Raw genomic sequence first — 434,714 nt, forward strand, 5'->3', positions numbered from 1 at the left:
AACTGGGCAAACAAGTCTCTTACTGCGTGCAAAATAAAGAATAAGTAGTTCAGCTACTGGCATGCCGGGGCCTGCTTCTCTGTAAGATGGAGCTTGGGAAGGTAACCGAGCAGTAACCTCAGGGTGAAGGAAGCTGCTTAACTTAATAATGGACCACCTCCTTACCCTGGCAGGTCTTTATATTAGAGGTCTCTATATTAGAATTGATTCCGTGGAGGCTATAAGCAGAAGTGAGTTCTAGATACACTGACAGACCCCATGGCTTAAGCAGTTATGGGGACAGGAAAAGAAATCTGCTGTGAAAATTCCCCTTTGAACAAGACAAGGCACCACATGTAATTTAGACTCTTCCCCCCAAAATGTGAGCTGTTCCTCTGTGTTAATGCAAATAACCTCTGCTGCCTTTAGAATATTTTAATTTCTTGCTTTTGAAGAGTCTCTTTGCAAACACCAATTAAATATTATTAAATTTCAGTGTTGAAACAACCCAAAAGTTCAAGATCTTCGACGCGTGATTCTCAGTTTCACAAGAGAAGCAGCAGCAAGTCATTCAAGTCATTCTCCACTGATCTATATGGAAAAAGTCCTAGGCCAAAAGCTGCCTCTTTCTGAGTCTTTTCTCTATTCAGAGTTTGTTTTGGAGAGCGCTTTCACTCTGTTCTGCCCAGGTACAGTAATCAAAAGAGCTACCTTTTGAAAAAATAAATAAGTCCTAACTAATTTACAGAATTTTGGTCAAATGAAATTGGACAAAACTCAGGTATTTCTAAAGCAACCTCTGTGTATGGTTCGTGTACAACACAGAAAGCTCAGGAAGGAAACGGCAAACCCTCCTTGCCAGCTTTATGGTGCAGTCACTCCTCACAGGCACTGAAAATGCTGATTGGTGAGTCTGACATGGTCACCTTTAAGTCCTAAGTATTATTTCTAGTTTTGCCATGAATAAAATCATTCAAGAGTAAGCAATATCCAAAGCTTTCAAGACTGGGGAGAAGCAGGGAGGGGGGGTATGATAATCCAGAAACCTTCTCCACAAACATCCCAGAATAGTGGATGACAACAGACCTCTGATGATGAGGTAAAAATAAAAGAAGATGCGATGACACAAGTGATATACTGCATAAAAAAAAAAAAATCCAGATAGGGCTGAAAATGTGAAGCCAGGGAGCAGAGTAAGGTCAGAAGCCCTGAAGCAAGCAGACCGTGCTTTCAGAAGTGGAATTGACTGAGGCTGGAGCTCAGCCCCCAAGGGAGGTTCCATCTCAAATACAAAGACCAGAGGGGGGGAAAAAAAAAAAAAGGGTTCTCTGAAGATGGACTGGAGCTCACAGACCTGCTGATAATTCAAAGCATTATTTTTTTCTGGCCCAAAATAGCATCAGGGCCAGGCTACCATGAGTCAGCTCTTCTCTTCCAGACCTGGAAGCTACTGGGAGTACAGAGTTCCCAGCAATGAGGGGAAATAATTACTGTTAATTCTTCTTAATTATTTTGGTGCTCCAAATGGCATTTCTATTCTGCCAACTTTAGCAAATAACTTTAAAAGCCTGCAAAGTTCCTGCTCTGTTGAAATCTGGAAGCCTGACCTGGCTAAGTGCATCCCTATTGTGCAATCAGTTTCGTTAGCGTTAGTTCTGTTTCAAAAAGCACTCGAAAGGCACTAGAGGTCCTGGTTTAGCATAAGGCCAAATTGACAGAGGCTACACAATTCCAAGGAAGGCACAGTTGGTTTTTATTTCACAGCCATGGAAACTTGGGTCTGGCCCTGGCCCTGATGATGGATCTTCCAGCAAAGTACCACAGCTTGGCCGCTGCCCTGCCAGAGAAGTACCAAAGGGTGCCAAGTGCTGCGATGGCACGGGATGCAGAACGTGATTAAACCACAGGCTCTCGACATAGGAGCGAGACAGTCAGGGCATCCTGAAGGTTTCCACTGGGCCACCTGCCTGACCCAACTGAAGGTGAAATTGGGAGTGCTCAGGTGTTTTCCTTCATGGGGTAAGGAGCCACCTTTCACTGAAGCTATTCCACTCGGAGTGATGTTTTTGCCAAGCGTAGCTCTGACTTTGCGCTGTCTGGTTTGCCAGCCTGTAATTATGAGCAAGTTTTCTGAGCTTCAGTGTTTCGGCCTCATGAAAGGATGACGGCTTCAGCTCACGGTGAGTCACAGCACGAACAAAGACGTGCTGAGATCGGAAACAGCCCAGCTTCCACCGTGTGCCTGCAGCTACTGGAAGAGCTGAGGTTCGGTCGCTTCATTTCAAACACGTTCTGCTTCGAAGCAGCCTTTTGCCTAGTGCCCGGTTTCATCTAGCACCAGTCAAGGGTGGACATCACGTCCAACCGCCGCTTTACTCGCATCAGTACTGAAGCAGTCTTCAGGATGTCTGGATTGGCACACCGAATGCGAGTGCTAACCATACTCACTACCAGTAGTTAGTTACGTAGCCGTTCTGTGGTCCAACAGTGAGTGGAGCGTGGTTATTTCTTTTTTTTTTTGCCCCCTGTGTAGTAGAGAACTCAAACATCCAGAAGACAAAACCAGAAGCATCTGCAAGAGCCATAGAAAATACAATAAAATGCTAGCCTAAACTCTGGGGGACTAATAAAAATTTAGAGTCTTAAGGAGCAATAAACATATTATCATATTTACTGCCCTAAGGAAAAATAATTTTTTGAGCAGAACTGCGTAGAAGTAGCCACTCAGGTCCAAAAGCATCGGTTGGATCAGTTGGATGGAAGCAGCACATCGCACTGCACCGAGAGCAGTGCACGAAGTGGAAGGTCAAGACGGATTTTATGGAAACTACCTAAGGAAATACCTTTAAGGGCTTTTTTCAAGCGAGGAACACCTAGTGGTCCTTCAGGAAGAACCGTGTACCTGAGACCTGACTTCACTCTAATTGCCTACTGTGAAGCAAAAGCCTGCGTTAGTGACATTAACACTGGATAACATCGTATCTTCAGTGGGTACCCCAGTCTCTCCTGAACTTTTGCCGCACTCAATTGGTCCTTGAGTGGCAGCAGTGCTATGGGGCTACAAGAAGATGAAGTGGCTTGAGACTGTTTTGGTTTAGTTACAAGAAAATTGCTGGGCAGTATATCTACCAGGGGGCAAATATCTGGAGCAGTTTCTGCTTCACCCGAGGTCATTCACTGCCCCTTTCTGGAGTTATTTTCAGGGAAGACAATATTCACCAGGCAAAGGACACTAACCAGTTTTGGGGCAACACAGGAAAACAGCAGAAGCTCGGGGGGCTGGCTCAGTCACTCAACAAGGGAATACTGGAACTGGATGGGAGACTAAAATGCTCCTTGGGAAGCAGCTTCACTGGCTGCTGTTGGCTCTGGGGGAAGGGAAAGAACTTTTAGCCCCTTCAGTCACCGGTCCACACAGCATATCCCCTCCTTCAGCAGTCAAGCTACCAATAAAATTCTGCTGAGATTAGAGTCTGGCAATGAAGAAAGTCCCTAGAAACTACGCAATTACCCATTTCTGCATGAAGTGGGTATGACTCAGCTTACGAGTCGCAGGGAAATTCTTGTTGTGCTGTACAGACCAGGGATCTAACAGGAGGACCATGCCAGCCCCAAGGACTACTCACTCTCATCCCATAAGAAACCAGCAACACGGAGGCGTCTTCCTGTGAGCGTCTGATGCGGGGCTGACTGCCTGCTCTGACTCACGTCTGCCTGCCTGTCAGAGCCCTGCTGGGGCTGACAGCTCGGCCTCCAGTTTTTGGGGGTGGGTGGAAGTTAATGGAGCTTCAGCATACGGCAGTAGGATAAAGCCTGAGTGCCTCAGTTAAGCAACCAAAGGTCATGGCAGAATGGAATAGCTTCATGCTTTGCAATAACCTGAGTGGGAAATAAATAAATGAATAAATAAATAAATAAATAAAAGGAAGTAAGAAAATAGTTCAGCTGTATTTAATTTAGAAAGTTAGTTAGCAATAAATTCAGACTTTATGCACATTAGGATGGGAGGGAGGACAGGAGGACTGAAAGAGGGTTCCTTTCACCGGCACGCAGAGCTTAGCTTCAGATGTGCAAATGTGGGACCTGGGCACTGGCAGGGAGCGTTAACCTGTGGTGCCATGTACCGGGAATGAGGGTGCAGCCCAGGGCATGCTGCCTTAGTGCCACTGACTGATCTACTGCAAGCAAAAAGCCATATAATGCTGTTATTACAGCAGTAAGACCAGTTTTAGAAAATGGACAGTGCTTTGCTGTGCTTGCTTTGCTGTTGTTTTGTTTGTTTGTTTGTTCCTAATTAAAATGGAGTGTCCTTGTGAAAAAATTCACGGATTTGGTCAATACAGCAATATTACCCCCCAGGGAAAAAAAAAATAATCCTGTAGGCTTTTGGGAATTCTGATTAAATCAGCAAACTGGAAAACATTTTTCTTAATTCAATAAATGTTAATAATGCACTTCCCTCTCTCTACCCAGTGAAGAATTACAGTCCTAATATTTAGAAAAACAGCACCCCTGTGTGGCTACAAATGGCACTCAGGCGATCACAGCAATTCCAGCTGGCCTTAAAAATTTCCTGTGTTTTTTCCCGACACCTTGAAAAAAACCTCAGCTCTAGCAGCAGCATTTTGGTTTAACAAGTTGTACATCGGTCAATATACAGCTCTTGCAGTTCAATGGTGAAAGAGTGGAAGTCTAAGCATCAAGACACCCTGTTAGTCTTCTCAGGCTTTTACTTCTACTCAAGCATAACATCCCAACATGCTAGGCAAGCCTAAAGTGGTCAATATATTTACTATCTTTATTTTAGTATTTAATCAAACTCTCAACAAATTAAGCACTTTTCTTTCTCCCCCATTTTCCATGCTTTTGGTATCTTTTCTTCTACATCTGCTCACATAGCAAAATCCTTTCCGTGTTTATTTCCCTGATGTTCGAGACACTCAGCTCCTCCAATTCTCCCCAAACAACTCCATTCTACACCTCTGCCCAAGGTACTTTATGCCATTATTTGGTATTTTTGCTCAAGTCCCCAAGGCAGTAGCTTCTGGCATGCCCCCAGTCACTCGGCCCGCTTCTAGGAGGCCTTTGCCGAGCCCTGGGGTTCATCCAGCCTTGCCTCATGCTGCACCAAAGCAGGGTTTCCAGCACCTGATGGGACATGAGATTTACTGCCTAGCTACTTTCCTCTTTTTTATTGTGTTTTAGCAAAAATGGTGAAGTTTGTTACGCTGCTTGCTGTCATACCTTACTAAGATCTAAAGAGCCCCATGCAGAACACAGCTCCCTCACGATAGAGCACCTACGTATTAAGGTTTCTGATGGAGTAAATAGTGACTAAAGAAAACATGCTTAAGCAAAAAAACACCCTCAGTTTAAGCGCCTTCAATGCTTCTGCCCTTCTTTTCTACTTTTCTACTCAGTTTTAGCCCTGTCTCCCTGCTCAGGAACATTAGCATAGCACCCCTGGGAGACACCGTCACGGCCCTCAGGTGTTAAAGAGCTGTATGGCTCTGAACCAGCCCCACATGCCCTCACATGGTGCTGCTCAACCAGCATGAGCACACGCTTTGGGCTGTCACCAAATTTTTTGTTGGGCTGACGGAGTACATCGTGGGACCAGAAGAGCCGCTGGCTTCTCTTCGATCAGTCTTGTGAAGCTGCCAGGAGTTCAAAAGTTTTCCTTCTTGCACTTTTAGTGCCACTATTCAAGAGCCCTGTGTTCTTTAAATAACTATCACTCTTGCTTTACAATACCAAAACAGGAATAATCATCAGATTAATGTCTGTCTAGATCCATAATCTGGCAGTAGACAGGATCAGAATCAGTAAAAATGCAAATAAAATCACCTAAAAATTCTGGCTTACAAGACATCTACTGTCTAGTTAACTACCTCCACCACAAGAACAAACTCATCGTAAGTTAATTCTAGTAGTCCAGGCGTGAACTGCATAAACCCCACAATCCTTCTCCTCTGAGACTTGAATGATTAGAGCCCCAAAAGGAAGAAATGAATACCTGAAGAAGAGGGTAGATGTTTCCTAAAACGCAAGTCATAAAAAGATTGTACAAACACACCTGGAAATCCCATGCTATGTCTACTCCGTCCTTTCAGGGCTAGAAGTTAGAAGCTGCTGTCGGAGACAGGACACTAGGCCTAAAAATAGTGTGACAAACTACAGGCATTTGGGGGGGTTCTTAATTTAGGTCAGTAAGTCTCGACTCTGGCTGGCTGCCTAAACTTACCGATGACCTGCCCGTTTAATTAAGCAGCCCTGGAGCTGTGTAGGCCCCTCTGCAGGACCCACAACACGCGTGCTATCCTGCCCAGAGCAGCTCCACGGGTGTGAGCGCTCACCAGGCCCCAGCAGGACTGGGCTGCGAAACTACCCCTGAGGGCCCTGTGTCCTGGGGAACAATCGTGCTATGGAATTATGAATAAGAGGCGTTTTCCACACATTCAAACCCTCATATAGGGAAATAGGTACTTAATCTGGGTGGCCTCTGCCCCAGGAAGCCGGTCACTGCTGGGAATCCCCCATGGAAGCGGGAAGAGTGACAATTCCACCCGGTGAGATGAGAAGTCCCTCGCCCACCTCTCCACTCGCTGAAATCCCCACCAAGTTTCCACAGCATTACACGGCAGCACTTCGCAGCCTTACTGGAAAAGGCTGTGCTGGATGACAACCGACGTACTCACAAAAATGCCTGGTGCTTTTAACTCTGTCTTCTGATGACAGCTGGGGGAAAGGGAGAGCTGCACAAGAGAAAAAGGAAAAGAAAAGCTCAGCTTCCAGCAGCCCATGCAACAAGCTCATGCAGCAGAGCCACAAAAAGGATCCAGAGAGGAAGAGTGGGGCACCAAAGAGCAGAGGGTGCCAGCAGCAAACAAGACACGTTGTGTAACTGCATAAGCAGAGCACAGAGCTGAGGCTGAAATGTGAATTTCACATTCTGATTCATCTGACATTAGGGAACCAAACAAGATTTAGATATGCATAAATTCAAAATAAAACAAAACAACAAAAAAGGAACACTTCCTTTTTTTTTTCTTCTTTTTTTTTTTTTTTCTCTTGAGATGTGAGGGCAGGCCAAATAAATCTTCCATCCTCCTTCAATGAGTCTTCATCTTCCCCTTTGTAACATTAGATAGTTTTCACTTCCTTATGCTTTGCAGAGCATCTTAAGACAAGCTTTCTGAAATGCAGAGGTACCAACACCGAGTTGAGTCATGTGAGCCTGACATGGGGGAAAATGTGTCAGATATCCAGTCAGATGATGACGGGATAAGGGGAAATGGCTTTAAACTAAAAGAGGGTAGGTTTAGGTTAGATATTCAGAAGAAATTCTGCAATTCAGAAGAAATTCTTCCCTATGAGGGTGGTGAGGCCCTGGCACAGGTTGCCCAGAGAAGCTGTGGATGCCCCATCCCTGGAGGTGTTCAAGGCCAGGCTGGATGGGGCTTTGAGTGACCTGGTCTGGTGGGAGGTGTCCCTGCCCATGGCAGGGGGTTGGAACTGGGTGGGATTTAAGGTCCCTTCCAGCCCAAGCCGTTCTGTGATTCTATGACATGGAGCTGCTGCAGCTACAGCCTCCTTGCCTGGAGGAGTGGGCAAAGAAGGGGGCACCCACCACATGGGGGACTGGGGTGCACACGTGTAACCCACGTGGCTGTAAAGGAGTCACATGCAAAGCTGTGAAATTTTTATAATTAGTTAAAAAGGGTACTTAGACATTTTTAGGTGTCCAGGAAGATTTTATAAGTGTCTGAGATTGTGGTTTATCTTCTGCACTGCTCACACTGATTCTGAACATATTCACTGATTGATGGTTAATTACATGTCATCAATAAATTGATAAACCTCACCCATCCTGACTTGATTTAAAGCCTAAATGTCGAGCAGCTTTCCTCTGCATCATACTGGTAAGTAAGTACAACTCCCATGAGTCCTAGGCAGCAATAAGATTTTATTGAAGCGGTGATGTGCATGTTGAAGAAGCTTTATGGATCTGTGTGATGTAGCAGACTGAAGCAATTAAGCATACATCTTAGTTGCCAGAACCAGGGCTGATCTCGAGGCCATGTGGATAAGCAACTGCTTTATGCCCCAGTTCCATATTGATTATCATTAAAATTTTAATTCAAATAGATTGAGAATTTTCTGAAACGTTGCCCCTTCTCCCCCCCCCCCCCCCCCCCCCCCCCCCCCCCAGCCAAATGGAAATTATTTCATTCCTCCCAACAAAGGCTTTTGCCAGGAACCTTTGTGCAGGTTCAGCAGAAGAGATTCGTGGTGTCCCTGATGACAGAGCCGAGCAAACGAACACCTTCCCACCCCCAGATCACTGCTTTGCGCCACAGTGTTCATGTCCCAGATAATTCCTTTACCATTAGGATGTAGGATGGGTCTTCTCAATCTCTTTCCTTTGAACTTTTCAACTTTATGAATCATTAAATACCCAAGGAGCCTGACGGGCAAAGACTGACTCCAGACCAAGTGATTTAGTCTGGGCTGCAGTTGTTAGTGCTGCTGGAGACATCGGGGGGGGACTCCTCCACCTTGCTCCCTCAGGAACGGGGGAAAAGCACGCTGATTTGGGGTTAGTACTAAATGATACACAGAAGTAATAAACACATTATCCCAAATATTTTGACTGCAACGACCAAAACGTTACAATAAATTACTCCAGGGGATGCGCAGTACATTCCTTACAGTGTAAAATGGGATGCCTGGCACAGATACCAGGCTCTTATAAAACACTTTCAAGCCATCAGCTGATTGTGTTGGACACTCCTGAATAAAGCAGGGCACAGTTCCCCATGTCACCATCATGCACCACTACACCAAGTGCATTGGGAGGGGAAAGTATTCCCGGTGTTTAAAATAATCTGAGAAAAAGAGGTTGCTGTTGGGCTAAGCTTTCAATTCATCACCTGAAATTCTTGTGTCACACATTCACTAGGAAAGCAGCTTTAAACAAAGCCCTATGCAGCCAGCAATAATACATAAATACAGAATTTCTAAGGTGGATGTTAGAAATGTTTAGGAACCCGCAAACTGAAAAATGGTGAAAGAGCTTTATTATTTGTGGTCACCAGAATTACCTTCAATTTCTTCTGATGACAACTTTTTTTCCAGTTTAAAGAAGCATTTTGCTATTTCTTGTACTCTGCTTTCTATCCTTTGATGCATTTTTTGTATTGTACTTACTAAAATTTCCTCTCTGCTGTCTGAGCACATTTCTGAAACTGTAGGAAGCTACTTTTGCAACACCGGGTGTGATTTGCTGAAGCGCAGTTAGCATCCTTACTCGGAAGGCTGTACCAGAGCTTCAAGTCTTGCTTGAAGGCTGTAGCACAGCAAAAGTCATGGCAAGGACTTGAATGTAGAGACTAGAGAGCGGTCAGTGCTGCTCTCAGCAGCGCCTCATTGCGGTGGTGATAACCTCTGGACGTGCCCTTGCCCTTCGCATAGCCGTAGCTACACAGGCTGCCTGGATTCCTCGTTGCCTTGGGTTTGGAAAGGCGTAATCTTTGTGGAGACGTACATCAGCTTCAAACCAGTGACAAACCACTTCTCTAATAGCTCAGATCGCCCTTTAGTGATGTTAAACTTCCAGCCATCTTTTAAACACCTCATGGCAAGAGCTACACAGCAACATTTTTATGTTAGGAGAGATGTACGTGTTTGGTACGTCAGCTCTGGGGCATTAAAAACTGGTTATGAAAGTCAAATCTTTAAGCATTGTACTTCTATTGTGATTGAACACAATTTAAAACCCTTAGCACATGAATCTTCTGTGGAGCAACTGCTTGGCAGAGAATTGTATTTGTGCAAAACATGCAGTCTGGTGGCTGGCTGAGCTTGGTGATTTGTGTATTGTATGCACCTGCAAGAAGAGGGCAATGCAAATGTTAAAGGCATCTTTGTCCCACAGAAGAGACCCCGATGCTTTTTCATTTGTAACTAACCCTTATTCTTAGGGGTTACCCTGCATTTTATGCTAAGCAGCACCTGAGGGTCTCACTTTGTGAACAGAGCGGTTACGTTGTGCTTACACCGAGTCACTGCAGGTACCCCGGTTGGCTCCAGTGAGTCAAGCACTAATCAATACTCCCAAGTTAAAAGCATCGCTTAACGAAACTCATGGCAACGTGGGAACCAGCTCTGTTCTGCAGACCCACGAATCCTAGTGCTCATCATTGCTATGAGTATGCATCAAAATCCAAAACGTTATTTTTGTAGGATTTTGATTATTTTAAATTAAAATGAACTTTTTTTGACATCAGTTAAAAAGTCACGAAATACTAATGTATGTATATATACCCACACACATATGTAGATGTATTCTGTATATTCCATTTAGGAAATCCCACCTGTCAAGCATCTCCTCTTTCTGCATCTTTAACGAAATCAGTGTTTTTTTTTTGTTGTTTTTGTTTTGTTTTGTTTTGTTTGTTTGTTTGTTTTTCCCCTGGTACTGTTTTTCTTTGTGTAACCAGAAAAACAAATTCATAGAAGTCATTCCCCATCTGTGGCCTTCGGTCTTCTATCACACAAGTCAAATTATATTTGGCAATTCTCAAAAACCCAGTGACATAAGAATTCAATTTTTATGTTCTATTCTTTGTATTTTATTGAAACCCGAATGCTTTGGATGATTGTCTGTTACACTCCCACATGAAATTTATTTAATCTGATATCAAAATGAGAATCAACAATGACAACCCATCCCTACTGAAAAGCAGCATAGCTACGAAAGCTGCTGTAGGGATGCATTGACTGAAGAAGAGAGGAGGAATAGTTACTGGAAGAAAGAGTGCAAAATGGAGAAGGAAGTTCAGGAAGGTGTTACAGAAGATTAATGGAGAAGAAACAAGCTCGAAACCCCCAAATCTCTTACCACTTCTTTAACTGTTGCTGCAGACTGTACAGCGCATGGGACAAACCAGTGCCTGAGTTCACTGCAGAAAATTGATAGCGGCAGGGTTTAGGAGTTCCCAACTTGCACATCCGTGTAAAAATATCTCCACAAACAACTTCATATATTCTCCAACAGATAAAGCATGTCAAGCCAAGCAACCTGAAAGCGTTGATCAATTTACCCCCAAAGCAGTAAAAGTAAGCCACCATCTGTTATTCTTGTCAGTTCTTTATTGGTTTTCATCCTAAAGACTAGCACATTTACAGCATACATGGATTGGATGAACTAGAATATATAAAACAGTAGCCATATGTTTATGATATATTAATACTGCCCAAAAACAAATAAATAAAAATATTTCAATGCACAAAGCTTGGCAAATACAATTGTGTTGGGACAAAACAGTGTTGTATTATACAATAATTTTACATGTATAAATGAAACAAAAGGCAACTGTGCTGTAGGTACTTTCACAGAACATACACAGAACATACTTGGCAACTTTTTTTTTACCTTTGTATGTTTTATAATTTAAAAAATTACTCAAAAAAGAACATTAGACAGAACTTCATTTTACAGTAATCCTTAAATTTGCCTCTCCTGTGCAACAGAAAACCTTACTTCACCCCTGTGAAGTCTCCTATGTGGATTTAAAGTTTCACAGTTTTTCTTTTTCGATGAACTGCTCAAGATCTTACTGTTCATTATGCCCTTTAAAACAAGCCATTGACGTGCATGTACTGACACCGTTGTATATATGAAACGTTAGCTGGACGATGATGTTTTACATGTAAGCGTACTAAAATCAGAATATTTTAAACAAAATAACACAATACTCGAGACTGGTATGCCACCACTTTAAAAAGGTGAGCGAAAACCATGCAGATAGAAAATTCGGGAACTTTTTCTGATTACACTGGTATACAAAATAAATAAAGGCTCACTAAGCTCTAGAGTAGATCTAATGATTGTTGGCCACAACCTAAGAGAGTGGCTCTGCTAATTGTTACAATAGACCTCTTGGTATTTTCTTCTGAAGCTGAACAATGGAAGGTTTTTAGTGTAACAACATAGGACTTAAAATATTAACTATATTTGAAATATACAAAATAAAATCATCAACTCATAAAAACTAAGGGATACAAAGAGTATAGTTTATACAAAAATAAATGTAGCATTTAATAACAGGCCAGGGACTGAAGGTTGAGCAGAACTAATGGAATAATATCTAAAGAAATCCCACTGAAAAGTTTTTCCACTGCATATTTGTTTACATATTTGCAAAAAACAAAAAAGCAACACATTTATTAGTTGGAGAACAGGTCCATAAAGTTTCCAAGGGACTGTTCTTCTACAGATGATTTGTTTGGGTTGGGTACAAATGCATTGAATTTGCACAGAATTTTTTGTTTTGTTCTCCTAGAAAGACGGAAGAAATGGTAACAACCTAGTTCAGCAGAACTCTCTTAACTGGCGTTGTGACATGCTGCTCAGTGTTAAACTGCAGAAAGCAAAATGCAAAAACTGCTAGACTTAAAACCCCCAAACCTGTATGGGAGCAGAATGAACATGACTGATAGAGCAGTGACAGCACAGACAAACATCAGTGCGAGGGAGAAAGAAGCCAGCCATATACTTACCTGGCTGTTGCTACTCTCACGAGAACAAACGACCAGATTTTTCTGTTCTAGAAACCAAGAGGGGGAGGGCACAGCGGGCTGGATGAAGCTAGCTAGGAATGATCTAATCCTGTTAAAATTTGGAACTTAATGTTTAGCTGCTTTTTAAGAAGGTATCTCATCTTCGAAGGCATTCTTTGGGACATGATTTCCAAGGAGATCTGTTGAACATTTTTTATCAAATGCTATCAAACTGATCACCTTAGTCTTAGGCTAGAACACATCTGAGGTTCTTGTGCATTAGCACATGACTTACTTTCTATCAAAATGGGACATTGCTATCTTCTTCAGAAATATTCTGAAAATAGTCATGCTGCCCACACATGATTCTGAACATTCAGTAAGGTAAAATGCAAAGCTATTTTTTACAATCCTAAAATACCAGAAACAAATTTTTGTTATGGAGTAACAGGGATGTGCTGGGCACTTCGAGCATTTTCAAACTGACAGATACTGAAAAAAAATCAGTCAAAAAAATTTAACCTCCTGACATACTAATGCTTACAATCCAGAAGCGATTATAAAAAACCATGGATAAAAAAATGTGTTAATTAATTTACAGTACCATGAGACATACTCAACATGTTATAGTTGGGAAGGGCTGGGGGAACTGTTGCTGGCATCAATGGTTAAGCATCATGATGTTTTTGAAAAACACTTTTAAAAACTGGTTAAGATGTTTGCTAAAGTCCTTTTGTGCTGAAAATGACAGGAATTTGTCTTTATTTGGACAGAACTAGAAACTAGACCTCATATGCCTTTTATGTATTATTACTTTCATTTATCAAGATGGTATCCTATATACAGCGAAATGATTTCTACTCCTGGCTTTTATTGTGCTGATTATTTTTAAAAGTTAAACACCTGTTTCTTGATTGTAACGATGCATTCTACAGTTATTAGACTGCCTAGGGTCCAATCTCTTTTTATTTACAACTTTTGAGTTTTACTCTGTTTTAAAAAGTTTATGAAAAGCTCAATCTCAAGTCAACTCAGTATAAAAAGATGTTGTGTGAAACAGCTGCCTAAATGCCATTCATAGAGTCCTTGCCCATCCAGGAGGTACCTAGCACTTTGCATATAGGTAATTATCGAGTAGTACAATATCTGTTCATCTTACATACACTGGAGGCTATTTAAATGGGCACAGTCATCACACTATTCTCAAGCTAAGGTGTCAGAATAACTGTTACTATGGATTCCAATTTGGTAAGTAACATGCTCTGTATAACCTAGTGAAACGTACAAAAAGGTTATTTATCTCCTCTGGATGACAAAATCAGGTGTTAATCTAGAGTGTATCCACACGTTTTAATGGAACAGCAATTAAAGGACATGGTATGCTTATGTTTCAACTTTTCCATAAGTTCCTTCTGGAGGCCTGTAATACTTTGGGAAAGCCTTCAGTTGCAGGGAATTAAACGCATACTTGCGACATCCAACATTCTTCATTGTATTTTCTCGCCGACAACCCTCGCTGGGGAAAAAAAACAAGCACAAAAAAATGACAGCAGTAAAAAGGAAAAAAAAAAAGACTTAAACTAAGATGAAATGAACTGGTTATTTTATAGCATTAAAAAAAAAAGTTGGTTATATTTAATGAGCGTTTAATTAATTTGCCACTGCAAATATTAAAAATGATGACTCATCATACAATGCTAGTAAGAAGCACACAGAATGGACACATGCTATGTCTGGTTGCTAGTTTTGCATTTCTAAAAAGCAGCAGTGCATCTACCGAAAAAGTTCTTTTACGGAGGTTTCATGTATTTCCAGGTATACTGTTGTGGAGTTCACATGCCGCTTCATTGCACAAGGGATCCCAAAAGATTGCTTAAAAGCAGTTCTGCTAATTTATTAGTACATTAAGCTGAAAAAGAAAAATTGCTGATCTCTCCAAAGGAGCTTTAAAGTAATTCTCCTGTTCCCTGCATGTCGGTATTATCAGAACTTACTTAAAGATTAGAGCTGATACAAAAATAATGGCTTTCCAGTTATCTCTGCATGCATAAATTGACTTGAAAACCAGCATACTTTAAAAAAAAAATCTTAATCATGAAATAGCAGCTTTGTGTGGGTGCAAAAAAGATTGGCTGCGTTGGCAGTCATCACCCCAATGAAACAAAGCTGTGCAGAACGTAGAGCTTAACTTCTACCCAATGTTTTGGTGCAACTGCCCCACATTACAAAGAGGTCCTGCACTACGATAAAAAAAAAAATACTCCAGTTATAAGGCTTCTTTATAATTGTAAATCTACATCAAAGTTCCTTTGATTATATCCAAAACAGACATACAAAGAGGAAGCACTGTTTTAAATATATATTATAAATCAAATTAGGCTTGCATGAGAACATCTTTCCCTGATAGAGAACTGGAAGCTAAACAACCGTTTAATAGCGAAGGTTCATGACCAAGTGTACAGTACACAATCTTATGGTGGAAATGTCCTGTTGCTCCTGTCTTGGAGGTGGCTGCAGCAGGTATCAGGTAAATGCCAGTAATCTCTTTTAAAAGGAGGGTTTGGATCCTGGTTCAGTGTGAAAGCTCTCTGCTCTTCCTGATCTCATTGTTCGTCTGATTTTGGTTAATTAAACCGACTGTAGCTCTGTTACATATATACATATACATATATACCACCTAGCTTCATAATGTATTGGCACCATAACTTTTCATTCCAAGAAACAGTTTATGTCTGAAATTTGTCTCTGCAGTGTATTCTGTGACGGTCTTTTATAGAATGGACCGTACATTATGACACTGCCTCTATGACATTGTTTTGTGTTTTACAGACACCCTCGCCAACTGTTGCAGACAAATAGATTAATCAAGAATTAGCAGAAAATATGTTCCAGTGTAGTAATGAAACCATCAAGCTTAAATAAAACATAACAGGATGCTGACTGAGCATTTTCAGTCGGAGGTGGATCGTCCTGTTCATTACCTATTCCACTGCATCTGGTTATTGACCACATTCAGTGACAAAGGCATGTTTCACACCATTTCATGTGCCGTGGTTCTGCCAGATGCACGTGGGCAGTATGCACTGCAGCGTTTTAAATCTGAAACCCTGAGTGAAAGCACAAACCGGGCTAAAAAGAAAAACAAAACTTGCCCCTACTGAAGTTTAGGAACCCCCTCCCCAACACATTGTTTTCAAAAGGTCGAGGCTTTCTTTCTAAATTCATTTAGGGGCGGTCCTAATCTGGCCTATCAACAGTCACAAGCAAAGTCACTTCATACTTTATTTTAAAACAGATTTATTGTTCCAGGGAGTTCAGTGGAGATGCTCCTGCTAAAGTTACTTTCACACCTTGTTAGACTGAACCCAGGACATTCAATGCATTGCTACAACAAGGCTACAGTGCAACCTGACATTCCTTCAATGTGTGAAAAAATAGATTTTGGTACACATAGCAAATGAACCAGTCTTCTTCAGAAACAAGAAATGATTTGTGCAGACATGCAGTGGTACTGGGTAGCAGCACAGGATGCGGAAATGACCATTACCATCATATTATGATTTTAAATCTCATCAGCAGTAAGGCTTTGCCTAAGTTCATTAAAATAATAAATAAATAGTGTGTGTGTGTGTGTATATATATACACACACGTCTTTGTGGGCTTTTCTTTTTCTATTTTAAAAACAACATTTGAAGAATAGTGAGAAAAATACCAGGAGATAGTGTACTGTACAGCCTTATTTCATGAAGACACAAATATAAATATGTAGTTTAATTAGTTGGAATATTTACTGAATTCAGCATTTGATTTTATCTTATTTTTTCTCTATTTTTTTAGGCTTGCCTCTTTCAGGAGCTTTCAAAATTGATTAAAATTAATAATACAAGCTGCAGCTATCTATGTTTTCTGAGCGAGTCAGTAATAGTAGAAATTAGAAATCACAGTACTACAAGAGTTCTTCTCAAGTCATCAAGCCCAATTTTCTGTCATCTCAGGCACCAAGCAAAGCAAATCCCTTTATGAAATTAGCAAACTATGTTAAATGAGGTTAGGTTTTTGATGAACTATTGCTATTGACAAGCTCTTCCAGACCACTACATCAACAAAACCCTTCAATTTAAACAGGCATCTGCCAGGTTGGTGTTAGATATAAATGGTGATCAAATTTCTTCTACCATCGTTCTGCATGACTAAATTTGGTAAGTTTCTTTAGTATCACCACCTAAATAAACGTTAACTTACCATAATTCAGTTATCTCTAAGTCATCGTCTATCAACATCATCATTTATTAAAGCTGTCCAACACTTAACAGTGAAAATAACAATAATATTTAGCCTAGTGTCATTAACACAAAGCCCAATGGAAAACCTAGAACCCACCTAAATGAAGGAGCTAATTAACAGCTTCATTTTTTCACCTGAAATACTGAAGACTAACTTCAGTAGGATGACAATGACCCTGTTCCAGAGTAAGTTATATAACAAAGCACCTGAAACTGATAATGGATCATTAGCAGGCTCTGCCGATTACATACTCTCCCTAACCACAAGTCATTATGTCTTTAATACATTACAAAACGCAGATCTACAAATATAATGAAATAATTCTGCATGCAGCGCACCGCAAGTTGCATTTTGAGTGGGTATACTAGTCTACTGGAACATACTTAACCATGAGAAAGGAACACGACTATGGTTCTACAAACTGTATAATAATAATGTAATTTGGCTATTATGCTTTGAAATGAAGGTAGAAATTTGTTTATTTCTTTAAATAAATTTCTTATAATTTCTTATAAACCCCACCCATATTTTTATTTTTCTCTTCATACCTCATAAAAATGAAAGGCAAGATTACCATACACCTTTGATATACAAAAGATACAAATTTTTTTTCAGAGTTCCTTTCTCTGGAATACATGAAACAAATAACACAAAACTATATTTGGTAAGAGATCTTCAGGCCGGCTAAAGTAACGAGGTAACAGGCCAAATGTCAGACTATGTTACAAGCACTGAAAGCAGAACAATAATTTAAAGTTTCGATACAATTCTTTTTGATAAAATAATTTGATGTATATTTACAGTTTAGTACAATAGAAACGTAAAATTGTAAGGCATAATAATAATTCTTGGCAGACAATGCTATGACACATTCCTTTGTCCAGCAGGTACCAAGTGGCAATACACATTCAAGCAATATTTTGTTTTGTTTTTGTTTTTATTTTAACTTTATCTTCACTTGCAACGTAATCTGGCCACCAGGTATGCTATGCTCAGAAACAGCCACACAATCAGTAAATTGGGGCTGAGAGCTAGTAAAGGAATAGAGTAGAGGAGGCTGGGATCTAGTCTGAAATCTCGGATGGGCACCAAGCCACTCAAGTTCTTCTGGGTGACTACCTCCCGTGTTCCAATGCTGTGAAAAGGAAGAAGGTTGGGAGGAGGGAAAATAAAACAGAAAGGAAGACGGACATGCAAATGAATGTATAAAAAGAGATGGCAACACAAGGTGGTCAAGAAGATGAAAAAAAGATGGAAGAAGCCACAAAAAAAACAGAATATGAAGTAAAGAAAGAGTGGAAAAACATCTCAAAAATATATATCAGCACAATTACAGATATAAGGAGAGGGAAAGAGAATAAAAGAGAAAAATAAGAAAGAAGTACTGTAGTCTACTGAAAATAAACACATGTAGGTTGAACATAAATGGTTTTCCATGTTCATTCTTTCAGATTACCAAGCAATATCCCATGCTGCTCTGCCATGCTCCCGCATGCTGCAAAAAAGTGGAGCTCTGAAAAGCAAGCTGAACATGAATAACCATTGTCGTATTTGACCCTTTCAAACATCTTTCCATGTGAGCTGCAGTGAAATACTTTAACCTCCTAACTACTTGCTCAACACATAAACAAAAAAACCACAACACCCAAACCACCCGCTTGTTTTTCAGCTTCAGAATGAATTCAAGTGTGTATCAATACACTTCCCAAAACACCTGCTTCTGAAGTGCCCCAATGTACACGTGTGAAGGGAAGACATTGCACAGCCCATCTCATTATGCCCCTGCTTCCTACGTTGCTTTGAGCACAGAGGGCCTATCGGGGGATACACTTCTTCAGGTAACCTGCCCTGTGTTATTTTGTTTGTAGATTACAAAATCAGTTCCCCAGGGTTCCCACAAAGGCAGGGAAAACTTTATACACCTGATATACTGTCAGTATGCTTAAAAGAATAATAAGGCAGCAGTGCTTTGGTTTATTCTCCAGGATTCAGGAACAGTTCTGTATATTGGCCCAACTAAAAATGTGTTTTTATCAAAACCAAAACATGAATCCTGAGCGATTTCCCAAAATATTTGTATTGGGTGCAGGCAATGAGGTGGGGTGACAAACTGGGGGTCTATCTGTGAAAAGAGGCGAGTGTCATCCCGTGCTGGATGGGGCTGGTTCCAACTGGCTCCAATGGCCCCACCACAGGGCACAGCTGGGCCCGGCAGCCACGCTGGTGCTGTCTCTGGGAAAACATACTTAAGGAACAGGAAATGCCGCATGAAAGTGAGAAGCAAGGAAAAAAAAAAGTGCCAGAAACAACCTTACAATCACTAAAGTCAGAGAAGGGAGCAGGAGGTGCTCCAGGCACCTGAGCAGATTCCCCTGCAGCCCGTGGAAAGGACCACGGCCAGGCAGATATTCACATGGAGGACCCCACAACATAATAGCTGGATACTTCCTGAAGGAAACTGCAGCCCATAGAGCAAAAGGATCTTGTAAGAAAAGATGCTTTTCTTCTCTGGAAACTTCCCAGCAAAGAAATGAAACACTTCAAGTCTTTGACTCTCCTAACTTCTTCCCTGACCTTCCAGCTGGCCCAGAAAATTCAGAAGGATTCAAGATTGAACCAAGCCTTCCTTTTCTAGTACAACTACATAAATCAAAGGTCCCAGTTAACAGAAAAAGGAAGTTTTTTGAATGCCCTAAAAGTAAATTGCAACTCTTTCACTTCTTATGTGTCATCTTGGTCAGGTCATCCTGTCCATGTTGAAATGGCTTTGGGTGGAGTTGGGTTCCTACATATTTGTTTTGTAATCCTACATGTCTCTTCAAGCTTTGTTAATTCTGTGCCATTGTTTCCGAATAGAATTGGAGAACTTATTAAAAAAAACACACAAACAACAACAAATCACGTCCTACCCTGAAAATCAATGAGATGTGAGGAAGAGTGATGGGCTTGATGAAAACCCATCCAATCTTTGTATTCCATCAGGTCTACTCAGTATTTGTTCTGCACAATCCCTCTCGGTCAACAATTTAACAGAAGAGAATGACACATCTTTCACCTATTAGAGCAAGTTCCTGATGCTGCTAGAAAATGTCAGCCAAACGTTTTGATTAAGCTGGCCCACTTTCAACATCCCAATATTGGTCGACATAAAGCAATGTGTTTCTTGTGTCAATGTTTTTTTTGATTTTGTGTTAAATTAAATTGACGGTCCAAAACAATGTTATTATTAATCGCTTTCTCTACTGTGACCATGACTGCATTAAAAAATATTAACTCAGTAACCAACTTAAAGAAAATAGCAAGATTTCTAGCAACATACTTGTTCAGTTTTTATTCAAAACTTACTAAACTGTTTTAATAACAACTTTACTGAAACTGTGCAACAAAGCTTTTTGTTTCAGGTGTCTCAGTCAACAAGTTGCATAATTTAAATAATGAGATATCTGAGAGACACTTAGCTCCATTTTTAAGTCAGTAACTTCTCCCTCACAAAGCTGGTCCAAGCTGTCTTTTTTTTTTTCTAATATTAAGGTTCAGCTAGTCTCTGGATACACAGTTTTCATGTCCTGGAGCAACTGTGTAATGATCCAGCAAAAAGTGCAGCAAAAACATGAAAATAAAAAAGTCCGGTGACATCCAGTTAGATGTAGAAATGAAAATCAAATTTTTAGTGTGAGATGCTGCAAGTACTACTATATGAGATATTCTCCTTCTAAGTAACTGAAGAGTAAGAAAGGGTCAAACAGCAAAAACATACAGAAAGGATAAGAGAATTGAACACTCTAGAGAATTTGGTGAGAAGACACACAGTACAGTACATTCAGTAAGAGTGAATGTTGAAAAACAGGACTGAACAGCATTGTTGAACTACATTGATAAAGACTAAAGCTAGATTTCTTATCCTTTCTTTTGGTATGTGAGTTACGGAGTTTTCCAGCAGTGCTTGAAACAAGGCATTGAACAACAGTAAACAGATTTTTTTTAGTACAGTAGTTAACTCTGCAAACATCTCTGCTGCTTCAGAATACAGAACATCATTATATTGATATGAAAACAGCACACTGACACGCTGTGATGAAATTTGGGTGCTGTATTGTGAAACACTCACACTAACATTTTGCCCAGTGAGCAAAGTGTTTCACTGCTAAAGAATAAATACATGGTGGCAAACCAGTGCAAACTGCAGGTGTCTATGTTTCAACGAACAACATACAAGTCACCTCGGACAAACTTGCCTAATCTAGAACTAAGAAACCCACTACTATGACAGTAAAGGCAACCTCAGTAAACAATTTTCAGAGAAGCATCACTTTTCTGTTCTGTTAAGCTCAGCATTAACTGAAAACATGTTTTTACATGCTTCTCTGAAAACTTCCAATTCACTATTGAAAACTAAAACCCATCTGATGCAAATCTGGGAACTGCCAGCTTTACCATATAAAACACACTAATACATGCAAGTGAGGGATGAATCCTAGCAGCCAGTTTTGCAGTTTTCTAGCTTTATTTTTCTTTTTGTTTCTTTTGATAGAAACAGACACCACTGCTCCTCTGCAGTTTGCATGGTTCCTCATTTAGGAATAAGGGACACAGTCAATCTCTTACCTCCTCATACACTCCAGAGCCTGGGTGAAGACCTGTGGGGCCATTCCATGTTCATGCTGTAGGATCAAACACTGCTCTAGGGTGACCGACATGGCAGTCCTATCCTTGGCACTTTTACAGCTTGTAAACCGAACACCATTTAGTCTGCGGCATATCTAGAAACAAGATATGAAATTCATCGTTCCTTCCTCAAGTATAACTTTCCATCAGAGAACACACCTGTATTTCTCCTCCCTAGATAGATACAAATCTTTTGTAGGACTGCGATGTCAAAAGTTGTCAACTTTGGTGCAGCAGTACTTTGTTGCATGAGTTGTAGGGAAAATACTGATGTGAAAATAAAAACATTTTCTTTATCTCCCCATTGCCAGGGGAGCAAGGCAGCATTTCCAAGCAACATGCATGCAAATGACAAAATCTAAATATATCAGTAATAAAAAAGGAGAAAATAGGCACATATACAAAAAAATCAACTGAACTATACAGAGATGCTTAGATTAATAAATACCTCAGCAGCTTGCCAAAGGATATCAACATTCTTATTTTTCCTTGCATGTACATTTTGTCCCAGAAATCTTAACAGTTCAGGCAGGCACGTCTGACTACGAGATCGAGGTAGACCTATAATACAAAAAACACAAACTCCACTTATTTAGTTGTATTCAACGCTTTTATAAAGAGAAGTGTTCCTATATGAAGTGTTCCTATAGTGTTCCTATATGCCTTATATATATATTATATATGTGTGTATATATATATATATATATATATATATGCACTTATATGTATAAGTGTTCCTATATGCCTTGGAAAGGCAGTCGTTTTCTTGAAGCTATCAAAGCTTACAACTAACCCAATTCTTAATTACTTAGTAACACTAACAAACCAAATTCAAGTTTAATTAAACTCAATTGGAAATATGCATTCAGGTTATTTAAAATTTCAGAGATTCAGAATAATGATGGCAATATAGTAATAGAGGGAACAAAGGGAGAAAGATTAGTATAGTGTCTTGTTTGGTGCGTCCTGGACATACTTCCTTTGACATACTGCTCTGAACTGTGCATAAACATGTAACTGTATTATTCCCCCCTCAGAGGTGATAATAGGATAACATATATGTCTCCACAGAAACTCTAAAGGTATCAGTTTATGTTCTGCTCACATATTCAATTTGCCGCCTAGGCAGTTTTCTGTTACAAGAAACACACGCTCCAATAGAACTGCCAAAATTCATTTATTAATATTTCAGTAAGTGAAAATAAAGCTGTTGAAATTTTTCAGTATGCCAGAGTGTTTTCAACAGCCGTCTCATGCCTACATGTTTGAAGTGCTACACATTGTCTCTCACACATGTAGCAATGTACTCAATGACAACCAACGATAAGTATTAAATAGGTCTTTTTCTTTTTTTTAAGGGTTATCTACAGAGGACACCAACTAAAGTTGCGACTGGATAAATAAGGTGGTATGCACTGTTAGAAAACTGCTGTGTTAAAAAGTCCCTGCATGGGTGGTATATGAGGTTTTAGTTTGGGACACATCTTTTCTCATCTCAAATAGTATGTAAGCTAATATTGTGCCTGTCCTGGTCTGCTCTACATAAACTATACACCTGGAAAGACATAGTTGTGATCGAAAAGAGGGCACAGACCATCTCTCCAGGTATGTCTAAAGACAATGAGATCTAATGGAGCAACTATGGCAGTAGCTGGCTTGTTGGAAATTCTGCAGTGCTTAGAACTCATAGCACACATCTTTCAGAAAAAGGACAGTGGAGCAGGCATCAGCTTTCCTTATGCATTGTTCTCGAAGGGAACGTTTTCCACAAGCTGCCAGCAGATACTTCACTTGACCCCTAGAATGATCTTTTTTGTTGTTGGTTTTTTTTTTCTTCCCAAACTTACACAGGCTATACTACCAGCTGTTCATAACAAGCACCTGTCTTCCAGTTAAAGAAAACATTATTTTCTATTGACAAGCTTCATGGAAAAGCATGTTTCACTACATACAACCCAAATATCACCACAGAGGAGGTACCAAACATACTCTCAGACCTTTCTTAGGACAAGCACAATCCCAAGGTTTGTCCATATAGTCCCAGCTTTTCACAGAGTATCTCTAACAAATCTGCTGGGACACCTGCAGTATTTTTTTCACACTTCTACTCCAAATTTTTGCTCAGTGTTTATAACCACAAAACATTTATCCAAGCTGGATTGCAAAAATATGTCTGCACTGACCCAGGACAAACAGTGAAGCAGAATGAAGTTTAGGCAGAGGGCAGATTTTTCCCCTTAGTGGTATTCATCTCATGTGGCAGGTATAATGACAGGTAACTGGACTGAAGGAGAAAAGGCAGGTGGACACAAGACTGTTTTCTTTTGTTTTACTGTTAAGGTGCATGTCAACACCACCTGTCCAACACTGCCTCTAGTTTCATTCAGAATTTCAAGTTGCTTGAGGAAAAACCTCCGGTATAAGGAGTAAGTGTTACTGTCAAATGAGAAGGTCAAAGTTGTGGCACCGGTGCTCCTTAAAAACAGAGGAGAGTAAGTGTAACGATAAAACAGAATTCAAAAGCCATGGAAAAGAATGAACAAATTACAGGACGGAAAACAGACTGCAGAATAAAAGATGTTTACAGAAAAAGGCAAAAGTTAACAGATGACTGCATAAGAGGTTTGAGAATGAGGAAAAAGACTGAAGTCAAAAAAAAAGCAAGCTAAACCAAAAAGGAGAGGAAGGAACTGAATGAGAAATATGTTATGAAAGACTATGGACAGAAACAGGAAGGAATGGGGAGAAAAGTGGAAGAAAAATCAATGTTAACTAATTAACTTCTGAAGTTTACAAGAAAAACTGATGCTAGACTACCATATAGTAAAACACAGTTTAAAATTTTGCAGCTAAATTTCAGAGAAATTATTATGTGCAATTGTGAACAACTGGGAAGAGGGAGCTCATCATCAAAATATTCTATTTCTGCAATAAACTGCAGTTGTGGAACCCATGAAATCAGCTTACAAGATGTTTGGTACTACTGATAACAAACCAATGAATTCTCACCGTTTCTTGGGGCAGCTTATTCCACTGCCCCCTCCAAACAGAGTAAGCAAGACATTTTCCTATACAGCCAGTGAAGTTCAAGCCTGTAGCTACTGTCTCTCTTTCAGGTTCTAGACTTCTTTGTTGTTGGCTGCAGATGCAACGATTTCATGCAAGTGCCAAATAAGCAGAGGGAAAGTGATTAAGAAGTTCCCAAAAATGTCAGTTGCTCTCTGTACAGGTCATCAACAGAACATGACCAAAAACTGCACATAGAAGTGCTGCTGCTATGACCTGTCACATTTTTGCCTTCCCCTCACAGTATCTTACTATCTGTATGTTTATACAATACATAATGCCACTTAGGTACAAAAGTAAATTTAAAAAAGCAAAGTTAATCAGACTGAACTTCAAAAAAATTCAATTTATTCTACTTAGTACTAATGTATTAAAATAGAGTCGTATCATTTCTTGGAGGTTACTGACTCTGCCTGTCATCAATGTATAAGCACCTAACTCAAAGCAAGCAAACAAGAACATCAGCCTGAACTGCTGTTCAGCCAAATTTGCTGTGGATTATCAAATACTTACAATCATCAGGCAAAACTTCCTTGAACTGCTCAAAATACGAATTCAACCGCACTAAGCTTTCCATGTTAATTACTTCTTGCAGTGAGGTGTCTCCAAACCTTTAAAAGGTGAAGAAGGGAATAGTTAAACATAAGGTAATCCTTCTCCTTTTCTTCAGAACAACTTCACTTTGCGATACAACTATGAGAAAACAGTTCAAAGATTCATCTCCCAAAATTCCTAAACACTTACATGCAAAGTAAAGCATAAAAGAAAGGAGTTGCAGCGATTCACTCCAGAAAAAGAAAATACTTGGGTGTGAGGGGAAAAGTGGGAAGGAAGGCAGAAAGAAAAACCTTGTAGAAAACAATACTTAAAACACTTTTGGTTTTGTATCTCTCTTTCAATACTAAATGCCCATCTGGTAAATCATTTTGCCAAAATTCAAACTTTGAATTTTGATTTACCAGTTTAGTTCATAACCTTTGATTTTGAATTTTGACTTATCAGTTTAGTTCATAAACTAATAATGACCATGGCATCAGGACGCAGGCTTAAGAACTTTGATTTCAGACATGTGAATGAGAAATATGGATCCAAGAGTGATAAAATGTTTATGTAATAAATAGTCATCAATGCTGTGATACAACTCACCTAACTATATATATACTTGTATGTATATATACATACATATATACACATACATGCATATAAGCATGCACATGGTGTTGACATTTACAGCTACGCTAGTCAGCTTGAGCTTCCTTTGTAGGCAAAAGTAAGTCCTGGAATGCTACAGTTAGATTTTTCTAGTTGTCAGCACAATCCTGCTGCCACAATATGCCTGTGCCTGACTTCACGGAGTTCTCCATCAAAGCAGGATCTGTCAACGTGTTTCTTAAAGATATGGCCATAACAAAGGGAAGCTCTGGTGGCTATTCCAGAACTGGAGTTTCCCTTACAAAAACTGTTACGTGATTACATTGTTCAGCTTTACTAGAGCGGTGCTGCATTATGTAAAACCTGCAACAATACATTAAAACAAAGGTCCATCTAGCCCAATATCCTGTTTTTTGACAGTTTTCCTCCAGAAGAGGAAGTCTAGAGGAGAATGCAGAAGCACAAGGCAAATACACAACGATACTCAGAATAATCTCAGCCTCTAGTGATTTACTGCTCATAGAGGTTTCAGGTCACAAGCAGCACCTCTGTGTTAAACAGCCCATGATACATCTCCTCTTCTGTAAATCCACTTCTGAACCTGTACTAGACACAAACCCATGAGGTAAGGAGCTCCACAGCCATGTGCCATGTGAAGTATCTCCTTTTGTTTGTTTCGAATTTGCCAGCTTCGTTTAATGTTCCCTTGTTTTTGTATTGGAGGAGAAACCAAATTGCTGTTAACAATGCAACAGTATAATGCCACAGAGATATACTAACATCAGAAGAGAATGCTGAACTGCCATTAAGGGCAAGCTTGCATGAATGAATACCTACTTCTCTGCTAGGGTTTGCTGCTCATTGATTCCCACATTGAAAAGAACAGGCTGAACCCTCAGTAACATGCCACTTTGAATCTCTCGCGGCAGTAAATCAAACAAGGCGCTTGGCAAAGGGATCCTCACATTAAATCCATCACTGTGAATAAAGAAACAGATATTAGACATACAGATCAAAAAGCAACATTCTGAGAATGGGCTAACATCCAGAATGTAACCCAGTTATTAAAAAAATAAGTATCGGTCAAGGCTGAGGACTTAAAAGAACTGCTACAGCTTGCTCCTAGTCAGACAAGCTATTCTAGCTCAAACCCAAACCAGCAACAACCTGCAATGTTGATTTTATGTCATCATGGACATTTCAATCAGATCTGCCAATTATTGATAAAAGCTGATTTTGCTCTTCTCCTTAATACTGCAGCTCTCATACAAGTTGGGTAAAAAAAGCCAATTTTTGTCATGTCTCTGTCTCATCAAGAGTAAAGCGTATTTGATTTTAAAGTGGTAGAGGCTGGTGATGATGCCCGTGCAAAGAAGGATACATTTTTGGATACGGTAAGTAGTGTTGACATTTCATAGCTGAAGGACAGAGGCAATGATAGGAGTGACCCAAGTGTAAGTTGAAGGGGGAGCTAACACAAGCCCTGATATGGAACCTTGTGACTCAGACCTACAAGCCTGTTCTTGCTGCACAGCACGTTACCTTGGGTCTGCTGAGCTACAGCAAAGAGCAATGTGAATGCTCTATCTCCTGATAAATGTGAGGTAATGCAACTTACCTTCACACATAACATAAGAGCATACTAAGGTAAGTCACATTACCTTACATCTGCTATAGGCTGAGGGATTGCAAGGACAAAAGTTACTATGATTTGAGTGCTGTGCACTAACCTAACAGCAGCAGTCCAAGTCCAAGTCCTTACAGCGCAACCAACATTCCTACGACCATTTTTCTGCTCACAAGACACTGTCAGCAGCACTCTCAAGTACAGCATATACTTTCAAGTATAGCAGAAGAGCTCTGGGAAGTATAACAAGGTAATCAAAATTGGCCTGTCCCACGTTTACGTTGAATGGAGGTACAAATCCTGGAGTGTGTCTGAAAGCAAAAAGCCTGTTTTCAACTCTGACTCTAAAGCTTCCAATAGTTTGAACCAAAATAAATAAGCAGGATTTTCTTCTTTTCTTTCTAGGATAAAATCTCTAAAGCAAAATAATAAGCAAGGCCTGAATCTAGCGGAGACTGGTTTCCTACTGATTTGTGTCCTACGGCTGACAGCAAGTTTTAAAGAAAAAAAATTTCTTTGAACAGGATTTTCTGTCAACTCTCAGCCCTTCTCAACAGTCTCATCAATTTCTGTTACATACATGATTTCACTGCAGTCCTCCTTCAGCTAGTGCACTTTTCATTGCATGTTAACCTAAACTTAATTAAGTTTCTCTTAAAGTTCTTATCTTAGAGAATTCTAGCTGTTTTTCATATGTGGATGAAGCTGGGCAGAGCTTCAGTGGAGCACGTCACACCAAACTGTAATCGAATAAGCCTTATTTCCCCCAGAAATCAGATTAAAAACTAAAAGATTCTAAAGACTCTAAAACACAGAAACATTAAAACATTACAACTCTGACTTCCGTGAGGCAACTGTCCTCGCATCCATTCATCCCTATCTGTGAACTAGCTTCCTCTGGGCAAGAGCTCTCCTGCAGGCACCCATCAGCATCACCTCAGAAGCCAGTGTGAGGACAGCTGATAAGCAGGCTGAGCAGCCTGATGAAAGTAAGACTTGTAAAAGCTTCCCATCACAATAAAGCTGTAACAGATCACTCTCATGCTACAAAAGGATGTGGATGCTTGTTACTTCAGGCAGACTTTCTTTTTTTTAATTGCTTTCAAGCTCAAACTTGAAAACAGCTCTTTTCAGACAAGTGGCCAAAACGAGAAGCAGTCTTGTGTTTCACAAGCATCTATACATTAAATCCAGTTTGGTCCTGATAGTTTAGAAACTGATGCTAAATAAGCCTCAACAGCAGCTCATCAACTGCCTGATAGACATTTCATGCCCTACTGTGCTAATGGTGACCCGTTAGTCAATGGCATACAGTAAAGCACTGACTAACTTATCAACACCAGTGAATTTCAGACGAGATCAGCCTCAAGAGTCAGTCTGAAATCTAGAAACAGCACAAGTGCCTAAGAAAAGATTGTATACTTCTGTCTTGTGATTATAGAAGGCGAGGTTGAGATTATATTTATTTGTAAAACAATACTGTCAGTCTGAGCTTTGCCATATATCCCATTTCAGCTTAACTCCTTGAAAAATGAAGCATTAGTAAAAACGGTAAGTCAGCTTCATGACATTTCTCTAAAGTTCTGAGGGAAAATACAGCATGGTTTCTAAGCTCATAATTCACTTGAATTTTAAGCACAGTATCATTACTTCTCCCTTCTGCATTCCCACCCCACTTCTCCCCTCCCCATTTTTTCTTACCGATTTCCAGTGATGACTGGCAGCATGTCAGTAGATGTACTTGATGTTGCCTGAGTTACTTTAAAGGTTACATTCCTCAAGTCCATGATTCCCAAACTCATGTCCTCCAGCATTGCCAGTTCCTCACCTAAACCAAGGAGGAAAAAGTGGATCGTAATCACTAGTTGTTATGTACAACTTCCCTTTATCGATTTGATTAAGGCTGTAGGTCATCGATCTCATGAAGTTCTGTGGACGAAGAGGCTAGGGAGCCCATGACTTCTCCGTGGTCTATAGACTGCAGACGATGGCGTGATTGACTTTACGAGTTTACCAAGGTTAGAAAACACCAATTATCTAGCACAGTCCAGGCTACTGTCCTTCATGTAGACTGCACACTGATTTTCTTATTTAGACAATGCTAGTAAGATTTTCCCTGCGTTGTCACAGACATGCCATCCTTTGTGTTGGAAATCTGTTTTTGGCATACTGTACTGCAGTACCTTACAAGGTATTCCAGATTTGTTCAGTAAATTATTCCCTAACTGGAATCCAGATAGCTATCCTGACACAAGAACAGTACTAGTGAAGTACTTTCCCTTTTTGTATTCTCTCTTCAATCTCACATTGTACTGTAGGATTACAACAGAAAATTACAAAGAAAAATTACAAAGAAAATCCAAAAAGCATATTTTGTGCACAGTTTCTCCCAGCTTACTGGAATTTTACTCCATTTCTTTGTTTTAAAAATAATCAAAATTATTTTTTAAGCGTTGGCCTTATTATGTCATAAGGCAAGTTCATTTTATTTTTTAGAAGTCATTCAATCAAAAGTGAAGAATTCGGAGTTGTTAGCAAATTACATACCCCATACATAATCTGGTTTTGCATTTCAATTTTCAAAACCATTGTGTAGCTGAGCTGCAGATTGTACCAAACACTCATGTTCTGCTGTAGCCAATTTAAAGCAGAATTTGCTGACTCAACAGCTGCTATCTCCCATTTGCCCTGTGCCTTTACCATAAGTGCTCAGCAGGCTCTCAAACTGCGCCAGCAAGCCAATGGTGTAGAGTTGTCTTAGAAATCCATCATCATGCAGGCAGTTCCTCAGCTTGATAATGAAACCACAAATGAGAGCCGTCAGCTGTGGGAGAGAAAACAAAGACAAAAAAGGCTCTTCAGCCCCAAATGGAAACAACACTGCACATAAGAAAGAGGTGCCATAAAATCTGTCAGACTGATGCTCTTTTACCTTAAATGACACTCTTTCTTTCCTTGCAGCTAAAGAGAGACAGCCAACCAACAAAAATCAAAACACTCATAAAAACTGATTTAGGGCACACTGCCTTCATCTCGCAAACTCTTCCAAGGTGGACTTGCTGCTATTTGTTTTCCTGACACAACCACTTGTATTGGAATCTACAACTTATGAATTACGAAAGAGTCTCCTTGGAGAATTACTTTAGTTACAGATGGAAAAGCAATACTACCAGTTCTAAGGCACAAACATTGATAGCATGAATAAATGGTTTTTTTAAATGATATTTTAAGAAAGCTTAAAAATGTGATGTCTGTTTGCATTATGCAAAGATTCAAACTCTGTAGTGTTATGAGATATTCTACACAAGGCTCTTGGATTGATCTAGTACTAAGATCAGTACTAAGATCTAAAACTAGTACTATTTTTAATTCACCCTTTCTGTCAACAAAGGAATTTCCAAGGTGACTGCCAGATGCTACGTACACAGGGATATGACTTCCAGAAAGGAAGGACTAAAGTTATATTTATGATGAGTAAACATATTCAATGCACTGAGTTAAAAAAATAGCTGTGTTATGAAGTGGGCTTTGTATAGGAAAATTCTCTGAATTTATGAGATATTATGTTTTGGAACAACAACCCTACCAAACAATGCCCAAGAGATAAGTTGTTTGAAATAAATGAATGAGATATTAATCTCACAGGGAGTAGACACACTGCAGAAGTGCAGTGGGCAGATGAGGTGTGGAAGGTTTTTTATTACAGACATCTGCTAGTCAGTGACTGACACAAAAGAGACCCCAGTAGGCCCAGAAACAGAACTTTTAGAGAAACCTCAGCACTCATCCCTCCCCGCTTCTCTCCTCCTTAGGGACTGCTGGTCCTATTGGTTTTCTTGATGCTGAAAACAACAGAAGGTAACCAAAGGAGTACACTCTCTGCTCATGGGACTTTTTCTTTTTTCAACCTCTCTCACATCACATCTTACTTTTGGTTTTAGTTTGGTGGCACTGGATGACAAAGGTTGTTTCTTTACACAGGAGAATTTTCAGTATTTCTGTCACAATCTGTTTTGAAATTGGGAATATATATCCCAGAGAACATTTAAGTTTTATATTGCCAAATGCATGTAAGTGACCAATAAGGAGAGGATAGCACAGTCTGTGAGAGGAGATCACAGCGTTAAGAACAGATCTGAAAAATTCTGAAAATAGCCATCTTTCATATCTCATAAAAACCCAGCACAGGTCCTAGTGTAATCAAATCCTGCGAATTTGCTTGCTTACAGTTTGGCAGAAGACAACATCCCTGCGATACTGAAGACTCAGGCAGAGCCCTATTGTTGGGGCACTGTCCTGCATTAATAAAAAGACCATGGCTTTCTTTGCCTTGTCACTCATCATGGCCACGCAATCTGTGAGTGTTGTCAGCAAGGGATAAAGAGCTTCGCTCCATTCACCTGGTTGAAAGAAAAAAATGAACAGCACTGTAAGTACTTTATTTGAAAAAAAAAAAACACAACATACACTAAGAAGAAACTTCCCATTGCAAGTAAAAGTTATTGATAATCCACATGTGGTGCTCATTTTATTTTGGCTGGCTGGCTACTCCCTGCTTGTTAATAATTAATCTTACAGAGTGGATATTGCACAGGGAAAACATGGAGAATTTCACTCTCTAAGGCTGTTATGACTTTCCCGGCCATGTAGTAGCTCCCAGATTTGTGCCCGCAGAACAGGCCATACAATAGCTGATTTGGAAAGCATAACAGAAAGATGAATATCTATACACACAAGTGTACAGAACTGTGTGTACATGTTCAAACACACCCTTTCACAGTGCATTCATTGACAGACAGTATGGAGCCCATCGGAAAACAGATACAGTGAACATCTGTTCGGCCATTTCTATGAATGAGAATTCTCCCAGATATTTCTGCCTTTGAACCTTTTGTGGACTTGGGTGTATCAATCAACTGCCTCACAATTTTAAAGATATTTATTTTCAGTCAGGTAAGGCAACTCTTTTCTCCATTTGCAGCATAGGAGTAATAAAGTAAAGAGGTGAAAACTTGTGTAGGTACTCTTTTACATGTGCCCTGTCTGCTGGGCTGAGTGGCTTTGAAGGCCTACAGCTAGCTAGCAAGAAACACTAAGAACAGTAACTTAGATGGGAGCTGGCCAGATCCTTGAAGTATTTATGAGCTTGACTTGCACTGAAACACGTGAAATATGTCCCAGAGTGACTCTGCTCAAGGTCCTACACAGGAAGCAAAGAAATGAAATTAGGTTGCCAAAGTCCTCTTTTAGTACCCCAAACACTGTGCCATTCATTCTCCCTGAAGGGACTGGGCTGCTTTAAAATATCCAATAGGCTCAATTTCTTTTCTTTCCTTCTTTCATCTTTTGTCTCAATCAACCACCAATTTTTAAAACCTATTTCCATGACTGTATAAAATATTACTCAGATACTGTATCAAAATGCATTCTCTCTGCAATATAAAAAGAAAACAGAATGGAAAATGTGCTCTTTTGAATGTAAAGAACATTGAAAGAGAAGAACACGTTTCTTTTTAATGGAAAGGACACTGTGTTTTATATTTAAAAAGCACCACAAACAGCAGATGTGTGATCCCAGCCTGGTAGGTTGTACAAACAAGGCAATGTACAGATCAAAACCTTCATGAATGTAGTCAGTTCAAGCCCCTGAAAGGAAGCTATTTGTGATTTTAACTCAACAACTGGACTAAGAGCTAGTAATATATATATATATATATAATTTTTTTAATATACATATATATATATTTTTTGATAACCAGCCACAAAGGGAACTTTGGAAACTGGCTAACAAAAACATAACTGACAAGATTAACAGAACTATCCTTTTTGTTATGTGGTAGATAAACTGCATAGCAATACCTACAAACTACACAAAGGGGAAGTTATTTGGCTCTGTTCCACTGCCACAAAGAAAGCAGGAAACATCAAAAGAGCAGGTAAGGAATTACAGCTTTTCTATTCTATTAATTGTTCTTCTCTCAAAATAAAACAGACACTGTAACATGGACCTGTAAATAATTATAAAGCAAAGTACAGATGATACTAATACTAATGATACTAATATCATTAGTTCATATCATATCACAATGAATATCAATGTTTATGTAATGTTTACGTTTTATTTCAATGTTTATTTTTAAGTAATGAATATCAATGTTTATCAATGATATCATATCACAATGAATACTAATGATACTAATAGAGCATTTCTCTTACTACACTTAAGAGCTTTTGTATAAATGTGTAAAACTGACAGAAAGAACTGAAAAGATCATCTAGAACATCATCATTTCATTGCCTGGATATACATACATGCATGTAGTTATTAACTCAGTGGAGATCTAAGATTGTAGTGTGCGGGGCAGCACTTCGTTTGAAAGATAAGTTTATCTGTGGTAATCACAAAGTATACTGGTGATATACTGCATGCCTGAAGAGAAAGCAATCTTTAGATGCTTTCTTATCCCAGCACTCACATGCAATGCAATGGCTCATCTAAGGGAATGAGCAAAAAGCATCCATTTCTTGGTTTCAGATATTGGCCATGAAAAAAATAAGTCCTTGTCAGTCTACAAAATTCTAAACACTGCTTCACAGAGGTGTCACGTGTTGCTTTTAACTGCTTGCTCAGTGGTAGCTGCCATTAACAGTAAACAAGAATCGAAGGAATTATATTCAGGCTCAAATCAGGTTGAAATATTTAATTGACAGCGTTTAAATAAATTTGAAAGGACTGTAAGTGCTCACTTGGGTTTTTCCACCTTTCTTCAGTCTACTGCTTGTAATTTACCTCACAAAACTTTTATTAGAGAATATAGAAATATAGAGAATATTTAGAAAAAGAATATTTTCTATCTAATCAATCAATGGCATCTTTAAACACCATGAAGCACTAATTCTAATATGAAATCCATTCTGAGATCTGCTTTTATGTTCTGTGAGATGATCAGACCATTTTAAAACTATTTATACACTCCCTCGTGCAGAACCATATGTAGAACGATTTGGCAAAGTGCCTGAAACGATGAAGATTCAACAAGCTGTTATAGATTTAAAACAGACAGAGATCTGATCCAAGCTAACTGTTAATATATCCTGAACACAAGCCCCACTTCTTAATCAGAAGTTTCTACTTCACGCTAAAAGCTATTTTGTTAAAAAAACTGGCAATAAGCAAACCGACAGGAAGCCTGTCATTTACTTTAGGTGTTTTATATTGTACATTAAAGACAAATCTTGTAGTTTCCACTCAGGCAGCTATAACTAAATTCTGCCCACTAAATAAGGGCCAGATGTGACCCTGTAAATCTTTGCTGCTTTTCTTATGACCACTGCTGACAGAAGTCATACCTTCACGTACTCTTTGAAATGTGGCATTATAAATAAATAAATACATACATAAAAGAAATGCTGGGAAAGTCTACAAAGTCACATATTGGAAGTTCTCTGACTATACACTGTCCAAAGGTGAGGGATAAGTAATGTCAATGTGATAAGAAATCCTAACACATATGTCTATATAAAGGAAATATCTAATAGCAGGTGGGAAAAGCTTTTGCTTCCTCCCACCCCCAAGAGTCTCTCTTCCCCAGAACAACAATATCATTATTAAAGTAACTGGCCTCCAGAGCCTTGAAAAGATATCTTGAGCCTTTTCATATTAAAAAACCAAACAACTATCAACTGTAAATCAAAGTACTGGGCACCTGCAGTTGCCCCTAGATTTAGGTCAGGCTTGCAAGGACTCACCTCTAAAAAAAAAAAAAGTGAAATATTTATTTAATAAATTGCTTACTTACTAAATGAATTACTTAGCCCTAATCCAGCAAAGAATAATTGAGAACCCACTTAAGCACACAGTCATGTCACATTTGACTTCAGAGGGAAGCAAGCACTAAGTGCTTCACTGCACTGCAGCCTCGGCCACTTATGTTTAAGCTGCAGTTTTGGGTACATCTGGGTACCCAGCTGGGGTAACCTGACTCCTTTTAATCTTAAAAATAACTCAGTATTCATTTATGTACCACATTCCTATTTTGTGAAAACTAAAAGGATGTTCCAAGAACTAAAAGTTAGTGCATAATGAATTTTATTCATTATAGTCTCTCTGAAGATGAAAATCACACCTGCACCGGGGCTTTATTTCCCATGGGTTTCACTAAACCCAGGAGCCGACGCTGTAACAATTCGAAGACTGAACCTTCACAGAACTCAAATTAGCCACTCTGAAATGGGAGAAATTACAGCCATCCAGCTGGGAGACCTTGTAACTGTAACACCAAAGTACAGAAGCACAATGAGAGAGGAAAGACTAACAGCATGAGGAAAGTCTTCTAAATTCTGTATTCTGAAATATTAGATTTGCAGTGCCTGATACTGATTGGTTTGTACCATCACTCTTCTTGACTGCTCCGTGTTCTGTTCGAGTTCTCATTCAGAAAGGCAAGCTCAACAGCACATGTGAAAGGACATGTCTGAAAGATCATTAAGATCAGACCCTCACGGACTTCAGTGACATTTGGAAAATCATTGTCACCCGCATTAGTTTGCTAAAACATGTCAACTGGAGAAACCGAAGTGACCATTAACAAGCGTTCTCCCACAGCTGAGAAGTTACCAGATACCTGCTTGCACTATTATATGGGTAAATAATCGCTTCTCGGTATCTTTAGGTAGGTCATGTGATATTGCAGAGCATTACCATTTGAAAATGGTCATTCTTAACAGCAAGGCAGTTGTTCAGTTGTAAATTATGAACAAAAACTTGCAATTTTCAGAAGAAGCAGAAGCTATGAACGCACATACCTGGGCCAGATTCTTCCGGAGCGGGGCTGCAATCTGCACAGAAATGGAGGGGCAACATGCATGATTAAGGAGCGGCAACACAGTCTCAACATAAGCAACTCAAATGCTCAACGCCAGGGTTCTCAAACACTTTCGCTGAGTGAACAGGAGCTCAGCAGATACCTGTGGGCCCCGAGGGCGTGGGCTGCCTCCTCCACTCCACTGTTTCTGATCAGAGAGACCCGAGGATGGGGACTTGGAGGAAAGCCAGTACCTGCTAGCTCAGGAGTTCTCTGTGGATTACCAGTGAGTGCACTGCCAACCCCCAGAGATCCACAGGGCACAATTTGAGAACCACTGGTCTAGTGCAATTATAGAATAAGCTGGCTGAAAGGCTGCTAAACAGAATAGCAAAAGACTAGCAGTAAATTCAATGCACTTAACAGAAAAAGGCATTAAGGCACCCACACTGCAAGAGTAATAGAGAATCGTTACCATGCTATTTTAGACACATCTCTGTTATACAATTTCTAAGAAAGGTAACACAAAAATTAGATTGTATATTGAGGACTGAAACCTCACCAGTGAAGCCTGTAAGTGTGTCACACTCACTTCAGTGGGAAGAACAGGCTCTCAGATGAAAAAACACTACAGTGCAGTGCAAAGAGTAAAAGGATACTATATACCCTGCATACACCTGCATTCATGAAAAATAGTTTATTAAACTGGCAAGATTTAAACTTCTCCTATTTATATCTGGATTCACTACTCAATGAATTATGAATTCCAAAATAACAACAGAAATATCACGTTCAATTTTATGCACTAGGGCAATCAGCTGAGCTTTACAATCTGGGATAACCTCTCAGTAAATTAAAACTCATATTCATTAAAGATGCTATATGATCCCATGCAATTTTAGTAATGAATACCTATACCTCTAAATAAAATAAAATAAAACACAAACAAAACAAACAAAATCCCTTAACTCTTCTTTCTACTATTTCAGGCAGTATTTTCTTTTACAATCATCCATTTACAGAGAGATGATCTAGAGTATTACAATAACATTCTGGTCTCTATCAGTTCTACCTTGATTTGTTGTTTCTTACATTGTTTAAAAAAATAAATTCTGGCTGCTATCTGTTCAGTGTCATTTATTCAAAACTCAGAATTGCTAACAAAAAAGTGTTAGTTCTTTAAATATATGAGAAGGAAAAGCTTTAAATTTTTCTGATTCTAAACTTAGAGAAAGGATCTTCTTTGTCTCTCAGTTTTTCCTGTGACCAGTTGTAGAAAGTGACACAGAAAGGGAATTAGAGGCCAGGCTTGGTGTGGAGTCAATGCAAAACTTTATTTATTTATTTATTTATTCCATAGGAACCTGTTCCTCTGTCAAAAATACTGACTATTGACTAGGAACAAAATCTTATGAGAATGTGATTGAGAACTTGGCTCACTCTGGCCTTACAGTAAACTTCCCACGTGCAATTCAAATTCCTCATTAAGACCAGGTACCTAAGAAACAGGATTGCCTCTCCAGGAATTTTTAAATTGGCTCAACACTGGTCAACAGTCAGACTTCAGGTTTAGCCCTTATGCTTAGGTAGCAATGGGAAACAGCACCAAGCCCCATAGCTTTAAAGCTTGATACCGCTTTAATATTGCATAGGTATCAAGATACTGAGCAGATTAAGATTGACTGAAAATGTTGAGTAAATGGAAAGAAAATGATTATTCTAAGATGCTTTCAGCATAGAATTGCCTTGGGAAAAGCTTCTGATATTACTCACAACAGATTTTTCCTTTTTTTTTTTTTTAATATTAACAATGCAAAACTGGTAATCATTGATATGAAGGTACATTGAAGTTTACCGATAAAACTTTCATGTAAATACATACCAAACTTCATATAAACTAGCCAGCAAATAAAAGCATTTAAAGGTGTCAAACTGCTAGAACAAACTTAGTCAAAGTTTAATAGAGAACACATTCTGAAACAAAAGCCAACTCTCCTATTATGCTCTCCTTTATAATACACAAAAATGTCAGTCTAATCTAGAAAAATATGGTCATTTAAAATACTAAGCAAAACATACATTAACATGTAACAAAAGCTTTACAAGGATATTTAAACATTTATTTTAACTTTCTTCTTGTTTTCTTTTTCTTAAAGGTATTGCCTTCTAACTTTTCTGCAACATTACAAATGGAATGGACGTGAAGTCACAGACAGACACTAAGGGACAAAGGTCCATAAGACAAAACAGACGGAAACGAAAACACAAACCAATCTTGCTAGAGCTTAATTTGGCATACCTGCTCTATTAAGTGGTCACATCATAGTGACCACATGTAATGAATGTGAGAGTAAGTCAAAGAAGTACATATAAAAATGAAATAATTGTGAAATTTAATGCAAGGCTGCCTTAAACTGATAAGGGTCCCTCTCATTCGCATGTTCATGGTAATATGCAACTGCATTTAATACAGCATCCACTTTACTTCAATTTTTGTTAGGATTATTCTACTGAGAGCTTGCACTGCCAATTCTTACTTTCCAGCTACATGAAGTCTAACTAACTGAGTCCTTCAGCACTACAGCTTTTGATAATTTGGGTTAAACTCCAGTAGGTTCATGCAAGTTGAGTTCAGTCTAAATGGGACTACTTGGCTCCCCTCCTACACTTTGGCTGCTCAGTTGGGATGATTCATGTTGCAGTAGTATTTGCACTTCTCTCATGTTTTCTTTAATCTTTTATAGAGGTTCACCATTATAAGCTTTGACTGCCGCAAAGAAGCTGAAGCCAAGAGAAAAGCTACACATGCTAACCCAAACCTCTGCTTTACTAGCTTAAGACACCCAAATGTCACTGTCATCAGTAGGAGATTTAGCAATGATTTCAGTGGGATCACAATTTCAAAGTAAGTTACGGGCTTAGCAGCTCCACATACGCCACCAGCCCTCTCTGCCTGATGTCAGTGCCTAACAACACCACCGAACTAAAAACACATGGAAGGATGTAACAGAGGCGTAGGAACGATGCCAGCGCACAGCGAGAGAGCAGCAGTGAGAAGCAGTGTCTGGCATACGCACTTGTCTTTGTGAGAGAATGGCATGCACAGGATGGTGTGGATGATGGTGGTGGTGAGGATGATGATGGTGGTGGTGAGGATGATGAGCTCTCATTTAAATCTTCTGGATTTATCCAGTAGGCACGAGTGTCACGATTACCTTTCTTACTAGTACAGCTGATGTCGCACTGGAAAACATCTTCACAGCTGTCACTTTGCAAGCGCTCTTTCTGGAGAAGTTTGTCCACTCTCTGTATAATACACTCCAGACTTTTGTCAACATTCAACCAAACTTTCTCCTTAAAAGAAAACATTCCTTTCTCAATTTAATAAGAAGAGACATTAGGTAACAAATCCCTTGGCAATATATTTCCTCCAATGATTTCAGTCCCAATTCCTCTGCAAAGTTTCCTCTGGGCTATCATGCTTACATTTGTGCACACACAAGCTCTGTATATGTAAATAACATATACGAGCAAGTCAGCAACATGTAGTAAAATCAATGAGTGCTAAATTGCAAAACTATTTTCAAAGTAAATTTGCTGAACAATTTTAAGTGCCTCTTCCTTCGCCATTTATTCGCGTTTCCAGTTGCACTATTGTTTATTCTTTAGACTCTAATGTTTGACTAGGAAATGCCTAATCACTTTTGCTGACAAATGTTTACATTTCTCCTTTAAAGTTGTATTTCCTTAAGGCCCAGAGCAATTAAAATTCAGTGACAGCCTTTCCTCCCTTCAAAAGGCTAGCAGAAGCTGACATCCTCCATTCCTTTCAAAGCTAGGATAAGATAGGAAAAAAAAAAACTAACAACAAAACTGGCATTCCCTTATAAACATGGATGAGCCCAAAAGCTAGCTAAATGCAGAAAATATTTTAAAATCATTTTAGAAATTTGGCCGAAGACTTGTTAAGTCAGATAAAGTGGGTGTGTCTGCTCTATGTTTAAAAGTGGTTATTTCTGCAAGTGTAAATGCTACTTTTATAGAGGCTGTTGAAAGGAACTGAGATGGGGCCCTGGGCAACCTGATCTAGTGGATGGCATCCCTGCTCATGGCAGGGTGGTGGAACTAGATGATCTTTAAGGTCTCTTCTGACCCAAGCCATTCTAGGATTCTATGGGATGAAGGAATAAAAAGACACACTATGTACAAATATGTATTGGGTTTACATGGCATGGTTTTGATAGCAGGGGAGCTGCAGGGTTGGCCTCTGTGAGAAGAATCCAGCAGCTGCCCTGTGTTAGGTCAGGGCCAGTTTCAGTCGGCTCCAAAGGGGCCCACCACTGCCCAGGGCCAAGTCAGGGAGCGACGCTGGGTGGGCCTCTGGGAGAGCAGATTTAGGAAAGGGGAAAAAAAAATGCTGCATAACAGCAGCTGGGAGAGAGGAGTGAGAAAATGTGAGAGAAGCAGCCCTGCAGCCCCCAAGGTCAGTGCAGCAGGAGGGCAGGAGGTGCTCCAGGCACCCAGCAGCAGTTCCCCTGCGGTCTGTGGAGAGGCCCCTGGTGGAGCAGGCTGTCCCCCTGCAGCCCATGGGTCCCACATGGAGCAGATCTCCACGCTGCAGCCCCTGGAGGAGCCCCCGGTGGAGCAGGTGGATGTGGCCTGGAGGAGGCTGCGGCCCATGGAGAGCCCCCGCAGGAGCAGGCCCCGGGCCGGAGCTGCAGCCCGTGGAGAGGAGCCCACGCAGGAGCAGTTTACTCCTGGGGGATGGACCCCGTGGTACGGAGCCATGTGGGAGCAGTTCTTGAAGAGCTGCTGCCTGTGGGCAGCCCCCGCAGGCTCAGTTCGGGAAGGATGGCATCCCATGGGAGGGACCCCACGTGGAGCAGGGGCAGAGTGACCGTGAAGAAGCAGCGGAGTTGAAGTGTTAGGGACTGACCACAGCCCCCATTCCCCGTTCACCTGCACCGCTCAGGGGGAGGAGAGAGAAGAGGGTGGATATGGGGGAAGGTGTTTTTAGTTTGCTTTAAGTTTCTCACTGCCCTAGCTTGTTAGTAATACGTAATAAATAATTAATCTCCCTATGCTGAGTCTGTTTTGCCCGTGATGATAATTGTTGAGTGATCTCCCTGTCCTTATCTCAACCCCTGAGACTTTTCCATTGTATTTTCTCCCCCTTTCCCTTTGAGGAGGGGGAGTGACAGAGCAGCTGTGGTAGAGCTCAGCTGTCCAGCCGGGTAAAAACACCACAGTCAAATTATCTAAAATGTTTCTGGAATACCTACAAAGATTCAGAATGATCTACCATTTTGTATTGCAGAAAAACTTTTCAACTATACTGTTAATTGAAATAATAGCAAGAAACACTTTATGAATAAAAAAGATGACATAATAATTCTATACAAATGTCTTTTTCCTATATAAATCAGAGTAACAGATAAAATTACTGTATTGTATTAGTATCTAATGAACTGAATTGGCCTTATTAGTATCTCATTATTTTGAGTCTGACTCTAAGTCAAAGCATGCCAGAACAATTAAAACAAACAAGGATGCATTTCAAAAACAAATTGGATCTCATTTCTAAAGTGCAATTGCACAATATTAATCATTGTTTTAATTTATCTTGACTATTTTTGAGATTTAATTTACTTCTGTTTATATTACACGATGACAAAATTTACACAGGCCAAGTCTCATTTCAATTGGCAGTGTGGTATGGAAAACCATTTATATTCTTTGTGCAAACAGTTTTTAAAAGCTGTTCATAATCAAAACAGAGATGGACAGCGAGTTCTAAATATTTAGATGAGAATATAAAACTAGAGAAAAGTTTGGAAGGCTGAACTGTATAGCTAACACACACAAAATATGCTTTATTTTGGAGAAGTGTAAGAGCCCTTTGTAGTATGGTCAGTTTACTTTAAACGCTGTTTACTTTCCCTTGGAACTGACTTAAAAAAAAAACATGCACCAATTGTAGCGATCTCTGATGTTTAGGAGACTGAGAATTATTTATTAAGGCCAGTTTATATCTCCATGCCAAGGAGTAAGTGCGCATAGGATGGAGAGTGTCTTTTGTTGTTGACTAGTACCTCCGGTAGATGAGTAAAATGCATAAAAATATACTCCAAAAAAAAAAAATCCTATGCATATCTGGTGAGCAGTTACAAACATTATAAATAAAAGAACAGAGAAAAACAAAAAAATAGGAAAAAATATTCATCACTCCACTGAGCAAACATACCCATTCCTCTTCATGCCAATCCACCTGTAGAGAAGATCGGCTATTTCTTCCTGTCCATCTGGCCACAAGTGTATCTTGATCATTCCTCAGCATCACTTGTTCCCCTTCTCCAGAGGTTGGAGATGCCTTTGAGGCTATATAATCTGGCCTTGCAGCATTCAGTCCATGTATTGAATTTGCCAACAGTTTGCAGTCACAGACTGTGACAAGTTGCCGGGTCTAAAAAGCAATAAACCCCTCAAATTTTAACACCTTTCTATTATTCTACATACAATTTATACTACATTCTTTCACAGAAATAAAGAAATAAAGAAATAAACCACACTAGTATCCTATAAAAGAAAATAGCCACTGTTTAGGAGTCTATGAGGTGCCTTTAAATCATGTTATACCATGGCCTTAAAAAACTATTTGGGGTACCAAAACACAAAGGGTACATTTCTGAAGTCTGTACTACTATACTAGCCTTGCTGTTGATGAAAATTTCGCTAATAGATGTGCAATTCTTAACATTTTTATTTGCACTTCACCCTGCATTTGATGAAAGTTTAGAACAACATGCAGACATTTTTATAGCCCACACAGTAGTTACCACACCAGATGGACCATGCTTAAGCCCCACCAACCTGTCTCAAATCACAGCAATTAAGAGGAAAGTTGAAGTTATAACTCATGAATCAATATAACCTGCTTCCTTATTTAGTAATGTTATATCAAAAGATTTCTATAAGTTATGTGAATATGAAAAGGCTCTGGCCTGTTTGTCTATTAAGAAAACAAACTTCTCTTTATATATACACACTTTGTCCAGCTTTAGAAAATCCCACAGATTAGTTATACACACTGTAGTCATTTAGAGTGAACGTTATAACTAATACATTTACATGTGGTCACATTATCTTTTGCGGTCTACAAAGCTGTATACATATCCCCTCAACTGGAACAATTTATGGCAAGGTGATCTGTCACTGCTATTCCTGCCATTTACAACCTTCAGATCTGCTTCTGGGACAGAAGACATCACTAAAACTGTAGTTGTTTTTATCCCTGTAAATAAGATTGTGTTCAGATGTGGTTTCAGTCTGTTTTCTGCTAACAGCTATCAAAAAATAACTGATTGACATCACTAATTCAGGCAAAGGCTGTCACCGTTATTCCTTATTTCACCAGTGGAACACTAAGAAGAGTTTGATATACTTAAGTTTTGTCCTGTTGCTGCTGCTTGACAGGTGACTTGGGCATTTAAAAAAAGGTGGTTATGGAGAAAAGTGTATAGAAGAAAACAAAAAAAATGCTCATTTCTGGAATAGGACAACTGAAGAGAGGCAAACAGAGGACATTGCTCTTCACTGCACTCTCAAGAGGAGGTGAAGGCAAAGGAGTGTGAAGAGTAGGAGAAAACCCAAATAAAATGCAACAAATTCTAAAAGCTAGTCTGATTTCGTTTTTTATTTAGGACTACGCATATTACAATACACTACTGAAAAGGTAAAATAAATGTTTCAAGAAAATTTACTAAAGAAGGGTTAAAAAAAAGGTGTGCTTCAGCGTGAAGATGTATTATTGTCCTACCTTATCTGCCAGGATGGCAAGTGTTCTTTCAAGGCCATTAGCTGATCTGTCCTTGGCAGCTCTTGAGAGCCGTTCTGCATAGTAGCTGACTTGAGTTTTCAGGGTGTTGATTTGTGCAATAATTTCCTTTGCTCTAACAATGTCCTGGGGGATGTATATTATAGACTGGGAACTTGTTGACGTGCTGAAATAGAAAGATGGATTTAAGGGGGAAAAATGCTCTAGAGGTACACACGTTACGGCAGCATGCTGGGGAATTAATGGCAGACAACAAAATTTTACCTAAGGTAGCAATCAACAGTGAAAGGCCAGTGGGCAATTGCACAGCAGGAACATGATCCTAGAGCTTTCTCTGCCTTTACTGAAAGGCAGATGCAGATTTACTAATCCCTTATGCCAAGTGACTGTGGGCAGAGCTTGTATACCAGAGGGACAATTTTGCTGATGAGAATGTGATATAGATTTTACTGTCAGCGACAGAACCAGCGTTTGCAATGACAACTTGCCCCATTCTCCCTCTCCTTACAACACAGACACTTCACTGAGGCCTGGTTTGCAAAATAGTATTACCACACAGCTATCAGTGCTGTGAAAAGAAAATCTGCACTATTTCCAATACAGAAATGGCACCCAGATCTGTAATGGAGACAGGGTAGTATTAACAAAAATTCCTTCTGCTAGCATATCCTTCCCTCTATTGCAGGCCTGACTGGAGTTACAGCAGGAAAATCAATCTTATGATATATCAAACACAAATTATATCTCTAGGCTAATCCGAGGCCTCCATCCTTTGTTTAGCCTCTGTTAGCACACCCTCACTCTACTAAGCTAGGGACCTGGTAAAACTCTGTTACAGGCTCAGCTGTAACAAACTAGCTTTTTCCATCTAGGAAGGGAAATTATAAAAACTATTATATTACTAACTTATATAAAACTATAGAGGTAAAACATATCTTTATATTGGTACACTGCAGGTCCACTAAGACCTGGTAGTGGAGAGGATGAATGCTCACATGTTGTTTAGACACCTACAGAAGTTGCTTTCCTAACCTAAGACAGATGTTGACTCTCTCCCTCTAACCGATGGGGAGATAGTAGTTAACTCATCTAAAGGATGAGTTAATCCTACCTGATGGAAAAAGAAAAAAAAATCACAAAAGCTGCCTTCTAGCTTAGGAAATTAATTTAAACTGAAGTTAATTAAAAGGGCACAGCTATTTGGAACCAACCCACCCACCACCTCTCCTTTTGCCAGACAAAAGACTCTTTTTCCCTGGAGGGAAAGCTATACGAAGATCAAGCCTTTACTTCAGCTCCAGCTGTGACAAGTGTGATGCCCGTTCATGACGTGGCATCAAGCACCAGCATCCATTCTCTATTATCTTAATTACACTCTTTTTTTTCCACTCACAAATGGTTTCAGTGTGGTCACAGCACAGACGAACCTGCTGTGAGCATCAATCTCAGCACTGCTTGAAGGACATAGCAATGCCGAGGGACTACACAGAGAGGAGCTTCTTTTCCAGGCAGAGTTGCCTCAGACCGCTACCTCTGGGAAATGTGAATTCCTCTGCTGTTCCTAGAGTGATACCATTCATTTCTGCAGTGTCTCTGTGAGGTAATACAGGAGAGTTGCATGAGGCATGCTTTAAAATCATTGCCCCAAATACCAGTTCTTGCCCCTTAATAGGTATTAAGGCAAGGGGGAACTTAATCCCATATCTTGTTTGAGCTCTGTTACAGGAAAAGATGGGGGATTCATTTTCCAAGGATAGGACATAATGCAGAAGTGATTCTTGAAAGAGTTTCCTTGTTTGTGTCCCTCTGATTACCCACCTGAGTGGAGCAGAGAACAACCACTGCCCAGTACTGCTATACTATATAGCAAATTAATCTTAGCTTTTAGGTCTTTCTTTGAACGTGATTTGTGCTCTGTATTGACAAGTGATCTTAGTGACAATTCCTCTGAGCAATTTCTTTCCACAACAACGTGGACAACATGCACAAAGATGTATTTGGCAGGAAAGGCCATGCAGCGCATTGAGATCTGATTTAGAATTATTACATCTTCAATCACAAACATTTGCTGGGATGACTGGGGGAAAATTTTATGGCATAAAGTTCACATAAATTCACCTTCCAACCTGCAATTGCTTTTTCAAATGAACAGCTCTCATTGCATAATATCAGGAAGCTGGAACACTGGATTAAATGCTCAGTGAATTAGGGGTTCAACCTTTAATACGAGCAATTTAGAGAGAACTTCTGCACTGTTGAACCATCGAGTAATGTTTCATTTTCATAGCACTGAGCACCACAACATGAAGAAAAATAAACAAGAGTTAAGTGGAAATGTTTAAATGCAGACATGGATTACAAAAATATAACCCATGCCCAATCTATTGCTACAAAGGTTCAAAAATCTGTAGCGTTGTCTTAATTATCTTTCATCGCTGGCAGCAGGTTTCTCTCTAGGCAGTTTTCACTGGAAATAACAGAGGAAAAGGTACAACATCCTCGTGCTCTGTTCTCCAGCTTTCTAACTTCTTATACTCAGAGAGAGCCAGGAAGCTGTTCATTATAAGCAAACATTGCAGATGAAATGAAATTCATTCACACATTGTGTTCTACAAAGCAGCTATGATTATTTAGAGCACAATTAGGGATGCCATGATGCATGACATTAAAAAGCCCTGCACACATTAAAACACACCAGATCTCTGCCAAAGAAAAGAAAGAAAAGGAAAATAAAACAACCCAAAGAACATAAGCTCTCTCTACAGAACTCTCAGAAACAGAAAACTCACCAACACTCCTCATAACTGCTAAAAAAAACAAAAACCAAAATAAAATTAGCAGATTGTTAGCAAATACCAAAAGCAGAAAACAAAACAAATGCTTGGGGAAATAACATATTTGTGTCATCTTTTCAACAAGGCAGGTACATACGATTAAATTTTTAAGCAAAAAAACACAGATTGCCAGGGGACTGTGTGTTGTTTTGGGAAATGTTGGGGATGCAGTATGCGCAATTTTGCCAATGAAAGGAGAAAGAACTGAACAGTATCTATATAACGATGAAATTGAGGAGATGGAACTCAGTTCTACTATAGTGTTTTTATGATAGCATAGAAATAATTAAAAGAGCCATCTTACCAGGAAGATCCTAGAATTGTATTTTATATTAACAGCCAAGATGAAATTCGTATCTCCAGAGTGGTACAAAGAATAGATTACTGGCATATCTTGAGTTAGCTATCGAGACATGGCATTCATAATACAATGCATTTTTTAATCAATAATCCAAATTAGAATCTCACTCCCGATGTGTTTTAGGCTAGTAGGGCCCCCTGCAATACCAAACCCTAACTTCTTGGAAATCAATACTGACGTATACAGAGCTAAAGGACTAGATACAACTACCCTAGCTTCAGACACCTATAACCTAGATGTACCTATACCCTATAACCTTAGCTAGTCTTGGTCTCTTTGTGCAGTCCATGGTAAGAAACAGGACTTACTGAAGTGCATCGGATTTACCTGGCACGCTGTTGGCAGTGGGGCATGGCATGGGTGGCCTCTGTGAGAAGGGGTCAGGGGCCACCCCATGCTCCAATGGCCCCACCACAGGGCACAGCTAAGCCCCGCAGCCATGCTGGTGACATCTCTGGGAAAATGTGTGTAAGAAAAGGTGAAAAAAAACATCTGGCGGAGAGAGGAGGAGGGAGCAAAATCGGTGAGTAGCAGCTGAGGAAGCACTAAGGTCAGAGCAGGACGTTCTCCAGGCGCCTGAGCAGACATCTCCAGCAGCCAGCGGAGCACACATGCTGGAGCAGATGGGTATTCCTGAAGGGCTGCTGCCCACAGAGGACCCTCTGAAGCAGAGAAGTATGAGGGGGAAGGAGTGGCAGAGGGAAACTGCAATGTACTGAATATAACCCCTTTCCCACCTCAGCCTGCCCTGAGCCACTCGGGGCAGGGGGAGAGGAGACTGCAGCAAAGGAGTGAGATTGACCTTGGGAGACAGGGGAGAAAAGGTGTTGCTTCACTGTTTGTTTTTCAGCTTCTCACTATCTGAATCTGTTTTAATTGACAATAAGCTAATTTTCCCCAAGTAAAAGTCTGTTTTGCCTGCAATAGTACTTGGTAAGTGATCTCCCTGTCTTTATCTCAACCACAAGCTTTTCCATTCCTGTTTATTTCCTATTTTTTCCCTCTGTCCTTCTGGGGAGAGAAGGGGGTGGCAAGCAGCTGGCTGGGAGTTTGGCCGACCCACCACATGCAGGTATCTACCATGTCCCCCACTGACTCTGGAGGCAACCCAAGATAACTAGCTCAGATGTTTACATCTGCACTGAGGATATCTAAAGATGAAGGACATGAATTCCACCACTCCTGACTGAAACTGACTGAAACATTGCCTTTACCTGCAGATTTCTGCAGACTGTTGTCGTTGGGAGTGTCACTGTTTTTTTTTTAAACACCTACCCACATGGAAGAGACTCTTCTGTATTAACTGAATTTGTTTTGCACTTGTTCATCTTTTCTTTCTTTTTTTTTTTTTTTGTAGCCCATAGAGATGGTTTTACACTTTAAGCTCATGACAGGAGGGCTCAATTATACAGTACAAGGTCTTTCACAGTGTATTCTGTTAGCCTCAAACATGAGAGCACTTCATTTTTTTGTGTGCTTTCTACATTCCCAAATAATGAGTGTAGCAACTGCTCCAAGACAGAAATGCCTACTTAAACGGAATAAACTGGCTGAAATGGAATGCCTGATTCTCTGTTCTGCTGCATCAAAAATCTACTCTGATTCTCTGGATAGATACACTATACGTGCCTCCTTGCTTTTAGATGACTAGGAATAAATTGCTACACTACTGTTACCTGTCTTCTAAGTGAATGCTGGAGAAACAAAATTCCCCCCAAACTGATTCTACGGGGTAGCCGAAGAAGGGCCCACAACCTGTGTAATCTTCTGCTGAGCATACTACCACAGAAATGTTATTCTTCAAATATGGAACCTGCAGTTTTAATGGACCCAGAAAGAACAGTTCAGTAACACTTACAGGAAAAGCACTGGATAGAAATTAAGCTCTCTGACGAGCTCAGTTATTGAGTGAGGAGAAAAAAAGAAAAAGAAAGACATGGGAATTTAGATATTGCAGGAGTAAGGCCCACTTAAGTACCTAACCTAATAGAAGAAAGATATTTCAGAAAGCAACAGTGGTGTCAAAAGAATGGGAAAAGTAAGCCTAGCCTAACAGTGTTTCCTGGTTTACAGTTTTCCCTAGTCCCATCCTAGCACACTCCTTAAGTTGAGAATAATTGCACCAGGCATATTTTTGCACTTTTCTTTCCAGTACATATCTGACTGATGTTCACAGGATGTTGCTACTCATTATCAGCTGCCAAAACTAATGCTGCACTTGGCAGATCAGCTCCGAAGAGTACAAATCCTTTCTTTGGAAGGGCATTATAAAACTCTCCTTTCCCTGGCTACAATGATTCTGTATAATGCTGCTCTCGTTGTTCCTCCAATTCTCCATACTGCAGCAAAACTAATGCAGACCCAAATGGTATTATCTTTTCCTTAGTGATTGGTGTGGACGCCATGCAGTGTCTCTCAGAAATGCAGAATGGTTGAGATTGGAGGGGATCTCTGGAGGCCACCTGGTCCAACCCCTGCTCAGGCAGGGCTACCCAGAGCAGGCTGCCCAGGACCATCTCCAGGCAGCTTTTGATCTCCCAGGAGGGAGACTCCAAAACCTCTGAGGGCAACTTGTACCAGTGCTCCTTCACCTGCATGGTAAAGTGTTTCCTGGGCTTCAGAGGGAGCCTCCTGCGTTCCAGTTCGCACCTACTGCCTCTTGTCTTGGCACTGGGCACCACTGAAAAGAGCCTGGCTTTGTCTTCTTTGCACCCTCCCCTTAGGTACTTATAGACATTGATGAAATCCCCCTGAGCTTTTTCTTCTCTAGGCTGAACAGTCATAGATCTGATCTCTCAGCCTTTTCTCATAGGAGAGATGCTCTGGTTCGTTCATCATCTTTGTGGCCCTTTGTTGGACTCTCTCCAGTATGTTCATGCCTTTCTTGTTCTGAAGAGCCCAGAATTGGATGCATTTCTTCAGGCATGCTCCCTTGATCTGCTGGCAACACTCCTTCTAATGCAGCCCAGGATACCATTAGCCTTCTCTGCGTCAAGGGCACACTGCTGACTCTCCCTTTAGTATATGTGACCTTCCCATTTTCTGACTCTTCCTGTAGTACATGCAGTTGTACTGCCAGAGAGATCACTAGACAGTCCCTGAAGACAGGACCATGGAGGTCAAGTATCCTGCCTGTAGAGCAGAGTGAGGCCAGATTCAGAAGCCTAAACTGTACATAAACATTGAGGGAATATAGAAAAGCCTCAAGAGAAAAGCAATAAACACAAATTGTCAATGAGGCTTTTGCCCATCAGGCACAGCTGTGAGTTGAAAGCATGATGTAGTGCAGCTGAAGAGCTTCTAAAGGAAAATTTTCTACGCCACAATTTGGTAAACTCAAACCCAACTCTTAAAGTAGCTAAATAAATGAATCAACAAGTATTCAGGAAAATTAAAGATTTCACTAAAAGAACTATTAGTAAGGACCTATTGTTAAACAAACGAATATGGTAATATAAAGGGGAAACTTTTTCCTCACCTCCTTTGGAAGAAAATACAGAACAATCTTCACACTGTATAGTAGAACTATTGAATGAGGTGCAATGAAAACATAGAATGGAATGGTTTTTCAAATCACTGAACATGGGCTGCTAGGAAAGGGCAAGATATCAGCTGACACAACAACATTTCTACTTACTGTTTCTTTGCCTCTTCAAATTTATGAAGCTTTTTCCGCAGGCCACCTGATTTAAAGCCTTGACAGTGAGCTGCTGGTGCTCCTATGGTGACTATGTCGTAGTTCTGATCTGAGATGGACAAAAAGGACTTAAAAATGAAAGCTCATCCTCTTTACATAAACAGTTGTGGAAATTCAAAAACTATTCTGTAAATAATTTTGTAAAGCATTGTGCCAATGTTTTGAAGGACATGTAAAACCCGTATTGTTTTAGAGGCCCTGGAAATCCATCAAGTACTTTTGAGGTGAAAGAACTCTACTTTAATGCACGTCCTCCATTTCTTAATCTGCAAGTGTGACAGTGAAAAGGAAGCCTTGAGAAGTGGCCTTTACACCGAACCTGCCATTACTGGAATTGCTCACATGGACACATGGGACAAGTGTGTGCCCATGGTCAGTGGGAATCAGTGTTAAAAGAAGAGATAACTTAGATTATTTATGAAGAAACAAGCCTGATGTGAACAAACTGGTGTGATTTTGCATAACCCTACATGGTGACTCGAGAGAAAAAGCATACAAACTTAACAGTAAATAATGGTCAGAATCTTTGCTATTCTGACACAAACCAAAACAAGTGGAAGTGGCACAGCAGCTTAACCCAATATATTCCCTAGCACAAAGGCTGGCTTGTGTCACCTAGGGCAAAGTTAACTCCAAACCTTAGTTTTGCCACCTATAGAACAGGGATAATTATATCTACACGTATTCTTTTGCAAGGAGTTTTGGAATCCACGGATAGAAAGTGTTATACAAATGCCATGTAGTGTTAATACTACAGAGCAGTAGTGTGTGGAAACTTGACTATGAAAAAAGACAAAAGAAACAGAACATTGTGAAGAAAGACATAAAGAAACAAATACCTGATCCTCCATCATCCTGAACTCTCATTCTCTGTATATGTAAATTCGTGGGAACAAATTCCAATTTTTTATCAGCTTTCAAGCTACTGGCTTTAAATGAAGGACCTGAGAAATGCAGGAGAAAAGTAAGCATAAAAACACTGCATCCGCCTATGTTAAAATACTCAAGGGGCTTCATTCATCATTGGCTACATGCTGAAAGTAAAGCAGAGGAAAATAAATATAAAAAGATGTGTCTTTCTGTTAGTATTTATAATTCCATACTCTAAGAGTAAAGATAGGGAATGAATAGAGTAGCAAATATTCCCTCACAAATAATAAAGAAAACTAATCTAAATAGTATTTTTTGCTCAAACTAAAACATTCCAGGTTCCCAATTTAAGACAAGCTCTAACAGTCATGTTTGACAAGTATCACTTTAGTATCACTTTATTATGAAAAAGAAATCTTGCTGACCTTTATACTGATGCAAGTCAGTTAAATTTTCCTGATAAGTTAAAATAATCGTTTGGTACTGAGTTACTATCTGTCGACGAAGGCTTTCCCAACAAGGAGACAATTCTCCCAGTTCTTCTAGTTCACAAACCCTAGGGGAAAAAAAAAAAAAAAAAGAGAGAGAGAGGTGTTTAGCTCCATTGTCTACTTGAGGGAGAATAAGTTTCACATTGTAGCAATGTAGCATTTTCCTCAGCTGATGCATTGTGAACTCACTCCTATTTAACCCAGCCACCAGACTGGGAATGCTCCCCACCGTATGTCTCAAAGCACTTCTGTTGAGCTCTGTCCCAAGGAACAGAGGTTCTTTGCAGGTTGAATACACCGTGTTTCCCCAGGAACCCAAGGTGTTAGTCAAAAGCAAGGCTTCCCACCTTCTGCATGAGCACTCAGATTATACGATGATTTGCAAATGATGAGCACTGTCATCATGTCAGGTGACTTGGGACAATGATGACCTTTTTAGGACACTCCACAAAACATTTATGGCTCTAAATTAAATCAGAGCTACGACAGGCTGTAGCTGGGAGATAAGCACCTGACATTAGGTACATGGAATATCTGTGCTGGCCAGGTGTCTACATGACAGTTTTCAAGGCCAGGTAGGGGGAAGTAAGGGAGGGGGTTTTCAAGGAAAGGTTGGACGTGGTGCTTAGGGACATGGTTTAATGGGTGACATTGGTGGTAGGGGGATGGTTGGACCAGATGATCTTGGAGGGCTTTTCCAACCCTAATAATTCTATGACAAGCATTAACAAGGGTTTGGAAAGACAGAAGGTGACCCAACAGAGCCTTCATCTAGGATTCTGGATTTTCGGCACTCAAGTTTCACATTGGATGGAATACAGGATGACTGAATCCCCCCAGATCTGAACAGAAAAGCCCCTGGCTTTTCCACTGTACCTTGACTGCTAAATTTTCAGTCACGCATGGCTATCCTATGTTACATAGTGTTCCCCAACAGCGCTGCTGAAAAAATATTCAGTGTATCTCATGTCATGCTTGTGACTAATGCCTTGTTGAACTAATACATTATTTGTAATAAAGAAACGGGAAAAAGTAAACAAGTCAACATTAGACAGAATTCAACAGAACATTACCATAGAAAAGGTAGATCATCTGTCAAAATGATGTAGAAGTTTTTTTGCAGTTTTCTCAATATCCCTAATCCATAGCGATAATCAATTGTCTATACAAAATTTGAGGCAGCATGTGACAGAATAATTTCTACCTACATCATTTAAGATATATTAGAAGGAGGCAGGTTTCAGAAAAACCCTTCATATTGATTTGCCAACAGGCAACACTGTAAACTATATGTATCAGTGTCTTGGAAAAAGACACTTCTAGTTTCATCCTATAAACTGTTTCTACATGATATACTATTGTAACCACCTTGTCCAGTTCCCTACTCAAAACACAAACAAACAAAACAAACAAACATGCATTTGAGCCCAGGTCTTCCTGAAGTAAATTCACAGCTTAAAACAAGCTTCTTTGTTTACCCTATGAGGCTAAGATAGCAGGGGATGTGCGTATCATAAGTAATTAGGTAGTCAAAATATCTCCCTGGTTAGATATTTCCTTTCAAAGAGCTCTGGACCAGAATGGCTTTATGTAAGTGACAGCAGCTGTGACTATCCAAGGGTATTTTAGAAGTCACCATAATGTTAAGACAGAAGTAGCTGTGCTCGTGTAGCTGCTCACCACTTTTCTGGGCTACAGCACAGAAACTGAAGAAAAGAGCACTTGGCCAAATCTGAGATATCCTACTGAATACAAACTGTGACTGTGCTATTTCCCACACTAGAACAAAACAGGGCACTAATTCAACATGGACATAGCAGTAACACACCTTAAAGAAAAACAATTATTCATTGGAAATATAAAAGCACTGACAGAAAAGAATTCTGCATGTCACTGAGGGTCCCCTTGGCTGAAAGGAGAGAAGGAAGTCTTTCTCACTAATTACACAGAAATGGTGTTTACCTTTCAGCCATGCAATTTAGAGCATAAAGAATTATACTAGCAATCACCTGGGCTGTTACTAAGCCAGAACTGTATGCAGTATGCATCCATTGATCTCTATACGACTTTAGCAAGAGCCTCTGAGCAATCATATTTAATGGCTAAAACTTTTAGGAACATCACTGCCCACAGTCTTAAAGGAAGCCACATCTTTTTTTTCCCCCATTCTCCCTGAATTCTCTTCTCCTTATCTTCAAGTCCTTAATACACATCTATCACAAATGGTACCTGATGGGTAAGCATGCCAACTGTTTACATTATCTTGACTGAACCTTGTACAGAATAGGTGCTTTTAAATGTACTGCGAGGAAAGCTGGAGAGAACCAAAGTATAAAATAAACAATGAATAACTCATATCTAAATGTGTAATGGCACATCCCAAGCCCCTTCCACCACCAAGGATGTAGCAGCACTGCTATGCAAGATACATCATTCTTTCTCTACAGTCTAAGAACTTAAAAGCCTTAACTTGACTTAACCTGACTACTCTTAAGTAAGTGCACCCCTCTAAACGACAAAAGGCAATAGCAAGTAAAATCAGTGTGAACTTCAGAAACTCAGTTGTGTTGTGCAGTTTTTCTATACATTACCAAAAAATCACTGCAATGTTCTTTTGAAGTTATCATTTTTGCAAAATATGAAAAATACTTGCAAACGCTGTAGACTGCTTCTGCCTCCTCATATGGATTAACACTTGATTTTCTTTCACAACATCCCAAGAGGGTTGAAATGTATTAATATAGGACACTGAGAGCACTGAATAGCTTTATTTTTAGGTGAGTTTGGGCTTAATTAGGCCTCTAGGAGAGGGATTTAAACGCAGCCAAAAAAACACACACCGCAAACTCAGAAATAAGGCTAAAATTCTTTTACCATCCCAATGGAAATCCTGTCTTTTCTAAAGAAGACATAAACCGTTCTGTATGACCCTCTGTTTGCAAAGCACAGCCTACAAACGTAGGGAAGTAATACACATAAATGGGTAAGCTGCCTGGAAGAGAGATAACTGCTTCAAAAAGAAGAACAGGTAACACCTAAGTGCAGATACTTGCAGTATGATCTTAATTGTTCAGTCTGCCAAGAATTTTCTTCCATTAACACCTCTGTATGTTCATGTTATCATATACTCAAGCCCAAACTCTGTACTTTGACACAAAATCTTGTTCACTGTAACAGCACAGTCAGCAAGTTGCTGCTTGTACTATTTTTCCTTCAGTGCTGCTGAAGCACAGATAAATTCCTTGGTAACTCAGTAACAGCCACATCACTGCTTTATTACCACACGTGCAAACCAGTCCATACTCACCTTGCTGCATCCTCTTCTAGAAGAAGTTTCACGAACTGCCTGGGTATGTGCAGCGACAGCACGCTCTCAGCCATTTGCTCCAAGATTCTCAAGTGGTTTCCATCGGTGGTGGGGAAGCGATACATCCGGCAAATGGCGCCACCAAACACTGTAGTAATAAAAACATGTTATTTAATCAGAGGGTTTGAGTTAAAAGCATACAAAGTCTCTCCTACTATTTTTTTAAAGAGGCTTTGATTCACTAACATGCTGTAACACAGTGCTATAAAAATCCAGTTTAACTAGGTAGCCATCTAGCTTTTCCGAACAGGCACATTCTGCAATGATCATTCTTCTAGCATTCACATGAAAAGCCTCAAAATGATTTAAAACACTGGTAAGGAAATAAAACACAGATTCAACTTGTGAACTTTTATTTTCCTCACTTCCTGTACTTTCCTCTCATGTAATCAGTTGCTGGAAAGCTAATCTTTCTTCAAGATAAAAAATTTAAACAACTGCTCTGCTTCACCCCACCCCGAAAAAATGCTTAGGGGTAGACTAGCAAATTTTATGGAAACTTTTATAGCACAATCAGCAATTTAAAAAGCTTGCTTCTGCTGCTTTTACGATACAAAACGATAGTGCAAATGATAAAATAATTTATTCTTGTATGACCCTCAAATAGGCTGCTCAGTCAGCAGCCTGTTCCTATTCAAATGAAACATCTGCTTAAATGCCCTGGGGCCAAAGCAAAGAGCAAGAGCTTAGCTTTTACTGATGCTGAAAGCCTACTTGTTACAGTCCACAGCAGCTTACCAGATTTCAGTAGTGCATCTTTCCGTAATGAAGCATATTTGGATCTGATTCCTAAAGATTCTGTTAAACTTTCGTCAACTGGTAACACAGTCTAAACAAAAACAAACAATAAAGAAAAAAGCCTCAGTGCCAAGGCAACATGAAGTGATGACCCTATTAGACAGACTTAATGGAAATATTCAACACAAGGCAGGTTTAAAAATAGATATTCCAGATATGTTCACTGTAAAAAAAAAAAAAAAAAAAAAAAAAAAAAACTATCGCAGGTTGAAATAATAAATCCACTTAAATGCAACAATTTAAACATTCTTGTTCAATGGTACTGCAGAGTTTCAAATGCTGTAGAAAATTTCATCTAGTCCTTGAACTACTTAATGTTAGCACAGCTCCAGAGTCCTCAGAGCTACTCAAACATATGCCAGCTGTAGGTTTTTTCTGATATAAAGTAATACTGATACACATCGCAACTGTGATACACACAGATATGGCTGCAATTATCACCAGTACATTCAGCACACAAGGTTTACAGAATTAAGCATATGTCTAGGTTGAGAAATCACCATACCTGTTCTAATAAAACTTTTTTTGACCACAAAAAAAAAAAAAGCAGTATTCAAGTAACCTATTCAGTTTTATTAAAATCTTTAAAAACGTATCTTAAAAGTAGCATAAAAAGGTGCTTGGGAAAATTCTTCCTAATGTTCCCTGACCACCCCATACAGCTTTGCTTGATACCACTGTCCAATTCACAGTGTGCAATACCACAGCTTTGTGAAACTGCTTGTGGATGCCTCAGTGTAGCAGGTGTAGTAACATACAGTACCACAAGCCTATTCTGATGAAAGGCACTTGAAGCTAAAGCTTAGTTACTGTAAGCTATTTTTTTCCTCTAGATTTTAAACTCCAAACATGAGCAATAAGATCTCTGCCAAATACAAAAGTGCTCCACACCATTAGGCTGCTCTTCATAGTATTTTGAAATTGGAAAGCACCAATAAATTACACGGCAGGTTGACAGCAGGTCTCAACACAGTTTATTTCAATGCTGGCAATAAATCTTCATCTTTCTGAAGCTGATATAATGGTTATACTCACCCTTCCATTAATTGTATCAGGTGACCTTGTCACTGGAGGCCTTTGGTCAGTTTTTTCCTCCATTTGCCATCCAATAACTGTAATGTTACCTACACGGTCACTTTCAGCAGACCTGCAACAAACACTCTGCGTTGAAATTTTTTTGGAGGTGGACCTGTTTATCAACAAGGGAACACTTATAAAAGGCTATTAATCTTCAGACTTGATGAACATTTTAAATAGGAAGCTTTTCAATTTAATTTTACATATTCTTACAATAGGCTATTCCAATAGGAAAATGTTCTCACTCCTCAGGGATACTGTCAGACCTCCTAACTGAAGGCAACCTAAAACCATGAGTGTGTTTCAATACTCCTGTAAAACCAGAAAGGGTTCAGATTTTACAATTAGCTTGTTGTAGTCAAAAAAATAAAGATCTTAAATTGTGAACATTAACAGAGAGCAGATAATTGGATGCATACCTGCACACGTGTGCCTGTACATCCAAAATCTAATCTTTTAACTCTCAATCCGGAGCCTGCTACTTGTATGCAGCAACTGGTACAGGCTGGTTGTAAATTTTGATAATGCACGGACTAGATAGAAGTAGCACACTGAAAACCCTCCAGTTAATAGAGACTTGAGTCAAAGCCACCCATTAGGAGTCTGATCACATTTTGTGCTTCTGCAGTTAGGTTATTTAGATTGGGAAAATCGGGGGCCTGACATTCCAGAAAGAAGAGCTGATGCTAGAGAGACGGATCCCAAAAGGAAGTGGTCTAGGGAAGAAGAAGGTGAAGATCCTCAATGGAGGAAAGGTCACTGAGGTGAGGGATTATCCTACAGATCAGGGAGGTGCAAGGACACAAATACCAAGGACACCCAGGATCCTTAGCCACTAACAGCTGAGCAGCCGCACAGCATGAACTGGCACAACTTTCTGCCCAACCTTCCCAGACCAGCAGCAATCTCCCTGCTGGGGATGGAAGTCAAGACCACATGAGCATATCACAGAGGAGGGAGGAAGTGTGTGTGTGAGACAGAACCCAATCAGGTAAAAGCTCTAACCTTGCTGGTTTTTAAATACACCCCACTACCCTCATCTACCACATCTGCTATTTATCCTGTCTCTCCCACGACACAGAGTAATCTTGGCAGAGATATACGTTATTATTTGAAGATAAGTTCTGAGTGGTATTTTAAGATTGTTGTTTACATTTTAAAATATGCTGGGACAACCAAGACAATAATAACAACAATAACAACAACAACCACCGCCCTTGAACAGACAACACTGGAGAGACAAAAGAAATAAGCACACTGGAAGACTACAAGAAAAGGTCTAAACATCCAAGTCATGCAGTATGTTTATAAACATTGCTTAGCATCCAGCTTACACATCCGAAGGGTAATACGACAATGAAAAGATATGCATGTATTCACACACTTTGCTCTACTAATCAGAATACACTTGATATCACAAAGGGCATTTATTAAAGCCCACTTTCAACTGTGTCATGAAAGATTAAATCTAATAGAATAACGACATCTATCACACAACCATGAAATTTCAGCTATCGCATTCCTCTTCTTTTTCACCCTCATCCTCACAGTTACAATAAATTATACTATTCCACCCATCATCAGTGTCATACTTTTGGTGTCTTTTCTGACTCACTTCCCTCATCTGCTCCCCCTGTTAAATCACGTATTTTTCTTTACAACACATTGGAGAAAAGCTCAAAATTTTACTTCTCTCTCTTCTTAGCATCAAAAGCTTTGTCCATGGCTTGGTTAGCTGTGTTTAGAAGTTTCTCAATGTTTGTCACAGTCACCGTTTCTAGTGCTAATAATGCTGATTTACAAACGCATTCTTCTTCAGTCTCTCTGATTATGCTTTTCCCCTTCAAGTGATTTTCCCTTGAACAATGATTCTCCAACAATGATTCCTGTCCTGCCTTCAACACACATTACTACAATGCACATTTACACTCCAAGGCTCTCTTTTCTTAATCTCACTTTGCTATCCTCATTCTTCTCCAAGCTTTCACTTAACTTCATCCCACACTGGATTTCATGTGTGTGGTTTAACTCTTCTGATTAGAACTATCACCTTCAGGATGTGTAGCAAACTCACACCCTCTTCTTTTTCATTTCTTACTTTTATCTATTATTTCTCTTCTATTATCTATTTAAGCCAAGGTATTCCAAACAGGTAAGCTAAGCCGCTGTTTTGATGGGTTCCAAATCTCCCTACCACAAGCTCTTCACCCACCAGCATAGTTAAAAATGTTCTGTTTTGCCACTCTCCACACACACACACACACAGAGTGATGATAGGACAAAATGAACAAAAATGCAACTGGTCTTGACAACACTCTGACTTGTAGAACTAGAACCAATGTCTAACACAATTCAGCATGTTTGATAAGGTCTTGTTCCACAAGTTTTGATTACCATGCAATATAAAATCTCCCCCTTTTTAATTTTTTTTTCTTTTCCTTGATAGTGGCCTAGAACTTAAAAACAATAAAATAAAATAAAAAGTCTTCATCCCATCTCATGGACAGCTCTCACTACATCTTAACCACGCTTTCAAGAATTAAGACGGCTGATTCCTTAATGAAGGAAAACACTACAAACCTTAGTGTTAAGTGCAACCTGTGATTCTTCTCCTGAAGAAGCTCTTTTACAGTGAACATCCCAGAACCCAACAGATACATCTGGAAAGAAGATGATTACCAGAACTGTAATTATTTACCTTTGCAACAAACAAAGCCTTTGTCCACCAAAGTCCAAAATACAATTTCTACTCTTCCTCGAAGTCTGACCCAGACTTGGCTGCTTGTGAAGAACACACCTCTTCAGGAGTTATTCCTCTTTCCCCACAGCCCCCCCATGAAGCACTCTACAGAGGAGGACAGCCCGGCTGACCCTGAGGAAGCTGTGAGAAAGCAGGAACATGGGGCCTGAATCAGTATTCTGGCCGACAGCCTGAGCACAATTGGCTCGAATGGCCCCCTGATTCAGGTAGTTACGTGGGAGGGCTGGCACTTACATTTTTTTCTGTAAGGCAGCAAATGTTATCCCTGAACAAAATCACTAAGGGATCAGGGCAGGGGAATTTCTGAGAGCAAAAACATTCTTCCCCAGAAACTTTTTTGCTGCTCTCTCTGCCTTGCCATCTTACAGAAGAAAATGGCTGTGGTTAAACTAAGGGCAATCTTGCTACAGACCAGCCTTATCTGAGAAAACTGGCAATACTCCCCACTCTGTTAAGTCCATCCTGTGGCATTTGTCCCTCCTTCCCCTACCCATCTTTTCTCTAGGAGGCACGTTGCTATGTCTTTGCTTTTCTCCACAAAACTTCCTAGTTTTATCTCATTGCTTCTCATTAGCTTGCTCCACACTGACTGGGGAGGCAACAGAATGACGAATACTTACTGTTCCCTGAGATCTATCTTTGACATCATACACGGAGAGTTTGATTTGTGTCATTTGATTGATAAGAGAGTCTTGGAAAAAGGCAATGCTGCTTAGAAATATAGGATTACTTGTTCCCTGTAATCATAAACAAAAGAAGCAAAGAATAACACAAGGTGATGTTTGTTAGGAGGAAATACTTCTTGTGTTAGCTTCAATTTTAAATCTAATCCAGCAGTACCTCAACACTTACCTCAATAATTTCTGTCTGTGCATGCTTCGTCCAGAATGCCTGAGGAGGTGTAGTTACACTCACTGCTACAAAACTATTTGGCTTTCGATCTAGTGATGGAGTTAGCAGCTCACTGCAAGCTTGAGGCATGTAACAGAGAAATAAATTTAGATCCACAGTCTTTCTCGTAATTCTGTAAGACTCTACATTGTTTTAAAAGCATATTATATAATGTGAGCAAGAAAACCATGAAAGGCCTAGGATTCAGTCTACCACTACACCATGAAAGCAGACATCATTCACCTTTGTGCATACAGACAGTATATATGCCATCAGATCACTCTTGCTCCAAGCTGTACAACTGTACATTAAGCTCGTTCTCTTCCAACACCTGCCTATCCACCCCTCCAGCACAGCTCATTAAAACAGTGTACATGCAGAGAAATTCCACTGGGAATCTCATGAGCATGGCTGTATTTGACCTGAAGTCACGCTCCAATAACCCCTTTACCAAACCCTGTTTTGCCACAGAGAACCAAAAGGAGTCCTTGAACATTGATCAAGAAGCACTACTACGAGGAGAACTAGCTTGTAATTACAAAAGGACAGTAATTTATCTCTTCTAAAATGATACAGAGAGTTTAACTGCTGGGAAGGGACTACAGTGAATAGAAAACAACTATTAGAAATTCCAGTGAATGACTCTACACAACTACATTGCAATTCAGAGCTAAATTCTAGCTAGCTAGATACAAGTAATTACAGCATGGTCTGGCTCTGCTTTAGCTAGATGTGCAAGGTTAGTTTTGAATTTACCTGGGCTGGCAAAATGCTTAAATGTACACTGAACAGCTTTGCAGTTCTGTGTATTTTTTAATTTATCTGAAAATATTTAAAAATCCTTATTCAGTTCCAAGGAATTCTAGTTAACATTATTATTCATAGTATTATTATACACATATGTGCAAATTATCTAATTTTCATTTCAGTCATACTGGTAAGAGCAGAAACTTCCAAACAACCGAACACTATTAGCGCAAGAAAAGCATGCTGCAGTTGAAAATGTGGACTGAATTTTAATGAGAAAAATGTTTCTCACTTATTTTTCAAGTGAGGTGAGTCAATGCACAAGTTTCTTGTCCATATTTAAACATCCCAGAAATTAGGTCACTGAAGCATCTCACATTACCATTTGATAGCAAAGACCACAGGAAAAAAGGTATGTGTGATAGTTGGTAACTCTTACAAAATATTCTGTATGAAAATGGTGTTTCCACCAAATCTTCAGTTTGCTTGAAGACTTGAACTGTTGATATACTGAGACTGAGGACAGTTTCATAGTATCTTCACATAAACTAAATGTACATTTAAAAGTAACATTCACATAGCAAACATTTAAAAGTTTATAGGACAGATGTTTTAACTGCAGATTTTTAAAAACATCACAAAATCCTTTGGCTGTCTATCAAAAGCTACAGTACAGGCAGCAAGAAAGCTGTACCTCATCTCCATAAGAATCACAGCAAAGTTTCAATCCTTACTATATGAAAGGCACTTCTGAATCAAAATTAAAAAAAATAAATCCACATATACTTAATAGCACATATAGTCAAAATTATCAAAAGTCTAAACAATCCTAAAAAACACTAAACATACCTAAACTGAACTCTAATATCGGCTCATCTGGATCCTGAATATTTCCTGTAAAATGAAAAAATTAGCACAAGGTTAGTGAAGCATTGCTCTCATGTAAACCCATCCTTGAAATTGCAGTTACAGGGGAAGAAATTAAATTTGATAGAAAATATTAACATTCTTAATTCAATGATCCAAGAATATTTAGAATATTCATTAGCTAATCTTTGGTACTTAAAATTTATTTAAAAAACCTGAGATGAACTAATTTTCTAAGATAGGTTAAAACAATGACTAAAATATGTAAAACTACACAAGATTATATTGAATATGGGAATACAAAATGCCAAATCTCAGTGGAAAATAAAAGAATTAAAGCCACTTAGTGTCTGAGCCACTATTAGCTCCGAATTATTAAATCAGATATATCTCCTCAGTGATCAGTGAACGGGGAAAAGTGGGAAAGTACCTGTCTCTCACTAATGAAATAAAGACTCCAGGGATTACAGTGCTAATTTACTCACCGTAAAAGATGGGGAAGATAAATCAAAGATTCCTGAACTCTCTTGAAAATTATATACAATGTCAAACTAGTAGGCTGCCAAGACTCTTCCTAGACAACCTTGACATTCTTTTACTGTTTTTTTTCCTCATTGCCTATTTTTCACTGAAAAACATAACTGCACATAAATCTACTTTAATTTCTTTTTCCTTGCCTCTCCAATTTGAGTGTTTTGTCTGCATTAAGAATGACAATTTTAAGACTGTTGAACACTTCAGATGCTCAGACACATCTAAATCTTCTAGGAATGGGAATAAAAAAACGGTAATGTTAGTAAAGGGCAGATTCTGAAAGGGGCAATAAAGCAATAGCTGATATGAAGGTACGTACCTGCGAGAGAAAGGCCTAGCATGTCTGAGGTGACATCAATGGTGGAGGCCCGTTGCACGGTGCGGGACTTTGCACCATGGCGGGGACTGTGTTCTCTTGCTGTCATTTTTTCATGAAGAACCCTTCTTTTCTTGCTGCTTGGCTTTACTGATGTTTGTCTTATGGAGCAGCAGAGTGCAGCAGGTTGTCTCCAAGTGCTATTCCTCTAACATTACCATGCTAAGCCATAAAGAGAGAAAAAATGTACACCAGAATTTTAGGCCACGATCAGCTGTTGCTCTTTTTAACAGCAGCAAACTTCCTGCCATAAAATTGCCTCAGGTCACTCAAATAAACCACGCAAGGCAGATCCAAAGCACAGTAAGTCAATTTTCATGAACCGTACATCTGTAGCATTTTACTGCAAATTGTTGAAGACTGTACCACACGCAAGAAAGGCTCTTCTGTCAGAGAACAGGGGTTGAGAGACTCGTTAACAGACCAGCTGCTCTTCCCCTTTGTCTAAGTTATTAAATCACACTTAATGAAGTTTCCTGGTTTTCATAATCCCTAGAGAGCACAAGTAAATTTGTCAGATGGGGCCTCGGTCTGCAGAGGTAGGACAACAGATTAGGACAAAGGGAGATGGGGTTGGCAGAATGTGGAACAAAAGAGCAGGAAATGTTTTTAGTGTCAGCAAGCTGTGTCTTTCTAGGCTCTATCACCATGAGAAAGGGATATTGAAAACTATAAATAAAACCTTCCGGGTCAGGGTGAGGTTGAAATTCTGGCATGGCAATATAAAGAAAAAGCAAAACGGGATGACTGCTGACGTGGCATACAGCAGTGTTTGTGCTTTTTGTTCACCCAGTAATATGTGAACATACTTGAAGGGTTTTCTTCCTTTCACAATGTCTATAAAGTCAATTATTATGCTAGAAAAGAAACACAGTGCCTACAGAACATTTGATTACGTTGTTAAATTTGGTTAAATGTAGTGTGCTTGGTTTCACTGGTAAATTTGTATTTTCCTTCCATCAGCCACGTCAGCACTGCACTTACGGAACTTTTCTATTCCTTTCACAGTATTTTGACAAAATCCATTCATTTAGAAAGTGACATTAGGAGTAAAATCTGAAAAACTGAAAGGTAGAAATACAATGATTAATGCCCTCAGAGAAGCCCCTCATTCATATTACAAAATATTTGAACCACACTGCATAATGGTAGCATTTTTTTCCTCTTAGGTTGAGGGACCTAACAACGGACAAGATGCATTATATTTAAATAAACCACCTAACTTTTACTTGTGTTTTTAAAAGGCATTTTAAATCTGTCTGAGGGCCACCCAGAGGAATATTCAACCTGCTTAACTCAAAACTCTAAATTTAATGAGCACCTCCCTCTGGAACACTTCAAAATAATCTCCCTCTCTCCACAGGGAATTCAAGTGTCTTCTTAACTAGCTCTGGTTCACTAAACATCTAATATTTAGATGCAAGTTAAGTACCAAAGACTACTGAATTGAGCACAGTCCTGGCCATCTACATGAGATTAGGAACGGGATTTGACATGGGGAACTCATTCTAAGGAGGACGGAATTTGGGCCATGTCCAGCAGATGGGCCAGTCTATTGCCCCTCAGAACTAGTAATTTCCTTCAGTGATTCAATTCACAACTGAATACTGTCCTACTCAATACAGTACTAAATCATTAATAGGATGTCATCAACTAATTCCAAGTAGAAAAAAAAAGGAAACTGTTGAGTGGAAGAAGCAGAAATTGAGAACTCTGAACATCCCATCTCCAAAAGCTTTGAGACTCTTAACAGCATGCAAAATGACAGCCAAAAATTAGAGCAGGTAGTTTTCCAATTCTTGCAGAATCAGAATAGTCGAGGTTGGAATCAACCTCTGGAGTTCATCTAGCCCAAACCCTCTGCTCAAATGAAGAGTCACCTAGAGCAAGTTGCTCAGGACTGTCTCCAGCTGAGTTGCGGACAAGAATGGAGACTCCACAACCTCTCTGGGCAACCTGGTTGTTCCCATGTCTGATTACTGACAGTAAAAAAGCTTTTTATCTTTTCTTTTAACATTTAAGTGGTAAAGTGGCTAGAGAACCACCAGTCTTTCTGCAATAGTATTGAATGTCCTAAGATTTGGTCAAATAAAACTTCCATCAGAACTCTTTGTCAGTTTACAAGTCCCTTACAATTCTATTCTTTTTCCTTCTTTCAGCAATACATTTTTCTTGGTTTGTTCTTTATGTAATGTAATGTTAATGGTTTCTAAGTCCATTAAACCTAAGTGCCTAATGAAACAGAACAGCTACAAAATGTGATTGCAGAGATTTAGGCAGGATGTCATAGTCCCTTCCCCCAAATCCTATAAATACCCTATTAGACAATAACTAACATGTTCTCATAGCTAAGGATCAAACAGCAGATAGGTGAAAGAGTCTACTTTTTTTTTTAAATCAGAATTTCTGTAATTGCTGACATCCTTAAAAAGGGTCAATCTTTCAAAAGTTAAAATAGGGATAGATTTTTTTTTTAAACTATTTCTATCTAAATATTACTGAGAATAATATTCCAAGTCTAAGTCCTCAACTGTTCCTTTACATTGCAATATTAATTTATCACCTATGATAATATGATAAATTCTTAATTTACTGGCAACAGCTTACACTAATCTTACTTACAAGAGGGCTCTTTTCCTCATGTGCGGAGGGATTTTGCATGTCATAATATCGGTTAAGTCCACATCTGGAAATGAACAAAACAATCAGTATAAATAATCAATCTTTTATACAGTGTAAATCACTGCCAACAGAAAAGTATCCTTCTTAGATTAACTGTAAGTTTCACTTCTGATTACTAGATCTTGCATTAAAATCTACTGAAAACTAAGAGCAACGACACTGGCAAATAAAGAAGAGTACAATCCTCTGATGAACCTGACCCACCACTGGTGATAGCAATAGCCAGACAGAGCAGGAACACAAAGAAATAAGCTTATGCTGAAAAGGACTGACTTCAGGTCAGAATTTGGTGAGTGGGTGCAATGGCTGTAAGAAACATACATTAAAATGTTTACAGAAAGGCCTGGTGCTATAAGAAAAAGGATTGTAGATGATACACATTGAGAATGAAAAGCTTATAATGAAAAAGTTACTATACTTGCTTTTCTATAAGTTAAACTTCCCAATTTATATTGTTTGGAAGAGTTATAACTTATAAGAGTTAAAACATCACGAGGAAAGATCATGCAAAGTAGACAAAACACGGAAAATCAAAATATCGGGACGTAGGGCTGTTTCTCCACTTGGTGAAATTACGTGAGGTAGGCTTCCATGAACAGCTAGCAATAGGCATACAGGAAAAGTGAATTATTTATAAATATACTACAGGTTACCTGAAGGTTTGCATTTGCTAATGGTACCGTCTAATTCAAGTACATTTACATTAACAGGATATGCCTTTTAAGATCTCACATGTATGGCATACAAACAAAAGAGATGAGGGAGTCGAGGCTCAGCTTTTGGATTTCATCGCCAGTCCTACCAATAACCCAGGATTGCTTAAGAAAACAGGTCTGAGCTCTTATCATCACTTACGGAAAGGGTTTCATCTCACCTAACTTCATTCGTGTAGGAGGCAAGTAGCTGATCTCACCTCATTGCCCAGGTTCTCTACGTAATCAATGGTGAGACACAGGCACCTCCAGAAAATGATTCACCATTTCCCAGGGTAGGTGGGATGAATCACCCCATGAAGATACCTCTCTCTCTCATTTTAGAAACAATTTAGATGACTAGTTTAGGCCTGACACTGCAGCTGGGCAAACTGAATCCCTCCCCCAGTTGTGCTAGCTCAGGCAGGGATGACTTCCTTCCATTCACTGCATGGCCTGACAGACCCAAACAATAGCTGCTCTTGGATTGCAACCATTTCTACCATTGCAACTTTATGATCGTGTTTTTGACAGAAATCGGTGGAGACGTGATTCCTCCTGAATTAAAGGTAGTACAAACACACCTGGCAGTTTCCTGAGACGGCACCCAAGACAGGTATCACTCCTGTCCCAAAGGGCTATGTAATTCAGTCATCATGTCCAGGCAAATCTCATCTGGAACACGGCATGACACACCTACACGTAGCCTTTGGCTTTGCCCTTACTAATACTGCGAACAGTGGATGTTGCTGATAAATCTTCAGGAGGAGCATAACAGAGAAAGGGAAAATGTGGCAGCTCATTTAATGCTTTGAAAAAAGGTCTGGGGATGAAATCCTACTGAAAGTTTACCATCACCTCCAAGGTGGAGTGAAAAAGTAATTGTGGGTACTTAACAAACTGTTTTACTGCTCTCTGTACTGCAAGGCCCACTCTCTGGACCTTACAAATTAGGGTTGCTGCTCCTCAACAATCCGTTCTGAAACATCAAAAGGGCACCTCCAGCCAACTGGCCTCTTCAGATAACATCATAGTAAAATGTCTCCTGTGCTCAGGTTGAAAATATTTTAGCAATACAGTGAGTGATCAAAAAAGTGGAAACGAATACTGCCTGAAAAACACTATTTTGAATCTGCAACGTAGCCAGGTTTTCAATTAGCATCTTATTAACTGTATCAGCATGGACAAAACAATGGAAAGGATGAAATATCGGACACTAAGTTATGACTACATTTCCTTGCATGTAACAGCACCATCTCTAGTATGCTTATCAGATACTTTTTTTTCTTCCTTTCTACCTCCAATTACTGAAAACCTCAGTATTTAAATGCGATTTGCCATGCTGTCTCAGGACCAATCTTCCAGCAGTTCCAGCATCCCATCTCCAGTAGCCATTTCAAAGGAGGATGCAAGGAACCTTACTGACCCTGCCTCAGGGTCTGAGGTGAAGGTCTGGACCAACCCCATCACTCAGGGCTGCAGAGGTAGCCCAAGAGCAGCACACCAGCTCAAGGTCTGCAGCTCCAGCAAAAGCCTCCTAAGACCGACACCGATTAACAGCTGTTTTTTGCAGTCTCATGAGCACTTTGCTCTTCTGTCTTTTATAACAGCACACTGAATGTCCTGAATCTGGTGCAGGTCACACAACAAAAGGAAAAGTCGGAGCCATGAGCTTGATACCTGGAGTCAGATTTTTCCTTCCAGCCAAACCCAAGGGAGCAACAACACAGAGGATATCGATGCTAGTAAGGATGGGATCTGTAGAATGAAGCAGCTGGTGCAAGAAGCTGATATCCACCCAGTGAACATCTCAAGGTGATACTTAGCACTATGGTCCAGAGCTAATTTGGCTCTGGGGAATGAGCACGCATTAAACAGTGTGCCCTCTCCAACCTAGCTTCAGGCAAGAAGCCTGATTCATGTGCTCCAAGATACGAACAAAAAATGCAGTGACTGGGGATGATCGCAAGATTTACTTCCGAAATGGACTCCTAATGCGAAACAAAATGCTGATATGGATGCAGGCATAAGACCAGCTATGGCTCATTTATTTGTCCTACGAGCAGCCTCCCATGAGTTGCAAATGCTCCAGTTGTTGCCATTGACCAAATATAAACTATTTCAACGCCAACTGCAGATCTATGGGTTGACAAATTTCACTCCCCTTCGCTCCCTCGGTGACCCTGGACATCCCCTTTACCAGGCCACCTGGGAAGGCGGAAAGAAGCAAGCGGTGCCAGCACCCAGTATGAACCTTTGCCTCCCACCGAGATTACCTCCCCAACCAAAACATCCTCAGCAGGTGCTAGGCTGTCAGCTCCACAAAGAGGCTGCCTTCCCCTCTCAGTCGGCTCCTTAAGTCTAGCTTCCCCTCCTGAGACGGCTCAATGTTTCCTCCTCTCACTGACCAGAAACCCCACTACCAGGAACAGAAAACAAGTTTGCCATGAATGGTGTCTCTTGTCCTCTGGAAGCCCTCCTGAGGACTCTGATCAAGGGAGTGACCTCAGCAAGAACAGGGAAACATCCTCCACAAGAAAAAGAAATCAACTACTGCAAGACACAATGAATGTAGCTGTGCAGCATGGAAATCCCCAAAAGCGACCTTTCAGTGATATTTAGATAAAATGCCAGTTCAGCAGCAGGAAGTAGCTTGCTTTCTCTTTGTTTTCCCTTCCGCCCTCTCCCACTTACACACAAATCTAAGTCACACTCTTTCTTCCGGATCCTTCACCCCCACCACAAAGTCATGAGAAACTTCAGCAAACCCAATTAATCTAAAAACCTGATTTTCTCTCCTCAATCTATTTAGGTACTTCTAATAGAAAAGTGCAATTTAGGCCGCTTAGTTCTTTGTGCAAATGAAGACCGTTTGTCTATATCCACAACCGAAACACAATTAACATTCTTCCTAGCTTAATGAGATACCGTTTTATTTTTTCTTGTGCTCACAACACTTCTATTTCTTCAGTACTCCTTCTGCGAGCGCAAGATTATGCACACCCCCATGTGAAAGAGAGCATCCGTAAGGTGCAGGTTTGCTAACTAAAAAAGAAAAAGCACAGCTCTTTTTCGCTTTGCAGATTTCTTATCATGTTGAACAGGGCACAGCGCCATGGAAAACGACGAGCCTTGCTACAGAGCAGCTTCAAGTCCAGCCTTCTCAGCCTCCTCCACTGTTTTACCAACAGCTTATGGATGGTCTTTTCTCTAGGTTAATCTTTAGGCTCTTCACGAGAAATATACAGGGTATGTTACAGTAAAGCTTCCTGTGCACGGGATGACTTCTTTCCATACCACCTGGGCCCCTCACACTGCCCACGCAGACACGGAAAAAGCCCACGAGACTGGCGAATGACATATTCACTGTTGAGGAGTTTGGACGGGGAACACACAGCTGAATGTGCCGGTCCTTTGGGCACCCTCCTAAAGCCTCCTTCTTCTGAAGCCATCTTTCACCATAACCTGATGCTCACAGAGCAGAAACAGCGTTGTAATGGCTGGCAAAGCAAAGAGCTAAACCTCCTCCTCCAAGGTCCTCCTGCTGCAGGAAAGGGGTGGGGGAGAGGGAAAGAACAGGAAAAAAAAAAAAAAAAAAAAGTAAAAAAAAATCCAGCAGTTTATGGCCTGGAGATGAACCAGATACACCCTTACATTTGCTGCAGCGTTCATTACAGCTGTTGATTACAGATTGCAGGCTCTCTTCTCTGACACGACGGGTGGCAATGAAATATCCCCCATCACACAGGCAGTGAGAGGCTGTGGGGACCACAGAAAACACAGAGGAATAAAAGCACGTGAACTGCATGTACAGTGGGAAGTTTTGGTTCAAATTTGATTACAACAAAAAGTCCAGGGAACTATCTGAACTGTCTGCCTGCAATACTTATCCACTTCACAGACTAACGTAGCACTACTTAAAGGCAGTTTACTCTGGTCAAAACAACCCGGGAATCACTGACGAGCTACTGTTAGCGCTGTCCTCTGTGTGCTTGGGTCAGATCTCACATTCTGCTCGGAAACCACTGGGTTGTGTTCAGCTTCAGCTGTCCTCCGGGGTCACAGACTAAACATTAGTTTACTTTCTTGACTCTGAATTTTCCCAGATGGAAAAAAATGCTCCCTTAGGTCACAAACACACCAGAAAATCTCCCAAGCACTCTTCATTTTCATGTGGCATTCATCTGACATGCTCTGCTTCCTACACTTACCATTTGAAACATTTATATAAATTAAAAATACAAAACAGCAGCAGAGGGCAAGCCAGAAACGTACAGATTATTTCTCTAACATATGTGGCTTTCAGTAAGACATAATTAATTGACTCAGGAAATGAAACAATCAGTGTCGTGTATTTAGAAAATCTGAAATAAATGCTAGTGTGGGAGTAATATTGCACAAAGGTTATTAACAGGAGTGATGCAGCACAGCAAAACTGGTGCGACAAACACAAATCTGTTGATGCATATTTCTCCATCAACATTTAATTTGTACTTCTAAACTAGGGTTTGTGTGTGTACTTCTGATATGTCTATTTTCTTATATTGTGCATGCCTAGTCTGTGCCTATTGGCAATGATTTTGTATGTCTTTTCTAACAAAATAATTCTTGTTTGGTTCCAGATATCTGTTTCCGTTGTGCTGCTTTCATTCGTGCTTCCTGGAGAACAAAGTGATTTGTTTGTTTACCCCAATCTCTCCAAATCAGTCGGGGAGAGGGCTGTTGTGAGCCAAAATGCTGGCTGCAAGGCTCTTCCCTCGACTCACTTCTGCAGTCACGTAAGCAGCCCCTCCTTCCCAAGCGGTGGGATGCTGGCGGTTTGAAGCGTAAAGCATCCAGCTCCACACAATCCAACAACGGTCTACACTTCCCACCACTGTTCCCATTTCAACGCCTCGCTGGGACAGCTGTCAGGGTGAAAGGAACCCTTTTTCACTCCAGTCCTACCCTGTGGGTTAAAAGTAAGATGACCCTGTAAGATAAAAGGTGTGCGTGCGTATGTGCGCAACTGCTGCTTCGGTGTCTTGCCAGTTTCTTATTTGCCAGTGTCTTATTTTCCCTGAAAATCTATTTAGACAGCATGCAGAGACCCCAGCTTATTGGCACTGTCAGAGACCAAATTCATCCAGAAAATCCTGTCAGGATTTTTAGGAGCTGGGCCAGAGACCCCCAAGATTTGGTTTGCTTTCTTGTCCAAGTTGTGAGGAGAAACTGTGGAGAAGGCAGCCAGCACGTCTGCCTCAGTTGCTGCTCTGTAGAGCTGAGGAAAGCTGTGCTCTGAGGGGAAATCCAAGCACAGCGTGGAACTGCTGTGGGATCAAATGACATGGAAAGGGCACAGTAGTTCTCCTGGCCATTGTCCTTTCCATGAAAAAAAACAAACGAGACAAAGCATAAGTGAAAATACAGGGGCCCCTATCATACTCCTCTGGCCCTGGCTGAGCTACAGCCTTTAGGGCCTCCAGAAAGGAACCAGAAGCTACTGGCATATCACAGAATCACAGAAAGGTTTGGGTGGAAAGGGGCCTTAAAGATCACCCAGTTCCAACCCCCCTGCACGGGCAGGGACACCTCCCACCAGACCAGGTTGCCCAAAGCCCCATCCAGCCTGGCCTTGAACACCTCCAGGGATGGGGCATCCACAGCTTCTCTGGGCAGCTGTGAGGTGAGGAGATAACAGCCAGAAAGAAGGACAGACGGTAGGTCTGAAGAAAGGTGGAGAGCTGAGTTGTTTCTCGAGAAGTGGTAGGGCTTGGGACTAACGGAGCAAAACGCAGAGCTTATCACTTGTTGGCTATGCTGCAAGACAGGGACAACTAACGGGACTGCATTATCCTCTGCTTTCAGTGCCCAATGCAATGGGTGTGCTCTGGGGCAGACGATGCAGATGTGCTACCCCAGCTGCCCCCCGCATCCTGCGCCTCCCTCCCACGTGCCCGTACTCACACCACCACCCACCCGTCCTCCCTGCCCCGCACAACGCCGTTACAGCAGCTGCACTCTCATGAAGAGCAATGAGAAGGGGAAGTGGGAAAGGAGGCGACGGGGGCTGAGACACAGCAGTTTGTCCAACTGCTTTCTGCTAGATAGGCAAGGAACAGCCGCAGACATCTCTCTTTCAGAAAAGGAAGCCGCAATTTCATTTTCCATCAAACCCTGACCACGTTAAGAAGCAGCTTTTCAGAAGTCGCAGAATGTCACCACTTGCCCATTCCAGGTCACAAGCAAAGACACTATGAGGATTTTCAGAAAAGTCAAAATAACAAAAAACAAACAAACAAACAAAAAACACGTTAAGACCGTAACTTCAGAGCAACAAACCTCTCTACACTTCAACAGCAATAGTTTCATTTTAGCAACCGTGTTGGTAGGAACTGTCAGCAGCGGACAGAAAGACTACGAGTTAGAAAGAAGAAAACAGAAATAGCAAAATATAAGCAAGGCCTACTGAAACAGTTCATAGAAATCAGGAACACAAATTTGCTGACCAACGTATTTGCCTATATATTTTTAACACTCAGATTTTAAGAGAAAGTACGTTTCACCACATTTGCAAAAATCAATGTCCCTAGCAAGTACGAACTGAACTGCCGCCACCAGGACCTGACCGTCACTTACTGAATGGGTTCTTAACTTCCAGCAGAGCTACTGAAAAACAACTCTGTGGAAAAGATTACATGTATTGACAGACATGGGCAGTTCTTAAAACACACCAGAAAAATATTTGGAATATACTGAAATCTGCCTTACTTGACTGATAAACTAAAAAGGCCTAAATGAGTAACACAAACCAGATTAAAGTACGTGACCTACAAAAAAATAGACCACAAGTGGCTTGTGTGTCCTTGAAGTAGACTTACTTATAGAAATCAGACCAAATATCACTGAAATATTTCTACATATTTAACTATAAATAATTCTCCAATGTAAGTTCAGCAGCTTTCTAGTAGAATATCATATTTCAACAATTGTCCCCAGCTTGTGAAAATTTGCATGAGGTTTTTTAGCTTTGAATATCAGCATTAGTGAAATACTGTATTCGCTCTTGAGGTGTGATGAGCTGTTACAAAAAATAAATATCTTGCAGGGGACATTGTGATGCCAGCTCTAAGACAGAAAAGACAAAGTTTGAAAAAAGTAATTAGAAGCATTCCTACTATTCTGATCAGTTTAATGTGTAAAACAAACAAGCATAGAAACACTCATGGACAAACAAAACTGTTGTGGGTACTTCACAGGTTCACGTCTCCTCACCCCAATACAGTACAGATGAAAGCAGTCTGTCCAACAAGTGAAGGTAGCAAGGATTTGTGTAGCTGCAGTATGTGTTGTGCAACATTTTCTTTGTCCTGATCCAACAATATTCTTTTCTTTCACTCCCATCCACTAACAGACCAAATGTAATAAACATTCAGTCACAAATTCAGAGAAAACTTCAGCCTCCTACAGGCTATGGCCATAGATTTTGCATTTCTGGAATTCAGTTTTTTTAAAAGCAATTTTCAAATACTTGTATCCTTAATCTACTGTCTTATTTTCAGCAATTGCTACTGATCAGTCTTCAGAATTGACGTAATTTTGAGGGCTACAGAAGTTTATTTGAAAAAATAACAACTGCAGCAGGGATGCTAGCAACGACCATAAAAGATACAACCGCTATGCAAGGACAAAGGGCAAATATTAGTGCCGAGTTCCTTGCAGCACTCAGTACTCAAAAATATGAGCTTAAATGTCATGGTTTTGTCAATTCTCCAAGTGCTAGCATTCCTCATAAAAGTGGTGTGTTACTGCAGGCCAAGTTTATCAGAAACTCACTTCTTCTAAAGCACATTTCTCACGGATGCAGAAAAGCCTGGAAATGCAAAGGATGCATCCCAAATTATTTACTTTTCTTAAAGTTCATGAATAAGTCACTCTCACGACTGATGTACTTGACTTTTTTTTTTATATGCTGAAGGCTAGCAGCAGTGACGCCAGCTTCTCCTGCTACCTCCTGGTGCCTCAGTATTCCTGCCTTCCTCCCACCACACCTTCTCAGGAATTCATACGCAAGCTGCCAACCCCAGCAGTCAAATCTCCAAGGCAAGGCAGCAGGGATGGTGCTTCTGCCCACAGTTCCTTGCCTCGCTCCTCCGGCCTAGCTGAGAGCAGGTATCTGCATTTCGGCTCTGCTGGATCACGGTCTGCCACCTAATCAAAACCGCTTTCAGCAACGGGTTAAACTAAGAGACTAGAGGGACTACCCGCTGGCACAAGAGCAGGACCAAGAGCTGAATACGAAAATTGGCTCAGAGCAAAAGGTTAATGAAGCCTGTGGCCCCCTCTGAGAGTGGGCAGTGACAGACACTGAGGCAAACAACACAGCGGCAGGGCTGGGATCTTGTGAGGCGCCTCCCAGACTGGGGTGACGATGAGCACCCCAGGAGTGAGTGCCCCAAACTACGACCACATTTACTGGTCACTGGTGGGGCAACAACTCAGTGTTGTCTGAGTTCAGCCCCCGCACTTGCAGCACTGATACCCTGTGGTAGCCTACACCAACACCAGTGACTGGCCCTAAGCTTTGCAGGGGTTGCAAGGCCGGACTGAGGCTTCTCAGGTTTGCCTTGTCTGAACTTTTCTTGACCTGCCCGCAACTTTGTTTTAACTCGGTTCAGCTCTAACAACCCTTTTTCTTGATTGCCCAGATGTCTGTGACTAATTGTTTTTACTTCTGTTTACTTTTGCGTGGTACCGTCATGATTTTACAACTCTAAAACAATGATGTGGCGTAGAAAAATACAGGCCTGGTACGATAACAGAGGTCTTGAGAAGCAGAGATGGAGGATGCAGCAGGGAGGAGAACAAGAGATTGGGCACAGACTATCGACACTGGAGGCACTGTGTCTGTAGATGGCGCACCCATGGCCACCTAAAGAAATATAGATTTGGGGATGGCCAAAACTGCTTTTAGGGGTCATAAACAGAAGAAAGAAATAGTATCCTGTGTGCGAAGAGTACCACACACGCCAAATTCGGATGTAACGTGTTACTGCAAACCAGTGGAGAAAGAGGCAAGTTTGAAAGCTTGTTAGCAAACATGAAAAATGACCCCAGGTGGATCCTAGAGCGAAGAAGAAGAAACCCTCAACACAAACATCATTTTCCTCCCAGTGAAGGACTTCAGATGCTGACAGCTTGCTGAAACACCCCCATCCCCACCACCAAAATGAAACCACCAACCTTAGGATCCAGAGGAGCAGGGGAAGGGTGAGCATTACAGCAGGAAAAAGAGGTAGGTACTGCACATGCCCAATCGTTTTAATTGCATTAAGTATTTCTTTTCCTGTAATTATTGGATCTGGACAAAGAATGATTCCTGAATTTGACTACAAAGATTTTATTTATATCAACAACAACAGCTTCTTGGCATTAGATATAAAGTGATTCATCTTTGCCCATAAAAAGAGATTTTATTGTAGCAGCACAGATGTAGAATTTAATGTCATTCTTCACCATTTACCTGCACCAGCAGATGCTCCTGTCATCCTGTATTTTTGGAGAGAAATCTTTAAACAGCTGGGAGCACTAATTTTACTAAGTTTCCAGCTTTTTAAGTCCTGCAGATCTCATATCTGTAGCTTCTTTTAGAAAGTCCTTATGGACTAACAATGCAAGAATGAGAGAGAGAGAGAGAGAGAGAGAAATAACATTGTCAGGATAGTTTGTGATCGCTGGGATCCATGCTCCAAGCACAATCTATTTGCTTCCGCTAAAAACAAAAAATGATTGCCCACTTGCAGTGGTATCACTGTGAATTATAACGTGTCTTTGTCAAATATTTTTAAAACAGTAAATGTGATCAAGCTACAACTTTTTAACTGTGTCTGACTTAAAATAAATAAATAAAAATTGGGGAATGACTGGCTGTTTTAAACACCAAAAGAATTCTTTCTATATAAAAGGTTAGCTTCTGTGAGAAGTGAAACAAGCTAGTACTATGACAAAATGAAATCAGATTTATTGAACTCTTCTACCAACAGCTTTCAATCTTTTCTGATTTTAAAGTTCCCTGAAAATTTTCCAGTGGAAGAACATTTCAGTATCAGCTAATTTAAAGCTACTGATTGTAGGCTTGCTTTCCTTAGTCATTTTTCATGGGCTTATTTGCATAGCTGATGGACAATGTAAAACCACTGACTTAAACATTATAAGAACCAAACCAGCTGTGACTGTCAGGACTGATTTTTTTTTTTCATTTTACATTGTTTCCATCTGCTCAGGACTACACAAATTATTCACCTAACATTCTACATTTTTCCATGTTTGGTCTTAATCTAGAAGAAAATTTGTATTCGGGAAGTGTGAGCATAAGCCTTTCTGGGCGTTTTCTAGTAGTGAAAAGTGGAAGCCTAATAATACCTCTTTATCCAATTAAGAAAAAAAAAAGTCATTTTTTTCCAACAAAGAAAATAAAACCAAAGTGTAACTGAAATCCTACATGGCAAATAGTTCTTTGTGAGGTATGCGCTTACAAAAAGCAAACAAACAAGCAACTCACTAACAACAATGAAAGTGAGTTAAAAAAAATCAGAGTCTGGCATTACCTACAGCGAATGAAGCCAGGCACCTCTGGCTGAAATGCGTGAGACCAGCACTTGACCTGTGCCCAGCAGGTCTTTTAATACCGAAGCTGTAACTGTACCAAACCCCTTTGAAAATTCAGGCTACTCATGGGTGATGCAGAAACATTGGTATCAGCGTGCATTCAACAAATGTCAGCTCTTTGTTAACTCTTCCACTCTGAAAAGCCCTGTGGCTAAGTACAGGAGGGATGGCTCTGTGATACTGAAGACACAGATTTTAGGGACAACTCCACAGACAACGAGCTACAGAATTGCAGCATTATCTTGTCTGTGAAACGGAGAGCTAGACAACCTTCAGGGATGCAACCTCCATTCACAATAAAGCCACAACAATATTGTTCTCTATGCTTCTGCTGTACTATAATTTTTTAATGATCTAAGCCCCACTCACAGTGTAGCTAATTTCATTGACTGGTATGCTAAAGTCCAATCTTACAAGCGGATCAGTGTTTTCAGAAGTCTATAAGGGGGAGAAGGTATAGAAGTTTGACGGTACAGTCAAGTAGAAGATGCAAACGTAAGATATTTGCTGAGATTTCAGTTTTTAAAACACTATGACCACCACACAAACGGGCAGCTGTGCTTGCAGTTAAACTGGGGTAACAGGAAACATCACAAAACTGCAGCAATGTTTGCCTTTTCTATCTGGGAGTGGGCAATGGTGGCACCAAGACAACCAGTGTAAAGCACATTCTATTTTCCTTCCCAGTGACATCCACAAGTCACTCCTGCATAAGTAACAATAAAGTTTGCACAGACTTATCTACATGGATTTTCCCAATCTGATCAGTCATATTAGAAAAGGACTCTTTATTCTGCCAAGATTACAGATCAGACTGCAGGAGTCAATAGTCTAAAATCTACGATTTTCTTCCCAGTTCTGGGACAGCTGTGACTGTGTGGTAATTGCTGCACCTGTTTTTCAAGCACCTTTACAACCACAATCTTTTCAGCTTTCAGATTCAGATCTTCCTTTTTTGATCACGAGTATGGAAAGTGACCTCAGGACAGAAGACACCTTATGCTTTTTGGGCTATATGATTTCAAAGCTAAAACGTTAAGTTACAATATGCCGGTGTCATCTCACTAGTGATGGATGCAGCTGGTCATAGACTAGTCTGTGATGCTCCTATTTAGTGCACTTATTTTGTCTACTCTAATAAAAGACACCTTCTGTTGGATGCCAAGTACTTACTGGTACTTACTGGTGCTTCTGGCATAGGAGAAAAAGCACAGTTTTTAAACAAGACCCAATGGGGAAATTACAAGCTGCTTTTACTTTAAGTCTTGAAGAAAAATCATCAGAATTTTTGTTGTCTGTGCTGCCTCTTCCCTTCACTGCAGAACAAGATATCCATGTTCTTGATTACAGATAATCTGGAGTACCACCAAATCCATTTCTCCATAAAGCTGAATAAATACCAACAAACTTGCACGGCAAAATACAATCACTTGAGCTCACTTGTTCAAAGCTCTGGGTGGCTGTTTTATCCCACTGCTCCCAACAGTGCCTTCTTGAAAAATCAGGAAAAAAAAATCCATTTTTCCTCCTTCCACACAAATACTATCTGAAAGATATTATATTCCTACTTTCCTTCTCAAAGAAATAAAAGGCTGGGTGGCGATGTTATTTGACTTTATCACTTAACCCAGCAGTGCAAATGGGTTAACACACGTAACCCATTGTTCATCTTCGTATAAAGCGCACCAACAGGCACCATACAAAACAAAGCAGATTTGTCACATATATCAATTCAAAATAGAAAAGGGTTTTCTTCCTGTTATAGTATATGGATTTCAAAGTTGATTCATAGAGAAATAGCAGGGAAATAAACATAAAATACTAAAGCTTGCAATTCGGAAATGAAATGCTACCTTCCTAACTACACATCTGAAATGTTTACAGAAGATATTCTTTTAGAATTTCTCTTCAACCATCTTTTTAGCATACTGTTAAAGACATCACACTTGAACTAGCAAAGAACTCATTTGTTTGAGAGTGCATCAGTTGATCTAGAATACCTTATATTACTTCCTACCCCTAACCTCTGATTTCTCTTTTCCTTAGTTCTTATTTCTATAGCCTACGAATATGAAACAGCAACAAGCAAAAGCAGCAGAAACATTTTTTCCACTAACAATGAAAGCATCAAAATCACTTGGATTGATAACTGCAATTCTGTACCAAGCTTAAACCACCGTAGACTGGAATGTGAAAATACTAACAACTCTCCTGCTAAAATGTTGAAGAACCATCAAGAGAAAAAAAAAATATATATATATATATCACAAACCAAACTAAACTACTTATGTACATGCGTAATTAGAAAGCAAGAAATTCCTCTCCCAATGAGTAACAGTGGATAGAATTACATTAAAAATTGGCTCTTGCTGCAGGACATGGTATCAAGCCAAACTGAATGGAGTCTGATTATTTACCATCTTTTCTGCATTCCTACTCCAAAGAGATTATTACCGTGATATCTGAATGATTAACTTGCCACAATTTTAGCTTTGTTTTTACCAGTCTTCTTCTCTTTCCTAAAGCTGTTACTTTATTTTTGTAAGGAAGGTGTTAGTTTTTTGGTTTTTTTTTTTTGCTTTCCTAAAGACTATGCAGATTCTTCATAGTAAAATCACAGAGTTCCTGTATTAACCTGGGCTCATGCATTAAAAGAAACAGAATACAGGGAATCCCATTTTCTACGTAAGGAATAAAGGTGTTGAAAAATATTTCAGAAGTGTTTTCCTTTAGGTTCTGTGTCAGTTTAGCTAGAAATTCCCCCTGAAGATAATATCTTTACTCCACATCTTAATGCCCAGCGAAGACCACCAAAAAGAAGAAAATCAACAAAAAGTGTCTCACAGTGGTTGCTTTCCCTCCCACCACCCATAAAAATCAGTGCTGGTGCCTTGGTTTAAAGAGGTTTAGCTCCTAAAGCCAGACCTTGTTCATTTAGTGCTCATCACCTTCACCGAAGACTAAGGTACCTGTCCGTATTAACATGCACGTCTATTAAATGGAGCCTGTGTCACCTTGCGGGATGGCATTAACGAACATGAGAGTGTCAGCTGAAAAACAAGAAAAACACCTCAAGATGGAGGTTTCTACATTTCTGGAGCAAAGCTCCCAACTGAAGTGGCGGAAACCCTGCTAACCAAGGATGTTTACAGGACTTTCTACCACGCCTATAGGCTTACACTGCTGGAGCTTTCTCCACACAACCGGTGTCTTTCCACACAAATATTCTACTTGGCAGCTGCCTGGGACAATTCCCAACATCACCTTATCAAAATCACAGCACATCTGACTAAAGGAAAGTCACCAAAGTGAACGTGTACAGTCACAGTGAAAACGCCTCCTTTCAGAAGCACGAGATCGACGTTCAAATGCTCCACTGAAAATAGCTTGGTGTTAACAGCTGAGCAGTGCTTTCTTATTCTTTGTCTTTGTTTGCTCAAGTTAACCTGGGCAAAAAGTCAACAAGAAAGTACAATTTCAGACAGTGTATTTTTAAAATTCATTCAAAGACAACTACGCTCTCGCAGAGGCCTGAGCCACAATCCATCTTTTAGACCATCTCATCTGCGTGTTCTAGGCATTTCTGGGGTTAAAATCTAGCAGGAGTTGCCTTACGATTTTTTTAATATGGAAATTACAGAACAATCTTGAACATAATTATTCCCAAATGGATATATTTTCATTTCAAAGCCAAATTAGCATAAACACATTTGAAGAAGAAATTGACATTCCCTGCCTGTCATGCTTGCCTACAAACCCCCAAAATACTTTGGCACATTTTATTTTTAGTTTTTGTAGCATACAGTCTCTCCAAACAGAAAAAATACTGTTAAAAATACCACGACAGAAAGCTCCAACTGAGCTGGAACTACCTTCTCTTCTGTACCGCCTACAGCTTAGCAGAGATACAGTTCATACAGGCTCCGTTTAACTCTACAAAAAATGGTTTACTGCAAATTCCTCTATTTCTTTCTTCAGTAGGAATGTGAGATGCCTTTTTTCCTGAAACTTAAACCAGAAACGTCTTCAGCTGATGCTCTTCCCGTTTTTCTGGGAATCCTATAAGCAACTGCCGTGCAAGTCTGAGATTCTCTCAAGTGTCAGCTCTCAGGAAAAGGCTTAGACAGAACTTCAAATTAAAACTCTGAGATGTTTACTAGCCAGCGAAGCTTCACTTAGAGCTAAATAAAACACAGAATACTGGAAAAAAAGGCCAAACCCAAACTGGGACACAAATTCTAAATCTAAGGAAATAGACCACAACTCTAATAAATAAAACAGGAACTCTGAAAAAGCACTCACATGTTTTCATGCCTGTCTCCTCAGTCCTCCCCCCTGCCATCCACCCTCTCGGATCGTCACTCAAAGCTCTGTGTTTCCAACAGAGCACTCCCCTTCCAAACTATTAACAATTCAGTCCATAAACAGCGTTTTGTTTTTTTTTTGTTTTATTTTTTTCTTTACTGTGGCAATTTTCCAAGTAAGGACTGTGGGATCATCACACAATTGTTTTTACCACGGAACAATAACTACTTAGTACCACTATGTAATCATTAATTAGGAAGCAGAAAAAAAAATAAGAGAAGCTGCACTATTCTCTGCTGATATTCTGCTAGGCACTTAAAAACCTCAAAAACACAAGCTAAGCACTTATTAATAAACAAGTAACTGGAGAACTAAACACAGTGGTGCCAGAAGTAGGCACCACTTAAAAGCCATTTAAAAGGCTTCTAGCTGTGGCACTGTGCTCCTGCTGTTTTATGGATCATTCTCTTAAAGAATGACCTGATCAATGTCTTAATTGCTGATAAAGCCACATAGAACAAGAACAGCAGCAAGCAGGTTACTCACCCTTACTCCAAGAATTTAGCTCTGTTTTGACCCTGGTGCTGAGACGAACTGGCATCTACACAACGAGCAGTCCTTCGCCAGCAGACAGTTGCAAGTTTAAGCATTTGTCAAACTAAGAGGGTATCTGGGGCAGGGCTGTCACTGCCGGTAAGTATTGCACCCGTCATTTGCCACTGCAGGCACATCGGGGATCTTCAACCACAGTTTTCACTTCAGAGCAAGTTCTTCTTCCACTGCCCATGAGTTGCTGCCCAACAATCTGCCTCTAAATGCATCCTTATCACGGGCTAACCTTACACACCTTTGTTCAGCCCTACAAATTCACTTCAGGCCCATTTATCACAGATTTCCCTGTTACTACGGGGAAACGGCAGGACAATACAGCAGACAGCAAGTTTCACCTGTATACTGGTGATCAAAAAGCACAAGCAGCCAAACAGCCTGAATCCAGAGAACCCAAGCTGTCCTTCATAAATCTTTAAGCTGCTCCTTAAATATACAGCAAGAGTTCTCCTACCGACTACCGTCTGATATTATGGTATTATCGATATGCATGCTTACACTAGTTAAATATTTTGTCCATAACCAGTTCACATCACCTCTAAATCAGATATATGGGCGTTTCTGTTTCTTTGCCTCTATCTTCCTACGCCACCATGCTGTTACCTGTAGGCTGTCATTAGTCCTCTGGTGGACTACGACATCCTGCTTGTCAGTTATCACCTAGCTGCTACCAGCCGCATTCCCAAGCTCCCTATTACTCAGCTACATAGCTGCAGCAATTAAAAACCACATTTTGCCAGCCCCCCTGACACATCCAGACTCCTCTTGTAACATCATGCCTTTTATCATCCCCGTAGCCTTTCTCCACATCTGTTACACTCTGAGCTGAGGTTTCTCGGATACTGCAGTGTTGCTCACTTACTAAGCACCAGCTAAGGTGCCCTCCCTCAGTGGAAATACTCCTGATGCTTTCCTGGATCCCATCTATCGTTTTCACGAGGGTGTCAGATTGATGGCCCAGATACCAACCCAAACCCACTTACCCTCACACAGGCCTTTCTCCTTCGAAGTCTTCAGCTGCTGAACTTCCTGTTCATGGGAAAAGGTCTTGCCTTACTTCCCAAACTGAAGCTGTAGCACCACTCAATCTCAGGCATTCCAGTCAGGTGCCTAGGCTCTGTTAAGTCAAGAGAAAAAGGCAGGAGCTGGGTGCCTAATTAAAAATCTGCCTCTTTCCACTGATTATATAAGAGCTTAGCCTGCTAATTTTGACACCAAGGTTAAAGTCGGTAAGTGAATTCCTGCCAGCGTGAGGCCTGACACTTTGCTGTGTTAAATTCCACCCCTTTGGTGCTATCTAATAGCGCAGGTAATTGTTCCTGTACAGTCACTTCATCTAAGACACTGCCCTCGGAATGAATGAATGTCCTTCTCCCACCAGCAAGTTTCAACAGCCTGCTTTCAATACATTACAACAATAACAACACACACACAAAAAAAAAGTCAACTAACTTCATAACTAATTCATCTTATATATCCACCTGTTGTCTCCCCTTGTGCCATTTCTCTACTTGAGTACTCCACTAACCTTCCTCCACAGTAACTTTGAAGCCACCCGATACTAAATGCTTCAGTAGAATCCAGAGAGACCAGATCTAGCACAGCTTTCTTTTTCTAGAAAACCTAATTTCTTAATAAAATAAAAAAAGATATTAGGTCAGTCTGACATGACCTGTCTTAGTAAAATAGATTATATTTTATCCTCTTTCTATTCATCTCCCATGTCTTTAATTATTCATTCCTTCAAATTTTTAGTAAGGTTTTTAAGGTCAAATTAACAACTCTAAAGTTGCCTAAATCATATTTTCCACTTCCTTTGAGAGTTATATTATATTCAATAGTATCAAGTTACAAAAATCCTTTTAAAAAATCTTAGCTGATCTATATTTTAATTACACAGTAAAAAAGGTTCTTGTAAGAAATTCCTAATTGCATGGCAACTTAACAAGCCACTCTGACAGCGTGAAAGTGATTGCTTTTAAAACATACAAGATTCAAAAACCGCATGCTTCTTCTGAGATTACAAGAAGTTATGTGAAATTATGAGTGAAATATCCAAGACTTCTTGAAATCTCCTGAGACCTCCAAGTGAGAAGATACACAGCAAGATATAGCTATGGCCCTTTTTTAACTGTGCCAAGTGAAATCCCACTGCCAATCTGCCTGGGATCTGTTACACAGCCTCTGTAAGAGGTACATAGTACCTTAAACTGCCACCATTCAGGACAATTTCTTACATTCACAAACTGTTAACCGTGTTCATGTAGACTTTCTGATTGGTTGGGTCTCTTTCAAGCATTCTAGATCTGGAGAGGTTTTCGTGCTGAGCCATGATTTTCCTAATAAAATTTAAAAGTTTTTTAAAAGGATAAATACATCACCCAGTTCAAGAAAATAGTTCAATAGCATGTAAGAACCTTTTTTTTTTTTTCCTATAAGAAACTTCCTGTTCTTTTAGGACTTTTATATCTCTATCAAAGACTTCTCCTGATGTAGATTTTAAGACTGACCCATCTTCCTGGGAGCCCTGGATCACTGGCAACTGCTCCTGACTTCACCAAGGGCTGCTTTTGATGTATGGAGGTCTAGACTTGAGGACTCACATGGTCACTTCCAATCTTACCTTCCTAGCTACATGGAAAATACCGCTGCAGGCAAACTCTGACCCCGAAATAGAAAATGATCCATAAACGAAGTTCCCAAGAATGAAAGCAGTATGGCAGGGAGCTGATTTTTTGGGTTGGGTTAGAAGTTTTGGATTAAATGCTACCCTCTCAGCATGTTTTAGTGAAACCATCCTTCCTGAAATGCTCACAATGATGATTCTGTGGTGGTTTGGCTATGTGTCTCCCAAGGATAATGCTGAGATTATTAACAACTAGGTACTGGAAAAATTGTAATTTAAACACTGTAATAGCTTTATAATTAAAATGCAAGCGCAGCGGTAAAACTAGTATGTTATTGAATCAAATGTAAACTAGGACAGGATAATGTTTCAAACACTCCTAATATCTTGACGTAACAGTAGCATTTAATTCTAGAAAACCCTTCATTTATTTTGTGCTTGCACGGAACCTAATGTAGGTTAAATACTTGTGAAAGACACAGAAATCATCACAGTGAAGAAACAAAGTAATAACCCACAGACGATTGTATTCTCCAGACGCTTAAAACATTTGAAATTCTGCTTCTTTCTTTTCCCTAAGTCTCTGCCCTCTACAGATGTTCTCATTAGCTCAGTATCATCATGTCCTCTAACCCTGCTGTCAGTCTCTCTCCGTGCATTCAGGCTCTACTCAATCTGATTACGCCTGCGTTTAGTGTGTTATTCAGACTCAGCCCTTTGTCTCTGTCTGCATTGCTGGTGTCATGCTTAATTCTTCAGACTAGAATCAGCAGAGTCAGATAGAAAAACACTTAATGTAATGTAGAACATTATCAAAAGGCCAACTGCCTCACATTATGCACTAGCTGCACACGTAGTTACTGCAATTATACACACTAATCAGTCACGGCATATGCAACTGATCCAGCACTAACAAGAAGATGATGAACATGATGGTCTACGAAACACAATCACTGCATATTTAACACAGCCATGTATTCACATGTGGCCTGCTCTGCATTTTAATATACTTTACCAAACTGGTAAGAAGGGAAAAGCAAGAGGGGAAGGAACAAGCTAATTAATGTTGGTTTTTATATATAAAAAAAAAAAACATAACAAAAGCAGATAGCAAGCTTGCATTAAAACTAACATTAACAGTCACAAAGAAGCTTTATGTGCTCGGAAAAAACATCTCTCCTTAGTCAGTCACTTGTGCAGTTTGCCTACTAGTCACATAGACCAGAACGTGCTTTAGCAGAGCACATTTTCAGTAGATGTCACCCAGGCACTGACTGAAGAGATGGCAAGGACTGCTACTTAAAAAGGGTGCCCTGGAAACAAATTATGTTCCTACGCACACGTTAAGGAGGCACAACCAAAAAAGCTATGTGGAGCTTGATACATACAACACTGAGCTTGACTCTTGATGAAGAAACACTGAATCCAAATTAGTTGAAAGAAAGCATGCACCAAAACATCAAGCAAGCAGGCAAACAGAAGTGGGTGGCATTCTCTTCTCTTTCTTTCACATTTCCTCTTCAGACCCAACCTAACACCAAAGCTTCAAATGAGTAGTGGGATCTGTCTATATGGAGTTGATTGCGCAGGCCAGGGCCATTTTTGAGAAACACTTAATTAGGATGATATGCTGTCCCTGCAGGGCAGCCCTAAATGCTGTTTTTTCCTCTATTGTTATGGATTTCTTTGAAAGTGTGGAGGCAGACCCCACAGGGGAGAAGGCATGGCTGTCTTGGGGAAGAATAAGAAATTCTTTTTTAATTTCTTCAGTAAGAAGCAGCACTGAACTGGACGGAGATGCAGGATTGCCCCAGGCATATCTTTTCCAATGGAGACAATGACTAACAGAAGAAAGAAAGATGGCATGAATGACTAGTATTACTGCAATTCCTTTTAAGTCTCAGTAAAGCTAGCTCCAGGCTCTGGCAATGCTAATTTGCTGCTGGCAACCTCATCCCCGCCTTCCTGGGATCCAGAAAGATCTGTAAGTGCATGCCTGACTCCCAAACTATTCTTAACTGAACCGTATGAGATGGCACAAGGAAAAATTACACACAAGCCCCCGGAGCATCCCGTTGTGCACTGTATTCCACTCTGCCCCAGTTAAATAACCCAGTCCACAGTATTCACTGCTTGCTTTAATTCCAGATTCAGGTACAATCGTGGTAATACTCCTCCCTGGACTTTTCAGAAACTGTTCCTCAGTCTGCATTGAGACACGCATCTGACACAAGAAAGGCAATTGCTACATGAGAAAGTGGGTTTGCTGACTCTGCCTGAGATACATATAAGCTTGTTCGCCCTCAGCAGTAGTAGGGAAAAAATGTCTCTGAGAAGTAACAACTGTTCACCACTGTCTCCAAGACAACACCGTTTGCTGAGCTCTGTAAAACGACACTGAGGAGACTGCATCAGGGCTGAGGAGGGTTCCCTCCCAACTCCTGCACATGATTAACCACATGGCCACAAGTCTGGTATTTCACCTCTCACGGCCTCCGGTTCCCAGGCCAGCAAAACCTTCTGCCTCTACCAGATGACCTGATCGACTGGCTGCCTGCTTCGTAATGCCTTGTGGAAAGGCCGTGTCCCACACACCAGCATGTGTGGCCACCGCTCTCCCTCAGTCCCTGAAAATCCCAGACGTGAGGTGCAGCTGGTGAGACCGACACAAGGCCCACCACGAGCCACTGTGGCCCAGAGGAGGCAAGAAGAGCCCCATGGTGCATCTCAGGGAGCAAGAGGGGAAGAAGGTCACCCTCACAAGAGTATTCTGCTAACAGGAACCCCACCAGGACACACATTCACCTCACGGCCTGGTAATGCAGCCGTCATCTCCTCACACTCCCACATCACAGGACGTAAATGCTCTTTAACTGTGGAGAAGGAAATGCTGACAAATGTTTGTGATGTGCCCGACGGATCAGCTCCTGACCTAAAGGATATTGCTCTATGCTAGAGCAATATTCAGTGACAGATCTGCCTTCTTCCCCCTCCGTTACCTCAGGATGTTCAAAGCGAGGAAATCTAAAGACACACCCAGTTTGTCCTTATAGCAGAAATAGGTTAAAATATGGACCTTTCAGCACAGGAAGACTTTAAATCTCACAAATTTCCACTTTGGTATTTCTAAGGCTGAGTTCCTTTTGCTTTACCTGCCTCTAACTTTTTTCATCTGTGAACCTTTGCATTCAGTGTCCATAGATCACACATGTGATAGTACTAATCACTAAATTTGGCGTTACCTTACCATAGCTTTCAGAGATGAAATTTGGCATGGGTACCCAGTTCTTTTTAAATAAAGCCTGAAAGATTTAAAAAGGACAAAGTGTTTCTCTGACTGAATGGATTGAAATAAACAGTCTAGTATTACAGGGGAAAACAACACATATAGGAACAAGTAGAAAAAAAATCATCAGAAACTCATTAAAAATGCAGAGTGCTAACATTTTTATAGTTTAGTTCCTCTGCCATTTGAATCCAATAGAATCTGGATTGTGGATCAGTTCTGAGGAAGAGAACCTAAGAATAAAGCTGGATGAGAAATTTCAGAATTTGGGTACTGTTACTGTACCATTTTACGCTTAGGGACCTGTTCATCTTCCTTCTACTATACTGATGAAAATACGCATTTAACTAAGGTGACTTTTCTGTTAACCTTATAAAGACGCGGTGCATGATATAGGAAGCTGATAAACGTAGCTGCCTCATGTTCCCCAGCAACCATCTCGCTTCCTCCCCAGCACAGCTTCTTAACTACCCCTTGTTAACCTTGTCCTGTTCGCTCCTTCCAGTGCTGTCAGTGCTGGGTGACTGCATGACACGCACAACTCCTTTCATGAGAGGTTTCTCCACACAAAAGGAACACCAGCAATGGCACCAAGCCCCTGCCCTCTTCTGGGAAGGTCCCCAAGCAATTTTCACTCCCTGCCCAGACTGAATTCAGATGTCACTGACAGAGAGGTTTAACAGTTTCATTTCTTGTTTCCAAAACTCACAGCTCTTCCATTGTGACAGGGAACATACTGTCCTTGGTCACACCACAAGCAAGGGATCAGCATGAGGGAGTGAACTGGAAAGCAACGTGTGGATAAACCTGATGGGAAATGGGCTGTGACAGGGCAGCCCAGGACAGCAGCCAGCCGAATGCTTTGGCTCTCCTCATCCTCACACTGCGAAGACAACAGCCAGGCTTCCTCTAATGCAGTACCACTGAAGTTGCTGCCTCTCAGGTCAGACAAGAGCTTCTCCAGCTGGGTCTTAAAACCTCCAAAGATGGAAACTGTTCATCCTCTCTCAGCACACTGCTTGCCTGCTGGATAACCTGTTATTACAAGTGCTGCTAGAACCAGTAGTACAATTATTTCACATTTCCAAAAGCTTTAGAGAAGGAAAACAATAATTTATTCACAATTAATTACTGCACAACTGAGGCAAAATGATCTTTAGGTTTCACATCTTCGCCCACCTATTCTCACTGAATTTCCAAACTATAGAAAAAAAAGCATTAACTGGGTACCTGGGAAATTTCTTTCTTTTTTTTTTTCAATCTTAAGGCCAAAACAAAAACTCTTCAATTACTATGCTCTCTAGGATGAGAACAACTATGATTTTTAACCTAAAATACTGGCCATTTTGCTACAGCAGTGCATGATAGAAAACTCAGACTGTGACACCACAAAATTGTGGCAAGGCAACAGGTTGCTCCTGCGTGGAGAAGGTAATTCTCCAGTAAAATATACAAGTGGGGCAGATACATAAATGTATACAGAAGGATTAACAACGCTAAAACTTCAGTTCAAAGGAAAATATACTGACCAGTCACAAGCAAAACACTTCTGAAAATGTTAAATTCAGGGGAAGCTCATACCTAAAGCAAACAGTGTTCAGATCTGTAATGCAGTAGTTCAGATGCAATTTATCAGTTTACAATGTTGTTGGTAAACATTAGGAAAATCAAACTATTAAAGATCCACCAGCACTGAAATAAAGAAAGCAGATGAAGTTAGAAAGCACTAATACGAAACCACACGCTTGCAGACTAACAAGAAGAGCTTCCGCTATAATTTTTATCAGTTGAGAAGAACAAAGAAGGAAGACCTCAACGTCAGACAGTGCACCCACAAAAGAGGTAGATATTGTGTTAGGGTTGTACCAGGCAATGAACTGCACAAAAAGCAGAGATGAAACTGAATCAAGAATATTGGATAGTGCAGGCAAAACACTGACCACCTCAGTCGGTAACAGGTGTAGAGAAAGGCTTATGAGGACAACAGAGCCATCCTCACCAGAGCTAAACACAAGATTGTTAAGCTCAACAAAATGGAGGCTAAGATGTCTTACAGTTGGCTCTCCAGAAAAACATGACAAAGGATAAGCACCAGAGGGGTGAAAACAGAGTTATGACAAACATGATGTCACCAAAACAGCTAGCCTAACTGGAGTAACGGCAACAAAGAAAGCTAATTTAACCAAGGAGAAAAATGGTATCCATATAAAAGAAGCACTATGCTATTACTTTAACAGGAGACTAGACTCAGCAGCTCAGGAAACCCCATCCAGCCCTATGCTTCTATGCACTCAGTAGCAAAGCATCTAACATTTCTTACAAAATTACACCTCGCCACAGAAGCGGCCTACGAGGTAGCTCAAGTTTTCTTCCCATTTCATTGTCCAAGGTAAAGGCAGAACAAACTTGAGGTTCACTGCTCATCTGAACTGACAGTCACAGAAGTTAGACAGCATTTTACTTACCCTGGCTGTTGGAGAGTTCCTCAGTGAGGACAGAGACATATGACATTATGTGGAGCCATGTTCAGGGTTAAATGCGATGTGCAATAGTTTTTGGCAAAGTCATTTATTATTTTTAATCATTTTCATTTTGGTAAGTTCAGTGCAGGCACATAAAGTTCCTAATTGGTATCCTTATTTATAACTTATAACTGTTTTAGTATAGCTATTTTTTTTCTTTTTCCATTCTAAAAGCAGAGCACATGCTGTGAAAGCTTGTAGGCACAGTAAAAGCTACTCACAAAGCAAGTTACTGCCAGCCAGCCACAGTCACAAGATCAAGGGCTGATACAATGGATGTGCTACATTATAACCCTGTAACATGTTATACCACCATTCATCTTCAGGAAAATTTAATATAAATACGTAAACATGGTACATCATCTTTCATTTCACTTAAAGATATGAAAATGGAAGAGATGATGGAGGAATTTAGAAATCCTATTAATATACTATGACTACTTCAGTGGCCACAGGGAAGTCCCATCATCTCTGTGGTTTAGTTAGCACATCTGCACACAGATGATGTGACTTCGTAAATACCTTAGAGTTTTTATACAGGCAAGTTCCATTGAAACCTTGCTCCCTAGCATCAGGAAGTCGCACTTATTTTGCAGAGCTACATTGGAAATCACACATTGCAGAGTGACACGTCTTATCATTAGTCTGTCAAAGAGACTTTTAGAAAAATACTGCAGCTTCTGTACAGAAGGCATGTCGTACCTACTAATACCCTAGCACGTTGCCATCCTGCAGGTACCCTCTCTCTGAACTGCACTCTAAAAGAAACTTGGTTTAACTGCACTTCTAGTCTGCCTATGGTTTCTCCTCTTTGACACAACCACTTGTGGTTTTGAATTGCACTCCAGTTCTGTTCTGCTTTGGCACTGGATGTAGAACCACTGAAGGGAGGTACGTGCCCAGGTAGTAATCCCAAAGAGGCCAACCTCACGTGCATATGAAAGACTGACTAGGTGCAGGCTCAGACCCCTGTGTTTTAGCCTACATTGTGTGCTTTTTAAATTACACGGCCCTGCCATAGCAGTAAGACCACAGCAGAGTGTGGTAATGGACTACAGCCACACCAGAGCACCAGCTGCTTCTTGGCGTGCTCCGCCTCTGGCTTCCTGCATTAAGAAATGATGATGATAAGGAAAAGAATCTTCAAAGACTGCAGTATATTTTTGCTTAATTAAAACTAAATGGAAATTGGTATGCAATTGACTGACAACGGCAGTTCAAACCCTAATGCTTGCTGCCAGATTTTAAAAGCCATTCAGATCCTTCACTGTAAGGAGATGCTATGTAGTGAGACTTCTTTCCCCCAGTCCCTGTACTTGCAACCAGGGTCACCATGCAAACTGGTAAGAATGCCAGTTCTGAGTTAAATCCACCACACTTTTATTCCTGCTCTCTGCTTACTGCAGAGCACAAAGCATGTGATACTATTCCCTGCGGAGAAACCTCCTGAAAGTTTGATACAAAACAAACACAAAAATGACTGGGAGCACGCGCTTCTACTGGAAATTCTTCACTTTCTCTCCCTCCCTATGCTCCTTCCTTCTTTCTCACTCACTAGAGAACAGCTCAATCATTCCAGAGTGGAATGAATGACTAACCCTTTTCCTTTCTAATTAAATGTGCTGTCAACATCTCTGAAGGGTACCTGCAACCCACGATACAAGGAGTGATTTTGTCCATTAGTTAAGCAGAGAAAAACAAAGCTACTTTGACGGAGGCTAGCTTTTATCCTGACTCAGTCCAACAGACATTTTATTTCCATGGGAGCTGAGCCAATCTAAGTTACTGCCTCCCGCTGCTTGTCCTCATTTTTCTGCACCTCGTATCTGTCAGCATAATCGCATGTTGGTACCACCCAAACTTTTTTTTTTAGGACCTTGGACCTAGAATACTTGGACAGGAAAAAAAAATAAAAACACTTTACAACAGGAACAATTTAAACCAAATCCCTTTGACAGTATCAATCTGAGGAACAACTATATTAGCTTTTTATGATGGCAAATTTGAGGAGCAGGAACCCCTGCAGCAGCCAAGCAGCTGCAGATGAACCACATGACAGAAGAGCTGCAAACAAATGCTCATTCAAAGCAAGTTGTCAGACTCAGTGTAGCACAGAAGACATTTCCTGTGAACATATTTTAAAGGCTCAAGTTTCCAATAATCAGCCTGCAAACTCAGGCAACATATTCTTTTTCTAGGTCAAGATAGTCACGACCCCTGCTACAAACCTCAACTAGACAGAAGGTAGAAGACACCGTGCATCCATCCTGCTGTGCTCTGTCTGTCCTTGTCCTTTGCCTTGTGGCAAATAAAACGCAGGGTTCTTTAAACTCTTTCACAGACTAACCGTATATTACTTCCTCGAGTCTTAGCTCACATTCCACATTTCAAAATACCAGTCTTCACGATTTTAAAGAACAAAAGCTCTCTCCATTCTGAGAAAATGATTACTGTGATCTGTATGGGAACTCTTTCTGAAGTAGTGACTTCTACAAGATGCAATCCCATTTATATCAAGAGGCCTTACAGAAAGAGAGGAAACTCTCGATCTGATTCCTCAGAATTGTATCACATTTGCTTGCATTATGTATGCGGCTTGTGCTTTCAGAACACTAAAGTTTCAGCTATTTTCAGCTCTAGTTTGGAAAGAAATAAAGCACTCATCTATGGCTGTATCTATATTCCTGGCTGCAGCAGTGCTTTCTTTAGCATCCTAACGCTTGGCTGTGCTCCTGAATGAGTTGCAGCTTCTTGCTGGGCAGAAACACAGCCACCATTTACTTACTCTGCACTAGATTTTCATGGAAAGAAAATCACAGTACATGCCAATACCTCCCCAGCTCAAACAAACATGGAGCCAGAACCTCCTGCAGCATGCACCGACACCAGGCCTGTTCCTCAAAGTCGTCACAGAGCCGCCACCTCCACAAGTCAGTCTAGCTAGCGAGCGCTGTCCCACAACACAGGAAGAGAGGAAAGCAAGATTACAAAACACAGTCTCGAGGTCAAACTGGTTTACACGAGTGCATCCTGTATTTCACATTCCATTTTAAATATTAAGGAGGGGCCTCGGTTTGTTATTACAAGTGTGACCAGCCCACCTGTTCACCATGCGCTTGTGCAGAAGAGATGAGGTACATGAGGAACACCCAGGATAACAGTGAATGAACTTTAACAGGTTTGTGATGTGTTCACAGTAAAATGAATTTTTAATATTTTCCTCTCTGCCCTCATGAGACCCCCACCTGGAGCACTGTGTTCAGCGCTGAGGCCTCCAGCACAAGGACATGGAAGTACTAGAGCAAGTCCAAAGGAGGGCCACGAGGGTGATCAGAGCTGGAGCACCTCTCCTATGAAGAGAGGCTGAGGGAGTTGGGGTTGTTCAGCCTGGAGAAGAGAAGGCCCTGGGGAAACCTTGTAGCGGCCTGACAGTGCCTAAAGGGGGCCTACAGGAATGCTGTAAATAAGACACAAATAAACAAGACACATTTTTCTTAGCTACTGAATGTCCACGTGCCTGTTTTTCTTGCCACAGGAGGCTACGCTTTCAGGCTAAATAATATTCCACTGTAAAGCCAAACATTCAAGTACTAATGGATGAAAATTATCTTCGTGCAATGTAACCATATGATAAACTTCCAAGGGAGTTAGTTCAGTTTTATGAAAATCTCTAGGAAGATGACATTAAGAGCAGTTTTCCCTCTAGAGTAATCCATCACACTGATCTTGTCATACACACAGATTTTATGTAGCCCCAAATGCAACATGAGGGCTGATGCAGACTGGGACATTGAGCACTCCTGCCATGGAACGTGCAGTGTGACACGGGGAATTTTAGGCTGTATTACAGTCACACAAACAGTCACATTTACTGTGAAGACACTGTTCTCTTGGGTCCCAGAAATATGAACCAAAGAGGAATTGTGGGGAAAAAAGTGCAAGATGTAGCAAAGTTGGGAAAGCAATGTTAAACTTTCAGAAACTAAATGCTGCAAAATATTGCACTCCCCATCAGCTACCACAGCCCTCCCAAGTGCCTGTGTGCCACCTGCCTTCTTTCTCCTGGAAGCCTTTTAGAGGCTCGCAAATGTTGCTGGTGCCGCGTCAGCCACATGCTAGGAAGGAACCACTCTTCCCATCTACCCTGGGTGCCTTGCCCATGGCAGAAAGGGGCAAACTCCTCAGGCAAATTGAGTCAAGTTACTAGTGGGTACCTGTCTGCTGCTTATCCTGAATATAACACCAGCTAACAGATCTTCAGAACGATAAGTGACTGTTCTGTCTTCCATTCATCTTTTTGCTAAATTTAACATGCAATTGGTATTTAGACACCTCCAGTGTTTAAAGAGACAATTATTGCACGTGCCAAACTGTTTCTAGCTCTCAATAAAACCTGACCAGTGTCTCCTTCTGACATTCTTGGATTTGCCATTGATTAAAGATGGAGGATGTTCTCGTATCCGAAACATAAATCCTCCTAACAAGCACAGAAAAGAATGTTCTGTTCTTCCTGAGCTATTAGGAAATCCTTCCATCCCCAAAGAATAGGCAAAGCATTTACAAGATAGCCAAAATTCAGACAGGCTGGTGCTGAAGCCAAGCTCCTCCCTTCCTCAGCCCACACAATCACACGTTGGCAGCCTCCTTATTTCCACGCACAAAAGCAGATGCTTCCTTCAAGTGCTCCCTGTGCAAATGGAAGTTTGTCCTTCCAGGTGCCCATGCAGGCTCCCTCTCTACTGCTCTCTGTACCCTGAAGGTGCTCAGCCCTTCCCACTACCCCCATGCACTGAAACGACTTGGTGTCTTGAGAAGGATCCTGTAAGCCCCACGTTGCTGCAGGGCCCTTGCCCGCCACAGGAGCTCGCTGCTGGGCGCCATTTGCAATTTCACTGAGGAGGAGCCCTCAGGTGGCCGAGGCTCCGAGTCTCTCTCAGACCATCTGAGCTGAAAGGACAGTAAGAGTCAGTAATACTCACGTGCATTCAGTTGCAAAAGCTGCTGATAAAGGGAGGCAACAATAAAGGATGCAATTTTACCATACAGCAATAAATGTGACAAATTAAGGTCACGGCAGGGGAGATTAGTCTGACTATTTCATTACGATCCCTCCAGTCATGGCTTCATGGGGCTCCCCAAAACGAGTCTCTCAAACACCTCCAGTCATGGTGCTGGTGGCTTCCCTCCGGAGAACACAGGTCTAGATCACTGGAGCATGGATTAAACACCGCCAGACACAATTCCCTTCAATTCAACATTTCTGACCTTAATCTATCACATTACCCACACACCTTAAACTGGCTACTCCATTCACCATACATTTTAGTGTAAGTGCTATGGATAACCTGATTGTACAAGCCCTTTGTGAACATTTAGTATAGACTTCAAAGCCCTCTAGGATCTCTCTCAGTATCCGTAAGACACCAAGTTATTTCAAAACAAGCTTAGGACTAAAGCTCCATTTAATTTGCTTCTGCACGGTAGCAATACCTACTGTTGGAAAAAAGCAAATTACAAAAGAGTATGAGTAGTTACACTATGTATAAATTCTAAAAATGGCCAATCTGCAAATATAGACATGCTTTCTGCACAAGATCGTGAGCATTTTCTCTGAAATTCACAAATCTGAGACCAAATTTGTCCCAGCCCTCTTCTATTCCCAGCTGAACTGGGGAGGCTTCACAGAAGAGCAGCCAAGAAGACAAATCTCCTCTAATTCCCCATTTGTCTTTCCAAAGCCCATCTCTGGTAGTCCAGTTTGCAAGTCTGCCTCACTGCATACATACTGGTGAAAGGTAGTCACTTTTCCACGCAACTTTTCAGTGTAAAATCGCTGTTCTGTAGAAGTATTGGTGATTTGAATTTCATATTCTCACCAATGAGCCTCCAAAGGTATGGGACAATAGAAATCTTATGTAGGCAAAACCACAAAGGCCACATTCTTCCTATTACTCACTACCTCCTGTTTACCAAAATGCCATTGAAAGTCATCCACTTATCTCAGGAAGAGAATAATTTAACTAACTTTTCCCAGGCAATCACGTCAGAGAGAATTTAAAACAGAAAGACCTCATCCTAGCCAGCTCAACTGCATGCATTTTATGTCACACATTCATAGCCACGATACTACATTTACTGCTAGCAACATTCAGGATGCATCCTTTTCATCCAAACCCACTACGTAGCGCACAGAGCTTGAAACTTCCTTCCTTGCAAACTTTCCTGAAACAGTAGAAGAAATTGTCACCATGATGTGATTATTTCATGGCCTTCTATGCATTAAAAGAACCAACATTTTGCCATGCTGGTCCAGGAGAAGCCCACCCACCTGCCCAACAGAAATCACACCGATGACGGGGTAAAATATATCTTTATATATAAATATATATATATATATATATAATATATTATATATTAATTATGTATATTATATTATTAATATTTAATATATATATAATAGCTTTAAAGTCACACCAACTAGTGTCTATTTCTGAAGCGAGACAGAAGAAATCTTTTATAGCAGCCTGTTTTCACAGATCCAGGGCTTAAAATCTACCCACACACTGGAAACTTGCTGAAATTAGTGGCTTTTTAGTGCAGTCCAGAATACTGCAGCACTTTTGTGTTGTTTTGCATTTTAAAAATCACATTACTGGGTTGAAATAGCCTGCAGAAACGGAGGCAGGAATGACACGCTCCGTCATTCACCTTTGCCCGCAGCAGCTCTGCCATCTGGCACTACCAAGCATTTATCTAAAAAATAAATCTGAATTAAGGATCATGAACCCACTCCTTTTTTATTCTGCATTACCTGGGCACAGGAGGTCACTATACAGTCATACATGACATCCTATTTACCAATTCACTATTCTTCCTTTAAGCCCACGCAGCAAACTCAGAGGTACTCTGCTGCTTTAACAGATGAAGCACCAAACTGAAAGCAGAATTAATCCCAGATTTCTACATCCCTATAAAATACAAAGAGAACTCAGCGCAGAAATAACACATCATCATAATCCAGGCCACAGTCTCATTTAACCAGAGCAAAATGAACTATACTCATCCTCAAACTGGCTCTGATTCCAGAACAGGGGGCAAAGAGACTACAGTCACGAAGAACTAGTCAGGTGGAAACTTGGCCCCTGAAGGCAAATCATCACTGATATAGTCAAGGTACAGGCATCACCCTTTGCCCTTTACTTAAATTTGTGCACACTCAAGAATACGCAAAAGTTTCAACAGGCAAAAATCATAAACGATACAAAACCTCACAATGTGACGAGGCAGGAGGCCCTCTACAACAAGGGCCTTCCTACTACCTCTCCTGGCATCCCCCCACTTAACCTGCCCAAGGTTTAAGTGAAGAGCTTTTCAGGACACCGTATGTGCAAAGATTTAACAGTTCTTTCCCCCTCCTCTTTAAAACCAGGGAACAAATCTAATCCACAGAAGACCACTTATTCAGAAAACAGGAAAATCTATAGGGACAAAGTGGATGCCCTGTAGATGTATACAGACATATAAATGAAAGACCACCAAAACAACTCACAGAAAAGTTGCCATTTCTAAAAATTACTCAAATACAAAAGGTGAGTTCTCCAACAAATGAGACGGTTCAGTATTGCAAGCAGTGCTATTCATACTGCCCACGTGCACGGATTTTTATTCCAACATAAACTCCAGGAGTTTATTTCAAACAGACACACATGAAAAAAAAGAAACAAAAAACTTGTAACCAAGCCAGCTCCAACAAACTTTTTCCCTCCTCTTTTTCAAATTTTGAGTTGAAAATAAAAATGCCATGCTGTTCTGTGACACAAAGAAGTGTTAAATAAACGTTGATATATTGCTGCTTTTTCATATACTGCAAAGCCCTCTTTCAAGAAGTCTAACATCAATAGCAAATCACCATATAAAATACGGCAATCATTTTTTTGTGACATAAATCATTACTCAATGCATGGATCATTTTCTGCTCTGCATAAACTCAGCATCTGATGCAACAGTGCTTCATTTTTGATAATCGGGAAAAGCTGTCATACAGTCCAAAAATCACCCATATTAAATGTGATTCGCGCAAACTCATTCTAATAATGAGACTGGATCTCCTCAAAAGTTCTTTGCACGTGCCAGGAAGGCAGCCTAAGGGCTCAAAATAACATCGGTAGGGCAGAGCCACATGGGAAACTGGAGAAAAAAGCTGCAGGTTGGACCAAGGAGGAAACAAATAAAAGGACAGCCAAACACCGTACCTTTATTGCAGAAAAGAAAGTCGAGGAGATCACGAACTCTCATGCTTCATGTTCTGCTAAAAGTACAGGCGAAATGGCCCCAGCAGCTTCTTCCACGTTGCCTTTATGGCCTAATGCAAAGCCAACTTAAGGCAAGAAAAAACAACTTTCAGGGTGACCAGAGGGCAGACTTTTGACAAACCATATTATACTTATTACAAAATCCCTGCATAGAAGGAGTCCTCCTCTCTGATGGTCATCTCTTCCACGGATGGTTTACGGACAATCGGGATGGAGAGGCTGTGTTCAGGGCTGGGTTGACTCCCGGGCTACCCATCATCCTCTCTTTTTGATTTTAAGCAGGTTCTTGCAATTTCTTTTCAAAAATGTTAACTGTTAATTATTTAAATGCACCCACAACATATTAATAAGGAAATGTAGTAAACTCAATTGAAGATATTTAAGTTTTATTATCATAAATTATTTGTTCTGGTTTGACATAGTAGAGAATTCCTAGTCTAAATGTGTACATACTGAAAGGCAGACATGAAGGCAAACACAGTCCTGACACACTCTCAGAAACCAATAATTTAGATACAAATCAGTGGAAAAATTAGGACTTTAAAGAGTGTTTTATGCAGATTTGATGTGGGAGGGGAAGGAAAGACTGCCACGTTCCAGAACTCTGTTAGTAAGCAGCCCTAAAAACAACCCTAATATTGGATAAATTAGCTTGCATTCATAACACTGTAACATCCGAAATATTTTATATCCAGAACATTAATCATTAAATTCAGCAACAAAAATTTTGCTCTTGGAGATGGGAGTCCATGAGCGACACTGTTTTACAAGCTTCACTCACAGAGTGGTTTTCTAAATTGGATGTCACAAGATGTGTACAGGCACTACTGATGTGCTAACAAACCTTGCTCTCCATTTTGTTATGAAACTCAATCTTTTTTTTTTAAGGAAGTCATGCCAAATGTAATTAATTCATAGCAATGAATACACTGTGCATCAGTGAACGCTGTAAATTATAAACAGAAGAAGAACCTAAAGTATGCTGTCATTTTAAATGATCTTACTACGTTGCCATGTTTATTTGAGAGGAGACAAGAGCAGTGATTTCTGTGCAGATTTTACAAGGAAATGCATGGCAGTTTCAAGAAGCTGAGAGTAAGCAAATAAATGATGAGTTTTCAAAAACATCCTCTTTTTCTCACTCTGAAAAATAATACACAGAAGTGACCAGACTCCCTTGTTATTAAGAACAGCTGCTGACCTCACTGTTATATGCACCTGAAAATGACACTGTCTTGCAAATCCAACATAAATGCAAAGAAATAAAAAGAAAAAAAAAAAAAGGAAGAATGAAATTAAGATAAATTCATTATTGCAATTCAAAACCAAAGGTTTCATAACTTAGCAAATCTCTTGGGGACAAAGCAAAGGCTCAAGACTCAGTGGGTTCTGCCTGAGGATAATTAGCAATACAAATCTAGGCTACATTAAAATTATTGCACCAGAGTGAAGAAAACAACAGCAAACCACTACAAAAAACCTACTTTTCCTCACTCTGCATAAGTGAACACTAACTAGAACATGTCCCCCTTTTTGCATATAACCAACTGTTAGAGCAGGACGTATACATGGGTTTTTAGCAGCACAAAATGAAAACAACCCCGGGATCAGGATACAGCGTTTCGAGTATGTGAGGAGACTGTTTACATCCAGGCACTGCACAGAGCGCGGCGCGTGCACGCTCCCAGCCTGAACGCTGAAGGCAAAACAGCGCTGTGATTTTAAAGGTAAACAATCATTACTTTGCTATTCCTAACGCCACTGCTCTTTATTCTATTACCAAAGCCATTCAGAAGTGGGTACGCTTAGTCGGAAGCGAGAGCTAGGGAACTGCAGCGATCTCCGAAGCGCAGGCAGAGGGCTGCTTAAACACCCGCCGTTCTCCCTGCCCTGATGTCTAGCAGCACCGTTTCTTCGAAAGAGGTCTTCTGTCCTTAACATGGCTGCCATGCCTTACATAACACAATGAATGAGAACATGTTATTTTGTTTCCTCGGACATGCACTGCCCGTTAGCCACACGATTCCCCATACGGCTCTGCAACCAGCCGAGACAAAGCTTTGCAGTAACGCAGCTCCCTCCAAGAACAAGCAGTAGCAGCAGCAAGAGACTCAACCTTCCCAAGCTCTAATTTCCCTTTCCTATCTTTCCCTAGTAAATAGCAGGCATTCTTACCTTTAAGCAAGCAAGAACCATAACCGTGCTCAGTAGAGCCTGCTGCGTTTCGTCTGTGCTCGTAAAAGAAAACCTTGGCGCAAGCGTCTGCTGCAGCAGGTAATCAATAATGCAACCTGCCTCTCCTGTTGCCAGAGCTGCTCCATCTGCACGCTAGCGAACGTGAACGCTGTCAGCGTGAGTCATAGCAGTGACTCAGAGCAGATGCAGAGCTGCAGGAGGAGTTTAAGTTTCAGGGCTTCCTCTCCGTGTCGCACAGGCACGCACGCACGCGCCGCCCGTGTGCCTGGGTGTACGCACGCCTGCAGACGGCCGCGGCCTTTTCTTTCAGCAGCGAGTTGGGCTTCTTTCTCTGTGCAATCTTGCTTTTTATTTCTGGGCTGGCAACTCTGATTCTGTCTTCGCTGTAAACATATTCGTCTTGAATGTGAAGCTTGCTCTGCGAGCCAGGTCAGTCCCGTGGTGCGCCAGGCGGTATGCGACTGGCGCCTATCTGTGAGCTCACACCTCCCATCGAGACTCAAGGGAAGAACTCAACTACCCCAGGAAAGATTCCAGAAGAAAAAATAAGTTGGGGTAATATCCATTTACCCACCATGAGTGTATAACAAAGTGCCTCTGGGGGCAAATCGGGCCTGAGATGCAGCGAGAGGAGAGCTGGGGGATGCAGGCGAGCGGAAGCCCCACGTGCCTGACACCAGGGCGAAGTGCCTGCAGGAGAGCACTGCTGCATTACGGCCAGGGGCAGTGCCTTTGGGGAAAAACTGACTCCTGCAGCCTTCCCCATAGTTACCTGTCCCACCAGGCACTGGTGGCCAGTCACAGCAGCAGCAGCGATCCATGCGGTTACTCGCCAGGCCTGCCTGACTCCCCACCACATTTAACTTAGGGCAGGTGTTACGCAGCCTGTTAGGCACTTAATGCTAGGCAGGGTGAAGATGGAGTGCAGTACTGATTGCATTTTATTTCTGAAAGGCATATTATACTAAGCATTGAGCAAACCCAGGCTCAAGCAAGGCAGGTGAAGCCCTCTGCTACTGAGCCAGCAGGTCAACCTCAGAGAAACAAATGATGAGATGAATGAAGAGAGCATTGTCAGAAGAAGCTGCTGGCCCAAGAACTATGCCATTAAAACGTGTAGACCTGCTTATCAGCCATTCATATAAACATCCCAGACAGTCTGGGAAAAGGCACTTGGTTTATGTCAAAGCATTTACAAGCGAAACATCTTTCCTCATACTTAGCAAATGTCCTGCTGGCTATCGCCCAGATAAGCAGATTTGGGCTGAGATTTCTCACGGAAAAGCTGATAGCAAAGCATGACTGACTTTCACAGGTTTTGTGGGGTTTTGTTTTGTTAAAGAAATACTTCTTACGCAAAGCCCAATCAAATTTAAGGTAAGCCTCTCCGTCCGATCCAAGCAGGTGCACTACACCCTTCATTACTGTATCTGGTTGCTATTAAAGCCGCTGAACAAACTTCTTACTATTGATGGTAATGTTTACTCCTTCCTTGTATCTCGAAGCAGCCAAGAACACTGGTTTGGCAGGGATCACGAGATGAGAAGGAATCAAGCTGAGCAAAACAATCCTGGAGGCATGGTCATGGAGATAACACAAACAAAGGGATAAAGAATAACTGGTGTCTTTCCCCTAAAAACACCCGTATTATATCTATCCCTTGGAATATCTTCAGGAGCTGCTAAATCCCACCCTTTTCTTCAATTTACTATTGGCAGTGAGTTTTTGCTCCAGCCAAGCTTTCAGGGCTTTATTGTTTTGAAAATGTTGCATATGCAGAAGAATGCTAAACTCCCCAGCATGCCTGGAAAAATATAATCAAAAACCCCAAAAACCAACCAAGACCCCTAAGTCTTTTAAACATGAAAAGTAACAGCCAGAACACAGTCCGAATGGCATCTATGACACAGGTAGAGAGGACCAAACGGGGCAGTACTTCACACATTTTTGCTTTTGTTGTTTTTTTTGTGTCTGTTTTTTGAAAGTATGGCATGCATTTATATCTCTACACTCAGTTTTGTGCTGTGGTTCACCTAAAAGCATAGATTTGGATCAAAGACGACTCAAAAGAGCTGTTAAAGACATAGGGAGACAAAACACATCAAGAGCGAGCATACACTGTGTAACATGCAAATACGTATCTGCAAATGATCCCACCTAAAAATGAGAAGTGATCCAGCTGCTGTAAGCAGCAGTTCTGTGTTGCCTAATTTCAGTTGCCCTGGCTTGACCTTCTGCTGCAGAAAGGGTTTGGATCCTGGGTCTGAAAGTGGGAAAACCTAAAGACTCTTGCCCCAGGAGAGGTGAAAACCTAAAAACCAACACTGATGTGGATGAAACCTTGAACATGAATATTAGTACAGCCTGCTAAACTGAACACTACTGCAAGAGATTTTGTGTTAAAGGCACCGTAGACTATTGCACACTTTTCAAGGACTAGAGATAACATTTTTTTTTCCTTTTTCTCCTTTAGAAAACAAACAAGCCATGGCTCTTCTGTAGTACCTATTCAACACGGTACTCCAGAACACGCTAGGGCAGGGAATCCTGTTCCTCCTTATCATTTCCCTGTCTCGGGGATTTTGGTTTTGTTTGTTTTTTTAAGCCATCATGATGCCAGCGATGGTGGAAAGGGCTTCCCGCTGCCTCTTGCAGGTCATCCGATTCCATATTAACTTGCTTTCTTATGAAAGCTCGGTCTACAGTCAAATTGTCCTTACCGAGTATATTTAACTGCACCTCTGTTCTTGAGCCTTTTTTTCTTCTTAGCTGTACTGTAAGAGGGAAAAAAACGCATTCATGTTCTTCAAGGACAAAGCTGGCTTCCACTGCAATAGAGTAACAGGCAGATCAAGGACCACGGGCAGTACCCACAGGGACACCTTCCTTCCTCCTTCCAGTCCCCTTTCCATCAGCTATGCACTCTGCTGCATCCTGGTGATGGTTTGCAGCCCTGTTTATCTGAGCCCTATGGAAAGGTGGGTATTCAGAGAGACTAGTTGCTGAGGAGCACTGACATTTGTTTTCAAGACAAAAGCAGAGCTTGTTTTCTGAACAGGCTCATACTCTCTTTATCATTGTTACAGGCATTACAGCACTTTCCATAAGCCCTCACCAGCGAGCAGCCGCATATGGGGGTCAGCACTATGCATGCACGCAGCAGAAGAGACCCACCGCAGAAGGAGCACATATTTTGAAAAGAGAGAGAGATTACAAGTTGAGAAGGAAAATAAATACCCTTACATCATCTTACAAAGCACAGCTACTTTACTTGACCAAGGCTGCTTCATACGTCCATAGCAAAGCCAAAAGCAGAAACTAGATTTCAGTGTCTTGCTGAAATGAACCTCAGGCTCCCCTTCCAGTGCACCTCAGTAACAAGGACATTTCTTCCAGCTGATCACCCTTCGTGGGAATTGTGATACACCATGACAGAAGCACCGTGCTTCTCAGGAAAATTAAAAATCCTGCTGGCAATAGCATCAGCGCCAGAGGAAGCCACACGTGGAAGTGGAGCTTTACTGATCGGTGTGGGAGGAGAGGAGAGGATGCGCTTATCACTTTCATCTCAAGGCTTCTGAAGATTAGTAACAGGAGGCACTACTTTCTACCACCAATACCTCATCCACCAACATCTCGGTAGCATCTTGCACCCACCTCTACAAAAGTAGCTAGCAAAGCAAGCCAGAAGAAGCTGTGTGAAGCCATTTCCAGCATACCACACAAGTACATCTCTTCATAGAGATCACCTCCTCAAGCTACTGCTACGGCTATGACCCGAGAGAGACATCTTTTATTCCTCCTGTACCAACCCAAAGCTACCTATCCTGCAGTGGAAAGCAACTACACAGTTCCGGGGCACCTGTAACACGCTGCGCACAGATCTCAGAATATCCCGAGTTGGAAGGGACCCATAAGGATCATTCTCTCAGAGGGAAGTACTTTTGTGCACGTAGTGACAATGTACAAGATGACCTTACTGTCCTTTTCCTCTTTACGTTCTGTCCTCAGCAGATGAAACCAGAGACTGAGACACTAAGATCAGAGAAAGCAGCTAAAACAAGACAAGAAAAACGTATCTCATGACAACAAAGACGCACTGCCCAGATGAGAGCCGAGTTCACGGACACTGCTGTGGCTCCTGCAGAGCAGGGACCCAGACAGGGACACATTTGCTGCATAGGAAAGCTCACTGGCATAAGGACTCCCCAGATTGCACTTGATGTCAGCATAGGGTCAGCTGATCTTTTTTGGCAGCTGGCCTGCTCGTATCTATCCCCTTCTGTTCTCTTTTTCTCTTTACTGCCAACATCTGCCCATGTTTTGCATTGACAGGGAAGGTCAGCAAGCCCCTAATAATACATTAAACCTCAATCAAATGACGCACCATTTCCAATTAACATCTGCCCAATATTACTCCCCTTAATTCAAAACTCTGCCTCTTCCTAAAAAAACTAGACAGTTTAAGTGTAGAAACATCTGTAATCTCAAGTGTCATGTATGTGCCTTAAAAATCACTCTGGATAACAGAGAAGGCACTTCAGAAAACACCTGTTCTCCCCAGGCTTCTGAGAATATTATAGTTTGTTCCACCAACATAGACACAATTTTCCCATTCCAAACCATCTTTATTTTTCTCTACAATGCACAATTGCCTCTCTGTTTCAAGCCAGCATGCCCTGTTTGCAGCACTGGTACAATGATTTCAGCTGAATCCAACGAAAGAGATGACCAAACCCAGGTGTAAACTCATTTTGAGGCACTCAGATGTTACTATATGACTTAAACATTACATTTCCTTGCACCATCAAACAAAACACTGTACTCTGGTGGGAATTGTCTACATCCACTCATTTTGCTTATTCATTATACCCTATACATTTTCTGAGTTAAATTCTTCCTCCTGTCTTCACAATGCAGGACTTGTAGATCTCATGCCAGTCTTTGTGACCTGTGAGTGGTAGGTTCTTAAAATGCCTCAGAAAGAACAATTGTCCGTGCTGGAGAAAGAAAGTAGAAGTAAAGACTTACTGTTATCTCAATACCATCTGCTGCACTGGGTAAACTAAATTAAAAAAAAAAAACAAAACACATGTAAAACTGTGAATGTGAATCTGGCCAATTTTGCTGACTATTCCTCAGCACTTTTTTAATATAATGTACTCCCCCTTATTTGCATGAAGAAAGAACTGTGATGCAAGATTTCTGTGTTTGCACAACAGATTTTTAATGCTTTGTCTTGGCTTCTCAACTCATCTGTACTCCTTTGCAAGTTAATCAGCTCCGATTTTTAGCAGGGAAATCATCTCCTCTTATGTTCCTCATTAGTAAGGTCATGAAGAGGAACTGCCTACCTAGACATGTTAGGGACCTTGTCCTGTTATTCCTATTCTTGGTATTCTTTGCCCTTGCCTTGCAAAAAAAGCCCTGTTGTCAGTACAGTATAACACAGCACTACACCAAGAGCTAAGAGGAACCCCAAATGCGTGTTGAATAGTAACAGATCTGATAAGGAGGAAAGCCAAAGTTGAATATTTTTCATCTCTCTCTCTCCCTCTCAAAGTTCATAATTTCTTCTTTCAAAATAAATTATGTAACAATTCAATCAGAAAGAGCTATCCAGAAGCTCACAAAATTGCCTCGTGTGAATCCAACCTCTATTTGTGGTGCACCATAAATTATTCCCCAGATTAATGCCACCAAATATCACTGGGACCATTCGAAGATTAAAGTACTGCACAAACTGGATTGCGGATCAGAATCAAGACCAGTAGGAGCCTGAGGTGGAAAAGCTTATTAAAAACACTTATGATGGAAAAGTGTTTATTTCATGATTATTCTAAATTTTGACATTCAGAACTTAATTGACTTTAGATCATTTGGGATTTTTCCCAAAATCAGGCCATGGAAAAAACAACGGTAACTGTGCTACTTAGAAGTAATATTTTGACATCTATATCCTATGATTCTACAAAGCCTTCATCCACTCAGTTTCCTATCAAGCGTAAGGCATATATTCATTCATACATTGTAGTGAGGGGTACATAACGGCTTTAAGCTAGAAGAGGGTAGGTTTAGATGAAGTATTTGGAAGAAATTCTTCACTGTGAGGGTGGTGAGGCCCTGGCACAGGCTGCCCAGAGAAGCTGTGGATGCCCCATCCGTGGAGGTGTTCAAGGCCAGGCTGGATGGGGCTTTGGGCAGCCTGGTCTGGTGGGAGGTGCCCCAATCTTAATTTCTGATTAGTGCATTAACATTGGAGGAGCTTTCTTTCAAGACAGTGTTGAGTAATTTTGAGAGGATTCTTAGTTTTGGAAGGAAGATATCTTTTTATCCACCATCCAAACCTTGTAAGGCTGGTTCTAACCAACGCAGAACTATTTAAAGAACTGTTTAATAAATGGCAGTCACATTCTTATAAAGACACGCTCCAAAATACATTTGCTTTTGCAAGTTGAGGATTTCAAACACTCGTGAAATAATTGTAGAGATAAAGAAGATCTACTGAAAAGGGCTGACTGTAAGTCATGATCACTGATGCAAGCGTAAGCCAGCAAGATCCATAAAGACAGGTAGTGTAAAATATTGTATCGATTACTGAAGTCCAAAATAGCATTAATTCTCTGTTAATTTCTCTTGGGAAAAATTTCTCTTCATCAGAGGGCTTCTGAAATAGAACACAGCACATTCTTTGTTGATTGTGTCAAGATTGAATGGAGACACCAAGATGAACAAAGAGAAAGAAGACAGAGCACTTAAACTGTACCAAGTCTTCAGCACGATCTGAGAAAGAAATTCTGTCCCTGACACAAGAATAGTCATTTATAGCTTCAGAACCATTCATTTTGCCTGAGAACCAGCGAACTATCCCCAGCCCAGTTAATTACTGCACAGCACTGGTTCACTGAGGAAATCACACGTAAGGATGAACACTGGTGCTAAACTGCAGGTTCCTCGAGTCCTACCCAGGCGCAGCAGGATCCCGCAATTGTGTGAGCCAAACCCCTAACTATGGATGGACTCTTAAAATAGGGCTCTTAAAACAGCATAACAGGTGTGGTTAAGGTGGAAAAGGAAACTGACACAATAAAATTAAAATTAAAGGAAGACAAGTAAAAGCTATCTTCACAGTATGCTTTCCTTTTACAGTAAGTCTAAAAAGGGAGAAGGTGCAAGCAGTACCTGTTATGCACTGTGCCTAAATAGCCTGCTTCTTTAAAAAATAAAAAATAAAAAGGAAGCAGTATAACAAGCTGAAACCCATACTGGTCAAACACTTTCAAAAGGACCTGACATCACCAGCTGTCACTTAAATGTGCTTAATATTTATTTTTATAGTCTATAATTTAGATAGCAGCTAATCAGCACAAGCCGTTTTTTGTTGTGGTTGCGCATTTCGTCTACCCACTCTTTACCCCCTGCTCCTTCTTCCCCAAAGTCCTTGATTGAAGGTTCAAAAAATATCATAGAGACCCGCCTGAGCCTTTTTACAAATACTAGCAAACGTTGCATTAAATTGGTAGCAATTGTAGCTTTCTTTTTTTTTTTAAGAATGTGAGAAGGAAATAATTATTTTTTAACCCACATAAAAAACTCTCCACACAGGAAAGTAGCATATTGTTGGTATCTTACTTGTGATCTCTTGGTTCGTTTGGTTTGTTTTTAAGAGAAGCCTTTTCAGCTTTATTACTCTGATGATCCTTATCACTATGGGCTAAAAACTTGTGATGTAGGTACTACAAAGAGCAAATATCTAGTTTGTAAAGTTATTTTTTTATTGAAAAATCTCCCATTAAGAAAAAAAATGAAAAGTAGGAACTGCAGAAGTTGCATTAAAGAAAAATCTATTGATTCCTCCTACCTGCTAACCAGAAATAAATGATTATTTAAGAATATAAATCAAAAAGTAGTATTTAACATTCTGTAATGCTTCTGATCTCTTTAATAGGTAAAAAGTTACTTCAGTCCATGCATACCCATTATATGCAATGTGGAGTTTGAACAGACTACATTAACAAGAATGTCCAGGAGAGTCAGAAAATGTATTGAATTCTCCACTTCCTCAGAAACAAGGCAGGAAGGAGGGGAGTCGGAGCACGTAAGCTGAGCAGGAGCTAATTTGCTGACTTAGGTGCCAGAAATCACCTTCTGAAAGCACTGGCTTCCCTTCAAAACTGCAGAGGGGCTGAAGTTTGCTCGTGCTAATATGCCCCAACCAGGCCCAGCAAAGAACAAAGCAGTCCACAGGCCACTGCAGCATTTCTGTATGTCTTCTAAGTGCTAAAGTTAAATAGGCAGACTATCCAGTAAAAGCAGAGCTCAAAATAGAATATAGATGGGAAGGATTTGGCTGTGAGGTATGAGATGGATGTTTTTAGAAGATGACAGATAGAGGAAATGTCAGAGCTGGTGAATCAAGACTCTCACCAAGGCAAAGAAGATCGATGTTAGCATCAAGAGGAAAGAGTAGGCAAAATGAGTTCCAGTTAATATATCAACCTGCGTGCAGTTCCCAGCGCATGGCCCTGAAAGGAGAGAAGCTAATGGCACTGCAGTGGCTTGCTAATGGCTGTGCTAAGGAGCCAGGGAAGCAGAGGGCAAACTAGTTTAGAGAATGGGAAATGGAGAACGGATGGCAAGTCAAACCACACATTTAATAGTATGATGGAGAAAGATCCGGAGTGGATTCAGGAAAGGAGTAGTTGGTATAGAGACAGACACACATTTGTAAGCTGCCCGACTGACAGGCTGCTCAGAAGGCAAGACAAGAAAATGAGATGCTTAGGAAAGCTCTCTAACAGTAAAGGGAGAGAGAGGAGGCAAAGGGACTTGGGCAGAAGTCATCAGGAAAGCATTGTAAAGCGTTATTTGGCAAGAAAAACTGTTTGTCAGGTCTCTGGAAAAAAACTTCTTTTTAAGCTCTGTTTCCTGTACCTTCAGTTTAGACTAAAAGAAAGTTTTAACGCTGTTAAGACTTCGCCTGCTGAACTGCACTCCTTCACGGTGATAGGGCCTCTCCACTGAGGCAGGTGACCAAAGAGCCATGCAGACCTCTGCAGGCATCAGTCTGGGAAAAGGCTCAAATCATCCCTTGGCCAATGGCACTTTAAGATGCGAACCTTTCACTTCTCAAAATTTTCAGTCTGACTGGCAGGAACCTGGTGAGAAACTAAGCCTTAAAACTGTGGTGCACACAAGATGCTTCAAGATTCATTCAATTCAAAATCAAGCCTTCCTTGTTCAGTGGACTAACCACTTCTCATTGTGCAAAAAATTCTTCCATCCAGTCAATAGCTACATGGTGTGAAGGGATGTTTTGCTGTACAGGCTATAGGCCTGGAAAGGAACTGGGGCAGGCTTGGCCTCTACTACTGCAGAGCCCACACATCCGCAGAGAAAGGAAAAAACAGTACTGTGATGCTTAAGCCTCCTACGATACTCTTACCAACACCCTGAAATTTATATCACAGCTGCTTGAAGCAGTTGCCTTTTATTGTCCTCTTGAAGTCCACGCACTGCTTTTTATACTCTAAAGGAGTAAATTGTGCAGGGCAAAACCCAGATTTAAGATGTGCCCGGCAATCTGGGTGGAACACAGGTTATTTCAAGAAGGGCTGCTCTCCAGCCACAGTCCTCTTCCTGATTTATTTTTGTTCTCCTCCCTGTCAACTGAGCACTAGCAGAAGGAGCTCCTAAGTACAGGGCCTTCTTGAGGAGATGGATGACAAATACTTGAAGAAGAGATAACTAACAGGACTGCTTTTTTGGATCTTGGAACTTTTGGGGGTTGCTCATCTCCCTTTTTCCTCAGAAATCTCTTCCTCTTCAGTCTTCTCACAGTGCACAGAGCAGTGAAGGAAGGTGAGAAAAGACAGATGGAGAGAGAGACAGACACATAATCAGTATTACGGTACTCCAGCCTCAGCCAGGGGCTGCCTGGTTTCCAAAAACTAAAGGCAGTAGCAGCTGATGTGCAAGACAAACCTAGCATAGACACGACATTGTGGAGAATAAAGCATTGGTCAGAAGGAAAAATTGTTTTCAGCTCACGTAGCACTCAACATACACCAATTTGTGCACCAAAGCAGGCCAGCCCTAGTTTTTCAAAATAGCCTAAAATTAATCCTAGCAGAACATAGCATCCTTAGTACTCAATTTGGGAGAGCACTGAGAGCAGCTGGTGCAGAGCAGGATGTCTCCAAGCTAATCTCTACGATGTTATCAAGTCCCACAGTGTTCCTATCATCATCTGCAAGCACAAAAATGAGAAAAATAAGGAAAAGACTGAAGGCAAAGAAAAAGGACTAACAATCTCTCAAGCCTGAGAGCCAACCACCTTAATAATAACAAGAAAAAAAGAAGAAAAAGACAGTAACATTTTTCAAGTAGGTAAACTGATACGTCTTATTTTAGACATCAACTAAACAGTCAAACATCCAAACAGCAGTCAGTGTTCTGGAAAATTTTTATCATGTTGCCAGTTTGAAAAAAAAAACAACAAAAAAAAACCTCAACCAACAAACAAAATATAATCTATTTTTGCAGCATACAGACTGACACATGGGTACTAAAGAAGGGTGAGACTTGTACATTCGGGGCTGATTAAGGGTAATGTCCCACTAATGCACCACAATCAAGCATTTAACTTTCCTTGCCGGTAAAAACACAAAATAAGATCAAGCAGCTAGTCTGTTAGCCAGTTTGTTCTGTTTTGCTAAGCCTATCTGCTTTGTCACCCTTCAAATAATTAAAAGACACCTGACAAAAAAATGCACGGAGCTGACGGCCTACCTGAAATCTAGGCCTACAGGCAGCGGTAATTCTTAAAGTAAAGGCAGAAGTGTTTTCTCCTGGCAACTTTTAAGCAATGTTAACTTTGTGCCAAAGCCTTCCTTCATGAGCAGGGAGGAGGCCCAGGCAACCTGCAGCCACAGCATTTCGGCCACAGGCCCAGAAGAAGCAGCTAGCCCAGTGAAAAGCCGCAACCTCCTGTCTCTTGTGAGTCCCTCCGGCAAGGCCAGTGATGTCTGAAACAAGCAGCTCTTCACATAAAAATGCTCATGATAATTGAAACAAGCGTATAAAGATTCACTCCTGCAGTATGCCAGACTAGATCCTAACTGCAGAAATAGGTTCCTGCCACCTTTTTTTTTTTCCAGCAACCAAATAAAAGTAAAGCTCAGTTCAGTGCAGTAACATTGTAGTATTAACATGTGTGCAGGGCAGAATTAATTGAAGCTTATTTCCCCTAGAATATGATCTCTCTTAAAGAAGGACATCGAGGCCTTGGAGCATGTCCAGAGAAGGGCTACAAAGCTGGTGAAGGGCCTGGAGCACAAGTCCTGTGAGGAGCGGCTGAGGGAACAGGGCTTGTTTAGTCTGGAGAAGAGGAGGCTCAGGGGAGACCTCATTGCTCTCTACAACTACCTGAAAGGAAGGTGTGGGGAGCTGGGGGTCGGCCTCTTCTCACAGATGACTGGTGATAGGACTAGAGGGAATGGCCTCAAGTTGTGCCGGGGGAGGTTCAGGTTGGAGATGAGGAGACATTTCTTCTCAGAAAGAGCAGTCAGGCACTGGGACGGGTTGCCCAGGGAGGTGGTGGAGTCACCATCCCTGGGGGTGTTCAAGGAAAGGTTGGACCTGGTGCTTAGGGACATGGTATAGTGGTGACATTGGTGGTAGGGGGATGGTTGGACCAGGTGATCTTGGAGGGCTTTTCCAACCTTAATGACTCTGTGATTGATATGATTAAGGGACTGATGAAGAATAGCTAATACAATCCAGATATTACGCCGTAAGAACTGTACTTTGGACCAGAACGTTGGCGTTCAGGGTGCTGGGGTGGAGGAAGGAGTTCAAGGAATATTTCCTAGAATCAAAATAGCATAACACAATCTTAGACACAGGAAAAGCACAGACGCAACAGACAGGAATGCCAACCGTGGACTCAGAAGACCTGCTTGCTATGATCAGACATTTTACATTTATGGCTACAAAGATAAAAGCTAAGGATCAAAGTACTGAAGTTTAATGAGTTATAACACATCAGCTGAACCACAGCAAATAGCAAACCAAGGTCACTTAGCTTAAATACTCTCTGCTGTAAACTATATATATATATATACAAACACAGATAAATAAACTTCTTTACAGCTGCAGCAAGCTAAGAATACACCTGCATAAGATTACTAGTTAAACATCAGTGACAGGGTAAGAGGTCAGATTCTCAGCTCACTGACCTGAATAGACAAAATCATCCCAAATACATCTCTTACAAGCTAGACTGTTCACAGATTGAGACCTGCTGAAGCCACGGCGCAAGAACACCTTCTGACCTCTCAGACCATCCCTGGGGGAGACGGCTGCATGGTGAATATGAATATGACAGTCACATGCAAAAAAGTAAGGCAGGAGACAGGTGAGTCAAAGGTAAGAAACAGGATTACTACTCAGAGGTTTTCCAATGAAAAAGGTGACTATCTACCTCTGCTACTATCACTAGGACTAGAGAGGTTTAAAGTTGACGGCTACTTAAATAAGAGAGAGGTTTTCCCAATTCATGGTTTTCCACACAAATCAGCAACTCCTTGAAGTTCTCAAGTGGTTACATTAAGTAAGCATTTGAAGACAAATTTCCTATTCTAGAAATAAGTAGATACTGTAGTAAGTATCAGTGCAAGTACCATCCTAATTATTAACATTATGTTAGGCAGCCTATGCAGGTCAGAAGTATTAGCAACGTAGTTTTATCTTGGATCTCTGCAATGAATTTTGTTTCTCCTTCTCCATAACCCTGTAAAAAGAGAGCTGTCTCCCTTCGTAAGGACTGTGCTTTACTCTCAGAAGGACAACAGCAATGTGAGACTTCCCCCTAAAAAAACACAGGCATCTCCTACGCGTTGTTAGATCGCTGGGTGCTGCCAACTTAATTATTCCTGCCCTCTGACTCCACCGCCACAAAGCCAGCTCCCTTTCTCCCTCCAGTGACTCTTTTCAATTTCACTGAAAAATGCTTAAGGACAAAGTGGTTTTCCCTATGGCTGCATAATTTCTTTAACAGAAGGTATCTAAAACACTGACTCCACTCAGATATCTCCTTATTCCACAAGTAACTTCGCTGATGTCAGTGAAACTTACCTCAGCACAGGAAAAGCACCAACACATGACATTAAGTTGTTTTCAATATGTAGGCTTGGGTGCAACACAGGAAGAATTCAGTTTCCCAAGGTGAGAGTTTTGTGCCTGGGGTTCTCTGAGCACAGCACCAGACAAGGAAGAGAAACCCAATACACATTGTCAATCCCAAGTGTCTCAAGACTTGTGCAAATTTGTACCCTTCAGAAAATAGACAGGAAGCACTGATCAACAGATATACATAGCTCTGAAGTACTTCACTTTGTATATGGCTGAAATATTCCATTTATCAATGAATAAAAAGAATGCAAGAGAATCTGTGGGGACACAAGGCACACAATAAAGCAGAGACTAGCAGACCTAACACATCTGTGATCCACATTTCTGGTGTTTCTTTTGACAGGCTTTGTGACCATAAAAATGAAAAAGTGACCACAAAACCTGAGAACCTCTACTGTAAAACGTAAACTACTTAAGAAATCCTTTATGGCAACTATTTCCTTGTTTCCTTTGCTTAATACAGCAAAAGTACTTTAAATAACTGAGTGGCAGGAATTAAAAACATTAAGGAAAAACTCTACAGAGACCTCAGGTTCCTCTGGCTACAGATAGCTATCCCCAGCTGAAATCCATCGGTGCTTTAGGCCTCAGCTGGCTTGTGCACATTATTCCCACAACCCTTTGCCAAGAAGAACTCACAGACACAGATATGTTGTGTAATTTCTCACCTCTTTATTACAAGACTTTCTAACATGGCTCCTTGCAGAAGCCTAAGCAAGTTGGTTCAAGCCAGATTGGTGCTGGTTACACCTGTAAAACCTGCAAAAAAACCATTCTGAGTCAGTCCCTCACTCCCACCCAGCCTCCACCAGCAGGCTCACACCACTCAGGGTGCAAGCAACTGGGTTAGAGCCCAGACAAAAAGGAGCATGCAGGCATCCTCCTCAAAAACAGCAATGATGATGCGAACAAGCATATCCTGTTTTAGCTGGTTTCCAACAGTTACCTAAAAACCTCTTAACTTTGCTTAAACTATGCTTAACGACCAGTTTTGTATTTTCTTTTACATTTAATCATTTCTGGGGTCCAAAGGTCTGTGGGTAGAAAGGAGACAGTGAAGCTAAAGCAGGGGGTTTCTATTCCCCAAAGAAGCTACGTGCAGACACCTCAACTCTCACCTGGCAAGACTTTGTTGACGAACCAGAATATGATGCCATTTTTGTTTAAAAGAAGTCATGTTTTTTTTTTCCATCTAAAACCAAAAAGCTACAAATTCTAGCAGTATTTTTCCCCATATACTGCTTGTTATCTTGCCTCATGTTTGCTCGTCCTATTTCAAACTTCTTGAGGACTTACACTCCAGGAGGAAAGAACAGCTCGGTAAAAAATTATTTTAGTGGCCCACCAGAAGAATTTTTTTCTTTTATGTATATCATAAGAGAGAAATGCATATGCCTTTATAATCCTGAACAACTTGTTCCCTATCTGTTGACATGATTAGTTACAAATTATTTCCTTCCTCCTTGGTCTGCTCTGGTTTGAGGTTCTACCTTTGCAGGAACAGCTATTACACAATAAAATAGCTCAGATGAAGAATTCAGGTAAAATATAAATCCTGCAATACAACACCTCACTGCACTTAAAATAAACAGCAAAACGTGTATAAGCAAGTAATACGATTTTGCAACATTTACAGCTGCAGAGGTGCAAACTCATGCTAGTGGGTAAGGTATTTGCTAGATGTTTTCACCAGATTGCCTGGTTTTAGAGGCCGAGATGCAAGGCTACAGGACTGTGACTTAACAGCGCGAGAAGGTGGCCTCTTCCTGCACACCAGATGACACGTCTCCACCTAGAAGTACAGCAAGTGTTGATTGTGAGACTTTCAGGTTTAATTGCCTGTGACAACCACAGGCAGCACAAACCAGGGTCGGAAGGTAATGAACTTGCAACAAACTTATAACAATTGCTACAAAGCCAAAATTATGAGGCTGTTGTAAATAACACTACTTCCTGCATTGCTTGCATTTTCTCCTGCTGCAAACACGTAGAGATTTTTAATTCCCATCTCTAACTGAAATAAAAGTTTGATCTAGCACCCACTGATGTCAGAGGAAGAGACAAACAGACCACAAAGAGAGGAAAATAGCCAGGTTGTACAAGGTCTGTTGTGACCAATTTAGTGCCTAGAATTAGCAGTCTGTAACCACACCAGCAAGAGCCAAGAACAAAGACTACCGAGCTTGAGAGTTGGCAGATATCACGAGCAAAGATGGGGCTGGGTTTTGTGTAGTCTTCATTCTCTTGGGTTTCGCAGTCAGCATTAACTCTATGCACTCGGTGTGACCTATTTATGCTCCTGAAACAAAACAGAACTTGAAATTCTTCTTTAAAAAGGAATTGCTTAGAAAAATATTGGAGAAAAAAATATTAGCCTGTCTTCTTTTACCTGCAACTTCTGGTCTGTTGTCCCTACTTAGCCAAATATGCGATCTGTACAGCCACAAAGCCAGATCTAGGAGTTTGTACATCCATGTAAGTTACCTACATGCACAAGTTCACAGGTTTATACGTGTGTGTCCCCCAGAGATGTGTATACAAACAACTACTCCTGAACAAAATCCCATCTACAGTTGTCTCACTTATTTGCCCTCTCTGTGGCCATCACCAAAGAATAGTAAGTGCGTGTGCCCAGAACTTTTCTTAAGCAAATCTGTCATTATTATGTCCAGTTCAAAGAGGAAAGCAGCCAACGGGTCAAAAGAAAAAACTATTTTGAATGGCTTCCTCATTATTTTTGGAGACCTCCACACAGTAAAAGACACAGCTACTAACTGTTTTCTATTTCACTGAAATTAAAAGCCACTTTCAAGGGTAGCAACAATTTTGTCCAGCAAATAAATTATCATAATAATTTACTGTCCTGAGCTATCTCCCTTTTGATACTTTGTTTTCTTTGAGCAATAAGGAAGTCTTCATTTTAATTTCTCACACATTAACACACTTCTTTGTATTAAAGTTTACATTCACATTGCAAGGGAAAACCAAACCCTTTTTCCAAAGGAAGGTCAATACTGATCATACCATAACAACCAGCAAGTGCCATATACCTCGTATCCCTGTGCAAACCCAAAATTACGTTAAAAACTTCCCTCTCAAATTCAGGACCCCAGCCTCATTCAACTGCCCAAAAAGAGACATATGATTAAAATCACCCGGCGTAACAACTCAAGAAACCCACAGCCCACGGGCAGCACAAGCTCAGGTGAGGCCCAGGACCAAGCAAAGAGCTGAATGCTTGGCCTGGCAGCGCGGCGCTGGCTTGACAATGCCAACGAGGCTCCTTTTGTGCCGCTGGAGGTCCCTCCTTGGTTCTGCCCACTGTCAGCGATTGCCTGGGACAAAACCAGAGGCAGGGAAGGAGAGGAAAGTCGCAGATTCTGATGCAGGCGGGGACTTGTATCAATAAACCAACCGAAACACCCCGGGCCGTAAAGAACCACTGCAATGTTCGTGCTTACGCTTTTCCTCGGGACGTTCACAAAGGACTAAAACTCCCACCAGGGAACAGACGCGTGGAGCCTTGTATGTCACTCTGCTAAGAGCCGTGTCACATTTTTCCCCCCATCATGCAAGCAGCCAAAAATAGACATGGGAATCCAAAAATACCAAATGCGCTTTGTGGGATTTGGTTTCTTCACTTAAAAAGGGAGGGAGGACAAAAGGAAGAAAATAACAATAATGCAGTACATTTAAATACATTTAGAATTATCTGGGGGGTGAGGAGGAAGATTGATCCGAACAAATTTAGCATCTGAAGTCCAGAACTTTACAGCATATAAAAATAAACACACACACAAAAACTACAAAACTGTCCCAAAGCCAGAGCACAGAATGCATGTTTGCTTTATGTAGACACCATCATTACATTCAACAGACATTGACATCTATTAATTAGACATGAAAATATATTTATTCCCCTCTTCTATTTAATCTACTGTTACCTGGAAGAAAACGAGTAATTTGACTATCTTACAGATGAATTTGCCTGTGGTTGGTCTGAACTGCTTCTCTTTTCCTTCACCAAGAAAACATCTCAAGCTCAAATATATGTTGCTAAAATGTAAATTTTTAATAAACAGAAACTTACTGTTTTTCTTGAATATTTTGTTCCTTCACTAACTTTAAAGTCAAAGAAAATCTGAAACCACAGGCACTGAACAACAAATATTAAAGAAATTTCTAAAAATATCTGCAAAAATTGTAACCTAAATCATGATCCAAAATCTGGAGCATACACTTGTGAAAGAACTTGGAAGGTGTATGGTATCACAGTTACAGACATTGAAACTCTGGCATATAAATGTAAAATTCTGTATCTAACAACAGGACTGTTAGTGACCAGACGAGTGAAACGTTGAACAAAATCCTAGAAAATGCATGTCTGCACATATAAAAGTGATCACTATTCCAAGTATCCTGACAAAATTCAAGGACAAAAATAAGCAACACACCTTTGCCACTTAAATTGGCACAAAATAAAACTTGTTATATCCTTTCTCCTATAACTTAAGCACAAGTCCAGAAAAACATACAGCATTTTTCTCATGCAAATGTTTTCAAGTAGGATTAAAAACACCACAACATTTCTCTTTCCTGTTTCTTATTTAAGTGGTGAGCAGAAATAGATTGCTTTAAAAGTAGAAGCATTCAATCCAAGTAGAAGACAAGTGCTTCATGTTCTTCAAACAGAGCTCTTAGTCTGGATAATGGAAAAAGTTTAATCACTTTGCTCAGTTAAACTTGTACATTTAAGAAATATTTCTGGACAGGAGCTTAGAAAATGGTCTTTTTAGTGTTTGTATGAAACCAAGGTGATCCAAACAAAGAGGCCTTTTTTCTCTGTAGGTGTCTTTTTTCGCTAAAAACAGGCCTTCCAGTTCGAGACCTGCAGTGTGAAGGAAAATATGCTCCTGTTGCTCAAACTTTATACACGATTTGTTTAAGTCTTAATTCCTCAGAGCTGTCAAAACACAACCTTTCAGAAACTTAAAGCAAAAAAAAAAAAAAAAAAAAAGAGAGAGAACATTCACCAACACCTTAGGGCTCACAAGGGGAAACCTGGCCTGCATCAGAGCTGGCACGAAAGCCTTCTTCTGCAACGGGCAATTCTCACCAGGCTGGAACCACCACCAACAGAAAGCCCCCCCCGTGTCCCCCAGGATACTCATTATGGAGATACTGGTGCAAGCTTGAATGCCCTTGCGGATGACAATTTTTATTTTTGTTTAGTATCAAACGTTTCTAACGCGGAGACAGGAGTCACCCTTTGCCCCACAGCCCTAGCCCCACAGCTCTCAAGGTGCTGCTGAGACAGCAGAAAAGTGGCACCTGTATCCAGTCCTGACTTACAAAATCTTATCAGCAGAGAGCATGGGATTCTAGACCCTAGCTACAAAAAGGACTGGGTTGAGAAAATTAGGTAGGAAGGTTCTTCTGGTACATGCCCAAGAAACCCAACATGGCTTTGCCTCAATGTCCTGGTTTCAGGTAGGACAGAGTTAATTTTCCTCCTAGTAGCTGGCAGGGTGCTATGTTTTGGATTAGAATGAGAAGAGCGCTGATAACATGCTGATGTTTTAATTGTTGTAGAGCAGTGCTTACACCTAGCCAAGGACTTTTCAGCTTCTCGTTCTGTCCTGCTAGCGAGCAGGCTAGGGATGCAGCAGGAGCTGGGAGGGGACAGACCCAGGACAGCTGACCCAAACTGGCCAAAGGGGTATTCCATACCATCTGACGTCATGCTGAACAATATATAGGGGTGGCTAGCCGGGGTGGAGGGGGGGCTGGCTGCTCGGGGATAGGCTGGGCATCGGTCAACGGGTGGTGAGCAATTGCATTGTGCATCACTTATTTCGTACACATTACTGTTATTAATACTATTATTATTATTATTATTGTTGTTATTCTTTTCCCTGTCTTAATAAACTGTCTTTATCTCAACTCACAGACTTCACTTTCCCGTTTCTCTCCCCCATCCTGGAGAGGGAGGGGGGAGGGTGAGCGAACGGCTGTGTGGTGTTTGGCTGCCAGCCGGGCTAAACCACAACACTCAACCATACCATGGCGGTCCCCTTCCGTCCTACGCCAGCCCCTTCGTGCCTGTAAGAAGTATCTCATAAAATCAGATCTCACTGCTAATGACTCACTGAAGCACCATTACTAATCCGGGATTTCTGCCATCATTTTTCAGTCAAGACTGATTAAAGAGATTTGGCAATACTGAAAACATAATTCAGCATCTCTGGCACTGTTTAGAAAACTGTGATCACAGCTTCGCGTGTATTAAGGCTGGTGGCCATCTGCAAAATTTCATGCTGAGACATCCAAAGCACATATATTCAGCCAGCCGTTTGAACTGGGGGTGAAAAAGAGGGGTGGAAAAAGCAGAAGGTAAGATCCAGCAGGGTATGATTAAGCAAACGCTCTGTTCTAGAGAGGCTAAAGCTCCGGCATTAAATGGGAACTTTGTGCAATGCCGTCCCAGGTGTTGCATACACATTTCGTAACGCCAAAATATCTTTATATTAACAAAATTAAAAAACAACTTGCTTGAAAAATACAGACAGCTGATTTTGATGCATCACACCTTAAAACAATAAATATATAAATGTGTTATCAAACTGCAATGATGCCCCCCCCCCCCCCCCCCCTTCTTCTTTCACTTCAGCTTCGCCCGAAATCAGTACTCCAACAACAGGAGCAAACCCACACTGCTTCAAGCACTTCTCTGGCAGCGGAAGCGGGGTATAAAGTTAATTAGGAGTTGTGGTGGCTTTACCCCACTGGCCATATTGAACGCTGTGGTATCAGCAAAGCGGCAGTGCAGACAGCAGCAGATTTTCTGTGACTCTTTAGCAGAGAACTTGTCTCCGCTTCCATCTGCGAGCCAACAACTAGTGCAATGAATATGGAAATTCAGCTAAAGCCTGGGGGTTGAGCTGCTGCCAGCAGCAGCACATTTCAGATTCAAGCAGATGGAAAAGAGAAACTCCAGCTCCAACAGGTAGGGACTGCTGCTGCTGTGTGGGGCTGGGCCTGCACTAGGAGGGCTTTTAACACAGCTGTTACCGAACCCTTTTCGGAGGAAAAGTAGGCCAGTCAGCCTGACAGTGCGAACAAATGGCAGTATCACATTTCTGAAAGCTTCCGATGTGTTGCAAATCCCTCTCGTCATCCACTGCTACCCAGTAAAAGTCCTGTTCTCCAGAGAGGAAACCACTCCCTTCCTACTCACCCTACAAACTCTGCTCATCGTGTGCATCATGTCAAGGGCTTCCACGCTGGCCGTCGCTGCCAGTGACGCTTCTCTTCTTGGGTCTAAACCCTTCCCTCGCTTCCACCTCTGCTAGCACAAAATACTGAATGGTGCAGGGGGACTGAGCATCCAGTACACGCACCGTCATATGCAGGCATCAGTACCAAAATATCACTTTCAAATTTGAATGTGACAGAAGAAGAGTTCTCTGGGAAAGGACTTTGAGTATCCAGAGCACAGTAAGCCAGGGTATCAAGTCAGGACTGGATATGGCAGGGTTTCTTTGTATAAATCTGGGGCAAGAGCAGGACAGGGGCCTGAAAGGCAACATGGAAGATGGCTTTAACTGGGCTGTCACAAGAAGAGATGGGCTATCATCCATACTGATATTCTGGTAATTATAAGCACGTGCTATATCCACACACAGGTGCAGTTTCTCTCTCAAATCTTCACCAAATGTTATTAAAGAAAATTCAAACAAATGCCCCAAAACATGTAAAAAGCAACAACAAAATGAAACTACTCAACCATTAAAAGGAAGCGTGTTGCTTTCCCTTTCTTCTCAACCTCCAGATAGGAAGTCCTCGAGCATGTCCCCACAACCTTATTCACAGCTCCCACTCTCAGCCCTGTGCAACATCATTCAGGAGAAAAACAAGTCTACGCCCAGATTCCTACCAACCACACGTACCACAACAGGAAAGCACAAATACCTCCTGCACCATTATATCAACTCAATCTTGTCTGCAAACAACCACCTCAGGCAAATACAGAACTCTATTACAAAGAATCTCCACTAAAAAAGAAAACCACCTGTAATCTTTTTTTCCCCCCTACACTTACCCACCTGCACAAAGCATTTCAAGGCTGTTAACCAAACCCTTCCTCGGGTTTGGTTAACACACCCCCTCACCTTGTAACAGAGTATGGCAGCTGTGCACAAGTAAATGGGACTGCAGGTGACAGGATGGGGACGGGGCTGGCTGCCACCGCACAGACTGGAAAGGCTCATGCTTTGGGAAGGTCAGGAAGCAGCTCTTTGGAGACCGGCGGCTGTTCCTCGGACAGGAACTGACCGAGGAGCAGCTCACCCATGGGATGTTAGCCCACTCTTTTGGTTCCGTAGGAAACAAAAAACCCTTTGCATCCAATACGCTGCAGTACTCAGAGCTAACAGAGAGGCTACGAGCCAGCGTTTCAGGAACCCATCAAAGTTCCACCCACAAGAGTTTGACCTTAAAAAAATACCCTACCAAAGTGCCTGGTCAGAAATAAAAAGCTTTTCCTTTGGACAGAGACAGAAGAAATTGCTGTGCATCTTGGAGCTGTCGGAAATGGGCAAGATGAGATCATGCCTGGGGATTACCATCGGCAGGTCAACTAGCAATGTCCTCGGTGTCAATGGCTTGCTGAAGATACAGTCACATAAACAACCAGAGGTTTATTTTTAAGTCATCTTTCTGCCTCTCTGGAAATTAACTAAATTTGCATACTTCTCTTCACCCACAGGCTAACCAAAAGGAAGTTTTTATATTAGTAATCATCATCTCTAAAAATCAGAGCATACCAACCAGAATATTTTAGGATAGCCCTGAGAAGTGAAATGCTATTTCTATACGCATTAACTGCAATTAATAGTTTCCTTTGATTTAGGTATTGACTGCAGATGTCAATGTGGTAACCTCATGTTTCGTTTTGGGGTTTTGTTTTTTCCCTGTTGTGTTTTACCAGGCTGATTCTGAAAGTACAACAAATTCTTATCACTTAAAATTGTTACGCTGCCCCTGCAACAGACCTTCCGACTCACACAATGCACTGAAGGTGGGCCCGTCAAGCGTCACTTCAAAATTTGGAATATTTACTGCACAGAAGGCTGCTTCTCCTTTCATTTTCCTTCTGAGAAATATAAGATAGAAGTTTTTATACTCCTGCACACTTTCACTTTCTGACTGCTAATTCTGTTATTTTGGTACTACCAAAGTTCCCTCAGAGCTCGCAGTTCCACTTCCTTGTTGATTTTTTTTTCCCCCTTTTTATCACGTTTGGTTTCTTGCAGTTCTGTAAGTTACACTGTCACGGTCTTTGATAATTCTAGAGGTTCTTTCACTATCCCCTTCCCATCAACTACATTACAAAAATAATGACAGATAAATGACATTTTTCCCTGTCTTACCCACAAATTATTATAAAGGTGTTTTGAAGTCTGTTTCCCTGGAAATTATACATATGGGCTTTCCTGTTCCTAATGCTGTCCAGCTTTCACAGACAGCCCGTGCCTCTCACCTTGTGCTCTGACAGTACTCTTTCTGTTCAGGCATATCTCTTTCCACCTGCATGGCTTCGTTGTTTCCAGAGGTCTCAGTTCTAGTCCATGCCTAATCTGTAAGCATAACTGCAGCATTCCAGAAAAGGGGGTCATCAAAAAAACAGAACAAAAGAAATCACATTTCCTTCTACTTACAGAGAATAGCGCTTCTGTTTTCTCTTTTGTTTCCCAAGCTCTTGACACTTTTTAGAAGAACTCAAAGCTCTCCTTCCAGAGCCACGCAGCATTACGCTTCCCAGAGACATATGCCTTCCTGGGCTCCCCAGTCTAGCTGGTAAACAATAAATCCAAAAAGGACAGAAGTACAGACGGATTTCTACTACCACTTGCCTCCTCCAACCCTTAGATGCTGCAGTTTAAGCCAGACCAAGTGTTTGTCAGCTCTAATTTACAAACCTCAGTACTAGGCCCCAGCTGTAAATCACCAGGGTACGCTGTGCTCTCAGGGCCCTGGTAGGCCTTTGTCATGACAGGAGGGTCACCACGCCGGCTATGGGAGCAGCCCAAAATTAAATGCTTTCCATGAAGCACCCAGCTCAAAACCTTCAGTTCAGAGACTGCCTAGCTCCTTTTATTGCTCTGCTGCAGAAATACCACAAACCGGACTGCTTTGCATTTTGCCGATTTTTCGCTTTCTAAAAGCCCCAGGTAAATGCCACACATACAAATACTGGTGTTGGCATCAAACTGGCATCCTGCACATAATCTTCCACTGCAAATCCCTGAAACAACGACCATGCACAATTACACAAGTCGAGACGTATTCAGAAGTCCAAATAAAGGTAGGTTTTGCCCATCCTCACGACCATTGTTAAAGGCCTCGCAGAAACCAGAAACACATGGACTTTGTAGAACCTCCAGCAATTATTCCATCAGGGATCCTTCAGGTTTTTCTGACTGTTTTGTCCGAGTCTCACAGTACTTGGCCTTTTCCTGAAAACCCCAGCTCCCTGAAGGACATGTTACACATAGGAAAGACAAGAGCCAAGACCTCTCAGCTTACTGGTTTCAGCACAGAGCTTGTAAGCACACCTTGCAGGTCAACTCATAGAGCTGGCAGGACACATTAGTTCCTCAGCACCATTCACAGGCACATAAAACTTAAAACAAGAGGTGAAAATGGAAGATCAATGTATAAGATGCCCACAGCTTGCTACTGTACTGAATATTGTTGAACAGGAGCCATCAAGACTGGGAGCCACCTAAAAGCTCCGAAGCTGGAAGACAAGTATGAAGTACATGACAAAGATTATTTCAAAAACCTCTCATAATTTTGAAGGCTTCGTGATTTCCAAATGCCCAAGGTTGATAATACTACTGCCACATACATTCTCTGAGACTCTTTCAACTGTTGCATGTAAAAGGCAGGCCTTACAACTCCTTCGACCAAGAAAGAATTATTCATGACCTTATTTTACCTGGGACATGACCACCATGGTCTGTCCTAAAAGAATCTATCACTGGATTCTCACAACTAGTTTCAAAGAACTGTTTCTCTTCCCCCTCCTGCCAACCTCACCCTTAAAGCTCACCAGGTGCTAGCCTCAAGTGCAAGTATCCAGAGTAAGAAATGGGAGGGGGGAAAGGTACACTTACAGCAAAATAAGTTTCCACACTCAGACTGAAAGCTCTCGGGAGCATCCTGGCAGGAGGAATACTCTATCACCATTTCTCTCTCCAGCTGAGACCTGTTAGACATGGTGTGGAAAGGAAGATTGTTACCTAATGCTTGCTCATCTAATGATAACTGCTGGGCTGAACTATCCTGCTCATATATACGCACCAGTGGATGAGACTGTGCTGCCCTGCCTTCTCCACACAACAGCAGATACCCCAGGAGCAAACACTCTGGGGATTTTAACACTCCAAAGCTAGGCAGGAGTTGTTCAAAGCTAGACCCGGGAATGCTACAGCAAGCTGACAATGCAATATCGCCCTGTTTTTCCAAGGGTAACAAGTAGCACGTCACTTTCTGAGTAGCAGCACCTTAACTCTGAGGTAAGGGGAAGCAGGGGGGAAAATGTCCCTGCAGAGCAACAGGACACAGAGGCAACAAAAGACAAGCATGAAAATAAACAACTTCTATTCCTACACTATGTTTTTAGCCCCTGGAGACATCTAAAGTTTTCACTACTCTTCCTGGAAAGGAAAATCTCACTATAAATAACACTGATCTACAACCATGCCTTGCAGTTCATTCCCCACTAATCATCTCCCCACATACCCGCTTTCCACTAGGACTGGAGGGTGTGTTTAGGGCAGCTCTCCGAGGCCCCCTGTGCCTCTCAGCTAGCCTAACTGCTGAGCTGCTCCTACACAGCAGGGCAGAAGCCTCCACTCCACCGCCATCGCTTCACCCAGGGCAGTGCTGTCCTGCGGAGAGGTGACAGCATTATGCTCCCACTGAAAAGCAGCACAGTCCACATACAAAAAGCCAACGCTGAGCCTTTGATAACTTCTAATGGCTTCATTTACATCCCACCAGCCCATTTTTAGCAGCATGCTTACTTAATCTAACAGATTTTAATACAATTGCTCATTTCACACACACCCAAGCCTGCAGGGTGCTGAAGTTCCCTGTTTCTGAAAACACCTGAACATATATATCTCTCTACCTACAGGTCTACCTACGCTTCACAACTGAACTGCTAAATATTTTATGTAGGCACGTTCATTCAATATATTCATTAGATATTTAACCTGAAATGTTCTCAAAGTTCAATAGAGCGCACACATCCAAAGTCTCATTGCAGATTCGAAGTTTTTGTGCAGATTTCTTGACGGACTATATTTTGCTGTATGATCTTTTTATAGGGTATATAATCTACGGGTCATAACAGATTGCCTGGTCGGGGCTAGAAAGCCTCTTGGGTACACAGGGTTGCAATCTGCCATTAATATATAAAGTACAGAACATTTCAGACACCATGACACAGAAATTGCAAACAAAGATAGAAAGCTTCGTGAGAACCTGATGCGGCGTTAACATGACTTGTTCCTTGTCCATCTCTTAACCCAAATCTAAGCCTCATGCTGGAAGCCTGTATCACAAATGCTGCTACCATAGCCACTAGCACTTCTATCAGAAATACAGTTCTTATCAATACTTCTTGGAAAGTGATAATTTTATTAAAACACAGATCTTGTCAAACTAACCGGAAAAAATAACTATTCTTGGGTAATCTGTTCTTGCCAAGAGAAACAGACTGGGGAAAGGATTCGGTCAGAGCACATGTAGCTTTCTCAAGTATTTCTTCAAGTTTTGTCAAGCAACATGGCAACGCCCACACATTTTGAGTTAGGGAGAGGGGAAGAACAAACTCTCAGCAAATCCAGTATCTTCTGTTCCTCCCCTATTGGTCATAATTTCTACCTGAGAGGCTTCTCCTACTCATTGCAAGGCGAAATTCCAGGCATCTAATTCTTTCTGAGCACTTGGTGCTGTTGCCAAAGACGGGTGACACCTGTACACCTACGCTTCCTATAATTAGTCATATTAACATGAACTGGTGGAAAGAATAATTGCTCTTGTAATGTTTAAAGAGGTGATATAAAATTTTTGTCAGCCAGATGGAACAGGCAGGATGAGGGCCAGGCTCTTGCCCAGGCTCAGGATGCGCTCATTCCCCTTCTTTGTGCCTGCCATGGGGTGCAGTGCTACCAGCAGGCATCGCCCAGCCCTGCTGGCACGACGGGCTCGTGGCTCCTTCTCCAGCTCTTTGCAGAAGGGACAGCTGTAAAGCGCTCCACAGGCAAGCATTATGAAACGCGGATCAGAAACATGTTGCGTGTATTTTTCTGTCGCAGTCTCTCCTCTTTCCCGCAGGGACCATCTACGCTCACACCCTCTCTGCTTTCTCCTTCACTTTTCCCGACTGTCTCCACGCTCCTTTCCCCACATGCTACTCCCTTTCACACCACTCAGTTATCTCCACCACAAAATCTGCTCTGCCCGCAGCAAACTGGAAGAACAGAGCCGCGTTTAGGGAATAGCAGCTCGCACACAACAGGCTCCTCTGTCAGCATGACAGAGCAGCAGGCCACAAACACGACTCAGGCCTTCATGGGAAATACAAGAACAGGGAAGAGGTCATATTCCCGTGAGTGGGCCAGGTCTACATGCAACAACTCGAGAATGTCAATGGCTTTCTCAATGTATTCTGCTGATTTCATACTGGGTCTTAACAACAGCTCATTGCTGTATGAACTTTCAGTGAGCACTCGCACACAAACTTCACACAAACCTGTCACAAACCTCAGCTGCACAGAAATCCTTTCTCATGTCAGCAGCACAGAAAATCTCCTTCACCTAAGATCAAGATCCTGAAGATCAGAGGGAAAATCATGTTACTCTCTCATATTTCATCAGTATGGCTTTAGCTAAGTTAGGACATACCCTGGCACTTCCATTTCCGTACTTATTGCTTATTTGGAAAAAATATCATAAATTCAACAAATTCACACTTGGTAGAAGTACAAACGACCAGGAACAGCCTTCTTCCTGAGTGAACGCGCTTTACTGCAGCTTTCAGATATTGTTTTCAAGAAGTGCAGATGTATTTCTGCAGAGCTGGCACCTCCCTTTCCTCTGTGAGAGAGAGAAGCGGCCAGCTCAGCAGCCTGGCAGAAGCAGAAGTGTGATATCTACCTGTGCTGGCTGATGTAACGCAATTAACCCCAGCTCCTGAAACAGGGAAAATACAGCAGCAACTGCCTGGTAAGCGACCGGGGAGTTTCCTTCTGCTATCTCTTGTGTGCCTCCCTTAACACGTGCCATACAAACCACAAAAGCCAGCTATGACTCCACCACTCCCCTGCGCAGCCAAGACACACACCCTTCTCTCGGTCACTTCTTGAACTTGCAAATGCCCCTTTTATTTTCCTTACCTCACTCGGCCCAAGCTTACTGCTCAGCCTGCTTTGCCTTTTGCTTTGTTGCTTGGTTTTGCCTCCCAGGATGGCCTGCTGCTGATCCGCAGTGACAATTTCCTTGCAGTACGCAGACCACTGCAAGGAAAATATCACTGGAAGTGAAGGAAAGAGAGCAGTAAATGACTGTGAAATGGGAAAGGGAAAGGGAAAGTTCTTGTATCTGAAGGCCAGAGGAAACAACTTTGCCTATGGTAAAGAGCTTATCATACTAGGTTAAACAGCAACGTGTTGGACAAACACACGTGAGGCCATGCCGATCTGCCTGACTGACGTGGATGAGGTAGATACGCTCCAAAGCTTTCTTCTTCCAAGGTCATTTTCCAACATCCTTTCTGCAAAGGATGTCTGTTTGAGATTTAGGTAGATAATCCAACAATAGGGAGGAAATTCGGTTTGTCAGAAAAGAAACAGGAACAGGAGTGACAGGCAGAAACAAAGAGCACGTAATACAGGACTCTGAGCTACGCTGCCTACAGTACTCGACCTGCTACCTCCCCACAGGTAGAGGTTTCAAGCTTCATCTCCAAGCAACACCCAGGCAAGAAATGGGGAAGTATTTTCAGCAAAATAATCTACAAAGAAGGTCCAGGAGGTATTCTTATATTCTAAATTTGCATCCTATGTACTAGTAATTAGATAATTAAAATTTGCTGTAACAAAGCATGCTCCAGAAGCCTGAATTCACCTTAACAAGAAGACAAGAGCTGCAGGGGATCCTTGGTCTTCCTATTTTCCTTCCCAGTTCTAATACAACAATAAGAAGATTAAGGAGACCAGCACGTGTAGGAAATAGAGTAGCTACTTCTCCTAGTGTTCATTTCGCTCCACAGGGCGAAGTTCTTCCCTTCAATACAGCACCTGCGTTACCAGACTGAACTTAAAGAGGTTTAACATGACAGATGATGTCCAACCTTCAACATATCTCAGATCTTAAGCTGAAGGAACATTTAAAACAAGCCTGGGGAGAGAGCTGATGCCTTCTGACTCAGCTGACAGCAAGTGGGACAGAAGTAACGGAGTTTTTGCAGAGGTTTGATCACTGTCTTTGGTAACAGAGCCACCCTTCTAAGATCACGTGACTCCTTGTCGCATTTTGGCAAGGTTGTTTGTTTCTCCATGGACCCCTACAACCTGCCATCCATTATAGATTAAGTTAAAATCAGAGCATTAAAAATAAATTAAACCACTCGCAACACTGTCATTTATCGAGAAAAATGCGTACAACCTAGACATGGATACTTGAAAACAGCTCTGAAATCATGACTTGCTAACAGCTTGGTACTGCCAACAGGCAGAAGCAAATCAGAGAGGCCACATCCACTGCAAAGTTTGGAAAGCGCCAGACTTCTAAATTTAAGAATACTGAATTTCAAACTCTTGCTAAAATGGTTTATGTCCATCTTCTGCCCCCATTTGCTTCCACCTAACATCCGCATCGAGAGTCTGAGAGACTTGAGGGAGAATTACAAAAACATCGCGTTTCCTTTGTGGGCCCGCTGAGTTCCTAGAAGCCAGGTAGCTCACCGAGTTAAGTCTTCAGATGCAGGAAAAACCTTGCTAAGTTTTTAAAATACGACCTTCTGAAATAAGCATTAGCATACGGCGGTTTCTCAAGGGGAAACAGATAATCTGGTTTCCAGGACAACAGGGTTTTGCAAGCTTATCTCCCTTGCTTTACAGTCTGAGGGCATAAAAACATACAAGAGCCTCTGCTTCTGTTGCTTAAAGAGCAAAACCTTCCCTGCAAGCTGTTAGTACGGTCAAGCTCGATATTACAAACTTGTGCAGGAAGAATTGCATCGGCCTGCAGACGGAGAGCTGCTGCCAGCACAGGGTGCCGGGCTGTAGGGGCAAAAGAGCCCCTCCGCCGTCGTGCAGTCCACGCTGAGCCCTGGCCATCCCCAGCTGACTTCGCTGGGCTTTGAGCATCACCAGCTGACTCGGCTGGGTTTTGTACGGGGGAAATGTGGGCCAGCGGGGCTGAGCGACAGCTGCATTCGTCCGCTGCTCTGCCAGAGCCAAGCGAAAGGGACGAGGGCGCATCAGCACCGCGGAGGCAGGTCTGCTGTACCCTGCAAGCCGCCGAGCCGCGCACCAAACCCTACGAGCATCCCGTTTCCTTTGGGGAACGACAAAACCCGAAGGAATGACCGGAGGTTACGGGCTCCCGGGCACCGCACCGCTCCCTCCGCCCCTCGCTGCCGCTCCCCGACCGCGGCATCGCCGCCGGAGCCGCGCAGCTCCCCCTCCGCCAGGGCTGAGCGGGGGCACCCGGCCACGACAGCCGTGCCCGGTGCCCCCCGGGGGGGCGCAAGAAGCGTGCAGGTGCCGCGGGCACGCCGAGGACGGAGCCGAGCGGGCGGCGAGACCCGCGGCCAACCGCCCCAGGGCACGGGCGGCGGCGGCGACGAAATGGCGCCCGCCCCCCGGCCCGACCCCACATAATGGCCGCTCCCCCGGCCGCCCCTCGCCCCTCAGGGCCTCTCCCCGCCTCGCTCACCGCCGCAGCGCCGCCGGCCCCCACCGAGGCTCCGCCGCCAGCTCGCTGGTGACGGCACCGGGAGCGGCCCTGCCCCGCCCCGCCACTGGGCCCGGCCCCCTGCGAGCCCCGCACAGCCCGCCCTGAGCGGCAGCCACCGGGCCGCCTGGTCAACCCTGGCGCTGAGAGGAGGCCGCGGGCACTGCTAGGGGGGACCGGGCGTTTCGGAAAAGGCACGTCCTGGGGGAACTGCAGGGAGAAAAGGCACTGAAGAGGGATTTAGGGAGGCACACAGCTGCCTGGATACCCCCCAGCCTGCCGTGTAAGATCTGCAGAGGGCTGCTGCCAGCTCCAAGTTGAATCAGTCCCAGCATCACCCTAGTATAAGGATTTTAATTTGCCTGCCGCTAAAGCTGTCAGCTTGAGACCTCAACATGAGCTGAAGTTGGGGGAGAAGCCAGGGGACAGAGCTTGAATTTGTCATTTTTCTTTCCACCTGTCAGTGGTGAAGATCAATTTTTAGCAGGGCAATAGGACTGATCCAAGCACTTCTGTTTCAAAGCCATACACAGAGCTTACAGAGGAGAGCTTGCTTTCAATGCCTAGTCAAACGTATGTGGTTTTTAACATTTATCTTTGGTCATAGTTCAGAACAAAGCCAACCACACCTAAGTAGCAAACCTCAAAACCTAACTGCCAGAGAGGAGGTGTACTCGGGCAGAGGCACTGCCACAGTTTCCCTGGGACTGTCAGTAGGTTTAAGACTGCTCAATATTTTCCTCAACTACATGAAAGCAAGTTTAAATTCACTGCTGATTTTGTGGACACCAAAAATGAGAGCAATATGGTAAACAAAAGAACTGGGCCATCCCATGACAGATCTGGAACAGCTGATAAAATGTATGTGGGTTTTGTTTGTTTCATAAAGGCAAATCTCAGGTTATAGGCTATACATCCAGGCAAAGATTACAAAGCCACACCTTGAATACTGGGAAAACAGCAGACTGAAAAACTATGACTGAAAATGGAATCAGGGTCATAATGGAGAAGGAATTGAATACAAGATCCCAACTTCACACTGCGACAAAATGTGACACACACCTAAGAAGCACAATCAATAGTTTACAAAGAAAGAAGAGAGGACTTTACATATACAGAGATCACTCAAAACCCCTGTAACAGGGATTTATCTCCTTCTTAAAACAACACTACAGTTTTGTGATGGGACTAAGAGAGGCATAACACAAGGTTTTAGGAACTCAATGTATGCATTTCCTCAAAAAACGTTATGGTATTTTTATTTAGTTTTAAACGCATTGTCAGAAAAAATATATATTCCTCATCCTTCACGATAATGAAGGACAACACAATTTTACATTAGCATGGTTATGATAAAACTTATGAATTACAGACCAATTCCTAGATTCACTGTTTTCTCCCTAGCTCCTTTTACAATAACAGTAGTAATACTGCAAAAATCGTTTTGGAGATCTTGTACTAAGTCACAGAGATTCACTTATTTCCTTTGCTACCAGAAATCTTTAAGAAATTATTCCCTTCCATTTCACTGCAGCCCATTAGTACCTAGCTGCAAAAAATAAAAAAAAAAATACAGCACTTGAAAGCTTTCATCATGGGAAAAAAACATCTCAGCTTGATATAAAAATAAATTCAATGTTTATCTGTTAAATACATCAACATTTTAAATTTATCACCTGTTATTAACATCATTAAGCAGCTATTAAGCTTCTCCCTTCAATGTTTAAGGGCATTATTAATCAACCTACTGTAAATACTGAAAATAAAGCACAGTTCACTTCAAGAAGCTACCTTCTATGTTTACAGATTTTTTTCCGGATAGAGTCAACCAAGTAAGTCACTGTGGAGTGCACCACTTACAGAAATAATTGGTAAATAATTTTCTGAAGATAACTGCAGCAAAACCATGACAGAGACAGATAAAGCAAAAATTCAGCATGCACATTTGGATAAAGAAAGGAGAAAGGATCTTAAAGTTTCTGGTTACTGTTCTGTCAACTGCAATTTATGATGGAAAACTCTGCCATGATCTTAGTTTTACACAATGGTCGATATATATACACATATACAATAAATATACATAACCTAAACAATCACGTATCAACTGCTAAGGCAGCATGAATACTTGCTGAAATTCATCACATCAACAAAGCTGCTGCAATTCCATGTTTCAAAGTTTTCCAACAAAAGGCTTAAACAACAGCTGCCTCTTACCACCTACATTCTGGGGCTGAATTTTTAGAAGATGACTTCAATAAGTGCCTTTCTTATGAGCATGAGGTGTCAGTCTACTTTGTTGGCGGGTTCCACTCAAATAAGACTATTATTTAAAAAGTCTTTTTTGGGAAAAAAAATTTAAAAGTACCTTTCAGAAGTTCAGGCTCCATCATCCAACCTGCTACTCTCCAGAAACTTAGAAGTGAAGAAAGGATAACTTGTTCAACCAGTGATTAAATAAGCTTTTTGTAATACAAATGCATGCATTCAGGAAGCTGAACAGCTTTCAGTAGTGATTATTTTTAGGGTGCCATGTCCTTTCTTTTCAGAGGTGTCACTTTAACGTTACTCAGTGCATCCTTGTTAAAAGCCAACCCCCTTCTTTCATGCCTCAGTACATACAGGTGGGCCTTCATTAAACAGGTTCTGCTTAAACAACGTGCTTACCTTTGTATACTAACCAGCAAGAATTGTCCTAAAGAATTTTCAAACCACAGTATGTGACTGCAACCTTTTTTTTTTTAATCATAATAAACATGTGAGTAGTTCTGCAATAGGTGCTTACAGCTATGCAAATACAGAAGTGTTTGCAGGACTGGACCAAGGAGAGAACATGCTCCCTGACAAAATGAGATGTAGTAACAACAGACATGTCCCAACATCGGCTGAGCCCCGTCTGCAGCGTGGAACTCAAAGCATCCAGCACCCGTGAACTCCACCACCACGTGAAACCAATGGGAGAAGCGAGAGCAGCAATGAAAGGTTTTGGCAAGCTGCATCCTGTACTTCCCTGACAGGAATTATTACCACTGCGTGTAGGAGTGGTTATAAAACACCCAAGAGCCTTTGGGCACCATTTTGACCTTTTGTTCTCAGCAGTCCAATTTCACAAGTTCCAAGACATTACATGGTCAATCTTGCAGAACCTTCCATGGGCTGGAAATCTGTATTTTTAAATAAAAGAAAACTGGAATAGCATAACACGCAAGACTTAATGTCAGATTGTTCAAAGGAAAACATTTTTCTGCAATAGAAGAAAGAAAGCTGCAATCATGTGCACAAGTTTGGAGTATTTAGGGCTTTCCATTAATAAAACAAATTATTTTTAGAAGTCACACAGGAAACACTAACAGCTTTCAAGTAGAACAGTGCTTAAACTCCCAAGGCAATTATATAATTAGTCATTTTTAGACAGAATATGATGTTACACAATATTGGAATTGAACAATGATAGTCTGTTGAGCAAGTCAGTATTTAGATACGCAGTACATGCATTTTTATGGTGGTCTAGATAACCTAGTGAACCATTAGGAAGTTTTGACACCAAAAAATTATAACAGATCAAATCTTGTAAGACTTCTGTTAAATTCCTTATGAAACCCTGATGCATTCAGTACCAAATGCTAGATGTAATTTCAACACTTGGATTAAGCCAATGACTAAAAATAGCTTCAGCTAGTCACCTGCCTGTGCTCTCCCGTCTGCTCCTTCCCCAAAGGAGCTTCCACAGCACCATGAGGTGAAGTTCAGTGGTTAGGTCTGAGAGAAAGGAACAGACCACATGAAGCATCGAGCCTGTAGTCCCCTGCGATAAGGCAGCCAGTGGAAGACTCCTCAAGTACCAAACCACATCCCATTCCTACTCTGTAGCATTCACTCTAAGTGACATTTAATTATCTGCCAAGTAGATTTAAATTTGGTTTTACTCCCATTTAATTACCTTTTTCCAAAGAAGGCTTGTGAGTAATATTTTGAAATTAGAGCAGTAATCATAGAATCATTAAGGCTGGAAAAGCCCTCCAAGACCATCTGGTCCAACCATCCCCGTACCACCAATGTCACCCACTAAACCATGTCCCTAAGCACCACGTCCAACCTTTCCTTAAACACCACCCCCAGGGACGGTGATGCCACCACCTCCCTGGGCAAAGTTGAGATGTCTCAAAGATATCACATCAATTCAGCAGTTTACTATATATAGATAATGTGGTACCTAGATTGTGGAAAACAAAGAACATTCGCAGCACTTCAACAAATGAACTAGTTTTCACATGATCATCAGAAAATGAAACTGTGACATCAGTGCTGATTTGATTGCAAAAAATATGCAAATTCTACATATACAAGCAATATAAACACACTTCAACTTATCACAGAGAAGCTGCTTAAGACAGAATTACATCATCAACATGCTCATTCACAGAAGTCATCAATTTTATCATTGATGAAATGCAACAGTAAGTGTTGCATCCATCTGTTCAGACTAAATGCAAATCAGCTACATGGCTGCAAGTTTTAGCCAAGAAAAGAAGTTACTATGGCTTTCTCCCTTCTCACTCTTTCCTAATCTTGCTTCTAATCAGCTTGTCTGAAAGTATTTGAGTTTCTATGTGAGTTATATTATTACTTATTTCTTATATAAAAGGCAGGTAAGGAAGGAAGGAAGGAAGGAACTGAGGGAAGGAAACCCGTTCTTCAGGAACAAGTTCTTAAACAAAAGTTGCAAATATTGACTAGTCATGGTTTAAGTGTTATTTAATGTTTGCTACCCCCATAAATCCTGCTTCCTTACCAAGGTGTGGCAAGAGACTAACATAGATGTTACCTACATATGAAAGAACACTACCATACTGCAGGCAGATCTGCCAGTCACCCTTGATCAATGTAAAGCAAAACATCATTTTCCTCCATTCATTTGCTTTTTCACTGCATCCATAACTTATGGAGTTACGTGAAATTTTTCTTGAGCACAAGAAAAAAAATAAAGGAAGTGTGAGTTTAAGTTCTAATAGAAACTAGTTAAAATTTAATTGAACACGAATGGCAATTTGAACATTTTACACCCATAAATGCAAACCAAAGAATTCAGAGAAGTGACGAAGCAAAAACAAGGAATATTCTCACAGTTTGTGGAACGCAATTTCCAACAAACAGTAAGGTCCAAATCATCACTCATAGTTTGTACGTATGTTGGGATGAGTACTATATGCTTGCCTGAAAAAATAATGCAAATGGATGGTCCAGCGTCATCTCAGAGGAACTTAAAAACTGTTGTAACTATTTCTAGAATACGGTGACAGCATCCATGTGCTCCTTACCTGTTGGCCTGTCAGGAACTCCCTCCTCCCCCATCCAACAGTATATAAGTAGCCATATCCTGGCATACAGCAATCAAGTTACGGAATAAAATAATGCTATCGTTCTGTTGTACTTGTGCCAATACAATGAGAAATCAGATTACTGTAGGATTAATCAGACATTTAATTAAGACATTTAATTTAGAGAAACCATATTTTAATCTAGTTGTCCAATCAGACAACTAGACCATGCTAACAAACAGGTGTGCCAACATCATATTAAAAGGCATTTGTAGCACAAGGAAAAAGATGCCACCCTTGTATACGTGGCACTGCAAAGCATTGACGCTCCTGCCTATTAGTGCAGGGTTATTGTGTAACAAACCTACTGGGAAGGAAGCAGCTTGCACACACATTTCATAACCTTGGTCAACTCATCAACTCCAGAAACATCTCTGTCCTGAGGTATCTTCTGGCATACCTGTCAAGTACCAGTCCCGAGTCTGTAATTCTGTATTATTTGCAACTGTAAAACATTATCAGAGTTAATATAACCAAAATTTAACTTCAAAACACGGTGATAACTTTTGCAACTTATTCTGATTTTACATATTTTATTACAAGTGCATGACAGGTACCCATTTTGGCCAGAACTTGCAGCTTTATGCACACCTTCTTTCTAACATTTAAATGCACATCCAGGTCAATCTGTCAGAATTCTCAGCAGTAGATACCTTCTATGAAAATACTGCACGAAAGGATGCAGCAGATACAATCTTCTTACTTAAGCCTCTGTTTTGGTTAATGTGCTGATGAATCCTGATTTCCTGCGGCTGGCTCTCTTTCTCACAAGGACTTCAGTATCCCTTCTTTCCTCTGAATCTTGCCCTGGCATCCAACTGAAAATTGAAGGCAATATATTAAAATCATACTACATTCTACATAAGAAATATTTCAGAGCGCTTATGCTATTTTGGCACTGGTAACATCAGAATAAAGTACAAAATAAAGCAGAAGTCACTGTACAGAAAATTAGTGATATAACCAACATGCCATAGTTTTTTTTTTTTTCCAATTAAACAGATATTATACTACCTCAAATCTCATACAAAGTTAAAATGAAGTGGTAAGGACCCTGTGCATTCTGACATAAACACTATAACACCACGAATAAAGAACAGCATTGGGGACTGGCAAGAAACACATGAAAACAAAGGAGTGTAAATCTGCCTAGAGTTCCCCCCCCCCCCCCCCCCCCGAAACAACTGATGAGTAGAAAGAGGAAAATTCAGGTTGGGTTTAAGTGAGAGTCACTGGAAATGTCAGTGAGGACACGGATAACATATACAGGAAGTGTCTGGAAAAAAAAAATCAGTAAAAACTGAAATAAATATTCAGCCTATTAAAACTTTAAATTAATTCTTGGCAGTTACAAAAAAAAACAGCATTTAATAGATGGCAAGTCAGTAAAGCTAAAATATAATCTCTCACGCAACCCCTACTGAAACTAAATTGCAAGTTCTTTCCCAGTAAAGCAGAAAAACATACTTTGATCTTGATAGAGTTCTTCTGAATTCAGATAGTCAGTCTTGAAGACTGCAGATATAGATTGCAATTGAGCTACATCCAGAACGTCTAGATATTAGATTGAATGGGTATCTTATCTCCAATAACTGACCCTCTTTCAGAATTCAGAACTGCAGCAAAATTAAAGAGCTAACTCACAATGGGCTCGCAAAATAACCAAGCAACTTCTGTTTTAAACATTGTTGCTACTTTTATATCTGAAGCATACTAAAGTTTAAGTTGCATTTATTTTCTACCTTTTACAAAAACTACTCTTTTGGCCTCACTGTTATATCAAGTAACAGCTTTGGCAGAGCACTATCACAAAGATTTACAGAGTTAAGAGGACAGGAAAAACGTCACTCTTCATCCTCAGAATTTGGAGCAGTTAAATGGAAGCAGGTAAGAGCCAGGCCTCTTCCCACATGACTAGAGACACTTTGCTAGAACACTTGTTTCACCACGCTTGCTTAATGATCTACAGACAGAAACACAGACCCATCATCTAGAGACACATGTATTGCAGCTGCAGTATCAAATGGTAAATATTTGAAGTATTACATACATAGCGTATCTTTACATCCATTTGTCACAAATTAATGCAATTTGTACAGGACAGGATGTTTAGGTTGATTTCCAGCTGTATATCCCTCACTAGGTATCACAATTGGCTTAAAAAAAGGGGGGGGGGGGAAGGGGGCTTTTATTACTAGCGTTGACAAAGTTTTGATACCATCTGATACCATCTTTGCCATGACTCAGCTACTTTAAATGTTATGGAAACACAAGCAAGTTATTTCTGGATAAGGAACTCCTATCAAAACTGGGGAAACATCATCTAATTACATTTTTACAACTGGCTTCTCACTACCTTTCTTGACAACTCACTTAAGAAAAACAGAAACTCCTGCTCTTTTTAGTCCTCCAAACAGAAACAATGACTGCCTACCTTCAAATGCAGAAGCCTGCATCAGTAGTGAAAGTCCCTTTCAGCAGGACATCCTTCTAACTAAAGAATTATCTACACACGTTTTTTCCAGTGACCTCACAGAAAAAAAAATATTAGCCTAAGTCAGTATCTTAAGACTACACGATCCATAAATAGTGCTTAAATCAAAGCCTTACTGAAAGCAATACTAAGAACATGTAACTCATTTACCCTAGCTGCCACATTTTAAGTCTGATTCAATTTAGACATGCATCTCTTCTAGCTTATTCACTCTAGAATTGCATTGTTCTCAATGAGAACAGTGGGCAATATTCATACTTTACATGAAATTCAGAAGCAAGTACATTAAACATTGCTTAGTGACGCTGCTTAGTGACACCAGCTTTACCGAATTGAAGCATTTTGTTTAAAAAAAACAAGGAGAGGGACAGCAAGCAGCCTGGCCGCTGGCAGAAGAAAACACACGGGCACTTACCATCGACCTTTTGCATGCAAAAAACGTGTTTTGCAAACTTCTACAGTGTCCTTCCCTCAAACATTGCTTGGGGCTTTTGTTCTCCTGTTGGATGACAAATAAAAGACTATTGTTTTTATCTTTTGAGGACCCTCCGCAGCTCGGGGAGCCGTCGAGAGGCATTGAGGAGAGGCTCGCTGGGGACGGGGCTGAGAGGGGCTGGCACTGCCCCTCACAGCACTGCCTCAGCCCGCCCCGCTCACCTGCAGCACGCAGGGGCTCTCCAGCAGGCACTGCCGCAGGTCCTCCCGCACCCCCCCGCAGGCCCGCCCGTCCTCCTCCTTCTCCTCGTAGTACTTGGGCATGGCGGCGCGCAACGACCCCTCGCCGCCCGCTACGCCCCACGCAAGTACCGCCACCGGCCTGAGGCGGCCGCCGCCATCTTAGCGCTTCCCTCAGCGGCCGCCGCGCAGGCGCGGGGCAGCGTTGCCGGAAGAGGCTGCGGGTGAGGTGGGGACCGCCGAGGGGCCTCGCTGCCGCTCCGCGCCGCCGCCGCCTGAGGGGCTGAAGCGGGCTGGGGTCCCGCCGTCCCCCCGCCGGCTCTGCCTTGCCGTGAGGGGGTGCGAGCCATGGGGGGTCGCTGGGGGTCCTGCGGCTGGGGGGGGGGAGGGGAGGGGAGGGGAGGGGAGGGGAGGGGAACGGGGGGGGGGGGGCGATGCAATGACCGACCCGGGGTGGGGAGGGGGTCGCGAAATGGCCGCCCCGGGAGGGACGGGAGGGTCGCGAAACGGCCGCCCCCGCGCTCGTAGCTTGCCCAGCCAAGCCGGCGCTGCTCGCGGCCTGCTTCGGGCCTGCGTAACGCGAACTAAACTCAAACGTTTCCCCCTCGGTGTGCCGAGGCAGGTGCGGCCCCTGAACGCCCCGCCTCGGCGCGATGCTGCCCACCACCTCGGTCAGCGCCCGCAGCCAGGGCAACGGGGCGCTGAGCCCCCGGGACGCGGCCAGGCACACGGCCGGGGCGAAGCGCTACAAGTACCTGCGGAGGCTGCTCCACTTCCGACAGATGGACTTCGAGTTCGCCCTCTGGCAGATGCTCTACCTGTTCACCTCGCCGCAGAGGGTCTACAGGAACTTCCACTACAGGAAGCAGACCAAGGACCAGTGGGCGAGGGACGACCCCGCTTTCCTAGTGCTCCTCAGCATCTGGCTCTGCGGTGAGTGCGGGGAAATGGAGGGGATCCACATTTGTATCCCTTCTTACTCCGGGGAGAAAAGTCCAGTCTGTATGGAGTATCTCGTAATCAGAATAGAGGGAAAGAAAGTGGCCCATCCTTTTGGCAGCTAGAAAACCAGAAGCAGAGCTGTAGCTCTTTTGAATAAATCTCTTGCAACTTGCTTCTTACTGCATTCCAAACTAGGTACTTCCCTGTAACTTCACGGACAGTAATAAAAGCCACGTCACATAGCAATACTTTGGTTAAAAAGTACTGAACATCCAGTTTATTTAACATTATAGATGAAATACTGTTATTCCAATAAAGGCCTTAAGAGCAATTCTGTATATTGCAGAATTAAACTATGCACAGTCTCTGGCATATAATTGTTAGACTGAATTGAGAACTCAGAAGTATTACCCTGGTTGACTTCTCTTCTGTATTGCACATTGCTGTTACTTATATCAAAGCTGTTAACTCCAAAATAAAAGTATACCCCACCAGATACATGGTTTTGGTTAACAATGGGCTTTTATGAAACAAAGAATATTCTGCTGTAGCGTTGTTTGAATTTTTAAAATAATTGGGAGGGCAGTGGAGTTTGGTGTTAATTTGCACTTGGTCTTATAGCATTTTTCAGTTTGTAAAGGAGTTATAAATGAATTGCAATGCACTTAGTATTTGGTGGAAAAAAATGAGCTGTTGGACTGAAAAAATTGCAAGGTGAAAAATAAAAAGGAAACTGGAGATTTCATAACAGCATACTCAAAAAAAAGTATTGATTTAAATCATGTTTTCTTTTCTGCAGTTAACTTCAATAATCCTTTTTCTCTTTTTAGTGTCCACTGTAGGATTTGGATTTGTGCTGGACATGGGTTTTTTTGAAACAATAAAGCTGCTTCTTTGGGTTGTATTCATAGACTGTGTAGGCGTTGGTCTCCTGATAGCAACTTTAATGTGGTAAGTATTAACGTCTGAAACTGAGTTCAGTATTGCTGTTGGGACACTGATAGCCTTCTGCTGTTTGCGAGACACTTGGTTCCCTCTTTGGGGCAAAATTATAAAGTAAATTATAGTGTTGACTGTAGGTTTTGTGCTGTTAATGGAATTATTTTAAAATTTGCTTTTTTTTTTAAAAAAAAGGGCATAGTTTTCTTTACTGTTTCCTGGAGAAGATGATTAATAATCAGTCTGTATTATGATGAACATTTAATTCTGTGTTCTTTCTTCCTGAGCTGGTTGGCCTTCAGCAATAATTCCAGATCACAAAGTTGGTAATCAAAAAAGAATCTTCATTCCTTAATTTGGTTGAATAGCTTGGTTAAATAATGTAAGCCTGAGGATGATTATGTTTAACTAGGGTGATAGAAAATTGGTCTGTGCTGCTTGCTGAAGATTTTAGTTATTATTTCCACTACAAGCAATGTTTCTCTTATTTATTTCATGCATATTGCCTTTGCTGGTAGTCACTACCAGTTTTACCTTGTGACGTCTAGAGACTTAGAGAAGGGGAGAGGCAGTGACAAGACAGTTTGTAACCCAGGCCTCAGCATATTATTAATATATTCTACCTCAGCAAGGGAACCATAAAACAGGACATCAGTGTTTCTGCAGTGTGGCAAGGTGAGGGCACAAAAGAAAGAATTTTTATCTTACCAAGAGCTTTTTCTTGGTAGTGGTAGAAAGAAAAATGTACAAGGAATCAAGGACACTTAAAAGAGTTCTCAGTAATGTATCTGTCTTCTTAAACTGATGCTGATCAGAAGAGGATAGGTTCCTTTCAAACAGCGACATTGGAAACTCCCAGTTGTAATTGTGGTGTTCCCCAGGGGTCGGTGTTGGGGCCCATCCTCTTTAATATCTTTATTGATGACTTGGATGAGGGAATTGAGTGCACCCTCAGTAAGTTTGCAGACGACACCAAGTTGGGGGGAAGTGTCGGTCTGTCAGAGGTTAGGAAGGCCCTGCAGAGGGACCTGGACAGGTTGGATCGATGGGCAGAGGCCAATGGGATGAGGTTCAACATAGCTAAGTGCCGGGTCCTGCACTTTGGCCACAACAACCCCATGCAGCGCTACAGGCTTGGGGCAGGGTGGCTGGAAAGCTGTGCAGAGGGAAAGGACCTGGGGGTGCTGATTGATGCTCTCCTGAACATGAGCCAGCAGTGTGCCCAGGTGGCCAAGAAGGCCAAGGGCATCCTGGCTTGTATCAGGAATAGTGCAGCCAGCAGGACCAGGGAGGTGATCGTCCCCCTGTACTCTGCTCCGGTGAGGCCGCACCTCGAGTGCTGTGCTCAGCTTTGGGCCCCTCACTACAAGAAGGACATGGAGGCCCTGGAGCGTGTCCAGAGCAGGGCTACGAAGCTGGTGAAGGGCCTGGAGCACAAGTCCTGTGAGGAGCGGCTGAGGGAACAGGGCTTGTTTAGTCTGGAGAAGAGGAGGCTCAGGGGAGACCTCATTGCTCTCTCCAACTACCTGAAAGGAAGGTGTGGGGAGCTGGGGGTCGGCCTCTTCTCACAGATAACTGGGGATGGGACTAGAGGGAATGCCCTCAAGTTGTGCCGGGGGAGGTTCAGGTTGGAGATGAGGAGACATTTCTTCTCAGAAAGAGCAGTCAGGCACTGGGACGGGTTGCCCAAGGAGGTGGTGGAGTCACCATCCCTGGGGGTGTTCAAGGAAAGGTTGGACGTGGTGCTTAGGGACATGGTGTAGTGGTGACATTGGTGTCAGGGGGATGGTTGGACCAGATGGTCTTGGAGGGCTTTTCCAACCTTAATGACTCTGTGATTCTAACTGGAAAAGTCAGGAATCAGGTACATACAAGAATGGCATCTGATAGATGAAAGGCCCATCTCATCTTCTGTCCTGTCTGGGGCAGCAGCCCATAAAATGCCTGAGGAGGAGCATAAGTATAATGCTTCCTGAAGTAGAATCATAGAATCAGTAATACCTTTCGTCTCCTCCAGCAGTTTGTGTCTCGGGCTATGCTGTCCCGAACCAGAAATACTTCTGCATCTGCTGGTTTTCCTCTGTCTTGAGTTAGCTTCCTACAGGCCTAAATACCAGTCACCTGGCTCCACTTTGGTTCAAGTCCTTTCTTTCTGTACAGACTCAACTTTTTTGCAAAAGCTTCCCACGTGCCTAATGAGTCTAAACCTCTTCTTGCCTTGCTTTACTCTGCATCCAGGGTCTGCCTCTTTCTGACCCTTCTTTTGGTACAAAGAGTATTTCAGAGAAAGCTACCACAAAATCTGCAGTCTCAACTTCTGATTTCTGAGGACATACTGACTTCTTGTTCCACTTGTAAAAGGGATCATTTTTCTGATGTCGGCAGACCTTAAGCTGAAGAAAATGTAAAGTCTCGAGGTTTGTTCTGTAATCTGAAACACCAGCAGTGCTCATTGTTGGGTATCTTTCTCCCATATAACGGAAAGGTCAGAGCACAGAGTTAGGATCACGTATGGCTGACTGTCGCAGACCAGTGTTTTGTCAGTCAACTTCGAAGCTCTGCATTAACCGTGTTCTCAAATATCTCTTTGTGTAGGTTCATTTCTAATAAGTACTTGGTAAAGCAGCAGAACAGAGACTATGATGTGGAGTGGGGATATGCCTTTGATGTTCATCTGAATGCCTTCTATCCACTTCTAGTCATTTTGCACTTTATCCAGCTGTTTTTCATCAATTGTAAGTAGACTTTTTATGTGTTCTCTGCTCTAAAATCATGCTCTACTGCAACAGCTGAGAGCAGTTGTTTCTTTCAGATGTCATCATATCTGATTCAGTCATCGGATATTTTGTTGGGAACACGTTATGGCTGATAGCAATTGGCTACTACATCTATGTGACATTCCTAGGATACAGTGGTAAGTATTTGACTTACCTTATTTGACTGAAAAGAAGAGCATTATTTTAGTCTATTTGAGTTTAGCCTATTAATTTTTCAAGCATAGGCTCAGCTGGGTGTTGAAGGTACTCTTCATGGTAAAAGAAGTTTGATAAAAATGTACCTAATGTATATTTTCAGATGGGTAAACAACAGCAGGCTTTATGTTCTTCACCATACCAGCCTCGTGTTCTTTTAGACCTGTAACAACTCAGCTTGGTTTTCTTTTTCCTCTGTAAATCCACTTCAAAATGTTTGCATTAGATAAAAACTCTATATCAAGTTTAAGTGTACAGTTTTAGGTAAAGCAGTTTCTCGGGACTTTACCTGTACTGCTTAACAAAAGTACTCTTAAATCCGTGGTGAGAGTAGGACTGAGAGGATAGAGATGACCAGCCTGTTCTTCTAAGCCTCTTCTTCTAAGCACCCCTTCTAGAGGGGTACTATTTTTTCTTGCTGTTTTTCCCCAAGGCCGTTCTAGATGAAGCACCTTTTTTGAAAGAGCACTACTTTACACATGCTTCATTGCTGTTTCTTTTTCAGCATTGCCATTTTTGAAGAACACAGCTATTCTTTTGTACCCGTTTGCACTTCTCATCTTGCTCTATTTGATCTCATTAGCATGTGGATGGAACTTCACCAAGATGCTTTGTTCCTTCTATAAATACAGAGTGAAATAAAAACCGGACTTCATCTATCTAATGTTTACTTTGGTTTTACCTTAGCTGTCTTGATGATAAAGAAAAACAGTTAAGAACTTATTGTAAATGGTTGTAAATTTCTCTTTATTGTAGATAATTGTGTAAAAAAAAGTTTGAAGTGTCATTTTTATTAAAATATTTACAACAGTAAACATGTTAGCAATTTTGTTCAAATACTTTTGCAGTACATTCCTAAAAACAATTGTACACTGTAACTTAAATTTAACTGCAACAAGTCTATTTAGCATAACTCTTACTGCAGCTATTTTACACATACTGGCATAAGCTCTACGTTACTAGGGTTTCAAATGACACCAAAGAGCAGTTTTATATAAGAAGAATATTGGAATACCTTGCCTTGGGATTGCATGAAAGTAGAACTCCTAATAGTGTTGCAATGGTAAAGCAACAACTAGCTCTAGGTATAGAACCGTCCTTTCCTTTTGTGAAAGAACTTTAGATCACTTTATTTTCGTGATTACTTCAACTATACATGGACAATGCTGGCACACAGAAGAAACATTGATGAAAGGCACAATTAACATGACCCCATATCAGGTTTCCAAATATAGCAGCAAGTTTTTAAACCTACTCTGAAGAAGTCCACTGGGTATTATTACATCCACTATTACGAGTGGCGTGTTAATGAAAAGGGAAGGAAAGTCCAAGTTAATTTGGCCACGCAGACTTATGGCAATGCCTACAGCTGTGAAGTCCACAAGGCAGGAGTATAAACTGACCGTCACAAACAACACCTTCCAGAAAATGAAGATGACAATTTTCCAAAGATTGTGTTCAATATGAAACATGAGTACTAGGATTCAGTTTCAAAAACAATGCGAGAGTAAACTGGATACACTAAGACTTAATATTCCAGTACTAGAACTTGATCTCTAAGGAAAAACCACATTTACCTTAAAATACCAAATATGCTGGCAGTGCATCTTACAGTACTGTGTGTTTCAGCCACTATTAAGGCTTGAAGAGAATTGTGTTCCCCTCCCAGCAGACACTGAGCAAAGTTCCCCTCTTAAGAAGGAGAGCACTGAACCGCGGATCCAAGGAAGGCTAAGGACTCCAGTCACAACCGCCATCCACCCTGGCTGAAAGTACGAGCTCCTGTCCTGCAGGCAGCTACAGCCTAAACCGTACAGGATTCCCTAACAGGAATCCTAGCACCAGCGATCACCCACTCAGGGAAGTTCAACTGTGAACATTTTTCATGTTTAGTTCCCTACGGTGCAATACCATTGAAATCAATGGAGGATTCAGGGCCTGTATACCTTGCCTTTAGAGAGATCAAAGTTTGTCCCCTTGAAACAAGGCTTCAGATCTCAAAATTAAGCTTCCTGAAGGGGCAGCTGCTCACTGTTTACAACAGAAATCAGAAAAACCCTTAGGAGAACACCAAGGTCAAAAAAGCAACACTCAAAGAACAATTCATTATGTCTTTGGGGCGGGGGGGTTTAAATGAGTATTTGATGCTAGCCTGAAAACACCAGTTTCTTACAAGTCTTTCAGCATTATGCTGGTGATTGTAACGATGTTATAAAACGTAGGGCTTTCTCCCATTTCTACTACAGTTACTTGCCTTAGCTTTTTCAGAACACATCCTACCTGGTAGGAACGAATATAGAACTAAAGGTTGATTTATTTCAAGGGAGTAAAGATTGAAAAACTCTGATTCTTTTTTAGAAAATTAATGTTTTGCCAAGTTGGAAGCAAACTACAAATTACTACAATATTTCATTTGCAGCATTTCCAACAAAAAACAAGCATTATTGAAATGATATATATTTGAAAAAAAATGAAAGAAAAACATTACAAATTCATATGGTTTTGCCAAAGACTAATCATACTCCAGCCCATTCAAGGAATCATATATCATATGGGCAAAGTATAAATTGCTTTGCTCTTAAGTGACTCAAGATATTTAAAAGTTTCTTTTGGAAGAGCTAGAAAAGCAGTGATATAACAGGAGTCCAGTCTGTCATTGGTCCATGAGTAACATTTAATTTAATAAATGTTTAATTAAATAAATGTGCCTATAGGAATATTTTCTATCAATGCCAACAAATGGTTAAGATGTCTGCAAAAGCATGAAGCCTTATACAGAGTTTTAGAAATACTCTTCAGTTGTTTTGTTTTTAAAGTGTTAACTTGGGATCATATCCTGTTCTTACTATTTACAAAGGTTTCAGTAAGTCTACCCACCAAACGAGCAAAGCAAGATAATACTGCGACTTGTATTTCCTTGGTCCAGAGCAGTCATGATCAGCTCAGAAAAGCCAGAGTTGTAATCAGCTGGTCTGTTTATCATCTAATACATGAAGTTAAGAATAATTTGTCCAGAAAATGAAGGTTTTGGGTAATAACTTTGGCTTCTTTTCTGAGGCTTTAACAACATCAGAAAGAGCTAATAGGATAATGCAGTTTATTTTGAAACGCTTTCTATTACTTGATTACCATAAGATTCACTGACCTACTGGGGATTTTTAAGACCAAAACAAAAGTAATTTGAAGTTAAATAAATATAGAAAAAAACTCCCCCAAAATCAGGTAATTGGTTTAAGATGCTGAGAGGAATTCTTGCGGTAATAATGTAACTTGTGACATATGTAAAACAGATGAGCCCATTCTGAGCATAATCTGGTCACAGAGTACCCAAGCTAGTGACTGTTGAGCCAAACAGCTGAAGCTTTCTTATTTCAAGCATAATTCCAGGAAGGAGACTTGTACTTCACTAGACTGACTTGGGGATTAGAATTTGAAAGTTTAAAAACCCAGAATAGCCATCTGTAGAGATAATTTCCAAGCAAATTTGCAGAACTTTCAGAAAACACCAAGCCTGATTTACCTGAATCTACGGAACATGATTTGTATTAATGTGGCACAATTATTTCAATAGTACATATGCTCAAGAACATTGCAAGTGTCAAAGGAGCCCTGAGTATTTCCAATTCCTTCTAGTACAATGCAATAAAAATGCAATACCCTTTATGAAAACCAAACCAACCAAACATACTTTATCAAGCACTAGTTAATTTGTTGCTTTTGATAAATTTCATCTTGGTGTTCTTGAGATCTAAATATAATGGTAACACCAGAGTTCTGCAATCAGTGCTGGAAGGGTTCAGTGTGATTAGGTGTATTATCAATGATTCATCTTAACTACTATGAAACATCAGGAACGGTGATGCTTTGAGAGTACACACAGCATCCTTGATTAATGGTACCAGTAAACTTATGAACTCACAGAAAAAGATGAAAGCCACTACCAACAGAACTACTTATTTTAAGAAACTGCAGTATCTAATGTACTTCTGCAATCTAAATTGTAGTAAATAGCTAGAGCCTACCTTGTCTGCATCATTCATTCCCAGGCACAGCTGAGAAGAAAACAAATACTTCCTTAGACCTTTGCTAGTTGATCTGTGATAAAAAGCCACTGGTAATAATTTGATGGAATACCATTGTGCATATAACTAACTGGGCTGTGCATCATACCAGGCTAGATTCGGGTAGGATTCTGAGATTATTACCTTACCTTCCTTACTCCAAGAATAAACTCTGTGTATGAGGCCAGTGCTTAGCTTGTCCACAGTCTCTGTGGGCAAGGCAAGCTTTCCATATTTTATTTATAGCATCCAATATAATCAGAAAAAAAGTAAATGAGGCCTGCCTAGTAGCTTCCTTATTTTTTCAACTTACACAAGTTAGTCTAAATAGAAGATCTTACTTCCGTGTACAAATCTTATCTGTGTTCTCAGATGACATAGCTAAAAAAAAATAAGTATGGTCTGTAGAAGTAATTAAGCTTTATAAACCTTACAAACTTGAATACCGCTGAACTGTCTAAGGTACAACACAATTAGCCAGGAAGGCAGAAGAAAACGCAAGTTGACTCTATATCCCAGTGGTGACAGCTCTCAGCTTGCACTGCTGGAGAGTCAGGTTTAGGCTCCTAATCCTTATTAATAGGTCATGAAAAAGAGACCAAATCCATTAGAAGAACATTCCTGCTGGAGACACGAATTCAAGATCCCTGCCCTAGTTTAGGGACCCCACAGCAGTGTTCCATGTCTGTGCCCTGGCCACGGCGCTGTTGGGGATAAGGGAATTCCTCCACCCCACAAGAACTGTGCCACCTTTCGAGATGTCAGCTCGAGGAGGCTGGTTCACAGCAGCTGAGAATCCCCAAGCCAGGGCAGCAGCCCCGCTCCGGTGTCAATCAGGCACTTCATTCCTAGTGAAGAGAGGAGATCCTGCCTCTTTCCTTCCCGACCATTTCTGACTGGGTAACTTAAATCTTCCTGTGCCTGTGTCCTTTACACATTAGCACCTAACAGAAAAACTCTTAAGAACAGTGGCAGCATTAATACTGCAACAAATCCACTCTGGATTTAATCTAAACCATTTCATGTTCCTGACGGAGTTTCTGATTCAAGATCACTGTTGTTTCCCTTGAAACAAAAAGGCAGGGTACTAACTTGCAGCCAAATTCAGTTCTTAGTAAAATTAGTGCGAGTTATTACACTGATCGATAAAAAGTCAAACTGAAACCTTATTCTTGAACAATAGAACAAAATAAAAGTAAACCAGAACTATTCACTGTAATGTATCTAAAATAAATACTGCAATAACTGCTTAAGAGGATACTGCTGTAGATCAATATATCTAATTACTACTAACTCTTTTTAAAGAGGTTAACCTCTGTCACTCCAAGGAAAGCTGGGGACTGATTTTTGTAGTACAGAAAATGAATTTGTCCAGGCTAGGAAATGTCTAAATTTTTTTTTTTCTTTTTCCTCTTCTTTTTTTTTTTTTTTTTTAAGAAAGAACAGTTAGGAATTGAAAAATTCTTCTAAAATGCAATGGATTAAATCTAAAATCACTGCAGATTTAGTACATAATATGAAATAAGACATTTCAACATGCTCTCCATGTGGCTACAAACTGTACATAGTGGAAATTCATAGCTCCAAAGAATAATGCTCTTCAGAACTCTGTTAATGCCACTGAACATAATTCAGATTCTGTGTACAAAACTACATAATTTAGAAACTTAATCTAGATTTTTTTTTTAAACATGGCAGTATATTTGAAATATGGTATTAATTTATGTTTGCATCTCCAAAGAAAAATGTAGAAAGATAACTTAAACTAGAGAATTCATAAAAAAAACTATATCAATTTAAAATTTTACTGCATAAAAATATGTACTTTTCAAATTATTTTAATAAATTAAATATCCCTAACATTTTTAATATATATCCCTGACAATCTATAAAAGAGGGTTCTTATTATAGAAAATAAATGGAACTCCGAAAGTACCCCCTTCATAAAACATATTTAACAATAATTATATTTTTCTTCTTCTTCCAGGAATGTAACAATATGTACAACTTCTCTATATTACTATACTATCAAATAGTACAGATTAAGTGTAGTAGGGTTCTGCAACCATAAGATGGTAAAGTCACATTAAAGTGGAGGGCAACCTAGGCCTCAGATGAACAATATCGGTGTGGAGCATCAGTTTCTGGATGGATCAGATAAGAAGGGGTAAATACAATCTTCTCATCTACAGTAGATTTCACAAGAGGTAGAGTTCAAGTGAAAATGAAAGAAATTTGGGATAAGGTGCATGCTCAGTATTTTCAATTTATGACTTGTTAAGGATGTCAGATTTTACAGGAAAAGTTTTCAAGGATTCTTTCTTTTTCCTCTAAAGGAGAATTCGATGATCAGTTTGTAATCTTTTTAATATGAATCTGAAACAAAGAATCAGAAAGAAAGTTATATTTTAAGGAAACTGCGGTTCTCTTAGTAATCAGAGGTAAACGTTCTCAGTGGTATCCGAAATTTTGAGCTTCAAACACACTGAAAGAATGAAATCTCACATTTGTCTTTTTATTTTTAAAAGAATATACCACCTCTCACCTCATTCAGAATCGCCCATACTGCTGAATTTTGTATTACTGAAAGCCGGAATGATGAAACAGGGTTTAGGCTGGGGTCAACTGTTCCTTCAGCTACGCCGTTTTCAAATTTCCCTGCGAAAGAAGTGAAAGTATATCTTCCATTAATTCCTCTTAACAAAGTACAGAATCTACGCCCAGAAAAATGCACCTACATGGGACACCATTCATGCCTAATGTACTCCCATTTAAAGAATCCTCAACTATATTAGGACGGATAAGAACCCAATTTAAAAGCCTACTTAGAATTTACACTTAAACCATGCATACACCAACTGCAATTCATTAAGATGAAAAAGCTTGCTTTCATTATAACAGGGATGCCCAACCTATGTCCAACAAGCTAAATACAACCTATGAGTAAAATTTCTCCTCCTTGGCAACAGGTATCCTGCCACTTGCCCCAACAGCTGCTTGGCTATGGAAACGGCAATCTCATCCCACGAGGAGACAGCCGATTGTCTACTTGTAGGGTTGGTTCAAGCCCAGACCCTGACGGCACACACTCGAGCACAACAGCTCACAGAGAGGCACTTATGTAGTCACAGGACATTAGAGGTGATCTTAAGCAACCTGGAGATGCCTCTACAATAACTTAAGTGGGTCTACTCTGGCAGAGAAGTTGGGTGTAGCTGCAATCCAAATGAGAGTGGTGCTAGACCATCAGTCTCAAAGAAGAAATATTGGAAGCAATAGTAAGGAAAGCCTACATAAGGTCACACACCCAAAACGAAGGATCAAAAAACTGAGTTTTAAGTCTGTCTTGTTTTTAATTAAAGTGTCTCAACGTGTGCAACAGTAACAAAATACATGTCTTTCTACATGTGTAACAAAAAAACATTGCTGTCTGTGGCATACCTATCCTGAAGTAACCATCCTCTAAGCGTTTGTCTTTGGTTTCTTTGCTCAATACCAATTCTTCATTCTACGACAACAAAGCACAGATAAGATCATTTATTTTGACATACAACTTTGCCAGCAAAAGTCAAGTGTGTATCCAGCATCCACCTTTTCTAAATAATTATGAACAAGCCTAGAATAATTATTTATAGCCTTTGACAAACCAACACAGAAAAGAAAAAGGAGCAGTGCTCCAGACAGAACTGAACTGTATTTGGCTTCAAGGTAGAAAAAGGAAGTACTTCAGGTGCCCCACTTAACTGATATGCTAATTGCCACATGAACAGAATACACAGCAGATACTGGCAAACAGGGAAGAAGAAAAGCAAAGGCAAAACCTTGCCTTCTTTTCCTATGGCTGAGCCGGATTTCTCTCATGACAAATGAATCTTGCAGCTCACTTTTCGATGTAAGAATTTGGGTAAAATGAAAAGCCTTCAGACCAGCAAGGGAAGCATTTCAATTATCACCACCTTACTAAAAAGGGTGGATATCAATGAGCTTCTTTAATAAGAACAGAAAAATGAAATTGTAGACCGGAGCTTCAAAAACAGCCTGGAAATTGCAACCAGAATCACATGACCCAGTACTAAAAGACCCCTATAAAAATTTCCTAGGAATCAATTAAAAATTCTTGACAGGCCCACGAAATTAAATCCATCAGCTTTTTTTTGTTGTTGTTGTTTCCTACTTTGAAGGGATGGTGCTGAAAAGCAGTTTGATTTGGTTTTGGTCTGGTGGATTTTTATTTATTTATTTATTGAGTGTGTTGCTTGAGTTCCTTGACAAATCCAGCCTAGGGACACTGGTTTTCTAAGGATTCCTCCTGCCCCCAACCTGATTTCTGCTTATGGGGGATCAGGGTAGAAGTATATGAATGGGCTTCTGGCTGTACTCAAGTCCATGGTGGAGAAATCCTTCTCTCAAAACAGCACCTATCATTCTGCAGCTGCTGTCTCTGTAGTGGTGACATTTTCTGGTAACACCAATGGCTTAGGAATGCGCCAGGTACAGAATTTCCTGTTCACCTTTCCGCACATTGCATCAATAGCAATGGAAGTTTGGGAGCATTATGTGCTTAATGGATGTCCCCATTTGAGGGGCACCTGAAAGCCAGACATAACCATTCCCGTGATATCTTGGGGCCAGATGAGGTAAGGACTGCTGCTGATTTTATGGCTGAATATATTTCCTTGAGGAAAGGTATATCAGTTATCAGGAAAAATCAGTTATCAGGGGAAAGGAACAGACTTAGAATCCAGATACTGAATTACCTATAAGGTATTGAGGTCTTGAGAAACAAAATTGTTTAAATTTTATAGTACAACATGATAGCCCAGGTATCATGTCGTATAACTAGAATCAAACTTTTACTGGGAGATGGAGCTGGTCAGAAATCTGTATTTTTTTTTTCCACTTCCAGGACAGTGGACTACAGGAATAGTGAAATGAATCCCTCCATGATCATTTGTGGTTTTTTGTTCGTTTGTTTTTGTTTTGTTTTAATTTTTTGTATAGCACTTAAAGCACAAATTTCAAGATACCCCCATGACGTGAATGGGAGAAGACAGAAATACTTTGCTGTTTTAAGAGTAAATAAAATAAACCTATTTGAAGTAATATCTTAATCTTCACACAGAGTTTTGTGATATAAATGATCAGGTACAATATTCAGTTAAAGAAGAAGAACCTGTATCATCTGCTTTCAAGCAAGAACATACTTTAGACAGTATAGTGCCCTCCTGAAACAAAATTCAGGCTTAGTCTGAGAATCCAGTTACTGAAGTTCCTATAAGGTATTTGTGGTATGGTTTAGATGCATGTCAACTCCTGAACCAAGAGGTCTTGTTTGTTTGTTTTGTTTTTACTAAGTCAAAAAGGAGATTGACATAGCATTCCCATTTTCCAAAATACATTGGAGATGGCAGACTGGTTGGTTATTTTTTGTTTTAAGTAGTAATAGTGAATTGGAAGAAAATGAGTTTGTTCACCTCCAAATTACCAACAGCACATATAGCAGGGTGCACTTTGAATGAACATCTGAATAGTTCCATTAGTTTTCTGTGAATAGATCCAATTTTAAAAAAAAAGTATGAGCATCAAAAGCCTACAGTTATAAAAGAAGCATTCATGTCTCCCTTACCCAGCTAAAAAAAAAGAAAAATCAATACAATTAGCAGACTTTGCTTTTATCCTATAATGGAGAAGAGACAAATCAATACATTCATACCTGAAAAGGCAGAACTTCCACAGTTGTGTTTAGAAGTATATCTCCTGGGTGCTCTGGATTGCCACTGTGAAACAAGTACCTGTAAATGGAATAGGAAAAATAGCCTACATACATCAGTCAGAATTAGCTAAGTGTGTTAATAACTTAACCTTATATATTAATAATCACTTTGTATGTTTTACAATAATGTGTCTTCTATTTTGAGCTACATTGGCTGATTGTAAGTAAAAGATGCTTCCCACCATGGGTCACCCCCACCTTGTGCCAGCAGAGTGAACTCTGCAGATCCATTCAGAGCCAGGTCAGGGAACTTATCTGCAGCAACTCTTTTGCCAGGCCAGTTTTCCCCAAGACCAGTTCTCTGCTCTGGTTCACTGCACACTCTCATTAATGATTGTGCCAGGAACTCCCAGCCCATACACACAGCATAACATTAGCTGAATATAAAATTATTTTCCAAAGACAGATTATTATTTTTACAAAAGCATTTTCTTTTAACTGTATACACAGAGAAGGATTATTATTATTATTTTAAACCTGTACAAAGTTACCCTCACTCAGATGTGCATTTAATGAACTTTTTTTTTTTAATGGAGAGAACTGTATCAAGGAACTGTCAATTCTTCAATGTCAAGAACTGTATCAAAACCATCCCTATATGTATCACCTGGTGAAGTGCAGGTCTTAGAAATCTAACTACCCACTCTCTAACAGTTTTTGCAGTACTATGCACCCGTAGATAATCAGTTACAAAAGACAGGGTTTAATTTACCTTTCTTTATATATAACACAAACTTGATAGTATTTTTGATGTCAAATACACATTATGCAAATAAAGTAACAATCTTTTTTTACCACTAGGTGGTATCAATGCTTGAAAAATTATTCCTTGTCATTTTTTTCTAGTAGACCGCAGAGGAGTTTATTCAGATTACTATCTGAAAACTACTTATATATTATACCTACTCAAATGTCACTTTTAACAAACCTATTTTCCTTTTAATGCGTTTAAATGAATATGTAACAATCCATCAACACATTTCAAACCTTCCTTCAGATGGAAACTGGAGAAATAAACAGTAAGCACTATCTTCTACATTAAACACATCACCAGCCAGGGACAAAATTAGTTCAGAAATTATCACTTGATTAAAATTACAAACATTAGCTCAATTTGCAATTTATTAAGACATAATTGGAGATGTAAATTCCAGTTTGTCTTTATCCAGTACATCTGAAGCCAGGTAAGTACTTGCCATTAATCCGTTCTCCATAGCTACAAGTCAAAAAGTAGAAGAAAACAGAGCTCTCTGACTCTGAATTAGAAGGGTCTGTGATCCTAAAATGAGAGGAATTATTTTAAAAATACACAGACACTCGGAGGCATGTAGCATGTCTTCTATCAAGGCTCAGAAGAGGAGTAAAAATCACACACTCAGATCTATGAAAGCTACATTGATTTCTATTGCACTGACTGGATTCAGAAAGCTCTGGTGTTGTACGTGCTTGAAGAACTTTTTCCTCACAGCAGTTTAATATAGAGGTTAGTTGATTCTAATGTACAGAAGCAACCTAAGACATATACAGTTCTTTAAAGAAAAATGTTATGAATCTTATTAGAAGCAGTGATATCTAAACACCCACAAAGATTCATGCTTCCATTCTGAGAAAATGTTTTTACTGTATGTTTCATTAATAAGCAAAACAAACTCTTGGCAAAGCTGACCAGAAGAGGACTATAAGTATATTCTGATGTATTCTGACCTAGCAGATCTGAATTGCTCTCCTTTAGCCTGTCAATTATTCTAAACATTCATGGGAATTCTTCTCACGAAAACACTGAAAATCCCAAGATTTATATTTTTAAATGCCAGATATTGAACACTTGCATCTGAGATGCAATCATCAAACTCTCCTACCAAACCCCAGGTGCAGTACTTTTCTGTAGTGCTTTCTATTTCACAAATCTCATTTCTGAGAAGACACACCTAAAAAGCCACAAAAATTAAAAATAACCCTCCTCTGTGATCCTGTGCTCTCAACAGAAGATAATGCTTCAGGGGTGCTGTGGGGGCAGGTGGTGGTTTGGTTTGAAGAACAACACAGCCAGCTGTTTGTCCTACAGTGATCGACTTCTGAAATTAAAGGGGGAGGATTCTCCCCCTGCACTCCCCACAGATATTATGCCATTAGGGCACCGAGCTCAAAAACTGGCACGAAGCTGAAACAATTTATGGAAGTAATAAAAACGGATTTGCAGATTTCCATGTAGTCAAAACCACTTTTCCAGTGTGTTTGCCATATGCACATACATTTATAACATATGCATATGTTCCACATCTTACTTAAGATTATGTTTAGAACAGAAGGGACATTTTTAAATCTGAGCCTTGCCTGAACATTTGTTAGATAACACCTACTTAGACAGAAGTTACACAGAGATTAAAAATAGAAGTATGAATGTACATACACAGCTCATGTCTATAATCAATCTTTTGCTAAGAAATAAAATTTATGAATTAGAAAATTTGCTTAGGAATAACAGTTCATTTACAAGTGAGTTGCTGTTCTACAGCTTCTGAAAGAAGCATCGTTTAGCTGTTCCTTTATAAAACTTGCCTCCCCGACACACTGCTAAATCACAAGGCGTTCAGGCTATGAAATGTTTTTCTGAAGACTGAAAGACAGAAACTGAAAGCCACGGAAGTAGCTGTGCTTTTGGCTAAGTTATTCTGACATCTGTCCTGGGATTTGCAGGTGACAGCCTGTGTAAATACTAAAAACATGTGTTTTTTTTTCTCCTCTGGTTACCTGACATTTTTCCTGGGGTTGAATCAAAGATATTTTTTGTCTACCTACTGTTTAAACCTAGTGCCTTCTGAAGCGTTCCTTCCAATTAAAATTCTGAAAGCTACAGACCTCTGAATATAATAATCCCAAACAAATACATATTAACCTAAAAAAAAAACAACTATTGCCTTATAAAACATTACTTCACAGCTTGTTTTAATTACCAAACATGAAGATGGGCACATTTGGACATTCTTGATGGGAGTCATCAGCAAAAAGTAACTCTAACTCACAACTGCTAAGTGAAATACCAATGTACCTAAACTTCAGAGAACCTTTTTCCATTTTCAGTCTCTCTTTAAAGAGGCAAGGGTCAGATATAATAACTAGCTACTGTACATATATTCAAAAATAGACACAACTTCCTATCTGCCAGAAGTTCCTAGATGTATGAACCAGCTCACATACATTCGGTTCTTGACCTCAGTGTAATAAGAGAGTAAAGAGAATGCTAAACATTAACATCTCGTGTGGCATATAAAAACCTACACAATAAAATTTAAAGAGCAACAAAGGCTAAAAAATAAACACACACAAAAGGGAACAAAGTCAAAGTTGCAAATAAGATTTCAGTTTCCATATTGAGTGATTTGAATACGAAAGCTGCGGGTTTGACTTCTGCCTTGGAACTAGATTCACCTACATAGTCAAGTCAGCTGGAGGAAAAAAATAAAAATAAAACCACTCAGTTAAATCAGTACTCATATACATCCTAACACAGAGGAATGGAAGGACAGAAGCACGATCATCATTAATACACTGACAAAAGATATCATTAGCTTGCCAATGCAGTTAACTTGAGTTACCTTTAGTATTCTTTAAATAGCTAAACTTTTCCATCTTTCAGTACTAGTTCATCACTTGCACTTTTGGCACAAAAAAGCCACACCACAAAACAACAACAACAAAGCAAGTATGCACCTCTTCACCCTCCTCTTACTTTGCTTATGGAGGGGTTGTATCTTTCTTCTTTCCCCCCACATCAAAGCATATTTAGACTCAGAAAAGTGTAATTTTCTCCATTACCTGATTTGTTTCCTTTTAGGCATTAACAAGTGTGTCTTACTGCCTTTTATATCTTATTCAAAAAAAAAAAGGAAATGCCAATTGTGTTAATTTTTTTTAAACAAAAGTGCAATTCCGTGCATCTTCTGCTTTGTTGAGCCATGAGAAACAGAGCAGAGAACAGGACACACAAAAAAAACCTTACCAGTAAATAGCAGCTTTATAAAAGGAAATAATACACACACCCAAAAAAAAAGCACAATTCACATCGACTACCGATACATTTTTGTTTTGAAAGAAACAAAAGTCTTATCTCACTGGATGCTAAACAAAAATATTCTAAGAATCTATTTATGAACACAGGCCTTTGTCCGCTGTAAATATCAGGAATCAAATCTTTTTCTCTGCATATCCTCCTTACGTCTCTTTTTAGCAATTTGATATATGTTAGTATATCCCATTTGCAGAAAAAGGAAGAGATAGGAAGGCAGAGAGGAAATGTTTCCTTCCACTTTTGCACTATCTGCAGGACAACAGTTTTAAATTCCACACAGTGTGAATTGCTATAAAAGCAACATTCAGTCAGCAAATTTTTGGCTCTCTACAAACGCTGTCACCCCTGCAAGAGTCATTATCCACCAATCCTGTCCAGGATTTTTGATCACTGGATGCAAATGTGGTAAAAGAAATTTAATCTAACCCCACTCTGTCATTTTCCCAGAACCCTCACCAGGAAATGTTAATTTACTGTCACTGGAAACAGGCATTAACCATGCGTTATTTTTTGTTTTTCCTGTATATATTATAAAAGAAAGATGAATAACTTATTTTCCCTCTCTCAGGTTCAATTTCTTTTCCTATCCTTTATGCTTCTCACCCATTCCTTTGCAAAAATTGCTTATAATTGGGAAAAAAAGAAAAAGCTTAATTCTGCAAGCCTATATATATACACACACAAGTACTCATAAGAGGCAAGAAACCAATGAGAGGTTTTCATCTTGTTACAGTTTCTGACTCAAAAACACTGTGGGTGGGAGGCGGTGGGGAAGGAACAGTTACCCCATTAACTCTTATGCACAATGCTTGGTAGGATTTTATTTTCTCTGCCCAAAATAGCCAGTCTCACTGTCAATATATATTATGGACATATATATTATGTCCCGGTGAGGACTATGAGAACAGCTTTCTAAACCTCCAGTGTGCTCTCTGGAGTGCATACAGGTCAACTGTAATAGAAAAGGGGTTGGCATTAAATTCATTTTCACTATTTCTAATGTGGGGTTTCAGTGAGTACTGGTTTGGGGGTTGTTTTATTATTAAAGGGAGAGGTTCTCTCATGAAATCTTCACTCTTTTCTTTAAGAAATTTAGCTCTTTCTCAATCTGATCGACATTAGTTAAAAGGCCCTTACGCTCTTCTGCAAGGTTAATTCTGCTAAGCTCTTAAACCAATGAAATGTAGAAAGTTTCAGATTTTATTTTTGTTTTATATAGGTCATATACATATATTCTATACATAAATATGTAAAGCTGGAATATATGTTTTATAATATATCTAAAATAAATAAAACAAAAAAATCTTTCCACATTTCACTGGAGATGTGTGTGTATGTGTTTATTTAAGTTTACATATACACATACACACCTGGAATATTATTTCTCCAGAAAGTACAGACACCAGGAGCTCCCTTCAGTTTTCTTAAACATCAGCATTTACTGTCAGTTGAGATGCCGTTGGGTATGGACATCCTCACAGGCTGGCAGATGCAAATGTGACATATCAGAGACTCAAGCCCTTCTGAAAATCAGGTGAAGCATTTTAGGGTATCTCAAGTGGCATTAGACACCTAACATTTAGGCAACTGCATTAAACCTCTAAGATTTCTGACTAAGAACAGTAAACCCAGGAACGCTGCCAAAGACACCAATCTGGAATATTAGTGCCATAAGGAGAAAGCAGCATGTCCTTGGCTCAGAGAGCTCCCTTCTTCTGTCTCTGATCCGTACTATTTTTCTTTTCCTACGAAGTTCTTGCCTCATTGTTGTGGGCAGAGTTCCCATGCCCGGAGCAAACAGCATCAGTGGCTGGGAGCCTGCCTGCCAAATCCCTGCTGTCAGGGTATCCATTGGAGGATGTTCTGCTCATTAGTACAGAAGCTTATGTAAACACAGAAATCGAGTCCTCAATTCCTCTTTTTTTTTCCATACATGCTAAAAACGTTAGCCTACCTGAAATACACTGACAATCCAAAAGTCTAATAAATTTAAGAGACTTCCAAATATTTTCTATCATCTGACACCACCATTAAAGCCTAATAAAATGAAAGTGACGTTAAGCTTTAACAACCTATAACATAATTACATATTTAAAAATCAAAACAAAGATTATTTCTAAAACATACACCTAGTGGCCGTGTGTGGCTGCATGTATGTGTGTGCTACTTCAGCTAAAATTGCACAAGAAAAGTAGAACATACTGCATTGTGCAAGGAGAGTTTCTATACTGGACAGTGCTTATGAACAGAGAACAGCTTACACATTAGTCAAATTACTGCTGTGTTACTCCAAACCCTAATGATTTCATAATTCCCTAGGTTTTACGTGGTTGTTACTGCAAAAGGAAACAATGAGAAGGCTCCACTACACTGCCAGTTTTGGAAAGCTGTTGTAGAAAACTTTCCTTTGTAATACACTTGATTTTGTGGATCTCTTCCAAAAAGAGGACATGCATCCCACAGCATAGATAATTAACTATACTTCAGATACATATATAACCAAGTGCTATGATGCATTTTTAGCAACTTTATTCTACTTAAAATAAACAAACACCAAAAAAAAAACAAACACTTAAATTCTCACTGCTAGAGAACATGCTTTACAAGCTGTGCTTCTTTTTCTCTACAAGTTAGTGGCAGTAATAGCAGGCAAGCAACCATCACCTTTTGTGCAGGTAATTTTCAGTAGTGTCACAACAATTTAAAAGCAGATGAATTAACTTGTATGTTATCAGGAGCCAGAAAAGATATTCTTCACACAATACAATGATTTTCTAGTTTAGTCAAATATATATTTCTCGCATGAGTGAGAATTATGCACTGCAAGAAGCCACCATAGGACATACGTGCAAGGTTAACATCACAGGTTCCCTGCGATTCTAGGGTCAACAGCACAGAAAATTAGATGATTAGTCTCAAATACTGCACATCAAGTATCTATGCCAACATCAGAACACAAAGAAGTACATGTGATCTACAAGCTGATTTGTCAAAGTATTAAGATTTCAGTTTAAAGTTGAAATTCCGGACAGCAAGTTGAGCCTCATAAAAATCACTTTATTAACAACCAACGGCACATTAGGACCAGCAACTTGTTAAAAGCAAGGACACAACTACTGGACAACTACAGAGTTAAAAGCAGTGTTATGGGGTATAAAAAAATAAATAAATCACCACCTCCCTGTTTTCCCTTCCCCTCCAAAAACACTCAAAACCACAAAAATTCTGCTAACCCTCTTGAAGATATTCAAACTAACACTGCCAAGCAGTCACATACAAAAAAGAATGAGCCTCATATTCCAAAAATTATAAAGCAAATTAACATAAATTGGTGAGGTTTTTTTTTTTTCCCTTCCCACAGTATAAAATACATCCTTGTCATTTTCCACAGCTTTTTTTTTTTCCTTTTTAAACCTGAAACCTTTTACTTTTGTAAATATCCATTCTAAATTCCTATTGCAGAAAAGCTGACAATAATCAAAATGGCCATGGGTTATGCACTTCCAAGGACTTCCTTGGTGTTAATCAGTGTTTTCAAAAAACACATGCACTATCCAACTTATGTCATTCAAACCTATAGGGAGTGCTCAAACTTAGGCAACATTAGACAATTTCAATTTACACATCCCTGTTCTTCAGGTGTGGGTTAAAACAATCAGCAGCCATTCGACTTCAACATTCAGCAGGGCTATGTCAAGTAGGCCTTGCACAAAATAGCCACAAATGTTATTTTCTGCTCCACTACATGAGTTCAGATCTCACTTTAGATTATTAAGAGATCCTTGCCACTGTTATCCCTGACAATATTCTCAGGTCTCAGAAATGAAATATTTAAAGACTCGATGAAAGCTAATTACTGTACTGCTATACTCAACAGAAACGTTAAATTCAGTTCAGTAAAACATTTGGCATGGAAAAACAAGCTATAGGAACAAGTTGGTGTTCTGTCACACCGTAACAGACCTGCCATTCATTATGTCAGTTGTGGTAAATATTTCCATTAGAAAGCTTGTTTACCAAGAATTTATTACTGGAACTATTAAGCAGCTGCACCTCAAACTGACTTGGCAGACAACATTTGGTGTGATTTCAAGGAGCTTTTCTATTACTTTAAAAACAACAACATAAAACAAACAGCACCTGTTATGTAGGTTCACAAACACAAGAGGGCTTTTCTGCTTTTAATTGCCACAATCAGATACATCTCCCCACAGGGCAACTTTTCCTGATGCTGTTGTGGTTTAAGGTAGCAGGCAGCTCAGCACCACCCAGCCATTCACTCACTCACCCCCAGTGGGATGGGGGAGCAAATCAGAAAAGAAGGTAAAGCTCATGACAGAAAGACAGTTTAATAGGACGGAAAAGGAAGGGAAAATAAAATAATTATAACAACAACAACATATACAAAGGCAAAATACTGTATTTTTGAGGATCCTGTGGCAACAGAAATACAAATCACAATAAATATTGAAATGGCCTATAATGATAGTTCAAAATGATAATGATAGTCCTAAGTTTTTAAGTCGAAATACATAACAACATTCTAATTAGTGGACTTCCTTTGAGAAAGCAATGGGATCCAAGATGCTCCCTTTTTTCTAAAACTGGAATGACTTTCTTCGATAAGTAGAAATACCAAAAAAGATAGTATAATCCTCTATTGCTGAGACTGTTCTTAACACATGAGGTAGACACAACTACCTTAGCCCTAGCTACAATTTTTCAAAGCATAATAATGAACACCGTCTTCCCACATTTTCACAGAATCGTCTAGGTTGGAAGAGACCTCCAAGATCAATTAGTCCAACCTCTGACCTAACACTAACAAGTCCTCCACTAAACCATATCGCTAAGCTCTACATCTAAACGTCTTTTAAAGACCTCCAGGGATGGTGACTCAACCACTTCCCTGGGCAGCCCATTCCAATGCCTAACAACCCTTTCAGTAAAGAAGTTCTTTTCCTAATATCCAACCTAAACCTCCCTGGCGCAACTTTAGCCCATTCCCCCTCGTCCTGTCACTGGGCACGTGGGAGAACAGACCAACCCCTACCTCGCTACAGCCTCCTTTAAGGTACCTGTAAGAGTGCGATAAGGTCGCCCCTGAGCTTCCTCTTTTCCAGGCTGAACAACCCCAGCTCCCTCAGCCGCTCCTCGTAGGACTTGTTCTCCAGACCCCTCACCAGCTTTTTTGCATAGGTAATTAGTATTTACTTGTTCCCCCAATTCCCTCACCATTAAAGTAGGACATACAAAAATATATATTTTCTTCAGACCTACACATGCTGACTTTTGAATTACAGGGCTGACCTAAGACACTTGCTAGCAATGCTTTCCAGAATTGCCATTGTGCACGTGACTCATCCTAATAAAAAAAACAATCCACCTAAGATCAATATTTGTTGGTTACAGTTACCCTATTCATATAGTAGAGGCATATTATTCTTAAAAAAATTATTTAAAAAGAAAGGACAACATTCACGGCGTAACTTTGAAGAGAAAAACTTGATCAAAAAAGAATCAATGAATTCATACACTTGATTTGAAATATATGTAGGTTTTTTATACTACTGGCACAGGATAAAAAAGATTCTGCCTTTAATCCAAGGAGGTATGGCAGTCATATTTCTCAACACATACATCTTGTTGTGAAAGCTATCCAAGAAAGTCTTTTAAAGCACAGCAATCAACTGGGAGAGTAATTTGACATGTCACACAGCAAACTTGAACTAGTTTGGTACAACATAGAACAAGGAAACTACTGATCCTCACTGTTGTGCTAAGCCAAGGTGAAGACTTAGTCTTTGATTATGTACCCATGCACAGAAGTTGACTAATTGGATTCAGTTCAGAACTGCAGAAAGGGCTCCTTCATAAGAAAAGTATCCAGTCAATCGAGCCAAAGAAACTTTGCTCTACCAGACTATAGGTATTGACCTTAAAAACACATGTAAAGTATGTGAAGAAAGGAAAAAGAAATCTACTAACACAGCAACACTTAAACAGACACTAAATAAACAATTTATTTTGTATGTCTAGGACTATTCTGTTGGCAAGACAGTAAAAACCAAAACAGCAAACAAGTCTCAGTAAATCCAACAGAAAAGTCACTTTTAGTCCGCTAACAAATCACAGATACTTTTATTTCAAGTCTTTTTATTTTTTGATTTTTAAATAGGTCAACTTGGAGTCTTAGCATGGTGTTTTTTCTCAAGCCCTAAAGCAAAATCTAACAAAATAAATTAATGCTACCCTTCACAGTTCCCAACTTTCAGGTACAGGGACATTGTGACATGCTCCAGCAAGACTGCTGGTCTGGACAATCAATGGACTGAGCCTGCAGGGCACAACATTCTGGAGCACACACCATGTTGCACAGTTGTAATTGTAATTAGAAGCAGACCAACCAAACACAAATAGAATCAAATTGACTTCTTTTGAATTCCCTTATGACCTGCCAGAGAAACACTGGGTTTGAATTGCGTTTATCAAAAAAGCTCCAGATAAAATTAAAAGTAAAGAGGAAGACAACATTTAAAGCAGCAAAAGAATTGGAGGAAAAGACTCTGATGATCACAGTTTCAGCTAGATTTCAAATACCCCAGATGATTTCACTTTAGTTTATTATGACAGCCTCAAATTCTACCTTCAAGCATTCTTGGCAAGCAAGCAGCTTTAGATATGAGACCAAAGACAAATAATTACTAACCTTTCTACATTGACAGGCTTGTCAAATTTAAATAGAATATAGTCCCCAGCAACCGGTGTGACAGCCCAGAAAAAATCTTCCCCTACATAGGTTTTTTCTAGTGTATGCCCTTGGTAGACTTTTAAAGATGTGGAAACCTCTGCAGGTGGATTCACGTGGATTTTATGCAGCAATGGTTTCAGGAAGTCTTTATCCTAATTGAAAGACAAACATTATGCTGGTCAGATTTTTATTTTTTTTTTTTACTGTTTTTCTCAAGTAGTTACACTTAAAATAAACACTTGGAAAAAAATGGGAAAATAAATGCATTACTCATTTTTGAATATATCAGATCTTGTAATCTAAGTATAAGATGAACATGCCATCAAGTAAAAAATAAAAATATTCACTAACAGATATTCACAAAAATAAGCTAAGATTGGTAGTTCTTATACTTGATAGTAACCAGTTTAAATCAGATTTCATTCCAACTGCTACAACACAATTCAAAATGCTAACCAAGAAAATGTCTGCTTTCTCAAAGGCTAAAAAAATTGTTCATTGAATCAGCCTGTTCTAGGAAGGAAAGAAAAGTTTAGCTACTAACTGTAAGTTTCTGGATCTTCCCTGCCAGGGAGGAGTGAAGGCCAACATGCTGGAAAAGAGAAGGCCTGAACCGTATTCGTAGGTTTGATTTCTGTCGGTCACAATGTTTCTGAAATGAAGAGTGGAGGGATTAAAAACACATTAGTAAATTCAACAAAAGGTTGCTGAGTTTTTACTGAAAGTATGTGATGTTACATGAACCAAAAAGACTCAACAAGAACCTAGGCTTATTTATTGAATTCTTCTTGGTTTTGTTCCAGAAATCAAGCAAGACTGCTGTGCAAATATAATACTAGTTAATAAAGGAGAAATTTACATCTCTTCCTTCTTGCACAGGACTCATTTATTCAGTCTTTCAGCAAGGGAGCTACTACTTGAGGAATGAAGGACAAAAATTCTATTTTATCGCCATTTGGAACCTTCTCTATGACTGTTATCCAAGTAGTAGTATTCTGCAGAGCCTCAGCAGGGGTTACAAGAATGAATTTATTTTAGGAGTGTTACATACAGAAACTAACCAGACTTTTTCTTTCACCAGCTACCGCATCCATCTCTGAAATCTGAAACAACAATTATAATGCTTCTGAAAACTGTCTCTGAAGGTTTATTTGAGATTAAAATTGTGATAGGAAGAGAGATTCTTTCAGGATACACAGTATGCTAGCCTTCAATTCACCAAACTCAACTTGTTCACTAACATGAAAACATTTCAGAAGCTTCTTAATAAATCAAACTTACGGCATCCTTCTCAGGGTTGCACACTTTCACCCAGAGGATATGGTCCAGAAGCCAATCAATCGGTTTCTCCTTATAAAACATAAATATGAACTCTACAATAAGAGTGATATCTGGAGACTGGAACATTTTACCTGCAATGACATTAAAAATAACTGGAGTTACTTTAGATTAAAGATAACGTTGTATTTTGAAATCACTGAGATAATGGATAAGTATGTGCCATCACAAAGTATGTTAGTGATGAACAACTTGAAATCTCAATGTTATTAAAAACTCTGTATTTTTTAGAGAATCACAGGATGGTTTGAGTTGGAAGGGACCATAAAGATCATGTAGTTCCAACCCACCCCCCATGGGCAAGCGACACCTCCCACTAGGCCAGGTCGCTCAAAACCCCATCCAGCCTGGGCTTGAACACCTCTAGGGATGGGGCATCCACAGCTTCTCTGGGCAACCTGTTCCAGAGCCTCACCACCCTCTGAGTGAAAAATTTCTTCTGAATATCTAGTCAAAATCTACCCTCTTAGTTTAAATCCATTACCCTTTGTCCTGTAGCCACACTCCCTGACAAAGAGTCCCTCCCCAGCTTTCCTGTAGGCCCCCTTTTAGGTACTTTCAGGCCCCTTTAAGGTCTCCCCAGAAGCTTCTCTTCTCCTGGCTGAACAACCCCAACTCGCTCAGCCTGTCTTCATAGGAGAGGTGCTCCAGGCCCTCATTATCCTCATGGCCCTCCTCTGGACCTGCTCTTAATTGTTCCATGTCCTTGTTATGCTGGGGGCCCTAGAGCTGAACACAGCACTCCAGGTCAGGTCTGAGAGAAGAGCAGAGGGGGAGAATCATCTCCCTCACGGTTAGCTTACTGGGCTGCAAGTGAACATTGCTAGCTCATGTTGATTTTTTTTTTATCCCCCAGTACTCCCAAGTCCTTCTCCTCAGGGCTGCTCTCAATTTATTCTCTGCTTGGCCTGTATTTATGCTCGGGATTGCTGTGATCCAGGTGCAGGACCTTGCACTTAGCCTTATTGAACTGCACAAGGTTTGCAGGTGCCCACTTCTCAAGCCTGTCCAGGTCCCTCTGGATGGCATCCCTTCCCTCCAGCGTGTTGACCGCACCACACAGCTTGGTGTCATCAGCAAACTTGCTGAGGGTGCACTCAATCCCACTGTCCACGTCACCAACAAGGATGTCAAATAGCGCTGGTTCCAATACCAGCCCCTGAGGAACACCACTTATCAACTGGTCTCCACCTGGACATTGAACCATTGACTACAATTCCTTGAATGTGATCATCCAGCCAATTCCTTATCCACTCAGTGGCCCATCTGTCAAATCCATGTCTCTCCAACTTAGAGACAAGGATATCATGGGGGACAAATGTTTTGCACAAGTCCAGTAGATGATGTCAGTTGCTCTTCACTTATCCAATAATATTGTGACCCCATTGTAGAAGGCCAAAGTTCTCAGGCATGACTTGCCTTTAGTGAAGCCATGTTGGCTGTCACCAATCACCTCCTTATTTTCCATGTGCCTTAGCATAGATGCTAGGAGGATCTGCTGCATGATCTTGCCAGGCACAGAGGTGAGACTGACTAGCTTGTAGTTCCTCAGGTCTTCCTTTTTTTCCCTCTTTAAAAATGGGGGTTGTTTCCCCTCTTCCAGTCAGTGGGAACTTCACCAGACTGCCATGATTTCTCAGATATGATGGACTGGGGCTTGACAACTTCATCCACCGGTTTCCTCAGGGCCCATGGATTTGTGCACCTTCAGGTTCCTTAGATGGTCTCAGACCCAATTGTCTCCTACAGCGGGTAGGAGACTATCCTACATTCTCCCAGTCCCTGCCTTTGCCTTCTGTAACTTGGGCGGTGTGGCTAGAGGACTTGCCAATGAATACTGAGGAAAAAAGGTTGTTGAGTACCTCAGCCTTTTCCATATCCCAGGTAACCAGGTCTCTCATTTCCTTCTGGAGAGGGCACAGATTTTCCCTAGTCTTTGTTTTATCACTGATGTACTTACAGAAGTCTTGTTGCCCTTCATGTCCATAGCCAGATTTAATTATATCAGGGCTTTAGCTTTCCTAACCTGACCCCTTGCTGCTCAGACAATTTCTCTGTATTGCTCCCAGGCTGTCCTTGCTTCCATAGCTGTCAGCTATGCAAAACTAAATAAAACAGAACAACTATTCAAACAAGAACTCATTGCAATGTATCTGGATGCCACTAAAATATTCAGCGTGTACTACAACACAGTCTTGTTAAGAACAGATATTTTCAGTCTGCAAAAATAGAGGAAGAAACGTTACGGATGTACGTCTATTATTCTCCATGTTGTAAATTTCAAGCATCCGAGACATGGAGCTGTTGCAAGTGTTATCTGTCCAGTCACACAAGTTCAGCTTTTGAAGGTACAAAAAGCAGAGATGGACCACCAACCACTAATTTTAGATCTTTTTCAAAAATAATAAAAATAAAAAAAACACTATATCATGACACAGTGCAATATGGAAGCTGCATCTGACATAAGCCCCAATTATTTCATCCTTTGGAATGATGTTATGATCATAAAGGAGACCATTCATGCAGCTGGGTGGAGAAGGAAGTGTGGTAACATACATTAACTGACCTGACATTGCTAAATCAGGAAGTTGTCCCTTACACAAACCTTAAATTTTGCTTTTTTTACTGCAAAAACATTGACACTACTTGTTAGTGCCTGCTGCAATGAGGTCCTCAAATAGACATCTCCACTTGAAAATACTGTGTGTGACTAAGTTGAGGCTCCACTAAACAAGGGACAACTCCCACTAAACAAAGGACTACTGCAGAGCTTTCTTGTTTAGAGACATAAGAAAGATGTCATGGTTTTTATTAGTATATCGTTACTATTTGCATACTTATATTGTTGTCATATTGTTTAACATTATTTGTAAAAGTAAATATTTAAAATTGTGTAGGAAACAATCAAATGATTTGTACAATATTGTGTAAAATATTCATGTGGAATAACAGCTCATTCAGCTTGTCACACTTCCAGCTAAACGGGCTCCCAATTTTCCTGATGATTCATCTCTGCCTACTGCTTTCAACAACACAGCACAGGAGAAGGGAAAAATACAAGAAACCCTAATCAAAGATCAGCTGAAAAATGGAGGGGCTCATCAAGTGTTTGTGAGACTGAAACCGTCATTTCTGGATGACACCTGTCGAGGCAGTCTGTCAGTCACACCTGCTTCCACAGGAAATGGACCTTTCCATGTGGTGACAGAGATGCACAATACCACACGACCAGAAGACAAAAACATCCTCACACTATTGTTCCCAGTGGAAGCTGACTGACTGAAGAAACAGTTTATCCTCCTCCAGGAGCTATATGTACTCAAGCTGCTCTGGAATCCTTTTCTTTCTCTACTCAAGGACACAGCATAGCACCACATCTTCCTTTGATTACCTCATCTTCTGAAGAGTACAAAGATTGTAGTCTTCAGTTGTCATCTGTGGTGAAAAGACACTCACAGAACATGCCACTTAAAACCTGAATGTTAAGGTAAAGGATCCTTACCTACAATTAAATAAGCAGAGAACAAGACTGAAGGGAAGAGTAGGAACATACTCTTTCTCCCTAATTTAAATTATCCTAATTTCATCTAAAAGAGAAACAGGATATATTAACTATATACATATATATATTTACTTCCATATGGCAAACTGGCATAGGTCCAGAGGCACTCTCCTCTAAGCTGGCATTGGCATGCTACTGTCAACATTGCAGTCAGTCATCCCTGACTCAGGGAAGACTCCAGGTAATATGGTGATGTTACAGAACAGACCAGGGAAATAAAACCAACAAACCAAACAAAAAAACACAGCCTGACACTTTCAACTGCAACTAGTCAAAAGATGCTAGGTAAGCATCAGCTGGCTGTACCTCCTGCACCAGGACCTTCAGACCCAGCTGGCCTCTCTGTGTTACACTCCCCAGCTTGTGGAAGGGTTCAATAGTGCAGGCAAAGCCTTCCCATGGTAGTTCACAATGAGCACTGGAGCAAAGACTGACAGGCAACACTCTGCTCCTCAAGCCTGAGACACCTACCTTGACTAACACTGCCTCTAACCAAGGACAGACACATACACGCTGCTTGCTGAAATGCTGTCACCACCTTTCACACACAACTTGGCACAGCTTTCCCCCAGCTCCTCGCCCTTCAGTACGACACAACATCCACCCATCAGTCATTTCTGTCAGCTGCACACTACCATGGATCGCTGCCCCAGAACACCCTTCCTACAGCAGCCCAAGAACAGGCCTCCGCAGGGAAGCCTGCAGCAAAACAGTTCTTCAAAGCTCTGGACCCCTGACCATCCATAGCTACTCTTTGCGATGTAAGCAGCCCAGTACATTGAACAGCCCAGCCCCTCTGAATCCAAACCAGCCAAGCCCTTGCCTAGCCTCTCTTTAGTGAGGGTGTCGGCAGCCTGACTCCCCTGGGGCATAGCCATGGCCTGAGAACAAGCAGCAGCATTTGCCTGAGCCCCACAGTCCTGTGACCTCCCACAGAGCTGTGAGCCATCAAGTCATTCAGATGCCATCCAAATCCAGCCTGCAGGTTGCCCATTGGCCATCCCTAATATGCAGTCAAAAATCATTAAGCCAGAGACCTAAGCAAAAATAAGAGTCTACATGTACTGCCTCAAACCAAAGAGGAAATGAAAGAATTGAAGCAATGGCTAGCCTTGCACCACATTCATGCACTTGTTAAAGTGCCTGGGAACAGACAGGCATCAGGGAGACACTGCTGACAAAACTTCAGAGGTTTCAGATTCTGGGTGCACACAAGCTACACTTGCAAGGAAACTTCAAAACACAAAAGAATTAGACTCAAAGGTAAGATGATGCTCCATAAATCCCTAGAGGTTTACAAGATGTGGAAGAAATTCTCTCTTCTTTTCTCACTTTTGTTTTATTTACATAGACAAAAGTGAGTGCTAGGGCTGAAAAAAATATTGTGGAACATTTTTTTGCTATTTATTGTGCCCTTCCAAGGCTTTCATCTCATTTTCAGTGCATTTAAATGCTATCCCTAGTGAACTGTTCTGACCTTCTCACAGCACTCTGTTGGCAAGTTTAAGACACATGCAAAATAAAAAAAAAACAAACTTTTTCTACAGTTCTCTAAACTGCAAAGATTCATTTGCATTCATTCATTTGCATTCTTCTGTATAAGCGCTATGATGCATGTATTCAGCCTACAACAATGATAACTTTATACCTGTGAGCACATATTTTCTAACTATAGTTCAAGCCTTTCAATGTTTTCCCTGTTTATGATATGCAAATTACCGGCCTTAGAACCAGAATGTCTTTAGAGTTATTTATATCTCAGATATTTGACTTGATCTATTCTTTCCCAAACTTCCACTTATATGAACAACTTGAGCAAAACTGTAATCAGAACAACTTAAAAAAAAATCAGAACAGGCCTTAAAACATCAGGATAAAATAAGATCCAGAGGAACTGCAAAATTCAACCAAGAGGCTTATCTCTGACTGCTCCATTAAAAAATTGACAGTTGACATTATAGCAACAGGACAAGGTATTGCAGATCCCCAGGAAAGCACTTCAGCTCACAAGCAGCTGGAAGACAAATCGGTGTTTCTCATAAAAGTCTGGCAGGACTTTACTGTGTTATGCCAGGGACTGCAGCGCAGCCCAGAATCCAAAAGATACACCTCCTTCCACAGAGCTTCCCAGGGAAACAGCAAACATCTCACACATTATTTATTAGACCCTTGACAGCACTTAGGGTTATGCTTTCAGTATCAAAAAATAAAATCTAAAAAAAAAATTAAAAAAAAATCAAAGAAAGCAACTTCTGCTCTATGGCAGAGGTGACAGAATTCTGTAATTCTGCTGTCAGCCTAAACAGTTGCATTTGCCACTTCCTCATGTACTACTTGCGTAAGCTAGATTTTCAGTTCAGAAATACACTATGACAAAAAACACTTTCCTAGCAGAATTTGCAAGCTGATCAAGGCTTGCAATAGCTTACAATGAATCAGTCATACCTCTTTTCAAGTTACTACTTCTGAATCACTAGCAATTCAGCACTCTACTTTCTCTCTCAGATATCTGCACGTAAAAATCATCCCAAATTGCAAGCAACTACTCTTGCTCTTCTCCCTAGCTATCTGCATTACCAAATTATCATACTATCAGTCTGCATCAAGATCCATAAAGCAATAGTAGAGACAAGACAAATCTATATTACTTGCATAAAACTTCTATGCAGGATATAGTTACAGTACACCAATGTGTCTCCAAGCCAGAACTATTAATCCCTTTCATGAATGCTAATCCTTCTCTCAAAACTTAAAAACAGGATAAGTAGATAAATTCAGTGGAAAAAAAATAATTTTCTAGGTAAAAAACAACATTAAGATGTGCAACTGTAGCTAAATGCATCTGAAAATCTACTGATAGGATCTAATTAGATACCAGGCAAGCAAATATGATACAAGGACCATAACAGGGATGCCCAGCCAAAGGAGATAACAAATACATGTAATCACAACTATCTTTAGAGCCTACACTGCAAACAATCAGCATGTAGACAATACAGGAACAACAACAACAACCACCTTTCAAATATTTTTATACAGCTTTGCATATGATTAAGCCAAATCTCAGTATTAAAGAGAACCATCTAACTAATCCTTCTGGCTTAGACTGTCCCCTCTATAGCAGGGCTGAGAACATAGGGACGTGAAAGGCAAAATACAAAAATAAGCTTTCTGAAATATATTTGTAGGCGCTAGACAGTGCTTGCCCTAAACTGTTGGTTTTATGCCCATTTTGATATCTCAGTATTATAAAAATGCAAGTTGCAAGTGTCGCACTCTACTATTCCATCTGTACTGCGCTAATTAAGCAAATGCAGAATGGAGGTAAGTTGCTTCTACAGCCTAGAAACTTCACACAGAATTTACATTCAAAGTGCGATTAGGACAGGAGTTAAAACTCTAACCCCATCTAAGTCCACAATTAAAAAAAAGTAGAAATAAAGCTTAATCAGATGCCATTATTCAAGCAATTTCTCCAGCCACAAGAACCACAAAGAGCCAAGAGTTGCAAATTGGTCCCCTAGCAAAAGAGACAAGTCTATTTAAGGCAAAAGCTCCAGTAAATTATTTAAATGCTTATTTCTCCATGATAGGCAGCTCCATTTCCTGTTTCTCTCTCCAACGCTGAGGCAAAGATACCAGTTACATATGTTGCAGCTGAAATCGTTCTCTGCTGGTAGCCCAAGGCAACCAAGCAGATTGGTTATGTGGGTAGCCAGAAAGGAGATCAGGAGACCTCCCTCTGCCCATTTCCTCTCTTGCTCTTCATCATAGATGAGACTGGCAGGCAAACATACAAAGCACAATTTTGTAACCTAGCAGTATGTTAGGAGATAACTGCCGGTTTCCTTTCAAATCTATCAGTCTCTGAAATGCTGAATATCAGGAAACTACTGCCTCAGCAACACATCTGTTGCTGAGCTCTAGAAAGGATAGTATAGGAACCTCCCCAGCCTGATTTAGTTTAATTTTTCCTCATGTATCTCCAACTTGGTGCTTTTCATTAGTTCAGGACACATCACTGCAATAACAAAATACCTTTTCAATGTGTAAAATCCCTTCAAAACTTCTTTCATTGTTTTTCTGTTAAGACTAGTATCTCTGTAAAAATGTATGAGTGTAAGACAGAACAAATACTCATGAAGTAATTTCATCAGTCCCCTGGTAGTCAATGCATGAGAGCCCCAGATGCTATGTTAGCTTCTCTCACTGTTGTTGATTGCAAATGACAGGCAGACTATACCTAACTCTAAGGAGAGGACTGTCCTAACTTCTGGATGGAGCAGAATGATGAAGATAGAACAGGCTCAGCAACCAAGACAAACTGATACCTGTTGGTTCTTTTCGGAACTCTTGTCATAAACACCAGTGAGACTGTTTTAGGTGGAGTTAATTTTTACGCTTCTTTCCTTTTACTTCACAGTCATTTCGTTTTAATGACATTTCTATTTTAACTGCAGTCAAATTTAAAATAAGTAATTCCTTGCAGTTGAACTGTTAATATTCTTATAAATAAACCAACTTTTGGTTATAAAAATGTCTTCATTTCCAACAGTTTGAATTTAACTGCTATACAAAAATAGATGAAAAACCTAACAAAAGCAAACATGAGTTAAACCACAGAGTTCCTAAAAAAGCCAATGAATTTCTAATTCTTGGTCTATTTCCAGTACAAAGAAGATAGCTTCGAAGTCTATTAATCACAGCGTCTAAGGATGAATGTGTTCTTTCAAACTATTGAAATGAACATTTTCTTACCAATGAAACCCAGCTGAGAAAATTCTAGAATCATCCAATCTTCAGAAGCAAGCTGAAGCGCAAAATTTTTTATTGTGCTGAAATAATTCTGCTTGACAACGATGTCGTCTTCAAGCTAGAGGAAGGTAGCAATGATATCACTATAAATAAAATAACACCAAAGCAATAGGAAAAGTACACATAGGAAATATTGATTTACAATATATTGCTAACCCATATCCATGTATTTCTAGTGCAAGCACTGCTATAAAGCCTAAACTCTACAGACAAGAATAACTATTATAGGGATCACAGTTTGTCTGTTTGTGAAGAATTAATCCAGAATCTTACTGTAATAAGAATCTATGAATATATCTCAGCATAATGGAGATGTAAACTAGGTAGTAAAATCACATTGTTTTTCTAGCTTCTTTCTTCAAAGAAGAATCATCCATGAAATAATTTTGGACTAAGTGACATCATCAGGACATTATGTGGAGAAAAACTAGAACTTCTGTACTATTTGTATGAAAATGTGACTCAGTTTACTCACTTCCCTACTACTACTAAAATAATTTCTCCTCTTAGAAGCTAAGAGACACGTTACCTACAGAGCCAGGATTCATTTCCCCATTTTCTACTTTAGTTGCCAAAGAGAAGAACAGGTGTGTAGTCCAATCTAGTCCAGACAGTGCAATTCCCAGGATGCTGTACTACAATCCTTTTAATTCACACTAAGTGAAGGCTGCTGCTTTAAGGATGCTGCTCCTCCTGTCCTATCTCTCAGAACATTCATGCTCTCCCCCTTGTGCTGGCACTAACATTTGTGTGACTGCCTAGTTTCAAACAGGCTGTCAATATATCACTGGCTGCACAGCTTCCAGGAAAAATCAGTCTCCAACAGCTTTCAAAGAGCAGACAGCATAGCTTGCTTTGTAAAAACTAGATGAGTGGGGCGTTACACCCAGAGGAAACAGTCCCAAAATCTAAATAAAGATCATAAGCACAGCTACCCATTAGATCTGCCATACACCTATAGGTAAGGCTTCTACTTCAAAGCAGGAAGGCATGACAGGAACAATTCTGAACTACATTAAACTTAAGAGTAATTGCTTAACTGTGTTCTTGAAAACCTCTTTTAAAAAATGAAAGAAAAAAGAAAACAAGTCTAGCAACACATTCAAAATATATCTATACACCACAGAGTTATATTAAAGTGACACTGCACCTGCTTTCAAGAGAAAGAAGAATAGATTTTAGCTTAATTTCCACTCAAAACTATGCTGGTGTTTTCTGCCTAGGAGACTCAGTTGTACCTCATTTGGGGGACAAGGGAGAAAACAGTAGTTAAGCTGTCTACATTCCTTCACCTTTTTTGCTAAGCTTCTTAAGATAAAATCAACCATGTATGACAAATAGCTTTCTACTTCAGAGACAGTGTCCTCCACAGATTACTTCCTCAGACACCATTATGCCCATACTCAGTGCCCTCCAAGAATAGAACCATGTTATCTCTGCTCTATGTAGGTCCTTCTGGTGTACCCAACAGCAGGATTTCTGGAGACTCATTTGAAAATTTATGCAGACTCATTTCAAAACAAAGAACAGAAATTTACCTGAATGTAATAAACTCCCTTCTTCTGGGCATACATCATGAGAAAACAGTAATCCAAGTTTTGCTTTGTTCTCCATCTGAAATTCAATTAAAAACTTAAGGATAATAAAAAAAGTTATTTCAATACACACTGGTAATTCAAAGTAAATCTCACTATGAAAAATGACGCATATTGGTGAAATGTTAGGACAACTGCTTTTGGCATCGTTCCCTCAGGAAATCCTCTGTCTCAAAAAAAAGGAACAAAGCTTTCACCTTATGTTTTAATACAGACAAAAAATTGGTTTATTTTGATTCCGATTTTGTGAAAACTACCTGGCATTTCACTACAAACACATGTGCATTTTAAATAGTAATTCAGCAGGAATTACTTGGTTTTACACCATATTTCAGAAAGAAAAACAGTAAACAAACAAAAAACACCAACAAAAGTCTGTATTCACCTCCCAGAATCTAACATTAAATGAGTTCAACCAAGCTCAGCATTAGGCTCTGATCATGCACAGAACAGCATGCAGATAAGACTGAAAAGAACTCAGTGCTCATTTAATTTCCCCACACTTTCAAGAATTACAGTAAGAAAACATTTAAAGAATTCACATCCCACTTGTCATTTTATAAACAAGAAAAGTGTGAATGTGGGAGGAGATGGGAAAGGATTTGGAGGAATAAACTAACCTCACTCTCTCTTTTGAGTCTCCAAATGTCTCTTTCAAGTTTGACAAGTCAGGATAGTAAGATGCAGGAGGGGCTATTACTTCCACCAAGCCAGAATTGATCTCTGTAGAAAATCTGCCAATAGAAACATCATAAAGTCATGAGATATTTTGAGTTCTGTACATTTCCTGCTAGCTTTCTGTTGGTAGAATTACTATGCCTGGTTATAGCAATGACTTACTCAAATAAGGGATGTGAAGTAAAATTACTGTATAAGAAGATATTGTTTTCCCTAATAGCTTTTTCAGAAAAGCATAGCCTCTTAGTCTCTTGACCAATAATTGGAATTCTAACTAGATTTTAAACACTGTTTGCTTTTCTTTTTCCCCCTACAGTTCTCTTGGAATGTATGGAATACAAGACAGTAACAGAGATGTCACAAATTCCCATTTATTTTAATGGCAACTAAATCTATTTATGGTGCACAAAATCAACTTAATTCCATTTATTATTTTACAACTTAACTGACTGAATCATTGCCCTTAATTTATTATCTAATACCTTTTGGTTCAAAAGTACAAATTCCCCAAAATACAAAAATGTATAAACTTCTATTTCCATAATACTTTTTATTACTTATCATAATGTTATTTAGAACTACAACTTACTCTTTTTCCAGGCTTGCAACAACATTGTTAACATAATCAAGATCAGTCTGGAAAACAAAAACAAAAACACACTATCAAATAAAATACTTAACCGTTTTGCAGCTACTCTTTAAAAGAACCCAGTAACAACTGGTGAGGTACTTGAAAATCAATTTCAGCATGTAAGATATTTGAGTAATAGAGGAACACATCACTCAGGTAACTGTGTCCTTTGACTAACAGAAGAAAAAACGATTCTTTTATGTAAACACAGGGAAATAACATTTGCTTTATATCTGCTTTTAATAGACAGTCCTGATGCAAAACTAGCATTTTCTTGCAGTTCATAGTCTTAATGACAAAATGATCACCCAGTATTTGTGTAGGAAGAACATATTGTTAACAATATTACATTATACAAAAATATTATCAAGGAAAGACTTCTGAAGAACAGGGCAATAAACAGACACCTCTTTCATAAATACATCTCCTAAACTTCGCACTTAAAGCATGGATACCCCAACCTCAGACAACAACGAACATGCTGTTTTCCTAACAAGGGTTGCTTTTTTGCATCAGAGACTAAACTTGAGGGACTATTAATTTGATAAATCACCTGGTTCTTAAGATGCAAATATTCTAAAAAATTACTTGTTGGTTAAAAAATTAATTCTGACATTCAGGAAGAGTATAGATCACCTAACTTGCCAGAACTGGCCTCTTATGCAACCTACTAACTTGGTCTTACGCATGCAGGAAAGGAGAGGTTTTGAATTCATAAACTAGACTAAGAAAAACTAGTCTCTGCCGTACTTACTAATCTAATAATTTGACATATTATTTATCAGTTTTAAAAAGAAAAGTTACAGTCTGTAAATCAACATAGATCCTGGTAGCTCATGAGGATTCTGCAGAAACAGCTGCCTTTGAAATGCTGGAAACAAAGGAACAGTTCATACTATCTTTCTGATGAATTTGTAATGCAGATTATCATTAAAGGATTATATACACCGAGAATAAATCCTTCCCAAGCACTTCTATAGAACCACTAATCTTGTTTGATAAAGGTTCTTACCCTTTGATCTTAGAAATCACCATTCCTATTTTTAAAGATTTACTTTTTATAAAATCCAACATAATGCCAGTGACACGCACATTTTCAAAAAGGACAGCAGTGGGTTTCTTCCAAAAGCAGGTTGCAAACACTATATGAAGAAGTGAGTTGAAAGCATTTGTCATGCTTTTTTTTCCATAAATATTTCCTTTGTAAGCACTATTCCTAGTGTTTCACAGGATAGAAATCCTAATAAGCAGTTAAGGTGTTAGCAATTTAAAACTTGTCCCACAATGAGTTCCACCCAAGCAGACTCACAGACCCATATGGACCTTCACATATCACTAAGTCTTTAATTACACATATGGATTGTTCAGACACAGTTCTTTACAAGAATGGAGTCTAAGACAACTTCTTCTGTTGTGATTTAATAGCTGCAAATCACTATGTAAAGATAATTCAATAATAATTATTTCTATCTTTTACTGAAAGCTTTTTTTTTTTTTTTTTTTTACTTTTAAACATTAAAAATTATTGTTTAGTCAACATAGGAAAAAGAAACGATCTGAATTTCTAGTTGACATTCCAAACGCCAATTACTTAGTCTAGGATTAATAAGTTAAAATACTTGTTAAACTGTCCATAATGTAATTACGTAGGAAAACAAGTTGTGGGGTTTTTCGTTTTGTTTTTAAATGAATAGACACCAAAAGCACAGCTAGTCTCTACACAGTATTCCAGACATTAAAATAAAAGCAGAATTTTATCGTAATTGGAAGCATATATTTAGTCACAAGCTCATGCTTCACTGTAACTCTCCTTAAAATGAACATAGCTTTGTCCTGTTTTACAGTGCTTTTAAAACCTGACGTCCTTAATACAGGATGGACCACATCCAGAAAGATTAGAAAGTCTGGAATAAGAGTTTTTTCTGTACTTCCAACTATTTTTGTGTGTGTGTCACACACTCAACACACAAGGTTGGCAATTTCCCAGTCAGAACAGCAACCACAATAGCTTCACGTTAAAGTGGTGTAGCCTGTAGACTTTCAATTTCGTATTGTAACCTGTGCTACTGTCAAACCAAGTCAAGATTGCCTGGTCTAGCTACACAAAACAGAAGATAAGGCAAATGCTGCTGCTGGTTTAGTAGTAACCTTCCTTCCAAATCAACACTGCACCAGCAAAGTGCTAAAGGAGATACCACTTTTAGAATGAAAAAGGACGTTGAGATTGAAATAGCTGATGCCATTTTTTATGTGAGCAAATGCATTAAAAACTTGATATCCTGCCATTATTTCTAAACAATGGTATTTTTATCTACCAGCAGCATTTGAGATTCAGAAGCAGGGTTTCAACACCAAACTCCTCCCCTCAGGTCAGCAGGCTGAGCGCCATCCTTCCACGTCAGAACCTCCAGAGGCAACCACCTCTTCTCATTACCCAGCCTAACGCTCAATGGGATCTCTGCCAACACCCTTCAGCTGTGGACAGGTGCCAGGACGGTGGCACTCGGAAGTTATTTCACACAACCTGATGAAATAAATATGAGAGCGTCCAATTAATTCAATCAATCTGTCGCAATACCCAAGGGAAGAGTTAAAACTACAGAGAAGACTTCATAGTGCAGCAATGGCAGGATATCTGGAATAGTCAGAGAATTGCTCTAGCCTAAGGATCTTCCAAGCACTATCAATAAATTCAGCCAGTAACTGAAGAGTGATGGAAAAATCTATTTTTGACCAAGATCTATTCCCCATTTTTAAGGAAGAAGGCATTTACTGCCTGATAAAATAAGACCTCTGGTCCTCTTTATCGACCTACAGGACATGAGACTGCTGAAAACAAGTATGAACAACAGATAATATAACGGAGACCTTGTCTTCTCCAAGAACCTTAAAGAGGACAAGACAAATCCCGATTAATCAAAAGGAAATCATCCATGAAAGAAAGTGTAACTGTTCTTCAGGCTTCCATTGAAGATCATCTGGTAGATACCAGTTTGACCTTGGAACAGCTATGAAGAACCTGGCTCATGGTATCAGTGCTATTTGCAACTATTGAAAGGAAATGTCACTGGTGATCCCAATCAAGGCAGCACAACCTGTAAGAAAACAACAATGAATGATGTACTGCATCAGAAGGCATTAACATTCCTTCACAAAACTCTTAAGGTTGAAGACGAAATAATCCCTAGGAGTTTGGAACCTGAGAAAAAGCAGCAAAAATTAATATTTAAAGAGCTAATCCCCTTAAAGATTAAGTGCCAAATTGTGATAGTCCACAGCCAAAGAGTTAACACCGCCAGCCAAAAAGATGCATCTTATCAATGAATTGCAGAGCTTCAAAAACAAGTTTGTCTTGTTAAGTAGATCTCTGAGGACTAATGAAAGGTGTAAACAGGAGTGGTTATTTCAATATCAGCAGATAAAATTTTTCTTGCCCATTCTTTCTTCCTAGTCATAAGAAATTATTGATCTCAGACAAAGTAAGAACACATGGGGTGAGACATCCTCCTTTTTTCATTCATACTAGATCAAGACCAAAGATTCGCCCAACTCAGCATCTTGCTTCCAGCAGCAACAGCCAAAAACGGATACATAGAAAAGAGTACAAACAGGACAAGCACACGTAGTACTTCCTCCTGCTACCATCCATGCTCTGACTGCCTTCAGTTCAGGTCACTTCCTGAGCCAGGTGTGATATTGTATACTTAATATTCCTCAGTAGACCCCTTTTCCATGTACCTCGCCAGTATCCCCCCTTGAGCCTACCTAAACTTTCAGCAGGAAAAGAAGATTTTAGCTTATGAAATCTATGGTGTTTCATAAGCCTGAACTGGCAACATCTAAGGTTTAACTCACATATCAGCTATTTTGATGACAGATACACACAGTGCTTTGATGAACCTCTCTAAAAGAAAACCTGGAGTCCATTGTGGAAAAAAAGTTCAAGAGAGTCAGTGTCTTTCTCAAATTTCCTGTTTTTGTAAGATGCTGCTCTACAATTGCTTACAGTACCTTCTCTACTTTATGTTCAAATTTGCAATTATTCTAAGGTTTGTCTGAACAAACATTGTTATTCATAACAAATGCACAAAGAACAAGAGCAGCAGTGAACAAAAGTCCAATCTTTTTTTATTGATTTTATAAGTGAGGATGCACATAGCAAAGCAGTAGAATATATTAGCTAGCAGACAAAACAAGAGGTTAGAATGCTCTCATTAATGGCTAACCAACTGTCAGAGAAAAAGATTTCTAGTTTTAAGAACCAACTCTTTCATATCGTTAAAACCTATCTATTTAATACCTGCAAGCATACAGAAGGTGAACTGCTTCTCAAAACCATGGCAGTATGGAACAAAGGTCTATCTGCACCTAAAGTTTATGTGCTATCTTAGCCAATAGCAAATGCTCAGAAAAAAAAAAAGTAATAAACAGGGTATGTACAGAACAAATCTTCCTTCCTTTCATATACCTGCCAGTTCTCAGTAATTAACAATTTATAATTACTAGGCCTAAGTGGCATCCATATCATTAGATTCAGTAACTCCTTCTGTATCTGTTCTCTGTGAATTTGCTTAATGCCTTCCAGAACCTATTTACTCACTTGTATTTCACTATATCCAGTAGCAACAAGGTTCACAATTTAGCTATGTACTCTATGAGAAATGTTGCCTTCATTTCAGATTTTGCCTCTTAATTTCATTTAGAGGCATCCAGATTGCATCCGTACCACCACAGAGACTCAGCTCTAATCCACATATATAAAATCTAAACAAGCAATAACAGTGAGTCCAAACAGGACTGGAACTTGGTTGAAGCACAGGCAGAGTAAGTGCACAAGTGTTTTGCATCAAACCACAGAATGAACAAGACATGGTAAAGCTAGAAGAAGCAAAAATATTGAATTGAATTTGAGACAACTACATTCCATTGTAAAGCATGGGATTCCTGTCCTATTTTATTTTCTGTCCCACTCTTCCTGTAAATGCTTCTCTACTCCTACTGGAGACATCACTTGAATTTTAAGTTTTCCATAGTTTGCCACTCAACACTAAACTTTATCCCAGTTTCCATGACGTCCCCACCACAAGTGAACAGAAGTGCTAAACACTGGACTTTGGCAAAATAAAGTGCTACAAAATAGCAGCTGCTATACAAAATTAAACTCTATGGGACACCCAGCCAATGAGCACTTCCTTTATTAGGTTCTCCAAGTGGAGTAGAAAAAAAACCAACAGACACGCACACAAAAAAAAAGCAGGTAAAACATGATGGAATGCTATGATACCACGTACAAGCAATTGAGCGGTGCAATTGAGCAACCTGATCTAGTAGAAGATGCCCCTGCCTATGGAAGGGGGTTTGGAACTAGCTGGTCTTTAAAGGTCCCTTCCAGCTCAAACCATTCTGCGATTCTATGATTTTCTTGTTCTGGAAGCTTGACTTACCAAGCTTAACTTTTTTAATAAGCTGTAATTTTCAAGATGCACGTTGAAATGCTCTGCAAAATGCACAGGTGTACTGCAGTTGTCCCTGCTTTCAGCAGGGGAGGGGGCTTGGACTAGACGATGTCCAGAGGTCCCTTCCAATCTTTGTGAGTCTGTTGGATATTGCCTCAGCAGACCAAACATCTGTTCAGATTAAATTTCTATTTCAGTTGTCATTAAGAGTTGGTTTTAGGAAGACAAGCGCAAATAGACCAAAGATGGCACTAAAAACTATCAAAATACTATAAATTCAAGAAGGGAAGCTGCAGGGAAAGCCGTGAAGAATTGGGACATCAACTGTACAGTTCCTTCTAAACAATGTGGTTTATCTAGTCTGTCAACTTGCCCAGATCTTAATTCTTAAATGATTATCTACTATAAATCAGTCTTAACTTATTCAAGAAACAACCCCCCCCCACACCCAAAAAAAAAGTAGTAATTTAATTGCTTATGCATTTCAATAATTTTATCTGATCTTTCACCACCCTTGTAGAATATGGGTGGAATATTTTTACAATGTATTTTAAATAACAAGCAATGCAAAACTGAACAGCCTCCAGAAAAGGCAAAGTAAACCTGTGTTTGACAAAATGGTGAAAGTACATATAAATATGATTACCTATATACAAGACCTTAAAATTCACCTAGAAAAAATCATCCACTAAAATAGCATTTAGACATATTTTTGAAGATTTATACAGTGAAAAAGCCCTAAGGAATAAAGTACAGCAGTGTTTTCCAGTGGTTTCAACAGTGTAAGGATATAAACAAAGCCTGTGGAAAAAGGTAACAGTATCTGTTAAAGTTCAACCAATACAGCTGAAAAAGATTATTTCAGGAATACAGTTTCTGCTTTCGGATCTGAAGCAGCAGTTTTAAGTTAAACACAGGAACAAGGAGAACAACTACAAAGAAAAAAAAAAGTCTAATAGACAGGGTCTCACAATGCAAAGCCTTTCACGGCAGTATCAGGAATACAAGTTTATTCTTCTATCACTCCACTCTCATTTGTCCCTACCCTCGTATCCTGCATGCCACCTCCTCAGTCATGAAGGCTCAAGTCCCTAGGAGTTGTGCTGTGAACCACAGCACCACATCAGAGAACAAGTTTAGATTTTAAGAAGGCCAGCCAGAACAAAAAGTCAAGGGACAACTCAAAACAGCACATTTAGGTGGAAATCATGTTAATATCATATAGCTCTCAACTAACTTTGTAATGTATTACAGACAAAGCCTTCTTTGTAGAGTCTGAAAGAAGGCAGAACATGTGGCCTGGAAACCTGGGGAAATTTTTTCGTGTCCTTGGGTGAGCCTGTAAATCATTGAAAAAGTCTAGAAGGTCTATTTTTTCTAGTCAAATGCAGGTAGCAGTTGTGTACAATCAAAAGCACACTTCAACGAACTGTGTTGTTTACTTGGAAGACAGAAGGAATTCGTCCTTATTGTCTTTAGGCCAAGGCAGACCATGGAAGTAAAACTTGAGAATGTTGTCCTAAACTTGCTTATTAATACAGTGTTAATTCAGTCAACCATCCAGGTACAAAGTCGCCTACTGTAAGGCTTCTGAAATAAGATTATTACTGCTACTTTTCATCTCACAAATAGATGCTCTAGATGTTACTGGTGAGAACATTTACAACTATTAACAGTGATGTTCCCTTATGAGAAACATCAGATAGTTACTGTGGGCCTGGAACATCTCAAAAGGTATCTTGTAGATAAAGAGAAGCATTTCAGTCATTCAAATCTAGAGCTTGAGAAAAAAAAGCGCAATTTCATCTTTCTGTTGAGACACTAAATTTGTCTCAGGTCCATAGCAGGTTTCAAACTCCTGTCAAAAATCTTCTCCAAGATCTAAGAAAGATTTTTATCACCCATTTAATCTCATATAAAACTTTGCTAGCCATTACCATGAAAAGAGGAATGTAAAATCCTGTGATGGTGCCCAGTATCAACAGTCCACACTCTTTGGATGCCAAAGAAGCTGAGAATAAAACAGCAGTTTAAATAGGTATCTCAACTTCTAACTGGTATGCCAAGCTGCCTTCTAGTTACAAGAGCTAACATTGTAACTAGAAACTGCTGTCATCTTGATTGGTTTTGAATCCAAAACTAAGGTTACCACCCGTGCAGGCCCTTAAAATTACCTGGTGATGATTATATTATTTAGCAAAACGGCCTTGTTTAGCTTTAATTTATTTATTTAATATATACACATTCATACATATGTATATATGTGTGTGTTTATGCTAGGATTACATGTGAAACAACAGTATAGGATTTAATAAGCAATGTGTGAGAAAGCATAGCATATGGACTGGTGCTCCAAGAGTAAATGGCTGGACAATTACTGCCCAATCAGATGTAATCAGTAGTATATAATATCAGCAAAATACTTTTGCATAGCTTTAAGTGTCTTCTGATTCTTTCTGAAATGATTTGCCTTTTTGATATTCTTGGTCAAATCAAGGACTTACGATCTTTCCAATATACATTGATTACTGTTTGTACAAAAGACCGTGCTAAGCACAGTCACTGATTAATGAAGTGGACTCACAATAATTTGTGATATATTTAGAACAAGTCTAAGACGCACTTTCTTCATGGTAAATGAGATCTCCTCATACAAAAAAAAAATCTTTAGATACCAGAAAAATATTTTAATTTCTCTCATATTCAGTAGCATACATGTTTATGTCTGTTGTTCCACTATGATGTAAAGTATTTCAAAACCTTGTTTCCCTTGTTATTTGCAATCCCTATGAAAAAAAAAAAAAAAAAGGACATTCATTTTCACGTGGAGTTCACAGTTCCTTAAACCCAGAGCCTATAGTTTCCTCAGAAAGAAGGTTTTCATGCAAACCGGAATCGTTTGTTTCAAATCATCTGATGAGCATCTGAGCTAACTACGCAGTCAAGGGGAATAAAAAGATTTTAAGTATAGACATATAATGATTCACACCTATTTATTAGTCATCCTAATTAATCCCTGCAAATTATTCTGCAATAAAATTATTTTAACAAATTGGAGAACACAGACATATGTCAGTTACTGGGACAATTGCACAGTTTACTGTCAAGCAATTCTAGTAATTATTTAAATTGGTGATTAGGTATCACACCAACCAAGATATTTTAGAATTCCTTGAACTTTCAGTATGGAAATTTACTGTGTATAATCACATTACTGAGAAATATCCATACAGTAAATGAATATGCAGATCTCTTTATTTAGCAACCATAATGCACCTATATTTACTAGCTTATCTGTTTACACTGTTCATGATGTTTGCAGAAGGCCATTAGCTGTAATTTTCAACTTGTGTTCCAGAAAAGTCAAATTTGTGAGACAGAACTGCTAAAAGAAAGAAATTAACCATTGAAGAAGTTTTAGGGTGCTCAGCGCAAAGAAACTATCGTTTATGACTGTCTCCCAGCAATGCTTATTAAACACTGTCAGTTCGATTTCTCAGTTTGAGTCAGCAAGAAAATACTCGTGCAATCCTTCCAAAATACCACTTTTCATATAGTTCTCTTGTAAAAATAATTTTGTAATTATTGCTTTTGTTGTTGGTGGTGGTGGTGGTACAAGCTATATAGAAAGCACAAATAGTAGTTTTAAATTTATTAGTAACATTACCTAACCTCACACTATGACCATTTCTTGCTGTACTTGAGGCTGCACAAATGTTTAGCAGAGGCCATACCATTTTTCAGAAGCTTTTGCCATCATCTTTAATACAGGCATAGTTGATTAAAGTCCTAATGTATTTTTGAATTGCCTTCATTAATGCAAACGTTAATGCTAGCAACAGTAACACATTTTAGGCTAGGAAACCCCACAGTTAAAGTTATTTTAAGAGCAAAAGCCCTTCCTTTTGTTTAAGGACAAACAGAAGTCCATGAGGGGAATAGATTTTCCTTCAAGCAGCCAGAGAAAATGCTTATGAAACCTACACAATCCATCTTGCAAAAGGAAGCTGAAAAATACAGCATAACCCAGAGAAAAACACAGCACAGTTCAGGATAATGAATTTACTGTACCATATTATTCACTGTAAGAGTTTCCTGTAGTAATTACAGAACAAACTATAAGATATTGAACTTAAGGAAATATAAAGCATGGTAAAAGGAGTAAGTAAAGCAGGGGAGACAAAATCGGATGGAGAAATTAGATGGAAAAAGAAATGCAAAGCTAGGGAAAAGTTATAATGGGACAAGAATCCAAACCTAGGCTCTTCGGATTTTCCCAGACATTCATGGCTTGCTGTGCCCATAGCAGACATGGGAGTAAGTACATCGTGCTCCCCTCGAACAGCCATATCCAAAAGATACAGAGGGTCCCACTCCAGAGTGAAACACACAAGTCTCCTTGTTCAGAGATGCAATAGCTCCCATTTTAAAATGTTGAGTTTCTTCAAGGCCACTTTCATAGCATCATTCCCAAGACAAAAGAAAATTTCACAACACCTCAAGGGACAAAAATTATTTAACTATGGAAAACTCAAGCATACCTACATGGTTTGTCTAAGGTTACAAGGGAAACTTGTGCATTTGGCGATGGGGTGTGGATTCTCTTCACTCCTACTCTAAGATCTGTAGAAGACTGAGAATCCAATGATAACACACAGTCTTCACAGCTCAGACCTCCTTAAGCAAAACAAAATGGAACTCTTAAACCTTGAAAGTTTTAAACCTTGAAAAGAAGCCGTATTAAAAGGCAATAAAATTATTCCAATCAGTACAGAGAAGGAATGCCATTGCTCCAGTAATTCCTAAATTAATTCTGATCACTTGATATTCTCAACCAAGAGATGTTTTAAGAGCATTTTCTGCAGAAAAGCAGTACCTATTAGACTGACGGTTTTTGACTTACTCACTGTCAGAAAAAAACAAACCAGAGCGATTTATATTAGAAGACTATAAGGGTCAGTCTCAGGTACAGCAAGAGTTTATAAACTTCTAAAAGAAAGATTTAAAATCTGTTGTTAATAGAACTAGATGCATTAGCACGCTGTTTTCTCACTTAATCATCGCTGAAAGGACACTGGCTCACAAGATTAAAATGGTGTTCACAGGTATAACTAGAGGACTCAAATTTTCCTCTGTGGAATTCACAAAACACTGATTGAACAGAGCACTACATGGTTAGATGGCTGAAGATCAAACATATGTAAAAAAAAATCCCCCATTCCATGTCAGACTCTTAAGAAAAAATAAGCATACACAACTCTCAGCAGCCAACAAAATTACTTCTGAAAGCAGTCTATCATTTTCTTTAAGCATTCAGCTAAATCAAGAGTCAAACTGACCAAAGAGTCCAACTGAAAACTGTTTGAATTAGTCCATCAAAAAAGGTCTGGACTTTTGATGTCCAGGAAGTCCAAAAAATAAAATCAGTAACAATCTGTACCTAACTTCCCCAACTGCAGCACCAACCCGAGGAAGGACTGACTAAAAAGGAGCATGAAGAGAAGGGGAAAAAAAACTCCCTACCATACCATAGACCCTCAACCACAGTGCTGATACTGAAGGAGTAAGATAATTAGGACATCTCAATCATTATGTATAACATCAGAAGATGTGCAAAATAAGCAGTCCACTGAATCCACGCCCACTTCATAAATAGAAAAGGCTGGGCTCTTCACAATCATTTATCTCAGAGAAACAAGACTTTTCCTTAAATGTAAAGGAGATGGAGGCACAGACAGTCATCTGTCTAAATTGCAAAGAAAAAGGAGCTCCTTGTCAATTCCTGAAAGGAATACTTGTGATTAAAGGCAGGTTAGAAAGCATATAAAAATATTTATGTGATTACCTCTCCTATAAAGACAACCATAACACAATCCAGTTTTTCTTCGGGGGACAGCTTATCAATAAGGGAGTGGAGAGTTTCTGTAAGATAAGACTTGACTTTTCTTTTCACTGTAGGTATTCCCATTACAATGGAAACTGAAATCAAACAAAACAGAAATGTACTTTCAGTAATTTCATACACAGTGAAAACAAAAAGCTTGTCTCATAATAAAGTATCACTTAAGAAACACAAAGAGTTAAAAGATTGAGATAGCAGTAATTTAAAATAGTTTAAAAATATAACACCCATCAAACAGGAACATGATTAACATAATCACCACCAATGCTCAGAGCAAACATTGCAAACAAAAAAAATGTAATCCTAGACAAGCCAGGCTATTGCCGAGGTAATAATCAACCACCACGATATTAATCAGGTAAGGCTGCACCACGACTCACAGAATGATTAACCTCCCTAACCTAGTTTTATTTTCAAGCTGGCATAATCATTATTCACAACTCAAGTATTTATTTTTAACTCCTCAGAAGTCTTTTAAAATTGTACTGGTGAAAAACTCTTACTTCCTTTGCATGAGATTTTGGTTCTTCTAGAAAAACAAGCTCAGGTCATCAGGGTAGCCCAAGAATTCCATACTCAAACCTCTCATCCCTGTTACAAGTACCTCAAATGCAAAGCGCTCTGGACCATACTACAATGCTTTGGCCAGATGGCCATTCAGCTCCTAAGTTCCTTAAATTTCACCATAGTCTTCATTCTTCCTCACCCCACTCTGCACACAGGGCTGGCAACCTACTGTAAACACAACAGGTAACAACAGGAATACAATAAAAGGATAGACCAGACTTCATGAAGTCATTCAGTGCTCCGAGCCACCTGTGTGAAATGATTTACCAGATCATAAATATATAAAATCAAACAACTATTAAAAATTTTGTTTATCCTTACTTACAGCACCTGCTTCACCTAGCAACTATACATTAGTAAGTTCTGATTTTTTAAAACAAACACTCAAAAAGCATCATGATCAGGAAAGGAGAAGATAGGAAAATAAATTAAACTCATTTTTCTCCCTCTTTTTAATTAAATAAACCTGACTCCAGTTTCTGTTTTCTAACTTCAAACTTCTGTCATATATTCCCAGTGGAATATAATACAGGCTTCACTTAAAACAATAAAGGAATATGAACATTTGCCTTCCTGATTAACAACTTCGAAACAAATGGTGTTTATAGTCAGAAAAATAACCTCATGGCTTGAGCCCACACATTTGACACAGAGGCATGCCTGTGGATTCACTGGTGGGGCCTTCATGCTTGGAAACACATACATATGCTTTGAGGTACGCCAGCTTGGTTTGGCTTCAGCCTAACTATTTTCTAGAGCTATAAGAGTGGGATTCAATGTAGCTATCCTAATGACCAAAGTTCAGAATTTGGGAGGATTAAAAAGAAAAGGGGATCAATGGTATTGCAGCACAATATTTATTTCTTCCCCTCCAACCAATGTCCACATTTTATTGATGCAATTCTATCTGATTATCTTAGTGTGTCCAACTCTAAATTATACTTTAATTTGTGACCAACTCTAAAATAATTATATCTATGCATGGTTGCCACACAAATCTGAAAAAGCCCAAGGGGTATGTCCATTAGCAGTTCAGAAACTGTAACACTTCTGTGCTTTGTTCTCTTTTACTTAGTTACAAAAATTCATCCAAACTAAATGCTTCTTAATGCGGAGCTTAACATGGGGTGGGGCGTGACAGATTATGAAGACGAGCAAAGCTGAAGCCAAACTCCTTTCATCCTGGATTCAGTGTGAATTCTGAGAGATATCAATATCACACAAGTTAAATGAGATGTCCTTGATCTACTAAGCAATGCAGTATGTTGTATTACAAGAACTAGAAATTCCTCCAGATATAAAACATAAAACAAACATTGTATCAGCTTACCTCCTGTCCTTCCAAGGCCAACCTGCACAGAAGGTTGAAGGCTTCCTTCATTTTTCAACAAATGAGGCAAATGGTAATAGATATTTGGCACTTGAAGAGATTTTTTACTTGTTAGTTCTTTTAACAATTTCAGTGTCTCATCTGCAAACACACATGAAGTCAGCCATGCAGAAAAACAAACAATAAAAAGTTTTATGCAGTGGTAAATCATATAAGATTCACAGCTTGATCTTAACTGAAAAAAAAGGAAGAAATGATCCATTTTACTGAGGCATTGTATCTTGTGTACAAAGGAAGTCTTTTCTCATTTTGAATTTTAAAGTAAACAACCGTCAGGATTAGTTTCCTCCAGATACAGTTAATACTCACCTGATCACACAAGACTTGCAGTGCCTAATCACAAAAGTAAAGAATGCTCCATTTATTTAGTGGTTTTTGTTTTTGTTTTTTTCCCCTCCAGCAGATCAAAATGGCAGGTCTGTTTACCCAGATTATTTTTTACATAAGCCTATAGAGTCATCACCACGTAGTAATGCTACTGCAAATAATTAATTTTTCAAAACTATAAATACATATTGGATAGATTGTACATATAGACACAAAATTAATATTAAATATATAATCAAGATTTTGAGTATTTCTGCAATAAAGCATACACTGATGTGAATTTAATTTATTCCACTAGATTATTTAAAATACTTCTTGCTTTCTCTAGAGAATACTGCCTCTCAGGACACCCAGGTGGTTCTCATAAAGTTGCAAATAACAGTTTCTTATGTGTTAATTTTCTTACATCAAGTGTGAAAACAGCTCTCATTTCAAGCAAGCAATATGATAGCACATGGGCCTTTAAAAACTTAATATTGTAAGGTTCATAGGTTATGTGAGAAACTGGACTCAAGGTTTCCAAGAAAATCTGAGTTGTACAGAAGTGCCTAAAGTAATTCCATAAATGTCACTTCTCTCAGATTCTGAGCATAACTACAACAAAAACAGAAGGGTTGCCTGCTCATTGTCTTTCGGTTTGCTATGAGGATTTAATCTTTTTTTTTTTTTAAGGGGGGGGCAATGAAACAATTCATAGCACTTTCTGCTCTTAAAAATGCTTTGAAAATAGATGCCATAAGTAGAGATGCTAATTTTGACAGATTCCAATACAAGTTTTCATTTCTTTTTGCTAACATTTCCTTTAGTTTCAACTGAAAAAAAAACGGGCCTAAAAGTCCCTCAAAATATGACCCTCTTTGTATGAATGAATAATGATTTACATAAAACAATCCAGAATTCTTCCAGATTCAAAGACAGCAAATAGTACAAAGTATTATGTATACTTATGTGCATTAAACTTAGTAAAATCTGTCTAATCCTAAATTGTGAGGACAAAGCTCAGGAATTCAGACTTCAGCTGATTGCCAGTCATGACTCCACATGGAAAAAAAAAAGGATGCTCCACAGGCAGTTGGGATCCAGAGATGGTAAAATGTTAAAAATGTGAATTAGTAACTTCAACTGCAGCAGAAGAGAGTAATTCTCTATGACAACCATGCATATAAGCAAGCTAACTCACTTTTAGAAATGCATGTGGTAATACCACATTGTAAATCCAATTGTAAATCCAGTATCAAATTTACACAACTTCCTCTATAGTTGTTTACTTTAGCAGAAAGATACACACAGAAGAGTAAGACAAGAACCACAGACTATGTCAAATGTAACCTTTATGCACACCATTCCTGGAGATCCAGGGAACTACACAGTTCAGGCTGGACAGGCCATTAGTGTCTGAGCAACTCTTATTAATATCAGAACAATACTAATCTCAGCACTAAGGGCCTACAATCATAACCCTCAAAAAAAGATTTTTTTTTAAGTTATAGAAGATGGTAAAACATTGCACAAATGCAACTAGACAACAGATTTAAAAACTATCCAACTTTTGGATTTGCAAAAATCTTTGTTTTTCTTATCCTCACTAGGCCAATACAGTGACATTTCTGCAAATGACCAAATCAGACTTCTGGCCAGAAAGTTTGTATTTATTTGTTATTCACTTTCCATCTAATAAAAAATCAGAGCAACTAAAGCAATTAGAGCATGATTTTAAAGGTAACTTTAATAATTTCATGAGTAGTGTGAAGGCATTCTCGAACATTGCCAAACACAGCTGTTAGTAAACTTGAGCATCAGCCTCAGGAATGGATAAAAAAATACAGAAGACTTTACAAATTTAATACTTAATGACTAGTTATTAAAAAGGGCATTACTTGTACATTTTACAAATTACAACCAATACTTCAGATTGCCTGTATGCTTTTTAATCATCCATCTGATTTTTAAACATATTTTAATTCATTCAAGTTCATCCTTTTCATAAAGACTGTTTGCTCACTTTTCCCTTCAAGCTCTATTTAAAAAGTGAGGCAAGTTATTGTCCAAGTATGCTAAATAAACAACCAGAAGTTCCAAACGGAGCATGGAATCAGTATTCATTCTCTAAAGTCATAAGAATGAAGAGTGGGTGGCTCACTAAGAATAGAAATTGGAAAAAGAAAACCAGCCACCAGATGCAACATATGACATAGATTTGTTATTTGCACCACTGAACAATTTCACTCAGATTTCTCAGTATTAATTTCTTATTCTATAGTAATAGAGAGATATTCATAGTCCATAGTTATTAAAAAAAAAAAAAAAAGCTCAATCACAGTATGTACCTGAAAAATTATTCAGTGCATTCTTACTTCCATTTGTTTCTGCTACTGCACGCCTGAACTGCTCCAAGATAGCATTCAGCTCAGAAGAGCGTTGCAGAGTCCGATGCTCAGCTATACGAAGACGTTCCTTCAAAGCATGAAATTCCCGTTGATATGCAATCAACTTTTCTACAGAGAAAAAAAATGATGCTGGTTATTTCGGGCAACAAATGACTACAGAGAGCTCCAACAAAGGACAGAGACTGCTCAGCTATGTAGCACCTGAAATACAGCCAGCAAGGACATAGCCGCCCAGCACAAACCTTCCTGAGTATTTACACAACATACAGAGGGAAGAATAACTGCACCAGGCAGGGATGCAAGGCAGGTGCTAGGGGATATGCTCCTCATCACCACAGCCACAGACAGGAGCAACCTTTAAGCTCCCATTACTCAACACCACAAGGCAATTCTGAGTCCCTTTTTTTGGAACAGATGCCCTGTTTTTAAAACAAACCCTTTGTTTTAAAAAGCATGACAGGAGCAGTGCCTTAAAAAGAGCACAGGTCATGTTTCTTGAAAGCCCTCTCTGAATACGTTGTAAGAACGAGTGGAATAAATGCATGTCTTCTTCAAAAGAAGACCAAAAGGGAGAAGGAAACACCACAGCTCATTTGTTCACATCTTGCCTATGCTCTTATTACCCAAAATAAGCATCTCTGTCCTGTGCATCTTTCCTTCATCCCACTGATCATTCCCCAAATCTCCTGCTTACCATCACTTCCCTTTAGCCAATCTGCAAATATTGAATGGTGTATCTTAAGTGACTCTGTATCTTGTCATCAATATTGCAACCACACAGTTGCCATCCATAGAGATATTGTTTTGGTTTGTCACCTATTGCAGGGGTAAAGAAGCAGAAGTTTTGCAAGCAATTTGAGTCTCTTCCTGTTGCTGCATTACAGCAATACATGGAATAATGAAGGAATTACAGTTTTCCCTTGCTAATAATGCTGCATTTCCTTCAACTTCTTTCAATTCACATATTTCTTCTTTTGTAGTTAGTATGTACTGTTCTGATTGTATTTTGAAAACATAATTAGCTAAAATTCTCTGTGTGTAGAGGAAAGAAAAATAAAAATATAGTTCACTACCTCTCGAAAATACTTCCCTTGCCAACCTTGTTTTCCTTTTTTCATTAAAACCACATGGTTATTGCTTTTGTGCCAACAAACTCAGAACACAGCTATGCTGTCGCACAATGCAATGCTAAGCACACTACACACTGACAAGTGAATCCAGACTGCTGCTTGAAACTGGACCTGTTGCTTTAGTCAGCAGGACTGAGATGGCCAGGAAAGTTTTCTGGAATTTCTGGAAAGAAGGGCATTCTTACTTGCCAATGATAACCAAAAGAAATCAAAGATTGCTTGGAGACATGTCTACAAGTTACAGTAAGGGTACAAAGCATCTCTGCCCCTGCTCCACGTGGGGTCCCTCCCACGGGATGCCGTCCTTCCCAAACTGAGCCTGCGGGGGCTGCCCACAGGCAGCAGCTCTTCAAGAACTGCTCCCACATGGCTCCGTACCACGGGGTCCATCCCCCAGGAGCAAACTGCTCCAGCACGGGTCCCCCACGGGCGGCAGGTCCCCCCAGGCCCCCTGCTCCTGCGTGGGCTCCTCTCCACGGGCTGCAGCTCCGGCCCGGGGCCTGCTCCTGCGGGGGCTCTCCATGGGCCGCAGCCTCCTCCAGGCCACATCCACCTGCTCCACCGGGGGCTCCTCCACGGGGGGGCTGCAGCGTGGAGATCTGCTCCATGTGGGACCCATGGGCTGCAGGGGGACAGCCTGCTCCACCAGGGGCCTCTCCACAGGCCGCAGGGGAACTGCTGCTGGGTGCCTGGAGCACCTCCTGCCCTCCTGCTGCACTGACCTTGGGGGCTGCAGGGCTGCTTCTCTCACATTTTCTCACTCCTCTCTCCCAGCTGCTGTAGCCCAGCAGGTTTTTCCCCTTTCCCTAGCTCTGCTCTCCCAGAGGCCCACCCAGCATCAATCCCTGGCTCGGCTCTGGTCAGCAGCAGGTCCCTTTTGGAGCCGGCTGGAGCTGGCTCTGATCTGACATGGGGCAGCTGCTGGGCTCTGCTCACAGAGGCCACCCCTGCAGCACCCACACTACCAAAACGTTGCCACATAAGCCCAATACACTGATATCCCTCCCCAGAACAGGTGATGGCAGGTTATACAGATCCCTGACAATTTCTGTCTAAACAGGAAAAAACAGGTAAGCCACCAAAGCATGTCTAAGGGCTGCCATAGCAGTGGATAGCCTCCAAAGCAGCCTGGCACATCAGGTCTCTCTTCTTGCCTTTCTTTATGGTACAAGATAGCAGACAAACTTTACCAGTAACGACCTTCCTACTTCCAAAAGGCTAAACTCCGCTGTGGCAGAGCCTGTGTTTCTCCAGGGAAAACAAATAGGACCCTGTGGTTCAGAAGAGCACCTCGAGATGAGTTCATGTCTTCCTTCCTTTGCCTGAAAGAGGAAGTTTTGGCAGAGACCGGTGCTCTCCAGGCACTTACACCAAGGTAACACATCACGCTCAGCGCTCTGATGATTCTGGTGCTCCAAGGAGCAGCAGAGTCCAGGGGGAACAACTCATTTAGGAATATGTCAATCGGTGGAGAACTGCAATAGTTTCCTGCCACCTCCACCTAGCAAAATCCATACTGCACAATCAGTAATGTCTTACTACTAAACTCAGCCTGTATGCAGAAATTAAGATTTTTCTACTTTCCTAATTCAGGTGGGTAGTAAGAATTAGAATTACAGGACCCTTGCTGTTCCACAGCAATTAAAAACCTTAGTCCTAAAACCATGAGGAACTTAAAAAGGCCTTTTCATTTGGCTTTTATCATGTGGAGGAATGAAAATCACAATTTTAAGAGCTACCAATAAAAATCACTTACCGAAAGCAGGATACTTTCAAAGGAGGCAGTCGTTATCACATCTTCGAATTATAATTAATGTCAAAAATAAAAAATTAATTTCTCTTTAAATAAATTTAAAATAATATAAATGGAAGTAAAATTTTATTTTCATAACTTATCATAGCAGTTCTTGAGCAAAGACCATTGAGAACTCAGGCTTCTAGCTGTGGCACCACGAAATTGTTCCTAATATAAGTATTAGCAAATAGTTCTGGGTCTCCCAGTGTGCTGTACTGGTATTACATTTATATTACTTCAGACCTCAAAAGTGAATTTCTTTAAGAAATACCAATTAATTGGTTCAAAGTACTCAACTTCGCACAATTTCTTCAACCAGACACATCTGGGTTAAGGAGGCTGCTCTAAAAGACATGTAAACTCTTGAAATACATCCTTTAAAAACGTATTACTGCTTTTGTTAGGTTACAATATTATTGAGCCAAGTAAAATCAGAAAATGCTAACAAGATGTACGTAATCATATTTTAAGTCCACTAACCTATAAGAATTTTTCTACTTATTTACGCAAAATGAAGTAAAATTCATTCTTTGCAAGAACTGCGGTAATACTAAACATTCACATCTCTAATACTAGTAAAGATGCGTTATTCTTTTTGTGTACTTGGAGATTAATGTGTAAGTCGGTCTTTTAGTACTTGTTTTACAATATGACTGGCTGTGATTTGAAATAAAATGAATTAAATTTAAGTTTCTAACAGCACTTAGTTTCTTTAAAAGGTGTACTTGCAGTACTTCAAAACCTAGATCAACTGCTCAGATACCTAGTTAAACAACAAAAAAACACAACCACATGACTGCAGCAACATCAAATGTGATTTCATACTGAAAGGCACTTGTGAAGGAGAAAATACTTCTCGGGCTCTTACAGTACCACCTTCGGTGGTCCCACCCCTCCCAACTCTGGAAAAGTAAATGTCCCTTAAGGCAGGAGGAGTTTCTAAATACTCAAAAGACTCTGAAAGAAAATAAATAAATCAAATGTCACTCCTAAATACTTAGGCATAAGCCTACAAAACTAACTTTAAGGTCTTATTTTTATTTAAACTTTGACTTAGCTCAAGTTTGGTATTTTTTTTCTTTCCCCTCTCCAAAATATGAATTCATTTGACAGCTTTTTTCCTTCACTTCTATTTACACGAACATAAGTAAAATCTTTTCATCAAAAAATTATGGGTTTGAGGTGAAGACACACGTTACTGTATTATGTAGAGCCTCTCCTGTATTTTAAACCTCACCTCTTTCCTCACAAGGAGGAGGGAATGAAAATTTGCAAATGACTGTACAAGTTTCTCCAGAAATTCAGGGCAGTCTTTCTGAAATATTTATGTATGGCAAGCTGACTTATAAGTATTGTGTGTATATATATATATATATATATATATATATATATACACACACACACACAAAGTCAATAGTGTAGCCAATATTTTCAAGAGACATTTGACCATTTAATATTTTATTGTTCAAAGGTTTCTCTAAAACTTAAAAAAAAATGAATTGATTTTCTGTCAAAAAGAATCAAACCACTTTTTCCATTGCTGTTATGGTGAAAAGAAAAATTCTGAACCTAAAACCACAAAGGAAACAGTCACAGAGACCAGCGATTACTGTTTTGAAAGAATATATTTGTGTTTCTACAATATTATAAATGACTTTTTTCTTCTAATGCTGAAACCTAGAATCATTTAACAAAACAGAGGAAGGAATTCAGACAGTCAGTTATTGGCCTTACATAGCTGATGGAAGAACCCCAAAACACATCTGATCTCTGACAAATAAAACATCCCTCTTTAACAGCAGTGGTAGCAAATGTAAAATGTTTAGTCTCCAATAGCTTGAGCATATAGTCATGATTTTTAGAATGCTATACTATTTTACATTGAAATGAGAAGGTGATGCTTTTCCATACTTTGTTCTGGAAGCCAAAAAGACCAAATAAAAATAACTGGCCCTTATACTTCAAATAAGAATACTCTTGTTAAGAAATTACTTGAGAACTGAAAGCATTAATTCTTCATCATTTTCTTTTAAACTCTAGTACTTTCAGCAAAACCCCAGAAGCTAAAACTTAAATATTTTAGCTGGCTTGATGCTGTGCGTTTCTTGGAAAATTAACACTATTTCAACTCATTCTGTAGTTTGTTTTCTCAACTTTTTTTTTCCCTTGTTGCAAGATGTTCTTCTAAATATGCTAACCTAGAATTCAGACAAGCTCACTCAAACGTTGATGAAATATTTTGAAAATTAAAAATGCAAATCAAACTGATTCTATGAACTGTGAAGGTTTGCAAGTTTCTGGCCAGAGATGGAATTGCAGTTCTCGGCCTACTCTTCCTTCTCTGGGTTATTTATGGTTCTCCTATTAAACTACTGTAAAAAGTAGTCATCCCCACAAGACAACATTACCCCACGTAACAAACTCAATCGATTCTCCTATTTGCCACATTCTTGATTACATCATTTGATTTTTGCACCAAATTTAGACAGCTCATAAGCCAAGTTTTAAACCAGATGCCAATTTTCTAAACTCAACATGGAATTTCTGAATATCTTATCATACATCTAGTTTTTTCATTTTGTTTCCCGTACTACACTTACAATCTGTTTGTGTGCTTCAACATAGTATTTTTAAGAGCAAAGTGAGCTCTCCCTTTGGATTAAAAAAAATAGTATCAAAGTAAAGGAACAAGAAAATATCCTATACTTGGAATTTACAAAAGCATTTTGCTGATTATCTCAGCACTAAAATAGCTAAAGAAGTATGAATTGTATTACTGGCAGAATGCTCGGTGTATTGTAACTTCAAATAGAAAACATACTGAGCCTACTGAGATAGTGAAAATATCCTGGGAACACAAGTTAAGCAATTCTATGGATATTTAACTTCAGTGCTCTTAAAACCATCAACAGCTCTTATTTTTTTGTGTGTTAGTTTTCACATTAAAAAAAAGGCAAACGAAAAACACATTTTTCTAAAAATGTTAGTGAGGGAATTACTTTGGGTACACTTTTAAACTGTCAGAGTGGAGTACGGACACCTATAGCATCAGCAAAATTCTGCCGTGACTGCCTTTTTGTTTGCCGTAAACCACTGAAAAAGGAAACAGAGATGGTCAATATTGAAGAAAGAACCTATGCACCTAACCTTTGATCACAATGCACACTTGAAACCCATATATTAAAACCCATATATACGTTGGCATAAATCTTAAAACACTGAAAGTACAGTTGAATAGGATTCCTGGTCAAAACCCTGGTATTATTAAAGCAACAATCGCTGGAACATACACAATTCACTATTCAGAAGTCTGTAGAACTACTTAATCCAACAGTCAGGTTGTGGTTGCAATTTAGTATTTTTGAGAGCATGCAAGTACAAGACCAAAGCTGCACATCTGCTGAAATGCGAATTCAGATTTTGTTCACATGTCTTTGGCAGTAGCAGAGGAGGTACAAAGAACAGTACATATTTAGATGATGCGCATACACCACCTTTGTTAATGTTGCACTGGAGAAAGGAGATACAAGCACTATGAAAATCCAAGTTGTTTGGTGCCTCTGACAGCATCTCTTTCAAAAAGAATGAGTAAAATACTGGACAAGGAGCCAGAAACCATCTAAAAATGGGAGTTTGCTTTCCTGACAATCTCTGCAAAGCTTTATTCCATCTAGCCTGCAACAGGCATGCTCTGATAGCCAGTGGCTCCAGTGAAAACCCTGCTGCTCCACAAGAACAAAAGATCTATGACTGCATGTCAGTATGCCACCTCTTCTTTTTGGGGTGGCAATGGGACCAGGAAAGGGGAGACTGGGGAAAGCAGAATTGCATGAAGACCCTTACAATCCCCAGGAGTATTTCAGCAATTCTCAGTCAGTATTGCAATACTTCCTCAAGGAAAGCCGTTTACTGTGTGCTAAAGGGAGCACTATCTACAACATAAAAAGCAGCAGGAAAGCTTTGCAAGCTGTTATTTGTCTAATCAATCAAGCAGGTTCACAAATATGTTAAATCACAGGCCATTTCCACAACTGGAAATAGGACGTATTGAACTAAGGTGACTGTATTTTTAAAAAAAAAAAAAAAAAAAAGCAAGCTGTAATTTGCTCAAGAGCTCTATGGTGGTACAGCTGCTTGTCTCGAAAGGCAGATGCATCAGACAACAAAAATCACAAAAAGCTGCACGACCTTTCCATATCAACAGCAGGCAGTCGAGTCTTCCCTCAGTCTGCAAATCAGCTAAACACCCCGGTAATGGATCTGCCTCACAGAGAAAAAGATAACCAGCCATGGACCTGGCATGCATAAAAGACAGCAAGTACAGAAGGCTTCGTTTAGCCACATTGTAGGCCTGATTTATATTTCCTGCTCTTACCAAACTGAACTCTTGAAACCTCTCGGCCCCTTTGTTCACTAAATGGGAACAGGAAGAATGACTGCCTTCTGACACACCGACAAAAGGCTTTGGCTGGCAACAAAGCACTGCACACAAATATTCAATTAGTAAAACGGGTAGGAGCAAGAACAGACACCTGATGGGGCAGAATCTTTCCTCTATCCAACAGGGGGATATTCAAAATGTTATTCAAACGAACGGCGTCTCGCTGGCAACACTACCAAATCCAGCAACGCTCAAGTTCATGGCCCACCCTAGTGATAACCCTTCCAGTTTTCCTCTTCCAGCCCTTGGGTTCCTTCTCAGCGCCTCACCCAAAAGCAAAACAGCCTGCACCTCCTGACAAAACAAAACCAAACCTTTCAGCTGAAGTGCTACAAGTCAAAGGGTTCCACAGCAAACGTCATATTTTTCTGTATGCGCTCTGTTGAAAAGTTATGGAAATGCCAGTAAATAAGTGAATCTGTGGTAACACACTGTAGTAAACAGTAATTCAGGCACTTCACTACCAAGTTACGCTACAACTCACTGCCATTACAAAAATAAAACAAAGCAGCAGTTACTGTTATGCCAAGTCAGCAACAAGCTTCATGAATTAATTCCTCTTACACTTGCAGGAAGAACGTTGATCAATTTACAGGTTGATACAAACTAGAAAGCTTAATGGACAGAGAGCTCCCACCCTGAGGTTTCTGTAGGGTCAGCAGGAGCACAAACGGCATGTTGCTCCTCGGTGAGTTCGGGACTTGTCAACATGCCAGGCAATTCCATCTGGCACATCTATTACAAGAAAATCTCTTTGTTTCTGTTACATAAGGTGTAAAAATAAGTTCTGCACATCCCCTGAAACTCGCTGAGATGCTTTACGTGATCCATCAGATCATGGTATCAAGGAAATCAGTATCCGCTACGTGATGACAATACCCGCACTGACCTGCACTTCACTCCCACAGGGATGTGTGCAATTTATTTTTTTTAGACCACGCTTGATCTATAATATCCAAGCAGCTTACAAGCTATCACATCTCTACTTCCTCTTTGTCCCTCACACACAGATATTCTTTAAACTGAAATCCTGCTATGCTAATGCATGGCAGACTAAATTATTTTCGATGTCAGTCAAAAAAAGAAAGCCTGAATTCCTCCAGCAAGTCAAACAAAACTCTTCTTACTACGCTGGCATTTATTTTGATGATGATTTTCAACATCTTAACGCTGACACCTTTTTTTGACAAAGACTTCCTATTTCGCGTGGGTTTTGCAAAACTTAAATGTAAATACAAATACTCAATACTGTGATACAAAATCCTGCTCTCACTGTCACTGTACAACCACCCAGCACCCAAGATACACAGACGAGAAATACAGAGTGGCGTTGACTGAGAAAATACAATACATCACTTTGGTTGCCCTTTAGCAGTGACTCCAGTGCTCAGATGATACCCATGAAGCAGGCTAAAGCATTGCAGCTGAGGAGAGGAAACATCAGAGCAACCAGAGAGACATGGCCAAAAAGCTCTGTCCATACAAAAGAGACATTAAAGAGGTTCCAGAAACCACCCATGACATTTAGGCTTATAAAAAAAAAAAAAAGAGGTGAGATGTTGTAACAAGCTGAGGTAATGATCGGGTGTTGAAAAACTGTATGTAGGTACAAATCATATTTGTAACCAAAATGTCAAACTAAGTGATGATCAAAGAAGGTCTCGAAAAAAATTGGCCCAAAAAATTAAATCAAGTGTGTTTACAAATCAGATTCTGATTTTCTGTCTTGAAACTGCCTAAACGTTGATAAATGGTGTCCTTGAAATGTTACAATACATTATCACGGATGACTACTCCCCATAAGCTAATTAGCTTCCTTGTTCCTAAAGCGAAATGAAAACCTTTTATAAGCAAGTTATGATGAGTTATAAAATCTGAAGCAGAAAAGTAATCAACCATGCAAATCATAGAATAAAGCAGTATACTGTAAATGCTAACAACAGACATGCTATAAATAAAAGCTGTTAAGAAAACTGCTCAAGGTCAAATTTCATCAGCCCTATTTGAACGCTTCATCCTGGGCCCTTTTTGTTTAAGTCATACATAAACCAGGATAAAGTTATTATTCTGACATGACTACAGAGTATGTAATTGTTTTAAAAATATATTATTCTGTGGAATTAAAGACGGTAAAGTAGGCTAATCCTACTAATCACAAAAAATAGTAATTCATGCTTCATGGAACAAAAGCCAAAATCTCAGAAAACAAGTGATCAAATCATTCTCTTATCTGTAATCTTGTTACTCAAACTGGCAGATCATTTCAGCAATCTTGCATTTCAATCTACCCAAGCAATCAGGTAGAATTACTGTTTATTGCCCTTGTTTTCCACAAAGAAGTATTTAAAAAAATGCTTTTTCAAGTAGCTTGCCCTGTGGAGAGCACCTTAATTTTTAATGGAAGGTTCTGCAGCTTTTCCTAACTTAAAAACCAAACAAAAAACCACCAGAATTATTATTTTTTCCATTGTAGCTTTTTCACATATCGCACTTCAAGGCTCTGTGTAAACAAATGATGTTTTCTGTTCTGATCCTAAAAGCACTAGCACAAGTCTCAAGTGCTTGCTTTGAAAATACCAGGGCCCGATCCAATCAACATCCAGATACTTTTGTTTAAACATTCCTTTGCAGCAGGAGCTGAAGATGTTTTTACTAAAAATTTTAAAGCAATCTGAATATAAACATTTGTAATACAACCTGGTAAAGCTTTTCCACTCTGAAATGCAAACTTCAGAATCAATTTACTTCTAAACATTCTTCTGAAGAAGTAAAAACACCCATACTTTCCCAGAAATCCCACTTACATGAAGCAGAAAAAATGGGAAAGCAAGACAGCTGAAATCTTCAGAACCTCGTTTTTGGTGTCTTTAATATTAAGATATTTTTGTATTTTAAAGATACTAAAAATGCTGCAACTTGCACATCAGAAAGGAGGCACAAAGTAGTACTTCAGGCAGGTTGTTTTTTTAAAAAACTCCAGAATAAAACATTTTCCTGGAGAAAAAACTATCCTGAGCAATCAGAAAACCGGAAAAAAAAAAAAAGCCAAACTAGAATTGTGAGAACTAATGAATGTTTTACTGAAGGGGTATTTTAAAAGCTGAATGTAGCAGCCAGGAACAGCTTTAAATGTCTCCAGCTGCAAAGGCTCACTTTTGCCTCTATATACAAATCATCAAACCAGAAAGGTCAATTTAGAAGATTTGCCATACAGGTATAAAACCTGCTACGACACCACTCTCAAATGTCAACTGATAAGGGCTGACAGAGGCTCTGAACATTACTTCAGACGCAAGGAATAGAAAGAATAATGTATCAGAAAACTCAGGCAACCGCAACTAAGGAGGTCAAGTCAACAAAAGCATATGGTGTTCTGTCTGTGCATTGGCTTCAGACATTGAGGATAATTAAACACATGACTTGCTTGAGAAGAGTAATTGGCAGCACTTGATCTAGTCTTCCTTTAAAAAGAAAGAAAAGCAAGCTACAGTGATGGAAAAAAAACAATAATAAAGAAATCTCACATTTGCAATTGCTTTCTCCTGCCCTGACTGTTCACCTAATAGCATTCACTCTCCTTTGCCTAGTAAACAACAGTGCCCAGGACTCTATAGACAAATTAATCCTCAAAGGTTTTCAGGTTCCAGCTTTTTTTTTTAATAAATAAATAAATAAACCCCCCAGTGCTAAGAAGCACTATCAACTCTGCTGGCATTTATTCTTTAAAGGGAAAGTAATATAAAAAGGTCACTGAAATCATTTGCTAAATCAGTTCCACAATAAGCAATCAGCATTTAACACCTCTCTAACCCCGAACAGAAACAGTAAGGAATAAATATGAGCTTCAGAGAGTCTATTCCCAGAAGGCAAAGCAGACCAAGGAAAAATATTCTAACTTCTGCTTTAGATATATATATATAGCTCAAAAAGTTCAGTTTAAGAAATTAATAGGAGCTCAGATGAGCATGCAATCCATTGATTTTATGTAATTTGGATATTAACTCTTCACAGTGTCAGAAAAAAAAAACAGATTCCCTTTAAACAGCCTTCATCAAAAACCTCCACTTCAACAGTTCCTGCTTGTCTTGCATGAGACTCAAAGCGTACAACCGAAACCGGGAAGTGGTCAATACCAACGTCACAGCATTGCCTCAAAAACGCAATTTGCAGGGACAGCTGTTACAAAGCTCATTACGTCGTGATTATTTTTCAAATTAACTACTAATTAAAAAGCCACGCTACAACTCTGACTAAAATGTCCTGCAGAACTACTACTCCTTAAGCAACATGGAGCTCCCGTTGGGGCAGGCGTCAGGATCGGAGCACTGAAACACTCAGATACAGGACGGGTTGATCCCCAGACTGCACTCCTGGCAGTGCTGAGGGACTGAAGCACCTGAGCTGAAAGCACGCCCATTGCATGCTTTTTATTTTTATATATTAAACCAAATCATTGCACTCTACATTTCTGCAGAAATATGCTACACAGGCACTGCATCCTGTTAGGTTTGTTTCCATCCTTGAGTTCATATACGTTATTGCTACCAATATAAAAACAGCATCTTCTTAAAACTACAGAATAGCTGGTTGTTCTGCTTTCTAACCAGATGTAGAGAAGAAGCCATAACTGCTTATGTAGTTCCAGCAGAGAGTGGCTTTATAACAATTTGTGTGGTATTGCAATTTCTCCATTAAATATAATACCAAAAGCAATCCCTGGTACAACACCGTTCTTTCCCGTCTGACACAAGAGAACAAGGGACAACCCTTTCACCTGAAGTACTTAGGGAGATTTGCTGGCAGAGTAAACAAATGTAATTACCTTTTGGCAATTCAACCCCTTTCAGTCAGCTGGACTAGAAGAAGTCATCTGTGATATCTCATGTTCCTCTTCAGACCTCAATCACCCAAGATGTCCAGCTACTTTCTACAGACAAGTGCATATACTCACATTGAGACACCTGATCAAAATATGCATGCTGTCAAGTGGTCTCAAATTTGTGGGGTGTTACTGATTTGGTTTTAAACATAAATATTATATATATATTTCTCTGCAAACCACCTTTTTATAAGCTACTGAAATTCTAACCCAATTTACTAAAATGGTGTTCTCTACCATAACAGAATTTTATGAAATTGGGGTCCTTGATTTTCCTTGCTGTTGATCTGATAGGTCAAAACTGGAAAGGAATTTGAAAGAAGAAAAAGTCTGCATAAAAGCCCACAGGAAAAACATTTTGTTGAACAAGTTTATTATCCAAACCAGTGCGCACAAACAGTTAACTAATTTCCAAATCAATTAGTATCAGAGAAAGCCTGAATGACTACCAGTCACTCACATCTTGGTAACAGCTAGTCATTAACTGAATCTGCATCCTACACTTTTACTTTTTTTCTTCTTTTTTTTTTTAATCTTTTGCATATCTGATGCCCCCCACATCAACTCTCTGCTTTAACAGCTAGAGTTGCAGCTATATCTTAAATAAAGTTTTAGTCAAAGGTTACTCATGTTATTCCCTGAATTCATGATGTAACTCATATTAGAAAACTTAAAAATGAACTAATCCCAAATCAGCTTGCTCTTCCCTTCTCCAGCTCTCATTACACAACTAAACCATGTTGTTAACAGCACACGCTGTTAAATACACAGCTGGAACCAAAGCCAGCCAGTGCCTCCCACGGCGCCCAGAGCTGAGGGACCTCCTGATTCAAGCCATGAAATCAAAAAGTCTTGGTTAAGAACCGAGAATAAGGTGAGAGTTTGGTCCTTTTTGTTCTGGAAGTATCTGTAAGTTTTAAATAACTATAATTTGGAAAATATTGATGACAGAGTAGCTAGCAGAAGGATTACAATAGACACAGATAGGGCTGTACTTGGAAAAACACAGAGTCAGGTACTCCGGTTTAGAGACGGCAATCACGCTATAATTATACATTAGAGCAATTAAAAATTCAACCCTAGCTGGACACCTGAAATTAGTTTGATCCCAATTCTAACATGGAATCAACCTATCATTTTCTGTCATTGTTCCCCAGACTTAACTTCCACCTGAATAAAAACAAGTACAAGGTTAAAAATCCTGACGGCAGGGGTAGGGTGGAGGTGACACGTTTGATTTTATGTCGTGTGCAAACGCTACAGCAACTAATGTATTTCAACAGCTCAGAATTTCAATCATGGCAAATTAAGCTGTAAAAGAAAAGGGATGGTCTAAAAGCAGCAAGAAACATGTTTTCACAAGGTTAGAGAAGGCGCTACTTGGTGTCGAGTTAGACTTGATTAAAGCCATCGGAATGTATCACTTGAATAAGAAGCTGAAAGATTGTGCTTTTCCCAAAAAAAAGTACAAAATGTTCAGTGCTGAAGTTAACGCTTTGGTTTAACTTTCTCAAATCAATGGGTTAATTACACATATATATTTTTTTCCATTGCACTACTCTTCATCAGTATTATTCAACATTAGTTTGTGATGCTACAGTGCCACAGGGAGACGTGGTTCCTCTTGTATTTCAAATGGGTTAAGGTTTCGTGGTACAATGACAACTTTCACGCTGATGTCTCCTGTAACAAGGAAGCAAACACTCTGTGGAAGGTCTAGCCCAGCGCAGGAATTATCAAAAGCCGAGGTGCAAGAGTCACATTACTCTTAGGCCATTTCTGCAGAATATAAATCAATCTGCCGTGCAACTTTTTATCTGACTGTGAAGAGCAGAGTCAACGGCATCAGCCACCAGCTCCACGGTTTCCCTTACACACCACAAGTGGCAACACCCACTTTATCAGAAAAAGCTCAACCATCAGCTTCCTACATTTAATTTCTGTTTGTAAAATGCATTTATAACCTCTAAGCAAAGAACACAGCAAAGCTGCCATGAATGTCCTTTTCCTTTATGGTGCATTTAACAACGGTACACGTATCCTACAAACAGCAAGATGTGCACAAGATTAGGCACAGATAAGAGCAAACAGCTTAAGCACAGATTCTCGCCAGAGCCAGGAGGCTCTTCTCCGCTAAGACAAAAAAAGGACCAAGCACAAAACCACACCCGTGAGCACAATCAGAAGCAGTTTGCTCCAGCTTTGAAGCAGGATTTAACCGGCAGCAGCGTGAACAACCAGAAAACAATATTGATAATTTGTGCGCAAACGTCTGCTTGAGTTTCAAATGAAGCAGCGCTCCCTTTGTCACCTTGCTCTCTGGTATTTTCCCGTGACCAGCGAGAGCCAAGATTGCGGGGTGGGGAGGCAACACCCAAAAACCAACGTAGATACTGCAACCATGCAAGCTCCACTGATTTGCTTTTCTACAGCTGCTTCCACACCTTCTCACTGCTGGGGACATGAACTCCAGCTGCTCCCCAAGGCTCCTTCCCACAGCCCAGGATCCTCCCTTCCTCTGCCTTTCAGGTACCTGTAGAGAGCAATGAGGTCTCCCCTGAGCCTCCTCTTCTCCAGACTAAACAACCTCAGTTCCCTCAGCCGCTCCTCATAGGACTTGCTCTGTCCTATTCCCGTTTCCTCAGCACATGCAGGAATACAGCACCATCTAGAACACCGAATTTGAACCATGGTGTGACTGAGGGAAAAGGATACTGTGGCATGTCCTGTGACAGAAGGAGCAGCAAAGACATTTCAACTCTTGAAAAAAGTCAACCGCAACCTCCTACTTTCATCACCTAAGTAAACAGTTTATCAGTCTGACTTCAGGGGAGAACAACTTAGTCATTGGTACCACTTGTAACAAGATACCGAATATAGGGACATATTATGAATGTTCTAGCATCCTTTTTTTTTTTTTTTTCCTGCATGGGGGTGAACTCTCAGCCTTACCCAATTCAAATCTTTGATCACTGCAAGCTACACAAAGCACAAATACCTCAAAATCTGAAGCAACTCATCCCAAAAACACAAGATAGTAAAGTCTTCGATTCAATTCTAGCTCATTCCAAGATAAAAACTTTGTCGGACTAAGTTAAATACTGTTAGTTTTAATGCAATGCATTGTAAATACAGGGCAAAGCATTAGTCTATTTTTAAATGTCTCTGTGTGCTATAAAAATGCACATTTATTGCAAACAACTCAACTGCCTTCTCAGTAAAGCAGTGTGCAGGAGGAAAACAAGGGAAAATGAGCCCTGACCTAATAAAGGTCATCTCTAGCTCTGAATGTGTATGTCCCATTTCCATCAGGAGAGAGAACGGCTATTACGCCAGCACGTGTCTTCACATGGGAGTTGCAGAAAGGTCTCTGCCTAGAGCCCCCCTGATCACCAGATGCATTTTGCAAAGCAGGAATGTTTAACCCTCACGCCTACAGGCAAACAAAACCCACAACACGTGCACCTCGACACACTCTCCGGAGCACGATTTACGGCGAGCAGCTGGGCAGTGGCTGAGCAGCTGACCCCTCTGGGTCATACCCAAGGCACTGTTGTGGAAGAGCTCAGTGAGGAGTTATCTCAGATCCGCACTTGCATGAAACTTCCTAAAGGTGTCACCTACTGTGCACGCTCGACCGATCACTGCAGTCGGGATTTCTGGTCATGCTGTCATCCGGTCAGCCGGGCTTCCATACAGAAAAAGAAGTCATGTCCAGGAACAGCCAGGTACCCCAAACCTTCTCCAAGACTCATCATTGATATAATCTGTTCCAGGCACTGTTGAACATTCAGGGCTCGACTTTTAAGATGCTGTATGGTCTTGGATGGATGATCTCAGCTACAGACCAACGTGGCACGGAAAACAAAGCACACAGGAAAACAAAACCACGGTGCAGGAAGACAAACCAACCTTTCTGTTCTTACAACCTGAAAGCTTTTGAAAATCATAACATGATTTGTTTCTACCACATTATTGTCAATGACTATCTGGGAGTCTCTGTACATGTAAACCGAGCCACTTACTTTAAATCAATCCTTTCCTCCCCCTCAGAAACCACAAAACATATACTTACAAACCAGAAACTACAGCAAGAAAAACTTGTTTCCTAAATTATAGTAAGATTAGTAATGATAGGTCCACAGCTAACTGTTTAACATTCTCATACATTAGGAAAAAATCCATCTAACAAAAGGTAACAGTGATCCAGAGAGCAGTACCACCTCACAATGAACAATGCTATTCCAAGAGCTAAAACTTCTAGAAATTCTTAGTAGCTTGGGCACAAAATTCAAGTACTGTATAAGTTTGGTTATTGTTTCTGCACTTGCAAGTGGATTGAGGCTGTCGATGCTTCTCTGTGCATCACTGTGTTGAACAAGCTTGGTTTCCAAGTACAGCTTCTTTCTAACTTGTCCTTCTTGGAAAAAAAATAAAAAATTAGAATCAAAGCTCCACCACACTCCCATACTGTTGCAAATCAACACCACCACCTCAAGTGAAACGCGATCCCATCATACCTGTAATATTCAAATCTCTATTCAACAGCACCTCCGCAGTTTTTCCTCTAGGGACTGTGCAACCAAAGAAGAGGGCTGTTTATTGACACCATTATTTAACTAGTAAATTGCAATGGAAAAGAGAACTAGTTCCGTCCATACCTGAAGCACCTGAGGAAACCTGCGTATCCGTGACGTTGAGATGCGAAGACCGCAATGCAGCTGTTGACCACAAAAGCAACAGGTATGCACGACGAGCGCAGGGAACAAATGATTTTTGAGAACGAGAGAGTGAAATGATCTAGTGCTGCAAGCACAAATAGGGTTTCTGCTGTTGATTACTAGATGGATGGGCGGCACGGCTGTGGGAAGCATCTGCAGGAATAGCCAGAAAGCTGCATGAAAGCCAGGGAGACAACCAGAAAAGCAGCTGGAAGCACAGCTCTGAAATACAAACTAGAGCAATTGCTTTTTAGGCAGAGACTAGCTGGAGTAAAGCCTTGCGCTGTGAGCAAGGAAACCACTTTCCATTCCCTTTCTGCCATGTTCAGGAAAACAAAACACAGTGCATTATAAATAAACAGAACTAAATTATAGACTTATCAGTGTCTCATCCTAAAAAGAAACAGCTTCCAGGATTCTAATCCTAGAGATCGCATTGATAAAGGAAAAAGCTTTTTTGTTGTCCGGGCAGCAAATAAAATTATGATTACACAGCAGGAATAGGGTTATTGAATAAAATACTACTCTGAACTGCGGGGGTAAGGAAAAAAATTGCACTTAAAAATAAAAACAAGCAACTTTGTGGTTTTTCTAACAGCATATTTTAAAGGTCCCTAGCCATAGAAAGGTCAGTGGACATTAACAGTGAAAGGTGAAGTGAATCTGCTAAAATACAAGCAAACATTTTGTGTATTTTAAGGGATTGGACGTTTACAATAATAAAGGGCAACTCCTGCATATCTTATGCAAACATTGCTATTATTTAGTAATGAAACATGCTGGCATGTCAGTCCTGGCACAAGGAGAGAGAAACCTGGCCAAGGTCAAGCAGACCTCATAATAACTCAGGTTATAAAGGTCTCCCAGGGGTCATCTAGTCCAAACCCTGTCCCCTCAGATCTAGTTTCAGCAGCACAGCTGGTTCAAAGTTGGACCATTCCTGCCAGCTGTGCATCATCCCCACCTGAGCTTTCTTTTGGGGTTGTCATACTGGCTTTAAAAACCAACGAGACTCATTTTTTGTGCCAGCCCTAACCTCCAGTGGTCTCAGACAGGCTATCGGTGCCTGACTTGTCATCACCAGCGGAACCTGTTCTTGAAAATGCCTGCAAGGGAAGTTCCTCATCCCTCCCAATCATCTACTTCAGTACCTAACTGTACTTGCCATTACAAAAACTTCCTCCACGATCTAACCTTGCTCTCCATTTCATTTTCAGTCCATTATATTCTATTATCCAGGACGGCCGTGAATAACAGATTACGTCCTTCCTTTTTGCGAGGACTCTAAAATATTTGAAAATCATCTTCCTCTCTTCTCACACCTTCCCTTCAAGCTAAGCAATGCCAGTACAAACTCTTTCCTTACTGTACGCATTATTTTGATCTTTGATTACTTGTTGCTTCTTTGAACCCTACCCAACAAACGTCCTCTTTGCAGTGCACCTTCCAGAAGCAGAAATAGTGCCAAGCAGAGCAGAAAGAACACTTCCCGCGTCTTGCTGGGATAGTACAGTTTTTATTCCCTTACTTCCTAAGCACCCCTTTTCTGCTCAATTGCTTTCAACCTCTGCAACAATGTGATGACTCACGTTTAGCATATGACTTACAGTAAACTGTCATTCCTAACCAGAACCCTAACACCACGTTTCTTCCCCATCCTGTACGCATACGTTTGATCTTCTGCCTTACTGCACCCTGCATTTTGTCTGGGGCATTTTCTCCTACCTTCAACAGCACCTCAGATTTGTCCCAACCCTCCATCACTCCCCTCCTTGATGTCTCCACCTTGCCTGAGTTCCTTTAAACCCCAGTCTCTCAGCCCATCTCCATTACTCCTCCCGGCATGCTGCTGTTTGAAATTTAGAAAGCGCTTGCTCCTTTTCATCACCCAGATTCACTAACAAAAATATCAGCTAGCACCAAAACCAGGACAGATCACTGTGAAGCCCTTCTCGCTCACTTAAAAATGTGAGGATGCACCTGTTAGTAACTGCTCTGGGAAGACACGGTGAACAAGAAAATAAATAAATGCAAATGCATTTTAGTAGATAAATTCGTGGAAATGTATTTTACAGCAGAGCTGTTATTATGAGCAGCTGTGTCAGATGCAATGGTCTTTCCGGGGCTGGCTAAATCACTCCTATGATAGTCTCTGCGTGAGAGCAGCAGCCAGTGCTTCGGAGGAGTCACGCAAGCACAGGCGACTCAGGCTGGGGAACTATTAAAAGAACCCACGCAGAGCGAAAGCATCGACTTTCCCCAGCTCCGAGGGCTGGATGGCAATCAAGAGCAGTGCCTCAAGCTGTTGGCTGAGGCTGGCCGTACGAAACGCTGGTGGCAACCACGTTTCAGAACCCCACCGACTGGCATGCCGGCAGAGCTAGCAGATTGCAAACAAGGCAGGAGGACAGAGCTGGGCTGAAAAAGCCCCTGTGACTGTGATTCTGAGCGTGATTCTTCCCGGCGCCGCTCATTCAAATCACCGTGCCAGGAGTTCTGCTGCAGCAGGCAAGGCAGACGTGGAGATGCTGCGTGCCCCAGCACAGCCCACCTGAACAGCTGGGGCAGACGCCGCTTCGGTTCCACTCGTCTGGGACAGCAGGACCACTACCTGCACAGGAACCACAGCAACCGTTGCAAACACGCGCTCCTGACCGGCCTTAACGCAATCCAACTCCTGTTTTTAACATCAGTAATCTATAAGCCAGGTTGTCAGCTCTAGAAACCAAGCTCGGGATGTATTTCAGATTAAAAAAAAAAAAAAAGAGTAACATCTATGTGCTGGTGTTAAGAAAAAGGAAACACCTATTTCCTTTAATTTCAGTTCCTGGAAGATTTGCAACAGAATTTCCAAAGGAAACCAATACTTCCTTTCCATTAAACAGGGAGAAAAAACACACAAACCTCTCTTGCCCCCCAAACAAGCTAACCAATACACATTTTCACATGCGCATTCTACTTTAGCAGCCCATTCTTTCCCTTCCCCTGCCTCCACTCCTCCCAGTTTGTAGTCCATTTAGCTTTTTTTCATTGATCGGTCTTAATTCGCCTCACTGGGAAATTGGCAGGTAACTGAGAATCAGAATGTGCTGCCGGTGGACCATAACCAGCATTTACCCAGCTAACAGCTTCTCTTAGGATCAAAGCATAAACTACAAAGGGTTATGGTCACAAAGCGCTAACGTGTATCTCCCAGATTTCTATTCTGCATCTGAGGAGAGCATATGCATAACCATTGCCAAGGAAAAATAATCCTCTCCTCCCTGCCCTATTTCCTCCGTGGCCCTGTAGGACTTCTCTCCCTCTGGGAATTAATATTCCTGGATCTTATTCCAAAGTTTTCCATCACTGGCTGATACCTTTGTTTTAGGCTAAGTTTGTTTTTCCTATCCTTGTTAAGTTTAGATACTTTTCAGCACTTAAGGTTATTGTGGCTGAGACTCAATGGGATAATTCTATTATGAAAGTAGCCAGAGAAGAAAGATGACACCGCTTTTATTACGCAGCCCAGACCATTTTTCATTCTTGCACCAAAGGAGAGAAAAGGTGCTTGACACAAGACAACAGTAGCTCCTACCATCATTACTTAAGGATGAGGGAACATTCAGCATCTAGGATGCTGGTTAAACATCCCGTAAGTGGTTAAACATCTCATAAGCCAAAGTCTTCTCGGAGATCTTTCCATGTGGATTTAAAGCAGCGTACCAGCGTCAGCCATCCTCGCCCAGTGAGGAGACTTTATGGTTACGACAGTCCTGGAAGAGCTGTAAAACAGCAGCTTTTCAACAATTCAAGCATTGTTGGAGCTTTTTCAACAATTCTTCGTAAGAGAAGAATGTTTTTACATAGGGAAAAAGATGGCACACACTGCTAGCTTCAGACTGCTCTGGAAATGACGTAGCTTAGTCAATGCTGAAGGGTTAAGCTGCATCGGATTTTCACAATATGTATTCCATACACGTCCTCATCACTTCCAGTAGCCAAGTGCCTTCTGAAAGTGACACAAGACACTGCCAACTACTGTCTGTCTCCAAGAACAAAGCACGCATACTTTAAACAAAAAGCTGCTGTGCTCTTTTTTTTCCTAAAAAAAAAAAGGCAGGATCAGAGCAGGACTTTCACATGGGAAGCAAGCGATGAGCTTTGCTGAGGAAGTTCATCCTAACATGCCGGCCCTAATCCAGGAAAGTTCTTTACCTTCTTTACCAATTTCCACGCTCTGCCAACAAGCATCAGAAGTTTGCTGGGCCCCAGCAGCTTCTCCTGGAGCGTTACACACTCAGATCACTGGTCACGTTAAATATCAAAGCACCAAGACTACACTCTCCACATAGCAGGCAACAGCTTTGATGCAGTTTTTGTGAGCGGTGTGACAGGTACAAAGCAGTATTTTTACTAGCTGGATCTTCTTAAGAGCAGTGCCTTTAGGATAAAAAAAAAAATACTTCATTTCTGTAGCTCACAAACGAGGCGGTGAAGGCCTGTGACCCTGAGCAGGTCAGTAGTACTGGAAAGCATGGTTTAGTCAAAAGAGATGGTGTTAAGCACAAAGTTAGCACTGGCATAAGAGGAAAAGGAGGAACTGCCTCAGGAGGATGTGAAGGACATCTTAAGCCAAACTAGCTCTGAAGTAACAGCAGATTCATTAAAACTGTTCCTTACACGCACCCAAGTAATCCATTTTGGTATGATTTGATTTCCAGTACCTGTTTCACTTATGAGCTAACCATAGCACACTTTTAACATACAAAAAGCAGCCTTATAGCTCCTGTTCATGAATCCCACAGAAGAGCGAGGTTTTTCCCAGGTGTATTCAGGGCCCCCTGCCCTGCTTCCTTACAACTCCAGTGCTTCTCGGCACCGCAGGGCCTCCAGAAAGAGCCCAGGATCTTGCCCTAATTTTGAAGACACTCTCCAGAGATGAGAAGTAGTTCAGTCGGCCTTCTTCAAGCATATCTTTAAAAGCAAAAACATGTAATTGGCCATTTCATCCAAAAACAGCATCTGTCCCATGAAAGGTTACTTACATAACTCAGCCAGGGGGTAAGCTAGAGCCATGCTGTTGCCAGTGATGGCAGCTGAGGCAAAGTATTTCCTTCAACTGCCAACAACTTCTCAACACATCCACAAAGTTTGTAAAGCTCTGTTCTGCAGAGACAATTTTTTTGGACTTTGAACAAGTAGCAAAGCCTGTATCACTTTGAAGCGCCTAAATCCTGTCCTGCACAGACTGGGACCAGGTATATTTACTAGAGGAGGACATGATATGCAAATGCACCACGTCATCCCAGTCTTATCATTATTCTACAGGTGGTTCTGCACTTTAAGCAACAGTCATCCAGGAACTTGGTTCTTCAATTAAAATGAATCACCTGAAGACTGGGTTAGGGTTGTTGGAACAGTTTGTTTGGTTCCAATGGGAAGCTAATAATTTGTGGTTTACCTTTTAGTTTTTTAAAGTGTAAATAATATTTTCGTTCTAAGCTTAGATTTACTTTGCTTTCCAAAGACTGACACATACCTATAAGAATGTAATGCATGCCATATAACTGTAATGGATAACAAAAGATTATGACCATAATACCTGACATTTCATAGCCTTTCAGTTGATGGGAACAGCAAGCACCTTATTTGCTTCTAACCAAGCCACTAAATTTACAAGGAAAGAGTCATCAGTGAATTAAGAGACCACCATGCAATGCTTATTGAATAATAATAAAAAAAAAAGCATTGGAAATTGGAAAAAAATATGGATTCTTAACAAACATACATTGTTAGTGTCTCAACTTTTCCCATTGATGTAGAAGCATCTTGGAATTAAAATGTGGTACTGAAATGAAGTCAAATCTGTTTTAGACAACCTGATTCGTATTTTCTTAACTTGTGCAAATTAAAACAAGTTTTTTAAAAACAATATTCTCTGTATAAATTTCTCTTTAAGCCATACCTTAAAAGCAAGTTCTCTAGAACACTAATTTCATAACCGCGATTCATAATTAACACATTACTGATATCTTGTTACACAAGTGTTTATTTAACAAATTAGTCATAATGCTCAAAAGAAAGATCTGGTGAAAGACAAACGCAGAACTTTTACACCACCATTAAGAAAGTATCGATTCTGAGCATTCAGATGGAAAAAAAGTATAAAAAAAATAGAGCTGTCTGATCAACAAAAGCTTGAATTGTCACCAAGCACTATATATATATTAGTACTTTCCCAATAGTGGATTTTTGTTAGTTAAAGGTTGTGTTATTCTTTGGCAAAAGAGAGCAAGACCTGTAAACTACCTCAAGTTAGAATGAAAGCACGAAGACAGAATTTCATATATCTGTATCTTTGCTTAAGTGAAAGCAAAATTTTTCTGAGGTTCCTCAACAAGAAAAGAATCAATAACACGAAATTTAACTATAGAATGTGTTATTATCCAAAATGAATAAAATACTACTTAGAATGCAATTCAAATATTCTCTTGTCAGTGTTTTTCACTTCTAGACTTTGTTGTCCAATTAAAAGATCTGTATATTACCCCAACCTCAAGAACCTGACATTTTTACTGATCCTTACATTCAGAGGGCAGGCCTGCCAACCAACTGCTACAGCAGAGATCAGACCACAAAGCATCTGCTTCTCCTACAAGTGTCAAAAAAAAAAAAAATATGCCACAGAACTCATCTGCTTCTTTGCAAATAATCTTTTTCATTCTTATTCAAGTATAAAATAAGGGTTGCAAGTTGGTTGTTCTAAAACTGACAGTATTTCTAGAAAAACTCAGCCTCCTCTTACTGGACCTGAAGCAAAACTGATGATAACATTCTCAGCAGAATAGTCAGAACAAACCACGTAGCAATCTCATTTAATACAGAATGTGTGTTTCAGGATGATTTGATCTTTGAAGGACAATCTAGTATTTTTTCCAAGAGATCAGATGTTTATAAAGGAAAAAAACCTTCTTCTAGAAAGCATTACTGAATAAGTTTATTTGCTTTACTGAAAGACAGAAATCAAAACATTTTGCTTGCAGTAAACAGTCCTAACCAGCAGAAAAACTCAATTTTCCAGAGTTCACATGAAATGCAATAAAATCAACACACATTTAAAAAGGTAAAGATCTATTACAGACAATAGTTACTCATAATAATATGTGCAATCTCATGAAATAGATACACTTCCCATTACGCAGTCAATTTGTTCATATTACTTTATTTCTCATACCATACTCAGACAAGAAATATTTTACATTTCCTCCAAAGACAGCAAGAAAAAAAAAATCTCTGGACAATGCTGCTTGGCAGTTTGCCACTGCCATCACCGAATCATCAGGGAAGACAGAAAGCCGCACCAAAAATAACATTGTCCAGCCTGGTCCACTGGCCATATGTTACTTGGAAAAAAAGAAAAAAAGAACATCTGTTTTTCCAACAACCATAAACCAAGAAAAACAAAAACTATTCAGCCTTCCTCTAACAGCAGGATTTGTTTCTCCTCTTTTAAAAAAAACAAAAAAACAAGTCAGGATCCCTCCAAGTTGATTTTCCTGAATCTACTAGCAGGTGTTAATCCCTCACCAAGGCAATACCTTCTGGAGCAGAGCTAGTCAACAAGCAGTTTACACATTGCTAACATAGAGCAGCAAAGCACACGCTTGTACTATTCATTCCTCAGCCATACAGCCACGTAGAGGTCAATTTGTTTTCGGAGCCCTTTACTTACCTTTCCCATTTTGCCATGCAGTATACCAGGACAAACTGAGGAAAGTAGTGATGAAAACTAACACGGTGGCCACAGTTCCATTTCGGAGCCTCATCTCATTTCACCATCACACTTGTTTATGTTCTGCTAGCGATTAGGGCCTATCTGTTGGGCTTGCTGCAACAAAGTCAGCTGAAGTCCAGCAGCAGCAGCACAAAACGTAGCTCTCACATATCAAAGGAATCACGAATCAATCCATCCCGAACTGCTGTAAGCTTTCTTGTAGTTCTCAAGAATTCTCTTTTTTTCCTTCTATTCCTGTTTAGAGAAAACAAAATTTTAATAATTAGACCAAAAATATTTACAAGTCTCCCCCATGCACCAAAATACAGTAAAGAAACACTTCTGTGTGCCCGTTACTGTGGCTTACATGCACCCCCCTTGCACTGCTCCGGTCTCGGCGCAGGGAACAGCACTTGTTACATTAGTTCATCCTTTTTTATTAGAAAGGCTTGTACCTGGAGGAGCTGCATGTCACTCGAATTTGGTTGTTAAAGGACAAACACACCTATCACCTACACTATGATGTTACCACCAACCCAAGGCGGGATCACACCTCACTCTGGTGGCACAGAAGGGATACAGGAGGCTTTTCGGGAAGCCGGCAGCTCAGAGCCCCGCTGCTAAGCACTCCCCTCAGCAAAGCCTCTCCGAGGTCAGCGAGCAGAGCCCTGATGCAACTGCAGCAGTGGAACCGCCCCCAGTGAACCGAGACCAGAGCTTTAAATTGCATTTACAAACCCATATCATTCATCTCTCCCTGCGCAGTGCAAAAGCATCTGATACATCCACAACCATTTTTTTCCCCACCTCGCTTAGCTGCGGGGAAAGCACAGACGACGGTCACGCAAGCAGAGACTGTTCAATCTGTAAGAGCTCACAACAACCCCACAAAAACAGCGTGATGTGACCGCACCGCTCCTCTCCCCGCCGTGCAGGGGCAAGGACAGCAGGCAGAAGTCAGCCACAGCTCAGTTTCGCCCCAGGTGGAGGTTCCAGACCGTGGGACTAGGAAATCCCCAACTGGCCAAAGCCCGCCAGCATCTAAACATGCTGTCCTAACCAAGCAAGGCAAAGAGAAGATGGAAATAAATTAACTGATGGCCTGCTTCGAAGCTGGGGGGTGGGGATTTGATTTACAGAGAGCTAAAGTATCATTTACAGTAGCTCAAACATTTGATGTTCTTTTAAGAAAGAAAAGAAAGGGAGGTAGTTTTTCCCCATCGCAAGCTACATCTGATACAAGCATGCTATCCAGCAGTAAATAAAGACTTACTTTGGACTTTCCTTACAAGCAATCTCTGCCACTCTCTTGCCTGGGTACATTTAGAACAGGGGAAAGTACTTCTCATCATGCTTGTACTGGAGATTCCAGTCAAGTCTGAACTGCTCTCACCAGGCTTGTACCACAGCACGCACTACTTTCACCCAAGAGCTTGTAAAACAAGATACAACAAATGGGCCTGGTCAACAAATGAAAGGAAGAGAACCACAAAGTTACGGAACTACACGCTCTTGCATTTGAGCCTTGGTCACAAGATGCAGGTTGCACAAAGTGTTTACCTTCTGACTACGATTACCTCACATACAATGCCAGTAGCACGCTTTGTTTCAAGGAAATTTATGCACAGATAGGTCGGTGGCTTTAAACTTTCCCTTAGAGGTACTGTGTGATTTCAAAGTTGGAGAACAAATGCAAGCACACAGAAAGAGGACAAAGCAGAGGATAAGATTAGGTAAGAAACCAAGTAATGAGAAGGAATAGAAACTGTGAAAGGCCTTACGGTATGAGAAACCTGAATTTAACACAATAAAAGATAAAGACAGTTGAGAGACCTAAAGAAAGCTAAGGTGGAGAGCACGGCATGCCAGGAAGCATCATCATCACCAGTACATTGAGCAGGAGATGGACATAACAAACACCAGAGGGGTAGGCAACAGTAATTAGGTCAAAGATAAAAGCCTGTATGAACTTTCATAGCAAGGGCAGAAAAAGATGTCAAAACCCCCAAGTTTCACAAGGCCTGTCTGCAGGGCAGGAAGTGCAAAGAGTTCAGGTGATTCCCAAACTACGAGAATAAGCGACTGGGCTTCTGACAGCGACACTGACAGCCTATGCTACCGAAGTAGCTCTGAAGTAAGGATGCCTAAACTGTAATCTACCTTCACCGTGACTCTAGCAGCAGCCAGATCTCTCTGAAGCTGAAGCAACTCAGGTGTGCACAAAGGACCAGGCTGCAAGCTAGACTGGATTATCCCAGAGGGGGCAAGAGACAGCTGGTCCAATGTGCACACAGAAAGGGCAGCCAGGAACATAAAAATACCAACTGATAATGGTAGGAAAGAGAACTGCCTGCCTTGCCGGAAAACCCGGACATCACTTGTACATTTGCAGCAACAAAAATCAAGAGGTTGTGATCGGGGCTCCTCACTGTGCTCAGGAAAACGCAGCCTAAAGCAATTTAGAAAAATAATTACTGAACTGTAACATAACTCGGTTAACTATGAGTTTGCCCAAAACTGTGCCGATTTGCTAACTGCCATCGTTTTGTTAGCTGGTTCTGAGGGTTTTTTTCCCCTTCCCCTCCCAGCGCTGTGCCCCTTCTCCCTCCCCTGCCAGCGCCGCAGCTCGGCAGCACTCAGGCGGCCGCCCGAGCCTTTCGCGAACCAAACCGCTGCACACAGCCAGGCCATGCACGCCCCAGAAGCGCCCCAGCTTTTAAAAACCGGAGCCAGTTAAGGCAGCAAAAGCCCACGCGGACGTACGTTACCTAACCCCCGGGTGGGCACTTCGGGTGCGCTCGGTAATTCCCAGCCGAACTAAGGGAATTGAGCTGAGGGGCGGTCCGGTTGGAGGACACGCGACCCCGAGAGGTGGCAACTCGCCCCGTGAGGAGGACGAGGGGACGAGGACGGGCACCGGCTCCGCAGGTGAGCGGCGGGGACCGCCCCGGCCGCCAGCCGTTAACCGGCGGCTGCTAAGAGACCGTTAGAGACCGTTAACCCCGTTCCCCCCGCAGCAGCAGCCCTCGGAGGGTCTGGGCAGGGCGATATCTGCTGATCTATCGGCTCCGCACTCATTGTAAAGCCAGGAAAGGAAGAGGAAAAAAAAAAAAAAAAAGCCGTGGAAGAGGGCAGTAGTGCCCGGCGCTCACTCACCTGCGCACCGCGACCCACCACCGTCGGGCGACAGCCCCCAAATGAGCCCAACGCGCCCGGCGCCCGCCTCTCGCCAGCGACACACCGCCCCCCCGGCGTGTAAGCCCCGCCCCCGGTCGCCAATGGGCGGTGGAGGCCGCGAGCACCGCCCATTGGTCGAGCCGCCTGTCGCTCCGCTGGGGTGCGGGTATAAATAGGGCGGTCTCGCGAGGACTCCCTCAGTTGCGGTGGGGGTCGGGGCTGTGCAGTGCGTCAGTGGGGTTGGGCTGCGAGGTGAGCTCTCCTCTGAGGTGTGGGGCACTGTGGTGGAGGACGTAAGAGGAGGGCTCGGCAGCCACAGCGCTTCGTTGTTTACTGCACTGGAGGATGTTCAGCCCCAAACTTGTAGTGGTAGACAAGCACTCTGTCCTTTCAGGGTGAAGTTCTTGCCCAAGGGTGTGTTTATGGTCCTGCTGCCTCACATGTTTTTGGGTCTGCAGGGTCTCCTTAAGACCACTGCCCTCAGACTACAGTAGGATGCTGTGTACCTTGCAAGGACAATGCTGTACACTGCTAACTGCTTAAGTGTCCAGCCCTTTTCTGCCTATCCCCCTTTTTTTTTGTTTTCCACATAACTTAGATGAAGCCCTTGCTTTCAGTTAAAGCTACTTCCCTGGGTGTTGTGGGATAGTTGTCTACCAGAACTTTATCACAGAATCGTCTAGGTTGGAAGAGACCTCCAAGATCAACGAGTCCAACCTCTGACCTAACACTAACAAGTCTTCCACTAAACCATATCACTGAGCTCTAAATCTAAACGCCTTTTAAAGACCTCGAGGGATGGTGACTGAACCACTTCCCTGGGCAGCCCATTCCTATGCCTAACAAGGCATAAATAAACCTTGTGTTATAAACCACACAAAGATCTTACTAGTTATTCTGTCCTAAGAGTGACTTTTAACATGTCTCCGTGGATTTTTTTAACCGAAGTTTAAACATATTACAGTATTCTTGTCCATCCACTCACCTCCACAGTGGCTCTCAGTGTTTTTGTTTTCTTAACTCTTGCAAAGAGGGGCTTGTAGCAGCTAAGGGTGAGGGCAAAAAGGAGCACAGGAGAAGCTTGCAATGTCTTTACACCTGGGCTGTTCTGTGAGGTTCTTCAGTGGGTGGTGAGAATTTATTGTGCAGTTATGTGCTTCAGTCCTCCTTCTTATAATCAAGTGATGTTTTCGTATAAAAAATAAAAATCAGTACAATACCTTTCAAACAAAGACTGGTACATGCATGTACACAAGCACACACACATCTACTACAGCATTTTCAGTGGAGATCCCAGCAAGCCAAAAACATTAGAGCAATCATTGTTTGGCTTTAATAGATTAGTGTTGCTTAGGGATATGAATTTTTGCATTTCTGTGCTGGAAAAAGAAACAACTGGTGGAGATATTTTCACATGAAAGTCCTTTTGTCAGGAGAGATCAGTCTGCTGAAGAAAATAATGTGTTACAAGATGAGTTTGATGACATTTATTTGAGTAGGACTATCTCATACTTTCTACTTTTTGTTCGTTCACTGATTGAACGTTTGCATTAGAAAGGTTTACCAACTAGACCTTGACAGGATCCAATTAACTATTAACTTCCACGAACAATAGCGTAAGTGATAATGTGCTTGTTTCTCAGTTCATCTGACATCTGTCCCTGGAGTTAGTTTCATGAGAAGGAAGGCAAAGTGCAGGAGAAAAAAAAACTAATTCAACATTGCCCTCATCTGACCTGCTACAGCAATAAACAAATGCCTCCTGGCATATTCCATGGCTTGATGCATAGAAAAACTACATGGTGAAGGAGAATACTGCAGCTGCCAGGGAAAAGGATTTGGGGCTGTTTGGCTGACACACTTAAATGCTGCTAGGTTCAGGTTCACTTTTTGGCCTGAACATTTTTTAATGCCTGCAGATCTCCAAATTCGGTCTTCCTGCCCAGTTATTCTTTCACCCTGCACTGTTAAACTGGAGAATCGGTTTGAATCTGGAGCAGATGAAGCGCTTCCAAACACTTTGTGTTGACATGCAAGTGTTAAGGGTGCAAATGCTAGAGCAGCCATAGTGGGGCAGAAATTGTTTCTAAAATATAGGAAGTGTAAATCTTTAGTGGGACACTAAACACTGGGACAGGCTTCCTAGAGAGGTTGTTGATGCCCCATGACCATCAGTGTTCAAGAGGCATTTGGACAATGCTCTCTCAAATTTAACTTTTGGTTAGCCTTGAAGAGCTCAGGCAGTTGGGATTCAGTGGTCTTTGAAGGTCCCTTCCAGCTAAACTGTTCTCTTCTACATTTCGTCACTGGAAAGATTTCATGCTGTGATATTTTTGCTAAGGTATTACCTAAGTGTCAGAGTAAAGACAAAACCGTGGAAGATGCTCTAGGCCTGCCATAATTTCATGTATACTGCAGTAACTGTGGCACACCTGATCAGTCTGCTTTTGTAGGGCTGCACAATTGTTGGCATTCATAAAATCGGAGCTCTTTTTATCCAGGCACATTTCCTGACTCATTCAGAAGCATGAAGGCATTGTTGTTCCTGCATTTCACACCACTAGTGCTCTGGCTTTCCTTGGCAGAAAGGAGGAAAGATGCAAAAAAGGCAAAGGTGTTTGACAGTGGGCAGCAGAAGTCTTAACAGTGGCTGGGCTGAGAAATGGCAGCCCAAAAATTGTCTGTGTCTACCACCTGATAATTGAATCCTGTCTCAGAGACAGGATTTATTCCCCGTTTGGCAGTAACCTTGTTGTTTAACAGAGCAAACACCTTGTGACTCTCAGCGCTTCTCCCTCCATCTCACCCCGGTTTTCCCTTTTTCACCTGTAAGCCTTTCACAACCAAATCTTTTTTGCTATCTGCCAGAGGAGCACCTACCCCAATGAAACTGTATTTCTGCTGGGCCTTTCCTGCACTCCCATACCAACAATAAAAATAAAGAGGGGCACAGATACACCCGGTGTGTACTGGGGAAGGATTGGCAATGATTGCCCATGAGCTGCTCCTCTGTATGACCAGGTAACGGTGCGTATGTGACAATACAGAAGGTTTCCCCATCTCACAGGCAGTTTTGATGCTCATAGAAATTCAGATCTCATTACATTTTTATAGACATAAGCCAAAACAAATGAATGCTTCAATGGCTGAGCTAGTTTGCAAAAAGAAAAAAAACATTTTTTTGTTTTGTGATGTTGTAAACTTGTTTTGTACACAAAGCTGCTAGATGTACAGTTCATGTATTAATGTGTGGCTTGTGCAGCATCTATTGAAGTGTTAATGCTCAATAAATAAAGGGATGTAGAAAAATACATTAAAATATGATTGCAGATGCAAATGCGCAGTTACCAAAAAAAAAAGAGCCCCATTTAGAACATCTATTCTGCCTTTTCTATGACTGCCTTCTGAAATATCTTACATGTTGTGATGCTGCTTCTCAGCACAGACCTGTGCCTCACCCAGAAGTCAGGCATGACAGTACCCTGTGGAAACCTCAGGACTCCTTTTCTGTAGGTAAATTAGCAATTCACTTTCACATCAAAATAGCTGAGGTGGGGGAGAGCAAATAATTTGTCCAAGTCTCTGGGGGACGTAGGAACAGGGCTGAATCTCCAAACTCATTTTTCTGTTCCCTCACACCCATCAGCATTTCGCTCATTGAAGTGGTAACATTCTTTGAGCCAGAAATGCCTCTGCCATATCACAGACTCACAGAATGGCCGAGGTGGGAAGGGACCTCTGGAGATCATCTGGTCCAGCCCCCCTGCCAAGCAGGGTCACCATGAGCACATTGCGCAGGATGGCATCCAGGCAGGGTTTGAATACCTCCAGAGAAGGAGCCTCCACAGCCTCTCTGGGCAACCTGTCCCAGTGCTCTGTCACCCTCACAGTAAAGAAGTGCCCCCTCATATTCAGCTGGAACTTCCTGTGCTTCAGTTTGTGCCCGTTGCTTCTCATTCTTTTTCTGTGCACCACTGAAAAGAGTCTGGACCCATCATCTCGACACCCTCCCTTAAGATATTTTGATACATTGATAGGATCCCCTCTCAGCCTTCTCTTCTCAAGGCTGACCGGTTCCAGCTCTCTTGGTCTTCCCTCATAAGAGAGGCGCTCCAGTTCCCCAGTCACCTTCACAGCCCTCCTCTGGACTCGCTCCAGTAGCTCCATGTCTCTTGTACTGGGGAGCCCAGAACTGGACACAGCACTACATGGCCCATCTCTTTCTGAAGACAGAAGCTTTCAATTGAGTTCCTGCTATGACATAAACATAAACCTGGAAACTGTGAAGTTCATGTTGTGCCCATAGTGCTGACACTAGCTGAGGTCCAATACACGGGTTAGGAACAGTCAGATACAGTTACTCTTGGGGAGAGTTCAAGTGAGAGGAAATCGTGCTAAGAGTTAAGCATTTTGATTGCCAGCTCATTTCCATGTGCCTGCTTCATGGCATTCTCTACTGGTATTCCATGAGAGTCTTTTAAAAGACAGAAAAGAAACATTTTCTGGAATTTTTTTGAGATCTTTGTGCATTGGACATCATCATAAGCAAAACACACCAAAAAGATGTCTCCTTTCACCTGCTTTGGGGTGACTTGGTGGTTAGTCCACTGTTGGTGAGGAAAATGCAGCTAAAGGGGCGTCTGAATCAGGCCCTCGGTGTGTATAGGCTTCTGAAGTTACTCTTTCTTGTGAAGTCTGAGCTAAAATCTGGGAAAACAAACAAACAAACAAACAAACAAAAAACTGACTGCCAAGAAGCAAAGGCCAAAGCTACGTACTCCAAGGTGCTGGCACAGGCTCCCCTGCCAAAGAGTGGGCTGGCTGCACATTAGTCTTTGCATCATTGTCTTTGACTCATCTCTCTTGTGGTCTGGTCCAACCCAGCTCTTCACCATCAGTCCTCATTCCCATGGGAAGCTGGGGGTCGGCCTCTTCTCGCAGATAACTGGTGATAGGACTAGAGGGAATGACCTCAAGCTGGAAATGAGGAGACATTTCTTCGCAGAAAGAGCAGTCAGGCATTGGGATGGGTTGCCCAGGGAGGTGGTGGAGTCACCGTCCCTGGGGGTGTTCAAGGAGAGGTTGGACGTGGTGCTTAGGGACATGGTTTAGTGGTGACATTGGTGGTAGGGGGATGGTTGGACCAGGTGATCTTGGAGGGCTTTTCCAACCCTTATGATTCTGTGATTCTGTGCCACTCTCCTTTCTTCCCTGACTGCTTTGCTTCAAAATCCTTTACCAGAAGTGTGAAGAACAACCAGAAAATCTTAAACAAGCTCACACTGGCATGAGGGGAAGAAGAGAGAGATTCATGAGTGCCTTGGCAAAGTATTACCCTGCAGCTCGCATCCTTTTAATCATGCCCAGCCTTATCGCATCAGATACGGGTAAAAAGCTCAAACTCTAGATGCATCCCTTATCATTGGTAACATTTTTCTTTTGGTCTCCTGCCTGTCTAACACAAATTTCCTTGTCAGTATTTCTAAAGCAAAGTCCATAGTGGATTTTGGAGCAGTTTGAAATGCTAGATTTCACTTCAGGACAACCCCCAGGAGCGTGGAATACTGTCTTTGGAAGCTGCCAAATGGCACAGGCTCACAGGCACCTGCAACAGCCTTGGTTCAAGAGTTGCAGCTGACCCGAGCTGCCCGGCCTCTGCCCACCAGCTCCCCAAAGCCCTGCAGCTCTCCCCATGGCCCTGTCTGCTCTGAGCCTTGCCCCGAATGCCTTATCCACTGCGTGTCCTTCAACGCCGCAGCAGGGCCACGGACAAGTGGCCATAAATGCTGAGCAGCTGAGACCAGCGCGGGGAGGATGAGAGCTGTCACTTGAACCCAAGGTGCATGCGTGCCAAAGTGATTTTGCCAGCAGTTGATCTGGAGTGGAGGGGACAGGGAGAAAGAATAAGGGAATGACATCTTTAGACCCCCTCTGCTCAAATTACCTGCAGTCGGTTTCGCTAACCTTAACTTGTATCCCCCTGAGACACAGCAAGCGTCAAGACAATCCCTGCGAGCGCGTGAACTTGGGAGCACTGAAAATAATTATCAAAGCCACTCTCCATTTAAACCAGCAGAGCTGGTGCTCTGCTGTAATGAAAAGATCTCATTCTTTGCCCTGTCGCAGCAGGAATCCAGGCTATATTAAGTCATCCTGACTGGCCTTAAAGGTTTTAGTGATGTTTCTTTCATTTGAGAGTTATCTTTCTGCCAATTTAGAATCCCATCTCTTCCCCGCAGAGTGAACCTACGGTTATCCCAGCAGCAGTGGGAGGATGGTAGATGGCCAGGAAAATAGAGGTAGGACAGGAGCATGGCATTTAGAAATGAGTTCCTTTTCCTGCATTTCAGGGCCTTTTAGACCAAGGTTTTAGGAAAAAGACAAATGAGCCTCAATCAAACAGGAGCTCTAACCGAATATCTGGAATAAAGCGTTAAGTAGCAACAAGGTAGGCACTGCTGCAGCACCAACCAGCAACAAGAAATGACAGTAATAGCATGAGAGCTTTGGGACTATTAGGCAGCTCCATTCCCTATGAAGGATGCCGAGAACGCACATTTTAAAATAAAGTGGTGTATCCCTTTCTTTGCAGATTCAAAGGAAGCTTTAGCTTCCCATCTCCACATGCAAACGAGGCGCTCAGCTTTCTCTCAATCGCATGCAAATTGCTCTCCTCACGCACAAAAGAAAAACAGCAGTTTAAGAGCAATATGTTGATATCACATTTTATACCAAAAAAAGTACTTTTCAGAATGACAGCTCCCGGTGTGATACCACATGCTGTACAACCACGTGGGCAAATGCTAATTCCACCCACCAAACACGCAGGTAATGAGAGCAAATGGGACGGGGTCAGGAACAGGCACCATCAAAGGCAGGCATACTACTGGCAGCCAGAGCACACCAAGCAATTACTAAACTCTCTCTGAAGTTTGTAGCATGCCAGAGATGACACGTTTGATATCTGCAATAGCTGTGCTACCAGCATATTTCATGCCATGCTTACTGCTGCTGTTATTCCTGGAAAAAAAAAAAAAAAAAAAAAAAACGTAACATATTGCAGTGCTGACACACAGAGCGCTTTGTGTTTTCAGGTGATTACAACTTAACCCCAGGTTACAGATTTATGGCAGATGTGTCCCAGCGTGTTCAAAAGTCAGCCCTCCGGATGACTCATCTCGCAATGAACCTCTCTATGGGTAAGGAAACCTTTAAACTGTCAAAGGCCACGTTTTGTCCCTGACTGCCAGAGCTGAAGGGAGGAAAGTGCAAGGCCAAGGTGGAGAGCATCATGCTGGGCACAGGTGAGGGGCTTGGTGGCAAGCAGTGGCTTTCTTCCTTTGCTCTCCCACGGCACGGGCTGTGTCACAGGCCTTGGCCCTGCCCCTTCCCTGTGCATTTAGGAGAGGCTGCCAGCTGCGGGATCAGCCCAGGGCTGGCCTTGCTTCCTGGAGAGCATGGGACTGGGATGGTAAGGGGACAACGTCCCGCCTTCTCCTACTCAGAGCATGTCTGCAGCCTGGCCCGCAGCCTTACCCTTGTGCTCTTCCTGTTCCACCAAAACCTGTTTTTGTTTTTAAATCGGAGTAATACTTCTATCTGCTGCTAATTACAGCCCAACAATACTAACTCAGTGTGCAAACAAGGCCATCATCCAAGTATTGTTTTACATAACCAGAGCGCTGGAGTTGTTAGCATTTGCATAATGTTCAATTATTTAGTCAGAACATAAAATTTGTCTCCTTCTCAAAAACATTTTTATGAAATGTCTCAATAATTAAACACCACTATGTTTATTAACAGCAGGGGAAGCTCATAAAGCGTATTAGTCACAAAGAGACAAGTAACTACATCTAGCTACAGTAATCAAAATACGCCACTCGAAGGTAGGTCGCCAAGCATGGCAAGCCCAGCAGAAACTCCTACAGGCAGCTGAGAGGAACACAAAAGCACAGCAGATCAGGCGCTGTACCTCAGAGAGATGGGGGAGCCTGAATTTCACGGCTTAAGTCACTCATTAATCAACACGCAGCATTTTGAAAAGACTCAGTTGATGCTATTGGGTCAGCTGACGCAAGCCCTGTGTCTGTGGCAGGTAACATTTGGGGACACCTGAAGGCCTGTGCTCTGGGGAAGGGCTCTGCGAGCCCCTGCTCCCACAGGCTGCCCGTGGGGCCTGGGCACTGTGGTTACTCCTCGTGAGGATGAGGCCTGTGGGGCCTGGGTTTTGAGGTGACTCCTCGTGAGGTTCAGAGGCTGGGAGGAAGTTACTGAATGTGTTTGGGATGTCCCCGGCTCCAGGCAAGGCTCGGGGGTGTTCTTCAGTGAGTGAAACTCAGACGCTGCAACAGAAGAGAGCTGTGCTGGTTGTCAGGCCACGTACTCTAGTCTGATGAAAACAGCTCCTGTGCCCAAGCTCCGAGTTGTCCCAAGCTGCTCAAAGGAAAGGCAAAATCTGGGACCAGAAATTGTTTCCTTTTAAAGGTGCAATCACCCACTAAATTAAGAGGAAGAATCTTGTATGTCCTGGGAGCAAGCATTCTTCTCTAATATCGAGTGTTTTCGTAAGTGGAACTTTTTAGCTTACATTTATGGGAAGCATAAAATTCAAAAGTTATTTTATTTAGGCAAGATGGAGATTTATATCCCTTTTAAATATGAGTTTATTCAGTAGTATTTCAATAACGTTACATAAGAAATCAAGCTCGTGTCCTTCTGCCTTCTCCAAAACTCATCTGTTACTTTCTAATGAGGTCTCCAAATTACTCAAGACAGCTTCTGAGACAGGCATACAGTTGAGAGACTCCCTCTTTGTCCATCAATCTGTATAAAAGCAGCCAAGGCAACCACCTCGTCTCCTCCCATATCCTTGGCGCGATGCCTAAGGCTCAGTCTGAGCACCGCTGAGCGCGGTGCCCGCACCGTGCTCAGCAGGAGCTGGCCCGCGGACTCCCATAGGTAGAGCTGAGGAGCTGTTTGTGCAACGGGGAAAAAAAAACAAATGGGAAATCCTTCACAAGTTTATATTTTCAGATAACGACCCTCTGCCTTCTCCACATGACAGCGTAAGCCCGCATAAGTGAATTCTGCTGGGGGTTGCTGCCATTCCCCTCAGCCCAGGCAAAGCTCTGCTTTCGCTGCTGCTGTAGTGAAGTAGGTCAAAGTAAAATCTGCCCACCCGCATCTCCTGCCCGCGATCACAAGGTAGGATAAATCATAGCCTCGCATTAATCGAGGCATCTAAAGGGAAAATGCGGCGTGAAAAGGCAATTCAAAAGCTCGGTGTCTCTCTGGAGGGCAGCTGACAGCGCGATCCGCCATCAGAAGTGACTTACGGCCCGCTGCCCCAGGCTGCCGGTGCCCTGCTCGCTGCTGCGGGAAGGAGCTTGGCGGCTGGATCTGATGTTAAAGAAAGGCAGCCAGGCCTCAGCAGCAGGCTGCGTGCTGCTGGGGGGCAAGTGGAAAATCACAAGAGCAAGCAGCAAAGAGCAGCCCCGTCAGGTCGGACATGCTGCGTCCTCTGGTTTGGCACTGCTGCCCACGCAGCGGTAGAGGGCTGCACCGCAGCTCCTCTTGCTCAGGAGTCCTTTTGTTGTGGTTCGGTGTAAGGACATGACCACACAAAAGGCTTCATTAGGCAAAAAGCAATCGCTTTTGCATCACTCGCCTCCGGTAGATGCAAAGGAGTTAAAAGAAGGCAAGCCTTGCTTAAAGGAGTGGCCATGCTGGGAGGACGTGTGTTTTGTCTGGACAGGCTCAGGGCCTTATTCCCCTGCTTTGTCGGCAGGCAGCGTGCCCGCCAAAATCATCTCCTGTGCTGAGCGTGGAGAGGACGAGCCAGCAGCTTATTAAGGCTTCTCTGTTATTTCTTTAGTGAGGGTGGCTTAATTTTCCTGAACTGCTGCTAAATGAATTCTCCTCTTGTCATAACTTTGGGGTGTTTGCCTCTGATCTTTCTAGACTGTTCTCATTGGACCCTGGGTGTAGGCAATGGTTTGGAGGGGTTACGGATAGTCACATTAAATTTAGAGGGGTAAAAAAAAAAAAAAAAAAAAAAAAAAAAGTGAAGATGGGATTTTGGGGGGAAACACTATTACCAGAGCATGACTTGAGAGAATCTTGGCTCTCCAGTTCAAACTCCCAGTTGAACTGCTCAGGTTGGAAGGGCCCTTTAAGGACCATCTGGTAAATCACCAGTTCATAACCCAGTGCTGAAGTCTTTGTGGCACCTTGAGCCGTCACTTGAGCGAAGAGCCCCGTGCGTTGGATCTGAGAGACATGTACACCCCGCTGCCTCTCCTCAGGGCGGTCTGGTACCGGCTGCTGGTTCGGGAGGTGGCACCGGCAGCTCTGCCTCAGGAGGGCCTTGCCAGTCTCCTCCTCTCCATCCCTGGTGGAACCATGCTCTTCCACAGCCTGGCCACAGAGGAGCACGGGTGGCCTGGTGGCTTTGTCATCCAGGAGCTGCCGGCATGGGTGAGGAGGGAGAGCGTGGCAGCCATGTGCTGTTGGCCATCGCGGGAACCATTGCTGCAGCACGTCGTTTTCCAGTCAGCAGTGAACAGACACTTCCCTCTCTTCTCTCTTTTTCCCCAGTGCTTTTCCTTTTATTAGCCTGTTTCTCAGGCAGGGTTTACTTACAAAGGCAGGTTAGGAAATTACACTTCAATTCTAGACTTCAGAAATCATGGGGGAAAAATGGGGACTCCTTGCTACAGGGAATTAGGAGGCCCCCAGGTACCACTGTACCTGGCTCCGTGTCCTTGAAGACAGCAGAATAGGCTTCAGTGGGACTGTGAGCCTGCTCCGCGTACCATTTCATATGCAAATCAGTTAATAAACAAAGCCTTGCAAGCTAACAAAAAGAAATCAACAACAGACTGCAAAGGTACATGAGGTGGAAGGAAGCAAAATGGTTCTCCATCGCTTCGCTTCAGAAACTTTTGTGCAGTCTGAGCTGTGTTCGGAGCAGCTCCTGAGAGAGATCTGGGATCCTGGAGAGGGAGGGAGGGAGGTCAGCATTTCCTGAACGACCTCCATTTAAGCTGCATTAGGTGAGCTAGAAGGGTTTCTTCTGGGAACAGAGCCAACGGAGAGAAGAGAATTAGGACCTGGGGGTGAAGCAAAGGCACCCACAAGAAGGAAGATCTGAATGGACCTTGGGAAAACGCGTTACACCAGCATAAAGCTTTGAAGAGTACCACGAGGCAGAGAACTACTTGGGAGTAATAATCCATAAAAACCTCCTATTGGTATTTGAGACCAGACAGCAGAGGATCGCGTGCTCTTCAAGCTCAACACCTCCCATTGATTACTGGGTGGCTTGGTGAACCTCGGGAAGAAGCGAGCTAAGGTAAAATTCACCACAGGGCAGGGGGACAGCCCCAGAGCTGTGCCTGCTCCCAGCGGAGATGCCTTCTCCTGCAAAAGTCAGTCCTGCGTGGTGAGGCCGTGCCGGGTCACCCAGGTTATGCCTTGCCCTGGGGCTTAATGAGTTGTGCAGCGCGGCCCCGTGCTCGCGAATCCCTCTTTTTTCCTTTGACTCTGTAACAGTACAAAAGTGATCTGCTAGCGGCAAACACGGAGTCCTGTAATTAAACCTTTGTTGCCCACAGCTGAGTGCTCATCACGTATACAAAGCAAACATTTTGGCATGTCTATTGCACTCCTCTAAACTAAAAGGGGATTAATGGCGTTGCAAAATAACAGCGAGCTGCTTGCTACGCTGCTGCTGGATATTTTCACTGACAACAAGATTTTATATTCCTCTTCATCTTTAAAAAAATGCAATACATTTAGTAAACGCTTTTACTGTCAAAAGCAACACAGCACATAACACCATATCAAAGTAAAGGCTGGAGGGCTATTTTGGCCTTAAACATTTATTATGCTTTGCTGTACATTAAAAATCATTTAGTCATATATTTTTTTACTTAAAATTATTAAACATGAGGAGGTAGCTAATTATGATAATCGCACTCGTAAACTAAGTCACCGAATGTACAGGTTTTGCACTGAAACATGCACGGCATGCAACTGCATTTGCATTGCACGTGGCGCTTCACCACTGGGGACAACAACTGATTGCCAAATGTCACCTTACTCCTCAAACAGAAGACCAAAGACTTATCACAAATCAGTTCTGGGAGAGGAAACCATTCTGTTTTTCAAGTGCGTTTTGTTGTTGTTCTTAGACTGTAATTCAAACTGCGCTCGTTTATGTGCATGAGTCATGAACAAAGGGTGAATTTTTAGATTTGATGCCAGTGTTAGATGTTCTATACCAACAATATATATTGCAGCTGCCTGAGCAAAATGGATCAGCTTGAGTCAGTCGTATTGCTTCTCAGCTGGAAACGTGCAATGACGTCCTTAGGAAAGCTGATCAGATCTGAAAGGCTTTTTCCGGTGGTATGAAGTGTGAACTATAAATCACCGTTCATACAGAGAAGAAAAATGTATTTGTATTTGCAGCTTTCCATTGCCACAGATGAGGCATTTGTCCAAAGCGAAATACACGGGTTCAGAAACTGTTTTCTGCCTACCTGTTGACCACGCAGCTGTGTCAGGACTTACTCACACGTCCCTTTGACTTAGAATGAAGAAACGAGGGCGCAGAGCGATGCTGTGAGAAGATGAAATTTCCCCTGGTTGGCCAGGTCAAAGCTCTGGAGGGCCAAGGGTCTGCTCTTTCACAAAGGCCAGTGCCGATGGCTGCGGTAGGAGACCGTGCAGAAACCAAGTCCACCAGCCAGCGCCTCCCAGCGCCTTCGGCAACCTCCCAGGCCAAGGCCGCATTGTTCGTGTTGAGTGGCACTTGACAGGTTTTGACTCCACAGATTTGTTAGCTGCTTTCTGAAGTCACCCCTGGTGTCTGCAGCCTCCCACTCAGATCCAGAACACCCCAAGAGGTGTCTGAGACCTGTCTGAGATGGGGGGCACCTGGGTGTTGCTTTCCTTGAGATCGCACAGGCCATGCCAGCAGACCTCCACCTTTCTGCTCTGTTATTCCTGAGACTGTTCCAACAGGAGACGGTCCGAGGGGTGTCCAGGCTTCCCCACACAGCTGCTGCACAGCTCACACTCCAGAAATAGTCACAATTCATCAGGTTGCGTAATTTTAACCAGCAAGAGGACTGCAAGGAGATGGACCGTACCTTTACATCTCCTGAAAACACGGTATTCATTGCATGGGATGTGGGTTGGGACTTGGCAATAACTGGAGAGCACAAATTGGGTCCTTTTTTTATATATTATAGTCCTTTAATACAGAAACCGTTTGCTCAAGATTGCTACAGATAGTAACAATGTATCTTAAAATAACACTTTATGCTAATGAATTATTTATTACAGAGGGAGAGGGAGTTAAAATGCTGCTTATGGTATCTGAAAAAATGTGCCTATTTCTACTGTAGATCCTAGAGGATGACCTGGATACAAAAACAAAGCAAAAAAAAAAACCTTGAGATTAAGGACTGTGCACCCATTTTCATGGTGGGGGCAACACAAAAAGCGTTTGCACAACCAGCCCTTGGACAGCATAGCCCAAGGCTGCTGTCGTGTAAGCAAGTCACTATTTCTGTTGAGGCTGTGTTAACAGAGAGCTGTCTCGCCACTTCCAATTTCAGCGGGAATGCCCGCACTGCCCTTTGTGGCCTGTGTAAAAGAGAAAGCCCTGGACCAGTCGGCAGGAACCAACTCAGAGCCAGTACCACTGACGGCTGGCTGGTGAGCTGGGTGCATCTGTGCAAAAAGCTGCCTTAGGCATTCAGCAACCACGCGGGCTTACTGACTTTATCCAAAGGCTTTGATAAATAACACAAAACTTGGTTTTCATCCTCCTGTTTTCTGTGATGAAAGATATCTGTCCAAAAACTGCTGTCAGTGTCTCGGATATTCACATGTTCCAATGCCCTGTTTATTTGTTATGAAATGAAATAATTGTTGCTAAGCGAGGCTGGGTTTTACTCCCCACCTCCTCAGAGAAAACAAAGCTTCAAAACTGCAGATGTGGTTCTTGGGAAATCATAGGTTTCCTAAGGTCTCCCTGCATAATTTTCTGAAAAGAATGCAAATGCAACAACAACAACAAATCCAAAATCACAAACACATCCATAAATAAACCTAGGGAGTGCAGTGTTAAGGCAACACTTCATGCGTACACCCATACACAAAGAGAAATGTTTGCCTTAGCAGTGGTGCATTCAGTTCCCAATGTTGTGGAATGGGTTTTGCTGTTAGCTTCTTTAATTGCAATTACATAGCTCATGGGGAAGTGTTACAACATATTCAGAGTGATTTTGGTCAATCAGCAGCAAGTATTTCTCTCGTCAAACTTGTTAAGCAGATGAAGGTGAATTGTGTACAAGACTTCATGAGCTGGAGTCCCAAACTGGTGCTGGAAACTCAAGCTGAACAGTGTGAGAATATTATATAAATGTAGTAAAGTGAAGAGATGCTATTATTATTTTTTAATGAGAATAATTATGAGTCGGTAGGGGGTGACATTTGAAGCTGACACTGCAACGGAGTTCACAGTTTTTTCCAACATTTCAGTTTGGGCTGTAGCTCAAGGCTTTCCAGTTCTTTTAACTAAACATTCAAATTGCCCATTGCCACTAATGCTATGCTCCTAATTGAGAATGATGATTTCACATAAAGGAAAAATAGTTGCAACCAGATAAATTCAGGTGGGAAAGTAACTTTGAATGCATTGATGAGCTTCCTAGTTCAGTTTCCTTATTGCTCGCTATCTAGCAAATATTGTGCAACCAAGGTTGTTCACAGAAGGAGCTGAGGAATTTTTATTCATGGTCATGCATAAATGTGCACACTTGTATCTCATGAAATGTAACCTAAAACCAGAGGCTGTACCACTCTCGGTTCAGCTAGGCAAACACAGAGCTCAAGCAACACATTTTAATGGAGTACTCACTAGTAGCTATTCATGAAAACCTCTGCGGTCCAAAGAGCTTTGATAGAAAAAGCGTCAGGCAATTCCAGTGGAGCACAACAGAATCAGGATGTTACTGCACAATTTATAAATGTAAACAGAGGAAAAAAATGACAAACAGAAGTTTCCAGCAACGACAAATTCAGCAAAATTTTAAAAAGATCCTCTTTTGATGCAAACACCTTAAAATACAGAAAACACAGGAAATACTTAAGGCAGAAATTTTGTTTTCCAAAGTGTAAGTATGTCCTCAGCATAATTTAAGTAATCCATTGCAATCCTGATTGCTGCAATTACTTAAGGTAAACTTTTTGACTGCACCTATTGCACACATTCTCCACAGCTGTATAGCAAGAGCCTTCTCCGGTATCAGAGATTCTTCATCGTGATTAGCTGGTCTGTAGAAGTTCGATTTAGTAGTTGACTTAATTAGAAAAGATGCCATTTGTTTGCGTCATTCTATTTTATAATCTGGGGCATATCACTCCAAGCTTGAGATTTCTTTTTGGCAAGTTCCATCCACAATGGCTGGTCAGGAGCAGCATTACTGGCTTTCTTAAAGGGAATTATTTCCTCCTCTTTATCCATCAGTGCTGGTGACTGAGCTACTGTGAATAAAACACAGAGTACAATTTACGTTAGCTTGCTCTGCATCTATACACCCTAACTCTCTCATTAAAAACTTGCTGAGTCTTGCTCTGCAGTAGGAAATCTTCGCATTTCACATCAAAACTTCTACAATACATTATTGAGGCAATAACCATTCTGAGCACAACAGAATGCAGTGGTTTTGTTTTGGTTTTGAATGACTAATACATTTTGGTCCCTAAACTTACTAAAAACGATAAGGTGACCTCAATTCCTTGCCATGTTCTGTGTTAACATCCAGGCCAAACAAGAGCAAGTCTTTCCATTAGCGAGAGCACTCATTTGAGACTTCCTCCTTTACCCAACCTTCAACTCACAGGAATTTTATTACCATCCAAATTTCTGCCATTCTTTCAGATTTGAATTTACCAAGTAGATTCAAAGTTATTGGGGGAGGACTGATGGGCAGATAGCTGGTGATCACATCATTCTTGCTTGCTTAGGAAAACACATGGAAATTGAACACTGTTGAAAATAATTTTGCGTGCATTTTGCTTTTTGCATTTGGGACCCAATCCTGTGAAATGGCCTGGCACTCGAGTCACATTTCTTTCAACGTGAGTTTTGACTACTGTGTGATCAAAGAGGTAAAAGGAATAAGGCACCATAAAACTCCAGGCATGAGTGCTGAGAAAAGTTTGCTCTTGCTGATGTGGGACTGGGGAAGAGATTAGGATCTAACCCCTACTCCTCCAGCACACTCAAGCAGGATTTCTTCTGACGAGGTTATGAGATAAGAGGCTACATTTTAAGCATTTTCTTTCCTACCGGGGACAAAATGTGACAGTGAATTGGTTCTCATCAGCGGCTCCTTCACTTCAGACTTTGACTCTTTCCTCTGTTCTTCAGAAGTGGTTTTAAGTGCCAAGGATGAAGGTTTGCTCCATGGCTGCTTCACTGACTCCTAGGTACAGAGAGGGATAAAATCCAAATAATGCCCAGAGAACGAGACCAGTTTGGAAGAACATGAGCAAAGGGAGAGAACGTGGTGCCTGTCATGGTCCAAACCACAAGGACTTATCACACACCGGCTCCACTCTCACTCAAACCAGTAACTGTACAGAGAGCTCTGGGGGGTTCACATTTGTGCCCACAGTACTCAACTTCACAAATTGAAACTATCCCTCTGTATATCTTCTTTTTCATAACAGTATTTGTGTAGGTTGTTTTAAAGTCAAAATGTATTCCAAGCCCTTTGGAAACCTCTACTAACATATATAGGACTTAGAAACAGCCTTGTTCTCTCATGTTTCCCCTCCACCTCCCAAATTTTGTGTTTTAGTGCGCTGCTTTTCTGGAGGATTGAATGTAAATTCCCATAAAAAGGAAATCAAACACATCCTCCTGTGAATTTTTTTTGCCAGTATCAAGAAGTACCCTGAAGTGATAGTGCCTGGTGCCATGCGAGGGCGAGAGGAAGAAGTGGGAGCAGCACAGTGGCACCACGCCTCACACACTGCAGTCAGGAGCATCTTGGCATATTTCTCTGTTAGCTGATGCAGGGAAATAAAACGCATGGCATGTGTTTTAGGGAACATTGCCAACTACAATCTGGAGTTTCCTATTTTGACACAGAAACTGTACTTTGGGATTATTTAAACCCGCAGTGTTTTAACTGCTGTGACAATGCTGAGTATTATTGCAGTTTGCAATCTTGCCTAGACATTTTATTAGATTTTACTTCTTATTAATCTAACCACTGCTACTTTTCTTCATCTAGACATCTTTTCTTATTCCAGGGTATAATAGAGTGACCTGGGTTTCTTATGCTACCATTTTAAGCAAGAAACTAGGTCATTTGCACTGGGAATGGTAAACTGGTACAGGCACACACGTTCCTGCATCAGTGCCGTGTTCTTACTGTGCACGAGGAGACACAGGCAGCACTCGCACGCTGCTGCCTCCATGAGCCAGCCCAGCAACAGGGAAGCCTTGTTAGTATTCTGTATTAACACCAAGTGCTTCTGCTAGCACAGCTTTGTCACCCGGGAAGATCTCTTGCTACAGGTATCACCTTCTTTTGCAGGGGATCTTTGAAGAGGCAGCACCGGCCCATGTTCTGTGGCACCACATGTGCGCCTCAGTTATCCGTGTACAAAGAACAAGAATTTATATCTTGGCACCGGCTGCAAGTGTGAAAGTTATTTTTATCCTGCTTCACTTCTCAAAGCTCTAAAAATTGTTGCTCTAAAATCCTTCTGGGACCAAGCTCTTCATTCAGTGTTAAATCAGCCAGAAGGTACAGGAGATTCAGTGAAATGGTGTGCTTAGAAGAATAATTAAGGGAATTTGTTCCCACTGTACTGAGAGAGACTGTACAATTTAGCACCTTTTTTTGGTTATTTCAGCATATGATACACGCCCTAGGTCTGGTAAGTATGTACTGGGAACCCAAGGAAGTTTACACACCTCTCTTAGTTCCAGGATTTCTTGGAGATATAAAATTACTTATCTGAATAACCAGGGGACTCTGCATCTGTAACACATTTACGAGAGCAGTGTCTTTGTTACTTATGATTATACTCATTAAGTATCTGTAATCATTGCAGCATTTGGTTGGTAGAATAGCAATAGATACGAAGACTACTAGAGGAATGGGATACGAAAGCATCACAAATTTGTACTGAACATACCTCTGTTCTTTCCTTCTCTTTATTCTGTTTCTCTGTATCTGATTTAGCATCTGGAGTCACGAGTTTCTCTCTGTCGAGTTCCTGCTCTTGCTGCGTGCCCCTCTGCTTCTGCCTTGCGATGGTAATCCAGGCGGGCTCTGTGGGACTGTCGGGATCCCTTCTGGAGTCTCCAGCAGTCACCAGGGAAGACATGCTTCTCTCTGTTGGCAGATTATTTATATACACGGTTACTCGAAAGAGCTGTAATTAGCTTCAGCTCTCACTTGCTCAATATACTGGTTTGTCACACGAAGCGGGATAAGCCTGGGGAAATAGGAATTCTTTTTAGTTTGGTCTCCAGAGAGCAATTTTCATGTGCTCACCATTTTAAGTTACCAATCTACTGGTGAGGAAACGCTTCTCATCTTTGTTCAGCCAGAGTCGAGCATCACTGCCCTCACGTGAGGGAGATGCAGGGAAGTCGATCAAGCTTCAACAAACTACCCATTTTCCAAGGTCTCCTCTTCTCCCTGGAGATGAGCAGCAGCCGATTCAAAGCTGGACGCAGCTGGGCCAGGGGGTTACAAAGGCAATTCCTCCACACTGTGGCTCCCATGCCCAAACAGCAGCGGGTGATGCCTCAGGCTGGCTCCTGCCTTCCTGCGGCCCCTTTAGGAGCAGCCTCCCTGGCTCAGCCCCTTGTTGCCTGCAGTCGGAGTCACCTGAGCATGCAGGAATACTGCTAAAACCACAGGGTTAATTCCGGTGTTTGACATACGGCTTACTTGGACTTATCCCTGCTGACACTGACCATGCCCTGCATTCGGGCCGGTCATCCTCAGCATGCTCTACCAGAGCCGAGATTTCAGAGAGACATGAAAAAAATGTATTTCCTACAGAAAAGGGTCAAAAGTGCCACCCTGCTATTCTCACAATTGCTGTTAAGGGACAAGCAGTATCCGGAGGTACAGGGAGGTGAAACACCGTATATTCAAACACTCTGTGAAGAGAAATCCTGTCTGTAGGCTGAAGAGAACCGGATGAAGAGAAGAGCCACAGGTCCTCTCTTGGCTCCAGTCCCCAGGTTCTCCGCTTCTTCCTTGCCTTACACTGCACCCAAATTTCAGTTTTCCAGCTAATACAGAGCCTCTGGGGTGGTTTAAATGGGGAATGAGAACAGTGCTAACACTGCCACGTGCCATGACGGGGTCACAGGGAAAAAAGCTTCCTCAGCTGCTTCTGGCCAGCATGTTCCCGAATTTATGGAGGGCTGCTTCAGAGCAGAAGTTAAGCGTTTCCATCTCCTAGAATCATGCATAGCTCTGCCCCCTAGAAATAAAGTTTGTTACCTATTTGGCACCCTGCTTAGGGGCCAGGGGTGAGGCAGACCCAGCCGGAAGGGATCGGTGACCCATGCTCGGCTGCTGTGCTGGCACAGAGCTCTGCCACCCTGCCTCAGGACCCCGAGGAGGTGGCAAACATTTTTGGAGAGCCGTGATCTAATTTAGAAGAACATGGCCCCGTCACAGAAGCAGGCAGGTGTCTCTGAAGGCACGTTTGAGACACCTCGTGCAGGCACGGGGGATGAAGGGGATGCTGCTCGCCCAGGCAGCTCTCACACGAGCTGGAGTCTGTGAACTCAGGCACATTTTGAGAGGTCCGTGAAGTTTATTTGCTCAGGGCTTTTCTCATGTCACTGTTGTACCTCACCGTGACAGACTAGTTAGCTGAGCAAGGAAACACTGTAAAGCCTGCGTCAGCTGAAAACCACAAAGAGAGAAAACAAGATTTTCTTTAAGGCCAAAGGAAGATGTGTTGCCAGCTGACAGCCGCGTTTCCCTTCACATTCACCTCATGTGATCTTGCAGGGAAACCTCTGAAAGAAACAAGCCAGGAACTCAGTGGTGCAAAGGCAGCACAGATAAAGCAGGGTCCCAGGACACTGACAGAGCTTCCCTCCCCCAGTACTCTGCGTCCCACCTACGTCCCACCTTTCCATGCCAACAGCTGTTCCTCACATAACCTTCTCCCCTTCTCTTCACTGCCCTCGCTTCATTTTTGTCTCATTTCACAGACTGCGACTTTAATGCCAGGAGAGATCTCCAGGTGTCATCTACTCTGTCTTTCAGCTGGAAGGCAAAGATCAGTTGCAAGACCAATTTCACATAAACTGTATCCTCACCAACATCTAGGCTGGTCTTAAAACCTCTAAAGACGGGACAGATCTCATGGCCTTCTTAGACGATCTATCCAGAGACCTGGCTGTTCTTTTTCCACCAGATCTTCTCCCATTGGGTAAGGTAAACCTTCCTTGCTCTAATTTAAATCCATAAATTCTCCTATACACTGTGGACGTGAGCAGATTACTCATATCTTCCTTGTGGCAGCCTTTTTACGCTTTGAAGGCTTAGACCACATTTCATTTTTTAAAAATATAATTCTGATCAGTTGTATTTTCTAGATGCTTTATATGAATTGTCCTAATTTAGTCCAAATCTTCTTCAAAATAATGGCGCTCAAAACTGGCAAGTATCATTGTGATGAAATGGTGCTGGCATCAGGTGGAGTGGAAGGGCTACTCCACATGCCATAGAGATATTCTCCTGTAGACATTGGTCAGTACAATGAGTTTTTTTTTCAGGATTATATCGTTCTTGTTTGAAATTTAGTTTGTGAGCTCCAGCTCGTGTTACTTCCCTTCTTCCCTTCCCTTTTTGCATCTGTGCATCTGATTATTTTTGCACACATAGCAGCATTTTGTACTTGTCTGTAACGAAAATATTCTTTTCAAACTATGTTTCCAATTTCTCAAGAGAACACTGATTTCTATTCTTGTCCTGCAGCGTGCCCGCAGGCTTTCCAGCTTGGTAGTACTTGCAAATGTAAGAAGCACACCCTTAGTTCCATCACCCGTGTCCTTAAAAATACTGAATAGCGCCATAAGCAGGATGACCACTGTTAACATGACAGTGAATCATTAGTTGGCACATTCAGCAGCTTTGCATCAACCCAGTGAGGAGCTTCACCAAGACTGCATTTAGGGGAATGTCATAAGAGGATGTAATGACACTTACCCATTTGCCCTGCAATAGCAGTTATCATTTGATTTGACTTCTCTTCATCAACCCCTGTTGTTTGGAACTTATATCCATGTTGTCTTGTAGACATTTAGAAATAGCTCAATTACTCCTTTCAGTATTTCCTATGAAGTTAAGGGTTATATAAGACCCTTTCTCCCTCTCTCTTTTCCCCACCTCACCTCCTTTTTCAAGATGTGGAGCCTCCTGGAGCCTTCCCTTCCACGTTTCTCCAAGATAACCACTAGCAGGTCAAGGCCTAGCCAGTCTTCTTTGAGTCTCTTAGGACAAATTTCATCAGGAGCTTCACCACTAAACCCACAGAGCTGAATCGACGTGATGCCTGCTAATACATCTGCAATTGCATTCTCTCATTTGTTTTGCAGGTCATGCCCATGTACCTTTTTAGATGGTAAGCAATTTAGTAAGCCTCCCTTTGGCCAGCCAAACTCTTCCTGTAACTCCATCCCACCAAACATCCCCTTCCCCCATGTGTCCAAGCCTCAGTTTCAAGACTGGGCTTTTTCCTCTGACTGTACAGCTGCAGACACACCAGTAGACTTTTTCCCCAGCTGCTAGCACCTTTGTAATGCCCTTCCCTGTCTCTTATCTTGGCCTTCACAAACACCAAATCCGTTACTCTGAAGTCCCCTTTCAATCCACCCACCAGGCCTTCCATAACATTGGGAACCCAGCTTCTGCCTTGGGCCTGCAGGAGGTGTTACTTCTTAGCCTTCGTGATTCAAAGTCACCCTTTGTGTTTTGTCCCATTTTCCCTGTCACGCCACAGGGGCTTTCGGTAAACACCAGCTGAACCACATGTTGCTCTTCCTCAGCTCCCACCAAACAATCAATACTGACAGTGACTGCTACGCTCAGGCTCTACTTACTGTGCTACGTGTAATAGTCTTACTGCTCCTTGTGCTCCCCTTTCTGTTATCCTCATGTATTTAGAATCCCTCTCTCTTGTTTTGATATGCATTTCCTAGCACAACAGGGTTCCCGATCCCCCAGTGATATCTCAGGAGACTGCTATTATAACAATGTTTTTCGTAAGGCAGATATTACAATGGGAAGCATCAAATGCTTTGGCTTTTCAGATAATTCTCCTTGATGAGAAACCAGACAACCTAGTCATGCTAATTAAAAGGCAGCCAAATTAGAGCCAAACATCATCCTGTAAAAGATGGTATCAGAATGCTCCTGTGATAATAGCAATAAAAAAGAGCTCTTTATCAACAGCTTTAAAGATTTAAAGATAAAGATATGTACCTGTGCAGGCCTGACCTAGGACAGTAGGACAGCAAAGTAGTAACACCTACACCAAGGAGGATCAAGAGCTTCTGGGAGGGGCTCTCTTCTTTCTTCAAGCAATTTTGTTTTTCTCTCGTTGTTGTGAGAGTCTTTACTACAGGAAGCAAGTCAGGCAGGCGAGGCGGGGGAAATGTGTTCTCTTCAGCAAAAAGAAAATTAGATGCAATCTGTGCAGGATTTGCTACCTTATCAGTCAGCCAGAATTACCGTAAGGGGACGAAGAGATGCATTCACAATTTATTATCTTGCCCGTTGCCCAGAGGTCCTTTACATCCTCCTGCCTCTAACTAGGGAAGGCAGCGCGGCAGTGTACGTGCATCGCTCTTCCAGCTGCTTTATGGTACTAGCAGAAGATGGAAGGTGGTACAGTAATACAGGAGAAAGTAACGTGGAGCGAGTCACTGTTGCAGCTGAAGGTTGTCTGAGTCTCTCCTATGAAACTCAGAAGACCTGAAGACTGCTAAAAGGCCAGAACCTTTCTCTGGAAGTGACTATTCACAAAAGAAGTGTTACTTGCACACCTTCCTCGTTTCAGTGACTGTCTACTCAGCCCAAACAAGTCCTCCCCATCTTATCCGACGCCATCCAGTCACGAGGCAGTCTGGATGCTTTCATGATTCACCGTGCAACAAAGCTCAGCATTTAAGGAACTGGCTAGCTGCAGTGTAACCAAGAAGTACTCAAAAGACCAATCTAATTCTCACTTCTCCCCTAAATCACACACACGGCAGCTAACACGAGAGTTCCCAGCAAGTACACCCTGCTTTCAGGGAGACAGCACAGCCCAAAACGCAAGCAGAAGCATCCTCTGTTGGAAGTTGTGCAGGGCTGGCATGCCCCCAACTCCACAAGTGCTCTGCGTTACAGTTCTTCTGTGAAGCAGGGGCGAGCCTCTCGTTCTCACATCGCACTCAGGAATTTCTGAATAACACTGAATTCCGAATCACATCCTTCAGTTCTGATTACAACATGTTGTTTCAAACAATGCACTATTCAACCCTCTACCTAATAACTTAATGAACTAATAAAGGATGGCATTGGCAGTGATTTATCTCTCGTTCACTCACAGTTTTAATCTCATGATTGTTCCTTTCCTTGGAAAGGATTTGGCCCAAAGCTTTTGGAAAGAAGAGCGAGCCCCTTCTTCCCCTTGGGGCAAGGCACAGAAAACAGGAGGGCACCAGGTCAGAACTTGTCCAACTGCTCTGCACGTAATGTCACCACACAGGAAAACTCAGTATTTACTGCTCAAGTCTGCTGCCTCTTGAAACCACACACAAAGGCTTCTGAAGCTTTTCCTCCACCTCTCCCACCCCAGCACATGCAAAGACAAACCCCACTGCTCCACCAGCCCTGAGCTCCTCACCACTTCCTCAGCTTCAAGGCTCACCACCAAAGACAACTGCCCCCAAATGAACTGAACCCTATCGTACCTTTTAAATTCTTTCATGCAGATAAGAATCACCTAAGCTCTTCTCAGCTGGGTCTGACAGCAGCAGAGCTGGCTCAATGCTCCTTAAAGGGGAAAATTCCCCTGCTGCAGTTGTTAAATGCAGTATCTGTTTCCTTCTGTATCTTACTAAAGCAGCTTTTTAAATTTTTATTTTATTTTACTTTTCTCAGAGACTACAGCTCTGCTCTTACAGATGAGATTTCTTCTGCCTAAATATTGGGGAAATTAATGTGTCCACTTTGCACTGAAAGCTGGATGTTATTCTTTCACGTGTATCTGACTGGTTGTGTGAACAGTAAGATGAAGGTACAACACAACTCTTTATGGACCTATATTTATGGAGGATCTACAACATGGACCTATATATGGAGGATCTATAATTGCCTCGTTATTGTGGCTTGGTTTACATACACACAGAAAGTGGGAGAGTAACACATGCCTACTTCTGTCTATCGACAGACAGATATACTCAGTGTATTCAGATGTGTGCAGGGTTGTGTGTGTGCACTGCATACATGGATAGCCACAGCAAAGACATATTTAAGATAGCCCTGAACTTCAGGGATTGATTTGTTTTAGATATGGCCTCAGGTACTGTACCTGATTCCTTTAAATCTAAAAGCCTTTATGCAGACAAACTACAGCAGAGGCTCTTTATAACATTTAGATCCCGTACCTGAGACTGCATCTTATGCCTGCAAGGACTGCAAAGAGTGGTTACTTTTGCCATACAAAAGGTCCGAGGCAGAATATTACAGCCTTTTGAAAGACATACCTCTGAGAGCAAGCAAAGCTAGCTTGTGTGTTTCCTGTGTGTTGTGAAAGCAAACATACTCATAACTAATCCAAACAACTTTACACGGGGATATAAACCCCCTGTATACACAAGTGTCACTGTTTTATAAGACTGTTTATGCTTGCATTCCACATATTTCATTCCCCATTGTTGTATCTTTGCTTGTTTTTGAAACACCAGATATTTTATGAAGGGCTTTAAAAATGCACATGGCATTTGGTATGCTCTGTTCTAAATATTTCCCCTTCATTGTTACTGAGAGTACTCTCTGCATCCGTGTCAGTGTACACATCCAGTTCTTTAACTTCAGACAAAGCAATTCGAAAAGATTTGGCTATATATTTCTGAAATTCCTTTCTTTTCGAAGCTGCTCTGCGAGGGATTTGTCTTTTGGTTGGATCTTTACCACTGATGTTGTTTCTTTTTTTTACAGAAGAAATTGCTATGTTTGCATCACAGTCTGTTTCACTGCTGGAAAAGAGCAACATCAGAAAATAGCCTGACACAACCTAAAAAACAACTTCTTTTGGGGAAAAAAAGAAGAGGACAGCCTTCTTTTCAGCTATAGACAGATATAGACAGCATTAGAGCAATGTCTTTTTATGTCGAGAGAAACATTTTTCCTGTCATTTCAAAGCCCAGATTTGCCACACAATGCATACTGATTTCATTCGCCATTACAGTCACCTTTCTTCCCCGCGTTCCTTTTCTCCTTTAGAGAAAGTCTCGTTACTACAGCCCCCCAGTCACTGATTTTTACAGATCCTAATGTGCACACTCTCACAGGTATTACTTATGGTTTTGCTCTTGTAATAACCCGTTAGCGTGTGTTGTTTCTGCCCTTTACAGGATTTATAGAATACCAGCCCCAAACAACACAGCTTAGCATTTCAATTCTTGCAAAGACTTGTGCCTTTAGCTCCTGAAACTTAAACATTACTCCTCCGGGCAGCTAGGGTGACTGATTTCACACATCCATTAAAAAAGTCACCTTGCAGCCCCACAGAGGCCAAGCAATCCCCTGCTAGTTCCCCAGAAACTGCCGGTGAGAAGACTGCTGCTTTCACCTTCGGTGGCAAGCCAGCCTGCCCCCAGCCCTCGCGGTGCCTCTGGTACCAGGAGTGCTGAAAAGCCAAAAATTGAACCGAATGAACCAAATTGCTCCTGCTCGCCCCGTGACACAGCAAGCTGACTTTCTCAAGCTGATTGTACAGGGAAAGGGAATTGCACCCCCCTGCATCGTGATTTCACAGCTTGCCTTCTCGTTCAGCAGAGGAATTTCCTGACTTGCAGCAGGCAGAAACTCCCTGACAGCGTCAAGTGTCCCTCAGTGGCAACCACAGCTCTTTGGAAGGGCTCATGAGTGCAAAGAATAGAGGAGGGCTGGGTGCCAGCGTTGATGGTGGTTAGACAAAAAGAGTGGGTGGCCCAGAATACACGAGGGCCAGTTTGTTGTTAAGCCACACAATCGATCCCTAAAGAGACGTGCTGATGATGCTTTTCACATTGCTGCTGCTGGCAGTAGCAAAGCTACTCTCCTGAGTCACTGGGCTGGGGCAAATGTTTCAAAGAGCTTAAAATGACACTTGCACAGGGGCACTGCACTGCCCTGCAAAGTCATTTTTCCCTCATTGCATCCTGTGGCTCAAGATCTCTTGAGCTTCATCAGTCTCTTCTCCCAAGCACCAAGTGATAAGACAAGAGGAGAAGGCCTTAAGTTGTGCCAGTTGTTTAGGTTGGATATTAGGAAAAATTTCTTCACTGAAAGAGTTGTGAAGTATTGGAACAGGCAGCCTAGGGAAGTAGTTGAGTCACCATCCCTAGAGGTATTCAAAAAACGTGTAGATGTGGTGCTTAGGGTGTAATGGTGGACCTGGCAGTGCTAGGTTAAAGGTTGGACCAGATGATCTTAGAGGTCTTCTCCAACCTTGATTTTTATTTTTATGATTCTGTGATTCTAAGATGCCCTTTGCAGAAGTAATGCCGAATTCTCCTGGGGTGATGCTGTGTAAGTCCCCTGTTCCCCCCAAGCTGGTGTTGTGCCCGGACGGTTGAGCACACCTCATTCACCTGCAGCCTGTGGCAGCCACCTCAGGCTGATGTGGTGGCTTAGAACAAGGAGGTGCTCGATCACATTTCTAAGGAGAAAGGTCCATAGTAGGATAGGAAGGACCTCAGGTCCATTTGGAGCAGTGTTTTGTATTTAGAATTAAACTCTGTCTTAGCCCTGGCATGCTGAAATAGCAGAATGCATTGCAAAGCTGTTCAAAGATGGAAATAGGTGGACAGCTGCAGCAGCTTTGCTTAATGTGGTATAATAATAACAGTGGGGCAGCAGGTAAGGAAGAAGACTATTTACCATCACAGACCAATCTGAATCTCCACGCCAAACAATCCCAGGCCATCCAAACTTGCTGTAACATTGTCAGGTGGAGAGGAACACGCCTGAAACCAGCAGCCCCGGGCCAAACTCCCGGTGTGCACAGCCCTGCCAGGGAGGCTGGGGCACGGCTCTCACCCACAGGCAGTTTTGCAGAGGGCAGCCCTGAGCCAGGGGCAGGAGTCTCCTTTGCCCCCGGGCCACAGAAGCAGAGGAGAAGCCAGCAGGAGAAATGTAATGGAGCTCCCCAGCTCCATTGCTTCGCCGTCCAGCTCCTCAGGTGCCCACTGTCTCCCACCGCACTCTTGCCGCGCCCGGTCTTGCTCAGCTTCAGCCAGCGGCCTGTGGGGCCAGCAGGAGGCTTTTGCCACCCTACAGGACGAGTGGCCCGAGGCCATGTCCTGAGGTCTTCTTTTGGCTTGGTGTTTCCCCACTCCGAAGCTCAGAGCCTGACCCCCAGTGGAGAACAGCGACAAAAGTGTGGCAGCTCTACAGCGGCACAAAGAAACCTCTGTATCTCCTTCCCACATTCTTAACATCAGACTCGTGACCGGACAGATTCAGCACAGGGAAGAAGTTTCTCCCAAATATTGAAAGACCTAAGGATTTTTTTCCCCTTTTGGCCACTCTTTGAATGTAAGAACATTTTTTTTCTGCTCGAATTGCTTGAACGTACTTTACTGAGCTTGTTTACTGTGTGGTTGCAAAGACTTCAGATAGTGGTGTTGCTTTCTGTCTTTTCTGTTCCCTGCCTGTGGCACACAATATATTAGTCTTCAGAGCACTGATTTTTTTTTTACTCTAACCCAATTATATTTTGGCTTACAATACAGACAACCGGGTGAAATTTAACAATCTGCAGTAGACTTGATCCTCGTGTCTCTTCTGGCTTTAAACTCCGGCGAGCTGCAGGGTAGCTAATTCTTGTTTCTAAACAAGAAGTGACTAATGGTAAAGATGGATAAATGAATAAGCAAAGCTCATAAGAGACAACGTACAAACAGCATGCTGAGCATGCCAGGCAGTCAGTAGTATTTCTGCCTCAATACTATGGTGAGAAAGAAGGTCTACAGATCTGAGTCACTCATCCCACACAGAGCACTGCACTTAATGTGCGCTCCTGCCTTTTGAATTTCCATAAAGCAGCTCCGAATGGGGACATTTGGTAGCTCAATATTTCTGTTTCACAATACTTGCCAATGCACCTTATTTTTTTGAGTGTCACTTTGAACATCCTTTAAACAATGCTACAAAATGCAAAAAGAAAACAGGTAAAAATACCTGTCTGCTGCTTCTTCCCTGCTGCTGTGATAATCTTTTCAGAAAGAGAATCGGGGAGCGATATCACCGAAGGCAGAGCCGTCAGCTCAAGCTCACCAATTCTGAGAGTCACACAACGGGGCTGCCTCCCACTCTCTCACACGTAAGGCCACCCCTCATTACTTAAGATAACTTTATAAAGTATCAGGAGGCTTACCAGGCACTTTACAAGAATTTGGTTTTTTCTCCAAGTCTCTGTCTTCACTTCTGGATTCAGGAGCATGAACAGCTTTGTCCTGCTTTTCCCTGTTTGCATTAGCGTTTGGAACAGTTATGTTTTGCAAGACTGGCTTTTTAGGCAACGGAGGCTTGCTGCTAAGCTGTTCAGAGGACTTTGCTTTGGATTTGATCTTTTCGTTTGAAGAACCGTCAATATTTGTATCCGCTGGTTTTTTGATCTCTGCTTTATCACCTTTTAGAAATGAAGTCAATCCCTCATTTTCAAAATTAAACTCTGCACTGTATCTTTTAATTTCTTTTGATTCTGGTAACAAGTAGTCTCTATATTTCAAGGACATTGAGGTGGATCTAAGTTTTACTTGAAAAGGACTTTTATCTTCACAGCTTGGCTGATTCTGAGATACCACAGAAGAATCACTTTGCACCGGAACGGCATCGACAGCTGCAGACACACAGGCAGCTAACGTTTCTGTACACTGGCCCATGTTCTCAGAGCCAGATTCTGGCAGCAAAGTCTGTTTTTTATTGCTACATTTTCCCTCCTCCAGATCTGATCCCTTCTGCGAATCTTCACTCCGCTTCTCATTTTTCAAGGAGGCCTTTGCATTGGTCAGGAAGAACCTGGTATTTAATGGGTTGTCAGACTCTGAGCTTTCTGGAAAGTGCAGGCTCCTGGTCCTTGGCCTCTCCCGTGCAGAGGAGACAGAAAACTTTCTCAAGGCGTTGAGTTCACTAGCTGCTTTTTCAGCTTTCTTCCCCAAAATTTCTTCCTTGTGGACCAGTGGCTGACTGCTCTCTTTATCAGAAGCAGCTGCTTCTTGTACAGTCTTTGTTTTCTCTAGAGACCAGGAAGCGTTTGATCCCACACGGGCTGAAGCAGTGGGATGTGAAACATGGAATGAATCCGTGGGCTGTGAAGAACCTATGAAAAACTGCCTGCTAGGCTCTGACAACACATCAGCCTCTATCTTTGCCTCTTTATTACAGGACATTTCCACAGGCATCTGAGCATCCCTCTGTGTATTTTGTTCTGACTCTTCCAAGCAAATATCATTATTCTTACTAATTGAAATATCTTCCTCAGATGGTGTTTTATTCACTGAAAACACAGAAGGAAGCTCCGCACTTTCTTGATGGGTTGACACATCACTACTCACATCCCCAGACAAGAGAACCGATGTTCCTGGAGAATCGTTTTGGTTTTGTACTTCTCTGTCTGGACCAGAACACGGAGAAGTTATGGAGCCTCTGCCTTCTAACAGCAATGGGGACTCAGACTTCTCACATGTTGTTTCCAGTGTTGGTTGGCAGCCCTCCGGTTTATTCTCTGGTAGCAGAGCTTCCTGTACAACAGCAGACTCAGAAGTGGGCTGAGTCATCTCTGGTCTCAAAGCAGGGGGAAGGTCCTCAGGCACTCTGGGTTTCTGCCAGGAAGCCACATCCTGCACTGCAGCTGTGCCGCATGGCAGTTCTTGATCACTGGTTTTGAATACGGCATCTGGCAAGTCTGTCTGCATCTCCTTTTCATCATCCTCTTCTTCTTCTGGGGTACAGCTCAAATCAGTCAGAGATTCAGACTGGGTCCTCTGCAAGAAACAGATTTAGAAAGCCCCATCACCATGTACAGATGCACATTTTTTTCTTTACCGTGGCATTCACAACCAAGATCTTACAGAGGAAGCCAATACTTGCCTCCAATGCTGAGCATACTCTTTTCTTAACCCACCTACTAGACGCTTTTTCATCTATGCAGATCCTGGAATAACACATTTAACCAACATAAAAGCAATCAGTGACACTTCCTTCTGCACAACTAGCGCTTTCATGCCTTTATAGATGGGAAGTTCATCAAAACAATGACCATTGGACTGTCCTTGGCACTTGATTCCCCAGAGCATACTGGGTATGTTGTGCTGCTCCTCAGCAAAAAGCAGCACTTGAAAGAGAAAATCTGTCCCTTTGTATTTTGCTACTCCATAATAGCATTAGAAATAAAACAACCCATTCTTCCTAAAGCGGGACTCTGAAGAGGGAAGGATACATAGAAGGAAGAGCAGAAAACTAAGAAGTCCATCAGGCTCTGACACACCATGCCAGCTAACTATCTACCCTTATTTGGCAGTCTTCTGCCTAATTGCACTGTGATACAGCACAATCTTGCCTCCTTTGTGCCCAAGTCGTCTTCTTCTTTCAAGAATTACACTATTTGATAAAAGTTTATATATACATACGTAGCTACCTGTGAGGTCTGGAGATTAAACTTCAGGTAAGGACTGGCTAAATACACAGGATTATTTGAAAGCATGTTATTAAACCGCTGAATATGCATTTTTTCATATGGTGCTTGTATGAGCTCAGTGAGTCACTGTAGTCTGCTGGGTAAATACATATTTTGAATGTGGGCCCTGGTCCTAAGAACACAAAACTTGCATTCTGAAGATACTTTTAGGATTCTCCCAATTTCTTGCTTTGCAAGTGCAATTGCAAAAACAAAGCCACAATGCCACTTGCATATCCGGTGAGGGCCCAGGAATGTAGAAGAAGGTATTAGTAAGCCAGAAGCAAAGTGCACAGGCAGAGTTGTGCAGGAAAATATTAAAAACTGCATTATCTAAAGGTGGAAATTCTCTTTATGGAAAACCAGGAGGGCTCAATCATCTGGTAGTTTGTAGGCAGACTGGACAAAACAATCGTATTTCAGTAATAAAATTACAATGGAAGAAGAGGTTTGATCAGACAGTTACCGCTTTATATGCTTTTCTAAATAATTGGCCTCATCATTGTGTTGCTCACAGCAGTGCTCTACCAAGCCCAAAGATCACTCAGAGATTTTGAAAAATACTGAATAGCAGCTAAGTAATATTTAGGGACAGAGGCAATAATATTCCTTTTGTTAAGCAAGCCAATTTAACAGCTTTAATGTATTGAAAACATTGAAAGAAACCACAAAACACCATTTACACCATAAAGTGTAAATACTGTAAGAAGAGCTATAAACTTTAATTCTAAAAAGTGGAGGGAAAGAAGAAAAATGAAGCTATGCCCTTCACAAGATATGACAAAGAATCAGAAAAATGGTGCTTTATAATGATGGTTTAAAAAACACCAACAGTTTCAGTTACGTGCTGTTTTTTTCTGTGGAGACTTCTTGTAAATCTCTGTAGTGCACATAAAGGCTTACAAGTTTTGGGGGCAAGGAGAAGGCTGAATTCAGAACAGTTCTAATGTACAGAACTTGGCTCCAACTACTAGGTCACAACTTATTATTTCTGTCATTTCTGAAAATATAAGCCCAGTTACATTTGGGAATTTTAACCAGCTCCTCCATCAACAGTCTCTCCGAGTAAGTAAACAAGTTGAACGTAACACCTTCTAAAAATTTCTTTTAAGTGAGAAATCAAGCAGTCAGCCCAATTTCTGCATCACAGACAAAATACTAAACTGTGCTGCATGGTTAAGTTAAGAAGAAATTGTGACACAAACTGCTGTATTATGAGCTGACAAGTGATCTGATAATATTTAGTCTGTTGCTACTGTCTACTCCATAAACAGTCTCATCAACTAACAGCTGATAACAACCAAGAAGATATCCATGCCGCACCCTGACTTTTCTTGTCATATCTGAGTCTGAAATACAAAGTCCAGTAAGAACTTCCTAGTTTCATGTCAATGGTGACATTACTTATTTTCACAATTACCTGAGAAAATCTTCTCATTTTACTGGATCTCTGGTTCCGAGGTTTTATTAAAAGCTTGTGTTTAGCAGCAGAATTATCCAGGCAAGAGGATAGCTCGGGTGGAGTGTCAAAATCGGCTGCAGGTGAAATGCTAACATCATGTGTCTGGGGAGCTCCAGTTTTAGCACTTCGACGCCTAGGGAACAGCTGACCGTCCGTAGAGCGAGATCTAGAAGGAGGACCCAATGTAACCTAAAAAAAGAAATAAATCCCCAAGTAGACAATTAAACAAAGAAACCAAGATACAAATATAACAATCCTACAAAGAAGGGGCCATGTTTATTGCCATTTTAAGGTTGCTTCTTTTTCTTTCTGACGCCCTTTAAAATACAATGCATTTCCTATTGTTGTATGTGGAACATTGGTGTTGGCAATTCTGTGTTTTAGCTGTTTGAATATCATCATATACTGCCCAGTGGGGAAGAACAGGCCACATTTAACTAGAAGATGTAAAGCACAGAAATGCACAGTCAACACATTTTAGAAGACAGATTTATGAAGAGTACTCTGCTACAGAACCTAAAGGGCCAGTTTCCTTTCAGGGTCTCTCCTCCAGCATCCCTGCCTACTAGGCTCCTACCCACAGTTTTGCTGGGCTGGAACATCTCTAGCTTCCTATACTGCATCAGGTCCCTTCCAACTCCACAACACCTTCCTAAAACAGAATCAAACATCAATGGCATTGATACCAAAGTCAGCTTGCATTTTTACCTCAAGTACTTACATCTGCAAAATAAGTAGGGATTTTACCTGAAATATAATATTTCATTTATAGACTATTCTAGGGAAGGAATTGACGGACAATTCCTACTACTGCCTGGAACTTCTGACCTGAACGCTCCAAAGGGGGCAGTACTTTCATGCAGCTGGAATTCAGCTTGCCTGTGTGCTTCACCAAAAACTGACAGAAAAAGGAGGCTTAAAAAATTATGAAAAATGACTCTAAACAGCGTTCCTCCTTTCTTTCTGCTTCAGTTTGTGCAAACAGGCAAAATGATATTTCTAACCTATCTGTCATAACATTAACATAACCTCTGACACCTCTTGATAAGTCTCCCTTTGTAGGCTTGAAATTCCAGTTCATTTCATCAGAAAAGGTTTCCTCCTTTGTCACACTTTGTTCTGGAAGGCTCTGGAAGTATTTTATTGAAGAGGAGAAAGGGAGAGCAGTATTGCGTTGATTTTATTTAGGGAGGGGGAAAGCATCAGCATTTTCTGCAAGTAGAGTTCTGCAGCATGCACTGCAGCTAACAGACGTCCCGTAGTACAGCTTGGGCCTGCTACAGCTTCCTCAATGTCCAGGGGAAAACTCCCATTGATTTTAGGGGATGCTGGATCCACAGCTTCCGTTCATGCTTTCTGTTACAAAAAAAGCACCTCAGCCATGCTAAATAATGGATGCTCTCATTAATTTCCACTCTACGATATCTGCAGCGTAGTGCTGAAACATGACTAATGTACAACAAATGATACTTGGCTGCATTATACATTAGTACCTAGCAGTGAATACATTGACATTTCAGCTCCATGACAAAGACACAGCACATGTTCTCTTTCAAGGCATGTCATTATTTGCCTGCCTTTTTTTTTTTTTGGCTGCCGCTTTTCCTCGACAACTTGCATGTCTTCTCCTTGGCAATGCTCAGCATTGGCCATTAAACTGGAAAACTGAGAATCTGCTTCATTACTCCTCTTCTGTTTCAGCAGCCCAAGTGAACGCCAGCTCTGAGCCGGCTGCAAAAGCCGCCTGTCTCAGGAAGCCTGGCTCTGGCCAAGCCTGCTGGAGAAGGGGGGGCTAGAAGACCCCCAAAACCTCACGCTCACATGGCTCACCTGTCCTTCAGCTGGTAGTGCTGATTAGCACAAGGCGAGGGGCAGCAAAGGAGCCCCATCCTAAAAGGAAGGATGGGATCGACGTGATCTTTCTCCCTTCTTTGAGCCAGGAAGGCTTCCAAGACACAACAGGGTGCCACTGCCGCCCAAAACCTCAAGCATTATGTTGGGCAGAACTCCCCATCTCTGCGAGCCGGTCTCCTCCGACTTGTAGGAGCAGGGCTCATCTTTCTGAAGCTCCAGGTAGACCCTGGGGTTCGGTAGGAAAGCGTTCCCATGGTGCTGCTTTCTGGCTGCGCTCCGAGACCAGACTGAGATGAGGAGCGCTCTGAGCTAAGTGATGGGGCATGTGGAAAAAGCTGAGCAACCGCAGCGTCACCGCAGCGCCTCAGGAGTGAGCAAGTGAGTCAGAGAGTGATGTTAATGGAACCACTGGGAGACATAAATCCTCCCTTAGCCAACACGCATCCGGGCTGGACAATATATTTACAGTCTGCCTGCACCGGCTTTCAAGAAATACCTTCTTCACATGTTCCTTTTTTTTTTTTTTTTCCTTTGAAAATATTAGGGCTTAGCTGCATATACGCAGTTTTTCAAACAGTTTCATGTGGAATCGAACAAGCGAGGCCAGAAATCTTTGCTGAGCCCTGTTGCAGCTGGCCTTAAAATACATTTTGCATAATTACCAAGGAATAGTCAGCTCAGGACTAGCTTTTCTATTTCCTTTCCGCAATTCCCCTCCATTCCTCCTATTTCTAGAAAACACTTTCCCCTTTACCCCCCGTGTTGTTTCTACCATGTCTCCAGCTGCGGACATCTAAAAGGGACTCTTTAGAGCCTTTCAAAACAGCTCTTTAATCAGCCAGAACATCTGACTGCTGATTGAAGAAAGCCATCTATTTGCTTGTACTCAAGTCCTGAAAACATCCCTTCAGCAGAATTCACAGCTCGCGCTGGCTCACGTGGCCAGAATCTGACTGAAGACTGAACCTCGGTCTCCTAAGCAGCAATGTCAGCCACTGTCATCAGGCGAACTGTTTCTGCATCAGTGTGAGGTAATTTTGCATTTAAAGCAAGGGTCTGGGCAGATTTCAGAGGATCTAGATATTGTTCATGGCCCCTCAATGAGCCTTCTCCCTTATCCTATGCATGTAACCTAAGCAGTCTTTACTGCAATTTCCCATCTTTAAAAAAGAGATACTATTTTAATGTCAACATCTGGTTGATTGTTTCTGGAGATTAAATCATGTCTATGAATTTTGCTAAAGGATACGAGCTATTTCAGAGGGCATAATTATTGTTAACGGGAGCTTACTTGGCGTCAGAATAATGTTGATAAATAATCATAACTTTATATTAGAAGGACAAGCATTATAAAGGCAAAACAGACAGACATGCAACTACACACATACAAGGCTGCTTTTGTAGCAGACAGACAACAAGGTAATATTTATGCCTTGCGTTTCATTAAAGGACTACTGTACATAATTGCTTGGCCCTTAATACATTTGGCAGAAGTTACCTGTTCTTCTTCTTCACTGCCTGTTCCAGCTAAACTCAAAGAGCTAAGGTGCTTGTGAGAGTCAGAGAACTGTGGGATGGAATGAGGAAGAGATTCAGTAAAAGATGACAAATGAGATGGATACACCAGCAGAAACCATCTACGCAAAGTGCACACATGCTGACAATGTAAGTTGTTCTTATCTCTAGTCTTAAGGATTAGCAAGGATACTACAAACATAAAGTATAAGACATGCAGATAAAGAATGAAATTATGTACAACAAAACTATCATTTAAAAAGAAAAAAAAAACAGTTTCAAATTCTTTTATGTTTCTTTTGCCCAAGACAGACTAGAAAAACATTAAGAGAACTCTCTTATCAGCACTTTCAAGGGAGCACACAGATTTTTCAGACTATTTTTTTATGCCTTGCAGCTCTCTGTAGTCCCTAGAAAAAAACCGGCATCCCCATGCATGCAAAGAAACACACCCTCTCTTTCCTAGTTCTGCATTTTCTGGAATTATATTTATATTTCAACAGGAACAGAGATTGTTTACACAGATAGATAGCATTTTTCCACCTCAAGTAAGGTATTTCTGAATTGTTCAGAGGTAAAGTAGTGATACATACTACAAACCAAGTAATTTATTCTACCTCCCACACATAGGTAAAACAAATAATTAAACACTGATTTTTGTCAGCACCAGAACTACTCACTCTTGTTGTTGTGCCTGAACTTAGGACGTCATGGAGCAAAGACATTTCTGGAGGGCTCCTGGGTAACCCATCATCTTCAGAACTGGTCCCAGCATCCTCTGTCCGCTTTGCATGAAATCCAAACGGAGGCGGAGGTCCCAGCTTCATGGTAGGCTGGAGTTTCATCTTTAGGATGGTGCAATATACGTTAGCATGCGATAATGAGGGAGGTTTCCCCAGTACATTTTTTAGTTCAGATCAATGAGTTATCTTTATTTTAGCTTCACAATTGAATGACCCAGAACTCAGGACATCTCACTTTAGAGGTTCTGTGAGGGGGCCAAACAACCTGTCCATTTTACAAATATCTTTTAAGTAGAACCAAGGTAAGATACTGCTGTCTAATTAATAAAAGCAACACTTGATGGAAGCTGCAGACAGATATTACTTGCCGATCAAATACTCAACGATGAATATCATCAAAAAATCAAGCCTGGAAAGACATTCTACCTCTTGCATTTGAAAAAAATAATATGTTGTGTAAATTACCTGCAATGCTCTAATCCGATCAGAAACATTTTCTTGAGAAAACACTCTTACTGGCCTTGCAGGCTCTTGCCCAGTCTCAGGGATGAAAATGCTATCATGCGACAAAGCTCTGCTCCCCATAATGCCCTTGTGGCTCCTAGAATAACACAACAAACAAGCAAATGCACACAGATTTCTTTTGCCAGTCCTCTTATTCTTAACTCTGGTGGTCTGTTGGAGTGGGAGACTGATGTGTAAAGCACACATCATGCCCAAGATTCCAAACTTCTCCATGAATGCAATACAGTCATTCAGACAAATCTACGTAGCACAAAACCAACCAAAATATGCAAGTGTCAGTATCTGTCGTGTTAGCAAACCAAATCAAGGTTAGAGACGGTTTAACCCCAGCAACTGAGCTGAGCTATGGTTTATTTAAAAGCTACTGCCCCTTGGCTTGGGGGCATCAGCTGGGTGCTGCGATGGTGCCACAGGCAAGCCCAGCTGCAAATCGAAGGGAGTTCACATAACCCAGCCTGTGCCTGAGGTGGACTAACTTTGTGCTAATGCAAGAACATGTCTTGCAAATGACTGAGCGTTACCCTATGAAAAATAAATAGTGCCTTTCACTATTTAAGCATAGTAGAACATTTACTGCATATCCCTGCCATACAGGTCATTAACAAAAATGTTGCAGAGGATACAGTTCTCACCTAGAACCGTTTACATAAAATCCTTGCGAGGTCCTGTGCTCTATGCCAAGATCCTTGGGATTTTCCCTTAGGAGCCTGGGGACACATTTTTTCACAGACACTTCGTTGGCTGGTGATAGGAAGCAGAAGAAAGCTTCTCTTATTCTGATTCCTACCTTTGATGCTTGCAGCATGTAAGGTCTTTTGAAAATGTTACATGTGGGGAATGAAAACCTCGTTTCCTCATGGAAATGGCAGGGCGACACATGGACAGACAGCCAGCTGCTAGGAGGTCTCCTGTGCTGATTTTCCTCTGCTTAGCTCATAGCACAGCTGAGCAGGGACCAGAAATGTGTGCACATGCCATTTCTTCTAGGACTCCTTTCTTTTATTTTTATTTTTTTAAATGGGAAATGACAAACCAGAATACATGACTGCTCGGATTCAAGTAACTACCAAATTAATTGAACAGACTGTCTATAAAAAGAAATAGTAATGTGTATTTTTGGATCTTAGGTACTCTCTTAGAGACGTTCAGAAACAAAAACAAACATGGCAAAAAGTAACATTTTCCTTGTAATGGCTGCTATAAATATGTTTGATAACACAATTGCAGGAAAAAGTTAATCTGTATGACTGCTGCAGAAGGAAGGAAAGCCTGCTGCTTCAGCTTAATGCATTAGAGACATTAGAAGAACACTTTATCTACATGAAAATGTGATCTCTGCAAAGCATCCAAGGTCAGAGATCTATACCACTTTGCAGAGAAAGTGCCAGTCAGGACTGCAATGGCTGTTTAATGCACCGACATCTTACAAAGGCTGAACAGCAGCCAGCTAAGCAGTGTTGTTACATGTGCACATTTAGCCCTGCGTGCTACCTTCGCTTTCTCTTTCTAGTAGACACGTACCTCCTGGATGTGTAGCGGAGGTTTCCTAAACATCTCAGATTATGAGTGCTCTATTTAATTTTCCTTCCTTTCAAGGTATTTTCTGGTCTTTGTTTATTTAAACAAATGTGAAGAAACAATAATTTTACAACCCTGTGAGTAATGGCAAGGGAACATATCTAAACCAGCCAAACATCGTACCCACTCGGTCATGACCTTGTTGAGTAGCACATGAGGGAGAGAATATTTCACCATTCCTCATCTTAAAAATATGTTGTTGAACAAAAATGCTATCGCCCACTGTTAGACCTGACGTTGCCAGCCCGGAACTCCTGGGGCTTCAAGCTGGACTAATACTACTCTTGCCAATGCTACAGACATTTGTGAATAATTTCTTTCAGTTGTTTGGCGCTGCCTAGTGGCTGTATCGTGCAGCATCGTTCCAAGTGGATGGGATGGGTTTGCCTTTCTAGTCCCTCTGCACAGCAGCAGCTCTTGGCTGCACTTCACCCACAACACAAGTCCACCTGTCCATCCAGGAATACATTTGGACTTTGTATCATGTTTCTCATGGTTACTTTTTGGATGAGAAGTAATGGATAACATTTTTGGAAATGCCTGCATGAAGACAGGATGTTCAGAGGCATCCAGATCTGCAGACTGGGATTCGCCTCATCTAACCTCAAACACTGCAGCGCAGGTACCTGCATCGGAGCCGGTCACCCCAGGCTCCTGCTTACACTTGGTGAGGAGAAACAGGCACTTCTAGAGCATGGTTCATCAGTGACTTCAAGATGTACCACAAGAACATTACCAGCTTTCTTAGCAATGTTGACTTCTCTCTGCTGATTACAAAAGGCAGTTGGTGACAACCTCAGATGCAGGCATTTATCCTTTGGTCAGATGAATCCCAGTTATACAGAGGAAACAAAGGCTCTGCAGCCTCTGGTTCCTACTGGCATAAATGATCAGGCATCTACATTTTTTAACAATCCATAGGAGATGCATCTTAGGGGCATAAGACAATTCTGATCAAATTTAAGCTGAGTACCTCATTCTACTTTTGAAGATGAGAACTACATTATTTAGAAATGATAACCCAAGGATTACTTATGCTTAAACAAAAGCTCTTTTAGTTACTAGCTATTAGTTATTGCTGCATCCCATCCACTTGTGATTTGCCTTGCATCAGGCATTTTAATTTGTACTTCCGTTAAAAAGGCAACTGTTTGAGAGTGCAACCATTCTGAACAAAAGGAGTAAGCAATTCAGGGTATCTTTAATCTATAAACATCATAGCAGCTCTGTATTTGTCCACCAGCCACAGTCCAAAGACTTACTCAAGTTCATCTTCTGAATAATAACTAACGTGCATGTTGTGTGAGGCCGCCACATCACTTGTTGACTGGAATAGCTTCAGACTGCTGCTCCCAGAAGACGTTTCTTTCCTTTTCTTTTTACCAAAAAACTTTTTGAAAGATTTGAACTTCGATTTTTTCTTTCCTAAGTGAAGAAAAATAAAGAAGATGCAACCAGCAGCATTTGCAAGCTTTTGGAACAATAACATGTCCCAGATCATTTCTTCATAAGTGGATTTTTTCCTGGAAGAGGCAACACAGTCCGCTCTTGCATTAATATCTTTCAAGACTATACTGATAGCATGAAATTACTATTATCTTGGAGAATAGATTGCAATGTTTATGACATAAAAATAACCTACAGTGAAGGATCTTTCCTAATAGAGTTTCTACTTGCCTCTTGAGACAATTAGACTATGAAGAAAAACTTTGGTATTAACAGCCTGGGATATAGAGAAGAAATTACAACTCGGAAACACACTGTCTTTGTTCAGCAAGCTAAATAGTGATGATAAGGACAATGCTGTTACCAAAACCAATTTAAATGCAGAAATAGCTTACTTAGGTGGAATGTGCGGTGTCAGGAGGCTAATGCTTTTATAATGTCAGTTTTATAATACATCCCAGAATGTTTTGAATGCTAATTATGAGTCTCAATGGATGATAAAGTATTAAAATAGAAATCAAACAATAATCTTGAAAGGTAATGTTAGTCTGCTCAGTGAGGAAAGACCTGAATTAGGATCAGTTCCAAGATCCATGAAGAAAAGTACTTAAAATGAAATCAGCGTTTTGCACAAGACATTCCAACAACTTGTGCCCATCCTGTATATGTTGGGATGACAGCACTGGAAAGCATCCCTGTCTGTGTTTCAGTTATTGTTGCGTCTTGTTGGGTAAAAAGTAATTTTTAAAAGATGCTACAAAAATCTTACTTCAAGCCTCTAGAAATGTCAAAGCTGCAACAGGTCTTGGAGACAGAAAGAGAGAAATGGAGAATGCATTCTTTAAATAACAGATTCACTTTTGTGGCAGAGCTAAGGTACTAAAGCTCAAGAAGCTACAGCACTTTTCATTCACCGAGGAAGGGAGCAATTCTACCTGAATTGTCTTCTCCATATCCTTCGGTCTCTTGCACCTTTGGCTCCATTATCCTTGAGGAACTCATGTGACAGTCACTAAAGGAGACAGAAAAAGTGTCTGTCACATCAATGAGATAGATAACAATACTTCAACACACACACAAGCAACTAAGAAATAGTAAAAAATACTAAATATAAAGATATACTTTACTAAAATATAAAGATATAAAAATGTAATATAGTATATAAATACATAAGCAATATATGTCTAAATGCATGTATTATATTTACAAATACATAAACAATATGAAAATATTCCACAGGACAAAGCTTCTTAGGCTACAGTATAACAGTTTTACAGAACTATTTCCACTTAATAAGGTGATGGCACATTACAGTTCAGTTAATCAGCTCGCCTCTCCTTACTGAAAATTGAGTGTCATGAAGTTCTTGAATGCTTCTGAAAGTGTGCATCAGAAGTTTGCTTCTCCGAGTTTCCCTCTCTCCTCCTATTCAGGACCACAGACATAATGTCTTTGTGATAATCACAGCATTCGGGTACCATAACTCAGTAACCTTTGTAAAGAACTGCATGCATTTTTTGTTTATATTTAACTTGAAGTATTCTACGGATTCTAGTGTTTCTCCTTTTTTAAACCATTTGTGAAAAGGTAACCATTCTATTTACTCTTTTGTTCATGCAGACAAAAATACAAGTAAAAATAAAACAGTAAATTTTCTTCTTTTTTCTTTGCTTTTTTGAAGCAAAATAAAATTAAAATTAAAAAATACATCCAAAATTGTATATGTCCCAAGGCTGAGAACAGAATATCTGTAATTTAAACTGCATTTTCAGAGCAGTAGTCAGTTTGTGCTCTCTTTTCTCCATCTGGAAAACCATGATTTCATGGTTCAGTCAGAATAAAGTCATGGATGCCATTCACTGGAGGGTGACCTAAATACCGTAGAGGAACTGTTGGGGTTGTGCTGGTGACAGATGCTCACGCCAGAACCTAGACCAGAGCGCGAGTACACCATGGTTATTTCGATCCCCAGAAATAAGAGCAGTCTTAAGTAACGAGGCTCATAAATTCAAAGAGTGAGTGAAATGGAAACGAAACATTTATTACTCAAACCTAAACCATGACGCATTGCCTGAAACGCCAGCGAGTGCTTGAGCCAGGCCGTGACGAGCAGCTGTGGGATGGTATCAGCGAAGCCACCACTGCGGCCCAGCAGCTTCTGCGCTTCTCCACTGTGCCAGATGAATGCCTTCATCGTCAAACGATCCCTCCCACAGCCCTTGGGTTTTATATCATGTTATATTTTTGTATTGTAATACATAAATGATGGGTGCCATAACTCAGATCCCCAGCTGCGGCCACTGCATCCACCTGCAGCCAGGTGAGGGTCTCCTTTTTTTATCTGGATGGTTACACGTTGTCTTCCACCAGGGAAGCAGCAAGACCCTGAACCCTGAAGAGCTCCCTTCTTGCCAGCCATGGGTGGCAAGGCCCCCGCTCCTGACCTCCCATGGCTGTTCTCTAGGTCAGTGACACTTTTGTTGTTTTCTGAGGTTATTTTAGGAATCAGTGTGTCCTCCTAAAAAGTGTCCCGGGCCTGGACACTGGTTTTACCTGGGGGAAGACCCATCCGCTCTGTTGTAGGCAGCTGTATCTCAGCTTTATAGTTTTAAAGGAGAGTCCCCAGGCTGGATCCAGGGCTGGCATTCTGGCCTCATTCTGCCAGGCCCGTGCTGGTTCATCGACGGAGCGTGGTGCCGGTGGAGCGGGAGGCTGTGAGCCCTCACCACAGTTGCTATGTTGTGGAAACACACGGCTTGTGACCGGGACGGCGAGGCGCGGCCACGCGCCGATGACTGAGCGTCAAGGATCTGGGAGGAGTTTTATGGCCGCTGTTACCAAGGAGAGATCTGTTTGCGCCACAAGACGAAACGGCATCCTCTTCTTCAGCCGGTGGAGGGAAGCTAAGCAGCTCAGGGAGGGGCTGGAACTGAAAAATCCCTGTGAAACGCTTGGTGAAGGACACAGAAATCTGTCTGGCCAGGGATCGGCATGTGCAGCCACCAGGCCTAAGCCTGTTTGCCCAGCCATTTATCCTGGGACGTGGACAGGGATGCTGGTGGCCAGGCTTTCAGAAGTACACTCAGAAGTCATCAGGTCATTTTGGCCAACCTTGGTTTTAAGTAAATGCTTGAGCTGAAACTTAGTGTTTTGCTGAGTTACGGTTTCCACTGAAGCAATGAGCCAACACGGCGCGCAGGAATACTGACCTGGCTGTCAGACCGCTCTGTGAGGACGGGGCTGTCCAGCTCAGCGTCCCACCAAACCTAGCATTAGGCAATTACATTGATTTCTGCCTTAAAATGGATGGTGACATTTTTATTGATGTGGGGGGAAGTTGCTTTTCCTTCCCAACTCTTCCTTTGTGGCACACTGTTAGAGAAATGCTGTTTTTCACCTGTTCACCAACCACCCAGCACGAAAGAAAATTCTATTTTTTTTCCCAGATATATGAACTTGGAGACCTCTTCTATCTATATCTCCCCTTTTTTTCTTCAGCATAAGTTATTTTAATGGTATGTTGAGGCTGAATTTCAATCTCTCAAGCTTTTTCCTCAGTGTCCGTAACAAACCCTCATCCATCAGAGGAAAGATTCAGTTCAAACATGGTACTTATGAGAGGAAGAAACCACCAAGAGGCCAAAGTTCCACCTCGGTATGACCATACCTGCATGCCACTTCCCTGACGTATGGAGATTTGATTGCTTACTCGTGAGCTAAACGTTATCTTCTTCAAAGCTTCACTTAAAATCTATGATGTCTATTACATCTATGATTTAACAGTTGTGCAACTCAACGCTGACACTATCTAGATGCCTTGAATCAGCACCCACGTGCATGGGTGCGTGCTTGCGTTTGGATCCTGAGGCTGTGGCGGAGAGCAGGACGGCCAAGCCTTCTCACCTCCAGTTTCTTCAAGGACTTGCTGGGCTCCAAGGGCTAACTTAAATCATACTCTGCTCTGAAGACTCAGTGGGGTTCGCATCCTACAGGAGCTGTCTGCTTTACTTCTCCTCTTTTAGCAAGGGCGAGATTTACCACGCTTCTGGCAGCTGCACTTCTTCTCTTTTTTGTTTCCCTTCAGGTTTCATTTTTGGTTCTTTTCACAGTGGAATATTAGAGATACCTGGTTTGTCAATTTATTACAAGATTTATGAGGCCAAAATGTCTGATGACAAACTGCTAAGTATTACCCAAGCTTATAATAGTATATTTTCTGTATTGGACTTTTCCCAGCAGAGACTGTTTTTCCATTTTCCTCCTTCCTTCCCATGGCCTTTTAATATGAGCTACGAGACAGGAAACACAGCTGAGAATACATGAGTGCAGGGAAAGAGAGGGAATATGGCAACACAATGGGTGCTTATTCCCTTCCCTACCCCTCCCAAATGTCAATGCATTCAAACGTGAGTATCAAAAAAGCACAGCTGAACCAAATGGCAGCAATTTGCACCTTTTATTCCAGTGCTGTTCAAGAACATTTACTCGCTAGTAGGCAAAGAAACATCAGCAATTAAAGTGATTTTAAAAATATGAATTTAGGGAAATCATTCACACGAGAGGAAGACCTGCCCTCTCCTCTCTCCAATATCACAATATGCACTGAAATTTCTACTGGTTTTACACAGCCTTGTGGATTTGGGGGAAAAAATGCAGGAATTAAGGGAGATATATGTAGAAAACCCAAACACTCAGAAGGACTGCCCTAGCTGAGGCAGTAACCGAACAGAAAACATCCTCAATACCAGGGACTAGGACTGAAGCAGCTTCTCCTCATCCACCACCTCTCTGTGGGCTCAGACCTGAAACGAAGGCTCCTTCCCTGGGCCAGGCAGTCCCTTCTCATGTCACACGGACTGCAGGAAAGGGACAGCTCCATGGTATGAGAGGGAGCAAGCTCAAGGCATCGGCTGCAATGCTCTGCTAGCTGCAGGTGCATCAGCAGAGCTTCCATACCTCTGGAGATGCTCCACATCTCTGGCACATGGGATTGGCGGAGGCACCATCCGGATGATGCCCCAGATCACAATCTGTATCCACCAAGCACAAGAAACCCCGCTGTTCAACATACCTCTCTGCTCAGACCTCCTCCTGCTCATACAGACCCCAACACGACCCCCACTTCAAGCTCCCAAACCACCGTCTGTGCTCCCAGCTGGTAAAGCCTGAACCCCGAAGTAAATCTCTCAGAGCACGCCTAATTATAAAATCTCCTCCAGAAGTCATCCATCACCTTGAGCTTATGCTATTAAGAGAAACCTCTTCTCCCTGCCCCGGTCCCCTCTTTCTGCAAGAGGAGGTGTGGGAAGCGCAGAGCAGTGCTGCACCTGAGCCAGCACTGGGCACACAGCCCAGGTGCCAGCAGCATCCATGTGAGCGAGGTACAGGTCTCTGGGAATCCCATTAGTTTGTATAAATGCATCCAAAAAGCGCACAGAAAGGGATGTGAGAAGTTGATAACGACTGCAACACCATTTCCCCATTTCCAAAGCCATGCACCTCCCTGCTCCAGACCTCTCTTAATGTCAAAGGAGTACAAATTCCATTTCTTTCAGCCTCTGACTTTTAAATCAAATGCACAGCTGCACTCGAGAGCATGCTTCTACACACACAGTCATCCTAGGAGCTTTGTCAGGAGTCCCAGGCACTGTCACTGTGACCAAAAGGCCACCTTCCCTTTCTGCTGCATGTAAGCACCTATAACAGCATCTGTACATATTCCAACTCCATTCCCATCCTCTTTGAATGGGTGATGCACTAAAAATAATTTACCCAGAGAAGACCTGTTGTTTGTTTGTTTGTTTTGAGAAAACCATGTTTCCCTTTGTTATACCCAGATAAAATACCACAGACAAACTTTACAGAATCACAGATTCACAGAATCATTCATGCTGGAAAAGACCTCTAAGATCATCCAGTCCAACCTTTATGCCAAACCAAGAAGACAAGCAGCCTGTCGCTTTTTATATAAGAGTTTGCTTTCTGTTTTCAGAGCTGGGCAGACAATTATCTCCTTCCATTTTGTTCAAATGCTTTGCAACAGGCAACAAAAAAAATAATTACTTTGCAAAGTCTCTGACTTCATGTGTTCTCTGCTGTTTTTAATAATTTAGTGAGGATGCTGTTAGCACCTAGGTTTTTTATGGATGTCCATAGGGATGGCATCTCCAACAACGTATTTCTGTAATCTGTACTGTTGGTCAATGAAAGGCTCAGTGAACAGGGCTGACATTTCCTCCAGCTACTGCTACCCTTGCAGCATGCTCTCACGTTACCCGAAAATCTGCGCAGTGCCCGGCCACTCGTTCCTTCGCCTAGCAGTCCAAACTCGTCTCTGGTGCATTTGTATTTGTTCCCACAGACTGTGCAGGCTCTCATGTAGGATCCTCAGCAAGCCTTCTGCCGTGCCCCGTGCCAGCAGCACATTCCTTTCTCTATTACAAACAGAGCATTTCCAAGGAACAGGGAAAAAAAATCTGCTCTCCCTACCTGTTTATTTTTCAAGAATTGATAGACCTCCCTTCCCCTATATTTTCTGCATGAAAGCAAGAGGCTAGAAGACAAATACCGCATAAAATAAACTTTCCTCCCAAGCAGCTAGTGAAGAGCAAACTTTTTGGTTGCTCTTTTTTTTTTTTAGAAAAGTGTGCTGCCACAAGATACACAAACCTGTGAGGTCAGAAGGAACGAGGTCACTGCTATCGCCCAGGACGATTTCCTGGTACAGGGAACAGACTATGTCCCAGAAAGGCGATGAGAGCTCCTCTTCCCTAGCACAGCTCAGTAACTTAGGGGTAAACACCTTGTCAAAGGTCACATTGTGCTTATGGGAAAAGCCTTAGCTTGCACGCTTTCTTTAAACAAACAAACAAAAAAAGCAAATCAAACACACACATAAAAGAATTAAAAACAGGAAAAAAAGTTTACATTGGCAAAAGAATGGAACAAACTCATGTGAAACGCATTATTCCTATGTAAAAACACCTCCTTTCTTCCTTTCAGTGGAAGTTTTATATTTTTTTGTGATTTAACAGACAGCCTGGGAGAGCTATTCCACCAACATGGAAAGCATTATTAAAAGAACACTTAGAGTAATAAAAACACATTGACTCCCCTTCTTCTTTCTCAGCATACCGGGATAACAGAAGCGTAGCTGTTCTGCACAAAGACCCAAGACCTGCCCCAGCTGGCTCCCCACCAGAGATCCTCTGCTATATTTAGGAGCACAAACAGCTCAACAAACTACCGGAGTTTGGGGCTTGGAGCAGCCATTCTACTGATGGCAGCACAGTCCCTATTTTGAACTTCAACAGGATCAAGCGGGCACGCAGAGCACTTTGGCTAATAATGTTCTGAAGGAGCTCATCCTTTTTGTACAGTAGCAGGCTAACATCACTGAAAGTCAAGGGTCAGTAAAGCATTAAAAATTCACCGTGCCTCTCCTTGAACAGCAATAGAAAAGAAAGTAAAATGTCTTGCTTTAGTTAGAACAAAATTACATTTGATTCTACATGCCGCAATTGCAATTATTCTTGAATTCAGCACCGGGAACATTCCTGAAGCTATTTCACAAAAATAATTACACAAGGTCGTTTGGTATTCAGAGAGAGTACAAAAATCAACATTGTTCTGAGGTCTCCATGGGTTTAGATTCAGCGAAACATAACAGGGCTTTCATTGATCCCCCCGTGCTTTTTGGAACCGTAAATACAATAAATCGTCCCTATACATACACACGCACACACGCGCTTTGTGGCAAAGAAAGAAAGAGCCTCACCAGGAAGCACAGCGAGCCCCGAGGAGCTGCAGGCTCTTACACCTGCAGCCCCATCAATTAGGCTAATGTAAGCACGCTCTCGTGGAGTGCGGAGGTTAATGGGAGCTTCGGGTGCCGAAAGGCTTTAGGACTACCCAGAAGGAGATCCTTATTCAGCTTTATCTGCTATTCAGAGCAAAACTCCAAGCGGGCCAAGCTACCCAGACAATGAAGTCAATTGCAACTGCTAACATCAGATCTGAACGTGGCCCCATTTGCGTCCCTTCTGAGCCCATCTATAATGCGTTGCCTGTTTACCCTTGGCTACATAAGCGTGAGGTAGTCAGCAGCTTTATTCCAATGCTCCTATTGTTTCCTTAGAAGTTAAAGAAGAGTCTTTTCAAACGACGTGTTCACCTGAACGCAGAACACAGCTACATCCCAGGCCTACCTGCAAATATGCAAGGAAAAACAGAGCATGGTTTGGCCGAGCACAGGTAAAAGTGCAGGAAACAAAGAGAATAGGGCGCGCTTTACTGGGCTCCTCCAGAATTCCTGTGCTGGAGAGATGAAATAAGCACTGTGATCATCTATGCACCGTGTGCAGAATAGCTTTAATACTAAATATTTAGAGTAGAGGAAAAAAAGAAGGTAGGGAACGTAAAGAGAATGAATTAAATATCCTAAGGGAAGCCTGAGCCCCTCCAGGCAGAGACGCACCAGCCCACCGTCTGAGATGAGCCCGACACGAGCAGTCTGACTTCCAGGAGCTGCTGGAGAAAGGTGCCATCGGGGGCCCCCAGTCCTCAGCGCTCCCCCGGTGCTGCTTCAGGGCAGCCCGGCCGCTCTGCCGAGCCGGCTGCGGTCGTGCTCTAACCTGGAGTCCCCTCGGATGCAGCGGCAGAAAGCAGCCATGCCTCTGGGCCACCGACCGGTCCCTCTCCGGGGTCATCCTAGCACCAAGGAGCAGCGGGGAGGGCAACGGGAGGCGGTGGGGAAGGGGAGCATCCTGCCCTGCTTCGCCCCTCTGCCGGTCCCTGGCTGCGGGCTCAGAGGCCAACGTCTTCCCCAAGGTCCACACGGGCTGTCCGAGAGGGACGGCCACGCTCAGCGCAGGCTCAATCCTCTGAAACTTCCCCAGGCGACGGCGCTCACATATTTCAGCAATAACCGCTACCCGGTAAACACATTCCACATTCCTGTCGTGCTGAACCCCACAGGCCAAGCGACTGGCCCCTTGCTTGACTGCTGCACAAGGCTCCTTGTGAAATGGTGCAGGTGGCAGACTTTTAAATGGGAACGACCTTACTGAGCATCTTTTGACTCCTAATTTAGTCCTGCTCCGCTGTCAAATTGATAGTCATTTTCGTGAGCCCATGGGAACCCCGAGAAACTCTCAGATCACCTCTGGAAAAAAGGAGCACGAGAGCGTTAATGCAAGGTCACAGCAATGCACGATGACCTCGGGGTGTTCGGGTACAAGCCTGGTTAAGTTGGAAAGCCTTCCTAACCAAAACGGTTTCTCGTGTGAACAGGGCTGCCTTCCAACCCCGTTACAACGAACAACACCGCTGAGTCCTTGCATCTTTCCTCACCACCTTCCTCCACAACTTAAAAGAAAAATACAATTGGGATTTCACAAAGGTAAGAGCCCTAGTTTTGTGTCATTTGTTCCCTCGCTACGTGTACTTGCAAACTTTTCATTCCTCTTATCCATTCAGGTCACGTTTGCTCTTTTGTGTTTGAAATAAGAGGAGCTGTTTTCCTGCAGTCCTCCCATCCCTGTGTACTTGCAGGTCTGCGCTCCAGAACACGAATATGAGCAAATGGAAATTCCCGTGACTCACTCCGATTCTCATCTTCCCCTTTGCTCCTTCCCTGCAGCAATAACCTCCAGGAAAGCAAGAGATCCCCCCAGTCACTCTGCACGATTCACCTCCCGCTGCCGCTTCAGACCAGCGGGCTTTTGGAAGTCAATATCCTGGTGGGGCTTAACAGGTTTTACTGCTACCTGTTGAAGACCAGAGACGAGTCTCTAGTGCCCTACACTATCCACACAAGTCCCTGGACGTGCCCGATTGTCCAGGACCAGTGACAGGGAGCACGTGTGTAGGATACTCAGAGGAATATACGCAAAAATGTGAAATGCAGAACAAAGCGAGGAGATTGGAGAAACTATGAGGAAGGATGGCACTGAAGAGCACAAGCCTTCCCTGGCAGTGTTTATAGCAAGCCAGGGACACGTTCACTAGGAGGGCTCCTGCTCCTTGTCTATCCCTTTCCCACACTGCCCATTTGCCCTCAGTCTCCTCTCCTCTGTCACTTTTGCAAGGGCAGAAGATCCCTTTGCCAGAAAGCTCCCCCGTGCACAGTTGTTCCTGGCTGCCTCTCCCTCCAGGCAATGGAGCAAAGACGACACTTCAGGAATTAACAGGTCTAAATCTCCTTACTCGGAGGAGAAGCCTCTCTGCTAAGGACAACGGGAACCCCGGGGTACCCAGGTGTTCACAGGGTACCTTCTGCCTTCCCACCCCCACTGCCCGACCCCTGTGCCAAGGGAGACCCAAAGGCTACACAGGAACCTGAAAATGGTGCTTACAATGGGCAGAAAGGGAAGGAAAAAATCCCCCCAAACCAAACCAAAAATTTGGGAACTTGTCCTGTTTGCCTCTTTGGGCTCCTTTCCTTGAATACTTCACAAACATTTCACTTCAGTACCGAAAGCTTGATGGGATGCAAGTTATTAATTTATGACTACGACAAGAGTTATTATGGTTAATTTAACATGTGCAGGCACTTAACTAACTACTGTTGGGAAATATTTGTCATTAATTCAAAAATTTCCTGCCTGCAATTTGGCAGATATAATGTAAGTGAGCTGCAGCAATCCAGCATGACAGAGAGAGCTCTCATCCACCGCCACCTTTACACGTGACTGTACGACACTCGAGCTCTGCCTGAAACGAGCACAACAAAATGTACTGCGGCATTCATAAATTAAATGGCATTGGCATTCAGATGCCAGAAAATCTAATTTCAAAGGATGCTCTTCCAGACACAGGAATGGGAGCAGAGAAGCGCACGAGCTCCCTGTGGGGAGTGGAAGGGACACCATTTGGAAAGACTGTGTCTTAAGCACGTTAGTCATAAATCGTTTTGTCCACAAAGGTTCTTCAGTGCCGTGTTTCTGCAAGACCCATCGCTACGAGATGCACTCTCCTGTCAGTCCCTTTCCACTGCAGGGCCTCCATGCGTTCTCTTGCCTCTTTTGCTTCTCTCATGTGGTAGTTTCCAGAGGAACAGCAATGTGTTGCTACACTTAAATCTTTGAGCTCTATGTAGGTGTGTCAGGATAAACCTTGGGAACATACTACCAGAGGGGACTTCCCGAGCATTCAGTCCCCTATTGGTGCTGACAAACACTTCACATAATCCTTTCACAGGCCAATTAAAGTCTATTTTTGAAAACAATTCCATTTTTCCCCATTCCTTTGACCGAAATGCTATTCTGGGAGCTTGTTAGAAATGTCCAGACTAAACAGCCAGTCTACAGCTAATTTTTTTTTTTGTGCCAACACTATCCTTTTCTTGAGGCAGCTTTTGTCTCTTGTCAGCGGTATTTAGAGAAGACAGTCGTCTCCCCTTTCAGCTCTCCAGTGCCCAGCTAGCCTTGCAGGGGCTGGTAGGTAAGGAAAGCACTCGCCTTCCACCTCTGGCCTGTTCTCTACTGCAGAGTAGAACGTATCTCCTGCGTTTCCTACCAAGAAATATCGTCCATTGCAAGGTCTATGTCCCAATAATCTTCCCAGACTTGGCTCTTCCACATGTCCGGGCACCCAGATTTGTGATGCTGGCGCTGACACCAGCCTACAAGACCCATTCCAGATTTTTGTTAAACCCCTAAGCGCTGGCACATGCTCCCTTGGCTGGACTCTCAAGTGCCTGGCCATCTGCACATCCGCAGAGGGCCTCCAGTGTAGGTGTAGCAGGAAAATATTTAGCCTTTTCCATCCAGCTGGCAAATTCACTAGCTCAAGCTTGACGAGGAAAATCTGACCCTGCTTGCTTAGGGGCCTCCTTCCTTTTAACAATTTTTTTTCCAGACATTTATAAAGTACTTGAGTCGGGGAATGAGGTCTAGCAGAGTTCCCAGCTCTGACAGAAGACTATTACTGAGAGGACACCGCAAGGCTTTGTGAACAAAAGAAAGCAGGCAGTGCCAGACAACTTAACCTCTCGGGTCCCACGCTATCCTCTGAGGGTGTTGCTTTACTAAAACAGCTAGATCAAAGTGACTGAAGAGGTTTCTGCTGTTAACTGTCTCCTGAAAGTTGCTGATCCTGAGAAAGGAACAATTAAATGAAACGTGAAGCTCAGATATTTCTCCCTCTCTATCCTATATCACCTGAGCACACAGTAGTGTGAAGTTTACCCACTTAGGAGATCCTTTTGTAATCAAGAACATCCTGAACTGCAGAAAGATCCAGGCCCAGTATGGATTTTTTCTCTCTTCTTAACTGCACACATACACCATGGGTGCTAGGAATGCAGGTATGAGTTTTCCCATATACTGATACAAACAAAAAGCTTGGGATACCAAATCAGACATTCAAGCACTGAAAAGCAGCCACTGTATCAGGTATGCAATGTGAGACTCTGGGAGCTGTTTTTCTGAATATTAAGCGTGGAAAATATCAATTGAAACCGCACTTACTCAGTCTCTCTGAAGAAATCAGGTCCTGAATGCCCTGAAGTCAGCACTCAAACTAAACAGCTCCGTATTAGAGATAATTAAAAAATACAGCTTATTTTTTTTTTATATATATCCCTGTTCAGAATACCCCGCTACAGCCTCCAGTGCAAAAAACCCACACACATGCTTGCAGCGTGTCTGTCCGAGAGATAATGCAGCCAGATCTTTGGCTGATGCCACTTGGCAAGCCTCTGTTCAAGTTAACTGGGGCTATGCCAGATCCCACCGCTGAAGAGATGGAGTGTACTGTTCATAGACTGCTGAAAAAGGCAAGCTGAATTGCTTGTATGCACCTGGCGACATTCATTCCCACATTTTTCAAAATATGAGAACTGTATTTTCTGTGAGAAACGGTCCTTCAGAAAACTATCATGCCATCCCTGTGCCGGCACTAGATATGAATACACCCTGGTATAGTCCCACGATCTCTGGTGTTTGTGAGTAAAGAAGGGAGGCTACAGCACACAGAAGAGATTTTTTTTGGTCTAAACATTGTTTTAGAAGGCACATTACTTCAACTTCTGCACTTGTCAAAGGGTTTCTACTTGCAGTCTAGGGAAGAAAATAAAAAAATCCGAAACAAACCCCACTGTGCTAACAACCACAGGCAGCGATTGCCGGCCTGTGCAAACAATACAGTCAGAAGAACTTGCTGCTTTCCATTTTGTAAACGTGCTACAAGCAGCCGGTCTCTGTGAGAGCGTGGCAACCAAAACTCTTGACCACTTACAAGTTTTACTCTAGCCCATTCTACAATAAATGAACCAGAGTAGTTTAAAAGTTGTTTCCAGCACTATATAAGCAGATACCACAAGGAACTAGGGAAGATAGTTCATCTTTCCACTTTATTTTTTTTACTTACCTTCCGATGAAACTTTACTAAGTCCAAAGACAGGTAAATACTTGTGCGATTGAATGTTGTGCATCTGTGTAACCAAGAAACGCACTGCACCTGCAGGAAATCAACCTTTAAGGCAACTCGAACGTGAACTTTCTTCAGCTGCTTACCTGCATCTGTTCCTGTTTTGCCAGATTCAACATAACACAAAAGGCTACTGGTGCTTCAAAAGAGATCTGTCACCTTGCCAAACTTTTGAGCGCTAGCAAACACAACGGAGGTACTTTAAGGTTTACACGGAGGATCCTGTAAAGCCTCGATTCGGTTCGACTTGGGCGGCGCACGCTACATCCCCTCAGTTATCCAGCACCGGGCTCTGCTCTGCCTTCCCGAAGCGTGAGCTATTAACGCCGCCCTGGTCCCTCCACCAGGCGGTCCCTGCATCTGGTGCCGAATGAGTCAGTGGAGGGAGAAAGCACCAGTATCCCCCAGTTGCTAGGAGACAAGCGGGGAGATCCTGACCTGAATTCTTAGCACAGGCTGATGTTGCTCGGGGAGCTTAGCCGGGTCTCTCCTGGAAAGGCAGGGGAAAGTTACTCCTGGGTTTGCAGAGGCAACGGGATGACAATGAGCTGCTCCTATGACAAAAAGGCACCTGTCGTGAAAATGGGGAGCGCATGCGCAAAAACTGGGGGTGAGTTTTCTATCCTTTGTGCCAAGGAGGCTCTAAGTTCTTAACCTTGAAGTAAGATCTTTGTATTGCAATCTTGGTCATTAGAGAAAGTGGAAGAAACCACCCAGCACGCACTCGGCCTCAATGTTAAGATTTGAAATGACAGAATGTTAAACATGCAAACCCAAGAAATTAAGGTTGTCCCAGACATCTGTGCTACAAAGAATGCTCTAAAGCCAAACTCCTAACCCAGAAAACAGAAAGAGAAGCAAGTCAGGAAAGGTAAGATGACACACAAAATCTGCATTTTCTGACCTTTCAAATATTTTAAGTTACTGTCATGCCAGTGCATTCATTACTCTGTTTAGCTTGCAGCCTCCTCAGTATGCATTTTCTAGAAGATGAAAAATAAGAGCTGAATTAGACCTGAAGAGCTAAAGAACCTCCAGGTCCCTTCGATGGCAAATAATTGACCCTAGTTACCCTTTATAGTGAAAGAAAATAATGACTCCTTGGATGCAGCATAATATAAAAGCGTTGCACAGAGCAGAATATCAGAAAAAATATGCCTGTTTGCTTTCTGCTGACTCTGAGGAACATCCCCACTCTGAGAAGCAAGGGTAAGAAAGCAGAGCTGAGCACACTACGCTGTGTATTTCCCCTGACGGCTGAAGGTGACCAGGGAGAGTGAGGAGGATGAGGGGTGTCACTTCAGGAGCGATTTCTCTGATTCTGGCTGAATGCTTCCCCGTCGCACCTGGGCATATTTCTCTTACAGGAGCAGCTCCTGCCTTGTGGGGGTGGTCTCTGCCAGCGCCAGGCAACAGTACCCGTGAAGCCCTGCTACTCTCTGCACAAGAGTAACACAGAATCATAGAATATCCTGAGCTGGAAGGGACCCACAAGGACCATTGAGCCCAACCTATGGCTCCACACAGGACCACTCAAAAAAATCAGACCATGTGTCTGAGAGTGTTGTCCAAACACTCCTTGAACTCCGTCAGGCTCGGTGCCGTGACCACTGCCCCAGGGAGCCTGTCCCAGTGCCCGACCACCCTCTGGGTGCAGAACCTTTCCCTAACCCCCAGCCTGACCCTCCCCTGTCCCAGCTCCATGCCGTTCCCTCGGGTCCTGTCGCCGTCCCCAGAGAGCAGAGCTCAGCGCCTGCCCCTCCGCTCCCCTCGTGAGGGAGCTGCAGGCCGCCATGAGGCCTCCCCTCGGCCTGCTCTGCTCTGGGCTGAACAAACCAAGGGGCCTCAGCCCCTCCTCATACTTGTTTCTCTCCAGAGCCTTCACCATCTTTGTAGCCCTCCTTTGGACACTCTAATAGTTCTGTGTGCTTTTTATACTGTGGTTCCCAAAACCACACACAGTGCTCGAGGTGAGACCACACCAGCGCAGAGCAGAGCAGGACAATCCCTTCCCTTGACCAGCTGGCAGTGCTGTGCCTGATGCACCCCAGGGCAGGGTTGGCCCTTTTGGCTGCCAGGTCACACTTCTGGCTCATGTCCAACTTGCCACCAACCAGAACCCCCAGATTCCTAAGGTTTGTAGCAGATACACATATACACCAGCCAGCCAACCCACGGGTAGAAGCACTTTTAAAGAAGGGTCCCAGGCAGAGGAAGACTGGCCTGTTATGTCTAGAGGAGTCTAGCTGTGACCTTAAAATGTTTTTTTTCCACAACTTACTACAACATTTTTACCTGTTAAAAACAAAACAAGGTTTTAGTAGAAGGGAAATGCACACAAGCATCTGTAGAAATGCCAGACCATCTCAACCGTGCAACGGCACACCTAGCATTGACTGTTTGTGTGTGTACCTCAGCAGTGGCTCTCCTGGCACTGCAAGGCACAGCCAGGCTCAGCAGCCCTACAAAGCTGTGCTCAACACAGGCTCAGGGTCAGGCGACGATCTCTTGGTCACGCCTGAAATCTATCCCTCCCTCACAAAGTCTGTGTTTACCCAGAGAATCAGTCTACCTCTTCAGTAACTGCAACAGCCCAAAAGCAGATGAATATTGTGGTGCTTCAAATACCTTCCTGAACAAGAGCCAAAGCCCAACATGTTGATAGGAAAATTATAGGTTTTTTGTTTATTTCCTGTCTCTCACCTTTTTTTGCAGAAATAGGAAGAGCTCAGTGCTAAGTCTTATCTCAGAAGCACTGAAATTTCCAAACAATGTGGTTAGAGATGTCAAGACCCAGGGAGCAGCAAAGATGAATTAATCCAGATTTTTTAAAAAGTCCCCTCCCCAAAAAATCATTGTAGATAACCAAGCTACATTTGGAGGGAGTAAACTGTGAAACTTTAAGATGTTAAATATACACTTGCCTGCTGCTAAAGAAAAGCTGATCACATAACACAGTACCGAGTGTAAGTCAGAAATCAGAGCTCTGTGTAGCACAACTGAACTTTTTCTAGTACAGGTATTCTGAAACAATTTCCTTTATGAAAGGCCATCCAAAAGACAGCATCATCAGAAGGCAGAATGATGCAGAGACCCTGTTCACAGCAATAGCTGTATATTAGATAGCACTAGGTTCATTTTTTTACTAGACTCTTCTTTTGCAAACCAAATGGAGTGGATTTCAGTGCAGTTGTTTCCTACAAATTCTTCAAATTGCTTTTATGTTGAGGAAGACAAGCTGACACTTAACAGCAGAAATCAGAAGAAAAAGAGAAAGCTTGGCAAAATGAAATGTGCAGCAAAAACAAGCTTTCAAAAATAAGGCCCTTATTAGAGGCAAAGAGAAATTTCAGGACACAAGCATGGAAGATTTGAGATGAAACAGAGAATTGCTGAGCCTGAAAGACAGAGGAAAAGGGGAAGCCTTTCAGGGGGCAGGAATTTCAGATGTGAAACAGATCTTACAAGTACGGGCAGACTGAAGAGAAGGGTCCAACAGTAAAAAGGTGTTAAGCGAGAAAGAAAAGGAAAAACAGAGAGGGAGAAAGGAAGAGAAAGAGGTAGTGAAATAAGGAGAAAAATGTTCTCAAATTTTTCTGTATACAGACTGAAGGGCATTTACCAGGACTGCCATGGGGGTCGACAGCCAGGGGAAATACTTGGTGATGAAGAAATTGCTTCAGGTAAGTGCCACAATCCAACCATCTCCTGGCCACGGGTGAGCAAATACCTCAGTTTTTTATCATCGACACTGCTGGCAAAGTTGCCAGTTGTCGTATGGCCATTAATTTTTCAGCTGTTCTCAAGCACAACCAAAATTCTGTGAAGAATCAAGGGAAATTTTACATTTCTACTGGGTGGAAAAGGGGTTATGAGTGGTATATGGAGCAGAATGATAACAGGCGATAAAACAGTGAGAACTGCCAAATAATAAAGCAGTTTTATGTCAATTAGCAAAAAAAATGCAGATAGGAACAACGCTGCTGGAAATTCAGACTGAAATGAGAGCCCAAACCAGCCATGTTTCCTCCCTCTGAACATCTCCTCAGTTCGAGTCCTGAACAGCAAGAACGGGTGAGCAGTAAAATGGCTTTGGGTGGGGTGCAGAAAAGCCACACCGTATGGTTAAAAACAAACAATCAGATCTTCTTATTGTTTAAACATGCATGACTCCACCAGCTTCATTTTATGCCAGCTTAAGATGCCAGCCAAATGCACTGAGGAAGAGGAAGGCAGCAGTTCCCTTTACCTGCTGCACTTTGCTTGCAGGCAGGTTTCGGCAAGGCACGTGTCTTCTCCAGGGGAAGATGCTTAACGAAGGGTTTGATCTTCCTGATGAATACAGAAGGATGCTAATATACTGACCTCATCAAGCACACCTTGTAATAAAATGTTTCAAAATTTGTGTTTCAAAAAATGGACAGTTCAACACAGCCTGAGTTCAACCGCAGACAGATGACTGCACCGTTCAAATCTCTCTGCAAAGGCCAAGTCTCATGGAAATCAAGATGCTGGGCAATCAAGGTGCACCTTGGTGTGCACCATGGTGCAGGACAGGGAAGGACAGCGGCTGGGTGCAGCGTGGGCTCGGCAGAGGGACTGTAGCTGAGCAGGGTCACTGGCTCCACGCCAGCGCTGCTCCTCCCAGCCCTGAAATCCTGCCAGGCTCCCTGCTGCCCGCTATGGGATACCTATCACCACTCCACGGAGACAGAGAGCAAACCCTTAACCAACGTTTCATAGAAATAAAGTGCTACTTCCCTCTCAATGAGAGGAGAGTGACATGCCAGGAGGCAGCAAATAAATGTCTGTGTGTCCGGGGCTGTCTTGTAAATAACCTTTACAAGAGAAATAGTTTGCATTTACAGAAAGTGCGGGGCAATGAATTATTCATCTGAGCAGAGGGACTGAAATACTGTCTTTTGTTAGTCTGGTTATTGGAGACTGAGGGAAAATAAAGACAACCAGACTTTCTCAGATGCAATAACTGATCAGTGACAATGCAGACAAGTTGGAAGGAATTTTTTTCAGTGAGAGTTGCAACCCTTTTCCACGTAAGTGTCTGAAACTGACAGTTAATGCACAAAATATAGCTGCTATGCCATCAAGTACATGAACCTTACTATCAACAGAGGCATTAAAGACTGACATTATGATACTGATTTTTTTTTATTTCACTACAGCTGATGCCTGAGTGGTGGTATTATTTTTTCTGTTTAATGCCACAGGCCTGGACAACAAGACCAATACTCATTGTAAAACGATCCCCCAATTGCTCTTTATGGGAATAATAAGAAGAATCGGTCTGCCAATAAAACTGGCAGTGACTGGAGAACCTGGATTTCAGGATGTGCCACAGTCTCCACATTTTTTCAGAAAAAAAGTACATGTATAAGTTTAAGATACAGAACTGAATTATTATAATGTAAAAGACAGGCTAGCAGCTGTGTGCACTTAGATTATAAAAAAGAAACAAAGCACTGACCTGTACAACAGAAATTGCAATAACATCTGCTAGACTTCTGGGCTCTGAGATCACATTCCCTGAAAGCAAGTTTCCAAAAGAAAAGCTGGGCACTTACGTGAAATACCATTTCCCTTTCCAATGAGTTGTGCTTCTCTTCAGCAGCTTTATTTAAAAGCCTAAGTGCAAAACCACACGCATCTCCCTTCTCTGGGAATTAGTGAGGCAAAGTAACAACCTGTGATGGCAGCAGCATAAAAGCAGATTTATAAATATCTTTCAGAATTAGGAATATACCAGGCTGCCCTCTTTGCTTACTCCCTGCTTGTCTTCTTAGTCCTTTTCTACAAGACAGATTCCTGTATGTCATCTTCTCAGACCCGCAGAGGGGTAAGCAGAGCTGTATTTACTCCTCAACACGGAGTACCACTGTGCTCTCACAAAGACAGAAACGCTGCTACCTCTTAGGCTTTGTCTGCTTGGCAATTTGGTGCCTTACGTTTAAGTCCTCAGCCCTGCCAAAGCTTTTAACGCTTCACAGAACTTCCTACAGGGTCAAGATCTGCTCTGCCATGACATGAATTCCCAGCAACCTCATCTCTGTTGTGAGCAGGTATTTAAAGCAGCCCTTGGTTTCATCTTCTCCTTTCCCCTCATACATTGCCAGATGGCTTTATTTAATGTCTAGTCCCTAGACTGGCTCTTAGATTGATTTTTTCCTCTACACTTGCCATCTGCTGGTCCAGGCAGCTAAATGATACACTTGCTTTTCAATCTCGCAGCATCGATTCTTTCTTGCTGTTGACTTGGCATCCAAAATAGAAAGGCAGGCAGACAGGAAGGTCTGGATAAGGCTGTGCTTGACCAACAGGAATTTTCTCCTTCTGCCTTTGAGAGCTGTATATAAAAGTTTTAAGAGGGAACAGAGCACAAAGCCAAGAAAGACAGGTACCGAGGTGACCTGAAGCATGTTGTCTCAAGGGTGGGAAGTGGACTGCGGAGTGGCTGTGGCTTGGATGGAGGATTTCCAGCCCCAGCTGTTGGCATCGTGTGACCTTGTACAAAGAAAAGCTATGGTATTGTGCATCAGCTAATGGCAGAGAATTGCACGCACACTTCCAAGAGAAACAAATGCTGCATGGAAAAACCTTTACTTAGCTCCTCTGCATCATTTTTTCAGAGGCTCCGGGAACAGTCTTCCTCTCTTCAGTTACAAGGTAGAGGAATTGAGGGGAAATGATTCATGTGGATATGGGTGCCACACATGCACCCTGCATGGCACCCAGCATGGGCAGCACTCTGCCCAGGGAAAGGCAAGTGACTGCTGCCCAGGCTGCAAAACACCACCAGCAGCTGCCTGGAAAGGGCACGAGGAAGAGGACAGAGGAAGCATGGAGGCAGGAGGAAGGAAAAGGTGCCAAACGGTCTTGCTGTCAACCTACCTAAACGTTTAATGGCGAGATGTTCCTGAGCTGCTTGAATGTGCACGTTTTACCCATCTTGCTAGTTTAAACTCAACATGCTCCTGGGAAACTGGCTGCTCACGGCTTGGATGGGCACCTGCTTTGTTGGGCAAAAAACTTGTGTCCCCCAGGGCTCAGTACTGGGGCCACTTCTCTTCAATATCTTATCAATGATCTGGATGAGGGGATCAAGGGCACCCTCAGTAAGCTTGCAGGCAACACCAAGTTAGGCACGAGCGCTGATCTGCTTGAGGGTAGGAAGGCCCTGCAGAGGGCTCTGAATAGGCTGGACCAATGGGGCCAAGACCAACTGTATGAGGTACCACAATGCTAAGGGCCGGGTCCTGCACTTGGGGCACAACAACCCCATGCAGCACTACAGGCTGGGGAAAGAGTGGCTGGAAAGCTGCCTGGTGGAAAGGGACCTGGGGGTGTTGGTCGATAGCCGGCTGAATGTGAGCCGGCAGTGTGCCCAGGTGGCCAAGAAGGCCAAGGGCATCCTGGCTTGTATCAGAAATAGCAGGACCAGGGGGTGTCCCCCTGTACTCGGCCCTGGTGAGGCCGCACCTCGAGTGCTGTGCTCAGGTTTGGGCCCCTCACCACAAGAAGGACATCAAGGTGCTCGAGCATGTCCAGAGAAGGGCTACAAAGCTGGTGAAGGGCCTGGAGCACAAATCCTGTGAGGAGCAGCTGAGGGAACTGGGGTTGTTTAGTCTGGGGAAGAGGCTCAGGGGAGTCCTTCTTGTGCTCCGCAACTACCTGAAAGGAGGCTGCAGTGAGGTAGGGATCTCCCAAGCACCAAGTGATTGGACAAGAAGAAATGGCCTCAAGTTGCACCAGGAGAGGTTTAGGTTGGATAAGAGGAAAATTTCTTCACTGAAAGGGTTGTGAGGCATTGAAACAGGCTGCCCAGGGAAGTGGTTGAGTCACCATCCCTTTAGGTATTAAAGAAACGTGCAGATGTGGTGCTCAGGGACATGGTTTAGTGGCAGACTTGGCAGTGCTAGGTTATAGGTTGGACCAGATGATCTTAGAGGTCTTTTCCAACCAAAATGATTCTCAGATTTTTTAGAGAAGACTCTCTGGAGTGTTCACACAGCTCCAAGCACAACAGCTTCTTGTGCTGGCTGAGTCCTTTGAATGCAATGAGAATACAATTAAATAATAAGAGCAGTAAAAAGCTTGGTGCTATTCATATTGGAGAAGATCTTGCATGGCTCTGGACAAATCATAGGCACAGCAACACTCTAAACAAAGACATTTTCTAATCCTCTCATTATTATTGTTGCTCTCTCATAAAGGTATTTCAGGACAGAAAACACATTCATTCCATGAAAAAAAAATATTCATTTCATTCTTGAATACCGCAAGAGCCCAATTGTTTATGCAAAAGTGAGAGCTCTTATTTCAACGTTTCACTGTATTCTTTAATTTGCAAAGACACTTGTCTTTGTCTGTTTCTCCTGTGTATTTTGGTGGCACAGACAACATCCAAATAGCCTGCTGGCTCTCAGTTTTGGATCACATAGGGAAGTAAGTGGGAACAGCGCTAGGGCTGCACAGCCTAGATCTCTTAACATTCAGATCAATGCTGATACTGCAGAGCTGGTGCTAGTTTACCAGAGCTTCCAACCTCAGTTAGGAAATTCATGAACATATCCCAGCTGTTCAGTGTCCTTGGTCTCAGCAGCCTTGATCCAACGTCCCTTGAAGCCAAAGGGAAGATTCCCTAATTACTCAGTGAGTGCCAAATCAAGCACAATTAGACCGGAGCACAGCTGAAGAACAAGATGTATAAATCCTTTAGCAATGCAAATTCCTTTACTCCTCAACTGTATCGCACTGACCCGCCTACTCCAGGCCTTAATGCAACCTGATATTTCATACGCCTCGTGTTCAAGGGAGTGGCGCTGAGAAACTGATTCCTTAAAGTTCCCCAGCTGCTTTATGAACTTCACGTTCGTGGTTTGCAACAATCGGGTTTCTGCTTGTCATCGTTATGAATGGAGGGATGAGAACTGAGTGACAAATTATGAAACGTTACATCTGCTTCAAGAAGGTGGAACAACCAGCCAAAAATAATGTGTCACAGAAATGCATAAATCAGCACCAGATATAGCACAAGGCAGGCCTATATTTGAAAGCTGCTCTGCTACAGATGTTAGTAGGTGTACTGCATAAAGGACAAGACTGTACCACCAGCCTGCATATCCATGGTAACTAAGAGCGGATCTCTTGGGGAAAGGAGTGGTGAGATGGGGGAACAAAGGAGCTTTATTCCTTTCCCCTTTTCATTAGGGCTAAATAGCTTTCACTTTATACAGTGAGATTATTTAGGCTGGGGCCATGCCCACTCCCGGGTAACAAAAGAAACGCAGAAAAAGAACAATGTGGGTTTGTCAGCTCCTTCACTCCCTGGGGGGCTTGGCAAGCCTGCTCTCTGGTCCATGTCTCTGCCTGTCCTCAGCTCCTGTTCCACCTTGGCTGAACTGATGCGAACACAGTTCCCATGCAGACGACCCATTATAATATGCACGTTGCAGCGCAGTACGCAAGCCAGACACTTGTTGGTTGAGGCGTGTAAGCCGGAAAAAAAAAAAAAAAAGGAACAATGGGCTGCTACGCAGCTATTCAGCATTCAGGTACGAAGTACCAGTGTGGCTCATTTCTCTTTGTGGAGATAAATATGTTCTGAGCACATTTATGACGATGCAACTGCATCCGCTCTAGATTGTCAAATTTCAATCTTTAGTGTGTTATAATTACTCGTAAAGGTTCCTTGACTGGCTAAGGACAGCATCCAGCAAAAGAGTGAGCTATTGCACAAGCAATGATATAACTGGGAGCTCTACAAGCAATACCAGCCTCCTGCTGCATCTGCCTTAGAGCTGCATTGCCCTGACGGTCCAGAGGGCACCCCCTCAAGCTCCCTCTCTGCTGCACATCCCAAAGGACCCTGGCGGAAGCACCGTCTCTCTCCTTTTCCTTCCAGATGGCATCAGGGCAATGCCGTGGCTGACAAGGAGTGTGCTGGCTGCTGGGTACCCGTGTGCTGAGCTGCCAGGCAAGATGAAAGAAACAGGCATGGTGTGCCCTGCACGTACCCTCTGAAGGAGTAGGATGCAAAAATAATACAAATATGGTTACTGTTAACAACCTGCTCTCCTTATTCTCCTGCCCCTCACATGGATTTCAGTTTATTCCATGCGTGAGCCTGACAGCCCTCTGCATGTGGTCCATTTCTCTGGCTCACTCCTGGTGCAGGCTTTCCCTGGGCTTTGTAGAGGCAAGAAACAGCAACATCAAGAAGAAAAGGAGAGTGAGAGAAAGTAGAGGCAATAAAACCTCAACGTACCCCAAAAGCCATCCAAACACCAAAATAGGAGTGGAAAAGTTCCTTCTCCTTTTTAAACGTATCTTCTGCTTCTAATACTATCTGCAGGATATATTTTAATAGTCTGTTCTAAAATAAGTTGGGCACAGTTTTTTAATAAATACTGTATGATTTGATAATCACGCAGCAGAGCAGAATAAGAATAGTTTGCTGATCTGAAACAAATCTTTAAATTCTACAATATTTTTAAGAAAATGCGACTTACCTAGCTTTTATTTCTCCAAGGACATATAAGCTCAGGAAAAAAGGCAGTTTGCTCTCCTAGTTGGTTTTGGAAGTCTTACAATCGACAGTTGTATGTCAACTATTTGCACCACCACTTCTCCAGCTACATGAAATGAGCATTGATTTATGCAGCATGCTGTGTTTTCATTTCTTGATTAACTCCCATTCTGGCTTTCACTGTAAGCCAGTCATCCTACTAGATTTGAAATAATAGCAGTACTTGTATTAATTTCCTTCTACACACTCAGCTGCTTGTAGCTGTGTCGAAGCTGACTCCACATGCAAGGGGCAGGCTGTGGCTGCGCAGTGAGCCTCGGTTCTGACACACTCAGACTTACACTTTGACTCAGCAAAGTAAACTGTGGGCTTCTCAAGCAGTTTGTACAAGGTGGTCAGGACGTTCTGACGCTAGCCAGAGCACGCTATCAGACAATCCACATCCAACATAATTAATTAAAATGTTTTAAAACCGAAGTGTTGTTCTGCTGGTATTTAACAGTCCTGCTATTCCTAAGCAAAAATCTGAAGCTCATTTTAATGAAGAATCTTCAAATGTAGGTAGGAAAATGTAATTTTTTTCTCTCTCCTACACCAGCAAATATCTTCTGCTTCCTTATCCTGGCCTATTAAAGCAGATACTGCCTCCAGGTCACTGCACACTGTACAGACCCATTGTGGAATATAAGATGATGCAATGACTCCATAGCAAACTCTTGGGCTGAGCTAATACGAGCTCTCAGCTTTAGTCCAAATCCGATACCAAAGCAAACAGAGTTAGAATGATGCTGAGTGTGCTTTTGTAAATTCCAGCCTAATTCAATCCTGAAGAGTGGACAGAAATAAAAAACAAAATGGTGTGGTCATTTACAAATACTACAATGAAAACTAACTAATCTGTATGTTGGTCAGTTTTATTTTGCATCATTTTTTGGAAACAGGCTATTGCAGTAACAATTAGTCTGATAAGAAAAGCTAATAGGAAATGAGTCGTTACATTGTGGAGATAGAGCTGACAAAATTTACTGCTGTAGGTGTGACCGGAAAAACAGTGAAATACTTTTCATAAGAATTTGCAAGTTCTTTTTGTGGAGACGAAGCTGGGAAGCCCTTACGGGAAGCTACCGCCTCCGTGGTCATTTTGTTCTCTCCAGGCCTCGAGGCCTCACAGCTCCATCGCTGCTCAATTACCAACTACAGGGCTGAAGCCTGAACTGCTCAGGTCCAAAGTCCCCAGGAGTCCAGCAGGAAGGCTCACCCTGAGACGCACCTGTCTGCACACAAGGTCCTGTTATAACCCAAATTGGGGCTGTGACGGCGCTAAAGCTAGCAGCTTTCATTCACAATAAAGAGTGCAATGCAGCTAAGCTGGTTACTAAACCAGATAGTTAAAGCAACATGAATAAAAATCACAGAATTAGACTTAAAGGTCCTGGTCTAATCGCCACTAACCCCCTTTATTTATTTTTCTTCGACTAAGAAACTTGCTACATCAGGCTCTTTGGAAGAGTAGCAGAGAAAATCTCCGCAAAGACTGAAGAAAACTGACTGGAAATCTTTTGTGTACACATGACAAAATTTCCAGCTTTCTTTGCTCCCGGAGTCACTTGGCATCAGGGTCACAGAACTTCTACTAAAAAGTCCTCTCACCACGAGAAAGGTTGCAGAAACCTCTTTTCTCTCCAGCAGATAGAATTTAATTCCTTTAAGGCACTTCAGCAGAGTCCTAATATAAAACTCCATACGCTTGTGCTAACAGTGCTGAGTTGTACAAGAGACGGTAACAAGCTGAAAGGGTGTAATTTTGTCAAAACAGCAGGTCAGCTGGCATTATCCTTGTGAATACCACAGACTCACTGCAAATCTCAAAGAGGAGCCGGATTGTTTCCTTGGTTCTGGTATCTCTGAAAAGAACCAACCTTAAGTCCCATAAAAACTTTGAACTTTGCCTGTCCATGGGTTGAAGCCCACTTGGAGATCGTGGAATATCAGATATGCAGTATTGCATTATCACACGCTCATGATTTCAACTTGCTTCTGGGAAAGAAATGTCTTTTTCCTCATTATCTTTCCATTGTTAAATTTGAGGCTAAAAAACAACTGTGGAGAATTGATGACCCGTTATTGTCGCGACTGAGTTAAGTTTTACTGAATCAATGGCTCTAATTCAAAGCGAGTGTAAAATGCAACACAGCCTCTTCACCCAAAAGATAACAAGAGCAGCAGAACCATCACCTATGGATGCATGGCAAGTCTACAGAAGCAGCTGATGCTGTGGGCCAAAAGAGATGTCCCTGAAGATCGCTAGGAAGGCAGGAAGAGAGGCAGGAAGGAAAGAAGGAAGGAAGGAAGACACTCTGTAGGAAAAACAGTACAGAAATGGCAGCAGCAAGTCCATGAGAGACCCAGAACAGGTGCTGGGAAAAGTTCCCTGAAAGGCCTAATGACAGAGCACCACCTCACTGGTGGCAGAACAAAGTAAGGAGTGATGCTCAGAGACGCCTCCCTCTTCTTAGTTGAATCCTGATTCATCCACGGACCCAAAGTGGTGGTTTTTTGTTTTTAAATCATCAGGATTTGTTCTGGTTTTCATCACCAGAAATTAACATTAGCTGAAACTTACTAAAATTGCCTGGTTTTGCCTGAACTGAAGCGAATGCAGGGCCACCGCCCCAATTCTGACCTTGCAGCAGCTCCTCGTTCCGACTTGCCCAAGCATGGTTTATCCACACCCGTTACTCCGTGTTCTCAAATGCCCGTGCAAAAGTGGAAGCAGCAGCAGCAGCAGCCCCACTTTTGGTTGAGTTTCGTTGATCCCTTCCACAGTTGCAGAAAGAATTCACAGCAGCAAACCTGCCCAAAGAAGCCGGTGAGCCACAACCATGAGGCCACAACAAGAGCTGTGCCAAAAAGTCCCCCCTCCTGTCCCGGTCTCCATCAGTCTTTCACAGCAATGCCCCTCATGGCATTTTGCAGCCCGGCTTACCAGACACCTCGCTGTCACGGCACCCTCCCTCGGACACATACACAGGGGAAGCAGGTACCTGGGAAATTCTGTCCAGCAAAGAGAAGATCAGATTTTCTGAAGCTCCTTTGGCTTCTCCGCTGACTGCAGCGCGTGCCACGGTTTCTCAAAATTAATCAGTTGTTTCTGAGAAACGTGAAGCTGGTGAGGAGAACGTGTCGATTCATTCACGGTATATGCTCCTCTACGGATAACAATATAACACAGATTGGAGCTGACATTTAAGATGACCCACGCCCTGCACAAGCCTCACAAAAACTGCCTCGTTATTCACTTTTCCAGCTTGGCAAACTAAGCCTCCGTATTCAGCGTCAAGCTAAAACATTTGTTAAAATAATTCTTGGCTTCCTTCCACTCCAAACAAATTCATCAGGCAGATACATAAACTCATTTTTGAGTTTCAAGACAAACAGAAACAAGGGATATATAAAACTGGAGGTATAAAAATGGTTCAGTGGCTAGAATATTGTTTTTTGTACATCTTCTTTTTCCCCATAAGGATAATGGAAGGTTTTGGCTATTTTTGAGGTCGCTGTCTCCAATTAAGAATTTAAGATAAGTTTTAAACAAACCAGACGACCGTGGAACAATTTTAATCCCTGAGTGAATAAATCCCTCGGGGGACCTGGCTGCAGAGAAATCAATGGGCAATTCTATTACGCCTTTAGCAGCAAATAAGGCACAATCTGGCTTCAAGAACGAGCCCCAAAGCCACGAGTCCTGCCGTACGAATTTATCAGATTCACGTGATCCATCACTAGTGCACAGGGCCTGGTTAAACCCAGAATGTCTTCTGCTTACAGCAGCACTGCGCGACATCATCTTTAGGGTTGGGGCTATAATCTAATGGGGAAAAAAATAAGGCAGCAATACGCTGAATAATTTGTTCCAGAGAACCGCTACCCTCACCAGCACCCCACTGCCCACTGACCTTACCTCTGCCTCAGACGTGTCGAGGGAAGCATCGGCTGTGGCTGTGGGAAGCTCGGCGTTTGCTCCCACTGCCCCTCAAAGCAACGTACGAGTGACCTCTCCTGCCCTGCTGACGGGAAGAGCTCTCTGTCACTGCGGGATCAAACTCAAATCATTCATACAGTACTGCAAAAACGCACCGCAGGCTGGCACAGAAAATAGAAATAAGCTTTAAAAAAACACATTGAAATAGAAGAAGCAATTTCCCCTCCGCTCCGATATCACTAAACCCTCACCTGCTGACATCTCTCGGGGCAATGACAAAATCTCTTTCTATGGTATGACTAGTACAGTCCAGCCCACACCTCCTGCCCTCTGTTGCATGCCTCCAGGACTGTGCCCAACTCTGCCCCAGCAGTCCAGGATCACAGATGATCATGCTCCAGGCAGGACACAAGATCCAGCTCAGGGATGCTCCCGGGCACTGGTCAGGAGCACAGGTTTATCGTCCGTGTCCAGTTCCCCAAACCACGCAGATGTGGGGCATGTCTGAGGTGCTCTGCAGCTGCCTCTCAGCCTCAGACTCAACCTTCCTCTCCTTGAAAGCTAAGGCACGTCAGCTGGGAAAGAGCAGGAAAATAACAGAGACACAGATACAACCCAGACAGAGCAACAACACTGATGCAGCACATCTACGTTCAGTAATGCAGACGTACTCTGAGCTTTCCATGTTCAGACGCAGTCCTAGAGTCACCTTTTCTTTTAATCCCTAGGCACCCGAGAATAATGCCTCCAACCCATTTTGCTGGCTTATGGAAGACGATACAAGAATAATACTACAAGCCTTTCCCTCCTGCTCCCTCTTCTCCCAGATGAATAAAAAATAACACCTCCATATTCTGCTTCGAGGTCTTGCTTCAAGGCTATCTGCGAGCAAATAAGCAAAGCTGTCATGGAAGCTGCACAGGGAAATTCCAGCATTACCTGCCAGCACGAGGCAGTTACAAGACAGGCAGAAATAGTTAAGTATTAAGTAGGCCGTGAAAGGGCTTTTGAGGAAGTAATTAAAAGGGAATTGAAGTCATAAGAACACATTATTTGCACAGTGACGCTTTGCTTTTTCCCCAGCATCCTCCCCCTGATGCACGTTACCCAGAACTCTGATCTGTGCAACCCATATAAAACACCCAGCCACAGTTATCACCCCAACTTTATTTAAGAGGCGGAACTAGTAAAAAATCACAGCACTCTCCATCAACACGTTCAGCAGCAATTAGATAAGCTGACTTCACAGTCTGCTGCAGCATAATTTCTTCCTACTTTCATCTCGCTTCGAGAAAGATGTGAAAAGGAGCTAGGCTGTGAGATAAAAAAAAAATCGCGTGTATTGTCTACCATAGCTCCCATTATTTTGAATCAAATAAACTTTGAGATAAGCACATATGTGATAGGAATATTGGAGAGCAGTAAATTGGACAACATTTTATAAAGCAAGCTTGTAAGGAACAAGAAACCCATGAACCAGATATAGTCTACGACTTACATCGCTTGCAGCTGAGTGATTTGGGGAGGATACATGTGTACAAGACAGAAAGTGAACCTGTGCCCTGCCAAATGGGCCTGAAAGTCCCCTCTTTCTGTGAGAAAAAAAAAAATCCCATTTCTGCTATAAAGCAATTAACACACTAGGAAAAAATGATAGTATGCACCAACCCAGGATAATATGCCACATTCACTGGTCCCGTAAGCCTTAATGGAAAGCAGGAGGGACAGAAATAATATAAATAAATGAAAAAAGACTATTTTTTTCCCCCAGAGGTAACTTGTACGCATTTATTTTTGGAAGCAAATTTAAGATACCTGGAATATGCCTGGCTGTCATAAAGCATGAGCGCTCCTCTCAACACACCAGGCTGCCTGGGACTCAGCACACCTTCCGTGCCCCGAAGCCAGGAGCCACTTACAGGAGTTCAGCGCACCTCCCTCCACTCACACGAACTTGTCTTTCTTTAAAAGCTCCCTTTCTAAATCCTGGAAGAGAATTGCTGATGAGGACAGCGTTTCCTTTTTCACGCTTGGATCTTGTGCCAGAACCAGCAAAACCCAGCTACGGGTGCTGACCTGAACGGACCGGGCAAGGCAGCCAGGAGGAGCTGTGCCTGTCTGCACGTTCATTCATGCTTACAAAACCCAGGACACGGATTTAGGAGATTGATCGACCCGTTTTAACTGCTGGCTTAACCGGTGATCAGCTCCCACAAGTTTCTCATCTGCTCTTTTCATTCACACTCTTTTGTACCTTTGTTCATGACGCATCAGTGAAGGCACTAAGGACTGATCCCTCTTTGGCTGAAGACACCAATTGAGCTATTTTATTAGGATGCTGCCACCTATAGTTTTTCCAAAGACCACATCACCCCTGCACAGTTTTGATTCTAATTTATATTTATAAAAATGGCATCGCTTATCCTTTGATACAAACCTTGGTTACCCCCCACCTCCAAGAGAAACGCAAAATAAAAAGTTTTGGGGACACTCTCTCGTCACCTCTGTGATTTCCAGCCCCAAAGACCTTCCCAGATTGCCTGTTCTGATGCAGATTTTGGGGTGAACGCTTACCCAGCCTCCATGAGCGCTTACTTCCACGTAACAGAAGGCATGCTGGAGCACACTACTTGATCAACACCTTCCAGCCCACAATGCAATAGACAGGGATGGAAACCAAACCTAAAGTTTCAGCGGGACTAAACCAGCTACTCCTCAGCTTCACTGGTGCCCTATTTCCGTCCACCGGTGAGTACCGCTAAGCAGTGCCAGTAATCCTCCTCCTGTCCCAGTGCTTTTCTGCACAACATGTTCTTAAAGCTAACACATTATTAAGTAAATAACAGACCGCGGTGGAAAGGCATGCCTTTTTGTTGCAGGGCAGCAGGCAAACTGATGTTAATTCAGCATCTCTCCGCTTTGCAGCCCAACAAGCGCGGAGACCTCGGCCACACGGATGCTTTGCAGTGTCCCCGCACTTTGCAGTGTCCCCTTTGCAGTCCCATACTGAAGTCCCCGTGGCCAGCTGATGCAGTGCAGCCCCTGCTTCCGCCCCAAAACCTTGCAAAAAGCTCAGAGACTGAGCTTTTTGGGGAAGCACATCACTACTGTAAGATTTCCGGATTTCCTAATTTTTATAGCAGGCAGTGCCTTTTTATCTATGCATCTAAATCCTTCTTTAGGCTCCGTGTTATTGGGTATTTATAGCTTCTATAGTATTAGACAGCGAATTAGGAGATGAAGATGTGCTTTTGTTATTCTATTCTTCCTTAAATAGCAGAGTTGCTGAAGCTGATGTGATAAGAAAAGAACGGCATGAAGGAAGACAAACTGGGTAATCTTTCCATCTCACTTCATCACTACCAGATACAAAGGTATAAAACCGCTACTTTTCTCCCCTGCCCGGTACCTTCGTGTGCTACAGATGAAAAAACAAAGCACACTTTAAAATTACCTCCTGGGAAAAAAATGGAAACTCATTGTAATTCAAAACAAATTGCCTTTCAAAGAAAATAAACTGCTTTGCTGTGTAGAAAGCTGGAGCTATTGTGTATTTTTATCCATAGAATATAATAAACTGTTTATGGAGACTGTCGCTTAGCAGTGCAGAGCTGAAGCGCTTTTTATAACTCCGTGTACTCTCTAAAGTGTGTCTTTCCCTTGTAAATTTAGACCTGTGCATCATACCTAAGACCATAAGTGTACCCATAAAAGAAAAGGTTGTACTTTGGTCTACCAAGATATTTTTCTCAGAGGAGTCTTTTTAAAGCTACTTCTGCCTTGCCTTAGCAACAGGCTCCATCAAAGGACTAGTTTGTAGAAGATACCACCAAATATACCGACCACCGTGTACACATGGGTTTCTGGCCCATCCTTATCTTCACATATTCCCTTGGCTGACTGATAAGGTCTGTCCTGAACCACCTGACACCAAGGAGAACCACGAGCCTGAGACTCCCGAGGGAAACGACATGTGTTGGAAGACATACCAACGAAATCTGTGTCCAGTTTTATCGCATGCTCTTTGAGCATCAACAGGCTAAAGTCTGCACGCCCTAAGTAAATACACACTGCGAGGCTCTTTCAGGGTCACCAAGAGTCAATTCAATGGTGACAAACAGCTAAAGAAATCCCACCGTGTCTCTTATACCTATTTCGACACAAGTATTTCCTGAGTCATCAATTTAATTTTCCTCTCGAATTATTTCAAAAATTGACAGAAATTAAGGCATCTCCAGTAAGCACAGCGAAGCTTGCTTCCAAGCTGCATTTCGAGTACGTTCCACAAAGGCGGATGCACCACCTGCTGCCTGAAGGGCACCAAGACGTGTTGCTGTTGGGTCAGTTCCTCCAAACACAGCCGGATGAGCCGTGACTGCCAAGAGGAATTTCGTTGGCTCCAGCTGAGGCTGCACAGAGGGTATGGCCACCAGGTGTTGCTGGACTTGCAAGAGGTATGAACGCAATAAAATGCTCCCCTTGAAATCAAAACAATGCTTATTTAAATCTCAGCAACATTAAAAACATCACTGCTGATTGCTTTTGCAGAAACCTCTACTAATACGTTCACACTACACTCCTGACTGCTGTCCATATTTCCCCCAGGTGCCGACAGACCCATTTGCTTCATTTTGGACTGCCAAGGCTTTTAGCTCCCCCTCGCTGTAACTCATCGAACAGATGTAGGCACTTTACACTCACCATTTTGCAATACACAATGCTCACACTTTGCAGCCACCAAAAATTGAATGACTCCAGCGTTACTGCTCCGATCGCACCGCTCACTTTCACATGTGTTTTTAAAACCTTCCATTGTAAACGTAGTTCAGAGCAGCCAAAGACCCCCTTGCCTTCTTCGCTGCACTTTGGGAGGACCCGCAACATCTACCTGCAAAACGTTAATCAAATCTGCTCCCAGATTAGAAGAACGTTTCTGCTAGTGACTTATGGCACCACACACATTGCACGAGCAGATCACAGCTTAGTCATCTTCACGTGGGGCGGTGGAGAGGCTGCGGCGCTACCCTGAGAAAGCACTGGGGAGTACGAGGAGGGACTTGTGGCTGATCCAAAAACATGAACTGAGAGGACCCAGCCTTGCCAAACCTGAAGAATTGAGAAGAATAATTCAATTTCCATAACAAAATGTGCAAGTTAATGGTCTCCTTCCCTGACCTTTTTGCGTAGCCTCTCTTTGCTCTTTAATAATACAGAACCCCAAATCTCTCTGTAGGAGAAGACTGTATATTTAATACCATGGGCACATTACATTTGATTGCTTTAAGAATAAATTTTCCTCTCTCCTGTGATTGTTAACTCTATTTCAGAGCATACAAAGCTGAGAAATTAAGTAGTTTTTTCTACATGAGCGTGTTACAATCCCGGCACACACAGCCTTCCTTCTACTGCTTCCCAAGACAGATTCCCATGTTCATTCAGATCCATGTCCTTTAATATTTTGGGTTGATACAAAACAAACACACTCAGTTCATTGGCACCTTCAGTTCCAGAAAGACACTCTGAGACACCTGGAAACGTGGAGGTAAGTGAGTTGTGCATTGCTAGATATATACTACATTTAAAGAGCCAAAGCCAGTGCTTTGACTGGTAACAGGACCTCAGAGGGCAAGAAAAGTGATGTACTCCAGCTGTGCAGGACTTACACCACTGAAAACAGACTTAAAAAAAACCTTTGCCTTCTGCACAACGAGTGCTTGGCAGGGTTTCTGCCCACAGCACGGCTTGGTTACACCATACCAGATAGATACTGGCTGTGCTGGTATCAAGCTGCACTTCTGACACCAAGAGTGGAGCGAGAGGATGCTCTGGGAGGCAACATCTCTTCGTTAAATCTTCAAACAGGGAGAACTGGTCTCCTGTTATCACAGGCTCACAGAATGGTTGAGGTTGGATGGGACCTCTGGAGATCATCTGGTCCACCACTCTGCTGAGCAGGATCACCTAGAGCACATTGCGCAGGATGGTACCCAGGTGGGTTTTGAGTATCTCCAGAGAAGGAGACTCCAAATTATTGGACATCGATGAGCTCGCTTTAGTCCTGCTGAGTCTGAAATGTAGCTTTGCTACTGCGATAAATATTTGCCTGAGACATCTAAATTTTTTAATCACATTTGTAGCTTCTCGGTAACAGCCTGTGTTACCATGAAGCTCCTTCTTTTCCCTCCCTTGCTGCTCTCCCACCACAACTACGGACACTGAACTCGGGGCGCAGCTGTGGGTGTCGTGCGAGACGAGGCAGCTCCAGATGCCAGCACAGCTGCAGGCAGCATGCAGCAGGACCCCGGTCTCCGGAGAGCTCCTGCGGGGCACTCACAGCCCCATTCCCGACAGCAGCAGCAGCAGCCACGACCGCAGAGGCTGCGTTTCCACGTCAGGAGAAGGCTCAGACTACACACCCACAGGCACGCTTTGTGCGAAAGAAAACGCTTTTAATTAAAAACACAGTACAAGTGAAGTTCACAAGGTCATTATGAAAACAAAACCAGACTGCCTACTGTCTATAAACTCTGACGTCTATAGATAGGCAAATTAATTACCCCTCGCTCCAACCACGGAAAGTTCCTACCTCATCAGCGGATCAAGCCAGGCGCACCTGCTCCCTTGCCTTTAATGATCAGCCAACTCCTCTCACCAACCTGCCTTCTTTCAATGATTAAAGAGCTAGAAGGCAAGCGCCAGTAATAACGTTACATTTTTGCCTTCCGTAATCTAATCTTTGCCCTGTAGAAACTGCTGATGAGAGCTCACTCCCACTTAAGATTTACATAAAAACAATCTGCATCGTGTTGCACCGCAAAGGGCTGGTGCCCCAGCCTGGTGTTACTGCCATGGCGGTACAAGGAACGAGAAATTACTCCAAGGCAGAAATGATATACGGCCCCGTATCAGCATCAAACGGGCTTTGATGCATGGTTACTATTTTGGGAGGCTAATGACATGCGAGTGATAAAGCAAACGAGCTTTTTAATGATGACAAATAGAGGAGAATACACGGCGCTGACTTCCAGCTGAAGAAAGATTTATGGGAGCTAATTATGGTATGTTAGATTTATAGTGGAAAAACAGAAAAAGAGAAAAAACTTCTGGAAGATCTTGTGTGTGTGTCAACCTGGAATAACGATTTACTTTCAGATAAATGATGTGAGGTGCAGTCCAGTGCATGCTTCTAGCTGGCATTCGTATTGCCTTGGTAGTTAGATGTACACAAAGTCTAAGGTGAGTGTGAGTCTGGGGAAGGTAAACGGAATTAAACTAGTTATAGAAAAAACGTAGATTTGTAAGAGGAGTGGAAATATGCTAATAATTAGAGTTTATATTGGTATTGAAGATAAGTTAATTGTACGGCAAAGCTGGTGGGATAGTGCCTTCAGTCCCCAGATCAATCTCTCAAAACGTGAAGACTCCCACATAGCTGGGGAGATTACTGGAAGTTCGTTAACTCAAGTTAATGAGTTAAGTCTCTTAACACAAGTTAACGAGTTAGGAAGTTTGTTAACACAGGCGAGCAGCAGCAGTCCACGTCCATGGCGCACCAGGGAGAAGCTCCAACATCTCGGCTAACGTCAGACCACGCAGCAGCGACCTTATCAAGACGGCCCGGCAGTTTAGGAGCAGTTTGAGCAGCGAGGGGGAAGCAGCTGCCTCTCCGCACCCCTGCGAGCCAGCCCGGGGCGCTTAAGCCGCGTTAAAGCCGGCGGCGGTTCCAGCCCGGGCGGCCTCCAGCGCCCTCGCCCCCGGCCCGCCGCGAAATGGCGGCCGGGGGGTGCTGAGGCGGGGGGGTCCCGGCGGCAGCCCCGAGGGGACGGGCCCTTCCCTCGCCCCCTCCGGTGCCGCTGCCTCCCCTCCGGGGGCCGGAGGCTCCGTGGGGAGCGGCTTTCACTCACCTGGGGCCGGTTGGAGGAGCGAGGCCGCAGCCCGAGGAGGGGGGGACGCGGGCGGCAGGGAGCGGTGCCCGCGGGCGGCTCCGGGGAGCGAGCGAGGCGGCTGCGGCCCCTCCGAGGGCTCCGCGCCGGAGCCGCCAACCTGCGGCCACCTGCTGGGGCCGCCCTGCTCCGATCCGCTCCGCTCCGCCCCGGCCGCCACCTGCCTCGCCCGGCACGGCCCGGCCCGGCCCGGCCCAGGGAGCGGCAGCCGGGGCAGGCCGGGTCGGGGAGGCGGCGAGGCGGGGCTCTGGGGCGGGTTGGGGGCAGCTGGAGGGGTGAGGGAAGGGAAGAGGGGTGCGGGATCAGCCTGACGCCCAAACTTCATGTCTGCGTTACTTCTGGAGCAGCCGCTGCAGGCCAGGAAATAAATCTACTTAGACATTTTATCCCTGTTAAGTAGCACCGTTTTTAAAACGCACAAGCTATTCTGTCAATGGTAACTTAAAAAAATATCACTGCGTGAAGGAAAGACGTGTCTTTGTCCAAAGCAGGCCTGAGAAGCGCATTGTTCACCTGCGAGGTTCCAACAAAGGCTCCTGCTTTGTGTACTCTATGGAATTGCCTGGGTGTTGGCTGCCTTCGAGATAAAAATGTTTGTTCTTCCCCCACCTCAGAAAATAAAGAAAAACTCTGAAAATACGAAGTGCATGAGAAGGCACAACCTAGGACACTTAAAACTAAGTTTGGGCTTCTTTTACATCTATTAAAGTAAATGATAATATTGCTTTATGGGTTTTAATACAAGTCAAATGTGGGAGACCTTCAGAAAAAACTAAACCAGCAATTTACTAGTGAGTCAGGTCAAAAAAATCCATTTGATGGAGACATCATTTCAGGCCGTGTCCTATACAGAATGTTTTAATTATAAGCAAACTTTGTTTTTTTTTTAAAAGTTTGTTAATAAAAAATCCGATCCTTGTCATGATACAGGGATGCGTGTTTCAACATGGTCAAACCAAGTCAAGTCACGTGAGATTTTTGTCCATCTAATCAAGCTGTTTTTCTTCTGCATGGGAAGTGTCCGAAATGTAAAATCAACTGTGAAATATCTTTCCACGTGTTTGGGTAACTGTGTGTGTGAATACCGCAACAGCTGTAATTCATTCATCTTCATTCCACATACTCCCTCTGCTGGAAATGAATGTGAAGGTCCAGTAGATCAGAGGAAAGGTTATTAAGGGTGCAAGATATGTTAAAAAATATATAAAGTCTCCTTTTAATAAAAGATGACACTTTTTTTTTTCTTTTTTTTACAGACAGTCCAGTCTGCGTAGTCTGTATCAGTAACACAACTTTTATTCCTCATTGCATGGCTGAAATACTGAAATCACCAAGAAATGAAAATAGGAGTTAATGCCACCTAGTTAAATATTCCATATATACTAACCTCATATGCATTTTATTGTAACATTTAAGAACAAAATCAGATAAAATAAATATACAAAAAGCAAGAGTAAACTGAGCTGCTAAAGTGCATCTGGTGCTAATAGCCATGTGGCTGTCTTAAAACTCTACAGCCTGCAGTGACACTGACCGGATTAGTTGTCCTCAGAAGAAAGGAAAAAAATAGTTCTCTCTGGTACTACCACTGCCACTCCACGCCATGATCATTATTTCAGGATAAAAGCTAAAAACACTTGTTTTAACACTGGCACCAGAATCTTAACTCTGATTACATGTTAGTGAAGATCAAGCTTTATTAGTGACTGAACAGAAAAATGATAAAAAATAAATAAATCTGGTTGACTTTCAGTGGAGACTGCAGCAGAAATCATGTAGGTATATGGCTTCAAATGCTGCTGAAAGTTTGCCTGCATAGATTTTAGAAAAAACAAACAAACAAACAAACAAAACAGTGAAATACTTCTGCCCAGCAAAACAATGAATTCTTCCTCTTTGTTAGAACTATATGTGTAAGCAGAGATACTGTTTCCTGTAAGTAGTAGCTTCTATTTCTTCTAGGATGAAGAAGAGACTAAGGATGGAGGATACCAAAGGCACCAAGTTCTTTAATCTACAAATCCTGACAACCAGTTATGCTCAAGGAAAATACCTTTTAGTGGTTAATGATAACAGTTTCCACAGCCACAAGTAAGCAAAATTAAATGAAATAGCTCCAAAAACAGTGGCTAGAAATTACAAAAACATTGCTGCCGAAGAACCTGAACCCTTTTAAAAATACTATAGGCTCTTTTGTTGTGCAAAACAGATCATTTTAGATCATCGCACAATATCTGAGATCAAGTTCAACACGCTCTTATTTCATGAAAAATATTTATTTAGGCTTGCCTTTGTAAAAATATTGTGGTAAATGGTAATTTAAAAATGTATAAAAATCAAGTTTTTAAGTATAGCATTGTTCACAGTTATAAATAAGTCACAAATGTAAACAAATGGTAAATAGATTTTTTATATGTTTATTTCCAAACAAAATACTATAATAAAGCAACAGCAAGAAAATCACCCTATGATGCATAAACAACATGATAAGAAAATAGACACTGTCACAAAATATAATACATTTCATTTCAGGCATATTCAATAGCACTTCCTGCTTTATGGAAAAATTAAGATGTGTTAAAAAAGATTTGAGAATTTGCCACCAGAAGTAGAGAACTTCCAAAATTCTGAGCTCATTATTTATTTTTATTTAAGGATGAAGCAAACTTTCACATTCAGCATTGGTATGAAGATTTTTAGAATATACTGCTAGAACAATACACGCAAGTCCCAACAAACACACACTGTTCAAGTCCTCTTTGGTTACAGCAAACATTTTGTGTCAACAAGCAGGCTTTTTGTTAAACTGAAATGTATTATTTGCAAATTTAAGCAAATTCAATTCATTATTCTTTTTTCGCTTTTCTTTCTTCTTTCTTTTTCTTTCAGTTTCTGACTTTGCATCAAGTCAGAAGTAGCAGGGTTGCCACTACAGTGCAACTGCTCTTTGCTCTCTGAATATGCTCACCTGAATGATTTTTTTTTTTTAACTATGAATAATCATATAGCAACTAATTGCTGTCAGAAGTCACTGGAGGTCTATAGCCCATTGGAACTGACAAAAGTTCTTTTGGCCCCATCCATGACCTGATGATCCTTTTGCAATTTGCAGAAAAATAAAGTCCTTGTTTCCATACTGTTTTCTAAACAAAGGCTAATCCCAGTAATAAAGCCTATCACTTTATCACTTTTTTTTTTTAACAAAAAGTAGGTTTATTACATCTTGATATTTTTAATCTCATATTCCTGTAATCCTTTCTACTTACATAAAGACATAAAAGTCCAAATTGCTTAAGAATCTTGAGCTTTTACCTTCTGTAACATTTGGTAGGGGAGCACCTAGTTACTGACTTCTTTATGATCTTATACGGAAAAGTTAACATCATTGCAACTAAGGAATTACATATTAGGACACAGCCCTCTGCACAGCATATCCACTCCCAGGAAGAACCTAGTTTTATCTATTTTATATTAATTTAACCTTTTAATCTTGTCTTCTGAATTACAGGGTATTAGTTTTACAGACTAAGATCACATTTCTCAAACTTCTTTGTGATGATCTTCTAAAAAATCTGCATGGCAATATGACTGCAAAACAACGTATCACTCTTTCATATCTTCTGGGATGATGAGATGATCATCTTCTCTCATCTGGGAATAGCGTACAATATACCTTTTAATAACTGCATAATGAGGAAATGTACAATATCATTAAGTCTGATCCCGCTGTCTTTATTACTTGCAAGTAGTCCCATTAACACTGGTGACTGCTGAAATGACTTCCGTGGCTGAGTAAGAGTGCCATAAATAAAGAAGGAAGAATCAGGACCTACAAATTAAAATCAAGTCACCTCCATTGAAGAATAAAGTATTGTTTCTTTTGAGGAAGGGAATACAGTAAGAAGGATGAACTGTTTAAAAAAAGCAAAAGCAAAAAGTGAATAATTTACTGATTTAAATAGGAATTATTTATATATTGCCAAAGACAGAGGCAGGGATTTTCCAGTTGGTTTCTAGGAGAGAATTCTACATTCCCTCCTGGCATTTAAAGTTGGCAAATATATAACAGTGACAAGTATTATGATATAAAGAGCTGAAATTTTGAGCAAGATTAAGCAACAATAACTATCACCAAACAGTATTCATTCATATTAAAAAGCTCTTTAAGTAGAAAATCAGTGCAGTTGTAGTAAAATTCTCAAAAGTTGAACACACCTCAAGTGTATACCTATATCAGAAAGATACGAAAAATACATATCTTCATACATAGGTATCACAACACTGCTGTATCTCCTGACATCACTATCCTCTTTTAGCCAAATTAAGGAGTAGGTCAGGTTTTAAGGGGGAAAAAAAGAAAAACTCTTTCAAGCATAATCTTCACACAGTTCAGCAACAATACATTCAAATTCTAACACCTGAATATAGACACCTTTATAAAGTTTCATATTGTTATATTATATCCCCTTTTTCAGTTATATCACTTTTTAAAATAAGGCACTTTTTAAAATAAGCACAGTGTCAGTACATTCAACAGAACCTGCATTTTTCTCTGTTTACTGAGATGGGCTGTATCACACAAAAATAAAAGAGATGGCAGAAAGGAGGGAAGGGAAGCCATCTAGACTGATTTCTTCCTGCTGAACAACATTAAGAGTGTCCAAAAGCCCATGCAAGCATTTGTGAAATAGATTTAATGAAATTAAGCATTCAGCAGGGAAAAATGATAATGAAATTAAAATTAAACTTGAACTCTAACTCTCCAGATCATGTGCAGGGTCTTCACAGGCCATTGTGAATATAGCATTAAAAGTCCTTGAATGAAGAATTCCTAGAAAACAAAACAAAACAAAACCAAGTCTAATTTGTTTAATGTTCGGTGAATATAGAAATACTTTCTGATGTTTCCATGTGCAAAAATTTAAGATTTCTGAAAGCAATATAAGCAGGCCTTCCAGTCTCTTCAGCAGTCAATCCAGATGATTTGAAGAATTAGACTGTATTGTGCAAAAGTGCTATAATGCTCTCTGAAGAGAAAGACAATCTTTGCACTCCTATCATCTACAAAAGTTGTACAGAAAGTCTTTTCAATCAGGTCTGCAAGACAAAATACAAGGCATGTTCATTTCACTGTACTGAGACAAGGAGTCTGGGGCAATAAAGACACAAAGATGAGAGAATGAGAAAAAGTTACTGTCCAGTTTACTTCTGATAGCACCTTCTCAATAAATAAAAAGGTGATTGCCTGACTCATCTTCCACCATGGTCTGTGTGCTGAAATAACACACAAAAATACTGTAGAGGAGGAAGGGTGTCGAACAGTGATTCCAGCACTGCTGTCTCAGTATGCTTCATGCACCGCAGAGGCAGGCATTAGATGTGGAAGACGCCTTTCCACCAGTAAGTCATTGTCTTCTACAGTATCTTTTTGAACCTCTGGTAAGTTATCTTCAAGCATCAAAAAATGAAATTTCACCTCCTAGAAGTCTACTTCTAGTATTGCATTCCGTCAAATCCAACAGGAACTTACAGCTAGATCACATTTCATCAACTCGTATATACATTTAAATTGCCTTAATTAATTCTGTGATTCTGCTGATGATTACACCCAAATATTTGCATTAATATAATCTCTGTCAGGTCATACTTTACATTGTCTTTTCTTTCTTTCATCCTGGTCTCAACAATTTTTTTCTGAATCTTTCTAGATTTTGCTGGGAGGGAAATGATTTCATCATCTATAAATATTTCAGTAATTTCTACTGTTCTGTCTTCTTGATGCAAACTCTTAAGTTCTTAACATCAAATGTATAAAGAGCTTTAGTATTTTGGACATTAGAGCACTCACCCAGACATAGGTAAAACAAATACAAATCACCTATATAAAAGGACAGATTGAGATTTAGACCTCTTTATCTCAGGAGAGTCTTTTCAAACAGGCTATTTTGTTCATCACTGTATCAATACACAGACCATTTATTAAAAAAAAAAATCTGGAACAACCCTAGTTCTCCTCACTTGGCCAAGAAATTATAAAAAAGAACTGGTTAAGTAAAAATTTATGAATGATATTAGTATCTTGGGCACTCAAAAATTAAAAATAATTTAGTAGAAAAAAATGGAAGTTCATTTACATTCAAAAGCTACATTGAATTAATGTAGAAAGTTTTAGCTTAGACCAGCTGAAGATCTTAAGCAAACGAAGTATTTGTACTTGCTTCACATCATTTATTTTTAGTCTTTATTTAAACTCCTTGTTCCATAGGAATTACAAAAGCAGATCATGCCACATCAGGCTAGTAATGAGAAAAACAATACAAAAAGCAAACAAGAAAGGAGTTGAATTCATAATCTAGTTTGTAGAAGATTAGTCTTGATATGAAATTTAAACAGTTTTTAATTTAAACCAATTTATTTAGTTTACTAATTAGAAAGGAATATTATCACCCTGATAAGGGGTCGATACAAATAGAAACAGCACCATAATCACCTCTATCAATACGATGATGGAACCCTCTTTTCTTTAGACTATCAAAAATAGAAGAAAATGTTATGGTAATAAAAAATAAATTAAATTGTTCTAAATGATACAGAGCTTTTTCCAACAAATTTAAAACCTATGCTGTATTCTGAGTAGAGAGAAGTAGACCAAGTAACAAGCTTGCACTGCTGTGTTTTCCAACTAAGGGCACTAGGACCATCTCGTTGACCCAAAGAAACCTGCCTTGTATTACTAGGACTTAAGTACTTAGAGGAGTCCATGATAACAAAGATGAATCAATTATCTGAGTTACCAAAACTGTTAACAAAATTCATCTTGGAAATACATAACCACCTCAAAAGCCGAAATAATTCCCTGTAAATCTTGGATTGAGAATTTTTCCCTCTCAACTGGCAATTATTTTTAATGCATGCTGCCATCTATCTCCATCAAAATTGTGATGCAACAAGTAAGCAGCTACCAAATAGGAAATTAAGCTCAGACTGAATCTGATGGGAGTAGCTGTATACAATGGAGGTTCCTTTCAGTGACTGCTAAAAGGAAAATTGGCTTTGTTCCTCTGTAGTGTTACATATGTTTGAAGACTTTTAGAATGCATTTATGTTTCTTGGAAAAAATGCTCACGGATATATACATATAAGGAGTAAAAACGATTCTGAAAGCTACTAGAAGAAGAAAGGCTGGATTGTTATGAGCTTTTATGTAGGAAATATGAAAATATTTATAGCTGCACAAAATGATGGCAGGTCAAGTGGAGATTTTATGTAACATTATTACTATTATTGTTTCAAGAATTTATGGCTATAGCATCCTCGTGCAAGTGGTTGCTATCAACAATATAGTTTTGACATAGCTGAATAAAACAAAATAAAAGGAGTACCATCAAAAGATTATGGTCCTGAATCTTGTAACTTTTTTTGAGCAGTGTAATTCTGTGGAATTGAGCCGATATTTCAAGAAGAAATATCAGAGTCTAACATTTTATTTTTTTTTCAGTGTTTGGAACTTAAATGTTGCTGAACTGCTTACCCTTCCAGGGACCAATCCAGAGATCGACGGTGTGTACATTCAGGTGATGGTGTTCTTAACGTAGAGCTTAACTGATAGGGGATTGTACGATTTTGGTGTCGAAGCTCCTGTACAGCACGTTCCCTAGATAAAAATAATTTTAGACACAGGCTAAGCACTTTTCAAAAATCATCAGTTATCTTATAGCCATTACCATTTCCTTTGCCATCTTTTTTTTTTTTAAATGATTTAATGGTATTCATAATATACTCTGAAAGACAGATTAGCAAATCTCTTTCTGCATAGTGTGTTTGCAACTACTGACTTACAGACTGCATAACGCAACCTAACTTTGTTCTTTCCAAAACAATTCAGGTGATTGTGTTTGTAATTCCCCTGAAGTTGAAGAGAATTTTTTTTCAAGAATGGTAACAAAGGATCTGTGCCTCAGAAAGAGGCTCACTAATATTTATGGTGCTAACAAATTGTAAATTAAATCTTAATGTTACTGCAACTGTAAATAACCACGTGAGTAACGAATTATCCTCAACTAGGAGAAGAGCTTAAGTACCGAGGCTGATTCAACATTTTGCCATTGAACACCTCAAGAAGCAACATTTGTATCCCCCACCAGGGAATACCCAAACATTACAAAATGGATGCATTCACGCAGGGTGAATGGAGAAAGAAGAGTAGAAAGTGAGTAGATCTAAAGAAGACTGAGTTTCTTTTGAAACAAACGTACTGCTACATTAGTACACAATATTGCTTGTTTTATGCAGCTGACCAAGCACGCAATGCCACCTTAACTGACTCGCACATCTAACACCAAAGTTCTGCATCTTTTGCCATGACTTCAGGATAAAGGAGAATCCAGTTTGAAATTGAAACATACACTGTGATATTTAAGAAATTCATCCTTAAAAAGACACATAATCTCAAGTGTAGAGGTTTTCCCTTCAAAGCCCTCATCCTTACTTATGAGAGAACAATATCAACAATTTGCCACAATTAAACAGGAGACCTCATTCTCAACCTATGCTATAATCACATCACTCTGCTTCTTCTAGTCATCTCCTTTATGTACCCAAAATAATGCTTGGCACTGTAGTATTTTTATCCTCAATACATCCATGAAATAGAGAAATACTGCTATTTTTGCTTCACAGATAAGAAACTATTTAAGACACCAAGACAAGAGAGCTAAACTAACTCATAAAGCAGGCCAGAGACCGTTCTCTGGTCCTGTGGCTAAATTATATGGAACAGCCTGTACATACTGTTATACTCTCTCCTCACATCCCACTCCCATTAAATAAAAAATAAAATTTCCTCCATATTGTCATTTGGGAACCATCCCTGGCACCTTCTGTGTCCCAAGCAGTACTCGGAAGAAGGCAGGTTGGTACAGGCTAAAATTCTTCCAGAGTATCTATTATAACTTAAATTGTATGTATCCCTCAAGTCAATGCTCTGTCCTGATTTAGTCCTCTACTGCAGATGTAGCCAAAAGAAGCATTCACAGGACTAGTAGTCTATAAATTACTCATTTAACCAACTAATCACTTAGACTCTCACCATAAATCAAGGAAAATGAGTGCAGACAGACAAGCATTTCCAGGAAAGTGATCCACCCCATCCTAAAACAGGCCATTCCAGAGGGCAGCTCACGTCAGTATCTCATTCCATTGGCAGACAAGGAATTTAGACAGAATGCATGTTTCACACAAAGTTCAGTGACATGAGTAGCCTCTGAACACACAGGAGATGTACAGCAAAGCAAACACAATCTTTGCTGTTTATCCTTCTAATTAGTTTAAATCTTAGTACTATATTGTATTTCACCCCAATTAGGTGGAGGCAGCATAATACAAAATCATGTACTTGCCTTTCAAACCGCTCAGTCCCCAGCTGTCTTTTGGTGATGTCCAGTTCTGACTCTAGCTGCGCTGTTGTATTTCTGAGCTGAGTAAAATCTCGGCTCTGCACAGCACTGTAAAGCCAATACGCTTCAATTAGACAGCAGCCATAACCCTCCAAGTATGGTACCAAATGCAATTAAGCAAAATGAAAAGAAGAGCTACACCATGCAGTTGACTCTGTTTTGGAGTAAAATATAACACTACATGGAAACGTCCTTCAGGTTATAGCTGAAGAATTAAAAGTAGGTTTTTGGTATATTCTGCTATCAAGGTATCCAAGGTAAAAATGGAGCTAAATATAAACCATCTGTTTATAATTGGGAAGAATTAAAAAAAAAAAAAATACAATATTCTCCTGGTCATTTACTCACAGCTTATTTTCCGCTAAAGAAAGCTGTTCCTTGAGAAGCTGAATTTCGGAGTCTTTTTCTTGCTTTGCTATCTGTGACTCAAATTCTCTCTCACAATTGGATGCAAGCAAAGATTCCAGGTTTTTCAGAGATGCTCTTTCATTTCCCAGTTGTTTTCTCAGCAGCTCTATTTCAGAATAGGAAGACTCACACTCACTCTGCAGCTAAACAAAGATTTTAAAGTTTTAGGTGTATGTCTGTTAACCTTACTGGCCATCTGCTAGGGTAACCTTTTTTTTAAATAAATAATAAATAAATTCTAGTATCAATGACCCAGAAACACTCTTACTCCGAGGTGGTTGATAACTGTTTTATTTGACCTCAGTCAAAACCCTGTGTCAGATTTATAAATTCATCCAATGTATATATCTGAACATAAGCATACTTAATACAAATGACAAACTGCTATGAAATATATGGATCAATGGACACACTCTTCATGTGAAAAACACAATTATCAAAGAGAAGGAGGGAAGTTTTACATTTTGTTGAGGGAAGGAATTCTGATTAACTATTTTCATGCAGGAGATGACATCCAGATGTCATTTAACCAAACAATATCTGCATCTCCAGCAGAGTGAGATGACACTTATTTTACTTAACAGAGCATCAAGAATAAATTTAGGAGGGAGGAAGGGAAAATGAACAAAATCCAAAACAAGAGATTAAACATCTAGATATCCCCAGGGGAACCTACAAAAGAAGAATACCCATAAAACCTTGTATGTTTCACTGAAAAGGCAACATACACACACACACAAAAAATAAATAAATCCCAGAGAAGGTGTATCAGGAAAATCTGTATCGAGTTAGCTAATGAAAGATGCAAAAAATTGCCTGGTTTAATGCTAGTAAGTAAACTAGATGCTATTTTTCCTTTATCTTTTCATTTTAATATATCTAACCGAGTCCACTTTGGATATTGTAAACACTTTTGTCTATTTTCTTCAACCCTATTTTACATTATGCTCAATAATGCTCACCCAATGGTTGTGGAATATCTATGAGCTGAGACTCCTCAACAAACACCCCAAATCTCCAACACATTCCTCACAATTTTCAGAGGATAACCCTTTTTGTGTTCAAACCAGGACAATACTGAGAAAACTCGAGTAATAGGCCAACAGAAGAAAAAGCATTTTTCATTTCACTAAGCAAAATCCAAATTATATGGTTTTAACAAATTAAAATGAAAGTTTTCCTTTTTCTGAAGATCCAAATTTCCACTAGCTGTCAATCAAAATCTAGTTCCCTTGCCTATAAACTATTTCAATTTTACTTTTGCATTTCAGAACAAAAGAATACTAAAAACTGTAGACAGCGTAAGATATAAGAAAATAAATTGTATTAAAACCACTGAAAAAACATTATTCAGCATCATGTTTAGTTTTGACTTCTGAATATACATGTGCTGCAATCTAGTAATGTAGCTTTCTCCAGTGGATTACCACGTAAAATAAGAGCCCTATCTGAGGGTTATACGCAGCTGATGAGAGAGTACTGTTTGAAAGGTATGAAAAAAATAGCGAAAATTTCCCAGGTTCAGAATTTTCACAAAACTCTCCAGTTGCATTTCTGCATTTTTCTCTCCTGAAACTTTTGCTTCTTTCCACAAAACCCCAGCAAGCCCCTTCTCTGACAATTTCCCAGAAGGATACTGGAAGTCTTATTAAATCTCACAAAAGTTTCAGACAAGTGTCATACGCTGGAAATCTTCCCTATCAAATGCATCATAGAGTATTCCAGAATTATACAAAAGACATCTTACAACACATTTGGCTGGAACAAATAACCAACTGTCAAACAGCAACTTTACTCATTGCATACAGAAATGGCGTAAAGGTTAAAAGAGAATGCTGGAAGCCCAAGGAACATGAAATTATCTCAGCTGGAGCAGGGAACAGACCGAACAGCAATAGAATTATGCAGAAAATATCTGAATATTCTGAGTATGTATGAACAATTTTTCCGAGTTTATCCAAGCTGATTTTTTTTAATTTTGTGTATCAAATATTAATTTTGTATTTTTTTTGTAAAAATCAAGGCCAACAGAAACTGTTTTTCAAGGAAAAATAAGGAGAAATTATTAAAGAGAGATTGTAAATTCCTAAAACAGCCAACCACTTTAATGTCCGTGTCAAGTTTCTTTGCTAAGAAACTACTCCAGCTATTCTGCTTACTAAGTGATTGGATGTAAAATCCAAGACATCTGTTGAGAAAACAATCCGTAATTTTAAGTCCTTACTTTTCAGTATTCAAAGTAAAATCTTGCAAAAGAGTGAGCTTTTCAGATAGAATACAGCATCTACCCTCTGAGGAGTAAGTTCTGGAGGTATGCCAAATTAAACATTAAAAAAATAAAAATAAAAAATGAGACAATAATGATGAATAGGGATTTCTTTGATCATTCTAGATCTCTAAGTAGTTTGACATTCCTTAAGTATAACAACAATATCAAATTATTTTTCTAATATATTTCACATACCCTTTCTGCCTTCTCTGCTGTGGAAGTTAACTGCTGATTTAATAGTTCTTTGCCTGCATCTAATTTAATGCAAAGTTCTTGTGTAGATGTGAGGTTTGCAAGTATAGAGACTCTCTCCTGATGTATGTTTTGAAGCTCTCCTTCCATTTTCACAAGAGACTTGCATAAAGTAGAAATCTGAGACTGGTATGCTTCTTCTGTTGCTAAATGCTACAATAAAGCAATATCAGATAATCAAAACTGTACTGCAAAGAAATTATAAAACCGCTTTCAAAATCCTACAAAAACATTTCTACAAAGCTGTGGTGAATTTTAAGAGGCAGCAGTAGTTTATTCTGGAATAAACTTTAAAGTTATTTATTTAAATAACTCCTGTATATAAAATAAATAGAAAAAAATATTCTTGCTTCTGTTAGCAAAACCAGCTACCGACATTTTGAATTCTCTTCCTAGGATTCTACTCTTTCTACAGAGCTAATAAGGTTCAAAATTCTGTCACGGGCTCCATTTCATTTCAGATTAGACCTTCTTATTTTTACAATAAAATGTATTCTCGCATGCAGAAAATCAGCGAATGCTGAAATACTGTCAGTCATATTTATACTGCTGTCACGCATAAACTCAGGCATAATGAAGAGATGACAGAAGCCACACTAAAAAGTAGTCCACAAACCAACAGCAGCAGTTCTGACTAGAGACTTCTAGAATTTTATGTATTTTAAATTAACATAACCAGTTTTGTCCTGTTTGAAAAATGCCTGTACTTTGCCCAGTCATACCTGACTCGTATTTCCAGTCACTTTTAACCATTTAATATTCAGTGGGTGGCAGAAAGAGTGTGGAAGGTTGACAAAAGTAAGGGGAGATGTAAAGCACTGACTTCCTGGAAAGATTTCTTATGACTGAAATGAAAAGAGATGATTGTAGGGGGAGTACATCACATTAATTCTAGCTCTGTCTTGCCTAAAAAAAAGCACAAGGGCACTACTAAGCACATTAAGATTTCTTAATAAAAATTAGTTATTTAAGATACATGCCTTACAAACCTGAACATGATATCCATCTGGAATTCTGACTCCATTTGTTGACACAGTTTTCATGAAGAGGTCTGTTTATTCCTATAATTAATATAAGGCATGTGGGAAGGAGGAAGAAGGATGAAATCTCTACCTGTTTGAGTGCACAAACTAGGACCACCAACCAGTTTTGTTATATTAAAAAAATATCAAAATCTGACACACAGATGTCCTGTGATCGTTTGCTAATGCTGTCATCTCTCATCTGTCTCATCTTCATGAACAGTTGCAGATCAGTTCCTCTTGAATATGTAATGTGCACGGACAGTCCTCAGTAGCCTATGTGATATTTAGGAAGCAGAGATCATCTGCAGCAAAAACTGCAGCAACCCCAAACCAGAAAATAGTTTATATGTTCAATAATTTATATGTTCATAATGTATTTTCAAAGCCATGCTGTGCACTTCCCTTTATGTTCTTCACAATTTCAAGTAGGAAAAGGATCTTTGGGACACCTAAAGCACTGGAAAGAGGGTTGAAAAGCTGGAAGCAAGAAAAGCAGGGACAGGAACGTAACAGGTGACACAGCACTAGACATGTTTCAGGTATGCTGTGGAATTCTGTGGGAGTTTATATCTTCAGCTGATTCCAAATGTGAGAGCTGTTTTATAACCTTTTTCCTTGAAATATGCTTTTTTTATTTTTAAAGATGTTTTCCCAAGTGTGACTAATGGAAGTCTAATTATGTTATTAAGTAAATTCAAACTCCATACAATTCATTGTAGCAATTATCTCTAAAATATGAGTTAAATGTGTTATTACGCATAATTTTAAACAGCTGCAAGCTTAAAAATATTGCCAGATCATATCAAGAGTGAACTACAGAAATAATGGTTTCAACTTACTTGCTCTATCTCTGTTTCAAGGGACTTCATTTTCTCTTTCAGCCTGCGGTTCTCAGATTCTGCACTGATTAGTGCCAGTCGAACAGAGCTACAATCTGTTTCTGCTTGACAGCACTTTGCTTCCCAGCTTTCTCCTTGTTCACGTGCTTGGTGGTAATTCTCCAAAAGCTTGCAGTTCTCTCTCTCCTAACACATAAAGCTCGCTTTATAACTTCCAGCAAGTTTCACAAACTGAGATATTTGATGGTCTACAGATATTACAGAAAATTCTCTTTCTATAGAGAATTTTGCCATTTACCAAAAAACATTGGGACACCTTCTTAGGAAACAGTGTTTTGTTTCAGATGATCGTATTTTGATGCTCAAGAGACATCTGTTAAAAATGGCTAAATTAATATTAAAAATATGAGGTATAGCAATATATTGTAGATTTTATTTATTATTTATTACTGTTAATGCCATACGGTAAAAGACAAAAGAGTCACGAGTTCCTGTATAATTCACTGAACTTTTAAATTTAATAAACACAGAGACACACATATAAAACAGTGCAATATACTTCATTACTTGTATACTGGAAAATCAGCTAAGAAAATGTGTTCAAACTATTAAAAACATATTAACAAAATCCAAGTAGGTTCTGGCTAGGAAGAAAATTCTTCCATGGAAACACGGTTATGATTTCAATTTTAGTTAAAGGAACAACTTTTACTAACAGGTTTAATCCACATACTCACTTTAGACTTCAGTTCTCCCCTCAGCCTGACTATGTGTGTGTTTGAGTCCTGGGCTTTCAGCTTCATGTCATCAAGCTCATTCTGGTAGTTTTCTATTTTTTTATACAGTGCCTGTAAAGAAAGATTATTTTCTTTTATGAAGTTAAAGTATACTATTTGTACCTTGACAAAAAATCAATGTGTATCTAGAGCCTATGGCTTTATTAAGTAACTTTTTAAAGGATATACAAAATCTAAACCATGTGGATTTCTACAAACAAAATGTTGCATGTATCAAAAATATTCACCTTCTTTGACTTAAAAATAATACTAAATCTTAATATGAAGAAAAAAGTAAATCAGGAAATATTGTGACTAGCTAGAAAAGGACAGATGTTTTATTCAGCAGCTAGGTGGTCAGTAAAATAGCCTACCCCATTTAAGGGGCTCCCCCTTTTTTACATGCCATAACCCCTTAAAATTCCACTTCTGAAAATGCAGAAGACTGAAAAAACTAAAACAAACAAAAAACCTAAGTGTTTATGTTCTAATCAGGAAAAATAAAGCCACAAGTATTAGGAGAATGCATACAGAAGTTCTGGCAACTATTGCTTGTGAAACAGAAAAGAATGAAAAAAATTGCAGAAAGGTTTCTGAACAAGGCAGTTCTAGAAGCTCTCCCTTCCTTACAAAGTTACTATGAGAACACTCAGCTGCAAGAAGCAGTATGTGTGAAAAAAACAAAACAAAACAAAAACAACAAAAACAAACAAACAAAATGAACAAACAAAAAACCACTAGGCTATAGAGAAACCCATGTTCCTGTTGTGAAAGGGCTGTGAGTTGCTGAGAAAGGTGCTCTGGAATTCTGTGAACTTTTCCAGTAAGCCCAAGTGAAGATAGGAGAAAGCTAATTAAAACACATTGAATTTCACCTATATTAACAGAAAAACCTTGAGGAACTAATGCACATTATAGAGGCAATACCATTAAAAATGAGTTAATCATGTGATGCTAAGATTTTTGTTTGTTTGTAAGTTCTACAAGCATCCAGGCACATTGCAAAGAAAACCATGAAGCTTTTAACAGTAGCTAGAAGGAACAGGTGGCTTTATTTTGTGCCAGCTGACCGTATCAGTAACAAAAGGGATTCTGAGAGAAGGTTCAGAATAGTGATTCATTGGAGTGATCACTTTCAGCAACCCGTGTTTCTGTTGACACTCACTACCTACCTTTGGTGATTAAAGCATTTCTAGAAGAGGAGAAAGTCAGGAGGTAGGAAAGTATGTTCAAAGATTAAGATATTCTAAGCAATTGAACGAGGGAGGAGAAAAAGCAAACATCAGAAAACTTAAATGAAGGCAGAAGCTTTAGCAAAAAGAAGAAAAAGCAGAGCATTACACAGTGATGACCCACTACAGATACCGAGGTTAATTTCTGGCTTCTTGGAAAACACATTGATGCATGAACATTATGTGTGCATGAGATTACACTTTAGTCTAGGTATGTTAACTAATTTCATTATTAACTGTATACAAATATGTAACACATTAGGTAATATAATGTGTTATAATCAAGTATTTCTAAAAGCCCATTTAAAGAACCGTTAAGTACAATCCTATTAATAAAGTTGTGAAATTTAATAACTGTAATGTGTTAAAATTATTAGTAAATCAAAGGTTTTGATACAAGCTTTTACGTAAGCTTGTAAGTGCTCTGGGACAGCCGCAGCACAGTATAACAAATATCCACTGTGTCCTTTACAGTACTTTTCCACGGGAGGAGTGGTTATAACTGCCACAATGTTTTACATGAAGACCAGAAAGAAAAGCATTAATTAGTTGTTTCTGGAGATAAACAGCAAAACCATTACACGAGAATAACTGGTCTTCTTTATACAAGTGACCTAAGCAATAAGTGAAAAAACTCAGTCTGAAAAACAAGCTTAAAAATTCATTTGCAGCTTTATCTTTCATAAGGGCCCACTAATTCCAAGCACCACAAGAAAAACACCCAATTTTCCTTTTCAGCCAAGAGTTCTTTATACAAATATACCTGATTTTCTTGCTCAATATTAGAAAGATGCTCTTGTAACCTGTCATTCTCCTGAGCTAATGATTCTCTGTTCTTGTTAGTCTGTGCAAGTTCTTTGTTGGTGTCTTGTAGCTGTTGACGCAAACTGGTGATATCTTTCTCACTGATACAGAGCGCTTCAGCAGATTTTCTATGCAGCAAATAATAAATATTTCAGGTATCACAATACTGCCCAGCCTATTAAAAATGATAGCTTTTCCAATGGTTAAGTTTGCAAGTCATGAAACAAAGCTGTAACATTTTAATATTTAATAGAGTAAAAAAAAATGATGTATACATTAGCACATACTATGATTCATTTTTTGAGTTAATGTTAAACATTAATCAAAATTTAATAATGATCTTGAAATACTATCCTTACTTTGTGGAACGCTCCAGCTCAGCAATCAGAGTCTTGAAATCTGAAATGGTTTTCTCCTTAAAAAGAAATACAAAATCAATATAAACGCCTCACTGCTATAATTTCCTTTTATTCAGTGAGCTGATTAATTTAACTGTTTAATATAAAATGGATTCTGGTTTACAAAGATTCATCATGTACTGTTTAGACAAAAATCTTCTGCAGAATATAACCATTTTAATTAAAATTTTTAATCCTTTGTGGTTCTAAAGGTAGCATTTGGCTCACACGCCCAAACGTAAATGATGTCTTCTATCTATTAGATAAGTCATCACAGTTTTTCTACAGCTAATAAACTACCAGAGTCTGGTAGGTTTTAATTGATAAAATGAGAACTCTGCCACTGTATTTCCATTTAAACAAACAAACAAACAAAAACTAAGACAAATTATATCACTTCACTCCATTATCTTTGGATACATATATTAAAAGGAGTATAAATAGGCTAAGGAAATGTTTTCCACTGGAAACACAAGAGACATGAGAGACAGACATCTCTTCTCTAAAACAGACACCATTTTACAGTTTACAGTTTTTAAAATGTGTAGCCATTGCTTATGGCAAGATAATTATAGTCTGCCCTGCAATATCCTTTCTTTGATATTTTGTTAAAATCAGTGCAAATTCTTGAGTTAACAATCACAACAGTTATGAAGTACCTTATTTAGTTTATCCTAAATCTATCCATTATCCAGTTATCTATCCAGATAACTTAAGCAGAAGTGAGATAATGTTTCTGAACTAAACAGCTTCGTTATACAGATTGAAATCATACTATGCAACAAACTGATGCAATTTACTTTGGTAAACTAGTACTTTAAGTTGTAAAGGATATCATTCAGATGCAACATCAATGATGAGAAAAGCAATATTAATTGGCATTGTATCTTTAACATCAATGAGCCCCAAGAAAGAATTCAGGCTAAATTTTATGATAAACAAAATATTTGGTTGACTAATTTACCTTTCTCCACTTTAGGAAAGTAATTAAAGTCTCCTGTCTTGATAGGTATAAATCATGCAAAACACCAAACACTGCTCAAACTCACTGCTGTTAATTAACACAAGTTTTATTTTTGCCTTGAAACTTAAGCAGAACTAGATCAGTACTGAGTACTTATTTGTAAATACCAAATAAGATAGGTGTGATGACCCAACAGATCCTTCCTCTATTTCATCTCTTGTGATTCCATAACCCATTCTGACTATTTACATGTTAGAACGTACTTTAATTGTCAGGTTTTCCTCAAAAGCGACAATCTTCTCTCTTTCTTCTTCCACACACTCTTGCAAAGTTTCCTTCTCTTTACCAAGTCGCACAATTGTTTCTTTCAAAGCACAGATCTTCTCTTGCTGTACAAGACTTTGTTTCGAAAAGTTATCTGAACACAATCAGAAAGGTCTCATTTTTATTAATTCAACCCATTCAAGACAAAAATTCTTTTGATACACTTCAGAAGTGAAAGAACATAGCAAAAGCTCCCCTTCAAGAAAATATGAAAGCATGCACATTTTCAGAAACACAAATAATCCCACTGATACTTGTAGAACTGCATTCTTCTTTCAAGGCCTTAAATTGCGTGGCTTAAAAAAAGAAAAAAACATATATCTTTAAACAGCAAATGTTGGGATTATTCAAAGTAGCTTTATTAGGTATTATAACAATAAATGGCTTAAACAGAATTACAATAGATAGGAGCCATGTGTAGGCTGCAGCCTGGAGTGACTGACATGAAGTAAAAGAGATGGATATCCTGATATTAGACAGTCTCTGTGAAACAGTCCTTGATTTAAAAGAACTTTATGTACATGTGTATAAAATGACTACTTAAAAAAATCAACATCACTTAAAAATGCAAAGATAACGATGAGGGAGACAATTAATATACTTATTACAAAATCAGGTTTGAGAAGAGATCTATGTTCATTCAGCTAACAAAGTGCTACACGTTACCTTTAAGAGGTCAGAGAATCAGTTCTTCTATGAGGTATACACACTGCATTCACAGGGGAGAACTACGAGATCCTTCTTACATTGAACTTTACTTCTCATAAAAAGCGTGCAGGTTGCAAATTACTCATTAAATATCAGCGTAACTTTTAAAGTACTTCCAGGAGATAAAACAACAGAACTAAAATAATCTGTGGCTCAGTCTTTCAGGGACATCATACCATATATTCACATTCCAGTTTTTCCACGGATCCTCTCCCTATTTTAATACACAAGATGAAAGACACTCAAATTTCCACAATGTATTTGGGATGTATGGCTCTAAAAACTACTAAGACAGTGTTCAAACCTTGCTCTAATGAAAATTCTGATGGAGCAGCTAATTCTGGAAACCATTTCCAGGCACATGAAGGACAAGAAAATCTTCAGGAGTAGTCAGCATGAATTTACCGAGAGTAAGTCATGCTTGATGAACTTGATAAAGCTTCTACAATGAAATGACTGGCCTGGTAGGTGAGGAGAGAGGTGGATATTGTCTACCTGCACTTCATTAGGGCCATTGACACTGTCCCCCATAAAATCCTCATGGACGAACTGATGATGTATCGGCTGGTTGGGAAGATCATGAGGTGAATTGAAAACTGGCTGAATGGCCAGGCCCAGAGCGTGGTGATCAGTGGCACAAAGTCTAGCTGGAGGCCGGTAACTAGCACTGTACCCCGGAGTCGATACTGGGTCCAGACCTGTTTAACAGCTTCGTTAACGACCTGGGTGATGGGGCAGAGTATGCCCTCAGCAAGCATGCAGACAACACAAAACTGGGGGGATTAGTGGATACACCAGAGGGTAATGTTGCCATCCAGTAGGAGCTGGACAGGTTGGAGAAATGGGCTGACAGGAACCTCACGAAGTTCAACAAGGGCAATTGCAAAGTCCTGCACATGGCGGGGAATAACCCCGGGTACAGGCACAAGTACATGCTGGTGGCCACGCAACTGGTAAGCAGCTCTGCAGAAAAGGTCCTGGGGAGCCTGATGGACACCGAGTTGAACATGAGCCAGCAACGTGCCCTTGCCACAGAGAAGATGAGTAGTAGTATGTCAGGCTGCATTAGGCAGAGCACTGCCAGCAGGTGGAGAGAAGAGATCCTTCCAGCACAGGTGAAACACAGATGGAGCACTGTGTCCAGTTCTTGTCTCCCCAAGACAAGACAGACATGGATCTATGGGGAAGTCTAATGAAGGGACACAAAGATGAAGGAAGGTCATGGAATGGAACAGACTGAAGAAAAATCATGGAGCAGACCTTCCTGGAAACTATTCTACGGCACATGGAAAATAAGGAGGTGATTGGTGACAGCCAACATAGCTTCAGTATGGGCAGATTGTACCTGACAAATCTGGTGGCCTTCTACAAAGGGGTTACAGCATTGGTAGATAAGAGCAACTGACATCATCTACTTGGGCTTGTGCAGAGCATTTGACACTGTCCCCCATGATATCCTTGTCTCTAAAATGGAGAGACATGGATCTGATGGATGGACCACTCAGTGGGTAAGGAATTGGCTGGATGATGGCACTCAAAGAGTTGCTGTCAATGGCTCAATGTCCAGGTGGAGATCAGTAACGAGTGGACCTCAGGGGTCACTATTAGGACCAGCACTGTTTAACATCTTTGTCCGCGACATGAACAGTGGGATCGAGTGCACCCTCAGCAAATTTGCCAATGACACCAAGCTGTGTGGTGCGGTTGACTCGCTGGAGGGAAGGGATGCCATCTGGAGGGACCTGGAGAGGCTCCAAGTAGGCCTGTGCAAACCTCGAGGAGCTCAACATGGCCAAGTGCAAGGTCCTGCACCTGGGCTGGGACAATCCCAAGCACACATACAGGCTGGATAGAGAATGGATTAGGATCAGCTCTGAGGAGAAGAACCTGGGGGTGTTGGTTGATGAGAAGCTCAACGTGAGCCAGCAATGTGCGCTTACTGCCCAGAAAGCCAACCCTATCCTGGGCTGCATCAAAAGAAGCATGGCCAGGAGGGTGAGGGAGGTGATTTTCAAACGTATAGACACCAGGCTCTTCTCAGTGGTACCCAGTGGGCACAAACTGGCACACAAGAGGCTCCCTTTGAGCACCAGGTAGCACTTTTGTGCTATGCAGGTAACTGAGCACTGGCAGATTGCCCAGAGAGATGGTGGAGTTTCTCTCCTTGGAGATTGTCGAAAGCTTCCTGGACATGGTCCTGCGCAATGTGCTTTAGGAGGCCCTGCTTGAGCAGGGGGTTGGACCGGATGACCCCCAGAGGACCCTTCCAACCCTCAACCATTCTGAGATTCTAAGCAAAGTTTTTTTTTAACACCGTTTCACAGAGAATGAATGGAGGCCCAAAGATGAATGCACAATGCTACCTGAGTATTTTGAATGCCTGAATTATGACCTGAATTTTCAGTATAGAGTACTACATGTTCAATAAAAACAACCCTGGATTCCTTCCATGGCTGTGAGTGTGAAAATTTCTGGAAATTGTTACCTGGTATCTCAAATTGGGTACTCTGAGAAGAGGCTGTATGTATAGTTAGTGAGCAATTCTGAGAAGTTTGATTGTGCATCACCCCAGAATTCTAAGGTACAGACAGCAATAGTACAAACTACAGCATAACAATATCTAACAGTTTTAACAGCATGTGCTTCTCTTTCTGCAATTACCTGCATTATTCCCTGTATTTTTGTCTAAGGAGAAGATCTGATAGACAAGCTTGCTTCACTAGACAACACTGACTTACTCCCTACAAAACTCTGCAAAAGTTGCAGCAAGGCTCCTACAGAAAACCACCACATGATAGTGTAATTAAAGACAATACCATAACTTAAAAAACGACCAGGGTTTATTGATTAAGCAGTACAGACAACGTTACATACGGCATTCCCAACCTTTTAGTCACTGTCTCTGTACCAAGTTACCAAATTTGTGTGAAAAGTGAAAAGCAGGATTTGGATTCCTATCATGTGTCACATGACATAGAAGACAAACCAGCAGGGTATATATTGCCATTTTCTCTGTGGAAGAGCACTGGGAAGAGATGCTTTGCCAAGTTTATTATTTTGCTGACCAGCAAAGGTAACACGAGGTTTGCGAATTCTGAGCTCCATTCCAGACTCCAAAAGGCAAAAAGGTTCTCTAGTGGGCACACATACTTTCTTTCCATCCTCTCCAATTCTACCTTTCCAAGAAGAAGATACTATTAGCTGCTACTCCTTTCTCTTCACTTGGTCAGCCCTAAGTCTTAAGGTTTTCATCCTAAACTCCTCCTTTACCAAACCTAAGCTCCTAAATCCACATTTTCTGACTCAATCTCCTTTTACTTCCAATCTTTCTCCTGCTTTCAGATTTATTTGTATGTCCTAAATCTTCTTTATGTATGGCTGCTCACTGGTTCTATTTCCTGTGCGAGTCCAATAGCTGCAAGTCCTACCTATCATCTCTGAACCAGTCATACAATTTTAAGGTTCTTCCTAGTCTCTTTAACCATTTAGATACTAGGTCTGTTCACTTATGTCTCCAATCCTTCTTCATTAACTCCCTTTATTATTTTTCAGTCTGACTTCTTGCATAGGTCCAGCTTTCCCTGGTGCCACATCCACACTGGTTCTCCACTCCCTTGCTCCCGGTCTGTTTCCTACTTAAAAGTCTCCTCTGACAACCCATCTTCCTTGTTGTAAATTATTGTCCAGCATAACATCCCAACTTTTCAATTTGTCTCTCAGCTCTTTATTACCTTTACTTTTCCCTGTTTCACAAGGAATATGCTGTCTTATCCAAACTGTAGTCTCAGTATACATTCCTTATTGATTCTGCAGTTAAAAATCTCTCAGCTCAGTACCTTCTCTCTCCACACCTACACTGTAGTTTCTTTCCTTCTAGTCAGCATCTTCCTCTGTTATCCCTGTGGTGACAGGATAATCAAGAGGATAATCAGAGACTGCAGAAAGGCAGTCTCCATTAATTTCAGGCTTCTTTGCCTGGACTTGCCTCACAGTAATGAAAACATCTCTTTGAATCCAGGCTGCAACACGCTGATGCCAGATTCTGAAAAGTCTCTATTCAGCTTCCAAAAACTGCCGTTTTTTCTGAGGCTTAAAATATGCTTAATTCAGACATTTTCTGGGAATGATCTAAAGCATGCAACGACACACAGACTGACACTGCTATCAAACATTAAGTCCGTACTTCACTATACCGGGGTCTAGGACTTTTTGAACGAAATATGTATATTATAACATGGACAAAATATCTTTTCTAGCCTTCTCAGGAGTGGCTTAAACACCTTAGCCAAAGCATTCAAAAATTTAGGTTCACTTTGCTTATTCGAGTGAAATGCTTAAATCCAAATAACTGGAGTTTAAAAGTTTCAAGTAATGGAAATATAGATATTTTATGGAATAAAGAAATTTTTGATTTGTTATTTTTTAGATATTTTATGGAATAAAGAAATATTTAATGGAAATAAAAGTATTTTAATAGTATAAGACAATGCTAACATTAGATATCATTAGCTGTAGCTTAGTTTTATTTTCCCTTCACAAATTCACTACTGCAATTAACAATACATCCTTTCAATTGCATCTATAGGAAATAATAAAAGACTTATAACACGATACAGTTGTATTTCTGGAAATGATAACATATTCATTGGCACACTAGGAATAATTACTGTGTCCACCTCTTTACTTCCATAATATGAAAAAGGTGCAACATAGAATATAGGATATACTCTATAAAGGATGTTTTCCTGATTATGTCATCTTCCACTGATGCTGAGAGGTGCAACCACCACCTTAGTGGTTCACAAATTTAATGGGCAGGCTCAGACACTGCACATTGGCATCAACATACCTCGTTCAGAAAACAGTACATGCAGCAGCCCAAACTTAGTTGCAAGAGCTTTATTTGTATCATTTTAAAATGCAAAAACCTTCCAATGATGAAAGAAAGAAGATGTTTTGCACAAAAATTAAAACTATCAAAAGTATATTTATTTGCATTCAACACTCTTCTTGCAACCCATAAGAAACAAAAGAAAAAGTAGCAATATAACAATTATCCTACTGAATTTTATTAGAAAATATCTATCTGCCACTCACCAATTTTCTCACCCAAGAGTCTAATTTTCTCTTCTGAAAGTTGCATTTCATATTTTTTCTTAATAAGGCTTCTCTGAGTCTCTGAAAGACTCTGTTCTGTCTCTTCATTCCATAAGCTGGAAAAGCAGAAGCATTAAACAGGAGAATTCAGATTTTATATATATATATATATATTTCCTTTCTGAAATGCTACTAAACTTGCCAAAGTTAAGAAAAAGCAAGATTCTTCTGTATATTTTAGACTATTCAGGATATTTTATAAATGTTAACCTTAATCTCTGGACATTAGAGTCTGAATACCCCTATAAAAAAAATCACAGGAAAGTAAGAACTTTTTACAACAGGGGGAACTAAAAATTTGTCAAAATTATTAAAATAAAAATCTTTACTTAGGATACAAATTGGAATGCTTGACCTATTTTAAGTTACACCCAAGTCATGTGTTCAAATCACATAATAATATTAATGTTCATAAGTGAAGAAACTGAAGAGAACTGTCAACATGGTTCTGGGGGAGAAGAAAAAATATTTTAGTAGTGGCAACTAATCTTCAAGAACTCAGTTTTTACAACATTCATAAATCTGACATCTTATAAAGCAGCAGTAACTCAGGACAAGATTTGTCAAAGGAGTTCACGTTATTTTAGAAACCACAGTATCCTTAGAAAGGTGTCGTGGGCCAGCACAATATAGCACGCTAACACCCATCGTTCCCAACAATCAAAATCCAACAAAAAAAAACCCTACAACAGCTATGCATTAACTAGACCAGCCACTTTTAAGGACACATGGGTTTAGGAAACTATTTGCCCAACTAAATTACATTTTATGAAATACAAAGGAAAGAACCATAGTATCTTCTCCCGCAGTCTGTTCACTCTGTAGCCTAGTTCAGTCTGTGATCTAGTCCTTCTTACCTCTCTGCAGAAACTTCACACGTGCTTGATCTTCCCCTCCAGTCACTAAATTATCCTTTTTATCGTGTACTCACTGCCCTATGCTTTCTTCCCTAACAGCTTCACTTAAGTCTATCTAGTGCCAGTGTATGTTTCTGAGCACAGTTAGGAACTCAGTTGAGCAGCAGGCCAAAAACTCAACGGAAGGCTTCGGTTTTATTTCTGCTCTTGAAAAGAATGCAAAACTAAGAAAAGGGTGTTTGAAACTGAGTATGTGACACTCATAAGCTTGAAAGTGTTTGCCTCTGTAAAAACAGCAACTAGAAATGAAAATGATTTATTAATATGCAATCCATCAAAAAAAAAAATCACACTGCAACTTCTAACAGAAAGCTCCTAATCTAAGTCAGAGTGAATTTTGCTTTTTTACTGAAGATGGTTTTCAGCATATCGTAATACCATCAGGCCAACATTTTACGTATAAATAAGCAGTGAGGAAAACCATTTCATTGCAAAAAGAAGAAAGGCTCATAAGAACAACTATCATAGATTCTTTTCCCTTCAAGCTAAATAACAGGAAAACTAACAGACATAGGCCAACATTACTTATCAAACTAATTCAATTACATACTTTTGCTTACCTAAGTGAAACATATTCAGCTTTCTGGCGGCTCAGCTCATTTTCTGAGTCCAGGGCTCTTCTTGCCAATATTTTCATCTCGGTTTCCAGAGAATCTATGTTCTCTTTCATTAGTGCCATTTTGGACATCTGTTCTAACCGTTCACTATCTAACTATAAACATAATTAAACATGAATTAAACATGAAAAACTGAAAAAAAACATCTGATTCACATATATTTTCATATTTTTCTCTTATTTATTCAAATTCAAATCTGTATTCAACACAAATCTTTTACCAAAAGAGAAATCTCCAAGTACCTTGTTTACTCAGGGCTTCCCAGCTTACTAAAGACAGTTGACAAAGAGCTGAAATGTGATTCTTACTACCTTTGATGTACAATTTCCCGTCTTTCAGATCCCTAGGAACATTTTGATTTATTAATGTAAATTTTGGGTTGGTAATTATGTCCTAGGGCAAAAATGTTTGGCACTGATCAGAATTAAAATTTTCAGTGTGAAATTAGGTAACAGAAGACACTATTATAGTTGTATGGAGGCAGAAATCACTGCTGAAGATACGACACCACCACTGCTGGGTTCAGGCTTCTATTAAGTTATACAGCTATGCTGATAACTGGATAGAGAAGTAACTGCAAAACACTTCCATTAAGCACCATATGTCCAAGCGATTACCATGAGGCATTTAAGCATGTACCTAGAACATAGAAAGAACTGTTCCAGAAACTCTTGCTTAGACTCTAGCAAAGCTAGTTTTGAATTTCCAGTTTAAAGCAAGCTGTGCTGGATTATTAAAATGTAGTATTATACATTCTCTTAATATTCAAAGAACTGTCCTTTCAAAATTATTTGAAACAGCTCTTTTAAGGTAAAAAAATTCTCACTTCATCCCTCTCCTTATTTACTGATTCTTTCAGTGCTAATTTCTGCATTACTATAATCAAAGATCAGGCCACTGAAGAGCAAGTCAGTAAGCTCCTGGTGTACAGTACCTTTCTCAATATTAGTGCCATAAATTTCATATTGAAGTATCATCCTCAAAGGACATCGAATAAACTGAAGAAATAAAACAATGTACCTAAAACAAGACTGTTCCTGATATTCACTACACACCATGTGTCAAGTGTGTGATTAAAGCTAATTTACTACTCAGAGTACTCAGTGGATTCATTACAGATGCATTCAGTTTAATAAGGTAATCCCTAGAACTATATTTACAAGCTTGATAGGATTTAAAATGTTGAAGGGGAAAAATGAAAATGAACTATAATTTATAACCACAAGATCTAGGAGAAAGAGGCACTACAGAAGTCAATGCTTACCTATTTAAAATCAAGTTCTACACTCGAGAATTCTATTCATTTTATTAATGCTTTCATTTTCTATTTTAGGACCATATATTAGCAAACAACTGAACATATAAGTAATTTACACCATATTAACGTATATAGGAGAGAACAGTATAATTTCATTTTCTTTTGGAGCACTGGGGCTTAGTAAGACACCATGATAAGACAATTGAGGTTGGAATGGACTCCAGGGGTCTCTAGACTAAAGTCCTGCTCAAAGTAGTTCTGAGGTCAGGTTTGTCCAGTCAAGTCTTGAAAATCTCCAAGGCTAAAGACAGTTTCACTGCTTGACCGTCCTCACTGGGGAAAAAAGTGTTTCCTTGTATTTAGCCTGGACCTTTCTCGTTTCAACTTACGTCTATTGTTGTATATCCTTCCACCATGCACTGCTATGAAAAGTCTCTGTCTGACTCCTTGCTGAGTACTGGCAGCTAGCTCGTAGGTCCCCCTGAAGCCACTTCTGCTCCAGGCTAAGCAAGCCCAGCTGCCCCCAGCCTCCTCTCACAGGGCAAGTGCTCCAGCCCTGACTATCTTTGGAGCCCTTCGTTGAACTTGCCCCAGTTTGGCAGTGTCGTTCTTGTACTGCGGGGCAAAACTGTATTCCAGATGTGGTCTAACGAGCGCTCAGTAAAGGAGGACAATCACTTTCCTTAAGCTACTGGCTGTGTCCTGTTCACACAGCCTTCTATGCTCCTGGCCTTCTTTGCTGTCATGGTATACTGCTGGCTCATGTACACCTCACTGTGCACCAGGACTTTCAGGGTCTTTTCAGCAGAGCCGCTCCCAAACCCATCAGTCCCCAGCTCGTATTGGTGCCAGGGACTCTTGATCACAAATTCAGGGCTCGGCATTCGTCTTTTTTTCCTAAGTATTTTTTTCCGTAAGGTTCTTGTTGGCCATTCTTCCCAGACATTGGTCCCTGTGGACAACAGCCCTATTCTTGAGCATATCAACTGTTTTCTCCAATATTGGGAAATCTACAAGCTTTATGAGCATATGTTCAGTTGCTTCCTCATGAGATGAAAAGCTTAAGCAGGACAGACCTCAGAAGAGACCCAAGTGGTGATCCACGTTACCAGCCCCCATGCTGAGTGAGACATTAACTACCACCTGCTGAGCCTGACCAACCCATCAAATTTTTCCCCACCTAGCTGCCCACCCATCCAGACCACTGCTTCCTAACCTGGATACAAAAACACTGAGTCAGTTTTACTGTTTGACACTGTTTAACAGTGTCAAAAGCCTTGCTACAGTCTAGGCAAACAACATCCACTGCTCTCCTCCTGTTATTTCCTCACAGAAGGCAGTCAGGTCAATCCTGAAGGATTAACCCTAAGTGTCACCTGTATTATATTTACAATTCTATAAATAATTACTTGCCCTTACATTTTGAATAGTAGTTTCTAGCTCTTCAATTCTCTGCTGCAAATGAGCCTTTTCATTAAATGCAGCCTCTTGGGAAATCTGTGTCAAATAACAACAATGAAATCACATATAGAACGTCAGAGCTCACCACAGACATGTAATGCAATTAACTTTCAGTATTAGAATAGAAATCTTTAGCAACTTCAATTACAATACTAAGTAATTTTTGCATCAAAATAAGCTTGAGTGAAAAAAATCAAACCTTTAACTGCTCCCTGAGACTGTCACGCTCTGTAGTCATCCTTCGGAAATCTGACAGTGCTGTATCCCTTTCTGTCTCCACATGCCTTAACATAGCTTGAGCTGTCACAGTACTTTTAGGAGTCCTGGGGCATTTGATAAATTCCTGACGAAGCCGGGAAATCTCTTCCTGTGCCTGTTTTTAAAAAAAGCAGTATAGCGGAAACATGGAATAAATAATGTAGCATATTACCGTGTACAGAAACCACAAGTAGGACTGGTTAAAGAATTTCAGTTAGAATTGCTCAACAGAAGAAATAGATTTTCCTTCTAAAAAGCTTGCAAAAAGCAATTATCAGTGAAAAAAATATTTGTTATCTTTTTAGTAGGCCAAAATAACAATGCATTACATCAGCACATCATGGCAGCAAATGGAATTTTAGCAGCAAAATAGAGAATAAGGATGCTAACCAATAACACTCATGAGACTTTTCAGCAATATTTTCAAATCAAATTATTTCAGTGTTTGGTAAAAATATTTTTGTTTTCTACTTCAAAACTGTAAAATCTTCTGGTGTGAGAAAAAAATATGACTACAGTCAATATAATAAGGCAAACATGGCTGGTAATGCAGAGCAATCCCAAAACTATGCAATATCACAGATGAAGCAACGATTTATGCATATATGCTTTGATTCAGGAAAGCATTCTTAACTCAGGACAGCACTTAAAAGCTTGCATTTAACTGTCAAATTCAGACTTTTCATAACTTTTTATATTTCTTGAAAGAAGTATCGTGAAAAACACTTGAAATCTTTCTTGCACATCACCTTAAGTTATTTTAACTAACCAGAAAAACAAACAAAATTACCCTTTCATAAAGCTTGGCAATTTTGTCTCTCTCAGCTGTTAAAACTTTCAAGTTACCCTGAATTTCCGCCACATGGCGTTCATGCTTTTTCAGCGTTGATTTAAGTCCTTCACGCTCTCTCAATATTTTCAAAACTTCCAGATCAGAACTCAGTTCCTTAAAGAATAATGTGATATAAAGTTAAAGTAGAGAAACAAATTTTGATATCCTTTTTTGTATCTGGTTTGCAAATTTACGTGAAAGGTATAATCAGCCTTCAACCTAGGAAACTAGATGGTCAAAACTGTTCATACACATTTCTTAATATTATAAACTCTTCTTTTGAACAGCAAATATTTATTACAAATCAGGCTAAGAAATTATTAAAAGGTAACCAATTATAAGTAACCAGTTAAAGCCATACACATATATTCTGTGTGAAACACCACTTAGTTTCACGTTTTTTGCCTGTCCAATCAGTATGCATTGATTTATAATCAATTAGTTTTTCTTCCTGGTAATTATGGCTCTGGTAATTTGTCATCAGATAAAACAATATTGAAAAAAACTATATCATTCTTTCTGTTCCAAAGTGTTTTCCAAGCTCACCTGGATGGCTGATTTTTTTTTTGACATGCTGCCACAGTTAGAGCTCCACTTATGACTTGAAAACACGTTTCTAAATACCTTCCGCAAATTCTCAGGTTCACTTTTATAGTAGTCTCTGTCCTCTTCTAATGCCTTAATAAATATATCAAGCCTGGAAGGTGGCTTCCCTTGCTTTATTTCACCTTCTGTTTGTAAAATAACCTGTATTTAAAGAAGTAAAATAATTCATTCACTGAAACAGAACTTTTGTAATGAATGATACTTCAGTATAAAATGCATAAACATACTCTTCAAAATTAAGATACCTAATTAAATATCCAAATATTTATAATATAAATATAATAAACATTTAAAAATAATATTTCAAAGTAACTTCTGAATGACAATATTTTCTCTTTTATGTTAAATTGCAGAGTATGCTCGAATGTCCTTCTAAAGCTGATCTAACAGGACAGAAAAGGCCATAAAAGCTAAGTGTTAATTGACTTGGAATATATCAGTTCATAACTAAGGAGGACAATTAAGTAGATTTGTATTGGAATACCTAATTAATTTTTAGTATGAAAAAAATAGGTCACTATGTTTACATAAGATCCATGAAAAATGAACTTTTGAAATGGAAATAACATCATGTGTAACTAATTCTAGTTGAAATCCAGAAAGTAATGCGGGGGCCTAAAGCAGATTTTGAAGATGAACTGTGGTTCCAGAGTTCAAAACTGCACAACTAATCCTTCTCTGTTACAATCCATCTGTTGAACTCATGAAAGTTTAAGCAGCTAGGGAATATTAAGCTCCACAAATTTCTCCCCACCCCCCACTCCTTTTTTTGTAAGACACATTCAGAAATAGACTTCAAATCCCTAAAAAGTTATAGAAGTCCCCTAAATCTCCCAGTGAATCTAGCTCTTAAATTCCAAGAAGGAATCCTCTCTGGTTGAAGGATCAAAATCTTTCAGGGGTAATTGAGCAGTAAGCTCTACATGCCCAGTGTTGTGTTTTTTGTTTTGTTTGTTTGTTTTTCAGAGGGGATTACTTGCAGAATTGTGGCATAAGGTCCAATATAATATACATGAAAATAAAAAACATTCTTCCCTCACCCCCCCCCCACCCCAGAATTTTGAGACAAATCTTAAAATTATGGAAAGAAATTAAAATTATGACAAAAAAATCCTTATCAATTTATGTTTCAGGAATCCACTTAATATATTCAAATGTTAATTTGCTAAGTAACATTTATCACTGGCAAATATTTCTACAACATTGTAGATATTTCTAAATATTCCAACAGTAACGTGACATCTTAAACAAGATAGAATAATAAGATAAAAATGTTAAATATAAACGTTGCTTCTTTCTGTTTCATAAATGATTTACAACATATTCAAAACAGATAAACACATTTTCATAAAAAAGTCAATAAGGTTCTCAAAAGCAAAATCCTTACAGCTAGTTGCAAACCAGAAACAGATTCCCATCCATTCAGCAACAGAATGACAAATGAGAATAGACGTTTATCCATTCCATAACTCACCTGTTATCAGTGAAAACTAAGCAAGTGAAATTAACTAGTTGAAATAATAATTTAATATGGAAGTTGCCTGATTTCATAGCAACATACATACTAAGAATGCATATTTAACTCACAGATTTTAGCGTGTGACAGCTTCTTTATCTTGTTCTGCCAGCGTTGGATTTGAATCTATCATAAAAAATTGAGAGAAAAAGATGCATTTATTTTTTATAATCGTTAGGGCAGATCCAGCATTTTATCTGAAGTATTCTTTTGTACATGCTACTATTATGTATATGCTATTTATCTCAACTAGTATTTTGTATATGCTGTTCAGTTATCGTAGGCTGAAAACACTATTTACCACCAATAAATTTAATCTAGAGGGGAATCAGTTTGAAGTTTTATCTTCAGACGCAGTCCAGGATTCAGAAAACCAATAGCAGTTGAATTACTCTCGGGTGAGGAAATGAAAAAGGAAGCATGCGATACTTGTTCCAAGAATTGTTTTACCAAGAGACTTTTGAATTTAGGGACAGTCTGACTATACCTATGGACTAAAGAAATATGCGTGTAGTTACACCAATGGCCAACAACTATCCTTTCTCCCATCTGAATACTACATTAAATCACGTAATTGCATGTGCACAAAACAAAATTTGCCATTATCGTGTGAAATCAAAAGCAATCTGCACTGAAATTACAGTATTTTCAACTGCAAATGTGACTTTAATCCTTGAACCATTTTACACTTGAAAAAGATCACAGTGGCCAGAAGCTACTTTTCCTTCATTCTAGCAAATATACTTGAAAGCAGAGAAGAAAGCTAAAAATTCAGCCGAAAAGGTCAAGCAAATACTTCCCCATATTAGGGAATTTAATATTAAAATAATCACTGTATAGTATTAATTCTAATAAGCAGATACCTTTGCTTCCTCAAGCTCCTTATCAGTGGTATTCAGTAAGAAATGTTTTCCTTTTTGCAGCTGCTCAGACAGGTAGGCAATTACAGCAAGTTCTTTACACAGATGATCATTTTTACACGACAGCCTACCCGCTTGACTTTCAACCACTTCCTCCTTCTCAAGCAGTTGTATGACATGTTGCCTTAGCTCATGGTTTATCTTCTTCAGATCTTCGGTCTACGAGGACAAGGAAGAATAAAATATTTTACCTCATCTTCAAGGATCCGCAGGAACTACTTCACAGTAAAAGACCTGGTCTCAAGTTTCCAACAGCCTTACTCACTATGGCTCTATCAGATCTCAGGAGAGCCTTCAATCACCTTTGAAATAGGGCCATACATACTAAAGGCCGGCAGAAATTTATCAGATCAATTATTAATATTAATTCATCAATTAATCAATATGGGATTAATAATCTCCCTGAAACAATGTTGTCTTAAAATATATATTATATATATATGGCCTTTTTCTAAGAAATGAGAGTTGCTAACTGTTTTGGCAAGTATCAACTTACCTTTAACACCTCAGTTTAAAGGAGCATCAATTCCTCATACAGCTTTCCAATGTTTTGAGTCCTCAGATTTCTACAATCCCAGTCTAACCAAGAAATGAATACGCTGTGATGCAGAAAGTCCCTTGTTTAATCAGACTGATCATGTAATGCATGGAAAAAGTCAGTATCTCAGTACTGAATTCTGTGACATTCACTTGACGTTCACTTGATTCTAATAATCCAAGGGTTTTCTTCTTTTTACTAGCAGTGCAAAAAAATGCATTCTGAATTATCTGGAAAGACACGAAAGATGCTTTGCAAAAAAAGCCTGCTGGGTGGACTCTGTCACATGACATTCTGTAGCTTCTAATTTTACCACTTCTGCTCAATGGGCATGCAAATACATTAAGACTCAGTGAACAAAATATGAATTGATTTTCATTATAATTTTATTTTTTATGTTTTCATCAAACCTGATCCAGCTAATGCTACTGAATTAATAACTAAGCACAGTCATAAACCTAGAAACGTGATAATTACTGAGTGCTTGAGTGAAAAAGCAGTTTTAAAAAGAAAACACAGAAAGCATGCACAAAGAGCAGTAGAGGCAGCATCTTCATCTGTGGTTTGGGATTCCTGCCCTTTTACTGAGTTATATAGGTTGGGGAGAATACAGCTCTGCTGTTACTGAAGGAAGTTCACAATGGTGCCCACTTCTGACAGTGAGAACAGAACTGGTAATGAAGGGCATGGAAGCTAAATCCTACTCTGCGTCGGATCATCCATTACACGAACACTTACAATGACAAGCCCCGAGTAACCAACGATACCAAAAGCATTTGCATTACTCCATACAACCAATTTATACCTTTCTCCCCCCTTCTCCTACTCTTGGAAAACCAAGAAAGTTCTGGCACACACTCAGAGCTGCCATATTTAGACTACAAAATTAAGGATTCTTCACGGAAAATATTTTTTAGCAATCTCCTTTATGAGGCAGGAATTGTAATTGAGTGCCTTAACTAATTGCAGTTGTGTACATGATGCTATATGGTGAAAGCAGTGTCTAAGCAGACAAAAATACTGATCCCTTAAGGCTTTATGGACTCAAAACCCAATACCACTCTACCAACAAAACTTCATCATCAACAAAAACCCTGAAATACAAACAACCTTTGCCCCAGCATGTCTCTGCACTCTGCTCCAGCTTATGACAGCCTGTTCCAGCGACATAAACCAGGGAGGAGAACAGTACCACTTCTTTACTCCCTAGCCACAAAAGGATAGAGAATAGCATTATTATTATTTGCTATAACAAAACAGAGGAAATATATGTTAGTAAGAAACGTGGATGTAACGTGCAAATTATCTCCACCTACCAGCATCTTCTAAAATACCAAGCATGGGCAGAAACGTTTGTAAATGCTCAAACTCCATTCAATTCAGCCGAGCACAGGGACATGCAGCTAGTTATCATCAACTCATAGTACTGCAGCCTGTGATTCCTCAGAAATCCATAAACACTTTGGAATAAAAGAAAGGAGAGGAAGATAGAGTGCTCTCTGGCAACTTTCTAAGAATAAGTATGATAAAGGTTGCTGGAGCGGGTCCCTAAGTGAAAGAAGGAAGAGCCAGCGAGGTGGGGAGAGTGGCAAGCACACCGATGCCTCGCAGTGTTGTTCAGTACCTGCCAGTCTGCTGTGACTGTGATACTGAAAGAAGCCTACAGATCTAGCAATAGAATACAAACATGCAACCGTTCACCAGCAAGAAGCTCTTCAGCACCACCACCATGACCACAACAGCTTCTGTCCATACTTACATTCAAGAGTTTCAAGGAAATTTAGGGCAGCTGGTTCACCATGTTATTTCACTACCACATACGACCTAATCCGGGTCAAATCTCGGTCACCATCAGGCTGACCAGTAGCCTCAATGTGTTTTTAAGCAGCCACCTAAGTGGTGGCTTTGTTTAGGACTACGATTCAGCTGACAATTCTGGGTATCTACAAAGAGATTTCTAAATGCAATTCACATGATCCATTTTGGACATACATCCTAAAATTAATCATGCTCTAGGAGTACCTGTTTCTTTCCTCAGACAACGAAGACAGCCTGGACATCTCTATTATAGCCATCATCATTTGACACATCAACTTAGATGAGATGGATCCTATCCTAATATTCTGTTCTCTCTGACTGAGATACTCACAACTGTCTCCAATTATACGCATCACCCAAGTCTTTCCAGAAAGGGAAGAGAGCAGATCAGTCATTTACAAGCTGTTAGTGCCTCAGTATCTCACTGTGCTAAGGATTCAAATTTCCAGATAGAATATGTAGCATTTGCTCCCTCACAATACTACTTTTACTCAATCTGTGGAAAAGAACTTTTTGAAAAATCTGATAACATTTATATTTCCTAAAACAACTATTATTTATGTTTGCCATAAAGTGGTGTAACTTAACTACCACTATTTCACCACCATCCTCTGAACTGCAATAAGGCAACCCCCTTGCAACAGGAATGAAACTCACATTAAGACCACTCTAAGCTTCATGCAGCACTAAATGACTCCTGTAGCGAGCCTTTTAGTATGACCAGTTAGTACAGTTTTGGACTGATTAAGTCCCTAAAACTGTTTTTGAGTTCCCAGTTTTGCAGGGCTTAATCATTTAAGGTGCTCTTTGGCTCCTTGTTCTCCACAGTGTACACAACAACAGTACCTAAAATGCAGCCTCCTCAAAGTAAGTAAGAAATTAATCAGAAGGTGGTTTTGATTTTGCAATTGGCATTCTCCTGTATCACATGCAGCACAAATTTTTACAGTACCGAAACACAGTATTTTGCAGTATTCGTGTCTAAATATTTTAAGCAGAAAAAAAAATAATAAAACAGAACATTTAAAATCACTTTATGGAGTGTTTTGTCTTTTTTCTTACAGCAGCATTCTAATTCAGAAAATTTCTCAGTGTTAGAAACTCTCTCTCCAACGCCAAAATCCTCTCCTTTCTTACCTTTGGGAGGAATAAAAATCAGTGTAATTACTTCAAGTGTTTTGATGTCATTTTTGTACTTGGTGCTAAATGTAGTTTGATCTGCTCTTACAGACACTTATGTTCAGGCAACTACAAGGTGAAACTTTGTTCAAAGTCAGTGACAAAACCTGTGGGATCCAACCACAGACAAGCAAAAAAAAAACCAAACCACCAAACCTGAACTATTCACACCCAGTTATTTAACTGAGAATCACTTGCAGCAGAGACAGAGTATGCAGAACATATTCAGGTCCCTTTTCATATTATGAAGGTCCCCCTTCATAAATCCATGCTGCCTATTCCCAGTCACCTTCTTTCCTTAATATTTCAAAATGTTTTCCAAGATTATTTGCTCCATACCTTCCCAACGGTAGAGAAGGACTGACCAGCCTGTAGTTCCCCAGATCCTCCTTTCCTTCCTTCTAGAAAGCATGAGGGATATTTGCTTTCCCACAGTTCTCTGAAAACATTCCTGGTTGCCTAGCCTTTCAAAGATAATCCAGAACAGCTTCATATCATCCAGCTCCCTGAAGTACTCATAGAACCATAGAATCATTAAGGTTGGAAAAGCCCTCCAAGACCATCTGGTCCAACCATCCCCCTACCACCAATGTCACCACTAAACCATGGTCCCTAAGCACCATGTCCAACCTTTCCTTGAACACCCCCAGGGATGGTGACTCCACCACCTCCCTGGGCAACCCGTCCCAATGCCTGACTGCTCTTTCTGAGAAGAAATGTCTCCTCACTTCCAACCTGAACCTCCCCTGGTGCAACTTGAGGCCCTTCCCTCTAGTCCTATCACTTCGTTATCTGTGAGGAGAGGCCGACCCCCAGCTCCCCACACCTTCCTTTCAGGTAGTTGGAGAAAGCAATAAAGTCCCCCCTGAGCCTCCTCTTCTCCAGACTAACAAGGCACTCACCCCGCTGCGTCCGCCTCCTCGCTCCCCGCCGTGCCCCCGCCCTGCTGGCCGGGGCGGGCCCGCCACGCCCCAACGGCTGCGCCCCGCGCGTCCGTTGGGCGCCGGGCAACGGCCCGCGTGCTGCCCGCCTCACGCCGCGGTCGCCTCCCCGTTCCTGGCATCCGTAGCGCCGTGCGACGAGCTCCCCTGCTCCTTAATCCCTCTTTCAAAGACCTGCTGTCCTCACAGGTCTCAGGGCTGAAACACTAGAGGCAAAAACAAACAAGAGATTAGAAATTAAAAAAAAAAAATCTGGAAAAGTGTCGCGAGGCAGCTTTTGCTGGATCCTGCCAAGGGGGGAATGCATATTCCCAGATTTATTCATCTCGTGGGATTTTCTGGTTTATAATGCAATATAATCCAGTTTATAAATTCACACTTTTTACATATTGACAATATCTCGAATTATCTTGCTGGGTATGTCTTCAGCAATAGCCACTTTCCAGGAAAAGTACTTCTCGTTGAATATGTATTTTACTCATCAGCACTTGAGAAACACCCCCAAGGCGTTTTTAACTGTCCACCTAGTATTCTGCACACGACATTTTTAGCAAATTCTGGTTCTAACTAAAAAAAAAAAAAGAGAGAGCTGCCTTGGTTAGGCCCACCTGCTTCCAACCTAAGAAACAAGGCGTCCAACAGCTCAACAGCACACGGTATGTTTTTAGTGACACCCCGTGGCAAAACGTGGAAGCGACGCATCGCAAATTTCTGAGGGCTAAGTGCTAAAATGGAAACAAAAGCTCCAGAATCTTTTTTTCTTTCAGGAACATCAGAAATCCCGAAGGATGCGTTTCACTTCCTCCGACCAGCATTCAAGGGCCCAAGCTCACTTTTGCATTATACCAACTAATATTTGGAACACTAAATCAACACGCTTTTATGGATGAAGTCCATGTGCTTTTTACGCTATATATTACAGAACAGTTCACCCCAGTGCCAAGCTGAGCTATCACCAGTCTAATTTAGCAACAAGTTATGCCCATTTCAAACTGTTTAGAATAATCACAGAATCACAGAATCGTCTAGGTTGGAAGAGACCTCCAAGATCAACGAGTCCAACCTTTGATCTACCACTAACAAGTCCTCCACTAAACCATATCGCTAAGCTCTACATCTAAACGTCTTTTAAAGACCTCCAGGGATGGTGACTCAACCACTTCCCTGGTCAGCCCATTCCAATGCCTAACAACCCTTTCAGTAAAGAAGTTCCTCCTAATATCCAACCTAAACCTCCCCTGGCGCAACTTTAGACCATTCCCCCTCGTCCTGTCACCGGGCACGTGGGAGAATAGACCAACCCCCACCTCGCTACAGCCTCCTTTAAGGTACCTATAGAGAGCGATAAGGTCGCCCCTGAGCCTCCTCTTCTCCAGGCTGAACAATCCCAGCTCCCTCAGCCGCTCCTCATAAGACTTGTTCTCCAGACCCCTCACCAGCTTCGTTGCCCTTCTCTGAACTCTCTCGAGCACCTCCATGTCCTTCTTGTAGCGAGGGGCCCAAAACTGAACACAGTACTTGAGGTGCGGCCTCACCAGAGCCGAGTACAGGGGGAGAATTACCAACTTGTTTTTTAATGTGATAATGCGATATGCCAAGTGCTGGGGCACATGTCACGTCAGGCTCCTTTTAGTCTCTCTCTCTCATGTGGTAGCAGTTTCTTACTGTTCACTTGCCCTACTACACCCACACATTTCTTTTAAGAGTTTTGTAAGTTATGTTCTTGCTGTGAATGCTCCAGTTCTTCAGTGGGAAACAACCCCAAGCTCACATCTTTAAGCTCTCACCTTTTATCTGCCTTATTTTGTCCTTCACATCTCAGGGAATATAGGTGTCCTAGAATTGTTTCTTTACTCAGAAGATTCAGTCAGTCGATTCAGGCTCTATGATAAACAATTTTATTGGTAAAGTGAACATATATCAAATATCGTATCAGTGAACATATACAAACATCTGGGAATTACATCTCCAAATTCAAATGCTTCCTCAAATGATTTCTTTCATCTGAATATCAACTTGGTATTTCTTCCTAAGTCACCTATTTCTAGTACAAGAAAGAAAAAATTCCTGTCACTCGTCTTCAAGAGGGAAGCCTACATGAATTCTCACAACCCACTCTCCCAACCTTTTTGTCTACAATTCCTTCATGTCTTGGGAGTCCTGTTATTGAGGAATGAGAGAGAAAAGCATGCAAAATATCCTTTATGAATACACGTAGATCATTAAGAGATATGGGTACCACTGGGGATAAAACTTAAACTGCAGCTCTGAGCATTGCCCCGCAGTCTAAATTTAAATACAGATGATAGGTCTTGTAGAATTATGGCTTGGGTCTCGCAGACTTTAAGAATTGCCCTCATCAGTACAAACCTGAAGACAATCTGGTGAATACACTGCCTGTAATCATCTAGCCTTTGATCATTTTCATCTTGCTATCAATTATGCCATCAACAGTTAGTCTCTATATCTTCATGAACACTGTGAATATTTTCTCTGAATTTGATAAGCCTCTGTACATTGTCATTGCTTGTTCAGCCTCCCTTTGAAGTCGTGAAAGCTTCTAGCATCCAGAACATCCTGTGGCAAGGAACTAATTGCATAGACTGGTCTTGCACAAGCTGTCCGCTTTTATATGTTGTGAATCTGCCTTTAGCTGGCATGATCCCAGTGAAGATCAGCACTGGCCTGTTCCGTTCAATACCACTTACATACGTACAAACTTTTATCATATTCCTTCACTGGGGGTGGTGGTTGTTTTAAAGCAGGGCTTTAGCTCAGCCCGCCCCTGCCCGCGGCGCACGCTCCAGCACCTCTAACCCGGGAAGCGGAAGCCGTCGAGGAGGGCGCTGAGGAGCCGCCAACGGCTTTAATGGCGCCCTCCTTCCCTCCCCGCCCCGCCGTGAACAGCGCGGGGCCGGCCGGTGAGGTGTGTGTGGGGGGAGAAGATGGCGGCGGGGGGTGGAGGGGTGTAAGATGGCGGCCCGGGGGGGGCGCGGGGCTGAGGGGCTCCCCTGACCTTTCGGTGGGGCACTGAGCCAGCACACTCGTGTGTTTCTCGTATCAGCTCAGTGAAAAAGTATTCATAAAGCTGTACTGCCATAGCTCAGTTTAGCAAAATACACAAAACACGAGCAAGAATGTATTGAGGGAGAAAATACGATTTGCTTCCACTTGTTCCCTTGGTCTTTCAGGCACCAGAGATAATCAACTGCAAGGAAAAGCTCCTCTGACAGCCCCAGTGGTTAAGTGCACAGCAGGGTTGGAACAGCATCATCAGCCTCGGGAGGAGAAGACTGCCTTATAACTCACAGCAGTTTGGGATCATTTTTACTTTGGGAAGAGCATGACTGCACCATGACTGCAGCTAGCAATTCCTTGCTGTTACAACAACACGCTGTTGTGTGCTTGCCACCTTCATCTTTACCAGGCCATATATTCTTTCCATCTACCATTTCCTTATTAAAAACATGGTACTCCAGTCATCATTCAAGAACTGCCTACAGTTATCATGCATTCTCAGGACTCCAAAAGCTGGCTTCAGAGACGCAGCTAGTGGAGGACTCATTATCCAGTCTATTTCTAATGATGTTTACCACAATCTAGCAGTGGAAGACTGGATCCATGACCACATGAATTTAGAGAACCGGCAGGTCCTCTTCCTGTGGAGAAATTCCCCAGCTGTGGTAATAGGGAGACATCAGAATCCCTGGCAGGAATGCAATCTCAAGCTAATGAGGCAAAAAAATATAAAATTAGCACGCAGGAGAAGTGGAGGAGGGACAGTTTATCATGACTTAGGCAATATCAATTTGACTTTCTTCACAACAAGAAAAAAATATGAACGAATGGAAAACTTGAAACTAGTTGTGAAGGCACTGAAAGCCTTGCGGCCACAGTTAAATATCCATGTCACTGACAGGTATGACATCTTGCTAGATGGGCAATACAAAATCTCAGGTACTGCTGCAAAGCTGGGAAGGACAACTGCTTATCACCACTGTACCTTACTCTGTAATGCAGATAAGTTTGTTTTATCTGATGTGCTAAAGAGTCCTTATAAAGGACTAAAAAGCAATGCCACTCCCAGTGTGCCTGCATCAGTGAAAAATCTCTTTGAAGAGGATCCTAGTTTAACTTGTGAGATGCTCCTGGATGCGATTGCTGAAGAATATGCTATGCAACACCAAATAGATCATCATATCACCTTAATAAACCCAACTGATGAGACTGTGCTTCCTGGAATTAATAATAAATCTAAAGAACTACAAACCTGGGAATGGATTTATGGAAAGACACCAAAATTCAGCGTTAGCACATGTTTTAACATGGTCTATAAGGATTCTGTTCTTGATGTTAAAGTAGATATGGATGTAAAGCATGGAAGAATTGAAGCCTGTAACATTGATCTGCCGGAGAAGTGGCTGCCACCAGCACTGTGCAGTGAACTGGTGAAGAGCCTTTCTGGCAGTAAGTTTTGCCCAGATGAAACCACTGCACTATCAAGCACATTACTAAGAATGTGTCCACAAGATGATGAGTTGCACAGCAAGTGGAATCTGTTATGTGAGAATATGACAATGTTAATGTGACTCACATTTTGAAATTATTAATTAAACCTCTGCTGCTAATTTATTGAAAACAAAATTAAAAGGTTAATTTCTACAAGCTTTTACTCCTCTTTTATTAGCTATCAAAACTGTTTAATCTTGTTCTTTTGCTAAATACTACCTACTAGCAGTTAGATTTCACTCTGCCTGTACTAAAGGTTCCCAAGCTGTGGGATGGAAGTCACTGTAAGAAGAGGCTGCAGCCCTTTATTGCTCCATGCTGACAGACATCATTGCTGCTTAAACCAGGGAGAATGGTGCAGGCATCCCACACTGGTTCTGTGGCAAAGAAGGTACAAATTGGCTGACAGAGACCGGATGGGGTAGATGGAAAGCTGCTGCTGTGCTGATGCACTGGCTTCTTAGTCTTTATCTCCTTCCTTGCAGATAGCAGCTCAAAGGCCATGTCTCAGTCTCTTACACGTGCCTCCTTCCTACCAGGTACAATGATGGGAGTCACTGCTGCTGTAAGCATTGGTATGTAAGCCAAAAGTGGGAATGCAGATGGAGGAACAGCTTCCTCATGTTACTAGCAGAAAACGTGCTACTGGAAGGCAACAGTGAACTGAAAGTAACAGTTTTCATGTTAAGTCATAATAATAGCTCAATATAGAAGTATCATCATGAAAGAAAGGCTGAAGATTTATTTCACTGTTGTTGCAGAATAACCTGAATGCCATTTTGACCAGATCAGAACAGAAGCAGTTTATTGCCATGGCTATAGGAGAGAACATAGTGCAGCAGAGTGACAGCCTCTGCTGATAGGAACACTGCCCAAATGAGGCTGTTACAGAGCTTATGTACTTCCAGGCTATACAACTCCACCAAATTACCCTTGAGTAGTACTTAAATTGTAAATGGGTGGTTCAGCAAAAAAAGCTGTGAATTTGGCCTGTTTAGGTGCAGGCACATCAAGGTAGATTCCAACTGGGGCACGGTAAATAGTACAAGCAATTTTCATAAGTCTTTTTCTAGGTTAAGAGGGGCAGCAAGACTTGAAAGCATGGTGATCAGACATGGGGCTGCAGGAAAATCAGAGCACATAAATTGGATCAAGAAGCACCAGTGTCAAGTAGGCGAGAAACAATCTTGACATTAATAGGGCAAGATAAAAAAAGACCAGTCTGGTCTAAAGAAAGTAAAGGAGCAATGATGTTTATGTCCTTTGGGATGTCCTAATTACATTTCTGAGACTGTGGTGCAGAGGAAGAGTCTTTTCTATTCCTCTTCTTCTCCTGCCTCAGCTTCTTATAGCTTCTATATTTCTGCTGGTATTTACAGGAGCAAAATGTTGAATTTGCAGTGCCATGAGTTCAGTGTCACTGTCTCTCTCTCCTGACATGCACTGCAGAGATTAGCAATGGTAACTCCTTCAGTTAAGAGGCTTAGTCTGCCACCCAACAGCAACAAATTGTAATTGCTCTTGAATTTTTGGCTGAAAGCCTACAACAAAGGCAGCTGCCACAGCCTCTGGAGCTTTTTCTGCAGTATTGTCTACGCTGGAATGCCAGTGAAAAACTTGCTTGGGGTAGTCCAAGTAGTCTGGAAGGGATTCCCCCGTACTCTGTTTATTACAATTACGTATTTTGTCCCAGTCTGTTTTTCCTGGGCAGACTTGGTGTGTCGCCTGAAGATGATCTCCAGCTGACCTAAGTTCAGTATTGTTCCTTGGAAGGCCAGCCAGCTTTGTCTATTAATCACTGTCTGATTTTACGAGGCTTAACAGCTCACAAGAGCTGGTTTATTTCAGCCCAACTTGGATTATAACAACTGGTAACAGTTTACAATTCTCTAAATTTCTGAGGTTCCCTCTCATGTTTGGAAATTCTTTGGCTATCTTACGTCTCCAGGAGTCCACGGGGCGTGAACATCCTGGCCCTGGCAGTTGCTGTAAAGGTGCTTGCATCACAGGTCCCCTCTGACAGCAGGTTTTGCTGGTGACTGCAGAAAAAATGGGCATGTCCTGATAATCCAGTGATGCTTACGGATCCTTCAGTATTACAGGGGGAGGGCAAGGGAAAACACAAATACCCTCCTTAGACTCTTCCTCCTTTTGTAACAATTCTTAGGGAAGCAAAGGGTTAGTAGGAATTTGGTGTTTTTCTAACTATCCTTTAAAATGTTTAATCATTCGTTTTTTCCCTTGGAGTGTCTCAAATTTGTATGTTTGGTTTTTTTTTTCTTTTGGATGCCTCCTTGTGCCAATCAAAAAAATGCATGCCACTGAAAGTAGGCACATAAGCACTCTGTACTCCAAGGTGCTACTCAAGTGCACTGTTTTGTCTAAGTTAAATTCAAAACTGTTCAGAGGGATTCTTGGTCCAGAAACTCTGTTTACCTGAATATCCATGTTTTAGGAGAGAAATCATAGAATCCTTAAGGTTGGAAAAGACTTCCAAGATCATCTAGTCCAAAAATATACTGGAGTCCCTTTTGGGGGATACCCCTAGATTTTACCAGAAATACAATTGCTTTTCTCCTTTTTATTTTACCACAATTACCGTTACCTTTACCCTCTTTAAGCTGGTACCGGGAGGCACAGCCCTGACTCCTCAATCCAGGTGATGACCTGACTATACATGTGGTATCACAGAAGAACATGGCCTGAAATTAGTAAAATGATTGCAAAACTTGTGCTCTTAAATTGCTCTGATAACATAAATGCTAAAGAGGGCAACTGATTTTTATTTTCCGTTTTCTGATGCCCATTCCTCTTCCTGCATTGTTCTTACTGACAATGAAAGGAACTACACAGGGATAAAGAACTTTCAAGTAAAAATTGCAGCACAGTGCCAACTAGTGTGTCACTGAAGGCTTAGTTGTACGTATGTAGATACTTCATATCCACAAGAAGTGGAAGGAAATCAATAGCCTTAGCTTCTGATTTCACAATTAGAAAACAGAAAAAAATCTAACAATGAAGAGAGGGAAAACCAGAGTTGCCTCTTGTGGTATCGGTACCAGACCAAATCATTGGGGCTTGCTAGTGGAACAGAGAAGGACGTTGTATTTCAAGACGCAGAAAGCAAAAGTCCTGAGTTGAAAAGATCTAAATTTCCAATTAAGTACTAAAATTTAAAGTTGATCTCAAATATCGATAGTGGCTTTTCATTTAGCCCCTGTATGCTTGAAATTACTGGACTAGGTCAAAACAGACAAAACTTCACATTCAGGTTGCTTAATGTATTCACAGTGAACTTTCTTCCATAAATGGCTGATCTCTGAGGCATTACCTGGCTTCTTGGAGTTGCCCTATGTAGTACAGAAAAGAATTTAGACAGATGACTAAAATTACAAATCATAAAAAATAACCTTTATTCACATTAAAAATCGGCACATATTACACACAACTGAGTAAAATTGATGACAGTGACTAGACACATTTTCACAGCAGCACGACGGAGAGCTTCTACAGAATGTTTAGGGAGATAGCGTATAGCTTCTGTGGCACGTTACTCTTTTTCTGATTTAACACTGAAAAGCTGAGACATTATTATGCAAAATGAAGATGCAACTTGTCACCCAGAAAACAAGGCAAAGAGCAGCTGTTGACAGCTGTGGAATAGATACGTCTCATCACAGGTAAGACTAAAAGAATAACAGCAATCAATGACAGAAGGTGAAAGAGGAATAAAGCAAAAAAAAAAAAAGAAAAAAAAAGGATAGTGGAATACATGAGCCATCAGGAAAAAGAAACATAGGAAAGAAAAAGTTCTAGCAATGTGCAAGAGAAGGAAGACCAGGGCTGCCTCTTGTGGTCCTGGTACAAGACCACAGCCCAGGGGCTTAAAACTAGAATAGAGAAACATATTGTATTACAAGGCATAGAAAGCGTAAGGCACCTGTCAGTCCTGAGGTTGAAAATTCTTTATGGGACCTGCAAAAGAGGCCACTGCCTGTTCTGCATGTCAGAATAGGCAATTTTTCTGGCAATCGTTAAAAAATCTTGTTTTAGGAGAAAAAGCAGCAGCAGCTCAGGTGATAATTTCCGGTTTCCAGAGGATGAAGGGAAGACGGAAAAGTTTTTTGTCATTTTTTTTTCAATTAGCATATTCCTTAGGATCAATATTAACAGCAAAGTTTTGGGTATCCAACTTCTAGAATAATTTAAAATTTAGTTATTACTTTTTTTAAGGGACTAAGTAGCAGGGCAATAGGTCATTGCAGTTCAGATTGCAATAAGAGGACAGACATTAAAATGAGAGGAAGACTGGGAGAGGATCATATGCTTTTCCATGCCTAATGCAAAGGATGGAAATGCACCAGGGAATAAAAGAACATATATGAATAATAGTGAAAAGAATACAGCTAGAACGTTGCTTGCATCCTTTCCAGCCCCATATCCATTATTCAGAGAAATGTACAAGAAGACTCTAAAATGTCTACATACTGAACACTACAATGTTTGCACGCAAGGAGCTTAGAGAACGGAATGCTACGTTTGGGGTTACTTGTAGTCCGTGAAGTCAATTATTAAGGGATTGATTAAAAAACACAGCAGAACAGTCGTCTTGACCAGAATACAAGAATCAGATGAAATACATGGGCTGTTTATCAAAGAGAACATATGGGTTGAAGCGGTGCCTCAGCCACAGAAGTTTGTGAGGTGGTCAATTAAAGACACAAACCCAAAAATTTGCTCAAGACTAGTAAAAATAGAAATGACAGTAAAGAGGCCTTTGAGAGACCATACTGAGGTATAGTATAAAACCCCTTCTCCATAAGCTCAAATTTAGACATTGATTGTATTCCTTAAGATTATAACATAAATAAGCACAGTGGGTGAACTGCATCATTTTGTTTTCTCAGAGTGGAAAGGCACAAATATTCTTAAACCTATAGATTGTAAAAGGAGTGCTGGACAAAATACCTATTATGGATTTGCTTCTGGTAGTGGACAGCTGGACCCAAGCGGTATCTTCCAGTCATGATTACATTTTTATGCTTATAAAAACACTCACTAGAAGCAGTGATCACATTTTCTTTGTATGTTTTGTATGAAAGACGTCCACTGTAGTTTCATGACAAGGTCGCAAGTCAAAGTCACAGTATCCAATGCTGAAACGACCCTACAGATATTGACAGAATTGACATGGGTAACACAGAACAAGCTATTCTACAGTGTTAGTTAATTAAAGAGGTCAAAGTATTTTTACCTCTGGTTTCTTAAAATAATCAAGACCCCTTCCAATCTTAATCATCCATCCATTGTTGAATCTGTTTTCAAAATTAACAAATTTGAAAACTGTAAGTGTATGATCACATTGAAAAAAAACATTTATATTCACATGACTTACAAGCTCCTTCACAATTATTTCCTAGCATAGCTGGTACCTGTACAAACAATGGAACAATGGAAAGCACTCTTCTGTTCAAGAAAAAAAAAAGATATCTAATATTGTGTTCAGTTAGAACATACTAAACTGTCAAGGTGTGGAGGACTAACTTTATCCAGTGAGGGCCAGTGCCTTCCACTTTACTAACTACAGCTGTACTTAGAAATTATCTCAGAAGTTAGGGTTAGGTAGTAGTTTGACTTTAATTGCCATTCAGTGATTTTTTATATCACTCACCTAATTTCTCGATCATGTATTGAAGATGAAAATGCAACATTCAGCGTTACTCCATAATTCCTCAATGATTGTTTTATTTCTTCCAAGCCACTTGTCTGTTGATTCCTCCCACTGCCCTGATAAAAGTAAAAATATTACACATTCTACTTTTGGTCACCTCTTCCTAAAATCCCCAACAAAACCTTTTTAGTAATACTTTAAACTCAAAGTCTCTTAGATGAGAGTAGATTTGCATTTTTGCTGACAGGATAAGAAGCAGACAGATTACAGGCACACTCGCTACAGGATGTAGAGGAAGAGCTCACCCTCAGCCCTTGAGAACTAGATATAGATTACTATTTGATATAGAATAAATGCAGAGATAGTTTGAAAGGTTTTAGCTCATCAAAGCATCTAAAATGATAGCTATATAAGCTGTTTGAAAAGGAAAAAAATTGACACTGTTTTTGATGACATTTTCCACAACAAAACTTTCACAAAAAGTATCTTTTTCATTTAAGATCCGTCTTACCAAGAATCTGTTAGACTTATCAAAGAACTCTGAATGTATGAAATTATTTATATTCAACTATCACATTTCATTTTTCTCTTAATCTTGTGTTTTCTGCATCAAAGCCTTTCTCTAACAAGTACGTGTAAGTAAGAATAGATTTATATTTCAGTTTTGTATACATATACACATGTTGCATGTGTTTGTGTGGTGTCACCTGAGAATGGGGAAAAAGAAACCAAGATCTATGCACTTACTTCATCATAGGAAGTGAGGAGGTGAATAGTTTTCACTTTGCATGGCCCCTTAACCAGCATCTCACAGAACCGCAGGAAGTTATACAGCTGTAAAAGTTTTGTTTAATTTAGTAATTTAGATTTTTTTAGCTGTTACATGCATATGCTATATCCACTTGCCTGATGAACGTGCCTAATGTACGGGTCCTCCACCCAAACTTCAGAAACAATCTCAGTCAGATACTCTTGGAAAAGCTTTTCATAGCTGTAACCTGTCGCATTTTCCTCTATCCTGATTTGCTTATGGTATTTGCCATCTGAAAAAAAAAAAAAAGAAAAAAAAAAGATATATATATATCTTTTTTCAGTAAAGACACCGGCAGAATTTCTACATTAACCACCTTGCCCATGTTATGCCAGACATTTAAAGATGAACGGGTCAGTCGCAGCTCCCCACCTTGTTTCTCTTTCTCAATGTGCTTTTTAATGTCTTCAGCTCTGGTCATGTACTCGGATATTTTCTGCCGGTAACGCTGCTTTTTTGCCTCATCCTTTGTGCCTGCAAAGCCAAACCGCACGGGTCAGTTCTCTCCAGACCTCGGCCACCCGGGCACCGGCTCCTCCCGGTGCTGCTTCGTCCCCTGATGCGACGGGGGACGGGGATGGGGATGGGAACGAGGACTGGGACCGGGATGGGGACAAGGACCGGGACGGGGACGGGGACCGGCCCTGGGAGCACACACCGACCGCGTCTCCTCAGGACCACGGCGGCTGGCGGTCCCTGAGGGACGGCGCGGGGAAGGGGGTTTCGCAGCCCCCCGTACGGCTTTACTCACAGCCCTCGCCCGGTACCTTTGACCACCTGCAGCAGCAGGTCGATGCCCTCCTGGTAGCACACCAGCGACTCCTGGAAACGAGATGCCAGGTCCAGCTCCACCGCCCGCTTCACCGTCTCCGCCCCAGCCCGCTCCAGCGCCGCGGTGCCATCTCCCCCCGCCCGCGACATGGGCACCGCGACAGCGACCGGGAGGGGACGGGGACGGGGACCGGGCGGGGCACGGCGACCGGCTGCCGGGGAAATAGAAACCGAGGCGGGGGAACGGGCTGTGCCTCACCCTTGTCCTTCCCCCGCCTCGGAACTCGAGCGCGGCGGTGGCGGTGCCCGGCCGGGGAACAGCGCCACGAAATGGCGGCCACAGCGGGGCGCGGCGGCATGGGGCTGGGAGCTGTGTGGAAGGTGGCCGGGGGGTCCCGGGGGCTGTGGGGGCCGGTCGGGGTCTCTGCTGGCCGGGAAAGGCCGGTGTACCTCAGTGCCGGGGTACTCTCTTCGCCGTCAGCCGCCGCGAGATGTAGTAAATGCAGGCTGTGTGCCCGCCGAATGTGAATTTAAAGCGGCTGTGTAATCTGCTGGCGGGTGTTCAGGGCTGTAAGGCCACGAATGACATTATTTATTTATTTATTTTTAGGTGCTGGGGAAGAGGACCGAGGGGGTAGCGCCCGCAGTCTGGGCCCGTCAGATGTTCACCAGGTCGAGAATTCCCAACGAGGTACGTGCTGCCGTAGTTGAGGACACTGAGAAGAGACATCAGCCTGCTTAATTTGGGGCTTAATTCTGTGCTGTGCCAGATTTCTGGAGATGTGGGTAAATGACTCTAAAACCAAAGAGACTGCAAGCTGGGCTTAGTTTGTATTGTAGCTTATCTTTTTGTAAGATGCCATTTAGTTTCACTTTTCCTAAAATCATTCGTAAAGCCTGTGGAAAAACTCACCGTTCATAGGCTGAATAGAGGTCCTTCTGTGAGATACATATGGATGAAGTGCTGTTGTGGGGAGCTGGGGGTTGGCCTCTTCTTACAGGTAACTGGGGATGGGACTAGAGGGAATGGCCTCAAGTTGCACCAGGGGAGGTTTAGGTTGGACATTAGGAGACATTTCTTCTCAGAAATAGCAGTCAGGCATTGGGACAGGTTGCCCAAGGAGGTGGTGGAGTCACCGTCCCTGGGGGTGTTCGAGGAAAGGTTGGACGTGTCGCTTAGGGACATGGTTTAGTGGGTGACATTGGTGTCAGGGGGATGGTTGGACCAGATGATCTTGGAAGTCTTTTCCAACCTTAATGATTCTATGGTTCTGTGTATCTCCATGCAGTCGTATGGCTTAACTTCAGAGTCAATGCATTAATCTGCAAACCATTATAAAAATATGTTTGGTAATGTTATAAAGCTAAATTTGAGGTCTTGGTGCATTTACCTTCTGAAAAGAAATGTAATCGGAGATGTTAGATATTTACCAATGCTGAAGAGAGTTATTTTGTTAAGTGTAATAATAATTCACATGTTTAGAAAAACAATCTGTGACACTTCTATTCTAGGTATTTCAACCACGGCCCGGAGATCATGAAAAGTATGGAGGCGACCCTGAGCAGCCCCACAAAATCCATGTTGTTACTAGAATAAAAAGTGTAATCGGTCGCCCATATTGGGAAAAGATGATAATACATAATCTTGGACTGGATAAGGTATTGTGGTGATGGTTGTCGTTCATACTTATTATGCACATCAAATATGTAGAGAAACAGGGTAGAATTCAGGTGTCAGTTTTTCTTGCATGTTTGCTTGTTTTTAAGGACTTCAATTTTTACAGTCACTAAACTTCAGTTTCTTTACAGCTACGATAAAGTACAACTGAGAAATGGATTATGTATGTAAGAGCTGAGAGGAACAGTAATGGAAAATACCCATTTATTGGGAATTCAGATTACATGTGTATGGTATTGCTGTTGTGCTTGAGGAGAACTTTACCTTAAGAATTCTGCTGAAATAAAAACAGATTTGTAAATACTCAGAACTCAGCTTTCTCTGGGTGATACTAATTAGATATTGCAAACAGGCAAATAGGCCTCATTTATTACTGAAAAGACTTCCAAATCTAAAAGGTATGATGAATTTTCAAATAAACTCCAAAAGTTTGTGTCAATTTGTTTTTCCAGTTTTTCATAGGCCAAATTGCAGACTGTGCAAAGATTCATCTAGTCAATGTTATATTACGGAGGAAAAAAGTGTTTGATCAATTTAAGGCCTAAGTGAATCAAGTCTCACCTGTAAACTACTGTATTTACATTTACAGGTATTTTGAACAGTTGGAAGAAATTTGTATTAATAATGTGATGGGAATAAAGCTGGAATTGTCATTTTGCTGGAATCAAGAATTTGATCAAGTTTTGATTTCATATTTTTTGTATTATCGGAATACATGAGTTTTATTTCTCTAGATCTAAATATGCATATGTGGTTTATATCTTCACTGATAGTGTGGAAAGTTCAGTGAACAGAGATTTGTGCTGTAGAAGTGTATTTTTAAAACCTATGCTATCCTTTATAGGCGCATCAACCAAGACTGCACAAAAATATCCCTTCTGTGAATTCCAAACTGAAAGTTGTTAAACATCTGATAAGGTTTGTTAGCTACTTATTTTATTTGGAATACTTAATATAACTCCATTCTAGTCGTAGAACCTTACTAAGCAAACTCTTCTGCCTTTAGGATACAGCCGCTGAAACTACCTTATGGGTTGCCAACAGAAGAGGAAATGTCAGACACCTTTCTTACGAGCAAGGGAGAACTTATCATTAGAAGTCGTCTGAAACCTGTGGAGCAGAAAGAAATTAAGTCATAAGGTGTGCTGGTTGCATTTATGTTCTCTGAAATAAATAATTTAACTCCTGTGTTAAGTGTTTGTGTATGAAACGGAAGCTTAATTCTTACCACGTCTGGTACAAGTGGCAGAGATGATGCTGATGATTAAAAGATTTGTGGAAGGGTTACATGTGTACAAATATAAAATTCAGTGTTGCTAACGTTTGCCTGAAATACTAGATGGCTGGGGTTTTTACTTCATGTTTAAACATTTTGGTTAGATTATTGCAGTTTATGGCCAGCTTTTAGAGACCTTTATAAACAAGGTTAGATAAGCAGGAAAGTAAGCAGACTAGATATAACTAATGATGGTTAGTGCATTTCCCAGCTAATAGTAAAGGTTTACAACAAAGGTGCATGACTCTACCTTCACTGTGCTGAGAAAAGAACAGGAATTGAAATGGCTTCTGTTCAAAAGTTATTTGAGAACTGACTGGATATCCATTGACAGCTTAATTTATTGAGTCAGGCTTTGTCATTCAAATATCAAACTTGTTTCTTAGCAGACAGTCTCATCTGGCTTCATGTGTATCTTAAAATAGGGACCCGAACTCGCCATTCGGGAGTGACAGAAGGAGTGATTCACATCTTGTTAGGTTGTACAGTTTGTCTTTCAGGAAATATGCTGTGTCACTGCATACGTGTTTCTTGATTCTGAGTGTTTAGTAATAATAGCCTAAGAGCTGTAGTCTATGTGAAAGTTAATGCTTTTCTCATGCTAATATTGCAGACTTAAGAAATCTGGAGACCTTAAAGCATATTTGTTTGATTTAGGTTAGTAATTATGAGCTCCAAACATACAAAATAACACCTTTCATGGGATTATCTTGAATAGTGCTGTGTGCAACTATTTCTATTTACAGTTTAAGAATTGTGGCTAAAATTAGGAAGCTGTTGCTCTATCAAATGATAAAGTAATTTTCATTCCAGCAAGCATAAATTCCATAGTTTACCATGCTGTGAGCCTCTCCCACGCTAGAGTCACTGTAGAGGAGTTAATCTTAATGACTGTATGTTGTGAGAAGATCAGAGGGATACAAGTGGCTGAAAACGAATGTTTATCCTTTCTGCATGCTTGCAGAGAAGAGTAAAAACCAGTAGGAGTTCAAAGGAATAGGCGTATCAGTAGAGGGACATAAAAGCTAGAGATACTGTGTGCAGGAGAAAGACAAAGGGTAGGCGCAGTAGTACAATGAAGAGTGCAATGGCTGCTGCAGACAGGCCAAAGGCAGAAATGCAAAATTGAGCTGAAAAAAATCAATTTTTCAAGGAATTACAGGCTGCAGTCAGAAGGACGCAAAAAAGACTGATGTCAGTCCAAAGGATATAGAGTAGCAAGGAAAAAATGAGGCAGATAAATGAATGTTGGTTTTCTTGCTTCCCTCCTTCCTTTCAGTATCTGCACAGCATCTTGTGCTGCAGTGTACCTACAGTCCGTGTGCTGGTTTCCGTGTTCCCACAGAGAGATGCTTGGTAAAGCTGAAATTTCAGCCCTGAAGAAGGACATGTAGTGCATCCAACGTACTGAGCATGCTTAAAAGAGATGGCACAAGTACTGGCACCCACGAAAGTAGGCACATAGTCTGCTCACATTGGCGTTGGGGGACAGCAGGTATTAGACCTTTACTAAGAATGGTGGCCTGAAGTGACAAAGCTGGGATCTCTCAGCCCTTACCAAGCATGTTTGGGATTTGTGTCCACAGCGCTGCGGCCTGGTGAATCCCCAACAGAGGGAGCACTGCCGGTTGTTATACACAGTATGTATCCAAATACAGGATTCATTACACTGCAGATGCTGCAATCTTCAAAAGTACTGAAATGTAAACTGAAAAGAATGTATTAATGAGCAAGCTTGCTTGGCTTGGCACAATTTACAAAGTGTTAAGTAAGCTACCTAAGTTAGAGCAGAGCTAATCACTGCTTTCCAGGTACAGAGAATGGACAACATTTTAGATAGCACCTGTTATTCCATGGTAATATTTAGCTTAAGGAGATGTCTACTGCTGACAGGCTGGCAGTTTTTATGAAAAAGGAGATTGTACTTTTTTTTTTTAATGTATGTGTAAGTTTGAGTGTTTCTCAAATTGTATTTGCTCCAAGGTCACAACAGTCAGTCTGTGAGGAGAACTTCCCAGATTTTCTCTATAGAGACGTGTTTTCTAAAGGTTTGTCCTCAGGTGTAAAACCTGAACCAACCAGAGTGCAAAAACATAATGTGTGTCCGTATAACTTTGTTAGTGGAGCATTGTCCTGCTTGTGACTCTTCATGAAGCACAGGTAGGAGACGCTGTCTTTTTGTGGAAGAAACAAATGAGCTGACTTGAGACGACAGGAAAATTCAGGTTAGAAGGTAGTTTGCAGATCTCTGGTTCCAACCTCCTGCACCGCTGTCCAGCTGTCTTCGTGGGAGAAAAAGTTACATGCAGAATACAGACTTTGAACTGGCGTAAGCCTCTCTTCTTTCATCTTATGTCTGTCACTTGTCCTCCCACCTTGCACCATTGTGAGAAGCCTGGCGCCATCTCCCTCACTTACTCAGGGGATCAGTCTTAACCAGCATAGGCTCATGAGAGGCAAGCCCTGCCTGACTAACCTCATCTCCTATGACCAGATGGATGAGGGAAAGGCTGTTGATGTAGTCTACCTAGACTCCAGCAAAGCCTTTGACATGTTCTCCCACAGTATTCTGCTGGAGAAGCTGGCAGCCCTTGGCTTGGACAGGTACTCTCTTGGCTGGGTTAAAAATTGGCCAGATGGCTGGGCCCAGAGTGGTGGTGAATGGAGTTAAATCCAGGTGGTGATCGGTCACCAGTGGTGTTCCCCAGGGGTTGGTGTTGGGGCCCATCCTCTTTAATATCTTTATTGATAATTTGCATGAGGGAATTGAGTGCACCCTCAGTAAGTTTGCAGATGACAAGAAGTTTTCTAATCTTAACGATTCTATGATTCTATCTCCTACAGATAAGGAGGGGTCTGCTAATAGGTGCCCCTGAAGCTCTCTCTCCTCATGGGGCAAGTTCTCCAACCCCAACCAGCTTGGGGCTCTCTGCAGACTTCCCTCTACTTAATTGGTCTTCCCAGTGTCAAGGGGCCTAAAACAATTCCACTCCAGTTGTGGTCTTAGTGCTTAGTAGAGACACATGATCTCTTCCCTTGGTTGAGCTGTGCATACAGTCTGGGAAGCCTTTTTTTTGCACACCCCTCACTCCCCCCACCTTCCCAAACCCCAGCCCATTTCTGGGGGAGAAATGCAGGATTTATTTTTTTTTTTAATTAGGAGAAAATTTCCAAGCAGTAACTCAAATCTAATCATTACTCAGATATCTTTCTTAGTAACCATTTCTCTTAAAAATCTTGGCTCTTGCATCATTGGCGTACTCACTGTGTGTTGTGCCAATATCCATTCCTTCGTAGGACTGGACATTACTAGGTCCTGCATTATAGGCTGAAATCCCACCTGAAATGAGAAAGAAACACTTCAACAGAGGTGATATTTCTTCAGTACACAAACAAAAGTCACAACCTAAATGTATTGTTTTGGTTTGTATGTCTCTTTTCACCAGTATTTTTGGCCACAGTATTAGCATTTTCAGCTACTTTTGTCACTGGGGTGTCCCATTTGTGTCTTAGGATTGTGCAGAAATCATGGTTTGCATCCAGACTTGGTGCTCATTATCTCCTTGCTGTATTTTGCTGATCTAACATCTTCAGTTGTAGGACTGTTTCCTTTTGTTCGTATTCCTTCAACTCTAATGGTACTAATAACCTCAGACGTACTTGTATTGTAGTTGGAATAAAGGGCCCCAGCTACAATGACGTCTTCAGCTGTGATCACTGCCCAAGACTAAACCATGTTTCCTTCAGTGAGGACCATATGGTTTAGGAGTTAATGTGAATTAAGGTCTGTCTTTGGAGTTGTATGGATTGTAGCTTTTTATTATAGGTATAGAAATATAAAAGAAAGTAAATGGGAGGGTGAAGAGAAAAAAAAAGCTCCTTGCAACTGAAAAATGTCATGATATTTGCTGAGTTTTCCAAAAGTCTGCTAGAAAGCTAAACACATCATATTTTTCTATTCCTTTTGGTGAGTACAATGAAATACTATTCCACGCAGCAATAAAATGAGCAGGGGGACTGGGATGTGTTTAGTTTTTTTAAGTGCTCAGTTTTACAGCATTACCATGCTTGACTTTTATATGTGTGAAGTGTTATAAAGCTGCCATTTTAAAGCTGACAAAGCCATGGCTTTGAGCTGCTGTTCCTTTTTCCACGTTGGGAATTTATTCTGGATTTTTTTTTTTTTATCATCCAACACAAAATCCCTGTGCCTTGTCTTATATGCTCTTCACTGTCCCGTGTCCCAACAGTCTTACACCATTTGTCAGCCTGGAAGAAAGGAATATCAATGCACCAGAAAAAAAAAATAAAAAAAAAATTTAGAGCTCTTCATCACTTACAGGCTGCCTGTACTCATTTTGATCTTTACTCTCATAGTTTACCTGTTTTTGTCATGCAGAGGGGAAGCGAGGTCAGCCCAAGGAGTGGGCAAAGCCAACAGATGCATGAACAGCAGACTATGGGTGCACTGCACGGGAGAGGAGTGCCTGCCCCACCTCTGTCTATCCGAGCCTTATAAAACCAAGACAGCTGCTGCTGCAAAGATGACAGGGTGCCAGTCACAGCGTTACTGCTGTGTAAGGTTTTTCAGCTGTAAGACCATTGCTCCTGTCCTCCCCATCTGCATCAAGGGTGCCAAAAACATTGTTTTCCCTCAGGGCGGCCCCTGGCTCTGTCTCTGTTCTGCTCTTCCCAGGGCAGGAGGAGCTGCTTTGCCTCTTACCCGCGAAGTAGTGCAGTGCAGCCCTCAGGGGGATGGAGTTCACAGGGAAGTGTATCCGAATGTGTGCAGCAAATGTTTGGGGATTGTATGGATAAGCGTACAACTTGGCAAACAAGTGAGGCGTGAGTGTAGGCATGAATAATGAAGCAAGATTCCCCCCGCTAGCTCAGTCCCTGCGGTGCATAAAGGGTAATTAACCTGACTGCATGCAGCTGCAGCCTCTGGGCCTCTACACTTAGTTAAAAAAAGGTTTTTGAAACGAGATTTATTACCTGAAGTATGAAATAAGAAAAATTAATCTCCTCGTTCCCCAGAGAGCCCTGGGAAGCAAGCAGCAGTTTCATCATGTAGATGCCAGCTGCTCTTGCCCTGATACTAACCAGCATCCCTCCGCTGGTGCTGGCAGCTGGAAAATGGGTCGATGCCAGTTATATATGGCCAAAAAGTTGTCTGAAAAGTGGTGGGAAAAGAAAAAAAAAAAAAAAAAAAAAAAAGCCTTCTGGTGGACACTGTAGCCAGTTCTGGCTAGCCCTCTCATACTTCACAAAATACTTCAAACTTGGAAAGTCTGAGCTGAGTAAGCAGCACGGTGCTTGATGCAGCATTTCATTTCCTTTACCTTTTATCCATCTTTCTCTTGGGACTGTACTGCATTTCTCTGGCAGTGGAGCATGACAGCCCTTACCACTGGACCTGCCTAATTTAAGTAATAATAGCCAGCCAAGGTATCGCTCCAAGTTTTAGAGGGGGTGAGGGGCTGGGATGGGGAACAGGCCAGGTTGCAATCTTCCCTTGCCAAGTCCCACCTCTCTACTTCTTGCCTCAAAAGAGATGTAAACTTTTGCTCAGCTGAACCCAATGTCTTGGCAGCAAGATTAGGGGTTGCCTTTCAATGAGGCCCCTACTGAAGCTTTCTGCTTCAAAAAACAAGGATGAGATTTCTGTTTTTAAGAGGCCATACTCGCATTAAAACAAATCAATTTCTGTGGTCACCCATACCATCCTTCAGTCGTGTCCCAGCATATGACCATCAAGATAATACTGGCTATCACAGCTGGATCAACATACTCACTGTTGCTGACTTTCATAATCTTGGCTTTATATTTCTCCATGTTCTTCAAATCTTTTTCAGCAAACTTCTCTGAAGCAGGAACTCCTACAGCAAATCGTGCATCACTTTTCCTTTCATTTTAAAAATCAGAAACAAATTGTTCGAATGGTTATTATGACTGAGCTGATGTTCAGAATCCTTTTGAATCTCTTTAGAGAGAGGCAGTAACAGAATCAACTAATTTTTGTGAAGTAGCCTAGATATCAATAGACGGCTAATAGAAAAAGATATTTTTTTTCAAAACCAGAGGGCAGTTCTATAATGTGCAGACTAAAAGGTGTGTCTATTTTAAATCCAAGCCTTTGGTTGGATTAGTTCCAGATTTACTTCTTTTAATTTATGGCTACACTAGGGAAACGTTCAAAAACTTAGATCATGAAGAAACCCTCATAAGGGAGAGAGAAAAACAGGTCTGATGGCAGGGATTGAATGTGCCCAGTGGACCCTGAGTCTTCGCTGTGACAGTCTTGAATATTCCTTGCAGCATCCCAAAGGCTACTCCATTCCCAACAGAAAGGTATGTGCCCAAGTAGGATCTTTGTCATGGTGTAATTATCTGCTCACTTGGCACTGATGGTCAAGGACTTGGATTTGCCACAGGCCTGTGCATGGATTTGAGGGGGAATGAACAACCAAATTATCACACACCTGGTGCTAACCCTTCCAGTTTGCAGACTCTGAAGCTCCAGACATGTTGACATCCAATATCTTCCCACAGAGATCAGAACAGCCAAAAGAGCAGCATTTGCAATGAAAAGTCAGGCCAGAGCAGTGTGTGCAGCACGTGCCATTGAAATATTTCAGATCCAGAAGTGAAAATGATTGACATCTTATAGATACTTGCATGGACTTTCATGCTAGGAGATGAAGTTATGGCATCATATTTGTGCACAATTAATTTCTCCTAGTTTTAGCTTGCATAAAACTCAGGTGTTCAATGTAAGCTTGCCACTCAGGCTTCCTGCAGAGCCAGTGCAGAAAGGCACCTCCAAAAGGCTCTTATCCATTTCAAAATAAAAAAATCAATGAGTCAAAAGAAAGCCCGCACAACTAACTGGCTCCAGTTTGCTTTCCTATAGCTACTATCAACAGAAAAAATCAAAGAGAAGCATCCTGTAAATGTCTTACTTGCAATTTAGCTACGTTTATCTGTTGCCTAACCACACTCTTGCAGAAGGTAAGTAAGATACAAACAGCAACGGAGACGAACAATGCCAACCTGGGCTCAGCAGTTAATGGAAAAGAGACTTTGGTGGAATGAATTATTTACAAGAATATTAGAGAAATGTCACCGAGCTGACATGCTTGCTGCAGGATGTCTCCCCACCATCTCTGGGCGCTTGCTAGAGATGTGCGGGTGTTACGGCTGCTGGCAGACGCCTAGCGCAGCACTTCCTACACACCAGGGCTTTTACGGGAAATGGGAATGCCCAACAATTCCTCATGTAGCCACCCAAACGCAAGGTTTCTTCTCTAGCCACCATTCAAAAAAGAAGTCACTTTTAATCAGATTCAAAACCCAGCTGCTAATTGTTTGGAAGTAGGAGGATCCTCATCTGAAAAGAGCAGGCTGCCTCTCGTTGGAAGCAATAAAGTGATAGCAATGGGAGAAGAGGAGCCTGAGCTTTTGGATGTAATAAAGTTACTGGAAGCAAAGACCCCGCAACACTACCACATGACAGAGCTGCAGTTACTGAGAATTTGGATATGCAGGGGGTACGCGAGGCTCCTGGTTTTATCCCTTCTCAAAATGAGCACACAAGTAACAACACAGCGTGTATCAAAACCACAGTAGCTGTTTGGAAATAAGAAAGCTAGCCACTGGATGGCAGACCTCCCCATCACTGCTCATCCATGCTGACATGCCTCCCCTGTGCTGAGTTTTGTGAGAATGAAATGCTGTTTTACTCCGATCAGCTCTTTCACATTGTAAGCCAGGGAACTCATCCTGTGTCATTGTCTTGAAAGAACCAATTCCATAACCCTTTCTTATACCGTTGGCACCTCAAATCAAGAATGAGCTGCAAAAAGTCACTGCAGCCCCTGCGTGGAGCTTTTCATGTTCAAGATTGCAAACAAGACTGAAACCCTGGGAAGTACCTTGGACGGGAAGCAGATACGCTCATACAAAATTGACATAGATAAATATTGAAAATTGAGAATAACAATAAAGATGATTTACAAACCAGTAATCTCCAAATGGCCTGTGCTGCTACTCCCTTATTGCTGGGGGAAGATTGTAAAGGATGTACTAGATTACTTAGTCTGCAACACAGTAACTGAGGCAGGCAGGTAGATCTCCTGTGTTTTCTGGAGTCCTGTACAGAAATTATCATTTAATCATCCATACATGCATGGAACCTCACGTGTCACACCTTGAGTACTATGTTCAATTTTGGGCCCCTCACTACAAAAAGGACATTGAGTTGCTGGAGTGCATTGAGAGAAGAGCAATGAAGCTGGTGAAGTGACAAGAAAACAAGACTTATGAGGAGCGGCTGAGGAGCGGCTGAGGGAACTGGGACTGTTTAGTCCGGAGAAGAGGAGACTGAGGGCAGACGTCATTGCTCTTTACAACTACCTGAAAGGAGGTTACAGTGAGGAGGGTGCTGGTCTCTTTTCCCAGCTGACAAGTGATAAGACACAAGAAACAGCCTCAAGTTGGACCAGGGGAGGTTTAGATTGGATATCAGGAAGAATTTCTTCATGGACATGATGGTCAAGCATTGGAATGGGCTGCATGGGGAAGTGGTGGAGTCCCCATCTCTGGGGGTATTTAATAGATAGATGTATGGATGTGACACCAAAAGACATGGTCTAGTGATGGGACTTGGTAGGTCAGGTTGACAGTCGGACTTGGTGATCTTGAAGGTCTTTCCAACCTAGATGATTCTATGATTCTATATCCTAAGAAATGTTTTCCTCAACAAACCTGTATCCAGCCTCCTGGGAGAGAATGGCATGTCTGCATTGTGGTTCACAACAAAAGCCCCGACATGTGTGTGATACAAAGCTGCCTGGACACTCCAGCAAGTGTGGGAAGCTGCTGCAGACTCAGGCCTTTAGGCCTACCCGGTAGCAGGGGGGTGGCAGGGGTGGCTCTAGATGAGGCTCCTCAAAGCCCCACATCAGAGCTGACCTTCAGCACAGGCAGACAGACCACTGGGAGGGAAGGGAAAGAATCTGCAGAGCCTGCCAGTGCAGTCAGGGCTCAGCCAGTGTGGTCCCCCCAAAGCTGACTCTTCTCTGGGCTGAGGACCCAGCTCCCTCAGCTGCTCCCTGTGTGTGTCCTGTGCTCCAGCCCCCAACCAACTGGGTGGCCTCTGTTGGAATCGCCCCCAACATGTAAGGGTCCTCCTTGTATCAGGGAGCCCAAAACTGGGTACAGTGCTCCAGATGTGGTCTTACAAGCACCAAAGAGAGGGAAATGATCACTTCCCTCAGCCTGCTGGCCATGCTTTTGCTAATGCAACTCTTCAGCAACCTCTCTGCAAGGGCTTATGTCCACCAGAGCCCCAGGGCCCTTTTTACACAGCTTACTTTCTGGGCAGCTGGCCCCCAGCCTACACCAGTGCATGGGGTTATTCCGCCCCAGGGCTTTGCCTTTGTCCTGGTTGATCTTCATGGGCTTGATGTTCATAAAGGCCAAGAGCAAGGTCCTGCACCTGGATCAGAGCAATCCCAAGTGCACATACAATCTTGGTGGAGAATGGATTGAGAGCAGCCCTGAGGAGAAGGACTTGGGGTGCTGGTTAATGAAAAAATCAACATGAGCTGGCAGTGTGTGCTTGCAGCCCAGAAAGCCAACCACACCCCGGACTGCATCAAAAGCAGTGTGGCCAGCAGGGCGAGGGAGGTGATTCTTCCCCTCTGCTCTGCTCACCTGGAGCACTGTGTTCAGCTCTGGGGGCCACAGCACAAGGACATGGATGTATTAGAGTGAGTCCAGAGGAGGCTCATGAGGATGATCAGAGGGCTGGAGCACCTCTCCTATGAAGAGTGCTCCTATGGAAATATGAGTACATTGGAGTCCTGTTTCATTTGCTAATAACACATTTATTCATTTTCTATTTGCTTATTTCTGTATGACTGAAACCTGACAGAAAAATCCATCTCTGTTCTATGCATTTATATGAAAAATTAGAGTTCAGAAAAAAAATGACTACTCCACAATATGAAGTAAGTATCAGGCAGCTCTGAAAAAAATAAATCATTAAGCAGATACCCAAGGAAGTATTTTGCCTTTTGATTTCTTAAGAGAACAACAGGTTTGAGCAGAAATGCACTTTAAGATCTGGAAGGCAGAAAATTATCAATAGCAATGCAAGATAGGCCTCAAAGCAATACAAGATAGGCCCCAAAACTAAGAGAAATATGTAGATAGCACAAAAGAGTCTGTTAATATTCCCTTTGTAAAATCCAAACCATATTGCTTTTAAAGAAACTACATTACCAGCGTCTCACTGAATATTGTTTCTATAAATGGGAGCTTTAGCCTACAAATTCTTGTTTCATGTAAGTCATTCCTGTACATTTGCATCTGTATGGACTTGGATGCATCTTCTTCCTTTGTGTTTGGCCTCCCTCCTGGGTGTCAGGAAGGCGATGGTAGGGAAGTCACTCGGTGCAGGTGCCCCAGCCTAGTATCCATGCTGCTTGTAATACTGGGCTCGAGCGACCACATCGTTGGCGTAGTCATCATGGGTAGTGCCAATGTCCATCCTTGCATAGCTTCGGACATTCCCAGCTCCGGCATTGTAGGCAGAAATCCCACCTGAAATGAAACACCGAAAGATGTCATGCAGACTTTAAACAAAATTCCACCCTGATGCATCCTGTTTTTGCTTGTGTAGGAAGCTTTCGCTTATCAGGACTTTGGAATTGGGGATGTGGTGTTATCAGAGCTTCTCTGTCTTAACCAGGGCTCTGCAAAAGGCCTACATGTATTGCTGCATCCGCCAACACATTGTAAAGATACTGGGGGGTATGTTCACAGACACTTGCAGCTTGATGAATTTGCATCACCTGCCTGGCCCAGCACAAGGCCTCCGGCTGCAGCAGGCTTGTTCACAACGCAATATAAGATCCAACAGCCTCATAACTTCTCACTCATTCTTGAAAACTACTGCTCTCTAAAGAGTGTTAAAACATAATCACACCTTGCACTGCACAGGGGCTTCCCTGGCTGCCAAGCAGCAGGCAGTTTTTCCATGTTGCATGACACCGTTTTGCAATCCCCAAATACCTCTTTCTCCCCATCAACAGCAACACAGAGAGAGCTGCTGGCTGCGTTCAAGCTACTCAGAGCTACTTATTAACTTGGGTGGTTGTAGGAGATTCTTTGTTGTCAGATGAGAAGAGTTTGACTCTTCTATAAATCAGATTTCAGCTGTATAAATATTTGCTGCATGGCACTGAAAACACACAGAGGCTGCCACGTTAAGGAAAGGCAGAAACAACACAGTTTGCCAAACCTTGCCTTTTGCCTGTGAAATAAAAGCTCTGAAAAGCCAAGTGACACTCAGAAATGTAGTCATTGAGGAACAAAGGAACTTTGAAAGAGAAAACTTGCAGGACTAGTGGATGAGGGCCCCTGGAACACTGTCCTTAGGGACAGAGGAACTGATCAGAGCTGGCAACTCTGTAAGGACACATTCCTTAGAGCGCAAGAGCTCTCCGTCCCCATGTAGAAGAAATCCAGCAGGGAGGGCAGGAAGCTGGGATAGCTGAGCAAGACTGAGGTGCAAAAAGGAAATGCACAGGCAGGGGAAGCAGGGACATGTGGCCTGGGAAGAGTACAGGGATGCTGTCTGGATGTTCAGGGATGGGGGCAGGAAAGCTAAGGCACAAATGGAACTGAGCTTGGCAAGGGAAGCAAGAAAATAACAAGGGATTCAACGGGTACATTGGCCAGGAAAGAAAGACCAAGGGGATTTATTCCCTCTGATGGATGATAATGAAGAACTGTTAATGACACAAGGAGAAGGCTGAAGTACTCAACAACTTCTTTCCCTCAGCCTTCACTGCCAGTCAGGCTTCCCATGTCTCTCGTTTCCCTGAACCTGTAGGTGAGGGCTGAGGGAGCAAAGTCCCTCCCACTGTAAGCAAAGAGCAGGTTCCAGACCACCTGATGAAACTGAACAGGTACAAGTCTATGGGGCCTGATGACATGCCCTGACAGGGGCCCTGAGGGCACTAGCTGATGTAGTTGCCAACCCTCTCTCCAATGTATTTGAAAAGACCTGGCAGTCAGGTGAAGTCCCTGGTGACTGGAAAACAGGAAATATCACTCCCATTTTTAAAAAGGGTAGGAAGGAGGAGCCTGGGAACTACAGACCGGTGAGCCTAATGTGAACCTAATGAGGTTCAACAAGTCCAAGTGCAAGGTGCTGCACCTGGGTTGGGGCAATCCCAGGCATGAGTACAGACTGGGAGAAGAACTCACTGAGAGCAGCCCTGCAGAGAAGGACCTGGGGGTTCTGGCGGACAAAAGCTTGACAGGAGCCAGCAGTGCATGCTTGCAGCCCAGAAGGCCAACTGCGTCCTGGGCTGCATCACCAAAGGAGTGGCCAGCAGGGCGAGGGAGGTGATTGTCCACCTCTACTCTGCCACTTGGAGTGCTGCATCCAGGCCTGGAGCCACAAGCACTAGAAGGATGTGGGGCTGTTAGAGTGGGTCCAGAGGAGGGCCACAAAGATGATCGGAGAGCTGGAACACCTCTCCTATGAAGAAAGGCTGAGAGAGATGGGGCTGTTCAGCCTGAAGGCTCTGGGGTGACCTCACTACTGCCTTTCAGTACTTAAAGGGGGCTTAGAAAAAGATGGGGAGTGACTTTTTACAAAGACAGATAATGATGGGACAAGAAGGAATGGTTTTAAATTAAAAGGGGAGATTTAGATTAGCTGTTAGGAGGAAATTCTTCACTCAGAGGACAGTAAGGCAGTGGAACAAGTTGCCCAGGGAAGCTGTGGGTGCCCCATCCCTGGAGGAGTTCAAGGCCAGGCTGGATGGGGCTTTGGGCAACCTGGTCTGGTGGGTGGCATTGCCAGCCATGGCAGGGGTGTTGGAACTGGATGATGTTAAAGGAGATCCAGTTCCAACCCAAGCCATTCTATGACTCTGTGAAATCGTTCAGTGTGTTCTTGTCCTAGACTTTTTCTTCTCTCCTGGACAAAACCTGTGTTCTGCACGTTACCTTTCAGCTGCTGATCCTTTGTCCAGCTTGGGAACTTCTTCTGTATTCTCTTTATAAAATCGATAAGTATTGTTGTGCCCTGAGTGATATGGACTTCTCCATTCCACGTTCCCTGGGGTTTATGGCTTCTTTTGTCAACCTAGAAATATCAAAAAGTCATTTCCCTGTGGTAATGGATGACATGTTTAGGAGGTTTACTTTTATTCATATGACATTAGTTTGTCGGGTTTTAGTGGAGCATCAACAAATACCTGCATTAAACCAAATCCATTTCCACGGTCACCCCAGCCGTTCTTCAGTACTTTACCAGCGTGAGATTCACGAGAGATGATGCCAGCAATCACAGCGGGCTCAACACACAGCTTTTCGCCAACTTTCTTAATGATTGTTTTGTATCTATCCATAGCTTTTAGGTCTCGTTCAGCAATTGTTTTTGAAGCTGGAACTCCTGTAATTAAAACCAAAAGTAAAGGTGCCTTGTCTTCAGGAGGCAGACCATGCCTCTAGGTATATTATGCAGGCTCAGCAGCCAGTGTGTGTCCAGCATTTTGAAAATCTGAAAGACTTGGGATTATTGTGCTACCATGGAAGAGAGCAATCTGGCAGAAGAGTGATACTCACCGCAGTAGCTTAAGCCCTCTGGTTTTGCAGTTTTGCATGAAGCCCCGGTGGTGTCAATTCTGTTTACATTGCCGTAGCAATCCGTGCGGCCCTGGCAGGCACCTGAAAAGGTTGCATGGAAAGAGTTAAGCATCCAGCACCCTACATCCTGCACCTTGCAACTGGCACCCTGCACCCACCCCTCCCTCAGAGGTGACCCCTCCAGCAAGACTCGCAGGAGGAGCTGAGCATCTTCCTGGCCCAACACAATTTGATGGCAACTAAGATTTTGGGGAGGGGACAGAGGGAGGTGTATTAATCTCCTGGGTCTGCTTGGGGGATGAGTGTGGTGGGGCAGTGTGGGATGCTGACTTACCCAGGAGGGCAGCAAGGCCCAGCAGCACGAGCATCAGGCTCATGGGGAAGTTCTTCTTGAGCACACAAAGCAACCTGCAAAATCAATCAGAAAACAAGAGGAAATTAATACATCTCACTGCTTGCTGAGTAAACACGAAGAAACTGTTTCTGAGCTGATGGGTTATTTCTCTTGGTTGGATGTGCAAAGCAATATTTAAGTGCAGTCATGTCCCTCTGCTGGCTTGCAACCTCTCACCAGAGCCTTGGGACCTCTCATGTCTGCTGATGTTTCCAGCACACATTTTCTACAGTGTCTTAGTAACCTCCTTCCAACCTCCTCCAGCTCCAATATTTAATTCAGAAAAAAATAAAATGAGTGGTGTTCAGTGCTCTTCGCTGCTGTGCTCCCACCATTAATGCCTTTATTCTGTACCCATAATCTATGCAAACCACCTTCACGACATCAAGTCAGCTTTGCCGGAGTCTTCAGAGGTTTTATATGCAGAAATTGGCACTTGCAAGCTACACTTTGTCTAAATTATTGTGAATGACTATTTCAGGGTGAGCTGTACTCTGGGAGCACCCACTTCCCCTCGCTGGCTGCTAAGGGAACCAGGGGAGATGGGCTCGCACGTGGATGGGAGCCATCTAAATTCAGGTGAGATGAGTCTGGGTCTACAGGACAAATCTTCATGTCCTTATGCAAGCAGAAATCTCATGAAGCAAAAACCTGCAGCCTCTGGGCTGCTGAGGAGGTGGTATTGCTGAAGCGAATAAGAAGCCCCCCTCACCTGAAGTGGTATCTTACCTACTTTTCTTCAGCTCAGCTTCTGTTACAGGTCTGAGGTCTGGGGAGGTTTAATATATAGGGTGAGCTGCCTTCCGTTCTGTGGTAATCTGACACTGTGTTGAAATGCACTGGGCTGTGGTTTTGTAAGGTTTAACAGCAACTTTCCAGTGTGAACAGAACCCGTTGCTCTATAAACATTGGCATGGTGGCAAGTACGTTCTTGGGAGTGGCATTTCCCAGATGTCAAAAAGAAAACAAAACCACCTTGTTTTTCTCTGGGTGACTCTTGTGTTTCACAACCTATTCCTGGAGGGAACCACAGTGAGGGCTGAGCATCCACCTGTCATGCAGGTGTTTGTCCTGGTCCCATCCTGGTGTCCTGGGCTGCATCCATACTGCTCGAGAGCAGAGGGCTGGGGCTGCCCCCTGGCTGAGGGCTGGCTGCTGTGCTTGTGCAGGACAAGCTCCTTACCGGCCCCAGAAAGACCTCTCCCTCCCTCCCTCCATTCCCCAGACACATTTCTGCTTTCCCCACCACTTCAATTGCTCTCTGAAACCCCTCTTTTCCTGCCCCACCTCTGTCCAGAGCCAGTTTTGGGGAGGTGCAACCCTTGGAGGAAGAAAAAGGATGCAGCAAAGCTCAGTGGCCAAAGGTGCTGTGCTATAGCCTGTTGGGCAGTGTTGGGGATCTCCTCATAGCGGTGCCAAAAATCAGAGAATCACAGAATCACAGAATGTTTTTGGGTTGGAAGGGACCTTAAAGACCACCTAATTCCAACCCCCTGCCATGGGCAGGGACACCTCCCACCAGACCAGGTTGCCCAAAGCCCCATCCAGCCTGGCCTTGAACACCTCCAGGGATGGGGCATCTACTGCTTCACTGGGCAACCTCTTCCAGTGCCTTACCACCCTTTGAGTAAGGAATTTCCTCCTAATACCTAATCAAAATCTGTCCTCTTTTAGTTTAAAACTGTTACCCCTTGTCTTACTACTACATTCCCTGATAAAGAATTGCTCTCTGTCTTTCCTGTAGACCCCTTTTAAGCACTGGAAGGCTGCAGAAGAAAGAGTATCGGCTTCTGTGACTTCTGTTTTTTTGTCTTTGGAGGCTGTGGTCAGTCTCCAAAGGGTGTGTAGAAAGTGCAGTGAGGACATTTTGGGCCAGAGATGCCCAACTGTATTTGTGGCGGGACTGATGAGTTCTGCCAGTGCCTTTCTTCACAACTTGCCTTTGCTGGTACACAGTGATGCAGTGAGCATCACTCCACCTCCCAGAACACATCCTGGACACAGAGCCACTGCATGGTGCTAGCAGTGGTTAAAGGAGCAGTGTGCTGCTCCCCCAGGTTTACCTTTATTGTTCCCTTGTTCCATAGCTGGTGAGTGCTTAGTGGCCTGGAAATTTTGCTCAAGAATATTGTTATTGTAACATTATCTTTTTGAAATGTCACGGAAGGAGAAGCTGATAACGAACAAAGGACTGGGGATTTCCACTCTCTTTTAGTTGGAAAGAACAAGGTAAATAACAATAAATTGACTATTAATCAATTGCTGTGGTCCTGGGGCTAGCTGAACCTCTCTTTGTGCCTTGTCTATGCCTTCTCCAAAGGATCCCTCTCAAGCCCCATGATTTCACCTTTCCCATAGGTACCATGCTCCCATGGTGGGATCACCATGATAATATGTCAGCAGCGCCTTCCCAGCCACTCCGATCTGCTCTGGCTCTGCAGTTTACTCCCTCTGGTAGCCAGAGGAATGCCATGATCCAAAACAACCTTCTTAAAATGTTGCATATTTAGCTCTAAAAATGAAGCCCATCTCCTGCACCCTTCTTTGCTGCAAGGGTGCATTACCTGCTCATGGTCAACTTGTCGTCCACCAGGATAGCCAGGACCTTCTCTGTGGAGCTGATTTCCAACTGGCTGGTCCCCAGAAAGTACTGGTGCACGGGGCTTTTCCATCTGACTTGGCACTGCCTATAGCTAAATTTCATGAGATCCCTGTCCAGCCTGTCCGTGTCTCTCTGACCAGCAGCTGTGTCCTGCTAAGCACTTATGGACTTGCTGGGAGTGGTCTCTAGTCCAAGTTGGGATTGAGGACACTAAACAGTCCAGGCTACAGGATTGGTCCCCAAAGGATGGCACAAGTAGCTGGCCACCAGCAAGACTTTGAATTGTAGGGCATCACCCTTTGGCCACAATGGTCTGTCAGTTCTTCATCCTCTGTATAGGGTGACAATAATCCTACTACTGAAATAGCTCAGGTATGTGGCACTATGGCCACCTACAGTACATATAGCAAGGGTCTCAATGATCCAGTCAATAAATTGTGTTCATGAACTACCAGCAGGCAGCTCTTAATTTATCACAGCAATCGTATGGGAGAGGCAACTCTGGTTCGCCCAGAAGTCAGACTGATGGGCACTGGGTCAGACCTGGTACCAGCTACTCTTTAATGGTATGTTGCCTTCTTCACCTCTTAACTGAGCAGCACTCGTTTTCCCCTGCTCTTTTTGTAGGACATCCTTCATCTGCTGGAGTCCAGGTGACCACTACTGAACTTCCTTGTCTTGTGTAATGTCCATCAAGATCTGCCACAAGCTGTCTGCTCACGTCCTACTTTGGGACACGGAGTGGAATTTAAATATTAATTTCTATATTATTCTCCTATTTCCCTGTACCCTAACTTGTGCCATTCCAGGAGCTGGCACGTGGAAAGGTTTAATTTCAGTAATTAGGAACTTTCAGTACTAGCTGAAAATAAAAATAATAAAACTAAAAATAGAAAACCTACCTTTGTGGGCCTTTAGGTACAACAGGTGGTTGTACTAAACTTCTTCAACATGGTGGTAAATTGAGTTATGGCTGAATCAACTGAGGCTTGGCTGAGTAGGCAGGGAAATAATGAAATAACAGGTGGTTTAAAGGGCAGAAATGGGACCAGCAGCAGAGGTATTTTCTCCACACCTGCCTTGCAACAAGAAACCTTTGCTGTTCTTCAGGAGGCACGGTGCTGGGAGCAAGGGCTGCAGCAGGGCAGTTTGCAGGGGTGAAGGCCCAGGAGAGTCCCGGGTCAGCTTCGCCCTCAGCACCCAGGCTTGTTCCTGCTCTTGAGAGTTTCTCCTCTATTGCTAATTAGCTCAATAAGGGTTAATTTAGAAGTGAGTGATCCTAGTTACACCTTCAGGGGAGAAACTAGACTGCTGCAAGCTTCCCAGTGCAATTAAGCCCGCTTAGGCTGTGCAGGAGGATGGCAGCCACCCCATCTATGACAGGAGGTGGGAGGCTCTGGGTGCCAGGAGGCCCCTGGTCCTGAGGGGAAATGAGGGGGGCCGTAAATAGGGCCTGGAGCACCAGTGAGGTGGGAGAGGTAGGCAGGGGGCATGATCCTCAGTGCAGGGATGAGATGGTGGCTTAGAGAGCCATGTGAGGAGCTTGGGGAGCTTCAGGGACAAGAGGAACCAGCCTAGGAGGGGTGGGCTCCACCTGAGCTGTAACGGAGCCAGGCTGCAGCTCTGGAGGTTGGGAAGGTCATGGAGGGACATTTAAACCAGAAGCTGGGGACAGCTTGCAGATGCAGAGGAATACCTGATTTGGATTGATGGGATCTCAGAGACTTGCTAGAAAATCCATGGGATACAGCACTGCCAGCCTTACAGGAATGAGATGTAGTGGTGGAGGAGGGATGCCGTATGTGAAGGATACAAGTGTAGCACCATAAAAATATTTCAGGAAAAGCGAGGCACCCTAAAATCCCATGGGTGGAAAGCCCAGACAATACTAAAAAAAAATGCCATGGTAGGACTGTACTATTGTCTTTCTGTGAAGACAATGCTGGTCAGTGAGATTGGAGAAGCATCAAATACAGGACAGTGGTAAGAGCAGGAGCCTACATGTAGGCTAGACCAATGCCTTGTCAGGGTGAGGTACAGAAACAGAATTTGTGGTGGCAATAAATCAGAAAGAGATGAAGTGGAAAATGCAGGCCATGTGCCCTCAGTATGAGAGTTTCAAGGAAGACAATTAAGAAAACTGAGGCAAACACTAAAAGCAACTGTGCCTACCAAAAAGGAACAGCCCCAAAACAGAGAAGCCTGTAAACATCCTGGAGGCTGCTCAAAAACAACTTGTTGGAAGCCCACATTGAGGGTTTCTGCCTCTCAGCAAGGATGTAGACTAGGAGGAAGCTGAGTAAAATGAACGGGGGAATGGTACAGCCCCGTCATGAGGGGTGATGAAAGAGGCTAGGGGATGCAAGACGCTGGAAAGCAAAAATGTTGGTCACCACATCCTGCAGCATAAAACCTAAGGGGCACTCAGTGAAACCAGGAAGAGACCAGTTTAAAACAGGCCAAAGGCAACATTTCTTTCTGCAGTAGAAGGTGGACTTCTGGGCTGACAGCACTGACACTTTCCCAAAATGACTGGATGGATTCAGCAGCATCGTACAGAGTGGACGTGCATGCCTTCCCCAGGCAGCATCTTCTGCTACTGCTGCTGGAGGCAGACCTGTGGGGTGGCAGGCCACCGGTCTGACCCACAAGGCATTTCTCACGTTCATCTGACATCTCCAGCTGAAGGAAGGGCCAGTGTTGCCCTTTCTGACCTGTATAAACATGAACTTGTTTCTACCAGGAAGAAAAATCCTAAGATGAGCCTAATATTTTGGGGTGTGGTTCTGCGTGTGCAACCACAAAAAAGCTCAGACAGGGGAACAGGTTCTTAGCTGGGAAATCCCAGCCCAGTTTTTCAACAGGCAGCAAAGCAGAACAAACAGCTTTTCATATCTGCATTGTTGTGGTGGCATTTCCCATTATGTCTCTCAGAGAGAAGATGTGGACATGTAGCCCAGATCCATCCAAATCCAGCATTGAGAGTCAGCCACCAAAGGAACCTGCACGCCCACATGGCTCACGGCTCTGGCCCATGGGGAGTTGCCTTTGGCAGTGTTTTCCTGCTGTTTCAGCTGTTGCTGTGTTGGTTGCTCACTCTGCCTGGTGTCCATGGAAGTCCATCACTGCAGCCCCAGGCTCTAGGCAGACCTGTGCCTGAGCCGTGGAGGGGTCAGCCCACACCACCAGCAGCTTAGCCAGGGGATGAGGGAGAAAACTTGACACGTCAGGTGTGCTATTTATCATAAAAAAGCACATTTAAATACTCTTCTCAAGATTGGTAGCAGAAACAGTGCACAAGATCCTAACAAAGAAGCTCTTGCTTACTTGTCTGCAATTTATTGTCTTTCCTATTTGCTGACTGTGGAGTCTGATGGCCTGAAAAAGTTCCTTCCTTCACCTCGTGCATTCCCCAGATCTACAGCAGCATGGCATACATACATTTTAAATACAGGTCTTGTTTGTTCCTTAAAACATTCAGTGAACGTTGCATTGCTTCACTGCCCTTAGAATATTTTTGAAATAACCGACACAGACCTGTTGCCAAACTCAACACTACTTTCCCTACACTCTAGGCGAAGGGAAGGATGTGGGTCATTGCCCTCCTTTACTTTTGCTTATTATAAAATTAAGACTGTCATTTTTTCTCTTTTCTGAAAAAAAAGTAAGTCTAATTCATTTTTTATTATAGGCTGTACATTCCACTTGACTTGCAGTTTTCCTGATAACATTCTTGTTGGTGCAACACATTCAAACACAAAGCCTCACTGATGCTGACTTCAGAAGAACAGAGAGAAGAATTACCCCAGGTGCTACATTCACTGTGCTAGGATAAAAATAAGTCCCCCAAAGGCATTGTCCCTCTTTTTTTTTTGTTCCCTTCTCCCTTTTCCTGGCATCAGCATATTGGGTTTCCACAGGAATGCGTCAGCCCTTTTCACGGGATGACCGCCTGTCTGCTCCTCCCCTGCTTATGCCTGTGATAAAGCTCCTTGAGTGTTTTGCAATTGTGTTTATTCAGTTTCAGTACTTTGATTCCTAATGGGTTTCCTTAGTTTTTAACCTTTAGTAGAAGTGCTTGTGTTCCCTCTCAGTGTGGTCTTCACCCACAGTTTGATAGCTCTAGTCCAACATTAACATCACAACCACAAATTGTACATAAATCTCTGCAGGAAAGACTTGTGCGGCTCTGCTTGAAACATCTCACCAGTTTGACCAGAAGCCGCTGATAACTTCTCCAAGCAGCAATTTTTGTTCTTATATTAAGGCCCTTGACATATCAGGGTACTTCACGGATCACTGGTGAAAGCCTTATCGAGCTCATGATATGGCACAACCGCAGCGTCTCTCTTGGCAACTTACCCAGTGAGATAAGGTCTGTGGTTGGTTTGAGGCACTTTATTCCTGGCAAGCCAGGAGCCCTCCTGACTGCTTCGTGATGCCTTGTTGTCCCCCAGGTGCTCACAAAGTGATTGTTCAAGTGTTTATTCCGGTGTCTGTCCAGGTGCTGCAGCTGGGCTCCTCAGTCTATGCTTCTCCGGACCTTTCTTTCCCCTTTTGTTTAGCTCTTCTCTTTCCTGACCCGTACTTCAGCTTTCCATGACATGTTACATGGCAGAAGATCACTCGCTTTGCAAGCTGCCTGTTTTTCACAATAGGCTCGGTGACCGAGCGTGCTGCCACAGCAGCTCCGTGCGTCCCAGCTGGACAAGCAGCTCTGAGTACAATGGACGTGAGTGACCAGGGAAAGATCAGAGAACAAAAGCAAGGCAAACTCTGCTTATTAAGAAAGCTTTTGCTCAAACCTGAAAGCAATATGCTGATGTTAAACTCTCCTTAATTATTTACTCCTTCCTGCCAATTTATCAAGCAATTATATTTCAATTCACTTTCCACAGGGATTTTCCCTCCTCCGTACAATCTGCTGATACCATAAAATAGTATTTGCAACAAAATATGGAATTGCTGAAATCAGGACCTTTAAATAAACTTTTAAACATTTCCTTGTGCAATGCTGCAGAATCCAGCAGGCAGATCTGCAGCCCCTCGGGTGGTGTTACCGTAATGTGAAGCAGTAGCCTCAGAGGTAATGCACGCAGAAATTGGACTCCTGAGGTGTCCACAGATCCACAGGGATGGCAACTCATAGCAGTGTCATGGAGCTTGCTGGCAGCAAATAAAGGTGATGTGAGGGGAACAAAGCAAGCTCCGCTCTTGTGCATCCTCCAAACTCAAAAAACAACTCTGCAGACAGAGGCAGCAATGAGATTCCCTGCCCCAGCCCTCGTGATGTTTATATTGTTCTACCAAAAGTGTTTATATAGGTTGCACACAGTGTAAGGTGTTTGTATAATAGAGATTTACATAACATAATGAAGCAAAGATTTCAATTAATTTTACGTAAGCTGTTTCAAGTAGAGATAATGAAACTGTGTGTTATGTTTCACAAGTCTGTATTACAAAGTAGTCATTTTACTAAAATTATCTGAGTATAGCACAGAATTCACTAGAGACTAATTAATACATAGCTGAATACCTCCGGTAGCTCAACACCGAACTGTTCCTGTAGTCTTAAAAGCAAACAAACAAACAAATAAAACCCACAGTAATGTTAGAGGTGCCCTATAGCTCCCTCTGGTCTCCAGAGATGCATGAATCTGCCTGCAAATACTTCAGTTACTCACAGTCCTTGCCGTGACGATAAGCAGATGAGTGACTGACGAGATTGTAGGAAACCGAGCACCTAGCTGAAATTGCCTGGCTTGCAAAAGCTGTCTCCAAATCAGCTTTTGCACTGCCTGTGTCAGCTCTGACCAGCAGTGACCACCAGACACATCTTCTACATCAGCAGTGGTGACAGCTGCCAGGAAGATGACCTGGTGCCCCTGAAATGGTGATCAGCACTAAACACGGACATCCCAGATCCCTTGTGCTGGGCTTGGACTGCCTCTGAGCCCATTTCCCCCCACCCCTGCTCTGCTGCTTGGTTTTCTGTTTTCATTTCTCAGAAAGTCCCACACTGGGTTATTTACCAGAGCCACATGTTACTACCCACCCGGCCTCGTGAAACTGCAAAGATGAGTTGTTTGCCAAGCAACAAAAAAATTGGAATACATTGTTTCTCTTTATTTGGATTCTCATTAAACCAAAATTTGCACCCAGACCCATCCACATTGAAGAATACTTTCAAACAGAATTTATACACCCAGAGCTAATTCACTCCTAATTAAAAGTCAGGATTCCTGGCAGAAGGACAGAAGACGAAATGCACACTTTTAAACTCAGCAGGCCCCAGCACAAACGTGCCAAAGGAAAGGAGGGAAGGCGGTGAGTTTTTTACCAGCACTATTGCTGCAATGCAGCTCCTGGGACAGGGATACCTGGGGCCAGCTCCTGATCAGAGGATGGCTCTGTAACAGAAAGGTGATTTGCATGCCCACTACAGCACTTGTAGTGTTTCCCATTTAGAGGATTTCCCTTGTGCAAGGCTGTTTTTCTCCCTCTAGGGGTCACCAGGCCTTAAGGGGCTCCTGGGCTCATAGGAGCACCAGGAGAACGCTTGGTGGTTCCCCCAACAAGGCTGGCCCCAGGAATAAGCAGCTAACAGAAATGTGCAGAGATGAAAGACTCAGAGAGGAGCCTCTTCATTGCCAAGCAGCCAGCACCATCAAGTGGGAGGAAGACCTTAGCTCGGGGGCTTCTCCCTCCTGTTGGCTGGGGAGAAGGAAGGAGGTGGACATAGAGAAGAGATGGCAACAGCACAGCCCATGCTGAGGGAGAGCTGCTTGATTGGGGATGCACAAACAGCCCCACGTTCAGCTCCTAATGCAAGGAGCTTCCTCACCCAGCGGGGATGTCCTCATCTGCCTTCTAAGGGCGCTGAGGTCGTGGTGTGTTGCCCCTGTCAGTCCCCTGGAAGGCACCACTGAGCGTGCCCCTGTACAACTGGAGAGCTGGGGTGTACTGGAGCAAGCAACATGTTGGTGCCATCAGCACTGCTCCTGCCAGGAGCCCTGGAGGAACTGCTTTGGGTACTACCATCACTACTGGGCTAGACTACGTGGAGGAGAGGGTCAGGGGTGGGGTTGGTTGCTGAGCTAGAACCCATGCCTCTTGAAGTACTGGGCCCGCCCGATCACGCTGTTGACGTAGTAGTTGTCTCTGCCGCAGGGGTCTTCATCGTAGACCTGGATGTTGCCGATTCTTGCACGGTAGATGCAGATTCCCCCTGGGAAGAGTTAAAAAAGAGTTATTATGGGCTTATAAATGAGAAATACAGATTTAAATGTAAAAATTCCTAGTATAAAGGGCAATGCATCTCATCAAACATATACAACAGCTTGGGAAATTGCTAATTGGGTCTTTTTACTGAAAAGTGATTCATTTTGCAAAATGCTTATTTCTATAGTTAAGAAACCCCTGATTCTCTCCAAAGGTGGGTAGGAACAGCTTGCTGGTCCCACAAAAGGCTGCAGTATAAAAGGATGGGAGAGCAAGAAATAGCAAAGAGTGAATAAAGCAGCATACAGATAACATGGGTGATGAACAAACCTGGATCCCAAGCGTCCTTGACCCAATATATATATATATATATTTTTTTTTAAAGTAACTGATGCTGAGATGCTATAAAATCTGCCAGGCTGCTGACCTTTTCCCTTTAAAAGTGACACCAACAGACGCACAGCACTCCCATCACTCAGAGGCCTCCACCTCATAGAAACAAAAAGTGATCACCTGGTGTCGACTAACTGTTATTAGAAAGCTTACTGCAATATTCATATTAAAAAAAAAAAAGGCAGTGTGGGAACGAAAAAGGAACCCACGGGAAGAGGGTGTAGGATATCACACTGAACCTACACCTGTGTGAAAGTGCCTCAATGTGCACACCGCAGTGCAAATCACAGACCAAAGTGCTGATGGTGAAAAGTAGAAGAGGGCTGTTTTTTTCTGGTTTGGGAATCTCAGCTCTTAATGCCCTCATGGTGCCAGTAATGCAATGTCCCCTCTTTGTTTCCACACGTAACCTCCAGCATGTCCACACTGCTGCGTGGGGCACGCCGTACCTCTCAGCTGCTGGTCCCAGGTCCAGGTAGGGTGCCTCGCCCGCATTTCATTGATCCCAAGCACCAGCATGGTCGAACACTGGTTGATGTGTTCCTCACTGTCCCACGTCCCGTAAGGCTGGTGGTAGCGCCTGTCGATCTGGAAAAGTCAAGCAAGAAGATTGTTTTCCCTCCGAACACAACCACCAGTGTAGCTTCACCTTGTTTTTAACACTCCCAGTTCACAATTCACAGTAGCGACCCTACTTGTAATAAAACTAAGGTGATAAAACACAGTCTGCAAAGGGAGTGTGTCCGAGTGTTGAACACGGGAAGGTCACAGTCCAAGGCAAAGCCCCGAGACAGGCAGCCCCTGCTGTGCTGCCACTTGTGGGCTCTCCTCTCTCCTATCCTGTGGCCATACCTGCATCAGGCCGAACCTCTGCTGCGCCTGGTCCCAGCCATTGTCCAGCAGCAGGCCAGCGCGGCTCTCCTGCGAGATGATGGCGGCAATGAGCGCCGGGTCCAAGCACAGGTTTCTGGCGACTCTCTTAATGGGGATCTCGTATTTCCTCAGGCGAATGATGTCTGCATCCGCTGTCCTCCTCAGAGCAGCAATGCCTGCAGACGGGGGAAAGGCAGCCTTACCCACTTGCCCTTACAAAACGGGGTTTGGGGAGGGTGCTGGTGTTAATGCTACAGCCCCAGCTGGCGAACAGCTGCATGGGTTGAAGTGGGGTTTGCTCCGGCTCCCTCTACTCAGAAGCTGAGGATCCTGCCTGTGGAGTTTGCCCTCCCGCTTCCCACCAAGTCTAGAGGCTTCATGGCACCTGCCATGTTTCTGGGGCAGGGGGGAGGGCTTTCATTCTCCCTTTTGGCTAATTGAATAGCTGCACCACATTTAATTTGGTGGTAACAACAGGCAGGCGCAGCATCTCTCTGTCAAGTACAGGTAGGCTGAGAAATCAAGTGGTGCGTGATACCTACCGCAGTCTGGGGCTCTCACGGCTGTGCAGGAAATCGTGGGGGCTTGAAGAGCATTTATATCGCCATAGCAACTGTAACTCGCAGACGGAGCTGAAAAATGAAATGGAGGTGTTTGAAAACATAAGATCTCACAGCAGTATCACACAGCTTGCTGCAGGTGAATGCAAGTCAAGCACGAGGCATTCATCCAGGCCCGTAATCCAAACCACCTTGTGCTGGCCAAGCATATATCGTGGCCACTGCTCCCTGTCAGTGACATTACCAGTGACAGAGAACAGGAATTTGTTCTTTTCTGCTTGAATAGGTTGAAGCAAATGAAACTAATGATGATTTACACAAATAGGCGTCTGCCCTGCTAGGCCTAAAAGCTGGCGTGGGGGAAGGAGCCACAGGCTCCACATTTATCTCAGAGGCCTCTCCCTGTCTGAGGCCCCCTGATGCCCAGCACCCCTCAGACGGGAACATCTCCCGTGTGTCCCCCCAACCTCATGGGGAATTAGCTGAGGGGAGCGTGTGCCTTGGGCAAATTACCCAAATTTCCTTAGTAACTGAGAAATGAATAGGCTCCATCAAACAGCCCGTGACATCTGGGAGACCGTTTCTGAGTAGGCAGAGAGGTCAGATAAGGCTAGCTGGGTATGTCTGTGACTCTGCAAAGAGTTCAGGGCAGGGTGCTTTCCCCAGCAAACCAAACCCATGCCCAGGCTCACCGATCAGGGCCGAAAGGCCCAGCAAGAGCAGCGCGGGGACCATGGTGATGGCTCTCCTCCGCTGCCCCAGGACACCTGAAAACACAGCAAGGTGCAAAAAGTGAAGAAGTTGATGGTGGAATTCAACAGCCCTGGAACAAAATGTGAATGCCAAGAGCTCCCCCTGGTCCTCCCCAGCCCTGGGCTCTCCTGGCAGCTGCTGGCTTCAGAGGATGGTGGTGGCAGGAGAAGTGGGTGATGGAGCCCTGTCTGCTTCTTATTTCCTAATTATTTGGGAGTTTTTGGAGGGACAGCTCCTCCATCTCACGTGCCACCTTGCCATCACCATCACATCAAAAAGGAAGCACCAAACCTGTGGCCAGGGCCAGCAGGGATTTTTTTAGCCCGTTGCTTGCTCTCATGGCTCCTCTTGAACACCCACAGCATGTCTTTGTAATGAGGAGGCACAGTACATTTGCTTTAAATATACAGGTGTTTGACATCCGGTGTACTACAGAGTGCATAGATGTCTCTGTTCAAAAGGCAATGTGGCTTTTGTTAGGCTTTGGGAAAAACATGTTGCCAAAAATCAAGCAATACAGCCCTCATTTTGCTGCTGAGAGCATGCAAGGCAGTTCCAAGGTTTTGCTGGTAAAGTAATATTTCTGCATTAATTCCTGTGTGTGACAACGGCAGATAATCACTTTAGTAATGAATGCCTCTTGTGTTTATTAATAAAATTCCAAAACATCATCAGATAATAGTTATCGGCTGGAAAAAAACACATTGATTGCACTTGTCTTGCTGGCGAGGGCATTTAACTGAGCAGGTTTTACAGCTTAGAAATGCCTTTTTTTTTTCCCAAGAATATTTTGAGTACGAAACAATGCCATGAGCCTTGCAGGCAGTCATCCTGCAATGCTATTAACACCTGAAAATGCCTTATTGATTTTAGTAATGCCTGACCTTTTCTCCAGTCTAACAGGTATTTCCACTATAAACCAGACTGCATGGATGCCCAAACACAAACAGGCCACCAATGTCATCAGAAAGACTCCCTTGCCCTGAGAGAGATTATTCAGTCCAGCAAATTCCCGCTGCCTGAGCTGGGTACATTCTCAGCAGCTCACTCTGAGTCCTAACACCAAGTATTTGCAAGCCTGGATCACTGCAGCCTGACCCAATACCTCTTAATTCAATGGTAAATCCATACCTAATGCTACAGTTTGTAGCTGTTTCCACAAACAGAAAATTCTCATGTTATAAAATTTTAAGTTATCAGACATATTTTTTAGTCCCATCACAAAAATCACCCCAAGTCTTAAGTAGAAACAGGGAAACAATCACAAAACTAACAAAATGATAAATCAAAGCAAAAATCAAGTCTTCTGCATCTAAAGAGATATTCTCCGAGTGGATTCAGACTCACCTGTCTTCAATCAGCCTTCCTCTGAGGCAGGTCACTTGATGACTTTTATATATATGGGTATGAAAAGGTACCCACCCTCTGGGTTTTGGAATGTTAATTCCTGTTTAGTGTGATGACATTTGTTATAAAGTGTAACAGGTAATATATAATAAGAGCTTTGAACTCTTATGTTTCCTTTCATCCAAAGATTTGCACAAGCAGTGGTTAGTAAGACTCAGGACAATTCTGTGAAAGGAAATAAATATTGTTTTTCCTCCATCAGTGACTACACTGATGCTCCACAAATGACTTACAGAAAGCATTGCAGTGAATCAGTGGCAGAGGCCAGGCAAAATTCAGATCCCTGCCTGGTGCTCTCCTTCCTTTACATCTCAGATCAGTCTGGGCACATTTTGGGAAGAGTTTTTTTCTTGTCTCCCCAAGGAGTTTAGATTGGAAAGCTTTTAATTGAGTATCATACTTTCACATGATTTCCAAAAAGGGACGCTGCTGCTGAGACAAGGAGGAAGGGTACTGATATCCCAGCAGCTGAAGACAGTGTGGGCTCACAGAGGGTTTGGGACAGACTTGCACCATGTGGCAGAGACACTTTTTGCATGTGTAGGTTACTAAAACCAACTAGGAGACTGAAAGATTGTCTGGGAGGCCAGTGGCCTCTAAGCCTGTCTCCCTCCCCACATTTTTCTCTTCACCAGACTCTGCCTAGCATAGGTGGAGGCTAGGAAAGCAAGATTTCCTTCAAATAGCTTTCTTTTCATTATTTAATAAATGACAAATCAATGTATTCCCCCTTTTTTCCCTCTCCTTTGTGCTTTAGACCTGCTGAGTATGAAACACTATTCTGGACAGATACACATTTCTAAGTTCAAAACAAGCGATGGTTATTAGTCGTTAAAGCGCAGGTGATGATCAAGTGGGCCTTGTCACCTTAAAATCCCTGAATACAGCTATCAAGGACTTAGATCTTGCATTAGTAAGAAGGAGGGAAGCTCCGCAGGAGAATCTGGCCCTGTTGTTACACAAGGGTTGGGTTGTTAGTTCAGGTGAGTCTGAAGTCACTCATTTATTTGGGCAAAAACATTGAAATAATAGAAGTCTTTCCAAAGACCACAAAATGGCTAGGCATTCATTCTTCATGTGCAAACCTGGTATCTGGTTATTGTGTCTCGGACGGGACTAAATCTTAATTTTTTTACTACAGTGTAAGATTTTAAATAATTCAAGGTAACATCAGACATAAGGTACTAATCTATGTGGTATCTTTGGAAATAACAGGTAGAAAATAGAGCCATCACATGTACAATGTGGCTGTAAACATTTCCAAAGCGAACAGCGACCAAAGAAATGCTGGAGGAGAGGAAAGACAGAAGAAACAAGCTGGGAAGAGGCCAGAGTCCACAGCTTGATGGCAACAAAACCAGTAGATACATTCATTTGCCTCCTATAGAACAAGATGATCTGTATTAGAAAGAGATGCATTCTCTCAAATAGATGGAAATATTTGTGTGTTAACATCCAGCTGCCTTTTATAAAGATGGCATCGTATTAGTGGTAATAAACCAGTCTTCCTCTGTCACTGAACCTGCATTCTGCATTCAGGTTGATGATTTGGGACTTTTTTTTTCTTGGAAAGTACCCTCTGATCGTAGGTAAGATTTCTTTCCGAATGGGTCTGTCATTCATTAATGGTCCTTAAGAGAGTTTTCAGTTTAAATACTGATTTTTTTTGTTATGTATGTTCTCTCTCATTTATTGCCCACACAAAGATTTTCTCTACAATTCACAGTACTGTCACATGAATTCTTAATGCCTGCTCTGCATTGCATTGTTGTTTATTTACTTATTGAATTGTGGATGCTATTTTTAAAATACAATTATTTTTATCTATGCTGCTGTACACTGTCAGATCCCCATAGCAGACTCTTCGTAGTCACACAATTTCCAGTACAAGGCCAAATAAGAGGTCATTTTCTCAGCAGCATTATGAATGAGATTTTTTCATGCTAAACACTTCTCTATCTACACAAAATTTGCTGACTGCTGTCTCTTCAACTGAATGCAGAAAGCAGGCAGCCTTTGTGGAAACAAGGTCATGCTCACGTAGCTGAATGGGGCAGGGCTCTAAGCCAGCGTGCTTGTCCAGGGCACTACCATGTGAAGGGACCTGCAGGATGTCGGAAAACAAGATTTCTGGTCTGCTCTGTGTAAACCCAGAGCAGCAGATCCAGGTGAACCACTTAATGAGAGCGAGCCGCACCTGCCACCAGCGCAGCAGCATTTTTCATTTTTGTGCTAGATTTAATTCGGAAAATGATGTCAAGTGCCAGATAAAATCTACCTCTGACCGACAGGAGGGATGACGACACAGCTGTAATTGATGCTGCTCTTTGTTAGTTGATGCTACTTTTGATAGGTTGAAGAGGGGATGAATTAGGAGGCATCTTTGTGTACGTGACTAAAGCAGATCTTTCTAAGTGACTGGACTTTGTAAAGAGATATACTGTAATGCACTGGACTGATGTTCCTAAACGTTGCCTTTTCTCATAACTTTATCATACCTCTTTTTATATATTTCTTTATTATTCTTGCCCTTTTGTTTAGAAGCACAAGTTTTTGGATTCGTATGATAGTCGGAGACTTATTTAGAAGGACAACAAGTTGCTTGCCCTTATGGCTGCTAGTAGGGAAAGGATATGAAAGCCATGGAAATATGATGTTATTTTTAAATGAATATCAAAGAAAACACTACTACTACTGCTACTGCTACTACTACTACTACTACTACTACTACTACTAAACCCACCCGCAACATAATCTGAAGCCCGTTTTGCTGTCGTGTAATTTTTAAGCAAAAAGGATGCCTTGCTTTCTGATGAATTTCATTCAATGGAGTGTGTGATGAAGAGGGAGGGGATGGAAGGTTGCATTCACTTATTGGATGGTATCTGCATCTTCCTAAGATTAAGAAGCAGAAAAGCTGCCTGGTACTCACAGTCAGACCCTGGTAATTAGCTGTGTTCAGGCACCACAGACACAGCTTCCCCATGTTTTGTCACTGAGAGTTGTTAGTTACACTGAACTGAAGGGAGTGCAGAGTGGTCAAAAGATGCTACCCTCCAGAATAGCAGTTTATGCCAATTTTACATAAGCTAGAACGGAGTGCACCTGAGATGTAAAGCATTCAATACACACAAGAGCACAAGACTCAATACCACTAGTTCTTTTCTACTCACAGATTTTCCCCTTTTTGTTTTGTTTTCTCATGCCACATGATCTACCACTTTTTTTTTTTTCCACATTTAATCGAGGTGTAATCAAAACGCAGTATCATTTTGAACGGCATTACGTATTGCATATCGTTCTCCGCCAGGCTGAGGGCTATATCGTCATGTTTCATGGGATGGTGAGAATACTATCTAAAACCACCTGGAACAATATCCATGCTAATTACCGCCTCTTTTGTGCGTTTCAACTCCGGTTTCATAACATCACCTGGCGGATGCATTTCTCAGGCTATCCCTTTTGTCTGGGATGTAATTATAGGTAACACCAGGTATTCACAGACTTTACAACTACTTTATAGGGAAACTGCCCATGCCAACTGACGCATGCTGGATGCCTCGCACTAACTGGCCAGTTAAAGATGCATCTGTAGCCTCCCCTCATGGGCTTGTTTTAGACCCACGCCTTTCATCTCAGGCAAATCCTCTAGAGATGTCTCTCCCAATGTTTAAAGAGACACGGACAAGTTAATAATAGAGTTTCTTTTCTGCATCTAATATACCTTTGAGTAACAATAGCAAAAGTGAAGTGAGATGGGCTTCAAATTTGTGAGACACGAGGCTCAGTTTTCACTGTGCTTTGAGCTGAACAGCTGCTGAGGGCCAGTCTCCTTCCTTATCTTGCTGTACTGAAGAATACGGATTGGCACTGAAACATCCCACTCTGCACAAAGCCTCTCTCTAGCCATTGTGTAAGAAAACTAAGACCAGAAGTATTTATGAAAAGAAAAAACAGTATATATATTTTTTCTTCTGTTCTCTAAAATAAGACTTTGAATTTTACCATAGGGAAGGTCTAATAAATTGCTCACTGGACTGGATCTCAGGAGACTTTGGTTCATATCCCAGTGTAGACACAGAAATATTACCCAAAAGAAGTCATTTGGAGTTCAAGCCATGAGAGGGTGTGAGCTCATGAAGCATCTGTCATGCTCCAAAGCTGTGTTCCAGTTACTCCACTAAGATGCACTTTGCTCCTGTGCAAGTCTAAAGTGGCCCAGCCAGAGCAGCGTGGTCCTTACCTCCTAAAGTCTGCGCTCTGGTCTTTGTGTCCCAGTGTCAAAATCCCTGCGTGGATGGGAGTTTGCAGCCCACACTCATGCATTTACTCGCAAAAATAGGCTGTGGTGCCTACCCTGTTTAAACCAGCCACGGCAGTAGCAAGACCAATTTTGGTTGGAAGATACCCTCGTGAACGCAGAAACCCCCACTGAACTCCCTTTTGGGTAAAGCACTTAAGCGCCTCACCGAGACCAGATGCACGGGTGTTCGCTTTTCAGCCTGTGGAGGTCGTGTTACTGCACACCAGCCGCAGAGGAAGCTGTGGGGAAGACAAGGGAAGGGCCCTGTAGCCAGGCAGCGAGGTCTTTCAGTGCCAAGGGGCACAGCTGCATCAGCTCCATGTTCCTGAGAACACTGGCATTTATATTACATGGGGAATTAAAACAAAACAAAACACCAACACCCTAACTGTGGAAAACACACAAAGCTCTGGGAGTAGGGAAGAGAACCTCAACCTCTCTCAGATCCATAAGCTACAAAGTCACGTTTTCTCTTACTCCCTCTTTCCAACCCCACAAGCCTTACGCTAGGTTGTACAAAGCTTCAGAAGCGAGGGCAGAGAGAAATGCTGCAGCTGGACAAAACATTTCATGGAGCAGCTCGCTCTGGCAGCCTTCTGGATGCCTTGAATCCTATCCTGGGGCACCAGAGAAAACCGACAAACCTACTCCCAAAATATGGATTTCAGGAAGCGGCTGAAATGAGATAGTGGAGCACCTAGTTCTTGATGTGCCCAGGTCCTCCTCCAGCAAAACTAATCTTGTTTTAGTCTCCCACGTATAAAATGAGGATAGTACACTAGTGACTCACAGGGATGGCAAAGTAACATCTATGAATAATTAACTTTACCCATTAATCATGATAACTATTACGAGCTTTTCTGTGTGCCTGGAATTCATGATACAAAGCACCGAGGGCTGTCAACACTTTGGAAACCAAACAGGAAACACTTTCTGACATTTTTTTCTAGGGCAGCACACTTACAAGAGAAATAATTAGCGAGGAGGAAGAACAGGAGAGGAATTAATTTGTTTTTATATGGTGTACTCACCTGATTTTCATACAATGTCATCTTGGGAAAAGCCAACGTTTACTGAAGATTGCGTGGTTTGTGCAGAAGATAAGTTAATTAGGTCCAAACATATTTAAGAGGAGTCTGATGTTGAAATCATACCACAGGGCAGATGATGTTTGAACAGGCTGTGCTCAAAAATGCAAAGCATAACAAGATAGGTTCAATGCTGAGGTGACACAGTTACGTGGCTCCTGGAGCAGTGGTGGTTTATTTCAGGTAGCTCAACCCCTGGCTGTAATAGCCAGTCGAAAAAACATAGCCTTAGAGTATGCATTGCACGGGATCTCTAAAAGCAGGTTTTCTTACTACCCCCTTTTCAACAAAAAGCATCAAGTATCTGTCAGCGTACACACCCTTGAAATTAGTTCACCAAATTTGAACTTTTTATTTTGTGATGGTTTTGTACTACTTTAGCCTGTTTGATGTGTTAGCTTAAATGGATGAAAAGGGTATGAGCATACATCCCCTTTCTCACATCTGATACAGAATGGGACTCTCCAGGGGATGGATAAAAAGGAGCGTCTGGGAGACTGGAACATCCAAGATCACCACAGTCGTATTTGTGAGAGTTAACATTGAAGGCTCCCCAAGAACAAAGGATCAAGCTAGACCTTCAGAGCAACGATTTGCTCAGATGTGGAGGAACTATTTACCTATTTATCTATTTACTCTTTAAAAGAGGGATCAAGAGCAACACCCAATAATATCAAATATGCTCCTATTCCAATTCCCAGAGGCTTTTAAACTCAGGAATATAATCCTGACTCTCTAGCTGTTGGATACAGCTACTCTAAAAAGACGGATCAACCAACTACTGACAGAAAATCCCTTCAGAAAAAGCAGAGTACAGCTATTGAGTATGCAATGAGTCCAGAAGCCAGATTATTTTTGCATCAATTTGATGTGTGCACGCATACATGTAGACGTGTGTGTAAGACGAAAACGGCAGCGTCAACATTCTGGTTGTTCAAAACCTGAATTTCCTATAGAAATTTCTATAGAAAAGTATTCCTTTTGGAACTTCCAGAAGGAAAATAGCACAACGTGGATAACTTGGAACACAGGACTGGAAGGCATCAATTCATCAGTCTGCCTTCCTCAGTGGCCTCTATCACAAACACGGGGGTCCCAACCTACCGGGGGTCTGAGAGCAGCTGCTAATTTGTTACCTGCTCCAGAGCTTGCATCTCATCCAACCTCTTTCAAGGTCTGAACTTCTCCACGCTTCCCAAATCCCAAAGCTCCATTTAATTTTTGGGTGGATTCCTCACTCAGAGCATCCCAAGCACAACGTGGGCTCAGTTGAGGATCAGCGCACAGACAAGTTCACATCACCTGGCATTAAGAGCTGAGCAGCGCCGACCTTGGTCAGTTGTTATTTTCCCCATGCATTAAGGATTACTTCACGGAAGCATCAAGCACGGAGTCAAGCACTAATCACTGCTAATGTTACATGCTCGGTTCATGCTTAAGCCCCATAACTCCAAGGGCTGCATGTGAACATTTTCTCATCTCTTCATTGCGTAACACCCTTTCATGGCTGACACGTGCAGGCCAGGCACCATTTTGTGATTAGCCTGGGTTCAGGAGTCCCAGTTAGTCACGGCCTTACATACACCATCCTACAGCTGTAAGCAACTAATGACACACAACCCCTGCCTTTTCTAGATATCGTGTGTCCTCAATGCCTTTTTTTGTCAGCTTTATTGCCACTACATCACTGTTGACAAAGCCAAGCTTCGTGATTTTCAAGTTTGTGCAGCTGACATTTTGTTAAATTAATGTTCTTTGTATTGTTTCCTCTTCTAGCTTGCTGAAGCATGTCTTAGTATCATGGACATTTCAATATTTAATCTGTACCTCTGTACCTCCTGAGCTTCACCTCAGAAGAAAAAAATTGTTCCTCAATACCCAAACTAAAAGAATTTTCCACATTTTAAAGAATCTCTACATCTCACCCAAAACAAAATCAATGGATTTGGATTGTTTATATCTATATCATAGTATGCAGATCAAGAATGGAAAACTCACCAAGAGGACCATTCAGTGACAGTTTAAATCTTCATTCAAGACAGAAAGGGGAGAAAGCAGATGTAAAAGTAAAGATCTGAAGCAGGCAGATCCATCTATAAGGCTGCTACTTCAAAAAAAGTTTAAACTAATTAGTATACACTCAACCCCCCCTTTTATCATATTCCTGTGGACTCCTTGTATCAGCACAGGAGCGTGTGTGGCCCTACTAGAAGCCAGAAGAAGGAACAGTTCGAATTGAAGATTAACCTAGAAAAAAAATCAACTTGAACTGCCATGAAACCACTGCCTCCAACTAGCATTTGCACCAAGGTTGTAATCGGACTGTTCACACATGGAACTGAGTAACCTTTAACACCACAATATGTCAGAAACCTAACAAGCTACTGCCTAAATGCATTTCCAGAGAGAATGCAACAATTTTAAACATGATTTAATATTCCCACAGCCTAGACAATGTAATTAGGGCTCAGAGATAAGTCCTGCTAAGGCACTCCTAGCAAGACTGTTAGAATATTAGTTCCCTAAATTTAATTCCATGCAACCAGACGCAAAAAAGAACACTTACTTGTTCATTTAGAGTTTCTGCACTGAAAATGAGATCAACTTGAAGCAAGCCTACTTCCAGCTTCTAGTACACTAACATGTGGCTGCATACATCCTAAGCTGATTGCTTTCTCAAAGCGATGCCTTAATGTTAGACAGAATTGTTCGTAGCTTACTAGAAACCTAGAAAGAGCATGTGCAACTTTTTGACAGACCCTTATTAAAAGAAAGTGACCCACAGCACCTAGACGACTTTATTTGAAAGGATGCAAAAGTCAACATTAGAATTAAAATAATTTTATTTCAATGTACATGAACTGAAATAAAATAGAATTATTGTTATTTTTAAACTTAGAGTAATATTGCTGGGCTGGCCCAATCACAAGAACTCTCCCACTACAAGGCAGCAAGAGTAACTAGACCCAGTTTATCATTTTTTGGGCCAACTGGATTCCAAGTACTACCGCTAAAGGGTCCTCCAGCACACAGCAAACTCTGTTTTTGAAAACTAAGACAAGTCATCAACACTTCGCCTAGGCAGAAGCTCTAAGTTGTGTTCCAAGGAAGATCTCCCTTGAAAATCCCATCCATTACTGAAGAAACGGTACACAGCATGCTGCGCTATATCTAACAGATCAAGGCTTCTCCCGAACGCTTTTCTCTAGCCTACCCTCTTGTACAAAGCATCTGCTGTAAAATTCACACGTTCAAAACCACAGAATCATACAAACCTGCAAACAAGGCTGTGTTCAATATGCTTGTTGCTATGTGCTATTACCCGCTGTATCAGCTTTTACATGCGGCATACGTAGATGGCAAAAGGGCATTTCTCTTGACCACCGATTTCAGAAGTTATGTCTGTTTTTACAACTTATAGTGCAATATAATTAAAGTTACTCAATGTCATGATATGGCACCATAAGGTAAGCAATCTTCGTTAAAATGCACAATTCCTGCTGCTAATAATTTGCAGTGCTTTTACCAATAACAAGTAATAAGATTAAAGTAAACTGGAAAAGGAACTGATAGAGAAAATTATCAGAAGTGTCTGTTGTTCCTTTAATGAAGAAAACCAGAAAAAAAGGGAATTGTCAGATTCAAGGAGAACGATAGGAAACAGTTCTTCACACAACACACTTAAATTGTGGATTCCTTGCCATATGAGGTGGATGCTAAGAAGATGCAATGAGGACTTCAAAAGATTTCTTTTTATCCAGCAAATGCTTTCAGATACGGAGCTCCCCAAGCCACAGACTGCTCAAAGTACATTCTGGGGAAGCATCGCTATCTGCTCACCCTTTTTTTTTTTTTTCCCCCCCTCTCTTCCTTGTGCATCTGCTTTTGGCCACTGAGCCTGGATATTAGGCCGGATGGACCTTTGGTCTGTCTTGGTACAGTTTTTTCTAACAGTTACTTCACAACGCTTCATAAATGTACTCTCAGACAAAGTTCATCATTTGCAACATATTTAGATAGGACTTAGATTGTTGAATTACAAATGACCTCCAAAAGAGGAAAAAAAAATATTTAAGCTTTCTTCTGATATGACCCAGTTGTATAAAACTGTATAGAAAAGTGAACATTATGTGCAGATGTAGTGAAAAAGCAATAAGCTTTATAAAAAACATTCTTAAAAATGTACCAAGCATAAACAAAAGATGATTTACAAATACATTTAACTATTCTAGTCGTCATCAGAATCTGAATCATATTTCTTCCCTCTGATGGTCTTCTTCTCCAACTTTGTAAAGCTTGTTCCAAATTTCTTCTGGTTTTGAAAAGGTGGCTCCATCAGGTTTCCACTAGAGGAAGAGAGTAAGAGGTATCGATTAAAGCCATATTTTTGCAGACAGAAAGCAGCATCTCTGACTACTTGTTCCTCCAAAAAAAAAAAAGAAAAACCACAAAACACTAAGAGAATACAAACCCTACTCCCTAAAGCCACCCTAAGAAGCACTTTGGGATGACTAGCACAGCACATTCTGTGTGTTGCAGAAGGGCCTGGAAAACAACAGCTAAGACAGGAATGTGAGTGTATACAGCACTTGTGATCAGAGCTCTGCAGAAAAAAAATGTCTGAAAGGGCTTTTTGTGGAAAACCCATCACTCTAAGGACAGACATTCATCTTATTAAACAATAAACAGGGAATTACACAGAGGCTTTTTACAACCAAGGAAGAGACAAAAGTACAAAAGAAAATAAACCAGGAAGAGACTGTGGAATAAAAACAGAGTCAAAAATGGGTTTTGTAGCACCAGAAGACACTTTGGTCCACTTCTGCCTAGGCCAGATACAGCAACGTCCTTATCTGACACTGGTGGGGCGCAGCTGGTGGGGCATGGAGGGACCCGCACCTTGTTGCTAAGTGCTGTTCCCCACGTTCACATAAAGCTGGAGGTCCCACATCTCCTACAGCAGGGGTGTGCAAGAGGGGGGTCCCCCGCCTCGCTTAGGGTATACGTGCTTTTAACTCACATGACCTGTGAGGGGCTTGCATCTCGATGTCAGAGAGTGAGCAATTAGAACCTTCTGGAATTAGCTACAGAAGGGTGGTGGGAAATTGCTTATTAACACTTTGTAGATAACACGTTGCTGATATTGATCCTAAATACACAGTTCACTGATTGTTAGTTAATAACATGTCAGTAATTAGCCAATATACCACTTGAATCCTGATTTTGCTGAGATGATGTGACCTGAACAGTTCTGAACAGTTTTTTTCCTCTTAAATACAATATATCCTTTCACCATCTGCTCTCCCACAGACTGAAGGAAACAAAAACAAGCAAAAAAAAGAAAAAAAAAAACAACAAAAAATTGTTTCTAGACTCTAAGAAGGAACTCCAGAGAACACATACAAGAATGATCTGGGCTGTACAGATATCATGGCTCACTTTGCAAAACCAGGGTACCAAACCGAGGATGTAAAAACCAAACCAAACCAAAACAAAAAACCCAAACAACTCTTTCACTAGGAGCAGAATACACAGTACGATCAGTCTGGTACGAAGTAAAATTATGTAGTGAGCCGATGTACTAAAATTTAACAAATTCAGTGCAGCTTAGTTCAATTTCACTGAATTATTTCTCCCATAAAAGGATGTTGCTGTTTAGAATAAATATCCAGACTGCCTTTGATTCCGCTGTGTTTGCTCGATACTGAACTGCTAAGTGGGATTACAACTTGTTTTGAATTATAAATTCCCACTTCACTCATCTGAAGTTCAACAGCTAATTAGGTCTTTTCCTTTAAGATTTAACAATGCCTCTTGTCAAAATTTGGGGAATAACCATTGAAATAAACTACATAAGTATATAAACTATACAGACAAATATAAAATAGAATAAAAATATAAATAAAAAACCAAGGACACTCAAAACAAAAATGAAGACTAACCTAAAAAAGATAAAGATAACATTTAACAAGACTGGAAAGCAAAGCAGAAAGTGCTGTATCATTTTCCAGAAAAGTTAGGCTATTGTGACCTTTTGCTGCCTTGTGTACTGAAGTCTTAAATGCGGGCAGTTATAATGATTATCTTGTACTGCCAAAAAAATAATTTATTTGCACTTTTTTATACTGTCCATTGGAAAAAAAGTCATATGCAGTATGGATTAAGATGCCTCTTAAGTACAACCTACAGTTTTCACTTAAGGGGATTACAATGCTCAAGCTTGACTGTATTGCAAGCGTGACATCTAAGCTGCTGTAGAAAGGATTACATTAGACATGTGGCTGGGCCAGGCCTTATCAAAGGAGTGTAGCTACCCTAAATACCTCACAGCAGGAACTGTGTTTGTTTTTTATTCCTGTACAAAAAAGATATTATAGTGATCGTTATTAACATCTCAGTATGTTGCCAAAGAGATACTCTTTTCTTTCCCTTGCCAAAGTACGCAGAATAAATAACTGGACTGAACTCACTTGTGTCTTAAAGCATATAACACATCAAAGTTACAAACTTTGAGATTCATCTGTCTGCAAGTACCTTCTCCTCGCACTGTATCTGAAAATAAACCAATCACGAAACAATTACCTGTAATTAATTATGTCTGCACAGCCTAGTCTCCACTCCAAGGTCTCTGTAGTGAAGTCATCCGTGTTACCGAGATCAGTGAAGCCAACAACATAGTCTTGCGATTTTCCATCTTTTATTAGTGCTAGAGTGGGGATTACTTTAATGCGCAGTCTCTCACATAAGAAAGGAGATTTTTCTGCGTTTAATTTCAAGAATTTTGTCTCAACATGTTTTTTTGCCAATACGGTCAAATGCTTGTCCATTATTTGACACCTGTCGAAAGAAACAAAACATATAAAATGTTAGACTCAATAAGCTGAAGAACATGTGCTTTACAGCAAGTTAAAGAACTGTAAAGAGCTATTTCTATCATGTTACTTCCTCAGATATGACCTTTGCAATTAAAAATTTAGTCCCAAGAGAAGCCGTGTTTTGAAGGTAGACAGATTTAATAACTAATAGAATAACGCCCTGGAGCACCTTTAACGCACAATTACACCTTGCATTTCTCTTGTTTCTTCCTAATTACACCACCCATGCACCTCACAGCCTCTCTCATTTCTTGAGGCCTCCATTTATCGATGGAATTTCCCTCTGACTTCTATTCTTCCTGCTTCAGCTCCACTGACTGTGAGCTGGGACAATAACTCTGCAACAAACTTCACAAAAGTACTCTGCACGTTACAGAGCTTTGTATTTTTTTTAGTCACTGCCTCCACAGCTGAGATGCAGTAACTTGCTGCACAGAAGAAATTATTTTCAGAGTGCTTCAATACTGCCATAAGCAAATATTTCACTTTTCTGTTAAAACGTAGTAAGAATGAACATAAAATTATTGTTTCTCAGTTAAAGGACAGTAACATGAGCTGCTCAAAATAATTGTCAGATGGCAGAGATCTGTAGGCTTGTCATCTTTGAGTGGCATGGCTTAGCTGCACAAACTCTGTGATGTGGCTGTCCTTTAACTAAAAGGGAAGGCTGAGTAGATCAGAAAGCTGGAATGGGCAAGGATGAAAGCAACTTGATACTGCAGTTGGTAAACCTGACACACCAGCTTCAAGCTGAGCTGGTTGTCACCACTACACATTTCACAAAGAACTTTCTCTTAAGTTCCTCCTCCTGTCTGAGTCCACAGGCTTCATTGGTTCAGAAAAACCAAACACCCCAAACCTGTTCTAAGCTAATTATTTGCACAGATATTCTTTCAACTTTGAGTAAAAGCTAGCTGAATACAATTGCTTCAGATATTTTGAATTGTAGAATGGTTTTGGTTGGAAGACCATCTAATTTCAGCCCCCCCGCCATGGGCAGGGGCACCTCCCACCAGACCAGGTTGCCCAAAGCCCCATCCAGCCTGGCCTTGAACACCTCCAGGGATGGGGCATCCACAGCTTCTCTGGGCAACCTGTGCCAGGGCCCCACCACCCTCTGAGTGAAGAATTTCCTCCTAACATCTAATTTAAATCTCTTCTCTTTCAATTTAAAACTATTACCCCTTGTGCTATCGCTAAATGCCCTGACACAGAGTCCCTCCCCAGCTTTTCTGTAGGCCCCCTTTAGGTACTGGAAGGCCAGTGTAAGATCTCCCAGGAGCCTTTTCTTCTCCAGGCTGAACAGCCCCAGCTCCCTCAGCCTGTCTTCATTCATAACAGAGCAGCTCCAGCCCTCTGATCATCTTCGTGGCCCTTCTCTGGACCCACTCCAACAGCTCCATGTCCTTCTTACGTTAGGGGCCCCAGAGCTGAATGCAGTGTTCCAGGTGAGGTCTCACAAGAAAGCTCTCTCAAAAATAAACTCTCTACTTATGAGAGTCAAAAATTTAACTTAGAAGACACATAAGCCTCACTGCATAATCTGGATTTGACCTCTTTCAATTTCTCACATTGAAGCTGTTTCAGTTTATGTTCCGTAAATCAGAGAAAACAACTTGGGAAAAAAAAATAGGACAACCGGCTCCTCCTTCAACAAACAGCTCTATTTTGCAATTGCATTTTAACAGAAGACGTTGAGATAAACCCACCCAGGAATAGCCTACAACCCAGAACTTCTGAAATTCTTCCAAGGAAGTGGGAGATCTTATTTTAGGTTCCTATTTTGAGTCAAGACATAGATCTAGGTCTCTCACACCCTAAAGAAGTGACATAATCACAAAGGTACAGGCCCAAAGGGAAAGAGCTGATTGGTATCCACAAATCCTTTCAAAGTCAAAACGTTGAATATTGAAGATGCCTAGACAGGTTTTTGTTTACATTTTGATTTTTGGTTGCCAGAACTGTCCAGAATATCTCCATCTGGAATAACCAAAGTGATCTTTTTGAAGTTGCTATGGTCACTAAATTTAGAGCTGGCTCCCTCAAGCTAAATCAATAATGAACCACAGCAATCTCTCAAACGCTGTCAAAGAAGTTACGCATTTTTATTCTAATCAACTATGCAAGAGGGTTTTAATCCTTGTCAAATCATGTCAACTTTAGTTGGAATCATAAAAAGCTTTCAGAGGGAAGCAAGAATTGGAAAAAAGAAAATCAAGGAATTTGCATGCTTCTAAAAATCTGTATTTACCTGTGAGATTTGAAAAAAGGTGTTTTTTGTAGACATCTATAAACAAAAGGTTTCTTGAACATAGCTTATTTACCATACCTGAAAGTTGTATCTCTATAGAAATGGCAAACCACATTTTTACTTTCTTTGACTTCTTGGAAAAAGTCTCTCTCACTTGGGATTTCTCTGTACTCCCCATGTCCTTTTGAAAGCCACTCCTTACGGAAAAGGAAAGGAAATAATTAGTATTTAGTTAGTTAGTCCTGCATCTGTCATGCCAGCTCTACAGCTTTTAAGAAAAAAAGGGAGGGGGCTTCAGTGAAAACCCATTTCATACAGTAATAGTTAGAAACAAATTAGGCAAAGGTCTCTAGGCCAGTTGCTTCTTTCTCAATAGCAGGCAGGTGGCTGAGCACCTTTCTTGTTTGCAAATACAAGTTTTGTACAGAGTTGCTGACATTTCTGCAGCGCAGCTTCCCGGTAAGATTAGACTAGTTCAAAGAGAAAACTGAAAACAAAGTTGTCAGAATTTGAAAACTGTAGACCTACAACTTGGGCCACTCTAAAATGTTTTTGCACCCTAAAAGAACTTGTCTAAAACTGATTCAAGTTATAACAGCTATTATTTCTTTTCTTTCTCTTTATGAAAAAAATAGGGAGAAATAAGCCTACAAAAACACGATGCTTACCTACTGAATACAGACTGAAAGTATCTTACTAAGAGCCAGGCTTCCAGAAAATCTGACAACACAAGCATGCATACCCGTTACTCACAAAGGGAAGGGAGAAACAGAAATTCACGAGCGAACGTTTACAGGCAATTTCAAACCTGCTCAACTAAATGTGCAAATACAGTTTGGGAAAAGATGAGCTCCTAGATTTTCAAGGCATGCAGTTAAGAAAAAAAAGCAACAAAAACAGCTGCCATGATACAGAAAATTATACTGTATTAAAACTCATACAGACTAAGCTAAATGATTAAGAGGGAAGCATGACAAAAACATGACGAGAACATGACATTTCAGCTTTCAATGCAAAAAACCCACCATTCTTGATCTTGCAGTTGTGTGTTAGAGAGAAAAAAAAAAGGGGGGGGGAGCTCCTAGCAAATCAAAAATTTCCTGTAGACTAAATTACAACAGAACAAAGCATTTCCTGAACATTTTAACATGAACGTTGGCAGAAATTACGTGAAGAACTTATAATGATGCAAATCACGCACTGACTTATGCTTCAACAGTGGATAAGTTAATTTTCCTGCACATTGTTATTCCAGAAGAGCGTGGGGCATCTTCCTCCTTTTACAGAGCAGTATCCTACTTCAAATTCGAAAATGCACGGGAACAATGAGGTGAAATCAACTAGCACGAAGATTTTTTTACATGAGAACTAACACATTAACATCTAGAGAACGTCCAAGCGCTACGACTTTTGAAAAAGGACAACACTGGAGCCAAATATGAACTGAACCTCTGAAGACATGCAAGCAGTGTGACACCTTCTCTACTTCCATCTTTAGAGAATCAAAGCAAATAACTCTGCCTCTCCTGCAGCATCCCAACCACGCAGCAACATTTAACTGCGTTCCCATTCGAAAGCACGGCATTAGCCACCACAGCCAAAACATCTCCTTTCAACCCAGTCACCTCCCCCTTGTCCCTATTTCTTTGTTTAGATTTGCATGAAGTTAAGAAACCTATGGCTTCCCTATTTAGAATTTAGCTCTCACACCATATGTTACCAAAGCTTTCTTTTCAGGAAGAACCATCTATGCTCGAGGAGACTTTTGGGGGAGCATGAGGACTACAATTTAGCCAGATATACCAGGAACCAAAGCAGAATTCCTCTCTGCAAGAAAAAATAACCAGTCATACACAGCCAACATTTCATTGGAGTAGAAGAGTGGGACAAAGTTCCACCCTAGAACAAAAAAAGACCCTGAATCTTTCTTCCGCAAAATACCTTAGAAAAGAACAGGCACCACCTACATGCCTTAACTAAGATTCTCCAGAATTCAGAAGTATAAGGTACCAAAAAGGCTTACGATTCGGCTGTCTGTGAGGCTTATGATTTCAGATGACAACATTCAGTGAATAACAACACACTGAAATCTCTGTATTAGACTCTTGTCCTGTCCTTATTGTAAGATAATCACAGAGCTTCCTTTCTCCTGCTGAAAACCACAAGGCAAGCACACATGGACAGAGATCTGCTTTCCCGAATAGCTTAAAATTAACAAGCACAGAAGGGTGAAGAAAGAGAAGAAAACACTTAGGTCACATGTACAGTTCCCCTAGGATTTCCAAAAACTGTTATGTTTTGCACATCAGGAGTCTATATTAGTAGAAGACTTACCTGTTTCTGCTGCTTGGCCTTTTTCAGTGCTTCAAGCCTCCTTTGTTTAAGGCGTTCCAATTCATCTTCATCCATTTGGTCCAGCTTCTGCATTTCAGCATCCAGATGTTCTTCTACTACCTTGGTGGTCTGAAGTATTTCATTCTCCAGAACTTTCTGGAGAATTTCAACAGATGTATCAGCAGCCATCTTTAAGCGTAAAGCGATCCTTTGAGATCTGTGAAAAGAGCAATACACAGAATTTACGTGTAAAGACTTTTTAATTTAAAGCCTGATCTCTCTTACATGCATTGTACAGAAGCAAAATGCAATGCTGTTTAAAAGATTGCAGCACATGGATATGTTCGGTATTGAAACCCCCTTCAGAGTACCAACAAGGACTCCAGCCAGGTCCTATTCTCTCCACCCCAGGGCCAGGTACCGACAGTGCACAGGAACCTGGAATCACTAATCAATATAAAGAAGTAAAATTAACAAGTTCCAAAGGAACAGACATCCTGAGCCACATCCGTGTACCTTTAATTAATACTGGGAAACTAAAAGATGCAGTCAGAAAGCTCCATCCTTCTGGGAGAAAGAGATGTCTTAGAATTAAGTCTAAGTAGTGTTCAGCATATGTTTTCACTAGTTTAAATGCATTAAGTACCTGATGTGTATTAACATATTTGAATTAATGCTCCTCTCTCCTTTGCTAAAAGGAAGGGTACTCAACAGCAACCGCCTTAGGCAAACACGCTGCTTCAATTAATACAAGAAGACTGCAATTGCAAGCACCACCTTATGGCAGCCAGGGAAAGGATTTAAAAAACCCCAAAAGCCACTACCTAATTGCTTTGTGAAGAAATGCAGCTAAAATCATTTCCTCTAAAACTCCCCCGTCCAAATGCTTCAAAAGGCAGAAAATATCGAGGCTGGGGGTGCTCGAAGAGCTGGGAGAACAAAACTGATTGTTCTCCTGAATAATTTTTCACGTTACGCTACAAAAAACTGTCAATGTAATGAGTGACAGCTTTACAATGGAAACACAAGGACAGTGCACAACGACCCTAATCGGATTCTTTAGCTGCTGGCCACTGAGTTGATGCACCAGATTTGGGTTCTAGAATACTCTCAGCAATATTTTAAAATAGCCAAACTACCAGAACCATTGACTTTGTAAACACCTTGCATAGAGAGGCAAGAACCCATTTTAAGTCGTGATGGGCAGGGTACCAGCACCATGGCAGTACTCCAAGTTTAATGCAATGTCAGCAGCATTGCATTAATGCCCCACTCCACACACACCACAGGCAGACCTGCTCTGGTCTGCAGCACCTTATCTCGGGTCTCTGTTAGCGTTTCCTTTGTCTTTCTTGTATTTTTAAAGAATAGAAGGATAGTAAAAAAACTTACCGGCACGGCTCACAGTCCACTAGGTCTTCAGGAAAGGCACGAACACTGCTTGGACGGGGTTAGGAAGGCGTATCCTGAAACAAGCAGCAAGGAAAAAGGGAAATCAGACCCTCCAGTCTCCACTACGGCCTGAGAGCTCCCGGCTCTCCCAGCCGCGCCACCGGGGCGGTGACCCCCGCTCCTCCCACAACACCCACACCGCCGCCGGGCCCCGTCCCGACCCTCCCAAGGCGCAGTCGCCCACCCCGGAGCCCCCCGGGATCCCCACAGGGGGGCGGCGGGGCCGGTACCGGCGCAGGCGCCGCAGGGCCGTGACGAACAACGGCTGCCCACGGGGGGCGCGGCCCCTTAGCCCCAAATAGCTCCCTGCCGGCCCCATGAGGGGCTTTTTTGCCCTCCCCGGCCCCCACCGCCCCTCACCTCAGTGCCAGATCCGCCACCGCCCCGCCTCACCTCAGCCGCGCCGGTCGCGCCCTGCCAGAGTCTCGCGAGAGCCAGCGAGGGGCGGGACAATCCCCCCTCCCCGCACTGCCATTGGTCGAGGCGGCTGCCGCTCCTGCCGAGGGCGGCCAGCGCGCGTGCGCGGCGCTTCGTGAGGGGGGCGGCGGCGGCGGCGGCGGCCGTTGGGCGGCCGTTAACGGCCGCGGCGGGGTGTGAGGGGGCCCCCCGCTGCCGCGCGCGGCCCTTCCCCGGGGCAGGGTGTGTGGAGCGGCCCCGAGGTAAGGGTGGCCGCGGGGGCCGCGGCTGCGGAAGAGCGGCGGGTGTGTGAGAAACGGGGGTATTAAAAATGATTAAAAAGAATAATAATTAAAAAAAAAAAAGTTTTGTGCTTTTTTTTTTATTGTTTCCTGGAACTCCGCGCGGTGCGGCGGGGAGATAAGCTCCCCGGCGGCTGGGGCTGATAAGAGAGGGGATGGTAAGGGCGGGGCGGGGGCGGCGGGGCTGGGAGGGCGGCAATAAATAAATAAATAAATAAAATAATAATAATAATAAAAATAAAATAATAAACAAAGAAAGATTCCTGCGCCTGGCTAGCGGCTCCCGGGACGCACCACAGGGCTCGCCCCGGCTTCTCTTCGCCCCCGCCCGGCCGGCCGCCGAGCGCCGCCACCTCCAGCAGCAGCGGTACCGGCACCGGTTGCGTCTCGCCCTCCGAGCGGCGGGCGGCGCTGCGAGGCGGCGGGGCCGCGTCGGCGCGGGGCAGGCCGGGACGGGGCCGGAGGCCGAGGCGGGGCGGGGCGGGCGGCTCGCCGTATGCACGGGGCTGCGGGCGGGCGCGGGCGGCCGGCGGCGCTGAGGCGGGCGACGAGCGACGAGCGGGGGCGGCCGCCGCCATGGGCAAGAAGCAGAAGAACAAGAGCGAGGACGGGTAAGGCGGCGGCGGCGGCGAGGCTCCCTCCTTTTCCTTCCCCCCCCCCCCCTCCCTCCCGCTGGTCCCTCCCCGGGAACGTGACAGCGCCGGTGCGGCGGCGCTGAGTCAGGCCCCGGCCGCGGCCTCGTGGCGGTGGGGGGGCCGTTGGGGCCGTTGGTGGAGCCGGCCCCGGGTGCCCGGCCGAGGTGCGGTGAGAGCCGCCCTTCCGCGCTCGGGTGCGGGTCCTCGCGGGGAACGCCTCGTCGGTGAGGTGGCTTTTAAAAGGAGGTGGAGGTGGTTGTTTGTAGCCGTACGGAGCGGCCACCGGGTAATGGCAGGCGTCTGCACGTTCTCAGGAGACAGAGTGCTGGTGCTTGTCGGTATAAAGCCATAATGACAAGTCCGCAGTCAGGTTGGAGAGTGCTTTTCCTTAATACTGGCAAGGAAGCAAAATGAAATCTGTCCCAAAGCGTTCACTAAACAGAAACCATGCAGATCTTTCTCCTTACGCCATCTGCCCAGCCTGTATACCCTTCTTGAGTCACTAAATGCTCCTTTTTTGAAAGTACCCCTATCAGATCTATTTCCCAAACTGTCACTTTGTGACGCTCATGCCCTCTACCTTTTCTGATTGAAATATGGCTGCGTTATTTTATTTTCACAATCTGTGTGTTCACCTTTCCTGTCTGATAGTTTTTCACTCCCTCCATGCCCGTTCTATTAAGACATTACGGAAGTTGTTATCTTAAGGTTGTTAACCTTTAGGTGAGACTGTACACTTCTTTCTTTCCTGATACTTTCTGGGTAATATGAGTATTTTGTTAGTAAAGATTTACCTTGTCTAACTATTTTTTCCTCACACCTTTCGCCTCACCATGCAGGCTGTTTTGTAGTGTCTGTCATCATCCTGTTTCCTGGGCTGTGTTTCACAGGTATGCCTCGGGAGCAGCTCTGGTGAGGAGATGAGTCAAGTGTCACTTGGGAAGGAAGAAGGAGGGGTTGGATTTTTGTGCTCTGCAGGAGGGTTGGCCTCGTGCTCTTTGTACCTGCTGCAGTAGATGCCAGAACCATTAGGGTTGGAAGAGATCTCCAAGACCATCTGGTCCAACCATCCCCCTACCACCAATGTCACCACTACACCATGTCCCTAAGCACCACGTCCAGCCTTTCCTTGAACACCCCCAGGGACGGTGACTCCACCACCTCCCTGGGCAACCCGTCCCAGTGCCTGACTGCTCTTTCTGAGAAGAAATGTCTCCTCATCTCCAACCTGAACCTCCCCTGGCACAACTTGAGGCCATTCCCTCTAGTCCTATCCCTAGTTACCTGTGAGAAGAGGCCGACCCCCAGCTCCCCACACCTTCCTTTCAGGTAGTTGGAGAGAGCGATAAGGTCTCCCCTGAGCCTCCTCTTCTCCAGACTAAACAACGCCAGCTCCCTCAGCCACTCCTCACAGGACTTGTGGTCCAGAATCATGCAGAAGCCTTTGGGTACTGAAGCGCTGCTCTCCTGGGCCCTTCCAGTGGTAGTGGTGGGTGTGTGGGAGAGACTCGGAGAGCCTTAGTGCCCACCAGCTGCCTTGTTCTCTTCCATGTGTCTGTAAATTACCAGGCTCAGGCCTCTGTTGGAGGCTGTGTGCAAAATCTCATTTATGGCTAAAAGAAGGAAGCTTAAAAGAGAAGCCAAAAGCTGATTGTTAGAATAACTGAAATCTGATTGTTACAGAAAAAGAAGGAACAACGATGCAGTTAAAATAGCTTACCATCTCATTGCTGCTCCAAGCCCTAAGCGCGGTGGTTTCATCCTGGGGGTGGTGAGCTTTTGTGGCGAGTTGTCAGCATCAGGTGTCCTTCACGAGGAGCGATATGAGTGTTCGTGTTGACGGTTTTGTCTTCCTCACCGTAGGAACCACATGAGATCATTTTTATATGCTTGCTAACATGCTTTTATGCCTTTGCTCTTGGTCTGCAGCTGCCTGCTATATCCAAACACCTGAAAGGTGGCCTATATTTAATATGATTTCTTTGTTCTGTTTACTACCCTTAAACCATTTTTGTCCAGGTCCCTGTTTCTTTTAGCTGACCTTGGAGAGCTGTGGGGTGTCCAGTGCCGTGCCCTGTACGAGGCATCTGTTTATGTCCTGTGCCTGCGTCTCCACCTCTCAATGCCTCTGCTTTCATACCAGGCCTGTATTTCTCTGTGCTACAACGTTGTGTTAGGGTTGGGAATACCTCATTCTGCAAGGGTGACTGCTTGCCACCGCTCTCTGTGTGAAGCTGTGGTTGCAGCATGCCAGGGTAAACAGCAGTGAAGCCCAATTAGGCACGGACACCTGGTCAGTTAGAAAGATTGCTGTCACAGCTAAATCAAGCAAAAGTTACAGGCAGGTTAGGAGAAGTTCAGCCAAGGCAAGCTTGACAAGCTGTAGTCTTGAGGCCTTGCAAACGCAGCACAGCTCACGAACTGCTGCTGGAGTGGCAATACCACGTTACGGGGCTGCACGGTTATGTGGCAGAGCGAGGGGTAAGCTGGGGGATTGGCTTGGACAAGGCTTGGACACCCCCAGTCCGTCTCTCTTCTGTTCCAATAAAGTGAGGGAGGAATGGCTGCCTGGAATCCACGGCTTCCAGTCAGTTTTGTTTCCCACATACTCAATTCTGCGCTATGCCGAGTTCTCCGTTTCCTTCTTCTTTTCCCCTTTCGTTCCCTGACAACTGCGTTTTAGATGCAGTCCCTTACGTCCCTTCTGGCTGCCTCTGAGAGCACGCAGCAGCTCAAGGGCACAACTTGCAGCGCAGAGGAAGCACGTGGGAAGATGCAGGTGTGTGTCGGTGTTGTGAATATTGGTTTGGGCACTGGTGTGACAGAAAGGAGCTTTTCTGCTTTTCTCCTGATGTCCTGAGACAAGTTACAGAAAGTACCAGTCATCTTTGCTCTGCTCTCTTCCTCTTTTCCCCTTTCACCCCCACAGCTTTGACTTAGGTTGAGTAGTTTCCCCCTCCTGTATTTCTGCTGAGTACAGCAGAGGCTGTGCTGATTAGTAATGAATTATGTCCAGGTAAATGAGGCTGAGGAAGAATTTTGGCGTGGGAGCCGGCTGTAAGTACACAAGGACAAGTCCCTGAGGGAGGCGGTAGCTGCAGTGGGCAGGGCAGGAATGGGAATGTGGGATCCCTGCCTGTTACGAATGCACGCTGCTGTCCGAACAAGTACACCTTCAAACCTGGTTCTGCTCTACCAACACCTCTGTTATGCTCCTGTGGAGTTTATTATTGCCTCCTGCCACGGGGTTGGTGTGCGTGGGTCTGTGAGTGAAGAATGTGTTTAAGTAGGGTGGTCAGGCGGCGTGTTAGGGGTGCTTTGTAAAGGTGAAGAGTGTCTCGGGTCGTAAATCGCTCCTGGGCCATATGGAAGCTGCCTTAATGGCTTCCTCTTTGGAACCCGTGCGGTTGTGTTGATCGCTCACTTTCAGATGAAACCTCCTAGCAAAGCTGTCAATAAGAATACAAGACATGTGATCATCCAGACACCCCTAATGGACGTGTGGGTGTTTTGATGTGTAATCTGGCACCTCCCGGGAGCGATGTGCTCTGCTTTGGTTTTTGGATAGGGCTGCGATGGCAGAAGGTATGTCAAGGTTCTCCCTTGCTGTTTTTGTGAGTTTAGTATAGGATTTTTTTTTTTTAAACGTGTGGGAAGAAGGGCTGTTTTAAACTGCAGAACTGTGTGCTTTGAATTGAAGCCTCACACTGCTGCTGTAGATTTTTCGAGTAAATGTTCTATAAGCAGTAAGCTACAAATAATTTCCTGCCTGGAATCTGAATCTTTCCCCTTGTAGTTCTTAGCTTTTCATATGCATTTTCCTCCTCTTCTCCCAGCTTAGTCCTCTTTTTCTTCTCTTCTTCGTAGTTTTCTTTAGCTTCCAATACGTAATCTTTAGGTGTGTTTGTACCTGTGCCCTTTGATATTGTGAGCTGGTGCCTGGGCATACCGCTCTGATCATTCATGCATATTGCTTTAGAAGTTACAGGTGCCAGCTGTGATTCTGCAGCCAAGAATGAACACTGCTGCTAAAATAAGACTTACAGTGCTGCTGCTGATGCTATATATTGCTTCCTATTCTGCAAATTAAATTGCTGGCACCGTCTATTAATCATTCTGCTTGGCCCTTTCTTGTTAGTGTATTAAATGAAATCTTTTAGCTGTTGCCTTGGGAAGTTCAGTGAAGGCTCCAAAGCCTGCAAACACCTGTAGTTTAGAAACATTCTGTACCCCAGAAAATTTACAGTAACCGTCCCTGTCTGCTTCTCAAGAAGAGTTCCACAACAAAGCTTCTCCAACAGCTGATAAACCCTCGAGATCCCTGTTTTGCACATCTCATCTGGGAGCTGCCGGGATTGTGTACTGAAAGATGGAGTACAACAATGCAAAATAACTCCTCCATTACAGAAATTTATTGGCCTGTTCTACTCAAAAGTATATTTATGTACTCCCCAAAGCTATGTTTTTTAACATAAGCATTGCATATTGGTAAGAAAACTGTTTTTATACATTTTGTTGGATTTTTTTTTGAAAGCAAAGCATCGTATCACTGCATAAACACTGTAAGGATCTGCAAATATTTGCAGTAATGCCAGCATAAACCAAAAAGCACTACCTCTGGAAAACCTCACTCAGAATAAAGGGCTTTATGGTAAGTTAAACTTTGCTGCTGTTGTTGACACTTGTGCTGTCCAGCCAGACAAGCTGACAGCTCTGCATACTTCTGCCAGTTTTAATTGCATTAGCACTGTCCTGTTTTTCTGACTCTGGGCTCGCGTGCGTTGCCATATGTTGGTTCTGTGCAGTTCGTCGCTCAGAAGCTGCCTGGGACTCAGTGGTGTAGCTCTGGATGAAACCTCCAGTTCAATAACTTTTAATACTTGCATGATATTCCTTTTTTTCATTTCTTTGCCAAAAAATAAAGTCCCCTGGACTATGAGGAAATCATTCTGCACACGGACTGTGTGTGCACGTAATCAATTCAGTCACTAAGCTTGACTTGCTTAAAAAAAAAAAAGTGCAGTGCAGCCTGGTGTGTGTTCTGGTCTGAAAGCAGTTGGTATCTCACAGCTGATGCGTGTTTTGATCCCGGTGCTTGCAGCACTGATGACTTATTCTTCTTACGTGTCGTTTTTAATTTTTTTTTACAGTAGTCTGGAAATTTTAAACATGAATGTGCTATTTTAATGCTGAAATGCGTTCCTTTAGGTGCACGCTGCTAGATGAAGTATGGGTTTAGTTGTAGTTAATGTAGGTGGATATCCTTTGCTTCTCAGGATTACAGACTATCTAAAGTGTGTTTCATGAAGTGGCTTAAATTGTATAAAAATCAAAACACATCACAAAAATACCATGAGAAATACATGGAAGCTATGAAGCAGTGGACTTGGAGGTCATTTTTGTCATGTGTGCTTTTTCTAAACAAATAAAGCCAGAAACTAATCTTTCAGGGGCAACTGAATGATACTTCTGTACGTAGTGTTTCATATTCCATGCTTTTAGGCTTTTAGCCACCTTGGGTGCTAAACACTTAAACTGAGCCTTGAAGAACTGTTTTTTTTTTTTTTTTTTTTTTTTTTTTCTCCCAGAGCTCTTGTGCTGTCAACTACTGGCTACAACAGAAGCTTGAAGTTCCTGAAGTTTTGCTATATCTTTGTTTAAGTAGGAATTTTAGGTTGTGGTGAGGGGTATTTTTGTCTAGGGTATGTAAAGGAAACTTTCTTGTCTGTTGTGTTTTTTTTTTTTTTTTTTATTTTTTCCCCTCCCTAGAATCTCTTGGGGTTAAGGGTTACCTTTTCTGTGCCTTTTTCAGAAGGTTTGGCTTAGCTGATAGTTATTCCTGTCTTCTTCCGTGGCCAAACTTGAAAGAGAAGGCATGACTCTTAAATTTTATAAAACCACATCATTATCTTGAGAGCCTGAGTAAAAACCAATTGCCCTTTTAGTCAGGTTTTACTTCCTTGCTGCCTCATGTAATTAGGTAGCTTCCCCAGCTTCCTTCATCTTCCTGGGGAAAATAGGGAGGTGCAGTTCTGCACCACGCTTGACTGAGTCGACCTGTCAGCTGTCCCAGGCCTCGTGGTTTTGCTCCTGCTGTCCCCGGCTGCGTGCTGTAACCACTGCATTGGATCCGCTGCTGTGATGCCATCAAAAATTGACCGGCTAAAAGAGTGCTTTCTGCGGGAAGCTGCGGCCGCAGGGTTGCCTGAGCTGGTGAGGGGAAAGCCTGGCTGGGAACTGGGAAGGCAGTCACTTCGCCTTGCCCTACCCTACCCCATCGTTTGGGAAAAGGCAAGGAGCGGGTGGCCTCTTCTGGGGCCGTGGTTTTCTTATCTCTGACAGTGGGTTGCATTGCTGGTGCTCACGTGGATACCCCTCACTTCATGGCCAGAGGAAGGAGTGCAGCTCGTTCTTTCCCAATATTCAGTCTCCGGCATATGTAATCAAAATGCTTTCAGCAGGAGAAACCAGATGGCTTCTTCCAGCCTATACGTTTGTATTGTTCATTTATTCGGTGGGAGGTAAGAAAGAGAAAAAAGCCCTAACTTAGTTTTCATGTTTTGAATAGCTGAGGCAGCAAGTGCTTATATTTTCAATTTCATAAACCACTTGGAGAACAAAGTTGGTGGTTTTGAACAGTTCCAAAGTGCTTTATGTCATGGAGCATTTTAAACCAGTTACTATCAGAAAACCTTTTTTTGAAGAGAAAATGCCTACGTACCTTAACACCTATGAGTTAAAACATCTACAGATATGCCATTCAGCCCGTGTAACTTGCTAATTTTGTTACGAGCTGATCGGCTTGTATTTAGAAATACATCTTTATTACTGGGCTTAGCGACCCACATGTACAGAGGATGGGTAAGGTGCTTTAGGGGGGTAATGATAAAGACCTGGTTAAAGATACCATTTTCATTTGGTCTCACACTAATGCAAAGCCAAACAGATGGCTCAGCTTCTTTCAGCCTTTTTGAAGTTCAGGTTGTTTTTTTTAAGCAAAAGCAAACGACTTAATGACAGTGACGTTCCTTTGAAGTTGGCTAGGAGAGCTGGTGTCATGCGAATGATGAAATATCTCCAAAGTGGCCTCAGCAAAAATGAGCCCTCTGATTATGCAGGAATGTGGGCAGTGAGTTCGCAGCAGTGATGCAACTTTCTTGCTGTGTCAACTTTCTGTCTCTTCTGCCCCATGCGCATGAATGCTTTTTTTAGTCTGTTTTTAATTGTACAGCTTTTTCTGACGTTTGAACTTCTTTACAGAGCCAGTTTGAAAGCAACCCTGATTAAAGTGTTGTAACATAATTTTACTTATTATCTCAGTTTTAAAGTGCAGGCAAACTTTTGTGTTGCTCTGTGTAGTACTTGTACTCTTTGTACAAAAGTAGAAAAAGTACTTGTAATCTTTGGGTCTGCATGTACTTTTTTGTTTTGGCAGGAGAGTATTCTCTCTCTGACTTTGTTTGCAAAGCTGGCTGTTGGATTTCCAGTAGTTAAAGGCTCGTTCTCATCCCAAGCTAAATTCTCCTGTTTCTTTTTTGAGTTTAATTTAACTAATTTCAATGGAGTGAAATTGATATAAATGAGGGCAGCTCGGCTCCTTTGTATGCTGCTAATTAATCCCATTGCTCCACTCTTTCAGTTCATGCATGGATTAATAGTTTTCTTTTCTCTTTCTCTTCCCGCTGCCTAGTCGGGATGTCATCCCTGCCTCAGAGGCACACGGTGCCTGTTTCTAATGAAGTTCTGCTCTGTGTTGGGGACATGCATTGCAGGTGCTATTATAGGTGTGCGCAGTCATAATTGGGGAAGATCTTAGGAAAGAGCACAAAACAACCATGCGTGTTTGCTGGTGGTCTTGCTGATCTGTTATCAGATTCCCTATGAAATGCTGCTGGTGTTTTACCCATGCAGAAAGCCGGAGGAGCTTGTTTGGTGAGGAAAGGGAGTCACACGTTTGGGCTGCAGAAGTTCACTGAGCAAAGTAAAATGCAAGGTGTACTGATCGTATTTCGATGGCTGTAGTCCTGTCTTCCTCACGTTTGGCCTTGTTTTCTGGGGCAGTGCTCAGGAAGGAAGCCTTTGAAGTTTCTATTGCCCAGTTTTCTGTTTGTCAAGCTGCAAAAATCGCTTGAATATATTAACTATGGCAGTACTTGGAGTCACTTTTTAACTTGTCAGGGAAGAGATGAGCGATAATTAAAATACTTGTAACTGTTCTGAAGTACTTCATTAGAAAACTACTATGTTTTTATCATATTTGAGAGATTTAAGTTAAATCTTATCCTGTGGCATGACAACTTCTGGTGAGATTTGAGTTAATTAACCCCTGTAATCTCCTAGACTGCAAAAGAAAAGGCAAAACTTCAAACTTCCTAGCTGCTGCAAAAATCAGTCTCTAATTGTATGCACGAGTTGGAAGCAAAAAGGCAAAGAATCCCCTTAAAAGACTAAAGCAAACCAGGGTGTATGGAAAGTAAGATTAACATAAGCCTGGACATCCATAAATCATACTTTGTGTTAGGGTGAACTCTGGCCTCACAATGTCTTCCATGGGGAATTTCTAGGTTCTAACTGTTGCAGGCCATTGCATCAGAAAAAAAAAAAAAAAAAAAAAAAACCCTTGTTCCAAGCCCACGATTGTTCCTCATGTTTAACTGAAAAAACAAAGCACACACAACAAACCAACCAACCAACACCTTAAGGTACTTGCTATTTTAGTATTTTTTGTCAGATGTTGTAATAGCTGAGGTTGTGTGTTTTTCTTTTTAACTGGGGTTGTAGTCTTAAATGTTGATTCCTTGGTGTACAAGCAAAAGAAGTAGTGGGATGGTCTTTTACAGACCATATGCGTATCAGTCACAGGGACTTTCTGCTTTTCTGACTCAATACCTTGCAACTGCTTGGGATGTTATAAGTAGGAGAGCTACTGGCCATCTTTGTACATCTGACTGAGCAGAGGTAGGTGACAGCTCTTCATTTATTCCCAGCTCTGTTTTAATCTCCACACTGCAAATGTTTCATACTTTCTCTTATAGGCAGATTTTGGTGCTGTAGCTTTGTCATTTTATGTGGTAAACATGTAACACAAGTACCTTAGATTGGATTTTTTATTTTTTTGAGTGTCACTTTCTGTTACTGTCCTGGTGATGCTGTGATTGCACCAGGGATGTTGCTGAATTTCCTGTATTGCTCCCACCTTTCTTAAACATTCTCTAAGTACGTATTTGGGGTGGTCTGGGTGTATTTGATCCTGCTTAGATACAGAATGGTGTGCTGGCACAGCATTTAGCTGGTGGCCCACTGAACATGCAGGAATCTAGTAGTAAATGTCTTGCTTTTTCACTGTGTGATGCAGGTTTTCAGTATTCTGTGCAGACAACTAGTGCTGGAACCCTTTGGGCAAGAACAGCATCTTTAAAATATTGAAGTAGATGATTCCTTAATGTTCTATCTAGGTCAGTAAGGTCGATGTTTTTTCAGTATGAATGTTCCTATATGCAACTTGTAAAATGTTTTTGAATGTTCTGAAGTCCTATAATTCTGTTTAAAGGGCAAGCAGCAGTGAAATTGCACAGGGGAAGTATAGAACCCTTTTTTTGATCAGGGATGTAATTCTAAAGAAAAAAGACTTTTGTTTGGCATCAGAAATGCGGTAATTGCTGCATACTTGTTATGGATTACTGCTATCTCCTTTAATCAGCCTGACTGCTGTTTCTTCTCCCACTGCATAGCTTTGCCCTGTGTTTGGCACAGATGCCCTTGGAGGCAGCCATTTAATGTTCTGAAAATTGCTTGTTTAGGTTTGTGAGTGGAGTATGCACACCTAACTCTCACTCCCCTTTACTGCTGTTTTACCAATATCAGAACTAGGGAATGAGTGAACTCTCTTCATATCTGGCATCGGAAATAGAGGCTGGGTTCAAAAGCATGTGAATAAGAAAGGTGGTTCTGGCTTCGCTTCTGAAGCTGCGTCAGAAGAAAATTAGGCAAATGATCCCTTCTCAGCGGTGCAGTAGCACTCAGCTCTCAGCTTCGAGCTTTCCAGGCCTCCCTGAGGCTCTTGTGCTGGGGGAACGTGGGGATATTTCAGCGCATGAACCTGATCAACAGCAAGCCTCCTTGGAGTCCAAATCATGATGAGCTTGAATAGCCAAAGTCATTCCAGTCATATATAGTTTTATATATATATAAAGATCCTGATGCCAAAGCAATTTGGTGACAGAATTGAAAACTGTTCGAGTGTACTGGTGCTTTCAGGTTCCTCTGTCGGATACTCTTAGGGTCGGGGTGAGGACCCGTGGAAGGGCTGAATTTAGGGCCTAGGGAGGATGGATGAGACCTTCTGGAGGACTTGGAGGAGGAGGTTCCTTGCAAGGTTGCTTGGGCTTCTGAAACTTGGGGTTGGGAAGTACTTAAGTTTATAGGAAAAAGTTTCCTAGGTGCATCTTCCAATGCCAATAGGAAAGCCCTGCTGTTGTGTATTTAAATGCAACATGTTTCTTACCACAAAAGAATCTCCCAGAAGAAGAGGGAGGGCACCTTCCCAATCTTCTGTTCCACTTTGTTTTATTATGAAATTCTTGTGGAATAATATCAGGAAATTCTCATGGAATAATATTAAAGTCGAGAATCATTAGAATTCAGAATCCTAATTCCAATTAATGAAATGATTATGTTGTTGACTGTGTTATACATTTCAAAATCTTTACAACAACACTCAGTTGGCTAGAAGCCCTAGACCACAATTTTAAGATAAGGAAGTTCAAGGTCAGTATGGAAATAAATTCTCAGTCATGGAAGCCAATATCTGAACTTGGCTTTCCGATGAAATTCTTGCTTTACAGTTCTTTAAAAGAATCATAACTTTCTATATTGCGGATGAACGCATGCAGCCTTAACTTTTACTTCATCCAGGCTCAAAGCCTGCTCTGTCTCCTCTTCCAAGTGGAAATGTGGTGCGAAGTGTAGATTTCTTGGAAAGCTTTGATTCTTCAGCTGTAGAAGCCAAGGTTAGAAAGAGTCTTGTGCTATACTTACGCCACTGTTGTGACAGCTGAACTGTCTTCCTTGTTACTCCTAAATTGTTCTTACCGGTGGGTGTTAAAGCTTAATGTCTGTGAATTAGGTTTTTTCAGTGTTTGATTTCAGATATTTTCAAATATTTTCAAAGATAGATATTTTCAGATATTTTCAAAGAAGTTTTCCTTTTCAAGACTCAAGTAGATTTAAAAACAAAACAAAAACCCACCTGTAATGCACGTGCCCCTTCTCCCCTCAAAGCCTGGAAAACATAAAGCACTATAAGCACCTTTTGCTAGTAGCATAAAAACATGTGTTTTATGTTTGTACATACTTTCTGCAAAGTTGCAATGTGAAAAGTCATTTTTGAGACTATCCATGTAAAATACGAGGCGTTTTAAAGGCTTAGTACCTGTGCAACCATATGGTCAGGCCCCTGTAGTAGTGCGAGTTGGGCAGCCAGTAGTAGTGGTAGTAGTGGACCTTATAGTTTGGTCTCTTCAAGCTATTTCAGGCTTGGATTTGACTTGATCTCCTCCATTAAGAGTAGAAGAAGGTAAGCAGTTGTGCTTAATGAACTGACGTGCTGCACTCGATGAAAAAAAGAAGCGCGAAGGCCTGTGCGTGGGCCTACATCTGACATAGTTAGCCTGCTACTAGAGCTTAACTCTAGGTGTAGAGGTGATTGTTGGCGTTTTTATTTCAGCTGTCTATGCTACCTCTGGTGCACAGCCAGTTAACTGCGTATAAAAACAGCTCTTAAATTGCTGAAACATCAAGTCAGCTGTTTTTAAGGTGCAAACAGCCCAAAAGTTGGTTCTTTCCTCTTGGGGCCTGTGGGGATTGGTTTAGAAATCTTGCATTCTCTTTTTGAGGGTTACATTTCTTTAAGAAATATACTACTTATCGTGTCAGCATGTAAGAAGGACTATTAAGTATATTTGAGATGTGCTTTTTTTTTCCTCTCAACTAGAAATATGTATCCCTGGCAATATACTGTGCAGTGAGGAGACTCATCATATTGCTTTATGTTTGGTTTGTTCTATCAGCATAGAAGAAAACTTAAGATCTTGAAAATGCAAATAGTCAATCTTTAAACAAAGAGGAAATGCACTGATGCTTGCTTGTGCTGTTGTAACAGACAGACAGTATTTGGTGACTTGTTTATGCCCAGTTTTGGGGATAAAATGGGTTTGTGGATTTCAGCATTCACTTGTAAAATGTTTCTTTGACCTCTCTACTTTTGCTTACGTATTAAGTAGTCCTTCAAAATTCTGATATTCAATAAATACTTGATTTTCTCTGTTAATATTTGACTTCTGGATTTATAAATTGGCCATGCTGAAACTCTGGTAGTTGGGAATTTGCTGGTGTCTTGGTGGTCCTGAGTTTGGCAGAAATGTGTTTCCCTTGTTTTGTGGATATAGATTCAAATATTTGGTGGGTCAACTGTGTGTTGTAAGTGGGTGGCAATAAATGAAATAGATATACATGGACAGAAAATTATTCTCTGATTCACAATTTCACTAAGAGGGAGTTAATTGAGGTATTAATAGCATATGGATAAAACGATTTTTTGAAACTGTGAGCAGTTGTAAGAGTAGCATCCTAATATTTGCTACTTTAATAGACTATTTTTGGTCTGAATACCTAAATTTTAAGTGTGAAGCAGGGAATAGGCACGACTCCTTTCTCACAGCTGCACTGTGAGTGTGATTACAGTGAAAAACTTGTGGGTATTAGACTTGGTCTTTGCTCAGTCCTGCTGGTATAAGTAAAGGGAAAAAATGCATCTGAACTACAGCTATTGATAAAGGAAAGGAAAAGAGCCACTTGTGCTTGGCTGCAGGTGACATTATTTGCAGCAAGAAAGGAAAATGCTTTAGAAAGAGAAACTTGATATAATGAGATCTAGTGAGGAGGGAAGCATATTTCATATGCCTAGTGGAACTTCTTTTGGCTTTCTTTCGTCCTGGGAGAGGTGTTGCTAATACTGCATTAGTATTTTTTTTTTTTTATGATCCACTTTCATGTCTGGTAGGGACCGTACTCTGTTCCTTTTGAATCATTTTTATACTTTCAGTTTGGGGGGTTGCGTTTCTGCCAGTGACACCTATTATGATATGGAGGGCTAAATGATTTATCTTTTGGAAGAACAAAATGAAACTATCTGGTTGTATTCTTCCAAGAAGATTTATCAAATTTCATATCTGAACTTTAGAGTCAGTACTTCATGAACTGAACATATTTTACCATTTCATCTCCCTTGAAGCAGACGATATGTGTGAAGGTTTCCTTTTTGTCCTACTGGGTGAAATAAATACAATGATTAAATTTTTTTTTTGGTCCCTGACTTGCTCGTGTTCTCTTTGATCTTATATTTTGAAGCTTTTCTTTGTTTTATGCAAATGACTTCTACTTGCACAAAATTTTAAACTCTTGATAAACCCTGCTTTCCTTTTATATTTTAGTGCAAAAGATGATATTGATATTGATGCCCTTGCTGCTGAGATAGAAGGTGCAGGAGCTGCGAAGGAGCAAGAACCTCAGAAATCCAAAGGCAAAAAGAAAAAAGAGAAGAAGAAACAGGATTTTGAGTAAGATTTTTTTCCTGTCTGTCTTTATTTCATTATGCAAAAGCTCATTTACTTAAGTACCATAACTTCTTTCTTATTTTAGTGAAGATGACATCCTGAAGGAGCTGGAAGAACTGTCAATAGAGGCACAAGGAGGGAAAGCTGACAGGGAACCTTCTGCAGGAAAGGTGAACGATGGGAGGGAAGGGGGCTATTTACTAGGAAATAGCTGGAATACAGGATACCTCTGTCCCAGAATAGTTCTGGTGTTGCAGTGTGGCTGGGGGTCCTAGGGGAAACTTAGCAACCAGTACATATTTTTGATTATACTCAAGCATAATTTAATAGTAAGTGTCAGTTGTGAAATATTTTACTACAAGCCATGTCTCCAATGCAGATAATTATTCAAAGTCAATCAATAAATTTTAATTGTGGGCTGAGTGTAGTATACTCATCAGTAACAGTTACTGCTTTTCAAACTTGGTCTTCAATAAGATAAGTTTTTCTTGACATCTCTGAATGCTGCTGCTTAGCTCTCAGTAGCATGTCATTTTTCATGGCTGATTTCTTAATCATTTAATTACCAGGTTGAAAATGACAAAGAAGAAAGCTTATCAAAACAAGACAAAAAAAGAAAAGGAAAGAATAAAAAAGCTAATATTGAAAATGACTATGACAGTGAGGAAGAGGAACATAAAGATACAAAATCTAAAAAAACTCAGAAAGCAAAACAAGACATGCTTTCTGGCAGCGATGATGATGATCTTGAGATTCAGCTTAAGAAAAACAAAGGGAAAACTCAGAAGTCAAATAAAAAGCATGACATGTCAGAAGATGAAACTAACGTTAAGAAAAGCAAAGAGCGTGTGGGGACATTGTCTACAGGTGAGAGCGGTGATGAATCAGATGACGTCTCCCAACCTAGAAAAGGACAAAAGAAAAACCAAAAACCCAAGTCCGCTCCTGCAGCTGAAAGTGGAGATGAGGAAGAAGAGTCTTCATTCAAAGTAAAAACAGTGGCTCAGAAGAAAGCAGAAAAAAAAGAACGTGAAAGGAAAAAACGCGAGGAAGAAAAAGCCAAGCTGAGGAAACAAAAAGAGAAAGAAGAATTAGAAGGCGGTAAAGAACCAGCAAAGCTGAAGGAAGCTCCAAAAAAAGCTGAAGAGAAGGCTTCTCCTGAAGTCATGGCCCCTGCCACAGGGGAAAAAGGAGAGACTCCTGCAGGAGCAGAGGGTTTGTAACTTGGTTTCTAAAAGTATAATTTTAACACTGTAGTTTTTATAAGACCAGAAAGTTGGCAGGCTTCGAGGATGATTTTGTTGCTTTATTCTAAGTCATGAATCCTAGACATTCGGTAGCCTTGTCTGCCTCTTGTTGTTGGCTCACATGTGGCTGTTTTTTTCCTGGCTCATAGTTTGCTCAGGTACAGGGGGAAACAAAAGCCAGATGGTGATTTCTCATTACCATATGTACGTAACAGTTCTGTAATGCAAACATCATTTTTCAGTCCAATTATTCTTAGACATCTGTTACATTAAGACTTCAGGCCCTGTCTTTGTAACTTAGGAGTTTTATTTTTTCATAATGAAGTGCTTATGTAGTAGCCAAGTGAAAATGTTCCTTGTTTGGAGTTATTTATAGTATTTGAAACAGTAACTGTATTTCGAGTCCTTAAAATTTCTGGGGTCTTTGATCTTGTGCCTCTTCTTTCCGTAGCTGATGACAATGAGGGAGACAAAAAGAAAAAAGACAAGAAAAAAAAGAAAGGTGAGAAAGAAGAAAAAGAAAAAGAGAAGAAAAAGGGGCCCAGTAAAGCCACAGTTAAAGCTATGCAGGAAGCCTTGGCTAAAATGAAAGAGGAGGAGGAACGGGCAAAAAGAGAAGAAGAAGAACGCATAAGACGACTAGAGGAATTAGAAGCTAAGCGCAAAGAGGAGGTACTGCATAAAATAAGGGACAGGGTAATCTTCACCTGTACCCTTGCTGGTGTAGCGCGAAGTGTGCTTTAAAATTTCCATGTGTTTTTTAACCTTTTTCTAGGAACGATTAGAACAAGAGAGGAAAGAAAGAAAGAAGCAGAAAGAAAAAGAGAGGAAGGAGCGTTTGAAGAAGGAGGGAAAACTTTTAACAAAAGCTCAGCGAGAAGCCAGAGCTAGAGCAGAGGCTACGCTTAAACTGCTCCAAGCTCAGGGTAAGCTGTAGAGGTGTGGTGTGTTTATTTCTTGAAAAACCAACCAACCAACCAAACAAACAAAAAAGAAAATTCATTTCATTCTCCTTACTGCTCTTTGCATTTGTTTTTTTCTATCTGGGGCCAGGTGGGCAATTACTTTGCTCAAATCAGCACAGTAATTCCACATAAAGCTACTGTGCCGTAGTTGTGTTTTAGCAGTGTTGAGCTGTGGCCTTTTTTTAAAGTACTTCTAGATGTCTGTATATTTTCATCTTGCGCATAAAATATCCAGCTTCATAATACATTCCACGTGTGGTTTGAAGATGCTAGTTATCGAACTCTATGAAAAATAACTTAATTCCATTACCTAATCCAAAGGTCAGGAAAAGCAGATGAGCTGGGCTGCAGCTCTTGTAAGACTAGTGATCTGTGTCCTCTTGGATTAATTCAGGTGCTCTCTTAAGCAAGTAGGTTACTTTGCCTCCAGTTAGTTAGTCTATAGGAACGGTGTATCTTCTTCCTTTTCTGTCAGGAAAAGAGTATATAGAAGCTTTCCTGCTTTTCAGTCAAATTTAATCTGCTTCTCCCTTTCCATGAGGTAAATTTATCCAATATATTGTAATCCCATCTCCTAATGTCTGCCTGGTAATTTATTTATGTGGCTGAGGAAAGAAGAGAATTCCAGAGGCAGAGTATCATTCCTTTTATATTTGTAGAGAACCACTGTGTTTGTATCCATTAAAGATACGCTAAAGCCATGATTTCTCTTCAGTCCTTGTTATAATTACTAGAAACCTTTTATTTCTGCACTGCTACAACTCTATTTTGCTCAAATCAACACAGTAAATCACGTGGGAACCTGGAAGAATGTCGAGTGTTTCAGAAGGTACAACAGTAATTAAATGATTTTTAATAATGTTTCTGCAGGTGTTGAAGTGCCATCCAAAGACTCTGTGCCAAAGAAGAGGCCAATATATGAAGACAAAAAGAAAAAGAAGCAGCAGCAGCCAGAAAATAAGGAAGGTGTGGTTTGCATATAGGAATACTTAATTTATTAGTCACAGTTCAGGAAATGTTTGTGGAATATATTAGCTAATCCTAAACTAATTGCACTTCAGGGTGCCTGCAAGGTTCTTCTGACACCCCCACTCCCCACGCAAGTGCTGATACACTAAGATTTGAAAGGTTTCTTGAAGACTGCTCACTTAATCCTTTGCTTTATGATCTACTTGACTGTTTTTTTCCTCTAACCTTTTTTTTTCTTTACATATCCAGCACTTAAAAATTATACAGAATGTAACAGGATTTTAAGAAAGTGAGGATAGATGCTTTGCCTGTGTGTGTGTAGGTTAAATCAATGTAGTATAAGTAACAATGACCTGGAATTATGTCAAAGTTAAAGTTCTAGGGTGAAAGAGGAGTGATCCCAGTTCAAGTTCATCTCTTTTTAGGTTGGAGGGATTTTTTTTTGTTTACTTACATATAAAAACAGTTTTTCAGTTTCCAGGACACAAGTAGTTTAGAGCGCTTGTATTTCTGAAAACTTAGCATTTATCGCGCTAGTTAGATATAGATTGGAATGTGCCACAATTTTTGCCTCTCATGCTTCTTGATTTTCTTTTGGGGGTACTACAGTGGCTCTTTTCAAGATTATTCCTTGGTTTAAAACCAAAACACTTGTATCAGTTTTATTGTTATTGTTCAGCTGTGTTTTTTTACATTCAGTGAGTTATGTAGCTACCTACCTCTTAAGAATGTATAAAGGATTGTGAAAGCTGGTCATCTGAATTGAAGTGGTGTTTTTCTTTTTTTCTCTTTTTTTTTTTTTCATTGAACAGTAGAACAAGAAGGGGGTAGTTCATTAGTACTGGTTCATTTTCTCTTGTATTTGTAAGAAAATGGGATTTCTTCTGATGTTCAAAAGCAGTGGTAATCCTTTTAGCCAGTAACTGACTTATCACACAAATGTATTTAACTGCATGGCAGGCCAGATGTTTCTCAAGTCAGCTGTACGCTTTAACTTTATTTTAGCCCAGTAGATGGGAGTTCACTTAGTTTGGTATTAAACTCAAATTTTGTTTACTTGTAATAGCACAAGTTAAAAATGGACCTTAAATGTGAAGCTATATGTCTAACTATATTTTGAAGTTTGCACTTTGAAAGAATGTAGCAACTAGTTTTTTTTTTTTTTTTTTTTTTGTAGTTTCAGAAAGCTTGGAGGTAACTTCCCCAGCTGAAGATGCTGTAGAACTAGAAACACCAGTGAAAGAAGAGACTCCTCTTCCAGTAGAGCCAGGTTAGTAGTAACGCTAATAAACCTAAGGTGTGTAATAAGACTGTGTGGCAGTACTGCATGGCAAGTATTGTACTGCTTTTAACACCCTTTGTCAGTACCTTGTTGACTGAGTGGCCATTCTTTCTTGAGGCAGTTGCTGTTTTTTTTTTTTTTTTTTTTTTTTTTTCTAAAGGAAGAACTGATGGAATTTTGTGGAATAAAAAGGCGTGAAGCCTCAGAATGAGATTGCAAAGGTCCCTTATTCAGGGTGTACTCCAGTGCTCAATTAGCTTAGGCAACTGTCATATAGGCGCATTCAGTGCCTTATGATTAGCTCCTTTGACTTTTCATTTGCTTTTTCAAAAGGCTGTTTTGTCAGCTGTTAGATGGGGGTGGGGGAGAAATATGCTGCTTCTGGTATCAATACTGTAATCTTCACTGTGACTGTATTCTTGATTCCAAGTGTTTTGTTTTTCCTAAGTGCTGGATGCAGTGAATGTGGATTAGCTTGTGAAACAGGCAGTATCAGCCTAGTGAGTGATTGTTGCCTTTACTTTTGCCTACACACAATATTTGTTTTGGCAAAATAACTTTGTACTGGACGTCATCTTCAGTGAGGAGACAGTTTCAATTTTTATCTTTATTCTTAAGTCAGAAAAGTACTGATAAAGTTTCCAGCTTTGTGAAAATCAAGCTGAATATATACTTTAATTCTAGCTTGATTTATCTCTTGAGGGAGCAATTCCAGTGCAATAAAAGAGAAGGACTGTCTGGCAGAATGTTAGATGTTAGTTCCTAGTTAATGTTCTAGCAGTCTGGAATTTACTCTTTTTTTTTTTTTTTTTTTCCATTTGAAGTACCTGAAATTTCATGACTGTATATTGTTTAATGCTTCTTCTGGAGAGGATTAAAAGTCTGCATTTTTTTTCCATTTGTCACTTAAAAGCTTCAGTCTCATATTTGGTTGAGCTCCTGCTGGAATTAATATTTTGATGTTTCTAGAATTCATGATGTATTATAGTGTGTTAAGTCACCTGGAGTCTTAAAATAGCACTTTCTATAGACACTTCGTTATTTTATCACTAATTAAAGAGTGCAAGTTTGGTTACAGTTTTAATTTGTTTCTCTGTCACTTTGTTACACATGGCTAACCGTTAATTGGGCAGCTCCTGACAAGGAACACGATTTTGTTAGAAGTTTGCGTGGCATGTATTATGCAGGCGCTATTACATATTTCTTAAGTACGTGGCATTTTCTCTTCAGGGAACGTGGAGATAATTTGGTAGAATTATGGTAGCAAACTTGTGAGCTTTTGTCATTATGCTGAAGGAAAGGCCATCTAAACTTCCTATGTGGATGAGCTGTTTTGTTTTTCATTTAATGTTGGATTTCTTAGTTTCAGAAGAGAAGGAGGAAGAAGAAGAAGCAGAAGATGCGGGTTTGGATGACTGGGAAGCTATGGTTAGTGATGAAGATGGAGAGAAAGGTGGGCATGTAAATACCAAATAGATGCTTTTTCTGATTAACAGGTTTCTTTGGGTTTATTTTTTGTTTCTGTAGAAAACAATATTATGTTTAGATTCTCCTCCTCCCCCAGTTAAATGAATCTCAAAGCAAGTGTAATAGGAAGTAGATATAAGGTCCTCTACTCCTGAAAGGCAGAGCTTTTCATTAACTCTCTTATGAAGACAGGCTGAGGGAGTTGCGGTTGTTCAGCCTGCAGAAGAGGAGGCTCCGGGGAGACTTTATAATGGCCTTTCAATATCTAAAGGGATATCTACAGGAAAGGTGGGGAGGGACTCTTCATCAGATTGGAGTGATAGGACAAGGGGTAATGGTTTTAAACTGAAAGAGGATAGATTTAGATTAGATAGTAGAAAGAAGTTTATTACTCAGAGGGTGGTGAGGCCCTGGCACAGGTTGCCCAGAGAAGCTGTGGATGCCCCATCCCTGGAGGTGTTCAAGGCCAGGCTGGATGGGGCTTTGGGCAACCTGGTCTGGTGGGAGGTGTCCCTGCCCACGGCAGGGGGTTGGAACTGAGCAATCTTTAAAGTCCCTTCCAAACCCAAACTGTTCTGTGATTCTGTGAACTGTACAAATATTGCTGAAGACTGTCCTTTGGAAACATATGTGCACTTATCATCTGAAATAAATCAGTTGAATTCCTTTTTATTTATTTATTTTTAATGGGAGTAAAAAAAAAAAAAAGTAAAAATCCCCTCCTCTAAATATCTGATTAAACCTCATGTGGGAGTTGTGGGAAACCTTTTACCCAGTGCTGTATTTCTCTAGTAACCAGTCCAAAGCCATAACAGTTTTACTACAGAAATCTGGTAACATCTAGGAGAATACATTTGATCAGGTTCTCAAAGCAGTGAGAGACTGAGGTGGTGTGGAGGTTTGCATGCATGCATTATAGTGAGTTCTAGATACCTTCTCTACTTTTCTTTGAGAGGCAAGTGCAGAAGAAAAGGAAGAATTACCCAAACACCTATATTCCTGAGTGTATATGCCAAAGCTCATATTCTGTCTGCAGCCAATAATTATCTTTACTGGAGAGTTAAAGAGCTGGGGAGGATTGTATGGATAACTTCTCAGAGGTTTTCTTCCAGTGGTGGAGAAAGTTGTATTGCTGCAAATCTTCCTGAACAGGAGCTGATTACTGTAGTTGGTACTTCCATGATCTGTCTTTATTGTTTCGTAAGAAGAAATCAAAAACTATTCGTGAAGTATTTTTGATTTGCTCAGCCCTGAAAACTCGTATTTCATTACAAGTATGTGTTCTTGTGCTCCTGGACTGCTGGAATGTTCTATTTTAAAGTACCTTCTTAAAAGTCTGTTGTCACTATCCTAGGGGAAAATGTCACATCCCACTTCTTGCTGCTTGGATTTGAAGGATCTGCAAATGTGATCCAGAAAAAGAACCTTCCTGGGAACTGGATTTAGTGTATTACTAAGCTGTTGGCTTTCAGTGTAGCAAGGAAACATCCACTAATCTTGAAGAGTAGTGAGCCTACTAGCAACTCTGTAAGGAAAACAGTGTAGAGCTTCAAAGAGTGTCCATTAGCTTGTCTCTTATGATTTTGCAAGTATGATAAATGGGAAGCTTTTAAAGAAAGAAAATTACCTTCTGATTGTTTTTGTTTGTTTACTGAAGAATTCGTCTGAAAGATATTGATCACCTCTTAACATTCTATAAAATGTTACGATGAGATTTTTAAAGATGTAGAAGAGACCAGTTGTTCTCATTGTTTCTCCTGCTTAAGTATACATTCCTGATCAGTAATTCACTGAATCCATGTTGTGTTGAATTTGCATTTTCTTTTTGTTTAGAGGTGTTAGTGCACCCATTCAGTTTTGAAGCTCATAGAGTTCTAAAGGATGTCACTTTCCAGAATTTTTGCAAATGACTTCAAGTGCAAGTGTGCTGATAATATTGTTCCTCCCCCCACCCCAAATCTACTCTGCCTTCACAGGTTCTAAGCACTTAAGTCTGTAACTCTGAACAATAAGCACTTTTTATATTTAGAGTTAAAAAATGATTTTGCATAGCACTTCTTGAGTGGAACCTAATCTCAAATCCTCACTCTGACAGTAGACTCTCTTCATTTCTTTGTTTTGTTTCCCTTTCCCTCAGAAATTTGAATTTAAGATAATTTTAACTTTATATATATTTTTTGACAGAGAGCAAACCCGTCCACATTGAAGTCAAAGAACAAAATGAAGTGGATGAGGAAGAAGAGGAGGAGGAAGAGGATGAGGATGAAGAAGAGGAGGAGAGTGAAGAATCTGAAGATGGAGAAAGTGAAGGGAGTGATGATGAAGATGAAAAGACTTCAGACGAGAGAGAGGCAGACTCCCAAGCTGCTGGAAAACAATCTATGGAAAAAAAGCCCAGCAAGGAAATAAGCTCTGATTCCGAGTATGACTCGGATGATGACCGCACTAAGGAAGAACGTGCTTATGACAAAGCTAAACGGAGAATTGAGGTATTAGGATTCAGCTGTATTTGAGGAATTTTCACGTTGCATAAGAAACAACGTAATTTTCTGTTCATGGAAAGGCCTTTTAGCCATATTGGTCAAAATGATGGCTGTGTTGTGACTAATATTTAGGCAGGTCCAGAAATTGGGTTAACTTGGGAGAAGTACTTGGTTTTGCTTATCCAAGACAACTCGATCACAAAGAATGTGTACTTCAGTGTCATTCTTCCCCACCTTTTCTCCCTTCTGGTGAAAGAGGCTTTTATCCTTTACGGATGGATATTTTAGAGTGTTTAAAAGCCGTATTTCTGAATTGTTCAACATTTTTTGTGGCTGCTTATGTCCTCTGTTTCCTTATTCAAGATGCTTCTTCAAACTCCATCATCAACAAAACTACATGTTAGTGGATATAATAGCTTAGCCTACTAGACTGTAACAACAAAAACAGATCCCCCTCTCCCCACCCCTTCAAAAAAAAAAAAAAAAAAACAACAGCCTGCACCATTTCAACTCTTAGCTGTAAGTTTTTTTGACTTTCCAAAAGGGGAATGGCAGTCTTTAAATTGCCTTGAAAATTTAAGTCCCACAATTAGCTTTGTTTTGTGTATGCATGTAATTAGTTCAAGAGGTGAGCTGTGGTTCTTTATACTTAACAATTTTCATATGTCTTTTACGTAGAAACGACGAGCTGAAAATAGCAAAAATGTGAACACTGAAAAACTCAGAGCACCAGTTATTTGTGTCCTGGGGCATGTAGACACAGGCAAGACCAAAATTTTAGATAAGGTAAGATACAGAATGTGAAGGCACCCCTCAATGCATCTTATGTGTGTGTGTTTTCTTGATTGAAAACAGAATTGCACTCTAAGAGACTATTTTAAATAGCCTCTTAAATGTAAATATATATTTTCTTGTCTTTAGCTCCGCCATACTCACGTACAGGACAGTGAAGCTGGTGGTATCACTCAGCAGATCGGTGCGACTAATGTACCCCTTGAAGCTATTAATGAACAAACTAAGATGGTGAAAAATGTAAGTAATAGCACTTCAAAGACTGTTTTTTTAAAAAATGTTAATTGTAAACTCGTTACTACTTAGTCCTTGTGAGACTTCCCAGCAAGGGCAGATGCCTTTTCCACCATTTTCAATATTGATTTGTTTTTAATTCCCATCCTTTTTTTTTCCATCTCCAAACTAAAATGGGAGGCTGTCTCAATTTTCAGTTTTATTTGATACATTTGGTTTCAGTTAATGCATTGCAACTTCAGAAAAATACGCAAATAACTGCCTGCTCCATTCATGGCCTGCTTATTTGTCAATACTTTGATTGTAAGTCAAGACTTTTGAAACTTAATGAGTATATCTTCTGTTTAAAAAAACAACTTTGTTTTACTGTGTGTGCTGAAATTGGGCCAATTCACAGGTAATGAATTTTATTGTAACTGTTGTGCATTGCTTGTTCTGGATACTACTATTTGCTTGCAGCAACTGACTGAAAAACCTTGGCAGTGATGGCTGTTTCTGAGGGATGGAAATATTACTTGTAATTTAAGAACTTCAGTTCAGTAATTCTAAAACTAGTCAGCTAAGTGCTGAGATATTTAATGAGGAAAGTTTGCCCAGAACATTTGGCTGCTGCTGAAAGTAGTGATGAGTTTGTGGCATTTAGCTCTTGTAAAACCCAAACAGTAAAATCTCTCTTAATTTTATAATGAGTGTTTTTTTAACAAAAACGTAACTCAATTTGTTAAAAAAAAAAAAAAAAAAAAAAAAGTAAAATCAGTGGAGAAGGAGGAAACCATTCACAATAAGGATGATAAATCTCACTAGACTGAACGTGTTTTTTGTGTCGTTCCTCCCTATCTTAAAATGTTATCTGAGCTTATGGCTACTTAATACATAGGGGCTGTGTTGCATCCTATTTTTTTTTATACTGAAATCAGCTTTGATTTGTTTTTATGGAGGGTGCTGGCCTTCCTTAAAATATGTAACTGCATTTTTTGAAGTGAGTGCTGTCAGTAAGCTGCCAGCTCTTAAGTTTTTTCTTCTTGAATGATCTTGCCAAGATGACTAATATTTTGAAATGTTAGTTTGACAGAGAGAACATAAAAATTCCAGGAATGCTGATAATTGACACTCCAGGACATGAGTCTTTCAGGTAATTTTCATTCTCACAATACTGTACTTCCCAGAAGTGATGGCTGAAGCATCTGCATATATATATATATATATACATATATATATATATATATATTAACAAAGTACTATGTCTTTGCCTAATTCATTTGTGTTTCTTCTCCCTTTATAAAAACTAAAGTAGAGGAATAAGTGGATTTGCTTATTTTCTGGGTGCTTTATATGTCTGGTTAATACCTGGCCTTTTACATCTGATTAATTTCCCATCTTCATGACGATTGAGCCATGAGTATCTTAAAAAAAAAACACATACTTTTTCTCTAAATAGTGTAAGAGAAAAGATGGAGGTGGGAAGCTAGCCAGAGAACAGGTGAGGATAGCAGGTGACCTAAGTACTCTGGTATGAAAAATTAGGACTTCTCTCCTAGCCTCCAGTTCAGTGTTCCAGTTGAGGTAACTGAGTTCATAAGACTGCAAGTTACCAATTGCACAAGTTGGCTAACTCCTACCAGTGTTCATGTTCTGTCTAGGAACACCAGTGGCATACAGGCAAGATGCAAAATCAACTTTTAACTTTAAAAGTTGGTATGCACAACTATTCTTGATGAGGTGGTGCTTTGACGAAATCCCCAAACAGATGGATTAAAACTGATGTGACATTTTGAAACATAAACCTTCAAAAGCATTGAAACACCAGGTCCTAGGGCACTTGATAATGTTCTGATCAGTTCCTTGGCATCTTGTCACTTACAATCCTGTCACTTACAGCTCTTCATCTTCTATCCAGGTTTTATCCAACACCACATATGTCTGATAATCTTAGTGTTCATGTAGTAATTTGTTATGATCTGTCTCATTCAGATTTCACTGTAACCTTCTCAATTCTCATTCAAAATGAAGCAATGTAGCTTAGCTTGAAAAAAGTGTATAATAGTAGGAAAACTGTCAGGAGAATTGTAGTTTCTTCTTATTTTTGCTTACATGTACTCAAATATATTCTGTTAAATGGGTTTTACGCTTACAGTGTAATTTCAGTGTTTCATTGATTGATAGTTCTTTGTATTTCTGAAGCAAAAATAACTACTTGATCAGCTTTAGCTTTTTGTTGGTCAGTGCAAGTTTGACATGGTATTTGGTATTTTTCTTAAAGTTCTGTTGCTACACGACAATTTTTTTTCTTTTAATGCCACAGCAATCTAAGAAATAGAGGAAGCTCACTTTGTGATATCGCCATTCTCGTAGTTGACATCATGCATGGTTTGGAGCCACAGACAATTGAATCAATAAATCTGTTGAAATCTAAGAAATGCCCCTTTATAGTAGCTCTCAACAAGGTAAGATCGCTTTTCACTCTAATAGTATGTTTTTGTACTCTAATGTATTTTGCATCTGACAATTTTCAGTTTTCTTTCATGAACTTGAATTGTTTGTGCAAAGACTGAAACAGGGGTTATTAGATCCGTTCTGTTGCATTTTTTGTTGTCCTTGATACCCCAGTTGCTTTACAGGAGCTTTGCAGAACAATCTGGCACTTTGTTTCAGAGTTCTCACTGATAAGTTTATCTTAAAGAACTTCAGTAAATGGTTCACACTTCTGGAAGTTGTACTTCATTTTTTTTTCTCATAAGTGCTTACATGGACTTGCATACAGTTGCATTATCTTTTTATAATATTGAAAGACTTAACTTCATCTTTACAAGTCCTATTTTATTTTAGCTACTGATACTCATTAGTTTGTGACTTGAAGACAAGCTGTCTTTAGGGCTCATTGAACACTAGTATTTGATCACTGTGGGAAAGATTTCAGGTTCTGCAGTATTAGGTGGTAAAGCTAGTTATTTTCAGCTTTGTTGGTAGAAATGCCTTGCATAAGAAATTGTGGTGGTAGAGCTGTTTGTTTTTGTGATGACTTATATGAATTATAATGAGGAAATCACCCAGCTGTGTGTTTTGAACAACTCCAACCTTCTCTATAGCAGGATAGGAAAGGGTTCAAATTTACCAGTAAGTTTTACTCATTTGTAAAATGAGTGCAGTCTCTTTTCAAATAATAATAATAATAATAAAAAAGCCAACCTCATGTTTTTGTGTAGGTGAAGCTATATATAGGTCTTTTTCATCTGAATGTTTTATCCTAAACTTGATGTAATTAATGTGTATAAACATTTTCCATATGAACCTTGATTATTATAATTTGAAATTTTAATATCTGAAGTAGTATTGCTGTCCTGAAATACTCTGACACTGGGTGAATACATGCAAAGAATATTGCAGTTGAAGCAAATAGATTTAACTTGTCTACTGGAGCAAATGGATGGCTAGCTATGCTGGCTGGTAAAGTATTTCTCACATTGTGACTTAAACATAAAGATGCCCTTTAAGTTGCATAATATGATATATTACTGTATTTTTTCAAGATTGATAGGTTATATGACTGGAAAAAAAGTCCAGATACAGATGTAGCTGTAACTTTAAAGAAGCAGAAAAAGAATACAAAAGATGAATTTGAAGAACGTGCAAAAGCCATTATAGTGGAATTTGCGAAACAGGTAGGTTGGAATATTCAAACTTCTGTTATTAGAAGTGGTAGCAAAAATGGTGTGTGTGGGTGTGGTGTTTTTGGTCCCTTCTGAAACATTGATGTTTACCACACATGAACCAAACTTTGTTGTTAAATCCAGCTCTTTTAACCGCTCCATCTTTGGAGTTCTGTTCTGGAGAAAAGTAACAGCTAATTGCTGTGCATGGTCAGTGAAGTCATGAAGAGCAGATCAAGTTCTCTGTCCCTATTCTTTCCCTCTATGGGAATCGCCAGAGGGAAACCCATCTGTCCCTTGTTCCCTCGGACACTGGCAGGGCATGAGTCACATCGATTCTGGGAACATCTGTTGGTGACATACATTGGTGTCCAGAAGCTACATGTGGTAATTTGCTTTGTAGACTTATCCCATTCTGCTTCCAACCGTGGGTTTAACCTACATGTTCCATGGTATACCGCCAGTAACTTTTTTATTTTTTAATTTGAAAAATACAGTAGTGGTTGGCTAGGATTGGATGTTACTGTTAATACTGGTTGTGTGTGTGTGTGTGTATGTATGTATTTTTCCCTAAGTAACTATTAATCCTGATTCCAGGGCTTGAATGCTGCCTTGTTTTATGAGAATAAGGATCCCCGCACTTTTGTTTCTCTTGTACCTACCTCTGCTCACACAGGGGATGGCATGGGAAGTCTGATAGCTCTTCTCGTTGAGCTAACGCAAACTATGCTGACCAAGAGACTGGCTGAGTGTCAAGAACTGAGAGCTCAAGTCATGGAGGTAACTCAACAGCTATTCTTTGAAATTTACCCAGAAATTTCTCCCTCCCCCGCTTCCTTCTACCTTGCTTATAAATTAAATTTAATTGAAAAAAAAACAAACAACAAACCAACATGTTTTTAAATGGAGAGTAACTTTTTTTTCCCTCCCCCTTCATTCAGGTTAAAGCACTGCCAGGCATGGGCACTACCATAGATGTTATTTTGATTAACGGGCGCCTGAAAGAAGGAGACACCATTATTGTTCCTGGGGTAGAAGGTCCCATAGTAACTCAGATTAGAGGTCTTCTGCTGCCTCCTCCTATGAAGGAGCTACGAGTTAAGGTATGGAAACTGCCTAGTGTATTGACATGCAGAGAACATTTAGAACCAGAACAAAAATCAAGTTTTGATAAAACTGATAATGTAGTAGGATTCAGTTACAGTAGCAGCGTCTGAGGATGACTTAAAGGGGAAGGCAGTGCGTATCTGGTGTTTCTGGGTGAATCTATATGCATATAACTGGTGTGTCTTTTACAAGAGCGGCAAAGAAAAGTATCATGGAGCTCCCTTGCAGCATGGATTAAGATGTGTACACTTCAGTAAGGGATTCAAGCATGTGGCCACCTGTGAGGAGGAGATATTTATTTTACATAGCAATCAGAGTATACCAGTGCAGTGACTTCTGAGTCAAAATACGCATCATTAAAGTGTTTTCTATAACAGGAAGCCCATACACTTAGATTTAAGAAAACTGAACAAGCAAGTTTCTAGGAGCAGTTGGTGAGTGGTGAAGCCCAGGACCTCTGCAGGATTGTTGTGTCTTTTTCAAGAGCGTTGAAGGTTTTGCTGCCCTAGTCCTAATAAACCTTGAATGTTTGGCAGTCCGATGCAGCTCTAGGGTAGGGCCTTGGACAACCTTAAGTCTGATGTCCTGCTCTTGACTGCAGCTTTACAGTAATAACTTAGTAATTGTTAGAGAGTGACAGGAAGAGTATTGACATCTGTGCTTAGGTTACATCCTCTGCTTTGTTGGAAACTGTTGAATATATTCGGTTTACTGTAAAGTATGAATTGTGGAAGCATTTCTGTCCATGTGCTTCCCTTTATTTAAAGTGGAAGATAAACTGGTGCATGAAACTGTTACGAGAAGTTTTTTGTGGCACTAAACAGCAATGTAACAGATCATGGGTTCCCAGGTCAACAAGATTGTCAGACGGGTTTTGGTACTTTGATGGGAGATGGGGTATAGAGTACCAGCACCGCGATGAAGGACGCTTGATTTGGGAAACTTTAGTTGGGGAGGTGGGTCAAGGTAAGCTGGATTTTTTTGAAGCAGGCAACGGGGATACATTTCAGTTCAGCCAGTCCACGAGGAGATGTCTTCATTGAAAAAGGACCCCAAATATTGGGCGCGCAGGGCTAAAGGGTAGAGGTTTGCAGGAATTAAATGTTTATTTGAGAAAGGAACCTGCCTTGCAGCTTAAAGAAAAGCATGGGGAATCTCTGCCTTAGACAATTCCCCCGCTGCTGCACCTGCTCTTCACCCTCTCCCTCCCAAAATGTGATGGGAGAGCAGCATGCAGACAAACACAGACACACATGCATATCAGGAACTTGAAATAGACAAAATTACTGATAGATGGGGAGAGCTGGACTTCACTGTCATTCTGGCTTCTGTGCTTGATGGTGGCAAGATCTTTAGCAACTCTGGACTGCTTCATATTGCTGTGTAGCAGCTACATGGACTCTTTGCCAGTGTGTATTCTCTTTTTCAGAACCAGTATGAAAAGCACAAAGAGGTCGTTGCTGCTCAAGGTGTGAAGATTCTTGGGAAGGATTTGGAAAAAACATTGGCTGGTTTGCCACTGCTTGTAGCTTATAAAGAGGATGAAGTCCCAGTCCTCAAGGTGAGATGGCTAGTGTTGAAATGAGACACTTAAGCTGAGGGTGACTAAGTTCTCTGGTGATGAAGCTCATTCAAATATTGAGAGTTCAGCATGCAAGTAACTTGATTTTTTTTTTTTTTTTTGGGGGGGGGGGGGGGGGATGTTATGTTTTAAAAACTATTATAATAACGTGCTGTAGCCTTGTGTCCATGTGAAGTGTTGCTTTGGTAATGTTTTTGGTGTCTTGATCCTTAGCTTTCCTTGATATTTTGATGACTTGTCCTCTGCTTACACAATAAGGATTGAAAACATAATAGCATAGTCTGACTATATTTTGACTATATATGATCAGAGGGCTGGAGCACCTCTCCTGTAAGGACAGGCTGAGGGAGTTGGGGTTGTTCAGCCTGGAGAAGAGAAGGCTCTGGGGAGACCTCATTGCAGCTTTCTGGTACCTAATGGGGGCCTACAGGAAAGCTGGGGAGGGACTCTTTGTCAGGGGTGTACTGACAGGACAAGAGGGAATGGCTTTGAACTAAAAGAGTTTTTAACTTTTCTGAAAGCATCAAGATGGCCCTTCTGCTTTCATATCCGCCTAGGCCTTGCTGCATACAGGGCATTCATAATCCTTTTCAGCTAACGGTTTTAGGGGCCTCTGTTCTTGTTAATGTACAGTTGAGCAACCAAAGGTATTGGCACACGTTGTGTTTTGTGTGTGTTCACTCATTGTGATGGCAGAAGCTTACTGTGTTGGGTGGAACAACATGTAGTCTATGGAGAAATGTTACCAGCTCCCAAGATGGGCATTTGCTTTGTGTTACATGATCATCATCTTGCAAAATCCTCCAGTATAGTTCAGTACAGGCTTTTCTAATGCCAGAAACAAGCTGCAGCATGTCACGGGGCTGGCTGTGTATGGCCTATGCTGCAAGTCTGTGAGTTGGTACCTGTCAGCGTGGCTGTCATACTTCAGCAGCTCATGAACAGAAAGACTTTGTAATCTGAGGAATAATGGCAATAGAACTAACAGTGGCTTTTCTTTCTAAAGGATGAACTAATACACGAACTGAAGCAAACACTGAATGCAATCAAATTAGAAGAGAAGGGTGTTTATGTCCAGGCTTCTACTTTAGGGTCTTTGGAAGCATTACTTGAATTTCTTAAAACATCAGAAGTGCCAGTAAGTACTTTCTGTGCTACATCTAATATTGTTTCTATTGTTGTGTTCTGTTGTTTTAGTTGATAACTGTTTCCTTTCAACTCAGAAAGGTCAGTGACTGATTTCTGTGGCTTTCCTCTTCAACAGTACGCAGGAATTAATATAGGTCCTGTCCATAAAAAAGACGTTATGAAGGCATCAGTTATGTTGGAGCATGACCCACAGTAAGTAAATTCCTTGCTTTACTGTGTTGAAAAACGCACAGTGCTGTTTCAGGAAGGCCCCCTTCCTAGCTCTAGTTTTGTGGCCTGTCTGGTAAACTGTTTGACTTATCTCTACTTGCAGATACGCAGTCATCCTAGCGTTTGATGTGAGGATTGAACGCGATGCACAGGAAATGGCTGATAGTTTAGGAGTTCGAATTTTTAGTGCTGAAATTATTTATCACTTATTTGATGCCTTCACAAAATATAGACAAGACTACAAAAAGCAGAAACAAGAAGAATTCAAGTAAGTAAAAGCAATCCTATTCTGTGTGCTTCCCAAGTAACACAGTCTTTTTTAATTGTCTTATTACTAAATGAAATTTAACTTCTCGATTGCATACTATTACTTAGCATGCATTTCTGATAGGAAGGAAGGCAGGAAAGAAGGACAATAAACTGTTAATTTTCAGGAATTCGGCAGTCTAGTCTAAATGTTTACATCTGGGATTAGATTTAGTAGGGTGGGAGTTGTGAAGCAATTGCAAGATTTAGCAAAACCCATCATGTTATATGGAGTGTTTTTATTAAGGCTTGCTTTATATACTTGGTTTCCTTTCTTAGTTTCTGACAGATGGGTTAGTCTTGCAGGGTTGAGAAAACAACCAGAAGGATTTGGGTTCTATTGTTTCATGCTTATGCAATACCAGTGTACACAGCTTAATTGTGATTGTAATAACATGAATATGCCATCATTTAAGGATTTATAAGGATCCAAAACTTATTTTTTGGAGTCTGTGCAATTAGCTGGTCCTCAGTAAAGTAATGACAAATTAAATACGCGGGGAAAAAATATGCATTTTTTAAAATCAAAACTTGAGTTTGTATAGCTCAGCATTTAAAAATACTTCCTCACGAACAAAAATTTAGAATTTCTTGAGTCACTGTATTGGATTGTGGCAACAATATTTCTGTCCCCATGCTCTTCTGAGATTATAATTATACTGTAATTTTTGTTCCTTTGGTCTTGGTCTTGTCTCGATGCCCGAGCCAGTCAAAATAATATCCATGCCAGCCATGCTTGATTTTTGTTGCCTATAGTTCTCTAAGATAGCATTGACTAGATTAACAAGACAGGAAGAGAGATTTTTCCTGCTTATTTCTTCCCCAAGTGACGCTACTAGAACAAATGCCCAGGATGTGCAGGAGAAGGCAGAACCGTTAATACTCCCCGCACCGTTCCAGCAACTATTTCAAAATGCCTTCTCTTCGTTGTCTCCCAGGCATATAGCAGTATTCCCTTGCAAGATGAAAATACTCCCTCAGTTTATTTTCAACTCCCGTGACCCAATAGTGATGGGTGTCGTTGTGGAGGCAGGCCAGGTGAAGCAGGGCACTCCCATGTGCGTACCCAGCAAAAATGTAAGTAAGAGCCTCTTTCTTCCCCATGGACGTCTGTTTGAGCGGGTAGTCGCTGGGATGGGGCGCCAGGAAATGTTTGTGTGCCTTCCCCCACCGCACAGAATTTTGGTAGGAGATGAGATTCAGTGTTAGATCAAGTCTCCTTCCCAGTGATCAGCCATGGTATTGTGCTCTGCTGGGACAGTTGTGTCCTGCAGCGGAGAGACAGCCTCTTGACCTCCGCAGTGCCCTACCAGGAAGCGTGGCTGTGGCTGTCACCTTCCCTCCCAAATTCCCTTCCAATTTCTGTATTGTGATACAAAGGAAGAAGCAAAATTCATTCCTGGTTGCTAGTAAGGGGGGAATTCAAGTCCTGATATTCTGAAGGTTAACAAATTGGTATGGCAGATGAAATACAGGTGGGTTGGTACTGCTGACCTTTTCTGTACACGCTTCCTGTGTGATATGCGTGGCTTTGCAAGCTCTGGGGTGGCTGCTCTGATGCATTGCTTTGGATGAGCAACTGGCAGGAATTTAGAGAAGGGTGTGCGCACGGGTTTTGCTTATGTGTATTACACTTTCTTCATTGTATTACAGTTTGTTGAAATTGGAATAGTTACAAGTATTGAAATAAACCACAAGCCAGTGGAGGTTGCAAAAAAAGGCCAAGAAGTATGTGTTAAAATAGAACCTATTCCTGGTGAATCACCTAAAATGTATGGGCGACATTTTGAAGCAACAGACATCCTCGTCAGTAAGGTAAAAGCCATCTGTATTTTTGGTTTATGACGCAATGGTAACTTGCTTGAAGTGGAAATGTTGCGCAAAGCCTGGAAAATTAATATTAGCAACCTTCCATCAGAGACTGAGATGCTTGAAATTATTCATGTATGGCATTGCTCAACAGCGTTTCTCTGTAGCCTTGTTTTGAGATCTGTAGTGGTGCTGCTTGAGAGAACCGAAGGAACGATGTACTGTAACTAAAAATACCTGGCAGCTTATTGCACCAGAGAGGGTAAATGGCAAATGAGCTGTTTGCATACCTTCGTATGTAGCTGGTGCTCAGAGCAGTGTAGCAGTCCCCCGTGGCATTACAGCGCCGTTGTGTTTGCCTGGTTTTGAATGTGTGCAATGAACAGCAGAGCTTCACTCGCTCCGATTCTGGAATGCTGGGCTCAGGCTAGGAGACGAGCCCTTGCTCACATTTTTTTGCTGTCAGAGGCAAAGCCAGAGCTCCCTGTGTTCCCAGCTGCATTATCCACCGTGCAGTAAGGCAGCCCTCCGCACACGTTAGGACTGGGAGGTAGTGCTGGTGGCACTGGGGGAAGCAGGATAACATCCCTTGTCACGGGTGCTTGCATTCCTGCGCAAGGAGCGAGATGGTCTGTGCTTCTGCAGTCACCACAGTACAGGTTAAGATGTGAGGAGCAAAGAAGGGAAATGAATGAGACGAGCTCTGCAGCAGATCAGCAGCAAAACTGGGTTTAGAAGTAGCTTTCCTGTTTTGTAGACTGGTGCCTTCTCTGTGGATCAGCTTTCACGTGGTGGAAGCAGTTGCCGTTATTAATACGTGTTTCTGATGGGTTTGTCTTGTGTTACAGATCAGTCGTCAGTCCATCGATGCTCTGAAGGACTGGTTCAGAGATGAAATGCAGAAGTCTGACTGGCAGCTTATAGTAGAGCTGAAGAAAGTGTTTGAAATCATCTAGATAACTTTTTACAGCAATGGGGAGGCAGGAATAAACTTGCTGTTCCTGTTCTAAAAGTTACCAACAAAGTCGTATATTGAAGACAGTGTTGGATATATGTTTGGGAGGAAAATATGTGGATAAAATGTTTTCCATGAGAAACCAAGAAATTTACACTGGTTTGACAGTGGTCAATTTACATGTTCCCACGGTTCCAATGTGCCTGTTCACCTTTCCCACTGCCCTTCCTAATACTGGCTGCTGTTTTAAAGTTTGCCCTTTCTTCTCTTACACTTTCCTTCCACCCTTTTTCCCTCCTCTCTCCAAAATAAAGTAAAATAAATTGAATTTTTATTACAGAACTAAAGCTCTTTCACTTTTATACTGATGAGATCAGTACTGCAGTATTTGATTAACCAAGCTTCTGCAGACTTTGTGATTCTTGGGACATTTTTGATGTAAGAAGTACTTCTTTATTTATGCATACCTCTTCCCTTGACTCTCTTTTCCAATATTCTTCTGCTTTGTGCCTATAGAAATTTTTTTAAATAGAAAATTAGGCAATTGGATATTTCTGTATTTGCTTTGTGTGAAACAATGATGTAAAGCATAGATGGCCGCCTTTTACTGCTTGTACAGTTCATCAAAGTCGACCTGTAATCATTATAACGCAGAGCCGCAAATAAAGGAGATGGACATAGTAGCCCCTTTGTTTTACAGTTTGCTTCAATTAACAAAATGTCACCTCCTGGGCCGTTACGGACGGTGAAGTGCCGGGCTGAGGCTTGCCTCTCCCTGCCTGGCCAAGTCACAGACGCGCATTGCAGCAGAGGCTTCTTCTGGCTTCTCTTCCATGTGCTGAGCGTGCGCTGGGCGTGGCGCTCTCGGTGGCTCACGCTTTTTGTTGTGTTCCAGCAGTAGTGGTGTTGCAGGCCCGGTGTTTAGCAGGTCAGAATTACCGGAGGTCGCTGCGGGGAGGAGTGTAGATGCAGCATCTTTCAACCACTATTCAGAGTGGCAGTAAGCACCTGCAGAGCGCTCGTCCCCAAGTAAGCGGTGACTTTGGATGCTGCCTCAGAACAGTTGAGTCATCCAGCACCGCGGGACTGGACCAGTTCAAAAGGCATTTGGTCAGTGCGGTCTGTGACAACCAGAAATCAGTCTGTAACCCCAGTATCTCCTGACCCTTTGTTCCCTGTGGTTGCCCTCCTAAGCTGACAGCTTGATCGACGTGTAATCAGGTGCTCTTCTGGTAATTGCCAACTCACATTGAGAGATGTGTAACAAATACTTCTCGAAAGCACAAGCTGAAGCAAAGTCGATAATGGTCTTTCATGTAGCTGAGATTTTTAGCATTTAAAATATTTATTAAAAAAAAATTTAACTTGTAACAAGCAGCTTGATCTGATCACGTTTCTTCTGTTACTTAAATTTCTTTATTTTCTTTGGTTGGACAAACATGAATTTCACGATAGGGACTGTATGACCTCCATTACAAAGGAACACTGAATAACGTGCTACCTTTGATAATGGAATTTAACTTACCAGACTATTTTTTTTTGTTTGTTAGACTTTAAACTTGCCCTTGACCCAGGACCTTTTCAGTATGGTTGGAGTGTGGTACACATTCACATCACTGGGCGTGTCAGTGATTTAGAATAGAATGCTCTCAAGTGTCACAGTGAGGAGACTGCATTTAATTGTAATGATTTTCTTTCGCAAACTATGCAATCGTGAAAGCTACTCTAATAAACAGTTCTTAAGTTAAGAACACTGATGTGAAACAATGTGGTCTTGATGTATTCTTGTTTCCTCAAGTATGGCATGGGAAAGGATGATGCTAGTTTTGCAGGCTGCTATTATGAACCTTGTAGAAATACCTCCAGTAAGAGGTTTTAAGGAAGCAGGTACCTTGAATGAAATATTTAAGGGCTTGAAGCAGGGATCAATGAGAGAGAATGAAAACACAAGTAATCCTCTTTTCTTTAGGAGCATGGCTTGAGCAGCACTCACAGGATCAAAGCTGTGTATCTAACACATAACTTGCAAAATATGGTCTTGACTTTCAGCAAATACATTCTTCTACAGAAACAGTTACCAAGCTGGTTTTCTTAAATGGAGAAGGAGAAAGGTTGCCCATGACTTTGTCCAATTGCATTTTGAATATCTCCACAGATTGAACCGCCATACCTCCTCTGGAGAACCTGTTGCAGGGTTTGTTTACCCTCACAGGGAAAACATAATGTGTTGTTTTAATTGGAATTGGAGATATTTTTTTTTGTACTGCAGCCCATTGCCTCTTGCCCTGTCATTTGATACCAGAGCAGGGTCTGTTTCTGGTTTCCTTGAACTGCGCCCCCCTCCCCCCCCCCTTGCTATCTGTACACAGTGGTAAGATCTGCCTTAACCCCCAAATTGTCTTCTCCAGGCTGAACAGCCCCAGCTCCCCTGCGCCTTTCCCTTTATGAGAGATGCTCCACTCCCTTAATCATCTGGGCTTGGTCCAGGATTGTCTGCATCTGTTGTGCACTTCTCTTTGCTGACCTTCACAAGGTTCCTCTCAGCCGATTTCTCCAGTCCGTTGCTGTCCCTCTGGATGCAGTAACACCCTCTGGTGACTCACATGACAGTATGCGTTACATGCACACTTATGCGCTCCCCTCATCCACCAAGGTAGTCACCTTGTTCCAGATGGCTGCCACATTAGTTCCTCTCCCAGGGTGGGTTACAAGGGATGCTGAGGGTGCAACCTAAAGCTTAAAGTACCAACTACAAATGTCAAAACTGTCCCCTGTGCTACAGCTGGGCTACTGGCTGCAGAGCACTCCCCATCCAG

General features: G+C 41.5%; 14 protein-coding genes and 3 long non-coding RNA genes across 90 annotated transcripts; 7 read left to right on the top strand and 10 right to left on the bottom strand.

Annotated features, from left to right (window-relative positions):
- Nucleotides 1-11,121: 11,121 nt before the first annotated feature.
- Nucleotides 11,122-131,818, bottom strand: INPP4A (inositol polyphosphate-4-phosphatase type I A). 50 transcript variants are annotated; one of them, XM_040552970.1, is made up of 27 exons: nucleotides 131,735-131,772; nucleotides 125,899-125,990; nucleotides 66,270-66,333; nucleotides 63,591-63,809; nucleotides 62,720-62,764; nucleotides 61,085-61,203; nucleotides 60,853-60,969; nucleotides 60,052-60,131; nucleotides 57,430-57,583; nucleotides 56,335-56,425; nucleotides 55,537-55,684; nucleotides 52,164-52,294; nucleotides 51,708-51,812; nucleotides 50,809-50,917; nucleotides 46,766-46,783; nucleotides 43,959-44,142; nucleotides 42,387-42,605; nucleotides 39,220-39,496; nucleotides 36,144-36,176; nucleotides 31,566-31,738; nucleotides 30,039-30,162; nucleotides 29,040-29,166; nucleotides 26,549-26,689; nucleotides 25,073-25,170; nucleotides 21,942-22,054; nucleotides 21,434-21,588; nucleotides 14,079-17,963 (listed from the first exon to the last, which is right to left on the bottom strand). In XM_040552970.1, exons 4-27 carry the CDS (start codon nucleotides 63,694-63,696, stop codon nucleotides 17,783-17,785), a joined length of 3,048 nt encoding a protein of 1,015 aa, XP_040408904.1. In that variant the 5' UTR covers nucleotides 63,697-63,809; nucleotides 66,270-66,333; nucleotides 125,899-125,990; nucleotides 131,735-131,772; the 3' UTR covers nucleotides 14,079-17,782. The 50 variants fall into 50 exon arrangements, with proteins under 50 accessions (XP_040430078.1, XP_040427007.1, XP_040428568.1 ...); XM_040552203.1 differs by lacking the exons at nucleotides 125,899-125,990; nucleotides 131,735-131,772 and adding exons at nucleotides 70,676-70,780; nucleotides 101,504-101,862; XM_040554388.1 differs by lacking the exons at nucleotides 125,899-125,990; nucleotides 131,735-131,772 and adding exons at nucleotides 83,566-83,699; nucleotides 101,504-101,862.
- Nucleotides 131,819-137,643: 5,825 nt separating this feature from the next.
- Nucleotides 137,644-140,479, bottom strand: LOC121065320 (cytochrome c oxidase assembly factor 5). The gene is made up of 3 exons (XM_040548116.1): nucleotides 140,279-140,479; nucleotides 140,037-140,120; nucleotides 137,644-137,945 (listed from the first exon to the last, which is right to left on the bottom strand). Exons 1-3 carry the CDS (start codon nucleotides 140,378-140,380, stop codon nucleotides 137,904-137,906), a joined length of 228 nt encoding a protein of 75 aa, XP_040404050.1. The 5' UTR covers nucleotides 140,381-140,479; the 3' UTR covers nucleotides 137,644-137,903.
- Nucleotides 140,449-145,959, top strand: UNC50 (unc-50 inner nuclear membrane RNA binding protein). 3 transcript variants are annotated; one of them, XM_040546829.1, is made up of 6 exons: nucleotides 140,449-140,525; nucleotides 140,919-141,229; nucleotides 142,069-142,189; nucleotides 144,773-144,912; nucleotides 144,990-145,091; nucleotides 145,655-145,959. In XM_040546829.1, the coding sequence occupies exons 2-6, from the start codon at nucleotides 140,950-140,952 to the stop codon at nucleotides 145,789-145,791; spliced, it is 780 nt and encodes a 259-aa protein (XP_040402763.1). In that variant the 5' UTR covers nucleotides 140,449-140,525; nucleotides 140,919-140,949; the 3' UTR covers nucleotides 145,792-145,959. The 3 variants fall into 3 exon arrangements, with proteins under 3 accessions (XP_040402763.1, XP_040402669.1, XP_040402842.1); XM_040546735.1 differs by having other exon boundaries at nucleotides 140,498-140,635; XM_040546908.1 differs by having other exon boundaries at nucleotides 140,500-140,635; nucleotides 140,915-141,229.
- MGAT4A (alpha-1,3-mannosyl-glycoprotein 4-beta-N-acetylglucosaminyltransferase A) lies at nucleotides 145,880-222,434 on the bottom strand. 3 transcript variants are annotated; one of them, XM_040546311.1, is made up of 16 exons: nucleotides 222,330-222,434; nucleotides 219,132-219,428; nucleotides 194,392-194,559; nucleotides 191,678-191,818; nucleotides 189,724-189,857; nucleotides 178,381-178,427; nucleotides 177,734-177,847; nucleotides 177,057-177,132; nucleotides 175,462-175,576; nucleotides 167,085-167,215; nucleotides 166,348-166,455; nucleotides 165,762-165,955; nucleotides 154,924-155,002; nucleotides 152,652-152,718; nucleotides 151,756-151,868; nucleotides 145,880-151,586 (listed from the first exon to the last, which is right to left on the bottom strand). In XM_040546311.1, the coding sequence occupies exons 2-16, from the start codon at nucleotides 219,223-219,225 to the stop codon at nucleotides 151,560-151,562; spliced, it is 1,608 nt and encodes a 535-aa protein (XP_040402245.1). In that variant the 5' UTR covers nucleotides 219,226-219,428; nucleotides 222,330-222,434; the 3' UTR covers nucleotides 145,880-151,559. The 3 variants fall into 3 exon arrangements, with proteins under 3 accessions (XP_040402245.1, XP_040402332.1, XP_040402159.1); XM_040546398.1 differs by lacking the exon at nucleotides 222,330-222,434 and adding an exon at nucleotides 221,942-222,130; XM_040546225.1 differs by lacking the exon at nucleotides 222,330-222,434 and adding an exon at nucleotides 219,912-220,034.
- A 12-nt stretch (nucleotides 222,435-222,446) lies between these two features.
- Nucleotides 222,447-237,011, top strand: LOC121065504. 2 transcript variants are annotated; one of them, XR_005817131.1, is made up of 5 exons: nucleotides 222,447-222,602; nucleotides 224,852-224,964; nucleotides 225,219-225,371; nucleotides 225,791-225,863; nucleotides 229,445-237,011. It is a non-coding gene; the product is annotated as an uncharacterized LOC121065504 (long non-coding RNA). The 2 variants fall into 2 exon arrangements; XR_005817140.1 differs by having other exon boundaries at nucleotides 225,791-225,859.
- CRACDL (CRACD like) lies at nucleotides 234,217-298,446 on the bottom strand. 7 transcript variants are annotated; one of them, XM_040544006.1, is made up of 11 exons: nucleotides 298,345-298,446; nucleotides 263,420-263,496; nucleotides 262,301-262,463; nucleotides 259,401-259,536; nucleotides 258,873-259,037; nucleotides 258,176-258,244; nucleotides 254,782-255,012; nucleotides 251,061-252,669; nucleotides 240,585-240,784; nucleotides 238,720-238,855; nucleotides 234,217-237,911 (listed from the first exon to the last, which is right to left on the bottom strand). In XM_040544006.1, exons 2-11 carry the CDS (start codon nucleotides 263,484-263,486, stop codon nucleotides 237,763-237,765), a joined length of 2,925 nt encoding a protein of 974 aa, XP_040399940.1. In that variant the 5' UTR covers nucleotides 263,487-263,496; nucleotides 298,345-298,446; the 3' UTR covers nucleotides 234,217-237,762. The 7 variants fall into 7 exon arrangements, with proteins under 7 accessions (XP_040399940.1, XP_040400025.1, XP_040399781.1 ...); XM_040544091.1 differs by lacking the exon at nucleotides 298,345-298,446 and adding an exon at nucleotides 286,442-287,871; XM_040543847.1 differs by lacking the exon at nucleotides 298,345-298,446 and adding an exon at nucleotides 276,002-276,524.
- Nucleotides 255,030-262,291, top strand: LOC121065452. The gene is made up of 4 exons (XR_005817093.1): nucleotides 255,030-257,708; nucleotides 258,205-258,342; nucleotides 258,897-259,020; nucleotides 261,362-262,291. It is a non-coding gene; the product is annotated as an uncharacterized LOC121065452 (long non-coding RNA).
- LOC121065567 lies at nucleotides 276,003-283,222 on the top strand. Its single transcript, XR_005817166.1, has 3 exons — nucleotides 276,003-276,525; nucleotides 279,522-279,598; nucleotides 280,111-283,222. It is a non-coding gene; the product is annotated as an uncharacterized LOC121065567 (long non-coding RNA).
- A 1,355-nt stretch (nucleotides 298,447-299,801) lies between the features above and the next one.
- TSGA10 (testis specific 10) lies at nucleotides 299,802-338,710 on the bottom strand. Of its 7 annotated transcripts, none has more exons than XM_040545407.1 (22): nucleotides 338,564-338,707; nucleotides 335,817-336,061; nucleotides 333,234-333,377; nucleotides 331,876-332,147; nucleotides 331,323-331,538; nucleotides 330,531-330,585; nucleotides 328,884-329,084; nucleotides 328,296-328,451; nucleotides 327,447-327,620; nucleotides 327,206-327,283; nucleotides 324,472-324,623; nucleotides 322,935-323,050; nucleotides 317,069-317,223; nucleotides 315,803-315,858; nucleotides 315,403-315,571; nucleotides 313,369-313,479; nucleotides 312,632-312,817; nucleotides 310,711-310,920; nucleotides 308,187-308,389; nucleotides 307,782-307,886; nucleotides 305,915-306,037; nucleotides 299,802-303,214 (listed from the first exon to the last, which is right to left on the bottom strand). In XM_040545407.1, exons 7-22 carry the CDS (start codon nucleotides 328,908-328,910, stop codon nucleotides 303,190-303,192), a joined length of 2,046 nt encoding a protein of 681 aa, XP_040401341.1. In that variant the 5' UTR covers nucleotides 328,911-329,084; nucleotides 330,531-330,585; nucleotides 331,323-331,538; nucleotides 331,876-332,147; nucleotides 333,234-333,377; nucleotides 335,817-336,061; nucleotides 338,564-338,707; the 3' UTR covers nucleotides 299,802-303,189. The 7 variants fall into 7 exon arrangements, with proteins under 7 accessions (XP_040401341.1, XP_040401404.1, XP_040401251.1 ...); XM_040545470.1 differs by lacking the exon at nucleotides 333,234-333,377 and adding an exon at nucleotides 337,643-337,738; XM_040545317.1 differs by lacking the exon at nucleotides 333,234-333,377.
- Nucleotides 338,675-340,520, top strand: LIPT1 (lipoyltransferase 1). Of its 2 annotated transcripts, none has more exons than XM_040546529.1 (2): nucleotides 338,675-338,781; nucleotides 339,047-340,520. In XM_040546529.1, exon 2 carries the CDS (start codon nucleotides 339,323-339,325, stop codon nucleotides 340,442-340,444), a length of 1,122 nt encoding a protein of 373 aa, XP_040402463.1. In that variant the 5' UTR covers nucleotides 338,675-338,781; nucleotides 339,047-339,322; the 3' UTR covers nucleotides 340,445-340,520. The 2 variants fall into 2 exon arrangements, with proteins under 2 accessions (XP_040402463.1, XP_040402541.1); XM_040546607.1 differs by having other exon boundaries at nucleotides 338,681-338,776.
- Nucleotides 340,521-343,753: 3,233 nt separating this feature from the next.
- On the bottom strand, nucleotides 343,754-347,909 carry MITD1 (microtubule interacting and trafficking domain containing 1). Its single transcript, XM_040547022.1, has 7 exons — nucleotides 347,614-347,909; nucleotides 347,219-347,320; nucleotides 346,942-347,078; nucleotides 346,783-346,869; nucleotides 346,036-346,151; nucleotides 345,619-345,679; nucleotides 343,754-345,531 (listed from the first exon to the last, which is right to left on the bottom strand). The coding sequence occupies exons 1-7, from the start codon at nucleotides 347,765-347,767 to the stop codon at nucleotides 345,436-345,438; spliced, it is 753 nt and encodes a 250-aa protein (XP_040402956.1). The 5' UTR covers nucleotides 347,768-347,909; the 3' UTR covers nucleotides 343,754-345,435.
- Nucleotides 347,910-348,011: 102 nt separating this feature from the next.
- MRPL30 (mitochondrial ribosomal protein L30) lies at nucleotides 348,012-350,489 on the top strand. Its single transcript, XM_040547997.1, has 5 exons — nucleotides 348,012-348,113; nucleotides 348,228-348,308; nucleotides 349,130-349,276; nucleotides 350,140-350,213; nucleotides 350,302-350,489. The coding sequence occupies exons 2-5, from the start codon at nucleotides 348,279-348,281 to the stop codon at nucleotides 350,432-350,434; spliced, it is 384 nt and encodes a 127-aa protein (XP_040403931.1). The 5' UTR covers nucleotides 348,012-348,113; nucleotides 348,228-348,278; the 3' UTR covers nucleotides 350,435-350,489.
- Nucleotides 350,490-353,768: 3,279 nt separating this feature from the next.
- On the bottom strand, nucleotides 353,769-360,045 carry LOC121074630 (lysozyme g-like). Its single transcript, XM_040566999.1, is given in 6 exon segments — nucleotides 353,769-353,913; nucleotides 354,702-354,751; nucleotides 354,754-354,840; nucleotides 356,256-356,322; nucleotides 356,324-356,450; nucleotides 359,946-360,045. Coding segments are annotated over 6 exon segments (561 nt in total). The 3' UTR covers nucleotides 353,769-353,783.
- Nucleotides 360,046-360,441: 396 nt separating this feature from the next.
- Nucleotides 360,442-373,182, bottom strand: LOC121065042 (lysozyme g). 4 transcript variants are annotated; one of them, XM_040547593.1, is made up of 6 exons: nucleotides 372,923-373,182; nucleotides 364,577-364,650; nucleotides 364,222-364,323; nucleotides 363,852-364,048; nucleotides 363,601-363,739; nucleotides 360,442-361,179 (listed from the first exon to the last, which is right to left on the bottom strand). In XM_040547593.1, the coding sequence occupies exons 2-6, from the start codon at nucleotides 364,617-364,619 to the stop codon at nucleotides 361,046-361,048; spliced, it is 615 nt and encodes a 204-aa protein (XP_040403527.1). In that variant the 5' UTR covers nucleotides 364,620-364,650; nucleotides 372,923-373,182; the 3' UTR covers nucleotides 360,442-361,045. The 4 variants fall into 4 exon arrangements, with proteins under 4 accessions (XP_040403527.1, XP_040403696.1, XP_040403606.1 ...); XM_040547762.1 differs by lacking the exon at nucleotides 372,923-373,182 and adding an exon at nucleotides 371,601-372,275; XM_040547672.1 differs by lacking the exon at nucleotides 372,923-373,182 and adding an exon at nucleotides 368,141-372,275.
- A 161-nt stretch (nucleotides 373,183-373,343) lies between these two features.
- Nucleotides 373,344-378,499, bottom strand: LOC121065195 (lysozyme g-like). Its single transcript, XM_040547872.1, has 6 exons — nucleotides 378,386-378,499; nucleotides 376,978-377,052; nucleotides 376,268-376,357; nucleotides 375,705-375,901; nucleotides 375,302-375,440; nucleotides 373,344-374,466 (listed from the first exon to the last, which is right to left on the bottom strand). Exons 2-6 carry the CDS (start codon nucleotides 377,018-377,020, stop codon nucleotides 374,336-374,338), a joined length of 600 nt encoding a protein of 199 aa, XP_040403806.1. The 5' UTR covers nucleotides 377,021-377,052; nucleotides 378,386-378,499; the 3' UTR covers nucleotides 373,344-374,335.
- An 8,165-nt stretch (nucleotides 378,500-386,664) lies between these two features.
- TXNDC9 (thioredoxin domain containing 9) lies at nucleotides 386,665-397,450 on the bottom strand. 4 transcript variants are annotated; one of them, XM_040547223.1, is made up of 6 exons: nucleotides 397,142-397,450; nucleotides 396,689-396,762; nucleotides 395,297-395,513; nucleotides 393,041-393,159; nucleotides 390,419-390,673; nucleotides 386,665-388,182 (listed from the first exon to the last, which is right to left on the bottom strand). In XM_040547223.1, the coding sequence occupies exons 3-6, from the start codon at nucleotides 395,483-395,485 to the stop codon at nucleotides 388,065-388,067; spliced, it is 681 nt and encodes a 226-aa protein (XP_040403157.1). In that variant the 5' UTR covers nucleotides 395,486-395,513; nucleotides 396,689-396,762; nucleotides 397,142-397,450; the 3' UTR covers nucleotides 386,665-388,064. The 4 variants fall into 4 exon arrangements, with proteins under 4 accessions (XP_040403157.1, XP_040403074.1, XP_040403321.1 ...); XM_040547140.1 differs by having other exon boundaries at nucleotides 397,109-397,442; XM_040547387.1 differs by lacking the exon at nucleotides 397,142-397,450 and adding an exon at nucleotides 396,979-397,111.
- A 474-nt stretch (nucleotides 397,451-397,924) lies between these two features.
- On the top strand, nucleotides 397,925-432,581 carry EIF5B (eukaryotic translation initiation factor 5B). Its single transcript, XM_040550272.1, has 24 exons — nucleotides 397,925-398,057; nucleotides 411,572-411,697; nucleotides 411,780-411,864; nucleotides 412,264-412,909; nucleotides 413,393-413,613; nucleotides 413,717-413,867; nucleotides 414,777-414,872; nucleotides 416,053-416,145; nucleotides 417,521-417,610; nucleotides 419,809-420,113; nucleotides 420,786-420,893; nucleotides 421,029-421,139; nucleotides 422,198-422,265; nucleotides 423,436-423,577; nucleotides 424,661-424,792; nucleotides 425,378-425,560; nucleotides 425,722-425,883; nucleotides 427,317-427,448; nucleotides 428,476-428,607; nucleotides 428,734-428,810; nucleotides 428,932-429,096; nucleotides 430,073-430,211; nucleotides 430,788-430,949; nucleotides 431,792-432,581. The coding sequence occupies exons 1-24, from the start codon at nucleotides 398,023-398,025 to the stop codon at nucleotides 431,897-431,899; spliced, it is 3,669 nt and encodes a 1,222-aa protein (XP_040406206.1). The 5' UTR covers nucleotides 397,925-398,022; the 3' UTR covers nucleotides 431,900-432,581.
- The last annotated feature ends 2,133 nt before the right edge of the window (nucleotides 432,582-434,714 follow it).

Source organism: Cygnus olor, chromosome 1 (assembly GCF_009769625.2).
Source record: "Cygnus olor isolate bCygOlo1 chromosome 1, bCygOlo1.pri.v2, whole genome shotgun sequence".
NCBI classification, from domain to species: Eukaryota; Metazoa; Chordata; class Aves; order Anseriformes; family Anatidae; genus Cygnus; species Cygnus olor.

Excerpts from the sequence above, each read along its gene's own strand:
- INPP4A (XM_040553623.1), bottom strand. The coding sequence starts at position 63,696 with ATGACAGCAAGAGAACACAGTCCCCGCCATGGTGCAAAGTCCCGCACC. Across the intron at positions 57,584-60,051 it reads AGGTTGCACTTAACACTAAG|GTCCACCTCCAAAAAAATTT; the intron begins GTTTGTAGTGTT and ends GTTGATAAACAG. Across the intron at positions 52,295-55,536 it reads CTAGAAGAGGATGCAGCAAG|GGTTTGTGAACTAGAAGAAC; the intron begins GTGAGTATGGAC and ends TTTTTCCCCTAG.
- LOC121065320 (XM_040548116.1), bottom strand. The coding sequence starts at position 140,380 with ATGCCCAAGTACTACGAGGAGAAGGAGGAGGACGGGCGGGCCTGCGGG. Across the intron at positions 140,121-140,278 it reads AGAGCCCCTGCGTGCTGCAG|GAGAACAAAAGCCCCAAGCA; the intron begins GTGAGCGGGGCG and ends GTCATCCAACAG. Across the intron at positions 137,946-140,036 it reads TTGCATGCAAAAGGTCGATG|TTGGATGCCAGGGCAAGATT; the intron begins GTAAGTGCCCGT and ends TTCAATTTTCAG.
- UNC50 (XM_040546829.1), top strand. The coding sequence starts at position 140,950 with ATGCTGCCCACCACCTCGGTCAGCGCCCGCAGCCAGGGCAACGGGGCG. Across the intron at positions 141,230-142,068 it reads CCTCAGCATCTGGCTCTGCG|TGTCCACTGTAGGATTTGGA; the intron begins GTGAGTGCGGGG and ends TTCTCTTTTTAG. Across the intron at positions 142,190-144,772 it reads CTGATAGCAACTTTAATGTG|GTTCATTTCTAATAAGTACT; the intron begins GTAAGTATTAAC and ends CTCTTTGTGTAG.
- MGAT4A (XM_040546311.1), bottom strand. The coding sequence starts at position 219,225 with ATGAGGCTCCGAAATGGAACTGTGGCCACCGTGTTAGTTTTCATCACT. Across the intron at positions 177,848-178,380 it reads GTTGCAAGCCTGGAAAAAGA|ATTTTCTACAGAGATCAATT; the intron begins GTAAGTTGTAGT and ends TTCTATTGGCAG. Across the intron at positions 155,003-165,761 it reads AAGCCTGTCAATGTAGAAAG|GTACTTGTTTCACAGTGGCA; the intron begins GTTAGTAATTAT and ends TTCCATTTACAG.
- CRACDL (XM_040544006.1), bottom strand. The coding sequence starts at position 263,486 with ATGAGTTCCTCAAGGATAATGGAGCCAAAGGTGCAAGAGACCGAAGGA. Across the intron at positions 240,785-251,060 it reads AAATTCTTGTAAAGTGCCTG|AGAGAAGCATGTCTTCCCTG; the intron begins GTAAGCCTCCTG and ends ATCTGCCAACAG. Across the intron at positions 237,912-238,719 it reads ACTGTCACATTTTGTCCCCG|TAGCTCAGTCACCAGCACTG; the intron begins GTAGGAAAGAAA and ends TTTTATTCACAG.
- TSGA10 (XM_040545551.1), bottom strand. The coding sequence starts at position 328,910 with ATGTCAAAAAAAAAATCAGCCATCCAG. Across the intron at positions 315,572-315,802 it reads GAGCTGGAGCGTTCCACAAA|AAAATCTGCTGAAGCGCTCT; the intron begins GTAAGGATAGTA and ends TTTGCTGCATAG. Across the intron at positions 308,390-310,710 it reads CAGCAGAGAAGGCAGAAAGG|CTGCAGAGTGAGTGTGAGTC; the intron begins GTATGTGAAATA and ends ATCTTTGTTTAG.
- LIPT1 (XM_040546529.1), top strand. The coding sequence starts at position 339,323 with ATGGTACTCCAGTCATCATTCAAGAACTGCCTACAGTTATCATGCATT.
- MITD1 (XM_040547022.1), bottom strand. The coding sequence starts at position 347,767 with ATGTCGCGGGCGGGGGGAGATGGCACCGCGGCGCTGGAGCGGGCTGGG. Across the intron at positions 346,870-346,941 it reads ACATTAGGCACGTTCATCAG|CTGTATAACTTCCTGCGGTT; the intron begins GCAAGTGGATAT and ends AAACTTTTACAG. Across the intron at positions 345,680-346,035 it reads ATACATGATCGAGAAATTAG|ATTCAACAATGGATGGATGA; the intron begins GTGAGTGATATA and ends TTTTGAAAACAG.
- MRPL30 (XM_040547997.1), top strand. The coding sequence starts at position 348,279 with ATGTTCACCAGGTCGAGAATTCCCAACGAG. Across the intron at positions 348,309-349,129 it reads GGTCGAGAATTCCCAACGAG|GTATTTCAACCACGGCCCGG; the intron begins GTACGTGCTGCC and ends CTTCTATTCTAG. Across the intron at positions 350,214-350,301 it reads GTTGTTAAACATCTGATAAG|GATACAGCCGCTGAAACTAC; the intron begins GTTTGTTAGCTA and ends TTCTGCCTTTAG.
- LOC121065042 (XM_040547593.1), bottom strand. The coding sequence starts at position 364,619 with ATGAGCCTGATGCTCGTGCTGCTGGGCCTTGCTGCCCTCCTGG. Across the intron at positions 364,324-364,576 it reads GGGCCTTGCTGCCCTCCTGG|GTGCCTGCCAGGGCCGCACG; the intron begins GTAAGTCAGCAT and ends CAACCTTTTCAG. Across the intron at positions 361,180-363,600 it reads AAAGGATCAGCAGCTGAAAG|GTGGGATTTCTGCCTACAAT; the intron begins GTAACGTGCAGA and ends GTTTCATTTCAG.
- LOC121065195 (XM_040547872.1), bottom strand. The coding sequence starts at position 377,020 with ATGGTCCCCGCGCTGCTCTTGCTGGGCCTTTCGGCCCTGATCG. Across the intron at positions 376,358-376,977 it reads GGGCCTTTCGGCCCTGATCG|CTCCGTCTGCGAGTTACAGT; the intron begins GTGAGCCTGGGC and ends TTCATTTTTCAG. Across the intron at positions 375,441-375,704 it reads AGAGGTTCGGCCTGATGCAG|ATCGACAGGCGCTACCACCA; the intron begins GTATGGCCACAG and ends TGACTTTTCCAG.
- TXNDC9 (XM_040547223.1), bottom strand. The coding sequence starts at position 395,485 with ATGGCTGCTGATACATCTGTTGAAATTCTCCAGAAAGTTCTGGAGAAT. Across the intron at positions 393,160-395,296 it reads AGGCCAAGCAGCAGAAACAG|GAGTGGCTTTCAAAAGGACA; the intron begins GTAAGTCTTCTA and ends CTTTTCCGTAAG. Across the intron at positions 390,674-393,040 it reads TATAGAGATACAACTTTCAG|GTGTCAAATAATGGACAAGC; the intron begins GTATGGTAAATA and ends TTCTTTCGACAG.
- EIF5B (XM_040550272.1), top strand. The coding sequence starts at position 398,023 with ATGGGCAAGAAGCAGAAGAACAAGAGCGAGGACGG. Across the intron at positions 411,698-411,779 it reads AAGAAGAAACAGGATTTTGA|TGAAGATGACATCCTGAAGG; the intron begins GTAAGATTTTTT and ends TTCTTATTTTAG. Across the intron at positions 417,611-419,808 it reads TGATGAAGATGGAGAGAAAG|AGAGCAAACCCGTCCACATT; the intron begins GTGGGCATGTAA and ends ATTTTTTGACAG.